Raw genomic sequence first — 576,716 nt, forward strand, 5'->3', positions numbered from 1 at the left:
AGTGTGCCTCTCTCTTCTCTACCTGGCAGGCTCCTATTCTTTCTTCGGAGGCAATCAGAAATGTTCTATTTTGTCTGCGTTTTTCCCACTCTTTATCTACTTCCAGCCTCCTAGCCCACCTCTCCGCAGAATCATTGCTCCTCCGAGTACTGTCTTCACTGTGTTACTGCATTCTCTACTAAACTGTGACTTCTTGCGGGCAGGGAACGGGTCTCCCTTACCACTATGTCCTTCTTTAGTATTTAACCCAAAGCCTGGCCCAAGAGAGGTAAGCAGGAGATTGTAGCCATTGAGATTCAGTTGCTAAGATACTTTTCAAGAGGACAAAAGTTGTTCTTTACTGAAGCTTGTATTGTTATCCCCAAAGGTGACCTCCTAGGGCGTTGTTGATAATCACCGGATGCCAAGGCAAAGACATAGATGTTTCAATTCTTTTTAGAAAGGAGGTCAGCTGAGAATAAGAGAAGAGCCTGCAACTTAAAAATATGCCTTAAAAAATCCCAAACACATAAAACGACTAAATTCCTGTCTAATGCAAAATAGCTTAACAGAGACCCAGTTTAAACAGGCCACTTAAATACATGCTCAGAGGACATATGCTTATCAGGGCTTTCACTTGGCTTCAGATCCTTCCCTCTCAAACAGCTACATTTTCTTTTCCCAGAACCCTGTCACATTTCCCAAACACCACTCCTTAAGCTTTCAGCCCTTGAAAAAAGCTGAAGCAATGCTTTTACCTTACCAAATTGACCATCAAGTCAAAGCAGTACTTTGGCAAGGTAGCAGGGAGGCCTCCACTTCTTTCAGTTTTAGATGTAGCAGAAAGGAAGTGCAGTCTGTCATTGACCTTCATGCTTTGGCCCACACAGGCCTAATCACCTCCCGTGTGTTGGGGCAGCCTTGCATCCTCCGGTGTTCCAGATCTCTGAGCAATCTGCCTATCTCCCTGCCGCCGGCTGCGGCCCACTAGTCAGCGCCGATAGGGGGCGCTAGAGAGCGACTCTGAGGCTGTGGGAGCCAGAAGGAACTCGCCCCTTTCTCCTCGCTTTCTGTTCCTCTCAGGCCCTGCTAGCCTTGCGTCTTCACCTCTGAAGCAGCAGATAAATACAGTTTTCAACATTTGCAGAAAACAGCTTATTGTACCCTCCAAGCCCATAGACTCAAGCACCATCCCCTCGAAAGGCTCTGAATTTAAATTCCACGGGAATCTGCCTCAACTTTTAAGATATTCCAGTCTCTTCACTTTGCTTCTCCAGCCCTAGAGGTGCTTGCCACTTTGAAGTTGCAACTCCTTGGAACCGTAGAACTGTCTTTTTTTCCCTTTCATTTAACTACGTAACGACTTTATACTTGGCTAATCATTCTTGATATTAAATTCTCTCTGTTTAAGTAACTGGTGTGATTTCTGTCTCCTGAGTGGACTTTGGCCCTGATGGGCTGGTATGTGGAAATACTTCAGCGGACCGTTCCTTCCCCTGCACCCACTGGGAGGCTTCCTATGGTGCTGATGTCCCTGTTAGGATATCCTGACTGACAGGGCTGGTGCACACCCCTTCCTGTGGTGGTTTCACACTGCCCGCCCGGCCACCTTTCCAGCCTCCCTTCCGATCATGGGGATCTCATGCTCAGGTCTCCAGCACCCACCCTTCTACTGTAGCTCACAGTCTGGCCTTCTGCCCTGGGCTCCCTCAAGGTTTTCCAAGCCCCCAGACTATGTGAAGTCACCTGATGGTTAACAATTGGCTCTATGGGGGGATGGGGAGGAGTCCTGTTTTGTGGCATTTGCCAACTTCTGTGATTTGTCAACGCTCCCACCATGGCCATTTTCACGGAACATGGAGTTGGGGAAAGATGCACAGTATTACTTCATTATATAGTAGTTCCACCATATGAGTAAAACAGACATAGATGATCTCAAAAGCATACATAATAGGAACATGTAGTAAAAGAATAAAAAAATGATGATGATGTATTTCCTTTATTTTTAACATACTTTATTTAATTGTAATTTCATTTGACTTTAATTATTAATGGCTCTGTTTAACAACTGGGTTGTAGAATTTCTGAAAATTAACAGTGAGCTCCCACCAGCCACTAAGAGCTAGCTCAAGTTCACCATGGGTCACGGCTGCATTTCCCAGGTGTCTCCACCACCCTGGACATCCATGGAATCCTGGGCTTAATGCAGAGCAAGCATAGCATGGTTCAATAAATCCAGGCTGCCATTCTATTTCTTCCCCATCACCCCAGCCATACACCTCAGATATAAATCGGTTATTTGGGGGAACAGCCTGCAAGGTGTACAAATAAAGACACCCCAGAACTCCAGGGATATCAGCCTCCTACCATTAGAAAGGGATCATGGGGGTTTCTCCACCTTTGCCCAGAACTGCTTTGAGGATTTTCCTTTTGTGAAAAGTCACCAGCTGATTTGAGAAAGAAAATGCGAGAAGAGGACAAATCAGAAAAAAGGCAGGGGCAGGGGACAGTTTGGAGCAGTGGGAATTTCTACTCTTCGCACTGGATCCTAGACCTCGGTCAACCTTGAGTAAGACCTACCAGTTCTCTTACGTCAGAGCCACAAATTCCACACAAACCTCTGAAGGTCAGCTAGTCTTTTCAACAAACTTGGTCTCTGAAAGCTCCCCAAGGTTTTTACCCTTTCAGATACTCAAACTCAGGAAGCAGAGTTCAGGTTCAAGTTCATTTCCCTCTCCAGGACCCACTAATATCTTTATTTCTCTCACTTCCCGTTCATTCCCCCACCTCCTCTACTTCTCAATAGCTCAAAAAATCTCCATTTTTTTTAAGGCTGGAAATTCTGGAAGTGAATCCAAACAAACTCTTCTCTTTGGCTTTCTGCCTGCCTCCCCTGAATCAGTGGACAGTGAAGACATAACTATTGAAAAGCGAAGGAAGGGAACACAAAGAAGAAAAACAGTTAATATTTCCCTGAGGGCTTCTGTGAATCTCGAAGATGATAAATATTAACTATTGAGATTGTAATGTGAAATCTTGTTTAAATTCTTGGTACTTCTGGAAGAAGTCCCTTGTGCTGGGTTTCCCCATTGTGTCAAATGTCTCTTGTGGACTGTTTATGTAAACTGGTTGTAACTGGGGGACCTCCTGATGCAAATGGTTGGCTTGATCAAAATCAAAATGGCAAAACTTTGACCAGAGTTAACACTTGAATAATAAGATATCAAGTTGTAACCTTGAATTAGTTGCTGATTTTGCTGCTGAATTAGTTGTAACCTTGAATTAGTTGCTGATTTTGCAAGGCAGTTCAGGTCTGTTAAGAGCTAATGTTTTTAAATGCTTCCACGTGCTAGGCACAGGACCAAGTGCAGCTAGCCAAGGACGTGGGCATTATTTTACACCCATTTTAGAGATGAGGATATGGCAGCAATAAATGTAACCACAGTAATGGCAGGGACAGGAATTGAACCCATGCAGTCTGTTGTAGGTACACTGGAATGATTATCATTTTTACCAAGGAGGAAACCGAGGCCCAGTAGAAGTAAAGCGCCCTGAAGATGTGTCCACCTGGCCACCCTCCAGCCCCACTTCCGATCATGGGGATCTCATGCTCACATCCCCAGCACCACCCCTCGACCACAGCTCCCCACCTGGGCTGAGCGGAGATTGGAACTCCGGCCCTGCCCATCCCTGACATGCTGCTTCTTAAAGGCACTGCTCTGCGTGGCGGCACAATGCTGGAGAGTCCCCAGGCACACATTAGTCGAATTACACTTAACTACTGCAGAGGCTTATTAAGCATTTTCATCTTCTTAGTGCTTTCTAATTAAAAAGGAGGGGAGTGGTGATCTTTTTGCTCTGTAACTTCGGTTTTCTCTGAGTGGAAAGCAGAGGGCCCCCAACGAGAGCCTTGGCATAATAGAGCTTATTGTATTGCAATCAGCTGTTTAAGTGTAGAGTTCTCCAAGGTCCCTTTTTACTGGAGAGAGTTAATTAACAACACAGCCACTAATCACTTACCCGTGCTTAGTCTTGATTGCAAAGAATATGTGAACATACTAAGTCACCTTAAAGTCTTAAAGTGTGCCCCTACTGTCGCAGGCTTTAATTAATGGTAATAATAGTAATAATAATGTTAATATGACTTGACATCAATTGAGTGCTTACTAAGGACCTGGTACTTTGCAAAGTGGTTTTTATTCAATCCTCACAAAGAAGATACATACTATTATTTTCGTCTCCACCTTGCTGAGGAAAAGCCAGAGGTGAAGGTCAGGTGAATGTGACACAGCTGACTTTTTTTTTTTTTAATTTTAAAAAATGTATTAGTAACTAATTCGAGTTAGTTAACGTGCAGTGTAGTCTTGGCTTCAGGAGTAGAACCCGGTAATTCATCTCTTACATACTACACCCAGTGCTCATCTCAACGAGTGCCCGCCTCAATGCCCACCACCCGTATAGGCCATCCGCCCACCTACCTCCCCTCCAGCAACCCTCAGTTTGTCCTCTGTATTTAAGACTCTCTTATGGTCTGCCTCCCTCTCTGTTTTTATCTTATTTTTCCTCCCCTTCCCTTATGTTCATCTGCTGTTTCTCAAATTCCACATATGGATGAAATCATATGACACCGTGACAGAGTTGACCCTTCAACTCAGGTGCACGCAACTCCCGGCCCAGACTCTGAACCTTGACAGCCTCCGTGTCTCAGGCAATGGGGATAATAAATCATTTCCTTTTCTATTGAACCAGGGAACCCTTTTACTCATCCAGCAGAGCTCAGAGTCAGGAAATCTAAGAAATTGAAAAAAAGACCCTCCCAGCAATAAACTGAAGTTACAGACCATTTGATTGTAACTAAGGAAACCTTTGCAAGACTCACTTGAGTTTGGGGAAATGGCAGCCAAACCCAAAGCCAGTAGCGATCCACCCTTCCAGCAGTGCTCCCATGACTGAGACTTCAACATGGCAGCATGTGGGTGGCCTCTGAGTGGCCAAGTACAAGCTCAGCTGAGTGGTACAAGTTACCAACTCTTGTAGCTAAGGCTGACTCTTCAGTGTCCAAGAAGAACCTGGTCCCACGCTCAGGTTGGGGGTGGGAGCTGGGCACGAAACAAAAGAATTAGGAGACTATAACCAGGCCCCCTTTCTACGGTTGTTACGTACGTAACATCACAAACTATCTCCTCTTCCTAGAATATTCATTCATGCCCATCAGATCCTCCTCCCCAACTCCGAAGACGCTTTTAGTCTCAGCTTTAATTTCCTTTTTTCATGGCAACCTCTCCTGACCCCCAGAAGAGGCCACACATCAGTCTCTCTGTGCCAGGGAAGCCTCTGGTGTGTGTAACAATGGGAGTATTTATCTGGGTAAGTGTTGATTAAATATCTCTTTTCAGTGCCTGATTGCAAATTCTACATCTTATTCTTTGTTCTACCTCCAGCCCAGTTCAGTGCCTGATCCTAAAGGACACTCACAAATACTGATTGTATTAGTGGCCTGGGGTTGCCCACTAAAGTACAGAAAACCCCAGGCAGCTTAAAACAATAGAAATTGTCTCCCAGCTCTGGGGGCCAGAATCTGAAGTTAAATTGTGGGCAGGGCCATGCTCATTCTGAAGGCTAGAGGGAAGAACCTCTCCCAGACTCTTCTGGCTTTTGTCGTTGGTAGCAATCCTTGTGTGTGTGTTCCCTGGGTTTCATAGATATGTCCCTCCAGTCACTCCTCCCTGGGTGGCTTCATGCTGACTTTCCTTTGCGCATGTCTGTCTCTGTGTTTAAGCTTCCTTCTTTTTTTTTTCAAACAAAAGATCTCACATATTTATTACTGAACCAACCTACTGGTGCAGAGGCAGAGTAACAGAGAAAAATCATTTCCCCGAGAAAGCGTGTCTATTGTTCAGACAGTAGTGGTGTTTGCAGAGTGACAGGATAGGAGCACGTGACCTTCATGCAGCATAAGTAGGTGTGCTGTCTCACGTGCAATCCCTTATAGACCCAGCCTGGTTCTTGTCCAGCGCCTCCTCTTGGAGTTGTACCTGAGTTTGTTACCGGTTTTCACTCAAAGCCACTGGAGAGGGGGCCGATTCTACCTTTGTTTCATGGCCAGGAATCGCTTGATCCTGAAAGTCTCGTGAGAAGATAAGGCAAGGAGCAGTCACTGGAATAAACCATGATGGAGGAGAAAAGGAGACTCTTTTTTGTTTTGTTTTTTTAATTTTTTACAGTTTATCTATTTATTTTGAGGGAGAGACAGCATGAGTGGGGGAGGGTCAGAGAGTGAGGGAGAGAGAAAATCCCAAGCAGGCTCCACACTGTCAGCACAGATCCTGATGCAGGGTTTGAACTCACGAAACCGAGAGATCATGACCTGAGCCAAAACCAAGAGTCAGACTCTTAACCGACTGAAACACCCATGTGCCCCAGAAGACACTTTTTATATAAGGGGGCCGCTCATATGGGATTAAGGCCTACCCTAATGACCTCATTTTCACTCAATTACCTTTGTAAAGAACCTATTTCTTTATAAGTTCACATGTGCAGGTCCTGGAGGTTGGGACTTCGACATATCCTTTTTAGGAGACACAGTGTGATCCATAACAGCGACTGAATGAATAAATAAATATTGGGTGCTATAACTTTCCTCATTTGCAACATGATAATAACACTTGTTTTGATTCCATATGCAATTTTGAGATGCAAGCAGTAAATGGAAATAGCGTATGGCATTCCTCTGCCTACCAGTAAATGTGATTGGACCGGCCAACATATCTGGGGGATGTTTTAAGTGTAATTAGACCAAAGTTTAGGTGCAGTCAGAATACAGTTCAAATATCGGATAGGATAGGGTAGGATAGGGGAACAGGAATTGCAAAATATGCAAAGGTGAGAATTTCTACGCCCCAAATCCGGGCCTGGGGTATGACATGTGCAGTGTGCTCATGAGGTGAGTGGCCTTTAGAGGCACAGAGGCAAATAGATGGGCTCTGGGGGAGACAGATTTGAGCTGGGACCTTGGCTCTGTGCCTCTCTTGAACTATGCATCTCTCTTGGTGTTAGTTTCCTAATCTATAAAATGGGCTAATAGCCCTTTCATAGCCCCACTGAGGTCGTAGGGGAGATTGAATGGAGTCATCTTACACACGTGTAGCGCAGCGACCGGTGTATAATAACCAGTCCCTAAATGGAAGATTTGTATGTAATATATGTTTGGGCTGTGCTAAAAGCCCGGGCCGTGCAACTGGCACAACTATGTGGCAACATGGACGAACTGCAGGGTGACTCTGGTGGCAGTGACCTGGAACTGGCATCTCTGGTCTCCGGCCGTCTCTCCGGCTTAGCTGGGAGAGAACCACGGAACACCGTCCTCTGTTCCTGTGTTTCTCCCCTCTCCCATCTACCAGCAGGCACCCAGGAAAGGATGCAGAACGGGTGCAAATACAAAACTGCCCCAGTGGTCCATGTCCTGAGTCTGTGGGGACAGATGTGAACGCAACACCACATAAGATGCATTAGGATTAGGGCCTCTTTCCAGGAGGTCAAGGAAAAGTTGGTGAGCAGCTGTGTTGATCGCAGGTGGCTCTCTGCCTCCAAGGAAAGTACACAAAAGGCGTTGTCTGAGATGCCAGGAATGCCGGGACATTCTTCAGGGACAAAAGGACTATGGACACAGAGCTCCAGCTGCCCCGTGAAGAGGGCTGCAGCCAGTGTGGCCGAGCGTGTTGTTGCCCAAAGTACTGGCAATCCTGGAAGGGCCATTCGTTGGCTCGTTGAAGTATCGGGCTTCCATGCTTTAAAGCTACGTCGGTGTGACATTTTGGGGTCCACCAGAACTTGATTCAGATCTTGGTGGAGCCACATCCTAGCCGGGTGATCAAGGAGAAATGACTTAATCTGAGTCTCGGTTATTTCAGCAGAGACACGAGGATGGTTCCTATTTCCTAAAGACGATTGAGAGGAGTTAATGAGACGGGTGTGCCAAAGGTCCAGCACGGGGCCTGGGACAGAGAGAACACCTGATAACAGGTAGCCAGCGCCCCTCCAGGTTACAGGTCAAATACCAGGACTCAAATCCCGGCTCAGCTAGTTAGTTACTCTCTATGAGATCTTGGGCCAGTTAACTTCTTCATATCTCTGTTTTTCCACCTATAAAACGAGAATCTTTATATATGTCCACAACCCGCTATCCACAATTTCCAGATCCAAATGCTTCAGGACACCAAAAAGATTTTCTCTAATTCCACTGGTGACAAAAGCTGACCTCCGCTGGCAGGAAGCTGTTTCCAATCTCCATCTATCCCACTCGGTATAAATATGCACATTGATTATGGAGATGTTGTCCCAGACCTGACTGGGGGTGTTACATAATATATGGTATATGAATTCCACCACCTTCTTAAAATTTGAAAACTCTGAATTCTAAAAGCCATCTGGCCTCAAGGCGTACTAGAGACCTGAATGTAGAACCCAGTTCGTGGGGCTGGAAGACTGTTGGGACCATCTATGGAGGACAGGACCCAGCACACGGAGGGCTTGGTGAGGGCACGCAGGTCCACGGGTCACAGACTCTGGACACCTAACCACAAAGGTCAAAATCCTGTTCCACGGCTTTTTCTGGGTGACCTTTGGTGAGCTCCTAACCTTTCTCGTTTTCCCCACTGTGAAATGATCATTGTGACAATAATTAACAAATAAACTAAAGCAATTAGTATATGTAAAGCACCTGGTAAATTGCCTAGTACATAATAAATACTACTAAGTGTTAGCTTTGATTATAATAATTATTACATTTTTATACGTAGGTGAAAATTCCTTCTTTTTAAAGGGCATGGCATTACAGCAAAACTCAGAAACCAAGGCACTTGAACTTGGATTGCTATTCCAAGAATTTTCCAGGGACTAGAAAGGTTACCCAGTGTATTAATCTAAACTGACCTTTTGTGCCTTCCCTAATCAGATCAAAGCACTTTTCATTAAAATAGTTTTATTTTCACATAATGTGCTTGATGAATTCTGCCCCCTCCCCCCCCCCCCCGCAGGGATCTGATATGACAAAAATAAGAACAAAATGGTCATTTCTGGCTCTTAGCAACACAAATATTCGGATGGACAGGTGAGGAGGGGGATGGTTGAAGAATCACCCAGGGAGGATGCTGTGCTAGGTGTTGTTGGACGTGGCACCTGTTTCTACTGCCTTCTGCCCCTCCCAGGGTGGCCGTGGACGGGTGCCATTCATATTTCCAAGAGAGCTTGTGGTGGGGCTGGGGGACAGCATCATACACGCCCCCCACCCCACCGTTTGCATCTACCCCATGTGTGCTGAGACCACATGTCCCCACGTGGCTGACAACTGGTGCCTAAGTACAGCAGGGGTCCTGGTGCCAGCCCATACCTGCCACCAGTTCGGGATTCCTTTAATGGGCACTGCTGGCCCGGTCAAGACTTTTTTAGAACTTCAGTGGGAGGCTTGTCCTCCTCAGGCCTTTCTTTCCCCTCTCCTCAGACAGACGCCTCGTTGGCGTTGGAGTCTGAAGGCTCTCCCTGCCTAGTAGCGCTTTATCACCTTTATTGTTCAGAGACAGTTACTCTAATAGGTATCTTGCACACCGAATCTTCTCTAATGCATCTTGGTGTTTGTTCCTTGATAGGCCCTCGCTGACACAGCCTGTGTTTATTTCGCAGACTCCCTTGCCTTGAGGGTTCAGGATGGTATTTGGGTTCTGTCTCTGAGATGTTCTTGCGGGGGACTTGGAAAGGAGAGGTGGGGGTAGCTGACAGTTGGGTTTTAGCAGATAGAGGTTTTGCAGCAGCCAGATTCTGCATGCCATACTCTGATCACCAGCTTCGTGGACTCAGGCTACTGTGACATTGGCAGTGGCAGCAGGGAGCCCCAGGTCACAGCTGCTGCGGCAGGATTTCAAAGCCAAGTAGCAGCCCCTTAGCTCCTGCTCTTACAGCAATTCCAATAATTTCAAAAACAATTATTTCCCCGAACTGGGCTTCTTTCCGCTTAAAACGCCCGAGGTGATTTCTGTGTCTTGCACCGAATACTGACTGATGCAGCAATGGCTTTGCAGGTTGCATTGTTGACTTTTCTATGCTCAGGGAAACAATTTAATAAAGCTGTTACCTTCTCTAGCTTGGAAGTGAGACTACAGGCCTACCAAGCCAGTAACTCAAGAAGAAGGGATTATAAAAAAAACTAAAGGATTAATTTGTGTTGGCTGCTCCTCACAAGGTGTTTCAAGAAAAATTGAGCTCCCTTAAGGATTAGCCAGTGCGCAAGCAGAGATGGAAGGGAACGGAGAGTTCGGGGATTAAGGTCGTCGCTCTGTTGGAAAGGCAACTGCTTCCATACCTGATTTTCTTGAGCCAGTCAGTTCTTGAGATAGTCCTTCTTTACCCAAAGGGGTCTTTCTTTGGACGATGAGTTAAATGGCCATCTTATTTATGCCCCAGATAGCTAGACAGAGGACAATTGTTCGAACCTTTTCCAAAGACCTCTTAAGTCCTTCTAGTCAAACGTCAGGTCAAGCAAAGGCATCCATCGCTGACCAAGGATGGAACTGGAGGTGTTAGCTTCCAGCCCAACCCCCTCGTCTTCACAATGTCTGCCTGTAGGATTTCCTCTGTTCTGGACTGCTTGACTCTCCCCAGGTTTCCTTTTCTATTTGAGGGTTTTTATTGCCGTTGCCCTGGTCCTGCTTGCTTATTGTATATTGAGGGGAGGAGATGCCGGTAAACTATCTTCTTGTTTACAGGTTACTGAACCATAAAGAGCCAAAGTCAGACCTGACATTCTTGACTTTGAGCTTAGTAATTCAGAAACCAGCTGGTATGTAGGGTTGTCTCCCTTGGGGAAAAGTGATTCTGTTCCATGTGTGGGAGGAAGGAGACACATGGATAATTGGAGGCCAGAGGGGTAGGCTGTGTTGGAGGCAGTTCATTATGCATAAAAATCCTTTCCCCAATTCTGCTCATGTGTTTCAGTCAGGGTCCAATCAGGAAAACACAGACGCCACCAGGCCTTTCCTCGAGAGGGAATTTAACATGGAATCGGTTTCACAGGGACAGATGAGATAACCCAGAAATTAGCAGTGTCCGAGACTGTTGTTACCTCGGGGATTAAAGGGACAAAGGCAGGAGGCAAAAACTAGAAGCACAATGGCCATCTCTTGGGAGAGCCAGGACTGTGGAGGGAGGAGCTGTCTGGCAAGAGGTGGAGTGACAGAGGAAACACAGCTAAGGCAGAGAGGGAGAAAACTGCCCAGCCTTCTCTCCTGCTCCCGCCATCCTCCACCAGGAGATAAGGTTGGTTCCCTGTGATATATATCGTGGGCCAGGGACTCTGGGCATCAGGCTGGATTGCATTTCCTAACCTCTCTTACAGTTAGCTCTGCCACGTGATTACGTTCTCTCCTTTGGGGTGTGAGCAGAAGTCATGTGCCAACTTTCAAAGCTTGGGGCTCACAGCAGTGGGCATGCTGCCTCCTTGTGACCTTCCTCCTACTCCCCAGCTGCCATGGGGGGATTTAGAATTCACTGAACAGACAGTGACATGTACTAGCAGAAGGGAGAGCGATGCTTGGAAGAAACCCAATGACATGGACAATTCACCTGGGAAAAGGTACAAAAGGGAGAGACAAACCATGTTCTTTAAGACACTGTAGTGTTGCGTCTCTTGGCTGCTACAGCTTAGGTCTTTATCCTAATAGAGATGTTTCTCTTCTTAATTTATCTGTTCGTTCATTTATGCAAACATCTGTCATCACCTGTGATGTAGGCATTCGGGTACAGGAGATAAAAGTATGAACAAGTTCTTACTTCTCAGGGAGGTCACTGCCTACTAGGGAAGACTGAACATAATACACAGAAATACAGCACAGGGTAATGAGTACATATAAATACAACAGATCGAGGATAGAGAACTAACATGGCTTAGGAACCGTTCTTAAAGGACAGCGTCGAGGGGCACCTGGGTGGCTCAGTGGGTTAAGCAGGCAACTCCTGATTTTGGCTCAGGTCACGATCTCACGGTTTGTGAGATCGTGTCCTGAGTTGGGCTCTGCACCAGGTGTGGAGGCTGCTTGGGATTCTCTCTCTCCCTCTCCTTCTACCCTTCCCCAGCTCTCGTGCTCTCTCTCTCTCTTTCTTAAAATAAATAAATGAACATTAAAAAAAAAAAACAAAGGAAAGAATTGACAGTCGGGGACTTGGAGGAGGAGTATTAGGCATCACTACTAGTGAATGAAAACCTGCTCTGTGGCAGGCCCTTTATCGGGTCCCTGGATTATATAATCACTAACGCTCACAATATGGAGACATGTGTTAACATTTCTGATTTTACAAGTAGAGACACAGAAATTCAGAGAGTTTAAATTATTTCTCTAGGGCCACACAATTAATTGTTAAGACTGAAGCCCAGGTTGACCTGACTTTAAAACCAATGTTCTTCACGCCGGTCAGAGTGGCCAAAATGAACAAATCGGGAGACTATAGATGCTGGAGAGGATGTGGAGAAACGGGAACCCTCTTGCACTGTTGGTGGGAACGTAAACTGGTGCAGCTGCTCTGGAAAACAGTGTGGATGTTCCTCAAAAAATTAAAAATAGACCTACCTTATGACCCAGCAATAGCACTGCTAGGAATTTACCCAAGGGATACAGGAGTACTGATGCATAGGGGCACTTGTACCCCAATGTTTATAGCAGCACTCTCAACAATAGCCAAATTGTGGAAAAAGCCTAAATGTCCATCAACTGATGAATGGATAAAGAAATTGTGGTTTATATACACAATGGAGTACTATGTGGCAATGAGAAAGAATGAAATCTGGCCCTTTGTAGCAACATGGATGGAACTGGAGAGTGTGATGCTAAGTGAAATAAGCCATACAGAGGAAGACAGGTACCATATGTTTTCACTCTTATGTGGATCCTGAGAAACTTAACAGAAACCCATGGGGGGGGGGGGGGAGGAAAAAAAAAAAAGAGGTTAGAGTGGGAGAGAGCCAAAGCATAGGAGACTGTTAAAAACTGAGAACAAACTGAGGGTTGATGGGGGGTGGGAGGGAGGAGAGGGTGGGTGATGGGTATTGAGGAGGGCACCTTTTGGGATGAGCACTGGGTGTTGTATGGAAACCAATTTGACAATAAATTTCATATATTGAAAAAATAAATAAATAAAACCAATGTTCTTTCTGCTGCAGTAAAGTCATCTCTCCATCCAATGAGCTTCTTCAGTTTTGTGATACACTTAACAGAGCACCTGCTGGACAGATGCCTGCTTGTCTGACCTGCCCTCAACGTTTATCTAATGCATCGCTCAGGCCTACGAGGAGACGATGGAAGAAATCGTGGCAAGAAGAAGCCACTGTCACTACATGATTTATTTGCTTTATTTCTGACCAGAATACGGTACTCACCACCAGCATGACTGCCCTCCTTATTTCATATCAGATTTGTTCTAAATGACTTCAGGCTGTTTCCCAAAAAGGCCAGACAAAGATTTACCACCATGAAGGATGTTCAAAAGAAATGCTTTAGGCTCTGGCCACATTTAATAGCTCTGTCTCTGAAAGTTCTGGGCAATTGACAGGACAAGAGAGCCACTTTCCACTGGGCCCGAAGTCCCCATTTTTTAGGTATCTGAAAAGGAGACATCGCAGCTTGCGTTAACTCTAGGAGACATCTTCTAATGACCAAGAATAGGTGACAAAGCCAACACTTACCTCCAAACACTAGATTAATAATTGAACAAGATTGTGACACTCTGTGCAGCACTGCTTCTAAAAAACTTAAATAAGACCGACTGATATCAACAGGGATTTTATCTGGGTATCTCCTTGACATGATAAGAGGGAATGAGAACCGTAATTGTCTATTGGAAATGAACAACATAAGGCTTTTCAGAGTCCCAAAGCCAATCTTTTCCCATTTCAAATGATGTGAAGTTGCCAGTCTCTGCCCTTTTTGCAAATGATAGTTAAAAAAAGAAGAAGAAAAGATATTTTGAAGGCAGCTGTTTTTAAAACAGGACAAGATAATATGGTCTCAGAGCGAAAGGGTCATAAGTTATGTCCTGTGATAGTCTAGCCACAGTGTACCTCTGAGTTCTTATGGAGAAGTCATTATTTAACAGTAAGTAATGCGTAGGTCATACAATGTTTTCTTTGAGGAAATTTGCAGTATTTGACTACTGATTCTTCATTCACAAAACATTCACAAAAAGAAGTATGTGAAAGGCACAGGGAGGTCGGTTTTGCAGGGACAGAGGCCAAGGCGTGAAGTGATTATGCCAAAGATGACAGAGAAAAAACACACTTTGGGGTACAGAATCTAAATCTCCTGAGTCAAGGGCCCACTAAACCCCAGTTTTTCCTATGCTTGCCTATTAGGCATTTTTGCTAACATTCGTTAATGATCAGAATGACATATCTAATCAAGATCTCACAGAAACATGATGGGATATTGAGCTTGCTGATATACACACCAAATAAATCAGCTCACAAAAAGACAAGAAATCAGATACCCCATTCTCTTCTGGGATGTCTATAAAAAACAAACCAAATCAAATCTCTTCACTGGGCTTGGATTACTAGTAGGTGCAGATACATCTTAATTTAGCTTCATTGATCCTTGAGATCCTACAAATAAACTGAAAACTAAGAAGATACTTTTGGTCCATGTGACATTATTTATCTTTTTCTGATGTCTTGAAAGAGGTTTCCAGCCTAGTTGAGAATTTGGGGAAAAGAGATAAATCTGCCTTTTTTTTTTTTTTTTTTTTAAGAATGAGAATACATTGAAGATACGAACTGTCAGAGGTCTGGAAGAATTTATCTTGTCACTGGCTCACTGACTTGCTTTTCAAGGCAATCCCAAGAACACCAAGCAACGTTTTTGCAATGTCTCACTGTTGGGATTGTCCTCGGTAGCATATCTGTTCCACATCCCCTCAATGCATGCGCTCCCAAGATGAGACGACAGGAAGAGACGTAACAAACAACGTGTTCTATTTCACTGTGCTGAGACGCTCAAAATTTTCTCATTTTCACTGTGTGTCCTTCATGTAGGTATCTCCAGTTCACACCCAGCCAGAGGAGGTAGAGGAGAGAAAGGACCCTCGGCAGCTGGGCTGCTCTCTGCTCCCAGCAGGGAGCCTTTTTACTGTCCATCCCTCGTTACTGTTGGCTTGTCCTCCTGACGCGCGGCCACCTGGGGAAGCGCTGTTCTACTTCATCACCACATCTCCATGCCTTCTTTTTTCTCCCTTTGTCCTCCTTCCTCTTCTGCTCCTCTCTTTCCCTTTCAGCCTCGTCAGTTCTTGCAACTCCCCAGATGTGGCCAACATGCTCTCCAACTCCCACTACCCACATGGTGGTCTGGTGAATGTCTCCCACCCCCTGGGTTGCCCTCCAGTTCCTCCCCGAGGTGGTTTTTGTTTATCCACACCAGTGGTCATCTTATCAACAATAGAAAAATTGAGCCGGGGCAACAAAAGGATTCTAGGGCCCTGAGCAAAGCTGTATCTGAGATGAAATGTCCTCAGTGTAACTTGTGGAGTCTTCCAGCCACCACTGGGGCTTGTATCCATGCCAGCCAGTGTGCTACTGAAAGCAGCTATTTGCCCCTCTCTGGAGGTAGAGGAAGTGAGCAGATGGGGACTTCTGCTTCCTTCCTCCAATCTTACTTTACTTCTTCAGCCTGTTTTCTGACCTTCAGGAAGTGGGAGAGGACAATCATGTGAGCTGATGAGGGAGAGAGCCTCACAGCTCCAAGATCTCCTGCCATTGTTAGTATGCGTGGCCTCTCCTTTCTTGACTCTACACCTCTACTCAAGAACTTCGCAAACTCTTACTTCTCCAAACCCCCTTATTCACTCAAAGAAGAAATGGAGCAATTTTGGTCAGACCAAGAGTAGGCAGCCAAGATTGCAGACTCCATATTAGACTTTGCACTGAGCCCGGTTTTATTAGTTTGCTGCGATTCCTAACATACTTGTATGCACTAACATGGTGGAAGTATGAGGTCCATCAGGGATGAGTATTAACACCTGCCTGTTTCAGCATCTTCCTAAAGGACTAGGAGACAATTAAGAGAGAAAGGTCCAAGATTTCCAAAGTCTGGGACTCTAAGGAGTCATCAGGGCTCTAAGGAACCAAATGAAAAGAGGTGGGTCACAGAAGGGTTTATGAATCTGCAAACCAGGAGTTTGTGGTGATTCTTAACAGGGCTAAGTGTGAAATAAATGTTTCAGGACAAGAATAATCCAAATTGGAAATAGAATGGTCAGAGCTATTGATGGAAATGAGGTTTACAAAGACAACCGAGTAGAGACCATTAAAGCTTATTCCTCACAGAAAGCAAAGTTGCTACTATTTCTTATTAATCCTAATAGGTTGCTTGTTTATTGTGTGGATTAAAGGTATACACTATCTACATATGTCATATCATCTGTAAACAATACTCACTTTATCTCCCCCTTTCCAATCCTATGCCATTTATTTTCCTTGCCTCATTGCACTAGATGATACCTTCAGCAAAATGTTGAGTGGAAATGGTAAAAGTAGAGGCCAATGTCTTACTCCTCATCTCAGAAGGAAAGTTTTCAGTATTTCATCATTAAATATGAGATTTGCTATAGGGTGTTTATAGATAACCCTTATATTAAGGAAGATTTCTATTTTGCTTAGAGTTTCTATCTTGAACAAATGTGAATCATGTTGCATATGTTATACACTTATTGGCTTAATCACATGGCTTGCCCTATATTACCACTTGGGGAATTGTGTCATTTGATTTTCCATGTTAAACTAACCTTGCATTTCTGAAATAATGCCAACTTAACTGTGACGTATTATCCTTTTTGCATGTCACTAGATTCTAGTTGTTAATATTTTATTTAGGACTTTTGCACCTAAGCTCATGAGACAGAAAATAGGTTTTTCTTCTGACGCCCTTGTTCAATTTTGTTATAAAAGCTATGTTAACCTCATAAAATATATTGGGAACAGGTCGGAAAGTGTACCTTATTTTTCTACTTTCTGCGCATGCTGAAAATTAGCTTATTTCTCTACAGTCCCATTTTCTCTGGATTTTTTGACTTTTCTGATCTTGACTCTCTTACCACCCCTAAATTCCAATTTCATTTTTTCCCCATCCATGGGTCTTTGATCTCTGTAGCACCATCGTCTTATGCTCTGAGAGCAAAAATGGTGGTAAACATAGAGTTCACATTAATCTGTTCTTCTCCTTTGAGTGTCTTGGCCCCTCAAAACCTGCCTCCCATGGTCACTCTATGATGCCTCAACAGCTTTTTAAAATCCAGATTTTACGGTTTGGGGGGCCATTTATCGTAACCAAAAGAGGAAATGCAATTCTCATCTTTAGGGTTGATGTCAGATTGAATCACCTCTCATTGTTCTTTCTTTGGATAACAGAATACTGGGGGATATCAGGTGATGTCAGGTGGAGGTATGAACGAGTGGTTACACGAAGAGCGTCAGCAGTCAGAACCAGGCTTGAGTTACAGCTCTGTGACTCTGCAGAACTTCTCCAAACCTCAGTATATCATTTTAATACGGGATAACAATAATGTATGTCTCATAGGTTTATTGCAAAGACTTAGTAAAAAAAATATATGGGAGGTGGTTTTCCGGTGCCTAAAGCATGGTAACACAAAGGGCTTGCTAACGTTGAATTAACATGACTATTTGCCCTGATTTCTGTGTCCTTTTTATTTCTCTTTCTTAATGACTTTTGAGTTACTATTTTACCCAAATGTAGAAAAGACTGACTTTTGCCTTTCTGTCCAGTCTGCATATAATAGGCGCTCAGTTACTCAGTTAATATTTGCTGAATGGATTAATCGAAAGCATTTGATGCAACATGTAGAATTCGATGTGGTTTATTTAATTCCATTGATTTCAAAATAATGATGATTTCCATCTGCAGTATTAAGTCATGACCTTATCAGTCATTTTTCCACGAAGCCAGGTGCAATCTCACTCAGTGAAATAATCTTGAGATGCCAACAACCGTTCCCACCTCTATCCCAAACAAGTGGAAAGGAACGTGGTGCTTCCAAGGTAAATAATGGAGTCCCACTACTGCAAAGGGCAGAATCATAACCTCATTAAAAAGAAATAAATTTCCCTTGTTGTGATTTTGTATTGTATAGTCTTTAAGAAAATATGAACGTTTGGGCTTGGATAAGTTTCATAGTCTGGCAAAGGGACCTATAGACCATAACTGAAAAGAACACTTGGATAGAAGGATCTAGTCTTACTCTTGCCCACACAACTGAGCCTATCCTCTTCCCCAGTGCCTATGAAGTACTATCACCCACCGGGCTGGAGCCCAAGGCATGTCTCAGAACCTGGAGACTGAGACCAGCGTAATCTATGAGAGTGGAAGATGAGATCTCTATTGTGGAAGGAATGGGCTTTCCCAAAGCAGGAGATGGTCTTGTTAGATGATGAGGGTGCCGAAGGGAAGATCAGGTCCGCCTTCAGGGGAGAGTCCTGGGCATGGAGAAGCTCAAGATTTTAGAGGGCTTGACACATACAATTTCAGAGTCATTGCTAGGAAAATAATGCATAAATGAAGACACAATAATCACATATTCAAAGGTGATCATTTATTTAGAACTTGGAGAGAAATTACTACAAATGACAAATTTTAAAATCATCACCACACACATGCAGTCAATACCATCGTATTTCGATTGACACCCCTCTTGAATAGTGTTTCCCGTAGTTTTTGGCTACATACCTGGGATGATTTTGAAATATTTCCTATAGAGAGAAGAGGAAAGGAAAGGAAAGGAAGCTAAAGGAAGCCTTTCTTTTAGCATGTTAGAGCAAAATTTATTTTTTACTATGAGAGTTTAGGAAACTTCTTTTAGCCTCAAAATTACTTTTGGTCATGTCATATGCTGATTTTGAAGTTGTTGTCAATTCCTGAAAACCAGGATCTACTCTATTTCCTTTTCCTATGAGGTATTAGGTTTGGAAGAATTTTCCAGACTAATATCTGACTTTGTGTTTCATTGTTTTATGTCTCTCTCCTCCTACCCACATTCTTGTGTTTCTGGGCCCCCTATGAGACCTTCTCATGATGTTGGGCCATGCTCCTTTGGGTGGCGATGCTGAATGAGTTAGTACATGGGGCACAGTGACTATTTCTAGAAGCCATTCCAATACAGAAGAGCTACTGGTAACTATACAGCAGTGTGTAGTGAGAGCAACAAGATAAATATTTTACATTGAGACAGAAACGTCTATGGGCACTCTAATGGCCGTGAATCTGAGGAAATGTGTGACAGAGCGTAACATGGAATGGCAAAAGCGGGTGGCTCTTAATTGCATGAATTAAAATATCTTACTTCTGCCATTTGCACAGAAATCTATGAGCACTTGAACACATAGCTAGGCCTCCTCCTAGGGCCTTACAGGGGCTCACACAGGTGAGGGGCCTAGAAACTAAAACTTCATTAGCTTCTTGCAAATACACCCCGGCCGGGACACCTATCTTTGACCACTTCTTTCCTTGTGTGAGACAAAGTTCTAAATTAGCTGGAACTTTATTTTGTTTCCCTTCTGAAAATGTCTTCTATTGTTCAGCAAAGAATTTTACATGGACTCATGTATGAGTCTTGTGGAGATAGAAGGGTAAAGCAGGAAAGGAATGGGGGATTTTTCTTCCCAAAGAGCTTTCAGCCCCCAGGGGTGAAGAAGCTTCAGCCCGTCAAGGTAACTACTCCACCAAATTGCCAGTAGGGGATGACTTCAGTGGATTCCTGCATCCAAAGAGGGTATAGGTGGGTCATACGTCTTTACAAAGCAGGATTCCCAGGATACGATGGATTTGAAAGGTAATGAGTATATCTTCTCCATAATACCCCCCACACACTTGCCCTGCACCTACCATTTGGCCCTCATGGGATAGTCAAACAAGGAACTCAGATCCTGAAGCCATTTGGCAAGGATTAAAAAAACAAGAGGAAGAAAACAGAGCTATGGCTACTGTCTGTAAAAATCCTATACTTTTTTTGTTTGGGTCGTTTTTATGGTTAAAACATAAATGGAAGACTATCCCCTCAAAATGGGTTCTGTTCCATGAAGCTTTGGCCACCTCAATCATGAGTACAATTCTTCTACTGTTAATCAGCATGGAGGGTTGAGGATATCCACTACTGACTGGACCCCAGTCTGCCCAGAAGATGGAGGTTGGTTGCTGTCCCTGTGACACCAATTGGGGTCAAGTGGACATGGGAACTGAGGAGTTAAGATAACCCAGACACAAGGGTCTAACAGAACAATGTGTCCCTGTTCTTCATCTTGGGCTGAGGAATTTACCAATGCTGCATTGGACGAACACCAGGTCCGTTCCCCGGTTACAAAGGCCCATTCTCACTAGGGAAAAAGGCAGCTTGCATGTGCCTTCCTGGAATTCTATAAAAGCAAATGCTATGCTTTTTTGCTTGTGTGTGTGTGTGTGTGTGTGTGTCTGTGTATGTGTGTGTGCGCGCCTGTGTGCGTGCACATGCGCATATATGGCAAACATTTGAAAAATGCTTTATGGCCTCATGTTGGGGTCACAATTACTTAGATGTGCTGCCTGATTCCAAAGTTCATAGTTATTCTACTCCACAGCTGGCTGTCTCATTAAAGAGATTCTCTAGACTGGCAAAAAATAATAGCTTTCTAGAACCACTGAGCTATGCAGACTATGTGATGAGTTGAAATAAAATATACCATCATAAGAATACTTAATAGTAATCGAATGCCTATTGGCACAAATGAATGATAGAATACTAGAGCTAGGAGAAACCTTACACTGAATCATGGATTTAACTAATATTCATTGAGTACCTACCTATTGTGTTTAGTGCATTATTCCATGCGCAAGAGATACAAAAATGAATGAGCTACACAGATTATTTGCCCTCATGGAGTTTACATTCTAGGAGAGGAAACAGACAATTAACAAGTAAGATAAATTATGATAATTGTTAAGTGTTATTATGGAAATAAACTAGGTGTATGACAGAGAATCGCTGTGCAGAGTGGGAGATCTTTAGGTAAGTGGTCAGGGAAAGCGTCCATGCTGAATATCCCACATGTGCCCATACAGATTCTACTGTCTACCCTTCTTCACAAGCTCTAAGACCCTGGAGGTTGATCTCTACTCAATTCTTATGATACAGCAAATTCAATTGATATCTGAAGTGTCTGGGGGCAGACAGGGATGCATTGGGAAGGCCCTGGGAAACCCCAACAGGAGAATCACCATGCACACCCATCGGATTTGGGAGTGAGGCCACACACATGGTACCATTTCTGTGGGGAACCAGCAAGTCAACTGGGAGCAGCATGTGAGATACTCATATCCCACATAAATGCCCCCAAGGGGTATCCATACTGGAGGAAGCTATCAACAATTAGATAGACAAGATTATCTGTCTTGTAAATGTCAGCCAGTCTCTTTTCCAGTCTATGCTAGTGTTTGCTTAGAAGGCCTGAACAGGGTGGCCCTGAGGGCAGAGATAGAGACAACATATGGGTCAATAGTATGGACTTCCCCTTGACTCAGCCTCATTCAGCTAGTGCACCTGCTGAGAGCCCAACGGCTCAATAGAAGAAGACAATATTGAAGCCTTGACATGGTGCCATTCTTTTGGGGCACCTGCCAGAAAAGGGCCTTTATATGGTGGAGAGAGTAACACTTTTTCCCCATAGTAGTACATATTCCAGATAAGGATTTGACTTCCTTTCTTGCAGCAATTCTGCCAGCACTGCCATTCAGGGATTTACAGAGTTTCTTTTCTCTCTTCTTGGTATCCCTCGTATTGCCTACGCCAGCAAAGGAAGTAAGGCAATGAGAACTTATAGTCAAGACACTGTGTTTGATCCTGTACATGGATCAGTTCACATCACTGTCCCATGATCTAGGCACTATTATTATCCACTGAAATGAAGACTTGGGGAGTTTAAGAAACTTGTTCCAACTGGTCAGCTAGCTTGTACTTTGGAGAAATACTGTACTTCTTTGGGGAAATAACTGATTCCAGAGTTGGGGAAAGGAAAATACAAGGTAAGCCAGATACATCTTAGTGTGTCAGAAAATAACGAAGTGCCCCTCCCCCAACAAAAAAAAATAGAAAGAAGAAAAAGAAAGTAAGGAGGGAAGGAGGGAAGGAGAGGGGGAGGGAGACAGGTAGACTTGTCAAAAAAATACTGGGCAACCTAAAAAGCTCTCAGCGGCCAAAGCCAGAACAATTTGAGCAACAAAATCGATATCATGTTGGGTCGTAACCCAAAGAGTATAACAAAAATCCATGAATCCATACTGATGTAGTTGACCAGCGTGGCTTGAATTCTGTGGGTCCACTTAAATGAAAAAATTTTTAAATAAACACAGTACAGTACTGTAAATGTATTTTCTCCTCCTTACTCTTAAAAATATGCTCTTTTCTCTAGCTTATCTTATTGTAAGAATACAGTATATAACACAATATACAAAGATATATACAAAATATATCTTAATTGGCTATTTATGTCATCGTTAAGGCTCCTGGTCAACAGTAGGCTATTAATTAAGTTTTGGGGGGAGTCAAAAGTTATACATGGATTTTCAACTGTGCAAAGAGTCAGCCCCCCAACCCCTGTGTTGTTCGAGGTTCAACTGTATAAATAATTGATTGAACAAATAACTATAAGGAGGAGAAGGAATAAATCTTTCTTACAGAATAATTACAAATAATGTATGTAGATTCTCCCTTTCCCAAGAGATAAGACTTAATCCCTCTCCCCTTGAATTCAGGCTGTACTTAAAAAGTAGCTTATAGAAAGAGGGACATACTGACCTGAGAGTGGAGAAACCAAGGGATCAAGGTTAACATCACATCACCAGTAATAAGTCACATTGGTGTCTTGTGTTGCCTGACACAGTGCAATAAGAAGAGCACCACACTGTCATGTTTTTCTGCAAAATTCTTAACCTATATAATCGTGAGAAAACACCAAACAAACCCAACCTGAAGGACATTCTGCAAAATATCTGACCGGCATTCTTCAAAACTGTCAAGTTCGTGGAGACATAAGGAAAAACGGAGAAACTATGGAGAAATATGGCTAAGTGCACTGCGATGTCCTGAATCGGAGATCAGAACAAAAATAGGGCACTAAGTGGGAAAATTGACAAACTAAAGTCTGGGGTTTAAAGTGTTATACCAATGTGAATTTCTTAGTTTTGACAGCTATAGCATGGTTATGCATGATACTAACATTAGGAAAAGCTGAGCAAAAAGTATGTGGGAAGTCTCTGTACCAACTCTGCAGCTTTCCTATAAGTCTAAAATTATTACAAAGTTAAAAGCTTTTGAAAACATTCAGAAAACACACACACACACACACACACACACACACACACACAACAGACCACTGTACTAGATCGCCTCTGAGTCATAGTATTTGACAGAAAGAATTTCCCTGGGTACTCTCCACTTGGGAACATTTAGTCACAGGCCAGAGAAAATTTGCCTCTCTATCCAGTGAATAGACAAAATAAAGGATAAAAAGAGAAACATAAAAAGTTGATTAACTCTCCAGTTTATAGAGACTCCTCTGACAGGCCTGCACTATTAAGAACTGTGAACAACTCAATAAATTTAATGCCACTACCATCAGCTACCAGTTCCGTTGAGTTTTTCTCTAAGTAGCCATGAAAACCACAGGTCTTACATCTTTTGCTAAAATCTCCAACTTGACTAGAAAAATATAGTGTACCACCCCTGATGAACAGTCACTGGAAGAAATCATTTGAGACAATCAGAAGCTCCATTATGCATTTGCCTGAAAACTTCGCCTCCTTGGTGAATATCTTTGATGCATTTCTCAAGTCTCACTCCACCGCAACTCGCTGTTCTGGTGAATCAGTAGAGACAGAAGATGGATACAGCAAACAAAGGAGGTGAAATGTAATTACTGAGAAGTACAATGGAGGGCGCCGGCTTCTCCAGAGCAGCGGGGCTTCCTTTGGTCACGAGTTGCTGTGGGACCCATGCCTCTTCAATGCAGTTGGCATTTAATAGCGCATATTTACCGAACACCTACCTCTGAAATTCTAAGAAATAACCGCCACCACATGCCAGCACCATAACGATCGTTCTTTTATGACCAACCCTGCATAATGGGCATTATGATCTCGATGGCTAGAAGTGAAGAGATTAAGACTCAGAGTCGTTAAGCCACATGGTTAACTGGGCACCAAATCTACATTTCCCTGGCTTCAGACCTCAAGCATTTCCCCAGACATAGTGCTGCTTATTCACAGGGAGTAGATCACCGCTAACGTGTGCAAAATAACACATACTCTACACCCTGCACAACAAATGAGAGCTCTGAAGTCACTATTTAAACAATTTAATTATTTTTAATGTTTATTTTTGAGGGAGAGAGAGAGAGAGAGGAAGCACTAGCAGGGGAGGGGCAGAGAGAGAGAGATTGACAGAGAATCCCAAGCAGGCTCCACGTTGTCAACACAGAGCATAACACAGGGGCTCGAACCCACAAACCGTAAGATCATACCTGAACCGAAGTCAAGAGTCAGGTGCTTAACCGACTGAGCCACCCAGGCACCCCCAAATAAATTATTTTCTAAAATGGGAGATCGGTTAAATAACATTCGGTTATTACTTGACTCCAATTTTCTCCATTTTTTTTTCTTGGAAAGGTAATGCTCTATGTTCCATGAAGCATTGGAAGGAAGTACGAGTTCTCAACGGCAGAGACACCCGTTCCAGATCGAATCCAGGGAACTATCTTTTTAACATTTCTCTCCACTGGAGTCACAAGAAACTGCTTTCTTCTTTTCAAAAGCAGCAATAACAAAAAGTACGTGTGTTATAGGAGAAAAGTCTTGAGTAGAAGCACCGACAGCAGTTTCGGTACAAACCCATAGCTGCTTCTCCCAAAAGAAACATTCAACACTAAAAAGGTGTAGAGAGAAACTTGGTAAACAGAAGTTCACACAGCAAAAACATCGGAGTCACAACCTTGGGAACACGCTCCAGAAATGAAAACAAGATTCAAACAGGCAGTGGGGGCACCGGCTGACCAAACTTCAGCTCTGTTTTTTTTATACAAATATTTTGGATTTGCAGTTGTTATACAATATAAAAAGGCATATAGTATAAAAAGACATCGAGGTATATGCTTTTTATATTTTGGATTTGTATATTTTTATCGAGGTACCTAAATATGTCATAATAGAGAGATATGAAATATAAAAGTATATTTATATATAATGTGTATAATAAATTCAAAGTATGAAATAAGGCACATTGTGTTAAATAATATTTTTTATTTTAAAATGAATTGAGGGGCACCTGGGTGGCTCTCACCCGTTGGCTAAGGGTCTGACTTCAACTCAGGTCATGATCTCACAGCTTGTGAGTTCAAGCCCTGTGTTGGGCTTCTGTGCTGACAGCTCAGAGCCTGGAGCTTGCTTCAGATTCTGTGTCTCCCTTTCTCTCTGCCCCTCGCCTGCTCGCACTCTGTCTCTCTCTCAAAAATAAATAAATATTTAAAAAATTAAAAATAAATAAATAAACATGAAAAAAAACTTCTAAAAAAATGAATTGATAGTCCCACTCTTCTTTTCTGACTCAGAAGTCAGGGGTAGTTGATTGGATGTGGAGGCATCCCCTGACTGGTTGAGGACACCACGGCAGAACAGTGGTGTATAATTGGGGGGAAGTTCTGAGTCCTTTAAGAATGTGATAGAAACTATGAAGTGTCTTCTGTGAAAATTAATACATACCCCTTCATGTTGGTTTTCTTTCTGAGACGTCCGTGGACACCTGGTGACCATCCTGGTGGAGAGCCCTGGAGCCTCCCAAACCTTCTTCCATATTTGTTTAATAGACTTAGAGAAAGAGATTGATAAGCCATCAGGATTTCTAAAACACAGTCTATGCATCTTTTGTGAAAGGAGCTATGAGTTTATCTACTTGCACATATGGGACTGATTTCTGTGCCTTCCGATTTCTAGGTAATGTTCCAAACACACATAATTGAAATCAGGAAGACAATGAAAGACCGGAGCAGGAGACTAAGCACTCTGAAGCTTTGGTGCATTAGCAAGAGGTCCCCGAAGCTTTGAATCTGATGAGTATCAGCCAGACCTTGAAGGCCAAAGAGTCTGGTTCACAGAAACATGGCTGGGGGAGCCAGAATGTTGTCCTGGCCCTCTCCAGTTCCTCTCCAGGGCAGAGAAACAGGTGGGATATGGTGTTGGAGCTGAGATAATGAAATCAATGTGCTGAGCACATGGGCTGACCCCAAATAATGGAATGGAGCTACATCATGTACGCATTTCACTTGCATTAATTCAACTGCACCCAACAAGGAAATTAGAAGGCAAAAGTCTACGTAAGGGCAACATAAAGAGTGAATGATTTAAATAATGCAGGCTATGAGGCCATTCCACTCAATGAATACAGGCCAAAAGGCAATGGATGCAAGGCTTTTGTCAATACCAAGAAGGGGAAGAACATGTCAAGCATTTTAAGGCTTTCTTGGCCACTGGCAAGGAAGCCAGGCCATTTTTCAGCCAGACAAAAGAGCGAGTGTTGACGAAAAGCAAAGAGAAATTAAGACCAAGGCCACAAAGGAATGTTAGCCAGTTTCAGAATGAGACAAGCCTGTGAAATCATCTGCAAAAGACAGAAAAACCTAAATATCTTTGGTAGTGGAGGAGGGTAGAGGATGAGTACTCTCTATCATAGAAATGGCCATACAATATTCATTGTTGGCAGAAAAAGAAAAAGGAAAACAAAAGTACATGTTAACAAAGAAATATGGCCAGAAGTCCCAAGTCACTAGCTGCTGTATTCTTGCATCAGTCCGGTATATCATTGGATTACACATTTGTTGGAGGCTCCTAGGTTTTCTCACTGAGAGATATTGAAAGCACTCCCTCAATAAAGTGGGGATTATGTCACACCTGACCTTGAGCAAAAGAAAACCAAATAAGGAAGTCACCATCATGTAAAATACTAGACTGAGCTCCACAAGTATCCACATGTGTGTGAGAAGCACTTGGTCCAGATTAAATCCTGTCCATCACCATCGCTGACTCAGCCCCAGTGATGAAAGACTGGGGTCACAGCCCGTGAGGGGAAAATGTAGGCCTGAGTCAACATTTCATCCTTAACTCTCCCCAGAAATTACTGACCAGAGTTCTCCAGGGTCTCTGCCCTTGTCATCAATAATTAAACCTCAAAGAAAGTCCAGCCCATGAGAGTCACAGTACATGAAGTGGCCATTTCATTGACTTCAAGGGCAAGTGGAAATTACTGTACCAAAGATCAAATGCAATTCAGGGGCAGAAAATGGTGACGAGGGATAAAGAATCCCTCCTTATCATTGTGACCTACCTTAGAGTTGGCAGAAATGAATCATATTTGCAAGTACATTTATCTGTAAAATTCTGTTATCACACCTGCAAAATTGCTACAAAAATTTATCACTCTAATTCCTATAGTACTTTGCAGTTTACGATGTGCCTTAATACATATTGTCTCATGCCATGGTTGGGGTTAGGAGCCTGAGGCTCAGGGTGTTTGGTGACTCATCGAGGTGCAGACCTGGAATGGGGTCGCCTGTTTGGTCACAATGGTGAGGAACCAAATTTAGTCACTAATAACATCCTGTACTGAGCTACAAAAGACAAGGAACAGTTTGGTTCTCCATTCTCTTGGGGCAGCAACTTGCAAGGTTCTAAAAAACCAATGAGGCTATTAGGGCATTGGTTCCTCCCATTCTATCACTAACCCAGGAGGAGTGGATGCCCAATTTTACAGGTGTCCCTGGAAATCATGCTGGCTTTCCCTTCTTTCCTACACACTCCCAATTCAGTGCTGTTGTTTGGTTACTTTGGATTCCCCTTCCCCATTTATTCATGATAAAGCCCTTCCAATTCTCAACACTCTAAACTATGTGTGAATGCAGATGCAGGAGGCATTTGCAATGTACAGAACGCTCTGCATGACTCCATCTACCTCTGGACGATGCGGCAAATGTATGTTGGTTTTCTGGCACCTTTGTAACAGGAATTTTCTCATAGAAAACTGAAAAGGGCAGACGATGGCTTATTTTGTATGTAATTTAGGCAGCCTTTTATTTATTCTTGTGTGGTTGTTATAATGTGTCTGGAACTCAATATTATGTTCAAACCTCCAGATCCCTCATACAGTTGAAAATAAAATGGAAGGGACAACTTCAATTTTAAAGAGGAAAACTCCAGGAAAGTCTCAAGAAGTCCCATGCACAAGTGCTTCTCAGAATGGGCCCTCCTTCCAAATAAAACCCAAATCCAGTCCATACTCTGATAGCCAGAGAGAGGACAAATTTCTACCTCTGGATCATGCTACCAGGGTAAAATTTTCAAAGTATTCATTTTTCACATGATGGGACAATAGACACACATTCAAATGAAGTTTTCAAACCATTTGTAATGCCATGGGAAGCAAATGAAGATATTAGACTATCTATGTTCTATAATCTCTTTGATATAAAAACCATATGATATACAATATATTTTAAGTGGCCAGAAAGAAGCACATGAAATGTTTATTACTAATGATCTCTGAGCTATACAGTGATGATTGACCCTTGTGCGTTTTCCTTCTCCTAAATTCCTACAGTGGTCATATATTGCTTTTCTCTTTTAAAAAAAAGTATTTTTTCTTTAAGAAGCCTTTCCCATTTGAGAGCAATAACGTGTCCGTTTGGACTCCAGAGATGAACTACTTCAGCTCCCCCTCCATTCGGGACTTAACTCTAAATGCTCTACCAGCCCTCTTCCTTTCCCGGTCTGAGTGCTCTTCCTAGGCAAGCTTGTCTACTCCCATTGCTTCTGTTATAATCTGTACACAGACCACTGCCAAATGTATATCCACATTCCAGAACTTTCTTCTGAACTCTAAATCTATGCATACAGGTGTTCATTTAGCATGTCTACCATGATCGGTCACTGGCAACTTGAAGTCAGCGTTTGCAAATCAGAACTCAGGGCCCCTGCTCTATGCCCAGCCCCCTTCCAGTTTCCCGTGTCAGTGAATGTCATCGCCACATCCACCATTACAGAAGCCAGGCACCTGGCTTGCCCTCTTCCTCTCTATCATACCGCATCCACCCAATATGTTAATCAGGCCTACGGCTTCTTCTTACAAAATGTCTCTCAAATACACCTGCTTTGCTTCATCTTTATGGCCACTCCACTGGGTGAAGCTGTCATCTTTCCATCGGAGCACTGCCACACGTTCCAGAGGTTCTTCTGCATCTACTCTTGCCTTCCTCCAGTCAAATTTATCATTTTGAAAACATAAATTTGGCCATGTATTACTCCAAACTTTAAATCCTTCAATCCTTCCCTCTTTCTTTTAAAATGAAATATAAAATGTTTGTCAAAATCTACAGGACTCCAAACAATATGGCCACCTCCTTTTTCATCTTCCTCTTCCAGTTCTATCCTTTCCCTGGATTTCTGCAGTCTGGTATCACGGAGGGGAAAAAACCCAGAGAATTTGAAAATGAGGCTTCCTTCACCTTTTATAAAAACTGCATTGCAGGAAGGAAGAAGGAGACATCTTACCTGCCAAGGGTCAGGGACATCCTCAGCCCAGTTTCTTAACACATAAAAGTGACAAGCTTTCTTTCTGTTCTGGACACAACAGAGAGTCCCTCTAAGACTTGCCCTATATTCAGTTAAGGAGAGGACCTTGTGATGCTCAGGTGAGGAAGAAGAAACATAGTAATGCTTACCAGGGAGGCAAAGGTGAACCCTGACATAAGCCATCAAGTAGCAAAAGGCTATTTGTATAGGGGGTCTGAGAACATATATTTAAAGAAAGTATTTGTCCAGTAAAGCCTTTAAGATCAATACGGGATTACAGTATTTGCCCAAGAGAGTAAGGCATTGAAGCTCTATACAGGACTCAAGATGTTTGCCCAAGGCAGTAAAACATTAAGGATCTCTTTGGCTGATATTTGTAGAGAATGAACCAAGAACATCTGTTCATCATAAGTGCCTCAAGGAAGAAAGAAAGTGTCTTCCTCCTCAGTTCTGTTTCACATGCTGTCTGTTCTATTTGAAACACTCTTCTTCTCCTTCCCTCTTCCCCTCTTACAGGATAATTCCTATTCTTCCTGGGGATCTCAGTGCAACATCTGTGACATCGTCCCTGCTTAACTGATCATCAGCTAATAACTGATTAACTACTTCCCTAATCAACTCTTCTAGAACTCCCGACATGTTGTCCAAAGAACTAATTGACTAATTCATGTTAGAGTCTAAGCTCCAGAATATGACTATCAGACTCACCATCACCACCCCTACTCTCAGCACAGGATCTTGCACATTTTAGAAATATTTGCTGAAAGAATAAATTAATTCTTTGTGTCATTTAATATTTGTTTATTTATCCTACCAAACAGTAACTCCCTTGACACAAGGATGTTGTCAGATTTCTCTTTGTATCTCCTCATATGTGATTTAATATAGCACTTGGCCCATGATAAATCTTCAATGTTTTTATACATATCTAAATAAATAAATAAAAAGGGAGACAAATATATAGTCATTTTTTTATCATGACCTTATGAGATATAACATAAATTTTTGGTTGCAGGATCCTTTCATTATTAAAACTTATTTAGGACCTCAAAAAGCTATCGTTCATCTGATATGCACACACACATATTCACATATATATTATATATATATATATATATATATATACACCCACACATACATACATACATACATATGTGTATTTATAAACTAAGGATTGAAGCTGAAAAACTTTTTAAAATGTCAACTTAATGATTTATTAAAATAACAAACTGAGGCACCTGGGTGGCTCAATTGGTTAAGCATCTGACTTCTACTCAGGTCATAATCTCGTGGTTTGTGAGTTTGAGCCCCCCGTGGGCTCTGTCCTGACAGCTCAGAGCCTGGACCCTGCTGCAGATTCTATGTCTCTCTCTCTCTCACTGCCCCTCCCCAACTTGCACTCTGTCTCTCTCAAAAATAAACATTAAAAAAGTTTTTTAATAAAATAACAAACTCATTACATGTTAATAAAAATACCACATTTTTATGAAAAATGTTATATTTCCAAAGCCCAAACAAGTATTTAGTTAGAAGAATGACATTATTTTGCAATTAAAAAAATCTCTTTAGGGGTGCCTGGGTGGCTCAGTCAGGTAATCATTCAACTGTTGATGTCAGTTCAGGTCGTGATCTCATGGTACTGAGATCAAGCCCTGCATAGCACTCTGCACTGAGCGTGGAACCTGCTTGGGATTCTCTTTCTCCCTCTTTCTCTGCCCCTCCCCCGCTTGTGCTTTCTCTCTCTCAAAATAAACTTAAAAAAATCTCTTTAAGGTCTAGCTTAAAGAGGACAATTAGCAGAATTCTGATACCTGCAACCTGCCACAATATGTTGGTTTGTTTGAAGTCTGTGAAGAAGATCTGGCACCACCCAGCTGTGTAGTTGGGAGAGATTTTAATAGCCTTTTCCAATGATTATGGCTATTCTTCTTTACTACTACACCAACACTCAACAAGTGGCAATCTCTTAAATATTAGCTGTCATGTAGAATCTGAAACATTACGGATTAACTTTTTTTCACATACTGTTACATTAAAATCTATCAGTTTATTTTGTCCTTTGTCCTTTGTCCTTTGTCCTTCAACTCATGCATGTCTTTGTAACATGGTGCCATGATCATTTGGAAAATATCAGTTCACTGAGTTATGCTGATCCTCTGTTCTAGTTCATTATACAACATGCAAAAATTATGTATATTAATATCACTGTCAATTTCATCAAAAAAGTCATTACCAGAAAGCTGTCAAGCTCACAATGGCAAATACAAAATCTGAAGGTCTAATTTTCACCAGAAACCTTGAATTTCATTATTGGTAAAATTCAGTTGTTCTATTTAATGTAATGGGTTCACTTCATATATTTTTAGAAAACCATTTTCCAAATACCCAAGTCTGAACAACCAGAGCTTATCTGTCATTGTTTCAAGTAAAATTGGTTATTCCAGCTTTTAACTTAGGTAATCATACAAGCGCTTTCCCTCTAGATAAAGCATCACGCTTCATATGCAGCAGAAGTGAATATCCCATCCTGGAGTTCACCCTTCAGCCCCTGTTGCTTCTGATGCAAAGTTATGCTTTCTAATACCTCTGTCTTCCAGACAAGGTCATCAAACTCTGCATATACAAATTATACCTCTAAACCTAGCTGGTAATGTTATTATCATTATCCCTCACTATAGGCATGCCTTGTTCACATGGCAGACTAGGCAAGAGAAGACAGATGCCAGTTAGAAAAGAACAAAATAAAACCAACTTAAATTTCAGGTTCTCTTGCTGTTGGGTGGGGTGACTCCTTAAATATTAATCAAGAGCACATGGAGGTAGGAAAAAGAAAGCTAAACAACCTTCGGGGTATGTCTGGGGATTGGAAAGGATGATGTTGGTACAGAAGAGGAAGTAATCAGAGAGCAAGAGACCAGAAAGGAGGCTTGAAGATGGCACTGAGACTGGGGATAATTTTCTTTCCCATTAAATAATCATAAGGGTTTCCAAAAACACTTACCTCATCGATGTAGTGATTTAGCCAAGAAGTGCAAAAACACTCTCATTAGGGAACAAATAAATGGTTCAGGAAATTAATAATAGAGCAACCACCAGGAGCCACAGAGCCCCCTCCCTCCCTGGAAAAGCATAGTTTCACCCCTCACTCCCCCTCGATTGGATGCCCTTTTCACTGTCCCCCTCGATTGGATGCCCTTTTCACTGTTTCAATGCTTGAAAACATTCTTAAGCATTTTGAGATTAGGATTTGGAGAGATTTTTAGCCTTGAAATGTATTTGGTGTTTGATGTGTATTTTCTCTGCTAAGTAAAGCTCTCTCAAGAGTATCTTTATATGGGATAAACCAAGAGAAGGGGGAATGTCTTAGTTTTAGAAACTTCATGAAAGATGCTCTTGAAATGAAGATTCTTCCAAGAACAGAATTTCTATGATTTTTTTTTTCTCAAGCAAAAGTCGAATTCCAATGAAGCTCTATCACCTTGAACAAGTTACTTGACCTCCCTAAGCCTCTGTTTCTTCCTTTTTAAAGCAAAGATAATAGTAGTCTTTATTTACAAAGAAAGCTGTGAGGGTTAAGTAAGAGACTGCACATGCAGTATTTAGCACTGTTTGGTGCATCCTAATACGTCATAAATAGTGGCAGGAGCGATGGTGCCAGCGGACATGGCAGAAATGGTGGTGGCGGCGATAGTGATTCCGGTGGTAACTGAGATCATAGTGGTAGCAGCAGGGGTGAGAGTGGTGGTGGAGGTGGTGGCAGCAGTGGCAGCAGTAGTGATGGCGATCATTGTGGTGATGATCGAGATGGTGATGGTGATGCTGGAGGCAGCGGTGGTGAGGGTGATGGGAGAGCTGATGGAGGGGTGATAGACGTGGTGGCGGAGGAGGTGGAGCTGATGGAAGCGGATGTGGAGGTGATGGTGGGGAAAGGTGGAGGTGACGGTGATGGTGGTGGAAGTGATGGTGGAGGTGGAGGTGATGGTGGTGGTGGAGGTGTGGTAAAGGTGATGGAGACGGTGGTGGGGAAAGATGGAGATGGGGTCGGAGTGAAGGTGATAGGGGTGTAGACGATGGTAGTGGAAGTGGGGTGATGGTGGAGGTAGAGGAGATGGAGGTGGTGGTAGTGGAGGTGGAGGGGGTGGTGGAGGCGATGGAAGTGATGGTGGAGAAAGATGGTTATGGCGCAGGTGGAGGTGATGGTGGAGGTGGTGGTGGAGGAAATGGAGATGATGGTAAATGTGATGGAGGAGGCAGTGGTGTGGCTGCATGTGTTTATTATTAAAGCAGGGGGGTTACCTCTGAGGGAGAACAACCCTAACTACCTTGGTCGTCAGAGTTGATCGGGTCTCCACAAAGGCATTCTCTTAACACGTGACAAGTGTGGAAGACCATCTTTCATGTCGGGCTTTACTAGTTTTCTGGCTCTGCAGCTGACATTATATGTCTTCCACTCATGATACTCCCTGTGGCTGCAAAAATGGGGAAGAGGAGCTAAAATAACAGAAAATGAACCCCGTTTATTGAATGAGCTTAACTTGATAGAGGGTGAAAAGGTCAATGTAAGTCTTTCTCCTTCTGCTCCTTCAAACCCAGCTTTTTCTTCCACTCGTTCCTGGATGAAATCTCAGTAAGATTTTTGGTTTTTAAATTTTTTTTTATAATAAACAAACAATCCCTTGGTTTCGGTATCAGAATGCGGGGTCCAATGGCCTCATTGCCTAATTTCGCTGGAGTAAAGTACAATACCGAAGACACTGTAAATTCCTTACCCAGCGCCATCTTGTTTCAGCCTGGACAGCCGCTCTCTGCCTTTCCAGGCAGGGCCAGAAGGGCGAGCAGTTTAGGGGAAGAGGGAAACGTCCTCCCCACTGACAAGTTGTCATGTGGGCTGGTCCTTCCGGATGGAAGGTGTAAGGCACACATTTGCTGGGCTTTGCCCTCGTAGGCACTGTTGCAGGGTCCTTGCAGATTCACCACACGTCACACATGTGCACACCACACACACACACCAACACATACACACCGCTCACACATACCATAAATACTACACATATACCACACACACACACACACCAACACATACACACCGCTCACACATACCATAAATACTACACATATACCACACACACACACACACACACACACACACACATGCACACACACACCATACCACTGAGAACAGCTTTCTCAGTTTCTCAGTACAGGCCAGACCTCTCTCCTCAAGCTCTGGACATCTGCTGGCTCACCCTTCCCATGGGATCACACTGTTCCCCCAGAATGTCTTCTTTGGTCCCTTCACCAAGTCCCCATCTGGTCCCTAGAGCACACTCACCGACTTTGCTCTTTATAATCAGACAAATCCAGCATCAGTCATGGCTACTCCTCTTTGGAATCTCTGGACGATGCTAACACAACTTTCTGTGGGCCCCAGATGCCAGGGGGCTCACGCTGGGCTCTCTGATGGCAGCGGGGGTGGGGGGGGTGGATCACAGCCTTCCCACTTGGCTAGGGTAACTAGAAGCCCTCTCTACCCCCCGCCCCCCTGCCCAGGGGACAGAGGGTGGAGCGCAGCACCCTGACAACTCTGTCAAAGGCACTCTCCTGCACCAGCCCCTCCCTCCGCCCTTGAGCCTGGAGGTGGGTGAAGGGCTGTGGCTTGCACAACTGGTTTTCCAACCTCTCAGCAAGCGCTGCTAAGAGGGTGGGGGTACTTGGTACCTACTGTGCTGCTCTAAGGCTTTGAGGCCCTGCTGAAAGCCTCAGACAGACTGAGTGGTGTTTTAACCTTCTCCCACAATAGGGCCGAAATGCTGGCGAATAAGAACCAAACAACAACAAAACTATGAACCTATCGGTCTAGGAAAACAAAGAGAAAACCATAATAATGAGAAAACACGCTGCATTTGCTGGGCAAAGCTTTTACAGGTATTGTCATATAATTTTCAAAGACTAAGTGATGGATATGGGGATCACAGTCATAACCTAACCTTGGATAACATAACATGGCAGAGTTTACAAACAGCTTTCTCACACATCTCATTCGGTTCTCTTAAGAAGCCTGCGAGGTTGGTGCTGTCTGTCACATTCGATAGAAGAGTCGGGGTCAGGAGTGGCAAAGGGAGCTCATCTCACGAGCTAACCCACGTTAAATGAGACCTGCCGCCTAGGGAGGTGCCTTCAAAGTTCAGTTTAAATGCAGAAGTAGAAAACAAGCATTCAGGTGCTCATATGGCAACTCAATGTTGCCACAGCATATCAGTGTGTGATCAGTGGACTTGTTTCCCTGAGCAGGAAGTGGGCGGGGGGGGGGGAGGGGTTGTTATCAAACCCACATGCTGAGTCTCATGCCCATGAGCTGGGTACCAGTCATGAGCGGTAGGACCGCATTCCAGTCTGCTATCTGTTGGGAATTAAAGAGAAAAATCTGGCTCTTTACAGCAGAGAATTTGAAATGCCGTGCCCCACGCAGAATAGTGTATTCATGATGAGGTTTTGGGGTGACGATGGGGTTCAGAGCTGACGGACAAGAAAGAATTCTTGAAGACATCTTTGGTGCAAAAAGGTGATTTCATTAAAGCACAGGGACAGGACCCATGGGCAGAAAGAGCTGCACTGGGGTTGTGAAGAATGGCTTGTTACATACTATGTTGCTGGGGAGGTAAAGGCAAAAGGGAAGTTTCCAAAGAGATTTTCATCTGCTAAAGAAGGCTCCCAGGGTACTGGAGGCCTAGGTATTGTCGAGCTAAGGTTGTTTTTCCCTCTAGCAAAGCATTGACGGAAAGACAATAGGGAGTTCCTAGAGAAATGTTATACTCTGCCAGCCTCAACTATTTGTCAAAGGGCTGCAGGTTATAAAGAAACTTAATTTTACCTGCCATTTTCTTCTTACTTTTGTTCCCCCACATCACTATGGAGGGGAAGATGATGCTGAGGATCCAGGAAACTAAGTCTATAGGTTTCTGGAGATTAAACTATTGATAAGATTGCCTTTTTCTCGTAATTTACTAATATATTTGTAAACTGATGGAGACTCCTGTCCTTTATGACTGTGGTCTCTATCGGTTAACCATTTGTTTTCTCTCCTTTCTTTTGTTTCTGGGCAGCAGGGAGTGCCTGAGGAATATCACACAGATCCCACCAGGGGTGGGGGTTGGGGGGGTGTATACTAGCTTGTACTTTGCCTTCAGACTGCCTTATGCTCCCTCATCTTTCAGAAGCATCCAAAGCCCAGGCAATAGTGCTGTGGTTGAGCAATGATGTCTACTGTTAGCATGCAGCATACCACACTATGCCCTCTCTGCTAGGTCTTGGGGTCCTGGAATAGTAGAACACCCTTAGATCTTGAAAAGAGACATATTTGTGAAAAAGGAAGCTAAGTGTGACACTGACAGACCTGATTACAGAAGCACCTTCTGCCTTCAAAATGTCAAAATTTCAAAGACATTTCACACATACTATCTCATTGGTACTCGGGATGATTCTGATAAGGCAAAGAAAAGAGTATTAATCCCTGTGTTGCAGAGAGGAAAACTATGAGCCTGAACTGTTAAGTTTCTGCCCATAATCAAGATCTGTATGGGGCGCCTGGGTGGCTCAGTTGGTTAAGCATCCAACTTTGGCTCAGGTCATGATCTCGCGGTTTGTGAGTTTGAGCCCCATGTCGGGCTTGGTGCTGACAGCTCAGAGCCTGAAGCCTGCTTCAGATTTTGTGTCTCCCCACTCTCTTTACCTCCCATGCTCATGCTGTGTCTCTGTCTGTCAATAATAAATAAACGTTAAGAAACATTTTTTTAAAAGAGCTGGAAAGTGGGGGTAGGGGAATGGGAGCCCAGGACCCCAATATGTCAGGCATCACCACCTCAGACAGCCACCCGCCCATGTTACATTGACATAAAGAGATGCACGGGAAAGCTCAGAGCAAAACGAAAATGTCATATGATAGCAGTTTTGCTACAGAAAAGTTGAGATAATTTCATGGATGACATTCCAAGATGGTTTTTAGATTGACATCACAGAAGACAGGCCACCCTGGTAATAAAAAGCAATTTCCACTTTCAAACAAATGTCCTGGCTAGAGAGGAACATGGGGCCAAGCTCAGGGTGGCAATTTCTCCCTTCATTTGATATCTTAGGCCTTGTTCTAGATATGGTCCCTTGTGCAGTATTATAAATAGGTTCTGTGTCCAACATACATCTGTGGATCACTTGCTGTGTGTCAAAGACACACAGACACTAGGGGCACAGACAAGAACAGAAACAAAAGATGCCTGGGCAAATATTTGCAATGATCTGTCTCACGTGTAATAATAATAACTATGTAGAGGTGTCTGGGTGGCTCAGTTGGTTAAGCATCCAACTTTGGCTCAGGTCATGATCTCATGTTTTGTGGGTTCAAGCCCTGTGTTGGGCTCTGTGATGACAACTCAGAGCCTGGAGCCTAATTCAGATTCTGTGTCTCCCTCTCTCTCTTCCCCTCCTTTGCACTCTCTCTCTCAAATAAATCAACATTTGAAAAATTTTTAAAAAGAAATAATAAATATGTAGGAGCTTCAGAACTGCTTCCAAAGAGTGAGTGATTAATTCCATGAGTGGAGGGGGTGAGGAACGCAGGAAGGAAAAGGATTCACAAAGGAAATGACCCCATTGGTGGCATATTTTGAAGGGTGAGTAGGCAGACAATGCAAGAAAGGGCATTCAGACAAAAGGAATAGCATAGCAAAGGCACAGAGGCTCCAAACCACATGATGGGTTTGAAGAAATGTTGATGATTTTATTCATCATGTGTGTTGATTGTGGTAAAATATATACAACACAAAACTTAATGTTTCAAGTGTACAATTCAGTGCCATTAAGTACATTCAAATCTAGAGTTGACCTTCACGATGTAGTTTTTAAGAGAAACTCATTTATTGTTTACATGAGGGGTAAACACTGCCTTACTGAAACTAGCCCAGCACTTGACCTTACAAAGACTTAGTTTCTTCTTTGAGTACATAAGGATGCTAACAGAACCTGTCTCACTGGGTTGTTGCAAAGGCTTGCCATGTAGAGTGATTAGAACAGCGTTAGCTCATGGTGAATGCTTACTGTTTCCTTGTTGTTGATGGTGATGACTGGTGGTGGTGGTGATCTCCACTTGACTTGGCCTTTCACCCCCCACCACCATACCCTGGCTTCTAGGACCAAATGTGGAACGAATGTGGAATCACTCAATTGTGATATCACAGTACAGAGCATTGCTGAGCCTACAGTGGTTTCACCAAGACTCTTCTGCTGGGTGTCTACAGGGTAGGGGTTGATGAACTGCTGGCCTAGCCAGAAAGTCAAGGACATATTGAGCTAAGTCTCTCTTCCCAGAAAACTTACAACCCAGCCACCCACTTCCTGTGAATACAGTTGGGTCCTCACTGTTCACAGATTCCATGTTTGTGAAATTACCTCCTTGCTAAAATTTATTTGTAACTCAAAAGTCAATACTCATGGCACTTCAGTGGTCATTTGTAGACCTGCACAGAGTGGTGAAAAATTTGAGTTGTGATGTATACGTTCCCAGCTGAGTTCAAATAAGGTGCCTCTGCCTTCTTGTTTCAGCTCTCATTCTGTAAACAAGTGCCCTTTTCACAGTCTACTTGGTGCACGTTTTTCACATTTCTGTGCTTTTTGTTGGTGATGTTGCTGTTCAAAACGGCCCGCAGGCATAGTGCTAAAGTGCTGTCTAGTGCTCCTCAGTACAAGGAGGCCACAACGTGCCTGATGGAGAAAGTAGGCACGTTGGCTAAGCTTTGTTGGGGCATGAGTTCTGGTGCTGTTGGCCATGAGCTCAATGTTAATGAATCAACAACATCTACTAAACAAGATGTCTTTACACAGAAACACATCTAAAACCAGCTTACATATGGGTGGGTTGATGAAAATGTGACCAGAGAATTGCAGGAAACTAACCCTGAACTTCTAGAAACAACAGTTCAGGATTTGCTATTTGTGTGTTTGTGGTGACTTTTTTGAACGTTAAGGACCTTGAATAACAGGAATCAGCCAAGCAAGGAAGAAAACGGCCCATGGAGGCCTACAGTGTGTAAACACATTTTCAGAGAGGAGGGTACAGGGGACAATGAAGGCTCCTCTCGGGCACCACATTCTGGTGGAGTGGGAAGGCCTTCTGCTCCTCTGTCTCCTGATTCAAGGAAGATAAGAAATATTCCCTTGGTTGTTTAGACACAAGAAATCTCCATAACTAGTAAAATAAAGGTTTCTGGGAAAGAGACTTTCGAGGTTAGGTTTGGGGTACATGAACTTTCCTTTCCAGAAAGCTGTCCATGTAGCCTCAAAATGGTTTAAATCCCAATTTTCCTTTCCCCTGAAAATGTGGGGTAGCTTCTGGGAAATGACTCAGCTCCTTTGCTGGCCAGACCACCCCATGTCTTTTCTTCTAAGCACTACTCAGAGAGATACTAAAATATCCCACAGATGACTGCTTTGTTATCTGTCTTGGCTGATGATGACATCCACCTCTGGGGCCATCACAAAGTGATGAGATCCTGCTTTTGCACAGTTAAAAAATGTGTTTCCCCTCTTGCCCCTGGGGGTCATGTCTAGAACTGAGTAGGAGATGTCTGGTCTTACGGTGACATTCTGAGAGGGGATACCGTGAGCTGAAATGCCTGGAGGAGGTGGTGCCTCATGGCTGAGGGGGCCTACGACAGACACCTCATTGCCAATCATGTATTTCAGGGCTTCCTCTGCAAAGCCACTGTGCAGAGCTGACCTGCGGGTGACAGGGCTACCTCGTGCATTGAAGGAGAGCCTTTGTACGTGCCCTGAGTGGCACTTCCCTAAGGGCTCCCCTGTTCTTCCTCTCGCCTTCCCTCTTTCCTTCCTCCTTCTGTCTCTGCTCCCTGCCTCCCTGTCATCTCTCCATCTGGATCAGCTCAAACACCCTTTAATACTAATCAATACCACACCCTTGCTAGTGGGTGAATGGAATTGAGAGACCAATGTCTTAGGTCTGAGCCCTTCTTTGTCACTCATTAATTGCATATGCTTGGTCATCAAATATCGTGCGTCTACTCGGTTCCAGGTACCATTCTGGGCCCTCCGGTTAGTTCAGGAAGTCAGCAGAATAGGTGGCCATCCTCATGAAGCTCAGATTCTAGCGGGCATAGAAAGATAACAAATAGTAAATGTAGTAATCATGTAAGTTAGGAAATAATAAATGTTAAGGGAGAAAAAACATGGAACAGGATTAAGAGGACGCACACAGCGGTAAAAGGGAAGACCACATGACTCTACGTGCACATGTGTAAATGTGGGTGATACTCCCTGGCTCTCCTTCCCAGGATGCAGCGAGACAATACAGGAGAAAGAGACATATAAATCATAAACTATTAGATGAATGTTTACTATTTGTGGAAGAATCTTCTCATCTGCACGAGCCAAAGTTATGCGATGGAAATTTGCATGTGTTCCTCAACACATCGTGTGCCATTTATTGTGTCTGCTCTCTCCTCCGGAGAACCTCCTCTTATCTCCAAGCTGAACATCATTATCTCAGTTTTGTGGCTAGAAAAACAAGGCTCAGAAGTGAAGTAACCCACCCAAGGTCAGGTCACAGAACTGGGGGAAACCCGGAACTGGGCTGAGGATCCACTTCCGTCTTCCTGAGCCTCTTTCCTCAGGGGATCCAACGCGTTAACCCGGCCAGGTGACCTCTAAAATTCCTCCAATTCCAAGAGTGCTCAGCGTCTCCGTGATTACTCTTCTGGGTGAGGATAATTGGATGACCCAGAGAAAAACACGTCTCTGAAGGAAATGTGTCCCTTAGTTTCTAACAGGAAGGTCATTTCTCAGCAATCCTGGCAGCATAGACCTTGGGGGAAACTGCCATCAGGGGGCTGGCAGGGGGGGAATGAATGGGGGGGCCGCGGAAGCATGACTCAAGGGGCTTCCTCCACCTTGTGGGGTCATGGAACCCAAGAAGCAAATAAAAGCATGAGGGATTCTGTTGGTACTTCCAAGGCTCCTAATAACAAAATAAGAAGAATGACCACAGCTGAAGAAGCAGCTTCTGACAGGTAATTATCAGAAGGGAGAAGCCTTCATTTTTTAAAGACAGAGAACTGCCTGTACAGTTCAATTCAAAGTACAAGGTAGTTTAGGAGGGGGGGGAAATATATATATATATTTTACAAAAATATATACATTTTATATAAATATATTAATATTTATATAAATATATATTAATATATAAATAATATATGTATATAATTTCAAGTTCCAAGCTTGTGCACAGAAAGAATTGACAAGCATGTTAAATATTGCTCACCAAAATGTTGACCAGGAAAAAATGTTTTTTTCATGCCATTTTTCCCAGCGTTTGAGGTTTTGAGATATTAAATCACTTAATATTATAGATAACGTAGTGTTTTTTGGCTGTTATCTCGTGTCTGATCCCTGCCAGGTTATGAATAAAGATAGTCTGATTTACATATTTATTAGCTACATTTCACAAGAAAATAGCAGCCCTGCATCTCCCATGGTCCATAATCTGCACTGACTGGCAAGGACATTTAAAATAAGCCCCTGTCACAAATTCTCATTTTATACTGGTCACAGTGAGAGCTGTGCATAAAATTATAATAAGGACACACTCCCAAGTCTGTGCTGAATATCAAGTTTAAGTGCTATGAGGTCATCTGGTGAGTCTGTGACCCTTCTAATTAGGTAAGGGAGTTACCGATACCCCTGAATCCCCACCTCGGGAACACTGTGGCCTGGATCGGCTCACAGAACAAAGGTTCAGATCACGACATGCTCTGTCTGGAGGCAGTGGCATTGGTGACCTTCGCAGAAAGGCCTCTCACTTAGAGGTGGCATTGAATGGAGCACCCTGTGTCTGGGCCCTAGCATCTATGATGGTTTGTCTAGAACCACTTGGACCCCACTTCCAGTCGTTGTCCTGGGAACACTGGTTCTTCCACCAGAAAGCTCTGACCACAATTAGTCTCCTAGACCAATTTCCTTTATCTTGTAGAAAAACATGTGTATATAAAATTTTAGCAAGGATTTCTCTTCACAGACAGAGGAGGACCTGTCACGTGGAAATGATTTGGTAAGGAAGTGAAGGTTAGAGTTGGTTCCTAGGACCTCTGGTATCTTCTCATTTCCTGCAGTGGAGATGCCCACCTGTGTTGAGGGAGGAGTATACCCTGAAGGTAGGCACAGGAGAATAAAATTGTGAATGTATCCACATTTTCGTTTTCTAACTACATCTTGGGTTTAAATAAAATTTCTAACTACTGGCATCATTGAGTGATGATCCAATATTATGTTAGGGGCACTGTCTGAATTGGACTCGGACCCACATTTACTATGAAAAAGGAAATCTCTCCAATACACTGCTGCTTAACTTAGTTAACTTGGTGAACTTAGAGGTTAGTCCAACCTCTTGCCGACCTCCTGGCCATGGGCAAGACTGTAAAACAACGTGGGCATCTGGCCCAGAGCGTCTTTAAAAGAGGCATTTATTGGGGCACCTGGGTGGCTCAGTCAGTTAAGCATCGGACTCTTGGTTTGGGCTTGGGTCATAATCTCGCAGGTTCACGGGTTTGAGACCCGCATCGGGCTCCCCACTGACAGTGTGGAGTCTGCTCTGGATTCTCTCTCTCCCTCTCTCTCTGCCCCTTCTCTCTTGCTCTCTCTCTTTCAAAATAAATAAATAAACATTAAAAAATATTTAAAGAAGCATTTATTGTTTCTTTTTTTTCAAGCACGTGGAAACACCTTTATACCTGTTTGAAAGGGAGGCATCTTATGAAAAGTCACACCAAGCATGATTTGCATCCTTATCAAAGTAGAGCATCACGAGGCTGCTTCAGAGATTTGCTGGCAACTCAGAGATCCTGTTTCTGGGCCATCAGTCTTCTCTTAACTGCTTTAGTCAGGATGTATTCATTTACTTGGAGATTCATTCATTTATCCAGAGATTATTCCCATAAACACAGAGATGAGACACATAATATGCATCTAAGGATCACTGGTTGACACTCCAGGGGGAAAATGCTGATAGGTAGGAAAGTGTCTTCCTTCAGACAAATATCCAGTTTTTCTTTGCTTCAATTATCTTGAAACTGGAATCTTCCAACTAAGCTTGACCATCTAAGGTCAGGGACTTCCCACAGACATGTGCTCTTGTGGAAAATGAGATCGATTGTTATCTAATCTTCCCCAGGACTTCTGTGAACTGGCACACTATTTGGATGGCCTGACTTTCTCCTTGAGTAGCTTAAGAACACTGGCAACTCCTCACGGTAAAAACAAGGCTTTCTCTCCAACGTTTAACCTCCCAACCAGAATCAAGACACTTTCAGGAGGGACATTATACACCACAGACTCATCAGAGATTTCCCTGAGATGTTCCATTGTAGCCTTAGAAGAACACAAGGGATGGAGACCAAGCGAGAGCCAATAGGATGCCGCAGGAGACAATGAGGTTGAATTGGGGTGGGAAAGTTGGCCCTGAGAACAAGAACTGCCTCCGACTCCCACCGTCCTCTCCTCCCCACCTACCAAAGAGATTCTCTCTCTGCCGGTCCTCTCAAAGTCGTCATTCGATAGGAAATTTGGAAACTGCCTATGAAATTTGGAAATTGTGCATGTGTGTGTGAGAGAGAGGGGGAGAGAAAGAATGAATAAAGAAATGAGGATCATAAGAAAGACAAAAGGTAACAAGAGTTGGCAAGGATGTGAAGAAAACACCCCGGTGCACTGTTGGTGGGAATGTAAATTGGTGCAGTCGCTGTGGAAAACAGCATGGAAATTCCTCAAAATATTAAAAGTAGAACGGCCATATGATCCTGAATTCTGCTTCTGGCTGTTTATCCAACATAAATGAAGAGATATCTGCATTCCCATGTTCGTTACTGCATTATTCACAATGGCTAAGATATGGAAACAAGCTAAATGTCCATCAGTGGATGAATGGGTAAAGAAAACTGGCATAAATATACGAACGAATGCCATTCAGTCTTAAAAATTAAAAAAAGAAGGAAATCCTGCCATGAGCACCAACATGGATGAGCCCGGAGGACATTATGCTAAGTGAAATAAGCCAGACACAGAAAGACAAATAGTGTATGGTCTCACTTACATGAGGAATCTATAATAGTCGAAGTGGTAGGAGCAGAGAGTAGAAAGGTGGTTGCCAGGAGCTGGGGGAAGGGGGATCTGGGAAGATGTTGGCCAAAGGGAACGAAGCTCCAGTTACACGAGATAAATAGTTCTGGAGATCTGATGTACAGCATGGTAACTATGGCTAACAATAGTGTATTGTATACTTGAAATTTACTAAGAGGGTGGATCTTTTTTTAAATTTTTTTTTTCAACGTTTATTTATTTTTGGGACAGAGAGAGACAGAGCATGAACGGGCGAGGGGCAGAGAGAGAGAGGGAGACACAGAATCGGAAACAGGCTCCAGGCTCTGAGCCATCAGCCCAGAACCCCACGCGGGGCTCGAACTCACGGACCGCGAGATCGTGACCTGGCTGAAGTCGGACGCTTAACCGACTGTGCCACCCAGGCGCCCCAGAGGGTGGATCTTAAGTGTTCCAGAAGAAGGAGGAGGAGGAGAAGAAGGAGGAGGAGGAGAAGAGAAGGAGAAGGAGGAGAAGGAGAAGAAGAGGAGGAGGAGGAGGAAGAAGAAGGTGACATATATGTTAATTAACCTGATTATAGTGATTATTTTACAATGTATACATATTTCAAAATATCACGTTGTATACCTTACATATGTACAATTTTTGTCAATTATACCTTAATAAAGCTGGGGGGAAAAATGAAGGTAACAAATTCGGGAGTACTTACTGAACTCCTGTACCAGGCTCCCTTGAACTTGACTTGCCCCTCTTTGATGATGAACAAGCACCACACTCAACGTGGGTAGGTAGCTTACCTCCAGCTAATAAAAGCCAGGTTCTTTAGGAATAAGGAAATTCCAGAACTATTGAAAATGTCTACACTGAAAACTCTGTGGATCACCCAAGTGGAAGAGAATGATTAATCTGTGCAACCTCTCCACACCCAAGTTTCCTCAGCTTAAAATAAAGATCCTAATAAAATCTCTCCCATGGGGTTGTCATAAAGATTGAATTCATTCATTCACAAAAAACTTTTAGAACATAAGTGGTCAATAAGTGGTAGCTCGCATTTATATTGCAGCAACACAATATAGTAAAGAGAAAAATAAGATCCTGTGGCCAGAAACTTGCCATCCAGGGGGAAGGCAGGCATTAAAATAAACAGAGGGTGGGGCACCTGGGTGGCTCAGTCGGTTCAGCATCTGACTTCGGCTCAGGTCACGATCTCACAGTTCTTGAGTTTGAGCCCCGCACCGAGCTCTGTGCTGACAGCTCAGAGCCTGGAGCCTGCTTTGGATTCTGCATCTCCCTCTCTCTCCATCCCTCCCCCACTCACACACACACTCTCTCTCTCTGTCTCAAAAATGAATAAACATTAAAAAAATAAAACAGATGGAACAAATAGGACAATTCCTACAGCGGAAGTGAGTGCTTTGGGGAAGCTTAGGGTTTCCCTACATTTTCTGGAGAATATAGAAAGACTCCCAGAAAGGGTGGCATTTGAGCTAAAATATCAAGGATAAATAGTGGGGGTGTTTTCCACACATTGTAGGAATTCTTCTTTTCTCCAAGGCAAGGACAGAGAATATGCAAAGGCACCCAGATGCAACGCAACCATGGTTGGCCAAAGTTCAAATACTTCAGACCCTGAACTCTAAGGTGGCTCATTATGAACCAAGTGTAAAATAAATCAGTGATACGATTTTTTTTGACGGCCAGAAATGTGAAAAGTTGGGCAAGCAGGAACCAATTCACACTTCTTAACTATAAGGAAGTTGATACTAACAGGCTTCTTGTTTAAAGGAAAGCATCAGATGTTTCTGCTCCTAGCTATTATTTAGTTCTAGAGCAATGGAATAACACTGTCTATATTCTCTGGAAATTATCCTAATTAAGTAAACAATACCCAAGATCTGAAACAGATCCCGAGGCAGTGTTACCCATGTGTAATTTAAGGTTGGAAGCATGTTTTTATTTGAAGTATCCTGTTTTCCAGGTACTAAAAAGCATCATGACCCTGACCCAGACAAGGTGTCATCTCCTATTGTTATTAGTCAAGTGCTCTCCCCGAGAGACAAAACCATAAGACACGTGTATCTGTATCTGTATCCTACTCATTTCCGTCTATCTTTCTATAAAGACATTTATTGTAAGGAATTAGTAAATTGGCTCACACAATTATGGAGGCTGGAGATTGGCAAGTCCCAAGATCTGCTGTCAGCAAGCGGGGGACCCAGGAGAGCCAGTGAGTTCATTGCAGTCTGAGTCAGAAGGCCCGACAAACAGGAGAGCAAATGATCTCGTTTTAGCTCAAAAGCCTACGGGGTAGAGAGAGACCCAGGAAGAACCAATGTTTCCATTCCAGTCCGAAGGTAGGAGAAAACCAATGTGCCAGCTTGAGGGCAATTCTCCCTCACTCTTGGGAGGGTTACCTTTTTTGTTCCATTCAGGACTTCACCTGATTGGACAAGGCCCACCCACAGCATGGAGACAATCCTTCTTACTCAGTCCACCACTTCAAATGTTGATCTCATCTGGAAACACCCTCACAAGACTTTCCCAGATTAATGTTTGACAAAATATCTGGGCACTGTGTGGTCCAGTCGAGTTGACACGTAAAATTAATCATAACTGGTTACGTAAGATTTAAAATCAAGAAAGGCTTCTTCAGAGTTAGAAGACCTGATTCACATTTCCTTACCCACCGAGATCTCTTACGACTCTGCAGCAAAGTATAAGGCAACAGAGCATTATCAGAAGGGATCCAAACATTTGTAATTTATAACGAAAAGCTCTGCGGACTCCCATAATGAGAGAGGGGGAAACACTCTGACATCAGAACACTTGACTCTGCTAAGTTTCCAAGGCAGTGCGTGGCTGTTCCTTATAAAATATGTATCATTAAAATCCTGCTCCTGGATACAGCAGACTTTACAGCTGCCCACACAGCACAAACAAAAACAATGTTCTGGCGATCACTTCTCAGACCTGATGGATATAAACAGGCAATCCTGTTAATTTGGAGCTGGGGTGATTTTTCTCTTGGCCTTCCTCACCGGTCTTTGCTGTGCACATCAATCACACTAATTGGTTAATCGCGAGCTTTGCACTGAGTGTCCTGCTGCTTGAAATCCCCAGGGAGTTTCATTTGAGGTAGAAAAATTTCTACCTCACCATCCCCACACAAAACCCTCTTCCCCAAATTGGAAAAGAGTCAAGACTTCATTAAGACTTTTCTCCCCTTGAAGTGTCCACTCAATCACTCCCTTTTGCACCTCACTTAGTAGCTCAGAGACAAGGTTTCATTCTGGCACCTCCTTGTACTCGAACTCACGAACCACGAGATCATGACCAACTTAGCCAACTGGCAAAGCCTTGAGTCTAGAAACTGTGTAGCCCCTGATTCACAAGCCCTGCTTACTGTCTCTATGGCATGTGCCTTCCAGGAAATCTATATATTTGGGCCTTCAGATGGCCGAATTATATTTCTCATGTGTATTTAGCCTTTGTCCACAGTTTTCTGGCTCGCAATTCCCAAAACCCTTGAAATTTCCTAAGTCAGAAAGATGTCTTTTGTTATGTTAATGACGGCAACTTTTGGACACTCCCTCTTCCGAGGTGAGGCTGGTTGCTGGCAGGATCAATCCTGTAGAACTTTCGGTCCTACTTCCTGACCTCCCAGGAGGGGAGAGGAGTGGGGCTGGAGGTTGTATCAGCCAATGACCAGTGACTTAGTCAATCAAGATTACTCCAAGAAGCCTCCATTAACCCCCACCCCCCACCCCACACCACCCAGGGACGCCTAGGTGGCTCAGTCAATTGACCGTCTAACTTCAACTCAGGTCGTGATCTCCAGGTGTGGTTCATGAGTTTGAGCCCCATATCAGGCTCCCTGCTATCAGCCTGTCAGCGCAGAGCCGGCTTCAGATCCTCTGTCCCCCTCTCTCTGCCCCTCCCCTGCTTGTGCTCTCCCAAAAAAGAAATTAAAAAATACTAAAAATAAAAAACAAAAACCCAAAAAAGCTGAGTTCAGAGAGTTTCTGGGCTGGTGAACACATGGGATGCAGGAAGAATGGCGTCATGCCTAGAGAGGGCATGGAAACTTCGTGCCCTTTCTCCGTATTTTGCCCTCTCTTATATCTGGCCGTTGATTCATATCCTTTAGAGTTACCTTTAATAAACTGGCAAACTAAGTATTTACTAAGCGTAAAATAAGTGAGCTCTGTGAGCTACACCAGCAACTCAGTCGAACCTGAGGACACCATTGGACCTCCTATACGTAGTCGGTGGGTCAGAAGCCCAGGTGTCACCTGAGGCTTGCACCTGCCATCTGAAGTGGGGGCAGGGGGCAGTCTTGTAGGACTCAACCCTTAACCTGTGGAATCTGATGCTCTCTCTGAGTAGAGTGTCAGAATTGAGTTGAGACACCCTGCTGGTGTCTAAGAATTATTTGGTATTGTATGTAGGGGAATCTCCCTCCCACCTTGTTGGCATTGGATCTTGAAACTTTAAAAAAAACCACAAATTGACCAAATTATGTATACAATTCTTTTTAGAAGAAGTGCCTGGGTGGCTCAGTTGGTTAAGCGTCCGACTTCACCTCAGGTCATGATCTCATGGCTCGTGAGTTTGAGCCCCGCGTCGGGCTCTGTGATGACAGCTCAGAACCTGCTTCAGATTCTGTCTGGCTCTCTCTCTGCCTCTCCCCTGCTCACTCTCTCTTTCTCTCCTTCAAAATAAATAAATAAACATTAAAAAAATTATTAACAGGAAAGAGTTTTACATTACAGTTGTGAGAATAGCCTTAAGTGTTTAGATTTTGGTTTTCAGTAACAGGGAAGACTAAGCCATCGATGGGATATTTCAGAACCTTAAGGATATCAGAATGAAGTATCAGTTGTCAGATTCTTTTAACAAAAATGTCTTCATAGTTTTTACTTCAACATGTAGAAAAGGGCTCATTTTCTTTTTTCAAATCAATGAAACATTCTGGGTGAAGCAATACACTCATTTACCTAGGACTATTTACAGAAGTTATCTTTTTCTTAAATACAAAGTTATTGTACCTATTTTTAATCGGATTTTGCATTGACTATATTTTACTGTATTAATAAATGGTGAACTCAGTTTCTGAAATTAAACTTTAAAAAATTTTTTTAAAAAATTTTTAATGTTTATTTTTGAGAAAGAGAGAGAGAGAGCACTAGCAAAGGAGGGACAGAGACAGAGGGAGACATGGAATCTGAAGTCAGACATTTAACCGACTGAGCCACCCAGGCACCCCTAAAATTTTCGTTAATGTTGATCTTATTTTTGAGAGAGAGAGAGAGAGAGAGAGAGAGAAAGCGTGAGTGGGGGAGGGACAGAGAGAGAGAGAGAGAGAAGGAGACACAGAATCCAAAGCAGTTTCCAGGCTCCGAGCTGTCAGCACAGAGCCGGACGCAGGGCTCGAACTCACCAACCTCGAGATTATGACCTCAGCGGAAGTTGGCACTTAACCTGCTGTGCCACCCCAAAATTAAACTTTTTATTTGCAATTACAAAAAAAAAGTAGGGACGGTTGCCCTCCTTCAAGCAGTCAGCTTCTAAACTGTATTGATCTATCCAAACCCAGCACCCCTGCCCGTGTGCAAAGGCTAATTGTTTATTTTCAGGCTGGTGGTTCCACCACCATCTTAGGGGTTTACGAGCGGCCCCTCCTCCAGGGCTGCCACGTGGAGGCAGTTAGTTCTGCTTCCATCTGTTCTACACCCAAGTCTGCCTAAGAAGACTGCTGAACAGAGGGTCCACGAGCACAAAAATTTGTAGGCAATTATTTAGGAAACTTACTCCCTTACTCCTTGCCACCTTTGTTGGAATTAACTACTTGATTTTATGTATTCATAAACTAGACTAGACTACAGTAACAAGTCAATCCCGACTGCTGGGGGCTTTCCACGACAATGACGTATTGCTTACACACACCAACTTATGCGACCAACACTGGTTGACAGAGAGTCTGCTCCAGGGGACCCTGAGGGACTCAGATTGGCCAATGCTCTAACATCTCCCTCCGAGCCCTGCATATCACCAGGGCGGGGCAAGAGAGAGATTGAAGGTCAGGCACTGGCCATTTGAAATCTACAACCTGAGGGGCGCCTGGGTGGCTCAGTCGCTTCAGTGTGGGACTTTAGCTCAGGTCGTGATCTTGTAGTTGGTGAGTTTGAGCCCCGTGTGGGACTCTGTGCTGGGAGCCTGGAGCCTGCTTCAGATTCTGTGTCTCCCTCTCTCTCTCTCTGTGTGCCCCTCCCCAAATCATGCTCTGTCTCTCTCTCTCTCTCTCAAAAATAAATAAACGTTAAAAAAAATTTTTTAACATAATCTACAACCTAAAAGGATAAATATCTCTTCTACTGTCACCATTGGCCAGAATGTTCACATGGCCCCATCCAAGTGAAAGGGGCTGGGAAGTACAGAATTCCCAGGGCCCAGGAATCAGAGAAGAATGGATTATCTGGTGACGTCCATCACAGCTTGTCTCTTTTTTCTGTCACTTCAGACTTCCGACTTTCAACTCCCTTCCACCCTTTTTCTGATTTTACGACATCTTTGGACCTTTTTTCTGGAAGTCTTGTCATCAGTATCTTTGTCCTTGCTCTCCCACAGTGAACCTCCATACAAGTCAGATACGCACACACACACACGCACACACACACAATGGGGAATGGGGTCTGACAATTGGTTGACCAGCCTATTGCTGACTCTGGTCCAGTCTCAGACATGCCCCTCTGTGTGTGTGTGTGTGTGTGTGTGTGTGTGTGTGTGTGGTGGGGGAAGGAGATTGGCAGGTACATCCCCATCCAAGTGCAAAAATAGCAAATTCAACTGAAATGATCTGACAGATTTTTTTTTTTTAATTATAACACTCATTGCTGGCAGAGACACAGAAAGGCAGACATGCTCATACATTACAGGTGAGAGTGAACTTTGGTACATTTCTGAAGGACAATTTGGCAAAACTTATCAAGAGATTTAAAATCATGTATATACTTTGCCCCAGCAATTCCATTTCTAAATTTGTTCATAGGGGTAAGCACAAAGATTTAGTTGTAAAGTGGTTCAGTATAACATTATTTATTATAGGCTTAAAACATTCTGGATGCCCAACGATAGGGAATGAAATAAATCATTTCACATTTTTGGGTGCTACCCAACAATTAAAATTACATTGTGGAAATATATTTACTGACGTGAAAAGCTGTTCATAAGTTTTTGTTCTTTGTTCCCATTTTGAAAACAACTACACACACACACTTACTGTCTTTCCATAAGGGTCAACTCCGATGACTTTTCATCTTCTCTTCATTACTGGAAATGGCTTTCTAGCAGAAAATTTGTGTAAAAATACTGTTTTGTTTTGTTTTGTTTTTGAGAGAGAAAGAGAGAGAGGGTGCAAGCAAGTGAGGGATAGAGAGAGAGAATCCCAGGAGGGGCAAAGGAAGAGAGAGAGAGAAGAGAGAGAAAGGCGGGGCTCACCTGAAGCAGGGCTCGTGTTTTTTTACCCAAAGTGGAGCTCACGTTCACCTGAAGCGGGGCTCAAGCTCATCTGATGTGGAACTCAAACTCACAAACCGTGAGGTCATATCCTGAGCCGAAGTCAGACGCTTGACGACTAAGCCACCCAGGCGCCCCTAAAAATACTGTTTTGAAAACATTTGAAATGTGGCATTTTGAAGGAGACCTGTTGGTATTGACCCATCCATGTGACATCCTGACTCACCCTGAACCCCCAGTGGACAGATCTCGTAACCACTTGGCTAAAGCTCTCAGTTCTTTTATATGGTATTCACCTAGCAAACACCTGACCCATGATAAGTCATGCCTGTGGCTTTGTGCTTTCGCTAACCTCATTCTCTAGTTATTTGGGAGGGAATACCTACAAGAGCCTCTTGCAAATCCTCCTCCCAGAACTTTGAATTTAGACCCCCCTTTTCTCTTGCATCTGATTCTAAACTAGCTCCATGGTTCCAAGCACCGTGAGCTATGCATAGGAAACTTTCCTTAACCTCCAACCTGCCCCGTCCTTCAGAAGCCTATCTCAATAAATGTTATTTATTATCACCAAACCCCAAGGGTCAATTCTCATCCCTTCGTATATTCCTATCATCCCAATCGTGGGAACAGGATCAGATACAAAAGCAAAATTGGTTATATTTGTATAACTTGTGTATAACTCATGAAAACCTGGGTCAGCCATGAAACTCGGGTTGACAGTTCGGTCCGGAAAGTTATAAAGACAGAAGAACACCATTAAACCAAATTCCTGGTAAGGGCTTGTTTATCCTAACAGCTGGAGTCTGACGATTTTAAAGGTTTTGAATTACCTTGTATGTTTTTCCAACATTTGTCACGGGTGTTTGACTAAGATGCAGCAAGGCAAAATTTTCTGCAAACAGGCTCTTCTGTTTCAATGTGGAAGTCCGTGACTGCCCTCACAAAAATTTCCTCTTGTTAAGGTTGGGCTAAGTATACCAATAAGTGTTATGTATGTAGCAGGTGCAAATGGAGAAAATAGAGGCTCTTCTATTGACTTGAAAATGAACGTCCACCTTTCCTTCAGATCAGCCTTTGTTTGTATGACTTGTGCTGTTCAGACTCGTGTTTCATTTGGTAACAGTATTGCACCTTTTGGGCCAATTTGTCCACCATCACGTCAGAATCAATGAGCATTCTTTATTGGTCTAAGAGTGCTAAGCTAAGTGCTAAGTGAGAGGCACTGCACTGGAAGAAAGAAAAACATGACTCTGCTAAGAATTTTTCAGCACTTTCCAAGGTACTTCTCCCTAACTCTACCCTCTGGTGGGGCTACAGTCCTAAGGAAGGCATTTGTGCAAACACACATGGAGCCCTCCAAGGCCAGGCGCACACCAGCTATTTGAGAACCGTGTGTGTGTGAGCGACAAATTCTCCTGCTGGGTATGTTATCGCACATCGTGGTGAAACTGAGGAACAAGCCATCTGGATCGACTTTATACTCTGAAATATAAGGTTTCAGAATTGGATGGAATGCACATTTATTTTTTGAGGTAGCTCGTTAGGAAGAAGGAATGGGCACGGTGGAGGTCAAACCCAAACAGACATTGAGATGCCCGATACCTAGGTAGATAAGGGGTGGTGACACAAGAGGATTTGTTTCATTAGCTGGGATCTGCGAGCTCCCCCTAGGAGAGTTCTTTATTTATAGATGCATATGCCCCACCCCCGTTCGACATATACAGTTCAGGTGGGAGCAAGAGGTTAAACCTATAAGGATAAGATTACCAAATGTAATGTGACTCGCACTGTAAACCCCGTAGCCTCTGGGCTGACCAAGGGCCCCTTTTAATATAATGTTACTAGTTGCTGTGTATCATCTTGGTAGAGGCATCACCAAATTTACTGTGGCTTTTTTCAACAAGATGGCTAATCACTGTTGAGATGAAAGCCCTCGACTAAATCAGCAATAAATCAAATTCACTTAAAGCTCTATACGCCACAGTTTGGTGAGAGAGCCAACACTTGAGAGAGTAACTTACCAGGTCAGCTGTTCGGCTGCTGACAGCAGTCACTGAGTTAAAGTCTCATCTTATTTCATCAACTAGGGGGACTGAAGAAGAGGAAGTGCATTTAGGAAGGGATGGACTGGGCTGGCGGTTATGGATGGCGATGTCCTCAACAGTGTACAGCCAGTGAAAAGGTCTTGCTACTCCTTCTGTGAGCCTAGGGCTCAATGGGGAAGGATCTAGATGCATTGGGGCAGGAATGATATCCATCAGCAGGAAGATGGTAACAGGAAGTAAAGAGGTAGGTTGATGTAGCAGAGAGGGAACTGGATTAGAACCGGAAAAGCTGGTTTCACTGTGGGGCTTTGACAAAGAACATGACCTTTCTTCCCCTGAGCCATAGTGGTCATTACATACAGAATGTGCATGTTTTCCAGGGCTACCATAAAAATCAGCATAGACCGGACAGCTGACATGCCAGAATTTTGTTTTCTCACAGTTCTGGAGACTAGAGTCCAAACTCAAGAGTTTGTTTCTTCTGAGGCCTCTCTCCTTGGCTTGCAGATGGCCACCTTATCATTTCAGATGTGTCTTCATATGGTCTTTCCTCTGTGTGCACCCAGGTGTCTCTCTGGGTATTCAGATTTCTTCTTATAAGGACGCCAGTCCTATGACCTCATTTTAACATAACCCTCTCTTTAAAGGCCCTATCTCCAAATAGAGTCATATTTAGAGATATGAAGGATTAGGGCTTTAACATATGCATTTAGGGGAGGAAAAATCGTGAGGTAAAATTGAAAAGGGTGGGTGGGGGGGGGAATGAGGAATAAGGCATATAGACCATATTTAAAAAATATTTTGGCCACTGGACATCCATTGTCCTTCATAATGGTACCTGGATTTCCTTTGGGAATTCACCTCCCCAGCCCCATACGCTAGGTGCTGTGAAAATGCCCTGCATTCCCACCACAGAAGCTGAGAGGTCCTTGCAAAGACTTTCTCCTAGAGGCTTCCTTATGCGAACTCTACGCATCCCAGGTGGAAAAACACACACATCAGTTGGCTGACTGGTTGAATTCTCCAAGAGCTGTTTCCTATTAAAATGATGTGATGGTGCATGTGGGTGGCTCAGTCAGTTAAGTGTCTGACTCTTTTTTTTTTTTTAATTTTTTTAACGTTTATTTATTTTTGAGACAGAGAGAGACAGAGCATGAACGGGGGAAGGTCAAAGAGAGAGGGAGACACAGAATCTGAAACAGGCTCCAGGCTCTGAGCGGTCAGCACAGAGCCCGACGCGGAGCTCGAACTCACGGACCGCAAGATCATGACCTGAGCCGAAGTCGGCCGCCTAACCAACTGAGCCACCCAGGCGCCCCAAGTGTCTGACTCTTGATTTCAGCTCAGGCATGACCTTAAGGGTTCATGGGATCAAGCCCCACCTGGGGCTCGGCACTGATAGCATGAACCTCCTTGGGATTCTCTCCCTCCCTCTTTCTCTGTCTCTGTCTCTGTCTCTCTCTCTCTCAAAATAAATAAGCTTAAAAAATGATGTGAGGACAGAGAAAATGTGCTGGCTTCCCTCATTTCATCTGAAAAACTCAGATAGTCCCATATCTCATGACATCCTGCTCCCAAGTCTGGTTTTCTGACCTTATTGCTGATCTTAATGGTTCCCAATATCCTTTCCCAGAAGTCCCTGTTGTTTAAAGTAGTGAGGGTTTGCATTCTGCTTGCAAAGAGTCATCAAGTAGAAGGGTGGACAGAAAGACATTTGCAAGAGAGGAGGAGGGATGGAAGAAAAGGAGGATGGAAAATTGAAAGGAAAGAGGTGAGAATTGATGGAACAAAGGGGCACATGGAAGGACAGAAAAGAAGCAGGGGTGAAAGAATCAAAAGGTCATGAAAGGTAACTACCCGCATCTTCCTTGAGTGACATCAGCTCCATGCCCAGAGAAGAGAATATGGTTTCCCTCTCATGTTTAACATACAGAGTTACCACTCAGAAGATCTTTCCGTTCACACAAACTAGTGCGGCCCTGGTCCTCTCAGGTCATTTCAACACCAAAAGGTTTCACCTCCGCAAGCAGTCTGTGGTTATGAAGCCTTACATGAGGCTGAAATTTGCTCCCAGTAATCTATACCCTCTGGAGAAATTCAAAACAGGTCTCCTGACAGACTTGCTAATATTTTACAACTGGTGGAAAGAGACAAGGTGAAGGTACCACAGAGAGAAGCTACCCTCATTGAGGTCACTATACCCCGGATGCTGGTCCACAGCTTTGTAGGTCCAGAAACCCAAGTTAGCCAAGGAACTCAGAAGGGACTGCTCAACTCAATCAAATTCACAATACGTTTGATGGGTAGAACAGGATCCCAATTTCTCAATACAAAAGTACTAGGTTAGAATCAGATCTGGATCACAAATTGGCCCCTGTATTTCTTAACTGTGTGATTTTATGTGCAACCTCATTAACTTCGTTGGGGCTGAGTAACACCCATAGTCGGTACAAGGGTTGCATTAGGTGTTACCTGTAAAGTGCCTAGAGCATTGTGGGGCTCAGCACATGTCACTTGTATTCTCTAGCCTTCTGTACCAGTCTCTTCTCCTGAACCTCTTCAGATGCTCCCAGCCTCACCTGTTCATGTTCCAGCTACTACAGCAGCAGCCAGCTCTGGATGGGCTCTGGCTAATTCCATGCAGGCACAACCTAGAAGTGCCTTCCTCTTGCCTGTGCCTGTCCCTGTCCATCATGGCCATCCCTGCTGGCTTGGACATGTGGGAGGCTGCAGACTGCTTCTTGGTGCCCATCTGTGTACAGCCTTGAAGGGTGGGGGAGTTACCATCATAGAGTGAGTCTTTGACCAAGGATATAAATCCTTGCCTGTTTCTCCCCTCCACTGTCCTGAGATCATTTATAAGGCTACTCAGAGGACCATCATTTCATCCCTAGAACTCTGAGTCCCTCAGAATTTGGTAACCAGTGGCACTTGGCCATGGTTAATTCAGTAAGTTATCTTTGTATTGGCTTTGCCTCTTTCTCTCCCTTATTCCCTCAGACCCTCATTCCCTGCCTGGTAATAACACAAAAGCCTTTTCCTCAAACCTAGGTTAAAAGGAACTCTGACCCCCTTTCCTTTTCTGGCCACCAGAATACCCCCATTGGTCTGTCCACTGTCTGGATCAGGCAACTTCTGTGATACCCAGGAGGTCAAATTCATAGTTAGCAGTTTGCTGCTATTGGTATATCCATGTAACGCAATATCATGCAGCCCCCCAAATGAAGGAAATGCTGGCATGTAGTACAGCATGGGTGACCCTTGAGGACATTATGCTAAGTAAATAAGCCAGTCACAGGATGACAAAAACTAGAATAGTAAAATTCATAGAAACGGAAAGTAGGATGGTGATTACCAGGGGCTCAGGGGAGAGATAAATGGGGAGTTTGTAATGGGTAAAGAGTTTCATTTTTACAAGTTGCACAGCAACATGACTGTACTTTATAAGACTTCATTGGGGCCATTCCTGCTATAATTTGTAAACCATACTTTAATAGAGCCAAAGATTATGCTCAACTTAGTCTGTATTAATTAAACTATAAGTATCACCTAAGCTATGGTTTAGATCTTGAAAGCCCCTATTACGGATTGGATTGTGTCTTTCACACCAAAGTCATATATTGCAAGCCCTAACCCCCAGTGCCTTAGAATACGACCTTATTTGGAAATATGGCCATTGAAGATATACTAGTTAAGATGTCATCGGGTGGGTCCTAATCCAATATGAACAGTGTCTTTATGAAAAGGAAAAATTTGGAGATATACACACACAAGGAAAACTCCACGTGAAGGTGAAGGCGGAGATTCTAGAAAGCAGGAAACACCAAAGATCACTGGCAAAACACCCAAATCTAGGAGAAAGACATGTAACAGGTTCTTCTTTATAGGGCTTCAGAAGGATCCAACACTACTGATGTCTGATTTCAGACTTCTGGCCTCCAGAACCCTGAGACAATAAATTTGTGTTGTCTAAGCCATCCACCCCGTACATGGCACTTTGTCACAGCTGCCCTAGCAAACTAATCCAAGCCCCTCCAAAGTCTTTTCGGCAAGTCAGGTCTCCCCTCGCCTGTACTGTGCAATTTTTCTTTCCTTTTCATACCCAGGAGCAAAACCTCATATATATTTTGTATAAGTTTGGTTCCGAAGGTATGCCGTCCATATCACTGTGACTCTTGCTTCTGTTATACTAGCTCGCATTTGCTTCCCTTCCAGGCTTATATGATCCGCAAACTGAACATTGAGTCCCTCGGGGGTAAGGACTGTGTCTTCCTTCTCGTGGGATTAAGAGTGTGACTCAATGGTGCTTAGAATGACTTCGGCCTCACAGGAAGATATGCATTCCGCCTGGCGGAAGGAATAATACTGGTTTTATTATTGATGTCACCGACATGTTTATGTGAATGGCAGATTTCCCATAGGCCAACCCAAGTCAGCAAGATGGAAAATCATATCTCTTTCCATTAAAATGTCTTGGTGGTAATATAACAAAAGAGGCACAATCTTATTATAATTTTGATTAAAAAAAAATAGAAGCATCTAAAACCCAACAACTTAGCCTGTGTCTCTACCTGCTCTCTTTCTTTCTCTTTGGTGGAGGTTTTGCCCCAACCCCCCCATATATATAATATATACTTATACATTATATATATATTAAAAATATATATTATATATTTAATAAAATATATATATTAATATATAATTATAGAGAGAGACAGAAAGAGAAATAGCACGAGATCTCTCTATCTATCGAGATATAGACATAGAGATATCATTATGTATCCTATATGCATATTCACGTAGAGAACGAATGGCCTGGCTGAATTCAATATAGAGGAAGGGCAGAGTATATCTTTTGTATGTTGAAATAACTTACCCCAAATTCTCTATTTGGCTCAGCACAGTTCTCGGTTTTCATTATGGGCAAATCACGTTTCACACTACGGCACATAAAGGAAGCAGCTCGGACTTCATTTTTCTCATTCCAGCCCATCACACCAGTAATCATAGCACCTGTTGACTTGGACCATCTTGCTCCTTAGTTACCATTAACTCTGAGCGATCTCAGATGTATCACTTCACCGTCCTGGGCATCTGGGAAATAAGAGCCTGGGGGCAGCTAAACTTTGAGGACCCCTTCAGCCATGATTCGGGGATGCTTTGGGGTGATGGGGGACAGGGAATGCCTCATCATCAAGATATGCTTTCAAAATGGCAATTCTCTTCTTAAGGAAGGCAATTCTTGCTAGCAGTTCATAGTTGACAGAGACAGAATTGGAACAGGTTTAGAAATCATAATTTAAATCTCTCTCAAGACCTTTTTTCTAATGTTTGTAAGTGAAATATGTCAAAAGCACTATATCTACCGGTGTGAATTCTTATTGAATATCAAGAGTAAATAATGTATGAATTGGAAAGAAGTTTCTATTAAATCTATTTGAGGCCTTATGTAGATAAAGCTATTCAATTTGTGCTTTGCTTCAATATAGATGCAGCATTAATATTTATCTACAAATAATCCATGGCTATTATTTTTACAGGTGCCTAAAACAATATATGCCTTTGAAAGACATGTGAGGAAGCAGGAGCTGTCCCAAACCTCCAGAGGACACCCTAGATAATAATTCTTCTGTTATCTGACCGCCTAGGCAATGCCAGGCATTGTTTTGTGATCATTAGAGGCAGCTGCAGCCCTGGGGGGACGAGAAGGCAAAGGATTTTAGGGAGATGTCAAATGGACAGGGATGAAGGAGCAGGGAGTTCCCATTAGTACAGAAGCATAATATTGGGTAAATGTAGAAAATAAATTAATTAAATTTTTGCTCTCTCCCTAAAACAGAGCCCCCACCAAAATATTCCCTGAGGAAACAAAGCTATGTTGGTGACCAACTCTGCATAGGAAATATTACAAATGCAATCTCATCAAAGCCCATGACAGCCCAGGGAAATACTCCTGTTGGCCTCCATTTATAGATCTGTTAGGCGTTGTTCAATGTGTAAGGTAGGGCAGGAAAAAACAGCGTTTATTCAATATTTATCACATTCCAAAAATTGTGATAGATTTGATCAACCCTCACAAGAATCCTTTAAAATATGAGTCCATTTCACAGATGAGTAAACTGAGACTAGCAGATGTTATGTATCTCAACGAAACAAAAAGTGCCAGAGTTGAACTTGGCACTGTAGACTCTTGAGTATTAACACTTTCCATTCTATTCTGCTGCATCATGGAGTATAGTTAGAATTTTATATAAAAAAATTAACAACCCTAAAAACACTAAGTTTCATTAAAATTACTATTAGAGCAATGGGACATTTTCCCCACAGTCCCAAGTTTAGACATATTTCAAAAGGGCAAACTTTTCTCCAACCTTTCTTCCTGAATCCTTCGACACAGCAAAACAGTTGTTAACTCAGGATCCACAGATTGGCTTCAGGGGTCAACGAACCTTCTGGAATTGTATGTAAAATTGTGTGTGTGTGTGTGTGTGTGTGTGTGTAGCTTTCAATTTTAGAAAAGTCTCAATTTCAAAGAAAGTTAGGAATTAATGGGATAGATTCAAGGAATTATTATTAGCCTCCTGGCCACTGGCGCTTTGATAGACCATTGAGACAATGGACAATATAAGCCACAGAGGAGGTGGTTGAAATGAAGTATCTCAGGAGAAATTCACTGACAAGCTGAAGAGAAGAGAGAGTGTAACCAATTCGTGGATCAAATCATATGCAAGTGCATCCCACTCAGTCTTGAGCGCCGTAGCTAGGAAGGACCTTGACTGAGAAGAGAGTAACCAGAGGGGAATGACTACAGTGAGTGTTGCATCTGGAGACCACATAATGCACAGAACAGTTGGAAGAACAAGGGGTAAAAGGAACTCCCAGACATTGAGAGTAGGTGTGTAAATTGTACATACGGCAATATGTAATAATCTAAAAACATGGCTATTCTACAACTCAGCAATTCTCCCACTTCATAGAGAAACTCTTACCCTGTGTACAAGGAGCCACGTAGAGAACTGCATTCGAGCATTGTGGATAACAGCAAAAAGAAAAAGAAAAGAACAAAAAAGAGAAAGAGGAGGAGGAGAAGGAAGGAGAGGAAGAAGAAAAAGAAGAGGGAGAGGGGGAGGGGGAGGGAAGAAGGCAACTACGTTTATATTTATCAACAGAAGAATAGGTTCCAAAAAAGTGTAAAATATTCACAGAATGGGAAGTAAACAGCAGCTGAAATGAATGAACAAGAAACACATATACCAATACCAGACAAATCTCAACACAAATTCCCAACACAAAAGTAAAAAGGGTTACACGGACTATGATAGTCCTCATATAAACTTTAAAATCATAAAAAATAAATAAACTTTAAAACTGTGCAAAACAAAACATTGTTTATGTACACATACATATGTGGTAAAAGTATAAACATGTACACGGAAATGATTCTACAAACATCAGAGTGGTGGTTATTCCAGGGGGTCGGGTAAGGAATGGCATTAGAGCACTTATGAAGGGAGTTTCGGCTTTCTTTGAAATGTTTTCTTTTTCATTTTTTTAACATTTATTTATTTTTGAGAGACAGAGAGAGACAGAGCATGAGCAGGAGAGGGGCAGAGAGAGAGAGAGGGAGACACAGAATCCAATGCAAGCTCCAGGCTCTGAGCTGTCAGCACAGAGCCCGACGCGAGGCTCAAACTCACAAACTGCGAGATCATGACCTGAGCCGAAGTCAGGCACTTACCCGACAGAGCCACCCAGGTGTCCCTGAAATGTTTTCTTTTTAAAACCCTGAAGCAAATATGGAAAAACAGTACAATTAAACAAAGGTGGTGGTGGGTACATTTTATTACTATTATTATTATTTATTCACGTGTCTGTGTTTGACATAGTTCATGATATTGAAGCACAAACAGACATGTGAGCTGCCTTCATTGGAAAGTTCGGTTTGAGACAGCATGTCTTTTGAGGCAAATCCTGTAACCGTCTAAGACTAAATTAAATGGTGGGTCTTTTCCAGGTAGAAGCCTGTCAGAGCCTAGTGCCCCCAACAGCATCTTTATGTGCCAATAAGAAGCCTGCATTGGGCTCCTGGGTGTCTCAGTCGGGTAAGCTTCCAACTTTTGCTCAGGTCATGATTTCACAGTTCATGAGTTCGAGCCCCACTCGGACTCTGTGCTAATAGCTCGGAGCCTGGACCCTGCTTCAGAGTCCATGTCTTCCTCTCTCTCTGTCCCTTCCCCACTCATGCTCTGTCTCTGTCTCTCAAAAATAAATAAACATTAAAAAATTAAAAAAAAAAGAAGCCTGCATTTGTTTCTTTAGCTGCTTTGTTTCCTGTACTATGACAGAATCACCACCAGAGCAGAATCCTAGGAAGAGCTGTGCTGAGCCTCTCCTGCCCCACCAGCAAGACTGAAGTCTGGCTTCCAGCCCTACAGTCTGCCTGTATTTCCTCTCCTGAGCAGGAGGGAGCAGACTGCACTTCCCTCCTGTGTTCTTTTATTTTTCTAGAAGGTTTTTAATTTTATTATTTTAAAAAAATTTTTTAAATAATTTATTGTCATGTTAGCTAACATCCAGTGGATACAGTGTAGTCTTAGCTTCAGGAGTAGACTTCGTGATTCATCGCTTAACAACACCCAGTGCTCATCCCAACAAGTGCCCTCCTCAATGCCCATCACCCATTTTCCCTGTCCCCCAACCCCCCACCCCCAGCAACCCTCAGTTTGTTCTCTAAGAGTCTCTTATAGTTTGCCTCCCTCTCTGTTTGTAAATTATTTTTCCTTCCCTTCCCTATGGTCTTCTGTTAAGTTTCTCAAATTCTAAGTAACCTATCTTTCTCTGACTGGCTTATTTCACTGAGCGTAATACCTTCCAGTTTCATCCATGTTGCTGCAAATGGCAGGATTTCATTCTTTCTCATTTCCAAGTAGTATTCCATTGTGTATATATACATACACACACACACACACACACACACACACACACATATATATATATATACACCACATTTTCTTTATCCATTCTTCTATTGATGGACATTTGGGCTCTTTCCACGCTTTGGCTATTGTTGATAGTGCTGCTATAAACATGGGGGTGCAAGTGCCCCTATGCATCAGCACTCCTGTATCCTTTGGATAAATTCCCGGTGGTGCTATTGCTGGGTCATAAGGTAGTTCTATTTTTAATTTTTTTGTGAAATCTCCACACTGTTTTCCAGAGGGGCTGCACCAGTTTGTATTCCCACCAACAGTGCAAGAGGGTTCCCATTTCTCCACATCCTCACCAGCGTCTGTTTCCTGAGTTGTTAATTTTAGCCACCCTGACCAGTGTGAGGTGGTACCTCAATGTGGTTTTGATTTGTATTTCCCTGATGGTGAATGATGTTGAGCATTTTTTCATGTGTCGGTTGGCCATCTGGATGTCTTCTTTGGAAAAGTGTCTATTCATGTCTTCTGCCCATTTCTTCACTGGATTGTTTTTTGGGTGTTGAGTTTGATAAGTTTTTTATAGATTTTGGATGCTAACCTTTTATCTGATGTGTCATTTGCAAATATCTTCTCCCGTTCCGTTGGTTGCCTTTTAGTTTTGTTGATTGTTTCCCTCGCTGTGCAGAAACTTTTTATGTTGATGAAGTCCCAATAGTTCATTTTCGTTTTTATTTCTCTCGCCTTTGGAGACATATCAAGTAAGAAGTTGCTGCAGCTGAGGTCAAAGAGGTTGCTGCCTGTTCCTTCCCGTGTTCTGCCCCTGGTCCCTGTGGTTCTGCTGAGCCATCAGCTGTAGCTCCACGTTTGCCAAGTTGTGATACACTCCAGAATAATTTCATGATCATACCAAACACCTCGAGCACAGCTCCAAGTAAGAAATTCAAGAAAACCAAAGCCTCTTTCTTCCTGTCTTTATCATGCAGCTTTGTTCTCTATTAAAACCTCTGGGGCTTTGAAAGTATTTGACGAGCAAATGTCAGGTAGCTTAGATTGTTGTGGCTTTGTCACTTCCTGCATAGCTGGCCCTGTTCTGCCCCATCTATTTGCTCCCCACCCACTGCTCTTTTCTGCTGTCAGCTCCCCAGCACCCAGGAGAGCCGTGGGCCAGGCTTTGTGCCCCTTGCTTTTGTGCAAGATATCTGCTGCGTCTATGATGCCTTCTTTTTTTTTTTTTTTTTTTGCCTGACTGTCCCTTCTTCCTCCTGGAGATCACAGCTCAGGTGCTGGTTCCAGGAAACTGGGCATTAATTCCTAAACCCCAGAATGGTCCCTGTGTGGCAGAGTATAGCACTACCATAACCCTTACGGTATTATATTGAAATGTCCTGTTTGCATGCTCCCCTCCACCATGGCGGCCTTCTCCAAGGCGGACCCAAAGCCATTGTTATTGGCTACAAGTTATTATACATTATCTCTTACCAACCACCGGAAAAGTCTAAGCATAATTTTTATCCCCACCTTGCAAGTAAGGAGAGCAAGGTTTGGAATGGTGAAGTCTCTTGCTCAAGGTCATTAGATTAGAAAGGAACGGAGGGAGGTTTCAAGTCCAGTGTGTCAGACCCAAAGTCCATGAACTTAACCATTCAGCTAGATAGTCTTGTTCACCTTGCAACCCAGCACCCCGCCTCAGCCCTCCATTCTCTACAGGGTGCCTCGCGTGGCGTTGGCTCTCAGTCAACAGCTGTCTAATACAACTGAATTGGATCCATTTTGGAGATAAGGAAATTACATTCATACTGCTTTCATCGGAGTCAGGAGGAATGCACCGGTCTTTTTATATGTATGGGTTTTAAATATATTTATCTCATTTTTTTTCCTAAGTGTCAGGATAATTAATCATCTTTCTCATCAATACATGCAAGCACAATGCAAACTGCAGATAAAAGGGCTGTATATTTGCAAATGCAATTCGTTGTTGACGTGTAACCATCTTGCACTTCTGTGCCTCTAGACTCACATCGACCAGGCTAACGTGTGTGAGTAAAAATTAGGGAGAAAGAGCTTTAACTACATTTGCAAACTGTTCAGTAATTTATAAGGTGGCTCTCAACTGTTGCTAAGTCAAGGCTGTGCACGTACCGTGTGTCACTGTCCCTTTAAATATGACTCTCTTGCTCTTTGGAGAAAGGGGAATGATGTATATTTCTAATTATAACAGACCAGGCTCTTCCACACTCTGTTTGGTTCCCCGCAGGTTACACTATTTGCCAATATCTATTTAACTGTAGCGGTAACGGGAAAAACTTCCAAGTCTAATCAACTAGAAATTCTTTGGCTCCCTTCCTCTTGAGTGGAATCATATTTTTGCACTTGAGGTCATCTTTATATATGAGAGGGGGGACAGGGCTGAGAGAAAATTGGTGTTAAAAATAGAGCAAAGTTCCAGACTCTCCCCAGAGCTCATGGAAGATTCTGGCCTTTTATTATTCATGCTTAATGCTGACACCATCCCCCCTGCCTGGAGAGCATGCCAGGATCTTCACAGCACCCTGCCTTCTTCTTACCAGCTGCTGGGGTTGGCATCTGTTAAAATGTTTCATTTTCCTCCCGCCCTCACATCCGGGCACTGCGGTGGTGGGCCGGGTCAAGACAGATGGGGTGTCCGTTCATCCCTAGGCTTGCTCCCCACTCTGAAACCCTGACCACTTCTCCCACTTGACCCACCTCATCCTCATGCCTAAGGCTCCCTCAGCCCTGAACATCACCCTCCCCAAAGTTCACCATTTAGGGATGAAGGATACCAGTCAGTTAGTTGAAATTAAACACTGAAAAATTAAAATTTAAACACTGAAAATATGCTCCCCATGAAGAATTCCTTTTAAGGCCGGAAGTTCACCTTTTACTGATAATGCCCCTGCTCTTGTAAATCTAATCCAAAAGTCACTGTAGTGGTAGCATTCTGGAACTGTCAAGAATATATTTTAAGGCAGCTGAAAGCTATTTAGAAAATCTAGGATTTGACTACATCATAACTGGTGCTGGGAGAAATAATTAGATGACAAGCAAGGGGGCAAGAACATTAGCTGAATACTGTTCATGCTGGGCACTGCATTAGATTCTGAACTCACAACATCTCATTTACCCGCTGGATAAATGTAAAAATCCACATTCTTGGGGCACCCAGGCGGTTCAGTTGGTTGAGCATCTGACTCTTGGTTTCAGCTCAGGTCATGATCCCAGGGTCATGGAATCGAGCACCACATTGAGCTCTGTGCTGAGCGTGGAACCTGCTTAAGATTCTCTCTCACTCCTTCTGCCTCTCTCTCTCTCTCTCTCTCTCTCTCCTGTAAGATAAAGTTTTAAAAATCCACATTCTTCTTAACTGAAACCCATGGGGGAGAGGAAGGAAAAAAAAAAAAGAGGTTAGAGTGGGAGAGAGCCAAAGCATAAGAGACTCTTAAAAACTGAGAACAAACTGAGGGTTGATGGGGGGTGGGAAGGAGGGGAGGGTGGGTGATGGGTATTGAGGAGGGCACCTTTTGGGATGAGCACTGGGTGTTGTATGGAAACCAATTCGATAATAAATTTCATATACTGAAAAATAAATAAATAAAAAATAAAAAAATAAAAATCCACATTCTTGCAGTTGAGAATGCTGAGGCTCAAGGAGGTCAAATAACTCTTCCAAGGTCACACACCTAGGTGCAAACTTGAACCCTGGTCAGGTGACCTCCAAAGTGTTTATTTTACCTCAACCCCATACTGGGAGACCAAGTATTGGCCCAGACCACGTGAAAGTGTAGAATCTGCATGTGGAATCAGAACAAGAGAAGGGTGCATGGCCCTATGGGCCAAATCCAATGCCTAGATTAGGAGCTGTGCCCAAGCAAGGTGTTAACAGAGAAGAGCGAAATGGCCAGTAGATACACCAGGTGCATTTGGCAAGGCACAAGGAAGCGGGAAAGAGGTTCCAGGGAGGTACAGAACAGGCCCAAGGAGAGCGATGCTCAGGGCCAGGGTGGACAGAGAATGGGCAGAGAATTGCATGCTCAGTCACTAGACCAGAACCTCAGGATTGGGGAGAGACTCAAGCCAAGCTTGGCCTGAGGCTGAGGTGCTAAGAGAATAGCCCGGGACCCCTGTGTGCCTGGATCAGGGATGCCGCTGAGCCCTCAGAAGCCTCTCTGTTATCTTAGGTCCCCAGGTTGAGAGATCTGCAAAGTTGTGCAGATGTGAGGCTCACTGACCCTGGGAAGGCCTCAGGCAGAGCCCAAACATGATCATGTTTCACAGAAGCCAACAGGATTACCAGCTGCCTCCACATTCGGTCAGTCAGCACATCACCCTCTCAGCTGCCAAATGCTCCACGGGCCCTTTGATTCTTGTATTCCTCTGAGAGTTGGTGTCACCTCACCACTGTGCAGGAGGCCACATTCTGCTCTAGGGATAAAGAGATAAAAGCCATGGGCGCCTGGGTGGCTCAGTCGGTTAAGCGTCCGACTCTTGATTTTGGCTCAGGTCACGATCTCATGGTTCCTGAGATCAAGCCCCCCGTGGGGCTCTGCCCTGACAGTATGGGGTCTGCTTGGGATTCTCTCTCTCCGTCTCTCTCTCTGCCACTCCCCACTCACGTTCTGTATGTGTGTGTGTGTGTGTGTGTGTCCCTCAAAAATAAATAAATAAAATTCTTAAAAAAGATTGCTGACAATCTTCTACCATGAAGCGTTCCAAGATCAGATCCCTCTGGCTTGACTTTCCCTTGAGCATACAGGACCACATGGCTAGAGTTCGTCAGCAGGCCCTTCTTTACCAAAGTACACCTCCTGAAAAGGGGGGCAGAAAGCCACGTTGTTCCCCCAGATCACATTTGAAATATGCATAAAGCAGCTTGCTATTATCCAGTAGGAAATCCTTATTAAACAAAATGATCATTTGGCATACAAACAATCCCACCCTACGTGTCTCATTTCTAAGTATGAATGCTGCCGAAGGCAAGTTTTCTTGCCTAGGTATCTGTGGGTTCCCTGGGTATGTATAATCACGGAAGCTTGACGTACCTTGAAATTGTCTTTCCCTTCGAATTGTATGAGAATCTTCAGATCAAAGAAGCCATTTTTTAAACTCAGTTTGTAAACTCATTTTTTAAACTCTTGCACAGTGACACTGTGCGAGGCTCGACTGCTGGCCTGCCTGGCTCCACGATGGTCTCAACCGGCTCAGGGACAACGTGCGGGGTGGACAGGTGGCTTAATCTGTGTGGTTGCTGTCCTCTGGTTGCACGTGAGGATGCTGCGTGGAAGCCGGCCCTTCTAGGGGGGCAACGTGGTTCAGGTTTTGTTCTTCAAGTCCTCTCTGATCTACCCATCTGAGGTACCAGGATCCCACAGGCCTAGGGAGTTACATCCTTAGGCTGAGCTTCTCTCTCCTCAAAAGGATGAAGCAACATAAAGTGATAGAAAGAGAAATGACCCTCACATCGGGCAGGCTGAGCTCAAACAGCATCGTTGGTAATTACTGTGTGGGCAAAGGCCTAAACGTAACCTCTTTGAAGACTGTTCATTTCTACGATGAGGTCAATAGTATCCACTTCAGAAACTTGTGGACAAGAAATGGGTCTGGATCCAAGAGGCCCTTAGTGAGTGACACACAGCTGCAGATAACATTCCTCCTTTGAATTTCAAAATTTTAATGAAAATGATTTTTAAGAAAAACCGAATCCAGGGGCACATGGGTGGCTCAGTCGATGAAGCGTCCGACTTCCACTCAGGTCATAATCTCGCGGTTCATGAATTTGAGCCCCACGTTGGGCTCTGTGCTGACAGCTTGGACGCTGGAGCCTGCTTTGGATTCTGTGTCTTCCTCTCTCTTTGCCCCTCCCCCACTTGCACTCTGTCTCTGTCTCTCTCTCTCTCTCAAAAATAAACATTAAGAAAAAAAAACTGAATCTATGCCCTTTTAAAAAAATGACTCCAAGTGCACCAAATTATATTTGGTTTGCTAAAAGGCTGACAAGTTAAAACATATCTCCATAAAATATGTTTATGCACATATACTTTATTATGTCTCCAGATACTATGCACCTGAGGGTGGGTCGGCAGGGACACACACACACACACACACACACACACATACACACACACGCACACACACCACACCCCAAATCAATTGCAAATGTGACAAGTATTTGGTTCCAGCATTGATTTCCAGTCCCTCCTCACTGAGGAATTATCATTGCTAAACTGAATTAATATCACGTCTTATTATTGTAAACACACTTACTGGCAAGGATTTCACCAGGGCTCCGTAGTTACTGGTCCCTAAACCTGGCGCTGGCTGGGTTGGACCAGCGGCCCCAAGTCACCTGGTTGCCATGGAGAGAAACAGAGCCCAGTCCTTTGACAGAGCTAATAGGCCCCTTTAGGATTTGCACCTGCCCTCAAAGAAGAGATGGGGTGCCACACCCAGCGTGGTGACTCCAGCGGGGGGTGGGAAACTTCTGCCACACCCCAGGGGTAACACCCACACCCCACTCTCCTGACGTATTTGGTTGTTAACTAGATCATATCACAAATTGAGTTTCGGTGTAATTATTCACGCAGCAATCTCTGTCCTGGGCAGGCCTACGAGTTTTTCGTGTGTACGTGGAGTATGGGGTATTCATTTGTGTGTCCCAGTGTCTAGTGTGCCTTATGTAGCTCCTGGCACCATACTTGATTAGTTGGATGGATGGATGGATAGATGGATGGATGAAGGATGGATGGATAGACGGGTGGGTGGGTGGCACCTTTGCTATTTTAGCTACCTGTATCAACCTTGATCTGGAGACACAGGAGAAGTTTTTAAAAATAATAATTTACCCTGTTTTTTAAAGATTGTCGATTATCATCTCCCCCATGACCAGAAGCTGAGTCTCTTGACGATCAGTGGCAGGTGGTTATGCTACCCTGTACCACATCCTTGTATATATCAGCTTCTATCTCAAGGCTGTGCCTCAAATGATCTTCTGGCCCCCTAACACCATTACCACCCACATCCAGTCTTTCCCTTTGAAGGGGATTAGACTACGCCACGCCTAAATATGTATGCCACGTTGACATAAGCTGACAATAACTGAGAAGTAGCAGATGCAGGAAAAGCACCCGCCCTCCCCCTATCTGCTTAGAAAGAGGTTCTCCATTTCCCTTTGTGAAGGTTTCCTCTCTCTCACACCAGGAAGTGAAGAACATCCTCTATCACCAAAACTGGAGACAGCACAGAGATGAGTCTGCACAAACAAAACCTCACGAAATAATCCTTATCTGCCATTCGTTTGCCCCAAATATTTACCTCCTCCAAATGTAACTACCGCGCATAGAAACCCAACCCCATTTTCTCTGTCTAGTCCTGTCTGCACTACATATCATCCTCTGTTAGAATGGCCCAGAAGCCCCAGGTCTAACTGCCATTGGGGCATTTCACTTTTTTTCCATGAAAACCTCCCTGGACATGTAAAAATCAATATCAAATAAAACGCATGTGCCTCTTCCCCCAGTCATCTGTTTAATTCACAGATCTCAGGAGCAGAATGGAAGAGGGTGGAGGAGAAGGTTTTTCTCTCTTATACCCTTCTGTACCTCTCTCCTGGCCTGATTTTGGACCATTGGGGCTCAGAATAAACTGCAACCCAGAAGGCACTGGAAGGCTTATAAACGAGCACTTTATCTAATCAATATGTAAATACCTGAGAGGTTTACCTGCTTGAAAACACTTCTCTGATACTAGGAGGCCGTACTTCACAGCTGCCAGTTCCCGGTCTTTGAGAAAAATGCTTCCCTCTCCCTCCTCCTTGACAGTGGTTCCAGCTCTGTTCCTTTCTTTCTCCTCTCTGCCCCCCCTCCTCCTCTCCCTCACTCCTGAAGGCCCTGTTAGAGACCTCCGATCAGTCTCTAGGATGTATGCTGGCTGGAAGATCCCCTGGCCCAGGTGGATTTCCTCCTCAAAAAGTCATTCACCCTGATTTAGCTTATTTCATGTCCCAAACCCTCTAAACCGACGTGACTGCTAAAAGTCCCAACCTTTGATTAGCCTTCTTAAAAACGCCTTCTTGTTTATATTGGTCATCAAAAAATTAGGTAAGGAAGCTCCAGCATCTGAAATCAATGCCCAGGGGTTGGCCCCTCACTGTTAGAGCATTAGCCACCTGCCAGACCTGGAAGGCTCTTCAGAGAATGTCTTCAGCTGTGTCTGCTGAAGAGCACTGGGCAGCACCTGTCACCTCCCACACGTTTGCAGCCACCGGCCCTGCCTGGGAAGATCCTCAGGGCTTGGGACAGAAGCTAGTACCCTCAGAGTATCCCTGTGTTCCTGGACCCCTCCCCTCTGCCTTGTCATTAGATGAGCCCTAACGCAGAAAATGAGTTGGTATTTTGGATTCTCGTTCTCCTCCATATTTCTGTTGATCTACAGCAAGAAGTGGGCGGGGGGGGGGGCAGTCTCTGGAGTGGGGAGGAAGGAGAATGTTGACTTGACTCTGTCATCCTCAAACCGGATGTCTTCCTGTGAGTATGGAAGTGACAACAGGAAGAGTTTCATCTTCACACCCATTTTCCAAAAGTTGAAGGAGGGGCTCTGTTTCCACGCTGTTGGTTTTTTTCGTCGTAATCTGTCCGACTGTCCTCAGCAAGTGCCAGAGTTCCCACTCACCTGCTGCCCTTGGTGCATTTCATTTTTTGTGGTCAAGGCCAGATGCTTGGGGTACCCCAAAAACCCAGGAGTGTCCAGAGGGGTGTCCAGCCAAGTGTGTGTGCAGGATCACTGGTAAGCTTCTCCCCGGGAGCCAGTTTTCTGTTTGGGTGGATTATACTGTACTGTCTAGAAGGAGAGAGCTTCCAGAATATTTTACGCCTTTGCTTCAAAAAGGAGCAGTGTCCACAGTGAGTCAGATTGCCTAAGTAGGAGGCCTGGGTCTGTCACTGCCACTAGGAGGTTTAGCATGGGTCACCAGCTTCTCTCAACATGAGTTGTCACAGAGAGCTGTGGGGAGCCAGACTAAGTTCACCCGGGTTAAGGCCTTCTGTGCAGCGTGAGCTCTCAGTGTCAGCAGCTAGGCCTCACGTGCACACCTGCCTCCTGCTGCTTCTCCCCAAGTTTTCGACAGAAGGCATTTTCCAGTGCCAAGGATGAATCTCCCAAATGGTGTTTCCCAACTCCCAGCACCTCGAGAACCCTTGGCCCCTCCGTGTCTGATGACTTTATCATTTGTCTCCTCCCTCCCTGGAAAGGGACAGCAGGGCAGAGGCAAAATCATGTCTGGGTGGGGCCATGTTCACTCTGCTTTTCCATGTGGTAAAGGATCCTTATTTTTGTAAGTCCTTGGTGACCCCATACAGGGACCTGAGAGGGGCTGGGAAGCTGCCACATCCCAGTCTTCCGGAGACAGAGCCGTAGGGATGGTTTTGGAGAGAGGTATCTCAAGGACATTTTATCCCGAGACCATCAGCAAAAAAGGGATATTAAGAATAGAATCCTGAAAATCCAAAAACATTTTTGATGAGTTATCAGACTGGAAGGAGTCTCTTAGACTCTAGAAAGACAGAGCAGGCTAGGGAAGGGCCTGGACAAGGAGTCAGAAGACTTGGGTTTGAAGACATACCCTGACCTTGAGAATTGTGCTCTTGGGAGCACTTGGGTGGCTCAGTCAGTTAAGCATCTGACTTTAGCTCAGGTCATGGTCTTGTGGTTTGTGAGTTTGAGCCCCACATCGGGCTCTGCACTGACAGCTCAGAGCCTGGAGCTTGCTTCAGATTCTGTGTCTCCCACTCTCTCTGTTCCTCCCCCGCTCATGGGCTCTCTCTCTCTCTCTCTCTCTCTCTCTCTCTCTCTCTCAAAAATAAATAAACATTAAAAAAAGAGAAGAATTGTGGCCTTGATCAAGACAGCTAATGTCTGGGACCATGACTTCCTCAACTCTCAATTAGGGGTATTAACTTCTTTTTCTCATGTTTGTGTAGAGGCTTCGTGGGGATTTGTGTGGAAGACATTTGAAAATGATGATGTGCCACACAGCACTATTATTAAAAATTATGAGTAATAATGATAGTAAGAAGGAGAATCTGAAGGTTAGAGTTCTTCAGTGCTTTTCAGAATTGTATAAGAAAAGAGGACTTTTTTTTGAAATGCTATTTAACATGACCCTCAAGAAGAAAAAACGTTTTCCATTGTGAGCCAGAATCCATATACATATGTCTGGGTGTACGCATATGTATTAGTCAGAGTTCTCCAGAGAAACTGAACCAATACGACACACATTTAGAGATGATTATAAGGTATTGGCTCATGTAATTTTGGAGGCTGAGAAGGCCCATAATCTGCCATTGGTAGACTGGAGACCCAAGAGAGTCAGTTGTATAGATGCCAGTTTTAAAAAGATTTTTTTTTTTAATGTTCATTTATTTTTGACAGAGAGAGAGAGAGAGAGAGACAAAGCATGAGTGGGGGAGGGGCAGAGAGAGAGGGAGACACAGAATCCAAAGCACGCTCCAGGCTCTGAGCTGTCAGCATAGAGCTCCACGTGGGGCTCGAACTCCCGAACTGAGAGATCATGACCTGAGCCGAAGTCAGAGGCTCAACCGACTGAGCCACCCAGGCGCCCCAAAAAAGATTTTTTTAATGTTTATTTATTTTTCATTGAGAGAGAAAGAAAAAGTGCAGGTGGGGGAGGGGCAGGAAGAGGGAGACAAAGGATCTGAAGCAGGCTCGGTACTGTGAGCTCAGAGTGATATCATGACCTGAGCAGAAATCAAGAGTCGGCCATTTTAACCAACTGAGCCACCCAGAGGCCCCTAGACTCCAGTTTAAGTCTGAAGAACCAGGCATACCAAGGACAGGAGAAGAGTGATGTCCCAGCTCAACAGTTGGGCAGAGAGCAAATCCAACCTTCTTCCACCTTTCTGTTCTAAGCAGGCCCTCAACCAACGGGATGCTGTTCCCCTCCACTGGAGGGAGGACAATCAGCTTTATTCAGTCCACCTATTTGAATGTTAATCTCTTTTTTTTTTTTTTGAATGTTAATCTCTTCAGGCAACACTTTCAAGACCCATCCACAGATATTGACCAAATATCTGGGCTTCCCTTGGCCCAGTGATGTGGACCCATTAAAAGAACGATCCTAACATATAAAAACAAAAGCTTCACAAAATAATATTTATCTGGAAGACAAAAATGGACTCTGATATTTTCCATTCTTTTTTATTCCACTTGAAATAAAATGCTGGTCATAATTCCTTAAATGAATTTAAAAACCACTCATAGGTCACAACTGCTGCTCGAAAAACTCCAGACTAACAGATCAGGAGTCATATAGCCCCCTAGAAAGGGCCTGATGGTAAATCTTTTAGGCTTTGCAGATCATGGAGTTTCTGTTGCAGGAGGCAGCCATGGGCATGCATGAATGAAGGGACATGGCTATGTTTCAATAAAACTTCATTCACAAAAACAGGTGGCCAGTCCACTGGCCACAGTTTGCTGACTCCAGGTCTAGATGAATTCGTGTCCTTTAGGTAGAAATGTACTCACCATGGTAAAAACCATCTGGGGCTCAGAATCCACTGTAGAGCTTGCTAACAACCTCAGTTTGGCCTCCTGTATCAATCCACCCTCACATGGAGAGAGAGTTCTTCCAACAGCACAAACAGCCAGTCCAGAGTCACATGACAAGTTCTCCCAGTGCAGATTAACAAACTGGCATCTGGTTGTGAGTTGAATTACTGTGAGTCATTGCCCAAGAGCCTGATCAGACCTGGTTGAAAAGAGAAGTCATGTTCCTGTGCCTACAGGTCTAAGGACCAGATTCCAAAATGTCACATCTCACAAAGTACTACATTCCCTGCCATACTCCTTCCCCTCTGCCACAGCCTAGAGAAGCAAGAATGGCAGAATATTAACTATGGAAACCAAAACAATCCTACACGGGAATGTGCAGTTGCGTTCTCATTAGGGGTTTTCATGTGACACTGCATGACTATGAGAGAGGAAACTGCAGAGATCACTCTGGTGAAGGGTACATTTTTATCTGAAGTTTTCTAATATGCAATTTAAATTATTTTAAAATTGAAATATCCCAGAAAATCATCTCGTTTCTGTTTCAAAATGAGCAAAGCCCATCCTAGGCAGCCCCTGACACAGACAGGCTGTGGTTTTTGCAACCTGTAATATGCAACCAATGACCTTGAATTATTTTCTTTTTCCCCTTGCTTAATGCCTGAAGGGCATTGGCTTCATTGTGAGCCCACACAGGGGTCAGCAAGCCCTTCCATATGGGACCAGATAATAGATAATTTAGGTTTTGCAGGGCCAAAGGCAAAATCAAAGACATCATGTAGGTATTTATAGAACTATTTATAATGTAATCATTTAAAAATGTAAAAATCATTCTTAGTTCAGAGGACTTACAAAAACAAAAGTAAGGCTACATTTAGCCCATAGGCCATAGTCTGTGAACCTCTGGCTTAGAGGGAGAGAGAGCAGGACAGGACCAAGGCAGCGTTATTTAACTAGGAAAAAAACATTACAGATTTGGCTTTTGGAATATATGCTTTCAATGTCACTGCCCCTTTTGAAGGGTAGTATTAACCAAAGGGAATGTTTTGTATTAAACTAGAGATATTTACTAGGTGAAAAATTACACCTGTAAGGTACATGTGGTTATAAGATTTTAAAGGTAAAATTACATGATTGAGTTTAGTTATAAATCTTCTTTATGATTTAGTGTAGATATATGGTATTTTAGTATTGTGGCTATAGGAAAACAAGTCTTTGACAGTAAGTTGAAGACGCTGGTATGGTGCTGTAGAGGAAGATTCGCTAAGAATTCCATATTCTTGAGACCCATACAATAAAGTGAGAAAGGGAAATGTTTAGAATCTGGCCAGTAGAGCAGAAGTCACCATGAGGATTGCACCTGTGTGTCCTGTTATGTGACCTTGAGCACATGCTAACGACATACAGAAAGCAAAACCATCTGAAAATAAGGGACAAAGAAAATCAGGGATGAGGAAGGATTATAGTAGAGTTGGGTAAAGAACAGAGCGAAATAGTGGAGACCCTGACTGGAAAATACAAGAAAGAAGCCTGAGTCCCTGTGAACGAGAGCATGTGAGACAATGAACATTTGTACCGAACTACGCATCTTCATAATTCCATGTTGTCCCATCTGTTCTGCTCATCGTTATTGCCGAATAACCTGAGGCAGTGTAACCAGAAAGAGAATTAATTGGGAATTTTAGTCAAGGAGGGAAGCATGGTCTTGGCCAGGGAAACAGACTCAAACATCAGGGCTTCGGGATGAAATGAGGCTCAAAGTGGGAGAATCAGTAAAAAGATCTGAAGCCATAAGGAACAGCAACGTGTAGCATTCAGGACCCACGGCAGGTAGGCACGCAGACATAGATGGCGAAGGACAGGGGTGAATACTGTACAAGAGAGCGACGAGCCTCCAAACTTAAACGGCACAAGGAATACTCGATCCAGATGGTTGATATAACAAAAACACAGCCAGAAAATATAAGACCATTTTTCCTATGGGATTATCTCAAGATAATATTGATTATCCATCACTGTTATGCTCATAAGTATACCTTTGTGTGTGTTATCTACACCACAAATGGCAGGCACTTAACAAATGTTCTGTCAATAAAAGATAGTCACTGATCATAGTTCCCTTTTCCCCTGAGCTCAGACGTAGTCTCAAAATTCTTCTCAGAAGAGCCCTTCAGTATTTCACTGATGGTTCATTGTGGTTGGTACATGAAAGGAAACATGTATGCCATCCTGATATGTGGATTGAGCGGTGAGCTTAAATTTTTAGCATAGCATCCACCAAACTTTTATTTTGATTACCACCTTGAAGGCTTGTTACATTCAGTTCAAGAATTTTACCTGAGTTCTTGCCACTAGGTTAGCATTTCAACAAATATCCACACTGGATTTGCCGTTGGTTGTCCCATTCACGTAAGTGACATAGACTCCAGAAATTGTCAATCATTATTAGTTTTATTTCCAATGGAAGGGATTGCCCCTCACCTCAAGTAATATAGGATTAACCTGCATTCATCTCTGAGATCTGGAAAGGTAATTGAATTAAGTTTAGTTTCAACTGATTAAAAATTCATTAGAATTTAGAATCTTGATGAAATTTTTTTGTTGACTACTTTTATGACATGAGCACATTCAAAGATGCTCTAGATTTTTCATTCTCCTCCCTGAAATACCTGTCACTGAGGTAACATCATCTAGTCGCTAGAACCCTCCTTTACTGAATAAAAGATAAGGGGCAAGATGTTATCCATTTCTGGTAGAGTAGCCTGTTGCAGACCAATTTTGCCAGTAAGAATAACTAGAAAATCTGATCACAATTCAAAAAAAGTGCCATTTGAAGGCACTGGAGAGCTATCAAAGCAGCAGAGAAGAGAAGCACATTACTGTGAGCCTGACATTCTAGATATTTTCCCTTTGAGGCATTTGCTAATTCTAAAGCAGCTTAGAGCCAAGAGACTAAAAAGTTAGAGTATAAAGCAGTATCTAACAGATTGAAAGGCTATGCAGAGATGTTGGTAACCTCATGGAGCTTGAAAGACAGATATTGAAGGTCAGAGCTCACCACCAAATAGAAGGATCCCTGGTAAACAGCCCAACTTCCCAGAAGCAGCCCAGAACCACAGGAGAAATAAACCCTGGGAGTAAAGGTAAGGTGGAAATTGACCATCCCCCCACAAAAACTGAAACCATTGTTCAAACCACTCAATCCCAAACTGGATTAAAGAGATCTGACCCAAGTTTAATTGACTGCCAAAAAGAAAAAATAAATCCTCTAGGGAGGAAGATGTCAGCCAGAGATTCCTATGATCTTGATAACATTCTACACAATATTTGACCCTCAATAAAGAAATGACTGGACATGCTAGTAATTAGAAAAGCTAATTAAAAATCAAAAGAGGAAGACAGAATAAAATGACAAGCTGGAAGATTTCATTAGAGTGTTTTTTTTTAAAGAGACTAATGAAACTCTCACACTGAAAATGTAAAAACCAGGGCCTTATTAGATGAGTTAAGCAGTAAATTAGACATAGCAGAAAAGAGGATTGGTGAACTGGCATATAGGTCAATAGAAAATATTCAGACTAAATAATAGGGACAAAAAACATCAAGGTACTAAAAGGTTTTATTAGACACACAGGTTACATTAATAAGATTTATATATTTGGTTAATTAGTGTAACAGCAAAAAAGGTAGAAAAGTCTGTGACAGAAGCAATATTTGAAGAGATGACAACTGAAAAAAACACCAGCAAACTGCAGAAAGACATCAAATCAAAGACTCAAAAGCTGTTTGACTCCTCAGCAGAGTTGAAAAAAAAAAACAACCCACCTTCCTACAAAGAAAATTCCAAGATAAAATGGCTTCCAGACCATATAGACTAGATTATCTTCAATGATAATTCTAGTCCTAAAATTCTGACTATAAACAATGGATGCATTTTTTTATGCATCATAGAATAGAGAAGAGTTATTTCTCCTGTGCCTTGCCTGAATTTTTGACCCACAAAATTATGGAGTTAATAAAATGATTGATTACACATACATACATACACACACACTTTCTTCTGAAGAAAGCCCCAAGACCAAATGTCTTCATTGACAAGTATTTCCAAGTAGTAAAGGAAAGATCACAATAATCTTCAACAAAATTTTTCAGAGAATAGTGAACACTTTCTAATGAATATTATGAGACCAGTATAACCGTGATTCCCAAAACTGATAAGACATTCTAAAAAATTAAAATTATAGATAAATTTCTCTCATGAACATAGATAAAAAAAATATTAAATAGCAAACTGAGACCAAGAATATATAAAAAAGATAATGCACTAGGACTAAAAAAGATAACGCACTTATTCTAGGAGTTCAAGGTTGGTTTTCAAACTCAGAAATCAATTCATTATTGATAATTCTTCCCACTAACAAAATAAAGGAGGAAACTAAAATAATTATCTCAATAGATGCAGAAGAAATGTTTGACAAAACTCTACCATGACTCATGATTAAAAAAAAAAAGCAAACCATCTATAAAAAGGAACCTCTTTAAACTTGTAAAGAATGCTACAAAACACCAATAGCAAACATCGTATTTAATGATCCGCTATTGCAATTTTTACCAGGGACTAGAAGTAAGACAATGACTGTACTCCCTCCATTCCTATTCAACTTTGGAGGCTGCGACAATTGCAATATATTATGAAATAAAAAGCATACAGACATGCATACATACTTAAAATAAGCGTGCATGAATTACAATTGAATAGAAATAAAGCTGCCATTTACAGACAACATGATTGTAGACATAGAAAAGTTTTAAGTCTACAAACTGTTAAAATTAGTAAATGACTTTAGCAAGGGTTTTGCCTATAAGATAAATATCAAAAATACATTTCATTCCCATGTGCCAGCAACAATTTAAGAAATGAATTAAACAAATAATACCATGTAGAAGAATATCCAAATAAAATTTCAAATATCTAAACCCAAACTGATGCACAAGCCATCTATTAGGTAGAAAGAACAATATTGAAATAATGTAAATAAAACCTAAATAAGTGGAAGGATATGTTATGTTTCATGGATAAGAAGAATCACTGGTGTAATGTGCAAATTTTTCCAAGTTGACCTAAATCCCAGCAGGCTTATTTGTGTGCGTGTATGTGTGGAAACAAACAATCTAAAATTTGAAATTTATATGGAAGTGCAGAGATCCAAAGGTAGCCAGGATAAACTTGAACTATTTCTACCATTGGACATCATAACTTATTATAAAGGCATTATAATTAAGATATTAATTAGTGTGAGCATAGATAAGTAAGAGTCTAGAGAAAGAGTCCAGAGGCAGACCCACACACAAAGGAGGACTTGATTTATGACAGAAGGAAAAGAGGGTCTGTTAACAAAAATGATGCTGCATCAGCTGAATATTTATATGAAATACAAAACGACAAAGGAAACTAAAACATGGGCTTTACCTTAACCCACATACAAAACTCAATTTTAAATGGATTATAGAAGATACAGGAGAATGCTTTCAGGGCTATTTAGTTTGGCAAAGATTTTTTTTTTTTTTTTTTAAGAGAGAGAGAAAGCACGAGCAGGGGAGAGGGGCAGAGGAGAGAGAGAGAGGGAGAGAATCTTAAGCAGGCTCCATGCTCAGTGCAGAGCCTGATGCAGGAGTCAGTCCTACGACCCTGGGATCATGAACGGAGCCGAAATAAGGGCTGGACACTCAACTGACTGAGCCACCCAGGTGTCCTGGCAAAAATTTCTTAAATAGGAAAATTTAAGCACTACTTGTAAAAGGGAAAATAAGTACTATTGGGAGAATGGAATCCCAAGTCACATAGTTGGAGAATATATTTTAATTCATATTGCCAGCAAAAGAATCATATCCAGAATACAGCCAGATTGTACAAATAAGGTAAAAGATCACGAGAAGTGAAAGAAAATAGAAAAAAAAAATCAATAGAAAATGAGCAAAGGATTTGAACAGGCAGTTTAAAAAAACATATAAAAGTCACTAGGACAATGCAGATGAAAGCCACAGTAAAATACCATTACACACTCAGAAGTGTGTAAAATACCATTACACACTCAGAAGAAGAGAATGAGTGAAAGTAAAAGGATTGGCCATACCAAATACGAGTCCGCTGTGGAGACACTGGAATCTTCATGCATCTCCAGTGGGAGCATAAATCAGTGCAAATACTTTGGAAAACTATTTGGCATTCCGCAAAAGGTGAGCACACTCATGTTCTGTGACCCAGTAGTTCCATTCTTAGGCATAGATGTACCCAGCAGAAATGCACACATTGGTTGACCAACAGACATGTTCAAAAATACTCACAGTGGCCTTATTCATAATAACCGAGCATCAGATACAGTGCAAATTGTCTATCAGTAGTAGAATGGATAAACAAATGGAATATCAGAGAGCAATGAGATGAACAACTTCCTTCTTCGTGCAAAATATGAGTAAAACTCGTGAAGATAATGGTTTCCTCTATAGGAAGTCCAAAAACAGACAAAGCTAATCTCTTGTGTCTATAAATCAGGCGAGGGGCACATTGGCAGAACAGCGTGGTGGTAAGTGGACATGCAGTGCCTGATCATCCTGAATTCCCTTGGACTGAGTAACCCGGACACAGGGTTTTCAGTGCTAAAACGGTTAATCCCAAGCAAACCGGGATGGTCGGTCAGCCTAACCGGCAGCGTCCCAAGAGGTGCCTCTGCTGGGCTGGTGAGGTTCTCTTTCTACGTCTGGGTGATGGTTACATGGCAGTCGCTTTGTGATTGATCACTTTGTGATCAATTTATGATTTGATAAATCATACACAATTTTTTTCATACACGATTCACTAATATATTTAAGCTGTTCAACCTATCTAGTGTCTATTGACAAATGTAGAATAATGTAAGGTTGTACAGAAAATGAATTGTCCCCAAGTTGTTTATTGATTCATATATGCTTTTCCTGCTGATTGGAAAGGCATCAAGCTAATACTGACTCTCTGTAGATATAGATGATAGATATAGATATAGATATAGATATAGATATAGATATAGATATATAGATGATATAGATACATATACACCCAGGGGTAGGCACCATTCCAGGAACTGGAAATACAAAAGCGAACAGTGCTTCTATTCTCAGGGGACTTCCATTCAGGTGGCAGGGACAGTCAAGAAATAAGTTCTAGATTGTATAACATACTATTAGGTAGATATGTGTAACAACAACAACAACAACAACAACAAAAAAAAAATTAAAAGGGCCAGTGTAAAGGGCAACCAGGGTTGAAATATGGGAAAGAGTGGTCAGAGAAGGTTGTTCAATATAAGTGGCATTCAGTGGAGACCTGAATGGAGTGAAGGGACACACTGACATCTTGGAGGAAGAGCGCAAAAGGGAGCAATGAGTGCAAAGTTCCTGAGATGGGAGCAGAAAATCCATCCCTTTCAAGCACTTATTGCAAATAAAACGATTTGGGGGTGTCAGGGTGGCTCAGTCACTTGGGTGTCCAACTCTTGATCTCAGCTCGGGTCTTGATCTCAGGGTCGTGAGTTCAAGCCCCGTGTTGGGCTCTGTGCCGGGCATGGAGCCTACTTTTAAAAAACGAGAGAGAGATAGGGTTGATGGGGGGTGGGAGGGAGGAGAGGGTGGGTGATGGGTATTGAGGAGGGCACCTTTTGGGATGAGCACTGGGTGTTGTATGGAAACCAATTTGTCAATAAATTTCATAAAAAAAAAAATAAAACGAGAGAGAGGAGGGAAACAAAGGCAAATAAAACTGTTTGTCTAAAGTCTTTCTTCCCCACCACCCGCTGGTGGCTCCATCGGGGCACCGACCCTACCTGACTTCCTCACCAATCTTTCCCACCATCATGCATGGCGCATACACTTCCCTGGTACGTATTTGCAGAATGAATAAATTACAGAACTGCATTTTTATATACCCTTCAGTGTGTTCCTGGGCTATCCCTTCTGTCCCAGGAATCTGTCTATTTGTGCCTCGGTCCCACACAGGGACTTTAGAGTTTGTCTCACCATTTGGTGATACAATTGCGGGAGGCATGATTCAAGCAGTGGGCTATGTCCTGGAGATACAACTGTGAGTAAAAATAGACAGACGGTGTCATTGTTCTCGTGAGGGTCAAATCCTAGTAGGATCTTGGAGGAAGAAGAGCTTAATTTCAAAGGAGAAACTGGCAGGATTTTCTAGGTCTGAGGAATAAATGCATAAAAGTGGGAAATGGGTAGAACATCTTATCAGGATGGATGAGCAGGTTTTCAGATCAGACATAGACAAACCTACAAAATGAGGCTCGGGTTTTTATTCGAGGTGAGCTTCTTGGGAGCCCTTTGTCGGTTCTAAAAAGGGCGTGCTATTTCCAGTCCTGAAACCAAGTGGTGAGTGTTAGTATCTGTGAAACAGAGCCCAGAATAAATTCCCGCTGAGATTGTATGACCAGTGTGGTGCATGGTGTGATCCGTTCATCTGATCCTCCCGAAGTCGCAGCAACACAAACAGCTCGGATTGTTCCCCTGTGCCCTCACTTTGAACCAGCGCAGGCCTGGGGCCCAAGGGTTAAGTGTGGATCTAAAAAATTAAACGGCTCTCTGAGAAAGTTCCAGACGATAACCCAGTTGTGCCCTGTGGCGGGTGCCCGCTTCTCCACTGCCCCGGTCGGAGATAGTATTTCGGGCTGTCCTAGATTTTGGAGGGTGAGATGGCAGAAGGTAAAAATGTCACTGTCCCTGGCCAGGTGAGGATGCCAAAGCAGATTTAGAAACCTCGTCAACTCCGTGCTCAGGATAGCAATTAGACATGTATTTTGGTCTTTGCACCTTGGTTGCAAATATTTCCAGTGTTTCACGTTTATGTTACGCTCTCTCATTGTGAGCTTCTGCCCCAGTAGGTGAGACTGGGCTCTCTCGTATTTTATATTTCATATTTGGGTGTAAAGTTTGGTTCTGACCAAATTTTCAGAAGCCCAAACCATGCCCTAGGTGCTCTTGAAAGACCATTTAAGTACATGAATGGAATTGTTTCACAATGCACATAATTGCCCAGTTTCGTAGGTTTGAGTTTCAAAAGCTTGAGCTTTGGTAAAGCAAGGTAGAACTGTAGTGACGCCTCACCTCCCTGGTTTCTGCTCTGAGAAGAGGTCTCCCATTCTTTCTGCCCTCCATTTACCTTTTTAAAAATTAAGAGTTTCTAATTTATATGGGTATACAGAGCACATTTTTTTTTTGTCTCCTTTCATTCTCGAGACCCTATTAAATTAGGAGAGAAGTATAAAAAAGCGTTAAACCACTAACAGTAAAGAAATAGAGTGGGGAGGAGAGGAATTAAGAGCAACACAATTATTGGCTAATGAGAAACTTCTAATACTTTCCAGAAGGCAAAAGCCAGTGAGAGCATCTGATAAAGAGAGTGATGTGGAGAAGCAGGAGTCCGAATTAAATCATACCAGTCATAGATTGCAGTTTTGGGTGGGAAGTTTTGGAAGGAATCGGGACGCTGCCCTCCCTAAGGAGCAGCTGTGAAGATCCCAGATCGTTCGTTATCTTGACTAACAGAGCCCTGGGCAAACTTGGTTTAGCTTTGATTTCCTATCAGGTCCTTTCCTTATTAATTTGTTTATCCAACACTTACTGAGTCCTGAGAAGTGTCAGGCAATGTTTCAGAAGCAGAGGATCCAAAGATGAATAATATACAGTATATATCTTTGGGGAATGGCAGGGTCTAATGGGAGAAAGAGACGTGTAAACATCATAATTAGGGTGCAGTATGAGAAGCTCTATAATGAAGTGCTTACAGAATCACAGAGCATGTAGAGGTTTCTGGGTGGCTCAGTTGGTCGAGTGTCTGACTTTAGCTCTGGTCATGCTCTTACCGTTCCCGAGTTTGAGCCCCACGTAGGGGCCTGGAGCCTGCCTTAGATTCTGTGTCTCCCTCTCTCTGCCCCTCCCATGCACATGCTCTGTCTCTCTCTCAAAAATAAATGAACATTTAAAAAACATTTTTTTTTAATTAAAAAAAAAAAAAGAATCACGGAGCATGGACACTCCTTTCTTCCAGGGGACGAAGTGAAATTAGAAAAGTTTTATAAAGGAGCTAATGTTTGAGGGGAGCCCTGAAGGAGGCTGGGATATCTCAGGCAGAGAATGGGAGAAGAACATAATAGTGTTAAGAAACAACAGGCCCCAAATGGAGTCACTTTCGATAAGTCTCACTGAAGCTTAAAACCTACGTGAACTTCAGTGTCAGCCTCTCCCAGGAGTGGAATTTTAAACCAAGCAGTCTAGAATTTCCTGATCAGCACTAAGTGAGGTAATCTGCAAGATAAGACCCCCTGCGTTCCCCCGAAGGGAAGGTGATCTTGCTGGAAACAATCTTTTCTCCGGCCCGCAAACCCGTTTCTGCCTATAAAATGTCTCCATTTTGTGCAGCTACTCAAAGCTCCCTTCTATTTGGTAGATGGGACACTGCCTGTGAATCGTTGAACAAAGCCGACTAGATCTTCAAGTTTATGCCATTGAATTTTGTTTTTTTAATGAATGAATAAACAATGTCATCAGCGTTTCTGGGCATTAAAAAAAAAAAAAAAAAATCAGGCTCCACCCATGTTACTAAGGACCAGTGCAGTCATACCTTTTATCAGAGTAGACTGGAAATACCCAAGAGCCCACAGCTCAACAGATACATCACTAGTATCATTCATCAAATGAAGATCTATGTGGGTCAAGAGCTCTTGTTGAGATTTAAAAACCCTCTTGGAGACGCAGGTGTATTAGTTACACGGTGGTGCCATTTGCTTTAATCGTATAATCAATACTAACTACTCAGACTGATAACCGAAATAAAATTTGTTCACGTGTGCATGGAGAGAGGTTATCTTAATAGAAGACTTACGCTTTTGTGAAGTAGGGCATTTGAGATCATCATATCACAGCTATCATATTTAAGTGCATACCTCTAAGCTAGGCAATCTCCTAAGTGTTTATCTCGTTTTCTACTTCCAAATCTCTATCAAAAAGAGTATTATTATCTAAGTTTTACATAGAAGGAAATTGAAGATAAGAGGAGTGAAGGACAGAGTCCAAGTTCAACTCAGCCGGCCAGTGATAGGATCAGAACTTAAACCAAATCTGCTGCTTTTCCCTACCATTGGGGTGGCAACAGTCTTCTAGAAAGGGCCAGATAGTAAATAATTTTAGGTTTTGCAGGCCATACAGTCGCTGCCCTGAGTTTTCAACCCTGTGGATGGAATGTGAAAACAGCCAGACGATAAGCAAGCCCATGAGCATGACTGTGTGCCAATAAAGCTTCATTTATGGACTCCAGAATAGGGTTTACATATCATTCTCATGAGTCAAAAATAGTCTCATTTTTTTCAACAATTAAAAAACATAAAAACCACTTTTTAAGGGTGCCTGGGTGGCTCAGTCGGTTAAGCGTCCCACTTGGGTTCAGGTCATGATCTCACTGTTCATGGGTTCGAGACCCACGTCGGGTGGGCTCTCTGTTGTCAGTGCAGAGCCTGCTTGAGATTCTCTGCCTGCCTGTCTCTCAATCCCTCCCTTATTCGCATGCGCGCTCTCTCTCTCTCAAAAATAAATAAACATTAAAAAAATTTAAAAACCAAAACATTTTTAGCTGCAAGCTCTACATAGTTATATTTACTCTTATGTTTATCTAAAAACAATACAAAAAATACATAAAATACCTATCCTATGACCTTCCTGTTGAACTACGCTTGTTCATTTGAGTCCTACTTTAGCCCAACTTCTCAATGCAGTTTTGTTCGCATGTGAATGCAAAATACTTCAGTTTTTATTTCAATTTAATATATTCTCATTTTTCATATGTTTTACTAACAGGGAAGTCATATATGATCATTACTTTTATCATAATTATTATTTGAGATTAGGTATTTCCACGTGGAGATAATTGGTTTCTTGCTTTTCTTTTATCTATCATTTATGTTAACAATTAGCCAAACTCTGATTCTTGATAAAATTTCATAAAGAATGATTGTTTTATCATTAAAATTTTTTTATAGTTTATTTATTTTGAGAGAGAGAGAGAGAGAGCGAGCAGGGGGGAGGGGCAGAGAGAGAGGAAGAGAGAGAATCCCAAGCAGGGTCCACACTGTCAGCGCAGAGCCCAACGTGGGCTTAAACGCACAAACCGTGTGATCATGACCTGAGTTGACATCAAAGCGTTGGACCCTTAACCGACTGAGCCACCCAGGTGTACTGTTTTATCATTAAAGAAAAAAGGAAAAACAGGCAATGGGCTGGATTTGGCTCTTGGGCCAACTGCTGACTCCCTACACTCTACTTCCCTCCACTTAGGCAATAGGAATGCTAAAGGTGCCTGCAAAGTGGACTTGAGAAAAGGCAGAGAAGATCTGGGGAAAAAAAATGTGTGTCCCTTGAAGTCTAGCCAAGGAATGAGGTGGCACTGATGTGCCAGGACTTCATCTTTCTGTTAAATCTGATGGTCCTTTAGCACCACAGGCTGGTGCAACACCAATTTAGATGCCAGGAATAGCCTATAAGTCTGCAAACTCCAGGAGTCTCTGGTTCAGTTGGTTCAGCCCTTTCTCGCCAGGCCAGTGCAAGGTTTCTCATCTTGTTTTCACTTCCTCATCCTTGGAGAAGGGAGGAAGCAAAAGAAGTGGGAATGTGACAATCACACATCTGAAAACAACATGGTCCAGACTCCTGCTCTCATTCATTCTCTCCTCTCCACCTGTATTATTTAATATTTACTATAGACAACTGAAAATACCAAACACAGGGATCTGAAAAACAAGAAAGAAGTGCATTTCCTTCTCACAGAAACTTAAACAGTCAGAGTGGATCTTTTCCCCTGACTGTCCGGCTGTCAACTGGCAGCTGTCAACGGGTGGTCCAAGATGCCTGCTCCCTTCTGGCCATCATGTCTGCATCCCCAAGAGAAAACTATAGAAGAGCAGGACTTCCTCTTTTTAGGGCACTCCCATTTCTGCTTACATCTTGATAGAACATGGTCCTAGGTGCACCTTGTCGCACCTAGCTGCAAAGGAATCTGAGAAATGTAGACTCCGATTCTTGGCATTCAAGTATGCAGCTAGTCTTTAGGGTAGCAAGAAGGGGAGAAGAGATGTTGGTGCATAATTGGCAGTTTCTGCCACACAGTTCATTGATGGAGAGGGACTTTCCCCACCTTTTGCTCTTGACTTTTACCTCTACCACACTGATATAAAGGATTCTAACCCCTACTTCTCTCTTGGACAAAGCCCAGGGTTGCTCATCCTGAATTTACACCTTCCCCATGTATCTGTCTCACCTGGCTACCACTATCAACATACAGCCTGTCTTCCTGTTTATCCTCTTTCTTTACCTTTCTTCATTAGTACCCTGGCTCCTTTCCATTGGATTCACGACATTGCATTTTGGCAACAGACTCTGGGACCACAGTAGGACCTTCCAGGTTGACCTGATTTCCAGGACCCCCAACCTGATCTCCTTGGGTGGCTCCTCCATCCATCTCACATTCAATGTGTCTCCCAGACTGAACCCATTACCTTTAAGCTAACATTGAATATCTGAAGCAGAGACATGAATCCATTTTGATCCCAACGATACATTAAAAAATGACAAAGGGAAAACCACAAATACAGAGAAAAATGCCTAATTAGCCATTGTTTCTCCAAGAAATCAAGTTTAAGTAAAATTTAAAGAGCTACAACATGGTCTCATTATTAGACATTATTAAATCGGTGGTAATAAATTTGATTTGCTGATATGCAAATCTTAAGTTTTGAAAAATATATATATTAGTTGAATGGCATTCAGTAGCCCAGCTACTGATAGGATAAGGTCATCAGTAGAATTCCTAATATAGGTTTGTTTTTTTTCAGTACTGAAGAGAGCAAAATGAGACATTGCCTTTTGTTCTTTTTTTTTTTTTCATATTTAGAAGTACAATTTGATGTCATCAGAAGAGATATTTTTAAAAATGTATTACAGAGTCATTTCTTTGTAAGAAGAGGGGACATTTCCATAGGATAAGCTTTTTTCATCAAGGCTATTCTCTCTCAAGCTGAAGTCCCCTGGTTATAAGGTTAAAATGACATAAACATGAAATGTGCTAGTTGGGTGTCCTGAATTATACAGGGTAGCAAATAGACTGTTCCAGAAATGCCAGTCCTGTGTAACATGCAGCCACCCAAGCACCCTCAGGCCAGCATCACTCCTTGAACTTGTCTCTCTCTTATTGGCCAGGTATCTTTGTTTACAGTCTATATATGCAGGTTTGAGTTTAAGAAATTGGAAACAAAAGCATGCCATAGGAGAAACTCATTTTACTAATGAGCAGAGTTTAGTGGATCGTCCTTTTGAGGTTTAAAAATATTGTGGTTCAAGTATTTTTTTTTTTATCTTTTTCCTCATCTTTACCTCCTCCAAAAAAACTTCTCCAAATGCTTACATTACTTTTCAAGGCTCTTTTGAGTCTGATTTATGTCTTTTGGATGTTATGCTGTGCAGAAATTGGCCTGGAGGCCGCCCAGGATGATTTTGTTTATATATATTTGATTTAGTTTTATACTTTCTACAGATATGGAAGAGTGTCCCCAAAATGGCCTCTGGCAATGTGTTCATCACTTAGTTTGAAGCATAGGACACAATCGCTCCTCTCGTGGCAAGCAGGCAGGGTCAGAAGAAGCCACATACATATGCATATGTTGGAAACTAAGTCGACCTAAAATTAGGACATTAGAGTATAAGAGTTTAAAAAACATTACCTCCATCCAGTCCCTTTAGCTTTTCTCAGTGCATCTTCCCCAAATGTCTTCAGACTAGGAACCAAGGTCTTTTTCTTGTTTATGAAAACCTATACACTATGGCCACCAATAGTGCTCTCAGTATGGCGGCCATGTACCTTTCCTGGGTTCACATTCCATATGCCAGGTGTTTTAGAGAACTCAAAGAAGGTGGTGGTTGAATTTTTTAAAAAGTTTTTTGACTGAAGTGCGGCTGACATATTTAATTTTTTAAGGTCAAATATTTGTTGAACTCTTACTCCCCTACCAGGTATACATGAAGAGGCAGCTGAGAAGTCAGTTGAGAATTTTCCCTCCTACAGTTTTTAGCCCAATGTTCGAACTGACAGTGACTTTGTCACTGCCACTGCTTTCTTTGTGTTTAATTGGGCTTTGAAGGACCATTAGGAGTCTTCCCCATGAAATAGTTCCTGAGAAAAGCAGAGAGTTGAGGAAATGTTTCCAGATTCGTAAAATTGGCAGTAGGTATAACATAAAAGACCTAATAAGCAATCCAGGGTTGCCAATGAATGAAAGGCAAGGGTAAGTGGGGAATGAGGCTGGAGAATTGTGAATCAAGAATATATAGCTCCTATAGGGGCGCCTGGGTGGCACAGTCGGTTAAGCATCCGACTTCAGCCAGGTCACGATCTCGCGGTCTGTGAGTTCGAGCCCCGCGTCGGGCTCTGGGCTGATGGCTCAGAGCCTGGAGCCTGTTTCTGATTCTGTGTCTCCCTCTCTCTCTGTCCTTCCCCCATTCATGCTCTGTCTCTCTCTGTCCCAAAAATAAATAAACGTTGAAAAAAAATTTTTTTTTAAAAAAAGAATATATAGCTCCTATAAATACTAAAAAAAGACAGGATATTAATTTCAGAGGTACCACGTTTATAGAATTTTTTTTGTCATTATTAAATAAAAGTCAAGGGCTGCGTGATGAGATCCACCAAAGCTTATACTGCTTGCTCTGTTTTGTTCTTATTATGGAAAGGAAATAACTTTAACAAGCAATGGAAAGACCACATCCCGGCAATTACTCTGGTTTTTGCTATTGGTATGAGCCTCATGTCGCTAAAAGCCTATTGGAAAGTAGCAATTATACTGGAAATGTAACGCTCTATTATCATCATCAGAATTACTTCCTCCACATGTTGCTAATTCAGAACAGACACAACATGGACTTCTTTATTGGCCAGAGGGGAATTGACATTATCTCAGGCCTTGTCCATATCAAGAGAGATTTCCGCTTCCTAACACATTTTCCATAAATTTACTACAGAGGTCTAAATTGAATATTGTGACTTCAAAGTCAAGGGCCTTTAGGAGATTAGATCATCAGAGTTGACTGAATCAAAAGGTTGGGCTGCTGTTGGATTGTCAGGATGCTCCTAGAGAGTAGTGGGTCAAATCTGAGGGGTCTCTGCTGCAGAGCCTATTGTTGTAACTAGGTTAAGACAAAGAGATCATCTTGGTCTCATCCCTTGTCCAAGGGAGACATGGCCTACGACAAAAGAAGCCAATATATTTCTGTGAGATTTGGGGTGGCTCATGGATTGGAAAAGATGTGGCTGTTGTCACCTGGAGACATTAAAAGACAGCAGGGGCAGGGGGCACCTGGGTGGCCCAGTCAGTTAAGCGTCCGACTTTGGCTCAGGTCATGATCTCACAGCATGTGAGTTCGAGCCCCGCGTCGGGCTCTGTGCTGACAGCTTGGAGCCTGGAGCCTGCTTCAATTCTGTGTTTCCCTCTCTCTCGGGCCCCACCCCACTCATGCTCTGTCTCTCTCTATTTTAAAAATAAATACACTTTTTTTTTTAAATGTAACAGACAACAGGTATTTTGAGACCATGGTTGGACTACACTTAGTGAAAAGGGCCCTAAGCTATAATCATCCTGAAATGTAACATTATCTTTGAAATTTGCATGTGGTTTATTGCTTGAAGTGCCATCACCCTAAGTCCCCAGTGCCTTGGTCAGCCCATTCAGTAGAGGCACTAAAGTAACCACAAACTTCTTAGTCTTTGTCCCTCTTCCAGTGAGCTGGCTCCTTTGCTAGCTTTCAGGCCTTCTGGGACCAGTCAATTATGAAATAAGATCATACATTTGTAGTGCTAAGGATACCCAAGGGCCCCGTGGGGGTGGGACAGAGGAGGGACAATGATGAAATAAATGTACCCTTGGATGAGTTCCCATTATAAATGAGTCCTGAAGTTTACTGGGTTATCGTGCCATAAAAGAATCTTTGATTGGCTACTGAATATCATGCTGTCTCCACACAGGTTTCTTCTGTCATCTCCCATCTTTCTCTCTTCCCCCATGCCCCACAGTCCTGCTACATGACTTTCCCAAATGCCTCCTCCTTCCCACCTCCCTTCTCATTCTCTGATCTGCCCATAATTAGCAGATATGAAAGAACTGAAACTCAGTAGTGAGACGGTGTTTCCTGTGCTTGGCAGTACTGAAGAAACTACAATCCACTGTCCTAGGGACTAGGATGGTCCAAATTAAGGCTGCAGCATCCAGGGTTTGGCTTCTGAGAAAGGGAGCCTCTCAAAGAACCCAAGAACAGAAAAAGACAGAAGATGTTCCTAAGTTAAAGCCTGGAGAGAAACACTGTGATGTAGAAAGAGCAAACTTGGGTGTCAGAAAGGCCTGGGTGTAAATTTCAACTCTGTCCTTCATAAATTATGTGGCCTTAAGAGTCGTTTCATATCTATGACCTCCAATTTTCTTGTCTGTAAACTGAGTATAATAAAAGGTTATTATAAGGATTGTAAGGCATATATATTGTATCTGGCACATGGTAGGTATGTGATGAATATGAATTATTATTCTAGCATCAGTATCATCATGAGGGCTGAGAACCATGCTGAAGATACCAAACTCAGTTGGTAAATCCAAAGGGGAGGTATAGACACCAAAAACAGTAGACAAAAATCAAGAATCTGAATGGGAGTGAAGTGAGTTCTGGGTAGTGTTCATGAAAGCTGAAATGCCTATAGCCTATCTATACTGGTCGCAAGTCACACAGTATGTGAATGGGTTAGGCTTGTTTAAATGTATAGGGTAGGTCAACACCCTCTACCAGTGGGTGAATTTGAGGCTCCTCTCCTGTCCCCAAACCCAGGATGCAGCTTATCTGATAGGAGCTTCTGGACATAGTCCATCCATGGAGATGCCAATCTTTTCTCTCCCCTCTGCTGGGGCCGGCCTTCTGTGAGTGTGAAAGTGAAGGAAGCAATGGAACACAGTCCTGTCTGTGACAGACCCAAATTCAGTTGTTTGGAAGAAATGTTCATATTACTTTCTTGGTTCAGGCATACCTATGAGAAAAGAGAGGATGTCAGGGGAAAATGAGGGAGGAAGCTCTGACAGGTAGAAAAAGGCACCCACGACTAAAAACCAAACAAACAAACAAAGAGGTTACTGCTCCTTACATTCAGTACTTATGAGTGAATTTCAGGCTTAGGAAGGTGATGTCCTCATTGCTAAAATGAAGAATGGGCTTTAGGTAACCACCAACATTAGGCAAGAAAGTAAGCCCTTCTATTTTTCCATTTCCTCATCTATAAAATGGGAAAGCATGAGTCTAGACTCTATTAAAAATCATATTGACTTTTTTTTGTCTTACACCCTGGTGTTACGTACTCATTAATAGCTGCAACTTGTTGTATAAGAAATAGAGATTAAGGGGTGCCTGGGTGGCATGATTAGTTAAATGTCTGACCCTTGAGTTCAGCTCAGATCATTATCTCAAGGTTTGTGAGTTTGGGCCCCGTGTTGGGCTCTGTGCTGATGGTGTGGAGCCTGCTTAGGATTCTGTCCCTCCTTCTCTCTGCCCTTCTCCCCTGCCTGTGCTCTCTCACTCTCCCTCTCTCAAAAATAAACTTTAAAAAATTTAAGAAAGAAAGAAAGAAAGAAAGAAAGAAAGAAAGAAAGAAAGAAAGATCAAGACATGTTTTACACCATTTCCCAGAGGTCCCAACCAAATGAATTCCAAATTAAGGAGATTTTGGATTGTATGTATTTATAAAATGGAAAGATAACATTTTTGCTTCTTCTGTTCACATTTCCCCCAGGACTAATTTAAATACAGAAGAAATAAAGAGGTTAGGAAGAACTTCCTTTTGCTGAGCTTGTTTTTCTAACATTGCATGTTATTTCATAGCATTGGTAACACAATATGATGACCAAAAACGTGCTAGGCTTCTTAGTTCAACTGAATTGGTTTCCAAGCAATGGTGGGAACAAAGCCCATAGGAAAATTTCACCTGCCAGACACATTGCTGATAGGGAGTCTGTGAGAATTAATGGCAACTCTCTTAATCTTTTTTCATGATTATTATCCAATTGATTCAAACTCATAAAAAAAAAATTCACCCATTTTTCCCAACCCAGCCCCAACTCTGGCAACCAACAATCTGTTCTCTGTATCTATGAGCTTGAGAGTATTTTTTGGTTTTGGTTTTGGTTTTTTAGATTCCACATATAATAGAAATCATACACTACTTTTCTTTCCCTATCTGACTTATTGCACTTAGTATAGTGCCCTTGAGGTCCATCCATGTTGTTGCAAGTGGCAAGATTGCATCCTTTTTTTGTGGCTGAATGATATTTTATTGTGTATATATACAAGTTTCTTTATCTCTTCATCTGTCAGCAGACACTTAGGTTGTTTCCATATCTTGGCTATTGTAAATAATGCTGCAATAAACATAGGGGTACATGTATCTTTTCAAATGAATATTTTAATTTTCTTTGGGTAAACATACCCAGAAGAGAGATTGCTGGATCATATGGGAGTTCTCCTTTTAATGTTTAGAGGAGTGGCTGAACAATTTGAATTCCCACCAACAGAGCACATGGGTTCCCTTTTCTCCACAACCTTCCCAACACGTGTTCTTTCTTATCGTTTTGATGGTGGCCATTCTAACAGGTGTGAAATGATATTTCATTGTGGTTTTGATTTGCATTTCCCTGATGATGAGTGATGAGCATCTTTTCATGTACCTGTTGGATACCTATATGCCCTCTTTGAAAAGATGCCTATTCAGATCCTCTGCCCATTTTTATATCAGATTGCTTGTTTTATTGTTATTGAGTTGTAAGAGTTCTATATATGGTTTTGATACTAGCCCCTTATCAGATACATGATTTGCAAATATTGCAAATATTTGCACTGCTATTCAGTGTGTTGCCTTTCATTTTGCTGATGGTTTCCTTTGCTGTGCAGAAGGTCCTTAGTTTGATATAGTCCCACTTGTTTATTTTTATCTTGCTGCTTTTGTTTTCGTCATCAGATCAAAATATCATCAACAAGACCTATGTCAAGGAGCTTACCACCTACATTTTCTTTTAGGAGTTTTATAGTTTTTGGTGTTACGTACAAGTCTTTAATAATAATTTGGAGTTAATTTTGTATATGGTGTAATCCAGTTTCATTCTTTTGCTTGTGGCTGTCTAATGTATTCTGACACCATTATTGAAGACACTGTCCTTTCCATAGGGTATATTTATATTCTTGGCTTTTTTGTTGGAAATTAGTTGGCTGCATATATGTGGGCTTATGTCTGAACTCTCTGTTCTGTTCTATTGATCTATGTGTCTGTTTTTATGCCAATACCATAACTGTTTCAATTATTACAGCTTTGTAATATAATTTGAAATCAGGGAATGTGAGGCCTCCAGCCTTGCTTATCTTTCTCAAGATTGCTTTGGCTGTTTGGGGTCTTCTGTGGTTCCATACAAGTATTAAGATTGTTTGCTCTATTTCTGTGAAAAATGCCACTGGAAATTCGGTAGGGATTGCATGGATTCTGTATATTACTTTAGGAAATACAGACATTTCAACAATGTTAATTATGTTAATTATTATATTTTCTGTCTCTCTGTTGAAGTTTTCCCTGTGTTTACCTATTCTTCTCCCCACTTCACTGAGCATCTGTATGGCCATGACTTGGAATTTTTTTGTTTTTATTAGATAAGTTACTAATCTCCATTTTATTAAGGTTTTTTTTCTGAGATTTCATCTTGTTCTTTCATTTGCAACATATTCCTGTTTCTTCATTTTGCTTCATTCACTGTTTGTTTCTTTTCTTTTTTTTAAGTGTATTTATTTATTTTTGAGAGAGAGAGAGAGCGAGCACGTGAGTTGGGGAGGGGCAGACAGAGAGGGTGACAGACAATCCCAAGCAGGCTCCATGCTGCCAGCAAAGAGCCTGACACAGGACTTGAACTCGCTAACCGTCAGAGCATGACCTGACCCGAAATCAAGAGTCGGACACTTAACCCACTGAGCCACCCAGATGCTCCTTTCTGTTTGTTTCTATACAACCATCTCTCCAAGTCTTATAGGAGTGGCTTCGTGTAGGGGGTGAAGCTTATTGTTCAATCCTGTCCTGGCTCTTAGTTGTCTCTCAAATTTTGGTGCTTGTCCAAGTAGCCTTTTATATTCTAATAGTTCCCATTAGTTAAGGATGTGCCAAGACCTGTCAGTGTCCCAAAGGAGAGAATCTCAGCACCTAGATTCAGGCTGACTGGAAGCCAGACCCTCAGGCATCAGCTTTCAAAAGTATACAAATATATACAGTTCCATGGAACCTCCATCATAAGCCCCACTAGCCGCCAGAGCCAGGTGATCTAGAGGTGTTCCCTAGGCAGCGACCATAAAAACTGGGGCGCCAGACATAAAAAGCAGGACACCAGGCATGGGTAAATCTTCCCTCTGGGAGATACTGGTTCTCTGGAATGTGGCAGAGGGTGGGCGCAAAGATAGCACCTGCCCTCCAGGTCTCTACAAAGGATTATAGTCAGCTCCTAAATACATGTTTAATTAGAAACCTGCCCCTTAGGCCACGGTCATGATGACTAGGTAATAGGCCTCCACTACAGAAATGTGAGCTCCTGGGTCTATAGCTTATTGCTGTGCCCTGGGGGTGGTAGCTGTTTAAGAATTCTTTCTCAATTGGTTACAGTCCTGGGGGACCTGCAATCATAAGCCCCAATGACCACAGGAGCAAAGTGATACAGAGGTGCCTTCTGGTGGGAGTTGCAAAAACTGGGGTGTGTGAACTCCTTTTTGGGCGACACAGATGATTACAGTCAGGAACACAAGCTCTCCTGGCCTTCAGCCTTCAGAGTGAGGAGATCAAGACCTATCTTCTGGGGCAGGGGGGTGGGGCAGCCACAAAATTCAATACTCCAAACAAAAAGTGAAGGAGGGGTTGCTTCTATTAGGACCTCGGCCCCAAGGGCAGGCATCTAATCTAACATGCATCTCTAGAAGCCTGCTGGGACACTCTCCAGGGACGGAGACTGGCAGATGCCATCTTTATGCTTTCCCTATATCATACTCCATAATGACTTTCACGGATAAGAAATCCAGTTGGTGTGTGTGTGTGTGTGTGTGTGTGTGTGTGTGTGTGTTTGAAGGGATAGGTGATGGTTGAAGATGAACACAAACATCCACGGCTTATTATCTGCTACATGCCAGGCCCCGTGTTCAGCATTTTTACAATAATTATTTTACTTAATCTTCATGACCATCTCATGAGGCTGGTATATATTATCAACTCCATTTGAAGAGGACAAACCTAAAGCTAGAAATGCCCAAGTTCACGCAGCTAGAAAATGGCAGTGGTATAGGACAAACCGTGGTGCCTTCACACATTGACTCAATAAATGTTGATTAAACACCTATGAAGTTCCAGACACTGTGCTCAGTACTTTGGTGCCGGGCTGATTAAACACAGATACGGACTTTAACTTCCATCTACCGAGAAAGAGGAATGGGCATGAACTGTTGAAACAACAACAGCAAAAGCAAACAAACAAACAAGAATCCCACGTGTTAGAAGAGCGACAAACACACGGACTGAAGAAAAGAGTTACGTGGCACTTGGAGAGCCACCATAATTGGGGGATTTGCCCTCATCAGGAAGGTTGGGAAGATCTCCCTGATGCGTCTGGAGCCAAGGTTTGAAGACCATTACGGACAGAGGGGAGAGCATAACCAGCATGTGCAAAAGTCCTATGGCGGGAAAGATGATGGGGACCGCAAGGGACTAAGAGAAAGGCGATGTGACTGACACGGAAAGACCAAAGGGAAGGGTGGTGCACTGTGTAGCCAGAGAGCAAGACAGGACCGGGCCACGTAGAGCCTTATGGGCCAAAGTGTAAAATTTTCTTCTAAGAGCAGTGGAACCACATTGCAATTTCTGAGCAGGGAAAACATGGAGCTACTACGTTAGATGCAAATTTTCCTCCTTATTTTGCCAGTGGAAATGAGGTCAAGTAAACACCCACCTTGTGGAAAGGGAAGGGAACAGAAGAAACAAGGGGACAGTGTTTTATGCTTTTTTTTCCTTGAGGGTATTGACCTAACCAGAGATCATTAGCAATAGAGTGATAGTCTACAGTGACAAACATGACACGAAAACCCACAAAGGGCCCAACGTGGCTTCTAAAATGCTTTGCCAATGGAAATCTTGCCCCAGTTCCCAGTTACTCTTAAAACACAGTTACATGAGAAACAGATGAGTTTTATTTGCTTTATCTACAAACCAATAGATTTAAGGTGCCTACTCTCCCAATGTGGTGGTTAGTAAGACTAAACATGCTTATAAATCAAACACACCAAGGAGTAACTACTGATGTCCTGCATTTTAAGTTATCTCTGGTGTTTTTGAGTGATGTATGGGCATTTTCTCTCTCTGTTCAAGGACCCCAGCCCTTTTAGATATACAGGGTTCTCCTAGAAGGAATAACCAAAGCAAGTCAAAATTGATTTCATTTCTTTTGTTCAAGTGAGCATATTTGTATCAGCTCTGAGAGAGAATTGTGGCATAAGAGAAAGGACTTGAGCATCAAAGATGCTCAACCATTTCTGGGAAAATCAGAAATTCTGTGCTTACTTCTGTATGTGTGAATATTAAGTTTTTGAACTTGAAGACGTTCCTTTATAGATTAAAAAGGGAAAGAATCTCAAGTTCAGTTCCCCGTACTTCAGAAAGTACAAGGCTGTATGAAAGATCTTGAAAGAAGCAGAAATGGAAGGGAAACCAAGAACATTCTAGAAAACTGGTCTTTCGTTTTGGGGGGACCATAGACAGGAGAGGGTACTCAAAGTAGCCCTTTCCATGATCTCAGTGTGTCCTGTTCACAGAGTTGATATTCACATATTAACTTCTGCAAAAGTAGCAGGACCATCCCTGCTGCCTCCAGCTGGGACTCTCTCACTCTTCAGCAAGCCCTGCATGATGCTTCTGAGTCTGGCCTCCACCGATGTCTCGACTCTGCTCTGACCTCTTTGTTGTACTTTATGTGGTGGTGTTATAACATGTCCATGGGGTGCCTGGGTGGCTCAGTCAGTTAAGTGTCCGACTTCGGCTCAGGTCACGATCTCACCATTAGTGAGAGCCCCACATCAGGCTCTCTGCTGTCAGCTCAGAGCCTGCTCTGAATCCTCTGTTTCCCTCTCTCTCTGCCTCTCCCCTACCTTCTTTCTCTCAAAAATAAATAAAAAATGAAAACCATATATGTCCACAAGTTCAAATTCCTCCTTCCAAAAGGTGGGGCTAATTATTTAGCTTCCTTTTGGGCTAGACTTCTTGACTCACTTCTAACAGATAGAAGATTGTAGAAGTGGTAGGATGTGGCACCTGAAAATAGGTCATAGAAGATATCACAGGTTTACCCTTACTTACTTTTTTTTATTTTAAATTTTTTTGTCTGTTTTACATTTATTTATTTTTGAGAGAGAGAGACACACACACACAGAGCACAAGCAGGGGAAGAGCAGAGAGAGAGGGGGGACACACAGAACCCGAAGCAGGCTCCGGGCTCCAAGGTGTCAAAGCAGAGCTGACCCGGGGCTGGAACTCACAAACTGTGAGATCAGGACCTGAGCTGAAGTCAGACGCCCAACCCGCTGAGCCACCCAGGCGCCCCCTTCCTTTCTTTCTTAGATTGCTCACTCTGTGGGAAGCCAGCTGTCTTGTTGTGCAGACACTCAGGCAGGAATGAAGGCTTCCCACCGATAGCCACACGAGTGCCCCATCTTGGAGGTGAATCCAACAGCCCCAGTCAAGCTTGCAGATGACTGCAGCTGCAGCCCATATCCTGAGTGGCCCTGAGCCAGAGCCCCTGTCTAAACTGCCCCTCAATTCCTGGCCCATAAAAACTAAAGGAAATAAAGGTCTGCTGTTTTACGCCTCTACGCTTTGGCGTAATTTGTTACATAGCAATAGAGGACGAATATATAATAATAGTAACCAAAAAAAATTCACTAACACTTTAGTAGAATATAATCTCCTTGAAAAAAAGTCTCGCCATTGGAACCTCAGCACGCCGGCCCCAAGTCAGTGCTCAGTACGTAGTCAGTCGTTGGTCAAATGACCAACGTTTAGTTACATTGACTGGTATTATGTTATTCCTTTTACATGTATTTTCTGACACAATTCTCCCAGCTATTCTACAGGTGTATTTTTGCCTTTGTTTTACAGGTAACCAATGTGAGATGCAGAAAGATTATGCTTGTACATTATGGGATCTCTGGGACCCCGGGACCGAAGGCTTACAGAGAAGTGTGTAGAAGCCCCGTGGACTTAGGGCTAGTCACGGGGCTTTTGATATCTGTTTTTGCACCTACTGTACCATCAGGTAGAAACGCGTTCTTCTCACACCTCGCCTCAGACAGAACTGACAACTGAGCCAAAACGTGCCAAAGCTCTCGTGGAGGTGCAACGGCCACAGGCTCCTGCAAGAAAGCACGAGAATAGAGAATAAGTCCAGTTGCTTAGGAAGGAAAGACCCGAGAGGAGGAAGGATGGGCAGGACCCACGCGGGGCAAATAGGAATAAGCCATTGACCCTCTCAGCAGGGCCCGCCTCCCCCCGTGGTTTTACACAAGCCACATCTCTAGCGTTGGCAGGGAGGCTTTAGGCTGGTTCAGAACCGTAGGAGCAAAGTGCCCAGATCTAGGCAAGATCCGTAAGAGTCTCCCCGGATTCTCCAAACACAGCACACGCCAGGGACTTTCTAAGGCTCCAAGTCTCTAAATTTCATTCCTGGCCCTTCTCTAAGCTTTGATGGAAAAATGTTGAGCTGTTGAAAACAAGGTTAAAAGAGATTACCCTACCAAATCCAACCAACGATTTACCTGTAGTGAACACTAACCAGGTATGTTCCTGTCTAAATACACAGTATCTTTGTGGTCACCTACTTTTTCCTTTTAAAACATAAAAATCTGGAATGCCAATGTTCTTTAGGAAGAGCTGGAGAGTTTCCCCTTGTGCTGTAGCACGCTGACTTTCTGCACATTTCATGAGATGCTGTGGTTCTGGGAGGAGATAGTTAAACTTGGAAATAATCTTACCCATCTTTGCCTTTAATATCTTTAGTCCTTCCTCTAGGATGGCTAATTTTTTGTGTGTGAAATTAATTTTTGAATAGAGTTCCAGAAGCTTTTATGGCCCACCAGAGAATCTTGAGATAATGCATTTCAATACTTTCCCAATATGCAGCTTATTTTTCTGGTGGGAAAAGAGGGAGATAGGGAACACATATTATTATTTTTTTTAATGTCAAAATAAGTTTTAGAAGAATACTTAGTAACATAGAAAGAAGCTCACTATTGCTACAAGTGAAAAAGAAACAGTATGTATATTATGATATACTCACATTAAGTATATAGAAAAATTTAAGTTTATATATATATACAAAAGACCAGGACAGACATGAAATATTAATAATAACCCTCCCTCTCTTCTTCCCTCTGTCCACCCATTCTTTCCTTCCGACGTCTCTTGTGTGTCTACTTAGTGTTGGGCACCATCCCAGGCTTCAGGTGTCCAGAGAGGAGATTCACTTCTGCCCTCAGGTGGCTCACAGTCAAGTGAGAAAGTCGCTGAAATAAACAGAAGAAATTAGATTTATAAAAGGCAGCGTGGCATAGTGGCTCTGAGAACGTAACCTGAAGATTAACACAGACCTGAGTACGAATCATGGTTTTGCCTTTAAAGATGTGAGCTTACGCAAATTTCCTCACTTCTCCAAGCTCCGATGTCCACAGGTACACGTGGGAATGAAACAACCCACCTCACATGATGGTCGTAAGGAACAAGTGAAAATCCCATGAATGTGAAGCAGTCAGCTCCATCTGGCCATAGTGATTTAACAGATGAGGAAGCCTAAGGCAAGCTGACAGGCCTCAAACATCTCTCCCCACCCCCGACCCCCAGGTGGGGTATGTGTGATACTCCTCAGGCACTTCTGGCTGCCCAAGAACAAAGGAAAGGGAAAACCAAATGGTTAACTGATAGAGATCATAGTCCTGCAGGACCTAAGTCTCCATCACCCCTCCATAGTCATGTGGGAAACTAAGGCAGAAGGAAATGGCAGATAGAACTAAATTTCCTTATAACCTGTAGCCCATTGGCAACTACTTGAGGCCGGCAGAGCAAAACATTTCTCCAGGAACTCCCTACTGTCTTAATGCTAATGCTTTGCTAGAGGGAAAAACAACCTTACCATGACAATAGCTAGGCCTCCGGGATCTTGTGGGTCTTCTTTAGCATATGAAAATCTCACTAGAAACTTCCCCTGGACTTTACCTCCAACTCCATAGTATATAACCAGTCTCTCCTGGAGATCCCCAGGCAGCTCTCCCTGCCCAAGAGTCCTGTCCACTGTGCTTTAATAAAATCACCTTTTTGCACCAAAGATCTCTTCAAGAATTCTTTCTTGGCGGTCAGCTCCAGACCCCACGAACCCCACTATCACCCCAAAACCTCATCACTAACCACTCAGTAAATGGTCACCATTGGCTGTTATCACAGAGGGCAGAAGAGGAGTTCAGAGGAAGCCAATAGGCTTCTGAAGATACAGACCCCTGAGTTCATAGTCATATGACTAACCCTGAACTGGTCATGACAAATCACTAACCTAGAGTTTGTGTTCTTTGCAAGTCCAATCATTGGTCAAAACCTGCCATTGGTGTCTTACAAAAGTGTCCACAACACCCAATACGATACCCAAATCCTGTCTAACAAGACCACTCTTTTTTTTTTTTTTTAAAGCTTTTAGCTTTCCCCATGTCTGTAGGCTCTTCTGAAGGAACACTCTGGGGTAGCCCCCTACCACATGGCAAATCCAAAACCCACTCAAAGACCTCCACCAGAGACCCTCAGAGTCCTGGCTTCCCGCATTTCTTCCCTTTTCATTTTTCCTTTTCCTCTTCCTCTTACAGGAAATGTTAGTTCCTATCATAACTAAAAGAATTCCTAAATTCGACTTTCTCATGGTGACAGAGTGAAGTCACAGCCGGTGGAGTCAGGCAGCCCTGAGTCTGAATCCTGTGGCTCAGGGCCCAGGAATGTTAAGCAGCTAACCTGAGCCAGCCCTGTCCTTCTGTGTTTGCCTGAGAGTGAAAATAGAGCTACTTCATGGGTCTGTCGCGGGGATGAAATGAAGGTCACTAGCCCAGTAACCAAAACTTGGCACATCCTCCATACATGTTGGTTTTCTTCCTTTTTCAATAAAAAATGATGGATTGACTGTATTTACACACAGGCTTTTATGATTCTGCCACTTAATGCCAACAGGCCCTCATTCTCTTTCCATATGCATTCAGAGATAAATAGGCCTTTCAGATGCTTTTAAAGTTGTAGCCCAGTTGAACTGATTATGTATGTTTTGAGGGGGGGTTCACACCTACTCATTTTTAGCGTCATCAGACAATAGTGACAAGAGAAGAAAGGAAAACAACCATTGGTCAGATTGACTGAGCTCCATTCATTACCAAGACCCAGTGGTCTGAATGAAAAAGGGTTGAATTGAAAGGTTGAATTGAAGGATTAAGATACTCCAAGGTCAAGCAAAGTGACCCAAATGTTTTATTCATCCGTTTATGCAGACTGTCACTCCTTGGGCAGCTATGAGATACACGCACAGCGCTATCCTAGAAAAAATGTAAGGCAATATCCTCTGTTTCTGCAAGAGAGAATTTGGTGGATAAAAATCAAACCTACATCTGTGATCTCTCTTTACGGGGCTCCATATTCTGTTGGCTGCAAATCCTGCGCACATAGGTGTCCTCTATTCCCTCGCCTCCTTCACATACCTCAGCTGTTTATTGGGTACCTGCTCTTCCATTTTCTCAAAGGATACCACTAACCTTGTAATTGCCAAGACAATGGGCTTTTTCCCCCACCCAGCTCTTTGGGTGTGCACCGAACAGGGAAGGGGCAGAGAGAGAGGGGGACAGAGGATCTGAACCAGGTTTTGTACTGACAGCAGAGATGCGGGGCTCGAACTCACGAACCCTGAGATCATGACCTGAGCTGAAGTCAGATGCTCAACCACCTGAGCCATCCAGGCGCCCCTCCCCCCCGCATCCAGCTCTTAGCCAACTCAGTTTCTCCCTGGTTTCTACACAGTTCACTGATCCTTTCTCGAATTTCTCTTGTATTGCTCCACTTTGATTCACCATCTTCATTTTTGGCCAAGTTATTCATTGAAAATCCTTTTCTGCCTTCTACTGTGTAGAATCATTTTGACATTTTTCTAGGGCCTATGAGATAAAGTACAATTTCCCTAATGCTACCTGAAAAGGCCATTTTGGACCTTGCCCTGGCCTATCCTGGCAGCCTTGTCTTCTTGTGGTCCCCTTAGAAAGCTTATGTCCAGTGATGTGAAACAACTTTTTTTTTTTTTTTTTCCAAATTGGCCATGCTCTTCCAACCCTCCCTTCCTCTGCTTCCATGGGCTTACTCAGATGGGATAGAAAATTCCTGGGCTTAACATCAACTTGACCCTTGAAACTGTTGTATGTTTATCTCCATCCCTAGCTTTGAGTTACTTTATAAGAAGGACATGCTTCCTCTTGATGCCCCAAGCTCTAGCAAAATGCCTGGCAAATCATGGGGAGGAAATCAAACTTTGTTGGATGAACAAGGTTCTGTTGGTTTACCTCTATAATTTCTCAACTGTCTTTATCCTCATTTGCATTCTCTCTGTAGTGTCTCAAACTAGAGGGTTAAGTCTCTTACTTAGACTGTCACAGAGGCTTTTAATTATTCTCCTTTGTGTTCTATGTCACTTCAGTAATATTCATCCAAAGCACAGAAGTCAGAGCAATGGTCCGAAAGTATTATTTGCACATCAGCAGTTGGTAAATATCCACTGATCCAGTCCCCCAGCGATGCCCTGCCAGCCTAGCCACCAACACGCTTCCTCCAAGACTTTGGGTTGGAGGAACCTGGCACATCAGGGGATTTCTAAGTCCTTGTCTCCAGAGGAAGACCAGAATTGATCCTACTTGATTGGTGTTTAGCCTATACCTCAGTATCTGCTTACAAACTGTCAATGGTTGGCATGACCTAACAAATAAAGTCAAAATTTTTTGTCATGGTCTCAGGGCCTTCATAATTAGATACCGTTTTCAGCCTTATTTACGAATAATAGGTGTGATATCCTATACCTAAACTTAATATGTTTAGGCATCATTCGGAGGACCTTGCTCCAAATGTAGATTCAGATTCGGTAGGGCGGGAATGAGGGTCCAGGACTGCATTTCTACTAAGGGCCAGGTGATGTCGATGCCTCTGCTCCACAGACCATAGCTTTGAGTAGTGAGGGACTCAAACCAAACCACCTCTGCCCCTTTTTCTTCTACTTGGAATGCTCTCTGGTCTCCATTAATTAACTGATTAATCCCCCAAAGCCAAGCTCAAATGCAACCTTCTCACTAAAATGTTTTCTTATCTCCTGAAGTAAATATGAACTCTTCCCTCTTGGAATTCTTGTATGTTTGACAAGGGAAATCAATCGCCCAAAAGGTGTAACTAGCAAAGTTTTCACATATATTTCCACTTTAAGAAAAGTTTAATTGTTTTCCTGTAAGGTGACCCAACCATACCCTACAATGACCTACACATTCATTACTAGTTCTGCATAGTAATTAAAGTACTATAGAAGGCTCCCATTCATTCATGACAAAATAATCAGAAGAATCTGAACAACCTAGATTGTGAAGAATTGCACGATAATAACTTATGTTCATGGTAATAACCCAGAAGCGCAAGGAGCTTAAAATAGCCTCTGAATCATCAAAGGAAGGTTACAATTACATTCAGCACATTTTAGTGCTAAATGAATTTGTGTTCTAAGTCTCTGAAAACTGACGTGTGGCATATGTGTGTGTGTGTGTGTGTGTGTGTGTGTGTGTGCATGTGTTCCAATTCCTTACAAACATATATAAAGACCATATAATTGTCTTTTATAGTTACATACAATATTCACCACTCTCGGCACCAATTCCGTGCCTGCGTTCCCCTAACACAGGCCACATGATTTCTCATGGAAAAAAAATAGAAATCTAGGATTCTACTGTACTTGCTGAATTCCCAAAATAAAGTCCTCAAAGCCCTCGGTGTTTTCCTAAAGTTGAAACCTTACAATTATCTGGACCGAGCCTGGGACTGGTTATTTTATGTACTCCCATAATTGATGCATATCCACTCTTCATTCCATAGAGATTTGCAATGGATTACAAAACACACACAATAAAATTTCAAAAACAAATTGACTTAAATACGTAGAAAGGAAAACAAGGGTTGAGTGTGAATGAAGCCGGGAAGAGTGGATGCCTGGACATGGGTTTTATAAGATGCTGCATAACTGGGGCACCCGAGTGGCGCTGTCCTTTGAGCATCCAACTTTGGATCAGGTCATGATCTCGAGGTTTGTGAGTTTGAGCCCTGCATCGGGCTTGCCGCTATCAGTGCAGAGCCAGCTCTGGATCCTCTGTCCCCCTCCACCTTTGCCCTTCCCCGGCTCGTGTTCTCTTTTCCTAAAAAAAAAAAAAAAAAAAAAGATGCTGCATAATTGTCAACCTGGAGCAAGGATGTCAGTACATGTAGGTCTCACTTCCTGCTTCCCCTTCCTCCTTCCTCTTCCGTTCCCCTAGCCCATCATGGCAGATGAACAGGTGTCTCCCTTCTTCCTCTTCTCTGGGGCTTGCTTGTACATGAGCCCTTCTCATCCAGAGGTAACATATGCCTCCCTGTCTTCTCTGGGATTATATCAGTATTCTTGCTTAATATATTAGGGAGAATAAATCACACAACTGTTTCACATTTAAAAAAAATTATATATAATACATTCTCCCCCTAATAAACTTTTATACCTTCCCCCCACATAAAGACATTTCCTTTTGTCCAGGAATCTAACTCCTTTCAAGAAAGAGGGAACTATATCTTGTCCTGCACTTGTATTTTCATTCATCTTCCAAGCCTCCTGAGTCAGGCCAGATGAGTCTTATTATTAGCTGAAAGTCTCACTTCCCATCAATGAAGATCTTTCTCATTTTGAAAAAACTTGACTTTCCTAACACTGGCTCTCTCTTCAATGGGATCTGGCCACACAATCAGGCAAAGCTTTCCTCTGCACGGACTAGCTCTCCAGCCGACATCACCTGCCTCATCCTGCCTGTTGCCTCCAAAGTGTGGTGCAAGAAACAGGTGCTGCCTGAGCATTGTTCCACTTCCTGGTTTCCCAGGAGCACTTGCGCTGCTCCTCCCCCAACCTCCGTCCAGTTAGCTTTAGGGAGAAGTCTTTCCCTAGACGTTTAATCCTTTGTATGTCATTGTTATCTGTACTTCACAGGGTGGATCTGTTAAAAATTAAGAGAGCCAGGGAGGCCTGGGCCAAAACCCCCAAGAGAGGATAGGCAGGTACAGATGCCAGACTGCAGGATTCTCAGCAGGAGGAGAGGGAGGGTCACGGACCTTTATCACTAAAGCCCCTTCATGGATTCTTAGTCTTTGAAAGAAGTCCTTTCCTAGAGAACACAAAGCCATCTCCATGACATAATCTTAGGTCAACAACAAAAGGCCTGGGACAAATTTGAACTGGCCATGTTATACAGAGGGAGACTGGAGGTCGTGGCCTGGCCAGAAGGGAGATTGAGAGGAAGCTGTCTGAGTGTGCAGAGCTGCTGAAGAGTGGGTCATCCATAGGATGAGGCCAATGCCAGCAGAAAGCCCGGGGTGTCTTAATCAGTAGAAAGAGTGTCCATATCTTAGTTGTCACAGCATGAGGAGAGGGACTTCTTCTGTAAGAGAAGAAGGAAACAGTGGAAGCAGGCCAGACCTGGTGGCTGCTGACCAGGTCACCCACTGCCACCATTGGTCTTCCATCCATTGGTAGAAGCATTCTGTGTCTAGAGGCTATACTGGGGTCCTCTCCTTGACTGGCCTATTGCCTACGGACAACACACTAGAAACTTGCAGGCACCTGAACAGAGTCTTGAACTTTGATGAGGGGAGGGGAAACTGGCGAGACTGGCAGAATGGACCAGAAGTTTCCCTGAGACAGGGCAGCCGTGGGGCATGCTGCCCCTGATAGACTGGCTCTCCCTTGTATTCTTCCTTGCTTTTCTCTCTGCCTTCAACTTTTAAGAATCCTTTGGTTCCTGGGGAACCTGGGTGGCTCAGTCAGTTGAGCATCTAACTCTTGATTTAGGCCCAGGTTATGATCTCACGCTTCGTGAGATCGAGCCCTATGTCGGGCTCCATGCGCTGACATCACGGAGCCTGCTTGGGATTCTCTCTCTCCCTCTCTCTGCCCCTCCCCTGCTCATTCTCTTTCTCTCTTTCTCTCTCTCTCTCCCCCCCGCCAAAAAAAAAAAACTTAAAAAAAAAAGAATCCTTTGGTTCCTGATTGGCCATAAATTGTCTTTGGCATGGCTCAAAGCTTCAGGGTTTATGTTGGCCTATTTTTTTATAAATCTACTTTACTTCTTAGACACAATTTGCCTTGATCTCAGTGATTTCTCTCTGCCTTGATTCAAAGCCTCAGACTCTCTCCTATCCATGACAAATACCTGACTCTTTCAATCACGTTTTATTTTCCTCAGGCTCCGTTTCCTACCCTTTATCATCAACGCACTGCCATTTACATCACTGCACAAAAATACCTGAAACAATCAAGAAAGGTACCATCTTTGTGTCGTAATGATGAAGAGAGAATCATATGAGGATTTCCTGGATGACCAAGTTCTCAGCACCATGACAATTGCCTATCTGATTACCTAGGAGAGGTTAGGTGGTAACGATAATGATGATGAATACCCACCCACTTCATTATTATTTTTATATTACAATTGAAGCACAATATATTAGAATTGGAAGGGACCTTGGAGATCACAAGATACACTACTGTTTTACAGAGACGTAAAAAGTGAACCAGAAAGTTTAAGGCCTTTGCCCAGAATCTTAGGGCTAATCAATAAAGGTGCTAAGGCCAAAACCGAAGTTTCCAGAATTCCAAGTGTAATATTCTTGCCACTGGACTAGAAGCTCATTTAACACACATATGTAAATAGTAAATAGAATTGGACTTCAGTGGTAAAGCTCGGAAGAATCTGCTTCACTCATTTATCCCATTCCTACTTATCGAGTGCCCACTATGTACCAGCACTCTACCAGGAAAAGGAGGTAAGGGTGTGAGCATAGACACCAACGCTATCTACGAGTCTTAGTTATTAAGCAAATATCCATGCAAATTGATTGTAGCGTATCTCATTTATTTTGAGATGCAACTATTTATTTAAATATCTCAGTGTATCCAATATCAAGACTCTTAATACCATTCTTACCATGGAGTTGGCCTGGGAGTCCAATTCTTCCAGAGAGCATTAGCATTTGTTTCTTTTACCTGGGGCTACTCCCAACTTGGACACATCCCCACCACCACAACTACCACTGTCTTTACACTACATTCTCTGCTCCAAGGTTTCCTGGACCACACTTGTAGTCAGACCTCACACCACAAACCTGTATGATGTTCGCCCTCTGGTTCAAATTGCCAGGAGAGATTTTTCTACCTGCTTCCACAAGGGGCTAAGGTTGAATTTTTTTTTTTAAATGTTCCCATACGTCCATACTAGAGTGGTGCATTTTACAATCAATGGCATCTTAAGTTCTAGCTATTACAGTGGCTACAAATTACAGTAAGAGTTGCAAAAGAATAACGCAGGGTGGCCCAAGGAGACATATAGGCTGACCTGATTTAAAATTTTTTTAATGTTTATTTATTTTTGAAGGAGACAGAGACAGAGCATGAGTGGGAGAGGGGCAGAGAGAGAGGGAGACACAGAATCTGAAGCAGGCCCTAGGCTCTGAGCTGTCAGCGCAAAGCCCAATGCGGAGCTCGAACTCAAGAGCGGTGAGATCATGACCTGAGCCAAAGTCGGATGCTTAATCGACTGAACCACCCAGGGGCCCCTAGGCTGACCTGATCTAGATGGAAGGCCTCTGTAAATAAGTGATCAGGAAACTGCATTCATTTGTGAGAGCTGCCATAACAAAAAATCAAAGACCGGGTGGATTAAACCACAGAAATTTATTCCCTCACACAGTTCTGATGGCTGGAAGTCCCAGATCAAGTGGTCAGCAAGGTTAGTTCCTCCTGAGCCCTCTCTCCTTGGGTGTAGATGGCCATCTTCTCTGTGTCTTCACATGCTGTCCCCTCTGTGTATCTGTGTCCTAATCTTCTCTTCTTAGGAGAAGTGCTATCAGATTAGGACCCACCCACATGACCTCATTTGACCTTAATTAGCTCTTTAAAGACCCTATCTCCAACTACAGCCCCTAACATAAACTGAGGCCTGGTGCTGGGACCAATGACCGAGGAGCTGAACATTCCATCCTGGAGGAACAGTCTGTGCAAAGCCCATTGAGAGAAAGAGGCCAGGGTTAATTTTAAATCCCTTTAGTGTGAAATCTCCAAAGGAAAAGGACGTCATTTCGGTGAATCAGTTTCTCTTGAAATCTTTAATAGAAATAAGATAGATTCCTACCTAGAAATTACTCTTAAAAATCAGACTTTTGAAAGTAAATAGGGTTACGCTCTTTGATTATAATGATCACCCACGATTTCTTCAATCTGAACTTGACTTTGTTCTTTGTTGCCGTGCTAAACGTGCCGTGCATTGACATGCAGATCTGTAACCACCATTACATACATACATGGGGAGGTATTAAAACCATTTCTTCTCACTGCTTTTTTAGAAGAGCCTCATTTCCAGGGGCCAAGTGTTCCGGACAGGGCAAATAGCTTGCGGCACTGGACAAAAAAGTGTGATTTGTAATAGGCTCATAGAAGGATGCACTCCATCTGGTGTATGCATGATGCCATTCCTCTTGGCCCATCCTCTCGAAATCAGTGTAGAAGCTCATGCCCATCCCAGCATCCCTTCAAAGGTGTTTCTTGGGACTTCAAAAAAGTGATAATGACTGTTGGCCATCTGTATGCTCAACGTTACTAGTCATAGGGGAAATGCAAATTAAAATCACTATGAGATATTGCTTTACACCTGTCAGAATGGCTAAAATCAAAAACACAAAAAATAAGTGTTGGTGAGGATGTGGGAAAAAAGGAACCCTCGCACACCGTTGACGGACATGCAAATTGGTGCCTCCCCTGTGAGAAACAGTATGGCAGTTCCTCAAAAAATTAAAAATAGAGTTACCATATAGTCCAGTAATTCCACCGCTAAGTATTTACCCAAAGAAAACAAAATCACTCATTTGAAAAGATATAATTACCCCTATGTTTACTGCAGCATTGTTTACAATAGCCAAGAAATGGAAGCAACCCAAATATTCACCTGTACGTGAATGGACAAAGTTGTGAGATACATCTATATCTATATCTATATCTATATCTATATCTATATCTATCTACCTATCTATATATAAAATGAAATATTAGCCACAAAAAAGGATGAGATTTTACCATTTGCAACAACATGCATGGATCTAGAGAGTATTATGCTAAGTCAGTCAGAGAAAGACAAATACCATATGATTTCACTCATATGTACAGTTTAAGAAACAAACAGGGGCACCTGGGTGGCTCAGTTGAGCATCTAACTTCGGCTCAGGTCACGATCTCATGGTTCATGAGTTTGAACACCAGATCGGGCTTACTGCTGTCAGCCTGTCAGTGCAGAGCCGGCTTCTGATCCTCTGTTCCCCTCTCTCTGCCCCTCCGCAGCTTGCATTCTCCCCCCAAAAGAGTACATATTTTTAAAAAAGAAACAAAGAAAAAAATGGGGTAAACAAAAAACCGAGTCTTAAATATAGAAAATAAAATGATTGTTGCCAGAGAGGAGGTGGGTGGGGGGATGGGTGAAATAGACAAAAAGGCTTAAGAGAAGGGGCGCCCAGGGGCGCCTGGGTGGCTCAGTCGGTTGAGCGTCCAACTTCGCTCAGGTCACGATCTCACAGTCCGTGAGTTCGAGCCCCGCATCAGGCTCTGTGCTGACAGCTCAGAGCCTGGAGCCTGCCTCAGATTCTGTGTCTCCCTCTCTCTCTGGCCCTCCCCCTGTTCATGCTCTGTCTCTCTCTGTCTCAAAAATAAATAAATGTTAAAAAAAAAAAAAGAGAGAAGGGGCGCCTGGGTGGCTCAGTCATTTAGGCATCAGACTTCAGCTCAGGTCGTGATCTCATAGTTCGTGAGTTCAAGCCCCGAGTCGGGCTCTGTGCTCACAGCTTGGAGCCTGTTTCGGATTCTGTGTCTCTCTCCCTCTCTCTCTGCCCCTCGAGCTCTGTCTCTCTCATCCTTACTTATCCAGTACTTATGCTGAGAAATATATAGACTTGTTGAATCGTTATATTGTACACCTAAAGCTAATTTAACACCATATATTAATTATATGGTAATTAAAAAGTGAAAGCGGGAAGGCACAATTCCTTCCCCACCCCCCTCCCCATATATGGCTCCATAGCAAACAGGACCCAAGAATTTTTCCGCTTTTCCTGGGCCATCTCAGAACTCAAAGATTTGAAATCCCAAGTTGTTACGAGATTAGACAATAAGGACATCCTTGTATTTTCAGAGTTCTGCTACAAGAGCTTCTTGACAGAAGCCAACGATGCCCTGCATTGTAGAAGTGTCCGGTTACACTACAGCCCATCCAGATGAAATGCTCGATCCTTTTTCAAGCAAGTGCTCTGATCCTGAGTGACCAAAACACACGTGTGAATTCCTAGGAGCGTGTTCAGCTTTTGCCCTGCTCTGTACTTGGGTGGTGCGGGAAGCAGACCTAAATGTCCCTTTGTGTGTCCTAGGCTAGAATGTGGGGCTCAGGAAGCTCCTTGGCAGGTCGTTCCTTCAGAGCAAGGGCACACTGCTCCAAGGGGTTGGAGAACGTGCTGCGGGCTGCTTCCTTGGTCGCTAGTGCTCTGCCACCCTTGAGTCGAAACAGCAGAGGTGGCCCCAGCAACGAGAGGTGGGACAGTTGCTCTTTCTGCAGTCTAACCTTAAATTGGGTGGAAGAGGTGGGAACTTCTCACCAGCCGGCTTCTAATTTTATTTCCTTCAAGACCCCACGTTGGTCATTATGAACATTCCAGAAAAAGAAATCTCCCTACCTTCTCCTCCCTGTTTTGTGCTACTGTGATTACTTCATACAGGGAAGACGCTTTGGCTGTGATGAAGAGCAGTGATGGCAGGTGAACTGATCATTCGTTCAAACAGTAATTAACAGGCACCCACTACGTGCTCCGTGCTGCTCTGCGCGTGAGACACACTTCTGTTCCCAGGTCTCTTCCACTGAGACTGTTGTGTAGCATATCTTCATTTTCTTCTTTTTTTTCCCTCTTACTTTAAGGCTTATATAATTGTTTGGTTAGATCAAATAATTGTATTTGGTTTGGAAAAAGAAAGAGAGAGAGAGAGAGAGAGAGAGAGAGAGAGAGAGAAAGAGGAAGCCTCAGAATGGGTAAGTCCCGACTTGAGTCGTTAATTTCAGGTCGTGTAGAACAAAGCTGCTGTACTTCTTCAAAGATAGAAATAAGGCAAATATTCAGCTATTGTAGATCTGAAGCACTTTCAGAGAAAAGAGTGAACTGACAGCAATAAAATTCCCAAAGAATTGATTAAACCAAAATTTCTTGCACCTGGGAAAAACTGGAGGCTTATGCGATGAAATACACCTTTTATTTCAAAGCTAAACTTTGAAGTTTGAAAATAAAAGCGAAAGACTTGTGGCCCGGGACACAAGGGCTGTTCCAACCTAATGTGTTAGTTGGAATTTCAAAGGGAAATGATTAGAGGTGAGCACTCCCTTGTGTGCACGAGCTCTGGGAATCCAGCACTGAGGACCAGGCAGGACCTGCCGCTAATATCACCACCAGATAATTGATTGGCTTCGATGGGGAAAAGTTTAAGGCACAGAACCCTTGAAGGGAAAATCATCAGATCCTGCCTGCTTGTGATCCTGAGTCAAAGGCCAGGAAAGGGACTATTTCCTCTCTCCTCTGCCCTCCCCTGGAAATGGCCAAATAGAGGCTGGGATTGGGGCTCACAATATGGATCTAGATTACAAGGTGGACCCAAGGGAGATGTAGAGCAGTGGAGCTTTTTTACCTGGGAGCTGTAAATTTTTTTAAGTTTGTTTATTTTTGAGAAAGAGAGCAGGGAAGGGGCAGAGAGAGAGGGAGAGACAGAGAGAATCCCAAACGGGCTCCATGCCACCAGGGCAGAGCCCCCTGTGGGGCTCGAGCCCACAACCAAACCACCAGATCATGACCTGAGCCAAAGTCGGATGCTTCACTGACTGAGCCACCCAGGGACCCCTACCTGGGAGCTTTTAAAACTTTTGATACTCAAACCATGCTGGAGAGGGGTCTGAGGATGACCCATTAAGTCAGGCTCTAGGGTAGGTGGTTGAGAACCAGGTATTAGCACGTTTTGACGCCCCCCTGTGTCTCCAATGCATAGCAAGGGAGAGACAATTGCTTGCCATTTGGGGCAGGACACCTGCTCTGCCATGACAGACCTTGCCTTCCTCCTCTCGCCGTAATACCATGACCCTGGGAAGAATTGTTTGCCCCGTATCTCCATCTGGACTGCCCAAATTCCTCCACCTCCTTGTAATGACGCTGCTGGACCAGGAAGGAAAGGACTCAGGTCCCCTCCTTAGTGTAGACGTATGTGCAAGCTTCTACCTTCTTTAAACCAACAAGCAAGCCAACTCACCTCCATAGACTTGGAGCTCACCCCTAGCAAAACCTCTCTCCTTTGCACCCAGATGGCTTCAGAAAAAGAACCCATTGTATGCACTTACTGTCCATACCCTCTTAATTTCCACCCTGTCAGTATTTAAAACATGCTGATATTTTGCTTATCATAGACCTTTTTTTTAAATTAACTTTGATATTTTAAAAACACTGCCTTAAAATATTATTAATCATGATTATTTTGTTTTTTGGCACCCCCTTAGATTTTGCTCCCAAGGTGAATGTTCACCTCACGTGTCTTACCAGAGTCCCGGCCCTGTTCTATATACTCTTCAACCTATTATGATCTGCTTCTGTTCCCCAAAATGCAATAGAAACTAACCTTGAAAGGTTCATAGAAAATCCTTGATGTGTTATTTTTTCAAAATACATTTTTTGGGGGGTACCTGGGGCTCAGTCTGTTGAGCATCTGACTTCAGCTCAGGTCATGATCTCGTGGTTCGTGAGTTTAAGCCCTACACCAGGCTTGCTGCTGTTAGCCTGTCAGTGGAGAGCCCACTTCAGATCCTCTGTCCCTCTTTCTCTGTCCCTCCATTGCTTGGGCTCTCCCAAAAATAAATAAATATTTTAAAAATAATAAAATACTTTTTTAGTTGACATTGTTTTGAGCCTTTCAAACACTTCACACAACAAATAAAATGTACACAAATATAATGATTACAAAAACACGGGGCGCCTGGGTGGCGCAGTCGGTTAAGCGTCCGACTTCAGCCAGGTCACGATCTCGCGGTCCGTGAGTTCGAGCCCCGCGTCGGGCTCTGGGCTGATGGCTCAGAGCCTGGAGCCTGTTTCTGATTCTGTGTCTCCCTCTCTCTCTGCCCCTCCCCCATTCATGCTCTGTCTCTCTCTGTCCCAAAAACAAATAAACGTTGAAAATGCAGTTGCCAATCTTGTAATCTGATTGGATTTAAAAAAAAAAAAAAACAAAAACAAAAACAAAAACACATTACTATACTTGTACCTAAACCTATACCTAAAATGTCAACCTCTTGTTTGCTTCCCAATTTCTTTATTATTTTAATGTCACTTCCATACTTCCTAAAATTACAGTGGTGCTTAATTACAAACCTACCCAAAGGAATAGTATTCTTACCAGATCAGAAAGAAAATGAGTATCAATTCAGATAGCCAAGGTTACAGGATCTGGTTGATCCATCGATTCCTGGTTATGGCACAAACCCAGGTTATTTCTCCCAATGCTTTTCAAACCCAAGCCAGGACAGCAGGCTGAAACTTTCTCTTTAAGATAATCTTTTCTTTCTATATCAATTAAGAAAAAATGTAGGTCCAAGCTTTTCCCATGGATTATTGTTTTTAGTAACCTGGAGTTTCCCTCATTAAATGTTGAAATCTTGGGGTGCCTGGGTGGCTCATTCAGTTGAGTGTCCAACTCTTGATTTTGGCTCAGGTCATGACCTCAGGGTCATGGGATCAAATGGTGTTGGACTCCATGCTGAGTGTGGAGCCTGCTTTGAGATTCTCTCTTCCCCTCTGCCCCTCTCCGTTGCTTGCACACATGCTCTCTCTCTGTCTGGAGAGGAAAGGAAAGGAAAGGAAAGGAAAGGAAAGGAAAGGAAAGGAAAGGAAAGGAAAGGAAAGGAAAGGAAAGGAAAGGAAAGGGAAAGAAAAGGAAAGGAAAGAAGGAAAGGAAAGGAAAGGAAAGGAAAGGAAAGGAAAGGAAAGGAAAGGAAAGGAAAGGAAAGGAAAGGAAAGGAAATGTTGAAGTCCTTCTTGACCAGCATGACATAACCCATTGTCCCATCATTGTGATTACTGGGTCATTGTGATAACTTGGTCTATTGGCATTATTTAAAATGTATGGATGCCAGACCAGTGTCTCATTATAAGTCATGGTTTCATCTCCCAGGAGCGGGAGAACAAGGTTATGCAGTGAGGGCTCCTTTATAAGGCATTTGGCCTATTCATCATCTTGGAACACAGTTTTGAGCCTCCTTTCTGTCGAGTTATTGTGTGTGAACATTGGTGTCATTAAGTCTCTACTCTTGGTTCTGTATATTTTCTGAGGGTGATTTGGCTTAGTTTCCTGTGTTTTCCTTCCTGTACTCACTCAGATAGACATCAGTTTCATGTCTCTGTTTTAAAATCAAACCATTAATAGAAGAAATAAAATACCAATTTGTGTTAACCTCCTCATTAAAATTAATAAAAAATTAAGCAAGTCCCTTTATAGCCAACTTCTCTGCTCATCCCAATTACCTTTAGTGTACTTTATATGAACTTTTACTCTTAATAACATTATGAAATTATGGCCTTTCACAAACTCAACACATTTCAATTAACCACGATTATTATACCCATTCTGATGCTCAAATTCCAATTTGGCTGGTGGGAAACTTCTTAAGCTACGTCTTTTGTTCTTCCAGCATTGTTCCTGGCATCTTTGAAAGCATCTCTGCTTTTTGGCAACCGTAGGGTATTCCAGGATGATTCTAGTCTGTGCATATCTGCTCAGGCGCGTGAACTTGGGCCCGTGCCAGACATGTTAGTTCCATACCGCGAAGAATCAGGGATCCAAATCTGGGTGATGAGGGCTTCATGTGAGAATAGGCAATGAAGAGAATGATGCTGCTGTTCACATACTTCTAGCGAGAAAACGATTGCTTTTTAACATCATGTGTTCACATTGATTTTTTTTTCGACTATTATTAACATAATTAAGTGTCCGTTCTTTACTCACCTTATAGCATGAGGTTTTATTGACCTCTAAGACTTTCTAATATATTATGCAATACATGACCTCAGCTTGAACCTTCCTTCTTTTATAGTTCTACCCATGATATTGGCTTTTGTGTTTGTCTTCACATCACACTGACGTTCAAGGACTCTGAGAAATTGGTCTTTGTTCCACCACCTCGTTGGAGCTATTGTGGTCACCGATTTTCAGTCTCATCCCCAGTGAATTCTCTCAGCCTCTGGACAATGTACCTAAGTGTTTCTTGCCCCTGAGGAGTAATTGTTACGGATGGCCGCATATTGATTTTCCTCAATTCTGAGAAAGGCTTGGCTTCACTGTATCTGAAGAGTCTTCTCTGGTTGGGATTCAGCCTTGGAAAACACCACTTTCCCCTTCGTCCATACGTCCTCTACCACCAGCTCTGTATCTGCCCCCATAGTCTTTAGTCATTGACTTCCAACATATTCGACCGTAGGAATCTGAAGGAAGAAAGATGTGATCTCTGTATCTGCCCCCATAGTCTTTAGTCATTGACTTCCAACATATTCGACCGTAGGAATCTGAAGGAAGAAAGATGTGATCTCTCGAGAGTCTCAGTGACAACATGAAAAGGAGAGCAGCGTCTTTGCCCTGTCTTAGCTCAGTTAATATATTTCCTTCTAGAAATCCTTGTTTTCTTACATTTTTAATGAGTGCCTTCCTTGACTGGTAACTAACTTACTGACCACTTTGTGTAAGGGATCTGGAATGCCACCAGGGTTCGCTCTGGCTGCTACGGGTTTAGCTTCCATTCACCAGTTGGGTGGGGGATGGGAGCCACCATTATCTTTGGAGTTGTGCCAAAGATACCCTGTTACCTTTACACTTAGGGAGAGGGCTCTGGATGAGGAAAAGGGACACAATTGCTTAAAGAGATAAGAGATGGAACGTAAGAGAAAACAAAGATACGCCTATACATCTGATCTCCTATTCAAAATAACCTTAGCAGGATGGAGTTTAAATCTGACAGCAGCCTGAGTTTCATTTTATGCCTTTGAGCTGGGGCAGGGCACTTGAGAAATGTTAGTTTGCTGGAGACTTCCCATTAAACAAGACAAACTGGGTCCAGAAATGATGGAGTAGGTATAATTTTTTTAAATTGTAATTCTAATGCATATATATATATATATATATATATATATATATATATAATGGTAACTTGGAAATGTACATGAACATCAAACCTGCTATGAGACAGCCAGGCTCTGTGCCAGGTGCTGGGCATTCCATACCTCTTCCAATACTCATAGCAACATGCTGGGACAGGTTCTAATTTTATTCCCATTTGAAAGATAGGTAAATTGACGTTTAGGAAGGTTAAGCAAATTATTCATGGTCGTAAACTAGTAGGTGGTAAATTCAAATTCAGGTGACTCAAATTCAGGTAGTCTGACTCTGACTCCAGGACCCATAGTCCTAAATATGCTGTGTATGTGTGTGTGTATGTGTATGTGTGTACAACAAAAATTGGACCACACTACACATCTCATCTGGAGTTCTCCTTGTTTTATTCACTTATTAGTTTATCAAGAGCATTTCTCCTTTCTTATAAATAGTTTTAAAAAAGGGTGACTACCGGTGGCTCAGTCGGTTAAGCATCCAAACGTTGGATTCGGCTCAGGTTGTGATCTCATGGTCCATGTGAGATCTAGCCCTGAGTCAGACTCTGAGCTGATGGTAGGAAGCCTGCTTGGGATTCTCTCTCTCCTGTCTCTCTCTGCTCCTCTCCCCCGCTCACCTGAGCATGGGCGCGCTCCCTCTCTCAAAAGAAATAAACAAACAAATAAACATTAAAAAAAATGAGTGATTACTTGGGGTGCCCGGCTGCTTCTGTGGATAAAACATGTGACTTTTGATCTCAGGGATGTGAGTTCAAGCCCCACATTGTGTGTGAAGACTACTTCAAAAAACAACAAACAAAAAAAAGGGTGAATACTGTCTTTCAGTGAAAACGTAATGTCATTTTGCCAGTCCCTTATTAATGAGCATATACATCCTTCCCAATTTTTCAGTATTATAAACAATTATTCAATACACATTAAGCAACAAACGATAAAGCATCGTACTTGAATTTTTGCTTGTGTCTCTGATGATTTTCTTCAGACAGATTCAGTAGAAGAGAATTATTGAGCCAATGGAAGTGAACAATTTGAGTGCCCTGATAGGCAGGACCAACCACTTTCCACAGAGTGGCATGAATTCACACCTCTGCCAGCACTTTGCTAGTGAGCCTTTCCATCAAACTCCCACCAGCACAATTTTTTCTTTTCTTTTCTTTTTTTTTAAATTTTTTCACATTTATTCATTTTTGAGAGACAGAGACAGAGCATGAGAGGGCGAGGCGCAGAGAGAGAAGGGAACACTGAATCCGAAGCAGCCTCCAGGCTCTGAGCGTCAGCACAGAGCCTGATGTGGGGCTCGAACTCATGAACCATGAGGTCATGACCTGAGCCAGTGGGAAGCTTAACCAACAGAGTTACCCAGGCACCCCGAAAATTTTCTTTAGAAAATGTTTTGCCACGTTGGAGGGTGAATAAAATGTATCTTGTATTTGTTTTCGTTAGCAGTTGTTTGATTAGGTGCGAGTGTGAATATTTTTGCATGGTCATTGAATTTTGTGTTTCTTTACGTTTTCTGTGTGGATCCTCTGACATTTCTTTTGGAGTAATAGAGTTTTACTTATCGATTTGTAAAGGCATTTTATGTTTGACATTACCCTCCTGCCCCATTGCTAAATCACCTTTCCCAGTTTGTGAGTTCATTGTTGCGAGTGATGTTTCTTGGCATAGGGTAGTCCTAATTGTGTAATAATAAAGTCTATCTGGCTTTTCCTTTGTAACTATTTCTGTTGCTCTTGTGTGTAGAATGTCTTTCCCTCTCCAGAGATCTAATAATTATTCACTTATATTTTTGTCTACGTGCTGTTCTTTCATCTATTTGTTTTTATTGTTGTTTTTGTGTTGGCCTGTTCCACGGCGAGGCTATAATTTGAGTCTATCAATTTTCTCAAACATTTGATGAACAACCCGTTCCTTTCACATTTTTGTTGTGCTTACTTTACTAAGCTGGGATACATACTAGACTCTATTTCAGGGATGATTGCTCAATTTTATCAATCTGTCTGCCAGTTCTTGAGTTTCTACCATACTGTTTTGTTGGATGTTGCTTGCAATATATTTTAATACCTCGTAGGACGTGCTTCCTTAATATAATTGCCTGATTTTCAATATTTACATCATTTTTAACTTGTTTTTAATCTGTATAAACTGTAGAATCACTACGTCATATAAGCAACATAATATTGGCTTATCTTTTGGTTTTCATCATATTGAAATATGTAACATGTCATTGCAAAATTATAATAGTATTTATTGTTCTTTGGTTGGGCTATCTTTCCAATTTTTTTTTAATGTTTATTTATTTTTGAGAGAGAGACAGAGTGCAAGTGGGTGAGAGGCAGAGAGAAAGGGAGAGACAGAATCTGAACAGGTTCCAGGCTCTGAGCTGTCAGCACAGAGCCTGATGCAGGGCTCAAACTCGGGAACGATGAGATCATAACCTGAATAGAAGTCAGATGCTTAACTGACTGAGCCACCAGGTGCCCCTATCTTTGTTAGTTTTATATCAGTGTAATGTTAACTTCACACAGTGAATCTTTATATTTTCAGCTGTTGTTTTTATATCTGGAAAAATCATATGACATGGAATTATCTGTCCTTGTGAAAGTCTGAAAGTTATCACTGGTGAAATTTTAAAGCAATGGGATATCTTTATAGGTAATCATTTTAGGATCAGGTCAAGTTTTCCATGAAAATATCTATTTACTTCAGTTTTCCAAGTTTACTAACACATTGTTTTTGAATAATACTTTTTGATTTGCTAAAAATTTCCTGTACTTATTTTTACATTTCTGTTTTATTTTAATTTTTTTTTCTCCCTCTACTCATATATTCTTGAGTTGCATTAAAAAAACAGTTCTTGGATTTGTGCATCAACTTTACTGTTTCTATTTTTAATAATTTGTTCATTTTTTTCTATGCTTATCTTTAGAAAATCTTTTATTCTGTTTCCCTTGTTTTAAATACATTTTAATTATATATAGTACAAATCCTTTGAAATGTATCTGTTTTGTCTACTTGTTTTTCCAAAGACCAGTCATTCTATAAAAGGCTTGCATAAAATAATTGTTTCTGTCCATTTCTTCTTGTACATCTTTGCTTCATGTAGTTGATGCATAAAATATATATCCCTTTTATATCTTGAAGGCTGCACATTTTTATGCATACTTTGACTCATTTAATATTTTTGGCCCTGTTTCTAGTCTTGTTTGAACTTGATATTAATATCTTCATTTTTTTCTTTATGTTTTTCTAGTAAGTCTTTATTCATTTTTTATTTTTAATCTATTTGTATCATTTTGTATTTTTGTTCTGGATACATTTCTCATGAGTAGGTCACAGTTGGATTTTCTTTCCCCAATCCTGATGTTTTAACATTTTAATGTAGGAGGATGAATCATTTACATTTATTGTTGTAACTGTCCCATTTTCTCGTCCTGGATGATTATTTGGGATATCTGGGGGTTTGCTCAGGCAGAGTTCAGGGGAACTAAGCCTGACCACTGACAGGAGAAACAGCTACAGGCATGAAAACAAGGGAAAGCTCAAACTTGGTCATAGCCAAGGCCATGTTGCAAAGAGAGGAACATTCTAAATCTCGAGTCTGTGGAATTGGTCAGAAATCTAGAACAGCATCCAAATCAAAGAGTTTTCAAAAAGCAAACACAGTTGAGGAGTAGGTTCAGAAAACAGAGCCAGGAGAGCTTCCTGGGGAAGCTTGGGGAGACCCAAGTATTTTCAATCTTTTTCTGTAAATGATAATGAAAAAAAAGTAATGATGGCCAAAACGATTTACAACAACTTGTTTATTGACATTATTAAAGAGATAAAGATTCTCTTTAATCCCCACAACTCCCCATGCTATTCTACTTTTACAGACAGGAAAACAGGCTCCGCATTTTCCAGACCAAAGTGAGTCAGTGCCAGAACCACTTTCTGAAAACAAATTTCCCTAACTCAAAAGCACATGATTTTGACCATTATATTATACTGTTTTCTTCCCAATATTATAATTGTTCTCATTTTTCATCTTCCTAATTTTTACAAGCATATATTATCTTGAATTATTTGAATTAGGTTTTTCAAAATCACACTTGAATGCATACCTTCTCTAATTATCAAATTCATGAGCATAATTCATAATTCATAACTTTTGATTCCTTCTCCTGTAAGACAAAGATTGGGGCACCCTTCTACTTCCCCACATACTCTTTTTCCCATCTTTGCCAATGTCATTTGGAATTATGGACCTATTTATTATTGGTCTTATTTTTAGTTATTCTATTTCAAGAAACAACAACAAAAACTTTCCATTTGTACTGCTATTTTATTTATAGCATTTTTTTTTTTACTTAATTCTGTATGTTTAGCTGGGACTGTCACAATGGTTTTGAAGCCACCTCTTTTATTCTTGAGTTTTTGTCTTTAATTAATATGTTTTTCCATTTGAACGTATCTTTAGGTAAATTTTTCAAGAAAAGCACAGGGGTGGTATCTTTTGTGAGCCCTTGATTAGAATATCTAAGAATGTCTTTTTTGTTTTCTTTGCAAATTAGCAGCATTTCAGCTTGAGTCAAGACCATTTTCTTTCAGTACCATTTAGACTTTGTTCCATTATCATCTGGCATCCAGTCTTGGGATGCACAGTTGATTTAGACTGTTTTCGTTTGATGATAAGTAACTTTAATGCTTTGTCTGGATGTTTGCAGAATTAAAAAAAAATCCTTTATAGTCAAACAAATTTGCTATATTATGTCTAACTGTGAATATCTCTTCATTAATTTTGCCTAGAGACGGTGTACTAGTTTAAATTGTACATTCCATTTTTTTTTTTCCAGCTTGAAAAGTTTTCTTCCATTCTTTGTCTCCAATGTTGTAGCAACATCGTTTGTTCTGGTTATATCTTTCTGTGGGGGAAGGGGGTCCTTCTTATCCATGTCGTAAGTCTTTATTTGTGATCTACCAAATCATCCATCTTTTCTCTCATCATTTTTATCTCTGTTTCTCTTCTCTATGTTGATAGGAAACTTTTTCGGCTTGTTTCCTACATCAGTTATTGGGTTTTCCGAAATTTTTATTGTGATCTTTACTGCCTCGAGATCAGATGTCAATGCCACAATTTTAATTTTAGCTTACCAGAGTCCTATTCTTATCTTCCAGTTTCCTCTTTGAATTCAGTTGGAATCCCAAGCATCATCTTTGTCATCTAATGCTTCATTATTTCAGAAAGTACATCCGGTTAGTATTTTTTAAGAACACAAAACAGCGGGATTAAATTTTTTCTTGTCTTATCTAGTCAACTTTTTTTTTTTTTTTTTTTTAATAAGCAGGCTTTTTCTTTGTCTTATTGGTCTGGGGAGTCTGTTTTATGTTACAGAATATTTTTCATAGATGCAATGTATCTTTATCCCACCTTCCAACACATGCACACTCATTGCTTCTTAAAAGAAGTGATACCTATAGAAGCTGGTTGTACTTTGGATCTGCTAGAATCTTCCTCTTAAAAATTAAATTGGAGAGCAAGTTATGGTGCATACTCTCTGCCCTAGTTTCCAGTGCCTAGCTAGCAATGTGAACTGTTAGATCATGGCAGAAATTTCTCCTGCTTCCCTGACTATTCCTTTGTAAATGGGAAATGAATTAATTATTAAATAACTTAAAACATTTCATAGTCTTTTTGTGGCCCATAACGGTGCATGAGGGGCTTTGATTCCAAGAAAGGCAATGCTTTCAATGTATGTGGCAGATTGTGTTTTCCAAGGATGGCCACAGCAATGTTTATCCCATCTCATAGGTTCTTCTCACAACGTAGCTCTGACCCACTTTCATTGAGAGATGACTTCTGTGATCTCTTCCCCTGAGTCTAGGTGGAGCTTTGTGGCTGCCTCCATCCACAGAATGTGGCGGAAATGATGCTGCATGACTGAAGGCTAGGTCATAAAAGTCCCATGGTCTGGCATCCCCAAGGCTGCCATTCTGGAGAGATCATGAAGAAAGAACACAAGCAGAGATGCCAGGAGCTGCAGGAAGGCACAGATGCTCCAGCCCCCAGCCGTGTGAACCTTTCTAGCCCAGGACACAGGCATGCGAATGAGTGAGGCCGCCAGTGATTCCAGCCCTCAGCCCCACAGCTGCCCCGGCTGATGACAGAGTCCAGTTCTCCCCACCGAGCCCTGCCCAGATTGCAGATTCCGGAGGAAAATGAATCCACGAACCTTGTTGCTTAAGCCATTAAGTTTTGGGGTGGCTTGTTACATGCCATTAGATAATCGAACATGTTTTTCCCGTCCCCACCTCCACCTGCATTACTATATTACCCACTCCCTATATTACTATACGCTTTATATCCCAGGACATACACTGCAACCACCCACCGTTTTCACTGAGGCCCATTGTGCTCTTCGGGGATTTACAACTGCATAGATTTAGCAAGATGAGAGAGCACTGAGCTGAGTGTCCTCGGGCAGCCAAAAGGTGACCATCAGGCTTTCCGACTAGGCAATCAGCCCAGGTCCCCGATGCAGAGCCCTCTTGTCCTTTCTCCGCGTGGAGGAAGGAGGCACTCTTCCTCGGTCATCCCATTCGAAACTGGACAATCCATATTTGGGATCCTGGGGTTTCAGCCAGATTAAGTCCCGGCAGCCCTTTTGGGTGTTCATGGGTATTTTAAGGGGAGCCGGGAAAGGGAAGTTCACGCGGCCTTCGGGACCCAGCTTGAGTTCTGAGATTCAGAGGTGTTGCCACAACAGAACCAGACACAAAATGGAACCACGAGAGGACCCCTCTCCCGATGCCCTGGCCTTGTCAGTCACCCATGCTCTGTGGGACTCCGTGGTGCGATGGTTCCAGGAGAAGGAAAATAGCCAGTGCCTGTTTTTCATCTTAGTCGGTCCTTCTAAAGCCCCCAGTACAAAGAAGCGGGGAACACACAGAAACGCTGACGTGCTGCCGGAAGTCGCCTAACTCCAAGCTACTTTTGACAGCAGCCTGGACCGGTTCTCTCCTTCCCAAATCATAACATGCATATCAATTGCTTGGGGATCTTGTTAAAATTTAAATCCTGGTTCCGAACACACGGGCTGAGGTCCGAGCGTCTGTGTTTCTAGCAAGCTCCCAGGTGACACCAGTGCTGCCGGTCCTCGGACAACACTTCGAGTGCGGAGGCTCTGGGCACTTCCTGTTGTTTTCACTTCCTGAAGGCAGCCCAGAAAGACTCTCACTTCCCGCCTCCCTAGGTGTGATTTTACAGCTATTGTCACTATTATGTCCCCTGTCTCTTTGTCTCCCAGTGCTTATGGGCTCCTCCTGCCATTTTGTTCTGTTCTGCAGCTGTTGGGCAGCTCAGGCGGGGAAGGGTCCCTTCTTGTGTCCTCGCTGATTTGTTCCCTGTTCAGTAGTACTGGCCCTTCTGGGCCCGCCTCATCCAGGGGCAGAAATATAGAGATGGAGACACTGATCGGAGGCTCGTCAGGGAGAAGGGCAGCGTGTGCCCTCCACAACGGGACAAACACTAAGGCAGAGGATGACATAGGTGGTAAGGGGATGTAGGTGTGGGGAGGCAGTGGGAAGCTGGGAGGACAAGAATGAGAGGGTATTCTTTAAAGGCTTCCTGGAGGAGGTGATCTTTTAGCTGACTCTTAAGGTACTGGTGGTTGCAAGCCAACCGAAGAAAGGGGAGGGAAGGGCATCCTGTGCAGAGGGAATAGCAGGTGGATATGTTTGGAGGAGGAGAAAGCACGGTGAGCTCAAGGGACTGCAATTACTTATGGCCAGAGCCTGGCGTGTACGTGAAGGGCTGGGGGAGGGGTAAGGTAGTGGAGTAGCTTGCTCTGGCTGCCCTAAAGACAGACCGGGTGGCTTAACCAGAGATTGTTTTTTTTCACAATTCTGGCTGCTGGAAGTCTGACCTCAAGGTGTCAGCAGGCTTGGTGTCTTCTGAGGCTTCTCCCCTTGACTTGCAGACCCTCTCTGCTCCCTGGGTCCTCACATGGTGGCCTTTCTTGAGCTTTCTGTGTCCTAATCCTCTTTCTAAAAGGATGCTGGTCTTGGATGAGGGCCCACCGTAAAGATCTCATTTTACCTCACTCACCTCTTTAAAGGCCCCTCCTCCAAATACCATCATATTTTGAGGTGCTGGGGATTAGGACTTCAACCTATGAATTTTGGGGTGATCTAAGCCCAGGACAAGCAGTCAGAGGTAGGATGACCTTCTTGGTCAGTCGTTTTGCACTCCTCAACCCTTTTTATTTGCTGTCTCATAGGGGAGGAGCCGGACAGGGTTTGGAGGAAGGAAGTTGGGTATGGGGGAGGACCCTAATCCGAGCTGGGTGTTCCTTTCTTTGATCTGCATACGCTTTCTCTATTACTAATACTCTTGTTTTAGGTTTTAGTGGCACCCTACACCCGTGGCTTTTCTTTCCTGGTCTTTTCATTTTATTTTTTTAATGTTTTATTTATTTTTGAGAGAGTGCAAGCTGGGGAGGGGCAGAGAGAAGGGGACGGAAGATCCGAAGTGGGTTCTGCGCTGACAGCTGTGAGCCCGATGTTGGGCTTGAACTCATGAGCTGTGAGATCATGACCTGAGCTGAAGTCGGACGCTCAACTGACTGAGCCAGCCAGGTGCCCCTCTTTCCTGGTCTTCTCATATGTCCTTTCTTCCATCAGCCAGAGGATTAATGGACTGCAGTGTGCCATGACCACCTGGGGTATCCAGGGCTGGAGCTGACCGCCCCTGAAGAGGGCAGACAGCTGTGGCCACTTTCTGCTGGGCTCGGGACCCACCAAACTCTTGTCATGCTAGTAACCTGGAAACCTCACAGCTCTTTGCCAGAGATGCTGGCTCATTTCATTTGTTCATTCCATTTGCTCACATTTACCATCAGTACCCATCCTTAAAACACAAGGGTTTGTGTGCATTTTTGAGACTGGGAGCAAAACTGGGACATTGCCCTTGAGAGAGAAAAGGCGTTGTGTCGGGAAAGGCACTCATGAGGACAAGTCTTGCTGCTCCAGGAATGCGGGAGCAGGTCCCTGGGGACAATACCTGGAAGGAAGCTGTCTATAAACCTTGACACCTTCTGGGTCATTTTCCTGTCTTTTTCATAAATATTAAGCTTCTTGGCAGGAGGCCTGTTAGACACTGCACAGGACAAAGGATCCTTTATTTTTAAAGTAAAACAGGGGCGCCTGGGTGGCTGAGTCGGTTGGGCGTCCGACTTCAGCTCAGGTTATAATCTCACGGTTCGTTGGTTTGAGCCCCGCATTGGGCTCTGTGCTGACAGCTCAGAGCCTGGAGCCTGCTTCGGATTCTGTCTCCCTTTCTCTCTGCCTTTCCCCCTGCTTGCTCTCTCTCTCTCTCTCTCTCTCTCTCAAAAATAAATAAACCTGAAAAAAATTCTTTAAAGTAAAACACTCTACTCTTAAGAAACTAACAGTCTATTTGGATAAACACATTCTATGTACCCACATATCAGTTGAAGGCAGCCAACGATGAACTCCCCAAATACACCAATATTGGTAAATGTTTATCATTTGTATTGTTTCTTTTGTCTCAAGGCTCCTCTTCCACAAATAAAAGACATTTCTAAATCCCGAGTTTCTCCTATCGGTTGTCCAATTTCCGTGGATGTTCTTTCTTTTGGTCTTTCTTCCATGTCTCCAGTTGGATTTGGGTTTCACATGTTTAAAATTGCATCTACACTGATGTTTGTCCTTTTCACTTCTTTGGTGATCTATTCAAATTAAGAGATATAATTGAAAATACTGAGCTCTGAATATAGTAAGTGGCAAACCCAGGCTATATGGGAGAAAGGCATATGGATAAGGCTAATTGGCAAGTGGGGGTGGGGAGAGAAAAACTCTGAGAAAGAGAAAATAGGCTTCAACTCAGCCCAAATATTAGTTTCAAGCCAAAGAAGTTGGCCTAGCCCCAACTCTATCCTTGGTTGGACACAATGCACGATTGCTGTATTTTCAGAAAAAGAAAAAAAAAATCCATCCATAGGGTGAGAATATAAGCATCTATTTTCCATCCCAGCGACAATCAGAAATCATTCTTTGCATTTATTTTTCCACTTTGTATTTGCCTGTGAACCAAATTGAAGCTGGCAAAGGATGGTTCATGTGAATTACTTGAACAACAGTTTCTCATTGTGTTGAATTACATTGAGGCTGCTTGCTGGGAAATCTTGCCACAGCCCAGTAACAGTGAAAGATATTGTCATTCCCCCCCACCCCATGGCCATGAAGTTAACCCACTTCTCTCCCACATAAATGAGTTGGTGGTGGGGGATGAAAGCTCTCCAAATCCTAATCCCAAGCATTTACGTACGGCCTATTAATATTTTTGGAATCAAAAGCCAGTCTGTCTTCCCAAGTCACCCGACTTTCATCATGCTTCCTTCCCTACGTCACAGATTACGTGGCTTGTCACTGTTTGGAATACCTCTGGCAGCCAACCAAGTAAGGAGTGTTGGAACCCCAGGCCTAGCTAGCACTATTTGCACCTAATTTAGGAAAGTCCAATTTAGAACCTAGGCAAGAAAAGTAGTAGAAAGGCCAAAATAATCACAAGGGTCCTTCAGGCATTTGTAATGCCTACTGTTCCTGAATTTACCATCCACCACTAGGGGGATACATGATGAAAAAGGGTCCAGGCTGGAAGCGGTGGCTATGGCATTTCTCCAAGGGAACAGTTAAGGCCGTCCAGTTGAGGAACTGGATGGGATTTAAGCTCTGTTTACCTTGCTTGCCACAGGATGGTCAACGATCCATTTCAGAGGCTGGTTGGAGGGGGATGCAACAGATCATGGGAGGGCTGAAGGCCCTCTGGATCTCCCCCCTCGTCCTGGCTGCTCCCACCAATTTGGGGTGGAAAATGCAGTTTTCAATTCCCGCCACTTGGGAGCTGTAAGCTCCTAAAAGCCACCTGCTGCTTTTAATCATGAGTGAAACGGGGCTTGTAAGACCAGCGCTCCCTGTTGGGAGGCTTGAATCAGCAGTCACGTGCCCGTGCCATGCAGATATGAAGATGGTCCTGCTCCTTTGCTGCTCCCTCTGCACACAAGAGAAACCAAGCACGAGAACGTGCTGCTCATAAACCCACCTCCTCAAGCCTGGAGCCCCGATCTACAGGTAAATAAAGGGCGACCGCCGAGGGAAGGAAATTGAACGTGTTCAATTCTTTCCGATGGTTGTTGAGGCTGACACATGATTTCCTTCCGGCTGCCTCTGACTACTCTTTAAGGCTTCAGCCACGACATTCTTCTCTGGCCGCTTACCATTAATTATATGAAGAAGCTACAATCCTAATCTGGAGTCCTCTCTTTGGCAGAAGTGTTTGATTTCTTTAAGGGCAGTTTTTATGTAAAATAAATGACCCCAAACTGAAAAAAGCCTGTGCCCCTCTGGGACTACACACAAGGAAGTGTGGTACAGAGCGAAGGCAGCTGGACTTGGATTCAAGTCCTGTCCCCTTTGAGCTGTGTAACACTGGGCTAGTCACTATATATCTCTGAGTCTCCACTTCGAATGGGGCCTGGCCAGAGCAAGCACGCAATAAACGTGAGCTCTTTGGGGGCGCCTGGGTGGCTCAGGGAGTTAAGCATCCGACCTTTGATTTTGGCTCAGGGCACAATTCCACGATTCACGAGTTTGAGCCCCGTTTTGGGTTCTGCACTGACAGCACAGAGCCCACTTGGGATTCTCTCTCCCTCTCTCTCTCTCTGCCCCTCTCCCGTTCTCTCAAAATAAATAAATAAACTGAAAAAAATTAGCTCTTGTTATTTCAAAGCACGTGAACAACACTTATGGACTATAATGCACTCTGCTGTTTCAACAGCAGTGGGACAAGTAAACATCTCAGTTTTGCAGCGCGAAGCCACAGAGGCAGCCAGGGAGCTAGCTCATCAAAGGTCTTCTCAGGAAAGTCAGGAGATGCTCCCTTGACGTCAGAGTGTCGGAGAGGCCCCAGCCCTTCAAAGGCAGGACTCAGTAGAAAAGTCTGCCGTGAGGCAGCGTGGGGGGCGGGGAGGGGGGCGGCGGGATTTGGAAAGGGGCTGCAGGAAGGTGACAGACTCTTGGGAATTGGTGCAGCCCCGGGTGACAGGAATTGGGGGGAAAATGGAAAAAGGCCTCTGCTGGGGGGAGCCAATTCAGATAGCAGACAGCGGAGACAAGGAGAGGGGAGCATCTGAAAGGGACAGCAGGTCTAGGTGAGATCATGTCTAGAACCAGAGGATGAGGCCGTTTTTATTTCAATGGCATGGCAAGACAGCACCCCCACCATGACACCATCCATTCCCATTCCCATTCTTCGGGAGGAAGTAAACATTTCGGATGTGTTCATTGCTCTTCAGTTTCAAATTGAAGCCTGCGTGTTTCAATTCAAAGCCTTCAGTTTCAATTGAAGCCATTCTCAGGAGCCTAGGAGAATGGCACATTTTCTTTGACCCGTTATTAAGTAAACGCTTCATAAACAATTGTTTGAACCACCCCTCCTCTCAGTGGCCCAGGCAGAAGTTGCTGAGGGCTTCCGGGTACTGATCCAGTCCTTTCCAGTTTCTCTGAGCTTCCAAAAGCCTGCGGACCACTAGTAGATCTTATTGGTGTTGCCTTGTGGCCCAAACTCCTGGTAATGATTATAAAGAGCGGCTGCCTCGGGGGCTCGGGCTTACAAGCCCAGACCAGGAAGGGCAGCCGGGGCCACAATACCAGGGGAGGCCTGGGCTAATCGCTTCCCGCTGTCTTCAGCCTCGGCGGCATCATTCCTGAGGATGGACTCCAGGCAGATGGAGGGCTGGACAAGGCCCTCTGCTGGGGTCGCTGCGACCTTGCAGCCACCTAGACACTGCGGCCCGGGGGCGACTGATAGTCTGTGCGGTTCTCGACGGATTAATCGAACTTCCCTCTAGAAGAGCTTTCCTTCCTTGAGGTCGGGAGCCCTTTAGGCACACCCAGCGGCACGGGGGAGCAGGAGCAGGGACCCGCGGGTTGCGGACGCCGCCAGCAGCTCTGACCTCTGGCACCTTCCCAAGCCCCGGGGCGCAACATCTGTCCCCAGAAATACCCGGGCAGAGGGGGAGCGAGCGCGTCCACCCCTCCCTGGGTAACTCGGTCTTCGCTCTCTTCCTAGAAACCGCCCCTCCTCTCCCGTCTAGCGCCGCGAAGCCGCAGCACTCGGTCCCCGTCCCGCGGGGGCGCCCGCGCACCCCACCTCGGCGCCCCCAGTTCCTCGCGCAGCACCGCCCAGCGCCCGCGGGGGCGCCCCGTGCCCCGCAGCGCCATCTAGGGGCGGGGCACCGCCTTCCTCCCTCCTGGGCACCCCCTCCCTCCCTGCGCGCGCGCCCCGAGCCGGTCCCCCTCGCGCCTCCCCGAGGGCGCGCTGGCGGCGAGGGGCGGCCCGGCCTCGGGGCAGACGCAGGGAGGCGAGGGCCGGCGCGGCCGGCTGGCGAAGGGAAGCGGGCGATGGCAGCGGCGGGCGTCTGCGGGCGGCGAAGCGGCGGCGGCGGCGGCGGCGGGCGGCGCGAGGAGCCCCTGTGATTGGCACAGCCCGAGCCGGAGGAGGAGGCGCGGGGAGGGCGGAGGAGGAGGAGGAGGAGGAGGTGGAGGAGGTGGAGGAGGAGGAGGAGGAGGAAAGGGGCGAGCGCGCGCGGCGGCGGCGGCGGCGGCGGCGGCGGCGGCGGCGGCGGCGGCGGCGAGGAGCTGTGCCTTCCACCTCTCCAGCCCCGGCAGGACGGGGGCGGCCGCCGCGGGCCCGGGGCGGGGACAGCACGCAGCCTCGCCGCGCACACCCCCGCCCGGCAGCGGGCCCGACACCCGGGGCGAGCGGGAAAGCGGCGGCGGCGGCGGCGGCGGGGGAAGGATGCAGGGGAAGAAGCCGGGCGGCTCGTCGGGCGGCGGCCGGAGCGGCGAGCTGCAGGGGGACGAGGCGCAGAGGAACAAGAAGAAGAAAAAGAAGGTGTCCTGCTTCTCCAACATCAAGATCTTCCTGGTGTCCGAGTGCGCCCTGATGCTGGCGCAGGGCACGGTGGGCGCCTACCTGGTGAGTCCCCGTGCCAACTCCGCCGCGGGGGCCCCCTCCCCGGCCCGGCGCTCGGGCGGCCGGCTGGCACGGGGAGGGGGCCGCCTGGGGCCCGGGGGCAGGCGGGCATGACCTCGGCCCGGCGCGGAGGTTGGCGAGTGGTGCAGCGGCGGCCGCCGGGGGAGCTGCCGGCCCGGGCTGCCGAGCGAGCCGGGAGCGGGCGGGACCGCGGATGCCGGCAGCTGCTCGCGCGGCCGGCGGGGGCCTGGGGTGCCCGGGGAGGAGAGGCGGCGGGCAGGTGGCCGGGAAACCGTTTGCTTCCCCGCCGGGAAGGCGCAGCCAGAGGGTGAGTTCAGGAGCCCCCTTGGAGAGGCAGGCATCGCGGGTTTCAGGTGACCTGCACATGGGAAGAAAAGCCAGTTGAGCATCCTGCGTCCTCCACTCTTTCCATTCCATCCGCCTCGAGAACAAATTCATTATGCATCATTTTCTCCGGGCGCTTTCCCCATGCGCCAATTACGGAGGGTGGGGGGTGGTATTTAACAGCTTAGAGTAAAATGCACCCGAGTGTGGCCCTGTTCGGAGCCTGGGCTGCAGGGGGAATATTCCCTCTCCGTATCCCAATAGCCATCTTTTGGCGTCTGGGATAAAGTTACAGTACCTGGAGAGCAGCTGCGAGTTTGTGTAGCTCCTGCTACCCGTGCTTAAGACCTCGATTCCCCACCGTGGTCTCTCGCCCGCAAGGGGGTCGCATCATTTTGCACTATGTGCGTCTATTTCATTTGCCTTCTGACAGGGGATATTAATGCTCAGACGGCCCAGGGGTGCCTGGCATATCAGAGGAAACAGCTTGTAATGACTCAGCACTGTCAAATACCTACTTTGTCGCCTTGTCCTGCCCCGCGCGGGTGGTCCCAACTTGAGTTCCAGAGAGCGCACTTCCAGACCCGAGTCCAGCCCTGCCTACACAGGAGAAGATTTTGTCAGCGTATAGTGTTAAGTCATTACTTTGGTGATTGACCTGAAACATGAAATGAAACGTCAGAGACTTTGAGTGTTCCTGAACAAGTTTGACGGAGATAGAATGGGACAGGATTTTGGCTGTTGGAATACCACATCCTCAGATAGAACCATGCTTTTCCTGATGTACCACTAATCCCTCCTTCTTGGCCTTGGGGTGCAGTTAATGAAGGCTGGACTGGTGGGTGCCCTGTACCATTCATAGTCTCCAAAGACTCCCGGGCTTACGGTCAGAGGGAAGTACAAGCAGGCTTGTAGCGTAGGGGAACGTCATCTTTGTGGTCAGCAGAGAGGATTGTTCAAACTCTGCTCCGTTCCTGGGGTGCCAAAGTTACAGGGCTCCTGAAAGTCAGCTGCATTTCCTTTGCTCCTTGTGAGATGAAAGTGTTTTAAGTCCCCGTCTCTGTGCATCCTTGACTTGTATGCTGCAGGTGAGCCCTGAAGCCCAAAGCACAGTTTTCTTCGGTGTTTAGATTTTTGTTGTACAAAATGCACTTTTCTCGGTGGTTCCAGCACAGACGGTCCCTGTGGGGGGGGTCCGTTCATCAGCACTTTCACGGAGGGAATTTTGACTGTTAACGATATTAAGATAGGTATGTGTATTACCAAGATGCAAATGCGTATTAACAAGATATTTGTGGGTCTGTGCTGGAGCGTATGCAAAGTATGTACTACCTAACCGGGGTCTGTGTTTGGGGAGGTGATTAGTGCATCAACAGCTGCCTTCGGGTTTACCATTTTGTTCGCCTGAAGCCAGTTTTGTTCAGTAGGGTGCGTTATTCATGCGTGGCAAACAGGAACGGAACTTTTCACACCATGAATGATAAAGGCCTGGTCTTAGTTTTTTAGCTTGCCACGATCTAAGGGTTTTAGAAAGGAACGAGGCTGAGCTTCAACTAGATGAGTAGCCTGGGCTCCTTTAGAAAGTTAAGGAGCAGAGGGCTGCTGGTGAAGCTGGATACCTAAAGGCAGGGCTGGCTGGCACCGGGAGATAGAAAGTTGACTGTAATCCCAGAGTAGGCCAGTGGCAGGAACTCAGCCCACCTGGTTGTTGGTGGTGATGGGGGGAGAGGGGGGCTGCTGGCATTTCCAGCCTGGGCTGATAGAAAGCCTGGTTCAGAGGGGTAGGGTAACAGGAGTCGACAGGTGACCAGCAGAAGGCGGATGGAGGCCCAGGAGAGGACAGGCCTGGGAAACTGAATTTATTTTGATTACTAGGAGCGGAGGGATAGGGTGCTCAGGGCTCTGCCCTGCCCGGCTGGACTCTCTGTGGCCATCTGAACGTCGTGAAAATAAATAGTTTGCTTGCCAGGGTTGACTGAATCAGGTTGCTGTGGGTTTTGTTTTTCTGGGCCACTTGGGAGTTTTCTGTTCATCTGTTAATTTGGAGGTGGAATAAAAAGTTATTCCTGCAGCTGTGTGTGACTTCTTCATGGATAATTTGAGAATGGAACGTTGTAGGATGTTTGCAGGAAAGGCAGACGTCTGCGTTTTAATTCATCACGGCTTTCTTAAGAAACCTCAGAGCCTGCTTTTCTAGGTGATCATACGCACTGTCAGGGTCCATGTGCCAGGGGTGTGTTATATATGATCTTGGCAATCAGCCTGCCTCTCCGAGGAAGCATTTCAGGTACCTGATGAAGGGCACACCGTGGGACACTGCCAACAGTGCTTGCTTTGATAGCGAGGGGGTTATCGAAAGTTCTATGCCAGCGACATTATTTTAATCTATTTGATCCCAGTAGTCCATGCAGCTCCCTTATTATTTTGTCTTCTCAGATGCCGTGTTTTATATTTGGAGGCTTCATTTCATTTCTCCCTTTACTTTCTGAAAAGGGCTTGCCTTGTGTCTTCAGTTGCACTGGTGTAAGCTCCCCAACTGCAGAACTGAAGCAGGAAGTTGCCTGTGATTTGAGAAGCAACTTTGTAAAGCAGGACTGTGTGTGTGTGTGTGTGTGTGTGTGTGTGTGTGTGTGTGCGCGCGCGCGCGCGCTTTCCCTCAAGAACCTGCCCAGGGAGGAAACTCAAGGGAGACTTGTATATGAGACAAACACCAATTGTTAGGCTGGGCAGGGGACCAGCAACTTTTTGCCTCCATGTGTGTGCGGGTGTGGGGGTGGGTCTCCCAGGGCAATGCTGAAGGTTATTGACCCTGACACCCAGATGCTGTGATAGTAGAGATAAGGTAATCGCGCAACCCCCCGGCCAGCTGTGGATTCTGAAATCTGCTACACTTGCAAGTGTTGTAACTGGAAATCATACCTCAGATAAGCCAATGTCACGGGGATGTTCTCTCCTAGTCCCTTAAACTGCCTGAGTGGCTATGCGATACTTTGTTGAGCATAAGAAGAGAGACCCATCCAGTTTGATCGGCAAGGTGTGCTGGGTGGAGAATGCGATTTTCCTTTACTTGGGGCTTTGCTTTGGGTGGCTCCAGTCTGAACTGACCTTGCAAGGATGTAATCTCTGCTTAAGTCTCGGCCCCTTTGGAGAAGGCTTAGGCCTATGGGAACTGCAGGGAGAGAAAGTTATTTTGTGTGTACTTCATGGTGATGTGTGGAGACCCACTGAGATGTCTCAAGCCATTCTTGGAGTCCAGCCCTGCCTGTAGAGCTTCGTGTGTGTTATCAAATTGCCGAGGACTGGAGTCGATAAGGCTGTGTACAGGAAATTAAAACCTTGACACCTCTGGGCAGTTAGGATCGAGGCTCACATACAAATGCATTTGAATTTCCTCAGGATGCAAACTTGACAAGGCCTGTTGAGTCTCCAGGGTGGGGTGCACAGATAGTGCCTAGGACCCGGGGTGGGCATTTCCCTATTTAGAGTTTTGCAAACCCTAAGTCGGAGGTTGTCGTGACGAAATAATTCGCCGGATGACTGAGTGCATGTAACAGAACTCCCATCTCACTGATTTCTAGTCACTTTAAAAAGTGTTAGGCCTGAGAGCATTCAGTGGCTTGCAATTACTTGTAAGGTGAAACTACTGGATTTGTTATTCTTCTTTTTTTTTTCTCTCTCCCTAAAGAAGCATCATTTTGAAGATGGGTTTTTACGGCTCTTACCCAGAAGCAGACAGCTGAGGGACATTTTTAAAGTCCTTGTCAAATTAGTATGATGACTAAGGCGACTGTATTTTACTTAATCAAATTATTTTACACACTTATGGTTACTCAAAGTGACAAATTCCCTGCCATTTGCATAATTACTATATAGCCCCAGGTAGTAAGAAATACAATTACCCTGATTTTTTTTTTTTCCTTGCTGTTTGGTTGCACATGTTTAGCTAATAATTATTTAGGGGAAAAATGATTTCTGCAAATTCCTTTCAATCAGCTTTGTGTACACAGCTTAGTTTCTGTAGGGGTTTTCTCTTGTGGGTTTCATGGTCAAAGAAATGGGATCAGTGGGCTGTAAAGCGGGCAAGATCCTTCCTGAATTTTGCAACTCTCCCCCTTTTCCTAATTTTAGATACCTTACAAAGCAGAGGACACAGAGGCCTCTCCGCAGGGGCACTGTCTTGCTAATCACATGCCCAGCATTTAAGCTCATCTTGCTTGCCTGCCGCCGGAATGGCATTGCTCTGTGTTAAGCTGGATAAGTTTCTACTTGGGCAGAGGCAGTTGGAGCAAGAGGGGTTCTGCATCTCTCTTGCTCATCTTGAAGCAAGCTTTCAAGTGCTGCTTGTTTATGGAGGGGCTCGCATAGCCATCACTGGGGATGAGAGTAAGTGTAACCTAGCAAAAAACAATGAGGAGGCAGCCACAGTTGAAGACGATGAAGGTCTGGAATAAAGACCCAACAAAATCCGTGAATGTTCCTGGTTAATTGCAGACAGGGGTGTTCCTTTCAGGGTCTAGGCCTCCTGCAGAGGGAGTGGCAAGGACTCCCGCTGAGCTGACTTTGTTCCTTGGATTGAGGGAGGGCTCCTTGAGGGGCCAGGCAAGGAGGGTGGGGCCTGCCAGGTGACTGAGCAGGCAGGTCTGCAGAAGTTGCCCCCCCTCTTGCTGGGATGGAGAATAAAACTCTACCAGCAGTATTTCTCCTTTCAACTTGGTGAACACATTTAACTTGCAGGGATTTAATTTTTTTTTTTTTTAAGTTTATTAATTTTTGACAGAGACAGAGTGTGGGCATGAGCTGGGGAGGGGCAGAGAGGGAGGGAGACACAGAATCCAAAGCAGGCTCCAGGCGCCGAGCTGTCAGCACAGAGCCCAACGCGGGGCTCGAATTCACAAGCCCCGAGATCATGACCTGGGCCGAAGTTGGATGCTTAACCTACTGAGCCACCCGGGCGCCCCAAACTTGCAGGGATTTAACTGCAGCACATCATTTAATAAATAACCACATTCCTCCAAAGGAGAATCACCATACTCAACACTTCTACTCATGTTTTGTACACCTACTCCTATTATGTATGTTAATATGTGCATCGTGTGCATTATACGTTTACATACGTACACGTTCTGGTGTAGGGTTGCATAGACCAAATATTGAATGCTGTCCCTTTTGGACGTTGTTAAGGGACAATTTGCTGGTAATTTTGATTGTGTGGCTTAAACATGGGTTTAGAACTCCCCTGAAGTCAAGTGACCTATATTCTGTCCCCTCTCAGAAATGTTTTTGGTAATCTGTAAACTGGAAAGATAGCATCCTTGTTCCTTTAACTTAGTTTTGCTTTCTGTTGCTATATCTGTATCTACAAAATAGGAAATAAGTAGGGGGGAAAGGGTGGAATCAGTGACTTTGGTTCACAGGATAAATAAAATTGGTATGGTTTGAGAAACTTGTATTTTATGTAACCCAAGTGTCTATGTGTTCATGTTAAAATGACTAAACGTGGTTAAAACCCCAAATGAAATGGTTAAAATTGCCAGGAAGGAGAATGATAAGCATCTGCGGCAACCGTGGCTCAATGGATGAGCTTCCGAAGACCTGGGATTCCCACCCACGTTCTCCCCTTCTTGGCTGTGTGTTCCTAAACTGATTACTTAACCTCTCTGTGCCTTGTTTTTTCATTTTAAAACGGGGGTCTAATAATACTCATAACGATTCTCTGAGGATTCACTGAATTGGTACATGGAAAGCACTTTGAATGCTAACTGGCACATGCTGTTTGATATATACGAGCTGTTAATAATGACATGGTTGTACACATTTTCCACAGGCATTCAGTTTGTAGCCCCAACAAATGAGCAATAAAATTATTTCAATCAAACTTTGATTTGGGTGTAGTGAACTGTACTCTCAGGTAGTTCCCTTGTTCTGCATGAACATTTTGTCCGGGAGGTAAAATGTTTTTAGAAGCAAGAAATAAGTACCAGTTGCTAATTCTGTTTATTCCCTTATTCTAAATGTAGCAATCCATTTTGTCTTAAAGACGCTGTAAGAATTACCAGTCACGTGGGAGAGGAGTTCGCTCTAGTAATGGTTCTGTCGAGTGTTTCTAGCCAGTGGGTACTTGGAGGTGGGTGGACAGGGGCGCTCGGGACGGCTGGGAGGGACAGGCGTCCTGATGCCTCGTTTTGGGGGGCCCTGTTTCCCGTCGCTCTGGTCTGTGGCTACAGGATAGGGAATCCTTGATGGTCCTCTATGTTGCAGGCAGCTGAGGAGCAGTGAAGAGTGTTGGCTATGGAGTCAGAAGACTTGGACTTGAACCCGGGCCTGCTACCTACCGGCTCCTGGTGACTTGACTTACCTGAGTCCCAATATTGTCATCTGAAAAATGGGACCGGCTGACAGATGGTTGAGATATTTGAATAAATGGACACATGATAGAGTGCTCTCCTAGGGTACAGGATTCAGTACTTGCTTTGCTACTAATGACACAACCCTAGTCGCTGACCTTGGCGTAACCAAAGTCCTTCCCCAGGGCCTGAGAATTTGGGGTATTGTGTGAGGCCTCGGTTCTGTTTCCCACATTGGAGATTGGGGCCCTCATAGCTCACTCTGCTTCTCTGGGTGAAGAGTGGCCACTTCAAAGCAGCCTGGAGTGTCAGCATTCGGGGATCAAGGGACATATGTCCTGGACATATGCTGTCCTCTGGTCAGCGACCTGGGAGCTTGGTCCTGGTTGCCGGGGGCGGGGCTCAGGTCTCCTGCCACACCCACTGCTTCATCTTAATCCTCCTGCAGTGCTCGACAGGGCTCAGCAGGCACAATTGGGGCATTTTCCTCATCTTGACCCTTTTTGGTTTCTCCAAAGCAGAGCAAGTAGGCTCTTTTTTAAAGTTAAAAAACTTTTTTTTAATGTTTACTTATTTTTGAGAGACAGAGCATGAGCGGGGGAGAGGCAGAGAGAGAGGGAGACAAGAATCTAAAGCAAGCTCCAGCATCTGAGACTGTCTGCACAGCATCTGTCCGCTGTGAGCATCTGCACAGCATCTGAGCTGTCTGCACAGAACCCGATGCGGGACTTGAACTCACAGATCTCGAGATCATGACCTGAGCCGAAGTCGGACGCTTAACCGACTGAGCCACCGAGGCACCCTGAGCAGGCTCTTGATAGATGCCGTGCTGTTTCTCATCCTCCGGCTCCATTCATCTCCACTTACGATGATTATTTAGGGGGTTACCTTTGCCCAGCGCCCCTCTGGTCACACTTGTCTTTGGGAAGGATAGGGAATGGACTGGGCTCTTCTCAGTGCATCCACCTGCAGCATCTGTTTTAGGCGAGTTCTTAGCTTCACATTCAAGGGCCACGGGCTTCACAAGAGAGCACACGCTCTCTGAACACCACTGCATCCCCAGACTCTGCTGGCTGGACGTCGACTTCCCCGAGGAAGAAACCCTATCAGCTTCCTAAGACCCTGGACCTTCTGTAGCCACAGTTGAGTGAACAAGCCTGGCTGGGGGTGGGGGTGGGAGGGGTGCCGTGTCGTGGGCGCTCCAGTGACAATATGCAGAGCGGAAACGCTCCACTGGGTGTAGCGGAATCTCTGCAGCTGGCTGTTCCCAGCTTCTTTATTTCTGTTCTTCTTTGTGGCTTCGAGACGAGCCTTTCTGAAAAGGGAACCCCTTCCTAACGGAGGGTTTGGTAGCTCAATTTAATAGAGATGATCGTAACCAGCCCAGCTGTTTCCTGAAACGAGTGGACATTCCTCTTGAAATAGGGAATGGTTATTTCCCTGAGACATAATAGTCGGTCATTAAAATTTTCTTGGACTTAATACAAATGTCTCATTTATGACTTCCAGTCAACACTTGCAAACAGTTTAAAAGCCAAAGATAACGTAGGTTGGCTCCAAGCCACAGGTTTTGAATGGGGCTGGGGAGGGGGTAGTGTGGAGCCCACTTACTCCCCTTTGCCTCCATGATTTCCTTCATAAATACCTTCATAAATCAAAGGTGCCTTCAACACCTCTTCAATACTCTGTTCTTCTGGGACATCACATCCCCAGTGGCATTTTAAGATGCCTGGTAACAGAATGGAAGAGCCTTGAGTGTAACAGCGATGTCTTCTTTCCTTAGCATTGGGTTTGGTTAAAATCTTTGCCACGAGCACAGAGGCAAGCTGTGGCCACAACCCATCCGAGTGGCCAGTGGCATGCTGGGTCCCTGGCAGGTCCCAGCAGGTCTGAGTTACTGTGGGATAGAGTGAGTCCGTTCAAAAGCCTAGGGAGTGCCTTTCTTCTGTCTGTGCGTCTGTCTGTCCACCCACCTACACTCCGTATGCGAGTTCTGTACTATGTGCTGGCAGATTCTGATTTGTCTGTCAAGTTGCCCTTTGGGACGGGTCTCTGGATAATTAACTTGGCTGTCCGGGTGGCCCTCGAAACCTTTCGTCGGTGGGTCTGAAGCCTGTTGTGGCTGTCTCTTCCTAGCTCCCCGAGTCCCCGATGATGCAGAGTTAGCAGAAATAGGAAGGAGCCAAGAGCAGGCTTTCAACACATAGTCCTGGGGAATATAATAGACTATTAGGCATCTTGCTCCCTAAGTCACTGCCTACACAACTACCAGAACTTCAGCAAGATAGAGACGATTCTTTTTAGCTCCATTTCTGCACTCGCAAGGTTGGTGCAGGGAGAACAGTGTCACAATGGCGCTTTCAATTAAAGACTATTGTCAGATGTTCTTGGGACTGGCTGTTGTCTTTCCCTCCTCCCCTCTTTGGGAGAAGGCTTATGTAAAATAGACACGCTCCGTTTCTAATTGTTGGATCTGCTCCCCCAGCCTGACACTGCCTCTTTCCCATCCTCGGCTGATTCGAATGAGAAATTACCACCTTGAATATAAGCAAGTGGAAATTGGAAAGCCGCCCTCCGACTGATTATGTAAGCTCTAAAATACTGTACCTGAAATCTTGTGTTTCCCTCGCTGAGAATTCTCTTAATGAAGGTACAAATTTCTAAGCGCGGACCTGTATGTTTTTATTATGTAAGCTTCCATTATCGTGACCCCAACCTGTGAAAAAGAATGGTGTTGATGAGTTAATCTCTCCGTTGGCTTTCAGGGTCAGAGAATCATTGGAAGTAGACTCACAGAGCCACCTAGAGCTCTCCCCCTGGAACTTGGCAGCCTGCTGCTTCAGCACCAGCACCTTCTCTCCTGGGGTGCATAGGCTCGTTCTGTGTCTGAGGTCACCCTGACTCTCCGGGTGGCAGAGGGCAGGTGTCCGTGAAGGCTTGAGAGATTGCTTGTGCGATTCAGTGGCGTGTTCGGGAATAAAACCACTGCCGATTGTGATGGGCATCCGTGCTTTGGACATTTCATTTCCCAAAGTCCCCCTACCATCGCCTTTGGCGTGTATTTTGCCTCGTGTTGCATAATTTGCCGGTCTTGTGTTGTGGCTCATTCCCACCATCCTCTTCTCAGGCTGCACGCTGCGTGGCCCATTTCACATTTACAGCCTCCTAAAGTGTAGACAAGGAGCTTATTTTGTGGCCAGAGTGGACACTGGGAGGAAATACTTAAAAGAAACTAGACGAGTTGAAAGAGATCCAGAAGAGCTTCAGAAAGGCCTCCCCTGTCTTCATGCGGAAAATTTAGGACAAGACTCACAACTGATTGTGTGATTTATCATGTGGCGGGTCGCGTTGTCCCCCCAGTGTGGTAAGGCTGGGAGGCTGAAATGCCAAGAGGAGTTTTTCAGCCAGCCGAAGGAAGGATGTCTTCTGGAAACAAAACCCACAAAGTAGCACCTTCGCTTTACCTTTGCCAAATCTGTGGAGATGCGTACGAATCGAAAAGGCCGTCAGCGTAGCTCTGCGGCTTGCAGGTGATGGGAGCAGGTGGGGAGGGCGTCCTTACCACACACGGGCTCAGAGGGGCGCGTGGAGCCAGCAGGACTTGGGCTAAAAGCGGATGCAGCCCCGTGAACCTTCTGAGATGCACAGGTGGAACCGACTGTCTACTCGGCATGTCGTCCCTGTGTCCCAAGGTTGGCCTTGGCCTGCGTTCTTAGGTCTCTTTAAAAATAACGGGCGCCTGGGTGGCTCAGTTGGTTAAGTGTCCGACTTCAGCTCAGGTGATGATCTCACGGTTTGTGGGTTCGAGCCCCAAATCAGGCTCTGTGCTGACAGCTCAGAGCGTGGAGCTGGCTTCCGATTCTGTGTCTCCCTCTCTCTCTGCCCCTCCCCCGTTCATGCTCTGTCTCTGTCTCAAAAATAAATAAATGTTAAAAAAAAATAAAAAAAAATATCTGCCCTTACTGCTTTTCATCTTAGGCAAAATCGGCACAGGATTAAGTAATTTACCCAGATATGCAGCCCCTACCCTCCAGAGCTAGCCCCCCACGTTAGCTCGCGGCGTGAGTAGGTGAACAGTCCAGAAGAGTTTCATTTTTGGAAATAATGATTGTAAACATACAAATAAAAGTAATGTTGGGGCGCCTGGGTGGCTCAGTCGGTTAAGCGTCCGACTTCAGCTCAGGTCACCATCTCTCAGTCCGTGAGTTCGAGCCCCGCGTCAGGCTCTGGGCTGATGGCTCAGAGCCTGGAGCCTGCTTCCGATTCTGTGTCTCCCTCTCTCTCTGCCCCTCCCCCGTTCATGCTCTGTCTCTCTCTGTCTCAAAAATAAATAAACGTTAAAAAAAAAAATTTTAAAAAAAAGTAATGTTTTGGTGAATGCAGGAAAAAAGTCCACTTTGTTTTCTCTTTTAAAATATTCCTTTATATATATATATATATGTATATATATATACACACACACATATATATACGTATATATGTATATATACACACACATGTATATACATATATGTATATATAGACCGTTTCCTAATAGGCATCATACCTATCCTTAATCTGGTGAGCAGGTAAAAATACATACACTTGTATTTATCCGTCTTCTGATACTTTAGAGTTCACTGGGGAACGCTTTGTCACTTAAAAGTAATAGGACCAAGGCAGCTATTAAAAATGCCTCTAGGGCTGCAGGCACCCAAGGCCGTCAGGGAGGCTGGGCAGTGTGACCAGGTTCACGTTTCCGAGCCCCCAAAAGGAAGCTGAGTGTTCCTGTGTTCAGGTCCGTCGCCTCCGTGACTGCTTTTCTCTTTGCACCGGGTGAGCTGAGCTCTGGTGGTCACGGTGGTCAGCTCAGCTCTGTCGCCTCCTGGTTGTTCATTAATTTTATTCTTGCCTCCCTGTGCTGGCCCCTGACGCCACAGGGCCACGCCTCGCCAGCCCTGGCAGGATGTCCCAGTCGGATCCATCAGACCTCTGTGAGAGCGTGCTCCCAGGAGTCAAACCCTGGTCACTCCTGAGTAGGACGCCTGTGCCAGGCTTATGCTACAGGCACTGTCAGTATCCTTCTTCAGGCTGTTTCCTTTGTTGGTTTCTCACCGTCCTCATTGGGTGGGTAATATAAGCTGAGCTCTCAGTCCTACGGGAGGTAAAGATCCAGTCCCACCTTTGACCACAGACTGTATGGTAATTCTTGCCTTCCCGGATGGACCCTATTGTATTTTATTTGGGGGGTGGGGGTGGGGGTGGGGAGTGTGGTCTTCATATTCTATTTAAACCTTCCCCTGTGGAGTTCAGAGGATAGTAGGGGCATTCCCAAACATTTTCTGTATCTCTGATGTTAGAGAAAAATTGGGTTATATATTCTCCCTTAGATATAGAAAGGTGTGACGTGTAGTACAGAGAAAGTGACTTTGACAGTTCATCCTTTGGTTGGAGGAAGACTTGGACCCAGGGGCGGGAAGGTGGATGACGATATGAATGAGTTTCTAGGGCATTTCTGAAGGAAGAAATGGGGTGTATTGGTCCCCTGGGGCTCTGCTGAAACAAACTAACCATACACGGGGTGGCTTCCAACAACAGATTTATTTTCTGGCAGTCCTAGAGGCCAGGAGCCTGAAATCAGGGTGTCGGCAGGTGCGTCCTTCTTCTGAGACTCCAGGTAGGATCGTTTCTTGCTTCTTTGTAGTTCCTGACAGTGGCCCTTGATCTTTGATGTTCCTTAGATAGGCTTTGTACCCCTCCCTTATGTGACTCTGAGGTCACATGGCATTTTTCTTCTGTGTTTCTCTCCTCCTCATAGAAGGACACCACTCCTATTGGATTAGGATCTACCCTAATGACCTCAACTTACCTTAACTACATTTGGTAAGACCTTGTTGCAAATAAGGTCACATTCCCAGATATCAGGAATTAGGGCTTCATCCTAGTCCTTTTTGGGGGACACGATTCAACTCACGATACCAGGAGCAAAATAGAGCAAAGGACCCTAAAATGGTCTGATGGTACAAAGAAGAAGAAAAAGACAGACTCTTTGCCCTCTTCAGGGTTTTGGGTTGGGTAGGAAACTTCTGGAATGTTGGTCAGCGTGTCATTCTTTGCAGATGTGCTATCCTGTGACAATCCTTGTTTCCTTTCTGAATAAGTAAGGGGATGACTATGTTTCTGTCTGTGGGGTGGTGGTTAGGCTGCGGGAGTGAGCCCAGTTGCGTTAATGAATAGCTTTGAACACACTCTTTCCCGATTCTGGGCATAGCTGAGTGCAGGGAGTGGCTGGGATGAGTACAGCATCTGATTAAGGGAAATGCATGTTAAAAAAAAAAAAAAAGCCTAGAAATACATGTGGGTGAACATTATGTGTGTATATATTTAGAGTGCGTGTAGTACAGCTCTCCTGTGCCTTACACCCGGGACTCCTTAACAGGAACCAGGCCCCGTGAAATGTCCAGCTGGCCCCGTCGCCTCCCTGAAGTCCTACCTGATGCAGGAGGACTGGAAGAGAATATTATGGCCATGCCGGCCAGTCCCAGATTTGGCCAGGTGTGTGTTACATTAGGACCAGACCCCTGCCTTCTAATCTCATTCATCTCCAGGGTTGGTTTTTTTTTTGTTTTGTTTTGTTTTTGCTGGGGGTGGGACTGTCTGATTCTCAGAGTTTCTCAGCATTGGCTCCTTTTAAAAGACTTCAGCTTGGTCTCTGCCAAACGTGGACAACTTCTTGAAGTAACTGTGAGCAACATTGACTTCAGTAAAGGCATCTTCTTGGGCCTCACAGAGTCTCTTTATCCTGGTGGCAGGGATGGCATGTTTATATTTTTTTCTACTAATGACTCCTTCATGAGACCGTTCCAGGCCCCTGGCCAGGCCACGGCCCTGTCCTCCTGGAGACCTGCAGCTGGTCTGGCTGTATCCGCGGTCCACGGGACGGCATGGTCTTTGCCATAGAAGCCAAGTGTTGGGTCAAAGTGGGAGGTGATGTTGGAGATGGCCCTGGGGAGAAGAGTAGCTGTCCAGTAATTTTCTCAGCCTTGGTCAGGGTGGATCCAAAGGGAAGGAGACGTCAGGCTGGTATTTCAAGAGTCTGGCTGGGGAAAGCCTTCGCAGGTGGGACGGGAGTGGGAAGCCATTTTGGAGGAGAAGGGGAAGGCTGGGAGCACAGGGCCACAGCCACATGCAGGAGCATGTCAGCGCCAGCCAGCATTGCGGGGGCCGTCGGCACCTCTCTTGGCAAGGCTTACCTCCCTCCCCCCAGCTTTGAAGTGGTGCCCTGAAATGCTGCTACAGGCATGTGGAAGGCAGCCGCATCATGGCGTCCTCAGACTTACCTAGAAGCAAGCATGGCCGCATCGCATGATGTAGGCAAGGGTCTGAAGGACACCGCTTGTCCCAGTGTGCTGTGCCCGCCTGGATGGGGGCAGTCGAGGAGGGGCGGGGGCTGGGGCGTCCATACACAATGGCACCTCTGTGGCCGACCTCTTTTTTGACTTCTCTTCCAATGAGATTTCTGCAAGATGAGCTAAAATGAGGAAAGGTCCTATCGTATTGGACTTCTTTTTTTCTTCAAACACTTTAGCTCGGCCTTGGATGTATCAGTTCTGGGTAACTTTAAAGCTGGTAACAGAACAAACTGTGTTCACACACAGGAAATGTCTCCAAACAAAAAGTGGGTGTGCAGTTTACAGTTTAAAAATTGGATGGAGGCCATTCGAACTTCCCCTCCCATTCTCCTTGAGAAGGACTTGGCAAGCTGCTGAGAGGGGGCATTCCTCCTTGGAATAATCGTGAGGGTCCAGAGGGAAGCTCTCTTCGGAGCAGAGCTCACCGGCAACTGGGCTGAGGCCCCGATGCTGTGGGGGCTAGGAGGCTGGTGGAGCGTTCACTGAGCTGGGTGCCCTTCAACTTCACATCCTGTGTAGAGGGGATGTGGAGTGTGGCCAGAATGCCTCTGGCCTGTTGGCCCACACCTGTTGCCCACAGATGGCCGATCTAAAAACACGGGCTGAGACAGCTCAGGAACCTTGTGTGGCCTCATCACTTGGCTCTACCATTAACTTGAACTTCAAGTTCATGCTTGTGGTATTTTTCTTAATATAGAGACCTACTGTTTTACCTATTGCACAAGGACCACGTGTGTTGAAGATTTGGAAAATATGGAGAAACATAGATTCAATAATTTAACACCACCACCACCACCACCAATAATAATAATAAAAAAACATTATCCATAATGTCAGGGCCTGGAGAGACACTGTCAACATTTTGGGACCCGTGCTTTTCAATCTCTGGGACTACCTGTGTTTCCTTATGACTGTGAGGACAGAGTACAGGTGGCCCTCCAACTATGTGGGGAGGTTAGGGGCATCAACACCCACCCACTTCCCCCACAGTCTGTGTGTAACATTTGACTCCCTTAAAACTTCACTACTAATAGCCTACAGTTGATTGTGAGCCTTACCAATAATACAGCCAATTGGCTAACACATATCATATATATGTATTATATACTCTATTCTTATAATCCAGTAAGCTAGAGAAAAGAAAAGGTTATTAAGAAAATCATAAGGAAGAGAAAATACATTTATAGTATTGTACTTTATGGGGAAATAAATCTGTGTATAAGTACATCTGTGTAGTTCACATCTGTGTTGTTTAAACGTCAATGATAATAGAAGATATTGGTTTTGTGAAGTCCATGCCTGCTGTGTGTTAATCTTGTGTGGCTTTGGGCAAATGACTTTACCTCTCCATTTTATGTCTAAGATTGGCATGGTATTTTTACCTACTTCCTACTAAATGAGATAATCCATTCACAGTGCTTACCCCGTGCCTGTGCAGAATGTTACTATTGTTACTATTATTATTTTATAATAAATCAGATCACACTGCACATTCTTACTCTTTCCCCTAAACCACCGTGACTACTTTCTAAGAATTTTTTGTAACGTTTTATTTTTTATTTTTGAAGGAGAGAGAGAGATGGAGAACATGAATGGGGGAGGGGCAGAGAGTGAGGAAGACACAGAATCCAAAGCAGGCTCCAGGCTCAGAGCTGTCAGCACAGAGCCCAATGCAGGGCTCGAACTCACAAACTGCCAGATCATGACCTGAGCTGAAATCGGATGCTTAACCAACTGAGCCACCCAGGTGCCCCTGTGACTACTTTTCTGTAACATCAGATGTTTTCCTCTGGTGTCACTGTTATGAAGAAAAATGACCTTATTGTTTTTGTAAAAACAATGCATATTCATTATGAAGAATTTTAAAATGAAGTAAAGTTCAGATAAAAAATATTTTAAGACATTCCAAATCCTACCAGCGTTCGGAAATAATTGGGACCGATCCTGGTGTTTGAGGGGTAATAGTTATCTTCTCTCCGTTTCCCCCTGCTCCCACCAATTAATAATCAATAGTGTAGCAGACATGATGGCCAACCACAGGGGTATAAGAATATCAGCTTGGAGTTTGTATGGAGACATTTGGAGTTCGGATTGCAAAAACTCAGTTTGTGGCCAGATCCAGGCTTCAGACTACTTTGCTCCTGGTCAGAATGATGGGCTGTCCGTCTCTGCAGGGGTGCACCTGCAAAGCTTACCTCCTGGAGGAGCAAAGAATGTGTGCATCCTGAGGTCTGTTCACAGGACAGGAAAAGGAAGAGGTCAGGGCAAGACTGTTAGACTTCCTTTCATGATTTTATAGACCAGATAAGTCTCCTGAGCCCCCTTTGGGGAGGATGCAGTGAGGAAGTCAGAACAGATAATTTTTCTTTGTTTCTTCCAGAAAGTAGAGGTTCCTCCTTTAGTATGGATCCGGGTATGGGTTCTGGGAAGAGGAAGGAGTAACTCCCACCCCCTTTATAATGATCATTAGCAGTATAGCATCTCAGAGTTCTTTCCGTTCCACGGAAAATCGGCTGGCTGGCTAGATATACTTTGTAAGATACATGTTCTTAAAATACAAAGTAGTAAATTTAACTTCACTCCGGTTTCACAGAAGACTTAATTAAAACTTGGAAGAAGTCACTGCCTTCTACCCTTGAGTGTTGCCATGGAAGAGTCCAAGGCCAACGCGCTTTGTCCTCCTTTATAGACTACGCGCTCGTAGATAAGAGGCTGGAGGAGCTCTTTCTTAGTATCGGACATGTCACTTAACGAGTATATCACTGCCGCATGAGATGTGTCATATTTTTGTGGCACTTGGTGTGTTCTTTCAGTCGACAGATTCAATTCTTTATTAATAGTCTCAGGAGAATTTTCTTATATTGTCTCTTTGATTTTTCTTGGTTCTGGGCAGTGAGTTCTCTGATGGAAGGACACCAGTTACTTGTATGTTGGATTGTCTTTGAACTCTATACTTGTTTGTTTTTCTTTGATTACTTGGATCCCTTGTTTTTATCGATCGTCACTTTTTTTTTCATTTTTTTTATTTTAGCTTTCCTGTAGTCAGTAAATTGATGAAGCCATCTTTCTTTAGTTTGCTGTAAATTTTACTCTATGTATTGCTTTTCTAATGTTTATTTGCTCCCCAATTTATTTCTTTAGGTCTACAATCTCATTCTCTTTCTTTCTTTCTTTCTTTCTTTCTTTCTTTCTTTCTTTCTTTCCTTTTTCTTTGGGCGGGGGGAGGGTTAATGTTGCCTTTGAATTCTCAATTTACTGCACTCTTATTCATATTAAGTTCTATGGCTCAGAGATCTTTCTGGGGGAATCCTCCTCTTCTTGCATTATGTTTTCTTGGAGGCTGAATTCTTTGTCTTTGATACAATGTTTCATTTGTCCTTTCCTCCAGGAGTCTGTGTTTGTAGAGACCAGACCTTTTTGTTTGCTTTTTATCACTCTGTTCTTGCCTGGGTGAGTCTTTGCAGATCTTTGTTGTTCTGGGTGTGGGTGATTTCTGGGTTCAAAGCCTCTCTTTTTTGCCCCTTTACCACCCAGTTGAAGTTTGATGGCTAGATTTTTGTTTCTGTCCATGCTTTCTGCACCCTGAGGGCCTGCAGAGCAGCCAGGACTGGCTGTGCCATGGCAGGTGGTATGCAGGGCGCTGACTAGTCATGGCTAGATGATGTTGGCTTGGTGGCTTTTGCTTCTGGGATGTTTTAAAGGTTCTTTTAAGTGGGCTCAGTCTTCCTGTGGAGGAACACCCACTGCATACCCTTGGGCAGTATTCTCTGGCTTTGGATCAGCCCCGGATTTCACCATGTATTCCTGGAACCTTCACTTCCTCCCAGCAGAGGTAATCAGCACCAGGGTTCATGGCCCCCTCTTCATCCTTTTCTCCCCTGAGGATGTTTTCACCATTCCCCACTCAGAAAAGAGGAATATATTGACACCTGCTCAGGTTACTTTTCTCCAGATTTGCTGATACGCATGAAAACTCTGCGGATTTTTTATTTAGTCCCTGGTTCATCTTCCTTCGCGTGGTAGATGCTGGGTTTTGAGCCTGGCCATGTCATCCTGTTCTCTTCTGTTCTACAGTCTTCCTTTACTTTCCCTGGTAGGCAGTGTTTGATTATTATGTACTCATTTTTTCTTGGTTGTTTTTTTTTTTTTTTTTTGACTGGTGAGTTTTTAAAAAATTTCTGCTTTAACATTTTTTTGGTTAAGTTTTGGAGGAGTGAGATTTTGTAAGAAGTTTGTACTGTTTAAGAAAATGTTTATTTTTGAGAGAGAGAGAGAGAGAGAGAGAGAGAGAGTGAGAGAGCTAGCAAGGGAGGGGCAGAGAGAGAGGGAGACAGAGAGACAGAGGAGCTGAAGTAGGCTCTGTGCTGATAGCAGCCAGCAGGATGTGGGGGCTTGAACTCCTCAGCTGTGAGATCACAACCTGAGCCGAAGTCAGATGTTTAGCCGGCTGAGCCACCCAAGTGCCCCAGGAGTTTCTATCATTTAATACCCAGTATCACTTTAGAAGTTTGTAGAGAATCCCATTGTATTTCATTCCCCTATATCTGTTGATCAGTCACGACGAAGGAGGGAGGACTGACATTTTCTAAGTGTCTTCTGTGTGCCAGGGAGCACGTAAATAGTCTGATTCGATTCTCGCCGCAGGTAAATGCCAGTATTTCTGTTTTACAGTTAAAGAGATGAGGGCTCAGAGAAATTGAGTATCTTGTCCAGGGGGACACAAGTCATGTGTGATCCCTGTCTCTCAGCTTTACGTTGCTCTATGTGCTCTTTCCTCAGACCACACCTCCTCCAGAAATCACAGCCCAAATGGAAGGCTTAAGGTGTTTGGTGTTTTGATATCATTTTAATACGTTACTACTTGTAAGAGAACACTGTTCTTGTTTTTCTTCTTTCTTTTTAACTGGTAGCGAACGTTGAACACGACTTCCCTGGGGCCGGGGACCTGTGTTCTCTGTCTCTCCCTTCGCCGTGAGTACGAAATGGCATTTGCAGGAGGTGTGAGCTCTGAAAATGAGCCTTCGAACGTTCCATGCCCTGTGTCGCAGGGCCCCGGTTCTGGGCATGTTGCTACCCGTGTGCTCAGCCCTCAACTAGGTTCTCGCTCTCAACAGCCAGCCACTCAAAAACAAGGGCCATTATGTAATAATCCGGCCCTAACAGCCCCCACAAAATTACACACCGTTCCATGCCAGTGTGAACAGACATGCTAATGAATGTTTACCTCTTCACCAAATGCCATTTTTCCAAACCTTAGTACAAAATCACATGCCCCGTATTCAAAAAGTATTCCACAGGACTTTCCGAGAATTAACATTTTGGTATTTACTGAAAGACTCCTCAGTGGGATGTCATTTATTTACTTTGGGGTCTCAGGTTTATTGTCAACGATGAAAAGGGGTACAATGCCCATCTTAGGTGTGTGGAATGTTTATGAGTTTCAAAGCATTGTTATGGGTTAATGTTGTTTAGCTATCTGGCAACCCACGGAGATAGGTGGGGTGTTTTTGACCCACTTGTACCTTTAACTTTATATTGTAAGTTTTCGGAGCAGAGAAATGGAAATTATAGTGCAGTGAATACTTAGGACTGAACAGCTGAACAACGTATTGAACTACACACACACACACACACACACACACACACACACATGCAAATATATACGTATACTTTTTTAAAACCACCTTAGAGGAAATTATAGAAAGGAGGACATTTCACATCTAAATACTTCACTATGCCTCCACATAAAGTATGATTCCTATCCTTATAAAACCACAACCCTATTACCACTCCTAATAGGAGTGGTTAACTATAGGAAAAGGTAACTGTTCCCTAATTTCAACTAATACCTGTGACATAGTCACATCTCTCCAGGTGTTCCCAAAATATCTCCGTTGACAATGCTGTTGACGTCCATAACTATGTCCCTAGTTCTGTCTCCAGAATGCTTATTTTTCAGACAGCCCCAAACCAAAGATCCTGCATTTCATTTGTTATGTGATTTTTAGTTTCCCTCTTTTTTATTTTTATTTTTTTATCCTTGGAAAATACACATAACATGAAATTTACCATCTTTAACATTAAAAAATTTTTAATGTGCACTTATTTTTGAGAGAGATAGGGAGACATAGTGCGAGCAGGGGAGAGGCAGAGAGAGAGGGAGACACAGAATCTGAAGCAGGCTCCAGGCCCTGAGCTGTCAGCACCGAGCTCAATGCGGGGCTCGAACCCGCGAATCGCCAGATCATGACCTGAATTGAAGTCGGACGCTTACTCGACTGAGCCGCCCAAGTGCCCCTCATCTTTAACATTTTTAAGTGTTCAGTTTGCTGACATTAGATACATTATATTGTAGTATTGTAGCCACCATCACCGCCAACCATTTCCAGAACTCTTTCCATCTGGAAAAACTGAAACTCTGTGTCCATTAAATAATGACTCCGTTCCCTTCTCCCCTCAAGCCCCTGGCAACCACCTTCTACTTTCTGACTCTCTGAATTTGACTCCTCTGGATGCCCCATGTAGGTGGAATCATACGGTATTTGTTCTCTTGCATCTGGCTTGTTTCACTGAGCATAGTGTCTTCAAGGTTCTATCCATGGTGTCGCCTGTGCCACAGTTATCTTCCTTCTTAAGGCTGAATCATATTCCGTCGTATGTGGGTACCACATTTTGCTTCTCCATTCATCCGTCTATGGGCGCTAGGTTGCGTCCACATTTTAGCTGTTGTCAAGTAACGTTGCTGTGAATGTGGCTCGACAGCTTTCCTCCTCCTTTAATCTAGACTCGTTCCTCCACTTTTTCCTGTGATGTCAACTTTTGAAGACATGAGTCCAGTTGTCATTTTATAGGGCATTCTACAGAACGTTCCTTGTTTTGACTCTATCTCATTATTCCCTGATGGCTTGACTCGAAGTTAGTTTGGTCTTGACTGGATTTGTTTTGTTTGATCAAATTGGAGAACTGCAAAGGTGTCCTTTTTTTTTTAAATTTTTTTTTAAACGTTTATTTATTTTTGAGACAGAGACAGACAGAGCATGGACGGGGGAGGGGCAGAGAGAGAGAGGGAGACACAGAATCGGAAGCAGGCTCCAGGCTCTGAGCCATCAGCCCAGAGCCCGACGCGGGGCTCGAACTCACGGACCGCGAGATCGTGACCTGAGCTGAAGTCGGATGCTTAACCGACTGAGCCACCCAGGTGCCCCCAAAGGCATCCTTTTAAGTTCTTCAGATTAAACGTCTGGCCCATCCCTGTTTGCGATGCTAAGGGGTTGATGTGGGTAGTGACTGCCAGACCTCTCCATGTGAAAGGGACATTTGTTTCCTTGAAGTGGGTGTGAATCTGTGCTGTCACCCTTTATTTATTTATTATTATTAAATTTTTTTTTTATTTTTAAGAGAGACAGAGACAGAGCACAAGCAGGGGAGGGCAGAGACAAAGGGAGACACAGATCTAAAGCAGGCTCCAGGTTGTGAGCTGTTCACACAGAGCCCAGTGCAGGATTCAAACTCCCCAACTGCAAGATCATGACCTGAGCTGAAGTCGGACGCTTAACCGACTGAGCCATCCAGGTGCCCCTCTGCTGTCACCTTTTAAAGTCTTTTTTGATGTTTATTTATTTTGAGAGAGAGAGAGAGAAGGAGAGAGGCAGAGAGAGAGAGAGAGAGAGAGAGAGAGAACGAATCTGAAGCAGGCTCCTCGCTGCCAGTGCGGAGCCCAATGCAGGGCTTGATCTCATGAATCATGAGAGCGTGACCTGAGCCAAAATCAAGAGTCGGATGCTTAACCAGTTAAGCCACCCAGGCACCCCTGTTGTTACCCTTTAAACAGATGAGGCTGTTGCCGAAATTCTGAACAGGCGCTAACTTGCTTACCGATCATAATCATCTCTTTTCATTGAGTGTTTGCTGTGTGCTGGGCACCGATGCAGAACTTGACTCGTGTTGTGTCATTTAGTCCTTCAGGACTGTCCCCATTTTGCAACTCAGTGTTGAGGACCCTGCTTGCCCTTCTGTTGTGAAGACACTTTGTGGACCCCTCCCCCTCCTGCTTTGCTTGTTTTCCTTGTCCTGTGTCCAGCCCGTGGGGGGTCATGGCCTTACCCCCTCCCCTGCAGGCTGCCTGGTTTGACATGGGCACTGTCTGTCCAGTTTACATATCTGTGGAGTGAGGGTTTGGCTTTGGAGCGAGGCTGCCTGCATTCCAACCCTGGATCTACCCCTGCTGTGGGACTCTGGGTTGGTTCTGCACCTTCTGGACTTGAGTGTCCTCATCTGTAACTTGGGGATGATTACTGCCCACCTCAGAAGGTTCTTGTGAGTGTGGGGTACCCTACATGGAAGCCTTAGTGTGGTGCCTGGTGCATAATAAATCTCAGCCTCCTTGAGGTCACCCCTTCCTTGGGTCCCCGGGGACGGTTCCTCAGGCTCTTGCCTTGAGGGTTTTGTTGTCATGCCCCGTGGAGAAACACTGCAGATGGCCGAAAATCTGGAGGAGACACAGAGTAGTGAGGATAGTTCCAGAACAGGGACCAGCCAACTATAGCCCAACAGGGACCAGCCAACTATAGCCCGTGGGCCAGATCCTCCTTGTAGGCTGTTTTTGTACATCAAGTTTTATTGGAACACGGCCATGCTGGTTCATTTACATATCATTGTTTCTGGCCACTTTGGCATTACAACAGCGGAGCTGAGTAGTTGTGACAAGACCGTATGGCCTGCGAAGCCGAAAATACTTCCTAGCTGGCCTCTTATGGAAAAGCTTGTAGACCCCTGCTCTGGAATCTTTTAAGAGTTCTTAGACTTGTGGTCTCTGATTGGGGAGGCGGGGGGAGGGGGGTGTCTTGGCTTCCCAGAGAAGATGTTGCTTCCTGGAGAGTTCCGGCCTCCAGCTTTCATTTCCGGGGTTACCAGTTGCCCATCTTTCTAGTCTTTTTACCCAGACCCTAAGGCTGACGCCTTCCTCCGGGCAGGCTCCTCCTAATGGTTTTAGGCTGACCGCCTCTGTGCTCACAGCCATTCTCTTGGCTGGGCAACATCTGGGGACTCCGAAGGCCCCACGTTGGAGGTTCCTGTACTTGGGATCTTTCCTCCTAGCCAATCAGTGGAGTAGGCCTGCTTGTGTTTTGCAGGGTACCTTCTAGACGACCCCCAGGGAGCTCCTGTGCACCCCCCCCCCACCTCGGCCGCCCCGTGTGGTTACAGTCTGTGGTGGGGGGGTGGGGGGTGCGGCCTTCCCTCGAGTCCTGCTCCTGGCCCTCCAACACAGTAACAGCGAATTGTAGATATTTCACTTCTGCCAATATGTTTGGGGTCCTGCTGCTTGACCCAAATGGAACTGATTCAGCTCCACTGAATGAGAAACCTCATTTCTGTAAGTTACCTCTGCATTTGGATGGCCACACGCCGCTTTCCTGACGTCATTTTCTCTTGCGTGCAGCTTATGTTACTTGATTTATTTCCTGGTCTTTCAGATCATTTTTATTGATCTGAGGCATTACACTTAATTCTGATGTGGAAGATTCTCTTCCCTCGGATTTTATGTCGTCTCCCAACCTCTTAAATCATTATTTACCATTTTTAATTAGTTTGGCATGGAGCCTCTGGAAATGATGATGGCAGTTCCCCTTGTAGATACGTGTTTAAATTTGTGACACCAAGCCCTGCTCTCTCCTCCCTCAACCTTCCCCTTAAGACACTTGAGATGTTGGTATTCTGGAACACCTCGCGAGTTAATCAAGTCCAGTTTATTGAGCCTCTGCGATTTGCCAGGCACTCTTCCAGGTTTGGGGGACAGAGCACTTAGCAGAACACACAGAAATCTCCGCTCGGAGGGTGCCGACGTGAGGGTGCTTTTCTCAGAACCTTTGCTAATGACGTCAGAGCAATGGCTGGGATTCTCGAAGGAGTGGGTGTGTGTGGCTGAAGGTGAAAAGTGCCTTCCCATCCTCCGTGCACCAGGTGGCAGGGCCACACACACACTGCCCTCCTGTGTCAGGGCATTGCTGAGACACAGAAAACCGCACTGAGGAAATGGGGCACAATCTAGCATCCCGGAAATGAAACCATCGTGTGGGAGATCTTAAGAAGGTGTGGATTTGGGCATTTTCGGTTGGCTGCAAGCCTCCTTAGTCCTTGGTAGGAGCCAGAGGGCATCAGAAGGAAGTAGCTCGGGGCGCTTGGGTGGCTCAGTCAGTTGAGTGTTGACTTGAGCTCAGGTGGTTCGTGAGTTCGAGCCCTGCTGTCAGCCCAGAGCCCACTTAGGACCCTCTGTCCCCTTCTCTCTCTGCCCCTCCCCACTCACGCTCCCTTAAAAAAATATTTAAAAAAAGAAGAAAGTAGCTCATTGGGTGTTTGCAGGACCTGATCATCTACATATTGGCTTCCACAGCACAGAGACAAAATGATGGAACTTCTTGAAGCTTCTGTTGAGTATGTTAAATGTGAAGCGTTCAGAGTGACATTTTGACAGGGACAGATCAAGCACTCTGTTATGTTTTAAAACCAGACTCTCGTCTTGTGTCAAAGCATCCAGAATTGTCACCTCCTCGCCGCCTTCTTCGCAGCCCAGAGCGTGGGCTTTTGCGTCCAGAAAGAACCTTCATTCACCAACGTCCAGACTAAGACATATGTACAGAGACTGAAAAAGTACCCACACTTCCTCAGCAGGACCTTAACACTTACGGAGAGAAATGTTGCCTTTCCTGGAGATTTTATTGTTTGTTTTCCTTACCTTTTGGGAGTAAGAATTGAGGCTCTTTTCCTCTCTCTCCCTGTTCATTCCATTTCTCTCATGAGTGGTTGTGTTCCTTCCTTTCTGGCATTCAGATAGTTCTGGAATCTATTCTCAGGCATAATTACAGCCTAACTGTAAAGCAGAATACGGGACTCTGTTTGCACGATCTGCCTCTGATCTGTACCTGTGCTTTAAACACACACTTTTACTCACATGCAGTGAATGGGGCAGCCATGTTTCCAAAGGCAATCATGGAATGCGACAAGTGCTATTATACAGAATAGCTGTTAGCATAAGGGCTCTACTAAAATATTTATTGCTTGTGCCCGAGCTGGCGCCCTGTAACGCAGGTACATTATGCATCACCACTTATACTATGATACGCTTGGTTTCTATCACGTATTTTGTCTGCTCTTTTTGTTTTTTTAAAGCCACCATATGCATTTTCCACTTTGAAGTCCATTAGTTCCTATGGAAACCGTGATGTCACTGGTGGGGGCGGGGGTTAGTAGCATCTGGGAGGACAGTATGAAATCATTTTATTTAATGGTTTGAAATTTGTACTACTCTTGGGGAAAAGTATGGGTATGTTGGAGACAATGGTGTGCTTCTACGATTATAGCTAGCATGATGCGTGTGCATGTAACAAAAGTCAGCATTTGAATTTTTTTTTTTTTAGGTTGCAGACAAAAACATACCTGGAAATTAGGAGAAATATACAAAGGAAAGAAAAGGGAAGGCCAGGGATTCATGTAATTGTTCTGGCTGCCCAGGGGTCACTATTACAGCAGGTGCATAGAGTTCCCTCTATAGGTGTGGTGTGTAGGATAGGTCTTGGGCTCTGTGAGTGACACTTGTGTTCCGGACAGTGGTCGAATTGATTCTGATGTGCAGCTAAACTCTCTCTTTTTAAAAAAAAAAAATTTTTTTTATTACTTTTCTTTATTTTTGAGAGGCAGAGAGAGAGATAGAGTGCGAGCAGGGGAGGGGTAGAGACAGGGAGACACAGAATCCGAGGCAGGCTCCAGGCTCTGAGCCGTCAGCACAGAGCCCGACATGGGGCCCGAACTCACGAGCTGTGAGATCATGACCTGAGCTGAAGTTGGATGCTCAACTGACTGAGCCACCCAGACACCCCAGTGCAGCTAAACTCTTAACAAGATCCCTAAAAAGGTGCTGGTGGTCCCAGAATCTTGTCTTGGGTGTGACAGGAGAGGAGGAGGCATCTTGAGTCCCAGGTAGGGCACCCGGATCTTTTTAATAGGTACTCGGGTGCTATGCAGAGTGTCTGAATGAAGCTGGCCTGTGTTCTTCAAAACTGCTCTCTCTTTTTCCCTTTAAACTTAATTTTGGGGTAATTGAACATTCACACACATATGTAAGAAATACTACAGAAGGACACCCAATCTCAGTGGTAGCATTTTGCATAACTGTAGTACATTGCTGCAGGCAGGAAGTTGGCGTGCATACAATTCACCAGCACACTCCCCCAGTTGTCTGTGCATTTGTTTGTGTGTGTGTGTGTGTTTAGTCTGTTTCATCTCCCGGGTAGATTCATGTGATCACCGCCACAGTCAAGGTACATAGCTGTCCACCCCCCTCCATTGGATTTCCTCCTGCTACCCTTGTGTGGCCACACCCTTCCCTACCCCCTGACCTCAGGCAGTCACTGATCTAGCCTCCAACTTGGAAACGCTGTCACGTTAAGAATGTTACGTGCATGGAATCATTTAGCATGTGATCTTTGAGATTGGCCTTTTTTTTCCCCCACTCAGCAGAGATCTCTGGAGATCTGTCTGAGTTGTTGCATGAACTAGTATTCCATCTATTTTCATTGCTGAGTAATATTCCATGGTATGGACGTACTACCTTTATGGAAACAATCACTCCTTCAAGGACATTAGGTTGTGCTTATTTTTTCAAAGAGAAGGACCTGGGAGAGTTTGATGGGGTCCCAACAGCACGGAATCAGGGAGCACTTTACAAGGATCCAGTCTCTGTCTCCTGTTCTCTTCTGGAATTTCCAACAGGGCTCCCTCCAGAAGCAGTAAGGTGCAATTTATTTAGAAAGAAGGCAGACAGGCTGTGGAAAGAGCCCACTGAATCCCAGGGGAGCTGACTAGCCAGCTGATATGTCTCCTTTCAAGGGTGGGCCTGAGTCTGAGATACATTTAGTTTATTTGCAGAGGGGAGTGGAGGCACTCTGTGCTCTGAGACCTGCATTTAAGCATCCGCATTTCTCTTCTAGGAGTTGATGGAAGAAGATACTTTTTGTTTTTGATAAAAGGAGCTGTAGGGGCACTTGGGTGGCGTAGTCGGTTGAGCGTCTGGCTCTTGGTTTCTGCTCAGGTTGTGATCTCACGGTTTGTGGGTTCGAGCCCTGCATCAGGCTCTGCGCGAACGTGCGGAGCCTGCTTGGGATTCTCTCTCTGTCTGTCTGCCCTTCCTCTGCTTGCTCCCTTGTTCTGGGACAGATCATGGGTCTTACGGGTTGATTTTCATGTTGAAAAATGTTGTGCTTGGCCTTTTCGGGAAATATGTCTGGGGATTGTTTAGCCAGTCACGTGACAGAATTTTAACACCTAAATCATTCTCAGAGTGCCAGCTGCTGGTTTGAGGTTCATCGGAAGTGGCCCAAGCTGACCGACCCCGTGACCTGACGTTGTGAGTCCCCACTGAAAGACTTCTCTTGACCTTGTGTCTGATGCAATCAGCAGACTGTCCCTTTGTCCTCTGCCATTCAAGTTACTGACCTAAAGAAAGGAAGGGATTTTAGCATTGGGACAAGAGGTGGCCCACGGGGGAGACAGAAACACGTGCCTCTGGCCCAGACTTCAGGAGGTGGTCTTCTTAGCGTAAACAGTGTGGTTTCTTTGCCTGGCGGTCTTCCCGTCATCTCCTAGCACTCACCTGGGATGTCCTGCTGCAGTCAGGTAACCCTGTACGTTCCCCATCCTCACCTCCCCTGCCTCTCCCTGGCCAGGTCCCTTGCCCTCCTCCTGCGGCCTCCTTTGCAGTTGACTCTCTTCTGACCCTAAACCTTAAGACCAGTGCCTTGAAGGATGGCTCAGCTTAGTTCTAAAGCAGCCTGGGACGCAGGCATTGTGTGTGGGTGGGATCTTCCCTGAGGACTTTCCTCAGTTGCCTGGAAGGTAGGCAGTACCTTCAGGGGCCATGCTGTATGAGAAGTGCTTAGCTGAAAATCAGGCTTAGCCTTGGTGAGGTACGTGTACAGGGAGAGGGGCACATGGGATGCACGCACAGCGAGAGGACAGGGAGTTCATGCCTCCTTTCTCAAGCACATGTTCAGGACATGCCTTTACCGAGTGGGATCGTGGATAAACCATTCATACTTGCAAAATAACGTATCATTGAAGGTGTGCGTTTGCTTGTCTCTGTGTTCATGTTCCCAGTTCAGGGTTGAGGCCATGATAGGTATTTGGTGAATGATCGCTGAATGAATGAATGAATGAATGAATGAGCGAACGATCAAGCAGGCAGACGTGAACTTGCATTCAGTACAGGAGGGATGGGGGGATTTGCAACCTCCTCTCCCACGGCCACCCGCATACGACTTTTCTTTCAGCCCTACTCTGATTTCACCAAATACATGCAAAAAGTAGAACTCCGTCAAAGCTAGTGAATCATGGCCTAGAAAGCAGTGGAGTTTCGTTGAGGTCAGGTGTCTCCTGGTATCCCAGGGTGCTGTGGTATCACCTGGTTCTTCAGGAACTTGGTTGGGCTGCAGTCGTGGTGCCTGGTGTGTAAGGGAACGTAGCAGGCGGCACCTTTATAAACAGGGGAGCCGCAAGGACCTGGGAGGGAGCCGTGTGCTCCAGCCGTTCGGATTCCGGGCCTGTCTGTCAGTGCATCTTAATCTTTGGGTCGCCAAGATGCTTTGAGGCTGGTTGGTAATAAAATGACTCCCTCCTCCTCCGCCCACCACACCCACCCCCGGGTTTTTTTGTTGTTGTTCTCGTTAGCAGCAGGGCAATGGTGGCCCGAGTCTCCCTTCTACCAGGTGCCGGGAAATGCTTGCTTTGTGAACCTTGAGGATGAAAAGAGAGGCGTCGTGCCGAGGTTCTAGCAACCCCTCTTTCCAGTTTGCCTTTTCACTCCCATCAGCGGAGGGACCAGAGGGAAGCTCAGAAACCCCAGGCTCCTCAGTAGGAGAAGCACCTGTTGGGGATCACAGCATCCATTCCCTGCCTCCCTCTTGCTGGGATGTTGGGGCTTGTGGATGATGGGCTGTCTCGCTCTGGCATGCTGGGGGCGGGGGTGGGGTTTAGACACCATTCTGCCCCCTTGCATTTCCTTCCATTTAGCAGTCATTTCCGTAGGGATTGCCCCTCTCAGTTATTTGTAATTATCTTCTTTTATGCCATTATATACCCTTACAAGTTGCTGTTGGTTATAAATGCCAAGTTGTGATTTAGATCTCTTAGTAATTACGAAGGTGATCTTTTTGCACATTATTCATACCTTCATGATGATTGCAGGTGTTCTCCCGGCTGGTATGTAGAAATGTTGGTTCCAACTCTTTTTTAAGCAGGGTCGTATCGGTAATATCTCTGGGAGCAGCGTCCTGAGGTACCACGTCTACGTACTCAGTTCTGCCTGCTGGGCCGGGGACGCTGTTACATGCAGTTCGTGCATCGTGCACTTAGCCCTGTCACTGATGAGCACACAGCAATGTTGGACGGAGCAGAAAGCTTTGCCACTGTAACGTCACATAAAGTTACATTAATGGTCAAATAGTCACGACGAATGATAAGAGTAGTGATACTGTCTATGACTGTCCTAAGGTTTTTACATCTGTTTAATCGTCTCAGAACCTTGGGTAATAAGTACGGCTTATTACCTTTACTTTATAGCTGGAGAGTGAGTTTCTGAGGGATCAGGAAATGTGTTGGTGTCACCCAGCTTGAGTGGCAGGGCTGGGCACCAAAACCAGGCCTTCTGACTCCAGAACCTTTTTTTTTTTTTTTTTTTAAATAATAAAAAAGTTGTTTTAAAACAAAGAAGCCACTATTAATCTCTTCAGCAGAGATGATGTGAATCACTAACATCAGAAATGATTATGAAACGTCTGTTTTCTGGTATTAAGTGGGGCTTAAGTGATTTCCACAATTTGCATCTTACTAGAAAGCTTCGATAGTTAGATTTGGGTTCTAATTTTGACGTTTCCTTTTTTAAATCACCACTGTGATTTGTTCAAATTAAGCGCTTTTTGGAAACCCACTTGGTGCCAGGCCCTGTACTACGCGTGTCCCACACATCGCCTCGTGTAACTCTCAAAATAGAATGATTCTTTGAGAGCTGAAGAAGCTGAGCTCCACAGAGGTGAACGCATCAGAACCTCTCCCGACTGCTTGGGCTCAGTGGCTGGAGCCCTCCCGGCGAGCTCCCCCCACCTGTGTTCCAGGAGCATGGCGTCTAAGGTCTTTTTCCAGTGCACCAGGAAAGCTTTCTGGGAGAAGGTGCGGTTCTGTGGGTTCTCTGGTTCTTGCTCATTTAGTAGGAAAAAGCCTACCCCTCCCATGGGGGGGCCCAAGAAGGAAGTGGCTGGTGAGGGGCAGGCATGGTGAGCCTGCCTTTCTGCTCTGGGGCAGCTAGTAGGTGCATCCTCACAGAGCAGAGGCCATCTCCTTTGTCCATTTGCATTGTCACTGGATAGCTCCAGACCTGACTCTGCCTTTTCTGTCATCGCCTCCTTCCCCGGGGCTCCCTTCCCAGAGCTTGCTCCTGAGGGCAGGAGGGCCATGCTGGCTTCTCCTTGAATGAGCTCAAAGGTCAAAAGCTTCTTAAGGGAAGACTCAGGACATCAGAGGCCGGAGTGCCCTTTTCAAAGCTGTCCTGGTACCTCTGTAGAAGCTGGGCAGACTCACTTTCTTTTCGCAGCCAAACACCAGAGTGTCTGAAATCATATACAAGAAAAGGGAACCCTTCTCCACTGGGTACCTGGGTCAGGAACGCCCAGGGTCTTCTAATAATGCTGAGAAGAGACCCTTGTTAGGTTTTTAGCTTTTGTAAGAAATCAACCCTGAGACTGCGAGGATGACCCTTGAACAGGTGCATCAGTCTCTGTCCTTGATTCCATTCACAGCAGGCAGTTTGGGGTAGATGTCCACTGTGAACAGCCATATGCTGCCTGAATTGATCCTCCCACCCCCCTTTTTATTTTGCTGCTAATGTATGGGATGCTAGAGAAGCCTCTCTGGGCAGATGACATTTGAGTAGATTTGAAGGAATCAAGTTACGTGGTTATTCAGAGCGTGTGTGTTTCAGGCAGAGGGAGTAGGAAGTGCAAATGGCCTGAGGTTGAAGCATGCTTGCTATGTATGATCAAAGACTAGAAAGGTGAGTGAGTCACTAGCTGGGGGAAAGTGGTAAGAGATGAGAGCAGAGGTAGCTAGAAGACCAGATCCTGCAGGGCCCTGTGAGCCGCCAGACGGCTGAATCGATCCTTTTTAAGTATTCTTTCAGGCAGGCAGGAGTGATCAGTTCATTTCTGCAGTGCCCCTCTCAGCCTCTGCGTGTTTGCTTTTCCTCCAGTGTGTCCTGTGTTTCCCCCTTGGTCTCTGTTAATTGAGCAAAGGGAACATTTTCCCTCCAGTAATAATAGCACAAAAACCCATATAGGAAAGCTTAGGAGGTTGTATCTTTTTCCGTGAGCTCTTATTAGCTGAAAAATGACATTACAGCTCATCTCCTATGCTTCTCTTTTAATTAAGATCCGCCTCCCCTCCCTTCCACCCCCTCCAAACACACAGTCCTGCCATTAGGGGAGATCTATCTCCTATGAGCCCCTGGGTCAGGGTGGCTTCCTCATTTGTCTTCCTGTGGGGCGAGTGTCTGAAACCCCTCCCCCCTCTCTGCGTGACTATGAACCTGGCCAAGAGCGATTTGCCTCTTTATGCTCTGCCCTTCCAAAGAGAGATGTGATATCCCACATCGGTGTTGTTTGTACAGTGCGACCCTGTTTATACGTTTACTGACTGCGGAGTCCCCACATGCAGGGAGTCAGTGTCCCTACCTTTGTGGCTTTGTTCTTAGGACCTCACACCGACTCCGTCGATCTGAACAGCCTGGCTTAACTGCAGCTGAGCACGGAGGGTGTGATGCGTTGGTGCTTTGTCGATTCTCTGCAAAAGTTGGGAAAATGAGGGATCGTGGGTATTTGACGAGCCCCGGAAGACGGCAGGTGTGGACGAGGGCCTTACCTCCTCCTTTTCTAATCCTGCAGTTTATATACTTTTATTTCACAACTTGAAGCTGGCAGGTGAAGGAATTTTGCTTCCAGCTGACGTTGCAGTTGACCTGGAGGGATGCCGGGAGTTATTTCCCTGTCCTTTCTGCATCCCGTGTCCTGGCCAAGACTCAACATTCCCAGTAGAATCCCTGCCAGCCTTTATGGCCCTTTGCGTGATGTGTCTGAACGCCCGGTGTCATTAGCACTGTCAGTGCGGGGTCACAGATGAGTTTAGAAATGCCTTCGAATTCGGAGTCAGTATGATGATAGTTTTGCTTTCTTCTTCACTACTTTTCTGTTCTCATTGAGAATACTGTCACCTTCTCTTCCCCTTCCCTTACCCTCTACCATTTCCCTCTTGAGTGCAGCCTTTTCTGGACTGTGTCTGGCTGTCCAAGCACCCGTGGCTACCTAACGCCCCCAAGAGCCACCCTGAAGATGTGTATTTTTTTCAGTTTTTTAAATTATTGTTTTTTAATGTTTATTTATTTATTTATTTATTTTTTACCGTTTATTTACTTTTGAGACAGAGAGAGACAGAAGATGAACGGGGGAGGGACAGAGAGAGAGGGGAGACACAGAATCTGAAACAGGCTCCAGGCTCTGAGCTGTCAGCACAGAGCCCGACACGGGGCTCGAACTCACGGACCGCGAGATCACGACCTGAGCCGAAGTCGGCCGCTTAACCGACTGAGCCACCCAGGCGCCCCAATGTTTCTTTATTTTTGAGAGAGAGAGAGAGAGCACGCAAGCAGGGGAGGGGCAGAGAGAAAGAGAGAGATGCAGAATCCGAAGCAGGCTCCAGGCTCCAAGGTGTCAGCACAGAGCCCTACGCGGGGTTGGAACCCATGCACCGTGAGATCGTGACCTGGGCGGAAGTCAGACACTTAGCGGACTGAGCCCCCCGGGCGCCCCCACCCTGAAGGCTGAGATAGTGCGGCAATAAAGCCGGTACCCCTCGCCCGCACCCCACCCTGTCGACTGCCCTGGTTCTGCCTGAGTGTGCGGGAGCCCCTCAGCAGCTGGAGCCAGCTCGCCCTCATCTTGACACCCCTGGATGGCCTGGCGGCTTTGGCCGTTTCGAGCCCAGCTGGAACCGGTGGAGGGGGGAGCGGGGTGGCTGGGCGGTCCCGCAGAAGTCAGTTGCCGCTTCGTCCCACTAAACAGATTTCAATCCTAGGACCTTCTGAAGACCCACTGCCCACGCCCGGTCTTCTGACGGACTTTGTGATGAAGGATGTTGGGGAGGTAGCCTCTAGGTTTAACGAATCCAGGCTGGATGCACCGCCGCGGTTTTAACATCTCCTTCTGCTGTGCTAGCTGTGTGCCCTGGACAAGTCGCTTAAGCTCTCTGAACCTCTCCTCCTGGATCTAAATTGAAGTCAGTGATACCTGTGCCACACAGTTTGCGCCAGGATTTCATGAGATCACGCCTGTGGAAGGCGCCGCGTCCGGGTCTTGGCACGCCGTCTGCGCTCGATGGATAATGAACTTCCCTCCTTTCCTTAGCCGGGATCCCAGGCGGGAGAAGAAAAGGCCCAATGAGCTGCAAGGCATGCTGTTTTGCTCTCCGCAGCGATCGGTGCTTGGCAGGTTTCAGATACTTAGGAACAGAAGTAAAAGAGCTTTGATTATGCCCTTGTTTGTGGTTTGCTTGGGTCGTGTTATTTTCCGAATGGAGAAGACGGCGGCTGTCTCGCTGCCGCTGGGTGAAGGGCTGGCCGGGAGTCAGGGTGGAGAGTCAGTACTTGGTCAGGGGACTCCCAGGTCCCTCGTGCCTCGGACGTGGGTTGGCGGCATCGTCTGAATGGGGTGTGGTCCCCGGGCCCGGGTTTGCTGAGCCCCTCCCTGTGTGCTGTTGCACCTCCAGGCACATCTTCAGGCGGTGTGTCTTTGCCCCTCATAGATGCACTGGCTTGTCTTTCATCCGCTTAAGTTAATGTTCTTCCAGACGTGCACGTGACCCGTGCTTGGCTGTGACCTGTCGGTGGGAGCCTTTAGCGGGCCTCTGGAGGCGCACTGCCTGGATTCCAGTTCACCTCTCAGTGGATGGCCTGGGGCATCAGGAACCTCAGTCTCTTTGTCTGCAAAATGGAGTAGTGATGGCCCTTACCTCATAGGATTGCATGAGGATTAGGAGGATTAATCCAGAAAAGTGGTTAGTGCGGAACCTACTCCATAATAAGTGCCCAGGAAAGACTGCTTGTGTTGATATTAATAACAGGTAGTACGTGGGCATTGATGATTACAGAAGAAATATATTGCACGTAAGTGGACATTGTTAGTTTTTCTGTACAGCAAGCCCTATTATTCCTTGACTGAGGTTTTAAGGTTGGAGGTACAAACTCCTTAGCTAAAAGTAAATTCTGTATTGTCACCAGGGAAGGACTGTGGGTGGCCACACTGAATCTGGGGTCTGTCCCTCCCTCCCTTCCTTCCTTCCTTCCTTCCTTCCTTCCTTCCTTCCTTCCTCCCTTTCTTTCTTTCTTTCTTTCTTTCTTTCTTTCTTTCTTTCTTTCTTTCTTCTCCTTCCTTCCTTCCTTCCTTCCTTCCTTCCTTCCTTCCTTCCTTCCTTTCGTCTATTTATTTATTTTGAGAGAGAGAGAGCACAAGTGGGACAGGGGCAGAGAGAGGGAGAGTTCGAGCTCGAACTCACGAACCATGAGATCATGACCCAAAGTCTGACATGCAACCAAGCCCACCCAGGCACCCCTGGTGTCTATTTGTAGTACTTTGTAGGCTTTGAAGTACGGTGTCCCTCTGATATCTTCCCTTAAACTCCACACGTTGCTCAGCCCTTATTCCGGCGCCTGAGTTTCCCTGGGTTTCTGGTCCGAAGCTCACATTGTTTCTCCTTACACTTGTGGGTGAGCATGGCCGTTGGTGCTGGGTAGCAGGGCTTGTGTTTTAGCTCAGGGCTCCATGCCCTGTTGTACACAATGCTGGCTTGTTCTATGAATTTACTAGCCCGGGAGCTCTGTAAGGTAGGCTCATTTCCAGTGCGATCGCTATCCACTTAGTGTCAAGTTCCACATAATTATTGACCCTTAGAATCTGCCCGTACTTACCTGTGTAGCGGCATGGTGAGCCTTGCTTTCTATGTGTTCATTTAGGCTGTTAGCCCAGGCAAGTCAATGTGGCAGTTAAGGCAAATGGAAGAGACTTGAATTGTTTTTCCTTCCTTTATAGGTTGAATGATTTCATTGGGCATCGTTCAGAATTGTTACTATTTTATGACATATAGTTCATAAATACCGTTTCCCCTGAGAAGTTGTCTTGTTATGTTAAAGAATAAGTGACTTTAAGGGGGAGATAGTATACAGTTTGCTGATTTTTGCAGTCGAGGAAACGCTGTGCCATTCATTTCCTACCAGAACAAAGTACAAGCCCAGACTGAGTGTCTTCCCTTTTGCTTACATGCCCAGTCCTCTGCTTATATTTGTGTTTGATTTATTTATGGCTATGTGCGTATATATGTGTGTGTATGTGTGTGTGTGTGCACCTGTATGTGTCTGCTCACACGTAAATATGTATACGTATGTACACACTTAACGTGCAGAATATAGGACTGAGATTATGTTTTGTTCCCTCAATACTATCAATCATTTCCCCCCAATATTTTATCATGAAAGATTTCAAACATGTAAATGAGTTGAATTGTCCAGTTAATACCCACTGTTACGATTCTGCAGATAACGTCTTGCTATATTTGCTTTATTGTATAATTATCTGTCTCTCCATTACTGCATTCATTTCCATCCTTTTGTTTTTGTGTTTCTAAGTAAGCTGCACGCTGCCCCTAATCATGGCCATGTGCTCTTTTTGCGGAAAGCATGTTTGACTTATTGGGTCTTACCTGAGCCTTCCCTGGACCTCCTTTTTGACACCTGCTTATGACTAGGCTAGAAGCCGTCCCAGCAGGCACAGAGCTCTCCCATCAGCCTCTCCCAGGGCTCTTGGTGTGGCCTTAAGAATTCTGATTCTTACTGTGCAATTTTTTTAATGTTTTTATTTATTTTTGAGACCGAGAGAGACAGAGCATGAGTGGGGGAGGGGCAGAGAGAGAGGGAGACACAGAATCAGAAGCAGGCTCCAGGCTCTGAGCTGTCAGCACAGAGCCCGATGTGGGGCTCGAACTCACAAACCATGAGATCATGACCTGAGCTGAAGTTGGTTGCTCAACTGACTGAGCCACCCAGGCGCCCCCTGTGCATTTAAAAAAAAAAATTTAATGTTTATTTTTGAGAGAGAGAGAGAGAGACAGAGTGCGAGTGGGGGGGGGGCATAGAGAGAGGGAGACACAGCGTCCAAAGCAGGCTCCAGGTTCTGAGCTGTCAGCACAGAGCCCGACGTGGGGCTTGAACTCATGAACTGTGAAATCATGACTGAGCCAGAGTCAGGCACTTAACCTACTGACCTCCCCCGCAAGCGCCCCTCTTACTGTATATTTTGAAACAAAGGTTTTCAAGATGCTGTCCATCCACCTTTCTACTTTTTCATGCTTAGAGCCTTAACTAGACTCCCCAGAAAATACTCTCTGCTCCCCATCCCTTAGCACCAGTCAGGTCAGGGCTCTGACAGACACCAACTCCGGATTCAGCTTCAGGTTTTCCCTTTGGCTAGTTTCCAGCATTCTCTGGTCTGGGCCGCCTCCCCTCCTCCTCCAGCTAGCCATCAGGCTGACCTTTGAGATGAAGCGGTTCACGGCTGTCCTGCCTCAGTGGTGCCCCTGTCCTGCCCGGGCTGGAATGTTCAGAAGGAATGTCGGAATGAAGGCCTTGCTGGGAGGAAACTTCCTATTCATTTAAAATAATGGCTTTCTCCATTATGTTTGTAATAATAATGCAATGATTTCCATTTAACATATGCATTCTGTCAAAAAATAACTTGGAAAAAGTGAAAAATGTGCCCTTCATACAATTACAGAGGGAACCCAAGTCAAATAGATTTTTTTAAATCATTAACGGGGGAACCGGTAGGTTGGTAAAGCTGGCTCGAAGAGCGTTTGAGGAGCTGGGTATTTATAGGCATTTTGAAGAAAAAAAGATAGAAGAGAATAATTAGGTAAGTGTGGGGGAAATGGTGAGGTACCATTCAGATGAGCCTTGAGGTGACCCAGCTTCTGGAAGTGCAGCCAACAGAAAGCTCTGTAGTGGAGGAAGAAATTTTCCTCCACCCTTCTCGGTTCTTTTGGCTAGTCTGTTAATTGACATAAGACAGATCCACAGGATGAGAGCAAATTTCATTTCATATGTACTGGAGCCCCAGAGAAATCTGAGAGGCTCAAAGACAGGCAATTGAGGCTCATATGCCATCCTGAGCTAAGGAGGATATGGGGGTTTAGGGCTTCAGTGAGAAAGGAGACAATTTGTAGGAAGATGGGACGAGCGGATGTTTGGGAAACAAATGTTCGTCGTGCCATGAAGAGACAGACCATGGGATGCGGACTGGAAATGAACACATATGCCCTTCGAGGCCCCTATCCCTTACCCCACCTAGCCCAGATGCTTTGTAGTTACCTCTGGCGATAACTCTCTTGTACTAGGACCTCCGTCTAAATTCTTAGAGGCAGTTAAAGGGGAGGTTAAAAGCTCTTCCTGAGTCTTTTGGACCTTGATTATTTTCAGCTTAAAATAATCTACATGCCATAGTGGTACATTTTGGGGAGTCAGGGGACTCGCTCTGAATCCTTTTAACCCTTGGCTGTCACCTCCCTTCAGGGATTGCCCTGGCTGAAGAGAGTCACCTGCCTGGAGACATGCTCCCTCTGGGGGCAGTCTGCGCCCAGTGTCTGATCCATGAGTGGGAAGAAAGCACGGACCTCTCACCCCCTTGCTTGATCTCTTGAGGGGCATCCTATAGTCAGAAAACTGCCCATATGGTCAGCCAAGGCCGGTCACAAATGCATCGTAGCTTACCTTCTTTCTTTACTGAGTCCTGCTTCCTTCTCTCCCTTCTTTGGGGCTTGACCCCTAGAACACTCCTTCACAAACGTGTGGCTCCATGGCAATCATTCCAGAGTCTGCCTCCTGCGAATCCCAGTCTGTCACAGTTAGATACAAAATCAGTGAGCGCCCTACAGCGCAGTGTGACTGTAACTTTTGGGGTTGTTTTTTCCATGGCATAGAAGGTCTACAACTTGATACGTAGCTTCACAGTGTCCAAGCCCTTAATATATTGGAAATAACCAAATCAAATCCAGGTATACTCCTCTAGATCCAGGTTTGGCTGACCTGTAAAGAACAGCCAGATAGTAAATATTTCAAGCTCTGCAGGCCAACACCTCTTTTGCTCCCACACAACCCCATAATCCTGCTGTTGGAACAGGAGAGTAGTCTTGATGGCATGGCCATGTTCACAAAACCGGTGGAGGGTGGGATTTGGCCCGAGGGCCGTAGTGTCTGACCCCTGCCCTAGATGGTTGAGTCATCTGCGGGCAAGTCTCTTAAACAGTATCCTGGTAGGACATGGAGAAGACAAGCTGCCTGCTATCTTTGCCCCTTTGATGCTCGGAGGATTTGATTTCTCAATCCCGCAGCAGCCCACAAGGTGCTCGTGTTTCGCATTTCATGAATGAGGTAACAGGATGAATGAGGGTTCTGCATCGTCTTTCTCTGTAAGTACATGATGGTCCCTGGAAGTGAGTGTGGTGGATCTAGCCCACAGGCTTGGCTGTTTCCTCCTCCATCAGTCTATGTCGCTGAATCATGGGAAACACGGAGATAAGGGTTTGAGTCACTTTTGGGAGAGAAGCACTCAAGAAACAGCTGGCTGCGGATTCATAGAGCCCAGAGGTATTTGAGGAGGTCCTGCCCAGCACCACACTCTCTCTGCCATGTGTCCTGGAATTGTCACACAATGGGTGGGTGCACCTGTGAGCAGGGCAGCGTAAATGCAGGTGGCTCTTATCCATTTAGGTTTTAGAGAAATTTTCCAGCCTGGACCTCGTGTCCTAGGCTGCATTCCTCTGACAGAAGTAGGAAGTCAGAATGGCTGAGCTCTTAGCTGGGCAGTGGCAGATGCTGGCTGGGCCACTGAGCAAGCCCCCTGGTCAACCCGAGGCACTTGTCACTGTTAAGAAATATGGAGGATATTTCCAGTCTTTTCCTGCTCTGCCTTTGTAAACAGCCTTTTTTTTTTTTAAGTTTTAGTTTTTATTTTTGAGGGAGACAGAGACAGAGTGCAAGTGGGTTAGGGGCAGAGAGAGAGGGAGACACAGAATCCGAAGCAGGCTCCAGGCTCCGAGCTGTCAGCACAGAGCCCGACGCGGGGCTCGAACTCATGAGCCGTGAGATCGTAACCTGAGCTGAAGTCGGATGCTCAACCGACTGAGCCACCCAGGCACCCCAAACAGCTATTTTTTTCATGTTTATTTATTTATCTTGAGAGAGCGAGAGAGAGAACATGAGCAGGGGAGGGGAAGAGAGAGAGGGGAGAGAGAATCCCAAGCAGCCTCCACACTGTCAGTGTGAAATTAAGAGTTGGATGCATAACCAACTGAGCCACTCAGGCGCCCCTATAAACAGCCATTTGACAGGCTCTGGGTTTGAATTCTGACTCCTCACTTCACCAGCTATGTGATCGTGGGCAGGTTTCTTAAATTTGTTTTGTCTCTGTTTCCTCATGTGTAAGATGAGGATAATAATAGTACCTTTAACGTGGCTAATATGAAACTGAAATTAACTTGTACATGTAAAGTTTATAGAGTAGTACCTGGTAATACATAGTAAGTATAATGAAAGTATTTTCTGCTATTGTTTTTGTTATTATTATTACAATTACCATTAGTTTTTAGCACTTAGTATGATGTCTGGCTAGTAACAGGTGCTCAGTAAGTGTACTTCAGTGCATAAATGGGTCACATAAGAAATTAGATTCAGATAAAGTTCTAGAACAGTGCCCTCCAATGAAACTCTCTGGGATGATGGAAATATGCTGTACCGGTGCTGTTCAGTAGGATAGTGTAGGGAGGAAAAAGAAACTTCCCTCCACCCTTCTAGGTTCTTGATGGAGACCTCCCCTATAATAAAAGAGAGGTTAACAGGGGGCCCTAAAGATATGAGACCCAAAGAAGTGACCAAAGCTGATGGCTTTTACACTTTTTTGACAAGGAAATGATAAAGTTGTAAAGAATTGACAGGACAAAGATGTCTGAGTTTGGGTAATAAATAAAAGGAAGCAACAATGTTTGTTTACATAGTCTTCTGGGCTCCAGAGTCCTTCTCTCTGGTGATAAGGATTTCTCCTTTCCTCCTGGTGCGGGGAAGGCACCTGTCACACGGGAGATTCATTTCCTGTTTTTAGGGAGACAAAGGACGATCAGAGTGTCTTTGTATCCGCTCTTTCTTATGTGACTTTAATTCAAAATAATCAAAATGCCAGAGTGGCACATTTTGAGATTACCTGCCCTGAACTCCCATCAGCTGTCAACTAGCCGCAGATGGCCAAGGAGCACTTGACGTGAGGCTAGTACAATCAGGGATTTTAAATTTTGTGCAGTCTTAATTTCCACTTACAGCCACCTGTGGCTAGTGGCTACCATGTTGGACAGAACAGGTCTCTGAACAAAAGCGTTCAGTGGTTGTGATTCTGTTGGTCTGGTTTTGGCATTTTTGCCAGCATCTGCATTAGCCTGCAGCCAGAATTGAGAACCATAGGACTGGAACTTTCAGGCCAGCACTTTTTCATCCACCCACACATCCATCCATCTATCCATCCATCCATCCATCCATCCATCCATCCAGTTACTCTTCTTGGCCCTAGCAGTCAGCAAAGAGATCTTGGCTCTCAAAGAGCTTGCCTGCCACTGAGGGAATAGATAATGTGGAGGCACAGGATATATGATGAGAACAAAAGAGGGCTTTGCGCTGGTGACTGGGTTGGAAGCGATGGCGGTGCTTGTTTTAGGAAAGCTGGGACCCTGTTTGGTGGGGAAACAGCCTGGTCCTGATCTGGGATAAGAGTGTTCCTGGCAGAGGGGGCAGCCAATGGTCTTAAGTTGGGACCCTGTTTGGCCTGTGTCTGAAGCAGGAAGAAGGGTGTGTGGCTGGCATGATGAGCCTGGAGAGGACATTGGCCAGAGATGACCCTTAGAGAGGAGGGCGCGGTGGGAATTTTCAGGACCTAGTGGGCCAGAGTCTGGAGCTCGGGATTTTTATTCTGAGCGCCATGGGGAGCTGTGGGAAAGTACTGAGCATGCCTCCTGTACTGCGTGCCATGTAGTGCGTGGCTGATATGGGGAGGGGATAGCGGTGGCTGGGTACAGATGGTACAGGGGAGACAGAAGAGTTTACAGATGGGGATCTATCAAGGTGGAACCGACAGAACTTCCTGACGGGTCCACTGAGTATGTGAAGGTCGCAGAGTGTTTCTATACCCTCCTTCCCAGATATACCTGGACAGTGAGACTGGGTATTTGGAGTACCCACTGACTGATGAATAAGCTTATCTTCCTTCCATCTTCAGGAGACTGCTTCAAGGCTTTGTGAGGCTGTGGAGTGTGGGTCAGGGGGGTCATAAAGCACGTAGCCTGGGGCAGTGTTTCCCTGACAGCAATGCGTGGATCACCTGGGGATATTGCTAAAATGCAGAATCTGACTCCTTAGGTCTGGGGTCTGAGATTTTGCTTTTCTAGAAGCCTCTTTGGGGATGTCAGTGCCACCTGTGTTTGAGCCCCACTTTACCCCCTAACGGCTGACTTGACTCCCTATTGTATGTTCCTGCTACACAGAGCACGCAGAGCACGCATGACCCTCCAGACCCCGTGGGTCTCGGGAGCAGGTTGTAGTGAGCCAGGAAGCACTCTCCCAAAGCCGAGTCTGTTCTTGCGGATCTACACGGGCATCTCAGATGGGTGGCTGTGAGCCCTCTCCAGACACTCAAGGAACTTGCTTTGTGGACAGGGAAGACCCCGTTCCTTTGTCCTTTGGGAACAAAGTTCCACAGCAATTATTTCACAGCCTGTGGCTCTGTACCCTCAGCTCCTCAGGTCCAATCTCTAGAACTACCTTTGAGGGGATGTATTTTACATGAGAAAGAAGGCTTTAAGACAAAATGACCCGTGGGCAAGAAGGCACTTGGCTCTCTGTATTTAAGCAACCCTGCGTTCTTTTTTTTTTTAATTTTTTTTTATTTTTTAACATTTATTTATTTTTGAGACAGAGAGAGACAGAGCATGAACGGGGAGGGTCAGAGAGAGGGAGACACAGAATCTGAAACAGGCTCCAGGCTCTGAGCTGTCAGCACAGAGCCCGACGTGGGGCTCGAACTCACGGACCGCAAGATCATGACCTGAGCCGAAGTCGGTCGCTTAACCGACTGAGCCACCCAGGCGCCCCCCTTTTTTTTAATTTTTATTTTTTAACATTTATTTATTTTTGAGACAGAGAGAGACAGAGCATGAACGGGGGAGGGTCAGAGAGAGGGGCAACCCTGCGTTCTTAACACAATGCATTCACTTGGTGTCCCGGTGGGAGAAATGAGACGTGCTTACATTACCGGAGATGTTAACAATGGGATGATGGGTTTCAGCAGTTTCAGCCGAGGGGGCATCCAAAGCGGTGCCTCTAGCTCTCATTCCTTAATGAAATGGGTAAGGAAGTGTCAAGAAGTTTCATATGATGCGTTTCCCTGCAGAGCATCACATTAAGTGAAAACAATTACCAGGCTGTAGGACTTGGGGTCGTTTCGAAAGGAGTGTGCTCCCGTGTACAAGGGGCTAGCTCAACCGTATTGATCATCCGAGGCCGGCACAGAATGCTTTATTGAGGCAGGATCCCATATGGAAGCTTTTTGTAAGTGAAGCGAACATTTGATTACTGGGAGAAAATGACCGTGACTTGTTATTTGGTTTCCTAGCCGATACCATTGATTCATGGTGTCTCTCGTAGTTCTTAATAATCTGCCCCATTTCATACTAGATGGGATACTGCAGTTGTTCTCTTGACCCCTAGCCCATACATGTAGGGCTGTTGTACCAAGCTGGTATGCCAGCTTCCTTCTGTCTAATCTTTGGAGTTCCCAAGTGCTGTGGCTTTTATCATTGCAGGTTATTAAATGATTATGTGGTAGTTTGCATTTTCATTATGTTCTTCCCTTATAATAAATGCAGATCTTGCCTTTAGAGCCCGCGCAGATTTAACGCAGGAGACTGGGGGGCATGGAACTGCCTTGACCCACCTCAGTCGTAATGAACCGTCCCTTCTCTTGTTTCTGAGTGGAAAGCCATTCAATAAAGCCACTCACTCTGTCTGTGATTCTACTCCTCCACGGAAGCCTGATCCCTCCAATTGCTGTTTCCCCCTTTGTTTCATTTCTCTTTATGGAATTACAGCTAACGCCAGGGATAGCTGCTGGAAAGGAAGAAACAGGCATGGTTTAAGAGAGCCCTTAATGAAATGGTCTTTAGTGCATAATACAGTCCTAGAATTAGGGCAGGGAGGGGGCTTCTCCCGTGTGGATGGAAAAGCTCCCCGCATAAGCCCGTGCACCTCTGTACCCTGTACTCTGTATACCGGCACATTATTTCCCGGATTCAGAGCGGTGGCTTCTATCGCAAAGCTGAAGAAACTTAATCTGCCAACCAAATAAAAGTCCCATGCGTGGTGTGGCCACAATTGCTTCTCAGAGGTGGGACTCCAGGCAGAGATGGCACGTGGACCAACTTTCCAATGTGAAGAAAGGTGAGCCTTACATAAGATGTTTATCATCAGGACGTGCCTTGTCTTGTAAGAGAATGGTAAGAGCTGCACTTAGAAAATGTCTCTGTGATGCCAGCTAAGATTCTGCCAAGACGTATCACGGGTTTAGGAGCCAGACAGTCCTGAGTTGAAATCTGCCTCTGCCACCTTCTAGCTGTGTGATCTTAGGAAAGACACATAGCTGTTCTGATCTCGAGTCTCCTCCAGAAAACACAATAATGCCTTCTTGGCAGCCAGAAGGCTGGGAGAATTAACAATAAAGTATGCTAAGTTCCTATCACACTGTTTGCCACTTTCTCTGCGGATTGTTGTCTTTAAAACAAAACAAAAATATTAGGTTGGGTGTTACAAGTAGGCTCTTATGTAAAGACTTGATGTTTTCACGTTCTTTGGCTCAGAATAAGCCCACAGCCGTCTCCTGATTTCTGACCGTCTCCTTCATCCTGGCTTCGTAGACTATCCCAGAACACACTGTGGCAGGTATCTCTGCTGATGCAAATGCTAGGAGTATCATCTTGATGAAGCTGTGTCCCGGGACGCTGGCGGCTGAGTGGATGGGTTTGCTCCCATGTGCCAAACTCCGTCCGTGTCACAGCCCAGGCTCTGGCAGGAGCGTGCCAAGGAACGGTGTGCCAGTATTGGAACTGGGTGTCCAAGGCCAGTAATTGCCAAGACCATCTCCTCTGTTTTCCGACCCGTCGAGGCAGCCTGCAGTGAGTAACCTGTCAACGTGAGCCCTAACTACCGGGGCAAAGCCAGGTGACGTTGAGCGAGAGCGGGAGTCTTTTGCTGTAGACACACAGCATTTTCTGAGTAGAGATTGAATGAGATGCAGAAAACACACGCTTGGGCTTTGTGTCTGGCGTTCTTCTTGGCTTACGTGCAGGTGTCTCTTTCAACACATCTTATTTTCTAAGCATGAAGTCAAAGGGAGATAATGTGACCCAGTTAATATGATAGGGCTGCGGCAATCCCGGGGGATGTATCCGTTTCCATCCGTCACGTGCGGGGCTGGCTCCCTGCTCAAGAACAGAGCCATGGTCCCCGTTACCAGGGCACACAGCAACACCTCTTGCGCTCAGCTTTCTGGTCCGGAGTTGGGCGGTAGCCACTTCTTACTGATGTGAAGAATCCAGTGCCCTGTAATATCCAACTGGAGAGGCAAATGCCTTTTTCATTCTACAATCTGTAGATTGCAGCCCTTCCGGAGAGTGCATTTTCTTTTACATTTGATATTTCTTTAAAAAAAATTTTTTTTAATGTTTATTTATTTTTGAGAGAGAGAGAGAGACGGAGACAGAGCACGAGCGGGGGAGGGACAGAAGGAGAGGGAGACACAGAATCTGAAGCAGGCTCCAGGCTCTGAGCTGCCAGCACAGAGCCCCACGTGGGGCTCGAACCCACAAGCAGCAAGATCATGACCTGAGCTGAAGTCAGACGCTTAACCAACTGAGCCCCCCAGATGGCCCGACATTTGATAATATTTCTAATACTGTCTTAGACCCACTTGTCTATGTAGTTTCCTCAAGCTGTGTCTCTCCTGGCTTGTAGCTTTTATTAGACATAAACCATGTCAGTTCCATAATAGTTGTCCTTGTTGAGCCTGGTTCTATTATTCCCTGGCCTCTAAGAGTCATTTGGGTCTTTTCTGGAGGGGCCCAGAGGGCTGTTCGCCCTTCTTCATCTCCAGTTGAACTGGAAAGATTCAGTTAAAGGAGTTTAACATTTTAGATACGCAAGAGACTAGCATTATACCCAGTGTGTTGGGGTTCCCCAACATGCCTTCTTGATGGAGGTGAAATCACCCCCCTAGTGGAGAGGAAATTGCTTCATGTGGGTGGGGAGGGGCACAAAAATGTACTGCTTTTTTATGTATAAAGTGTAGATTTACATACAGTGTATAAACATGTACAGTGTATCTGTGCTATGAAGATTTCATGGGGGCCAATTAGGAAGAAATGTCTCAAAGGGCTCTTTGAGGGTGATTGTGGGGAAAAAAAAGTTCGAAAAACCCTGCTATAGGATTTTACTATAGATGCTTCTTCCGATGCCCTGTTCACAAAAAATGATGTCCGAAAGGAAACCCTTTGCTCTCTATGTGGGGTGAAGATGTCACCAGGTATAGTTCTAGAAGAAAAACTGGTATGTTTCCAGCTGAAGAGCTGCTTGGAGCTCTCTGGGGGCAGGCCTTCCATGCGTTTTAAATAGCATCAGAGTCTCCCAGAGAGATTGCAAGAGGGCAACTCCTGGACCCCACCCCAAATGTACCCCAGAATCTTCTGGAACTCTGGACATCACTTGGGTGATTCCTAAATTGCCAGACTGACACCAAGTCCGTAACTACTGTTCTAGAACGTGGAGAGAAAGTGGTTTAGATTGGAAGCTGACCGAGGGCCAGAAAGGGAGGCCATCTTATGGATCTCACTCTCCCCACCCCTCCTGACCTCCCCCTGCCCCTTTGCTTCGGCAAACCGGATGGCGCACGGGTCACCAAACATGCCTCCGCCTTTCCAACCTCCATTCATTTGCTTCTTAGATTCTCTCCACTCGGATTCCCTTTCTTTCCTCTTAACCTGTCCACTTTCTGCTTGTTCTACAAGACCTCGCTTCCATGATTCCTCCTGTGGAAAGCCTTTTGCGAACCTCCCCCGTGTTGTTCCTTCACTCGCACATTCTGCCTGAACTTTTTGGCTATTTGTACCTATTGTCTTCTTGTCTCTCCCCATTTTCTTGAGGCATAACTTAATATACCATAAAATCCATCCATTCTAAGTATACAATTAAATGATTTTTTTAGTTAAGTTACAAAATCATGCAACAACACCATAGTCCAGTTTTAAAACATTTCCATCACTTCCAAAAGTTTGCTCATGCCTATTTGCAGTCAGGCCCCACCCCATCCTAGCCTGAGACAACCCTCTTTCTCCCTCCCTCTCTCTATTCCTTCTTTCCTTCCTTCCTTCCTTCCTTCCTTCCTTCCTTCCTTCCTTCCTTCCTTCCTTCCTTCCTTCCTTCCTCTTCCCTCCCTCCCTTTCTGTCTCCCTTCCTCCTTTCCTGGACATTTCGTGTACATGGAATAATACAACATACAGCCTTTTACCTCTAGCTTCTTTCAATTAGCGTGACCTTTTTGTGGTTAATCTATTGTTTTAAGTTTATTTTTGAGAGAAAAAGCACAAGTGGGGTGAGGGGCAGAGAGGGAGAGACAGAGACAGAGAGACAGAGAGAGACAGAGAATCCCAAGCAGGCTCCGTATTGTGCTATCAGTGCAGAACCTGATGTAGGGCTCGAACTCACGAACTGTGAGATCATGACCTGAACTGAAATCAAGAGTTGGATGCTTACCTGACTGAGCCCCCTAGGCGCCCCTGAGGTTAATCTAGGCTGTAGCATGTATTGGTACTTTGCTCCATTTCATCGCTAAAGACTATTCTTTAGTATTCGGATTTAGTAGATATTATATTAACTGGATTGGATTAGTGTTGGCTTTATGGCTATACCATGTTTTGTTTACCCATTGACCATTGATGGGAAATGTGGGTTGTTTCCAGTTTAGGGCTATTATGAACACTGCTGTCACAGTCTTTGTTTACATGTGTTTTCAGTCCTCTTGGGTTGATTGGAGGTGGAATTCTTGGGGCATCTAAATTCATATATAACTTTTTTTTTAATGTTTTTATTTATTTTTTGAGGGGGGGGAGGGGCAGAGAGAGAGGGAGACACAGAATCTGAAGCAGGCTCCAAGCTCCCAGCTGTCAGCACAGAGCCCAACACGGGGCTCCAACCCATGAACCATGAGATCTTGACCTGAGCCACTCAGGTGCCCCTCATAATGTAACTTTTTAAGAAAAGCCCAATTGTTTTCCAAAAGTGGCTGTGACCATTTTATCTTTTACATTCCTACCAGCAACACAGGAGGCTCCAGTCCCTCTACATGCATGTGAATGCTGGGTATTGTCTCTGTTTTGTTAATATACCCATTCTAGTGGGTGGGTAGTGGCACCTTTGAATTTCCCTAAAGAAGAATGATGCTGAGCATCTTTTGAAATGCTTATTAGACATTTACATGTCATCTTTGGTGAAATTGTCTTTTTAAATTACTTGCCTATTAAAATTGAGTCCTTTGCCATTTCATTGCTGAAATGATTGGAAGATCATTGGAAGGAAGTGGTGCTGAAACTATCTTTAACCTTACTGATTTTCTGACTAGTTGTTTTATCAGTTACTGAGAGGGATATTACTGTCTCCAGTTGTTATCACTGAATTGTTTATTTCTCCTTTCACTTTGTCAATTTTTGCTTCATGTGTTTTGGGGCTCTTAAGGTTGGTGTTGTTGGGTGTATATCTGCCATTTCATAATTTATTTTGTCTCATGTCTTTTTTATTACTCTGTTCCTTCTTTATTGCCTTATTCTGTGTTAAATAGATATTTTCTTGAGTTTCATTTTAATTCCTTTTCTCCCTATGTTTTGAATTATTTTCTTAGTGATTGCTTCTACAGTATGCATCTAAAGTCATCACAATCTGTTTCAGATCAGCACTAACTTAATTCCTGTAAAATATGAAACGTTTGCTCCAGTACAGATCTATTACTTTCCCTTGTTTGTGATATTATCAAGTATATAACATCTATATGTGTTATGAATCTTAACAATGCAGTGTTATTGTTTTATGCAATCTTCAGCCTTTTAAAGAAGTTAAGATGGGGACGCCTAGGTGGCTCAGTTGGTTAAGCATCCAGCTTCGGCTCAGGTCATGATCTTATGGTTTGTGAGTTTGAGCCCTGCCTTGGGCTCTGTGCTGACAGCGTGGAGCCTGGAGCCTGCTTCAGATTCTGTCTCCCTCCCCTGCTCATGCACGCACATGCGTGTGTGCGTGCTCTCTCTCTCAAAAATAAATAAAAATAAATTTTAAAAAATAAAGAAGTTAAGAGGAAAAATATATTTATGTAGCCTTTTGTACTTAACACCCATATTGAACTTTTCTAGTACTCTTTATTTCTTTGTGTATATTTGAATTACTGTATGGTATTGTTTTCTTTCCACTTGAAGGATTCCTTTAGTATTATAAGTAAGGAAGATCTGCTAGCAATGAATTCTCCCAGTCCTGGTTTATCTAGGAATATCTTTATTTTGCCTTCATTTTCAAATGATAGTTTTGCTGGATATGGAATTCTTATTTGAGAGTTTTTTATTTCAGTTCTCTAAATATACTATCCCATTGCTTTCTGACCTATGTTTTTTTCTGATGAAAAGTAAGCTGTTAATTTTATTGAGGATCTCTTGTGTTTTGTTTTTGTTTCTGTTTTTGCTGCGTTGAAGATTTTCGTTGGTCTCTACCTTTCAACATATACGTGAACAGACTATAGTGTTTCTGGGCTTGGAGCTCTTTCCTTTCGTCGTACTTGGGGTTTATTGAGATTCTTGAATCTATAAAGATTCTGTTTGTTTTTCTTCTTGGTTCTTCAGATTGACAATAGTTATTAATTTATCTTCAAGTTCACTGATCCTTTTATCTGACATCTCAAATCTGATACTGAGCCTCTCTAGTGAATTTTTCATTTCAATTACTATACTTTTCGACTCTAGGATTTCCATTTGGTGTGTGTGTGTGTGTGTGTGTGTGTGTGTGTGTGTGTGAGAAAGAGAGAGAGAGAGAGAGAGGTCTGTGTCTTTATTCAGATAATCTGTTAGATTATTAATATAATATTGCTATTTAATTATTCAAACTGGATTTCTTTAATGTTTTGAACATATTTAATAGTAGATGTGTTGAGGTTTTGTCAGCTATATCCAACATTGGGGGCCCATTTTCAGATGACTCACATTTACTTCTAATTTTTTTTTTTTCAATTTAAGTAACCTCTGTGTCCAGTGTGGGGTTTGAACTCATGACCCTGAGATCAAGAGTTGCACGCTCCTCTGACTGAGCCAGTCAGGTGCCCCCAGATGACTTTTATTGTCTTTTCTTTTCCTCCTGAGTAAGGGAGGGCTATGCTTTTCTGTTTGTTTTTGCATGACTGAATCTTTTGTTGAAAATTGGACATTTTAGATAATATACTGTAGCAACACTGGATTTGGTTTTCTGTCCCTCCCTCAATCCCACCCATTCTTACCCATGGTTTGATGTTACTCTGTTTAATTACCTGCCTGAACTAAGACTGTGATATCTACCTTTTCTGCGGTGTGTGGCCGTGGTATGTTTTGTTTTTAATTTTTGGTTCCTGTTTTTTCTTTGCATGTTGTAAATTCTTATTTCATTTCATTTCATTTCATTTCATTTCATTTCATTTCTTTGCATGTTGTAAGTTATTGTTTTTATTTTATTTTTATTATTATTTTTAATATAATTTATTGACAGATTGGTTTTCATACAACACCCAGTGCTCATCCCAACAGATGCCCTCCTCAGTGCCCATCACCCACTTTCCCCACTCCCCCACCCCCCATAACCCTCAGTTTGTTCTCAGTATCCAAGAGTCTCTTATGATGTGCCTCCCTCCCACTCTGTAACCCTTGTTTTTGTTTAAAAAATTTTTTTAATCTTTTCTTTATTTTTGAGAGAGAGAGCGTGTGAGCAGGGAAGGAGCAGAGTGAGAGAGACACAGAATGAGAAGCAGGCTCCAAGCTCCGAGCTGTCAGCACAGAGCCAGACGTGGGGCTCGAACTCACGAACCGTAAGATCATGACCTGGGACCCTCGACCACTGAGCCACCCAGGCGCCCCACTCTTATTTTTTTTTTAAAGTCTGGTTTCCTAGGGGTTGCCTCTGTGTCTGCATAGTCAGAGTGCATTTTCAAATGCCTCAAGCACTAAGATTGCATTCAGAGTTAGGGCAGTTTTTGAGTTTCCCCAGCTTTTACTTTCTTCTGGGTCCTTTTGCACCTCCTTTGTCTAGGCACACAGGCTCCCAGTCCGCCAGGAAGGAGTAGAGAGCGAGAACCGTCTCGTTTCTCCTCCGCTTCCGCGCGTCCTTTCAGTCAACCAGAGCTCTGTGGAGAGCTTATCAAAGACTCTCATGGCTGATCTTGCTGTTGAGTTTCTGTCTAGTCCGCCGGTCTGTTGCTTGCCCCAACCAGCATCGTGACCGCAGAGTAGCTGATGTTTGCCACTCATTTGCCACCGGGATTGCTATCTTGACTGACAACGCCCCTGAGTGGGGGTTTTCACGTTCCACTTCAGATCAAGTGGCCTCCTTCCAACCGCGAGGCTGCGGGTTTGCATGGCCAACCCACGTGGTAGAACTGCTGTGCCAAGCTAACATGGGAGGGGCACGGGAGGGAAAGAGCCCGGATTCCCCATCGTCACCAGAGGTTCAGAAGTTTTCATGAACAAATGTTCCTCAGTGCGTTGTATGTTCCTGTTGATTTCCAGAGTCTTGAAATAGTGTTCTTTGTTTTACAGTTTTGTCCAGGTTTATCATTGTTCTTTTTAAAATAAATTTAATGTTTATTTATTTTTGAGAGAGAGAGGGAGGGAGAGGGAGGGCAGAGAGAGAGGGAGACACAGAACCCGAGGCAGGCTCCGGGCTCTGAGCTGTCAGGGGCTTGAACTCCTGAACTGCGAGATCATGACGTGAGCCGATGTCAGATGCTTCACCAGCTGAGCCACCCAGGTGCCCCTTATTGTTCTTGAGAGACTTTGTCGCGTTTCTCACGCTGCCATTCCAGCTCCGTTGTCTTTTCCCGTCTTCTAGAGAGCAAACATCATGTGGCAGTTAAATAGGATGGACTCTGACACCAGACTGTCTGGGCTTGACTCCTGGCCCTGCCATTTACTTACCTGTGAGACCTTGGTCAAGTTACTTAACTTCTGGGCCTCTGTGACTGCATCTGTAAACTGGGGATAATAACAGTACCTACCTGGGGTGCCTGGCTGGCTCAATCAGGAGAGCACGTGACTTGTGCTCGCTTCGGCAGCACATATACTAAAATAGGAGAGCACGTGACTCTTGGTCTCAGGATTGTGAGTTTGAGCCCCATGTTGGGTGTAGAGATGACTTAAAAAAATCTTAAAAAAAATAGTACCTACCTAATGGGGTTGTCGTAAGAACAAAATGGATTTCACATACACAGAGTGATAGAGGCTGTGTTTGACACACTGTAGATGTTATAAAATGGTAGTTCTGATTATTAGTTTACTGAGGGAGGGACTCTATCTGATTTACTATCTTAGCTCCCATACTGTTTGGCCTGGTACTTTCCACACAGTCAGCTCATCTGACCTGCGGATCATCTTTACAATCTCTTCTTTTCTTTTTTTAATTTTTTTTTAAGCTTATTTATTCTGAGAGAGAGAAAGCATGCGTGTGTGTGTGCGTGACAAGCTGGAGAGGCACAGAGAGAGAGAGAGAGAGAGGGAGAGGGAGAATCCTAAGCAGTCTCTGCACTGTCAGGGTGGATCCTGGTGTGGAACTTGAACTCACAAACCGTGAGAGCGTGACCTGAGCCGAAACCAAGAGTCAAGATGCTTAACCGACTGAGCCACCCAGGCACCCCTCGTCTTTACCGATCTTTACTAATCTTATTTGCTGCCTGTCTTAGCCCCCACATCCATGGCCTGGTACTTTGCGCATAGTCTATTCATCTGACCCTCGGATCATCTTTACTGAGTGATGCTTGACGTTCAGAGGAAATGAGGGCAGCTCTCGGAGTAATTGTGGCGAGAGGACGAAAGACTGCAGGGGACCCAAGGAACAGATGGCTTTGTGTCTCGTTGAGGCCAAATGTTAGTCAGTCTTTGTCTTGGGCGCCTGTGTTTTTCCTCCCAGCCCCAGGAACTGCCTGAAATGCCTGGTGCCGCTCACACACCATATTGAGTTCGAGCCCGGGTCTGCCCACTTGTGTTTGTTTCCAAGAACTTAATTAGCACAATTGCCACCATTTCCAGAGTTCCCTTGCATCAGGCACCTCCAGGAATGGACAGAGCAGCTTGGCTGAGATGCTTATTCAGGTACTTGCGCAAAGCAAAGGGCCACCGGGGAGCTCTGGGAGGGCCGGGAACGTTCCATGTGTGCTCATCAGCCCAGGCTGCACTCACCCGAATGCAGCCATCGTGCCAACGGGAAATCAATGCTCCGTCCTCTGGTGCACACACCTGGGGGGACCCGAGTACCAGCTGGATTCAGTGCTCACTCACCTCCTCGGCGGGACGCCTTCGTGCAGGAAAGCACACGTCTCACACTGCTGTACGCGCTGCTCTGTGGGCTGCAGACGGAAGACGGTCCTTGTCCCCAGGGAACGTTCAGCCTTCCTGAGGGACGCCAGGTGTACCAGAGTGATGACTGCAGAGGAGTCTGAATCAAGTGTCGTGGTTGCAAGGGAGAAGGCGGAGGCAGGGGGGATTCGCGGAGGAGGTGGATTGGTGGCCGAGTAGGGATCTCTGAAGTGAGTGGCGTGAGCTGGGTGGTATTTTGGCCCCTGTGAAAATTGAAAGCTGGGCGCTGAGACCGATCCAGGCCAGCGTAGGAAGGTGCAGCTAGGGATTGCTGAGGTGGGGAGGCAGGGCGGCAGAATGCGGCCGGATGTTGGGGCCTGCTACCCCGAGGCAAGGAGCTCGGGCTTTTCTGGTTGGCAGTGGGCGTCAACCGGGGTTTTAAGTAGCGAATTGACTGGGGACAGGTGGGGTAGGGAGCCAGGGCTGACTGTCAGGTTTCTGGGGCCTGGGACCTAGCAGATGTCAGGGAAATCACTCATGTTCGTAGAGGGAGAGATCAGAAGAGCTGGGCTTGCTGAGCCCGGGGCAGGGGTGTTGGAAGGGGTGGAGAGCAGAATTCTGTGTTGGGACCCGTGGGGGCTGGGTGCTGCGGTTATCCTCCAGAGGGGTCTGGAGCATGGAGGTGCAGTATGGCTGCGGGGAGAGCTGGGGTGCCATCGGTATGCTGGAGACAGACTAGGGAATGTACGGATCCCCCCCGGCGGGGTTGTATAGTGACTCATAAACAGTTGGTGGTGACCTTGGAGAATTCTGGCCATAGAGAACAAGAGAAGAGGAGGAGGTGGGGGGCAGGTGGCGGGGGATGGGGAAAGTGGAGGACAGCAAGTTGTTCGTGTCCTGTGTCAGAAATCAGAGAAGCTCTGCGTGAGAAGGGTGGGGAAAATAGCAATCACATTAAGGAAATAGGAACTCAGTGGGGACCTTTATCAAGGGCATCGTCCCATGGCCATAGCACAGTAGGGAAGCCCGAACTCATGGGGTTGGCTTGAACATAGAAAACAGGGAAGTCTACCCTGCAAATGTGGACTTTCTTTATGCCTCTTTTTTTTTTTAATGTTTGTTTATTTTTGAGAGAGAGAGATACAGAATGCAAGTGGGGGAGGGGCAGAGAGAGAGAGAGAGGGAGAGAGAGGGAGACACAGAATCCGAAGCGGGCTCCAGGCTCTGAGCTATCAGCAGAGCCTGACGTGGGGCTCAAACCCACAAACCACGAGGTCATGACTTGAGCTGAAGTCAGACACTTTGCTGACCGAGCCACCCAGGCCCCCTCTTATGCCTCTTGATGGAAGGCGAGAAGAATGGCAGTGACAAGAATGTAAATTGATGTAGCCGCTGCGGAAAACAGGATGGAGGTTCCTGAACAAATTAAAAATAGAATTAGCAGATGATCCAGTAATACCACTACTGGGCATTTACCTCCCAAAAAGGAAAACACTAACTCGAAAAGGTCTATGCACGCCTGTGTTTATCACAGTGTTCTTTACAAAAGCTATGATATGGAAGCCACCTAAGCGTCCACTGATAGATGAATCGATAAAGGAAGGGGATCTTAAGTTGTTGCTTCCTGTGGATGAGAATTGGGCATATTTGTGGATAGGGTAGAGAAGGAGCAGCTGGAGAGGGTGGAAAGAGGGCAGAGAGGTGAAGAAAGGTATCCAGGAGACAAGAAGGGCGGGTGGGTAGGCAGAAGGACCCATGCTGAGTGGGAGGGAGGGAGGCTCCTTCCCTGGGTGGAGGTCAGCTGGGCATCTTATGGCTGCATTCCCTCCCTTATGCTTCCTCTGAGCAGGATCCCGCCTCTGGCTTTGGCAGGAAGAGGCAGTGTTGTCCCACCTGCCCCAGTGATAACCTCTCCACGACTTTGTTCAGTTACAGCTTTGGTACCTTTGGTACTTCGTTTGGTGTTTATTGGTACCGCATACTTAGCACCTTGGACAAGGTAACATGCATTCGACAAGTAGTAGACTGTTTTACTCATGGTAGAGTGAGACCCCAGTAGCGTTAGGTTTGCTTTTATTTTAATATGGGGGGGGGGCGGTGCTCAGAGCTGGGCTGGGCATCAGGAAACATCTCTGTGAGGTACAGGTGTACGATGCTGGGCGAGTCACTTCATTCCTCCGGGCTTCTGGTCCCTCCCAGTAAAGCGTGAGCAACGGGCTAGATCATCCTCAACATCCACTTTAGTAGGAGTGACGTCCATTGTTCTGTGACCAATCGCTGCATGTCTTAGGCAAAGCCGAGGGTGTTTCATGCCTCAGATGCACCAGAAGGATGGACGGCGAATCAGAGCAAGTTGCCGAGATTGCTGTGAGCGGGCTGAGGAAGATGAACTCTTACTGTGTGTGACTGTTCCCTTCAACGGCTCTGACACCAAAGTTGCGACTTTGTTATGCTGGAAGCTTTTTAGCGATGCACATGAAACAGGCGTTGTTTTGTTCTGATCTGTGTTTATCTCACACCTGGATGTGCAGGCTTTGGTGAACGTATTATTTTCTTATCAGCTTATTTGTGGGGCTCATTTCTTGGAGAGGCTATAATTAAGCGGAAGCAGATTATCTTGGTAATCAGGACGTAGGTATTAGAACTTAAATACCTGTCTGGTGGCTTGCTCTTGAGGAATTTATACGTAATGGTTTTGTACCCTGTTCTGGTAGAAACAATTTGTACATAGTATACTACGCTGTGTCTTTGGACTGTCTTCGAACTTGTTCATCCTTTGTGATCATTGTCTGTTTTCATAGCTTCCATCTCTGTGATTCTGACGGCTGGTTGAGGGCCTGGTGCGGGGCACAGGTATTCAGGGCTGGGTTTTTCACTCAGCTGACGGTAAGCCTGCACCCTCGGGCACGTAGAGAAGTTTAATTCAGTGAACACAGTTCTGCCTGAGGGGAGAGTGTTGGTATGCGTGAGTTGTTAGTGTGTTAGAAATTTCTTTCTTAAGGCACTGTGTCTGATCCTGGGGTGCCTGGGTGGCTCAGTGGGTTAAGTGTCCGACTTTGGCTCAGGTCATGATCTTGCATTTCGTGGGTTCGAGCCCTGTGTTGAGCTCTGTGCTGACAGCTTGGAGCCTGGAGCCTGATTAGGATTGTGTGTCTTCCTCTCTCTCTGCCCCTCTCCACTCTCTCTCTCTCACTCTCAAAAATAAGTACACATTAAAAAAAATACTGTGTCTGGTCCTCTAAACAATTTTGTTGAATGCTGAGGAAATCATTTACTCTTACTGTTCTTGAAGTTTCTCTCGCAGAGGAAACCTGGCATCACATCCATTGTGAATTGAAAGCATGACTGAAGTTATTTGTATAAAAGGTGCTAAACACAAATTATTAATAATAGCCCGATGCGAACATTTCTGGTAATGACTTTAAAGCTCAGTAACAGAGTGGAAGAACATTCTATTGCCCAGGGATGGAGAATCTTTGTTTTTTCCATGATGGACCACAGAGCCATAGAGAAGAATCGACGAGATTTAGAAGCAGGAAGCCATTAGATTTAGAGATGCTGTTTTAGGGGAATCATAAAATGTTATCCATTCACATAGAATTAATTGAACATAAGATTTTGCTAAATATAAGGAGCAATAAAAAGTGTGTTTTCATTGTACTTGAGGGCTATTTAGGGAAGAGAGTTAGCAGGAGAGAGAGAGAGGAGAGAAACTAATGGGATGTAGAAGGAAAAATAGTCTGGGAAAGATGCAGATCATGAATAGAGAAGGGTGCAGGGCATGGCAGAGACAGAGGCTTAGAGCAGAGACCAGTGAGGCCTAAGGAAAGCCAGGTGACGACCCTCACTTGGGGTGACCAGAGGAAACATCGTTGCTCTACATAAAGAGAGAGTCTCTGGGCTCTCAGGATGTTGCCCAGGAAGGGGAGAGCCATGTTGCATATTCGCAACACCAGGCACCTGACAAAACACTCCCCCACATTTGAACCTTGTGGCAAGCTGTGAGGGCAGGATTGCCTTCTCCACATCACAGACGGGGGGGGGGGGGGGGGGGGGGGGGGGGGGGGGGGGAAGAAGTTGCAGGTGTATTAAATTAAATGCTTTGCCTACGGCCATTTGGCTCCCTGAATCTGTTGTGTTTTCCTCCTGCCCCCTCACACATACGGATGGCTTTGGTGTCGACCGAAGGCCAGAGTTATGTCTAAATCAGAGATTCTCTGCATAATTCTTACTCTGCTTTTTGCGAAAAATGGTTGGAGGATGACAGCCATTTATTATGTGGTCATAATACGGGCTAAATCATCCACCAGAAAGTAAACAATATTGACTTAATGTCTCTCTTGCCTGGCTGACCTGTGGAGCAGGCGAGCAGCCTGTTTCCCGCCCCCTCCCCCCCTCCCTGCCCGGGTCAATTACCAGAGGCCTTGTCTTCTGTCCCCTGGTTCTGCAAACCTCCTATCCTGGAATTCACAAGTGAATGCCTGGCGTGTAGCATTTCCCTTGTGCCCTAAATTCCGTGCTCCAAGCAGCTGCTGTTCAGATGAAAAACAAAACCACCCAGGGTGCCTCATTCACCTGATGGGATTCCTGCTACGGCTTCAGCACAGGACAGTGTTGTCTGGGCCTTAGTGGTTAAGCCCCTTCCGCACCACCCCCTCCCTTACTTCAGGAAGGCGTGCCCTTGGCGCATCAGACAAGAAATTGAAGCTGCCTTGCAAATTACTTTCACGGAATTAAAAAGCTTGCATTAAAGACTTGCCTAGATTGACTTTTCTGTGCCAGCAGCAGGAATGCTTCACAAAGTTGTTATAAAGGGCCAGCGCTTTTACTGGCAGACGTAGGAATAACGTGATTTCCCAAGCTGGGTTGACAGAGAACGGTAGAACAAGGAGTTGGGGGAATCTGTGGCCTGTGGCCAAATCCAGCCCACTGCTTGTTTTTGTTAATAAAGTTTTATGGGAACACAGCCACGTCCATCGTTTCCATATTGCCTATGGCTGCTGCTTTTGTGCCAAGATGGCAGGGTGAGTTGTTGCCATGGGAACTGTGTAGCCCGGAAGCTTAAGATATTTACTGCGTGGCCCTTTGCAGAAAAAAGTGTGCTGGGCGCCTGGGTGGCTCAGTCGGTTAAGCATCCGACTTCGGCCCAGGTCATGATCTCATGGTTCATGAGTTTGAGCCCTGAATCCAGCTCTCTCTTCAGATTCTCCGTCTGCCTCCCGCCCCTCACACATAAACAAACATTAAAAAAAAAAAAAAAAAGTGCTGATCCCTGTTCAGGAATCCCTGCAAGGGGACCACATGTCCTTTAGGTGACTACAGTTCAGCGTGAGCTTGACATCTCCTGCATTGTTGTTGCACCTGGTCCCTGACCTGGACCCTGCTGCTGGGCACCAGAGTTCAAGGGCGAGGCTTCCTCCAAGTTCCTTGGGGCAGCCTGCTGCGCTCTCACATCCCATGCCCCTCCGACAGAAGTGCTTCGAGATGGGTCTTCTCCACATTCACGGGCTCCTTCCAGCCAGAGGAGGACCCCCCCTCCACCACCCCCCTGCGAGGTCCTTTTGCTGTACCTTCCTTTCTCCAGGCCTCCTCAGCTGCCCGCTCTGCCCTGTGTCCCTGCTCCTGCACCTCTCCCATGGGTGCCCTCTGACGTTCTGCCAGCACTACCCTGCTGAAGCCTCATTACCCACCTGTACTGCTGAGATCACTGCCAGGGCAATTTCTCCTCTTTCCATGCTATGCCTCACTGCCTGGATAATGTTGCTCCCGCTCAAGAACCTCCCTTGGCTCCCCATTGACCTCCAAATCAAGGGCAGACCCTCCGTCTGGCCTTCAAGGTTGTTTTCTTTCTGATTATTCCTCACAGTGCCCTGAGCCCAAAAGGTCTCCCCCACCGCGACTTACCCCAGGGTGATCTGGACTGTACCGCCCACGCCCCACTGATCTTTGCTCTTGGAATGTTGTGACCCCTCCCCTCACCACCCCCCGTTCATCCTTACTGCATCCCGGAATCCTAGATATATTTTCCTTCTTATGCCACCGAACACCTGCTCTCACTCTCTCGAACCTTCTGCCACTCTGTCCCCTGTATGGTGGGCTGTGGTGTTCTTTGGTGGCTGCTTTCTGCTCTCCCCAGATTATAAAATCCCACGGGGTAGGCACGGTCTCTCATAGCTCTGTTTCTTGCACCTTGCCACGGAGCGGGCACTCTGGAATGGGAGTCACAGAGCATGCACATGAGTGACGAGGGCAGCGTTTTTATATGCACCTACTGTGTGCTGGCAGCCCTGAGGCGTGGCCTCCTAATGCTCGCTCGGGCAAGCATCGTTATCCCCGCTGCCCTGATGTGCAGACAGGCTCGGCAGGATCTGCCAAGTGCCGTCCGAGGCAGACAGGACCTCCAGGCTTCCCTGCTCCCGTGCTGCCCCCAGAGGAGCGTGTTGCATGGTGTGAAGATCCGTGCAGGTGCAACGCCTCTGCCGTGTCCATACGGCGTGTCTGCGCACACACAGACCCCTGCCCGCCTGTGTCTTAGAATCACTGGGAGCTTTGAAAATACGCACGCCGGGGCCCATCTCCCTCAAATTACGGGAGAGTCCTGGGGGTGGGGGTGGGGCAGGCACTGGGTTTTCCAAAGCCCCCTCCAGGTGATTCTACTTCAGGCCACGCCCTAAGCCAGAATAAGAAAGCCGACAGACCTCTGGGAAGGTTCCTGGGGGCCGTCCTGACCCTTGGCTGCTGATCCCAAGAGCTTCTCATTCCCTGGGTTCCTGACACCCTCGGCACTTTTTGAAGGTGAGGGAGGGCTCATCTGTAGGTGGCCGTGGTCTCTGGGTACCTCCTGCCTGAGGGGACTTGCGACAGCTGCGGTTGGCCTGAGTGTGCCTTGGGTACCCTAAAGGGGTGAGCTCCCCCAAAATGCAACCCCAGTTTCCCACGTGAGTATGTCCCTATGAACTGAAAATGAGAGAGTGCTTGTGATTTGTATTTAATTTAACAAAAGAAACTCTTCAATCTTGATCAGGGTAGGTTTGTTGAGGATAGAGCAGTGGTTCTCAAAGCGTGGTCCCCGGAGCACCATCGACACCACCTGGGAGCTGCTGAGAGCTACAAATTCCCAGCCCCACCCCAGACCTGCTGCATCAGAAACTCAGAGGTTGGAATCAGGCAGTGAGTGATACCCTTCCGGGGGATTTTACTGCCTCTGAGGTTTGAGCAGCGCAGCTCGGGATTGATGGTGAGGACACCTGGAGTCTTGGTCGTTTCCTGCCCCAGCTGGGCATCTGAGACCCCCCCCCCCAGCCCGCCAAGTCTTAGAAAATCTCAAGCTCCTCTCTGGGTCTCCTCTCAGGGTTTGGGAAGTTGTATTTCGAACACGTGCTCCCAGAGATTCAAGACGCTTTCCATCAGTCCTGTTACCCATTAAGTAAAGACAGTTGTTCCCTTTAGCACGCATCTTTCTCCTTGCTGGGTTCGCTGCCACATAAAAGCCACAAGTGGGTTTTATGGCCTCATGCATACTTAATTAGGCCATCTTCTCAAAATTGTGTTTTAAGTGAGTGAAAACATTTGCCTCTGATCTAATCCGCAAAGCACCTTTTCAGAATGTTTGCATGGCCGAGGCTAGTGAGGGGCCACAGGTCAAGGAGGCAAAGACCTGTCACCCCCATGGGCTGCTCTGCAAAGAGCAGGTTCGAAGCAGGACAGGAGCTGCAGGCACAGACGTCCGCTCTTTGTAGAAGAGCTGATTATTTTTCGTTTGGCCCACAGCTGTCTCTATCCTCACCATCCTTGTCTGTCATCAGAAACGTCCGCACCTGTGTGATACTTTATGACGGGGTGCACCTGGCGGAACAGAGCCGTTGTCACGTTTGAGATCCGCCGCCTAATACGTATGTCATTAAGCCTCATGGCAGGAATGAAAAACGGCTTCCGCTCCAACCTTCCCACCTGTCCACCCTCCTGCTTCTGCTGTCCTCTCCGCCCGTGGTGGAGGTCACCAGGCTCCAGACCCCACCAGGCTGCTTGAGATGACTCCATTGTGCCCACACGTGTTCCTCCTCTATTTCTGGGCATCTCTCAAGACTCAGCACGAAGGCCTGGGTGAAGCTTCCCCCCCCCCCCCCAGGCAGGTAGGCTGTCGTGTTTTGCACTCCACGCGGCATTACCTATCATAAGCGTGGCTAGAGCGCGTACTCTCTCATGCGTGTTTGTGTTACAAAGCAAAGGAGTAAATAAATGAAGCCTTTGTTTTTCCTACCCAGAGCTTCCGGAAGGAACTTCTTTGGCAGTATTTGAAAGTCAGTTTAAAGGAGACCAGACTTGCTAATAAATTTCTTTTCTCGACAGTTGCAAACACTTGGTGTTGGGAAAATAATCTAGCCGCGTAGTTAGGGCTGTCGGAGTCGCGAGCTGGCTTTGACTTGCCTAGAAAGTGCGGTGGAAACGGGAATCCGAATTGCAATGTGGGCAACAGAGCGGGTACCCAGCTGGCCTGTCACAGTACCCGTGTTAGAACGTGGCTCTGCAGGGCTCGCCCCCAGGGCCAGTGCTGGAGGAAAGACCACAGTAGCGGGTGCCATTGCGTTAGTGCTGTGCACCCTGGACCAAAGCCATCTGGGGACTGTAACAAAATCCTGGGGCCCAGGCTGTCCCCGAGACCAGCTGAGTCAGAAACACGGGGAGGGACCAGGCATTTGAAATCCTTTCCTAAGTGCTTCCGGTCTAAAAGCGGCATTGAGAACCACTGGGTTAAAGGAGGCTGTTTCTTTCTTTTGTTTTTTTTTTAATATGAAATTTATTGTCAAATTGGTTTCCATGCAACACCCAGTGCTCATCCCAAAAGGTGCCCTCCTCAATACCCATCACCCACCCACCTTCAGCCTTCAGTTCTCAGTTTTTAAGAGTCTCTAAAGGAGGCTGTTTCAACGCGTGGGGTTGAAAAGGAGGGAAGGAGGAATCCATCACTTGGCTCTTGTGTTCTTTTTCATAAGGCAAATAAAGGCATGCTAATCCTTCTAGGTATAGCCGTGCATGTGCCTGGTCAGAGGCTGTGGATGCGTGGACAACGGTGCACATATTTATATGTTCGGAGGAAGGCTAAATCCACACGACTCTCCTTCCCATTTCTTAGCAACACACAGCCCAGCGTCTCCGAAGATGAGTTTCTCAAGTTCTGCCCATTTCTCTTGCCACTGTATGGACTCAGGCCTTTCCTTGTCTCTTTTCTCGTTACAAGTTTGCTGACATTCCTTTCTTTACTCTTCCACCATCCATTTGTCACACCGTGGCCACACCTGGCATCTTTTCCACTGTAGAAACCTTTGATGTTCTCCGATGTCCCTTGATAAATGACAGTGGTTTATAGATCGCCCTTCCCAGCATTTACACCTGTAGGGTGTTTATTTCTGGCATCAGCCCTAAGAGGTAGCACTCTTATCCCCATTTTATAGACAGGAAAGTGAAAGCATCTGGTGAACTGCCCAAGGTCACAGCTGGGTTGGACCCACGCATTCTGAACCCAGAGTCCTGGCTCTGCCTACGAGCTCCCACTACGTAGGGAAAGACGGCTCTGTGCTAACAGACCTTTCATTATTTCCGATCCTTGTGTGCATCCTGCTAGGTTGATGTTACTTTTTAGGTTTCACAGTAATCCAGTCTTGGACAGGTTAAGCACCTTGACCGAAATCCTAGAGCAAATTAAGGGTGTAAGAGCTGGGATTCAAATCAGGTGCTCCCCTCTCCATACTCTGCATTTTCCCCCACCACACTGCATGAGATTGTCTCATTTCTTTAGGGTGGCATCTGTGACTCTTTAGAATCCGGTGCCCATCCACCTTTCCAACCATTTTCCATTCTGTTATTAAATCATGCCACATGACTTTTGCTCACACTGTTCCTTTTGCCTGGAGCGTTGTTTCCTGCCCAGCTAGGGCTATGAGACCTCCCAGGACAGGGACCCTTGTTGATAATACCCCCTGTAGAGGCCATTTGCATTTTCTCTCCACCTCACAAGCCCTAAAATGATGCATCTGCCCTTGCCCTCCCCCCCCCCCCCCCCAGTCATGTGATGGTTGCAGCCTGAATGTAAGATCTAGTCACTTCGTGTTTTAGTTGCGCATGTTTGCTTTTCTGCTAGGTGGCATCTTGAGGCCAGGCATCCTTTCTTCCTCCTCTCCCTCTCTCTCTCTCTCTCTCTCTCTCTCTCTCTCTCTCTTCCCCTAGAACATTTCCAAGCCACCAGGAGAGGTTACTAAATATTTGTTAAACAAATGAAGGGCAGACAAGAATACAAGGGTGGGGAAAGCCTTAAAAATCTTCCATCCAAGAGGCCTGGGAGGGGCTGCAGTGAGTGCATAGAAAAGTCAGGGATGTGCTTACTTGGTGGCCTTTAGGGAAATGTATGTTGGAAATTTCCAGAAGGAAACCGAGCTAATGATTATCCCAATGAACTAATCCAGCATATCCATTTTGCCAGCTAGGTTTTTGGCTCATTTTATTTTCTTCCGGTGTGCTTTGCTAACCTAGTAAAAAGCCCATGGCCTCTGTGCCCTCCCAGCATGGACTTTCTAAATAGCGTATATTTGGGAGTGTGTAATGACGGACTTCAGGGCTTTTCCGGGACTCATGAGCCCTGCTACGTGGTGGTGGGGGTCGGGAAGGGGAAGTTGTGATTCCCAAATATAGGCAGAACCTTTGAGGAATGGAACAGGTGCCAAGAAAGACACCTTCCTTTGCCATTGGGGAAGCTGGGAAAGTTAATTCTTTTAGCCGTTGACTTGGGGCTATCATACTAAGTAAACATTTTTAGGACTCTTCGGGGTTAAGTCGCTTAAGTCACTTTTGCATCCTGCGGAAACCGCTCAGCGGCCAGGGCCGGCCCGGCAGGTGCACTCTGAGGCCGGAGGGGGCTTCCGCTTGGGTGGCGTCCGTCAGCATTGGCCTTGAGATTTCGTTTTGCACCCCGCAGGTGAGCGTCCTGACCACCCTGGAGCGGAGGTTCAACCTGCAGAGCGCCGACGTGGGCGTGATCGCCAGCAGCTTCGAGATCGGGAACCTGGCGCTCATCCTCTTCGTGAGCTACTTCGGGGCGCGTGGGCACCGGCCCCGCCTCATCGGCTGCGGCGGCATCGTCATGGCCCTGGGAGCATTGCTGTCGGCGCTGCCCGAGTTCCTGACCCACCAGTACAAGTACGAGGCGGGCGAGATCCGCTGGGGCGCCGAGGGCCGCGACGTCTGCGCCGCCAACGGCTCGGGCGGCGACCAGGGCCCCGACCCGGACCTCATCTGCCGCAGCCGGACCGCCACCAACATGATGTACTTGCTGCTCATTGGGGCCCAGGTGCTCCTGGGCATCGGTGCTACCCCCGTGCAGCCCCTGGGCGTCTCCTACATCGACGACCACGTGCGGAGGAAGGACTCCTCGCTCTACATAGGTAGGAGCTGTGGTGGTGCCGGGTTCGCTCCCCTGTGGTCCATGCTCTGTTAGTAGCAGGGGTGCCTTGACAGGAAGGCAAGGTGGGCCCCCCCGAGCTTCTTAACGGTTCTCCGACGTGACTGCACATCTGCAGGGGGTGGGGTTGAAAAATGGGGATGCCTGAGTTGCACCCCCAGGAAATCCGGTGTAGTTGGTCTGCCGTGCCACTGGGACTCCACAGGTGATTACCGTGTGCGGCAGATTTGGAGGTCCTGCTTTGCTCCGGCATGAAGAAGCTCGAAGTGGGAAGACGTGGTCAGGAAGGGTTAACACGTATTAATCTGCCATGGGTATGGGGACTTTGAGCCATCTGGCATTAGCCACCGAGGTCTGTTTGGGGTCTACACCTTGGAAGCCCCAGTGTTTAATAATCAAACTGATCTTCTGGTCATTGTCCTGTTGAAGTTCAAAGAGACAATTACAACCCCCCCTCCCCCCCCAGCATTTGGTATCCTTCAGAGTTGGTGACTTGTGGTAACTTTCTGCATGGGGGGTGTGCCAGGAACTGGAGATTTAGGGAAAAAAGAAGGTATGTGTACGTTTTAAATTTCACACCGTAATAGCCTCTGTTACTTTGTACTGGCTCATTGGAAGCCCCTCATAGGTTATGGCGTTAAGGAACCTCCACGTGTGAGCTGTTCTTGCAACAAATGGGGTCCTCGCTGCTCTTGGGCACCGTGGCAAGGTCATTTGTATTGTGAGGGCCTGGCGAGCATCTCTATCCCTTGTTTACTAAGTGTGGATTACTAAGACTTGTCCCCACTCCCTGAGCGCTCAGCTTTGGCAGAATTCCTTCTACCCGTGGAAACTTTTTTCCCTCCTGAAGCACTGTGCTTTGAAGTATTAAGTTAATGATCACACAAAGGTTTAGGTTAAGCTAGAACTGGAGCAGAATTTGATGGAAAGCTCTCTATCCGGGCAGCTTCCACTGTTGATGAGCTAGGAGGGTTTGGAGCAGTTACGCGGCTCGATGCCGGGTTTCCTCCGTGACTTTCTGTCCCAGCTGTGGAGTAAATGCTTTTGTTGAAAACCTGTGCTGCAGATGTTCACGGTTCTCTGTGAACGGGCTCAGGGTAAGAAAGGTGGATGGAAAGCGTGTGCCTCTCCATCTAGGGCTGGAGCCTGGTCATGACTTCTCTGTGGAACACGACGTGGGAGAGGGGACTTCCCAACCCACGATGGCCAGACCCTCTCCCCCTATGGTTAGGGTGGGTCCTGGGGATGTCATTTACGTTTTGTTGCTTCTGAAGCTTGAGCGACAGCGATCCCAAAGGAGTGTGTCACAGACTAGAACGTGGGTCTCGGCATGTAGCCAAATAGCCTCCTGAGGTCCAGCCAGACAATTGGTCTAGGACTTGACTGATGGCATCCTAAGACCCTGGGAGAGATGTTTTCTGGTAGCAGTTAACAGTAAGTAGATAAAGCTCAGAAGAGGAGATGGGGGAATGAAAAGCGGAGTTCTTGTCTCTGATGACAGAATCAAGCAGAAAAATTTCTCCGGAGTCCTTCCTCCTAGAGGCCTAGAACCCTCTTTTGTAAGTCTCCCTGCTGAGTTAGGTTGGGGTCTTTTCCTGCACTGGCTGGGGCCTGGTTTGGTGCACAGAGCAGTAGGATGAGGAAGCGCTTTGGTTTTGTGTGTGGGTGGTGGAGGCGGGCAGTGGGGCTGACCATTCGAGGCAAAGGGCCGTCTCCAGTTCTGAGGCCACGTCATGGGATTTGCCATGAGTCTTTGTTAGGAAGAATGTTTCGGGCAAATTTCTACTTGGGTACCATTTTCTTTCTGTGATAGCTAGAGTTGGAAGTGTCCATTGGGTGCATGGATATCTTGGTGGCACTGGTCCATCCGGAAAATTCCAAAACATGTGGCCATTGAGATGGGTTCTCTGACTGTCTCTGAACTGGTTTTATGGGTCTGTGTTTCCAGGGAGCAGGAAAGAGTCAGCCTTCTGCAGAGTTTGGCCTCAATGGATGGCTGCCTTATCCCATGCAAGCTTTGGATTGTTCCAGGAACAGTTTAGGAAGACCACAGTATATGTAGAGTATAAGTCGTTCATTCATGGGTTGTACAGGACATAAGAAAGTGTTTGTGACCGTGAGGATATTTTAGCATTTATCTCCTCTAATGGGGAGCTAGTTCCTGAAGCCACTTAAAGCTTGAGGAAGTATGTTGGGGAACCTACTGAAAGGGACCGATGAATTATGGCCTTACATACTGCCTGTAGAGAGGAGGGGAGTCTGAGGGCACTGGGAGCGTGCGTGTGGATGCACACCCATTGTTGAATAGCACGTGTGTCCCCTGGTTCCAGCTCCTGCAAAGCTGGTTAAGAGAAAGAGGCTCACAGCCCGCCATCTGGTCATATGCCTAATAATGTGAGTGTGGGCTGGAGATGGAAAGGATTATGAAGACTTCCATTTGTAAAATACAGACTTACTCATAGCTGATTCTTTCCTGTGGGTGTCAGCAGGGAAGGGGATGATGACCATGTAGTCTCAGCCACAGGCCATTGGTGGCCAGGCCTGCCTCTGGGTTGCACGTCACCAGTTGGTGCCATGAGTGTTATCTACGGCCACGCCCAGGACCTCTTCATGCAGGAGAGATGGGAGCATTCGTTCCATCTTGAGTCAAGCCGATACAGTCCCCTGGAATGATTATTTGCTCTGGACTCCTGTGGCTGAGCCACTGCCAAGCTTCTGGATTCCTCGAAGGGCCATTCACAAGGGGCTTCTCTGGCTGTCACCAGTCTGTGGCTGCCCCTTTCCAGCGTGGGGAAAGGGAGCCAACGGAGCTCATTACCAGGGGACAAAACCCGCTGAATGGGAACACGACTCCGCTGGCAGGCTTTTCACTAATGCACAGTGTGGAAGCCAAGCTCACGGCGCAGCTAGACAATGACCTGTGGGTGGCACATGGCACTCTTTCTTCCTAGATGGACGGAAGGGCCAGGGGGGCAGTGGAAACCATTCGATGTGGGGCCTGATGAGGGTCCAAGAATAGACCTTTCAGGAGTCTCCTCAGTGACCCTCCATTAGCCCAGTTTTCTTAGCTGTTCTGTTTTTTTTTTTCAAGTTCAAAGCCTGGCAAGACATACTGTAGGCAGGAATAAGTAGGATAATGTAATGGACTCACCATGTCCTTTCATTAGGTTGCTATGGCAATTGGTTGCAACCTTGTCCTCTTTGAGGAAGAAAAAGGTGACCTGAGTGGTAGAGATGTTTTAAATAACTTTATTCCTAGTTACAACGTATCACATGTTCACCGTTGACAACTTTGGAAGTATGGAGAAAGAATAAAGAATCCTTACTCTTGGGACGCCTGGGTGGCTCAGTTGGTTGAGTATCCGACTCTTGATCTCGGCTCAGGTCATGATCTCATGGTTTGTGGGTTCGAGCCCTGAGTCGGGCTCCGTGCTAACAGTGGGGAGCGTGCTTGGGATTCTCTCTCTCTGCCCCTCCCTCCCTTACTTGCACACACCCTCTCTTCCCCAAAATAAATAAATAAACTTAAAAAGGAATCACTACTCTTAGCCCTATGATTACAGAAGGTCTTTTCTGGATTGGTATGTTCTTCTACCAAAAATGTGTTTATAATAAACATCTTTCTCTTAATATTTGATGCACATTTCCCCGTGTTACTAAATATTCTTCTGTGATGTTATTACTGCATGCGTAACATTCTCTTGTGGATCGGTACTGTAATATTTAATGCCCTCTATTGTTGGACATAGGTTTTTTTTCTTTGTTGTTTGTTTGTTTGTTTGTTTTTAAGTGTTTGCTGTTGTCAAGAAGGCAGACAGGACCCTGTGATTCTGAGCAGTTAAATGACTTGTCTAAGATAACTTAGCTGGACTTGTGGTCTGAGGGTGGGGGTGTTTCCATGTACGTCTGCGATGTGTCACAAGGCTGGGGTTGGCAGGGGGAGAGGGCTGGTGGCTGGTTCAGGGGGTCAGGTACAAGTCCGGCCTGCCACAGGATAGCATGAGGTCTTCAGGGGGTAAAAATCTTGGGAAACAGCCAGGAGGGAAGAGAGCAACGTGCCTCAAAGCCGAAGGGAGAGTGGGTGCCCCGGCCCAAAGTGTGGGAATAGGCAGAGGGGAGGGTGGTTCTGGCTCACAGTCCAGGACAGGGTTGTGGAGCCGCCACTGCTTTGATTAGAGGTGGCTTCAGACTAGAGCTGGTGCTTCCCAGACAGGGGCGGCTGGGTATTCCGCCTTCTGCTTCCCTCTCTCCTGAGATGCACGGGCCCTCCCCTCACATCGCTGATGATTCCCTTTTTGAACCACGATAGCCATTAGGTGATTGTACTTCCATTGGGTTAGAAATCTGTCTCCTTACAGCTGCCCACAAGCTGCCACTGGCTGTGCCCCGGGGGCTCCCCCGGAAGACTTGTTGTCTCTCTTTGCGCGTGCAAGTGTGTGTGTGTGTGTGTGTGTGTGTGTGTGTGTGTGAATGTTTTATTCATTTTTGAGAGAGAGTGCGAGTGGGGGGGGGCACAGAGAGAGGGAGACAGAGGATCAGAAGGGGGCTCTGCACTGAGCCCCAAGCCCGATGTGGGGCTCGAACTCAGAAACTGTGAGATTATGACCTGGGCCAAAGTCGGATGCTCCACTGACTGAGCCCCCCAGGTGCCCCTCTCTTCCATGTGCTGATAATTCAGGTAGCTGAGCACCAGCCTCGCCGGGTAGGGAAGGAGTTAACCTGCTATTTAGCTCTTCTGTGCCGGGACCTTTGTTCCTTACTTGACTTGGTTTTCCTGCCACACTTGAGCCGCCGTTTCCCTGTTGAAGATGGATGCTGTGGGGGCTCATTCCCAGGGGATGAAACCAGATGAATGAGGCGTGCAGGATGTGGGTCCTGTGTTAGTTTGCTAAGGCTGTCCTAACCTAACACCACAGACTGGACGGCTTAAGCCACAGAAATTTATTTTCTCACCGTTCTGGAAGCGGGAAGTCCAAGATCAAGGTATCCTGAGAGCTGTTTTCCTCTGAGGCCTTTCTCTTGGCTTGCAGATGGCTCCTGTTCCTCCTTTTCCTCCCTTCACAGGGTCTTTCCTCTGTGTGCTCACACCCCTGGGGGCTCTTTGTGGCCTGATTTCCCCTTCTTGAAAGGACAGCAGTCAGGTGGGATTAGGGACCCCCTGTATGACTTCATTTAACCTTATTACCTCTTTAAGGCTCTATCTCCAAATGCAGTCATGTACTGCAGTACTGGAGGTTAGCGCCCCAACATGAATTTGTCCAGGGCGGGGAGGGGTGTGTGATTCATCCCATAACCGGTACTGAGGGGATCACTACCAAACTAAACCAAGACCCTTGGGTCTTTTGCCCAAACTTTTTTTACAAGGAACTGTATTGTTTTGTGTGTGTGTGTGTGTGTGTGTGTGTGTGTGTGTGTGTGTGTGTGTGTATGTTTGTGCTCAAGAAATTATTTGAAGATGTAGCTTAAAAACAAAAACAAAAACAAAACAACTTTTTATTTTGCGATCATTCTAGAATCACAAGTTGTTGCAAAGTACCGGGAAGTCCCCCATACTGTTCATCCAGTTTCCCCCAATGTAACACGGCGCATGACTGAAGTGCAATATCAAAACCAGGAAATTAACATGGTACCATCTGTGGAGCTGATTCAGATTTTGCTAGTTTTAACATTCATTTATTTTTGAGACAGAGACAGAGCATGAACGGGGGAGGGTCAGAGAGAGAGGAGACACAGAATCCGAAACAGGCTCCAGGCTCTGAGCTGTCAGCACAGAGCCCGACGCGGGGCTCGAACTCACGGACCGTGAGATCATGACCTGAGCCGAAGTCGGACGCTCAACCGACTGAGCCACCCAGGCACCCCAGATTTTGCCAGTTTTGATGTGTACTCGTTTGTGTGTGTATAGTTCTGGGCAGTTTTTTTTTTTAATTTATTAAAAAAAAATTTTTTTTTTTTTTTTACGTTTTATTTATTTTTGAGGCAGAGAGAGACAGAGCATGAATGGGGGAGGGTCAGAGAGAGAGGGAGACACAGAATCAGAAACAGGCTCCAGGCTCTGAGCCATCAGCCCAGAGCCTGATTCGGGGCTCGAACTCACAGACCGTAAGATCGTGACCTGAGCCGAAGTCGGACGCTCAACCGACTGAGCCACCCAGGCGCCCCTAGTTCTGGGCAGTTTTAATACAAGTGCATCGTGTTTTCAACAGAACGGGATCAAGGTGAAACCAGATCAGTTTGAGTTGTGGGAGTGTGTTTGGTAGGCAGGCACACATGCAACACTGATACACACATGCGTGTGCGTGGGGAGAACACCGAGATAGAGAGAAGTCTTTAGGTGGAATGGAGGCTGGCCAGAGGAGAGGGATTCTTCCAGAAGAACCCTGTGAGAGCCTTCTGAATTCCCTGGAAGAATGGAGCCCTTGCAGGCTGCCCGAATCCACAGAGCAATTGCTCTGAGTTGTGTGGCACATGTATTAGACACAAATGTGTCATGTTTTTTGATCGCTTGTATTGAGACCCAGTGGAGGCCACTGTGTTCCAGTTGATGCAGAGAGAATTATTCTCAGATTTCATCTGCCAAGTGTTTGTTCAGTACAAAGGTCACTATGATACCAGCCGGCAGCCAGAGAGAACCAAACTTCTCGTCGGAGCCCTGGGAGCCCAGAGTTATTTTGCTTCTGATGAGTTTTTATTTTAACTTGACATTGGGTAAAACGTGTTTCAACTCTCCAAAGAGTGTGGGTCGGGTATGGATCAAATACACTGTGACTGCAGTTCATCTGAAAAAAATAATTAAAAATCTTTCCCTCATGGGAGCAAGCATAACTCATTATATTCTTGCAACTTCATTGATATTGAAGTCTCCCTCATTAATTTCTTTTTCTAAAATAAATGGCACTGTAACACTGGTCAATTTGCTTTGGCTGTGTTCCACCCCCTCTCCCCAGCTGCTGGTCACATGCCATTTTCGATGTGTTTTAGCAACGCGCTAGGAAACATGCAAGGGGCTCTTATCTGGTGCTTCCATATTGCCTGGGCTGCTAGGTGCTTCTTGTTCATTTTCAGCTGCTCATAATTCATGCCCTGTGGCTCATGGAATCGCTTCTGTGCTCTCTGCCTGGGTGACCTTGGACGAGACTCTCAGCGTGGGCTCTGGAGTCTGACAGTTTTGAGATTCAAACCCCGGCTCCCCTTCAGACCTGCCACCAGGATTTTGGACACCTTTCTGGTTAACCTCAGCCTGTTTCCTTAGCAGTAAAAAGAGGTCGGGGTCTACTTTGCAGGGATCTGCCTTGCTATCCTTTGCATCAGGTACCCTGTCCGTGGTGGAGATCAATAAATGTTGTCCTGTTCTTTTTTTGTGGTCCTATCATCTCCATTTCCAGATGTGGAAAGTGAGGCGTGAGATAAGTGACTGACTTACTGAAACACACAGGCAGGTCTTTGACAAGAGCAGTTGGATCCTGATTTTCAGCTTGGGACATAATCCACCTAGTAGATCTAAGAATAGCAACCTCTTCAGTCCTGCATTAAATCAGCAGGGCTCTTCTTTGCCTGCAGACCCCTTCCTGTGGCTCATCTCAAAGTACCTAAAGTGCTAGCATGGCCCCAGGCAGCAGGCGATCTGGTTCATCCGAAGTCAGAGGCACCCTAGAGTATGCCCATTACCACAACATGATGTATTGGTTGGCTTTCTGGGTTTTGACACATTACTTCCTAATTTGCTTCTTGATATTGGCTCAGTTTTTCAAAAGAATGTATTCTCACTTTAGTAAAATTGAGAAAACCCCAAGTATAATAAGAAACTATAATATCTAATCTGGGTACCTATAGAAAGTTATTGTCGATATTTAGGTATATTTCCTTCCAGCCTTTTTCTTTTGTCTTTTAAGACCCTACTTACTATACATGTAAACCTACTTTCAATGGACCTGTTGTAAAGTTTGTAATATATCAATTATATGTGAAATTATTGTGTTAATTATCACAAAGATAACTATAGGGTATTTTGATAATCTAGAAATGCTGGAATGTGCTCGTTGGTCATTTGAACGATGAACATCTTTGTGGTTTGAGACACATCCGTCCACATTTGCCGAAGACTTAAAAGCTTGGGTTAGTGCCGTGATCCCATGTGAATTGGAAGGCAGCCCTTTGGCCTGGCTGTGACTTTTTCCAGAAGATAAGTAAGTGAGACACAAGTGTGCCATGAAAAGATGCTTTGGGCTGGCCAGGAGTGTGGGTGCCCTTGTTGTCAGCCCCAGGCCACATCTTCTGCCCAGGGTAGAAATCTTAAGTGCTACAAGGGCTCGGCCAGCAAATGAGAAAAGCACACCATAGATGGAGGCTGAGGAACTGAGGGTTCTTTCTTCATCCGAATACAGAGTCAGTCTTGCCAAATCTTCGGATTTTTAAGAGTGATCGGAAATCCATAGTTTGCAAGTGGACTGAATTGCCAACTCGTTGACATCCTCTCCAAATCCTCCCGCGGGTCACCAACACAGAAGCCAGCTCGAGTACGTTGGTGGCTTGCCATTTTGGACCCTTGGCTCTACATCATCCATCTCAAATTGCATTTGTCTTTTGGATAGCAAATAAAACAAGAAAGGAAGCTAGGTGGTAAGGGAAGAAGTTGCACATCATGGATGCCGCAGCCAGAATAAATAGTGTTATCTACTGTGATCGCAGGTGATCTGGGCGTTGGGTTGGGGATGGGGGCGGGGACTCTTGCACAAACACAGGACACAGTTTGGAAGAGAGGAAGGAGTCAGAGCTGTTGCTGAGCCTCTCAGGATGCTATTCCAGCTGAGGCTTTGCCTTTTGCCTCATGAGCATGGGAATCCTAGAATGGAAAAGAAATTCAACCAGTTTTCCAAGCGAAGAATGTCTGGATGAAGAAATCTGTTCCCCAAGAGTTTCCTGAAGGGAGTAGAAACCAATACCATTTGGGGCTAGTTGGGGCCTGTGGATGTTTCCTGTGTGTGCGGGAACATCTTTGCTGAGAGATTTTAGAGCATAGCATTCAAGTGTTTGATGACCCGATGTAAGACCAGAGAGGCCCAGACAGACCTAGAGAAGATTCGTGGGGGAAGGTGAAGGTGCAGGTGCATGGGGCAGGGTCGGGGCGGGGCGGGTTCCTTCCTTCAGAACCGCAAAGGCACATTGTTTCTATACCATCAACCTCTTACTGCACCTGCCTCGTGAAAGAAGATCGATTTTATTTTTCCTTTCAACTGTAACGCAGGCATTGTTTTTCAATATAAAAGGTTCTGAGCTATTTTCCTGAATAACCTGCATATTCCTTTTCTTTAGTTTATTTGCAGACTACTTCTTTCCGACAGAGAATAATCTCCGCTTTATCTCCTTTTTTTCCTTTCACCTGCAAGAGGCATTCAGTGAGAGCAGCTGTGGGAAGGGTTTGGTTTCTGTAGAGGGTTGTGATTTGCTGTTGTTAACACGGGCGTTAGAGGTTAATGGCCTTCCTCTTCAGGGCAAAGTGAGTTCTTCATTGCTAGGGGATTCTTGTGTTAGGCCTCATGGAAGAGTCTTTGTTGTGGACGTTGGCTTTTCGCCTGTCTAGCACCTCGTTTTCGTGACCGAGTGTTGCCTTTCCCCAACGAGGGCTGCAGACATGATAATGTGGTCCAGGCGTGGCTGGCCATGACATAGAGAAGGGCTCCCATGTACAAGGATTGGCCCAAGGATTGTGATAATCAAAGCCTACCATGAGGTTTGACAAATGGACTCAGAGTGAGAGAGAGAGCGCGAGAGACAGAGACAGAGGCCACTTTCTTTTCTAGGACTGCTAGCTGTAAAAACTTTATGTCCAGAGATTCCAATGTCTGTCATTGCTGCCACATGCAGGGAAGCTGACCTAGGAGTGAAGACCTCGCAAAGGAAGGTAGATCAGGGGGAGAGAAGGCAAGACGACTGCCTGGATCCAGCTCTGCCGGAAGTGAGCCTCTAGCCCTTGGAATCCCAGTTCCTTTAGCACAGAAACGATCCTGTACAATATTTGCAGTTCACGGGCTTGACTGCCCAGTCATGTCACGGCGAGAGTTGGACTGGATTGCTTTCCTCTCGAGGTTTGACCCCGCACCTTCTGATGGGGATAGCGTTTCTGTGCAAGGAAACCCACGTAGGACAGCTGTGCTCTGATCAGAGAGCTAGCTCTTTTACGATGCCCTAAAGACCTGAACAACACCTAACCCCATGCAGTCAATGAAAAGGGTTAGGTTGGAAGTTCTGCCTCAGGTTTTCATTTCATTATTTCCTAGCCTTTAAGTTGCAGGAAAGAGACCTAGAAACCAAAAGGAATGCCCCCCCCCCACTCCCTGCTTTCTCCCTGACCACTCCAAACAAACAAAGTGTTTAAAAATAACCTGTTGGCAGGCAGGCTTTGTTGGGGAGCAGTAAGTGTTTAATAGCAAATCGCTTACGGGGGTGGGAGAGTGTCCAGCATGTTGGGTTATTATTCGGTGCTGCTGCTTATCGAATGGAAGAAGGCTGACCAATCCTGGCTCCTTGACGCGAGTGTGATCGCTGGCCCTGCCTTCACTCCCAGCACTGGCTTCGTATCGTCAAGGGCCAGGAGGCTAAATGAGCGCGCGCCATTTGGGACTTGGCTTTGCTATTTCGTTCCTGCCAAGATGTGTGCGTGTGCATGTGCTTATTTTTGCCCTTGTGCAAACATCCGAACGCACCAACGCGTTAGGTGGCTGATGGGCGCTCATAAACAAGTTAGGTGTAGACATTAGAGCTGGGGCTCAGGAGTTTGCCTTACGAGTGTGAAGAGAAATTGGGGGCTACGTAATGGGGCTGCTTCAAACTGAAGTTTCTTGGATGTGCTTGAGGGGAGGGATCCAGGACCTTCTAAAATTATTTGGAGGTGCGTGCGTGCTCTTGCGGAGAAGCTTTCTCTGGCTTCTCGAAGAGGTTCAGGATCCAAAAATGGTTAGAATCCCATAAAGTCTTTACGACAGGCAGACCGTGAGGTTGGGCGACTTGGGGTAAGATAAACCAAGATAGTCGAGGTGATGGGCTGTGCGGAGTGACAGATGGAATGCTGTGGACTGCTCAGCTGTCAACTTGATCCGCTCCCTGGGGAGCCCCCGTACCTCCAACAGGAGGCATCTTCGCATCAGTCAGGCAACTGTGGGTGAAAAGTCAGAATGTGTTCCCAGCCACTCAGGAGACGCCCTCCAAGCCCTCCTCCTCCTGTGCCATTGCTTCCAGGGTCCAAAAAAAAAAATTCCTTTGGGGCTAAAATTTTCCATCCCTTCTTTCGGCCTAACTGTGGGTGTTTGGGGTAATATTCAGCAAATTTTCTGTGTTGGTTTTGCACGGATGCACAGATAGGAAAATCAGCTTTTTTTTTTTTTTTTTTTGCTTTGAAAGCAAAAACATTTTAAAAATGCACTGGTTCATAATGGAATCTGAACTCCCGAAGTCAAAACTTTCCATGCGTTCTTACTAAGAAAAATTCTCTCCCGGGCAATGACAAACAAACAAGTAAGCAGAAAGTTGTGAGGGACCCCAGAAAATCATCTGGGGACACAAATGAACTTGGCAAAATTAGCATGGGCAAAACTTTTTACCCCACACTTTTTGGGACGGTCGCTGCATTTAAGAAACCCCCTTTCTGTCTTTACCAATTCCCATTGCCACGTAGTTCGGGTATGGGGTTGCAGGGGGCAGGCAGGGTTTCGGGGTTGGGCACATCCTAAGCTCTCTCCAAGAAGAGATGTTTTTCTCCCTTTATCTCTAATGTTCTAACTAAGCATGTGGCACCAGTGGATGCGATTTCCCAGTGCCTCCTTTTATGCCCAAGGCATTATTACCGTAAGAACGTTCATATTTTCCCACCTGCCTCATGGGCTGTTAATGGAGTTTACAAAGGGAATTTGGATTCCCAGCAAGAGGCCTCATTAGCCCGGCAAGGATCTGATAGATTCTAAAATTGTGTATGGACACTTGGAACCTGTAGAAACCCAGTGGTGTCTATTATTAGATCTAAATTATTTCCCCTACCCCAGCCTCAGTCGGTACATTTGTATCACGGGAGAAAGAACCTTACCTTGATCCAGCCGGATCAGCTGGATTGGCTTATGCATGCATTAACGCCTGTGGTTCTGGGGCTGAAGACAAGACTCAGAAGCCATGGGGCAGCATAAAGAACAAAATGTCTCCTGCATGGGCGCTTTTTTATTTTTTAATATCCACCTTGTTACTGGTTGTGAGCAAGTGTTTAATTTTAGGAACGACTGTGGTCACAAAGAAAATTTAACACCTGTCTGCTTATTTGGACAAGTGCGTCAAGCACGTGGGGGTTTGAATAATGACTGTAGCAACACGGGATATACTAGCCGTCCTCTTTGGTGTCCCTGCTACACAACAGAGAATGGGGTGCTTTGCCTGTGGTCTCTCGCTCCCTCCTCCTAAAGCCCAGGGAGACCAGGGTTACCATTCTCATTGTGTGGATGAGGAAACTGAGGCAGAGGGAGTATGCTCGCACTCTTTCTCTCTCTCTCTCTCTGTCTCTTCCTCTTTCTCTTCCTCTCTCTCTCCCCTCTAATAAAATTATTCCTGATTTTAGCAGTAAAGTATGGAATGGTGAGGAGTGTCTCAGCCAGGAGACGTTGATGGCCATAGGGGACTCAGGGTCTGGCTTCTCTGTGGGAATTGTTAAAAACTCTCATCCGATAAAGCTTTGTTCCCACGAAAGAACCACGTGAGTTGTTTTCACAATCTCCCCGTAGTAAAGTGACAGACACTCACCAGACGGTTTTGTTTACATTTCAGGCCCCGCAGCCTTTAATTGGTATACAGTCACTGCTCTTACACAACTTGGACTTGGGTCTGTTTGTTTGTTTGTTTTTTTGTTTTCTCCCTCACTCCCAGGCTTGGCCAAGCTGGCTTGCTTTGCTCCGCAAGTCAGGAGTGATTGTACGTATACCTCACTCGGCCACAGCTGGGACCAAAATGGTAAGAAGGTAAAATAAAAAAGGCTTCGTGGATCATGGAGGAACAGGTGAGAAAGAAGTATGAAAGAACAGAGACCGTGAGCTGAAATATTGCAATTCCCGATAGATCGGAGAGGGGTAGAGGCCTCTTGCGCCTTCCTAAGGGCATGATGTCCAGGTAGCTGCATGCTCCTCCCAGAATATGTTCATCCTCACTGTCCTGCGGGCTTGTTGGAGGTCTGCAGACAAATGACCGTCTCTTATTGGCCTACCTGGCAGAGTGGAAGGTGGGTTCAGAGGTCAGAGACTGGGCGTGAGCCACCAAGTTCGTGCAGACGGGGAGTAGGGAGCGCCTCTGGCTCATGACTCCAGATTCATATTTCCACCTTTAAAAAAAAATGTTTATTTTTGAGTGGGGGGAGGGGCAGAGGCACACACACACACACACACACACACACACACACACACACACACACACAATCTGAAGCAGGCTCTCCAGGCTCTGAGCTGTCAGCACAGAGCCCTATGTGGGGCTCGAACTCACAAACTGAGAGATCATGACCTGAGCCAAAGTCGGACGCTTAACTGAACCGCCCAGGTGCCCCAAGCTTTTTTGTTGTTGTTGTTGTTAATTTTTGAATTGTAAAAAAAAAAAAAAAAAAACAAACAAACCACATAACCTGAAATTCACCATCTTACCTGTTTTTTAAACAATGTACAGTTAAGTAGTGTTGTTGGCACATTGTTGTGCAGTGCTTCTCCAGAACTTTCGTCTTGCAGAACTGACACTCTTCACCCAGGAAACAGCCCCAGTCACCACCATTCTGCTTTCTGTCCTTACGGGGTCTGACTGTTCTCATTACCTCTCCTAAGTGGAGTCCCTACAGTATTTGTTTTCTTGTTGCCGGCTTTTTCCATTTAGCAGAATGTTCTCAAGGTTCATCCACGCTGGAGCCTGTGTCTGAACTTCCTTCCTTTATAAAAGCTGAATAATATCCTCTGGTGTGCGTATACCACATTTTGTTTATCTGTTTATTCCTCATTGGGCATTTGGATTGCTTCCACCACTTGGCGATGGTGAATAGTGTTGCTATGAACATCTGTGTGCAATCTATTTCTGCCTTGTTAAAAGTCAGCTCTCAGGGCATCTGGGTGGCTCAGTGGATTAAGTGTTCAACTTCGGCTCAGGTTATGATCTCCCGGTTCGTGAGTTCAAGCCCCGCATCGGGCTCACTGCTGTCAGCACAGAGCCTGCTTTGGATCCTCAGTCTTTCTCTCTCCCCCTCCCCTGCTCTCTCTCCCTCTTTCTCTCTCTGTCAAAAAATAAACTTAAAAAAAAAAAGTCAGTTCTCTACTTGGGTGTCCTAAGTAGATCCCAGGAAGTGCAAAATTCATGTCCTTAAATTTTCTCCCCAATTTGCTTTGTCATTGTTTCACCCTACCCTTTTCCTCCCACCCCTTGCATTTAAAAGCCACCACCTCTTACTGATCCTGGCTTCTGAAGGTCTCTGGAGTCTGGCCCCTGCCCTTTCTTCATTTGCCTCAGTTGTTTCAGGCCAGGCCCTCAGCACCTCTCATCTGGATGAGTGTGTCCATCTTTCACGAGTCTCACTGATATTTAAGATACTAGTACTATATATTTTTGAGAGACTTAAAGTTATTTGACTCCTTTTTTAAAAAATATTTTTTTTAGTGTTTATTTTTGAGATAGAGCATGAGTCAGGGAGGGGCCGAGAGAGAGAGGGGGAGACACAGAATCCGAAGCAGGTCCCAGGCTCCGAACTGTCAGCACAGAGCCGGATGTGGGGCTCGAACTTACGGACCGCGAGATCATGACCTGAGCTGAAGTCAGACGCTTAACCGACTGAGCCACCCACGCCTGCCCCCACTTGACTCCTTTTTAACAAATAGAGACAGGTTAAATTTAATCGTCTCCATTTCACTCATGCATTGACTTAACAAGTATCGTGAGCTTACCTTATGTCAAGCCCAGTGCAGGGTGCTGGGGGGGTGGTACGTGGATGGATGAGACCTAGCATCAGACCATGAGAGTAATAATATTAGGCATCTATGAAGCACATTCTGTGGGCCAGAGACTGGGCAAAGTTCTTATGTATTTTATCCAGCGTGATTCTCGAAAAAATCCCTTAGGTTTTATTGTCTGCATTTTATGGAAGGAAATCTGGACATAGAGATTGATAATCTGTCCAGTAAGGGACAGCATGGGGACTGAGCCACTTCTTTCTCCAAGGGATGTGTTCCTGTGCTTCCCAGCAAAGTCTATCAGCAACTGCCATAAAAACCAAGAGCTTGAAACGCAGGGAGGGCAGGATGAAGCTCCAGGCTTATGGGAATCTACACATGCGTTTGTGTATGTACAGTTGGAAAATATTCACCAAATGTGCTCAGGAATATTTTACAAGTGTGAGTAGTGACTCAGTGCCTTGCAGAGACACGCCGTCTTCCAAACCATAGCTGCCGTTGGAGAAAAGAAACCACGTTGCACATGTTCTCAAAGCAAGAACTTGTGTAAACTTCATTTTTCACCCGTGTCAAATGCCGTTCCCTGATGTGATGCGTTATCTGGTCAAGGAAGTGACTTGACAAAGCCTCTCGCCCAGGCTCAGAAAGGAAGGCGATGTCCCTGATGTCTCCAGGCTGGATGTCTGGGGAAAGAAAGCATGTTTAAAACTGGTGAGCCTTTGCAGCTGGGAGACGGTGTTTTACTTCCTGTGAATCACATAGGGCCAGCCCGAAAGAGGCCACCTAGCCGTGTGTGTGTGTGTGTGTGTGTGTGTGTGTGTGTGTGTGTGTGTGTAGATGGTGGAAATTGCTATTCACCACACAGAACATGAGCATATTCTTTTAAGAATATCACTCCTGCTGGAGACGATTGAACGAGTAATCCACGAGCTCACTAGGCAGGTCTTTAATTTAAAGTTGGGGGCGGGGGAGATTCGGTTCTGTAGCTTGCTGCCTGCTGTGGTGTTGCCTTAGAAAGCTCTGGGTGGTGGAAAGCCCCCATTGGGAGAGTGCATACCCTGTGCCGGGCACTCGGAAATGAGTTTTCTCCTTCCCTCTGCATTATAGCCATTTCACAGAATAGAAGACTGAGGCTCAGCAGAATGAAGTTACTTGTCTCAAGTCTGTATCCCTTAGTAAGGAAGTGATCAGAGTTGAACATAATGTCTGTCCACTGATGGTGTCTGGCCCAAAGCTGAGATTTGGTAGAATAACTGATTTTTATTATGGGATATTTGAAACGCATACAGAAGTAGAAAGGCTAGTTGAGTGGACCTCAGCATGCTCATCGTGGCCTGCCTTGTTTCATCTGTCCCTACCCAGTCTCCCTTCTCCTTGGTTGTCAGATGTACGGTTTCAGAAATTTTAGATCAATCATTCTGTATGTAAATACTTAGTGTTTATTTCTGGAAGATGAGGACTCTATAGAAACAGAATTTACAATACTACTGTCATGCCTTAAGCTCTGATGATAATTTGTTAATGTTAACACCTATGTACTCAGTGTTTAAATTTCTCAATTGGCTCTTTAAAAAAAGAACACACACACTTTATTAGATCCAAAGAGCTCTATGATTTGCAATTAATTGCCTTGTTTCTTAGGTCCCCTTTAATCTATAGGTTCCCCCCCCCCCCCCGCCCGGTTAAATAAATTGAATCATCTGCCCTGTAGTTTTGTACAGGCTGGATGGTGCTTTTTTAGCATGCTCTTCTGTCCCCCACTTGTATTTTTTGTAAATTGGTTGTTAGCTCTAAAGGACTGATCCGATTCATGTTTGATTTTTTTTTCCTTTTCTTTTTTTTGTTGCAAGAAATACTTCATAGGTGATGATGTGTATTTCTATTAATGACACACATAAGGTCTGCCTTCTCTTTCTGTGTCATTGACAGCCATCGATGGTCAGGTCTCTACATAGTGGGGATGTTCAGATGCTCTCATTCCTTTTTCAAAAAATTCTATTAAGAGAAAGTTCCTTATTTCAACCCTTTTATTATATTTGGGTAGAATTTGATTAAGAAAAGCAGGAAAAGTGGCTATGTGATTACCAAAAATAATGTTATTTATTTATTTATTTATTTGTTTGTTTGTTTGTTTATTTGGAGTTTGTTTTGTCCTTAAGGTATATCCTTTTGGGGACATATGAATTACTATCTTTAAATATCATTGAAAAAATGGCTTTTCTCTGTGTGGTTTGGACTTGAATTCAGTGAACAATTACACATGTTCCATTTTGTTTTTGATTTTTATAGATTATTCTTAAGAGATAATTTTGTTTGATAATTACATAAACTATTTACATGGTGTCAAAGTCACAACTACAGAACAGGAATGTTCTGAGAATTCTGGCTTCCAAACCTATCATTGTTTTTCCCTCCCACACCTCAGACATAGCCATTTTTCTTTCAGTTTTTGGTTTTTCTCTGTTTGAAGAATGTAACCAAATATATTTATATACCAACTTCTCCTTTTTCTTTATAAAATGTAACTAATTATATGCATTTTTTTTTCCCACCTGACTTTTTCACTGAACAGTATATCCTATACAGGAAGATTGCATTATAAAGAGTTCGGATAATGGGCATTGTATAAAGATCTATGGAATCATTGAATTTTTAGAGCTGGTGGTAATGTAGCAAATATTCATGTGGCATTTACTGTGTTCTGTGCACTGTGCATAAATTCATTCAGTAATTCTCATAACAGTAATGCTCTGGGGTATGTATCATTATTGCCACCATGCTATAGGTGAGGAAACCAAGGCACGAGGTGGTTGGTTAGGTGACTTGCCCAGAGTCTCAGATCCAGTGAGTGGCTGATCTGGGATTTGGATTCAGGTGTATGCTCTCATATACCACATTATATTGCTTTAGAATTTCTGGAGTTTGATTTTCTGGTTTTTATGAGTTAAGGGAGTTCTGGCCCCTGGGCAGTTAACATTAAATATGTCACTACCGTGTGCCCTGTCGCAAGCTTTATTACTTTTTCATGTGATCCCCAGCTTGCTGTGCAGCTTCTTGTTGGGTCTGGAATTTGATCTTAACTTACCGTAAAGTTAACCACTTAGCCTGTTTGTTATTTCATGGATGCTCAGACAATGAGACTCATGGGTCAGTTTAGGGCCTTTATGACTCTTGACACCTTAAGAGTAGGTTGTGACTATTCCTTTTACCTTGAAGTACCACAGAGGTGATGCTGAAGATGCAGGTGGATGTCTGCGGTGCAGAAGTCCTGTTATAGGAGAAGGATACCGAACTTGGAGTATCCACTGCTTTTATAGCAAGCAGTAAGCAACCCTAGCCTTTGTCCCAGAGGGAAAAGTTCTCTCATCCCTTACGGTTGCTCATTGAGAAATGGTTGGGTTCTGAATCTAGCCCACCTCTGTTAGCTACCTAATGGGCACTGTTTACTTTCACTAGCCTGATGTTAGAAGCCCAATAAGTCTGCTAGATGGGGGGTAAGCCCTCAGCCTTTTCTCTTACCTTGTGTCTTGGCAAATGTAGCTGGATGAATGGGAACATGGACACTCTCAGAGAACTTCTCCTGACATTTCTTTGCACCTTTCTTGTTTGAGAATAAAGAGTCAGGTGGGTCCACATAGCCCTTCTTTGACAGATTACAAGTGTTTGAAAATATTTGCCAATATTCCCTGGCATGTTTATGGTAAGTTTTGTATCTCTGACTTTTTTTTTTTAATTTTTTTTAATGTTTATTTTTGACAGAGCATGAGCAGGGGAGGGGCAGAGAGAGAGGGAGACACAGAATCTGAAGCAGGTTCCATGCTCTGAGTTGTCAGCACAGAGCTTGACGCGGGGCTCGAACTCACAGACCGTGAGATCATGACCTGAGCCGAAGTCAGACGCTCAACCGACTGGGCCACCCAGGCGCCCCTGTATCTCTCAGACTTTAACCGTAGCAAAACCAAAATCCAAGTGAGATGTCTTTTGAAGGCTACCCTCAACACATCTTAAGCACTCATCATGTTGCAAACTTCTGGATTTTCTTTACAATGGGTAACATTTTGAAACCAGCTGGAGGGATGAGGTTGACAAGCATCGATTAGTCTCTTGACTACATAATGGCAGGTTTCATTTTGATTTCCTTTTATTTTCTTTTTCCTGGCTGAACTCCTTTCAGTGTCGAGTCCAGTTTTTCTTGCCAGTGATTTTTTTTTTTATAATACTGTAAATTACTGCCCTTCCTAAGACGCCGATTATAACTTTACCTTTTCATAGCAACACGTGAGGCTTTGAATGGGAACACTTTCTTGGAAGACAGCCCTCCCTGGCAGTTTGACATCCTCAGTGACTTTCTTGATCGGGTTTCCTGTGTTAAATAAGAACTGTTAAAGGTCCCGGCCATGTCTGTTTGAGGCAAGAAATGCTCCTTTAAGTTATGAGAGGAAAGGGCAACATAATAAGCTTCTGTAAACGTGGTCCAGGTGACCCATCGGGGAAAACTGGGAGCTGGGGTCAGAGGGATGGAAGGGAACAGAAACGGGTCCTAGGTTAGAGGAAAGTCAGGCTAATGAGGGCAAAGGTCATCCTTGCCCCCCAGTTCCCTGCACCTTAAAGTCTAGCCCATCCCTGTTGGCTACAGGATGGGCACTGTTTACTTCCGTTAGCCTGATATTAAAAGTCTAACGTGTCTGCTAGATGGGGGTAAGCCTCAGCCTTTTCTCTCATGAATTTTAACAAAAGGCTCTGGCAGCTTGGAGCCTCCAGAAGGGCATCTTTCTTTTTTATTTATTTGAGAAAGAGACAGAAGGAGTGAGCAGGGAAGGGGCAGAGAGAGAAGAAGAGCGAGACCCAAGCAGGCTGTGCACTGTTAGCACAGAGCCCGATGCGGGGCTCGAACTCACGAACCGTGAGATCCTGACCTGAGCCAAGACCAAGAGTCAGACACCTAACCTGCAGGGCCACCCAGGCGCCCCTCCCGGAGGGCATCTTTCGGGTGTTGCCTGTGTATGGAAGAGTGAGAGGGCTTGGCACTTCCTTCCTGACGAATTTGGAGGGAAGGCTCCACATGAGCGTGCACTGAGCAGCATACCCGTAGTCCCTCGTAGCACACCCTCGTAGTCCCTCTGACACTTCTCGTTGGACCTCCTATTGGAAGGACTTTATGTTTAAAATCAGCTCCCTGGGATCTTTTCAGGACCTTAAAAACGTTTCAGGGATGGTCCCACAGCCGTTAGCCAGGAGCACAAGAGGGAGCATAGCCCTCATTATTAAAGTGATCACAGGTCCAAATGGAGAGCATAAACCCATGTTACACCGACCGCTGAGCAAGGGATCCCAAGTGCAAGAGTGAGAGTACCCCCAGCTCTTGGACCAGCCCCTACTGCTTACTGAGCTCTGTGACTCCGTGTCCCCCTAGGTACAGTGGCAATAATGATAGCATTTCTCTTATCAGAGATGGTGTGATGATTATGGGAGGTGACATGAAAAGGGCCATTGCTAGCACGTAGCGAGCACTCAGCGTGTTACTAAGTAGAGGACAGCGTGTCGGCACAGGCTGGGTCTACTAACCGATGTGGTTCCTGGTTGTAAGTTTGTCTAAACGTGGCCTGGAGCCGTGCTGTCCAGTAGGGCACCTTGCTAGCCCACGTGCTGTTTAAGTGACTTCAAGCCAAACAGAATCAAGAACATCGTTGCTCCATCGCGCTGGCCAAATTTCAAGACTCAAGAGCCACGTGCGGCTCTTGGCTACCGTTTTGGAGCGTGTGGGTTGCAGAACATTGCTGTCACGCAGAAAGTTCTTTTGGACAGTTCTGTTCGGGAGAGTTTTGCCCCTGAGGGAGTCGAGGGCATTATAATGACGGAGTGTTTAACCTTGGTACCCCGGTACCCTCCCCTTTCCGCTTCCTTTCTGCAAATAGAGAAGGGCATATAGTGCAGACACGGCAGTGTGCGTGTTCCAGAGACTGCTGGAGTAACAAAGCCCTTGCAGACGAAGCTGAGGCTGCCTGCAAGGTGGCTGAGGCCCGCTCAGTGCCTTGCAGCCTCCCAGCACCCCCTGCACACCCTCTCGGTTACAAAGGCCACGCTTCCTCCTTTGCTGCTGTCCTGGGGACCATCTCGAGTTCTAATATTCCTTTCTGTTTTCCTCACAGGCACCATGTGTCCTAATTTATGTCCTGAAACTCTGGTCACCGTGATTCTGGGACACCCAAGGCCCTTCGTTGACTTGCTGAGTCGGGGTACTGTCCTAGCTGTGCTCCCAGAATCTGCAAAGAAGGTTAAGTCCATCCTCCAGGGGCCAGAGAGTCAGGGCACCTGCGCCTCCCTTTCCTTTGGGTTTTAGCTCCGTGAGAAGAGTGTGAGCTGTATTTTGTAGCTAAATCCCGTCTCCCCAGTGGGCGACGTAGAAAGGAAAGCAGCCACTTGCATTAAAATGTGTTTTGGCCGCGAGCTCTTGGGGGCTCATTAGAGATGGCGTGAATAAGAACTCCTGGGCTCAGCTGTCATCTTTGCACCTACCTGTGGAGCACGGAGCAGGAGGAAGGCACCTTGTGGGTGCCAGGCCCTGTGGGGAGCAAGGTCCAGGAGGTAAAGCTATGACTTCTCGCTGCCCATAGAGCGAGCAGCGTCTCTGGAGAGGCAGCCTGGCGGAAGGGGTTTCTGAACTGTGTTTCAAAGAGGTGGGGAGCGGGGGCGCCAGGGTGGCTCAGTCAGTTAAGCATCCAACTCTTGGTTTCCGCTCAGGTCATGATCTTAGGGTTTCGTGAGTTCGAGCCCCCCATATCAAGCTCCAAGCTGACAGTGCAGACGGAGCCTGCTTGGGGATTGTCTGTCTGTCTGTCTGTCTGTCTGTCTGTCTCTCTCTCTCTCTCTCTCTCTCTCTCTCTCTGCCTCTCCCCTACATACGCTGCCTCTGTCTCTCTCAAAATAAACGAAATGAAAAAAAAAAATTTGTAAAGAGGGGAAGAGTGGACCTGCTAAGTTAAGGGAGAAGGGGAGAAGTTCCAGGAAAGACAAATTCTACAAAGAAGTTTTCATTTGAAACCATGAACGGCTCGTGAGAAAATCACCACCACTTCTGAGCCTCGCACTCTTGGGTGGATCGCTTAAGCTCGGCTTTCGCATCTGTAAGATGGGAGGGGTCCCAGTAGCCACCTCACAGGGCTGATCTGAGGCCTGATGAGCCGGCACACGTAGGGCATTCAGAGTAAGTGCTCAAGGGACAGTCACTGTCATCATTGCGGTCCTCTTCCTCCTAGTATTTTTATTATTATTAAATGAGAAATAAGGTTTGGAATTGAGTTCGGATGCCAGCTTTGACACCGACGCTGTGCAAGCCCCTTCAGCTCTCCGAGCCTCAGTTTGTTCATCATTAAAATGGGGAGCATGCCATCCATCCGTGTTAACGGGGCTCCTCGTGAAGCTTACCGTGAGGTTTTTGTCCGTAAGTTCTGGAACGGGGCCGGGAACGTAGATTGTTTCTCCTTCTCCTGGTCTCCAGACAGCTTCCCCGGTAGTCCCTTGGAAACCCAGGTGGGGGAAGGGGGAGGGGGTGGAATGAAGTTTGAGGAAAGCGAGTCTGGTGGCTGTGGGGGGGGGGGGGACGGCTTACGTTCAGGTGCCGCAGTGCCACTGAAATGGAGACGTCACACGCTTTCTGGTTTCTAGAGGTTTGTGCCACAGTTACAAGACGGCCTCTTTTGTGGTTAGAGTAGCTCTTTCTGTGGGCCAGGCTGCTCTAAATGTTCTACCTGTATTTAACCCTCAAGAAAGCCATAGGTCGTGGGGCTACGGTTCCCATTCTACAGATAAAGAAGTTGAGGCACAAAATTAGGGACTTGCTCACGGTTACCCCAGCTAGTATGTGGTAGTGTCAGGATTTGAACCCAGGCCCGTGGGCCTCAGAATCTGTCTTCACCTCCTTGATTGACAGGGATTTGATAGGGGACTGCAGTATACATTTAGCACTTCTGTGTTACAGACGTGGTACGATTAAGACTCACAGAGGTGTAGACAGGAGGGTTAGTGGAGAAAGAAAGCACAGTCGGGTTGCATTAAACAACCAGTCGGTTTTTCGCCTCATCCAGAGAATTTGGGTGGGGGAGTGCAGGCCCCGAGGTTTTCTAAACTTAGCCCCCCCAGCGCACCCCTCCCCACCCTCGGGCTAGACCTTGGCCTGCAGCCTGCCCTCCTGCTGGAGGCTGCCTCGGGCACCGTGGAGGGAGAGTGTGGCTGTGCAGCGGGACCCCCGCAGTGCCCAGTTTTGCAGGGCCGGACAGTTTTTCCCACAGCTCTGCAGAAGGACAGACCTTCCCGTCCACCTGTCGCTCGTAGGCTCTGGTCGGGCCAGCAAGGGCGGCGGACATTGGCGGCAGCGGCCGGTTGTGGCGCCTCTTGACGCGGCCTTTTGTGGGGCCTGCGTGCCGGTGAGCAGGGGCAGCCAGAGTGGGGGCCGGGCCACCGCTCCTTCCTCAGCCTTCTGGCCCAGAGCGTGTCCTCTGTTACCCCCTTACCTCCATCCCGCTTCCCCGCCCTCCTCACCTCTGCCTACAACCTGTCTCCTGCTACAAAACCGTCAGCAGCCCCCACAACCCGCAGGGTGTTGCCTGGGGCCCGCCTGCTTCTGGGGGTTCGTGATTTCTGAGCCCTCCCCGTGGGCTGGCATCGTGTCGAGCTCCCCCAAGTCTAGGTTTTACACAAGAGGCCTGGGGAGGCTGGCTGAGTAGGGTTGGAGCCAGGCTTGAACCTGGGCTGATCCGCTCCAGGCCTGGTAGCCTCACATGTATACTGAAATAGAGCCATTGAAATAGTAAATTTCAAATTTTTAAAAAAAATTTTTATGTTTATTTTTGAGAGAGAGAGAGCACACACATGTGTAAACAGGGGAGAGACACAGAATCCAAAGCAGGCTCAGGGCTCTGAGCTGTCAGCACAGAGCCCAGTGTGGGGCTCGAACCCTCTAACCATGAGATCATGACCTCAGCTGAAGTCGGACGCTTAACCCACTGAGCCACCCAGGCGGCCCTCAGATTGGTATTTAAACAGGGCACTTTCCGCGGTCTGGGGAATTGTAGCAGAGTGATCTTGGAGCATCAGTCTGGGACTCTGTCCCCTCACAAAACAACCCCGACACACACACACTCCCTCCCTCCCTCCCTCCCTCCTGCGAATACGCCCTGGTGTTCATCAGTGTCCGTGCACCCGTGGATATTGATCACGGCTCAGGGGCTTCTTGGGAACCCGGTAGAGCCTCCTTTGCTCACAGCTCCAGCCACGTGCACCTGAGACAGTAGGTGTTCCCTGCTGAGTGCATCTCCTCTGGAGAGATCTGTGTGGCTACCTACATCCTGACCACTGCCTCCCCACTTTCTCCCTGCTTTTGCCACTTTGTGACAGCCCTGGGGCATTCCTGTGAGTCCTTAAAGACCATCCCTGGCAGGTGCTATTAAATGTTAATAAGGGATCTAGCCAGGGCTGGGCCCCTTTGACCTCTGGCTCTGGGCTTTGCCACTCTGCCATTTTAGGTGAGTGATTTATTGAAAGGGAGGCAGAGGTGGACAGTGGGAAGGAAATCGCCCTTTTAAATTTATGGCTGGTTTTGCCCATGTTAATGTGTAAGCCTCCAGCTATGCAATTAGAGGTCGTTAGGCAGCTACAATGCGAAATTAATTCTGCAGGGGGTGGGGGTGGGGGGTGCTGCTTGATTGTGGGTGAAACTGCTCCAGGGTAGGGAGAGAACAAGCTGGTTGCTTTGGCCTGGTGAGGAGAGGTGAGAACATTGTGCTGTTGGGAGAAGGGACTGAGAGCTTACTGGGGTGTGTGTGTGTGTGTGTGTGTGTGTGTGTGTGTGTGTGTGTGTGTGATTGAATAAGTGAATAGGTGACCAGCTAGGACTGAGCCCAAGGCCCTGAAAGTCCCTGGGATGCATCAGGCGGTGGCTGGATCACACTGTGAGCAGGACCTCTTCCTTCCGGCCTTGGGAAAGGCCAGATCTCAACTTTGATAGTTAAGGCTGGATGACCTTGGCCAAGTTACTTAGCTTCTCTGAGTCTCCCTTTCCTTCTCCATAGAAGGAAGGCATTGGAAATCAGAGAACCTGGAGGTGTGTTTAACCCTCTAAAGGATTTTTTTTTCTCTCCCTTCCTCCTGCAAGGTATGAAGCTTCTAATCTCTGATTGTATTGTTAACAAGCAAAATTCAGCTCAACTCAGTAAATTTCAAGATCAAATTAGTTTTATTCACTGATTCTTGAATTGGGCAGCGTCCCATCTAGCAAAAAGAAGTACGCTCCAAATAGCTTCGGAAAAGGGAAGGTTTTAAAGGCAGAGAGCGGCAGAAAAAGGAAGTTTATTAGCAAAGAGTGGATTTTTTCAGACTTAGGTTAATCTACCTGTGGGGGACAGAATGGGTCGTGGCGGGTTACCTCATTAGTGCTGACCAGGTAATTTCAGGTTGGCTGGTTAAAGGTTACATTCCTGGGAGAGGCTGAAACTACCATGAGATTGGGTAGAAGCGTTGGCTTGCTGACGTGGGGCTTAGCACAAGTGCCTCCATTTTGGGTCTGTTGTTTCATTCATTCATTCATTCATTTATTTATGTTTATTTCTTGAGAGAGAGAGCAAGCGGGTGAGGGGCAGAGAGAGAGGGAGACAGAATCCGAAGCAGGCTGCCTTTCTGTCCCTAGGCCAGTTCTTGCTGGGTTCCAGTGACCTCGATCCCTCCTCTTGCCTCTTTAGGCCGAAGGGTTGGTGATCGTCTGTCACTGTGACTCATTTTGGGTGCCTTAGTGTCCTTTGATAGGTCCCTCAGCCCTGCCCTTCCATCTGTAAATAGTTCTTCATTAGGTGGTCCCGAGTGGAAACTTTTGAGCGTACTATTTGCTACCCACACATCTTGACTGATACAACCACTTAGCACAACCTCACTGTACCTCAGTTTCCCTCATCTGTAAAATGCCTTCTTAGGGTTGTTGATATATGTTGATATTGTGTAAAGGGCTTAGGAACAGCCACTGGCACGTAGGAAGCCGATGTAAGTGTTTCCTCTTATTTTTATGATTTCCATATTCCTTGTGCAAGGCCCCTCTTAAGACTATACAGCTGGCTTCAGCCTCTGAGGCTCTGGCATTAGAGCGTGAGCCCCTCAGGGATTCAGCAGCTCCTCATTTCGGGGCCGAGAGGCAAGAAGGATGAGGCCAACAAGAGGAAACGGTATCATCAAGGATGCTTTAGATGTGCTGGGCAAGCTGACTCCTCCCCCGGTTTGTGCCGGCCCCTCCCCCAGTACCAGCGTAGCAAAGTGGCCAGCAGCTGCGAGGTCAAGTTCCGAGTGGTTTCGGCTTCTGTGCCTCACTTGGCCGATGATCTGTCACGGGTCCTGCCTGTTCCCCTTGGAGCCTGGTCGCTGTGCTTAGCTGTTGGCCAGCAGCCGGTAGAGATATGACACAGTGAATCCCGGAGGGTTTGGATCTCTGATCTGGAGGATTTGGTGATCGTCCCCTTTTACTCAGATGTGCCTTTCAGGAGGAAACCTGTCTTGAGATCTGAATGCCTGAGTTACTCGTGAAGGAATGTGGGAGTGGAGGATGCTGTCCTGCCAAGCAGAACTGATGATGGCCGTCCTGAGGAGGAGAGGGGGAACAAACACATGCACACTCGTGTGTGCATGCACACACACAAAGGCATACACTCACATGCACACACACGCACACACAGGCGTGCACTCCCATGCACACACAGGCATACATGCACCTGCACCATGCACACACAGGCATATACGCACATGCACACGCATGCACCCATGCACACCCATGCATGCACAGGTGCACACAGGCATACACATACCTACACGCACATGCATGCATGCATGCACAGGCACACACATGTACACACATGCACAGGCACACCCACACGCACACACAGAGGCATATGCACACATGCACACACATGTATGCCCAGGCACATGCAGGCATACATGCACATGCACACAGAGGCACACATACAAGCACATGCACGCACAGGCATACACACGTACACACACATGCATGCACAGACACATGCAGATACACACTCATGTTCATGCACACACGCACACATACAGTCTTCAGGTGCAGCAGAAGCATTACACTCCCCCAAAACTTCCTAGAGTGTGCACTAAGATCCCATTCTCACATCTAGATTTTTTTTTTAACGTTTATTTATTTTTGAGACAGACAGAGTATGAATGGGGGAGGGTCAGAGAGAGAGGGAGACACAGAATCTGAAACAGGCTCCAGGCTCTGAGCTGTCAGCACAGAGCCCGATGCGGGGCTCAAACTCACTGGCCGCGAGATCATGACCTGAGCTGAAGTCAGACGCTCAACCGACTGAGCCACTCAGATGCCCATAGATTTTAATCTTCCTCCAGTATTTCCTATTAAAGTGCGTAACTCAGGCCCTAATGGAATTATGTTTGGACAGTTTATATTCTGAGCTGTGGACACTGTGGACTGTGGGTTTAATTTATTCATTCAGCAGTATTTATTAAGTCTCTTCTTTGTGGCTGGCACCAGGCTGGGTCCTGGGAATTTGGTAATAGATAAGAGACCAGGGCCCTGCCTTATGCAGTTGACATTCTAGTAGAGAAGAGAGCCAAGAATGAATGCATGCATAAGAAGACAAACACCATAATTACATGATGTAGTGCATGCTGGGAAAGGAGCATTGCAGACACAGGGAGAAGCATGTGCAAAGGCCCTGAGGCAGAAGATAGTGACTGTATAGGAGGAATCACAATAAAAGCCATGGGGCAGAGTGAGCAGGAGGGAGATGGAGGGCTGGGGCTGAGAGTTGGCTTTGCTGGTCCTGCAGGGCCCTGCTGGTCACAGGAGGGCTTTGGTGTGTTTCTGTCCCCATGAGAGGAACCATTTTCGGGGTTTTAGGTAGGAGTTATTTGATGCTCCGATGCTTCTCTGCTGTGCGAATGGGTGAGTAGGCTGTTGCCACAGTTTGGGTGAAGGTGATAGAGGCCTCAACTGAGTGGGGGAAGCGACTGCTAGAAGCTGATAGGAGTTCCTGATGAGTTGGGGGGGAGGGAAGGGCTTAGAGGGAGAAAGGAAAAAATCCAGGGTAACTTCTAGAGTCTGGCTTTCTCAGATGCTGACTCTTTCCCCTCTTGGCTTGGTTAAGAGTGATCTAACATGTTCTCTAAACAGATGCGCATCACTTGGTGATAGCAAGGGAACAGCATAAAGCAGTGCTGGCGTGAGCACACGATCACGGATCCAGTGCGGAGCAAGGCCCCGGCTCACCTTGGGTCCTTGGGTCCGCGAGGGCGGTTTCTCATCATCTGAGGGCTGAGAAGATTTAAAGATCGTTAGTTCAGCTTCTCTGTGGAGTTGAGTAACTTGTCTGGTGTCCACACAGCCGGTCGGTGGGGGGAGCCAGGCTGCAGTTTGGCAGTGCCATAGGACCGTGGGCCATGCTCAAGGCCTCAGCGGACAGAAACGCCTTTTGGAATTCATGGCAGATGGGAGGAACTTGGGAGTCCTTGGTGCAGGGCGACTCACTCAAGCGTGTTCATCTCAACCAATGTCTGAGGGAAAGGAGGAGTCTTAAGATGTGTTTAGACATGGACACTTTGAGGCACGATTTGCCCTCCGTGGAGGCAAGAGTAAGGTCTGATCTCAGAGTCTACACTTTCCCCTCTGTTGTCTTCCTCTGGTGAGGAGGCTTCCCTTAAAAGCATAGAAAGAATCTCTTAGAAAATACAGTTAACTCTTGAATAACTTAGGGTTGGGGCACCGACCCCCCATGAAGTTGAAGATTCACTGTAATTTTTGACTCCTCCATAACTTAATAGCCTACTGTTGGTCAGAAGCCTTACCAATAATATTGACAGTCCATTAACACATATTTCGTATGTTACATGCATCATACACTGTATTCTCATAATCAAGTAAGCGTGAGAAAAGAAGATGTTATTAAGATCATAAGGACGAGGAAATACACTTGCATCACTAGACCATATTGGTTGAAAAAAAATCTGCACGTTAAGTGGACCCACATGGTTCTAACTGTGGTGTTCAAGGGGTCAGCTTCCCTGGGAAGTGTGTTAGAGAAAGAGAAATCCTATAAGGTCCTTTAAAATTTTTTTTTTCAACGTTTTTTTATTTATTTTTGGGACAGAGACAGAGCATGAATGGGGGAGGGGCAGAGAGAGAGGGAGACACAGAATCAGAAACAGGCTCCAGGCTCCGAGCCCTCAGCCCAGAGCCTGACGCAGGGCTCGAACTCACGGACCGCGAGATCGTGACCTGGCTGAAGTCGGACGCTTAACCGACTGCGCCACCCAGGCGCCCCCGCCTTTTTTTTTTTAAATTTTTTTTTTTTTCAACGTTTATTTATTTTTGGGACAGAGAGAGACAGAGCATGAACGGGGGAGGGGCAGAGAGAGAGGGAGACACAGAATCGAAAACAAGGCTCCAGGCTCTGAGCCATCAGCCCAGAGCCCGACGTGGGGCTCGAACTCACGGACCATGAGATCGTGACCTGAGCCGAAGTCGGGCGCTTAACCGACTGAGCCACCCAGGCGCCCCCGCCCCCGCCTTTTAAAAGAAAGGCTGGAAAGACAGAGAGTAGCCTGTATTTATGCAGACAGAGGAGGGTCACACGTGTTCGGGACCCCAAGTTCCTTTGCCCCAAGAGGACATTTCAGATGGTCCTGACATGAAAAAGCAAAGGTGTGAACTTAACATTCATACCAAGAACAGAGCAGACCTCCTGTAGGTCCAGTCAATTACGATATTTGAAAATGATGGGATGTTTTACAATTATTAAATGTAACAGGAGGTGCCTGGGTGGCTCAGTTGGTTAAGCATCCGACTCTTGGTTTTGGCTCAGGTCATGATCTTGGTCATGAGATCAAACTTCGGGCTCTGTATTCAATGTGGAGCCTGCTTGGGATTCTCCCTCTCCTCTCTCTCTGCCCCTCCCCTGCTGTGTGCATTCATCCTCTCTCCCTCCCCCTCCCCCCCTTCTCTCAAAACAAATAAATAAACATTAAAAAGATAACGGTTGGTGGAAAAATATTTTGTTACTTTGGCATGAGTAGGGTAGAGAACCGAGGGGAAAAAAACGGATTCTTCAACTGTAGTACGGTTTGGGTGTTCACTGCACTTAAGGACTTGAAAGAATTATTTCTTCCTCAAAATGTTTCTCCTCTGATTTTGTGATGTATTAAAAAGAATGCAACCAGAATGCATTTTCCCAGTTTAGTTGTAATGTTTCAAGGCCGAGGAGAGAGAGCAGATGACCTGAGTTAGCAAGATCCCCCCCGGAAGGAGGACACGGGCCACGGAGCCAGTGGAAAGTGGCAGTGAGGTGAGGACCACTGACCGGGGACTCGGAGCGCTCTTCGTATCCCCAGCGTGGCACCACGTAAAGCGACACAAAGCAAGCTTGCAGTTTGGGCCCTGAGTGACGGGGTGACCACAGGATGGGTGTGGCCGTGGGACTGTGTGCCTTGGCTCTATGGTCTTGTGCATTTCCTACTTGGACCTACTTGTCCCATGGAGGGCAGAGTGACACAGGAGGGCACAGGAAGCATGGTCTGAAATAACCCTGCTGCCCCCTTCCGGGACTCCCCGCTGGTGCACCTGTAAAGATAGGACCCCTCCTGGCCGAGCCTGGCCTTGGCCGAGTGCCCTGTGGCAAGTGGTCACGCTGCCTCACGAGGGAAGAGCATCTTGTCTCCACCCTGGAAATCCACTTTGGGCACAAGCCCTTCTGGGAAGCATTGAGAGTTCTTGGGCCTGGCCTTTCCTGAAAAGGTGCGCAGGCCCTCCGTCCGGGTGGCACTGGCAGATTTAGCCCGGGCTTCTCGCTCAGGGGGCGCCCTGTTGCCTGGACATCCGCCCTCTGCTTCCCTTTCTTCTCTGCTCCTGGGGTTTTTGTGGGAGCCCTTGTGGGCCCTCTCAAGCCCTCAGACAACAACACGTGGAGCCTGGTTATCGTGGGCAGGAAATGGGCTCCGTTAAGTGTCCCTTATCCTCTGCACCAGAGGCCAGCAGACCTCCAGCCTTTAGTAATTCTGGGGTCCATTTAACCCGCTTTGGTGTTGATCAGGAACGTGAGTTCGTTCAGCTCTGGATTCGGGTTTCCCTTGGAGCGATCGTGGCTGAACCACGGAGATGCTGCACAGGGGACCGGAGCCCCTTTCTCCATTTGCCTGGGTCCCACCCGACCTGCTTTCCTTGGGTGTGCCCCTTGCTGGCCGCGGTAGGCAGGTGACTTCGGAACCTGGGGTCCTGAGGGCTGCTCCCGTTGGCACCCGGGCGGGCACGTTTGGAACTTTCCAGTTCCGTGTGAGGGTGGTTTATCCTCCCTGCTAGATGTTCCAGTCGGGCCGTGGGAGCAGAGGCAGAATACAGATGGCAGATCTACTCCGAGGAGAGAGAGTTCTCCTACGTTCCATGCTCGGCTCTCCGTGCCCTGAGACCAGCTTGAGCCAGCAGGTGGGTGTGAGGCCAGGCCCGCCCGTGGTTTCTGTGCCGTCCTCTGGGAGGCTTGCTCTGCTCCTGCCTGTGCCGGTCCTCACCAGCTGTCTACCGTGGACCCAAACGTGACCCTGTGTCCTGTACCCAAGAGGTGTCGTTAGCATGCAGGATTTTGAGAGCACGAGCTTAGTCAAGTTTAGAGAAGAGGCCCAGTGTGTGATGTGAGCCGCACACCCTGTTTCTGCAAGTGCTGTCACGCGTGGCCTTACGGGGGTGGGGACAGCTGGAGTCACAGGTTATGAGTGTGCAGATTTCCCCGTGCAAACCTCCGCCTTCTCCCAAGGGAGTGCTCAGCAGAAGGGCGGACCAGGCTGCGTAGGGAACATGCACCCTTGTACTTTTGGGTAGCTGCCGATGAGACAGGGAGTTTGTCCCCAAGACTGAAAAGCCTTCCAGACAGTGTGGGGAATTGTGGCGGGTCTGTCCCCTGTGGGCCACACCGGTGTCCTGTGCTCACAGACCTGGGTTTTCCAAGAACAGGAGGATGGCACAGAGTAGGAGAGGCCTAGCGGAGGAAATGCACACTTAGCCCGGGCACGTCTGTAAGGTTGAAGGTCAGAGTCAGACTCCTGGGGGTTCTGTATCCCGACCAATGCCTCCGAAGATCTCCCGGGTTTCAGAGACCCAGGGGACCCCGCATCCTCCTTTCCCGTGATAACTTAGGAACCCATCATCTATAAAGGAATCAATACTGTAGAGAAGCCTTTTTTGGCCTCCTGCTTCCATCATCCTTTGTGGGGGTGACTCCCTCCCTTCACCCCTGGCGTCAGCTCCCCACTTGACATTCTGAACATCTTTACGCGGGTCTACGACACACTCCTCGACTGCTTACCCTCTGGCCGTGCGTGTCTGGGTGTGGACGGTTAGTGCCAGAGAAAGGGGTGTGAAAACTATCAATAAAAGGCTGGGCAGGGGTCGGGGGGGGACAGGTGCTTTTGTACACGGGTGACTCTGATACACAGATAAACTCAGGAGGAGGACGGGGCCGTGGGGGAGGATGCGGACACCAGGAGGCCCGGGTTCGCGCTCAGTTCTGCCTTTTCCTGCCTGTGGGACCTTGTGCCGCTCTCCTCCCCAGTAGGCAGGGGTAAGAGTGGTGCCCACCTCCACTGGTGGTGCCCATACCTCCGAGGGTGGTATGAGGAATGAGAGAGCAACTTGATGAGAAGTTAAGCGAGTCACGGCAGTGCCTGGTGGCTGCGAGGCCCCATCAGAGATGCTTGCTGCCGTTGTAGACGTCACAGCCACTGGAGTCTGTACCAGAGAGAGAGAGAGAGACCATGTCGTAGGAGTGGAGAGCAGGGAAAATCCACTCTGACTGGAGGGCTTTTAGGAGAACGGGAAATTGTAACAGGCACAGAGGTGGCAGCTGGCACGCCCTGCCTGCAGGTGCAGGGCCTGTGTGCTCAGGTAACACGGGGCCACTTCTGTGGCCAGAATCTAGGGTGTGTGTGTAGGGGCGGGGACGATGGGAGGCTGGGGAAACCGCAGCCTAAGGAGTGGGGGGGGGAGCCTGGCCCAGGTGGCAGAAGAGAGTCAGACGTGTTCCAGGGACAGTCCGTCCCTGGCACTGGCTCTTGGTCCTGAGCTTTGACCGAGCAGGCTCTCTGATCCCTGACTGTGGCATTGGGTGCAGGACAGGGCAGAGGAACCGCGGCAGGGGAACCTCGCGCGTTAGCTGACCGGATGCGCGCAGGTGCGTGTTCCCCTAGCGTTTGGCCGTGAGCTTCGTCATCTGGTCCGGTTCTTCTGAGCCCACGGAGGTTCCCAGCCCTTACCTTGTCTCTCGTGGATTTCCCATGTACCTCAGCTTCCCACCGTTTCTCCTTCCGGAACAAATTTAAATCTTGCCCACCTTCGTTTCTTTCCTGGATCTCATTGCTGGTACTCCTGCTTTCGGGGGTTAGGGCTGCTGACCGTGTGGTGCAGTGTCTTGGGCGATGCTGAATTTTATGGTATGTGGGATGCTGATTCTGCCTTTAGTAATCTGATGACAAAGATGTCTTGGGAAATACAGCCAGGGAGCCACCCTCTGTGACTCCACCAACAGGTAGCTGATATTCTGATATTTCTCTGGCTTTCACTCCGTTTGACAGGGGAGCTTAAGCTATTGTGCATATTTTCACGCTAAAGTTCCCCTGGGGGCCATGTGGCTTTGAGGGATTTGCTGAACCTCACTGCCTTTATTCACACCCTTAAATATACAGCATTTGATTGAGATTATAATTTACATACCATAAAATTCACCCTTTTAACATGTAGAATCCTGTGGGTTTTAGTGTATTCACAAGGCTATGCAACCTTCACCATGATCTCATTCCAGAATCATCCCCCAAAGAAATCCCCTTAGTAATCACCTTTCATCCTGGGCTCCTGGCAACCACTCATCGACTTTCTGTCTCTCTAGATTTAACTATTCTGGACATCTCCTATTAATGGAATCATATAATCTGTGGCCTTTTGTGTCTGGCTTCTTTCGCTTAGCGTGATGTTTTCACCGTTCATCCGCATTATAACATGCATGAGAACTTTGTTCCTTTTAGTAGCCCGATAATATTCCATGGTAGGGATATACCAGATTCGATACGTTCATTCATCAGTCAGAAGACATTTGGGTGGTTTTAGTCTCTGGCTTCGTGAATAACGCAGCTCTGAACATTCACGTGTAGTTTTCCACGCAGACTTATGTTTTGACCTCTCTTGGGTATATACCCAGGCAAGAAACTGCTGGGTCCTATGGTAACTTGTGTTTAACATTTTGGGCAACTGTCAAACTGCCTTCCAGAGTGACCGCTCCATTTACGTTTCCATCAGTCACATAGGAGGGTTCCGGTTTCTTACAACCCTGCCAACGCTCATTATTATCTGTCTCTTTCACTGGAGCCATGCTTGTGGATGTGAAGGGGTTTTGATGTGCGTTTCCCCGATGGCAGATGATGTCGAACATCATTTCATGTGCTTATTGGCCATTCGTACATATTCTTTGGAGAACTGTCTGTTCAAGTTGTTTGTGCCTGTTTTTAAATTGAGTTAAGAGTCTTTGAACTGTTGAGTCGTAAGGGCTCTTTATATTTTCTGGACACTAGACCCTTATCAGATGTGTAATTTGGAAGCGTTTTCTCCCGTTCTGCGGTTATCTTAAATTTACGTGTGATCAAGTGCGTTTCGCCAGGATGTTGAGCCCACTGGTAGCCACAGAGGCTGGTGCTCAGAGGCTTTACTAGGGGACAGTGACCTCTTGTATCACCAGCACCTACCAAGCACCAGTGATTTTGAGTAAACAAATGGTTTTCCTTTGTCACTTTCCAAGGGTAAAAAGGGGAGGATCTGGGTAAAGTAAGCGGAAGTGGATAATAAATCCCCGAGCGGAACCCCAGAGGCGAGCAGCACGGAAGTGCACACTGAGGCATCTTGGACCTGGATCCGCTTTCAAAATCAATGAAGGGAAAGAGAGCACAGAGCTGGGCTCGCACCTGTGCTTCAGACGCAGTGAATATACTTTTCCGGAATCAATAGGGCGGCTCAGCAGTGGCCTGTGAACGTGGTGTAATTATCGTGCCCCAAATCACAGTTGTCACCTATTGATTTCCCATCTCTCGGCAAGTACTGGCACATTTCCTCCTGCCCCCCACGCCACGCCACTCCGGCTCCAAAATCTAATTCTCATCGACCACCCCCTTCTCCCCAGCTGCCTGGCCCAGGAGGGGAAGAGGGGGTGAAATCCAGGGAGGGAGGTGCCAACCACATCGTTATCGTGTCCTTGGTCAGGGAAGAGGCAGCTGGGAGGGTCTCGGATTTAGGGACAGGGTGGACCAGTCCCACTCTGAGAAGTGGGATTGAAGAATCCTAAGAAATGAGTGGGCATCGGCCTCAGTGGAGGCTGCTGCCTTGGGAAATCATCTGGACGGAGGAGGATTTCTTGTTCTGCAGACACGACCAGGGACAGAGGCTTCTGCAGTCCTGGAAAGCGGTCCCGGGTCATTCCTGTAGACGAAGACGTCTATTTATAAAGTGGCTAATGTCAGAGAGTGTAAGTCACGGACTCCTTCACTCACTCCCGCCTTCTTTCGTCCGTGGAAGAAAGACATGGTGAGCTCGCGGTGAGCCCTAGGACGGGCCTGTGGGAGGGCCACAGAGCTGGAACGGGGCCTGGAGGCAGAGGTGTGTAGAGAGGAATGGGACAGGGTGCATGGGTGGGGGTCAGGCCTAGGAAGGCTCCCCCTCACGCCCCACTGGGAGGCGTGGAGCCCTTGGGGAGGAACAGGTGTTTATCAGGTAGACTGGGTAGGTCCCACCCCTGAAACCGCAGGGTGTGGATGGGAACTTCAGGGAGTCTGCTGTGACTGTCACCAGGAATAGGGAGGGGAGAGTGAGATTGGCGGTGTTCCGTTCTCCTTTGTGGGGGCTCAGGGGTGGGGAAGTGGCTAGAGATTTGCCCAGGAAGCCGCCTACGGGTCTGGTCTCAGGGTGGGGTGGCAGCCTCCCGCCCACACTGCGAGATGGGTCCTTCTGAGCGCTTGTCCTGCCCTTCGTCCCCGGAACACCCCACCCCATCTCTCTCTGTGCGTCTTTGCAACTAAGCTTCCTTGGTGGTGGGGGGTGGACTGGATGGAGTAGAACAGTGAGGGGTTCTCAGACTTTTTGTTCTCAGGACTCCTAACACCTCACAAATCACTGAGGAGCATCTCAGTGATCTCGTGTTTACAAGGCTTGTGTCTGTGGGTATTTAATTAGAAATTAAAACTGAGAACACACAGGTGCATGTTGAATTAGCCATTAGTGACAGCTAGAAACCCCCGCTGCACGCTTGTGGGCGAAACGAGAGTGAAAAAGGCAAAGAAGGTCTTCGTGCTATTTACGTGAACAGTTTTGACCTCATGGAGCCCCCGGAAGGGTGGATTCCTTTGGATCAGAAGCTTTATTTGCACATTCGGTGTAAACCATCGGCCGACCGGGTGGGCAGGTCTTGAGTGCTGTCTTGGGGCCAGACGCTGTGTTGGGGAGGGAGGGATACCACGCTGAGTGAGTAACTCCTGCCCTCCGCTGTTCCAGGGGGCCGAATTCATTCAAGAGTTATAGAAGCTAGTATTTATATTGTGACTGTGATAAGGCTAGGAAGGGGGGTTCTAGGGGCTGAGCCCAATCAGGGGCCCCCATGCTTCCTGGGAGAAGTGAATCTAAGCTTCCAGCTTACGAGGAAGTGGAAGGTGGCCAGATGAGGAGAGTGGCACTGTGTGGTTTTATCAGGACAGAGGCCCGTGTGGTGGGAGTGCAGTGCGTGGGGGGTACAGAGGCCACGGTGGCAGGGAGAGGGATCTGCCCGCAGAGCACCCTCTGCCCTGCCCTTCCCCACCCTTCCCTGCTTTATCCTTCCCCCTCCCCCCTCTTCCTCCCCGTCCCCCTCTTCCTCCCCGTCCCCCTCTTCCTCCCCGTCCCCCTCTTCCTCCCCGTCCCCCTCTTCCTCCCCGTCCCCCTCTTCCTCCCCGTCCCCCTCTTCCTCCCCCTCCCCCTCTTCCTCCCCCTCCCCCTCTTCCTCCCCCTCCCCCTCTTCCTCCCCCTCCCCCTCTTCCTCCCCCTCCCCCTCTTCCTCCCCCTCCCCCTCTTCCTCCCCCCTCCCCCTCTTCCTCCCCCCTCCCCCTCTTCCTCCCCCCTCCCCCTCCCCCTCCCCCTCCCCCTCCCCCTCCCCCCTTCCTCCTCCCCCCTTCCTCCTCCCCCCTTCCTCCTCCCCCCTTCCTCCTCCCCCCTTCCTCCTCCCCCCTTCCTCCTCCTCCTCCCCCCTTCCTCCTCCTCCTCCCCCTCTTCCTCCTCCTTTCCCCCTCCTCTCCTCCTCCTCCCCCTCCTTTTCCCCTCCTCCCCCCCTCCTCTTCCTCCCCCTCCTTTCCCCCTCCCCGCCCCTCCTCGCCCCTCCTCCCCCTCCCCGATCTTGGTAGAAGTCCACCCACAGCCTGGACACTACACTCTGAACCAGCCTTCATGGGGCCCTGCAGGTGTCCCTCACTGTCCACGGCCAGTGCAGGGCTGAGCATCGTCATGCCTCCCAGCTCCTGGCCAGCCCTTCCGTGTCTGTGTCTTGAGCTGCATTCTTCTATCTGCCTGTGCTCCCTGGTCAGGTCTTCCTTGTCTCCCCCCACCCCCCCCACCGCCGACCCCAGCCGTGCCTCAGTTGCCTACTCCACTTGTGGCCCCTACTGTATCTTTCATAAAAATCCCAGCTGCTCGAATTCTCCTCCTGGGAGCCGCTGCTCCAAGCGCTGTACAAACATGTCCCCGTTCAGTCTTCACCACAACCCTGTGGAACAGGTCTCCTCTCTCCATCTTTCAGATGAGGACACTGAGGCCCGGAGAGGTTAAGTCCGTTGCACAAGTCCACATAGCACCGGAGCAGTAGGACTTGGATTCGAACCCACGCAGTCTGGCTCCGGTCTGTACTGTTAACCAGTGCGCTGGCTGCTTTTCATTCTGTGTTTTCCTCCCAGCTCTGGAACCACGTGGTTGTATCTCAGGTCTGGCATATGAGAGGAGCTCATCAGAGGTTTGATGAATGAAGTTGCTCTCTGTATTCTGCTTGCCTGGGTGTCCAGCTCTGTGCCTCGGCCGCTGCTGACACGTGGACGGCTGGGTAGCGCGAAGAGCAGATGAGCGCCCCTGTGCCCCTGTTTGGAAGCTGTCGTTCTCAGGGCAGAGGCGCAAGTTCAAGATGGCTTGACAGATGGGTCCTAAGACCATCCCAGTCACTGGTGAATGCGCTCCCGAAATGACTTTGTGCGCTGTAAAGTCCCTTGCCAAAAGGAGGTATTGTTTTCGCTGTGACCAAAAGCAAAAGTCTCTTGGGGTGTGTGCTTTCCAAGTCCTGGGCCGGGGCTCTTGGTTCAAAGCAAGGTTGAGAGGAGGAGAAAATGAGTGATTCCAAGGCAGGGGGTGAGAAGGCCCATCCCAGGAGTGCACCTTGGGGTCAGGGACCAGCTTTTGGGGAATGAAAATGAGCTAGAGTCTGCCTATTGTCGTTCCTTATCTGTGACTTCCTGCTGGGGGCCTGCTGGTTTCTGAGCAGCACAGAAGTCTGGTGGCCTCTCTGCAGGGGGTCTGAGATCCAGAACCTACCCATAGGTCAGTGAGCAAAGGATTGGGAGGGGCGTGGTGCAGCAGGGGCCTGGGCGTTGGGGATGAAAATTGGCTGTTGGTTGCTATCCCTTTTCCCCACATCTGGGCAGCCCCAGTTGCCTTAGTTCTGTGGGTTTTTCCTTCCGGCTCTGCAGATCTGCTGGCGTATTTGTTTGCAAGTGGAGTAAGCGGAATTTTTCAAAAGAAAGCAGTTTGCAAAGATGAAAATAAAACAACTTGGGATAAATGGCTCATCTGGCAATGGGAAATCGCCCCTGGCATTGGGAGATCTTTAACCTTGTCTGAACATGCAGTTTGGCTCCTGCCTCATCGTAGAGAGACTTGCTGTCTCCCTGCTGAGGCTAGACCCTGGGGAGAAAGAGCCTAAGAGCCAACCCGGCACCATTTGGGAACCTGATAGGTTAGATGCGTATCTTTCCTGCCCAGTGTCTTCTGTGCCCCTCCTGTGCAAGACCTTCTGTCCCCTGGACCTATTGCTGTGGTTTTTCACCGGCCTGCTGTTTTCGGCCCCAGCACGCTTTTATTCTCTGCTGCAGAGTGCAGTCCTCAGTGCGGTCTCCCACAAACACACAGTGCTCATCTGCGACACCTGTGAGCAAGGCCTTGGGGGAAGTTTGCCTTACCGTGGGCCGTGTGGTTCCGTGTGATCAGGGCCTCTCTGCTTTTCTGACCTCATTTCCTGCTTTGTCTTCTCAGCAGCGGCCACACTGGCCTCTTGGCTCTTCCTTACACATATACCAAGCTCATGCCTACCCCAGGGCCTTTGCATTCGCTGTTTCCTCTACTGGGCTCACTCCACAAATCCTTGGGGCTCTCCCTCTTTGGATTCAGGGTTCTGCTCAGATACCATCCGAGAAGCCCTCCCTCTTGGCCTTCTTGAAAGAAGCGAGTGCCCCCGCTCTCTCTCTCACCCTTGGATCCCCTGGCACTTATTCTCAGCTTTATTTTTCTCCATAGAAATCGGTCCCACTGGCCACAGTACATAGTTATTGATGTATTTAGTTTCTGTCCTGCGACACCAAAATGTTAAGTTCCACAGAGACCAGGACTTTGTTTCATTCCCTCTTGTATTCCCAGTGTGGAGTAGGGCAATGTTGGCACAGAACAGGTGCTTACCAAGGTTTGTGGTGCCAATGGTAGTGACTGAGCCTCTCGTGAGTCCAGATCACTATGCTTATCCAGCTTTCTTTCTTTCTTTCTTTTTTTTTTAATGTTTATTTTAGAGAGAGGCAGACCATGAACGGGGGAGGGGCAGAGAGAGAGAAGCAGGCTCCAGGCTCCAAGCTGTCAGCACAGAGCCCAACGCGGGGCTCGAACTCACAAGCCGTGAGATCGTGACCTGAACCCAAGTCGGGTGCTTAACCGACTGAGCCACCCGGTGCCCTTGGAGATGCCTTTTTTGAGAGGTGTTCGCCCCTTGAGCCACATCCCATACCCCGCGGTAGCTCTTAAACGCATTCCTTTCAAATGATCATATTCTTAGCGATTTTATTCATTCCAGCAGCCATTCTTTTGTGATAGGACTGATTTCTCATTACTTGCTCACTTATTTACATGACCAGCTGGTTATCTGTTTGATTTTGCCACCCGTGTGACCCTTGGTGGCTCGTAGCAGTCATCTTGACGTCTCTCCGAGGCCGAGCTGTGCCCGGCCACACGGCTTCAGTACGGTCCATCCTCAGAACTCACTGCATGAGCCTCCTCCCTCCAGCGGCCCTTTGCTGCATGAAATTTGCCACTCTGCTTCAAGAACCCTTGACTTGACAAAGCAGACTTGTCTGAAAATGTGGTCTTTTGAGTTTTTTCGTTCATTTCCTTTCCAGTCAATTTCTTTATCTCCTAATTGCATTACCGGCGACCCCAGTAGAATTACAGAAAAGCACTTCCAGAAGATTCATTACGACTCGGCTGCCGGCGAGGGTGTGATAACAAAGGAGGGATGCAGACCGCTGTGGCAAGCGCCAGTGTTTAAACCTCTCAGTCTTGCTCTTCTTCCGGGAAGTCCTGGATTCTTCTCTGAAGGGCATCTCTGGCCGTGGTGGATTGATTCTCTCAAAGGGGGAGGATGGTGATGCAGGAGAGCGGCTCTCTAGGGGGAAATGAAGGCAGATGTCACCAGCTTGTGTCCAGCATGAAGGTTTGTTGAGACATTTCAGTCCAAAGTGTGGGATTCCAGAGACCAATCGTGTCTCGTGTTTTTAGAGCCCTTTGCTGTGCATTTTCCTGTACGTGATGCTATGCATCGGACCTCATGGCCTTTGCACCTGCTGTTCCTCGTTACTCCGGCCTCTCCTCATCTGTCACCACATCAGAAAGGCCGTCCTCAACACCCATCTCCCACTGACCCCCCCACCTTCACTCTTGGGCCCCTTACTTGACTTTCCTTTTCTTCCTAGTATTTACCTCCGCTTGGCCTGTTACATATTTGTTTATTTGTTGTTCCTTGTCAGAGCACAGGTCCCGTGAGAGCACATCATTCACTGTCAGATCTTCAAAGCTTAAAAGGGTTCTCAGAACACGGAAGGGATCCAGTAAATACATGTCAAACGAATGGATGTGTATAGTTTTATAAAAACTCTGGGGCGGGTGGCGCCTGGGTGGCTCCGTCGGTTGAGCACCCGACTCTTGATTTCGGCTCCGGTCATGATCTCACGGGGTTTGTGATTTTGAGCCCCACATTTGGGCTCTGCCCTCCCTGTGCAGAGCCTGCTTTGGATCCTCTGTCTCCCCTTTTCTGGCCCTCTCCTGCTTCATGCACGAGCTCTCTCTCAAAAATAAATGTTAAAAAATGAAGAAACAGAAAACAGAAACCTGGGGCAAAGGTGTTACTACTGCCATCATGTGGGGAAAGAAAGTCCTTCGTGCTTGAGGTGATCACTCCAGGTCCTAAGGTGGGATGTGGCTGGACCAGGAGTTGAGCTCAGGTCTTCTAGGTCCCCGTGGAGCCAGGTCCCAGGCTTACAGGGCCTGAGAATGTCCTCTGGAGGTCATTTAGAAATTCTCAGAAAATGTCACAGACTACAGCAGGAAGTGACAAGCGAGGTCCTTACTGGAGTGGAAAATTTTTTTTTTTAATATTTATTTAGTTTGGGGAGAGTGTGAGCGGGGGAGGGGTAGACCGAGGAGGACAGAGGATCCGAAGCAGGCTCTGAGCTGACAGCAGTGAGCCTGATGTGGGGCCCGATGTCACAAACTGCGAGATCATGACCTGACCGGAAGTCGGACGCTCAACCGACTGAGCCACCCAGGTGCCTCCAGAGTGGGAATTTTAAGAGGTATGGAGTAAGGATTTCCTGTGACCCCAGAGGGAAACCGGGAAATGACAGACACCTTGGAAAACAGCAATGGGAGGCTTGGGGCTGAGGGAAGGGCTGGGGGCTGGGGGCTGGGGGAGAAGGACACGCTGGATGCGGCTGTGGAAGATTGTAAACCCACTGGGGGGGGTGCCCAGCAGTGCCGCTTAGGGGCCCTGTGAGGCATGCAGTCCTTGCGTTCTCGGGCTGTCCAGTGGACCCCCCCCCCCACCCCTGTCCTGTACCCAGATGGTTCTCTCACGAGGGTCCGGCACTGGGAGGGGCAGGAGGGACATCAGCCCAGGAGAGCTGACTGTCGATTATTGCGCTGACAAGAAAGAGGCATGGGTGATGGAACGAACACCCCAAGTCACACTTGACCTGATGGTGGCACGCATCCGTGGTTTTATTGCAGTAGATGTTAATGGTTCGGATGGGGAGGCTACATGTTTTTCGATTTGTGGGAATAAGTTTGCAGGAAATGGCACCAGAAAACCCCCTCGTGATTATAAACTTGCCCGGGATGATCCATGAATCCGATGATGTCTGTGTGACAAATCAAGGGTCAGGTGTAAAAGAAGATTCAGTGGCCCTGTCATTTCTGATGGATTTTTGTTTGCTTGCTTGCTTGCTTTCTGTTTTTGCTCTTGTCAGATGAAATGTTAAAAAATTTTTTTAAATGTTTATTTATTTTTGAGACAGAGAGAGACAGAGCATGAACGGGGGAGGGTCAGAGAGAGGGAGACACAGAATCGGAAACAGGCTCCAGGCTCTGAGCTGTCAGCACAGAGCCCGACGCGGGGCTTGAACTCACGGACTGTGAAATCATGACCTGAGCCGAAGTCGGACGCTTAACCGACTGAGCCACCCAGGCGCCCCTCTACTTCCTATCTTTGTGAATTTGTCCATTCTAGATATTTTATTTTTTTAAAAAAAATTTTTTTTAAAACGTTTATTTATTTTTGAGACAGAGAGAGACAGAGCATGAATGGGGGAGGGTCAGAGAGAGAGAGGGAGACACAGAATCCGAAGCAGGCTCCAGGCTCTGAGCTGTCAGCACAGAGCCCGATGTGGGGCTTGAACTCACGGACCGCGAGATCATGACCTGAGCCGAAGTCGGACGCTTAACCGACTGAGCCACCTAGGCGCCCCTAGATGAAACATTTAATAGTGTCTCCTCCCCTGCACCCATTATTGGGTCTGGTGAATGTATTTGTTGAAACTGCTCTAACCCGCAAACCCCTACGTGTGTCGTTGCTTAAATCGATACGTATTTCTTGCTCGTGTGAAAAGCAGATGGGCTGCTCTTGGCCAAGCGGTGGCATTTTATACCTTGGCATTGCCGTTTTCAATGTCCTTTGCAAGGTTGCTGTGTTTGTCTGTGTCAAGAAGGAGGAGAGAATGTGGCAGAGGGGTGTGAGGAGTTGTGTGGGCCGGGCTGGGGGGCTGTACCTGTCGCTTCTGGCCGTTGGCCCGGGCTCAGGCCTGTGCTGTCCCTGGGAGGCTGGGAAACCGAGCTAAGCAGTGTGTCCGGGGAGGCGCAGAAGCAGGCGTAATCACTGGGAGCCCCTTGCTGCCTCAGGGACGCTGTATTTTTAAGTACAAGAATCCTTTTACATTCTGTAGCTCTCTGTGTACCTTAGGGCATGTTCTTCAGAATTATTTCCTTTTTATAAAAATATTTATTTTTGAGAGGGACACAGGGGAGGGGCAGAGAGAGAGGGAGACACGGAATCTGAAGCAGGCTCCAGGCTCTGAGCTGTCGGCACAGAGCCCGATGCAGGGCTCGAACTCACGAGCCGTGAGATCATGACCTGAGCGGAAGTCGGATGCTTAACTGACAGAGCCACCCGGGTGCCCGAGAATGATTTCCTTTGATTGCCGCAGGAAAGGTGGTATTATTCCCGTGTTACAGATGAGGAAACGGAGGCTCAGAAAGCTTACGTAACTTGGTGCTGGTCACAGAGGACCAGATGTTGGTGATGGTGCTGGAATCCAGATGCTCTAGGCCCCATCCATGTCTCATCCTGTACTTTCTTTTTGTGAGTCTTTGCATGTGGCCAGAGGCCCTCCCGTCAGGCTTCCGTTCGTGTGCCATGCAGCTCTTGGGACAGTCCCCATCATAACCCCCATCTGAGAGGCTCTGGGGGCCTTGTCTCCACACAGCAGCACAGAGACCAGGCGAGAGCGGGTCCATGGGGACACTCCGTGGTGCAGAGGGTTTACAAAAACTTTTAGGGAGTGGGGGGCCCGGGGGGCTCAGTCGGTTAAGCATCCGACTTCCGCTCAGGTCATGATCTCGCGGTCTGTGAGTTCGAGCCCCGCGTCGGGCTCTGTGCTGACAGCTCAGAGCCTGGAGCCTGTTTCAGATTCTGTGTCTCCCTCTCTCTGACCCTCCCCCATTCATGCTCTGTCTCTCTCTGTCTCAAAAAAAAATAAACGTTAAAAAAAAAAAATTTAAAATCTAGGGCCCCAGAGAGCAGGATAATCAGAGAAGAAGTCACACAATCAAAGGGAAGAGCAAATCAGGACCCACTGCCAATCTGTGCTTGGGAACCCCAGGGCCAAACTTGGTCCCTCACCGACCCCTGAAGGAGACCCCAGGCCCCCCTCAACGGCTGGCTGTCCCGTAACGAGTGAGAAGCCCGAGATCCTGCGCGTTCTCTGCGGTGCTGAAGAAGGGCTTTGACAACCAGACCCGACAGGTCAAAATAAACACCCTCCGTTGTGAGGAACCGTCTCATCTGGGCCTCCGAGGCTTTCTCTGCTTCAGGCTCTCTACACACATCCGCCACTGTCTGTTCCCTTCGCGACCCAGATGGCCGCTTCTCTCCAGCTTTCCTGCTTTGCTTGTGCCGTCTGGCCCCCTCCCTCCTCTGCTCGGGAGCCCGCCTGGCCTGGAGAGTGGCGTCGGTGGCCTCGCCTTCGGCTGGCACTCCTGGGGGTGCGGCCTGACGGAGCCCTGGCATCGTGGGCCGTTAGCGGATATGTGTGCACAGGTGAGTGTGTGAATGTGTGAGGGTGTGCCTGTGTGCGTGTGTGGGAGTGAACGTGTGTGTGGTGTATCTGTGTATGTGAGTGGGAGCGTGTAATGGGAGTCTGTGCTCATGGATGTGTGTGTACATGCTCTGTGTGTGTGTGTGTGTGTGTGTGTGTACACATTGAGGAAAGTGACTGGGCACATCTGCTCTAAGGTGCTTCTCAGCGTTTGCTCCTGGAGCCACGGTCCTATGAGCAGGTTCAACCCCAAGGACACGGATCCCAGCTCCCAGCCCCTGTTGAGGGAGAAGGGGAGCTCCCGTAGGAACCCGGAAGGGGGCTTGGTGAAGCCTGCTGCCTTCAGTGCCCCTTCCTGGACAATTCCTTTAATAATCCGTGTAGCTCAGCCTTGCCCGGCTCATTCAGTGAGTCACCCAGAAGGCATCAGAGCCTTGTCATTTTGGTAGCCGCAGGGCATGTGCTAACCGTGGGCAGCTCTGATCTGCACTAACAAGGTCGAGATAGGTTGAGAAACAACCCAGACAGAAAACAGGTGCTGCGCCCCTGGCTGGCGATGAGGTCAGGATGCTCCTGCTTTGTGACAGATTTGGGACGCAGAGAAGAGACAAGTTGAGGCTTTGTGCTGACTGAGGCCCCCGCTGACACCAGTGCAGATGGAGTGGTTCACAGTCAGGGTGTGTGGTGCTGGACAGCCCAGAGTTTAAGCTGAGGATGATTTTTTTTTTAAGTTTATTTATTTTTGAGAGAAAGAGAGAGCGTGGTGGGGGGGGGGGGCGGCGCAGAGAGAGAGGGAGACACAGAATCCAAAGCAGCTCCAGGCTCTGAGCTGTCAGCACAGAGTCCGATGCAGGGCTCGAACTTAAGAACCTGGAGATCATGACCTGAGCCAAAGTCAGATGCTCAACTGACCGACGGAGCCACCCAGGCGCCCCAAGCTGAGGATGATGCTGATGATCAATTCTCAAGTTTCTTCTGTTGTGTTGGGAGCATCAGCAGCTGTCAGTGAGATGTTCTTGCCACTGCGTACAATACAATATCACGTGTCCCCGTGGTGCACGGGGCAGAAAAATCCTCATTCAGTCCGGCACAAATTGTGGCTCTGAGCACTTCAGCCTAGGACCCCACCAAGGTATTGAGCCCGGAGCCTGAATGCTGTGGGGTCAGGTTTGCATGAAAGCACTAGGCAGAGATGTGCTTTTCAAATGCAAATTTTAGGAACATTTGTTTGAATGGGTCCCTTGGGAGCCACAACCATTTTCAGAACCCAATTAACCTGGGTGTGTTTGAACGCCTCAGCAGTGGAAGGGACTCATGCCTGGGCCGAAGTGACACTTCTCTAAGCCAGCAGCTGGCATGTGTCCTGCAAAGAGGTGGTTTCCACCGCAGGCTGACTGATAAGGTGGCAGCTTTGTAGAATGTAAGGAATTGGAAGCCTTGCTTCTGCAGAGAGCTTGGCCGCTGCACCACAGATCACACTCGTATGGCATCTTCCTTCCAAGAGGCAGCTTCAGTCATGGAGAAGACAAAAGCTCTGTACAATTTTTTTTTTTTTTTGAACCACAAGAGAGAGCAGGCATAATCTGTGTTTTTGAGCTCTGCTTTCAAATAACTTTATAAATGGCTTTAAAACTGTCTGAGTCCATTTGGGCTGCTATAACAAAAATACCACGGGCTCGGTGGCTTAAAGAACATTTATTTCTCTCGGTTCTGGAGGCCGGGAAGTCTAAGATCAGGGTGTCTGGTGAGACCTCGTTTCCTGGTTCACAGAGAGCCGTCTTCTCCCTGTGTCCTCACGTGGCGGAAGGGACACCAGAGCTCTCTAGGGTCTCTTTTCTAAGGACGCTAATCAGATTCTTGAGGTCTCCAGTCTCATGACCATATCTTCTCCCAAAGGCCCCACCTCCTTTTTTTTTTTTTAATTTTTTTTTTCAACGTTTTTTATTTTTATTTTTGGGACAGCGAGAGACCGAGCATGAACGGGGGAGGGGCAGAGAGAGAGGGAGACACAGAATCCGAAACAGGCTCCAGGCTCTGAGCCATCAGCCCAGAGCCCGACGCGGGGCTCGAACTCACGGACCGTGAGATCGTGACCTGGCTGAAGTCGGACGCTTAACCGACTGCACCACCCAGGCGCCCCGGAAGGCCCCACCTCCTAATATCATCACTTTAGGGGTTGGGATTTGAACGTGACTTTGGGTGGAATACCTACATTTAGTCTGTAACAAAAACTGTCTTTGTGAGTGATGAGGAAGAGTGGGACTCTGGAGAAGTTTAGGACTACCTTCATCTATTTCCTGTTGCTTGTGTTTTCCTTTTTTTTTTTTTTTTTTAATGCTTATTAATTTTTGAGAGAGAATGAGCGAGAAAGAGCGCAAGCAGGGGAGGGGCAGAGACAGAGGATCTGAAGCAGGCTTCACGCTGTCAGCTCAGCAGAGCCCGATGAGTGTGGGGCTCAAACTCACAAACCTCAAGATCATGACCTGAGCTGAAGTCAGACACCCAACCAGGCGCCCCGTGTTTTCCTTTTTAAACATGCCCGGAAGTGGTTAGATCATAGGAATCTCTGTCTACGTAAATACAATAGCTTTTGCATCTTTATTTTAAATAAGAATTCCAAGTGATAAAAGAGCTTTTTAATTATCAGAGCAGAAGGAGAGGTATCCTGAACTAATCTTCTAGTTTGATTGCTACACACAGAATGGACTGCGGGATACATTAATCCAGAAGACACAATAGCTGCCCACTTGAAGCTTTATATGGTACAATGTCATTAGGGTATCTCAGTTAGGCTTTTCTTTGATAGTAATATCCTTTGTCTCCTTCCCTCCCTCCCTAGTATACTGGAGCTGACCTGAGGACAAAATCCAGAGGATTGCCATGTGATAAGGACAGTTGTAGCACTTGATTTATAACAATAGTCTGCTCTCGGATGAGCCGCGTGGTTAGTATACGGATAATCCTAGATGAGATCAATTAAACATTTTACAGATGGACTAACCATTTGGTCCTGTGGACTTCCTGCTCCTGTTATCTATCCTATTTCCCTGGATCTTGTCTATCAAATATCAAATCTCTAGATCCTAGTATCTATCAACTATCAAAAGGACACTTTTGAGCTCTGTTCCTTTCAACCAGCTCACCATCTGGGGGCCACTGGGGCACAGTGGCAGGAATAAAGGTCAAGCTCATTTCTTCAGCATTCTCCCAGATCCCACTGGCATAAACTCTCTTCCTGTCTACTTTGTCTGCAAGACTTGTTGCCAAGAGTTCTCACGGGCAGATCTTCGGGCAGTTGAATCAAGAGGAAGGCTCCACTTCCTTCTCTTCTCTCTCTTCTTCCTGCAGAGACACAAGGTGGCTTTGAAACACTCCTATCTCCTTTTCCGTCTGATTGCCTTATTTGTTCAGATGCTTCCATCCTGAGCATTTTCTTGATTGCTCCCCCCGATCTCTTTGCAGAGTGTCTTGCACGTAGCTCATGGCCCATCCATCAAAGTGCCGTGCACATCCGCTTTCTCAGACAGAGGTAATACTCCTAAGGGCTGTGGAGGAGAGCAGTGGGCCCATTTTAGCGCAAGACCCAAGACTGAAAGAGGTGTGTGCCCATGGGTCCCTGACCCCTTTCGGTTCACCACCTTGGCAAAAAACAGCAGCAGGAGGAGGAGGAGGAGGAGGAGAGAAAGGGAGTTCAGTGCGCATCATTCAGGCGACGCTTTCAGCCTCCCGTGAGCTTTCTCTCAAGTAACCCTTCAGAGTTTTGCTGGGGTTATTAGGTGTGGCTGGCTCTCCACAGTTCTCTGCACTGTGTTTATTATGCGTCATGAAGGTGTTACCGCTAGATCAGTGCCTCTCACGTCTCCTGTCTGGTCACTAGGTCGGATGCAGCAGTCTCCACAGACCATCACCACGAGGCCAGCTGCACCGAATTCTGGTGCTAAGGGAAAGAAGTTCAGCCACACACCGTGAGCGAGGAGCTGGGGTGGAGATGAGTGACCCCCACTTGTGAAGTTTCTCCCACTCTGCGCACACACGCACAGCATTTGTGCACCTGCAGACACGCGTGGGGGCCACCGCACCACCAACGTGCCCCTCAGGCACCGCGTGACTTTTGGTCACCCCGAGGGTGGCCTTGCTTATGGGTGCCTTTATGCCTTTTTTTGGTGAATGCGATTATCTCATTTAATATCTATTTTTTGAAGTTGTTTTAATGGCAGCATAATTGACACGCAGTGTTATGTTAGTGACTCTGTAACTCCGTACGTTACGACGTTATGCTGCGGTCGCCACGAGTGTAGCTGCCCTTTATACCTTGCATGTGCTGGTTCCTCTGCATGGAATTCTTTGTTTCCTCAGTAGATCTGGCAAACCCCTGTTGCTTCATGTTGTGTCAGCTCTGGGGTCCCCTCCTCTGGGAAGCCTTCCCTGTCCACCACCTGCCGTGCACACACAGGGTCTCACTGCCAGTGCCATTTGCATGTGGCATTGCTGTCCTTCCTCATTGTCCTGCTCCTGTACCCATCTCCCCACTATAAACCAAGTCTTTTCGTTATATAAAGCAAACATGCATATAAATGTATCAGGCACATATAAGCAATTAGTAGATATTTGTTAGATGAATGAATGAATGAATGAATGAATGAATGAATGAATGATTTGGGAGGGGGAAGGGTTGTAGTTTGGAAAATACCTGACCACTCTATGGATACCAAGAGCTAATTGGTTTTGTGGATTAAATTTCTCATGTTTGTCTCTTGATATAATTAGCACTGTCTTCCTATCAAGACCGTTACCAAAATCTACTTTGACTTAGTGCCACTCGACCTATGTCATTTCCCTCCCGGTAGCACCTGTCAGCCTTACTCTTTGCTTCTCCCAAGAGAAATCTCCATTCTCCCAAGGAAGGGATTTCACCATGTCTGTGGGTCTCTTGGTGGTGGAGGCTGGGTATGGGGGATCTGGCTCAAGTGCTGGGGAGTTCGGCAGGGTTAGTCCTTTGGATTGCTACCCAGAAGAAAATTTGAGCCGGGAGCGATGGTCAGCGTGGCTGCTAGTTTCCCAGCTTCATGTGTCGAACTTCTCCAGCATTACGTCTGTCGTGGTGACCGAGGAAGTACAGCATTTTCCCCCCTTAGCTAAATGCTAAAAGGCAAAAAGACTTTACTTCCTCGCCCAGAAAAACAGTTAGCTCCAGTAGAAAAGAAAAAAAGTCTATAGCCATTAAAACAAAAAGGGATTGGCATTGAGTTCCAGCACGCTTTTCCCAAGCCGTTTAAAACACTTTTGTAAGCAAAGGTCCTCGTGCGGAGAGGAGAGAGGTAGAGTGTGTTCTGAGCTATATTTTAATGCGTTCTTCAAAATATGGCCACGGTGCAGTATATTTGCATGGCTGTCTTTGGGCTCTGTTTCTAAAACAATGAGAGTCGTGTTGAAATTTGCAGCTGGTGAGCTGGCCCCAAGCCTGGTCAGTTCGGCCTCCAGCGCACCCTGGAACAGCCAGCAAGGCTGCTGGGGTCACACATGTGAGGTGCCTGCAGGGTGGGGAGAGAGACCTGGGGTCCTCTCCTGTTCCTGCAGCTGGCCTTCAAATAGAATTGACATGGAATTTTGAGGTCTGTAGCCATTCGCTGAAACCCTCCTGGAGAGTAAAAGCAAGCATCATGGAGAAGGGCCGCGTCTGGCGTCCAGGGACCCAGAAAGAGCTCCAGTAAAGCAAGATGGTTGCTTTTTTCCCCCTTCTTCTTTTGAGTAAGTGGATCTTTTTCTCCCAGGAAGCCTTCAAACCTCCAGGTCTCTCCTGAGCTAACGCAGGCGATCAGTGTGGATCCCACCACCACGCGGTGTCTTGCCTTGGCCAGACATCGCTGACACCAAGAGGGTTTTCCTTTTGACACCGAGCAACCTCCCCAGGGAAGAAGAGCAGACAGGCTCTGTTTGCCTGACCTGTTTGCCTGACCCAGGAAGGGGGACTGAGGTGCGTGCTGGGGGTCCATGCACCAGCCTTACACCTGTACTGAGCTGCAGGTAGGCACAGACGGGGGTATGTGTGCAAATCTTTAGATGCATACAGGCGTATACAGTTGGTCCTCTTTTTTTTTTTTTTTTTTTTGGTGGATTCCATACTTGCCGATTTGCCTACTTGCTGAAATGTATCTGTAAGCTCAAAACCCGTATTCACAGCCCTTTTGTGGTCATGTGCAGACACATACAGAGTGGCGAAAAATTTGAGTTGCCCCACGTGAATGTTCCCAGCTGAGGTCAAATAAGGCCACTTTCTGCCTTCTTGTTTCAGCTCTCCTACCACAAACAATCGCCCTTTTTGTGGTCTGTTTAATGCCGCACTTTTGTGCTTTTTGTTGGTGATTTCGTTGTTTAAAATGGCTCTCGAGTGTAGCGCTAAAGTGCTGTTTTGTGTTCCTGAGTGCAGGAAGGCTGTGCTGTGCCTTTTGGAGGAAATATGCGAGTCAGATGAGCTGCTTTCAAGTTGTAGAGCTGTTGACTTGCAAGTTCAATGTTAATGAATCAACAGCATATATGAAGTCAGGTGTCTTTAAGCAGAAAACCCATACAGCAAGGTTATGTATTGATGTGTTGATGAGCCCGTTGTGTCTAGGGGCTCACAGGAACTTGACTCTGGGCTCTCCAGGGAACAGTCGGTCAGCATTCACTGATTCGGTGTTTGGCCCAACTTTATAGAACATAAGTACTGCAGTTAATGCAGATCGACTCTAAAGTGCTTTGAGAGTTTTGCATATGGCGTCACATTTGGCTGAAGTTGACCCAGATGGTGCCCTCACGCAGATGTCTGTGCTGGGGTGGGGGATGGGAACGAGAGGGGAGGGGCCGCTGGGAAGCAGGGCACCAGGAGAATGCAGCTGGCACATCATCTCGAGGTACATGACTCACTGAAGGGGAGGTAGTGCCCCAGGTCCTGTGTCCTCTGGGTGAGCAGAGACTTCCGGGGAACGCCCCGACGTGGCCTCCCGTTTGGTTCCTGGTGCTACACGGATCGAGTGAATCTCGCTGTGAGGTGAAACCGCACCTGCATCTATCGGACACCTAGGAAGGGACAGTGGGCGAGATGCTGGTGCAGGGAGCTGAGAGGGAAAGATGGAAGGGTGGGGGTTTCACTCTTTGTACCTTCTCACCCCCTAGAGGAGAAATGGCCGTGGGTATCCAGGCAATGAACGGATTCCCATGTGCCGACTGCTGCCAGGCATGGCACGTGTGGATCTCATTTGAACTTGATGGCAACCTTCAGAGCTCTCATCCTCTCCATTCTGTGATCAAGGGCAGGCACAGAGAGGTTGCCTGCATTGTCAGAAGACACACAGCGAGTCAGGGATAGAATTTAGATTCAAGCCTAGGTCAACTGAGATGCAACTCATGGGATTTGGTGGCTGATTGGAAAATCAGACGGAACAGCAGCAAAGATGGGGGACGAAGCTGGGCTTTTGTCTGGATGTCTAAAATAATGGTTGCTTTGAGGGAAGTGCAGAAGTTTGAGCGAGTGAGTGCAGGGAACAAGGGTAGAAGCTGAGGCCGTGGTGCTCAGCCTGGGACGGATTTGCCCCTTAGCGGACATTGGGCAACGTCTGGATTCCTTTTTGGTTGTTGGTTGTGTCAGTGGGGTTAACGGCATCTAACGGACAGAGGCCAGGGAGGCTGCTAAAACCTCTCACCGGGCAGAGAACCGCCCTCACAACAAAGAATTATCTGAGCCAAGATATCAGTAAGGCCAAGGCCGAGAACACCTGAATTAACGTGAAAGCAGGTCGTGGCAGGGTATCGTGGGTCAGGCCGAAGGCAGAACCCACCTTTGGGACAGCAGAGGATGAGGGGGTCTACTTTGGGTTTCCAGTTACATTTCCTCTGCTGAGAAATGACTGCAATCTAGAAACTTCAGTGGAAGTATTTCCTTCTGACCAGTTATCATTCCTGGCTCAGTTCACTCTTTGTTGTTGTTGTGGTACCTTCTCTGTGTTAAATAAGACATACACTGTCTGTGAGCCGGGTCCCCACATGGCAGCAGGCACAGATAGGTGACAAGGTCAGAGAGGAAGCATCCCTGGACCTGGGAGGCCAGGCTGGGGGCCCAGTGCCATCTGTAAAACGACTATAGGTGTGGGGCACCTCTTGGAGCTCAGGGACCGTGTGAGGCCTCTGCCGGGGGTCTGAGATAAGGGGGAAGGACAGGGACAGCACGTCCCAAAAAAACTCAGGCCCCTCCTGAGAGTTCAGGCTGACCTAAAGGGTCACTGTTGGTTTTTACTTCCCTGACTCTTCTTAGCATTTAGTTTGTCCTCAGGGACCTTGCAGTGTTTGCAGGGCAGACCCATGAATAAAACTGAGCTGTGCAAATTCCTGCAGGGGAGGTGTTTACCAAGTGTGGTGGGGGCACAGAGGAAGGGACAGATGTGTTCTCTTGCAGAAGCCGGAGGACGGCAAAAGTCGCTTTGGGGACCGGAAGGTAGAAGGAGTCCAGGCAGAGGGAAGAAAGTGCCGGAAAGCGGGGGCGCGCTGTGGGTGCTCAGCTTTGGTCAAGGGCGAGGGGAAGGCGGCAGGGAGGACACGAGGTGGCAGAAAATTGGGTGCTGCCCACAGAGTGATCTCTGAGGCCTCAAGGGAGGGTGTCCCCAAGAGGTGAAGCGTCCCCACTAGAAGGCAGAGCTGTTTCCAGTCCCCTGTGGCAGGGAAGCTATGGCCCCTCTCCCGGAGGTGGTGATAGGACTAGTGCCCATTCTGCATCCATTTGGAGAAGCTAATTCCTTCCTCAAAAAGCGAACCAAGCTGGGCACTAAACACCCTTTCCAGAGGGTGGGCGCTGGGGAGCCTGGGCTCCGTTCCCAGCATCTCTGCGTCCTCACCGTGCAGTTGGGGGAAATCCGCTTCATTTCTCTGGGCCACCGTTTCTGGTCTGTAACGTGAATAGAGGGGTGCCTGGCTGGCTCAGGACGTGATCTCGTGGTTCGTGAGTTTGAGCCCCGCGTCGGGCTCTGTGCTGACAGCTCGGAGCCTGGAGCCTGCTTCGGTTTCTGTGTGTGTCTCTCTCTCTCTTTCAAAAATAAATCTTCAAAATAGAATACCTGCACCTACACCGTTGGATTTTTCTGAGGTGAAATGATTTCAGGTGATTGGCTGGGGTGAGTCCCTCCTTCCCATCTGAGAGCAGCAGTGGAAGAAGGTCTGAGACAGTGACGAGTTTGAGGACTGAGCCTGAGCGCCGCCAGCCCCCGTATGCTCCAGTTGGCTGTCACCTGTGCATTTTTTTAAAAAAAAATTGAATTTGAATGTCCTTGCATGAGGCTGGCAGGGTCCATTCCACACCCAACCCCTTGTCCCAAGAGTGTCCTGCTTCATGCATTTAGTGTCCCCTGATCTAGGCAACCTAGACAAAAGGCCAGGGGACACCAGAAGTTGTGGTAAGTAGAAGACGGAGAGACCGTAGGCAGGATTAGCCACAAATGGAGCTAGTTGTGACGCCCACGTGCATGGGCGTGAGCCCTGTTCATAAAGCGGTTGGGGATTTTCAGTGCTGGATTCTGTCCAGGGGCTCATTGATTATGGTTTCCATGGCAGCAGGTTCTCAGGCCAGGAGGGTCCCCCACAAGCCTGTGACTCCAGCTGGTGGCTTCAGGCTTGTGTCCAGGTCCGGCCCCGCTCTTGACGTGGCTTCTGTTGGCATCCTCCTCCACCTTGCTCGCCTCTCCGTTCCCCTCTGGGCTGGCGCTCACACCCCACCAAGCGGCTGGGGCTCCCAGCAGGAGAGGCAGCCTGGAGCCCCTCCCGCCCCTGCCCTGCACATGTCAGCTTGAAGAGCAGAGCTAGTGGCCGAGCAAGGAGAGACCACTGGCCCGGAGGCAGAGCCCTAGGCTGAAGTGTGACCTTGGACACTTTGGACAAGTCACTGCCCCCCGCAGCCCTGTCCCTGCCTATGATAGCAGGGTACTGCTGTGGCTCACAGCACCTGACGTAATTGTTGGGATGCCAGGGAGAGGCAATATGCGTGGAGGGGACCTTCAAAAAAATTGGGTACTCTGCAAATAATCGGAGCTTAAAATATGAAATCAGTGCACTGTGTTATTCCTCAAAGTATGGCCACGCCGTCAGCAGCCTGGGCCAGCAAGCAGGAATCGGGGTGCTGATAGGGGTGAGGACCCTAGGGAGCACTGGGGGAGGGGGGGGGGCAGGTGGAAGGAGGGTGTTCTCCAGGCAGAGGGCCTTCTGCAAAATGGTGCTCATTTTGTGTTGTGGGTAGGGGTGAAGTTCCGTGCTGCTTTGGGGCTGCTGTCTTTAGGGGGATGTCGCAGTCAGGGTGCAGGTCTCTCTGGCTCACAGGGGCCCTGCTCTCCCGGGTCCACACAGGAGGGGAATTAGGGCTTTGCTGCTTCTGGTGTAAAGACACTCTCCTTAGGATCTTCTGCTGCCCCCCGCACCCCAAACCAGGTCCTTCCTTTATCCTGCTCTGTCTACACAGCTAGGAAGGGAGGCTCAGAGCCAAAAGCCCTGGTTTGAATCTCTTGTGATGGAGGGCAAGCTACTTTCCTGTAGGCTCTTTGTCATTTAAAATGGAAATACTGAAAGACGGTGCCCGCAGAGGGAGAGTGGGCACCGTCTGGAAGATGGAGGGTGCCGATCCGGGTGAGTATGTAGAACACCGGGTGCTCAGTGAATATTAGCTCTCATTGTTACAAATACTTGAATATCTGTTACCCTTACTATCTTTAGCCACTGCCCGGCTCTCATTGTGTCAAACAGTAGAAATATGATGCAGGCCACAAATGCACACCACACAATTGGAAACGTGCAACTACATTAAAAATAGAGTAGCCATGTTTTTTTATTTTTATTAAGAAATTTTTTAATGTTTATTTCTGAGACAGAGCATGAGCAGGGGAGAGGCAGAGAGGGAGGGTGACACAGAATCCGAAGCAGGCTCCAGGCTCTGAGCTGTTGGCACAGAGCCCGACGCGGGGCTCCGACTCGTGAACTGTGCGAGGTCCATGACCTGAGCCGAAGTCGGATGCCCAACCGACTGAGCCACCCAGGGGCCCCAGTAGCCATATTTTAAAAAGGAGAACAGGTAAAACGACACATTCCAAATATTTCTATTACAACAGCGTAATTTACAATATTAGTATATTTAGTCCACAGTATCTCAAGTCTCATTTCCATACATGATCAATACAAAAGGTATTAATGTTTTACCATCTTTTTTGGGGTACTAATCCGTGAAATGCAGTGTGTGTGTTACGGCATCCGTGTGGGCAGCTGCAGTCAAGGGCTCAGTAGTCGCACGTGGTTGACGTCCACCTTGGCTGGACATTAGAGCTGCAGCCAGAATGGACTGTCGTCCCTCAAGGCTTGTGCTGATCATTTTTTCCCTTCTGCTCGGAATGCAGGCTCAGCTCCAGCTTCGCTACTGGATAATTCCTGTTTATCCCCCCCACAGTGAGGTCTGACATCCATTTCTCCTAGAGTTTCCCAGCCCCTTAGTCTGGGAGAGGGCCTCTCTTTGCAGAGCTACTGACCCTTGGTTGCATGGACCCTGGGGCGCACTGTGGATTGTGGGAATAAGAGAGGGATTATGTGAAATGGATGGTTCCAGAGGACCTGTATGTTAGTACTGCTTCTTAGAACTTTGTCTTGTTAGCGTGGTCTTTAGATGATAAAGTTAAACGCCTGGGTGGCTCAGTCGGTCAAGCGTCTGACTTTGGCTCAGGTCATGATCTCGTGGTTCATGAGTTCGAGTCCCGCGTCGGATTCTGTGCCGACATCTCAGAGCCTGGAGCCTGCTTTGGATTCTGTCTGTCTGTCTGTCTGTCTGTCTCTCTCTCCTCCCCCTCCCCCACTCACACCCTTTTCCTCTCTCTTAAAAACGAGTAAACATTAAAAAATTAAAATTTTTTTTTTAAGTTTGAGGAGTTCTTTAAGCCTTCCCTCCCACTCTGGGCAGGCTCAGTGTGACTGTGGATAGCTACGAATGGCAATCCAAAGGAGCATTTGCGGAAAACGTCCGCAATCTTACTTTCTACTCCGATTCTGTAGGGTCACCTCTTTGTGCTTCGGCTGTCACTTGCAGGCAGCGGCGTTCCTCTCAATCCACAAGTTCACGGTTTGGGATCTAGGTGATTTTTAGGCACATAGTAGGTGCGTCTGATCCCAGAGTTTGGCAGAGGTTGGGCTTAAGAACCTTTAATGGAACAGATTCCACGTGAATTCGTTTTGCTCCTTTTCGTACAGCGGGCGAATGATAAGGTAATGAGACAAGGAAATACTGCTTTTTTACATTTCATAGTGGCAGACTTAGGAACGTACTTATTAGGATTGGCTCTTGTTATTTGCATGACAACTGACCTGGATTTGAGTCTCTGTTGCGTTGGCCATGGGCCTTGGCAGATTGCCCCGTATTTATGTGTGTCAGTGCCGCTACCTGCTGGCTGGGCGCAGTGACCATCTGATAGCGTAAGAGCAAATAGGTAAAAATAAGGCGACAGGTGTAGTAGTTACAACCCGTTGACTTCCCATTCGTAGCGTTCGCTGTCGCTTACTTTTTAGTTACTCAGTTACGATTTTGTTAAGTAAGGATTCTCTGTGTTCTAAAAACAAAAACTCTAGTGGGTCAAAGAAGTATCAAACCCACCCATGTGGCGATGACCTTCCCAGTTTCTCCTTGTTCCAGTTTTCAGTTGCAAAAATAAAACGCCCTTTCTTAATGCAGTATATCTTCTCTAAAAGGACCTCGTTTGCTCCTGTTAATTATTCTTTTTTCTTTTTTTTTTTTTAAAGTTGGGTTTACTGAGGTATTATTGCTTCAGGACAACGAAATGTGATCTTTCATGCATACAGTTTGATGCATGTTCCGACGAATGTGTATAGGTAGATAAGCACCCCCTTAAGATAGAGAAGTTCCGTCACTTTCGTTTATTTATTTATTTTTTAATGTTTATTTTTGAGACAATGCAAGAGACAGAGTGCAAGCAGTGGAGGGGCAGACAGAGGGAGACACAGAACCCGAAGCGGGCTCCAGGCTCTGAGCTGTCAGCCCAGAGCTGGACGCGGGGCTCGAACTCACGAACCGTGAGATTATGATCTGAGCCGAAGTCAGACGCTTAACCGACTGAACCACCCAGGCACCCCTGTTCCATCACTTTTAAAAGTTTTTTGTTTGTTTTTTGTACCTTTTCTCAGTCAGTCCCCTCTTTTTCCCCCCACGTCTCTGGCGGCCAGTGGTCTGATTTCTGTTCCTTCTACCTTTCTAGAATGTCATGTAAATGGAATCATACAGCAGGTGGCCTTTGGGTCTGATGACTTTGATTCAGCCTCATGCTTCTGAGGATGGGTCGTGTGGGCGCATTTAGCCAAACCTTGTTCCTTCTTACGGCAGGATAGTATTCCCTTGTGTGAACATACCACACTTTGTTTGCTCCTGTACCCTTGGGGACATTGGGTTGTTTCCAGTTTTTGGCTGTTATGAGTAACGTTGCTATGAACACTCGCCTACAGGTCTCTGTAGTTTCGTTTCCCTCGGGAAAGACCCAAGCGTGGGATTGCTGCATTGTAGAGTTCTAGGTAATGCTCTTTCACTGTGAACTTCACTTTTCCCTCTCTTTTAATATTGTTCTCCTTGGTTGCCTGATACTGCTCTGTCCGTTTTTTTTTTATTGTCACATCTCATAATTCTTAACGTTTTGTGTGCTTTGTCAATCAGCATATAATTGGGTTATGGCTTAATTAATTTTTAAATTCCTTCTGCACTTGTTGGAGTTTAGTAAAATTTCTAATTGTTCTGTCTTACTTTGTCCTTTCATATAGCATTTTATGTTTGTGTGTATTTGTTTTATCTTTCCCCTTATCAACCGTGCAGTGGTTAATAAAAAGATAGTTTGTGTTAAGCCCTAATAATGCCTTCCATCAGGTAGTAAGCTTGCATTTCTCTAATCATTAAACAAGAATAGAGAAAGGTAGGTGTGAGATCTTGACCCCCTTTGACAAAATAAGAAATTCGTTGCTCTTTTCTTCTTTTTTCAACCTGCCAGCTGCCAGTGTTTCTAATTGTTAGTATAATCTAAGGTTATAGAGTCTCTCTATAGACTAAGGTTATCATTGCAGTTATTTTTACCATAAAATACTTCTTCACAGCTAGGTTTTCGCGTTCTTATTCCATTTTGAAGCTATAATCTTAATGGCCATTTATACTCCTTTAAATTTAGGTGATGTCGCCGTTCCCTGCCCCTCTTTGTGTACTGGGACCTGCCTGTCCCTGAGTTCTTGATATCAGCTGCTTAGCTGGAACAGGTCTTGGGAAAGTTTTCCCAGTAAAGGCGTGTGAATAATAGATTATTTGAGTTCTTCAGTGTCTGAGAAGTTTTCCTGGTTTGTTTGTTTGTTTGTTTCTTTCTTTCTTTTCTTTCTTTTCTTTCTTTTCTTTCTTTTCTTTCTTTTCTTTCTTTTCTTTCTTTTCTTTCTTTTCTTTCTTTTCTTTCTTTTCTTTCTTTCTTCCCTCCATCTCTGTCATAATTTGTCCGGGTGGAAAACTTCCTTGTCCCCAGCCATTTTCTCCTGCAGTGGTACAACTCTTATCTTCCGGTAGAGCCAGGGAACTACCTGAGGTCGGCCTGGCCTCCTCTCCTTTGTATGCAGATAATGCACTGCTTTTGCTTCAAGCCCCCTCTGTCCTTGAGGTCCAGGGAGAGGCTGTCCAAGGACGCCATATTTTCATGCTGTCAGTGACGCACTTAGACGAGGTGTCTCCTGGAAGTTTCGGAGAAGACCAGTTAGCTCAGTGCCATTTTGGTTTGTTAGGGAGGAGGGACAAAGCTGTGGAAGAATGTACCCCAGGAAAGTGGAGTCCTAAGACACCTCAATAAAGCAGGGTCAGAGGCAGAGCTTATTAGATATCCTTTTAGGGGCCGAAGTTAAACATTTATTCTCTAAATGCTCTTTGCCAGGAGACTCTAAACTCTGAGGACAAGGACCTTGGTTGTCTTGTCCACGGTTTTCCCAAACCCGGTGTGGTGCCAGGCGTGCATGCGGTAAACATGGAGCATTGACCCGGATATTGAATATACGAATATTGATTATTGAATCAGTTATTGCACCAGATAATCTTCTAACCAAAAAAAAAAATGCCACCTTGTGTTTCCCATTGGTTTTTCTCCTGTCACCCACTTTTCAGGAGTTTTTCAAATTTCTGAGACTTGTCAGGACTAGGAAGCCTGTCTTCTGGAGGCCATTGGTCAACGACGAATCTATAAATCAATTACCTGAAGGGTTTTCCCACCAGTAAGGGAGAGCTTCACTTCTGCAGACCCCTGTACCCCTCTGCTGTTTATAAAGATGCATTATTTCTGATTTAGGTATTTCTGGTCTTTCAATTCTTTCTTTCCTCAGTGGACTAAACTCTTTCTTTCATCAGTAGAATGGCACTGCGCATGGGTTTCTGGCATCCAAGGAAGAAAGTTTCTGTGAATATGTGGCCTTTAGACTGAAAGCCCGTGATCTTCAGAATCCTTGATTACCCAGACCACGAACTCGCCTACGCCCTGCTCCACACGCCAAAGAGGAGTCAAGGACTCTGCTGTTGATTTGTCTTAGGATCTGTACTGCATTCAGGGCTCAGAGTGTGGGGATGTGCACTCCCCTTTTTCCCCACTCAGAGGGAAGCATTTTCCTTTCTGTTCCCACTATAAAAATTGTATGACGCCTTAGAATTTTCCCACTGGAGTCCATTTAATAATTACCCAAGGCTTTGCCTTTTGACAATTTATGCAAGAGATTCTGAGTTCATAGAACAAAATAAACTCTCAGAAGTCATGAATGGATTCATATTTGAAGGCTGTTCTTAGGAAGAGGAGTCTCCCCTGAGATTTTAAACTTTCCATGTATCACCATCAATATCCGGTTCAGGGCTTAGCCAACGAAAGCTCTCGGGCCAAATCCCATTTTTGTCAATAAAGCCTAAAATGTTGACTGTCTTGCCCTTCACAGGAAAACTTTGCTGACCTCTGGTCTAGTTCAACACTTAGACAAGCCACCCCCACCCCATCCTGCACCCCAGTCTCCACCCCATCTCAGTCATTGACTCCCAAGTCAGTTTGCCATTCTGACCACTGCCCCCTGGTGAGTGTCACGGGGCTCTGATGATCAGTACTGACTTCTGACCTGCTGTTTAACCTCCCTGAGGTACAGCTGCCTCACCTGCAAAAAAGCTGCCAGTGTTTGGCATTAAACGTTGCACCAAGAAAGCTTTTCTTCCTTCTTTCCAACTCTTCCCCAAAGAGTATGACCATTTATCTGGGGGCAAACCCCCCCCCCCAAAAAACAAAAACCAAATTAAATGGCACTGCAGCATAGTAGTAAATTTGCCATCAGAGAGCCCGGGTGTAAATCACTTCTCTGCCACTTAGTAGCTGTGTGACCTTGAGCAAGATGCTGAAGTTCATTAAGCCCACTGTAAAAACATTGATCAAAATATTATCCGTCTCCTAGTAGTATCATGAATGCTTGGTGAGTAGGGCACATCTGGTGTTTCGCGTAATGCCTCTCACCCAGTATCTACTCATTGAACGATATTGCCTGTTACCTTCATTATCCTGGTGGTTTTATTATTGAGGGTGCAAACTGTTGGTCAAGATCATGGCATTCATCCGCGCTGCCCACACTTGTCAGCCACGCCCCTGCCACTGAGCCCCACACTTGCAAGCAAAGAAGATGTGCGCTCCTGGAGAAAACAAACGCAGACTTTTCACCTTCCACGTGTGACTCCCTGAGATCATTCCTAAAGGCAAGGCCAGGGAGAGGCTGGATTTGCGCATTTGCACGTTTCTTGCCTGATTTCTTGGAGACCCCTCGCTGCATTCTCTACTGCCTTCACTGTACCTGTGGCTCTGGTTCCCCTTATGGTTCCCAGGGGCGGCCTGGGGTGGGACAGGATGCCCTACCCATGTGCAGCCCCCAGGGATGCTCATTCTTCCCATGTATGAATTCACTCCACATTTATTGTACCATTCTGCGCGCAGAGATAGGAAGGAAGATTGATGCTTGGTGCTGCCTTAAAGGGCCCATGATCTTGGGTCCCAGTTCTGAGGGTGTGTTGGAGAGGCAAGAATGCAGGGGCCAGGGAACCAGAGAGTTTAAAAGTAATCCCAGCAAAAGATGGTGAGTGGGTTAACAAGGCAGTGGGGAGGGGGGGATGCTAGGCTGGGTAAGGATGAAGCTTGAGTCGGCGTGGGATGTGCAAGCTCATTCCTGTTTGGAGTGGGTCCTTTCTAGACAGGACTCCTTGACGATAAATCCTTCTTACTCGGGGATCGTTCTGTAAGAGGTCTGAACCTGCCTCCCTTGGTGGTGTTCTCCCTTGCACCCAGCAGCGATTGTTGAACAGAGAGCAGGTTGGGTTCACTGGGACACGTGAAAGTTTCGCCCGGGGCCCCCACGATCCTCGGACACACGGCACCCCCAGAGCAACCGTGTTTCTGGTTCAGCATGTGCTGATTTTCCCCAGACTCAGGAAAAACAGTGCGGGGTGGCTCTAGGGAACGAGGTGCCCCCCTCGGTCCCTCAAGTCCAGGTGACCCTGACTGAGGCAGAACGCAGTTTCTGACGTGGCCCTTTATGGAACAGTGGGTCCCACTGGGTGGAAGAGCCTTGGCAGCTGTGCCTTTCTTGTCAAACCCTGGCCTGGGAGGACCAAAAATAGACGGTCCTGGGACCAGTGTGTGTCCAGGAGGTGCTGCGGACCGGGCTGCCTCCTGTTAGGGAGTGTGAACCAGCATTCCTGAGTAGCGGGCAGCCCTGGAGGGTAGAGGCCAGGGTGCCGGCTGGGCAGGGGTGGGATAGTTGGGATGCAAGGGTTCCTGTCCCACCGATCAGGCCCTCCTTCCTCTGCTAGGTCTGTCTGCCCTCCCTCCCCGCTGTCCCTTCTACTGCTCACCTAACCTCCCAACACACCGCTGCTCAGAAAGTTCCACAGGTACCATCGCCCATTCAAAGGATGAACTCAGACTGCAAAGCCCTTAGAATCCGTCTGGATCTTCTCTCCTCTCTCCTTTGACTCCTCATGCCCTCTGTGCTCCAGCCGATTGGGTCTCCTCGACGTTTTCCCGGCATGCCCCCCTTTCCTACCTTGTGGCTGTTTGCCCTGGCCCCTCCCGAACCCCCTTCTGTGGACCGCTTCCTACCTGCGGACATTCTGTGGGTCCTTCGGCATCAGCTCACACGCCCGGTCCTCTCTATGTAAGGCTGTGGTAGGATTTATCATCCACACCAGGATACTTCCTCTCGGAACAAAATGCACAAACCAGACCCGCCTGCTCGCCCTATCCAAAAAGCTTTTTGTGAAAAGGAGAGGGTCCCTCCCTTTCTAGCTCCCTCAATTCTTTGTTGGTAAAAATGGTACAACAGATTGAGCTGTGCCGCGGAGGGTGGACGTCAGTGTCAACACGGAGTTCCTGCCCCAGATTCTAAGCTCCCGAAGGACTACTGTCCCCTCCCTGGTACGCTGCACGGCCCCTGCCTAAGGATGGGGCTCACGTATTCTCTGAGCAGCTGCCTTTGAGCACGTTTTCATGTGCGTGCTGGGCACTGAGTTGTGCACGCCCTCCCCTTCCTCTGCACCCCCAGTGCCACTTATTCAAGTGCACGCACCTCAGCGCAAACGTGGGGCCATCCCAGCGCAGCAAAGCCTTGGCACGCCAGACGCTGATGCCGTCTCGGCCGGCAAACCCGGCCTTCCTGACTGCAGGCAGCTGCTGGAAGAGTTCCTGGCCGATTTGTGGCGGGAACAGTTAGTTGATGGTTGCAAGAGAAGGACCACTTACAGGTCATGCCAACAACATATTCGTTTGTTTGTTTGTTTTTGAAAGATGTTTGTTTATTTTTGAGAGAGAGAAAGAGTGTGGAGCGCACTGGAGCTGGGGAGGGGCGGAGAGAGAGGAGGGACAGAGGATCCAAAGCGGGCTCTGTGCCGACAGCAGAGAGCCCGATGCGGGACTCGGACTCATAAACCTCAAGATCATGACCTGAGCTGAAGCTGGACGCTTAACAGCCTGTGCCCCCACCACACGTTCCTTCAGGCAGGAGAGGTGGACAGTGGCCTGTTTGGTGTCATTAGATCTCCTAACAATCAGAGCAGCACCTGCACGTGTAAGGTAACTCGGCCCGCACAGGAGTGCTATTCAAGTAACTTCACATTCTGGCCTTGGCTTTGAGGAAGGCCCATCTGAGAAATAGTTGTAGATAAGACAATGCCACATTTTCTTGAAGAACCCCGCCCGCCGAGGTTTCCTCTAAGAATTCATGAGGTTAATCAAGCTAGGGAATCCTTTGTTCAAACAAAATCTTGGGCAGATGTCCAAAACAAAAACCAACAGAGTAGAGCCGTTCTTGGTGAGGGGGGTGGTTCTATGCACTTGCCACACGGTTCCCCCTATAGAGTGTCGGTGAAAGCAGCATTTGGGGATGAAGACCAGTGACCTGGACTCACTAATGGTTGGTGGTGTGCAAAGCACACGGTGAGGGTTGAAGGAGGACACGTGTCGTCCACCTGCCCCCTAGGAGGCCTGTGATGGATGCTGGTGTGTGGGGTGCTGCCTGGCTCGCCCAGATTGGCACAGCTAGGTCTTAAAAGCATACCTGTAGATCTCCCCAGCGCTCCGTACTACACCTGCCATGGAGAATAGGACTCCCTCCAGGGGTGGCTTACCTGTGTCAGCCCCATCCTGAGACTCGCAGGAGCTGGAGGGTTCTCTCCCTTCATAGATTGGCATTCACTGCTTGGGTTTATGGGAGCAGCAGCAAGAGACAGGCTTCATCCAAAGTGGGGTGTCCCCTCCATACATCCCCTGAGTTACCTCCACGAGGCTGGGGGTGGGCCATTTGGAAGCGGTCCCATTTTAACCAGGTGTGGTGTGTAAGAAGCACTTGACTTTTTGCCGAAGTGATCAATGACTGAGCGTGTGCCCTGGGCCAGCCAGGGTCCTGTGTGCTGGGCGGTCCGTTTCATTTTTACAACACTCCCATGTTTTAGAGGTTGTCTTGCTTAAGAGTTTTAATAACAAGGCCCAGCGCATTTCTCCCACAGTTTTCTTGAAGCCTGGCCCTGAGCGTCATGGGATGGGGGCTGTTTATTTCTAGAAACATCTTCCTTAGCTGCCTCTGGGAAGAGAGCTGGGTCTCTTCCCTTCACATTCTCATCCTTTGTCTGGCCTAATGGGAGAGCTGCCCCAGCTGAGCCAGCACAGAAAGTTTCTTTCCAATTGCAGCTTAATCTGTAATTGAGGGATGGAGAGTCGAAACTCATCAGAAGGAAGCGTGAGGTGGAATTTCCCCCGAGTGCTCAACACACTTTTAAAAGCAAATTACTTACTTCCTACTGGAGGCAGTAAAAGCACATTTGTTTGGTGGTGGCACGGGGAGACCGGGGGGACTGTGACTTTGTGAAAATCACGGTTTAATATGTGTGGCAAAGAGAGAATAGCGGTGATGGACAGGAGCGTGAGATCAACATGAAATTTACCGTGGTAGCCGGAGAGGGTGGAAGGAAGCTGGAGTTCGTGAACCCACGTACAAGTCTCTTTGATGCCATAAGTCCTGTTATAAGATCCTCGACCGGTGGTACGTTCCTGAATCTTCACATCGGTCTGATTCGGGTCTGGATGCCCTGTGTTGGACAGGGGCTCCGTCTGCGGTAACGAGGCTGATAAAATAAGGTGGAAAAGCCACTTGCTAAGACAGAAGGGAGACCTGGGCAGGGTGGGCGGGGCTCCTGGTCACAAGGTTTCCCAGGTCAGCTGCGACCCCTCTGACTCTCTCCCAAACACACAGCAGTTCTGTTTATCCAGACTGGGGGCCGAGGGGTCAGATCCACATTCGGTTATTCCTCTGAAAAGAGGGGTTTGCACCTTGATTTTTACTTGCATTTCAGGCTACTCCATGAGCTGCATGACTATGCAATTTGTTGACTTTTCTCAAGGGACAGTGGTGGGAACTCCGTGCTGGGGCATAAATCCTCTGTCCAGACTATTTCTGAAGCTTCAAAGGGAGATAAAGTTACTTTTGATGAGCTCCCTCTTCAGCTGTGTTTTCACATGTCAAGAAAAAAAAATGAAAAGTTTTCATTCTTAAATGAAATAAAGTAATAAAGAAAGTTACTTTAAAGAAAATAATTTTAAAAGTCCAGACTGTCCACGGAGTATAGATAGCTCTGTGCCTTTTCCCTGAGAGATGAGATGGTATATTTATATTCACACATCTAGATAAGAGTTTCCAAATGTGAGGGTTTGCCTAAAAAGTTTCCATAAGTACCGATAATACTTCACGTATGTATGTGTGTGTGTGTGTGTGTGTGTGTGTGTGTTTAAATTATATAGTTGTATCCCTTTTAATGTAGAATGTAAAGTACAGAACAAGCAAAAATGTACATGAAAAGAGATAAAGATAAACACAGGGCATCTGCGTGGCTCAGTTGGTTAAGCATCCCAACTTCAGCTCAGGTCATGGTCTCATGGTTCGTGAGTTCAAGCCCCTCATTGAGCTCTGTGCTGACAGCTCAGAGCCTGCTTCAGATCCTCTGTCTCCCTCTTCCAGCCCCTCCCCTGCCTGTACTGTCTCTCTCTCTCTCACTCAAAAATAAACATTTACAAAAATGAATAAATAAACAGTATTTAAAAATGTCTAGCTAAGCCTAATGGTTTCAAACCATTTCAAGGGGAAAAGGTACATAGAGTGATGTTTATTGTTAATGATTTTGAGTATAAATCTGTACTTTAAATTATTTTCTCCATTTCACAACTTTTTACTGAACATTTGCCACTGTTTTTAAGCTTGTAATATGGCTAATGAAAAGTTTTATGGGGGGAGGGAACAAGAGGCCTAGCCTAGCCCCCTACCCCTTTTTTTTGGTATTCACTTCGTTTACTTGTGTTTTGCATTATTGATGTTATTTTCAACCCATGCTTTCTTTACAGGAATATTTTTTTTTAAGATTTTTTTTAAAGTGATCTCTGCACCCAGCCTGGGGCTTGAACCCACAACCCCAAGATTGAGAGTTGCATGCTTCACTGATAGGGCCAGTGAGGTGCCCCGGAAATCAGGTTTTTTTTTAAGTGGCCTTTTTTTTTCATACATAGGGAAAAACACTCGTTATATGAATTTTCACAAAAGGGACACATCACCTGGATCAGGAAATGGAGCATTCTAGAAACTTCCATCATGGCTCCCCTAGTCCCTTCCGACTCACTTCTTTCCCAAAGTAACCATCTCCTGATGTCTGTTACTTCATGGAACTTTTACCTCTCTTTGAACTTTATATGAATGGACTGATACGCATGCACTGTGTCTCCACGTTCTGTTTGTTGGATTTACCAGTGTTGTGGGTGTGTGGTTGTGGCCCCCCGCTGTGCGACTGGACCTGCATTTCGTTACCACTCTGCTGCTTCAGTACATTTACGTGGTGTCCGGTGAGGGGGCGGGTGTTCACTCTATCGTGAACAGAGCCTCGGTGAGCATGGCAGTGCCTGAGTTTCGGCGAAGGCGTGTACGTGTTTACGTTGGATGTGTCCCTAGGAGCGGGATTTCTGGGTCCTAACGTGCCTTCGTGTTTAGTAGATGCTGCCCAAAGTTTTCCACACTGGTCGTACAGGTGCACATTTCCAAATGAGCAGGGGCTGAGGAGTGTCTCTGCATCCTCACGATTGGCTTCGTATTTTTGTATTTTTAGCTTCGGCTGTTCTGATGGGTGCTGTTAGCACAGTACTTTGGACAGACCAGGGGCCCTCCAGGCCCTGCGTGTTAGAGGGCTCTGCTCTGGTGCTCCTCGGGTCTGAGCGGTCCAGGGGCCCCAGGGCCACTTCTGGGGTCTGCCTGTCCTGCAGAGAGTGACTCTGAGGGGTGGCCGACCGGTGACTCTTGGCAGAGATGGGACAGAAGGAGCAGTGAGTGCATGAAGCTCGCACCTGTGTCCACGGAAGGGGCCTCTGAGGAGAAGGGCGGAGCCCAGGATGGGAGGAGGCGGGGCACTGCCATCAGGGCCAGCTCTTATAACTAGCTTCTAGTGCCACAGAGGCTGAGAATTCCAAATTTGGACCTGCTCTTCCAAGTTCAGGTTCCCCTAAGGAGTGTGGAAAACAAGGTCGGTGGAGGGTGGGTGTTGGAGCACCTGGGAGCAGGGTCTGCATGGCGTGTGTTTGTGGGGCGAGCTGGGAACCTGTCGGCCACCGTGTTCCATCTTCACCAGGAGTGGGGGCTGCGGGAAGCGGGGGGCGATGGTGGGCAAGCAGCTGAGCCTCGGCCAGGAGGCACAGTGCTCCTCCACGCCCCACGGTAAAGAGGACAGGAAAGCGGGTGTTGATCCTGTGGATTTCCAGAGCAATTGGAATAGGAGGCCGAGGAGCCGCCGTGGGCAGCTGGCAGCGGGGTCTGCGGGGTCCTTTTCCTTCCTCCTGCCTCCCCCAGAGCCTCTGCAGCTCATCGCCCTAGAGCAGACGGTCCCATCGAAATAGACAATGTGGGCGTCAGGTGTAAGTTTAATTTTCTAGTGGCCACATTAAATCCATTAAGAAGTGAGATTAACCATGTATCTTAACCCACTGTAGCCAAGATTACTGGCAAGATATATACATTCTCTTCCCATTTCCATTTCTTAAGTGTCAAAATCCAGCGTGTGTATGTGCAGGTAACATCTCTCGGGTCAGACCAACAGCCACACTGGCTAGCTACTCTGCTGGGACCGTGCAACCTCCTGGTGGGAAACGAGGTTGATTCTGGGTTTGTACTAACCGTGGTTATTTGATAGGAACTGTTGGCTTTAACATAGTTTTAATTTTGTTGTTATGAAGATGTATTTGTAAAATTAGGCTGGAACATACTTAACAGTTTTAGCTTGATTTTAAACATTTAACATTTAGGCTGATGCTAAGTGCATCTCCTTCTATATTCGTGCCCATAGACGCCTGGAGTGGTTAATGTAAAGACTGGTCAGCCGGGGCGATTAGACACCGTCTGTCTGTGTGTCCATGCCTGCACACAGGCAGGGACCATTTCTTACTCAGCTTTGGGACCTCGCAGCACCTGATTCTTTGCTTTTTGCACATGGGTGCTGTGTGAAGGGAAACGAGAGATCTGCCTTGTTCTTTTCACCTTTTCACGTTCCTGGAGCCTAGGGCATAGTAGGTGCTAACGTATTCATTTGTTCGTTCAACGCGTATTTATTTATTTATTGAGCACCCATTTAGTGTTGGGCACTGGGTGCCTTTCTGGGTTCTGGGGATACAGTAGTGAGAAAGACAAGGTTCCTGCTGTCTTGGAATTTGTGTCATTTGCTGTCAAAATAGCCTGCTTTGTTGTCAGTAATAATAAGAATGATAAATAATAATACCACTGCGGTCCGCATAGCTCCAAAGACAGTCTGACGTGTGACTTCTTCTCAAGCACTGAAAGAAAAAAAAAGATAGTAGCTGTCCTGAGTCTTAGAAGATATAATTAGTTGGCAGGCATAATAGATATTTAAAGCTCCTCTTGGAGGGATTCTGCCGGCTACATTTGGGGGATGTGGAATTAGGTGAGAAAGGATTAAGGGGATCCGTTCAAGACACTTGTTGCAAATTGAGTTTGACTCAAAAGTCCATCGCTGAGCTGCTGGTGACCTGACCAACAGTTGTTTCTTATGTACAGACTGGGTGTTTCCTGGGGGCTGATGGGAAGGAGATGTAAATCAAAAAGAAGACATGGATTGAAGTCTGACATCATCACTCAGCTAACGAGTGAAGAAAATAAATTAATATCCTTTAAAAATTTAGAATTGGGGCACCTGGGTGGCTCAGTCGGTTGAGCATCCAAGGTCAACTGTGCTGACAGCTCAGAGCCTGGAGCCTGCTTCAGATTCTGTCTCCCTCCCTCTCTGCCCTTCCCCTGTTCATGCTCTGTCTCTCAAAAAAATGAATAAACGTTAAAAAAAATAAAGTTAGGGGCGCCTGGGTGGCGCAGTCGGTTAAGCGTCCGACTTCAGCCAGGTCACGATCTCGTGGTCCGTGGGTTCGAGCCCCGCGTCAGGCTCTGGGCTGATGGCTCAGAGCCTAGAGCCTGTTTCCGATTCTGTGTCTCCCTCTCTCTCTGCCCCTCCCCCGTTCATGCTCTGTCTCTCTATGTCCCAAAAATAAATAAACATTGGAAAAAAAAATTAAAAAAAAATAAAGTTAGAATTTCAAAAATTGAACGTTAAGTAATCTACAGGAAAATTTTGTTATGCGGGATGGTCCGGTGTAAGGAGGCAGAAGACAAGGTAGAGATCAATTAGAGAGATAATCAGAGTTTTGTGTCTGTGTCAGTGACTTTCAAACTTGAGTGAAATCAGAATCATCTGGGGGTCTCATGAGGACACAGATTGTTGTCCCCACCCCCAGAGTTTGTAATTTTACAGGTCTGGGGTGGGACCTGGAAATTTGCATTTCTTTTTTTTTTTTTTTTAAGTTTATTTATTTATTTAGAGAGAGCACAAACAGCAGGGAGAGAGGGAGAATCCCAAGCAGGCTCCGTGCTGTCAGCACAGAGCCTGACATGGGGCTTAGTCTTAGGAACTGTGAGATCATGATCTGAGCTGAAATCAAGAGTCAGATGCTTAACCTACCCATCTACCCAGGTGCCCTGGGAGTTTGCATTTCTAGCAAGTTCCCAGGTGCTGCTGTTGCCAGACCAGGAGCCAGACTTTGAGAACCACTGGTCTGTTTCATTAGATTACCGTTGTTACAGACACACAAGTTTCATGCTTCAGTTTCACGTGGGTAATGTAAGGTTGGACCACAAGTCCTATAACGCAGGAAGAGCTAGGATGTTGTCTAATCCTATAGCAATGGTACAATGAGAGTTAGAGACAGAATACATTGGTTATGCATATGGTTTTCGTGGCTGCCTTGGGCTTACCTTGATGTCTTTGACCAGGTCACCCCGTCTCTTTGTGTTTTCCTATGGGGATATTAAAATTAGGGTCTCCGTAATCTGGCCCTTCCCTGTTGGCTCTTATCCTGACACTGCCCTTCTGCAGAAGGTGCCAGAACCAGCATTCACAGTTAACCAGACCCACCATGTTGCTGTTCATTCTGCTGTGCCCTTGGGTCAACTCCTCCCCTGCATTGACCCCCTGCAAGGTTTTATTCTTCCTCAAGATCCTCATTCAGCTACCACCTCCTGAATTGGCTCTTCTTGGCTTCTCTTTCCTAACATGGACTCCTGCTGCACTTTCCACATTATAATTTGTAATGCGTATAGTCCCCTTACCATTGTGTGGGCTGTTCCCAGGCATCAGACTCCGCTTCTGCGGCGCTGTGGCCCCCGTTCCCAGCCCTGCCCATGGCAGGTGCATGGTAAATATTTATGGACTGCATGATTGGATGATTTAGTGAAAGCATCCCAGATTTCTCTGTCTATAAAAATGAATAGAACAAAACCACAACCAATAAATGGAATGCAGACAGTTCAAATAACGGGTATTTGGAAAAGAGTTGCAGAGTCATGGTGCAAATAAAATGATAATGAGAAGTCCTGAGATTTCCATTATGTTGCTCTGTGTAACAAGTCTGAATCTAACTCTGCTTAGATTAATCGTTTCATGGAAGAAACAAAGTGTTATTTATCTACTCATGAAAAGCACTTTGCTGATACCGGCCCAGGGACAGGAGTGAATATTACCGATCAGTTATCCATAAGCATCTGTAATCTGCTTTATATTTCGGTCACAGTGTTAGGTTATCAGATGAGTCCGAGGCCCCATGTCTGAGCCCTCGGCTCTAACATAATCACTTGGGGAAATATTTGCCGAGAGGGTAACAAAGCTTATGAGAATGAAAATTTCTTCCATTTACCCAGGAACGAGCAGCCCCAGAATTGCAATCATGTCGAATATTTCAGAGGGTCTACGACCACAGTCCTCATGTGTCTTTTCCAGTGCGATGCTCATCATGTCTGTGCTGCACATACAGTAGGTGTAAAAAAATCCTGGAGTGGGGAAGCAGGGAGTCAGGAGGAAGGAAATGGGGAGTTTCTCCGGAGACAGACAGTGGGGAAGGGGGCGGGGCACCCTGTGGGCATGGGAAGGCAGAGTCTGTTTTGGAGAAATTAAGGCATGCTAGGATTTTGTGAAATAGCTTTGATAATTTTGTCCTTTTTTTTCTAATCTAACTTTGCCTGACATAAAGCAACAACTTACGAAAAGATCCGGGGAACGGGCCCATTGTGGCAGTCTGTCCAAGGATTTTATGCAGTTTAGTGGCCCCTGTTGGAGCCTCACCCCTCCAGGGTTGGTTTCCTCCCTCCTCCCTCCAGGTGCCCCGCTCTTGACTCTCTAAACCTGTCCTCAGACTCTTGAGCTGGTTACGTTTCTCTTTCTTCCTCTTGCCTCTGGGTGTCCCAAAGGCATTGTTCTTACTGCCAGCTCTTTCCTGTATATATTTAGTTATGTCTTTCCAAATGCCCCTGGGACATCTCAACTTAGATGTCCAGCCTCAAAAAAAAAAAAAAAAAAAAAAATCCCCAAGCTGAACACATTGATTTGGATGAAATGTACCTCTCTGTCCAGGTCTCTTATCTGCACATACACTGATCAGACCCTCCCCACTCCACTGCCTTTGCTCCTCCTGGAATCCTTCCCACCCTGAGTCTGGAGTCTGGGATAAGGCTCCCACACTCAAACACCTTCAGAAGCCAGGAAAGCAATTTAAGTATATGAAGCTGTCCAGGAGTGGGGTGACAAAATGGCAGCTGACCTTTGTCTCAGTGCTGGGCAGCAGGAGGGCCTGGTGGGGACAGTGGAGAGTTGGGGGGGGGGGGCGTAGGGGCAGGTGCTCTGTCCAAATGGGACAGCTTCTGCTTAGCTCCGGCCATCCTTGCCATGTAGGAATGTGGGCCCAGAGTTAGCAGTTATTTTTGACTTTTAAAGAGAATTTGGAATCCATGTGTTTAGTTGCCTGATTTTATAAATGTTAGCTGTTATTTGCAATGAAAATCACCCCTTGACCTCACATTGTAGCACTCATGCAGACTGTCTGTTAGTCCTGTGTAGACCTCAGCTGCCAGTTTGCTACTTCTAACTTAAAGTGTCTAGCCTAGCATCATCTGTTAGACATGTGAGCTGTGTATGGGGTCAAAAATTTCCTTGTTGCCACCTTTTAAAAAGTAAAAAGAGGGGCTCCTGGGTGGCTCAGTCGGTTAAGTGTCCAGCCATGTTCATGGGTTCGAGCTCTGCATTGGGCTCTGTGCTGACAGCTCAGAGCCTAGAGCCTGCTTTGGACTCTGTGTCCATCTCTCTGCCCTTCCCTGTTCGTGCTGTGTCTCTCTCTGTCTCTCTCTCTCTCTTTCTCTCAAATATAAAACATTAACAAATTTTTTTAAAGTAAAAAGAAGCAGGTAAGATTATTTTAATACTCTTGACCCAATACTTCACAAATATTTCAACATGTAATCCATAGAAAAAAAATTACTAATGCGATTACTTTACGTTGTTTTTATGCACTTAGTGCTTGACACGTTTACACTGGTGGCACATCTCAATTTGGACCAGCCCCACGTGGCTAGTGGCTGCTGTACTGGACCTCACAGCTTTGAATGGTGAAGAATAAGATTAATTATATGCATATATAATAAGATGAGGTTTTGTTTACTTAGCTGTGTAGAGCTAAATAATTTGAATTTAGGACACACCAAGGTAGAAGACAACTCTGAGAATCGTGAGTCCAACAGTGACACGTTAGGAAGAATATTTGGGGTGGCCCTGGAGTGGGGCATTATAGACTTTCCTAAGCCCCTCATGCATGGGTGACCGGAGTTTTTTTTAAAGGACTTTTCTATTAGGAGCTCTCTCTGCCCATCACACAGGAGTGAAGTTTAATTCACACTTTGAGGTGGGGTTCTCCTTTGGGTTGTACTATGCCCTTGCCCTTCTCAAGGTCAAGGTGAGTATTTGTCTTTAAGCATTTAAAACCCAAACGAGTGTTGAAGCAGCCAGTATAAAATGGAGAAGAATGTTCTGAATTCAGTGGTGATTTTGCCATTTGGTCAAGACTTTGTAAATATCCTCACTGCTTAAAGATGAACGTTTCCCTTTCAGTATTTACCTGCTTTCACTGTATATTCTTCCTGTGGAGCAGGGCCCTGGAGCTGTTGTCCGCTTTGGCCTAATAAAGATTATGACCACCGGTGACTCCTTTCTCACCCCTAGCACCATGGTTCTTATGTTTCCTATGACTCCACCCTGGGTACCTTCAGGAATCTGTTAAGGATGGATACGCAAAACTAATGATCATGGAAACCATGCTTACATCTTCCAAGAGTAAGATCCCAACCACATGGCATGGAGTGAGGCTTACTCTGGATCTCCTGTGCTCTCACTTGGGCCTCTGTACTCCTGGTGGAGGCCAAGGTGTGATCATTTATGCTCCTGGAGGGAAACCAGGGAAAGTCTGACAGCTTCTCAGGACCGCCAGCTGTACCTGCTTGACCCCAGTGCCGTGACCTTGGAGACCACTTCTTTTGTGCATTGGGGAAGGGGCTCACTGTCTGTTCTTCCCAGGAGCCAGCTATTGTCCTTGTGTTGAGTTTGGGCAGTGCAGCTGAGAATATCATCCTGGGCTGAACTTCCAACACCACCAGAGACGCCATCCCAGTAGGTGCCTTTGCTGTGACATGTCCCCGTGTCTATGGTTCCTGACACGGATCTGATGTGAGAAGGCTTCCTGGAGGCAGCAGTCTGAGAGACCTTGAAGGGAATCCCGGACCCTCAGGGAGGTGGTTGCTGCCCCAGTCATTAGGTGCCCTCTCTCCCTAGCCTGCCGCTGGGGTCACTGGCTTCAGTGAGCAGCGTCTTCTGGATTTCACTCAGGCTTATCTCCTGAGTATAGCTTTGGTGGGGGGAGGAGGAAGCAGATAGTCTGCGTTTGTGCAAGGAGGAGGCTCCCCACAATCGTCTTGGGGCACATAGTCACTGCATGAGTGCGTTCCTGCAGACGTTTTAACCAATGCAGAAAATTTCGTTCTGCTTTTGAGTCTTCTGAATGCAGAGGAAGTATTTCACTCTGAGATAGTTGGCTGAAGGAGAAACCTACATAGCACTCTTGGTTTGAGATTGCCATCCAGAACACTTTTATAGGAAGATGAAATTTGAGAACTGATTTAGAGGGATGATTTTAAAGTCAAAATTGAGAGCAAATCGTTCTTTCTTTAGAAATGGCTCAGAAGGTAGGTGGTAAACTGACAAAGAGCTGCCATGGAACTTGGCTGGGATGACAGGGGCATTTCCTCTTTTCATCCATACATCCGTTTTTCTGATAAATGTGTAGTGATGATGTCACTTTGCGCCAGGCACCTGGAACGCAGTTGAGATCTGATTCCTTTCTTCATTTAGTGGACCTGGTCCTGTGGTAGCCCACCTGCGGAGTTCGCCTCCAGGAATCCTTGCCTCTTGGCATGCGTGCCCTTGACCAGTCCCTTCCCGCAGTCAATAGGGCTGGCCTGTGTAACTGATACAATAGTGCAGAAATGGTGATGCATGGCTTCCAAGGCTATTTGTAAGGGGCATGTTGCTCCCCCCGTGCTATCTTAGATCACTTGCTGTGGGAGAAGCTGGTTGCATGTGGTGAGGACACCCCCACATGGAGAGCTGAGGCTCCCCTCACCCCCTCTAGCCAGCACCTACTTGGCAGCCATGTGAATAAGCCATCTTGGAAGCTCCAGTCAAGCCTTCCATTGCGTGCGGCTTTGTGATGTCTTGATTGCAGTCTCGGGAGAGATCACAGGCCAGAACCACTCGAATTACTGCCTTAAACTTGTGTGAGATGATAAATGTTTATTGTCGTTTTAAGCCTTTAGGTTCTGAGATAATTTGTTACCCAGCAATAGATAACTAATACATATCCCTTAAACGTGTCAGGCATTGTGTTAAGACCTTTGCAGATATCCATCCATCAATCATCATAACGTCCCTTTTAAGGTAGGTACTGTGTTGTTGCCATTTTAGAACGTGGAAACGGAGGCCCAGAGCTGTGTAAAGGACTTTCCCGAAGTCACAGAATTTGTAAGAGCTGAACTGGGGGGTTTGAACTGAGCAGTCTGGGCACAGAGGAGCGTGTTTGGGAAATCAGTTGTAAAATCGGGTGAGTGAAGAGGTGCAGGGTTGAGATCTAGGAGAGTAGTGAACTGGGTTCTGAGTTCAGCTCCGTCACCATCTGGGATTTGGAGGGGTCTTGACTAAATCGCTTCTCGGAGGCTCCAAGCCACTCATCTGCAAAGCCTGGGAAACGCCAACTCCCATTCTGGGATGTTTAGAGGATTACGTGAGGTAGGTCGTGAAAGCCCCGTAGCAGGAAGGGGGTAGCGTCAGCACACCCGAGTTCTTTCTCTTGCGAGGCACCTTGTATCTAGCACCACCAAAGGGGAGCTCTGTCTTCTGGAAGGTACCCAGGTGCCCAGGGTTCTGCAGTCCTGGGCCATGCCTGGATGCTGCCTGTTTCTGAGCCTCAGGGGATGCCTGGCGTCCCAGCCCATGTGATCGCTGCTCTGTGCAGGGGACTCAGTGCTGAGTCCCCACATGGGAAAAATCCCCCGACCTTCATTGCTGGGTTGTAGACTAACAACAATGGACCATTTCCTGTGCTTAATTATATTATTCACAGTACGCCACAGAGTGGGCGGTTTGGAACCCCAACCACTAATTTACAAAGTAACTGGAAAGACAAAAATAAAACAGAAAAAGGAGAGTAGCCCTGCTGGCTCCCTGAGGTCGGTATTGTGCAGCCAGAGGTAATTATGTTGGGTGCACCTGCAGGTTTAGGGGGCGGCACTGTCCGTAGTGGGAAGCACAAAGCAATCCTAATTGCGTCACTTTCTCGGGTGAGACTTGGAACAAATTATTTAACTTCTCCAAGACTTGATTTTGAGCAGAAAATAGGGATAATGATGCCGACCTTATTCACTCCTTGAGAGGATCCCTTGGGGTAACGTGGGTACCTACCATGGTTCAGTATCCCTTCCCTTTCTCTTCATAATGATTGTATGGGGAGCTGGTGTCCCAGGCAGCCAATGGCTAGGAGGTCAAGCTCATGACTTTTTTTCCCCCCCAAAGGAAATTTAGGGACAATTTCAGATCAAAACAGTGTTGAGGCATTCCAACAGGCAACCACAGAGGAATTGCAGACCTCTGTTGTCTTTGGAGGTGACTAGTGGGGAGGTAGACCCCCCAACCTTGGACACTTAGACCAGACTAGCTGGGAGACTGCAGATTTAGTCTTTTCAAGTCTGTGTTTGTAACCTGGGAGAAGAACAGTAATTTTGTGCCCTGAAAGCTTTTCTTTAAAAATCTTATATATCTCAATGCACATAACATGGGTGTCTGGGGGGGGGGGGAGGGAAGCTTTCTACAAAAGTGTAATATGTATTCGTGATTAAAAAAAAAACAAAGCAGAGACTCTTGGCAACTTACAAATAGAGGGAAACTTCCTTATTCTGAAAATGTCTGCAGAAACAACTGTGATGAACATGGTACTTAATTTTGAAACTTCAGGAATTTAAGGATGCTGTCTTTTACTTTTCACATTCAGTATCACATTGGATGTTCTGGTTGTTTATTTAATAAGACAAGGAAGAAAGGGGGCATGAAATTGGAAAAGAACCAACAAAATTTTCCATATTTAAGGATGATATTATCATTGTAGAAAAAAATCTATAAAGTGGTAGTAATAATTTGTTACATGAGACGTGTACAAAAATCAATTAGCATTCCTATAGAGAAATATCAAGCAGGAAAGGTTTTTTAAAAATGAACATTTATACTAACAAAAACTATGACTCACTTAAGGAGAAACATGTTGCAACAATAGGCAAGCCCTTTTTAAAAAAATTTTTTTTTTAACATTTATTCACTTTTTGAGAGACAGAGACAGAGTGTGAGCAGGGGAGGGGGCAGAGAGAGAGGGAGGCACAGAATCCAGATCAGGATCCAGGCCCTGAGCTGTCAGCACAGAGCCTGACGTGGAGCTCGAACCCACAAATCATGGGATGATGACCTGAGCCAAAGTTGGATGCCCAACCGACTGAGCCACCCATGTGTTCCAAAAAATTAGGCACGACCTTTATGGAGAATGTTAGAAAACTCTATTGAAAAGCATAAAAGAAGACTTTTCAATAAAATGCGAAACCTACAGTGTTCATGGATTAAATGACTCAGTATCATAAAGATGTTCTTTCTCCCCAAATTTAGTCTGTACCTTCAATGCTTTTGCAATAAAAAGGAAGCAGGGACTGTGTGCATATGTACATGTACGTGTGTGCATGTGTGTGTAACCATATAAAATAGTCCTAAAGCTCATGAGGAAACTTACTCGATCAAGAATAATTGGGGCGCCTGGGTGGCTCAGTTGGTTGAGCGTCTGACTCTTGATTTCGGCTCAGGTCATGATACCAGGGTTGTGGGATTGAGCCCTACATTGGGCTCTGCACTGAGCCTGGAGCCTGCTTGAGTTTCTCTCTCTCCCGCCACTCCCCCTACTTTTTCTAGCTCTCTCACTCTCTAAAATAAAAAATAAATGAATTAAAAAAATAATAACATAGGTTTGTGTATGTGGATTATATAAGGAGGGAAATTGCCCTGATAATTATCTGGGTTATAAATTATAGTAATTTAAGTATTGGCACAAGGATATAAAAACATATTATTTAAACAGACTGGTGTGCCTAGAAGCCAATCTGTACATGTGTGGGCACATAAATGAGAACACGGGTATTCTAGTAAGGGACGAAAATGCTTTACACTGTGAGCAAACCGGAAAGGAATAAAAAGAAAGATCCTTACTTCACACTGTACTAAGAAATTGATTACATTTTAGCCAATTAAAAAGGATGATTATGGGGCGCTTGGGTGGCTCAGTCGGTTAAGCGGCCGACTTCGGCTCAGGTCACGATCTCACAGTCCGTGAGTTCGAGCCCCGCGTCGGGCTCTGTGCTGACTGCTCAGAGCCTGGAGCCTGTTTCAGATTCTGTGTCTCCATCTCTCTCTGACCCTCCCCCGTTCATGCTCTGTCTCTCTCTGTCTCAAAAATAAATAAATGTTAAAAAAAATTAAAAAAAAAATAAAAAGGATGATTAAAGTCCTAAATGTGAAAAGCTAAAATTGTAGAACTTTTAGTAAGAAAAGAAAAACCCTAAAAATGATAGTTTGATTACATTAAAAAATTTTTTAATGTTTGTTTTTGAGAGAGAGTGTAAGTGGGAGAGGGGCAGAGAGAGAGAGACAGAGAGAGAGAGAGAGACAGACAGAGAGACAGACAGAGAGAGAGAGAGACAGAATCGGAAGCAGGCTCCAGGCTCTGAGCTGTCAGCACAGAGCCCGACGCGGGGCTCGAACTCACGAGATGTGAGGTCATGACCTGAGCTGAAGTCAGATGCTTAACTGACTGAGCCACCCAGGTGCCCCTGATTACATTAAAATTAAAACCTTCTTATTAAGAACCACCATAAGCTAAGTTAAAAGCCATATAAATCAAGACAAAATCTATACATAACCAGTCAGGGATTGATATCCAGAATATTTAAAGAATTCCTACGAATCACTATTTAAAGAGACAATGCCATAGGAAGATGGGTACCAGACAGGAACAGGGAGAAATCAGAGGCAAGGAAAGGGGATGGGCAGTAAGCATGAAAGATTTTAAAATTCATTAGTAGACAGGGCATGCAAATTAAAAATAATACAGGGGCACCTGGGTGGCTCAGTCCGTTAAGCATCTGACTCTTGGCTTCAGTTCAGGTCATGATCTCATGGTTCCTGGGTTCGAGCCCCACGTTGGGCTCTGTGTTGACATGTGGAGCCTGTTTGGGATTCTCTCTCCTCCTTTCTCTGTGCTCCTCCCCTGCTCACCCAGGCATGCTTGCTCCCTCTCCCTCTCCCTCTCAAAATAAATAAACTTAAAAAAATATATAACACAGTGGGGTAGCATCCCACACTTCTCAGATTGGCAATAATTAAAAACCTGACAACACTAAGGGTTGGCAAAAATGTGGGGGTTTTCCTCCAACGCTTCTGGGAATGAACGTTGATGAAATCAGTATGGAGAAGTGACCGTTCTACTCCAAGTTAGCTCCACAGATAGACCTCAGGTTAAATCCAGCATATGTTAGCACAAGGAAACGCATTTATGCAGGAATGTTCACCTTGGAGTTGTTTGTAAGAGTTAAAAACTGAGGTCAATCAGATGTCCTTCCTTTAGGGAATGGATAAATTATTTTATTTAATATATATAAATATTATATATATATTATTTAAATGTTTATGTTATATATATTAAATGATATATATTAAATAATACATATTTTATTTGTATATACTTATATATATACACACATTTATATGTACATATTTATTTTATATATATGTGTGTGTATGTATACACACACACACACACACACAAAATAGAATCCTGTATAGCAATTATTGAATGAATGGATTTGATACATCTGGACAACCTAATGTTGAGTCAGTAAAGAAGTTGCAGTGAAATAGTATTCTTGTTATGTAACTTAAAGCACAGTGTAGCACTTGACATTGTTCGTAGCAACATATAAGTACCAAAATTACAAAACCGTGCATGGGAAAGCCTTGTGGGAGTTCAGAGGAGCTGTGTTCTCTGGGAAGGAAAGGAGGGGAAGTTGGATTGGACTTCAGTAAAAAGGCGGTTGGACTCTGTAATGTTGGCTGGAAACAAAATAGAAACAAAATGAAACAGACTGGAAGTCAGTACTACAGTAGGTTCACACTGGTTAAATTTAAGCTTGGTTTTGGTAATTAAGTTATTTTCTGTATTGGTGTGTTTAAAATCCTTGTTTGAAGCAACAGCCATCAGCACCTTTCAGATTCACCCAAAGGAGCTGTGTGGAAATGCCTCCCTTCTTAGCAGGGAATATTCTCTTCAGGCGTGTCCCTGTGCACAGGCGGGGGGCAGGGGTTGTGTGTGGGCTCAGTGCCCATGCCCATGTGCGCGGACACTTGGATTCGTCTCGTGCTCAGCTGGTGTTTCCTTGACAGCTTGGGAGGCCCTGTGGCCTGCTGAATCTGGGGCAGGTGAATGGCTTTGCCCGTTGGCCGGTCCTTTGCCTTTGGGGAATATAAGCAGGAGCCAGGCTGATCTGTCTGTCTGTCTTCTAAATATGCACTTTACCTTGTCGTATCCTCTTAGCTCTTCGCCTAGCTCTTCTGTTTCATTTTCAGCCAGTCCTAACCTGTAACTATGAATGCCTAATCCAAGATGAGCCAAATGCACCATCTGAAGCCATGCTCTCTAAGTAAGAGGTTAATAGGCTTTAAGGACCGTGGGGGAAAAGGTACGTATTTGCCCACCTCTGGGAGTGCAGGATGGCCAGAATCCTCACCAGCACGCATCTCGGACGCTGCTTAGTTAATGCTGTGGAATAAATGCCTGCCTTCTGGTCACTGTGGTCCGTAAGAATCTTCTGACTTGAATTGCCCCTAGTCTGGCTGGGATTTCAGTGGGTTTCAGTGGGAAGAAGGCCAGTGGCGTGTGTGTGCCACTTGGAGTGACTGAGCCCCGTACTTGGGGCTGAAGGAAGAAACTGACGTGCCAGAGGTACCTGAATGCTGCTTAGGCTCTTGCTCTCAGATACACCCATAGGGAGATTTCTTACTGGGCTGAAGGCTATATGAAAGGACCCAAAATTACCATGTGTTTTTTTTAAAGTGTATTTTTTTAAGTTTATTTATCTGTTTTTGAGAGAAAGAGAGAGAACACGGGACAGAGAGAGAGAATCCCAAGCAGGCTCTGCGCTGTCAGAGCAGAGCCCGATGCAGGGCTCAAACTCACAAACTGTGAGATGATGACGTGAGCTGAAATCAAGAGTCGGACGCTTAACCAACCACCCAGGCGCCCCACCATTTGTACACTTTATCAACACAGAAGGATTTAAACTCTTAGAACGTTGAAGCTCGTCACATGAAGGATTGTTGGTCCAGCCCAAACAGTCAGCCAGCCAGCCAATATTTGTCAAGTTCTTTCTCTTTGGTCTTCGTGTTCTAAAATGCAGTGTCCTGGAAGGTTGCTTGATGACTTGTAGCTAAGTGGGTACCTCTCCCTAGGTCGGTCCCTTCATTCTGCTTATGAGGGTCATTAGAACTCCCTCTTTTTCCTGCCATGCTTTTGGGACCATTGCAGTGGGCTCTTGGGTAAAGACTTGATGAGAGTCACTGTTGATCCCTTAGCTGCTGGGATTCAGGATTTTAGTCCAGCAGGGACATGAAGATTCTTAACCCATGGTGTAGACACATGGCTTTCTCATCCATCTTACTGGATGTACATTCACAGGGAAAGAAGACTCTTCCCTGCCACAGGGGTTGATTGTCCCTGATAATAGGTTGGGACCCAGTCCCTGGGCAGGTGATACCCGTCATTAACCCTTCCACAAGAGGGAGAAACCATCCAGCGGATTTCACTCTGAAGAGGCCCTGGAACAAAGTACTTGCTCAGGACTTGTCTGGACAAAGAGATGGGTTTTTATAGGTCTGGCAACAGTTCTTGTAATTCGATAAAGCCCAGGTGCTGAGCACAGCATATTGTGAGCATATTTAGTGCTTCTTTATTAAGGGGAAAAAAAAAAAACCATTATTAACATGGAATGTGGGTCAATTGGTTCCTACCTGTCATTCTGAGAATTTTTCTTCTTAGTGATTTCAGTGTTTCCAAACAATTAATTTTATTTTTTTGGCACACGTGGCATATTAGGAGTTTCACCATAAGACTATACCCAGAAATTGGTAATAGCAGCTACCTCTCTAGAAGGGCATGGCCTGGTCAGGAGACTCCGCTTTTATTGCACATCCTTGTAGTGTTTGAAGTACATTTCCTAAATGTGTACCTTTTTTAAATTATAAGAACTTAGTTAGGGGCGCCTGGGTGGCGCAGTCGGTTAAGCGTCCGACTTCAGCCAGGTCACGATCTCGTGGTCCGTGAGTTCGAGCCCCGCGTCGGGCTCTGGGCTGATGGCTCAGAGCCTGGAGCCTGTTTCCGATTCTGTGTCTCCCTCTCTCTCTGACCCTCCCCCGTTCATGCTCTGTCTCTCTCTGTCCCAAAAATAAATAAACGTTGAAAAAAAAATTAAAAAAAAAAAAAGAACTTAGTTAATTAAACAAAAAATCTTGTTGTCACACGCAAGGGTTGCTTACGCTAATATTGCATGTAGTAAGTGTTAACATCACCCAGTCATCTGAATTACCACATCCGGGTCTTACATTTACCAGCTATGTGACACAACCACTTACTTCCATGCCCGGAGCCTCCGTTCTCAAATCTGTAAAATGGGCGTGAGGACACTGCTTCTCTTGCAGAATGTCTTGAAGAAAGATGGCACCAGGGAAGTATATCCCTCTTCCTGCCTTCACTTATATTGCCCAACTCCTCCTCCCCTCCGCGGTAGGAAACGCGTTTTACATTCCTTTGGATTCCCCAATCCCTGGCGGCCTGTTCTGTGACATCCTGACCGAAAGGGGCGCTCTGTCCCACGGTTTACTGCAGTATCTTCCGTGCCTGGAACAGCACCTGGAACAGTGCCTGTCTGTCGCAGCGTCGGCACGTTGTAATGTTTGTTCAGTGAATGAATGCAGGCATGCGTGATAGGAGTTCAGTTAATGTTGCTTGATCCCTGAAAACTGCTTTGCTGAAATAATTGAGCCATGTCCCGTCTCGTCTCCAGTGGTTCGTATTACTAGATGCCCTTGGCTCTGGAAAGTACCTGCCGTGAAGCGTGCACCCCTTTTGCTCAGCAGCACTTTGCTGTTATTTTTCATCGGCTGGCCTGTCATGCATCGGCCTCGGGGTCTACCCACAGACCTCGCCATTGTGCCTCCTGGCACGAACCACCCCCGCTCAGCAGTGGCCATCGCGTTATTCCTCCAGCAGATGCTGTTACTTCTCTGATGTTTGACGGGGGAATCCCAGACCTCATGGGAAAGGCCGGGGGGTGGCAAGCCCAGGTCCAGCAGGGACATGCAGTGGTCTTCCTGTAAGGGGCAGGAGCTTTCCCACCTGATCTCACTTGTGCCCCAAGCAGCAACAGTGAGCAGGTCAGGTACTCACGATGGCCAGTTTGTCTCGGAATCCATGGATACAGGGCCTGGGATACACTCCCCCCCCACCCCCCAGCCAGCCAGAGGATGACACCTGGTGGGTGCCCGTGGCTTGAGTGGGTGGCTCTGGATGCCACCCGGCAGCACCCTTCCCTTGGGGGTCGTGCCCTGACCCGCGCAGCAGTCACAGCTCTCAGCCTCTCTGTCCTGTTCCTGCTGACTGTCCGGATCACCTGAAATGTGCCACCCGGGCAGGGGCATCATGGGATGCGGCACGTGGGCCATCTCAGGCACTTGTTATAGCTACAGACTCCCGGGTCCTATAGAGACCTTTGGGAGAGGCTCTCGGGGTGTGCGGCTTGGGAAGCGCCAGCTCTCATGGTCTCCAGTTGACCCCAGTTCACGGGACAGATTTGAGAGCCACGCTGGAGTAGACAGGAGTCTGGCTTTGAGAGGCTGTGCCACCTGCCAGCTCTGTGGCTCATGGTCTGCAACCTCACTGGGCCTCTGTGTCCTCCTCTTGGGGATAGCAGTATAGATGGCCGTGTCGGTAGGTGATACAGCGCTGATGTGACAATGGCCCTGGGGTGGGGGGGGGGGGGAGAGTTTCAGTAATTCCGTCCCCGACAGGGCTTGACTAGATGCTTGAGGAGTGTGTGACACAAGGACGGATTATTGGCCGTTTTTTGATCAATTAAACACTAAGAACCAGAGATGTTACCTCCCTGGACTAGCTGTCACCGTCCTCCATGCATCAGCAAACTCAATAAGTGAGTTTCCGGGGGAGTCTTGTAACTGAGTTGAGTAGGGGATGAGCACCAGTGAGTGAAAGCTGATCTCGCTCGCAGAAGCAATGACTGGAGATTCCCTGCTGTTGTCCCGAAAGGCATGAGTCTTGACTGAACTGTGACAATTTTTCTCATATTAAAAACCTTTTCCTTTTATTTTTCATCCGGGGAAACCCAGATTCGTACCTACCAGAAGCAGTGATGTCCGACAGTAAGCAAAATAACATACAGAGTGTGGCATGTGGCTCTAAAGGCTCGTAAGCCCTGAAACCCTGGTTATTTCTTTATGAGAAGAGTGAGAAACAACAAACACTACTCAAGTCCCTGAAACTTTTCTCTTGGACACTAATCAACATCGGTGCCTTGATGTGCTACAGTTTACTTAAAGAGCAGAGCATTGGTTCCTTGAAAAGTTCACGATGTTTGCATTATATTTATTTTGAAAACAGTCTAGTGAAATAAATAGCCCCAATCTCCCCCTAGCTATTTTTAGAGGGTAGTGTGTGGGGGAAGTGAGGCGCGTGCAGAAATGTGATTGGGCTTTGAAAAATAGAAGGGGGGAGAAAAGAGAAAGAGAAAACCACCAAGGCAGCCCTGCAGACCCTGTGTTTGCATGAGGAAGCCACGTGCAGCTTAGTGTTCCTGGGGCGGAATAGCCCCCAGCCCAGCATTCAGAGCCTGCACAGAGGTGTAAGTGATGGCCACGTGTGGTTACTTCAAGAACATCTAGAGTCGATGGCCCCCCATCCCTTCCACGAGCAGGCATGTGGGCCCCGCCATCGTGACCTACTTTGCGGCTCAGTATTGTGGGTCTCCGGTGTAGGTGAGAGACGCCTTTTGTTGCCCTGTTGGACCCTTGAAAAGGCAAGCATGACAGTGACCTGGACAGAGGAGTACACATGTCAGGCTCAAGCACCTGTCTCAGCCTTGATGCTGCCTGTTGAAGGGGGTGCTCAGAAATGCGGCTGCTCTACATCTAGAAAGCTGGGGGGCTCCCAGTCCTGTGACCAGTCGGGTTGGGGTATAGCCGTGCCTACTGGGGAGTGGGGAGCGCATTCCAGTAGCTGATTTCCAGGCCGAGGGAGTTCCCAGACTCATTCGCTGGATAATCCTCTTGTGTCCTAGTCACCGTTGCCTCTGTCAGGGTGGCTCAGGGTGGCCCGTCCATGTGGCGGAAGGAACCCAGAGTCAGTTTGACGTGATTTCTGTCCTCCCAAATCTGCTGCAGACTGATCACACAGGGAGTGCTTGGAGTGTTGTAGTTAGCTGCTCAGTGCCTCTGTTGTGTCCTGCTTGGGCATGCGATGGGGTCATTTGCTGATCTGTTGAATGTAAAGCCTATAAAGCAATAATCAGAAAATAGTCAATTCGAGGTTAATTAGGTCTCGCATATTCCTACTTGTGCTGGAGTTAGTTGCCTAAGAATTCTGCCAGTCATTTTTCCTTCCACACTTGGGGAAAAGGCCTGGGTTGTTTATCATCTGAGGTTTAAGAGTAGATGATCTCGCCTTACTGAGATCTGCACGGAGGTGACATTAGCTAAAAATCTGTGACGTGAGCTAAAACTTGCATGGGAACCAGATAACACAATTCCTTCGTTGGATGTAAATGAGTTGTCCTGGACTCATAGTACAGGTACTGAGTTAGTTCAAGAGGAAAGATGCTTTTTGATCACAGAGCAGGGAAAAAAAAAAAAAAAAAAGATTCTGGGATCCATGGTGGTGACTGTCGTCTGCTTAGCTTAGACATACTTCTGTCAGATACTGTCTTCCTGCCTTTTCCTTTTCCCAGCACAACTTTGTTAAGTGCTTTAAAAATCCAGTTTAAAAATCCAGTAGGAAAGAAAAAGAAATTTCCAATTTATTTCCATAGTTATTTGTTTTTAGGTTTAATATATTTATTTGGAGAGAAACAGAGACAGTACAAACGGGGGAGGGCAGAGAGAGGGGAGAGAGAGAGAATTCCAGGCAGCCTCCGCGTTGTCACCGCAGAGCCCGATGCGGGGCTCGTGAGATCATGACCTGAGCCCAAATCAAGACTCAGACACTTAAGCCACTGAGCCACCCAGGCACCCCAAGAATCAGCTCTTTAAAAAAACGAGATTGCCAGTGCCCCCAAAGACAAAACCCTGGAAAATTACTCAACAGGATACATGTATTCCGTGCAGTCATGTCATTGCTGACTAAATGTGCTTCATGCAGCTACCACATCCAGAAATGGAGATCCCCCATCTAGGAAAGCGCGAGTTACGACGCCTTTTTAAACCCCACATCTTCCTAGCAATATCTCTGTCTATTGGATCTCTGTTTTAGAGGGCTGGAGTCCTTGACCCAGAGGAAGCAATTGCTAAAGGAAGTAGCAGAAGGCCCATTAACAGATCGTCTGGGAATCGTGTGACATCAAGTTACATAACTTTTCCACGTCAAAGCATGCACACCATGAAGCGCTGGTGTCCATTGTACAAGAGTTTATATACCAAAAAAAAAAAAAAAAAAAAAGCAACATTCCAGGCAGCACCCAAGAGGACTGGAGTATTTCTATGGTGAACATTCAGGACAACATAACAGCTCGTGTATTTTTCTCTAGGTAAAGGCCCAATTCGTGTCCAATGCTGCTAAGCATAAGAGAGGCACTGTTCGTTCTCCTAAAAAACCTGTCTCGCTAACGTTAAGGTGGGTTATGTGACACGTAAACACCAATTATGTAGGCATTGTTCTGTAGTGAAAAGACAACGCTGTTCAGTCACTGTGGACTCCAGGCTTGAGTTGACATGCACGTTGGATGGGTACTTGGCTGGAATATGAGGCCAGGAGACCTGTCCTACGTTGAATCAATGAAGATCCCCCTCCCCCACCAAGGAAGAAATGAGATAAGAGAGGGTGTCAGATGTAGTTTAAGGCTAAAAGGAAGGAAGGGAGTATCTTTTTCAATAGAGAGAATGTGAAGGGGGATCCGTGCACACAGAATGGCCTCGGGTAATCAGGGAGGCACCTCGGCAGTGCATTGTTTTAATTGGTGATGAGAACCTCTCAGGTTTTTAGAGGCCGTAGGAAGAGCCAGCTTTTCTGAAAACCAGAACTGTATGGGGGGTGGCGGAGGGAGAGTGCTATATTTATTTTTCCTACAGAGCCTGAAACAAGGGTGTCCTGAGGTTAATAGGAGCATTTTACCCTAGAGACAGAGATCCACACTCTCCTGGTTTGTAGAGCTACGGCTCTAAAAATGTGCAAGTTTGTTTATTTTCTATATCTCTGAGAGAATCTCTTAAAAAAGTAAGGCGGTACCTTTAGAAGGATACAGATTGGCATCCCTGTTGGGGGGAGGGTGTCTTGCCATTCTTGCTCCCTTGGGCCGTATGTCCAGTCTCTTGTGGGGCCAGAGGTCGCCTCTGGTGGAGAAGTCAGCTCAGCAAGCTGGACAACCTCATTGGCACATCATTTCTTGAATGAACTGGGCAACCCCATTCTTGGTCCCCAAATGGCCAACTAGCAAAACCAAAAATAACCACTCCCCCCCCCCCCCCCCCCCCCGCCGACCCCGCCACTTGTAAATATACACACACAATTTGGAGCCTTGGAATTCCTTCCACTTGGGCTGAAGTGGGTCCAACTAAAACGGAGACCCAGCCCTTGAGAACAACCCGCCCCCTTCCCCCCAGTAGTCTAGATTCATTTTCACAGGGTTTGGAGAGTCAACATTGACACTGAAACAATGAGAGGTTTAAATTTTGTGTTCACATGGGTAGAACTTAAGGGTTACACACACACACACACACACACACACACACACACACACACACACCCCACGTAGATAGCTTGTTTTCTCAGTGATATTTTCCAGTGTTACTGGCAACTGTGGTTCCTATGCACAGAAAATAATTAGGACTGTGAACATTTTTGTGGTATATGTGAACGTAAAACCGAAACTAAAAGCCCATCTTTTCGTAAATCAAATCTGCTTTGAATAGCATCAGTTGTGGTCAGGCAAGGCAGATAAGCCCCCTGCCTCTCTAGAAGAGCAGCACTTCAACTATAGAGACTCTATTTGACGAGATGTTATGGGTTTCTGATGTGTAAAATGAGTTTGTACCGTCTCGTAAGACAGAGTCATTTGTAGGGGGAATGAAAAAATGTATGACTTCTGACATCTTTTTTTTTCTGAAGTGACGTTTGTATAGATTTCTCTGCTCTGACTTGCTTTCCTTGTCAGTGACCCCAGCCATCACCCGTGTCCAGGTCTAGGAATGCACGCTGCCTCAAATTTTGTGCTCTGCTGAGCCATCCACTGAGTTGCAGTTGGGAAGGTTGTGAACCTTTTACTCCTCGCCATCGGAATGTTTTCCAGAGGAACGACTCTGGAATTGAAATAAGCAAGAGCCGGTTCTGCTGGGGGCCATAGACCAGGGCGAGTAGCTCAGCCGTGGCGGCACAAACACAGAGTGCCCGGGGCGTTGCTGCATCTCCCATGTTTCTCTCACCTAGGGGATTGGTTAGGCGGCTGAGGCTCCGAGCAGTGCCCCGGCTCCAATTCTTCCAGCCTACTCAATCTCAGGGGTGTGCTTGCCAATTGGATAAGGTCTCCGGCAGGGCCTGCTGCTTGTTGGACAGTTGTGCAATAAATAGACCAGGCGCTGGTGTATCGGGAAGAGGGCAGGCTTGGACACCAGCCCAGCCTTTGGGTTTGGCTGGCCCCCTGTGATCTGTGTGCTCTGGGACAGGTCACCACGTGTCTACAGATCCCACTCCCCTCCCGTTTGAGCGATGCCCACCTTCTTCAAAGGGGTGTTCTGAGGTCTCCAGGAATGGTGCACGGAGAGGCTTCCAAAAGGCTTCTCAGAGCTTCCTGAGGGTAGAGCTATAATGAGGGCCAGAGGGAGAAGAGTGAAAGGGGCAACACCGCGGGTCCAGTCAGTGTTGCTTTTCTCCATTGCCTTCTGATTGGTTCAGGTGGGCAAGCGATGTGAAAAAAAAAAGTGTGCTTTAAGAAGATGTGCACTGGGGCGCCTGGGTGGCGCAGTCGGTTAAGCGTCCGACTTCAGCCAGGTCACGATCTCGCGGTCCGTGAGTTCGAGCCCCGCGTCAGGCTCTGGGCTGATGGCTCAGAGCCTGGAGCCTGTTTCTGATTCTGTGTCTCCCTCTCTCTCTGCCCCTCCCCCATTCATGCTCTGTCTCTCTCTGTCCCAAAAATAAATAAACGTTGAAAAAAAAAAACATTAAAAAAAAAAAAAGATGTGCACTCCATGGGGACCTTTTCCAAAGCCCTCTGCTCATGGAGAGGGACAGTGGGGCCAGGAAGTCTATGCTGGACTCCTCCCAGGCTTCCCGGCTTTGCTGTGACCTTGCAGCCTTAAACCCTACTCCTGACCGCCTAGGAGGCTGGCAGGTGGCGGATGGGGGAGCAGGTGCTCCTGATTCTGCAAACCACTACGTAATTTTTTGATGTTCTTACTTTCCTTTGTACCCCCAGCACTCAGAACAGGACCCTAGAAGGTGATTTTGAATTAGGGGATACTCGTACACAGTGTGGAGGCTTAAGGGATCTCATCTACCTCTTCAGTGATTCCCCAAAATGTTTCAAATAATATTACTCTAGGAAGGGGCTCCGCCAAAACAACAAACGGCAACAATAAAATACATGAGCTGGATAAAGTTCTCTTTTGGAGGATGGTGATGCTCATTAACATAAGGCCCTGAGAAGTCCTGTACAAAGAACTGCTTTGACTTCATTCAAGCCAGTGTTTCCCAGCTTCATTTGGCCTGGGAAGGGCTTTTTTTTTTTTTTTTTTTTCCACTTCTTTCCAGGACACACATATTGGCAAGCACTAATCAATGGCATATTGGTTGGTATTAGTCTCTTTAATCCTAAATCCTTGTGCATTTCCATGTAATTTCAGACTTTCATGGAGGCATTGTGCTGTTAGTGTCCTTGCTCGGCTGGAAAACCAACTACATGTAACTTTTTCTCCTGCAGCTCTGTCGTTGATGTCCCTGGGGATCGAGTGTTCATCAGGACTTCTTTTTCACTTCAGAAGCCCTGTTGATCTCTTTGCATGATGACACCTTAGCTTCCTTGAGCCTCAAGTCAGTTGTAAATGATGGCATGGGACCCACCAGGCAGTCTCAGGGAGACCCTGGTTATTTTATCTGATATCCCTGTTAGTCCGGTCAACTTCGCTGTGGGTAGGGTTGTTCCCATTTCTCGCCCCCTCTGTCGCCGGTTACTCTGATCCAGCGACCATTCTGTCTCGCTGGGACATCACAGTAGCTGCCTAACCAGACTGTTCCCAGCACAGCGGCCAGGGGGATCCAGCTAAAACACAAGTCAGATCAAGTCAGTCCTCCCATGTCTGGGAAAATGCCAAAGTCCTGACAGTGACCTTCAGGGCTCTTTGCAACCAGGGTCCCTGCCACTTTGCCCTCCCCACCCTGCTGCAGTCACCCTAGACTCCTTATTCTCCCTTATTCTCAGCATCCTGCCTGATTTGGGGAAAAGAAAAAAAGCTTGCATTTCCTCTCCCTTCTGCCCAGGACATTCTTCCTCGTGGCTTCCAAGTGGCATGTTTCCTTCCAGTATCTGTCAAATGCCATTTTTCCAGAGAAGCTTGCCTCGTTGTCCTGTACAAATAGCATCCCTCCATGACTCCACCCCCTTGCCCAGTAGTTGTTCTGTATCCCCTTCTCTGTTTCCCTCTCCCCTCCCCTCCCCCCCAACACCCATCAATGCCTGACATGTGATATATTTACTCGCTTATTTGTTTATTGTCTCCTCTGCCCACGGGGCTGTCAGCTGACCTAGTGCAGGGACTTGACGTTGCTCTTGGCAGGCTGTATCCCCAGCTCCTAGCACACAGTGCACATCGTGCAGGCAGACCTCAGTACCCGGCTGTTGAACGAATGAGGAACAGTGACCGCCATCCTGTTAGCGATGTGACCGGGGTGGGTCGTATGTAAGAGGTGGTTGAACGTTGGGAACCTTTCAGTTTACTGTGTTATTTCGAACAGCTCGGGCTGGAAGCTTGTCCCGGGTTCAGAGACTGCTGCATCTGAGTAGAACCATCACAGCTAAAGGTGAGAGCCAGAGGCTCATCAGGACACGAGGAGAGACGGTGCAGACAGGCCAGAGAAGGCTGAGGACAGAGCCCTGCAGAACTGCGGGATAATGCCCACAGGCTGCCATCACCGTCGTTTCCTGTAATAATAACGGTCATTTGCTGCCTGAGTACTTTTTGTTTTTGTTTTTGTTTTGCTGGGGTCTATCCTTGTTGCCTCCTCGTACAGATGTCATTGTATTTTAAGCTCCGTTTCAAGCCTTGGAGAGTGCTCAAGTTGCACTTGAGCAGACAGCTCGCCATTCATTAGAGGTCAGTTTGGATGACAGAGCAGAAAAGGGCCCAGTCTTCCCAGGCCTCAGTTTCCTTACAGTGAAACAAGCAAATCGGAAGTGAAGGTCTTAAAGGCCCCTTCCTATCACGGATGGTCCGCTGTTCTAGGAACGAAGTCACCCCGAACCCATGAGACTACGCGTGGCATTTATTTCATGACTCTGTGTAGCAAAGCACTGAAGAAATTAAAGATGTGCCCAAGGGTGGTGGTGGTGGTGGCCTTGAGTGGGTTCTTCCTGCTGTTGACGAGGAGGCTGTAGAAATGGCGTGGCTCAGGGATGGTGGGCTGCAGTGAGGAACCTCATTCGGGTGGAAGGGGTCCCCCCTGTGATGACCAAAGGTCAGGCGAATGGGAGAGGCTGTACTCAGAGTCCTGCTCAATTGAGGTAGAAGGATCTTCAGAGGATCCCCAGGGGCCTGGAGAAAGTTCAGATGAATCACACACGCCTATAAGGCTGAACAACTTCAGAGAAGGACTTGACGAAAAGGAAATGTCGTTTGTTGAGTAAGAGTGTGATTCAGGTAGCAGCTCCTGGACCAAAGCCGTCGGGACTGCAGCTGGAAGATTCCGTGTCGCCTGATCTGTCCGTTCTGACAACGCAGCTCCTTGAGAAAGACGGGCCGATGCCCGCCGTGCTGGAGCCGTGTGCAGGTGGCCGGGTTTGGGCCCAGTAGACCCTGGAGAGGGTACCTCTGCCAGACTCCCCAGGGCGGCAAGAAGGGGCTCTTCTCAGTCCAAAGGGAGTATGAATTCTAAACTCTGATTCCATGAACTCCTCACGAATTTCCTACAGTGGGTTTGGTATCTTATTCCCATTTCACAGATGGGAACACGGAAGCTCACACAGGCCGAGGCTTGCCCTGTGTCATATTGCCTGCTGCTGAGAAGAGAGCACGTTCCCTTCCTGTGGTCTGTCTGTGATACGGGCCTGTCCTTTGGACCAGGTGCTAGGTTGGCTGCTCCGTGATAGGGAGAGTGAGACCGGATCCCGGTCCTGTGGGCCTTCTGGGACAGGGACCCCGCTTCGCGAAAGGCCAGATGCTGTGAGTTCTGCTCCTGTGGGCTCGTGGGCTCTGGTAACACGGCGTGGGGAGCTCTTACTTGGTGAGACATGCCCAGGCCATCACCTGACTTATACTTGTCAGCCGAGGACATAAACTGTTAAAAATATGCCATAGGGGGTGGCGCCTGGGTGGCTCAGTCAGTTGAGCGTCCAACTTCAGCTCAGGTCATGATCTTGTAGTTCACGAGTTCGAGCCCAGCATCGGGCTCTGTGCTGACAGCTCGGAGCCTGCAGCCTGCTTCGTATTCTGTGTCTCCTTCTCTCTCTGCCCCCACCCCCCACTGCTCATATTCTGTCTCAAAAATAAATAAAACACTTTTAATTTTTTAAAAAATATGCAAAAGGAGGGCACCTGGGTGGCTCAGTTGGTTAAGCATCTGTCTCTTGATTTTGGCCCAGGTCACAGTCTCACAGTTTGTGAGTTCTAGCCCCGCATCGGAATCCACGCTGACAGTATGGAGCCTGCTTGGGATTTGCTCGCTCGCTCTCCCTCAAAATAAACCTTTGAGGGACACCTGGGTGGCTCGGTTAGTTGAGTGTCCAACTTCGGCTCGGGTCATGATTTCACGGTTCAGGAGTTTGAGCCCTGCATTGGGCTAGTTGCTGTCAGCACAGAGCCTGCTTTGGATCCTCTGTTCCCCACCGCTCCCCTGCCACCCGCCCCTTCCTTGCTTGCACACTCTCTAAAAAGATAAATAAAACATTAAGAAAAATCTTCAAACTAAACGTTAAAAAAATAAACTTTAAAAACATGCAGGAGATCATATCCAGGGATATGGAGATTGTCACTTATAATCAAGCTGTATTACTTGGTTTTTCAATCCGGCCGAGACATAGACTCATCATAACATTGTGGAGTCCAGAGGACCTTCAGAGATCCTGCCGTCTGGAGCATGTTGGGGGAAGGCCTTGGGCTTGACGTCTAACACCATGGGTTTAGTTCCTGGACTTGCACAGCTCTGTGACTTCCGGGCAAGACTCTGGACCTCTCCGAGCTTCAGTTTCTCCCCTTGCCAAATGGTGTAAGACTAGCGTTCACCTCGTGGGTAACAGAAGGCTGGCAGGTATGGAGTTGGGCAGTGTGTAAGAGGGTAGGCACACAGGGGAAACCGTGACGACAGAGCCCCCAGCAAGCCAGGCCGAGGCTTCCAGAACATCTCCCCTAATCTAGGCTGAGGCCTCCGCATAAGCGCATTTCCTTTTGTCTGGACGTTGGCAGGGGGGACACACGTGGGCACAAGTCCGTGCCTTTCTCACTGCCTGAGAAGAGAAGGGAAAGTAAGGAACCTGTTGGGCAGCGTCCCTTGGACCCCCACCGCTCAGCGGGCTGTGTGGGCATCTGGCCACCTGCTGCCTCTTTTAGACGCCACTCTGCTTTGAGCCGAATACCTGGGCACGGATGTGAAGCGTGGGTGCAAAGAGGCAGAGAGAGAGCTGGAAAGAAACCTGGCTGTCTTTGGAAGGCTGTAGGGGTGAAAATGCCCTAGATCAGGGTTTCCTTCCAGGCCTGCAGTTTAAATTACAGTCATAATTTATTGCTATTATGGGCGCTGAACTGTACTGGCCCCGGGCTCTGCGAACACAGGAAGTCAGCCAGGCCTCTTCGAAGTGGTGTTCAAACAGCACTAGGAGAAAGAGGCTCCGTGGTTAGAAAGCAACGGGAGGAAGCCCACCTGCCTTTCCCTCCATCCTGGTCGCCGAAAAGCCCACCCCCTCCCACTCCATCTGCCCACTCAGACACTTCCCTTCAAAAGGCAAATTAATACAACTTCCTGAGTGCCTGGCTCTCTACTGGAGGAGGTGGAGGAAATGGAACCTTTCGGGATGTCCTCCTTCTCTGGAGAGGGAGAAGGTGGCGATTTTTTTTTTCCAGGCTCAAGGTATTCCTGGGAATTCAGCAATGTGGCCAGTGGTGAGGAAGAGGAGGAGGGCGGGATGGAGAGGGAGAGGAGGAGGTGGAGGAGGAGGGAGTGAGAGCCCTTACCAGCGAGGTAAGGCTGGGAGTTAGCAAGGCAGGTTCTGTAATGGTGCAGGTGTGTTGGCGGTGACCAGGAAAGGCTCTGAAGGCCAAAGGAAGAAGCTGGTCCTGACCCTGAAGGATTTAGGCAGTGGAGATCTCCAGGGCCTGTGAACTTTGACACGGCGGTAGAGACAAGGAAACGGGGTGCAGAGAGAACAACACAAAGCACTCTGGCGTGGCTTAAAGAATGAGTTCAGATGAATCAGGCTGATGGCTCTGGAAACGAGGGAGAAGGAATGGATGCCAGAGATCCGTCAACGCAAGAGGGGACGCAACCGAGGAAAAAGACCCTGAAGGCTGAGTGTGTGAATGACAGGTGGTCACGGCCACAAAAGGAGGGGGAGGAGAAGATGGGAAAAGCTGGCGGATGTGCTTTGAGTGGGCGGATTGAAGTGGTGACGGGCATCTGAATGTGTGTGTCTCCAGATGAGTTAGGTGAGGATAAGATACGGGACAGGTCAGGGCTGTGTCGTATACTTGAAAATCTCCTCTGAGGAGCAGATCTCACTAGAAGTATAGCGGGGCCCACTTCAGTCGAGAAGAGTGTAGGGAAGGACGGCAGGTGTTCAGCCACTCCCCACCCACGTGTGATTGGAGAGGAAGGAGTAGTTAAAGGAAGAGCCCCAAGTTAGGAAGAAGCTATAGAAAGCACTCAGTTGCCACTTGCAGAGGAGAGAGAGGGAGTGTGTGTATGTGTCCAAAGAAGAAAAACACATGTGGACGGTTGCAGTTGATGCCAGGAGATTAGAGAAAATGAAGGTTAAGATCTGGTTGTTGGAACTGATCCCTCAAAGGGATCTAGAGGGATCAAAGGTCTAGAGAAATTTCAAGAAGGTGCCTCCATAGAGCTGGAGGCGCTGGGATTAAGGGGGTAGGGAAAGCGTGGGTGGTGGTAAAAAAGTCAAAGCAGAGGGGTCAACCGTCTTCCAAAGCTGTGAGTCCAGATCATGCTCCCCGACGGGGAAAGAGCTGACTCAGCACGTGCCGGAGAGAAAGGAAGGTACTGCGTGGAGCCTGCTCTGGAGAGGGTGGGAGAGAGCTGCCCACGAGCAGGGGGGTTATCCTCACAATGGCAAAGCCGTTATCCCCACGCTCAAATACAGGCGCAGCGGAGCAAAATGGGGGGTGAGGCGAATATTGGAGGGTGTGGTGGACAGACAACGGGTGCTTGCAGCAAATAGCCACTGTCTTCTTGGGCACCAAGAGAAGGTGCCGGCGGTGGGGTTCGGAGAGGGGGAGAGAAGGCACAGGTGGACATTTAGGGAGGAGAGATTCCGAAGCGACTGTTGTATGGGAGCATTGGCTCCGGAGTCCGTGAGAAGGCAGGGAGGGCGAGGCGAGCCCCCATGATGGCCGGGGAATGTGCACGGGGACCCCGTGTTGGGGTTTGCTCCAGTAGACGGGGCTGGAGGGCTGGAGGCTTCAAACCGAGGTTTGGAGAAGTTAAAAGGGAGCTTCTTAAAAGAAGGGAGATGAGCAGGTGGCAGGTGGAGAGGGCTGGGGGCAACGTGCAGGGATGGGGGCTGCAAACTGAGACCGCAGGGATGGAGTAGAGAGGGTGGTGACGTGGGTCAGGGCTGGGCCGTGGCTGCTGCAGAGCCAGCTGTGGGGGGTCAAGGTCTCTGAGGAGCTGAGAAAGACAGGCTGGAGGTGATAGGCGCAAGGTGGGGCCCGGGGAGGAAGAGGTGCGTCGGGAGGGCACAGGATGGGAGTCAGCTGTTTGGGACTTAGAAACCCTGCCGCTAAGTGGCCGTGTGGCCGTGGGCAAATCACTCGGGTTTCCCGGATGAGGGGGCCGATGTCCGCACCATCCCTCTGTTATTACGTAAGGTGGCCCATGGGACACCGGGGACCCTGAGGGCGATGCAGAGTCGCGACCTTGTGTGCACCAGCTTCCGGTCTTCGTAGCCGGCGCAGGCAACTCCTTCCAGCCCGTCCTACATCCGCGCCCCACAAGCCTCACTCGTGGCGTCAGCAGCAGCAGGCCGCCATCACCTTGTGACCCTGCCGCTCTCCTTCTGCAAGAAATGGAATCTCTGAATTCCACAGCCGCGTTTAAATCCGTGCCCTCTCCAGCCTCCTGGCAGAGATAAGCCAGAGCTGCTGCGGCGAGCGAGGAGAAGTGACTGGAGAGACACCCACCTGAAGGGTTGCACCTGTGGGCTGCACCTGACTGGCGACACAGAGCGGAGCCTGATGAAGGCATCGCGTGCAGGAATGCCCCCCACCTCAGCTTCGTCCCCATGCCCACCGGCCGGCGTGCAAACCTCAGCGCCCAGCCACTGTGGCTGCTGGTTGTGACCTGGGTGTTTCTCAGTCACAGTAACGTGACTGCAGCATCTGAGGCCACTGCTGGCACCCGCCTTGTGCCCGGTGCCTGGCCTGGGACAAGGCTCTGCGTGGGGACTTTTTTTTTTTTTTTCTCTCCCCTGGAGGCTATTTTTACAGGGCTCCAGCTGAACTGCCGCTGTGAACATATATCTGCACTAGGGGCGTATGCGACACTCGCGAGGTGTGCAGGTGCATGCGTCCTGGAAAGAGCTGACGCTGCTCCCCGTGGGGGCTCCCCAGGCTGGCGGGCCGCCGCTTTCAGTTCCGCTAGGTGGCTTTCCTGCCATGTCACCTGTGCAGGTGGAGGTTGCGTCTGTGAGTCAAGTCAGTCTGCAGTTTTTCCCCTGGGACCCTCCTTTCCTCCACACCTGGGGGAGGTGCTGGGGCTGTGTCCTGAGGAGCCGTGCAGGGCCGGCCCCGAGTCTTTGGCCCTCTCAGCGTCCTGATTTCTGGAGCCTCTCTTTGGCTTGCTGCTCAGAGCGAGTGTGGACGTGCACACTTCTGGTTCCCTGGAGCCAGACTGCCTGCCTTGGGTTCTGGCCCCTGCTGCTCATCAGCTCTGTGGCCTTGAACGAACCACTTTCTTAACTTCAGTCTTGAAGCCTCAGCTTACTCGTCTGTGACGTGGGATAACAAGAATACTGATTTCACGAAGTTCGTGGGGGAGGCAGAACAGTTAAAGCCTGGAGCTCTTTGTTGTTCAGTGTCCAATAAATACTAGCTCTGCCCATTCCCTTTTTTTCCCCCTCAGAGACGACTTTTCTCTTACGAACTTTGTTAGTCACTCTTCTGGCCAAGCCCTGCCCGAGGCCCAGGTGAGCTGGTGGAGTTTGAAGTGCTCATGGTGACAGCAGGGAGACTCTGGGGTGAGCCTAGAAGGGTGACCGAGAGTTTGCTGGCAGAGGTGTGGGAGTCGGGGTGGGGGTGATTCTCCTATGATAACACCCTCCTCTTGAGGCGTGCCTGATGATCTCTAGATTTTACCTGGTGAAGATTCAGAGGCAGGCAGGAAAGGGAGGCCCCTTGTCTCTTCCTGAGGATAACCTCCAACCACCGACTGGGCCAGCTCTGCACAGAGCCTGTCAGCGGCCCCTGGAGAGCACGCCCATGTCCTGTGGGAAGGACCCAGTCGAACCCAGCTGCCCGTGGCTGTACTCTGCCTGGATGCGTCTGTAAGGTGTCCTCGGGGGCAGACCTAAGGTTTTAGTGGCGCCTAAGGGTGGAAGAAGAGAAGGGGGTCATAGTGGTCTTCATGTCAGGGCAGTGAAGACCATGCGCCCAAAGCACAGGTCACACAGGGCCACGTGGGGGAAGACACACGCAGGGCCTCTGAGAGAGCATGCTTCCAGAGAGCCGGCACCCTTTTCCCATTGTCCTGACCGGCGCGTGTCCCAGCTTCAAGGCAAGGACAGGTTTTCCCAGCTGTCTTGTGTCCAGGACCCACGCCCCTCTCGGAGTCAAGTTTTTTGCCAGCCAGGTAGACCTATAAATTCTGACAGTACTCTTTTTCCCCGGAGCACACACCTTTGTCATGTCCTGAAGCTTCTGGTTTGAAGCAATGTTGAGATCTGTCAGCTCAATGAACACACAGGACAATCTCAGCAGATTTATTTGGCAGAAACACCAGATTCCCGAAAGCACGTGGGCTGGCCCGCATGACCCCCGCCCTGGCAAAGCGAGAACGTACGTCACAGGTTTTGGGGTTAACTCGCACTGAAAAGCACTCAGATTCTGTTTCCATTTTCTTACACGGTAACCGTGACCGCCATTGGCACGCGCGTTGGATTCTGTGTGGGTGTTATTGATGAAAGAAGGGAGCCAGATAGACAGGGAGGAGGGCGGGCGGGCCCAGCACTCTCCTACAGGGAGAGAGCTGGCCCTCGTAGGCAGGCTGGTGACAGGAGCCCGGCTGCCTTCTCTTTGACATCGGTGCTCAGAAGACGCCTGTGTCCGCATCTTCTCGCTGTGGATCAGCAGTAGAGCATTTGGCAAACCCAGCCCACAACGTAGCGCGTCCCAAAGATACGTATTCTCTCAAGCCACCTTAGAAATCCGTTCGATCATTTTGTTTCTGTGGTGCGTAAGATGCGATTTTAATGGCAGTTCAAAAACAAAAACAAAAAATCAATCCTGGCTTCGTTGTTGTGTGACCTCATGTAAATGGCATATTCTCTCCCAATCAGAGAATTTTAGTGAGGATAAGATGAGTTAGCGTGTGGGGGTCCCCAGACGGTAGCCAGTTCTCAGGGAGTGATAGCCCCAAGCCCTTAGGTGTTGACATGATTGTGGTGTCTGTTGCATTGTCACTGTAGCATGTTTTTGGGTGGCCCAAGAGTAACGGGCCTGCCTTAACGCTGTGGTATGCACTCACTCACTCACTCATTCATCTGAGATTTATTGGGCTCCTATTATGTGCCTTTAAAGGTGTGGCCGGCCGGCCTGCCTTATTATTCACTCATTCATTCATCTGAGATTTATTAAGCTCCTCTTATATGCTGTTAAAGATGTGGCCTTCCTTCCTCCCACCCACCTTCCTTCCTTCCTTCCTTCCTTCCTTCCTTCCTTCCCTCCCTCCCTCCCCCCTCCCTCCCTCATTGATCTGAGATTTATTGAGCTGCTTAATGTGCCGTTAAAGGTGTGGCCAGCCTTCCTTCATTTATTCATTCACTCATTCATTCATCTGAGATTTATTGGGCTCCTATATATGCTGTTAAAGGTGTGGTTGGCCGGTCTTCCGGCCTTCCCTCCCTCCTTCATCTGAAATTCATTGGGCTCCTATTATGGGCTGAGCATTAAGGCCACAAAAATGAATGAGGCACAGCCCTGCCTTGAAGCAGCTCCCACCCTGGAGAGCTTGTTACCATAAGCAGTCATGTTATTTTCTGTCTAATGATGACACTCTACGGGGAGCAGGTGTCAAGGGCGTCGATAACCCAGGCAGAGGCGGCTGGTGGGAAGGAGCCAGAGTGTCTTACCATTCCATGCCATTTATGACAGTGATGCCCCAGGTTTTAGGAGACAAAAGCCGCAACTGATCCGTAGTGAGAGCCTCCCCCCTTCTGGGAGTGGCAGGAAGACAAGAGTCAACGATGCATTTTGTTGCTTTGGGAGTAGATTCCATCCGAAGGTGCAGAGATGGGGCAGGAAATCCTGTCTGAATCCAAAGCTCCCGTCCGTTGGCCTAAAATCCTGAGGAGCCCCTGGAGGGAGGGAAGAAAAAGTCTATAGTATTCGAGCGATACTGAGAAATTCCTGACTTTAAAAAGGACAGATTTTTAGCAAAGGAAGTTGGATATTTAGAGGTGCTTTTTTCTCCCCCAGAATTATTTTTAGCTTCCAGCTATATAATTTTTCTCGCCGACTTAGGTGCAGTCTGTGGATTGGACTGGTTGTGTTTGGGAACGAAAAACAAGCCACGTCCTCTGGTTGGAGGGGCAGGAAGCGTGCAGTGTTGTCCCGCCTACAAGGACACTGGAACACAGCCTGTAGAGAGTCAGATTCCTGCAAACAGCCGGATGTGTGGCATTACTGAAGGGGGTGGTTATCCCAGCAAACCAGAACCCATTTCACAGGAGAGGAAACCCCGAGAAATCGAGTGGCTTGCTCAAGGTCACGTGACTGCAGGGAAGGGTCTGAACCAGAACTCAGAGGGTCCCATTGAGTTTCCTGCTTCTATAAGTGTGACATGAGGGTTTGGGTGGTAAGTGTCCTAAAGCCTCTCAAGGGTTTCTTGATGCTTTTCCTTCTAAGGATAAGGCTCCACTTAAGGGAATCTCCCCTTCTTTATAGAACATTCGGACTCTCGTAGCTGCTTACATCCTCAACGGCCACATTGGTGCCAAACAGCTAGCTAGCCTGGTCATGTTTTTAAAACTAGGGAACTGAAATTCCTTGTCCTTTAAAAAATTAATTTTCTTTTTCGTCTTTCGGTAACCCGTAGGAGCGGAAAAGTGGAACTTTCAGAAAACAGGTCCGTAAAAGAGAGATTGACTTCCAATAAACACCTTTGAAAATTGGGACTGATCTTAACCCTCCTCCTTCCGGAAATCCTTCTGGAGAGCTCAGTCCTTATCCCACTGGTTCTTATCCTGCATGGTTTTTGAGCCCTGTCTTCTGAGGCTGAGATCCTTGTTTTTCCTTTTGGCATTCATGATGGTGGCAAGAAGGATGTGTTTTCTGTAGAGCCAAATGCAGTGTCAGAATCAGCTAGTGACTTGGTTGGGCGATCTGATACCTGCTTCCTCTGTCTTTGGGGCTCCCAGGGAATCCTCTGTACCTGGTTTCGTATGTGGTGCTTTAAATGGTCTCTTCCCTACTGTGGGAAGAGTACCCCACCAGGCTGCAGGACACCAGGCATAGCACAGGTCTGTCCCCTGATGAGTGAAAAAACGAATGAAAAAACAAACTGATGCGACCCTCCTACTTTCCATATCACGGGCAGAGTCAATCTCAGTGATTTCTTTACCAGGTCTCTCTTTTCTTTTTGTTTCTAGGCTATAGTCTTATAAATAGAAGTGATTGGCTAAGAGGTGACAAGTGACAGGGCTCCCGCTGCCCTCCCAACTAGTCCTCAAAGTTACCTGAGCCTCAGGTCCTTTGGCTATTTGTGAAAATATTACGCTGTCCAATTTACTGTTATAATGAGCTTAGACTTTTTTTTTTTTTTTTTGGAATCCACAGTAATCTGTATTTAAGTTGAATTCTTCCTACCGTATGATATATGTTTGAGTGAAGTGATGTATGTGTGTGTGTATTCCTTGACCCACCCATGTTTTGATCTAAAAGATGTTGGTCGAGTTCCTACTATGTGTGAGGCACTTCTCTGAATCCTGGGGATGCAGCCATGGAAATACAAGGTCCCAGTGTTCACGGGGCTCACACCCTGGTCTAAGGGAAACCAAAGAAAAAACAAAAGGAACAAATAAAATAATAGTAGTCACAGGGCACCTGGGTGGCTCAGCCCGTTGAGCGTCTGACTTCGGCTCAGGTCATGATCTCGCGGTTCCGTGAGTTCAAGCCCCACGTCAGGCTCGCTGCAGTCAGTGCAGAGCCCGCTTGGGATCCTCTGTCCCCCCCTCTGCCCCTCCCCTGCTTGTGCTCTCTCAAAAGTAAATATTTAAAGGAAAAAGTAACAGTAGTAACAACTGCTCTAGTGAAAGCAGAGCAGGACGAGAGGCTCGACGGTGAGTCAGGCGTATCCTTCCCGAAGTCTGAGGCTCTCACTTTAAGGCTGTGGGTGACGCTTCACGGGGTTCTGGTGAAGAATACTGGGGGACTCTGGGCACTCATGAGTGCTGATTTCAAACAACAGCACTCCTGTGCTAGCAAGCATGTGCGTTTTGGGGTGGTGCTAGGCACGGAGCCAGGCTCTGGATGTTCTTGAGGTCTAATTTTGGCCATAATTCTGCAAGGCGGGTATGCCCCGTTCCATGTGGGAAGGGGATGAGGCTTCGTTTCAGGCCACTGTCGATTCTCTTCCTTCCCTGACCTACCCCGTAGCGGTCTCCTGTGACAGTTCACTGTTAAACCGGGGTCACTCGAGATTATCAGTTGGCAGAACAGACACAGTTTTCTAAGTTCTCCTCCCCGTGAGTGGCTGCTATCTACCTTGCCAGTGTTGTGTGATTCATCACAGAGTAGGAGCTAATATTTCCCCAGGGCCCTTTAGCAGCGGAAAACGCTAAAGAAGTGGTGAAGACGTTTCTAAGTTACTTAGCAGATTTTATGAACTGCTAATTGCCTCATAAAGGCATTTTATTGGCCAAGGGTGATCTGTTATTGGCTCTGTTTACATATCTCAGTCCCTTTGCCTGTTTCTTCTGTCCTGGAAAACTGTGCCCTCTGTCCAGCAGAGGAAGTTTGGGATGTACAAGCCAGTGCCCACCATGGTCCCCACATGTGGGGACTCTGCTGGTGCTATATCTGGTGACGCTTGGAGCAGGATATGACCTCTTGATGTGATTGGTTTAATAGATTAGCAGCAGACAGGAGCCTTGGTTTTCTTCTCTGCAAAGTGGGGGAAAGAAGGATCTGAAGGCAGGTTTGTGTTCATTTGCGTTTATTTGCTTTCTGAATGGGCTCTTTGACTTCTGAGTCTTTGAGAAGTTTCTCACTTAGGGGACAGAAGTGACAGAGCAGGTGTTGAGTTTAACAGATGACAGTGAGAACGGGGAACTAGCCAGCTCCTGCTTCATTTGCATTTTTCTCGCTGGTTAGAATGCCTTAAAATGGAACGGGTGGGGCACACAGGTTCACAGAGCAGCTGGAGTCCAGAGTAATTAAACAGTGTGGAGGTTCCTCAAAAAATTAAAAATAGAACCACCCTATGACCCAGCAGCAGCACTGCTAGGAATCTACCCAAAGGATACAGGAGGGCTGATGCACGGGGGCACATGTACCCCAATGGTTAGGGCAGCACTTTCAACAATAGCCAAACTATGGAAAGAGCCTAGATGGCCATCAACTGATGAATGGATAAAGAAGATGTGGTTTATACGTACAAGGGAATACTACTTGGCAATGAGAAAGAATGAAATCTGGCCATTTGCAGCAACGTGGATGGAACTGGAGGGTATTACGCTGAGTGAAATAAGCCAGGCAGAGAAAGACAGATACCGTATGTTTTCACTCGTCTGTGGATCTTGAGAAACGTAACAGGAGACTGTGGGGGAAGGGAAGGGGGAAAGAACAAGTTACAGAGAGGGAGGGAGGCAAAGTATAAGAGACTCTTAAGGACTGAGAACAAACTAAGGGTAGATGAGGGGTGGGGGAGAGGGGAAAGGGGGTGATAGGCAGGGAGGAGGGCACTTGTTGGAATGAGCACTGGTTGTTGTATGGAAACCAGTTTGACAATAAATTATATTAAGAAAATTGCATGGGGCCCTGGGGCTCTCTGAGTTCTGTTTAGTATTTTCTTAAGAGAGTTTGGAGAAATCAGCTCATAGATCCACTACCTGGTTCTTTCAAGAAAGAAAGAAAGAGAGAGAGGGAGGGAGGGAGGGAGAAAGAGAGAGGAAGAAAGAAAGAAAATAAAAAAAATAAGAAAATAAATCTAGGGAATGAGGAAAAGGAGACGACAAGATGACAAGACAGAGTCGTCATGGTTTGTATGAGGCAGGAAATGATGGCTTCTGGAAATAATCGGCAGTACGCGGGAGGGAGTGACAGCATTCTCCACCAAATGTCCAGAGTGGATTAGTTAACAGATGGGCAGCTTTGGTTGAAGATGACTGGGGATTGTTGTGAGCTCTCTAAAAACAATCAGGGCCGAGTCAATGCATTGCATTCCTGATAGAGTCGCTATTATATCAAATTGATGCCCAAGATACGATTTCCTGGATCTGTGTTAACGAATTTTCTCGTGATGTCCTTGGGAACTTGTTGGATAACACGTTGCTTCTATTTATTGAGAGAGAGAAGTCATGTGTTAGACGCAGGCTAAGGCTTTTATACGTGTTGTCCCGTAGAATCCTCAGACCAACCACATGAAAAAGGTACTCTTGATTTTTCCTATATTGTGGATGAGCAAATTGAGGCTCAGAGAGATTAAGCAGCTTGCCCAAGGTTGCACAGTCAGCAGGAGCAGAATAGGAGTCTCGCCCCGGTTTCTTTGCCTCTCTTACACATGCTTTTAAACGCAATGCTACACTGCCCCTAAAGGATTCATATTAGATTGGCATCGGTCTGCAAATACCTCTGGTGTGGACCGCCACTGGTGTCCTCCCTTTGCTTTGTGCCATTCAACATTTGTATCCGTGACCTGAATGAAAACATAAAGGCACACTTTTCCACAGAAGCTAAGCAGTTGGCACAGGCTGGAGGAACAGATCATGCACGGTACGGCATGAAATAATGTGTCCAACGAGGGGCAGGAGCCACGAGGGCGGCTGCAGAGTGTACATTTCTGCATCTTGGTTTTTAGTTTATTTTTCAGGTAAGCCACACGTGTGCAAGAGGGACACTTCCTTGCAGAGCGCATGGAGAGGACGTGCGTCGTCTAGAGCGCGCTTTGCCTCTCTTCACCAGTATCCTCCTCGATATGCATAAACCACCTGTTTGAGAATCTTCCCTAGAATCTGCACCAAGGATTAGCAGTGAGCAGAAGACCAGTCCCTTCTGCGGACTTGCTGCTGATTACACTGGGTGCTGCAAGACATGACTGAGGAAGGAAGACCCAGGGGGCCAGTGGAGGGGGAGACTCATCAGAGCCAGAATCCAAGCCTCTGGACCCTATTAGTACCAAAGGGAAAAACCACCAGCTCTGAAATCTGCCCCTCCAACCTGGCCTTGACCTGCTGGCCCCCAGAAGAGACATGCACCTGTTCCTTTCCCCTGCCACACTCCGTTCATCAATAAATATTTATTGACAGCCTGCAGCACCAGAGAATGTTCTAGGTCTAGATATGCTTTTACTAAAACAAGAACAAAAAGAGAAAAAGGAAAGAAAAAGACACATACTGACCGTCAAATCGGAAAATGTTCTAACCTAGAAAGAAGACCGCTGGGATATTGGATTTTATGCAATATTTAAACAGCTCAAATATACAATACATTTTTTAGGCTAGAATGGCCAGGACTCCCCCCCCCCCCACCCCAAGTGGATTTTATTCCGCAATGAAATCACTGCTTCTAATTTCCATGGAGAACAGGCTGCAACTAGGGCTTTTTCCATGGCTTCCAAGGCCAAGTGCAGAATGCCAGGAGTTGGTGTTCCCAAGAATTTTTGTAGGACCTGAAATGCGAGCCTGTTGCTTTTTGCTGGCATATCTCTTAAGAGCTCTTGACTTCTTGCTTCAGAAAGAGGGGTGTGTGTGTGTGAGCCCGTGAGCCCATGTGTGTGTTTAAACGTCAGAGAAAGTCTGACCCACGGCCAGACAACCACCCCCACCCCCCCAACTGCCAGTTGCTTAGAAGAATATCCTGTTTCCTTCAGGCCCCAGAGGGCGTACGTTCAAGTAAATGCTTTAATTCAATTACATCCTGTTGCCGAGTAATTTCTTAAAGAAGAGGAAGTAAATGGAATCTCTTCTGGGAAAGTTGTGCTCTCATCATGGCTTTCTTCGGGAGGAACATGTTTATTTGAAAACTCTCCACAGCCCGTTGTATTTACAAGCCAGATCTCTGACCAGGGGGAAGAAAGGAAACTTGTTCACTTTCAGAGGATGACGGATTTAGGATTTGTCCCTGGTGGTGTGGGAACAGCTGTCAGATCTTTTGGCCCGCCCGGCCAGGCCCTTATACTGTGGGGAGCATGAGAGACAGGGTTGCTCTGTTCTGGGGATTAAAGATCCTTGCAGTGGGGCCAAAGCAGGGATCGTACCTGGGCTTGGTTAAGTGTCCATATCCAAGCTTTCCATTCTGCATCTTTTACCTACTTAGCTGTAGTCACTGCCTGGGCAAAGACCCATGTGAACATTTGCTTTTGAAAAATGTTTGTTTTCTCCTAAGGGAATACATCCTCCCCGTAGAAAATTTGGAAACATAATAGAGGCTAACAAGGAAAACAAGATTCATCTATTTTCCCACATTGCAGGAATAAAGTACAGTTTTGTCTGTTTTTTTCCCCCCAGTATTTTTTTTTCCTGATCACATATATGTAGTCAAGCCAACACTGTATGAGCGAATGATTTTGTAAGATTCTGTGAATGACATCTGCCCTAAGGAGCTGAGTTCCCATCTAGCTGAAGCCTGTACTCTTGCCTTCATTTACATTTTTAAAAAATGTTTATTTTTGAGACGGGGGGGAGAGAGAGCACAAATGGGGGAGGGGCAGAGAGAGAGGGAGACACAGAATCGGAAGCAGGCTCCAGGCTCTGAGCTGTCAACATAGAACCCGACGTGGGGCTCGAACTCACAAACCGTGAGCTCATCACCTGAGCCTGAAGTTGGACGCTTAACAGACTGAGCCACCCGGGTGCCCCCATATACATTTTAATGGAACTCTTCCGTCTAGTATTACGAAGGGTAAAAGATCTGTGATTCAATCAGGCGCCTTCTGGGCTCAGTGATGAGTCTGTGAGCCCAAAGGCCACAGGTCAGTTACCTAGGAATGATTCAGAATTGCGGCTGCCTGCCCAGTTATGTTTCTTAAGATGCATTATTGCTCTAATAAAATGTTGTGGGCTGTAATTTTGTAACAATTGGTACTAGGAGTCCCAAAGGAGTTGTGCATTTATCTTGAACATGGGCTCTACCCAGGCCCCCACCAGCACAGCAAAGTTTGCTTTAATGATGTTCCTTTGAATAATTTAAATGCCACCCTCCTGTTGATTCTTTCTGTGTATTTTATTCTGCAAAATGCCCCAAAGGGTTAGTTGGTTTTCAAAAGCTGCATGTTAGACACAGTTGGATACTTTTTTTTTTCCTTCAGCGGCTTTGAGATTTATGCACTGATGCTTTTCTCAGACAAACACCAAGGGAAACGACCTTTGCAAAATACAAAATTTCATCCTGGGAATCCACAGTGGACATTTCTCGCCTTCTGCAGAGCCTCTGGCAGAAGCCAAGTGGTGGGGGAGGTGGGGGGAGAGGACGGTGGCATCCTGCCAGAGCCACAGTAAATAGCACGGGCACTACCGCTCCCTAAAATGATTTAAAAACCTGCTCTCATTACTGCTGATTGAACCGTGGAAACCCAATGGCGAACTTTGAAGAACTCTGCCCCAAGGGCTAAAAGATTTGGAACATTTTAGGTCTAACGGGGTCTGTCTGAGCAGTCATTGTTCCCCAGAGCTTGGATTTACAGAGGGGGAGACTGAGGTCTGCCAGAGTTAAGCAGGATGTCCTAAGTCACACCCACCTCTGCGGAGGGGGATTGGAACCCACAGCTCCCGAAGCCCAGCCCTGCTTCTCCAGTGCCCTGCGGGACCTCTCCAGCACCTCTCGTGTTCTGAGGACACCAGAGAAGTGTGAAACCTGTCCCATGGAAACGGGAAGCACTCTTTGCTCAGCGGTCTGATGGCTTGAAAAGCAAATGCCAACCTGTGGAGCTCCCAGTGCGTGCATCCCGAAATGAACGCGTTTTGTGAGTTGCCTAAAGGAACCACTGGCTGCAGTGTGGCATCTTGCCTGAGCTCCGTCACGCCCTGTGAGGGAGGGACATGAAGAGGACATTTCATGAGTGCTCTGAATGCTAGCCTTTTAAAGACATGTTCTGCACAGAGGATCTCCAGTGTCTGTCTGGGCTTCATTTACTTGTGCCGGGGCCCCATGTGAAAGGTTAGGGCAAGGAAGAGAGAAGACAAAGGAAATCTATGAAGGCTTTAAGGGAGCTAAACACAAGGGTGTTTCCACCCCCCCCCCCCGCCCCCCACAAAAGGATGAGTCAGTGGAGAAATAATAGCAGTATAAAAAGAATTTGAAAAGCACGAGGAAAAAGAAAATGTTAATCGTGTTAACCTTTTAGAACTTAGGCAGGGCACAGCAGGAACATGAGCCTATTTTGTTTCCTTGAAATCAGCCATCTGATGACAAGCCTTTCTAGAATCCCAAATCAGGGGGCTGCTTTTGGGCTCAGTTGTTCTGCTAATAAGCCCTCCTGTTCCTTGAGGCCTCAAAGGTTTTCCTGGATCCCTAGCTTTGACCCTCTTTGGAATTGCACTGTACAAAATGTGGAAGTGTGGTATGTCTGAGGTGAGTCCCTGAGGGGGCCTTAAGTCACCGTCCGTCCTGGAGGGGCCGGGGGTTGTGGGAAGAGCCCAGTCCTTGGGGCAAGACTGAGATGGTTTATCCTGGGCTCTGCCCCTTACTGACAGCTGTGCTGCCAGCCGGGTGGCTGAGACTTTTCGGTGCCTCAGGAGGTCGGTAAAAGGGACATCAACCGTGCCCTCTCAGGTGGCACTGCTACAGGACTCCATGGCAATTTAGCCAGTTGATGGCCATGGTGGTTGGTGGTGGTGATGTTCCGCCCGCCCTTACCCGTGGGCCTTTGCCCGTAGGGTACCCTTTTTGTGTTGAGTCTCTGCAGTACCGATCTTTGGTCAAGACGGGGGCCAGAATACACAGTCCCCTGAGAGGGGCTAGCGTTAAACTTTGTCCAGAATCGTCTCAAACTCAGAGGGCCACACCGTGTGTATGCACGCATGTGATGAGGGCAAGTGAGGCACGGTGGGGGCCAGGTGTGGGAGAGAGAATGGAATTCTCCCTGGGAGCATCTGGGAATGCTCCCTTGAAGATGTGGAATCCCAGAATCTTAAAGGGAGGGGAGGGCTTTGGCGTGGTGGTGTTGGCGGTGGGAACAGCTGCGGGAAGGGCGGGGAGGTGGAGTGTCCGGTGACCTTGACGGTCTCAGGGCTGTGGGCTGTGCTTTCAACCTTTGAGTAGGTGGAGGTGTGGTGAGGGTGTAAATGGAGATGAAGTTGGAAGGGAAGCATTTTGGATAAGGCGGTGGGTTTTCAGATTTTACTATGTATGCCGTGGGCAAGCCCATCGGAAGCTTTTGAATAGCGGAGATGCCCTGGGTTTTTGGCAGAAAGTTCTGGCTGCCGTGCCTGGGTGGGTTGAAGGAGGAAGCAGCTGCAGGTGGCGGGCCCCTCGGAAGGCGTTGTGATGCTTCTGGCAAGCTGTCAGGAGGACGAGGACCAAGTCAGAGATGCAGCCAGGAGACAGCTTTGAGGAGCATCACAGAAACGGTGCTAAAAAGATCGGAGTCTGGTTGGACTGGGCTGATACGGATCGGGAAGAGGTGATGATTACCCTGCAGCCGGCGGCGGGTGACTGGAAGCTAGAACGGGGAAAGGGAGGGAAAGGAGGGAAAACATGTCACGCCTGAGCATTTTTGACTTTGAGGTGTCAGGGGAAGTCTGTGTCACCGTATCGGGTGGGTGGCGCAGGGCTCGGGGTTTGGAGCGTGGAAGACGGATCACAGAAAGAAGTCTAGAGAAAGTTTCACGATGTTGGATTTGTGTAGCATTTTAGAATTTACAGAAGAAGCTCGTATGTCAAAAGACCCCAGGGGATGAGGTATCATCATCGTCTCTGTGGTGCGGAGGGGGATCCCGAGGCCGTGCCTGCATAGCGGGGTGGATGGTCCAATAGGGAGTGAGGTTGGAGGCACTTTCAGAGCGCGTTGTCCACACGCCTGAAGACACTGGAATTCACGCTGTCCTCCCAGTATTTCGCTCTTTGAAGGAAGATGGTCCTCTTCTTGCCACCCCCAGAGCGGCAGTGTGATCCCTCCCGCCGTGTGCCAGCTTGGGCAGCTGGGGGGACACGTGGGGTGAGAGACTGACAGACATAAATGCCCACATGGGGATGAAGAGATGGTGAGGGAAGATCAGAGGGACAGGGAGGCTGGCCTGGCTGGGGCCCAGCGAGGGAAGGGGTGAGGCAGAGAGTCAGTGGGGTCTTGCTGACTGTTGGCATGATCTTGGCCTTATGCAGCAGGATGGCGGCAGGGGGCGGGGAGGGCACGGCAGGGTGCTGAGCAGAGGAGGGACAGAATCTGAGGGCCCCCCTATGCTCCGTTGACATTGGGCTGAGGAGGGCAGGTAGGAGGCAGGACTGTATGCAGGGACCTAGAGGGATCCATGGGAGCAGGGAGCAGGGAGTAGCATGCACATACCTTAAAGGGAAGACTGACACATACTCGGATGGGTTCTTTGTGGAGAGTGGTTGATTTGAGGAGTCAAGGAGGGTCTCCGTAACTGGATGGGTGGGGCTGCTGTAAGGATGGAGAGGTCTATAGAGAGAGGAAACTTGGGTGGGTGAGGGTTGACCAGGGGCCTGCGTTTGGAGCCGCTAAGCGTCAGATGCCTCCAGGGTATCCAGATGCCGACAGTGAGTGGGGACTTGGGTACCGGGCCGCAGAGGTCGGGAGAAGTGTCAGTTTGGGAGTCATCCGTGTGAGATGGTACCTAAACCAGCAAGGCTGGACGAGATGGCCCAGGGCGTGCGTGCAGACAGGAAAGGGACCCTAGAGCACTCCCTTGCCGAGGGGGCAGAGCGGGAGGACCTGGGCCAGAGAGAACAGCTGGGAGGCTGTAGCAGGTGCAGTCTGGGCAGCCAAGGGAAGAAAGTATTTCCTCCGGGAAGAGGAGGGATCACCTGGGTCTAGGGTGGCGGGTAGATCGGGTAGAATGACAGTGGCCATTGGATTCATCCAACTTTCACGTCTGAGGTGGCCTTGCTTCTCAGTCTCCTCTATCAGGTGACATGTAGCTGTCGTGCAAGAAAAGGGCCAGTGAGAATATCCCCTTCACTGCTCAGTTGTGTCCTGGCACAATCAACTAGCAATTATTGATGGCCTGTTATAGTGTCACATGATCTGCATTTACTCTCATTTTATCCTCACACAGGACGAGACGGTCACCACGTTTCACAGCGGTGGGAAGTAAGGTTCAGAAGGGTTTGATGGCTTGTTCAAGGTCAGAGTTAAAGGGGCAGAGCAGGATGGGGAATGCAGAACGGTGGACTTTCAGGCATGTGGTTTTTCAGGCTGGGGACAGTTAGTCCAATGGGTACAGGGAGACCCAGGGGGAGCTGTGGTCTAGGCTTTGATACTTGAGCTGGCCGCACAGGGGCCTTCTGGGTTTCTTCCAGTGGCCTCATGCGTCCCCCGGAGGCCCTTAGATGAATTTGTATAAAGAAATAAAACCAGGCTGGTAACAACTCCAATAAAACTCACTCTGTGCTGTATGTGTTATGAGGATAGTGGTGCAAAGGTAAACTTTGCCAGAGGGAAATGTCACGCTTTTTCTTTGCTCTTTCCTTTGTTAGAGCTCTGTTAGGTAAAAAGCCATGTTGTGTGGCCCAAAGGGATGTAGAAACCCGGATGTGTTTAAATATAAAATGCACAACCTCGAGTAAGTACACATATAGAACGATGAATTCCAACAAGACTCTCAGGCAGGCAGAGTGATCTAAGAGGGGACGATGAACCAGACTGCAGACCGGTTTTAGTTTCTGGCACCAGCTTGCAGAGGGCAGAGGGCTGGACTCTGCTGGCTCCAGGCAGCTCAGACAGGGAGCACAGAGCTCACTCACAACTGGGAGTGAGTTCTAACACCTGCACGGCCCCAGACCCCATGATGCCCCCGAGAGCAGAGGCTTTTTCATGAGGGGTCTGTAAGAGTGTGAGTACCTGCCCTCATCCAGTGCCCCTGCCTGACCCAGAAGAGACCCCAGCCTGCTTCCTCCTTGCCCTGGGGCCAGTGCTTTTGGCCAGAGCTTGTGGGGTGTGGGGCCGATGATGGGGACAGGGTGGGAGTTTTGGATAGCACCACAGTTTGGGGACCCTGGAGACTGGTCCCCATCCTGAACTTGTCAGCAGGGCAGGGCGGAGCGGGACACTCACACAGTGTGTTGTGTAGGCTGCAGGCATTCCCTGTGGTGTCACTGGGGCTTGGCCACTGCCCCAGGCTGGGACCAGCACCTTCCGGCCCCCGCTGTAACTGCAGAACTTCTCTGGGCCAGGTTGCAGGTAGAGAAAGGCACCCCATCTGTTCTCTGGATTTCTCCTGTGTGTCCGATGGTCCTCCTAGCCAGCTGGGTTTCGTGAAGCCTAAAATGGGTCTTGCCTGGAGCACATTCTCCTCTAATGTCTAAAAGTAGTGAGAGAGGTTTTTTGTTTTGTTGTGTTTTGTTTTTCCCTGGGAAATCTAATCTGTGCTGTTCCTTCACCAGCCTATTGTTGAAGGGCTGTTTAGTATCTGTGGCTTCTGGTACTTTTTAATGATCTTGTTCAAGTTTTTCTTCTCCTCTTACTGGAAATTCCACGTTGCCAGGAATTAAGGGGCTTCAGGTTTAGAAACTGACATGACCCCATGCTCCCCACCTGGGCAGAAGCATCAATTAATTCAACCTTTTCAGGCATCTTGGTAGGGAACCATATGCCTCCTTCAAAGCCAAAGTCTTTTTTTTTTTTTTTTTTATTAAAAAAAATTTTACCATTGCTTCAGTTACCACTTCCTGGTTCTAAGTTCTAGAAATTTCCTCCCTAAGCCTCTACTTCATCCTCTCTCCTAAAGGTGGGGAGGTCAGGTGGCTTCTAAGATGTCTGCTAGCCCAGAAGTCTTGTGACTCTGGATTCACAACGGCCCACGTTAATGCTGTACTCGGAAGGGCCCAGAGTTCACTGAGAAATGACAGTTTTTACTCAACGGATGGTTAGAACTTGACCTCTAAGAAGAGGGGAACAGGGAAGGCGGGCCTCAGGGCTGGTTTGGTTAACTTTGATTTGGAAGTCCTGGTTCTAGGTTCTCCTGTTCCCTGGTGACCAGCTCAGGAGGTCATTCCTTCCACAAATAGTGACTGAGTGCATTTGAGAGGCCGTATACTGCTCTGAGTGCTGAAGTCAGAGCAGCAAATACAGGGCTTATATACCGTAGCAACATGCTGTGGGCTGCTGCTTGTGTTCCATGGGTCTTAGAGCCTTGACCCTCTGTGATCTATCTGTTGCTTGCAGCCCGGTCTTTAAGATTGCAGTGTTTTTCACCTGTGTAATGTTTTGGTCATAATGTCTATGCCAGACGCTGTGTTTCAGTGCCAAACCAGATTGTCCTTTCTGGCCTGACTTGAGGGAAGTTCATACCTTATGGATTAGAACCTCCAGGCACCTCAGTTGTGGGTAGGTAGCCATCCGAAGCTCGGAGGCTGGTGCCTGGTGACATTCTTAAGGAATGGTCGTGCTAACCCAGATTTCTACTCTGAGTCCAGGCTTCTTTCATCCCAAATCTCAACAATAATGATGCGCGTCCACGTGTGGGGAGTCAGTCTAGGACGCTAGACCTAGAACTTGTTTCACGGCTCCCATGGACCAGCCTCGACCCTCCATACCCAGCGTAAATCAGATTCCTCACGCGCTTCTAAGGCTGTCTGTACATTGCTGAAATTCTGACCTTGAGACGCTGAAAAGCATGTGTCACTTCATTCCCTTGCATTACTTTTGGTGTGACACTGACCTTGGGGTCCCATGGAAGATTCAGCCTGAGACCCGACATCCTCGCTCTCGCTGCCTGCTCCAGAGGATTTGGTGTTGGAGCTCTAGCAGGCTTCCCTGACACACACCAGGCTTCCTTCCTCTTAGCTTCTGTTTTTCCTCGTTTTCCCCAACCTACAGGTATAGCGACCTACCAGTGAGCATTCCAGCAGGGTCTGGACTTCGGCACCAGCATTTGGGTCCATGTATATTAATCGGATGGTCCGTCCTTAACCATGGCCGCTGGACCACTCGTGTCCTGTGTCATGGGAAGAGCGGTTGGCCTTCCACGCGCAGTCATGAATCTGAAGGGACCTCCTTTGCTCATGGCAAAAATTATTTGGAGATGAGTGAGAGCCTCTCGTGAGTGTCAGATGTGGTCAGAGCTGGAAGGCCTGTGTGCAGGTGCTCTGTCTATGGGGACAGGTAGAGCTGGGTGGACGGACGTGCCACCCTATCTCTGCTCCTGTGTCATTGCTAAAATGGAGATCATGATTCCCGTCTGAGCAGCCTCCCTGGCTGGCCAGGAGAACATATTTGAGATAATGTGAGTAAAAGTATTTGGAAGATGATAAAGTTCTATATAAATGTGAGAGATTATTATTCATCTTCTATAAACAAAAAAAAAAGTATGTGGAAGAGGAAAATGCACAGAGATGTAGAAGATGCTGGCCATTTTATTTATTTATCTTAAAAATTAAAAAAAATTTTAGTGTTTTTATTCATTTTTGAGTCTGAGAGAGACAGAGCATGAGCAGGGGAGGGGCAGAGAGAGAGGGAGACACAGAGTCTGAAGCAGGCTCCAGGCTCTGAGCTGTCAGCATAGAGCCTGATGTGGGGCTCGAACTCACAAAGACTGTGAGATCATGACCTGAGCTGAAGTCGGATGCTTAACTGACTGAGCTACCCAGACGCCCCTTAAAAAAATTTTTTTTAACGTTTATTTGTTTTTGAAAGAGAGTGTGAGCAGGGGAGGGATAGAAAGAGAGGGAGACACGGAATCCGAAGCAGTCTCCGGATCTAAGCTATCAGCACAGAGCCCAGTGTGGAGCTCAAACTCACGAACCGTAAGATCATGACCTGAGCCGAAGTTAGATGTTTAACTGACTGAGCTACCCAGGCGCCCCTCGAAGACACTGGCCATTGGAAAGGATGTGTGCAATTTTGACACTCAGCTTTGCTAATGTCTTAATATTTTCAAAAATAATAGCTATTACAGCTTCGAGAGAAGATGTTTTCTCACGAAAGGAAGCAGGTCGGTTCTTTGAACAGTTCAGGTTTTGTCCAGTGTGGGTGGTCATGCCAGGCCAGGGAAATGGGGAGATCCCGTTGTGTGATGGGCATTTGAATCTGCAGCACTAGGACATAATGCAGGGTGAGAAGAGAGCGGGCATGTATCTTTCTTCTGTTCCAGGCCCGGGAAATGGGTAGTGGCTAAAGGAGCCATCCAGAAGGAGGTCCCCCAACCTCCATGTAGAGCCTGGCTTCTCACAGGGTACAACAATGAGCTGCAAGCCCATCTGTGTTCTAGGGGCGATGTCCCACAGTGACGCTGGCAGCAACCTCTCCCATGGCCCCGCCTGGTGCTCTGCCCGTGCGGTGAAGTCCAAAAGGAAGTAGTAACGTCTGGACAGTGCTGCCGGCCTCCGCCATCGCCCGTGGCTACGCTAGGCATCCCGGAGAGTGGGGTGATTACTGCTGCTATTGGCATGTGGGCGACTCCTAAGGAGAGCGGACCCGGCATCAGCCCTTTAATTGCTGCCCTTTGGCTGTAGGTCTTGAGCATCAGTGAGCATCAGAAGCATCTGGGGAGCTGTGTAAGATGTCCATTTCCCAGGTGGGGAATCTTTTACAAATCCAGACTGACTTGGTTGTGGCCTGGGAATATGCGTTTTTGGCAGGCACCGGGACTGACTCAGGTGTCCGTGGTTTGAGCAATCCTAGACCTCTAGGTGCACGTCCTGATTTGTCCCCAAGTGCTGAGGGGCCTGGGCTGGGCTGGCCTCAGACCTTCTGCATCCCCCTTGATGATGCCCATCTCACGTGGCCGCTCTGAGCATTAAATTGAAGGTGATGCTTTGTAGAGAAAGTATCCAACCTGCAGAGGGTTAGGGTTAGGGTCAGCATGGGTGCTTGCCCTTCCTTTATAGCAACCCTGGACAAAAAAAATAGAACCGAATTTCAGATTTCCTAAAATGCATGACCCTTCTGGGTCCCCATGAACCCTTTCTCGTGCATGTAGAGTTGACGGATATGTTTCCATCACTCGGCAAGGGTTTGTCCAGGGCCTTCATCTTACCAAGCAAGCATTTCAGGTTTCAGGGACAGGGAGGGAGACACAGATGATATATCAGAAATAGTTGCCAGCACTGGGACCAGAAGCCCTGTTTCTGGAGTTGAGACTTCAGTGCACGAATCCAATAATGTTTGCTAAATAAACAGAACTCTTAAGAAATCAGCTAACAGACCAAAGATGAAATTGTACAGTCTTTTGTACGCTCAGACTTTAGAGGAAGGTAAAAGAGTAGTAGGCAATGTCCACTCTTGCTTCTAGAACGAATTGTATGGTCTTCTTGACACGTATATTTTATTTATTTGTTTGTTCAAGATAAGCTCTGTGCGCGTCATGGGGTTTGAACTCATGACCCTGAAAGAGTCACATGCTCTACCAACTGAGCCAACCAGGCACCCCAACACATACATTTTGAATCCAGATGGAGACTGGCAGATTTCACTGAATATATATGTACATGTGTGTGATTAGAGTCATAGAGTTACAGAATCTGAAGGGATCTCACACTTACCCAGAGACACCACCATCTCCCATCCTTCCCACATATGCCCGGTGTCAGAAATCAGAACCACGAAGGCCCAAGGAGCTGTCTAAAGTACAGAAAGCGATTCCAAATCTGAAGCATATAAACACAGAAGGTAAGTGAAATGACATTTCAATATTTAATTTAAAATTTTTAGGAGATCTGTGTGCTGTAGACTCCTAGCTAAGTGATGCGGAACACATTCGAATCTACTCGTTGGAGGGTTGGAGTTGGGAGGTTTATTTAACTTAGTAGCCATGAGGCTCAGCTTCAAACTTCACAGTGAGCAGGATGCATCTTGTCAAGAGAGGGAGGAGAAGTGGCGAGAGATCTTGGCTCTCAGGTGAGCCCCGGGAGGCTTGGAGGGTCGTCAGTGGCTGTCCCGGAACCTGGCACTGTCCTTTCTCAGCCAGGCGGTTGTGGTAGTACGTGCTTATTCCCATCCCCACGGAGCTCTTGGCGTCTGTCCTGAAGCAAACACTCTGACTCTTCTCTTTACTGTTACCATCTGATATTCACATAGTGTCAAAAATGTGCCAGGCACAGGCTGTGCAAAAACCTAGTTCGATCATTTTGCCTAGCGAACCTAAAATTAATGTTAAAAGTGAAAAGGTGTTGACTGTTGGCGACAGCTCCCGGTGGTGACTGAAGGGGTTGGCTGTGACCGCTTTGTTGTGGCACTAGAAATGATATCTGGAGCACCCAGACTGTCGGCCCGTTGTTGCGGGGATGAGGCTTCGCGGTGGCCTTAGCTCGTTCACGCACCTCTGAACGCTGTGAGCTTTGTGGCAAGTTCCAGACGATTCAGGGGGCACTTCCCGCTTCCGACTCGCTCACGGAGGAACCCGACATTGCCTGTGGTCATCAAGCACAGGGTGGGCCATGAAATGTCTTCTGGGGGCATGGAGGTGGGGGTCAGAGAGGGCATCACACAGAAGCCTGAACCTCTAAGGGTGAATCGGAGTCTACCAGTTAGACCAGAGAGGAGGGCAGATGTTCCATGCAGGGGGTGGGGATAGCGTATGCAAAGGTATAGGTGTCCTCCAGAGCAATGCATTGAAAACCAACGAGCATAGGGGCCAGTCCAGGAGAATCAGAGTTGATTTTAATTATGGGGAAACATATCCCCCCACCTCGAGGGACTTAGGTGATCTTTTAGGCCATGGCAACTCATCTGCAGCTTTTCAGATGTGTATTTTAGGAGCATGACTCAGGTGGCCACAGAGCGAAGGGAAGACAAGGGAGAGATTCTAGAAACAAGTTGACTAGGATGAGCTCTTCTGTCCTGGGTTAATGAATGAGATGATTTCTTGTGACCCACCTTTGTGCCATTGACGTGGCCATGGCCGCCTGCTCAGCTGGGGGTCGTTTGGCCCAGTTGCTGGGGGCTGTGGTGTTAGTCACTGTCCAAAGCATGCATTTGCTTTCCATAGATGCCAGTTGACTTGACTTTGTTTCTTGGCCAAGGTCAGCCTCCTAGACCTGGCAAGGCCTTAACCCCAAGGGCAAGCGGTGGAAAGAAGTGTTTGGATTGGTTTCAGCTTCAAAACCAAGAGTGTGGACAGGAGGAGGCATCACCCATGGGATTCTAGATACTCTGTCTCTCCAGTGCAGGCCAGAAAAACAAACCATGGCAAAGAGCTGCCTCCTGAAGAAGACTCAGTATCCTTCCTGCATTCATCATATGTCAGCATTATTTGGATGTGAATCTGATCTCAGGAGCAGGCTTTTGATGAGTTTGGTTGTGGTAAGAAGCCAATTTCCTGAAGGTCAAAAAGACCCTCCCCCACCCCCACTTCAGACCACATCACACAGCCTCGTTTGCTGTCACTCTGCTGTGTGACCAGAAGGAGCAGATTCCAAGTGTCCGAACTCCTGGCCCCTCACTGACCCAGGCAGGCTGATGGAGGTCAAGTGCACTAAGACTGTCCTTGGGCCACCCCGTCCAACCCCAAACGGAGAACTCGGTGTTGCACAAACATAACCTTTGACACCTTTATGTTCAACGGTGCCCAGATTTGGATGCCACTTGGTATGTGGGCTCCATGCACAGAACTTAGTTTTGATTTGTGTTCTCTTCCTAGGTGAGCATCTCACCCAGTTTCCTGGTTCAATTTTCCCATCCACCGCCTCTCAGCCATTTTCAAAAATTATTACCACATAATGACAGTCCCTTCCATATAGTATGTGTCTATACTGTGTCAGGCATTTTACACGTGGTAACCCCTTTAGTCCTAACTCAGAACTCAGAGAGGTTGAAATTGTAACTCTGGCTGTGGAGATCATCTCAGGGAAGCTCGGAGAAGTTTTAGCAGCACATTGGGTCTCTTTCTCCACAGTGGTTTTTGCTGGACTTCTCTGAGAGCCTTCTTCCTCTGTGCCTTCAAACATGTCTACCTCCCCTGTCTGAAAAGGAACTTTTGGGGTGCCTGGTGTTCCCCGACCCAAACCCCCTCTCTGCTAGCTTTCTGTCCTTCCATCTCCAGCCCCCTACCAGGGCTTTGGCTTCAAACCTGCTTCCTCTTACTTCTGACATTTATAAATACGATGTATGGTCTCGTAGAATAATACATGCTTGTTGGAAAATGTGTTTTAAAGGACAGAGAAGTAGGGGCGCCTGAGTGGCTCAGTCGGTTAAGCGTCTGACTTCAGCTCAGGTCATGATCTTGCGGTCCGTGGGTTTGAGCCCCACATTGGGCTCTGTGCTGACAGCTCAGAGCATAGAGTCTGCCTCAGATTCTGCATCTCTCTCTCTCTCTCTCTCTCTCTCTCTCTCTCTCTCTCTCTTTCTCTCTCTCTCTCTCTCTCTCTCTCTTTCTCTCTCTCTCTCTTTCCCTCTCCCTCTCCCTCCCCCTCCCCCCTCCCCCTTCCCCCTCTCATGCTCTGTCTCTATATCTCAAAAATGAATAAATGTTAAAAAAATTTTTTTAAGTACAGAGTATACTGAAGAAATTAAAAAAATATAATTCCACCACTCAGAAATTACTACTATAATTTGTATTTATCAAAGATTAATATATATATATATATAGAGAGAGAGAGAGTATATATTAGTTTTATATAATTGGTATTGTGCCATTTATACATTTGATCATACTTTATTCTGTCATGGCTGTGAGAACTTTCCCATTTCGCTAATTTTATCTTTAAACAGCATTTTATTTTTTATTTTTTATTTTTTTTAATTTTTTTTTCAATGTTTTTTATTTATTTTTGGGACAGAGAGAGACAGAGCATGAACGGGGGAGGGGCAGAGAGAGAGGGAGACACGGAATCAGAAACAGGCTCCAGGCTCCGAGCCATCAGCCCAGAGCCTGACGCGGGGCTCGAACTCACGGACTGCGAGATCGTGACCTGGCTGAAGTCCGACGCTTAACTGACTGCGCCACCCAGGCGCCCCTAAACAGCATTTTAAAAAGCTGTGTGGAAACCCATTCTATGGATGTGCAATTGATACATTTAGCTCATCTCCCACTGTAGGTCATTTTGTGGCTTCTAGCATTTCATCTGGAGTAACAGATGTCCTTGTTCCTTAACTCTAGCCGTTTGTTTTCTCTGACATATGGTTTAGCGTTGTTTTTTGTTTTGTTTTTTTTTTTTAATTTTTTTAATGTTTATTTTTTTGAGGGAGAGTGCGAGTGAGCACGCGAGCAGGGGAAGGGCAGAGAGAGAGGGAGACACAGAATCGGAAGCAGGCTCCAGGCTCTGGCCTGTCAGCACAGAACTCGATGCGGGGCTCAAACCCATGAACCACAAGATCATGTCCTGAGCTGAAGTCGGACACTTCACCGACTGAGCCACCCAGCGGCCCCAGCATTTTTTTTAAATAATGCAGAGACAAATCGCGTTTATTCAGCTGCTGCTGTGTGCTTTAGTGCTTTCCATTCTCACGTAAGCCTCCGAGCCACCTTGCAAAGAAGAGATTAACGGTATGTCAAGCGACTTAAGCCATCCAGTTAATAGGTTATAAGGTCCAGAGGTGGGCCCAGCCCTTGATCCCACATCCAGCCCCCATTGCCCTGCCGTCTCTGATGGCATTAAGGATGCACAGTGGCTCGTACCTGTGGGCAAACTCTACGACTTAATGAAGGGAGCCTCTGTATTTGACCAGCCCCTCCCAGCTGGGTTAGAAGATCCTCTTAGCTGTGAGATGCTCACCTCTAGGCTTAATCTTAGACCTAATTAGAGCTGGAAGGAACTTTCTCGTTTTATAAATGAAGAAGCTGAGAGGCTTAACAGGGATCTGCAGTGTCACGGTGTAAGCTGTATTGAATAGCCTGTGGCCGATAGCGCATCCAGTCCCCTCACACCCACATTTCGCTCTTGCCTGGAGCTTCTGCGCCCATCCCTGGTCCATCAGGCCCGGGGGCCAGGACCGGCAGCCAGTGCTGGTGGAGTTGAGTTTGCCTTCACTCCATTTGACTCTGAAAGAAGGCTGCCACCTCCGTGGTTCTCCCAGGGAAAACCCGGAAGGCCCCTAGTGTTGGTACCTGCTGGCTGTTTTCCTTTCCTCTGCCCGTCCTTGTGCACAGTCCCAGGTACTCATGGCCAAAGCCACTCTGGAAACAGTCCCATCTTCTTCTGTCACTCCAAGATCTAAAGCCACCTTTCATTTCCCCAGTGATGTTGGCTTCTCTGTGGCCACAGATGTGCGTGTCTCCTCTCCCTCTGCCCAGCATGATGATCGTGAGACCCTTTGTGTAAAGCTAGATCATCTGATGGGTCTTTGGGAGAACAGCCCCAGGCACAGCCGAATGAAGGGGAGAAAAGCAGGGTGGCCATCATCCTCCCCTGTGCTTCCCCTCCTTCTTTTCCAGCCATGGATGTGAACAGGTAAATGTGAAGCCCTCCCTGCTTGGCTTTTGTCATCAGGTCCCTAGAGCGTTCTCCCAGAGGAAGGAGAGAGTCCTTTCTGCAGAACACAAGGCATTTTCATTACTCCCCCGGAAAGGAGGCTTGAGGTGCCGGAGAGGTGGTAGGACGGGGGCAGGAGGCTAGAGGAGGTGTGGAGGAGACAGGGGGCTTTCAAAGGGGCCACTTTAAAAGTGCTGTTGCTGATGTGAAATGTGGCCCCGTTGTCTGTGGGGGAGGAATTCCTGACGTAGTTGACAACAGAGATCCAGACTTTATAGCACAACTTGTCGACCTCAGCACTATTGATGGTTGGGCTGGATAATCTTTGCTGTGTGTATGGCGGGGGGTTGGGGGGGGGTTGGGGGGGGGTCTGCCCTGTTTACTGTAGGAAGCTTAGCCGTACCACTGGCCTCTGCCCACTAGATGCCAGTCACCTCCAGCAGATGTGACAACCTAAAATGTCTTCAGACATTGTCCTGTGTCTTTGGGCAGGAGGTGGGGGGGTTAGCTTCTCTTTCCATCTGCATTGAGAACCATTCAGCAGATATTAGCTTTCACCTACATCAACTCACTTAATCCCCACAATAGCCGCATGAAGTGAGTGGCATTAGCCCCGTTTTATAGATGAGGAAGCTGAGGCCTAGAGAGGTCACATGTGAGTGGAGAGCAGTGAGTGCTAGAACCAAGATTTAGGTCCAGGTTGAGTCTGACATCAAAGCCCATCACCTTAGAGAGAGATATGATTGCAAGGGAAAGAAAGAAGTGCCACTGGCGGGGTTTATTTTAAGGATACAGTGGGATATTTTACAGGCAGCTCACGACAGGAAAGGAGGTATGACTGGGTCTCACAGAAATAGAGTCGGAAAGTTGGGAGCCAAGTTTACGTGCCCGTCTCTCGGCGCTCCGTGGCTGTGTTTTATGCCCGCGTCTTTGCACACGGTGGCTGGAAAGACGCTCCTAGTCTCTGCTTCTCTCGTATCTTCCATGCCAACCCTGTTCCCAGCCTTGTGTAAGTGCCTCCGGCTCTGTGGTCAGAAATCCAGGCCCTCAGGCGAAACAGTGTGATTGGCTCAGCCAGGGTGAGCGGCTTGCTTCTCCCTGGACCAATCATCTGTGTGTGTTGGGGCCTGGGAGGTGACAGGAGGAAGTGGGTGGCCTCCCCGATACCCTGAGCCCTTGCTACTGCCCCCTGGCTGCCCTTGCTGGCCCATCGCCATGATGGCAGAGGCCATCTGCCCGACACGTGGAAGCCAGGGGTTCTACTGACCAGTGCCTGGGCCACAGTGTCCTGCAGAGTGATGCCATGGGAGGTGTAAGCAGACACATCTGTGTCTTCCGTTTAGCAAACAAGTGGAGCCAAGTCAGCCCCCCAGAAATTGATCTTTACCAATACTTAATGAAGAGTTAGCTAGTTAATAGCCCATGACAAATCCAGAGGCCGTTAGGGGTCTGACAACCCGGACATTAGCAGCAGCAGTGGCCAATTTCCAAGAGATTACTGACATTTGGGGCCATTCAGGAAGACATCCGGGAGGAGATATTCACAGAGTTGTTTCGGGCACAGCAAGGGAGGGAGGAAGGGGAAGAATAAGTGTCAGCCTCGTAATACACACTGACATTGGCATCTCTGAGCAAGAGCACAAGTTGTTCGAGGAGCCTTTCCATCATAGAAGAGTTAGGAGCAGAAGGAATGGCGAACTTCAGCAGAATTTCCTCGAGTTCACAATGAATCCAGCAGGCCCCCAGAGGCCCAGAGCCCTTTGGTGTCGTCTACAGTTAGTCTGTCCCTTGCCCCGTGACTGGGTGACTATCACTGTGACTGATCTCTAGCCGACACACTTAGGTGACTGTCACATGCAAATGAGTGCGGCCTCTTGCTTTGCTGTTGTATTAAGTCGTCAGCCTCTGGGAGGCATTCGGCACGTGTGACAGGGAGCCTACTGGGCCGGGCACTCGGCCCGGCCCCTGCCTTTGGGGGTCCTGGGCTCAGAGGAACGACTGGCTGGATGGCAAAGAGGACATTGCAGTGTGCTGTGAGTCCCAACAGAATGGAGGTAGCAGATGTGGGGAGCACTTTCTGCGGGCCCGGAGCATGGCACACAGTGTAGACATTCTTAAAAGGGACACCTGCGCTCCAAGAGCTCTTCCTGGGTGTGCTGGGGAAGTGGCCGGAGCCTTTGCCTTCACTCCCGCCTCTCTGTGATGAAGCGTTCTCAGCTCTGTGTGTGGTGTCTTCTCTCCATCTCCTGTCCTCCGGCCCCTGTGCCAGTCCTTGTCACCCTCACCACCACCAGCATCTCCTGTGTCCCCTCTGTCACGTGTTCCTCATGCAGCGACCAGAATCGCCTTGTACGTCCCTGCTCACGATGTTCCGTGGGCTTCCTATTCCATGTAGGGTAAACCTGTATACTGCTTATCGCGAACCGTGAGAGAGAACCCACCTTCCTCCTGGACCTGTGCCCTTTGGCTCCAGCTGCTGTCCATGGTGGCGCAGCCTCCCGGCCCGCCTGCTGTCCCTTAGACCCTTCAGGTTCACTCCCAACGAAGGCGTTCACGCTTGCTCTTCCTCCGTGTGGAGCTCCTGGCCCCCAGAACCCCCTGCCTTCTCCTCTGTCAGTCCCTCTCTCCCTCACCACAGACCTCTCCGGCCACCCTTCCACATTTGCCTCTCACTGCGTGCCCACTGTCACATTTTCCTGTTGTGTTTTCTTTGCAGTTTCTAGAAGTATCTTGTCCGTTTATTTGGCTGTGGTAGAGGTACAAATAGGTAAGAAATGGTTCGTGCTTAGGGAGCTCGGTGAGGTGAAGACTTAGGTGACATTTGAGTTGGAACCTGAAGAAGTGCGACTTTCCAGGTTGCGACGTGGATGGAAGGGATTTTAGGAGAGGGAACAACGTGGGCACAGAGGCCAATGAGTGTGCCACCTTTCAGCCAGCACGCCTATAGCCCTGACTCCACGAAGGCAGAGTGGGAGCTGGTTGGGGCTGAGACCCCACGCCAGAGCACCTGGACTTCATCCTATGGGCAGTGGGGAGGAGTCAGGAGTGCACAGTGGTAATGTGCTAGACCTGCTGAATTTGCTCACGGGAACCAAAAACAGGGTTTGAAAGTGAAGTCGTGTTTTTAAAAATAGGCAGGAATAACTGGGGGCCAAGTCTGGTGAGGAAGGGAGGGTGTTTGAGACCGGGAGCATCAGCTTGGAGTGAGAAGCAAGGAGATGCTTTGGAGTAAGGAGGCCTTGTTTGCTCAACCCATCTTGAACCCAACAGCCACATGGTGTGGCACTCCTGTGTGTGACGGGTTTGGGCTTATCTTTGGGCGATCTGCAGTGGCCAGGGAAAGAGCCACGGAACCAGCAGGTCGTTCCCAAGAAGACACGTGCATTTTCCACTGACGGTTTTCTCCCTCCCCAGCTAGTTCCAGCCACACACAAACAAAAGCGCTGCATGATGAGGGTCAGATGCTCTTTGTAATTCCACAGCGATGAGTCTTTTTTGTAACATCCAGATGTCAGTGCTATTTTGGGCAGATGTTCTGGGAGCAGTTGGTGATGACCTCACGAGGGTGTGACTTGGAAGACCAAATGACACAGCCGCTGTGAGTAAAGCCAGGCTCTGCTCTCCTGGTCTGTGTTGCCGGGGTCCCCACGTCAAGGTGCCCCCACGTTGTTCCTGCCAAGAGCCACCAGCATGCCTTCAACTCCTCCTCGCCCCAGGCTGCTGAGTGAGCTCAGAACCTGTGTGAGTGGTCTGGGGCCTTTGGGAGAATTTTCTATGGATGGGGTACCTACCCTCTGCTACAGGCCTGTTCTTGGCCCTCCACCTTGGGGCAGCCCTTGGTGACCGGTCAGCTTCTGTCTGAGCCTGTATTTCTTCATCTGTAAATAAGTAGATGGATAATCATTTTTTATAAAAAAAGAAATTAAAAACGTAAAACCTGCCTGGCAGACCCGGAAGAGAATCAGGGCATCAGGTGAGGTCGTGTGCACGGCGGCATTTCACAGTGCCAAAGGCGTCATACAGATGTTAATTATCATGGCAGCAGGCTTCTAATGCATCAGGCCTGGACTCTGAGGTGTGTAAGAATTGGATGGCACCTCAGGGGTTCATCTAGTCTGAACTTCAAGCCAAGGAAAGAGTCCTTTCTCAGGGGTCTCCAGCAGGGAATCACCAGCCTCTGCTTGGATTCCTCCTGTCTGAGGGAGCCTTGCTCTTTTCCAAGGTTCCCTAGTCCAGCCACAGGCAGGGTTCGGAGGGAAAGGCATTCCGTTCCGTGGAGCCCGGTCCCCGGTGATTTCCGGGTTCTGGTTTTCAAGTGACCTAAAGCCGTGCCTTCCAGGGTGGTAGCCCCTCCCCATATGGTTACTGAACACTGGAAATGTGATGAGTCTGAACTGAGATGTGCTGTCCGCGCAAAATACACTCTGGATTGCAAAAGACTTACTATGAAAAAGAATACAAAATCTCATTAATGTATGCACGTGTTACGTGTGTCTTAGGCGTATGTTCATTCATTTTATGTTTGTTTTCATCTTTGCCATGTTGAAATGATAATCTGGACACACTGAATCCTAGAAAATACGTTATGAAGTCAGTTTCACCTGTTCACTTTTATAACGTGGCTCTTAGAAAAAATCGAATTACCTATGTGGCTCACGTGCTACTTTATTCTTGTTGGACAGCGCTGCTCTAGAATTACAGAGAAAAAAAAAAACAAAACCAAACACCTGGATTCAGCCTTTTCACCCAGCACTCCTTCAGATACATTAAGATAAGTATATCGTGCCCCCAAGTCTTCTCGTCTATCCCCAGGTAGCCATTAAGCCCCTGCTGTGTGCCAGGCACTGTGTCAGGTGCTGAGGTGGGTGATGGTGGCCAAAGCAGGCTCAGTCCTTGTATTCCTGGAGCTACACTTTGATGGGAGAGGCAGACATCAATCCAGTCTCACGAACAGGACTGTGGTTCTGTACGTGGCTTCTCAGCTCCCCATTTTCCTCCTTTTTAATGCACTTGTTATTTTACAGTGAAGTTACATTTACAGCAAAGCTTGCAAGACAGCAAAGAGAGCTCCCAGACGCTCGTACCCATTTTCTCCTATTAGTAATGTCTTGTCTTAGTAAATTATACTTGTCACAACTAATGAACCGGTAATGATGCGTTCTCATTAACTGAAGTCCACACCTTGTTCAGAAGCCGTTAGTTTTTAGCTAATGACCTTTTCCTGCCCCAGAATCCCATTCAGGATACGATGTCATTCAGATGCCGTGTCTCTTTAGGCTCTTCCTGGCTCTGACTGTTTCGGAGACTTTCCCTGTATTTGATCATCTCGGCAATTTGAAGATTGCTGGTCAGATATTTTGTAGGTCTGTCAGGTCTGATAGGTCTGCCGTGTTTTCTCGTGATAGACTGGGCGACATGGCCTTTGAGGAGGAGGGGCGCAGAGGCAAAGGACCATTTTCACCCCGTCCTGTCCAGGGCTCGTACTGTCAATGTGACTTATCACCACTGATGCTGACCTCGATCGCCTGGCTGAGGGAGTGTTTGTTAGGTATGTCCACTGCAGAGTTACTCATCTTCCTCTTTTTCCTACTGTCCTCCTAAGAAAGCACGTTAAGGAGAGAGGCATTATACATCTCCTTCTTGAGGGCGGAGCATCTCTGCGTATATTATTTGGAATTCTTTCGCATTTATCCATTCTCCCCCATTTGTCTATTTATTCCGTTCCTGATGTATGTCAGTACGGCCTCATGAATAATTTATTTTGTACTTTGGGCTATGATACAATACTGCTTTATATAGTTGTTTCAGTTCAAACTTTGGTTATCGGATGCTTTTGTAAGTGGGTCCTGTGTCTTTTTGACATAGCCCCATCAATGTAGGTTTTTTCTTTTAGTGTTGTTGTTGTTTTTGTTTAAACACTTCCTTACTTTCTGACACTACCAGCTATAAGATGTTCCAGACTCATCTGGTATTAAAATAGGGATACTTTGTGCACCTATCTTGTGGCGTTGTTCTGAAAATTGAGTTACTATAAGCAATGCTTTTTCCCGGTACACTTTTCTTCCTTGAGATGCAACTGACATATCTTATTAATTTCTGATGGGATATCTGTGTGTATTGCAAAATGATCCTCACGTTAAGTATAGTTAACATCTCTCACCACACAGTGTTATAATTTTTTTTCCTTGGGATGAGAACTTTTAAGATCTACTCTCTGTGCAGTCTGCAAATATACAGTACAGAATGATTGATGAACCGTCTCACTATGCTGTGCGTTACGTCCCCAGGACTTATTTATTTTATAACTGGAAGTCTGTACCTTTTGAACCCTCTCACCCATTTCACCCGCCCCCAATACTTCTTTAATAAAAATTGCTTAACAGCTGTATCACCGCATTGAAGTTTTAGTCAAGCAGAAATCTGATTGATGTTTTTCACTGAAACTCCTCATAAGTCAGAACTCCTTGTTCCATACTTGTGTGATTTTTTTCTAATATGTAATACTTTCTTACCCTGTTGATTCCCATATTGGGTGTTCCCACCTCATCATTTGCTGCCTGTCACAGTCTCCTGCAGCTTGGATTCCTGTGTTTCATTTCACAGCCTCCCCCCATCTGACAAACAAGGCTCACCATGGTGGACAAGGCCACACGTAGCTCTTCCACCCTGCTGTACCCTCAGCCAATAGAGTTTGCATGTGGCCGTCCCTTGACCATCGTTCCGCCATCTTGAATTAGGGCTATTAGGGAAGACATTGTCAGATACGATTCACTGTAGGCTGTTCCCTACTGTATTCAAGTTAGTGACCTTATGAAAATGGGAGAGGAGGTTGGGTTGGGCTCAATTTGTTTTCAGGAAAACCATCTTCACTTGACATTTATTGACATTTTTCTTCCTTAAGAGTCTATAAACCATTGGTTAAATTCACTCTGTAACTTTACTGATGTGATTTCCAGAATCTGCCTGTTGGTCTCTATAAACTGGATACTTGCCTAGTACCAGTTTTGTGGTATTTTCTTTGTTTTGACACATTTTTCCTGTGCAGTCTCTGTGCTTCTGAAATTTGGTCTACATCCAGGACCTTGGGCGAGCAAGGGGCCTTGAAGTCATTGGAAAACATGTTTAGAAGTCCTTTTTTTTTTTCTTTATTTCTGTGTTCTGTTTCCCTTAGAACCACTTTTGTTCATTCTTTTGAGGTTGAAGAACATTTTCCTTGGTAGAAAAAAAAACATACAAAGTTGTTCAGTGAGTTTGATTTCTTGCTGAACCATCTGCTGTAAGTTGGAGACCCATCTTTTGCTGCTGCTACATCCTGCTCCAAAAATGCCTTTCTGAGGTTTTTCCACTTTCCAGAACCTCAGCCCCTTCTGGGCTGTAACAGTGCCAGGACTTTGTTTAGAAGTTCCGGCCGCTTCCATCATTTGTCATTAGCAATTCTCAGTTGATCTGAGCTCCCATTTAAACTACAGACTCGCCTTACTTTTTGTGTCCCGCGTGGTGGTGGGGAGACCATGTATTTCTGAGGGGCTCCTTCCAGAGTCTTACTCCCTCCAAGTTCCCTTTCACACTGTTTGCAGTCACTGTCCTAATACCCAGAGTGGGTCTGCGGTCCTGCGGGGTGGGTCCATCCAGACCTCCTGCACTTCGTGCCCCATGCAGAGAAGGTGCCCCTCCTGTTCTCTGACAGCAGCTACATGACTGGGTCTCTAGGGGCACCTGAACTTGACTGTCCCCAGGGTCACCTCCTGCACCCAGAGTTATTGGGGAGAGAACAACCTCAGCTCCCCGCCCCCCCATTTTTGTGTCTTGAGTGCGTGGTTTTCAGTTTCCTTCATTGTCGCCCAGTGGGTTCTTTCATTGTGGATGGACAAACGTCAGGCCACTTCTTCCCTCCAGCCAGAAAATAAGTTCTCAGATGTCTGACGATCTCTGGGTCTGTCCTCTTCCAGTAGGGCAGCACTGACCAGGAACTTGCCCTTCTGATCAGTCAGAGTGGCCAGCCGGCTGCTACTCTAAGCCTGCCCCTGCCTGGGGGGAAGCCTGACGGACCCAGGAGTCCGTGCCTGGTTCCCTGTCCTCAGCTGGAGCTGAGGCAGGGCTGCAGAAGGTGGGGGTGGATCCCACACCCCCTTCTGCACCGTCACCTGGGCAGTGCGTCATCGCACTGAACAAAGGGACCCCAGGAAGAGCCAGCTCTGGGAGAGAGGTTATTGGAGTTGTTTTCTTTCTAGCTTTGAGCTGCTTATTTTTTCCTGAAAATAATGTTTAGAGCTAAGAATGCTGGCAGGCATCAGACATCACATGCAGTGCCTGGAGAAGAAAAAGTGCAATGAATTTTCAATCAGAACATTGAGGTGGGCCTTGGGGACTCACGTGCCTGGAGGTAAAACACTCCTACATATGTACCCATAAGACCAGTCAACCCCTGAGGACCCCGAGTCCCAGAAACATGGGCTCCGCCTCAGGCATGGAGAGCCCAGTCTAGATGCCACTCATCACTTGTGTCTTGAGTTTTCAAAGAGCAGTGAAGAAGGCAGGTGTCACAGACATTGACAAGAACGTTTTGCTTCTGGGTGCAGGTCTCCTGTAGGACCTCCTGGGCCATCTCAGGAAGGACTAATAGTCAGAGGCTGCTTGGATCCCCAAAGTCATCCCTTCTCATCCCTCAGTGGACAAATGAGGACACTGGATTCCCCAAGGGAGAGGGAGAGGTCCCTTCTTCTAGGTGACAGCAAGAGAGAATAACAACTCTATTTCGAGCCCAACTCCAATAATGATCAGTGGCCATGTCTAACATTAAATGAAGGTCTACTCTGTGCTGGGAAGTGTTCAAGGCTCATGGCATTTGTAAAAATCCCATATTTAGTATAAATCTGGAAGATGCATAGTATTATCCCCAGATTTGTAGATGGGGAGACTAAGACCCAGAGAAGGGATGAGACTCGACCATGGGCACATAGCTGGTCACGGGCCAGGCTGTACTTGGACTTGAACTTCATCACCACCATTGTGTCTTTGAGGGTTGGTCGTGTGGGATTCTTGTCTGAGCAGGTCCACACATGCACACGTATCCTTAGCAGGTAGGGAGTCTGGCTCTACAGATTGGGAGACAGAGACTAAGTCTTGAGGGTCTAAGTTCAGTGTCCTTTCTACTGTGCAGAGTTAAGAGCTCTGTCTAATGTGTCCGTGGAGTTAAAGAATGTGTGGGGTTCATTTCCTGAGTTTTTACCCCTTCTACTCTGTGAGTTAAAGTCAACCAGGGGCACCTGGGTGGCTCAGTCGGTTAAGCATCCGACTTTGGCTCAGGTCATGATCTCACAGTTTGTGGGTTTGAGCCCCATGTAGGGCCCTATGCTGACAGCTCAGAGCCTGGAACCTGCTTTGGATTTTTTGTGTCTGTCTCTCTCTGTCCCTCCCCCGCTCACGCTCTATCTCTCTCTCTCTCCCAAAAGTGAATAAATGTTTTAAAAAAAATCAACCAGCAGGTTGAGATCCTTGCTTCAACCTCGTGCCCTGAGTCTGCCTTCAGATAGCTTGAAGGCAGGATGCTGATGCCTTTTGGAGTGTGGTTGCACCCCCCCCGGGTGGCCTCATCTGACAGCTGGGGCAGAGGAGAGCAAGCGAATGTGGTTTGTCATTCCATCCACTTAAGGACACCTGCTCTCTGGGAGCCCTCATCACCATGCTCCCCACTAGAGACACTTGCCTGCTGAAGTCTTAAGTTGTATTCATTCCTTGGGGCTGTTCCAACAACGTACCACAAATTTGGTGGCTTCAAATAACAGAAATTTATTCTCTCACAGCTCTGGAGACTAGAAGTCTGAGATCAAGGTGTCGTTACGGTCAATTCCTTCCAGAGGCTCCGCGGGAGAATCTAGTCCATGCCCCTCTTCTCGCTTCTCGTGGTGGTTGGTAGTCCTTGGTGTTAAGTGGTTTGTGGATGTATCACTCCATTTTCTGCCTCTGTCTTCACGTGGCTCTCCCTTCTGGGGCTGGTTTCCCTCTCTTTTCTCTTATAACAGACGTCGGTCATTGGATTTGGGGTCCACCCAGCTAATCTGGGATCATCTCATCCTGAGATCCTTAATTCCATCTGTAATGTAATTTCTCAATAAGGTTGCGTTAGCCTCCCTAGCACTGGGGTTAGGATTTGAACAGATCTATTTGAGGGATGCTATTCATCCCACTCTGTCAGTGTTCCCTCGTGGTTTACGAACAGTTCAGGAAGGAGTAAAGGGTCTTGGAGTAAGTGAGAAGGGGGGTGAGCCCTTCCTGCCCCAGCCTCCCTACCAAATAAACCAAATCCCTTTTTTAGGGGAAAAGTCCCATCAGAAAAGAGAGGCTGAAACCAAGGCCCTGGAACAGGTTTCTAAAAAGGGCTGCATTGTCTGTCTGTTCCCAGGAAGCAGATGTGTGCCCTGCAGCTGGACTGGTTTAGCCATCCCTGTGCCCTGAGGCAGGGGCCTGGATTCACTGACTTCCCACAGCCCTACCCTCACCTTGACACACGTCCTCTTCTCTGGCAGCACATGCACTTCCTTGGAGATGTCCCACTACCTTGTCTGTGTCCAACACCTCGCTCCAGGTCTTGGCAGGACCCATGCCTGGCCTGCGGGGAAGCTTGTCACTTGCCTCATTGTCCAGCCTGTGAGCAGTGGCTGGCGACGTGCCCGCCATGGGTTCTGTGCCCCTGACCAGATGGCACGTGAGGAGCCCAGTGTTCTTTGTTCCGCAGGAAGCCTAGTGGGGGCTTCCCTGGATCTAGAAAACAAAACCATGATGGGTTGGAGGGGAGGGGGCAGGTACAGAGGCCTTCGTGGTTAGCACGGCAGAACCTGTGAATGGCATCAGCCCAGCGTTGAATGCCGTGCAGCTCTAACAGCACAGACAGGCCTCCAGTAAAAGCTTATCAGTGCGTCGGATCTAAGTTTCTGCAGCACCGCTCTCTACGTTCTGGTATCCTCTGTACCTAAGGATGCACCTTACACATGTTAATTGCAGTTATTGTTTGTGAATTAATAGACATTTTCCTTTTCGCTCTCTTTGCACTGGGTCTGGTATGTGGTAGGTGCCCCGTAGGTGAGTCTTGTTTGGGGCGCTCTCCTCCTTCCTCTGCCCTGGGAGTGTTTGGAGGCTGGCTGGCTCACGCCCACTGCTCAGCCCCAGCAGAATGGCAGGGTCGCACCTACCAGGCTGAGAGCTGGCAGAAATGAACCGGGACCTGGGTGAGACGGGGAGCTGGGCTGAGCGCCCCCCCCCCCAGGGATCACAGAGGGAGCCCCCCTGCCCTCCACTCACATATGAATCAGACGCCTGGGTCCTGTAAGAGCCGCCCCTCTGAGAGTCCCAGAAAACTGAAAATTCCCCGGGATTTGTTCCTTCAGTCGATCCCGAGGTATTTTCCTACAGTGAGTAGCCCTGAAATCTCTAAAACCCCAAAGGGCCGGTAGAGTTTCTCTGGGAGGACCTTGAGGGGGCAAAGAGGAGGAGGGTGTGCCCCTACCTTCCTGCCGATGGTGATGGTGGCCGTGGAGCCGTGGGAGTTTCCAGAGCTGTGGAATGAGAGAAGGGGCAGGAAAATGCTGGGCTTTTTGGGGCATGCTCCCAGACACCCTCATCGCCCCTTCAGACGCCCCACAGGCTTGTTCCTGCATGAACGTGTGCACCCCTACACCAAGGGGCCCTCCTTCGGGGCCGCAAGGTTTGGCTACATGCGCAGGGCAGGGGCCCCACTTGGGAAAGCCTGTGGCAGCCACCTTCCTGAGGCCATTCCAGAGAGGCACGGGCAGAATACTCCCCCAGCACACACCCCTGCCCCCCCCTCCAGGGTCCCCACTCCATCCAGGCCATTCCTGGAGGCCCCGTTGAAATACAACCAAGAGCGAACCCTGGACACTGAGGAACTTCAACCAGGAGGCAGACAGAGCCATAATCCAACCCCAAGCCTTTCAAACACCTGTACAGAGAAGGCGAACACACACAATTTACTTCTTATTCTGTTCCTGAAGGTTTTAAAGTATCAAACAACCCTTGCGGGAAAGAGTTTGGGTGAACCCGTAGTCCCTCAACACCAGGCCTTAGAAGGAGCAAGAATCTCCGTGTGTGAGTGAGGGGTCCTGTCAGGGGCGCTCCTCGGAAGTCATCCTGCTCTGAACTGGAATCCGAGCCCCTTGAAAGGAAAAGTTTCCTTTGGGGACCCTGGAGACACCTGTTGGCGTCTTAGGTGAAAAAGTCACTGTGGAAGATAACAGAAGTAGAATTTCAGGCTAAAACTGAAGAGAGACCTTTATCACTTCTCATTATCACAGCGATCTCAGGTTTTCTCCAGAATTCCGAGGGCAGCAGAGGGTTTTACATACTTTGAATAATCGAATTCGTCTTTTGCACCTGCACAAGGGAAGAGGGAGAGGTGTTTCCGTTTTGGAAAGCTGTTTAGTAAAGCTGTTTGGGAAGACAGCGGGGAGGTGGCTCCCTTAGGACCAGAATCCAGGTTCTCCACCTCCACCTGTGGCCCCAGCTAAGCCGTGGCACCCGGGAACGTGGGCAGCGTGGCCACCTGTGCTCCCGGAGTGGCCGCCCTTGGCTGGGAGGAGAGGTTAGTGTCCCGAGCTGGGTGGTGTAGGTGTGACCAGAGCTCCTTCCCCCTCCTGTGAGAGGGGAGGGCAAGATCAGGAGTCCCCCAGCACCGCCGCTCTGCCCGGGAGCACCGGGGCGCTCGGCTTCCCCTGGTATCTCTGAGGAGCACAGCCCGTGTTTTAGCTCAAGTCTCCCCAGAGCCCAGTCTGGCAGGACCTGTCACAAGGCCCCTTGCGGCCAAGAGAAGCTTCTGCCTGATGATGAAGACGTTCACTCCCGCACTCCTGTCTCTTAAAAGCCTTCTTGGGGGTGGGGTGGGGGGTGGGGGATCCTCCTCTCCTCACTCTTGGTGGAGTGGTTCAGGGTTTTTCATTTGCTTTCTGCAGCGGACTGCAGGGAAGGGATCCCTGTCTGCATGACCTTTTTCTGTGATTTGCTCACATCAGGCAGCAAGCTTGCCTTTTCTGGCCTTGCTCGTCCGGGAGCAGGGTGGCCCTCCTGCCTCTAAAATGAGCGAAGGAGGGGAAAGAGCAGAGAAAACCCCAGGGTTGCTGTAAGCCAAGAGGCCCGAGTTGGTGGTGCCTCCTAGTGCCATCCGGGCTCTAGACGAACATTTACTCAGAAGGGAGGATCAGGTGACAGTTTATTCAGGGGACCCCTGGGCTATCAATGCCTTGGGAATTCTGGGAATTCCGGTTAAGAGGTACTAAGCATACCCTTTGATAATCTCCCCAAATAATGCCTCCAGTGGGTTCACCAGCATGGACTCCTCCGATCCCTCATTCGTAAATATTCCCTAAGCACTTACCAGGATGCAGGTCCTGCGCTGACGACGAAGGATGTGTAAAGCCCGGTCCCTTGCTTCTTGCTGTGGCAGAGCCGTTACACGAGCTGCTTTCGGAACCTGCCTTTCTGGGTTCAAATCCGTCTCTGCCACGAGTTCCTCCGTGAGCCCAAGTAAGTGGTTTACCGTCTCTGATATTCAGCTTTTTCGCCTGTAAATGTGGGTGAAGAGAGCCCATCTTCCAGTGCCCTTTTGCTTATTATCTTAAAATCGAAGCACTTAGCACGGAGTAAGCACTTGGTGAAAGTTGGCTCTTGAAAGATAATTTGGAGGGGTCTGGTGAGTGTGCCTCCTCCTGATGTCTCTGTCAGCTGGCCTCTTTAGCCGCTGCTGCGGTCTGCGTGTGGCCCAGGAGCCCACATGTGCTGTGTGCCTGGGTGTGGCCGCCATCTTGCACACAGGAAAGAGGAGAGGACACTGGCTTGCATCAACCCGTGGCCTTGTTCAGCCCCATGCCTAGAAACCAGAGGACTCCAAAGTCAGCCCTCTCCCTTTCTGCATGGGGATACTTTCATTTTTTTAATTATTTATTTTTTTAAATGTTTATTTATTTTGGAGAGGGAGGGGCAGAAAGGGAGAGAGAGAATCCCAAGCAGGCTCCACGCTGTCACTGCAGAGCCCGATGTGGGACTCCATCCCGCGACCCTGAGATCGTGACTTGGGACAAAGTCGAGAGTCGGATGCTTAACCGACTAAGCCACCCTGGCACCCCTACGTTTATTTTTTTGATAGAAGATTATCCTGAATGTTACCTGTGTCAGCCCCAGGGCTGAGGTTGGATTTCTGTAACATCCAGTCCTCTCGGGCTAGGGACAGGAGCTCGGTCCTCCATCATATGGCGCCACCTGGCATGGGACCCAGTGGTGATCAGCCGCACAGGCCTTCATGTCATGTGGTCGGACTTACAGTATGGTGGCTGGACAGAGATCTTGGAGAGTCTCACATTTGTTCTCCATCTGTAGGTGACACCTAAGGACACTTGTAGTGGACGGTTAGAGTGAGTTTGAAACCCTTCCCTCCTAATGGACCAGTGCAGACTGTTCTGGAAGGATTGGTTTCCATTCCAGTCTCTTCCATCATACTGTGAGCTCCTTGATTCTGGTTTCAACAGAAGCCGGACAGCAAGACCCAGATATCGGCTCACGATTGTTGTCCTTTACATTATGAAAAACAAGATAAGGAAACACACACTCAGCTGGGGGAGGTTGGGGATGTGGAAGAAGAGACCACGGGCCGCCAGGTGTCTGCCCCAGGACTCTCCTCCGTGAGCCCAGGCAGGGAGGCAAGGTGTCCCCAGAGTTCTATCCGCACCCTTCTCCCTTCTCGCTGCGTAGGCCCCTGGGCCTCCCTCCGCCTTCGGATCCCACAGTGAGGGAAGCACCAGCAAGCACATTGGCCCAGAAGTGCTAGTGACTTAAAGAATACTTCCTTTCCAGATGAATTTGCATATTTTAATTGAAGGCAGATGCCTTAAGTTAATTCAGCGCAGCAAACTTGCTGTGAGCATTTATTATGCTCAAAGGAATAAGATTCTGAGAGCTCAGTGGGGCAGGGAGGGGCAGCTCTGTGGGAAGGTGACGTTGGAGTTCCATATGGGTTTCACGGGGACACCTCCAGAGCAGCCAGACCCTGTCCAGGTTGGATCCGTCTCTGAGTGGTGCACAGGGACCTGGAGTGTGGTACGTCAGGAGGAGGACCCCGGGAGGGGCCAGAGGGCCTCCTGTACCGTGCTGGAAGGTGTGTCTGAATTTTGAGGAGGGGCTGGTATGCTCAAACCTCTGTCTTGGAGCAGACAAATCTGGTGGCTGTGCCGTAGAAAACTTGGAAAGGGTAGGGCTTGGCGAGTGGGAGACTAGTTGGCTCAAGGAGTGAATTTCTAACTGGACTCTTAGGTCCTGGTGCACCATTGCGGAACGCACTCGGGGACGGTGAGACCCAGAGGCGTAGCCCAGAGACACTCTCTGACATCCAGGCCACTCTCTTGGGCTCCTGCTCGCACGGCCTGCTCAAGGGCTCAGAGTGAGGCCACTGAAATCATCATTTTGGTCCTTCTGCCGGATGCTCATTAAGGCTTTCCCTGGAAATCAGTGTGCCTGGAAGGCCTGGCTCCCTCCAACCTCTCTCCCACCGCAGGGCAGTCCCGGGAGGGTGCCTGGATCAGGGCCTGCTTGCCTCCTTCAGATCCCTTTCGACTCGTCGGGAGGTACACAGCCCTGTAACTGGGCCAGTCCTTTGGCGTCTCAGAGTTTCTCAAGGTAGGAGTTGGTGAGAAGGAAACACCAGGACAGAAAACATCCGCACAGCCTGTGCTGTCACATCTCCCAAAAAGGACAACGAAAGTGGGTAGCTAAAAATAGCCCCTCAGGGCTCGTTCAGGTCTGCTTGGAAGTACTGAGCTCCGAGCTAGAGGGAAGGAAGTTTAACCATTTGGGAACCTGGTTTCACGCAGGCGCCTTTTGAGGATGTGGCCATGTCAACTGAGTGTGGATCTCAGCAAAGATGGGTGTGTCGTTAATATGACAGATGCTTATCATGGCCCCTCTGCTGTATAGACAACCAGTTAAATCCGTTTCAGTCAAAACCCCGGAAATGTGGGTGGGGTCCTTGGAACACCACAGTGGAGTGACAGCTATTTCAAAGTCAAGCAGGCCTGGGTTCAAATCGGCTCTGCTCTCTCTGTTGGCTACTTCTAAATTAGACTCCTGGGCCGGTGTCTTAACTTCTGGGAGCCTCTGTTTCCCTGTCTATAAAGTGGGAATGGTAAACCCATTGCAAAGGATCATCAAAAAGATTGAATGAAATCCTATAAACTCACTGCCACCTTGACATAGTGTAAGAAACCTTTTTTTAAAAAAGTCATCGAGCAAGACGTTGTTCTGAGTTTTGGCTTTTTCCTTGGATTGTCCTGTTTAACCCTTAGGGTTTAACCTTTTGTTATGATGTAGGTACTAAAGGTGTCCTCATTTTATAGAGGAGCTGAATGAGATTTGGGGTGGGGGGGATGTTTAACTTTGGGCTTCATAGCCATTGAGGACAAGTTCACCTGTCCATCAGGCTGACCTTGCAGGGGTTCAAGCCTTGGGCCCCACATTAGAAAGACTCCTACCAGGGTCCTGCTGGGATTTCAATAAATGACCCCTCCCCCCCCCACCATGGGTGAGCCCCCTGCTGGAGCTTGTGCTGAACTTTGCTTCAGGGTCTCTAGAATCTTCCCCTCCTCCCCTACCTGCAGAAATTACCCTAGAATTTAAGAATCAGTTAGCTGAATTGGAGACTCAATCCCCCCCTTTTTTTTGCAAGGAGAAAAGGAGAACGCACTAGATCAGTTAGCTGAGTTGCCATAAATTTGTGGCCAGTTTTTCCTGTGTGGCCCCTGCTTCCTGCAGTAATTAAACAGGAGCCATGTGCTCAAACTCCTTTATAGCTCTTTTTAAAACCTTCTTATTTCTTTCCTCCCTTTGTGTTGAAGCCATGTGATTGAGGTATAATTTATAGACCATGAACTTCACCCGTTTTACATGCACAGTTTACAGAGTTGTACAGCCATCACTATAATCTAATACTAAAATATTCACGGCTCCTCTGCTATTTCTATTTAAAAGTGCGTAAAAAGTTACATGCTGGTCCTATTGAGCTCGTGACTGGAGAGTGGAAAATAAGAAAGTTCTGCATTCAGAGGTTCGAAGTTTCTCCAGCCTTGGAAGGGGCGTAAGGAAGGAGCTCGGGATCCAGGATGCAGTTTATGGGTGGCGGTCACAGAGGTGAAACAGAGGAAGAGTGGGGTCCGGTCATGTCCAGTCTGCCTGCGGGAGGCCCCAGGGTTGGTCCCATGCTCATGTCCCTGGTGGGACCATGTCTTCATCAGGGGGCGGAATTTCTGGGAGGTATAAACAGCCTCTAGAGGGTTGACTTCCTGAATCCCTCTCCAAAGAAGTGGGAAGGAAAAGCCTGGCCCCAGTGCAAATTCCAGAGAGAAGTGGGTATGCTTGTGATGTGCTCCAGTGGGAAGAACCGGTAAAGGCAGGTTTCAGTCCTGGCTTCACCAGTGACCCACCGTAAGCCTAGTACCCTCATCTCGACGTTGGAGAAAACAGTTGTTCCTGGTTTTGGCACTTCTGTGAAACAAAATGATAGTGTGCATACAAGGGGGGGGTGTCTAGGATGTAATAAGGGCTCAGTAAATAGCAATGATTGCTGCTGTTGGTAAAGATAAAGCATCGTCCGAGAGAGGCAAACCTTGAACACACCATAGAGATGTATCTCGTTTGTTTAGGGAAACAGAAATGCATTTGCTGGTGAGTTCCAATTCACTTTCTTCTGTTTACTGCATTCGTGTGGCTCTAGACAAGTTGCTTGACTTTCCCAAGCCTCAGTTTCCCTCATCTGGAACGTGGGTCTCAGGATGGCACCTGGCTTGTAGAGATGGGGCGGGATCAAATGAGACCGTGCACATAGAGCTTAGCTCGGGTCTGGCACCTGCCAGGGCCCCATCAAGGATGGCTGTTCTCTGTGGATATGAAGTTCTCTGTGCCTCAGTTAACATCAAAGTCCACATCTGCATGAATGCGTGAACCCTTGAAAGTACAGGCCTAATGAGGGGCCTCAGGAGAATTTGGATGCGGTTGTGCTGTGTCTCTGGGAGTCCCTGTTGGCTGGTTTCACACCTTGTATGTAAGTGTAGGGAGAGACTGAGCTGGGCTGAAACTGGTCCCTGAGGACCAGTCCTGCTGACATCACGCAGGGCATGTGGGTCTGCCTGCTTTAGAGCCCACTGGTGTGTGGTGGCCCATGGTGGCCAGACCGCCGTGATCACACGCCCTTCCATAGACCGGGGGGGGGGAGGGGCCCCAGAGCCCTCTGCGTCGTGCCAGCCTGCCAGGCTGCCTGCTCTAGCTTCACATTAGGAAGGGCCATGGAGTCCTAGCAAGGACCCATAAGCTGAATCTCAGGGCCACCCTTGCTTTTTGTAACATAGAGAAGTTGGACTAGATAAGAAAGAGCCTTGATTTTGAAATTTCTGTGGAGCCCAAGGGTTCACCAAGGTGCCTCTGAAGCCCTGGAAGAGGGAGAGGGGGATGGGGGGGGGGAAGGGGTCAAGCAGTCTCCTCTCCCTTCAATCAGAATATCTTTCTGTTCACCTGTTTTAGATTGGTCTTTTATGTGAAATTTCTTTGAAGAAAGACTTCTACAAGAAGAGAAAGACAGTTCTGGCCTCTGCTGGGCGAGAGTATGTCCAAGCGCATGAAGCATTGGGGTTCTCAGACACCCCTCTCCAGGGAAGAGCCTCCTCATCCTTGAGCAGGGGTTCCAAGGGTGGCAGGAGGTGATCCCCCAACCCCCGAGAGGCTAGGCAGGGCTGGGGGTGGGCAGAGCCCCCTGGCTGGTCACTGCAGGAGAGGGGAGCCTTGTCCATTCATCTTGGAGGTCATGCACACGTTCTTGCCTCTGTGCTTGGCGTTGGTAAGGGCTGGAGGTGCTGTTTTTGGGAAACACCTGGAGGGGCTCTGTGTCCAGAAATCAGAGCTTCCCCTCCACACCAAGACTCACCATACACTCCTCGCCGTAGGAGGGCAGAGCAAAACTAAGCCCCCAGGAAGGGGAGATGGTCCCTTCCAGCATCTCGGTGGCCCACATCCCACAGTGTGGCTTTTTCCTCTAGTGTTTAAAAGTCAGGTGTAGGCCCCCTAGTCATCAAGTTCTTATCAGCTTCTGACTTCAGCTTCTTTTCAGTGTCCACTGTGGACTTCTAGAGGATTCCACCTATTTGCTGCCTTTTCAGTCATTGCTCACTGAGGGTCTCTGAGGCTACCAGAGAGCAGGCTCTGCCCGAGCCTTTGTCCATAGGAGACTGTGTGCTCTAAGGGCTTCAGGCCCTGCCCAAGTCTCCGCCTCTGCCACCAGGAACTTAATCAGCAGCCTGAGAACATGGTTTTCTTTGCAAGGAGACTCACCCAAAACAGTAGAAAGGGCTGAGAGTGGTGAGAAGCACATGCCCGGTTGAATCAGTGCCGCATACCTTGCTGGGAGAGCTTCATATGTTGTAGGCGGCTTGCTAGGGACTGGGAGATAGGGGTGGTTGAAAGGAACCTCCTCTTGGGGCTTTTGCCACTAGTAGGGTCCACTGCACCTGCCTGACCGTTGCAGAAAGTGCCATGTGTTCATCTTAGTCCTGCTCTTTTGTATTTCTCCCTACACGCACGCGGGGAGCTGCCGGGGTCACCTTCCTAGGGCATGGTTCTTCTACCCAGAAACCTTTCCACCTGCCCACAGCTGGTTTGTGGGCCTGAGTCTGAGCTCAGCAATCTGGGTCCCCTGAGATCTGGCCCAGCCCGGTTTACGGCCCACCGCTCTGGGCCACGTCTGGTCGCTACGTCCCTGCCCTTCCCATATGGTGTCCTCAGCCCTGCGTCCCTTCCCCTCACCTCAGCCTGCCAGCGCCCTCCACCTGGGTCCCAGGCCACATGCCCTCTGTTCCTGAGGGAGAAGTGAGGAAGCTCACTGCCCAGCAAGCCAGCTGAGGGGATCGTGCTGCAATACTGCCCTGCGTCCGCTTCTCTTGGGTTTTTCTTCTCGTAACACAAATACGAGGGACTTCTCACACATGGGCTGCGGGGAGACTGACAAACATGGTGTGGTTAATACATTAACCTGCTGTTGGGTACCCGGGTGGCTCAGTTGTTAAGCGTCTGACTTCAGCTCAGGTCATGATCCCACAGTTCGTGAGTTCAAGCCCCACATCAGGTGAGCGTGAGCCCTGCTTCTCTCTCTCTCTCTCTCTCTCTCTCTGTCTCTCTCTGCCCCTCCTGGAATTCTCTCAAAAAACAAAAAACCCAAAAAACAAAAACAAACAAACAAAAAACAACCCACTAACCTGGTCAAGTAGTGTCACCAACCGGGTCATCAAAATGCATTAAGTATCGTCTAACTGCAAACTGACCATGCTGCACCTTTTGGGACTGTCTTTCCAGAACCAGGATCATCGAGGCAGACGACTATGCTTTGTGGCCTCTTGACCACTTGGAAGCAATGTCACCTGGCCCAGACACTGCTGGGTGACATCACGTGTTACGGGCATGCTTGAGCTCCAGGGTAGAGACTCAGGAAAACTATTTGCGTTCTTCATAATTGGCATGCTTTCAAAGGAACACTTTAGCAGTAGGGCTGCTGTGATAGAGTCTGAGATTAGGCTCTCCTGCCCAGCGAATTGTGTTCTAGATGACTGACCACGTGAGTCCGCCCCCCACCTCCACCTCGCTTCCACTTTCAAGTATGAATCAGATGGTTTACTCTGTGCTGCTTTCCTCTTCAGACAGGAAAACGGGCTCCCAACCTAATTAAGACAGCACTTTGAGTCTGTAACCAAATTCATTCGCAGCCCGACTGTGCTGGGGTGCCAAGCTTCCCCTGGCTGCCGCATGCTGCAACCCTGATTCAAATCCTTATCATTTATGCAGGCTGAAGCTCCTAGAGACATTTTTAAAAGTTAACCCTACTCTTCTCCTGCTTGGTGGGGCCACACGGCTCCTGTCACTTTGATCTCGGTCGGTAAGGAGCCTCCACGCTGAAGGAAGCCTCGAAACACGCTCGTTAATTAACAGCTGCAGGCACTCGGAATGTTCTGTCCCGATGGCGCTAATGGCCTCGCGCCTTTGGCGGCCAGAGCTGGAAAGTGGAAGAGTCCCAGACAGAGCTCCTCTTTTGAGCTACCTGCTAGCTCTCACCCCTTACGCGGGCTTGGAAGCCACACAGCCGTGGCGTTAGTTCCCAGCCCTGCCACCACTAGCCATGTGACCCAGGAGGTCTGGAACCTCTCTGGACCTCACCTGCCTCATCTGTAACACGCTAGGCCACACCGCTGTTTCATGGGGCGATTGCTAGAGTCCCACAAGCATTTGGGATTCCCATGCTGTGCCAGGCACCGTGCTAGGCCTATAAGGAGGCAAAGTGGAATAATACGAGGGATGTCCTTGCTCTCAGTAAGTACGTGCTCTTGATCAGTCGTTCCAAATCAGGGGCACTGGGCCATAACTAGAGCCATTTTTGGTTGTCAAGACTAGGGGTATCTAATAGGCCGATGCCAGCCGTGCTGCTAAATAATCATACCAAGCACAGGACAGCCCTCCACAAGCAAGAAGGATTTGCCTGGTCTTGTCACTTGCAGTGTGGTTGAGAAACTCTGACCCAAGTAGACCAGCCCAGATGTCTAAGCAGATGATTTCAGGGCAGTGTGATAGGAGTTAAGAGCATGAAATAAAGTGCTTGTGTTCCGGCGGCCTGGATTTGGTGGTGCTCGGCGACAGGTCACCTGCTGTCCCCCATGCAGTGCTACCCCTTCCTGAGGACTCACGTGGGGAGCAGGCATCCAGAGAAAGAAAGCAGACTTTGCATCAGCTGCACAAAAGAGGTGTCACTCCAATTGATGTGAGTCTGGCTCGTGTGATCCGATGCTCCCCTGTCAGTTCCAACCTTGTCAAAGCCCAGAGACAGAGGGGACCCAGAATAAGGCCAGGCCTGCTGCAGCCGGGGCGGGGGAGGGGGGCGGTCTTCAGCAGTGAGCATTTCTTTGCACTTGTCTTTCTCATCTGAAGGCTCGCGGCCCCGCACAGAGCTCTGCAACGCAGAATTCTAAATGAGTCACTGCGTGACTCACTGGGGAAAGCCCTCCTCCCCAAGAGCGGTGGCTGAGAACCCACCCAGGTGACATAAATCCACTTCCTCTGTTCCCTTCTTGCCTCTCCCCACAAAGGACTAAAAATAAAATGTAAAACAGCTGGATGACTTACTGCGAAGACTTTCATACTTCCGCAATAAGACAATAAATGGAAATTTTTTTTAAAGAAGTCGAACTGAGAGGCTAACCCAAATTAGAATGCAGGAAGGTCACAGCGTGATGGGGAGTTTCTTCTGCTGCGTGGGCATCAGGCTCATTCAGAAGTGGTGTTTCTCCAAACAAGTCATTGTCCCAAAGAGGCAAAGGGGGAGTGGAAAGAAATGAGCCTAATTCAGGAACTCTCAGTCCCAACATCAGTGTTCTCAGGAAATCACTCAGCCTCTGAGCGTTGGTTCCTTGGTCTGCGGGGGGGGGGGGGGGGGGTCTTGATGGCACCCCACCGTCATTTGGAGGATAAAGAAGTTTAGGCAAGTGAAGGGGCTTTGAAGGTTAAATAAGCTTCCACAGTTATTGTTAAATGTTGGGGTTATGATAATAGCATTGTGGTTTTGTGTTTATCTTTATTTTTTTAAATGTGCATTGATTTATTTTAAGGGAGAGAGAACAGGGGAAGAGCAGGGAGAGAGAGAATCCCAAGCAGGCTCTGCACTGTCAGCGTAGAGCCTGGCCTGACTCGGGGCTCAGTCTCACATACTGTGAGATCGTGACCGGAGCTGAAACCAAGAGTTGGATGCTTACCCGACTGAGCCACACAGACACCCCTCATGTTTATCTTTTGAAGAGAGATCCTAACATACTTATGGACAAAACGATGTCTGGAATTTGCTTTGAAATTGAACAGCGACAGGAGAAGTAGCTGGGGTATGCACAGCAAACCGTGACTTTACAACAGTCGGGGCTAGTGATGTATATGTGGGCCTTCATTCTTCTAGTCTGTTCTCTCCACTTTTATATGTGAAGTTTTCCATCCTTTGCAAATATCTACCTTTTAGAAAAGAGTTCTGCAGATTGGGTAAGAGCTGGGTGCCCAGCTGAGTGACTTCGACTCAGCTAAAGTAGGAGCTGAAACCGTTCCCCTCCAGCCTTTTGAGAAATCCATGGCAGAGACAGAGCCATTTGAAGCTAAGTGTCACCTATTTTGGAATAATGTTCCTCCGGCGTTAGGGATTACAAAATGATTGGTGGTTCCAGGCGCTCTTCCTGCCGGCCGATGCTAGCTGGCCGGTGTGCGGGGAGCTGAGACAGAGCAGCGGGTCTGTGGGCGGGCTGTGGCCTCTCTTCTGGCCCTAATTCTTCAGTTGTGACACCCGGGGACACATCACTTCATCTTGCAGGCTCTTTGTGTCCCCACCTGTGAAGTAAGGAGCTGAACCATCTCTCAAGAAGCTGATTGACCGGTCGCTCTGTGACTGAGCCTAATGACGACAGGCCCTTTGTAGGGTCAGTCCCGGCAGGCACGTCATACAGGATATGTCTTTGCGGTGATTTGGGCGCCTGGCGGTGACGAGCTCCTGTTGCTTCCACTGAGTTACTTGCACCAGCGCCGAGGGAGGTCTCTGAGCCCAGGGACTGTCCTTCCTCGCTGTCCCCAATGGCACAGTTAATGGACTGATCAGCCCTTCCCTTAGCGAGATGCCTGGAGAGCAAGGGCGGCGTGAGGCTTTTTTCTCGTTTCTTCGTGGATTCCGGTAGCTTTCTGGTTAGTTCCTAGATGCCGAAGGATTTTGGAGGGGCAAAATCGAGGCTTTTTGAAAGAAATTTGGAATTCAACATCCCATAGGCTCAGACACCCTTTTTGTTTGTTGTTTTTTTGTTGCTGTTTTTTTGTTTTCTCTCTCTCCCATCAGCGGGTCTTGAATCATATATTCGGAAGGAGATTTGGCCCAGCCCAACCTCTGAGCATTGTTCACTGACCTTCCTCCAGTTGTGTTCTGAGTCCCTGCTCTGGGTGAATAGAAGGCCTGGGGAGATGGCCCAGGAGGGGCAGTGGTTTTCAAACTTTTGGCCATGGGACTGTTTAAAGAAAACTGTATTAGGGGCACCTGGGTGGCTCTGTCAGTTCAGTGTCTGACCCTTGACTTCAGCACAGGTCATGATCTCCCAGTTCGTGAGTTCAAGCCCCACATCGGGCTCTGTATTAACCATGCAGAGCCTACTTGGGATTCTCTCTCTCTTTCTCTGTCTCACTCTGCCCCTCCCCTGCTTGCATACTCTCTCTCACATTCTCTCTCTCTCAAAATAAATAAATAAAACCTTAAAAAAAAGAAAACTGTGTTAGTTCCCCAGGGCTTCCACACAATTACCACAGACTCAGTGGCTTAAAACAATGGGAATTTATTTGCTGATGATTCTGGAAGCCATAAATCCAAACTCAAGGTGTTAGCAGCTCTAGGGGAGAATCCTTGCTTCCTCCAGCTTCTGGTGGCTCCAGGCAGTCCTTGGCCCATGACTGCCCATCTCTGTCTTCCCCTGGCCTTCCCTTCTCTATGTGTATATCTTAAGGACACTTGGATTTATGGGCCCTATGGGGTAATCTAGGATGATCATGTCTGAGATCCTTAACTTACTTACATCTGCAGAGACCCTTTTTCCAAATAAGGTTATGTTTGCAAGTCCCCGGACGTGGACATGTCTTTTTGGGGCCGTCCTTCAGCCCGCTACAAAAACCTTACCCAGAAGTGCACACGGCAGAGTGGAGGAGGAGGTGGCCTCTGGTTACAGCCCAAGGTGACAAGACCTCACCTCCACACACTCAGCTCCCTCCCTTCCCCACTGGCCAGCAGCCCCCGGCACCAGGGAGCCCTACTTGGAACCAGAGCTTTCGTGGAAGGAGCTCAGGAGACCTTGGAGTCAAAGCTTAGGCTTGGAAATGGACCAGGGAATGGGCAAGACAGCTGGACCTCTCGGTATCATCTGTGAAGAGTGAGATTTGCAGGTCTACACTGCAGTCTCAATGGGGCCAACCGTCCTTGGGTCCGTTAGTTTCCTCTCACCCCATGACACCCCACCACATGGAAACAGGTGACCGGCAGTTATGGGGACACATCTCACTTCACATCAGGGGTGGTCAGGAATCAGTGGACAAGAAGGTTTGTCCTGGCTTTCAAAGACCGTCAAGAGCTTCTAGCATTGGAGGGAGCAGGTGGGTTTTTTTCTTCTCTGACAGAAACGAAGGCGCTCCCCACGCTTACTCGGTTCTTACTTGGTAGATGACCATCCATGTTAAATAGGTCCTGGTGAGGGGTGTCTGGGTGGCTCAGTAGGTTGAGCGTACAACTTCGGCTCAGGTCATGATCTCGCGGTTTGTGAGTTCGAGCCCTGCCTTGGGCTCCCTGCTTCAGATCCTCTGTATACCCACCCCCCCCCCCTCAAAAATAAATAAACATTTAAAAAAATAGGCCTGGTCATCTCCCTGCACCCTACACCCACCCTGCTTGCTTTTACTCTAAGTTGAATGTGGCCTGAGCGAGGGTCTGAGACCCACTGTAGCCTGACAACTTTAGAGCAGGCTTCCCAAGCTCAGCATGAGTGGCCTCTTAGGCTGGATCTGTCTTTGTTGTGGGGCTGCCCTGTGCATCGTAGGCTGTTCAGCATTCCTGGCCTCTACCCACTAGATGCCAGGAGGGCCCCCACCTCATTGTGACAACCAAAAATGCCTGAAGACCTGGCCAAAATTGCCCCTGGTTAAGAACCTCTGCTTTAAAGAAATCATCCTCTCCTGACCTAGCCTGTCAGGTGTCAGAACTGAGACAGCTTGTACACCTTACAACTCCTTGTAAAAGATTAAAAAAAGAGTTAATATTTATTTATTTATATTTGAGACAAACAGCACAAGCAGGGGAGGGGGAGAGAGAGAGGGAAACACAGAATCTGAAGCAGGCTCTAGGCTCTGAGCTGTCAGCACAGCGCCCCATGTGGGGCTCGAACTCATGAGCTGTGAGATCATGACCTGAGCTGAAGTCAGACACTTAATCGACTGAGCCACCCAGATGCCCCCCCCCAATTTTTTTTTTTAAAGTTAGGGGACTGGGTACAAGTTGCTGTGCCCAGAGCTCCTGATGGGAGGACTTTAACCCTGACTTGAGTAATACAGATAGAAGCAGACTTTTCTCTCTTTGCACAATTATTTCCTTATTCCCTCTCATCTCCAACCAGAACCACAAGCAACTTTCCAGGAAAAGGAGGCTCAGTGTTGGTCGAGATTATTGGGATAGTTTCTCTAGTCCTGTCCTCAGGTGGACCTTGGGGACCGCACCCAGGTGGGTGTGGTGTTGTCCCAAGACTGGCTCTCTGCTGTCCTATTGCCTTTTTAAAAGCAGACATCCCTCAGCACCTGCTTTCCTCCTTTCTCCCGTCTGTGGCTTTGCACCCCACCTCTCCGATTTCTCTAGAAAAATTCACCCACGTAGATAATTTTCCAGAAAGACCATCTTCTGGGGACTTGAGAGGCAGGGAAATCAAGCAGCTGGTGTTGATTCAGCCTTCGGATCCTGAGAGAGCAGACAGCAGAGCAGTGGGGGATGGCTGAGGGTGACATGACCGAGGGTGGACACCTCCCACGTCTGCTCTGTATGTTGAGTTTACTCCTGCCCCTTTGGGAAAGGACTTCACACCTGTGCTCACAGAGCAGTTGGTAAGAAGGACCTTCAATCCTCTATGTGCCTGGGGTGGCAGAGAGACTTGAGAAATTTCTGGAAGATTGCCCAGATGAAAGTCCTAGAATCTTGGGACTGGGGATTCTCTTGCCTGCCTTCCTCCCACCCAGCAGGAGAGTCCTCCCCTTCAACGCTGACATCTGGCCACTCGGCCTCCACTCGCACCCCACCACTGCCTCTGGCAGCAAGGAGCTCACTACCTCCTAAGACAGCCAGTCTACCTGTCCCCAGTGCTCCTGGTCACCGGCTTTGTTACAACCACATCCTGACCTTGGTTCTGGCTTCTGGAAAGACACACGGCGTTTGAGCTTGTATTCCCCGTGACAGTGTTTCAGACATACCACCTGCTCATGCTTCTTTTTGAGTCTCTTAGTCCTTTCATGGCACGGCTTCTAGATCCCTCTCTCTCCCAAGTTCCCTTCCAAGAGATGTTCCAGGATGGCATGGTCCTCTCTAAATGTCGTATTCCAGGCTCATCCTGTGCACATATGGGGTCTGCTTACTTGTGTCCCAGATTCTGTCGATGCCACTGAGGTGGCCTGGGTTTCTACTACTGTTTTAACTAACAGGGATGCGTCCAGAGACTTCCCCAGCCTCCCCTACCATTTCCTATATGCAAATACTAGCTGTATTTCATCCTGATCCTTTGGGTCTATCGATTCAGCCGGCTTTATTCATCTTGAGTCTTTAATCTGCCTCCAGCATATTGACCTTCCTTCCTTCTCCCATGAGCATAACGTGCCAGCCACCATCCCACGCGCGGGGACCGGGATGGGAGCCCTCACCTGCTCCGTCTGCTGGAGGGGGTTCAGGCGGCTGTGGCTCAGCTCCGGTGCTGATTCCCTCTCTCGCGTGGTGAGCGAGCGCTCTTGTCCAGCCGGTGCGTGCCTCAGGTTGCAATGTGTTTGCGACTTTCCCCCGGTCGAATGAGCCCCCTGACCCTATCAGAAAACCACGGAAGGGTTGAGGTCGATCTGGAACACTTGTTCCGAGTGAACTCTGTGGACTTGTGACCGTGACGGCCCCATGCTTGCAGGGCACATAAACCCAGGGCTTAGTGATACATCCTCAACTTTTGTCAGGCGTCAGAGCCACCAAGCTGCTGTTTCAGCTAGCAGCCACATCCCCCGTGGGGAGAAATCAGGGTGGAGTTTGCATTTCATTCACACCTTGAAGGTTTTCAAAATCCTGGTGTCAGGGCCTTGCCGAGGGGAGGTTGGGAAGGGGAGAAAGTAGCTGTCGGGTCCCACTGGCTGCCACCACTAGAGTCTGCTTGTCTTGTCCCGGGTGGGGCCTCAAAATACCCTGCCTCTAAGTGGGAGGAGTTTTGGCAGCTGTAGCCCGTGTTCCAGGGCTTCATTATGGTCAGTTCTCCTGGATGAGGGCAGTTTTGAGAATGAGATTTTTCTGCTCATTTGCTCATGTGAAGGGCTTCTGGTTCGGGAGCCTGGGCCTGACTCCACTGGTAGGCCGATGGACAATGTCCAGAGACCCCCTACTGACCCTCTGTCCCTGCCCCAGTGTCTGGTTATGATGCTTTGCTCGCACTAGGTCAGTTCTCCCCGCCCCCCATTGACCACCATGCAGCTCAGAGCTGGGCCAGCCCCTGCCCTTGCCTGTGCCCTCGGTGGGAGTCCCTGGGGGCGGAGGGATCCTGCCCATCCTGCTGTGCCCAGCCGGCTCTCAGAGGCCACTTCATCCACCACCGTGTGTGGCTGTGCATGCAGCCTGGCATCGGGGCCCCCGTCCTCACCCATGACCGTGCCAAACCAGAGTTTGGACTCTGTCTTATAAAGTAGGGAGCCCCTGGGGGTGCCAAGCAGGGGAAGAACATGATTTCCACGAGTTTTAAGAAGGTTCACCTAATCAGGTACAGACTGTATGGGTTGGGGAGGTCGAGGCACCATGGTTGGGGTCCCCTGTGCAGGCATTTGGGAAAGTTGTGTTTTTGACAGACACAGGGTGGGGACTCTCACTAGTGCCCACGGATCGGGCTGGTCACTTGCCTCTGTGCCCTCACAGGCGGGAAAGCCATCTTCAGGAGCCGGTGTGTGACCATCATATCTTGAACTGCGTTACTTCCTGTCACCATCACGAAGCACCAGTCCCCGGCATGACCAGGTGTCTGGCTCCCTCTGGTGACAAGAGGAAGCACTGAAGCGTTGTCCTCTCCTCTCCACTGATGCTGGAAGCCACACCTGTTGAGTTGAGGAAGGGCGAGCTAAGGCCCAGAGCCCCCCCCCCCCCCCAGTGCCGAGTGAGGGGTACAGCTCCCCTGTGTTTGTGCTTGAGTCCTGCTGTCTCCTTCAGGCCCCTCGGTGTCCCAGTGACAGGCAGGCTAAGGCTGAGAGTGGGGCCGTCAGCACCCTGCAGACGCCAGTTCCTATAGAATTTACTAGAAGGATTCCCACGGCCCACAGCCCTTCTGCTGCTGTTTTTCGTGCCACCAAATGGTAGGTGGGAGGCACCGCAGGCTTGGGGGGCCCACAGAACCTGGGCTCCTAGCCAGTTGTGTGGCCGTGGGCTGGTAACCTGACCGTGCCTCAGTTTCTTCGTCTGTAAGCTGGAGGTGAAAAGACTCCTATGTGAGGGTTGTTGTGAGGATTAAGTTGGAGACCATGTCGGAGGTACCTGGCCTGGCGCCCGAGGTGCTTCGAGGTAGAGAGTGATTTTGTCGTTACCCGTGGCGTCAGTGTGGCTGGATGGAGTTCCTGAGCATCAGTGGAGACAAAGTGAGGTCACTGCGGGTGAACACCCGGGGACTCTGGTGAACAAGAAATACCAAGAGTTAGGAATTGACCTGTGGGGGCTCCACCTGCTGGGCCCGACCTCTGCCTCCCCCAGGCTTGGGCCCATCACTGGGTTCTCAGAGCTTCAGTGACCTCCACAGCAGCACTCTTTCTGGGGTCTCCCTGAGGCCATGGAGAAAATTCATGATGGCTCTAAAGGCCTTTGAAGATGCAGGTGTGCTGGAGAGGTAAGGAGGCAGACAGGACCGCTTCCACGAGGAACTTCTCTTTGTGAATCAGCTAGGGGAGGGCAGGGAAGCGGGTACGCGGAGGCCCTGTAGGCGTGCCAAGGCCGTGGCCAGTGACCCATTTCAGCGTGGCGCCCCCTAGGGGACGAAGGGGGACATGCGTCTCCATGCTATGAGCCAGTCCGAAGGCTGCGGGGACATCAGGGAAGTGTATGCACATCCCTCCTGCACAGCCGCCCATGAGCCCCTACTGGCCTCCCTGTCACCTGTTCTTTTACCCTTCATTGCCCCTATGTCCTGCCTCCAGGGTTGTCTTCCTGAAACCCAGCTTCAGCGGGGCACCCCTCATCTGCTGGGGTTCCCCATGGCCGCAGCCACACCTTGACCCTGGAGCGCCTCCCAGGCCAGCACCCCAGCCCCCCCCCCCCCACTTGTTTGATCGGGCCTCCTCCTGCTGCCGGCCTCATGTCCTGGGTGCCACTCCTGCCCTTTCTCTTCCCTCCTCGCCTCCCTTAAGTCCTCTGTCTTTATTCTAATTTCCACTTCCCGCTTGTGGTACGTGTGTCCCTGGGCAAGTGACTTAATCTGTCCGTGCCTCAGTTTCCTGATGTGTAAAGTGGGAGCGGAGCTGCAGGTAGGGTCGTAGAGAGGATGAAATGAGATAGAGCGTGGAACAGGCTGGTACCCAGGCCTCCGCTGGCTCCATGGCAGCGCCACCCCGTGGTCGGCACTAGTAATGTTCCTGCTTCAAACCCCGCTCCCGCCCTTGGCCGTGAGTGGGGTATTTCCCTCCTCTGATGTTCTTCGGCTTTTCTCCCGCACTGACGCGCCCCCCCCCCCCATCTGGTGTGCGACATTCAGCGCGTGTATTTTGCAACCTGCCTCCTGCAGGGCACAGTGAAGCGTCAGAGGTAATAAACAAGACCAGGGTCCTGTGCAGACAGAATTCTCTGCTAGTTTTACATCCTGCCAGTCCTAACCAGGGAGCAACACGCATGCGGGCGCCGTGTGCTGACTTCATCCTGACAACGGGGGGGTCCTGGGACAGCTGCGTTAACGCCAGTGGTTCTCCCCGTGCGTCTAATGCCCTAGGCCATTTGGGCAGCACGCTACAGTTTGCAAATACTGTTCCATGCCTTGTCACAGGTGATCCTCACACCCCTCTTGGCAGTGCATGGGGTGCTAGGGCGTCGTGACAAAGAACCACGGACCCGCTGGCTGAAGCAACAGATGCTTATTTCTCGCAGCTCTGGGCTCTGGGAGTTCAAGATCAACCTGTCAGCCAGGTTGGTTTCTCCTGAGCCCCTTTCCTTGGCTTGCAGATGCCCCGCCCTTCTCCTGGTGCCCGCATTTTCTCTGTGAGTGCACTTCCTCCTCTTTTTATAAGGACAACAGTACTTTGGGACGAGGGCATACCCTAATGGCCTCATTTTAACTTAGTCACCCCTTTAAAGGCCCTGTCTTCAAGGCCCTAGAAGCCCTTTAAAGGCCCTGTCTTCAAATACGGGCACGTTGTGAAGTCCTGGGGTTAGGGCTTCCACAGGTCGATTTGGGGGGACATATTTACAGCTGGAGCCGAGAAGGCTAAGAGAGCTTGAGTGCCTTGAGCGTGGCCAGGGGTCTGCTGTGCACAAGCTGAGACTAGGAGCCCAGGCCCCGGGCCCCATCACCCCTGCCCCGGCCAATCTCTCCACTGTCCCCTGCTGGTCACTGGGGGGTGGGGATAACAGGAAGCCCTGGATTTCTCCACCCTGTGATCTGAGAGCTTCTGGGAAGACCCTCCTTGGCTGGCAGGCAGGCAGGATGTGGGCCCCTCAGGAAGGGGCAGCCTGTTGTTTATTTGGGTGGGCTTCCTGCCGGCATGCTCGTAGCTTCCCAGCCCTCCCCCCGCCAGCTGCATTTGTCATCAGCTAGTGCAGTCTCAGGGACCGTGGGTTTTCGGGGAGCTAGAACAGAGGATGGGGGGGGGAGGGCAGGCATGCTCTCACTTGCTTTGAAGACTCAGCCAGCTCCAGCCCTGCTCCTTGGTACCTGCTGCATACAAAGAAGCTGCCGGAGAGCTTGATGGTGGTCCCTGCCCTGACATGTCAGGCCCCAGGGCTACCAGCCAGGGAGCCACACCCTGGCCCCTGCTGACAGGGGGTTTCTTCCTGGGCTGGGTGGGGTGGGGTTATCATATTCGGATGGCCACTGGCCGGCCAGCCGGATGGACGCATGCCCTCACCCTGGCAAGGCTCTGCTGGGCAGGAGGGGAAGAAGAGAAGCTGGAAGAAGTCTGGCCTTGTAGCATGACCTTCGTTAGAGGCACGGTTTGCATAATGCTGGGACTTCCCACCTCTCCCAGGCCTGGATGGTAATCAGTTCATAGTTCACCAAACACTGGGTTCTTCCTCCTGGCAAAGGGCTGCATCACCCTGTGGAGAACCAGATTGTGTTGTTGTTGTTGTTGTCATTTTTAAATAAGACTTCCGTCTTCCCTGAGCCTGCAATACTTATGGCATGCCTGGTACATGGAATTTGATTTTTGCACCCAGGCAGACTGTAAGCAGAACTGCAGAAAAAGTCTCAGGGGCTGTGGCAGAGGAAGGAGGGGGAAGGAAGAAGAGAGGAAATCTAGAAAGGCCCCTTAGAGGAGGTGGTATGGAAGGCAGGCTTTGAATGGAGAGTGGAACTTTGGTACACTGTTCAGGGCCTGGAGGAGAGGGGGAATCTGGGTGGAGGACCAGTAAAAGTAAGGACTGGAAACCGGCACTAACTAGTGGCCACCCCAGGTATGCCAGGCAGTGTTCTGTGGTCAAGTTCACAGTTCTGGTGGCATACAGGGCTGCTTTGGCTGCACAAGAGAGAGTCAGGTTCTGCCACCAGCTCAGTGACCTGAGCCTGGCCACGCCCAGCGTCCGGCTGCCCCTCCGACTTGCAGGCTGATGTCAAATGGCGTTCACGTCCTTCCCTCTTTCTGTGTGCCCAGATGTATTTTGTACCCACCGGTTCCTTGGTCAAGGTCAGCCAAATCAGAACCCAGAGGTTCTCAAGCTGGGTGCACAGAAAATCATGCTAGAGCACTTAAAAAAAAAAAAAATCCCAGTGCCTGGGCTGTGCCCCAGATCACCTACATCAGATCTTGGGGGGTGGGACCTATGCATTAGTATTTCCTTTTTTAAGCATCCCACATGATTCCAGTGCACTCCAACTTTGAGAGCCAGGGAAATGGCTGACCTGAGAGGCACCGGGGAGCATGCTAGGGGAAAGGGACGTAAACTCTAGCTCTGGGACGCAGCAGGGCAGCATTACAACATTAGCATTTTGTTTATAAACCTTGCAAGGAGGATAATTCGATTACACAAATTGGCGTCCAGCGTCTGGCACGTCTGTGTTCGGCGAACACTCACCTCGTCATCATCTCTTTCCTTGCCTCCCCCCTCACAGATAAGCAAGGTCAGTTATGTAATTCTGCCAGGCTACTGGCAGTGGGCACCAGATAAATATGTATTGCATGTTTTGCAGGCCTCCTACTGTGGATGGATCATGTTTTATTCATGCACGTATGATGCACAATGTTCCTTCCTCGGGGAGAAATTTCAGCCTGCAGATTTCAACACGGAAGAATACATTTGTATAAATTGAGGGCATGGAAGGCTAGTGGGAGAGGAGAAGAGCAGTGCTCTGAGGGCTTCATTGGCAGTTAGGAAGTGGAGGCCAGGGAAGTTCAAGGCAGGACTCTCTCTTTTCTGGGCCGGCGCTGCCCTCTAGTGGGAAAAAGCCCTGACTGCTTGAGGGGACCGTCAAGTGTTAAAATTCCTGAGTCCAGCCCAAGAAATAAGGATGCAGGTCTAGGGGAGACCAGCCATGCAGGCCTCCTCCCTTCTTGGACTCATTATCCCTGAGATGCAAAGAAAATTCTAGAAGGCTTCACATGCATTGCATCTAATTCTCACTATTCTGCAAGGTAGCTATTCTTATTCCCAGACTCACAGTTGGGAACTGAGTCATCTAGAAATTGAGACGCATAACCCGGATCCCACGCTAGGTCTGGGGGATTCCAAAGACTTCACGGCTGTGCCATTATGTCCTGACTGTTATTTCCCTAAGAACTTAGGTGATCCTCAAGGCCTCAGTTCAAATTTACCTCCACCACATAAAAGCTGTGTAGCCTTGGGGCCATTGACTAACCTCTCCGAGCTTCTGTTTTCTCCTGTACAAAAAGACTAGCATAATACGCACCTTATCGAGTGGTCATGAGAAGTTATGTTTGACCTCAAGCATGTGAGAGGAGATAAAGACTTGAAAGCAGTTGCCTTAGGATATTAAGATAATAGTAAATTTAAATTGTCCGCCTTTCTGAATGCATTATTTTTACACTCAGGCAAAACCAAAGGACTGGTTAGACTGCTTTCCTTCCAAAGGAGGCCAGAGCACTCACCCGGAGGTACCAGCGCAGGGAGATACTGCTGGAGAGGATGTTCCCTTGTTTTCTCAAAGTTCTGTCAAGTGAGACTCAGGAACCCTCTAGAGAAAACCACAGACTTCCCCTGAAGTGATCTCTCATTTTGTCAAGCCCCAGACCCTCAGCCCTGCCCTTCCCCTGCCCTGCTCAGCGCTCTCAGTCGCTGCTTAGAAGTCAGTGCTGTCACACGAGATCACCGTGTCCTTGGGTGCCCTCCCTCCTCACGGCCAGGGAGGGACCTTGAGCCCGGCCTTGGGTGCTGGGCAGTGTGGTTCCAGCATGTATTAGTTTTGTCCTTCCCCATCGTCTTGAGGGCAGCAGAGAAATACCTGGACCTTGTAATCTTCCTTTCCATCAGCTCCTTAAATTCTACTTCAGTAGATAATTCTGTTCTTTAAAAATACACTCTTTAGAAAATCTTCCGTTTTTTTTTTCCAGGCCATCTCTTAGGAGACTTGTGTATTTCTTTTAATTATTGTTTTTATTTATTTAGTTATATTTTTATTTAAATTCAAGTTAGTTAGCATACCATGTAGTATTGGCTTCAGGAGTAGATTGCAGTGATTCACCCCCTATTTATAACACCCCACGCTCATCCAAACAAATGTCTTCCTTAATGCCCCCTTCCCCATTTAGCCCATCCCCCCACCTACCTCCCCTCCAGCAACCCTCAGTTTGTTCTCTGTATTTAAGAGTCTCTTATGGTTTGCCTCCCTCTGTTTTTATCTTATTTTTTTCCTTTCCTTCCCCTATGTCTGTCTTTCGTGTCTCTTAAACTCCACATATAAGTGACATCATATTTATCTTTCTCTGACTTATTTCACTTAGCATAATACCCTCCAGTTCCACCCACGTTGTTGCAAATGGCAAGATTTCACTCTTTTTCATCACCGAGTAGTATACACAGAATCTGAAGCAGGCTCCAGGCTGCGAGCTGTCAGCACGGAGCCTGACGCGGGGCCCGAACTCACGGACCGTGAGATCGTGACCTGAGCCGAAGTCGGATGCTCAACCGACTGAGCCACCCAGGCGCCCCATGTATCCATATACCACATCTTCTTTATCCATTCACCAGTCAATGGACATTTGGGCTCTTTCCATAATCTGGCTCTTGCTCACAGTGCTGCTCAATTAACCTTCCATATAGGGACAGACTGGAAGGGATTATCTAAATGAGTATCAGTGTTTCCGTGTGGGCGGTGACAGATGATGATTTGTGCCGTCATCCTCGTACTAGTAGTGGCTAAAATGTATTAAGCACTTACTGTCTGCCGGGTGCCATGGAAAGCCCTGGCCATGCACTGACCCCTTAAACTTTGAAACCACCTTGGAGGGGAAGTGCCATTATTATCCCCGCCCTCGCGTGAGCGAGCATGGAGCCCCCCACAGCAGATGAATCCCCTTCCCAAGCTCACACAGCTGGCGAGTGCAAGCTCTGGCCAGCCCCAGGGTCTCTGCTGTTGGCCACGTTCGGGGGGCTTCTCTATCCTTTCCTTATACTCAGATCATTCTTCAGCATGTGTTTCCTTTAAAATGAGGAACAAAGGTTTGAATTTATTCTTTTTTTAAAGTTTTTATTTATTTTGAGAGAAAGAATGTGAGCAGAGAGGGGCAGAATGTGTGAGAGGGGCAGGGAGAGAGAGACAGAGAGAGAGACAGAGAGAGAGAAATCCCAAGCAGGTGCCACGCTGTCAGTGCAGAGCCCAACACAGGGAACAGTGACATCATGACCTGAGCCGAAATCAAGAGTCAGACGCTTAACCAACTGAGCCACCCAGGCACCCTGAAGAGGTTTTATTTTTAAATCAACCTATCTGGTCTCACCAATGCAGAAATAACATAGGAAGAAATACACTACAAATACAAGACTGCCCAAAATGAAATAAGAGAATGATGGTATTTTTGTTAGATGATTCAGTATTTTCCAGTCAGTAAGCATCTCCCACCCTAAGTAACCAAAAAAGTAAAACTCAGCAGAAAAGAAACTCCTGCTATTAGAAGTACCAGTGAGAATAACTGATAGCTGTTACTATTTTGTTTTTATTTTTTTGTTTTGTTTTGTTTTGTTTGAGAACATTCCAGAAGTTCCAGGAACTTCTCTGAAGCACTTGTTATGCACTCACACATTTGACCCTCAACCCCCCCCCCCCCCCGTAGGAGATGTGTGAGCCCATTTTACAGAGGTGGAAACTGAGGTGCAGGGAGCATTTATACTGTGCTCTCAGACACACAGCGGTGGAGGCCATTTCCATGCAGGGTCCTGGAGTATTTCTGAGAGCACTGAGCAGGGCAGGGGAAGGGCAGAGCTAAGGGTTCTGGACTTGACAAAATGAACGATCACCTCAAGGGAAGCCTATGGTTTTCTCTGGAGAGTTTCTGAGATTGGCTGGGTACAGCTTCGAGAAAATGAGTAGCTGTTTGTATATAAGTACTTATGTTGTAGATGCATGTGATATGTGACAAATGTAACAGCCATATTTTTGTGCAGAAAACATACTACAGTTTAACAAATTGTTGTGAAACAAACATGCATGTAGCCTGTAACCAGACCAGACACAAAACCAGCACCCCAGAACCACCCCCACCACACCCACCTCCCACCCCCTGCCTCCTTGAAGATCACAGTTCTCTTCTTCCCTCCGTCCCTGGCAAGCAGCAACCACAGTCCTGACTTCTATTCATTTCCCTGTTTTTTCATAATGTGCTGACTACCTAGTTATATATCACTAAATGGTTTGATTTTGTTGCTTGGAATTCTGTATAAGTAGAATCAGACGAGCGTTCAGTCTTGCCTGTGTTCTTCTGCTCGGCATTGTGTCTTTGAAGCCTCATCCGTGTTGCCGATCGATGGTTTTTCTTCGCTGTAGAGTAATTCTAGAGGATGGAGATGTCCCCGTGTGTTTCTCTGTCCTACTATTATTGATGGGTACTGGGTTGTCTCCAGTTCCATACGAGCATTCTTGGATATGTCTCCCAGTACATGTCAGACTTTCTGTAGGGTATTTACCTTAGAGTTGGAATGGTGGGTCGTGGTGTAAGTTTATCTTCAGTTTTTCAGATACTGTCAAAGTTTTTCCAAAGGGGCTGTCCAGTTTACACGCCTACCAGCAGTGTGCAAGCGTCCCACGTTCCCCACATCTTTGCCAACATTCAGTATTGTCAAAGCTCTTTAACTAGCTGATGTGGTTAAGGACGTTTCACTGGGGTGTAATTCACATGTCCCTGAATTCTAATGAGCTTGAACATCTTTGTCCTAGTCCGTTGTTCATTTGAATTCCCTCTTTTCTGAGGTACCTGCTAAGGTTTCTGTCCCCTTTCCAACTGGTTTGTCTTTTTTTTCTACGAGTTTATAGTAATCTTTATAAAGTCTAGACATGAGCCCTCTGATTCTTGTGTGTGTTTCTTTTTTTTAATTTTTTTTTCAACGTTTTTTTTTTTTTAATTTATTTTTGGGACAGAGAGAGACAGAGCATGAACGGGGGAGGGGCAGAGAGAGAGGGAGACACAGAATCGGAAACAGGCTCCAGGCTCTGAGCCATCAGCCCAGAGCCCGACGCGGGGCTCGAACCCACGGACCGCGAGATCGTGACCTGGCTGAAGTCGGACGCCCAACCGACTGCGCCACCCAGGCGCCCCTCTTGTGTGTGTTTCTTAAGGATGTACGTTGCACATATATTTTCCCACATTTTCACTTTCTCAGTGGGCTTTCTTGGTGAATCTGATGAATGACCTTCTTAATTTTAATGTAGACCAGTTTATCAAGCTTTACTTATACGGCTAGTGCTTTCTTTGTTTGGTTTAAGAAATCTTTCCCTACCCCTACATCATGATACTACTTTTGTCTGTTATGTTTCACAAGTTTTATTATTTTGCTTTTCACACACAGGTCTCTGATCTCCCTGGAAATGATTTTTGCATGTGTTGTGAGACTGGCTTCCCCGTGCCGCGCCCCCCCCCCCCGCCCCCCGCCACTCTAAGTTGAAGTTGCCCCAGCACCATTTATGGAAAAGATCATCCTTTTCCTTGCTGCTTTGTATGTACACTTTACCATAAATCAGGTGTCCACCTAAGCGTGACTCTGTTTTCTGGGCTTTCTCCACTACTTCATGGGTATATTTGTTCCCTAAGCCAGAAACACACTGTCTTAATCATGATAGCTTTATTATGTTTAAATATTTTTTAATGTTTATTTATTTTTGAGACAGAGACAGACAGAGCATGATCAGGGGAGGGTCAGAGAGAGAGGGAGACACAGAATCCGAAGCAGTCTCCAGGCTCTGAGCTGTCAGCACAGAGCCCGATGCGGGGCTCGAACTCACGAACTGTGAGATCGTGACCTGAGCCGAAGTCAGAGGCTCAACCCACTGAGCCACCCAGTCGCCCCTATCATGATAGCTTTGAAAAGAAGTCCTGAAAAGTGAAATGAAGTAAAATAAAAATAAAGTAAGTCCTAATATTCAGTAGGGCAAGTCTGGACAATTCTTATTAAAAGGTGTCTAGGCTGCTCTTGCCCCTCAAGATTTCTATAAAATTAGAATCAGTATGCCACATTATACAAACAAAAAATGTTTTAGTATTTTCATTAATGATCGTATATCAGTAGTATAATAAAGTTGACTAATTCTTCCAGGGCCAGTGAATTCTAAATCGATGTCTCCATTTGGATTTTTTTTAACGCTTATTTATTTTTGAGAGAGAGAGAGAGAGAGAGAGAGAGAGAGAGAGAGAGAATCCGAAGCAGGTTCCAGGCTCTGAGCTGTCAGCACAGAGCCAGACACGGGGCTTGAACCCACAAACTGTGAGATCATGACCTGAGCCGGAGCTGGATGCTTAACCGACTGAGCCATCCAGGCGCCTCTCCATTTGGATTTTCCAAATTCTTCTGGTTCTATGTGTCTGTCCTGGCCCTCTCTGTCACACAGGTCCCCTTGGTGCATTGCATCTAGAAGGAGGCACTTTGATGGGAGCGTCCCCAGTGCTGTGAGACTCGTGCAGTGAACATCGTCCAGGGATATAGTAGGATGGGGGCTGGGCTTGGGCACAGCCACAGCCAAGGAGAGTTGCTCACTCCCTCTTTTTATGGCATTGCTGTAACTAGCATTCTTTTCCATGCACCCTTTCAATAGTGAACTAACTTTTCATCACACTGGGCCAAACCAAGAATAGAAAAAAGAATAAAACCCATCTCTGTCTCCTAGGGCTTGGAGTCTCCTCCAGCTTCTCTATGACTGTGCCCCAGTCAACACCAGCTCTGAAAAATGCCCCACAAAAAATGTTCCACAGTCAAGTAATTAACAAACAACTTCGTGCAATATCCTGTTCTTGGAGAGTCACGTGGATATTTATAGTTGTAAGGTCTGAGAATTTACTCAAATTTGCTTAATGGGTTGCATTAGTTTCCTATTACGGCTGTAATGAGTTACCACAGACTTAGTGGCTTAAAATAACACAAATTTATGATCTTCCCATTCTAGAGGTCAGAAGCCCACAAGGTATTTTCTCTGAGCTAAAATCAAGGTGGGCGGGGGATGGGGGAGGCTGTCGTCTTCTAGAGAATTCTCTCTGGAAGGGAGAATCCATTGTCTTGCCTTTTCCAGCTTCTAGAGGCGGCCCTGTTCCTGGGCTCATGACCCCATCCTCCAGAATCTTCTTTCTCCTTTTGCATCGAAAGGACCCCTCATGATTGAGCCCTCGGGGGTAGTCCGACTTTATCAGACTTTATCTGGAAGTCAACTGATGAGCCACCTTCCTTCCATCTGTAGCCTTAATTCTCTTTGGTCATTGAAGGTAGCAGTTACAGGTCCTAGAGATTAGGACGTGGCCGTCTTTAGGGGCCAATAGCCGGCTTCCCACACGGTGTGGCGGCACATCAGTCGGAGTGCTAATGTGACGTCCAAGACTTGGTTGCATGTGAGGTCTTTCAGGGGCTCTGCTCCTTCGTGCAACGGCTTTCCTCTTTGGCACCACCCCTGACCTTGCATGGTGGGGTGGTCTGTTGGTGGCCCTTCTTACACAGCACAGACTCCACGGGAAAGCGGGGATTTTGTCCGTTTTGTTCACGAATGTGTCCCAGCTGCTTGCACCGTGCCTGGCACCTAGTAGGTGCCATTAATGTATCTAGAATGACCAACAATGCAGGGTTGAAGTTCTCTCTAGGAAGGCAGCAAGCTTCTGGGGGGCAAAATCCGTGGCCCACTCATCCGGTCTGCCCCAGCATCCAAAGAGGGCCAGTGTAGGGGCGCCTGGGTGGCACAGTCGGTTAAGCGTCCGACTTCAGCCAGGTCACGATCTCGCGGTCCGGGAGTTCGAGCCCCGCGTCGGGCTCTGGGCTGGTGGCTCGGAGCCTGGAGCCTGCTTCTGATTCTGTGTCTCCCTCTCTCTCTGCCCCTCCCCCGTTCGTGCTCTGTCTCTCTCTGTCCCAAAAATAAATAAACGTTGAAAAAAAAAATTAAAAAAAACAAAAACAAAAACAAAGAGGGCCAGTGCTAACTTGGAAATGGGGTGGCTACACCAGAGGTCGCCAGACTTTCTTAGTTCAATCTGCCCTTTGTATCCTAATTACATTGTTTACAGAGCCCTGAGTCTGAAAGACATATCTAGCTGTTTTGTTTATCAGCCAAGTTAGGTTCCAACTACTTGATAAATGTCGGAAAAACTAATACACATCTGTCAAAAGAAAAAATATTTTTATTTTATTTGTAAATAAATCTAGCCACGTAATAATGGGATGTGGGTCGCTGCAAGGGGACTGCACAGTTTTGCACAGCTTGGAATTCGATTGGACTCCCCTACGCTTGTTTCCTGCTGCACATTGATTTCCACACAATGTTTGCTGTTTGTCCCAGCAACTACAGAAGACCCAGTTCACAAAGAGGAGTTAGTTGAAAAGAACGTATGTAGCTCGATCCAGCGTTGAAACCCACCGGGTACCTCGAGTGAGTAGTTTCATGCATGGCGCCTAACACATGTCAACTATTGTTGGGGTTTCCCTCAAAAACTTAAAATATCTGGGGCGCCTGGGTGGCTCAGTCAGCGAAGTATCCGACTCGTGGTTTCGGCTCGGATTATGATCTCGCGGTTCGTGAGATCGAGCCGCACGTCGGGCTTTGCGCTGACCGTGCAGAGCCTGCTTGGGATTGTCTCTCTCCCTCTCTCTCTCAAAATAAATAAACTTCAGGAAAAAAAAAATATCTTCGGGGCGCCTGGGTGGCTCAGTCGGTTGAGCGTCAGACTTCGGCTCAGGTCACGATCTCATGGTCTGTGAGTTTGAGCCCCGTGTCGGGCTCTGTGTTGACAGCTGGGAGCCTGGAGCCTCCTTCGGATCCTGTGTCTCCCTCTCTCTCTGCCCCTCTCCCACTCATGCTCTATCTCTCTCTGTCTCAAAAATAAACATTTAAAAAATTAAAAAAACAAAAAACCTTAAAATGTCTTGCGGCACCCCCGTGAGTTCATTGTGGTACTACCCCCCCTCCCCAGGTGCCTCTGTACACAGTTTGGAAACTGCAGAGTTACACTAATCTGATTCACAGAGGGGACCTGTGTTTAGACCAGGATGCCAGAGGTACACAGAAGTCATCCCATTCCCCCTGGACCTTTGTTCGGTCTCCACGTGCCTAGGAAGCCAGGTCACCGCCAGGACGTGCTGGCGAACAGGCAGGCGGAGCAGAGGAGTGGACTCTGGATGGCCAGTCTGTCTGGGCCCTGGTGTAGCTGAGGGTGATAGCTGCTTCCCAGTAGGAGCCCTCCCTGGGGCCTGGTGTGCTCCCGGCTCCAGCCCCTCTCCCCTGATGGTGGCTTTAGGAAACAGGCATGGCGGGTGGTGGTACTTTGGAAAGAGGAGGGCTGAGAACCCGCATGTAATTCATTGTAACAGAAGAGACGCAGACGTCTCTTGTTTAACAGACGCTTCCATGGCTCTTTCTGTGTGTCTGACACTGTTCTAAGAACTTTACAAATAACTGGGTCATTAAATCCTTGGCACAGTCCCGTGAAGTGGGTGTAATATTCCCATTTTACAGAAGAAAAAGTGAGGCACAAAGAGGTTCGATATACCTTGCCCAAGGTCCGTGGAGCTAGGATGTAAATGCAGGGGGCCCGTGGCTCTCTCCTGAGCCGCCTCTAATGTGGTTTTCCCCGTAGCGGGTGGGAGAAACCTGACTTGAGATCCTGGCTATGCTGTCTGTCTAGCTTTGTGTTGGGAGTGAGGTGTGAAACCTCTCTGAGATTGTTTCTTCTTCTGTGAAATGGGCACAGCAGATCTCCCCGAGTCATTGAAAAGATGACAGGAGGTTACAGGTGTAAACGGCAGGGCCCGGGGTAGCAGGGCGGAATGGACCCTTCACCTTTAGTGGCTTTTCCGTGACTCAATTTCTGCTCTCCCTCATCGTCCCTCCCCTTCTAGTGTCGGTGAATCTGGCCGGCAGCAGGGGGCAGCACTGAGCCACGAAGCACATCCTCTCCTGTCCTGAAGGCAGTTACTGCACAGGGATGGTGAATTTTAGCACTGGACGGTCTTTTTCCCGTCCGTTTGGGCAGAACATTTGAAGTGGTTTCGTTAAACAAGAAAAAAATCGCAGCCTAGGAGGATGAATCGAAAGGAAGGCAAGGAAGCGCGTTCAGAAGTACCCATCTGTAAGATTGTAGCCCACCTCATACCCTCTCTGGGGGATAGCGTTCCCCTAAAGACCCAGGGTTGTGCTCTGTGATGCTGCTTTTATTTGACTTGTTATCCTAAGATATTAACTGAAGTGGAAAAAGGGTGTTTCCTGATGCGTGAAGACCCCCGCCCACGTCACTACTGGACTGTTCCTTGGAAAATATTTTGAGAATTTGTATTGAAGGTTTCCTTGACATCTCTCTGAGGAAGAGCTGCTTAGAAGATGCCCCTAGAGGTTTCAGCTGACGGGGGAAACACCCTTCATACAAAAACTACAATGTGTTCAGGGCGCCTGGGTGGCTCAGTCGGTTAAGCTTCACACTCTTGATCTCTGCTCAGGTCATGATCTCGCGGTTCGTGAGTTCAAGCCCCGCGTCAGGCTCTGAGCTGATGGTGCAAAGCCTGCTTGGGTTTTTTTTTTTTTCTCTCTCCCTCTGCCCCTCTCTCGCTCTTTCTCTCTCTCTCTCTCTCAAAATAAATAAACATTTAAAAAAAATTTTTAAATACACGTGTTCTGTATCTTATGTTGGTTTTTGGAATTGGGTCCTATCAGGTTTCTCTGGCATTGCAGGAGGACTCCATCCTGTGAAAATGGAAAGCCACAACCCCAACACCTTGGAAACCCTTGTCCTCTCCTAGAGGGACTGGAGTTCTTGGCTGATGGAGAGGACGCCTCGGTGCGTGGTGTCTCCATGGGAGGTCTGTGCCCACCCGAGCTTCCAGAATGGCTGGCTGGCCTCTGTGTGGGGTTTCCGTGGGGCTCCCGTGGGCAGCCGAGATTGAGGGATGCCCCTTCTTCTGTGTTACAACTTGCCATGAGGACAGGAGTCCCGGGGCCTGGGGTCCCCAGCTGTTCCATGAAGGACTGACCTATCCAGACTCTCCACTGTCCCCAAGTGGGGTCAAAATTACCGAATAGTCTCCACAACCTCTTCAGCACATCAGTTGTTTCTTCCAACGATACTCAAAGCTTAGACCTTTGACCTGTTAAGGATTAGCTGTAACTTGCATTGCTCAATCTCTAGGGGATGCATCGGTGGTTATTACATTGATTGGGTGTTTTATTTAATGGGTATGAGAGAAAGCGTGACATCCCAAGGGGTGGGGGGTGTCTGGGGGGCTCAGAGTGACTGCTGGGATATCAGCAGTGAGTCACAGGGTAGTTGCAGGGCCCTTGGCAGGAGAATTGTGGTCCTGTCTCCCGTGCCCCTTCCTTTTGGAACTACCTGAGCAGATGGTTTGCTCGTAGCCATCTTTTAGGGTACCATGACTGACCAGTGGCTCACCTCCGCCCATAGCCTGGATGGCAGGACATGGCTGGCCTCACAGTTTTGCCCTGAAGCAGAAATCCCTTCAGGCTACGTTGGGTGCTGCTCTTGCCTTGGAAACCTCCCTGTCCACGCCCCCACCCCTGCCCCCTGGGTCTTGGTCTTTCTCTGCATCTCTTCAGGGAATAGGGCCAAGAGTAGCTCTGGTCCCTAACTCTACCCGGCTAAGGAGAGCCCCCCCTAATTCTTGCCCATATCTGAAAGATGCCTATATTCTAGACTTTTCCAATAATACCCCCAAACTTTCTCAACTTCCTCCACTTAGTTGTCTTAATCTAAGTTGTGACAAACCAGAGCCAGTGTACTAATGAGGTGCATATTCATCCTGTCAAGATTCTTATAAACAGGAATAACTGTGAAATTGGGGGGTCTCTGGCTATGGGAGCAGGTGTTTTGAGACTCTAGAACTTCTGTGTGAGACTCTAGAACTTCGATGTGAGACTCTAGAACTTCTAGATTGCTCCAAATCACAGAGTAGGATTTCACCAAGAGTGGATTTAGCTCCATTTCCGTGATCGAAACCATTCTCTTTTCAGTCCTTCCTTTATCAAACAATACCCCCTTCTAAGCTATCTTCAAATGATTGCTTTGGGGTCTGGGTTTCTGTCTATAAATGGGGAAGACATGGCTTCCTTTGCCAAGTATGTATAAACCAGATGAGCTCCTGCCTATAGTTTATGTTTTCTCTCCACCTCTAAGACAATGAGCTCTCTGGAAGGTTAAGATTCTTAACTTTTGGTCCAATACTAAATCTCCATCCCTCCGACTGCTGCTTGACACATAGAAGGAGCTTGATAAATATTGAGTGCATGAATGAATATTTGAGTGGTTCCATGTTGACATCACCGAGAGAAATCAGGATGAATTCGTCTACTCCTGTGAGCAGACCACAAGTACTCTCCACTGAGCTCGGGTTCCCTTTGATTGAATTCATCTCCAACTTTGTTCTTCCTGTGTGCACGTGGACTGTTAACACCCATCTTTTGGGTTATCTGCTTGGGTCGGATCAAGCCACGTATTGTCTGTCTCCACAGCCAACCAGCTTCTTGAGGGAAAGGCCACTTTTTCACTGCTATTTTTATTCCCAGGGCCTTGGTAACTGTCATTGCTCATGGCATGTTCTACGGAACTGAAATTTAGTTGAACGGATACAGCCTGTGGGTTTTAGTCTGGGCTCAGTACCTTTTCCAGAATGAATAAAAAGGTTTGTGCAAAATCTCAGGTTCTGTCTCCATCAGATACTTAAGTACATGTCTAGTACTGTCTTCTCAAGTCCTATGGAAAAGCTTGAATCCTAACCACTATTACAGTAATAGATAGTAACTCCAAAATATGGAGGGGGAAACTGCAAAATTAAAATGAATAAAACATCTAATTAAATGTTCTCAAAGCATACCATTATGTCAGCTCTGGTTTTTTGAGAAATTAATGCCCATAAACATTTTATTACATTTGAAAATAATTTGTGGTTTTGACTTTTCTCACTTCACAACAATTCCTGAATTCATACAGCGAGTGTTGAGAAATCTTAGCCAACCATAAATTAAATGAATTACATAAAGCCAAATAAATGTGAAAGCAAAATTATAAAAATCCTTTCAAAAATGTTTATGACAGAAACAATTTAATGACAGACGTGGGTGTATTTTAATTTGGTTGATACGGTGTGGGAGGGAGTCCTCTAAAAGTAAGCGCTCTCAGGGCCCACGAATATTCAGTGCAACCTACCAAAAAACCAGAGAAGTCTTGCATAACAGTGCTTCAGTACTGGGACTTTTTTTGACTAATTCCTAATGGCATTTATATAATCAGATTTCTTATCTGGTCAATGTGAAATAATATCCTTGACCTTGGATTCTTTTGGTCATCAGCTGCCTTTTTTTTTTTTTTTTTTTTTTTTTAAATCTAATCTCTGTTTCATCTTCTTTCAGGAATCCTGTTCACGATGCTGGTATTTGGACCAGCCTGTGGATTTATCCTGGGCTCTTTCTGTACCAAAATCTATGTGGATGCAGTCTTCATCGACACAAGTAAGGAGTGTATCTCAACTTTTTATCGCCATCCGTAAGCATGCCCTCCGTCGTAAGGGAGCCTTCAGCCTTTGGGTTCTAAAACCTTGCTAGTAGGGGCAGGCTCCATGCATGGAGCTGTAGCTGCTGGCTCAGCAGAGGTCGAGGGAAGGAGCGTGAGTGTTGGCTCCCATGGCCTGGGATCCAGTGTGTACTCCACCAGCGTCTACCCGGGGGCCGAATAATCCCTGGAGTTGATTTTACTCCTCGAATCTGGATCGTCCTCATCTGTCAATGAAGGGTAACAATAATTGTATCTGCCTCGCAAGGCTCTTGTAAGCATTAAACGAGAGGATAGACGTGGCAACGCCTGGCATTTTCTCACCGAATGTCGGTCCATTTACGTATCTGAGAACCCTGCTTTCTGAACATGCTCTGGAAATACGAGTGGACCCAGGGGGTCAATGAGACAGAAGATTTGAAACTTCTTTCTGTAAGGTAGTGTTGTGGTGGCCTTTATGAGGAAACAGACCATACCTCAAAACCATTTCGAGCAACTCTTCTTGTGATCCTAGCAGGAGGAGCAAGGGTAATTTTCAGATTACTCTGCAAATGCCCACCCGCCCCTGCCCAACCCTCGGCACACTTTGAGCTGACGGTGGGTTAGTTAGATAGGCTAGGTTATGCAGTGGTAACACACAGTTCCCAAATGTTAAGTATTTAATTTAATTAATTTATTTTTAAAATATTTTTGAGAGAGAGCACAAGTGGGGGAGGGGTAGAGACAGTGGGAGACACAGAATCAAAAGCAGGTCCCAGTCCCTACACTGTCAGCACAAAGCCTGACACGGGGCTCAAACTCCCAAACCGTGAGATAATGACTTGGGCCAAAGGCGGACGCTTTACTGATCGAGCCCCCACCCCCCGCCCCTTAACTGATTTTATACAACCGAAGTTGATTTCTCGGGCATGCTACATACCCAGTGCAGGCTGGCAGTGCTGGGGAGGATGAGACACAGCTCATCAGGGACACTCCAGGACCTGGCCCACGGAAGTTTCATCTGACCCCAGCCTGCCCAGTTGCCCAGTTCCTGCACAGGAAACCAGGCTGTGGCGAGGTGCGTGCTGGCTCTTGAAGCTTCTCCTCACGTTTTAGTGGCCAAAGCAAAAGTCATGTGACATCTTAGTCTCCTACTGCTGTGTGACAGATTACCCCAAACTTAGTGACTTAAAACAACAGACAGCTATCCCATTATAGTTTATTTCTGTGGGTCCGGAATCCAGGAGCATCTTGGTTGGGTGGTTCTGATTTGGCGTCTCCCATGAGGCTGCAGTCAGGATGTCGACATGGCCTCCAGTCATCTCAGAGCTCAGCCCGGGGAGCTTCCGCTCGTAAGTTCACTTCCAAGGCTGTTGGCAGGCCTTGGAGGATCCACGTTCAGGCTCGCATCCATGGGTCTCTCTACAGGGCTCCCTCACCAGGGTTCCCCCAGAGCAAACAACCCAAAAGAAGGTGAGAGAGAGCAGCTGAGACCAGAGCCATGGTCTGTTTGTAACCTCGTCTCAGAAGTGGCAAGTCATTGCTTCTGCCTTCTGGAGGGTTCACACTGGAGGGTTCTGGTTTACACTCCGGAGAAAGGACGTGAATACCAGGGGTAGGATCGTTGGTGGCCATCTTGGACACTACCTACCGCGTGTGGTCACGACTCCGACTATGAGCCCAGAACAGCACACGCTATTTCTGTGCAGTTCAGTGGGCAGAGAAGCCATGATTCCTGTCTCTCGGAGAACCGAGCGCAGGAAGCCATCCCAGCCTCTCCTTCTCGTACCGATCTATTCTCAAGATCAATAAGAGCTCCATTCCTGGTTTCTCAATCCATCATCTCTGGGCAGTGCTAAATTTACCAGTTCACCCCAAAGAAATAGTGTGGTTTTCAATCTAATCAGGTTGCTTTGTGATTCACTCCATTAATCCCACTGATATATTTACTTGTAGCTAATGATGTGACGAATATCCAAGTGGGGAGGGAAAAAAGGAAGCAAATGCAGCTTTATTTACTTATTCTTTTCAAGTGCTGGGTTTGTTCAGGAGGTGGTTGGATGCTGCTGTGTTGTAGCAGTGGGTTGACCTTTGAACCCCCGCTCCTAGTGAGCCCGAGGACGAGCAGAAGCCTGGTCAGAGAACCAACACGTGGTGGGAGTTGGCCGCCATTTTGATTGCATGAACAAAAAAGCTTCCACCACTGTGCCAAAGGCAGTACAAGATAAGAATCACAAAAGAGGGTGAGGGGAGGGGGTTGCATGCTCCGTGCAATGGGGAAGCCTGCCTGGAAGAAGAGGGCAAGTGGCCAAGAAGCATATTCTGCCCTCAGCGTGTAGGCAGTGGTCCCCGTAGGTTAAGGCCCGTGGGTTAGTTACCAGAATCTCTGAGCCAGAAAGGACCTCACATCATTCTTTTCCAGCCCTTTCATTGTACAAATGAGGAAACTGAGGCCTGGGGTGGGGGGAACAGGGATGTACCCAGTCCAAGGGGTGTATCTGTATAAAACCCATGTCTTCTGAGCAATGGAAGCTCTCTCCTGGGAATGAAATAGCATCTTTTCTCTGTGCCTGGAATGACCAAGGGGTGGACCTTTGGTTCATTCATGGTTCCCCTCGGTGTGCCGTTCATTCCTTTGCTCAGGCTGTTCCCTCAGCCTAGAGTCCTGCTCGCAGTCCCGGGCAACATCTGTCCTCACCCTCTGGGCCAGTGCGAAGGGCTATCATCCATGGTTCTGGGTTCACTGGAAGTTTGAAGCCTCCCCGGATATAAGACAGAGGGGCACGTTTCTAGTCCACCTGGGCATCTTGCTGATGGTAGCCTGCCCCTCCTCCCGCCACGAGTTAATAGCAGAAGTCCCATCCAGCATGTCTCTAGGAAAGAGAAGGGAGCAACGTGAGTCACCACCATCTTGTGTTTGCATCCTTGCTGAGGGCTCTGGGAGCGCTGATGCTGCTCTTTACCAGTAGAGGGCAGAAGAACATAACTTATTCTATTCTATTGGAGAGTAAGATCCAATTTTACAGTTTCCAGCAATTTTGATGATTTTCTAATCTTGTGACTAAAACTCGTTGTTCTCTGTGGAGCAGATTTGGGCCGTATTTTGAGAATGGAGTTCTTAATTCTTTAGGGATGACCCTGCTCTATTTTTTCTTCACCGGTGAAGACAGAGCCCCTCTTTAGGGCTGTCCAAAGTGAAGCCTGAATGTAAAGGGCCAGACTCACAGCCACGTGTTTCTGAAACCCCAGCTGAGAGCCGGGAAGGGGACTGGGGAAAACCGTGGTCTGGAACTTGTGGGGAGGCGAGCAAGGCAGAGCCCTTGTCACGGGGCAGTTGGAGGAGAGAGTGTGCTCTCCATGTAGGCTGGCTGCAGCTCAGGGCACAGGGTTGAAAGGGAGAGAGCAGCGAGGGAGGCTGGTTGCAGTCTGTGTGGAGGGGAGGTGGTTGGTTGTAGGAACAGGCCACCTGTGGGGTGGAGAGACCCCATGGGCAGCTTCCCAGTAGGGCTCTGCTGGCCATGTTTAGACACCAGGCTCCCTCTGCCCCTCTTCTTAAGGGTAGATGCCTCTTCTGACACCCCACGGAAGGAAGGATGCTGCCTCCAGAATTGCTTTCATAGAATATCTTTTAAAAGTGAAACCAGTTGAGAACCGAACCCAGAAAAGAGAAAGACTTGGTAACAGCGTGTGCCCCAAAGCACTGAACTGAGCAACGTTAACAGTGGGTTTAGCAAAAGCAGATTGGTAACGGCAGCCATGACCTGACCCCTTATGAAGGCTGTATATAGGTGGCCTCTTCTGAACCACAGAACATTCCCATTGGAAGGTGGGTCCTGCTGTTATTCCACTTAACAGATGAGGTGTTCTCATGCAGCGATTTTGAGTTCTGAGCTCCGGTGCTGGAATCAGACCTCCATTTAAATCTCAGCTATGCCCCTTCCAAGCTGTGTGATCCCGAGGGCATTTCTCCTCATGGGTCTGGGCCTGGATGACAAGAGTTAATCGTGCAAAGCATGTAGCACCGTGCCTGGTATATAGGAAGCACACAGTCAGCGAGAGGTTAACTCATTTCCTCAGCTAGCGGGATTCAAACCCCAGGCCTCCCGCATCCCTGGAACTTCTCCAGGACTTTCCAAAGGCTGCCCCCTTCTGTGGACAAAGGCCTTGCTGAGATGACCTAACCTCATCACATCTGTACAGACCCCTCCTGAGGCATGCACCAGCCGGTCCCCTACCACTGCATGGTGTTTGCAGCTGGAATAAGATATATCTGTATGTTTCCTTCATGAAAAAGGTCAACCAGCCGAGAGCCTCCCACCCTGCCACTCTAGGGCTGGCTGCTGGATTCGCCCGATTCCTTCATGTTAGACTAATTAGCTCAACAGCCAGGATCCTGAACATTCCACGCTGCCCTCTCCTCTACCCTCAACCCCTCCCTGTCTCCAGTTTCTAATTTGGTCTGTAACTTAATGATACTCTTGGAATGCTTGAGTCCCATAGCAAAAGCTTCACAAAATAGGTTAGACAAATAGGTAAATGGACTGAAAAAATGAAAAACAAACAAAAAAAACAACTGCCCAGAGAGCCATGGTATCACTTACCCATCAGCGTGGCCTGAGAGTAAGAAGTCAATGTCCCAAATTTGCTTTGACCTGCTCTTCTCACAGTCTCGGGTGTCCTCATGGGCTGGTTTGGTTGTTTGCTTCGTCTTAAACTGGTTTGCCTCTGTTCCCAGTGACTGTTCTTTCGTACCTACAATGGTAGCAGTCCTCAGAAGTGGGAGACAACCTCAGCCCCATCTGTTTACATGACCTTCGACAGAGGAAGCTAAACACTGCCAAAAGCGTGCTCAGCCTACCCGACGAAACCACAAAGACACTCCAGGTGTTGGATTCTAAGACGCGGCAGGGTTAGAAACAGATGGCTGTTGTAAAGCAGAAACCCTTCGTGCCTACAGGCAGCGAGGCAAAGGCAGGCCTGGACTGTGCCGATCTCCTGGCAGACAGACCTCTCCATCACAGCGATGCTTTGCTTCACTTGTCCACGCCTGGAATGGCCAAGGGTCTGATGAGTGCCTGGGTAGAGCTTAGCTAGTCTGCTCAGAGTCCCCTGAGGATGCCGTGTCTTTGCTCGGGCTGTTCCCCCAGCCTGGGATACTGTCTCCACCCCATTCTTTCCAGTGTCTTTTTTTTCTTCACGGTTGCAGTTTCATTGGCAATGAGCTATATCAAGTAAACGAGACAGATGGGTGCTTCTTGGTTTTGTTCTGGACATCTTACTGACCACAGTCTTCCAGAAAAAGCTGACCCTGCTGTATTTGTTTTAAGATCAAGACACTACAGGGGCGCCTGGGTGGTTCAGTCGGTCAGGTGTCCACCTCTTTGTTTCAGCTCAGGTCATGATCTCACCGTTAGTGAGATCGAGCCCTGCATCAGGATCTGTACTGACAGCGTGCAGCCTGCTTGGGATTCTCTCTCTCTCAAAATAAATAAACTTAAAAAAAGAAGAAGAAGAAGAAGAAAATAAGATCCAGATACTCCCCGGGGGCCAAATTGCAAGAAAAGCAAAGAGGTTTTCACCCCATTGCCCACCTGCACCTGAAATGGTACTTCACTATTTCAAGCCTTCCCAGGATCACTGTTCCTAAAGAGCATGACTTTTTATTTCCCAATAAGCCTTTTGTACTAGTCAGGGTAGGCTTGGTTCTGCTGTGGTAACAAACACCTCCAAGATCGTAGTTGCTTAGTAACACTAAAGGTTTGTTTCTCGTTCGTGCTGTATATACCGTGCGTCTACTCTTCGTTACCTCGGGTACCGTCCCCGGAGGATCTCATGTGCTTCTACCATCAGGCAGGGCAAAAGAGCATGACAAGTCAGGTGCCGGCTCACCTGTGGTTCTCCACGGAAGTGACACGTGTCCCCGTGCTCACATTTCAATGACAGAGTTCTGTGGTGCCTGGCTACGCCCAAGGGAGATGTAATCCTCGTGTTCTCAGACGAGGAGATCCGAACGAAGACCTCGGTAACATCTACCACCGCATTCCCTGCCAGCTGACATAGACAAGTCGCCGTCAGCTTTGGTAATGCTGGCCTCTGCTGACCGGTGACTGGCAGGCAGGTGGGGAGGGATTTCCCCCGTCCCCTCTCAGGAGGTGCCTCAGCAAGGACTTGTCTCAGGCTGGGTTCCAGCATCGTCTTCCTGTGAACCACGAAAAAATCGGGACTAAAACTCCACCCCCAACCTGGACCTGAGGGCAGCATGCTCCAAAGCTGAGTGGTTTCTTCTCAGAAGGTTCTTTCTCTCTCTGCCACAGTGCTCGGGATAGTTGAGATGGAGAGGGGAGGAAAAAAAAAAATCAGTACTTCCGAAAATGGTCAACTGTGATTTTCCTAGATCTACAAAACCCTGCCGCCCTACCACGCCTTCCTACATCCCTCCCCACCTCCCACCCCGGCGCGTGTAACAGGCAGGCCTTGGTCTGACACACGTCACATACTCTTCCCTGTCTTACAAATTATGAGCAAACGCTGGCTTTCCATGCACGTGCGCATACCTCCAGGGAGCGAGTTGACACATGCACATAAACATCCGCCTCCCTACCATAGCCCCTCTCCCTGGGATATTTCCTCACACATAGAAGAGACTCCCTAACTTCCTAACTAAAATATGACTCTCTACGTGCTACTAATTTTGTTCCCCCTAAACAACTGCCAGGATTTCTCTCTCTCTCTCTCTCTCTGCTGGCTCACATCTGCCAGCTTTCAACTCCCCGTTTATGGAGCCCATTGACAATGGAGGGAGATACCAGGGCTCCCTTTTTACGTCTTTTGTTTTCATTCATTGCTTGGCAGCTGGTGAAGAAACACTGTAAGTGACTGGTGGAAACAATCCTTCCTGCTCAGCTACCGGAGGCAGTCTGACTTCTTCTCTCTTCTCGCGTTTGCATAAGGATGCTTTGAAGATCACCTTGGGTTTCCTCGTGCCTTTTGAAAGCTTTCCCATACTTAAAAAAATAAATAAATAGATAGATAGATAGATAGATAGATAGATAAATAAATAATGTGTTTCAGGGGCACCTGGGTGGCTCAGTCGGTTGAGTGTCCGACTTCAGCTCAGGCCATGATCTCACGGTTCGTGAGTTCGAGCCCTGTGTTGGGCTCTGGGCTGACAGCTCAGAGCCTGGACCCTGCTTTGGATTGTGTGTGTGTGTGTGTGTGTGTGTGTGTGTGTGTGTGTGTGTGTGTGTCTGTCTGTCTGTCTCTCTCTCTCTCTCTGCCCCTCCACCACTCATTCATTCTCTTTCTCTCTCTCAAATATTTTAAAAAAACCTGTTTCTTGAAATTCCCGTTCCTGTAAATATACACTTATAAGTAGAAATAATAGGATCTGCCATATACTAAGAGCCTACTATGTTTCAAGTGATTCTTGCTCATTACCTTTATTCCTTGCAAGCCATCTGGGTGGATGTCAGCTTTATTTTGCAAATGATCAAACTAAGACTCAGAGAGGGTAAGTAGCTTGCCCAGCATCCCATGCTAGTGAGCAGCAAGGCCGTGATTCACCCCTAAGCCTGCCAAAGCTTATACCCTTCTCTTCTCTGACATGCAGCTATGCAAAAGCATCTGGTCCTTTGTACTGCCCTAGATGCAGCTGCTGGGTTGATGTCAAAGCCTCCAGAAGAGAGACCACCAATGCTGTAAAGGCCAACTCACCACCTGCCGACAAAGTTGGTGGTCTTCGGCCCATTGCACAAAGCGCAGGAATTAATCATCCGCTCAGGGAGCCCAAAACAAAGTCTTAGGCAGTCCAGAGGGGCCGTGTAGCAAAGTGATAAGGAGCATGGCCCTTGGCATCTGGATGCCTGTGGCCCAGTCTTCAGCTCTGTGAACTTGGGCAGAGTACCTAAACTTTCTAAGCCTCGATGTTCCTATCTATGTAAAATTGGGATCATAGAAGACTCTACCTTGTAGGGTTGTGGGAGGGTTGGTCAGAACAGGTAAGAATACACCCTGCATAGAGAGCCTGGGTGGCTCAGTTGGTTAAGCATCCAACTCTTGATTCCGACTCAGGTCCTGATCTCAACCATTTGTGAGTTCGAGCCGCACGTTGGGTTCTGAGCTGGATAGCACAGAGCCTGCTTGGGATTCTTTCTCCCTCTCTCTGCCCCTACTCCGTGTGTTCTCTCTCTCTCTCTCTCTCTCTCTCTCTCTCTCTCTCTCTCTCAAAGTAAATAAACATTTAAAAAAAATACACTCTGCGTGCTGCCTGGTGCAGAGCAAGCCCTCAGTAAATGATGGCTGGGATTTTCATTAGCAGGAACTGACGAGTCTTCAGGGAGAGTTTTGCCAATGGTGAAGTGCTCACCCGGTGTCTGTGGTCATTCCTCTTCCCAAGCCTGTCCACCCATCTGGTCCAGGCCTGCAGCCCTGTTAGCTCTTAGCTCATATGCCATGCTCCTGTCTCCAAGAATTTCCTTCTGGGCTCCAGAAGCATGCGATTATCACCAAAGAGACATTTCTGAGCAGCTCATCTGGGAGTGCTCTATGAAAAGCAGTTGTAGAGAAAGACCCCCCCCCCAAAAAGGAAATCTACCGAGGGGTAAGCTATAGTTTATGTCTTCATGACTTCAGCTGGGGAATCACAGAAGGAATCACAGAAGTAATAGCACAAGACAGCCGTACTACGTGCACACTGCCTTTAAGCCCTGCAGAGCTCTCTAATAAAGGACTGTCCAAGCCACAGGCCACCATCAGGATTTGAATGAACCTGTCCACTGGCAGTTCGGTAACAGGACCCCGGCTGTAAATATTGGGCTAACGCCATTGAAACGCCCAAGCACGTGCCAAGGACTCTGCTGAGCACTTTATATCTGGTGTGGCTCATTTGATCTTCCCCACAGACTCCATAAGGTACTGTCCTCCTCCTCATCATCCCGCAGGTCAGTCAGCGAGGTACAGAGGGTTCAAATCACCAGCCTGGGGTCCTGCGGTGAGAAGCGAGCAGCAGGGTTTCACTCCAGGTCTCCCTGGCTCTGGATTTCATTCCGTGCCCCCGCCCCCGCCACTTTGTGATCTGGGAACCCGATTTAAGATGGGGCGTGGGGTGTGGGATGGCCTGTCAGATGAGCTGCTGCTTGAGGGGTGCCGGTGAGCGTCCGGAGTGAAAATAGACCCTTGACCGTGAATGCTTGTGTGCCTTCGTGCATTCGTCCGTGCACCTCAGCAGCTCTGCCTAGCCAGTCGGTTCCAGCCTTAATTCAGAGGGTGTCTGGCTTCTCACTGTTTTTGTTTGGACTGATAGAAACACAGAGGAGACAAGAAAATTAAGGAGGGAAAGCCATCAGCCTTCAGCTTTGGGAGAAACAGAAGCACTGACGTGGAACAAAAGGCAGCTTTGTGTGGCGTCCAGTCCCCGCTACCCCCCTTCCACGCGCCCCCCCGCCCCCAACCCCAGGCCGTTTCCAGAGCCCTCTCCTGTCTGTGCAGCCGACGCGAAAGCTCAGCCAGGTCCCGGCCCTGCCGCGGCCCCTCCTCCTCACTGCTCTTTCTCGTTGCAGGTAACCTGGACATCACCCCGGATGACCCCCGCTGGATCGGAGCCTGGTGGGGCGGCTTTCTGCTCTGTGGTGCCTTACTCTTCTTCTCTTCCCTCTTGATGTTCGGGTTTCCACAGTCTCTGCCCCCGCACTCAGACCCTGCCATGGAGAGCGAGCAGGCCATGCTCCCCGAAAGAGAGTACGAGAGACCCAAGCCCAGCAACGGGGTCCTGAGGCACCCCCTGGAGCCGGACAGCAGCGCCTCCTGCTTTCAGCAGCTGAAAGGTAGCAGCGCCTTGGACGTGGCGGGAGGCGGGGGGCAGAGTGATGGCGGGGCTAGGCCGCCGGGGGCAAGGTTCGCCGTCAGGACTGGGTGCCGGGGAGCTTGAGGTAGCACCACGCTCGTTCCCGTGGTTTGCTTTCTCTGGTCCTCTGCTTCCCTTTAGCCCTGAGAAACCAACCTGATGTTTCATCAACAACCTGATGTTTCAAAACAAAACAAAAGGCAGAGTAACTACCACTTAGCAGAGGGGCAGCAGACCAGTCTCCCCAGCAGAGACCCTCACTGGTCATCATAGCACCTGCTGCATCCTAAACAGAAATGTCCGTTGGAAGAAGGTTCTAGACCTCTCATGGAACCCTCAGAGTCTTTGAGGCCACCGCGTACAAGCGCGTTGGAGCAGGAAAGGACCTTGGAAGTAGGGCTTCCTTGGCCTGAAAGAGGCATTCTTCAAAAGCCACATCCAAAGTGCATTCCCTTCGAGTCGCTCCATCCCCTTCGTGAGAGATGTGTTCCTCCCGAAAGAAGTATTAACTCAGTCTTAATAACAGCGTCACACTTGAGAACGCGGCAAAGCTCTCCCAGTTGTTTATAGAAGGCAAAGAATACACATCTCTTCTGACAGAATGGCGAGACACACACAGTGATGTGGAGTGAGAATGAGAAGCAGCCCTCCCCACCCCGTCCCACCCCCGGGTTGTTGCCCCATTTGGTAGGGTCTCTTCAAGGCAAACGGGGACGAGCTGCTTGGTGTCCGTCACGGCCCCCCTCCCCACTGCGAGGTCTGTGCAGGGCGCCTTGAGTCACAGGAGCCCTTCGAGGGGATCCCTAGAGAACCTGCTGGGTTTTCGAAGCGGGCAAATGCAAGGCTGGGGCATTCCTTCTCGTTGAGGCTATGCCAGGAGGAAGATGGATGGTCGCTTCTTTGCAGGGTCCGGGAACACCTGTCAGCAGCGACAGTCTTTCAGTGGTCACTTTAGAAACTGGGTGACAGGGCACCTGGGTGGCTCAGTTGGTTAAGTGTCCAACTTGGGCTCAGGTCATGATGTCACGGTTTGTGGCTTCAAGCCCCATGTCCTGGCTCGCTGCTGTCAGCTCAGAGCCTAGAGCCTGCTTCTTATTCTGTGTTTCCCTCTGTCTCTCTGCCCTTCCCCCAACTTTGCACATTCTCTCTCTCAATAATAACGTTAAAACAAAATTTAAAAAAAAAAAGGAAACTAGGTGACAGTCTCTTTACCGAGCTTTTGTATAATGAAGTGCACCTTCTCTGGAGATGCTTGAGAGCCATGGGGAGGAGCTGAGGCCACCCTGTGCCCAGGTCCCCACTCGGCTGTTCACTAGAGCTGGGATCATTAACTTCTCCACGCTTCGTTTCCGCAAGTACACAGTTGTAGCCGCGTTCCTAAGTGACAGTGTGGCCGGGAGAATTAAAGCGCTGCCTGCAGAAGACTGACTGTTCATAGTGCCTCTTCATTAGGGATCGGAAGAATTTGTGTTAATCCTCAGATGAGACTAATTAATAACCTAATGTTATGTCTGAATCCATATTCTGTAATCGTTTCTACCAAAGTAGAAATTTGGAATTGCCCAAAGAAGGTCTTAAAAGCCAACTCTCTGAGTTCCAGAATGCATAGGTAGATGAGAAGGCCACCCACCTTGTGTCCTCAGAGGGCACCTTGACTTGGGCCCTCAGAAATCTTAATAGAAGAGCTCCCCCCTCCCCCCGCAAACAGCTGGTTAGAGGGAGATGCCTACTGTTGCCCTAATGGTGCAGGCAGCCACACAGAATATCCCAGTAACCAGATCTGCAGGAATAAATAGGGCTGACGTGAGTGGCCTTGCAGAGGACATCCTCGACCAGAGCAGCGGCAGCCTTTATGGGTCTTTCCTTGTCCCAGGGTGATTGATTGCAAGGGCTCTGATTGCAAGAGCTACAGCAGTAATCTCTTAACTTTCATCTCTGGGGGTGCATAGATGAAAAGACACAATCATGCCATCCGAGTAGTCACCATCCAGCATAGGGACAGACCAGCAAGCCCGCAAAGGCAGCCTAACATGCAAAGGACTGTAGTAGTGAGCAACTGAAGGGGCGACAGAAATACAGCAGACCGGCAGGGGAGAGCCCACCTCCTGCGTCAGAGGCGGAGGGATGTCACGTCTTCAGAATTCTTGGGTTATGATCTAGTTGCTCATCGACTCCATTTGTTCAATTTCGTCAGCATGTGCTGAGACCCTATTAGGCTCCAGGGACACGGTGCTAGTAACCTAGGAAGCTTCTATTCTAGAGCTTGCGTCGTAGCAGGGGGAGGCGTGCAAAAGACCGAGTTAAAGCAACGGCCAAGTGAGCGTTAGACACGCCATGGCTGAACTGACCAGTATGTAGTTGGGTGGACAGGTCTGAGACTCACTATAGGTCATAGTGATCACAGGTTGCGATCTGTGCATGCACGGGCTCCACTTCTGATAATTCATGATTTTTAATTTAGAATTACAGTTCCCAGAGGCAGTAGGTCTGTTAATGGACCTAAAGAATGTCAGGAAAGGAAAGCAGCGTGTCTAGAAGAATCCCCAGGAGCCAGGATACAGTGATGGGAGCTATTATGCTAATAAACAAGTTTTACATGTGCCAGCACGTGGACGGGGGGGGCCATGGTGGTTTACATCCTTTCTTTTTCCACGCGAGACGATGTTTTAGCCACATGGACGTTTCCTCCAAAAGCACCACGTGGTGTCCCTGGTGCTCCCAAACTCTTGATCCCATTTGCAACCTTGGAAGCCCCCGGGGTCTCCTGGAAGTGTGCTGCACATTTATGAGTACAGATGAACTGAGCGGCATTGTACGTGGAGGAATGAACGTTGCTCCAAAAATATATGTGTTGCAACTCCTCCTCTGTTTCATTTGAGCTTGCCTATGGGTTTCTTCTCCAGCCATCGGTCCGTGTCCCCGGCCATGCCTTGCAGATAGGGAAGGCCTCTGGGAAGAGCTGGCACTGTGCCAGGAGCACCTGGCCCATCCTCCTCCCTCCTGGGCCTGGGACAGTCCCCCCACTCCTGGGAGAGCAGTGGGGCTGCTCATCTGGGTTCACACCCAGCTCAGCCACTTCCTAGTCAGACAACCTTGGCCGTGTTGCTTTAACTCCGTTTGGCTTTCACATACGGTGTCTGGTTGATACTTCACTTATTCCTGTTTATAGATGAGGAATCCAAGCTCCGGGGAGGTAGGAGTTCAGGCTTGTGGTTCATTGTTCAGGGTGCTCTCCCCCAAAAAGTGGGCTTCGAGGGTCTCTTTGTAACAAAGTTGGCCATTATTGGGTTTGCAACCCTGATAAGAAGAGGAGAGACAGAAAGCCCAGAGTGGTGGTCTTTAACTGTGTAGAGAAGCTGTTACTTCTTGTACAGCCCAGAAGTCCCCGTCTTATAGTGACTGTCACATCACTGTTTAACAAAGCAGGCAGCAGGCAGCCAAATGCTTGGGTTTGTGAGGCTCCAGTGTCTTCCTGGGTGGGAGTCTGCAAACCCAAGACACGTTTCTGCATCTCAGTTGTGCCACCAAGTAGCTTTTTCTTTGTGCCCTGGCTCTAAAGCCTCCCTTGCCCAACCTTGTTCTTAAGAGCGTTTTGCTGATTCGTCTTTCTTCACCCCCTCACGACCTTCTCTGTGTCCGCAGCTGTGTCCACTCCTCCTCTCTATGCCAGAGCTGGGGGACAGGGCGGAGTGGGGGGGGGGGGTGGGCAGGACAATGTGGCCTCCTGGATCTAGATGCTCAGGGTTTGTGGAACGATTTGGGAAAGTCAAGACCCAGAGGGAGGAAGGAATTCAGGGGGCTGTTATAGACAGATGTACAGTGTTATCACCAGCCAGTGTGTTAAATCTCACATCTGTAGTTTGTGTTTTATTTGGAAATTGTCTCAGGTGTCAGTTGCCCTAGAGGGGCTTTGATGGTTCGGATCCCGGCTCCTTCAGTAGCCTTATGCTCTACGCCTTCCCCATCACGTTCTGTCTGGTTGCTTGAAGACAACAGACATTCTCCTCTTTTTTTTTAATTTTTTTTTTTAGTGTTTATTTATTTTGGAGACAGAGCATGAGCGGGGGAGGGGCAGAGAGAGAGGGGGACACAGAATCTGAAGCAGGCTCCAGGCTCTGAGCTGTCAGCACAGAGCCCGACGCGGGACGCGAACTCATGAACCGCAAGATCGTGACCTGAGCGAAGCCGGACGCTTAACCGCCCGAGCCACCCAGGCGCCCCCTCTTTTTTTTTTTTTTTTTAACGTTTGTTTAGTTTTGAGAGAAAGAGAGACAGAGCGCAAGCAGGGGAGGGGCAGAGAGAGAAGGACACACAGATTGGAAGCAGGCTCCAGACTCTGAGCTGTCAGCAAAGCTTCACTGACTGAGCCACCCAGGTGCCCCTCCGGTGCGTGTCTTATGCTACGTCTTGGGGCAATAAATGGACTCTCTCTTTAAGGAAAAGCGGCATCAGCAGGTGCTAGCTGACTTTTCAACAGAGCGTACTTGAACTCCAGCCCTGCTTGCAACAGCACCGGTGTACCCTAAAACAGTGGGTCTTCTAGACAAGGCTAGAGGCTAAAAGGGAGGGGAGGAACCCACTCCCTGTAAGCATTGGCGCATCCTAGCCCTCTGATGGGCTTTCTAGCTGGGATGAGTGTAACTGTTCCAGAGGTTTAAAATCCGAGCAGAGAGCCCTGCCTTTGATCACTGAAAGAGAGGAGCAGTTAAAAGCTGCACGCTCTTGTCTCTGTGCACTTCATGCTGACTGCCAAGTGGCCTCTTCCTGTCCCAGAAAAATAGATGAACCGGGTGATGGCAGGGAACAGCTGAGCTGGCAGGGCTCGGGCGGGGCTTCAGGCTCAGAGTCTTAAAAACCACCCCCAAAACGCGGAGGATGGTGTATGAGTTCCCGAGCACTTGCAGGGAGTTCCCACTGGGTCCCGACAGTCCGGCTGATGAATGCCACTAATCTCCATTCCAGCCATCAAATCACAGAGCTTGGGGTTAAACTAGGTTCCCAGGTTGCCAGTGTTGGGGATGATGCAGCCAGGAATGGGGCCAGGTGCCCGGACTTCAGATCCTGAGCTCTTTCCGCTGTATTTCCTCAAGGATTCGCTGGACTGTTAATGCCCTGAGAAGAAGACGGGAGTCAGCCTGGGGCTGATTGAACAGAGACCCTTCCTGCGTCAGAGAAATGTCCCCTCTCTCTGTTCCACTTGCTCCTCTTCCAAAGGAGCCTTACTCAGCTCCAAGGGGCCTTGCTTCTTCCACTTGCTCAGCCCCAAGGGACCTTGACTTTCAGGGGAGATGAAATCTGCCCCCGTTGTTACCTTCTCCACCCTCCTGCCCTCCTAATGCCATCCATCCCTGGGCTCTGCTGACTTTACTGCCTGAATCCGTCTCCGGCCTGCTCTGCTGTCTCCTGCATTCCAGTTGGCCCTGCCCCGCTGGTCTGTGTGCACAATACAGGGGTTGCAGAATGCATCTGATCCTATGACCACCTGCTGCTTAAAGGGACAGAGGTGGAGCCCTTCGTGGGGCTTCGCAGCCTCTTCTCACACCACTGCCGCCCTGTCCTTCCACGCCAGCCTCCCTTCACCGGCTTCCATCCCCAGGCTCCCTTGCTCCCCAGACTTCGCATTTGCCGTTCCCTCGGCTGGAATTCTGGTCCCGTCATCAGGCCTCAGCTCCCAGTCACATCCCCAAGGACATTTCCCTGCCCTCCCGGGCATGTTGCTCTCTGTGTCATGGTCCTAACGTTACCGTTGCCTGAGTGATGATTCCCTTACTCTGCCCTGCCTCTATTTTGCCCCTGCTCCTGGACATCGGTGCTTGGTGCACCGTTGATAAACGGGGGGATACGGGGATCACTGGACGTGCGCTGCCACGCCCAGCAGTCTGCTGCTTTCCTTCAAGCTGTCCTCACCCCCAGCCCCCTCCCAGGGTCTTGGCCTGTGTTTGATCCACCTACGGTTGCAGGCTCAGTGGGAGCTCTCCCTGTGCTGAGTGCCACAGCCAACCCACAGGTGACCTGCCCACGTGGGGGAGGGGCTGCTGGCCCAGTGGCTCGGGCGGACCTGCGCCGGTGACTTTGGGCTGTGCGACTCCTCTGGCAGGTGTTTGGGTCTGGGGCTGGGTGCTTAGCCCTCCGTACCCACTGCTCTCCCGGTGTTCCGCAGGAGCCCCACGTGTACCAGCCTGGCGGAGGGATGCGGCTCACGCCTCCGGCTTCTAGAACTGTGCCGGGCCTCCTCTATCCTCTTCCAGCTAGCAGCCAGCTTCTGCCACGTTCTCCTTAATGAGGGGCCTGTGCCTTTGAGCATCACGTGATTGTGAGGAGCCGGCGTTCCGAGAGCCCTTGTTCTGCAGGCGAAATGGCTGAGTGTCTTTGATCATGCCATTTGTCTCCAGAAATGTGCTCTCCCCTCGTGTGGATTTCCCATTAAAATCTTCCTCCTTGATCCTGTGGCCAAGGACACCATCCGCACCCTCCCAAATGCTCGGAACCCCGTGCCAGGCTGTGTGGTTCACATGCTGCCGTGCCCAGGAGTCGTGCCTGCAGGTCCCCAGGACCAGTCTGGCCAGTGGCTTCCTCCTGTTTTGACCAGCATTGGTGGAGGATGTGCTGGGGCGTTATGTCTGTGAACAGGATGCAAGTTGTTCCAGAAAGCACCTGAGATAACACGTGACAGTACCCAGCGTGGTGCCTGGCACCCCATGGCAACCCCACGAGTGGTTTCTTAAGGAAAGAAGGAAGGAAACACCAGAGGACAGCATTTCCCAACGGAGGTTCCTTGGAACACGAGTCCTCAGAGATGCTCAGGGAAAAACAAATCCATGGGGGGAGCGAGGAAGGTTACGTAGCCAAATAAGCCTGAGGAAATGTCTGTGTACTATGCGACCCTCTTGGAGACTCAGATGGTTATATTCGAGTATTAAAGGCCCTTGGGAAACCAGCTCTAAGGAAAGCTGGCTGGTGTTGTTTTATGCCACGGGACCCCAGGACTCTCCTGTTCAGGTAAACTCTTCAGGCCTTTAGGAAATGTTACCAGAATAAGGATATAAGGTGGTGGGGATCGCAGGAGGTTTGGAGGGATGTACTGAGTCCACAGGGAGGACCTGAAGACAGGTGCAGAAAGCATGTAGCATTTCAGCCTGATGTGCAAGGGTGAGCAGGATCCCTGTGAGTGGAGGGAGGAGAAAGGCTTCTAGGCCCGGGGGCAGGTGCAAACAGAGGCAGGGGGCAGAAATGCCCAAGGGGCGCCTGGGTGGCTGAGCCAGGAAAGCATCCAACTCTTGATTTCGGCTCGGGTCATGACCTCATGGTTCATGAGTTCGAGCCCTGCATCAGGCTCTGCACTGACAGCATAGAGCCTGCTTGGGATTCATATTCTCTCTCTCTCTCTCTCTCTCTCTCTCTCTCTCTCTCTCTCTGCCCCTCCCCTGCTCATGCCCACACTCTCTCTCTCAAACAAACTTTAAAAAATGTCGAAGATGGGGGTGGGAGAGAGACATCTGGTTTTGGGGACTAGGACTTAGAAGAGGTCGTGGTAGAATACAGTCCAGTGTCCATTCCTGCACCTAGCAGAGTTCCCGGTATCTGAGGCCACTCAGTAAGTCTTCGGTAAAATTATAAATGGATGATGGAGGGCGTTTGCATTGCTCTTCTGAAGTGTCTGGACTTTATGAGCCATTGTCTCCCAGCTAGGGGTTTGACTCAGCATCACCTGTGGGTTTCTTGAAACACGCCCACAGTCCGGCTACACCCCCAGAGACTGATTCCATGAGTCCGTTAGGGAAGACGGAGGTGGTCCAGGCACCTGGATGTCTTTAAAGCTCTCCGGCGATTCTAAGTGAAACCCCAACTGAAACAAATACAAGAGGTGGTGAGGGTCCTTTGGGGGGACTTTCCATCAGAGTTGTTTCTGCAACAGTTGCAAATAAGAAGAAATGTGGGGAGGAGACCCTCGCATGAAATAAGCTTGGGACAGTGTGTGACATGACCCATTTGGGAGGTCCACAGTGACATTAGCACATTGAAGGCTCTGAGAAGGTCTGTGGTAAATGCAGCACTTCAGGAGGTAGCGTTAGGGAGCCTGGGCTTAGAGACGGGCACTTGTATCAACTTGGGTGTCGAAATCCACCATTTCTCTTGTGAGCGCTGCTCTTTCTTTTTCCAGCCGTGCGTTCCCCTACAGGCAGAGTTTTCGTGAATGCTAAATGCCACCGCTAATATGGCGCACCATGCTCCCGGAGAGGTTCTTAGGGGCTGGCCTGAAGTTACAAAAGTGGCGTTTTGCTTACGACAGGCTCTCTATTTCTTTAGTCTTTCTCTGCTTGCTCCCTCTGACAACAGAAAGACGCAACAGTTGCATCTGAGACAGCTTCCAGAGTCCCAGGCGCCTTTCTCTGTCTCACCATGCTGTTTTTCCGACTTCAGCCTCCGGGGGTCACCAATTTGAAGCTGCGGGAGATAGCTGTGCCTCTGGGGGTGCTTGGGCTTAAGCCAGCTAATGCACCCCCACCACTAATCTTTTTCTCTCGGGCCTTCTTGGCGGTGTTATGAGGAACTGGGGATTTAAAAAAGAATAGAACTGATTGATAGGGGCGCCTGGGTGGCTCAGTCAGTTAAGTGTCCGACTTCGGCTCAGGTCATGATCTCGTGGTTTGTGAGTTTGAGCCCCGCGTCGGGCTCTGTGCTGACAGCCTGGAGCCTGCTGCAGAGTCTGTGTCTCCCTCCCTCTCTGCCCCTCCCCCGCTCATGCTCTGTGTCTCTTTTCCTTAAAAATAAATAAACGTTAAAAAAAATTAAAAATGAAAAATAGGACTGATTGGCTCTGGGTTTCCCTGGCCAGTCCACACCCATCGGATGCTTGGGTTTTAGTCTAAATCCTCGTTTCCTGCGCCGATGGCGTCTTGTTTGTTTGCTCAAACCATGACCACCTCCATCCACGGGACATGGTACCTTCGGCCTGTTACCAAAGACGGGTAAATGGAAGCCGGATAGCTGCTTGTCTCACAGTTGGCAACAAGAGGGTTCCAGGAAGCTCCCCTGGGTCCCTCAACAGCCCAGAACAGAGCCTGGGGGACAGTCTCATCTGCAGCGATGAGGTCACAATGAGCCCAAGTCAGCCAGTCTTGGGCCTGTACATAGTAGGCACTCGCTTCCAGAAGGCTGTCTGACACCAGGCTTCCCCTCCCACCTGGACTTCTCCCCACCCCACCCAAGGGAATGATGTAGGTACTTCTAGAATCAGCAGTGGAAATGGCCGTATTAGCTACTTATTCCCACTTCCGTCATGGCCCGTGAGCCTGTGGAATGTGACCCATGGTCTCTGTTTCCACAGTGAATGTTTCCTAAGAGATTGGGACAGTTACCTTTTGAGACTGCAGTGTGTTTGTTTATTGGATTCTTTCAACCATCTTGCGTTTATTAAGCATCTGCTCTCACCGGGCACGGTGCCCACATCTAGGATTGGAGCTGCCCCATCTCTGTGTGCAGGTGGCTCCTCTCATGGGAGAGACCGGAGGACCCAGGCAGGGGTGTCCCGGGGACACTAGTGCACGGATGACAGCCTGCACGGGGTACAAGGGACCCATCTTGGTGACCTCCAAACATTTGTGCCATGCCAGGAAACTTTCTAGGACGTACCCTACCATGACTTCAATGTCATGTCTCCACTTTGGTGTTTATTCACGTCTTCTTCATTACTTCTTCCGTCCCCTTTCGTTTGGATTTGGTCGTGACCTGGAGACTGTTATGTATCTTAGGCCCACCCTGCTCCTTCCGCCGCCCTGTTCTCTTCTGCTCCTGGGACCTACGCTCTGGGAAGTGCTTCGTGACGACTTCTCTTTCAGAAGACCGCTTTTCCGTTGACTCACGTCCCCATGCAGAGACCTGAAGATTTAGAAGCGGGTTCTGGAGAGGAGGCAGACCTGAGTTTTGCATTCCAGGAGAGTGGTTTTGGCAGCCGCTCAGGCAAGCCTTGCTTTCCTTGTGTCCGCAAATGAGATGGTGAGACCACCCTGCCGGAAGAGCCCTCGGAGTGAAATGAAGGACCCTTAGCATGTTGGCCCTCTGACACTGCTGGCCCGGCAAGCATTGGCCGTCACTGTCGTAATTACCAAACGGCTGCACACACTGGCTCTGTCTCCCCTTCTTGGGAGCATTAACCGTGATGTATTGACAGCAATGTTACGAAAGAAAAAGAAGGCCAAGGCCAATTTCAGTAGCGAGCCTAAGGGCTGAAATATCTGAGTCAAGGGCAGCACCACTGAGGCCCACAGCAAGCGCGTCCCCCGGCATCATCAGGTCCCGGGAAGGGCGGTGGACAAGGACGCGTGCCCCCGACCCCCTGACCCATCCAGCCTGCTGCAGAAGGGCATCTCCTTGGGAAGCCAGTGGCTCCAGTGGCAGCTCCCAGGAGCCCCGCTTTCCCCCCCAGTCACTTCCCAGCTCTGCTTACGTGTCGCGTCTGCTCACACACAGGCCTCCTTACAGCAGGCCTGGTGTCCTCCAGCTTGAGGGCTCTCGCCCTAACGTAGCCAAGGAGCACTTCCGTGCCATTAACTATCGTCATGCTCATCGAGGGCTTACCTGTGTGCCAAGAGCGCTGAGTCACATGCTTGCACGCACGGGTCTGATTTAATCCCCGCAGCCATCCGTGGGACAGGGTGGCATGCTCTGGGCACAGACCTTCTCAGTCTTAGAGATGGAATTCAGATCCCGGCACCCTGGCTCCTTACGGGACTCTGCAAGCCTTTCTTTCTCTCATTTCTTTCCCTCCCTTCCTGTCCTCCTCCTCCGAAAAAAAAAAAAAAAAAAAAAAAAAAAAAACCCTCATAGACTAAGCCCCTGAGTCGTTTTCCCCAGCTCCCATAGGAGTTGTTGTATTATTATTTCTAAGCGTTAAGCTGCACCGTCGATCACCGGGGGCGGGGTCTGCATGCGCAGTCCTCCAGCCAAGAGCAGCGCTTCTGCAAACCGGAACTGGAATAGCACCCTGTTAAGAGCACGTTCTGTGGCAGCCGGTGCCAGGGTTGGAGTTCCTGCCGTGCTTCCCTAACCCTGGGAACCACTCCCTGCCTCGGTTTCCTTATCTGTAAGTGGGGGCTGTACCTTGCCCCAGGATCACAGGCGTGCTGTGAGGATTATGTGATTTGATGTGGGAGTGGTTAGAACGGTGCTTGGCGCCCTCGCGATGTTCTGTGCGCGTCCGTCCGCACAACTTCTCCAAACCTGCCTTTTTCCCTCCTGGAGGGACCTGCAAGCTTTCAAGAAATCTCAATCCTACAGGAGTGTCTTCAGAAAACAGCAGTGGAAAACCCATCTTCCCTGGAGAACTCCCCCCTGGTGCTGTTTTCAACTCCATCCCAGCCTGCTGGTGATGGTATCTGGCTCCCGAGGAGAGGTGAGGTCTATCCCAGCTGGTGAGGCTGCCTCCCACCCCAGCTCCCAGCTTCGGAGGCTAAAATCAGCGGGTGAGAAGTAATGAGCTAAGGGGCACCAGGGGTGTTCAGTGGCCTGGTGTGGCCTTGGTTCATTAGTTTCTATTTGTCTGGGCCACCTCATTAGCTACGGCCTCCTTGGAAGGTTAGAATTTTATGGGTTTAGCAACCCATTTGAATGAAGAAGGCTTGAAATACTGGGATGGCCCTAGGATCAAGCTAATTAATACTCTTTTTCAAATTGGGGCTTTGGAGGGTAGGCTGAACCTTTGAAAAGGAATCTTTTGAGAGAGTTGCAAGTCATTGCAATAAAACCTAGGATGGAGGGAAGAACCTGGGAGCAAAATAGCTGAACACAAGGAATGTGTCATTTCGGGCAGTGAATCGGCTTGGTAGAGGAAAAAAAAAAGAAGAAGAAGAATGTTCTTCACGCAAATAAGATCCACTGAGTTTTCCCTGGGCCTTCTGTCAGATGATCCTCAAACTTAATAATTTTCACATCTAATTCAATGCGAAATTAGTCATTAGGTATTAAGACAAAAGCAGGCAGGCTCTCCTATCTCAACAAAGAATCTTCCACTGAAGTGGAATTATCTCTGGAATAATTAAAATGGTTGCTGAAGTATGAAAACATTCCATTAACCAGAGTTTCTTTTGTCGAGAGGTACCCTCCCCTTTCCCCAAATAAATCGTGATGGCCATGATCAAGGACAAGGAGATACCAAGACCCAAATAATGTGATCAAAACGAAATCCTCCTTGGTGTCCTTTCTGAGCCAGAGAACAGAGTTCCTAGTTCGAGGATGCTGGTGATTTCAGCTCAGCAGCGGATGGTCTGCGCCCTAACAAAGGAGATGAAGCCTGCAGTGAAAGGGATGATTGTTTTCCTGGAATGTCCCCAACCTGCCTATTGATTGTTGGCAGTGCTTCCAGAGTTTAGACATCTTAATTACAAAAGAACGCAATGATCGCGAGACGGTGTTTCTATCTGTCAAACATAACCAGCTGGGGGCTTTCGTATTCACTCATTACAGGGAGGTACTGTGGTGGCTAGATGGGATCCATACCTGTCTCTCTACAGTGTGAAGGTTGGTGTTCCGTGCCACACAGCCAACCAGTCCCTCATCACGGACACATTACCCCATCACAATGTGCCACACACAATAGCAAATCAGCCTTCACTCATTAGCAGTAATTTATGATGATGGAGTCTTAACATCCAACGGGCTTTTGAACATGAAGACAGATACCTCATTGCCCTCTGTTTACGCCCAATGTATTCATCTTCCATATTTGTTTAGCAGTCCACATTTTTAAATCTTGCACAGTAAACATCCCTGTAAATATTTGTATGATTCTTAAATAATGTGTATTTAACCAAGGAAAATTTCTCAATGTTTAAACACAGATTTAGACACTAGACACTTTTAGCATCACTTATTTGAAATGATGTTCCTAAAAAAGTCAGATTATCTTAAATGCTTGAAACCCTGCAAAAACAAACAAAACACATGTAAAGGTCAGTGTGTTTGCAAAAAAAAAAGTATAAATGAATATTATAGATTTAAAGTTTCTGAGTGTGTGGGGTGTGTGTGTGTGTGTGCATGTGCGCGTTCTTGTACATGGTTGCATCATCCAACAGTTGCCTTCCTAAGGTTTTAGTAAATTTTGTGAGAAACTACTACAGGAAAGAAGAGGCCACCAGCTCCGGTCATTTTTTTAGTTGGGATGTAGGACAGAGCTTCTCAGCCCACAGTGATTCTGAGCATCTAGTTGTCTGACTCCATTCCCATAAGAGTGTTCTTCTCATTATGTCAAAGGATCTTTAAATCCTTCTCTTGGGGGTTTCATTTTTGAAGCTTGGTCTCTTCCATGGAAATGATAAATTTTCAGCCGCGCGTATCTGCCATTTCCTGACCCATTGTTCTGTCATTTTGATGTATTGAGCTTGTCTGTTAACATTATTAAAAACTTATGTATCCCCTATTATTATTTTATTCTAATTAGTTGGGCCATTTAGAGGTTTCATCTCCTAGGAGATGAGATTGAGTCTGTGTAATTAGCTCTCTTCTTTAGGACAGCTGGCTAATTCATCACCTTGGAATGCAGTTGTAGACTCCCGGATCACCTGTTTATTTTGTGTGACCATGAACGCTGGTGGGTTCTTCCGAGACTTAGGATAATACTTGCTTCATCTGGGACTCAATTTTATCTTTTCTGTTTACACAGGTGGAACTACATGCCAAATATTCTATATTATTATCACAACAGAACAGAGTTTCCCTAACTCCACTGGCATACCGCTTTTATAATTTTTTTCGCTGTATCTGCTGACCACCCGTACCATTATTTACCTAAGGCTTATCTTTAAATAACTTTAAATCTCCTTGTTTTAACCTGGCATCGTTTTAAGCTATGAGAGCCATGAAAGCACACATTGGATATAACAGTTGCATTTCAGTTGACTCTTTTGTAAGGACACATTAAAATAACAGCATAAGTATTGAAGCGACGGGTTGTCCCCTAATACCCGCACCTGCAGGGACCCCTAGCGCACCGCCAGGAAATGTCATCGTACCATAGTTGAGGGGACCTGGTGGAACACCAAACATCAAGGATTCTACTTTCTGGCAGTGATCCAAATAATGTGGTTGCATTCAAAGAATTAAAAACACAACAAGAACAACAACAAATCGCACATTTTTTTAAAGCACCAATATACGTGCGGAATCTTAAGTGGTTTATGAAACCACCTGCTTTGAGAAATATAGAGTATAATAAAATAAGATTGAAATGCATAACCTCAATAAGACCTGCCTTCTGACTCTGGTGGTGTTTAATATGGTGCATAAGTCACCAAGTGCTTTTGCCTGCCGTCGGTTCTCACCTGAGCCCCGGGCACCAGGCTGGGCAGGCAGCTTCTTCTGGGTGGGACTGGATGATGAGAAAAGACCACCTGAGGGTGAAGGAACAAATGTAGCAAAGATCTGGGGCAGAGCATCTCCGGAGAGGGAGGAGCCCCTAGTGCACAGCCTTAGGTGGGGAGGGCCTGCTTGGGATAGGAAAGAGTGGGAGCAGGCAGGCTGGACTGGAGAGAGAAAGGGGTGTGGTAGGAAGTGTCATCCGATTGCTAAGGGGAAGTTTTGATCAGGATGGTAATTTGAGTTGATCCCACGGGCTACAGTTTAGGGAATGATTATTTCAGATCAAAAGTCAAGACTCAACTGGTCTTGACCCTACCCTAGTTGGGTTGCTCTGGGACTCCCCGATGTGAGAACTCATGGAAACTTTTTCCAAGGAGTTGGCCATAGACGTGTTGAGAAGAGGTGGGGTTTGACTCAGCATATATATGTATGTATGTATATATGTGTGTGTGTGTGTGTGTGTGTGTGTGTATATATATATGCATAGTGTATATATATAGTATATATATATATATGCATAGTGTATATATATATATATAGTATATATATATAAGCACGTGTATGTATGTATGTATTATTTTTTTTTTGAGAGAGAGAGTGAGCAGGGGAGAGAGAGAGAGAGAGAGAGCGTGCATCCTAAGCAGGCTCCATGCTCAGCACAGAGCCTGATGCAGGGATTGATCTCATGACTGTGAGATCATGACCTGAGCTAAAATCAAGTGTCGGACACTCAACCAACTGAGCCACCCAGGCGCCCCAAGATTGAACATATTTTCTTAACATACATATATAGTCACAAATATTTATCCTAGGTCTATTGATAAATATGCTTATATATACTGATGTAATTATAACACTTATAATTTATAATTTATTTTTTTAACAGCAATTTATTTATTTATTTATTTATTTATTTATTTATTTGAGTTGAATATTATTTTTATTAGAATAAATTTTCAGGTGGAATGTCAATTTATTTTTGAATCTGCAATCTTGCCAAATCTAAATCTCTCATATATAGTACTTTTTTTTTCTTTTTTTTTATATGTATAATTTATAATTTATAATTAAGTTCTATTTTTTCCTTTGAGAAACAAACCCCAAACTCTTTTTTTGGCAGGGCGGGGAAATGGAAGTAATTTGTCATTGCTTATATAATATCTTACCGTTTCCAGTAAACCAAGAAAAGGTGTGATATCATTTCCCTCGTTGCATTCATTCTCAGTTTAAATGGCTAAATATCAGCCTGTATTTTGAAGCCAGACTCTTCACAGTTGTGGGTGACTTCCCATCGCTAGGTTTCAGCCTGAGCTACTGGGTGATACCCCGGGCTGTTTACTGAGATACACAAAAGCGTGTCAAGAAGGGACCCAGGGGGGCAGAAGACCTGGGAGTGCAGTGTGTGACCGTGGCTCTCTACTTGTCTCTCCCTGCAGTGATCCCGAAGGTCACCAAGCACCTGCTGTCCAACCCCGTGTTCACCTGCATCATCCTGGCCGCCTGCATGGAGATTGCAGTGGTGGCTGGCTTTGCCGCCTTCTTGGGGAAGTACCTAGAGCAGCAGTTTAACCTTACCACCTCTTCTGCCAACCAGCTGCTCGGTGAGTCCGCCTCTCCGTCCCCCGGGGAGGGCAGAGGGCTGCTGTCCTGCGTGTAACACTCTCAGGGTCTACCGAGGCGCCCCAGAGAAAGAGCCCAGGCTCTGCTGTTCCTTTAGCAGCAGTATTCATGGACTCTGTGTGCAGAAGGCATTTCAAAGTATGTTCTTGGGGTCAGATTTGCCAAAAGGATATGATAAAGACCTAGAATATAAATTGTATGTAAGAAGCCTTGTGACAGGCCAGGAGATCAGTAGATGGGTGTGAACTGCAGAATTGAGGAGACGAGGGAATGAAGGGAGAGGGGAATAAAGATGTATCCTGAAAGACTAGCAGGCTTCGGTCAGGTACGTAAAAAAAGTAAGAATATTTCTGGCAGCATGAAACCCGCAGTCAGCAAATACAGAGGTTGGAGGCCATGCACTCCTTTCCTGACCCCTGCCCGTGGCAGACATAATTCATGGATCATGGTACTCCTTCTCCCCAAGAGCCAGCATGGCCTTCCCATCCTTCTCAGTAGTAGTCTACAGGCATCCGTTCCACTGTTTGGAGTTGGCATGGTAAGGAAAACCAATTTGCCCTCAGGGGAAGAGCATTACTAAGGGGGAGTTAGGAAAGTGGCCTCCTCGCAACTGACCAGGGAGACGGGAGAGTTAAGGACTCCAGGGGTCTGGCTCGGACAGCTGGTGGTACCATTTGTGAAACCTGGAAACCTCAAAGAATCAGATCTGTGGGGAAGATAATGAGATTGCTTTTGAAGTTCCCGAGCACGAGATGCCCGTGGTGTATCCACGTGGCCTCCTGGACTTGGCGGGGGATCCGGAAGGAGACCCGGGTGAGGCAGAGAGGTTTGGGAGCATCGGTGTACGGATGGAGGACACGGGAGTGAACGTTACGTGATGAGAAGGTGGAGAATTAGAGAAAAAGGGTGAGAGACCAACCGTGAGGAAACAGTGGCGTCTGTGGGGGAGTTCGAGAGAAACCCACAGGGCATGAGAGTCCAGGAAGACATGATTCCAAGAAGGGAGCCATTAGCTTCCTCCCATTAGTTGCAACAACCAGGACGCCCTTCCACCTGTGTCAGAGCTGTGTCCGAGAAGTGGCGAAGCGGGGAGCCCGTGCTCTGTGTGGAGAGTAGCCCACACAGAGGGACGGCGTAATCTGCAACTGCAGGACACTTTCCCGAAGCTCAGGTGTAGAGCAGAGGAGAGTGGCCCCAGCAGGCGGGCCATGTGTGTCGGGGTCCAGGGGATCGGTGGAGATGCTGCATTGCTGGAAAGGTTGGAAAGGTGAGCAGGTTGCTAAGCGTAGGGGAAAGAGCCAGCACAAGGGGATTTGCGGGAAAGAGTGGGGTGTGGACGGACAGCCCTCGACAGAAAGGCTCATCCGTCCTACAAGTGCAGAGGAGAGAAGCATGAGTGTGGCCACTGAGAATCCGGCTAGGACAGCCCTGCATCTGAGAGAGATCTGCGGCCACACGAATGACCTTCTCTGGTAAGTAGGGGCGTCAGATCATCTGCTGAGGGGAATGGTCTTCTTCAGCGCTTCCTGTGTCTTTGCATAATGGCCCATAAACAAATGCAAAGCCGCTAACCCGTCATGAGTCATCAGGAAAACACATAACCGCACTGCGATACCACGGACTGATAGCACCGAGTGTTGATGAGGATGTGGAGCAACTGGAACTCTCGCGTGCAGCTGTTAGCAGTGCCCAAAGGTGGGAGCGCTTGGGACAGCTCCTGGGAAGTGCCTGGGAAAGCCAGTGTTTACGCTGGGATCCATCCATTCTACTTCTGGGCATGTTCCCACCAGAAATGAATGTTGAAATCTGTTCGTTTAGATATGCATATGTGACAGCGTTCAGAGCCTCCTTGTGCATAATAGCCCCAACTGGATTCAGCCCAGATGTCTGTCGACAGGAGAATGGGTAAATAAATTATGGAATGCTCGTGCAGTCTTCACACAGCATGAAAAAGCAAGCCTTTTCATACCTGTCTCCGTGTGGGTGAATCTGACAGAGTTGAAAGACGTCAGGCACAAAAGAGTACATGTGTATGTGAGTTCAAAAGAGGAGAAGTTAATTAAAATGATGGAGGCCTTGATGATGGGTACTATCTTTCCAGGAGGAGGGGGAGGGCAGCCACCAGGGAACCTTCCTGGGCTGCTGGAAATGTTCTAAGCTTGATTGGAGCCGTGGTTATAGGGGTGTATACAGTTGCAGGAATTGATTGGCTGTTCCCGTAAGCTTTGTGTACTTCCCAGCACGTGATGTATCTCAATTAAAAAAAAAAATTAAAAACATACTATGATAATGCAGCTGGGTCATAGCACGTCTCCTTGGGAGCTGCTAGGGTTGCACAAGCCTTCTTTCTTTTTTTCTTTTTTCTTTTCTTTCTTTTTTATTTTTTTACTAATAACGCTTTACCATCCACTTCTGTGTTAAGTGTCACTTCCAAGAAGTATTAGCAAAATGCAGGCAGCCCTTTAGTTCCTGTCTGACAGAGATAGGTAAAGCGGGTTTCTTTTATAATTAAAGTCATAACTTTTTCGTTATAACCTGGGGTGTCTCTGGTTTCGCCCTCCGGCAGCCAGTTTCTCCATTTCTTCCTCATTCCTGTGCTGCTGTTCTTAGGTGCTGATTGCATTTGCTTGGTTGCTTCAGCGCGGGGACTGTGTTTTATTTCAGAATAGACTCCTAAGGTTTCTATTGACAAACAAATCAATAGTCTTCAGGGCAGAAGGTCAAAACAACAATCTCGCCTTCTTGCACCTGTTTCTTTCCCAGTAACTCTGTCTGTCAGAGGGCCTGGCAGGGGAGGACCTCGCGGAGAGGCCACCTGCTGGCCCATCTGTCAGTCCGTCTGTCCAACAGTCCACGCAGCATGTGTGCCCTCTCCCTGTGTCCTGCTCGGGGCCTCACTTTAATCAGCATGGACCCTGGAGGGCGGGCGGTGGGGACAGAGTGAAATACTGGGAGCACCAGGCAAGGCTCTCATCAGAAAGTGCTTGGTTCCTACAGACCCAGGGGATAGGGCCCAAGCAGTCATCCCTGGGCCTTCGTGCGTGGCTCTGTGCCAGCTTTGAAGCCATCAACAAATGGGACAGAGTCCCAAAAAGAGCTACATAGATGATTAAGGCGCTGATGGCATGGATTTATGCGTGAAGATAAAAAGGACTCAATCTGCATAGGTTAACGTAATGAGGATAGTTTCGGGGAAGTTCTGATAACTGAATGCTAAGGCGGCACACACATCAGGGAGGAAGAGAGAAGGCTGATGATGGCTGGGAGAAAAGGCGTCGAAAGCCTGTTATTGCCATAGTTACCATCATCACCAGGTGATGCTCCCTGCGGTCTCTGCTAGGAAATGAAACAAAGCACATGCCTGCTCTCTGGGCGTGGGCATGTCCTCCCAGTGTTCATTCACACAGATCCGACCTGCTCACCTTTCCATGCATCCTGAAAATGAGCCTCAGCGCCCGCTCTGTGCTAGGCACACAGAACCGTCTGGACTGAGCGGGATGGAGAAGGTTCTTGGGCTCAGGGAAGCTTCGTCTGGGGAGGGGGAGAGTGAACAAGAAACAAGAGAACTAAAAAGGGATGAGGCAGCTTCAGACAGTGGGGAGAGCCATGAAGACAATAAAATGGGGTGAGGAATGATAGGGAGGCCCCTGGGTGGAGTGTAGGACCACTCTAGATGGTGTGAGCTGGGAAGGCATCTCTGAAAGGAGTACGGGGCCAGCCAAGTGGAGACATAGTGCAAGAATGTTCCAGGAGAGGGATCAGCAAGTGTAAAGCCTGGGGGGACCTGAATGGGCTTGGTCCGTCCCGGGGAGGGAAAGGAGGAACAGTGTGCATGGGGTGAGCGGAGAGAGGCACTTGGGGGCTAGGTCGTGAAGGTCGTTTCTACGCCAAGAACACGGGAAAACCAAGTAGATATTCCAAGAGCATCAGGTAACACAGAGATCTTTGTTTCATTTAAATGTGACTTGAGCTGTTTTCTTGCAGAGCTCAGCCTTCCTGATTATGTTTTTCTTACCCTAATATTAAAATTAATTTGCATTCTTTTAGCACATACCAGCTGGTTGGTGTAGTCGATTGACCTAGAGGTCTGTTGATTGGCAAGAAGGAGGCAGCCTGCCCCGGGAAATTGGCCATGTGCTATCTACATGGTGAATAAATGACACACGGCTAATTTAAAGCTATGTTTTAGATGAAGCAAATCAGAACAAAGCAAAGACCAAACAGGAGATTGGAACTCTAGGACCCTTCGGCCCTTCTAAAATTCCATGAGTCTCTGAGAATCAGAAATAACAGGTTTATGGTCCTGTTGCCTTGCAGATAGCTCTGTTTATAAGGGGGGGGGGGGGAATTTTATGCCAATTACTCACCAAGAATTAACAAAACGATTTGATTGATGCTACTTCCGGAGAGGTCTAGGAGCTGGTTAAATGGCCACCTGCATGGGCCGGTGAGTCCTAGGACCTTTGTTTACACACCGCCAGGCCTTTCCATGAAGCCCTCCTTGACTAATGAGAAAAAGAGAGAAAACCCCCAAATGATCTTGAGTCCCCTTTTCCCACGTCATCTCAAAATGCACAGAGAGCACATTAGTGCTCCGTGATCTTTACGTCCCTAAAACACGTGTTCCAGGTCTGTCTGTCTTTGTCTCTTGGCTGTTCCCATGCCAGCCGTGTCTTTCCCATGAGGGTACCTCGCTTAGCATGATAGGTGTAGGTATTTGGACCCCTAATAACGGAGTGTGTGCATGTGTGTCTCCCCCAGTTTTCTGTGAGCTCCCTGAGGCCAGAAATAAGGCCCTTTGTGGAGACCTGGGGGTGGAGGGCAGCATGGAGAAAGGGGTGCAGTCGTGGTATCCCTGGGAATTCAGGTTGGACAGGGTTTAGCCCCCAGCCTGGCACTCATCTGGTGTATTGACTGGTCCCGGTTTCCCTGCTAACAGTTTCTGCTCCTCTCTTTTTCTCCCAGGGATGACTGCAATCCCATGTGCCTGTCTGGGGATCTTCTTGGGTGGTCTCCTGGTAAAGAAGCTCAGTCTTTCCGCCCTCGGGGCCATTCGGATGGCCATGCTCGTCAACCTGGTGTCCACAGCTTGCTATGTTTCCTTCCTCTTCCTGGGCTGTGACACGGGCCCTGTGGCTGGGGTTACTGTTCCCTATGGAAACACGTAAGTCCCACAAATGTCTCTTCCCGCCCCTGCCTGCCCAGGGGATGCCATGGTAGGGTAACCAGCTTTGTCTCTGGTGACCATGAATGGAGGGTTCGATGATGCCTCTGTATCTTCCTCCCAGTGCTGGAGAAAAAACGTGGATGTCATGGGTAGAGGGTGCAAGGCCATTCCACTCAACAGCTGTCTCCCGGGACGGCCGGGAACACACGGGGGGAGATCGTCCTACATTCACTCCCCACAGTACTCCTATTACCATTTTTATCATTTGACCTTAGGAATAATTAAAGATAACACAGAGAAATTTTATTTGAAAATTCATCTTAGGGGCTCCTGGGTGGCTCAGTCAGTTAAGCATCCAAGTCTTCATTTCGGCTCACGTCATGATCTCGCTGTTCGTGGGTTCGAGTACCTTGTCAGGCTCTGTGTTATCAGCACAGGGCCTGCTTGAGATTTCTCTCTCTCCCTCTTTCTCTACCCCTTCCCCATTTGCTCTCTAGATAGATAGATAGATAGATAGATAGATAGATAGATAGATAGATAGATAAGTAAGTAAATAAATAAGTAAATAAATAAATAAAAACTTTAAAAATTTCAGCCTAAAAGGAAAGACAGAACAGATTACAACCATTCCTGAAATTATCAGGAGCTATCATTAGGCTCCCATAGTAATTATAGGGTCTCATCCACAGTAGGTATTGATAAGTATGGGAGGGCAAAGGAGGTGGGGAATAAAAGAGGGAGAAGTGAAGGAAGTTAGTTCTTATGGGACACTTTTTATTCTAGTTATTATCCCAAGGCTCTGACCTAGAGTCCAACCAGAATTGCCCCAGAGGGAATTAGGAAGAGTCCAGTATCCACAGCTGTCCCCCTTTCTGTGTGAGACTTGGAAGCTGCTTGGGGATCAGCCTGGAGCATCAAGGGTGCAGCAGAGTTGGCCTGCAGGATACCAGTTCCTCCTCCTACCAGTCTCCTCCTCCTCCAAGCAGGCCATCAGGCTTTCTCCTATAGTCCTGTATCTAGAAGGTATAGGCACCCGCAGGGTCAAGCAGGCTGAATGTGGGAACACAGGTGAAGGCAGCTGTCTGTATATTCATGCATAGTCCACTCATTTGTGTGCCCCTCTGTCCCCTTTACCACCACCGTGGCCACTTCTGCCCCCACCCCAGCCCCGGTTCCTCCCCCTCCCAAATGTGGCACCTTCTGGTTTGTGCATACCATGAATAACAGCTTTTGGAGAGAAAGACTGCCAGCCTTAAACTGTGCCAGCTCTCAAGTAGTAAACTTGTCGCGGTTCAAAGCATAGGGTCTTACGATAATGAAGTTCTTCTTCATTAAAAAAAGGAAAAAAAAAAAAAAAAAGCTCAGGGACTACAGTCCAACTGCTAACTCTCCCCAGATTGGTAGAGCTCCAGACCCCCCTCCCCCTTTCCCATGTACAAGGTGGGTATGTTTGGGCAGGCGACTCAGCCTGGCTCTGCCTCAGTTTCTCTCTTATCAACCCCATGGGGTTACACAGAGAATAAGTGAAATATCCGTGCGGTACCGTGAATAGTGCCTGCCACATAGATTGTCAGATATCACCGTCATCATCATTACTATGAAGCGTTCTTGAACCCTGGGAGGCTCAGCTGAAAATAACGGGGCTGGAAGGAGAGCCTGCGTCTCTTTCGGAGCTCACAACGCCCACTCCGCCCTTTTCCTCTTTGCAGTTTTCAGGCTCTGGGTAATTGTGCCTTTAATGGTACAAAAGGAAATTTAAAATAACTCGTGTTCTTTTTCTCAGGAAGTTGAATCACACAGACGATAGTTACGGAAGCCAGTCTAGTTGAGGTGTTGTTAAGCATCGTGAGGCGTACTGCCTGCTGGGGAGGGACAAAACAGAGACCAGGACTGCCCCGAGGAAGGGAGAAGTCTGTGTTCAGCTCTGCCAGGAGGAGTTGCTGGGTCAGGGAAGGAGGAACGGGCTGAGCTGCAGCAATCATGAGCAGCATCCTGGAGGAGGTGGCCCGGAGCTGAGCGCAGAGGGCACGTTGGTGCAAAGGATAAGAAGAGGCTTCTTCCGCCTCCGGGCAGAGGAAGCGCGCAGCCTGGCACCATTGCTTCTGCGCGTGCGCGGCGTCTCTCAGCAGAGGCGCCAGGCCGGTCCTTGTGGGACAGGGAGGGGGGAGAGCCGAGGAGGAGAAGGCAGGGGTGCCAGGTGACTCATCACAGCAGAGGGCGGAGCGATCCAATCGAAGTTGACCTTCCTTTGATGGATTCCATGTTTCGGTTCTTTTCCAGCTCAGCGCCTGGCGTGGCCCTGGACCCCTACTCACCCTGCAATAAAAATTGTGAATGCCAAACCGATTCCTTCACTCCCGTGTGTGGGGCAGATGGCATCACCTACCTGTCTGCCTGCTTCGCTGGCTGCAACAGCACGGTATTGGTGATTTTCTGACCGGAGGGGATGGGGCAGGGGACGCGGGCAGCCAGAGTAGTTTAAAACCCACGGTCAAGGGCAGCAGTGGGCCACCACATGTGTTCTATGCTTTGTGTTCCTGCCCTGTGACTGTTTCCCAGACTCTACCGCAGTCCAGTGGAGGATCCTCAGCAGAGTGGGTAGAATGCCGGGTCTTTCAGGCCTTCCTGCTAAATCAAGTAGGTTTCCAGAAAGTGTCATGGAGCAACCAAAAGTTAAAAAAAAATTGCAAAGGAAGCTGTACATATGGAGCCAGAGAAAAAGATTATGGTTCAAGACACTCACAAAGGGTGTCAGTGGAATAGCCTGACTCTACCGGTAATGAGCTCCCCATCAACAGAAGTATGTAAAGGAAGGCTAGAATACCATTTATCAGAGAAGTCTTCTTCTAAACCTGAGACTATCTGACAGTAATTCAACCTCTTCCTTTTCCGTTTCCTTTGCCTTATTATTCTCAATTAGATACCTCCCACTTTTACCCATACCCCCCCCCAAACTGTTTTTTGTTTTCCCCCCTTGTCAGTATGAATTTTCCAATTGGCTATCAGCCTGCCGTTTTCCATGTTCTCTGCTTGAAAACCTGATGCTAAGGGACTGACTGGTCACCAAGTCATGCTTATACACCTGCCTGTCTTCTGCATCCACATCACCACTGCCCTGGTGCCAGCCCTCCTGGTCTCTCCCTTGGACCAGTGTGGCAGTTGCCCAACTGTCCCCACAGCTCAGGGTGGCCCCCTTCTGGCCCATCTTCTACACTGCAGCCGAAATGATGTCTGCAACACTGCAGAGGACCCTGTCTAATGCTACCCTGTCACCTATGAGGTAAGATCTAGGCACTGAACTGGCTTTGTATGTGCCTTCAGCGCAAGTCTGTTCTCAGCCATTCTCTCTAGCTCTATTTCCTTTTAGTTTGTGGTATTCAGCTTCCCCCACACAACGTGTATGCCTTTTCACACTTCTCTCCCCATTTGGACAACTCCTATTCAACTGTCGGTACCCTACTCGAATTCCCCCTTCTCTGTGAAAACATCCCTTCTCTTCTTTAGCTTTGATGTTCTTGCCTCTGTGGTTCTCTGATCTGTCTCTCCTGAAGGCTTCTTTCTCATTTCACTGCAGTGATCTGCTAAACGTATTTGTCGTCTGCTTTGATCTGTGAGTTTCCCGAGTGAGGGCTGTCATCCAGGAGTGCTCTGTAAATGTTCAGGAATGCATAGGTGAAGAGAAAGATAAGAAAAAGGCTAGGTGGATGCTTTAGAGGAATTCAGAGTTGGAATTATTTGTTTCTTGTCCTGCTCACATTCTGTATCTTTTAGAGGCAGCAATTTCTCTGAAGGAAGAGAAATCGATCACTTATTTTCATCTCCAAAGATTTCATTTTTCTTTGCTTTTAACATTTAGATTCCTGGCCAGTTATTAACATTTTTCTATTGAGAAAATAAATCCCGATGGTGGGGGGATGGTGGTGGTGGTGGTGGGGAGAAACTGATTTTTTTTTAATTAGATGATAAAGCAATTTCTTTATGTGACTGGAAACGAATTTTAGAATGGGATGGGGCCTTGTGAATGGTTAAAATAAAAGTACAAGCTATTCTTTTTCGTGACAACAATTTTATTAACATCTTAATAGCTAAAAAGTTATATAAATCAGTTTTGGTTCTTGTCCTGCTTTAGGAATTAAATTGACTCAGTATAGGCTGGTATCCTGAGACCAAACAGGTCTCTCTATTCCAGAGCATTCTCTGACAGCCAAAAAAAAAAAAATTGTCTTAAAAATTGCATATCCCTTGATCTTGCATGTACGAGTCTTACTGAATAAGAGCCTCGCTGGCCAGTGAGTCTTTGCAGCTGCTGAAACAGGAATGTGTGGAATGCAGTTATTGGATAGTGAGCTTCTCTGATTCCTTCTGGATATACTGTTCCTTCTCCAGACACCTGCCTTTTCCTCACATTGCTGGAGGCCTCCTAAGGCCTCCTATCATCTGCTGGGGTGCAGGCAAATCAGAGAGGTTCTCCTCCCGCGATTACAAGTCAGAGACTGAGGTAGCCCCGGGCCCCAGGACCGGGTGGGAGTCACATTTCTCCTCCATGGAGGCAGATCTCAGGATGTCCTGGCTGTCAACAGGTCAATGAGGCCACGCCTATCCTGGAAAGGGGTCCTTGTGACAACCTAGCCTTGAAAACAACCCTAACTGTAGAGGCCGCAACAGCAGCAAACTTTTTCAAGAGCCTGCGTGGGCCAGGCAACAGGCCTTCCACATGTCACTCGTGGTCCGTGATGGCTTGGCCTGGAGCCAAAGAAATCTCAGGCCACCATCCAAAAATGAGCAGAAAGCAATTTCAATCTTCTAAATCTCTGCTGCAGTATTTTGGGGAAATGCCAAATGGTGGATTATATTCCTGGTACATTCGCTCCCTCCTTCGTTCCCAATTCTTGCCTCCAAGCTCTCAAAAAAGCTCTTCCACAAGCTGAAGCCTTCCTCATCCATCTTCCCAATTTCCCTTTTTCCTTATTATTCCTTCACCGTCTGCTGGAGTCCTCTAGCTTTCCAGGTGTGAGCGCAGCCATTCTTACCCCTGCACCCCCGGCCCTGTGTGCGTTTTCCTGTCGATCCTCCCGGCAACCTGGGGAGGGAGGTGTTATTTTCACTCCTGATGACAAACTAGTCACTTGCCCCGGCTCACGCAGAGCATGGTGGTGGTGGCATTGGAATGTGGATTGGTCTGACCCCAAACCCGGTGTCTTCCTCTGACTCTGCGACTGACCTCTTGAGGATGCTTACCTTCTTCTTCCTTGAAAGGACTTCATTCATGCGCTCCATAGTCAGGACATTGCCCTCACAGGCTGGCCCTGCTGCCTCTGCAGCCTCAACCTCCCCACTTCTCCGACCTGTTGAAGAACGACTTACTATGTTGAACTTCATGGGGTTCCTCTGACATACCCAGCTCTCCCTTACCTCCAGGTCTTGTCATGAGCTGCTCCTTTTATACCTCCAGGCCTTTGCACATGCTGCTCCTTTTATACCTCCGGGCCTTTGCACACGCTGCTCCTTTTATACCTCTGGGCCTTTGCACATGCTGCTCCTTTTCTCAAGGAGAGTCTTCCCTTAAGCCCTTCAGATGCACAGTAGTTCTTTTTCTGCAGCTGAGAAGCCTCCTCCCCACTTATTACTTCTTCCAGGGCTGCATTAGAACCTCATCCTGCACAGTCCTCCAGCACCTGCTCTGTCCTGCAAGGTCAGACCCTCCCTCCCCAGTCCCCAAGAACAACTTGTTGACTCCGCATCTCCTTCACTGGGCTCCAGTGTCCAGCAATGGGGTTGGGGTTTTCTTGTGGACCCTTGCATTTCCAGTGCCAGCCATGGCTCTGGATAAAGGCCCCAGGCTTCCTGAACACCTGGCTGGAGGCCCCGTGCTGTCCCCAGGAAGCTGTGGGTGAGAATACTACTTCCTTGAATAGCATTTGGCAGGCCAGTAGGTTGGCCAATGCAGATTTTAACACTAAAGCTCCAGTCCTTGTTCATGTCTCACCCACTTATAACTTCCATCAGAACCTGTGAAAATTTCCCATAACTCTATTAAATGTGAATACGTCACCAGTCACATAATTCTGATTATAGGGAAATCTGGTTGGCATTAGTGGTTTGCTGATGTTAGACCTTCCTTGCCGCCCTGGCTTGGGTTTTGTATTTTATTTTCTTATTGCCTATCTCCTTGAGTGACAGCAATGAAAGTTCCCAGGATCGCATTGAATGCACAATTTCTAATTCATCTCCTTGCATACGACTGGGAGGGATGACAAAAAAGATTGCGAGTTAATTTTGTAAGCTTCCTTTGGCATGGATATATTGCCCAGATTGTTCCTGTACCTTTCACTCTCAGAAGTAATTATTCCAACAGAAAGTGTGTTGGTATGCTGCTGACTGACTGCTGGAAGTTGTATCCTTTTGATGTACTGAATAATCGACTAAAACAAACAAACAAAAAGGCTTGTCTCAGCCACCAATAGAACGTTGGAAGTCAGTACAGGTCCAGCACAGCAGTTTGTAGGCGACTAATGAGAGACGACTAATCTATGCCCCCCCATTCAGACAACCCCCCCCATTCAGGCAATGGATATGTGTCAAGCGCCTATTTGAGAAGAGCCTGGAGCCAGTTCTGTGGAGGGGTGGAGGGGAGGGGAAGGGCGGGGGACCCATTATGGACGCACGCAGGCAGTTTGTTGTTGACCGTCATGGATCTCATCCCTGCCTCCCTATTAGGATTACTTGAGAGCTTTTAAAATATGAGGCCTGAGCCTCATCCTTAGAAAGTCTGATTTCCTTACTGTGGGATAGGACCCAGGTATCTGTATCTTTTGAAAGCACCCTCCCCCCACCCCACACCAAATGTTTCTGGAATGTAACAGAGGTTGAGAACCACTGTGCCCCCTACAGAGCATCTCCAGCTTGGCATTGCTGACATTTGGGGCTGTATCTGTCTTCAGCAGCATCTCTGAGCTCTACCCACCAGATGCCACTGGCAGTGCCCGCCCATTTGTGAAACCGCCAATGCCTCCAGATACTTCTACAGGTTGTGGTTGGGGGCAGGATCCCCCACAGTTGAGAACCACTACTCCAGGAGAAGGGATGGGTTCCTAAGTTTTTATCTTTTGAGAAACAGTGTCCGAGCTGACGCTGAACATCCAGCCTTCGACGTCCTTTCCCTTCTCACCTTTGTGTGGTCAAGCACTCAGGAAACTGAACTGGAGACTGGAGGTGCTGTGTCTGCGAAGTACAGAAGAAACGAACCGATTGCTTATACACCCTCTCTGCCCTACGGATGTGCTTACTGTGTCCTGAAGCAAGGTTCAAATGGCCTGCGCATTTCCTACACAGATCTGGGTTCCTGGCCTCTCTGTAGAAGTTGGTTGAGAGCTGACTCGGCCCTGGCACCCTCGCAGGGGGGCGACGGGCTGGAGCTGAGAAATGGTCAAACCCACAAACAAGGCATTTGACCTCCTCTTAGCCGTAGTCCCCACCACTGGCTACCCCCCTACACCTGTGCCAGTTTTCTTACCTGTTTCCTGTCTTGCCCTCAAAGGTGTGGAGTTTGCAAGCCCTCTCACAGAGCCTGGCCCCGTTTGTCAGAACTGATTTAAAAGTGTGTACTCGTTCAGGCGATGGCTTGTCAGAAGATGTGACTTCTGCTAGGGCATTGCCACCTGAACCCCTACTATATCTCAGGGCCTGGACGAGGCACTAGAAATAGAGAACTGGGGGGGCGCCTGGCAGGCTCAGTGGAAAGGCATGTAACGTTTGATCTCGGGGTTGGGAGTTCGAGCCCCCACGTTGGGTATAGAAACTACTTAAATAGATAGGGGCACCTGGGTGGCTCAGTCGGTTAAGCATCCAACTTTGGCTCAGGTCATGATCTGTGGTTCATGGGTTCAAGTTCTACGTCAGCCTCTGTGCTGACAGAGTCTGGAACCTGCTTTGGATTCTGTGTCTCCCTCTCTCTCTGCCCCACCCCTGTTCATCCTCTCCCTCCCTCCCTCCCTCTCCATGTCTGTCTGTCTCTCTCCCTCTCTCAAAAATATTTTAAAAAATTTTAGGGGCACTTGGGTGGCTCAGTTGGTTAAGCATCCGACTCAGCTCAGGTCATGATCTCATGGTTCGTGGGTTCAAGTCCCACGTCGGGTTCTGTGCTGACAGCTCGGAGCCTGGAGCCCACTTCGGATTCTGTGTCTCCCTCTCTGCCCCTCCCCCTGCTCACACTCTGTCTCTCTAATATAATTAAACATTAAAAAAATAAATTGTAAATAAACTAAAAAAAAAGAAAAGAAATATAGAGCTAGAAAGGTAGGAGCTCATGTTTACTGTGAGATGAGATACAACGTACAGATAGAATTATGTACAAAGGAACACCCACGAGCAACAGCTAACCTATTAAGCGAAACGAGCATATTATAAAACAATATACCAGATTATGATCCCTTTTAGTAAAGAAAAGGAAAAAAATCTAAACACTTGTATATCTTTACGTGGAAAGATCTATACAGAAGATGTACACCCAGCTGCTCACAGCACATTACCTCTGGCTAGAGACTGAAGCATTAATTTTCATGTTTCCTTCACATTTTCTGCAAACTACTAAATGATCCAAAATGAGCACGTATCCTTTTTTCAATAAGGAAACAAAACGTTTTTTTTTTTTTTTATGAAAAGATAATAACCTGACAGTAAAGGACAGGTGGTTACGTGCCCATAAGAGGAAGACACAGACACATGGAGAGATCAGGAAACCCAGAGTGTAAACCCGCTCACGCAGGGATTGGTTCAGGGCGTGTGGAGCTGCGAGGGAGGGGTGCAGATGTTTTCCCCCCAGAGGAGGAATAGTGGCAGGGGAGGCTTCTCGTGTAGGAGGAGTGGGTATCAGGCAGTGGAGAGGCCCAGAAGGATATTCCAGCATGGACTGTGTGTGAGTGCGGGGCTGGTGGGAAGGCCTAGGCTCTGCGATACGGGGACAGATCCCGTGTGCAGGAGAGAGAGCAAGAGGGAGAGACACAGGGACGTGATGCTCACTCCTAGCAGCAGCCACATCCTTCCCCTTCTGTGTCCTGCCCACACTTCCTTCCCGAGGTGGCTGGAGCAAAGCGTGGGCCTTGCTGCTCCCCGGAGACCCGCCCTTTCCTCCCCTTTCTGCAGGAGATAATTAAGGCTCTGCCCGGATGTGCTCTGGCTCCTACGTTACCAGTGATGGGAGCGAAAGGTGGACGGAGGTCTTGCTTTCATCTGAGAATTTTTCTCCCTGGCCATTATCCTTCAGCCAGTGACCCTGAAAGGGAACAAGAGACTCTATTTCTTCTTGCAGTTTTTCAATATCCCCTTTGCCTCTAGGCACGTGGGCTGTCCTGCGCTTTGTGATGAGCGTTGAGGTCGTTACCTAAAAATGCCAGCTTGGGTTGGGCCAATGAGGTGAAGAGAGTCCAAGCTAGCAAAGGACAGTAATAAACGACAGGAGGGTGTCTGAGGAACTCCGTCGAATCACGAAAGGAACTGTTAAGTGTCTAGGACGCACAGGAGTGCGTTGTCACTGGAAGGAAAAGGTCCCAGTGTTTCGTGGTGGTATGGCAGCCCTCTGCCGTCCCCTTATCAGGATGTGATGACAAGGGATCAGAGGTCTCACAGACAGAAGCGGGACAGAGCACTGTGCGTCCTAGCATTCTCTGTAACAAACTCTCCTTTAAAGCACAGGACTGGAGCCCGAGTTTTAATAGAAATGGCCATTTCTGTGCCTCGTAACTGAGTACATTACAGAAAGAAAACCGGAAAGAATATTCCAGAATTTGGGGGAATAAATAAATACTCTCTACCTTTCCACGTTTCGCAGCAGGCTCTCAGTACAAATCACTTCATCACCCCGATACCTGTCCCCTCGCAAAAGTCATCTTTCAACCTAGAAATCAGTTTTATTTGTGCAATTAATTGATCCAAGGAGCAAACACAAACAACTTCATTTGCTGGTATTTTCGAAACGTTGCAGATAAGTCTTTTTTTTTTTTTCCTTATAATAGGAGCCATCAAAAATAGCATGCTTCTGATATCCTTCATCAATAGAAAATTAATCCGAGATTCTAAAGAGTAATTTTTCTATTTTCATGGTCTCCAGCTTTATTGCAATTATTTATCCCCATCATTATATGTGAATGGAAACATTTCTCAGTCTAAATTAATGACTGAATGCGGAATAGGAGTACGATTTTCAGTGACTACTCTTCATTGATTTCTTCTTTATTTTCTAATGCTCTGGAGTTCATTTTTTTTGATAGATGATGTATTTGTATTGTTCAGAAGTCAAAAAATATAAAAAAGAGGGAGTGGTATCTCTCCTTTGCACTCTGTCTCCTGTTCACCTATTTTCCAACCCACTGCTCTGCCAAGTAGGTAATAACTATGATTAGTTCCTTGTGTCTCCTTCTGGATTTTAACGCATATCCAAGGTCTTTCTTATTCCATACCTCGTTGTTTGTGGGTTTTTTATGGTTAATAATTTATATTGGTGTTCTTTCCATATCCATACGGGAAGAACACTCTTGTATCTTTTTTTTTTTTTTTTTTTTCTTACGGCTACGTGGTCTTTCCTTGCCTGGATCCGTAGGAACCTGTTTAACCAGCCCCTGTGATGGGTGTTGAGATCTTGCAATAACTTTGGGTCTTGCAAACAGTGTTGTGGCTCACATTGTGCTTACGTCATGTTGTGCGCGGGCCCATCTGTCTGTAGGATAAGTTCTTACAGAATTTACAAGTGAGTCCCCTTCTGTCCTCTGGGTCACCGCTGGTTCCAAAGCTTTGCCTGGCCTCCTGTGCGAGCACAGCACAGTGGTCGTCTGGTTATCAACATGCTATGTCAGGATGCACTTATTTCCAAGAAAGCCAGGTCCTGCTCCCACCTCCCACCCCAATATGTGGCGCCAGACAGAGAATGTAACTCCTTCCCCTAGGTTGGTGAGCCGGGAAGATGTTCCTTTGAAACAGAAGTGGAAAATTGGACGTTTTCCAGGTCAGGAATGATGCACCAATCTCCCAGAGCCTACTGCACTTTGTCAACAGTGAAATATATTGGGGACTGCCAGGGACAGCACTTGATTCAGGCCATGACTGTCTACAGGTGGCTTCTGAGATCCATCTGCTTTTTGGACTGGCCAGATGGAACTGTTCTATACAGACAGGGTGAGAATTAGGATCCTAGTCTCTGTCATCTCCTTAGTAAAATGAATCGTGCTGTCACATCCAGGTTATCTCTGTATTTTCAAGCTTCCTGCTCCTCAGAACTTTTGCAGGTTTAGGGGTTCCCGCGTGGATGCCCGGTTAATAATCAGCGGAAGAAGGGCTGTTCCCCCGCTTCCTTTCTATTTGGGATGGCAGTCTGAAAGCCCCCAGGAGGAAAGTCGTCTCTTACAGTTACGCACCCCGGGGAAGGTGAAACCTTGTGTCCTCATCTGTGGTTCCTCCCACGACACGTGGACATCTGGGTGGACGTTTCTTCTCACATAGCTGCCTCTGTGGCCAGAGTCCCCCCAGCCCCTTTAGCACGACACGCAGGTCCATCTCTTGTGTCACCTAAGCCCAAATGAAGGATGTTACACTCTCTCTTGCCGTGTGACCACAGGCCCAGCATGTTCCCTTAGATTTCCCTCTTGGAAGGGTCGCAGGAATGTCCCAGGTGCCTGTCCCCCTCCCCCCAAACCGTGGGACCACCCAGCATTTCCAGATGCTGTCATTGTGTTGGACTGAGTCCTCTGCCCAGAAAGGAGTCCCATCCATGTCCCTGCTCCAACCCTCTGGCTTATCTCCTCCCCAGCCTCTTCCACGGCTCTTCTCAACTAAGTTAAGTCTGAATAAATAAATACAGATTTGCCTACAGCCTCTGGGAGGGACCCAGCCGTCTCCAGCTTCTCTTCTGGCCACTTGCCAGACGACATCTGCCCTGGTTGCATTTCTTACTTCTGCTCTTGTGGTGTTAATGACCCTACAAATGCTTCATTTCTGTCCAGTCGGACTGCAGCTGCTCTTGGCCTGTTCTCGTCCCATCCCTTCCCCTGGCTTTGTGTGCCATCACCTCTGTCCCTTGTCTTGGCTCAACTCTGCTGCCCACTCACTCCATTCCCAGGACATTGGCTTTAGGGGACACACGCATCCCCTCCCCGGACCAGACAGAGCTGTGCAATCCCTGTGTCAGATAGTCTGAAATAAAGATGTCTCATTTTTATCCCCTTCCATTAGAGCAGGAACACAGACCTAATCCAGAGTGGCTCCATTTCAGAAGGGATTTTCTCAGAGCAGAGAGGAGCCAGGCAGTTTTCCTATCATGGTAAATATGATGCAGCTGGGCCCTAATCTAGGTATTGGGCAAAAATCTAAGACTGAGTCTTAGATTAGACCTACTGTAATAGGTCCCAATTACAGATTATTTCTTAAACAAAGCTCTCCAGTCACAGGGTTTATTCACCAGGTTCTGGCCCTGATTACTCGGCTGCAGGACTCACGTCATAGTCCTAAGAGGCTTTGTGAGTCAGAGCTCAGTTCCTAGGGTGGTTGACTAAGCAACACCACAGCCATCCTGGAGGCGCCTGTTCCTCATTTATACGTGTGCATTCTTTGGGTATATGTGGTTCTTAGCCCCCTACACCTGAATCTGTCTTTTCTCTCAGGCTATGACAGGGATCAGAGACAGAAGGATTTGAGGGTCTGAGAAGGACTTAGGATACGGTGAAATGAATAGGCCTTGAGATCTATCCATTTATTCGATAAACAGCTGATGAATCCCTGTCATGAGCCAAGCCCTGTTCTCTAGAGCTGAGGATAAATTAGGGAGCAAAACTACAATGGTGTCTGGCCTCTTTAGCCTCATAGTCGTGAGGAAGCTGCATCAGACGTGGCAATAAGGAGCAGGGTCCAGAATTCCCACCTGCTGTCCGGAGACACCGTTTCTCGGGCAAGAGATGTAGAGGGAATGGAGGTTGGGGCGGGGGGATGTACACCTGTCTGGGTTTGGTCCGGAAAGCAGCACCCACAGGTATTTTGGAAATAAAAGAATTGAGTGTAGGAAATAGAGCTTACGTGAACGTGGGGGAGTTGAGGAATTAAAGTCTCGAAGAATCACTAGACCGATCTTTGCCACCCCCAGAAGCACCAGCTGATGTGGCTAAGAGGGGGGGCTTGTGGGAAAATCCCAAGAAGCTGTGTTCATAGGACTGTCTGTGAGACGAAAGGGGTGCTGACCATGTCAGCAGGTGGACAGCCGAATCGGGAGAGGTGGGCATAGACCTGTGCTGTCAGCAGGGCAGATAGAAAAGAGGGCGGGTGCAAATACGGATGCTAGGGCCAGCTGGCACCTTCTGGGCACCTCTGCGGGTATCATCCTTGTGTCTGACCTTCAGAGCGTAGTGGCCTCTGCTTCACTTCTGCCTTCTAAATCTCACCCGTGTTCCCCTCCCGACCAGCTGTCACCCCTGCAGGGAGGGGGATTCCAGAGAAGTAGTTCCCAGATGTAGATGGGGAGGAGTGCCACGCTGACAGTGCAGAATCCAGCTTGGGGCATTTGTTCCTGGATTTAGTGTGGAAATGGCGACATGCTTGGAGCCTTGGGACAGGACATAAAACGTGGGTCTGGGACAGGTCATGGGCTATGGAAGCCAGGGAGGGGAGTGGTTCACGGGCACATGCTCTTGGGGGCCCCCGTAAGAGAAAAGTGGACGGTGGGGTCGGGTTATGGAGGCCCCCGGAGATCTTAGCACGATCCGGTTCCCGCGTGTGGGGACAGAAGCCCCCTGGAGTGAGGGGGAGCTTGGGGAATGAGATGTAGGTGGTGGGTGTAAACAGCGAGGGAAGTTTGGCTGTGCAGTTGGGGTCTGGGCAGAGGGGGGTATAGTTTCCTCTCCTGGGCAGGAAGAAAGGTGACATTTAGGTTGTCGTTGGGGAGCAGCCCTGCCTCCTGATAAATGCAGATGAGGATTCATTCGCCTAGGCGTTCTAAAACCACCTGCTAAGAGTTACCTGCTCTGTCTCAGCACCGTGAAACACTCGGGACAATGTGCAAAGACATGGTCTTCCTTTATCCCGGGAGCCACGAGGCCTCCTCCAGGAGTGTGGGAAGGTCCCTCAGTGGTGCATAGAGTGTGCCCTCATACAGGGGCTCCTCGGGGCCCATGAAAAACCCTGGCTCAGGGCTGGCTCAGCCAGTGGGGGGCCTCCCAGGAGGTGGAGGTTTTACAGAAGAGCTAGCAAGACCCCTTGGGCAGAGGTGTGTGGGAAGGGCCAGGGGGCCAAGATCTCAGCATCTCCCATGGGAATTACAGTAAACACCGTGGGGTGCTGTAACCTGGCCACTTATACAGAGGCACCTGCTCTTGGCACGATGCTTAGGAAGAAGCATCCAGCCCCACACCACGTCTGCCCACATGGGTAAGCGCCCCTGGGCAGGATGCAGCCAGGTGGCTCTGATGGGGCGGGGAGCGTGGCACAGAAGGGCTTTTGGACATCCCTGAAAACATCCCATGTGACTTGATGGGATAAGAAAAGCCCCTATCTGTGCTCTGCTCTGTGAGAAAAGAAAAGGGGCGAGAGGGAGAATGGAGAGAGGAGAGGAGAGGAAGGAGGACAAGGACGAGCAATGTGAAAGCCAAAGGGGGTTTGTTTGACCCTCAGGAGGATTTTTCTTGGCGTGTGCTCTGAAAGCCGAGCAGTCCTGAGAAGAAAAGCAATGAATCATTTATGATTGTTTTCATTTTGTATTCATTAAAGGCCTCTGCACTATTATTATCGAACCTTAATTGGCTCGGCGCTCGCGTGGCACTGCCTCTCCCAGCCCCTGCCCCTCCCCTTGGCCATCAGAAGTTCCTCTGATGATGAAGCTGGGGCCGGACCTCGCTGGGGAGCAGGGGCAGCTGGGCAAGAATCTACCCGCAAGATCAAATGGAATGCGGCCGCCTTTTTTTTCCCCCCTCCTTGGATCGTGTATTAATAAATGTGTCTGGTTTGGGCTTTCGTCCGCTGCCCGCGATCTGCTCCAAGCTCCTGGCATCTCTTAGCCCTCTTTGCTTCCCCTGGCACGTGAGAACTTTCCCATTAACCTGCCCCCCCTCCCGCCTCACCACGGGAGCAGCAACCTCGTGGCTGACAATGCACATCCTTTGTTCCAAGTGCCACACTGGGCACTGAACCAGCAACAATATGCAGGTTACCTGATTTACTTCTTTTAATACACTTCATTGTACTTATAACTGCATAAAAGAGGACAAATTGGCAAGTAATTATAACGTTAATTTGGCAATGTTTTATCCTATTGTGGAGGCACAGTTTCCTCCACAGTACTTGGGGCGGGGGGGGGCATGTTTGTCTAGGGTACAGCCTATCGAGGGATTCTTGAGCATGGAGATGAAATACACAGGAGATGGGGAATTGCTCTTCTCCCCGCAAATATTCCTTTATTTGCATGTGTTTCGCAGCCTCCTTAAAAAGCTAACTCGTTTATTCAGGCCTAATTAATGGAATGCCACAGAATGCATAATTAGGCTGTGACAGCTCCATCTGATGGATGGCTTTGGATTTGGAAACTGGAGATACCCCCAGTTAAGAGGGCTGAATACTTCCGTTTCAGAATCTCACCGGCTGTGCGTGCCTCACGACCGTCCCGGCCGAGAACACAACTGTGGTTCCCGGAAAATGCCCCAGTCCCGGGTGCCAAGAGGCCTTCCTCACCTTCCTGTGTGTGATGTGTGTCTGCAGTATGATCGGGGCAATGGCGCAGACACCCTCAGTCATCATCCTTATCAGGTAAGCTTAGACCCAGGGACTAGAGAGCCAGGCTCACCTTTCGCCCTCCCTGTCCCCATCTGGTGCTTGTCTGCAGTTCTCTGGGAGGTCCGAACTTGGGGTGTGGCATGAGTCTTACAAGCCAGCTTCCCCAGGTTGATAGGAATCAGTTACATTTGATAGAGACCGGAAAGCATGGCCTCAAGGGAGATGATACTTTCATATCCTCCCAAGAATAGATCCTGCAGGCGATTTTGAATGTGGTCCTACATTGATTTTTAGAGAGAGCAGCAGTGTTGGAGTAAAAGGAAAATGGCCTTGGACTAGCCAAGCCCCCAAGTTCAACCCCTGTTCATCCACTGATTAGCCACGTGACCTTGGGCACATTTTCGCTCAGACTCGTTTCTGAGTTCGGGCCCGGGAGCAATGTCATTGATCCTGCCAGCCTCCTAGAAGTGATGTGGGTCCCACCAAGGCCATGCATGTGCCACCAGTGACTGCGCTTGTCCAGAACCACCCATAATCTGGTCTCTCAGGACCTGTCCTGGCGGTGAGTGAGGTGCCTCAAAGGTGAACTGTGGAGTCATATTCTGAGTAACTTCTACGTTTCCAAAGTTACCTAGATTTGGGTGAGGAACCTAGAAATGGGATGCTCCGGCCCCCAGTGTCTGTCTCGAACTGGAGGAAGTGACCCCAAACAGACAGACCCACCTTACTGGGATGCAGCTATCTACACAGACCAGGGTACTCCCAGGGGCTAGAAGCAAGCAAGAATGAACTGCTTGAACTTGACCTGTACAAATGCACATTCCCAGCTTCTGTATCCAGCTTTGCTCCCCTTCTCCCCATGCCTACCATGTTTCCTGATCTCTGTTCTGAATTCCTGAGGAAGAGCATTTCTCCAAAGCCCTTATGTCATCTAGAAGGTCATTAGCAAAGCCTTGTTAATGTGCAGAAGCATTAAGGTAACAATAGCAAATTGCCATTTTATACTTTCTAAACTTGAAAAACCAATTTTCAACATTCACACCCAGCGCTTGCGAGGCTGTGGCAAAACTGGGCTGGGTAAAATCACCTATGGCTGGTGGCATTGAAAAGCCTGTCACTCCTTTCAAAGAAGCAATATAGCATTGTGAATCAGGAGTCATAAAAATGTTCAGATTTTTTTATGAGGTAACCCTACCCTTCAACACTTAGGAAAATACTTCCCTCCCAGAAAAACAGCTCAGGGCAGGCAGATTTTTATTACAATGTTAGCTATAATAGCAGCAAAACCTGAATTGGGATAATGAATTAAATTACAGTACTGTACCATAGCTCAATGGAATAATGAAAAATTCTTAAGAATGTGAAAAGTCCTTAAGAAGTGAACTGTTGCATTTAAATTCTATACAGAGGTTGACTGTGTCAAGCATGGATATGGACAAAACCCGTCAGGTCCTAGGTATGGCTGTGTTATGGGTGACTTTTCATTTAGAGATCCCTGTGAAGTTGTATTGTGTTGGTCACCCACAAAAGGTGCCAAGATTCAGGAACAATGACCTTCACGGCCATGAGCAGTGACTAGTCCCTTTGTTTCCTCTCCCCATGACTTCTGTGCAAAAACCACCTCACTGTTTGTGACTGGCACACCAAACACAGAAAGTTGAAATCTTAATCACTTCGAAATCTCAGCTTGAGAAACAGCTCTTGGGGATTTTCGGGAAACATTTGATTCCTTTAAATAGATCAGCAACAGATGGCCTACGTGACCTAGGCTGGGCCTCGGCCATCACATAACCCTGTGCTCTGCCGGGGCCTGCTGGAGGCCCAGGCTCGCACGTTGTCCCCGTCGAGATGGCCAGGGTAGCACCTTATTCTGTCACTATCCCAGTCCATTTGGCCATCACAGGTATCCCAGGCAGGCACAAGGGCACAGTCTAGGCCACCTTCCAGGTATATGCCAGCCCTTGCCCCATTCCAGAGTGACGGCCCCACTGTAGCCCACGTAAAGCAGCTCTCAGAACATCCACAGGTGAGGATACAAGCTAACACCCGCTGCACCCCCTTCAGAGCCAGCACTGAGCTCCTGTTTTAATTACGTTTACATCCTTATTGCCATTCCCCTTTTATAGAGGAGGAGGCCCGGGGAGTGGTTAAGCAAGCAGTATTCTCGAGGTCGTCAGCTAGTAAGTGGTAGACCTCAGATCCCATCCCTGGCCTTGCCCGGAACTTTCCATAACATTCAGACCTGAACACTCCATTTCTTCCTACGTAGATCTGAGAAGGAAGATTCCCCCATGGGAACAAGTTCCTCAACAGGATATGAACAGAGATCTTAGCACCTTGCTCATTTTATTCCTAGTGACATGATAGCTAAAAGGAAATCAGATTTCAAGTGATAAATATTCTAGCTCATTACGCCAGCACGTTTTCTTGAAAAGGAGAATTTGCTTTTATTTATGTGTCTTTCAACTTAATACCTTCAAGTGGGAATGCAAAAACCAGAACCGTGGAGCCCCTAATAGCTCCGAAGAACTTGGATTTTGTAACATGCACATTCTAAAGAGAGCTGGCTGTGTTTCTGTCCAGAAACATCGATCTCATCATTGGCATTGGACATGTATCTGGCTGAATCAGCCAGAGAGTGGTTTCCCCATCACTCCTTGAAAGTCTTAACCTACTTGCCTGTATCCCACTCTTTACAATTGAGAAGAAAGGGGTGTTTCCCCAAGAATAACACGTTTATAGTTTTCACTGAAAATCTTAGAAATATGGCCAAGATTGTAAAACCTACATCTCTGTTCGTTTTGGTTTGACAGTGTCTTTTGGTCCACTCTACCAACAAGCCAAAGACATGCCCACTGAGGCTCAAACCAGGTCATTGGATGGATGGCATTGGATGTTTGGATGAATGATTCCTGGGGTCATTTAGCTAGAATCTAATTCTAGCTAAAATAGATTAATAGATAAATGATCTCTCAATCTATCAGTCAATCTATCTATCTACTAATCCTGGGTACTAGATATCCTAGTGGACTTAAACATTTATTTCCTACAGAATTGATTGCCTAGGTCCTCCCTGTATCTTAGTGGACTTAGATATCCTATTGCAATGTAACTTTGTTTCTAACATTTATTTCCTACAGAATTGATTGCCTAGGTCCTCCCTGTATTGCATGAGCCTTCCTGGTCTTTCAGCCATATTGAAGTGCTCCTGGTATTTACAAAGTCTCAGCCACACTGGACTGGCTCTAGGCCTAACCAGGTCCTTTCAGGAGACATAGTACTGCGCTTACCTCCCCATTTCCCCTAGGGACTCCCAATGGGAATGGGATAAGAGGAAGTTTCTCTGCCTGTGGTATCCAAGATTACCTGAAGGATACGTGTATGTAGTCCGTCAAATACCTCTCTCTTCATGTTCCCTCGCCACCCCACCAGAGATAGGGCCGGTCTGGGTCATGAGTGGGAGGCATGTGCTCACCCCACCGATCTACCCACATATATGTTACTCAGTACATCATCACTGCACTCACAATGGACAAGATACAAAGAGTCCCTGGGCCCAGAGAGGACAAGCATTGAATTAATACTCGTTTCAAGAGTAAGAGGCATTACGAAAGAGGTGTTATTAGCCATGAGGGCCCCTCTGTCTAGAATTGGTCATCATTTCTAAACCCCGTCTACTGTCACGCTCATCCCAGAAAACGTTACACTCTGAGAGTGTGCTAGAAAATGTGCGAGAGGGTCATTCTAAGGGACTATTCTGGATAAACCAAAGCCAGGGTGATTGGGTCCATTCAGAACAAAGAACCATGACCAGGGGGTATTGAAACTGGATATAGTCAAATGGATTATTCTGCAAGTGGCCCATCTGGGGTGTCAAGCCACGATCATCTGGTTGATAACACAAAATGACCTGAGAAGGACAAGGGTGTTCACAGCACTGGCTGTTTGAGAAATGTTCAGAGAAATGGTCTTCCCAGTTGATACTTCCCCAATATGTGTATTCTATCAACTTAAGATATTTGCCCGTCCTGGCAAAAGTAAAATGCCTTTAAATGAAGACTTTAAGGACCACATTTGCGTGTCTTCCTCCCAATGACAAGATTAGCCTTATTATTTAAAAAAAAAAAACAAACCCACTGTTAATTTCCTAAACTTATCTTGTTAGTGCAGTTATTTATCAGACTTTAGACAGAGAAAGCAAAAAAAAAAAAAAAAACCCAAAAAACAAAAAAACCCATTTCTAGAGAATGGCTCTGATGGACAGCAATGGATGACTCTGGGGTCTGTTAATTGAAGAGGAGTGATAAGGATCTTTTTTTTCCTCTTCATCTCTTTGCATGTAGGACAGTCAGCCCTGAACTCAAGTCTTACGCCCTGGGAGTCCTGTTCCTCCTCCTCCGTTTGTTGGGTATGTATGCTCTTTATTCCCTCAATAATGAATTGGATGCTTATGACCAGGTGAGTAAATATGCGTGAATTTGTCCCACTTCTTGAGCTTGTCTTTTTCTTTCTTCTATGAAGTATAATTATTAATAAACAAGAGAAACCTTAAGTCTGTAAATTTTGCTCTGCGTTTAGACCTATGCAGTCTCTGGATACCACAGAGTTTTCATTTACATAATCCCTGTCTTGGTGCCACTCTGGATTCTCACCAGCATGAGGAGGGAAAGTGATGGCACCAAAGAGAAAACCATTTGATGGTGTAATGTGGCTCCCTTGTTGAGCAACCCCCCGAGCAGCTTGTGAAATGCTTCGATTATGGGCTGCCAGCTAGGACAGAGAAGTCTTCTGACAATGTCTCACAAATGGAAACTTTGATCTCTTTAAATTTTTCCAAACTGCTTGAGTTTATTTACCTTGGGTTTCCAGGATGGGAAACAGAAGCTTCATGCTACAGAAGCTGTATTCCAAGGTTTGGTATGGATAAAAAGAATTCAGTCTAACCCTAACATTTTTAAGTTGAGAAAACATAGGATGGGGATATTCCATGGTTCTCCCTGGGTCCTGGGACAGGCTGGGGCAAAGCAGAAAAGGCTGGCCAGGTAACCCAGCTGCCAGGCTTGCCTGACCCTTCTCCCTTTAGACTTCTGTTGCTTTATGAACATCCCTGTGTCAAAGCCAAGATCAAGACAGGGTAACATTTTTTTTCCTTGAATAATAGTGGTCTTCTTTAATGGGCATTAAATGGTAAATAAATATGCAAAGGGAGATAACCATGGCCTGTATTTTCAGTGTAAAAATTAAACTACTCATTCTAAGTATATAACTGTGGATAAGCACAAAGACTTAGCTATAGAAAATGTTTATGAAAATGTTTGTAAAAAATGAAAAATTGGCCATAACTCAAATGTCCAGCAGCCTGGAATTATTTACATCCATTATGATCTGGAACCCCACTAAGATTTATGTTCCCCTTTAACATTCTGAAAAGTATTTATAGACTTGGAAAGGGCACATGACATGTGGAGGGGGGACAAGGTCTATAATATACTAAAGTGTTTTTAAAGTATAAGCATGGAAAAATATTGGAAAGCTAAACACAAACATGGTATATTATTGTCTTTGAATAATATTATGTTATAAATAATATTTTCTAGAGGTTTTAAAATTTTGAATGAATATATATATGTGCCTGTGACTTAAAAAAATTTTTCTTAATGTTTATTTTTGAGAGAGAGGGAGACAGAGTGCAAGTGGTGGGGGAGGGGGGTGGGCAGAGACAGAGAGGGAGACACAGAATCCGAAGCCGGCTCCAGACTCTGAGCTGTCAGCACAGAGCCTGATGCGGGGCTTGAACTCATGAGCTGTGAGATCATGATCTGAGCTGAAGTCAGACGCTTAACCGACTGAGCCACCCAGGTGCCCCATATGTACCTATTACTTTTATAATGAGGTGAATTCCTATATAATATATGGAAGAATATGAAGGATCCACTCACAAGGTCCTTCCTGGAGAATGGTAAGTACAGGGTGTGTGCACCTCCTCACTTCCCTTCTCCACCTGTAGCCAGATATTTCTAGTCAATCACTGTGATCCATCCTGCTGTGCCCAGGACAAGGTCTCAGAGTCCTCCCGATGATTATCAATCCATGTAGGTGGGTAACTAGGGAGACCTAAATGGCATTTTTATCTTAGGTCGATTTTGTGGAAAACAGAAATGCTCTAGGTATGAAGATACCCAGTTAAGACAAGTTTAGTAGGAATTCAAACTAAAACATTTGGGCCTTCCGGGAACTCATAGTGCCCTGTAGAACTCCATAATCATGGGGTAATCGTTAGGTTGATTCTTTTCTTCTTCTCGGGAGGGTGAAGTCTGCATGCATCATCCCGCCTTACCCCTGTTGCCCTAACTTGGATGGATAAATAGATACATGAATGTGTAATGTCAGGTAGCAAGTTGGGGACCCTTATTTCTGTAAATAGTGAAACCACTTCGCATATACATTCATTCAACGCACTAACATTTATCGAGCACACCCAGTGGGTTCAGATCTCCGTTGACCATACCCAGGTAAGTGGGTATGACTTCCTAGTAGTCATTTTGCGAGCTCACCAGGGAAAGTGGGAATCCCCCATCTGTGGGGTTGTTGTAGGAGAATCTCCACCTCTAAACAGACGCTTAAAGACTCAATATAGCAGGTAAAAAAAAAAAAGTTACCCTTCAGAATAATTTGATGGCATAAAAGGAAAAAAAAAAGGCTTGTAAAATATTTCTGAAATGTTAATGAAAATTAGAGGGTACTTGAAGACAGAATGGAAAATTATAGAGCTCGTATAATGTGACACTGTTAGGATCATTGTATGTTGCCCTCATGCAATTCCATTATTTATATGTCTGCCCCAGGAATAATCAACCAGGCATTATCTATAGTGGTATTTTTCAACTTCTGTGACTGATCCCCAGCCAGAGAGAAGTTTTACATTATGGGCCAGTGTGCACATACATATGCATTAATACAGCTGGAACAAAAATCTCACACAAAAAATACCCTTAATATATGTGTGTATTCTTTTCTGTTTCATGCTTTTTAAAAAGTTGGTCATGACGCAGTCCATTGATTTTGTTGCCCATTTATGGGTCACAAATCAGTCTGGAGAACTCTGCTCTAGCAAGATAGGACAGCTTCATCTTTTACTTAAAAGCAGCTTATCAAAGAAGTCTTTGCTGTTGGCCTGATTCCATTTCCTGCAGCAGCACCCGATGTGATTAACCACCAGTTAATGTTAACGAGGGGTCAACCAAGAAATCGGCTTCCATGACATTGTCGACCTTTGTGCTTGGCCCTGTATGGGTAATGGGAATTCAGTAGAGCATCACAGCTTGGTGATGGTGTCTACACAGGTGCAGTTGGGGACATGTGGAGGAGCCACCTCACCTCGCCGTGGGATGGGGCAGGGGTGTGGGTCTGAAACAGTGTGATGTCTACCTTAGACATGAAGACTGAGCAAGAGTTATGTAGATGAGCGAGGAGAGAGGGCTATAATGGAGGGACTTACGGAAGTCCAAGCCTGGGAGGAAGCACCATGTTTGGGGCCACAGGAAGTCGAGTGTGGCTAGAGTGTGCAGGACAAGCAGGCACGGGCCAAAGATGGGACAGGATGGGTGGCCGTCAGAACATGACCTGGAAGGGTTGCTGCCCTGTCAATAGCTTTGACCTTTATCTCTCAGGTAAACGTAGTCATTGATGGTCTTTAACCAGATTGTTGTGTTTTGGAGGAACGCCCATGGTCCACTGTATGGACAATGAGAATGTACGGATTGAACTGTAAGCCGCTGGTCTAACAGAGTAGCTGATGGCCTGGGCTGGGGAGGGGCGGGTGGAAGAAGAACCTTCGAGGCCTGGTCTCTGAGTAAAAGTGTACCTGCTGCAATATGTAAGAGGGAAGAAACCACAATGACAGCTCCTTACAAAGGCTTGGATCACATGATGAATGGGGACATTACCTACTAAAACAGGAAGACTAGGAGGGAGGGCACTTTGGGAGTGGCATAGGCCAGCACTGTCCAGTAGAACTTTCTGAAATAATGGAAATGCCCTATATTTGCATCACATGTGGCTATTGAGTACTTGGCTTCTATAAATTTTAATTACTGATTTTTATTTAAGTAGCCACTTGTGGCCAGTCTCTGATGCACCACCCTTAGGAGAGCGTGAGGAAGTGGGGCAGCATGGGGAGATCACTCTTTCCAGATACAGTGAAACCTTGGTTTGTGAGCATAATTCATTCCAGAAACATGCTTGTAATCCAAAGCACTTGCATATATATCAAAGCGAACTTCCCCATAAGAAATAATGGAAACTCAGGTGATTCATTCCACAACCCAAAGATATTCATATGAAAATGATTACAATACTGTGATATAATACAAAATAATTGAGAAAGTAGAAAATACAAAGAAAAATAAACAAATGAACCTGCACTTACCTTTGAAAACCTTCGTGGCTGGTGCGAGGGCAACAAGAGAGAGAAGGGTTATTGAGTAGGACGGCTTTCATTATCACTAACAGATGTTGACTACAGTACAGTATTGATAAATTCTTGTCATATACAGTATTTAATGTAACTGGCAATAAGGCAGCAGAGGAAAGGGTCTCTATCTGCAGGCAGCCTGACCTAGCATGAAGCAGACCATTCCTAAGCTTACTCTTTGATGGAGAAGCAAAGGACTGTCCCGAGGTGCTTTGAAGTGACAAAAAATACACTAGAGCCAGCTGTGGGCACCTTCCAATGTTCTGAAAAATCACTGATTTCTGCCAAACATCATGGCCTGAGACCGAGCATCTGAGCATGGGAGATGATCACCCACCATCCCACAGAGAGAACGGGGGGAGGGGTAGGAGAGAGAGAGAACCATTGGCTCAGTTGTGATCATGTGATGTGCAGCATCACGTACTACTCCTATTGGAAGACATTGCTCATTTATCAAGTTAAAGATTAAAAATGTTTTGATGTCTCGTGCAGAAGAAATTACTCCCAATCCAAGGTTTTACTGTAATTAGCTATGAAGAGTATAAGGAGAGAGGGTAGGACCCAGAAGTGAATGGGAGATTATTTTTTTCCTGTTGCTTTAAATGCCAGTGGAAAGGAGTTGATAGAGCAGGGACTGTAGTGTCAGGGGTCAGTGTGGCTCCGTGAGCTTCCCCAGCAGCTTTGGAGTAGAAGTGGGAACACGTGGTTGGTTGTATCAATGGCAGGTGTGGTAGAAGGAGTGTGGGGCCAAGAAATTAAGGAAGACCAAAGTGGGGTTAAATGGACTATGGTACCTCAGCTGGATAAGGGAAACATGACAAAGCCCAGGGTGTAGAACCGCATTGGTGTCTGTGGAGAAGCCCAAGGCTTCTGGTAGAAATCGAGTGGGGGAGAAGGGCACTGAGCTACGTCAGTAAATTCAGAGTAAAGTGAATGGTCTCCTCCGAGCAGAATTCCTGATGCAGTCAGATCCGTCCCTCTTCATCCTTTTGCAAATGCCTGCTCGCTGCTTTTCTCTCTGGGTGTTGGCAAGCCATCTGCTTGAAGACCTGATCCAGAATCTTGCCCCTGGGGTCCACTGCGTGCCTGGGATGTTAGGCTAAGTTACATTAATGGAAACAAATAGTCGCTGAGATCCTGCTGCACCCAAGACACTGTTCAAGATGCTGCAAAGAATGTAAAAATACTCAGGAGCCAGCATCCTGCCCTCAGGGAGCTCCAGTGGGAGAATGAAGCAGGTATGAGGAATATATAGGGCTAAAAGGGTCCGGACCTTGAATCTCAAGGGAAAAAGAGATTTTACTTGGCTAAGTAGTTGCCAGTGTGGAGTGAATGACAGATTTAGAGAAGACTGGATATACATTGAGAGTTCTGATTTAGGGAGATCAGCCTGGCAGCAGGGTGCACGGAGGTTCTGTGAGGTGTGGCACAACTAATCAACGCATCGAAGGGAGAAGCGGCTAACCACAGCAGGGCAGTGGGCTTAAGAGGCAAGGACAAATGGAGGCCTACAGTGGAGGTAACATCTACTGAAACCCCCTCACCCCGCATCTAACTATATGAAAGTAAAAGAGAACCAACAGAAGCACAAGGTGCAGCAGAGAATTTCAGCCTCAGTGACGCGGCACATGGAGAAGCCTTTCATAGGTCAGGAGATGCAGTCTGTCAGGTGTCTGAAAGGTATTGTTGGGGCTGGGCTGGCCGCCACAGACTCTCCTCCCACGAACGCCTGCTCTTAGTTTTCAGAGCACCTGCTGAGCAGAAAGCATTGAGAATCTCAAGGTGCCCGTCTGGACCCAGGTGTCATTCCCAAGCAGACTGTCCCCAGATCTTGGGCGATTCATGAAGGTACTGCAGGAACAGCACATCTGGGAAGCTCCTGATACGGTGCATCAAATATTTGCCGAGCTCCTACCATGAAGTCGTGAATATAGAGAAGTTCTACAGGCAAGTGGGAGACATGAACCCATTAAATGAGCGCTTTGCAAGAAGTAAGCACAGTGTGCCAGAGGCCCCACATGAGAAGCCATGCACCCAGCCGTGGGAGGATCGGGATGGGGTACAATGGGTGGAATGCATGGAACACCCCTCCCACCCGTCTGTGCGTCTATTTGCTTGTTCATCAAACATTAAGCAACGATGGGTCTGACATCCTCAAGTGCCGCCATCACCCAGGATCTGCTTCCCTACCTGCACTCAGGTGTCATCACATACTCACCGTGGACCGGTGCAGTCAGGCACAGCAGGATTTGAGTCCGGCCCTGCCACTACTGGCCGGATGGGTGTGGGGAGGCTCTTTGAGCCTTAGTGACTTGAACATGGAACCCAGGGATAAAATGAGAGCAGAGCAGCATCACCCAACCTCTCCGATTCAAGAAAAGTCAATGTCAAGTGCCCACGGGCAAAATGCTGGCCAGTGCCAAAAGTCCAGTCTCTTTCTTGGCATTGCTGAAGCAGAGAGAATCTATTTTTCGCCCACCCCCTCAGCGGCTTGTGCTGGTCAGGACAGTAATTCTAATCAGGCTGAAGAGGGATTGCATGGTGACTTCAAGCCTTGGCAGGTAATCTGGAGAGGAAAGGATACGTTTTGAAATGTAAATGCCAGAGTAATTTTCAGCTTCCATTTTGTCCCAAAAAGGTAGGTGAATTTCTTTTCCTTACAAAAGCCTTTAAATTCATCTTTAAAGTTTACACCAAAGAGTATAAATAGGCCCAGTTTTTTCAACCCGGGGGGGGGGGGGGGAGGGGGGCGGCGGGGAATGAATTAAATAGCCAAAATACAAAACCATGGGGTTTAATCTCCGTTAATAGATTTCAGGAAAACAGAGACCCTTTCCTTAAATAGTACTGCAATTTTTGCATTGAAATATATAAACATACATGGCTGCAGCTGGGACCAGAGCGTAATAGGAAGAAAGATTTAATCCTTTTAATATTCTCTGTAATAGCACATAACAGCACGGAGCCTCCGGGTACCCTTCCCAACCTACTGTGGGTTTCCGGTGTCTCCGTGATGGGGCACTAGTTCATCCCTACTTCATCCGTGAGTGTCTCCCCAGGAGACATAGGGAGAAGGGAAGGCAAAGGGACGGGATGCTACCGTAGCCTCCAGGGAGGAAACACACAGTTTCTAGAATACCATACCATCATCACCCTCCCTCCTCGTTCCTTAGGTAACTGAGGGCATAACAGAATGAAGAAGCTCAGAGCAGGAATAGGTCCTGTCTATACCTTATCCACTTGGCACCCCTTCTGGAAGCAGCTGATTAACCTCCAAAACAGACTTATTCTTAGGACATGAAGGAGTCTTGCCAGTTAGGGTTATTCTCTGAGTCTTGGTTTGAAGAGTATTTTGCAACTCTTTTCGCTGGAGATGGTGATTTAAAAGAGGGCACATCTCCAGGTATCCAAAGAACAGGAACGGAACTGGATTTGTTGAGCCCACTACACGAGGGGCTTTCACAAATGCCGTCTCATTCGATCTGTATAAAAATTTAGTACAGGGAGGCATCTTGTGCCCATTTTAATAAGCAATGCGACCGAGATTGAGTGGAGTGACTTCCCAGGGTGGCAGGTTCCCAAGTGGCGGAGTTGGAAGCCAGAGTACGTGATCTCGGGTCCCAAAGCTGTCATTGTCTCCCCACCACCGAGCAACCTTCAGATGTGAGCTCGCTCTCTCTGAAGAAGGGCAGTTGTCAGCTCTTTCTTCTGACAAGTATCTGCCTGAGTTGTTCTGCAAAATACTGAGTTTGCTTACAAAACAGTCTCCCAGCCTTCTCGATGCGTTAATAACCCTGGAGAAGGGAGCACTCTGGAAAGATCAGAACCTCCTTGTGTGTGGGTTTCCCCCTCCACACTTTGCAAAGATCAGAACTTCCCCTGTTTCACCTCTGAAAGCTTCAAAACCAGCCTTCTGCAAGCCAGTTATTCCCAGGAGCTTAGCAGCAGGGTAAATAAGATGTTTTCTGTAGCCCTGGAAATCCCTGATAAGAGCCCTAAAATCTTCGCTTCAAATGAACAAACTTTGAATTAGTAAGAAGGAGATTATTGGGTTTGGGGTTTTGAAATGTCAAGCCTGAGACAAATAATTAATCTCTCTCAGCTTCAGTTTCTCTGTCCATAAGATAGGGAGTGTTATAGGGTTATGGACGGGGGCTCCTAATACATTCAGAGTGCCCCCCAACAGTGCTGGGGAGAGGGGGTAGTTAATAGACAGTAGTTACTGTGTTAACCTTAAAAATTAAAGTTACTTACCAGCAAAAATGGGTTTATTCAGGAATAACAAAGAATTGAAGTTTGGGACATGCAAGTCACTGCAGCACCACAGGCAGGACCCGTTGTAAACAAAGGAGAGGAACGTTATTTTAGAGAGAAAGAGGAGGAAGTTGGGAGGTGATGCTTCCTCAGTGGCTGAGATAGTCAGTTTCTTGTAGGAGATGCAATGCACTTCATTCCCTCCTGGGACCTGTAATTGAGGATTCTTCTGTTGGGGTCTATAATGAACAGCTCTTCCTGTAATTGACATTGAGTAGGATGGTTCCTCATTTTATTCCCACTCCATTTCAGTGAGGTGTCCCTTTATTAATTTTCACATTTCCCCCTTTTGATCAAGATCCTTCTCCAAATGCATCACGGAGCAAGAGTCTGTTTTTCACAATTCAATGGCCTTTTTTGGTCCCTCAGCGCCAGGAAGGATCTTTCCTGGGTGTCACATCACTCGTCCGTGGAAAATTGTATAGATGGGAAACTACTGGGATCCGTTCGAGTCGCAAGGACCACTTCCATCTGTAGTCCATACTTATCAAGACTGTAGGTGCTAGAGAGCATGTCCTTATCGGTCACGGCATTTTTACAAAGGTTTGACAGGCACCGAGTACAGAATCAAAAGTAACATGACCGTTCCAAATTATGTGATGGTTTTAAAACAAGATCCTAGATCTGAAAGTAGCCAATGAGAAATATTTGTGGGCACTTACTCCCACGTAGGGAAGGAAAAGTCCCTCGTATGGGGACAAACCCCAGAGTCACGTGTACCTCCTGGGAGTCCCCACTGAAAGCACTCATGGGAACAGAATAGGGGATACTGCAGGAACCTCCTGGGAGAATTAACCGGGTGCATTTGGGAAGATACAGTGCAGGTATAAACACGAAGTTTTGCAAAATAGCAAAACTTCAAAGATGTTGAAAAGCAGCATTGTTATCTCAGAACTGCTGGAACTTAGGCGTATTACTAATAATACAGTAAAGTCGAAAATTCAGAAACCATGAATTTCGGCTAAGACTCCAGAGGAGTCCATTAATGTCCAAATGAAAGAAACTCCTGTGAACCCCGAACCTTCTAACAGGCCTGATCCAGAGATCTCATCAGATGTCGTCTGCTCCGGGGCCGGGAAATCTGGATTTTCAGGTCATCGGATGGCGTGCAGGTCCAGTCAGGCTGTGGTGCTCTCTTTAGAGGGGTCTCGTGGATCCAGGAGTCTGTTCTCTGGTGTTTGTCAGCACAGGATTGGTCAACAGTGCCTTGCTGGTAAGGTTGAACAGAATCTTGTCTATTGGAAAAGACACCTCCAGAAAAAAAGTCCAGGTTGCAACGTGTGATGCTCAAGGTCTTTGTCTTCCGGTAATACACGGTGAGAAGACTGAAGCGTGGCTGTTTTTAAGGAAGCAATTAGGCCTCTCCAGTGTTGAAGCATGCCTTTTATCAATGGTGGGTTAAAGTGCTACCAAACCCAAGTGGGGCTTCCTGTCCCTGAAGATGCCAGCACTCAAAGAGATGAGCTTTTGATTGAAAAGGAATATAAGCTTTATTCAAAAGGCTGGCCACCTGGGGAGAAGGCAGGCTCTTGTCCAAAAGCCAACTCCGAAGTTTCTACCTGGCCCAGGGGGGTTTATAGAGGGTTTAGGGTAATCAGCAAAGGGAGTGCAGTGGCCTGCAACATTCCCTCATCGTGTGCAGACTGGATGATGCCAGCTACAAACGTTATCTCAGCCCTCGGGGCTCCGGTTCATGTTTGTGATGTGCAAGCATACTGCGTTCTACCAGAGCAAGGTCTACAGACACACAGAGGGAGGTCGATAAAATCATTTGTGTGACCTAAAAAAAAAAAAAAAAAAAGACATTTTGCTTAAAAAATTGCTAGGCTAATCAGAAAGCCGAGGCGGCTTCAAACAGACTTGCTGGCTTCTGTGGCCTGGCAGAGTTTTCGTGCTTCTGTGCTCCAGGCTAGCGGTCTGCAAAGCTCAGAGTACATTAATTCTGCTACAGATCAAGGGCCTCAGGTCAGCAAGAATGGGTTAACCTGAAGCAAGTTAACCCTTAAGACCAGCTGGAGTGCAGCACATTGGACATCCTGTGACCATCCCAACAGGGCTGGATCGGAGACTTGGAAGGACCAAGGGCAGTGCTCTCAGCCAAGCCAATGGGAGGGTCTCTACCCGTTCTGCCAGTTGAGTGCCCATTAGCACCATTACCTGAGGGTTGTGGGTGGGATGCACAATGGAAGTGTTGTAAAACTGGCCAAAAGACACAGACTTGTCAAAGCACCTGACCGGTAAAACCGGTTCCCTGATCACTGTGAAGTTCATCCCCCCAGGTAGGGATATTTTCTTCCAACAGAATTTTAGCCACAGAAGAAACAATGGTCTATCTGCAAGGGAAAGCTTCAGTCCAGAGAGAAAACCTACAAACCATGACTATAAAACTATCCAGGAGATGGGGGAAGCTGTATGAATTCACCTGCCAAGACTCGAATGGCCCATTGGGTAATTTAGAGCATTGCAAACAGGTTTCCCTGCATTTTGTGGTAGGGAGGTGGGCACATTTGTGGTCTTAATATTTCCTCAGGGCGCCTGGGTGGCTCAGTCAGTTAAACTTCTGACTCTTGATTTCGGCTCAGGTCATGATCTCTTGGTTCATGAGATCGAGCCCCATGTTGGGCTCTGTGCTGACAGTGTGGAGCCTGCTTGGAATTCTCTCTCTCTGCCCCTGCCCCGCATGTGCACACATGCTCTCTCTCAAACTTGGAAAAAAAATATATTTTCTCATCAGTATTGGTTCATAGCTGCTGTCATGTTGTTAATAGACCAATGGTTTAATACGTGTGCAATCGTAAGTGAGAGGAAATTTAGAATTTCTGGTAGGGCCGGATTGTTAGTTGGTCCAAACCAGAGTTCTCTTTTTTTATTGAACCAACAATTATTAGATTGCTAGTCCTATTTTTCATTTTTGGGAGCCAATTGTTGGGCATCTCTGGTCAGTTTTTCCAAATGATTGTTTAGGAGAACATCCCTTTGGACCATGACAGGGGTTTGGCTACTGGTTTCCCTAAGAGCAGCATTTTTGGTGGACATATTAGCAAGGTGGTTTCTTTTGGCCTCTAGGGAGTCGGTTCTGGAATGCCCAGAATATAATAATATACCAAATATTGTTATATAATATACCAAAGTCACAAAGTATTCCAAAGGCTAACTAGATCATCAGTTTCATTATTCGCGGTTTTACCCTCGGCTGAAGTAAAAACATTTAACTCAGCCTGATGGGCCAAAGGTAGGGGGACCGCCAAAGTGACTTCAAAAGGAGCTGCAGTGGTATACCATCATAGTTACCATTTTCATCCTTTAAGCACCTTCAGTAAACCATGAAAAATCTGCATTGGTTAGAGGAGTTTCCTATACGTGGTCACAGGGAGTCCAGTGGTGATCCGTCAGCATTAAGTGACTGCAAGAGGTCTGGTCCAGGAAGGAGGCTCAGAGAACAGCGGGTGAAGGTCATTGCAGCGAGAAAGTTGTAGGAGGAGTAGCTGTTAGGAGGATGTCCTCAGAGGTGAGGTGAAGAGAATTTAGGATTCAGGCTTCTAAATGATGTTTAGAGGGGGGTCCCATGGCGTCAAGTAAAAGGACAATGGCAGGAATGGCTCTGACGAGAGGGGGGTATCCCTGTGCTACAGGGACGTGTTGCTGCTGATGGTCCCATGTTTTGATGGGGACTCCAAGGCATTCCCTTTCCTCTCACATATAAACAGGGAAAGGGGAAGGTGATAATTAGGGTATCTGAGAACAGGGGGCCTTTATTACTCTTTGCTTTAAAGTCTCATTAGCTGTGTCATCTTGATCTTTCCAAATAACAGGGTCAGGTCTGTCTGGGTTTGTTTGTTTGTTTGTTTTGGTAAGGCATATAGAGGTTCAGCCATAAGAGAGAAGTCTGGAATCTAATTTCAACAGTAGCCAGCCAGTCCCAAAGAAACCTCGTTAATTGGCAGTTTTAGGTTTGGGGAGGTTCTGGATGTCATGAAAATTACCCGGATCCACATGTGGTCCTTATTTCAAAACTGCAATTTCTATTTGGAGACTTTTTTAAAGAAAATTCCTTTTCTAATGTCTATTTTTGAGAGAGAGAGAGAGAGAGAGCAAGTAGGGGAGGAGCAGAGAGAGAGGGAGACACAGAACCTGAAGCAGGCTCCAGTCTCCGAGCTGTCAGCGCAGAGCCCCATGTGGGGCTCAAACTCAGACTGCGAGATCATGACCTGAGCCGAAGTTGGACGCTTAACAGACGGAGCCACCCGGGTGCCCTTCTGTTTGGAGGCTTTGTGTCCCTTTAAGGCCAAAAGCTTTAAGCAGGTAGGTGCTGTTTTCTATAAAGAAGTTTGAGAAAGGGAGCAGAGATGGAAATCATCTCTGTAGTGTGCCAAACATCCAGATCAACTTTAAGGTGTGTGAAAAGTGAGAAGGGCTCTCTGTGTAACCCTGGGGTATTACTGTCCAGGTAGAACCACAAAGATCCTTCTCAACTAGAACACTGAAAAATTCACTGCAGTTATCAACTACAGTGAGGATTTGCTTTTAGTCAGAATGGATGTCAGTAGCATATGGAGCTTGGGAATAACAGTATTGAGGGATAATATTTATTGCCTAGAGGTCATGGACAAACTGCCATCTTCAGCCATTGGGTTTTCTCACAAGTAAAACCGGGATGTTACAGGGACTAGTGCAGGGGCTAAGAAGGCCTTGATCCCTGTAATCATCTATTTTATGGCCTTGATGCCTTGAAGGACTACTTTATTTATAGAGTATTGATTATTTCTGGGGCAGGGGGAGGTTTTGAGGGATCTATTTGAATCGATGGGAGGTATACTATGGATTCTGCCAATATCAGTTGAAGAGCGTGCCCATAAAATGAATGGTGGCCAATGCCTCAGGGACAAAGGATTGATAACCCCAGACGCAGCTCTAGTGGTGTCAGAGTGGGAGCAAATAATAGGTGCCAAAGGGTCACTTAATTCACCAGGTTGGCTATTTTGATGACCACTGGCAGATTGTTAAGGAGAAAGAAATTCTGGCATGATATTTTTCTAAGAAATCTCAGCCCAATAAATAAATAAGGAGAAAAGGGTGAGTAGCTCTCAGTGGACCTAAACAAAAGGGAGTAGGTTCCAGAGACTGGAAACTGCTGAGGTTTATTAGAGACCCCACCCCCACCCCCACACACTATTTGAACTGGTTTTGTACTCCGAGACAGCAGCTGCTGTGTAGCAGGGGCTTGAGCAACAAGAGTGCAGTTTCTGAGAATGAAACTCTTTGTCCCTATTGACAGGAGAGTGCTTTCTCTGAGCCGATAGATAGAGAGGCTTGGGAAGAGCCCTGTAGTTCCTCGGGACCCTGACACTGGGTACAAAGGCTGCAGGGGACTGTGGCACTTCAGCCTGTCACAGTTTTTTTCCACGGTCCTGGCCCTTTGCAATAATAGCAGATATTAGGGGAGGGTTGGTTGTCGTTAGGGGCATTCATTTGCCAGCATTGAAAACGGAGAATTGTAGCAGTCTTTTCTTTTAGATGACTCATCTAGAGCATAAGTGAGCTGGCTTGCCCAGTTAAATCTGGGGTGTGCAGTTTCCCATTCCATCCTGGTCCTTTTAACAACAACAAAAAAGAAATATCCATGTTCAGCCCATTAATAAATCGAGTTTAAGGGTGCCTGGGTGGCTTCAGGTCAGGATCTGACAGTTTGTGGGTTCAAGCCCCGCCTTGGGCTTTGTGCTGCCAGCTCAGAGCCTGGAGCCTACTTCGAATCTGTGTCCCCCCCCCCTCTCAAAAATAAACATAAAAAATAAATAAATAAATTGAGTTTAATGCTACCTGGGGGCATTCCACATCTAAAGAAAGACCAGAATTTTCTTTAAAGACAATTTGGAGTTGATTGTAATAGTCATGAACAGGTTCACCAGGCTTTTGTGTGCAAGCCTGAATTTTGTTCCAATCAACAGGCTTAAGTAAAAGCTACCATCATTGGTGGGTACAGCATTCTAATATCCTGCCAAAAATTAGGGGTCTGTTTCCCTAAATCCCCTCTCAGGGTGGTCCCAATGGGCTAGTTTCATCCAGTGTTTGGCCTGGCCCTCCCCAACAAGCACGTGGACTACTATAAATCTGAGAAACCAGGTTGGTCAGTTGGAATAACTGTGAAATTCTTCAGCAAACCTTACGGGAGTCCTCGGCCACTTTAGAAATCTCTTTATGGCTCACAATTTGGCTTTGTTCCAGGGAACAAAGGCAATGTGGGGTTCATTTGGATCCTCAGAGAGACACATATTAATAGGTCCAGGAGAGGAGGGGAAGGTTCCTTCAGAGGAAAAGGCAAGTTCAGTGAAAGGATTAGCCTGAGGGAACATACGGAAGTAAGGAGGCAGTGCAGGGGATAAAGGAAAATGGCGCCAAAGGTGGGAACCAAGCCCAGAGGCTGTGAGACGAAGGGGACAGAGAAGGGGAAAAGTGGCCTCAGCAGCCCTTTTTTTTGTTTGTTTGCCTCAGCTAGTATACATTCCAGATTCCTGATGATGTTTGGAAGCTTCACAATACCAGTCAATACAGGTGCCCCGTTCTGTTGACAGTTTTAGAACCAGGCCTGTCCAATTCAGTTTTGAGAAGAGTCAATTTAGGAAGACGGAAAGTTCCCCACTGAAGATGCACATTACTTTTTGTTAAGTTGTCCCGCTTAGTTAGAAATGCACATGAAGAGGGACCATGGGATTTGAAACATAAAACCAGCTGGGCTCGCAGAAGAGGGGAGGGCACCCTCTAAAGCAGTTTGACAGCTGGGGCCCCCTTTCTTAGAGGTTTATTCTGTAGAGGAAAAATTTTCAACAGGAGCAACCTGGTTCCAGAAGGAATCAGGATACTTTACCAAAGGCTAAACGAGTACTCTCAGAAAGAACAAAGCCTTAAAACAGATCTCAAAGTCTGGGGAGCTCAAAACACAGAGCGGAGCTTGAAATCCAAGAGACAAACTGACCTTCGAAACTCCAAGGTCAACAGGAAGGCAGCTCACTGAACTCCGTGGGCACCTGCCCTGGTTGCTCACCAGCTCCCAAGCTGCTGCAGGTCTTCTCTGGATCCCACCTCTCATCACCAAATAATGGTAACCTTAAAAATAAAAGTCCATTGAGGCACCTAGATCGCCCAGTCGGTTGAGCATCTGACTTGATTTTGGCTCAAGCCATGATCCCAGGATGGTGGGATCAAGCTCCATGTCAGGCTCTGCACTGAGCATGGAACCTACTTGAGATTCTCTCTTTCCCTCTGCCCTTCTCCCCTGCTCTCTAAAACCTAAAAGCCCATTATTTTACCAGCAAAACATGGGTTTATTTGGAAGCAGAATTGCAACTCAGGGCACGCAGGGTATAGCAAAACCATAGACAAGTCCTATCGTAAAGGAGAGGAAGGTTACTTTATGGAGGAGGAAGTTGAGAGGGGTTGTTCTGAATGAAAATCCATTGGAGAAAAGCAAGAGTTCAGCGTGATGACAGCTTCTTACTGGCTGAGTTGCTGGGGTAGTTGATTTCCTGTAGGAGATGCAACCTACATCTTTCCCTGTTAGGGTCTGTAATTGACACTTGTTCTTGCTCTATGGCTCCCCCGTCTGTTCTCTCTAGTCTGTGTTAGAGCGGTTTCCCATCATTAATTTCCACCATTATTACAGCACTCTTGTGGGAGTCTCCATTGGTGACTGGGGAGGCAGTATCTTGCAGGGACAGCCTGAGATTTTATTTGGCCCACCAGAGTGATAAACAGGATGATGAATGGGTGGCTGCATGGGAGCATTAGCCGTCAGGTGAGTTCTAGAATGACCTTTAAAAAAAGAGATCCAGTCAGTTCTTCTCTGGTATTCTTTGCACACCTGATAGCCAGAGCTCCCCTTTGGGGAACAATTTTAAGCCAATATAAAGATGAATCTGGTGGGAAAGCCAGTTTGTTTTTTTATAAATATAAAGGGAAACTTATAAAGGTTATGCTTAAAGTATTAAACCCAGAGTTTATTCTAAATTAGTCCCCCAACCCCCTGTATACCATGAATAAGTTAACAAAACCTGTGGGCCCTATGGAAGGACCAGACTTGTGCATAACACCTCATTTATAACAGGGCTCATCTTGATCCTGGCCAGGTGGGCAGTATTAGCTCCATTTTAAAGATCAAGAAACTGAGGCACCAAGAGATCAAGCGACTTGCCCCAATCCTAAGGCTTTCGACACAAGTTCAAGGTTCTTTTCTTCTCCAGCACAAAGGCTCTCCAAAATATGAAAAGCTTTTCTAGGCACTTAGCTTTCTAATTTCTGTTTGAAGGCTTTTTCTGACTCCTTCCAGGCTGTGTCATCTGGTAATGGAGCCTGACAGTAGGCAGGATAAAACCGACACCGTTAGCACAAAGAAGTATGCCCTACTTTAAAGATAACACAGTATTTTAGAAACCCTCACACAGATACAGATTCATGAAGGAGTTACATCTTGGCATTTTAGAGGGATATTTTGGTCCAAAGCAAGTATTAAGGAATGGCTCCTTTATATTGTAAATTTCCTCTGATGGGCTTAAAATATGACCACATGTGCCCAATGTGGATTTGTCTGCAACTCTTCCAGTCCCTCTGCACTGGGAGCAAAGAGCCCGTGTGCTGTCAGTCCCTTCCCACGGCAGAGCTGTTGACAGTGTCCTCACAGGCCACTCCCCACTGTGCTGTAACAGGTGAGCTAGGACAAAGTGACCTCAAGAAAGGCAGAAGGAAGAAGAGGGAGGAACATTTGGAGGCTATCGCAACCTCATAAAACCCAGAGAAATAGGTGAATGGAGGCAAGTGATCCCATGAGACCATAGAAACAGCCAGATTTGTCCCATTTTCCCCGAGTCTATCAATTTAAAGTGGCTCCCAATCTCCATTTCTTTACCTAAATAATGTGGAGGGTGACTTAGTTTCTCTTACGTGGTTGGCTCCATTGGGTTAGTCCAGTGAGCTCGTTTTCTGTTACATGAACCAGGGCATTTGTTGCAGGGTGGGGGGTGGGGGCGGGGAGAGCACTCACTGGTTGGGGAGGAAGGCCTCAGACTCATGGACAGACTTTAGGGCAGACAATGCTGGGATTCTAGGAGTTTCCATTCGGCGAGACCAAGCAGACCTGGAAGCTGCAAAGAGGGAGCAGGTTGTTGATTTACAAAGTCAAGCTGCTTGGGAAGTTTAATGAGGTTTCAACTAAAATTCCTACTCTGGAATTTCTTTCTGGGCTAACACGGGACTGAGCTGGGAAGTGCTAAGGCACCTGGGCCCAACCTTGTTAGCACTGATGGGACAGTGCAGCACCCCTCCCCCTCCCGCACGCCCATCCCAGGCCTGACATTAAAACGAAGGAAGCATGGTCTCCCTCAGTGAGCCTTTTCCCTCCCAGGCTGCCTTCAGGGGGCCCCTCCGAAAAGAGGGTTTGCGGCATGTTTGACACACGTGTTTTAATTCTGGGGATCGTGAATGGACATCAGGGGTTCATGAACCACCTGAAATATGGGTGTGATTCTTGTGGGTAGATGTAATTTTCTGGACTAAGGATCTAACTCTCATCGAATTCTCAGAGGGACCTTCCTTAATAAAAAGTGAAACTGACGCTCCAGGTCTGGCCCTGGAAGGAACACTCCAGATAGCAGGATACCCCAGAAATGGGATCTCAGAACTGTTGCCACTTGCTTCCGGTGATCACTCTCTGCTTCTAAGGTCTCTCCCTGGATATGATTGGCCCCACATTCTGGCCTTAAGGGTACCTTTTTGTTCTGAGGCAATTAATCTGTATTAATGAGCCATTCACTGATTTCCCATTGCACAGATGAAACAGTTTCCTCCCCTGCCCCCCCCCCCCAACAGGCCAGAATCCCCAGGGGATGACTTCACAATGCTGATGAGCGGGCCACACACCAGACATTCTAACCTAGTTGTTCTAGGAGGGAACACCTTGGATGATTTTAATGTGCAGCCAGGACTGATAACTTTTGAGCTTGGACAAGGGACAGAAACACAGAACTGAACTGAGGAGAGTTTTCATCTCCACCATTTTTGATCGCTGGTTGAAAGTGCCTGAAATACTCTAGGGTGAGGGTTTGAAAACTGGTTCCCGGCTCAGAAGGAAAAGGATTCAATCCAGTGGTAATATCCAGGGGAAGGGACGTTGTCAGCATGTATGCAAATGGTTTCCATCTTAAACGATACACACATACACATGCATGTGAGTGTGTTATACATGCTTGTGTACGTAACACGTGCACACGTATGAGGCTGCATGTATGCGTGTGTGTGTACAGACACACACACAAAGGTTAAATGCGCTCGTTTCAACTTCTGTTCCCTTCTGTTCCCAACTCCCTTCACTCGAACACAGCCTTAGAAGCCCCGTACAGAGAGCACGATACCTCCTTGCATTTCCTCTGTGTGGTTGTACTTCTCTGAGACGCAGAACGGTCCCTTCAGGGAAGCTTCTCTGTCTCTTCTCAGACTCTCAGCGGATGACAGTAGTAGCAGACGTCATTTATTTTGTGTTTACTGTGTGCCGGGCACCATCCTAAATGCTTTTCCTGGGTCCATTTAGTCCGTCTTCACAGCAGTCTGAGCAGAAGTGATATTATCCCCATTTTGCAGATGAGGAAACTAAGGCACAGGGGGCTTAGAGACCTCGTGCAGGTTTGGGCGGAGCTGGGGTTCGGACTCCAGGCTGTCCGGGCCCGTGCCGTGGAGCCACCCAGTGGGACACGCCAGCCCCGTGGTCCTGTGGGGGGAGAGCGGTGCACGCGTGTGGGCTGGAGAGGCCAGCCTGCAGAGCCCGAGGGTAAGCGTGCCGTGTTCTTTCCCCCTCTCGCAGGCTTCATCCCCCCTCCCCTCATCTTTGGGGCCGGCATCGACTCCACCTGCCTGTTCTGGAGCACGTTCTGCGGGGAGCAAGGCGCCTGCGTCCTGTACGACAACGTGGCCTACAGATACCTGTACGTCAGCATCGCCATCGTGCTGAAGTCCTCTGCCTTCGTCCTCTACACAACCACGTGGCAGTGCCTGAGGAAAAACTATAAACGCTACATCAAAAACCACGAGGGCGGGCTGAGCACCAGTGAGTTCTTTGCCTCTACTCTGACCCTAGACAATCTGGGGAGGGACCCTGTGCCCGCCAGCCAGACCCATAGGACAAAATTTATCTATAACCTTGAAGACCATGAGTGGTGTGAAAACATGGAATCTGTTTTATAGTGACTAAGGAGGCTGAACTCTGTATTAGTAATCAAAGGGTCATTTTTTTCCTAAAAAAAAAAAAAAATTTTCAAAAAAAAGCCCACAAAACTCAGTACAGAGACACACACACCACACGTACACACACCACCACCTTTGTCCTTTTTCTCAAAATCAGAGCCAGACAGGATTCAGAATAAGGAGAGCACGGGATCGTGTGTCTGACGTACGACCTGCTGGGGCCCAGAGTCTTCTCTTTGAAGGTTCTTCGGGATGCCGATCGCCGCAAGCAACAGGCACGGCCAAGTTCAGGGAACAGTGGTGGCCCAGCTTGGAGGATGGACATTTCTGGATATACATACACACACAAACCATTTTTTTAAAAGTCTACTAAAAAGCCCAAGTTGACAACATTGCCAGGATAAACACTAGTGACATACCCCGTGCCACCCGCCCCCTCCATGCAAGGGTGGGGGGGTGTGCAAGTCGGAGCGGGAGCCCCCCCCTCCTCTAACTTTTGCAATATGGGTCACTGTGTAGACGACTCACCCAGTCTGCATGTGGTTCAAGGCCCCAGAGTTCTCTCAGCGATGCTAATGGGTGATCCGTGCTGGAGTCTGTAATTGGCACCTCTCACCAGCTCCATGTTCAAGACTGAGGGCCCAAGGGGGAGCCGGGCGTGGGGGGGCCAGCACCCCACCTCCCCCCACAGCACCCCCCAGCCCCACAGAGTGACCTCAGGAAGCAGCGGGCCTCACCTGGCTATGACTGACTTTGCTCAGAGCCGGTGAAACCCAGCACAGTCCAAGTCATTTGCTTACATTTGCCAAACGTTTTGCCATTTAAAAAAAAAAAATGCAATGCATATGAATTTCAAACTGTTGTATGTATAATCCTCTAATACTATTTTTAACCACTTCTAAAATCTGTGTTAACTCTTCAAGTCACTGACACAGTTCTCTAGGCTGAGTTTATTATGCTGGTTGCTTTTACTTTTCTCCTTTTTTTAATGCACCAAAAATATAATGTGATTCAAGGGATGCAATTAATCTATTGTAATTTTTGTTTTATCATTTGGTCCTCATTCGGATATTCTGCAAAAACAAGGATATACAGTGTGTTAGAAGAAGAAGAAGAAGAAGAAATGCTTGGAGAAAGAGTGTATAGGCAGCTTGCCTTTAAAAGAATCACATTTGAGACAACAGGGGATAATGTGATGAATTGCAAATTCGCCTTCTGGCTTTATTCCCCATGATTCAGTGATCGCTGTCATGGGAAGCCCTTTTATATTCATGCTTCACATTTCGAGAGGCCTTCTTTTCAACCCGTGGAGGAGACACACTTAGATGTTGGTTGTGTGCAGGGGTGCGGTGCTTCTGGGGCTAGGCAAGAGGAAAAGCAGTTCCCTGGCCCCAGCTGTGGGGCGGTCTGTGACGGCGAACAGACCCGCAAGGTCGCGGAAGCTACCGCTTGTCCGATGCATTAACATGTCTCTGTTTTCAGGGTCAGTCTTGAACAAAGAGGCCTTTGTTTCGAAAGTGGCCAAACCTCAAACAGCTAGCAAGCAAACCTCATTGTTTGGGATGAGAATCTTGGGAAAACCTCTCACAGTCAAGCAGCCTCAGCCTCATAAGGCCACGTCCATAAGGGGACAGAGCTTATGCGAGAGCGTGTGCACACGCGCACACACACACACACACACACGGCCCGTTTAACGTACCTTTCGTGTTTCTTCAGTGACCTTTGTCCGGGCCACTTGTGGCCCTGGGGAAGCTCTCAGGGGTGGTTTGGTTGGCTGTTTGCCTTTTCACCTCAGACACATATTTGCAGTTCACCCAGAGGATAACAAAAGAATCAGGAAAGAAAAGAGTGGAGGCTCTGAAGAGAGGGCTGTTGTGCCACATTTCTAACATACACCGTTAATGGGGCAGTTTGAGTGACAGCCCGAAAGCAGAGAAAGCACCACCCAGCAAGGAGGACCCAGAGAGAAGCTGGTGTCCCGGTGCGGGGCCACCATGATCAGCTGCCTGGGACAGGATGCTTCCAAAACACTCCCACGCGTTTACTTTTAGTCTGTCCTTGTCGGTGAGCACGGGGACAGTCATCAATGTGTTAACTAGTAAAAGGAGGGATTGTTCTCCAAGCGATTCATAAAATATGTATGCTCTGTCACTCCAAAGGTTTTGAAACCTTCCTGTACAGGTTTGGGGGTAGTGTTGCTCTGAAATGTATTGCTAACAGGGCACTGCCGTCTGCATAGCTCTCCAAAACTCAGTACGCACACAGCGAGGCCCGATGACCTGTTTTCACAGGGCCATTTGCTTAAAAAAAGCTTTTTGAAAACGCTTTGCATTTTTGGATTTTTTTTTTTCCCCCTAAGATTTTAGGATGAATGAGATGTTAGGATGAAAAAGGAAAACACTGCCAGGGCTCAATTTTGTCAACAAGTAGGTATGAACCGAAAGCCGTCTATTGCGAGATGGCTCTAAAGTGCGTTGTGTTACCTTTTAGGGTTTTAATTTCTCTCCTACTACAGAACAGAAAACGTAGTCTGGTTTTAGTGTTTCCTTTTGTGCTGCAAAGAATCATTGTACATACAGTGTTAGATCGAGCTCCTCGGTTATTTGTTTGGTTTTGAGTGAATGAAAAGATTCCCTGCTAAGAGCCCCGCTGGACTAACAGAAAACAAAAACTTAAGGGAAAGAATAAACCTAGAAGGTTAATGCTAAGCTTCTCTCTCTCCTGCTACAAACTCCTCCGCCATCTTGGTCGAACGTGCCCAGAGATGGATGAAAAAGCCTCTCTTTGCTGCGACTTTTGACAGACTTGTGTAACTCCTACGTATATAGGCTAAGTTTTTTGACCAATATCATGCCTGCGTGTGAAGCGAACACCCTTTGTAAGAGTGGGTTTCCCTCTGGGGGATGGGGTTTCGGTGTGTGCTGACAGGAAGACCAGCGGCCTGGCCCCCTCCACGCCTCCGCCGAGGAAGGCTGTGAAGCGCCAAGGCACCCTGGGGATGCTGCCACTCCAGAAGGCCACAGCATGTGGGCTTTCCTCACAGCTAATGAAGGAGCAAGAGAGGCTTCCACTCACGGTCCCCCCTAAGGAGTTTGCTAGTAGCGCTTAGCAGGCAGATTAATAAGGGGAAGCCAAGAGCTTCTAAGGAATCCTTTGACAGACTTGTTAATGTCTTCCAAGTAGGAAGGAGTGTGCTGCTCCATAAAAGTCACTCTTTTCTCACCACTTTACAGTAGAATAGCTTCCTCTAGTGATGAGTTTTAAAGTTAGGCCTGTACATTGTAAAGTGGTGTCTATCCATTTAAATCCCTGATTCCACTTCCCTGTCTCCAGTCGTGACCTAGAACTTCCCCTCAGGCATGGCAAGATTTTCCCATCCCTTCCCCTTGGAAAGCTGCCACTCCAGAAGGCCACAGCCCGCAGGCTGTCCCCACAGCTAATGAAGGAGCCCGAGAGGCCCTCTGAGGTGACCCGCAGAAACGTTGCATACGGGGGCAACCAGCCAGTCCCCAGGATGATCCCTAGTCCACTCCCGAGGAACCTTCTCAGTAAGAGGATTCAGCCATGGTTGCTAACCATCATCACCCCCACCACAACCACCACCACCATGACCAGCCTTCTGGAGCAGGCCATTCATTGGGGAGCATATAAAATGGGGGGAGAAGTAAAATACACACGCACACTCACTGAGAAACCCTCTGAGGAAAAGTCATTGTTGGCTTCGATGAACCTGCAAGCTGGTCTCCTCGCTGTATGCTGTTCAGGTCCTTCTAAGTGTGATGTCTTCTCCACCCAGTCAGGCCTACCGGACCTGAACCATAAGCACTCCTCAGCAGCGTTCAGCAATACAGGTCAATGTGTAGAAATCAGCAGGCTGATCAGAGGGAGAAGGACAGGATAAACTTGTACCATTTGGTGACATTCCGCTCGAGTGTTGTTTGTGTATTCGGTTGGGTTTGTTTTGAATGAAGGGAGAAAGCCACACAAGCTGTTTTTCAGACCAGCAGAGAATATGTGCTGTCTTGTGGTGTTCTTATCTGACCATTGTGATCGCTCAGAAAATTCCAGACATGCAGTAGGGGCTTGATTGCTGAGCCCTCTCCTCAGCCTGCTCTCAACCATGATGTGTTGTTTCCCTGTAGGTTAGAATCCAGGGCGAATACTTAAGAGGTGCCACGTTGTCCAAGAGAAGGTGCTGGTGAAATGAAGTCCAGCCTGGAAAGTTAGTTTGGAACATAAACATAGTCCTTACCCTCCGAGCTTTCTCTTGTTCGTTGTCCCATCACTGCTCAGTCCAAGTTCTTGAGTTCTGAAGGTACAAGGACCTAACCTCTTTGAACAGCTGTCCCTGATGATAGCCTTCAGACCCAGCCCCCATGGGGGATTATGGTTGCTCATGAATAATTCGGCAAGACAGAAGGATCTCTAACTGGTAGAATGTGCAACAAGATATTCTTGTTCAGATGTGTCTCGGGGGCCTGTTGCCCCGGGTTACACGTGGAATCTACACTATCTGCACACACAGCCACCCACCCACACCTCCCGTTTCTCACGTTTGTAGGTGACCTCAGAGTGCTTGGTCATCGTGGCAGGAAGGGGTTACAAAGACTAAAATGGCAAATTCAGAAAAGCAAAGATTGTCCTGTACCTCAGCCAGCCGCGACTGCTCTGGAGACAGACAGAACTACCTCTCAGAGACCATCCACATGGTAGCTCAGTTTTCCTTTGCACAGTTGTCGCCATTAGGGGATGTATTGCATGAACTTGATATCTTCTAAAGATGTATTCCTTCATTCCTTTATTAAGATTTTGACAATATGCCAGGCCATGGGCCAGATATGAAGACGAAAAGACATGGTTCCATCCTCCAAGAGCTCACAGTTCAGTGAGCCAGACAGACCTGAACATAAAAGCAATAGAATGATTATGTGAAGAGCCCAGCTCTGACTGGGCCCAAGGAGGGCTGAGAAATGGTGGTGGTAAGTTTGGCTTCCTGGCATCGAGAATCAGGAAGGTTTGAGAGATAGAGGCATGGTCCAGAACCAAGAACTAAAGAGCAGTGGGTGGCTGCCAGAGAGCTGGGGGAGAAGGTCGCCTCTACAGAGAGGGCCACCAGAACAAGTTGACAAACTTTCTGTAAAGGGCCAGGTGACAAGCATTTTAGGTTTTGAGGGCATATGGTTCAGACCACTGAACTCTGTTACAGCATGAAAGCCGCTCAAGTGTAAACAACTGTGTAGGCTGTGTTCCAATAAAGCTTTATTTACAAAGACAGGCAGTGGCCAAGGGCAGTCATATGCAGAGGTCTGAAGTCACACAGCAGGGTTGGGGGGTAGGGGACTCTAACAGCCAAGGCTGCCGTGGCATATGCCAAGTTATGTGTTGGAAGGGTCCTGTAGCCAGGTGCCCATCAGCCCTGATGTTACCACAGGAATTCATGCAGGTAGCCCATTTTCCAGGAATGAGGTGAGTACCCCATCACTGTCAGGATTTGCAAATGAAGGCAACATCATCTTGCTCTCTGTGGACTGGAATTGGAACTACAGGATCTGATCTACATAGTTCGACCACAATAATTGTCCTTTTTTTCTTAAGCGATAAAATAGGGATGGGAGGAAGAAATGTAGGAATGGGTGAAAAAAGTAAATCCAAATAGTATTTCGAATCCCTGTCCACCAACACAAAACACTGGCACCATGGAGCTAATAGATACACCAGGTGGAATAATTGGTAAGCACTAATAATAACTAATAATAGCTAACATTTACCAAGCACTTACCGTGAACCAGCTTATTACACGTAATAGCTCACTTAATCTCAGCAAGAACCCTGTGAGGCAGGAACTGTTTCTAACATCAGTTTACAGGAGCAGGAAACGAGGTAGGGAAGGCTTCCAGGATTGGCTCAAGGCCACAAAGCAGAGCTAAGATTCGAACCCAGGTCTGTGAATCCAAAGCCCGTGATCTTTGGCTTTACGGGCATCCCCTGCATATACTGGGCAAGATGTGAGCCCACACCCCACACCCCGCTCCCGTAGGGACTGCCTCAGCAGGAAGACTCTGGCTTAGGAAGACTGTGGGTTCTACACACTCTCACGTGCCCCCTCATGTAACAACCAGCATACCATGACAGGTGTCTTCCAAGGACTTCCGTCCTTCCTGTGTTCCTGGTCTTGACCACAGAGCCCAGTGATCAATTTCTATGGGGTGGTATACGAGAAGCAGGTAAGAGGAAACAGGAGATTCCTTTGCTCTGATGCATTCTGAGATGCCAGGGAGGCATTCCTCAGTGCTGGTCATCGGCTGCAATGGGGAGACTCCAGACACCCCTCCGCCATGGTGCGTAACATCTACCTCGGGAGTTTGGCTCTGCCCCAGGGCCCTCAGACACACCAACACTGGTCACTGGTTGAATAGGTCTTGCTCTGTTATCAGATATTAAGCTTTTAGGAAGAGAGTTTCTAGACATTTCTATTTTTGCATTAATGACTCAGGCCAGCAATCAGTGGTTGGTGATTAGCATAAATTCTGAATATTTTTCCATAAGGCAAAGAGATTGTCTCCTTCTGCTACGAGCAAATGGAATAGTAAATTTTCTGGAGGTTTAACATTCCTGTAGGTTGAGATCTTGCCATCCCATTAAGTCCCCCAAAATAATGTTTTTTTCTTAAATTCATGCTAACTTAATAGAAGAGAGCTCTCGTGGTGATATGTTTGTGAGACTTTGGCTTTATAATCTAAGGCCATAAGATGAATCAGAAATGTGCAATGTAGGAAGTTGCACTACAAAAGGAACCCAGCTAACATATAGATTGGCCCAGCACCTTAAAGGAAGAAGGGGCTGGAGAGCTCACATTTAAGAGCCTGCTACCCACATGCCACATGCCAGAAGGCATGGTCCCAGGTAATGCACCCAGCAGCTTTACACCCGGTAAAGGTAAGTATCATTTTTTCCACTTTTACAGGTCAGGAAACTAAGGTTCCGTAAACCCAAGCCTCTTAAAGTCACACAGGGAGTTAGAAAAGCCACCAGGAGCCAGCGCCAGGTCTGACTCCAGAACCTGTGCTCTTTCCACTATACCACCATGTAGCCACCAAAGTGAATATACAGACCTGCTTCTTAGAAAGCTTCAACAAGGCCAGCAGGACATCTCTGGGGTAGGAAATCCCACAGAAATCTAGACTTCATAGAGAAAATGAGCCAAGAGCTGGAGGTGAGAACCTCTGCAAAATTTTGCCGATGGGCACGGGGATCTAAAATGAAAAGGAAAAAAAAAAACCTATTTTGCTTTAGTAATTAAACATTAGAGATCTTTAAACACACCCCTCCTTCCTTCTTCTACCTTAGCCACATCGGGGGAAGTGTCCCTGCCACTCACCATCCTCTACCTTATTTGTTCTGGGCACAAGAACCCAGCTCTCTCACTTTTATACCACCCTCCCCAGCTTCCTGGCCCCCAGGCTTCCAGCAAAACCCCAAGGCCACTTGACCCTCTCAAACACTGAGGAATCATGCTCCCAACCGCCCCCGAACACATGAGCTGCCTTCCATAAGCCAGCTCTCAGCTGCAAAACCCTGAGGACAAGAGTGACATTTCCACGCTGTCACCTTTTTGTAACACCGGGTCGGAGTCTTAAAGAGGACAAGTAAATGAGCAGGGATTTGTATGGTCCCACTGTGCTTATCATTGAACAGCAAAGGTGTGTGCTCTGCTCAATGGGACCTGCCCAGCTTATAAATCATCGCAGGGACTAGCTGGGTCTTTAATGCCTTTTAAGTGAAGCCACAGCATCTATTTTGGAAGTGTGGCATAGGCTTAAAAACTCTGCTCCAGTGAGGAGACTGTGTGACTCAGCGTGCGGTGAATCCTGTGGCTGAAAAGAAAACAGAACGTCCGGGATGCTGGAGGACAAAGCATGACATTATGACGCTAGAGGTATTCTCTGGCGCTCAGCCACATCTTCAGCAGAAGATTGCGGCGACATTTGGAGTCCCAGAACACAAGGCTTGTCACTGGTGATTTATAGGAGATGAGGACAAGTTAATGACTGGGATACATCTTATTCGTTCCCATAGAAGAAACAGCCAGTTGAGTGTTGGGATAGATAATAGATAAATACGCCTCTTAGAAAGATTTGGCCTTCACAAAGGCCTCTGGGCTTGGAATCCGGCTGCTTGGGTTACATGGAGTAAAACCCAGTATTTCATTGCATGACTTCTCTTGTCCATTCCACTGGAAAGCCCTGATACTATTATATAAGCCTTTAAAATATATATATATATATATAGGAAAACCAGAAAAGACCGATCTCTTTTTCCTCTTGGCTCTTCTTCCCTCCTCCCCTTTTAGGCACAGAGTACCAAGACATTGAGACTGAGAAAACCTGCCCTGAGTCACATTCACCTTCAGAAGACTCCTTTGTGAGAAGCTGAGGGCCTGGCCCTCCTCCTCCTCCTCCTCCAGAGAACAGCCCGCCATTATCCACAGACCTCGCAGGCCTGACTTAGCGTGCTCTGCCCTGCCCGAGAACCCAAGGGTCCCTGTGTGGATTATCTGGCCAGAATGTGGTCCTTTAAGGCCCCAAGCATAGGCCTGTGATGAGGACTAAGGAGGTGGCTGTGGTCAGGAGTCCTCTAAACCCTTGGGGTAGGGCATTTTTCCCAGGTCGCCAAAGAGTAATGTTGACTAAGTGTGCAAATTCCCTTTGGCCCATCCCTCCCTTGGCTCCTGTGGGGACATCCTGCTGACACGCTTTAGAACCCCCTCCCCCCCTTCTTCAGGCTGCTTCTCTGACGGAGGGCTCCAGCAGCTCTTCCGAAAAACCAGCCAAGGCTGGATTGCAATGAGGGGGTGGCAAAAATGACCCTGTTTCACAGAAGGGAGGGGAAAAAAAGCACATACTCAATAGATTTTGAGTGTGGTATTCTGTATTTTTGCAGCTTATATTTTCCAGATGAGCAGTTTAGAATACGTGATGTAAAGTACACACTGTACATTTGCTGAAAATTATATTAAAAGCACTATTTTAATTCTTTCTCTGTCTCATGCTGTAATCTCTAGTCTCTTTTTTTTCTCTTGTGTTTTTGGGGTAGAATGATCTTGCAGCGGTTCTTTTGGAGAGTGTTTCTGGCTGTGTATGTTCTATATTTGTGGGCTTTGAGTTCAAAAGAGCATGAGCTTTGGAGCCAAAACAGTCCTGGCTTTGAATCCTTACCCCAGCACTTGGTACTGGCGTGGCGTTGACCAAGTGAGCTGACTCCTCTGAGCCTGTCTTATCACTTTTCCATTGGAATGTTGATATCTGCTTTATACGGTTGAGAGAAGATTTAAATGAGGTCACGTGCGAAGGCACAAAGCTCTAGCACAGAATGGTCACTTGATAAATGGTCATTATTCATGGCCACCCCAACCTCTGTTTGGAACAAGATGCTTCATGGCACTGATATAGCTCCTACTCCTACGTTTTATGGGCCTGTGCTGTGGCTGTCTGGCTTTCCTTTCTGATTCTCCTACTGGGACAACTGGGAGGGAATGGCTTCCTCTCAGGATAAACCCACTGGTATTTGGTGGAGGCTCAATGTACGAGCGAGAGAATGAACAGCCTCAGACGCGTCAGCCTGTGAGGCTTTGACTTCAGTCCCTCTCCTCAGAGACAACAGCAGTATTTGCCTTCCCTCCTCCAGGGCCACACACCCTCCTATCAGCCTCACCCCGTGGATGGGGCCCCAGTTGTCTTCCCAGTCCTTTCCAGGACTCTTTGTAATTGGCTACTTTCTCCTCCACATCCTTAGTCCACTGGCTGGACTCCTGCCACATGTGGACAGGTTGGTCAGGTGATGCCAGCCACTGATGTGCCTTTTACATTCGTTACATTGCCAGCCAGACTGGAGCTCCAGAAGCTGGTGCTTGCATTTTGTCTTCTGGGTGAAAGATGTAGGCTGGCCCCATTCCTATTGGGCCAGCCCTGGTAACTTTTTTCATATCCCCTTCCAGCCTGGATCTTGCCCGTGACAGCCTCATTCTTTGAAGTTGAGCTCACTTGAAATCAAAGCTTGTCAAGCTAATGTTACTGGAAGATTGCACTCACCTCAGCCCTATGCTGTCTTTTCACTCAGGAGTCAGTGGCATCACAAGAGAGTATGCTTGAGCGAGTTACCTTATCTAAGGCCTGATTACCCAGCACACTGGTACCTTGAGGACTCTTTTTTAGCCTAGCCCTGCTATTTATGTGATTGTTTATGGTTTGCAAAGCAACATGATTTATTCTCTCCAGCATAAAGATCCCAAGAAAATGCAATTTTAACCTTCTCCTTCCTGACGAGGAAAGATGCTGAAGCAGCTCAAAAATGCGTCAGTGGTTCCCCCCGGGAACGGGGCTTCATTTACACTGGAAATTCAGCAGGAGGCAGAAGGAAGAAAGGAAGGTCTATTGCTTATGGTATTCCTGCTCTCAGTCCAAAATTTCACATTTGTGTTTCATCTATGCCCCAATTTCTTTTCTCTTGATGCCTTTCTTCCCATAAATGTGGTCAATTTATGGAAAGCTTACTCTCCATCCATTTTATCTTAACTTCGCAAAGATCCGTTATTTCTGATTTGGAGTCAAGAGACTCATCCCTCAATACTTGAACAGGTCCATAAGACATCTGGTCACACAGGTTGCTCAGCCAACTCAGGGAGAATGGGCAGCTTCAACTCACATCCAGCTGTCAGCAATGTCCTCTCAGCCACCATGGCCAAAAGGGGCTTTGAACCACATATACCTGTCATCCATCTTGATCCACATTTGAAAATCCAACTTTACCCTTTTCTCAGTCTTTGTGAAAGGGCTGGTTAGGCATCCAAGCATTTGGCTCAATCAAAATAAAAACAAGATGTTTCTATGCCCTCAAATATGGATTCAAAACTACTAGTACATCCACTTTGCAAAGAACCTGTCATCTTTTTTTCTTTGTTTTCTTTTTAGGCTTTCCTACTTCAGGAACTACTGCTATAGAACTATTTCCATAACTCTGCAGAGAAATGTCTATAGTTAACACATAGGGCAGAAACTAACTTTTGCTTTCGAGAACATACTTTTAAAAGTATAAGCTTGGAGCCCCGCATCAGGCTCTGCACTGACACCATGGAGCCTGCTTGGGATTCTCTCTCTCCCTCTCTCTCTGCCCCAACCCCTGCTCGCTTGCACTCTCTCAAAATAAACTTTATTAAAAAATAAAAACAATTTTTTAAAAAAAGTCTAAGTTTCCTGAGTTTCAGTGTTCCCAGGAATGAAATGCATAAACTTGCATTTATTGGATCCCCAAAGGAAGGCTTTTCAGATCTTCAAGAGTGTTTCAATGGGCAATCCTACCTCTCTGTTCCTCATAAGGGTATTAAGCTGGGGGGGTGGGGAGGTGGATAAAGAAAGAGCACAAAGGCAGAGTGACAAATGCATGAGTTGTTTCACCTGCAAAATAGGAAACAGCCCATGGGACTCAAACTTGCCATGACAGAAGTCAGTGGCCTCCTTTGCAAAGGAGACATTTGTCTATGATGTTCCTCTCCATCACCTGTCACTGAGAACTTTGCCACAACCCACAGGGGCATTTGAAATGTCTTCCCAATGCAATGAAAGTGGAAAGCCTCTGTCCTCAGGCTTTATGCCCAATGTAGCAATGGGATCCTTTCTTTCTCCAGATTCTCAACTCACCCCCAGGCCTAGCCTTGCATTTCTTCAAGGAATTATATATTGAGCCAACTATATTTTCATGGTAAAATTAGTGCTTAATATAAAGTTAGAAAAAAAAAAGGCGCCCAAATAAAATGGCCATTACTTCAGTTGTTGCTAAAATAATCATGGTCTATATCTTTAAGTTTTTGCAAATGAGTAGACATTACAATGCCATGTGAGTAAAGGAGACATATCTATCTTAAACAGGACATTGGAGATAAGACTTTATTTAAATGTCAACTCTCCCTGTGAATGTGACACTTGAAGAAGCACAGTATTGTCAACCATTTCTTCAGGTGGTATCAGCAGATCAATCCCCCCAAATATCAGAGGCAGCTACTGAGGAGCTGAGCTACAGGACTCAGACCCATGGTGGGGTGACAACAGGAGTAACAAATACTTGGTGGTCCTCACTCTGACTAGGTCCCACCCTCTACTTTATGGCATCCTATGCTCCCTGGGAACCTGAGCACTGGGGAAGATGGTGAGTGGTGCCTCCATGCTTTCTATATTTCAAACTGAAATAGTAGGCTCCCCATAGCTGGGAGCAGTAGGGGGACAGGATGGCTTTATGTAAGAGCAGCTAGCAAGTTTGCATGTCAGGTCCACTGTTCACTAGCCTTGCCAGGCTCCAAGTCATGTCGCCACTCTGACCCTGTCTTTACGTAGCTCGAAGATGGGAAGGCTTCAGCCTGCTTGGCAGAATCATCAGAATTCCGTGTATGTACAGCCTAGAATCAGTCCCCATGGGATTCAATCAGTATTGAGTTTCATTGAGAGGCCTCATCCTTGGCCACATAAATACAAACCAGCTTCTATTTACCAATATTTTCTACTACTTTGTTTTTTGGAAACCCTCCTCTCCACTGGGTAGCTGGTCCCTCAATGACCTCTCAGTCAATTCCTTAATTTTTGAGTCATTTTTAGTTATTAAAACAGCAACACTTCTAGATCTGTCTCCTCAGGCAAGGGAAACAATAGAAAAATAAACTATTGGGTCTACACCCAAATAAAAAGCTTCTGCATAGCAAAGGAAACCATCAACAAAATGAAAAGGCAACTGAACGGGAGAAGATATTTGCAAAGGATGTATCCAATGAAAGGTTAACATCCAAAATTATAAAAATCTCATAAAATTTCACACCAAAATAATAATAAATAATAATAATCCAATTAAAAAAGGGCAGAGGACTTGAATACATACATACATACTGGAATAGGACATACAGATGGCCAGCAGACACATGAAAAAAAATGCTCAACATCAATCATCAAGGAAATGCAAATCAAAACCACAATGTGATATCACCTCACACCTGTCATAATGGTTAGTATTAAAAAGATAAGAAATAGCAAGTATTGGCATCAAGTGAGGACGTGGAGAAAAAGGAACACCCACACACTATTTTGGGGAATGTAAATTGTTACAACCACTGTGAAAAACAGTATGGGGCTTCCTCAAAAAATTGAAAATAGAAATACCGTACTATCCAGTAATTCCACTGACTACTGGGTACTTACTCCCCCCCACAAAACCCCAAAAACACAAATTTGAAAAGATATATGTACCCCTGTGTGTATTGCAGCAATCATGATAGCCAAAACATGAAAGTAATCTAAGTGTCCATTGATAGAAGAATAGATATAGATATGGTGCGTGTGTGTGTGTGTGTGTGTGTGTGTGTGTGCGTGCGTGTGTGTGGTGGAATATTACTTGACCATAAAAAGAATGAGATCTTGTCATTTGCAACAACATGGATGAAACTAGAAGGTATTATTCTAAGTGAAATAAGTCAGAGAAAGACAAATACCATACAATTTCACTTATATGCAGAATCTAAAAAAATAAAACAAATAGACCAAAACAAAGCAGAAACAGACCCATAAATACAGACAACTGGAGGTTGCCAGAGGGGATGGGCAAAAAAGATGAAGTGGGAAGGCCAAGCTTCCAGTTATGGAAAGAATAGGTCACCGAGATGAGAGTTACAAGGTACGGAGTATAGTCAATGATACTGTAATAGTGTTCTATGGTGACAGAGGGTAGCTACACTTGTGGTGAGCACAGCATAAGACATCTTTATGGAATCACTATGTTGTACACCTGAAACTAATGTAACATTGGGTGTGAACTGTACTTCAGGTTTTTGTTTTGTTTTGTTTTTAAAGCAGCTTTGCTATACTTGAGAACTCCAGGCACACATGCTGTTCAAGCCTTCCCCAATAAGAACAGGCCTAGGGACCTGTAGCTCTGGGGGCATGGAGGGAAGGGAGTTTGGTGTGATGTCTCTTCCACCTTCCTCTTCCCTGCCCAAACCCACCTCCAGACCAAGGTGTGGAAGTAAAGAGAGAAGCCCAGTTTGCTTCCTGGACTATGGACTCCAGCCCATGGCTAACCTTGCTGACTGAGCCCCTTCTATGAAGTGCTGGTGTAGAAGCAGCATGCCCCAGAGTAAGCCAAGCTAAAGAAGGATTGCTTCCAAGAAGCTCCCCTGGGCTCTGGAGCTCCATTTGGAGAAGCAGCTCTAATTTCAGGCAGACTTTCAGTTGCCACCCATGGGCTTCGTTCCCTTGCAGAAAGCACCTGTTTGCCCTACACTGGGTTAGTCCCTGGGAAACCTGCTATGCCTCCAGCCTCACCTTTCCTCCTAGCCTGGGTTCTGGGTGTTAGGTAGGAGCCAAGCCATTATCTCCATCTCCCCAGCTGTCTCTGATAGTGCACCCAGTGTACAAGATGTTAGCCTCCCCCGCTTAATACAATCCTGGACTTTGGTGATCCCATTCCCTCAATTTTGAGGCAGAAAACCAGTCAATGCCTTTCTTCATAAACATCACTTGTCCCCCTAAAAGGTGTCCCCTCACCCCCTGTTCAGGCCTGTGTGTGTGATGGCAGGGGCACAGACAAGATATGGGGAAGGAGAGGAGATAGCAGGGACAGCTTTTCTTAAGAGGGAAAACCCCCCCAACGTTTCCCCTGACCTGCCCCCCACCACCACCTTATGCTACCATTATCAAAAGAGGAAGGCCAGCTACCAGGTGGCCCTGATGATAGATGACACTCCCTCCAGAGAGGCCTCCAATTTTTCATAATGAACATCCATCTTTCCCTAAGCGCTCAGCACTTTCTAGCCTTCAGGTAGTTAATTATTTGTAGATTTCACACTTAATGAAAGAGTATTGATCCAGGGCTTGGTGTGGAGCCCTGTGCCCTAGGAGGCCCTGTGGCGAGGTCCAAGGAAGCACGGTACTCAATAAATTCGCAATTTAGATGGAGGAAAAACAAGCCTCCGTATAGTAGGAGGACCTTTATGACACAAGTATACATCAAGGCACTGTTGTTGAGAAAGAGACGCCATGATGGGAATTCAGAGAGGACAGAATCCCTAAGGATCAGAGCAGCCGGATGAAGCATTCTCAAGGAGGTGGGGTGTGCAAAGGCCTCAAAGGAAAATGTTCTCACTTAGGCTTCAGGTGTGATGCTTTACTCTGTCCATTAGAATGGGTTTCTGGAAAGAGGCAGGAAGTAGTTGCAGAGGTAAAATCTCTACGAACAGACACGAGGATAACCATAACAACACACCAAGCACTAGGCTAAATTCTTTACAAATGCCGCCTCCTTATCTCAGCCTTGTAAACGCTCTGTGAAATAAACCTTTCATTTCTGTCCTGTTGATCTCAGTTTGAATCTTGGTTTCTCTACTTGCCATCTATGCAGCTACGGTTTTCTTGTTAATAAGGTGAAGGTAATCATGTCCACTTTGTAGGAATACCATGAGAATTCTGTGGAATAATGAATATAAGGCACTTAGTACTATGCCTAGTACCCAGAAAATGTCTAAGAAAATTAAGGGTTCTTCCTCCATTTTTAGTACATAGGAAATCTGTTCCCTTGTATTGCCAGGTATCCAACCGAGGTTGAAATTTCTAACAGGACTAACTTGCATGGGTAAATAATTATAACAGCAATTATCTCCCTGAGGACCATTATTTGCCATCACCATTTGTACCCACTGAAATTACACGCATTAGAAGCAGAGCCTCCCATTGGCAGATAAACGTAATTAAATTGGAAGAATGACATCAATGCCTGATTGGATTAATAAAAGAAATTTATTCCCCAGAGGTATTTCAGAAATGCTTCTCCAGGCTGGATCATATTTTTTTTTTAAAGCTTGTACTCTGAATTCAAATTATGTATTAATTTCTTTCCCAAATCAGCATACATTCAACCCTTATAAACACCAGGTACCTCTGAGAAGCTAGGACTCTGATGGTTTTATAAACCACACACACTGATACCAATCGTCCCGATCTTTCTGTAAAATAGATCTATGAATGACAGCATTTTGTGATAAAGTCAATTCAGCAGAAATTTCAACTGGATGACGTGTTTCTTGGGTTGAGAATTTTAAATAATGGGTAGGTGCTCCTGGGTGGCTCAGTCAGTTGAGCATCCGACTCCTGATTTTGGCCCAGGTCATGATCCCAGGGTCGTGGGATTGAGCCCCGCATCAGGCTCTGCACTGAGTATGGAACCTCATTAAGATTCTCTCTCTCTGCCCCTCTCCTCTGCTCATGCTCTCTCAAAAAAAAAAAAAAGTGCAAAGGATAGAATATAATGTGGTCACTTCACAAATTTAAATGATTTTTTTGTCCTTAACTCTCCAAGTATCTAATGGCCGTATGCAGATCTGGATCAAAATAACTTTAAAAATTGAGTTTACAAGTGATTTCATTCTTATGAATTCCACTAGTAATGATAGTTGGGCCCAAATTCATGGACCATGACAAAGGAATTTTCCTTTTCCTTGTGTACATGTCCAATACTTGGATTGTTCCTATAGTTATGAACACAGGTGTACTTTCATTTCTAAATCTTTGCCTAATGTTTATCACTCCAAAAGTCTCAATTGGTATCTGTTAAATGAATTTATATACAGCTCATCATTTATGAATTTGGGTGGCAATCTACATTGGTGTTCCTCTTAGGTACTTGAAATATGTCTGTAAAGTAGAGATAAGAAAGGCATAAAACTTGATTTTACCACTGGAAAAAATCCGGAAGAGGAAAAGTGTCTTTCCCAGTAATCACAGAGGAAAATAAAACCATCTGGTTATTGAGTTATGAGATGGTTGTCAGAGAAGGTCACAAGGTTTTACTGGTCTGGAAGAGCAATTCAATCGCTTTTACATTTCCACACACGAAAAAGAAATTTTCATACAAAACTATTGCCGAAGTAAAAATGGGCACATCTAATATCTTACTGCATACCTGAAAACGTCCTGAGTCTACACTATAGTTAACTTTGAGAAGTGAAATGTACCATCAGACAAAACCATCAGACCAATGTACCACTGAATGTACCATCAGACCAAACCAAATTCATTATCTAACCTGATAAGACTAAAGGTGAGGTGCAACCACATTGATACTATCCTCAACTCTTTTGAAAACCATGTAATGAATTTCTAAATATTTACCAGAAACTGAAGCTTTTGGAATTATAAAGATTCTTGTATTGCCATTTTTATTTCTCTTTTTTTTTTTCCCAACATAAGGTCATCTTTTCTAGAGACTAATGCGAATGGATGGCTCATCTTGATGATTAAATCATCAGTAGTTACATGTTGTATAAGTTAGTAATGGAGGGTGTTGATATCACCACTTCTCTACCTGTGTAGGCTCAGATTTATGGTCATCCTTTATTGATAAAAATCTGCACATTCTATCTGGCGTATAGTGGGTATAGAGACATAGTTCTGTTCCTTGAGTGCTGATGCATACCTCTTAGCTTTCAAATTTCTAAGAGAGAAAAATGCAAAATGATAGCTAAAGAAAAGGCTTTCCTCAACCCAGTTCATTTACAGAGGTTTCATTACTTCATACTTAATAATAACCACAATAATTATACTGACTTCTTTATGAGATCAGCATTAATAACCTACAAAAATGCTTAACAGAAAGGTGCACTATCATAAAAAAAAGAACCTGTGAAACCATTTTCAAAGACAAAAGTAGTAACTCAAAAAATAAAAAGCATTGCCATATGCCAAGACTGGATGGATCAATACTTGGAAAATGTAACTTCTCCCTAAATAATTTCAATGCAATCCCCAAGAAAATATGAACAGGAGTTTCTATGGAAATTGTCAAATTGATTGCAAAATTCAAATGGAAGTGCTCAAGAACAGCCATCACAATTCTGAAAATAAAAAGAACAATACATGAACAGTAGCCTTCTCAAAAACCAACATGTTAAAAAAAAGCTCTAGTATTTAAAAAGGTGTGGCATTTGCACAGACCAGATAAATAGATCAAAGGCTCAGGATAGCATTCATAAACAGACACTTATATGAGAGAGATGTAGAATATATTAAAAGAAAGCATTTCAAGTTATTGGGAAAACATGGGACTATTCAAATGATGATTTGGGGAGAGAATTTGGAAACAAATTTAACTCATTGCCTCTCACCAATGAAAAATAAAATCCAACATAGCTTACAGAGCTAAAAATCTTTCAAAACTGTAAAGGATTTAGGGGAAACAGGATAACACATTTATGGTTTGGGGATTTTCTAAAAAGATCCAAAACTTAAAAATCAATAAAAGGATAGATCTATTTCAGAATTAAAATATCTTGGAAGAATCAATATTGTTAATATGTCCATACTATCCAAAGTAATTTACAGATTCAATGTAATCCTTATCAAAATACCAATAGCATTTTTTTACAGAGCTACAACAAATAACTCTAAAATTTGTATAGAACCACAAAAAACCCAAATAACAAAGCAATCTTGTGGAAGAACAAAGCTGGAGGTTTCACAATCCCAGATTTCAAGATCTACTACAAAGCTGTAGTAATCAAAACAGTATGGCCCTGGCATAAAAATAGACATATAGATCAATAGAATAGAAACCCAGAAATAAACCCATATTTATATGTTCAATTAATCTATGACAAAGAAAGAAAGAAAGAAAGAAAGAAAGAAAGAAAGAAAGAAAGAAAAAGAAAGAAAGAAAGAATATACAATGGGGAAAAATAGTCTCTTCAATACACGATGCTGGGAAACTGGACAGCTCCATGCAAAAGAATGGACTGGATCACTTTCTTACACCACACACAAAAATAAACTCAAAATGGGTTTAAGACCTAGGATAAAAATCCTAGAAGAGAACATAGGCAGTAATCTCTTTGACATTGGCCTTGGCAACATTTTTGTAGATCTGTTTCCTCAGGCAAGGGAAACAAAAGCAAAAATAAACTATTGGGACCACACCAAAATAAAAGAGTTTTGCACAGTGAAGGAAACCATCAACAAACAAAAAGGCAACCTACTGAACGGGAGAAGATATTTGCAAATGATATATCTAATAAGGAGTTAATATCATATCTGAAATATGTAAAGAACTTATACAACTCAACACCAAAAAAGTATGATCCAGAAGTTACATTTCTCTACACCTACCCTAAATAAAGGGGTGGAGTCAGAGGAAGGAGATACCATGGCATGGTAGGATGTGGGTCTTCAGGATCCTGGGTGATTAGTAATGGAGTTCTTAGCCACCCCCTAATCCTTCTCCATCATGACATGAATGTAGAGCATGGTTGGGTGTACAGCTTCATTCCCTTTTCCTGACATCCCCATTAAAATCCCACTGCCTCCATTGGTTTAAATTCTACCCATCCTTCAACATCAAGCACAAAATATTGTATAGAGCCAGAGTACTCTCTAGGTTTAGCTCATTAAACTTGGCTTTTTGCCAAATACTCAATACCTTTTTCACATAATAATTCCCATGTGATGTCTTACCCATCCCAGATATTCCCAGAATGATCGTGGTAAAGCATCCTTCAAACTCAGGCTTGCCCCTCTACTGGAGTCTCACAGGCAGGAGCTGGGCTAGAGGAATCTTAATGTACCAACAAGCTCAATGGTGAGTCAGTGGAGATGTCACTGATCCATATCCCCCCCTGCTACTCTTTCACCAAAGATGATAGTTTCCCACTAGATCCCACAATCTTTTGCTTTCCCAGCACTTACACTCACTGTATTAATCATGTTTAGTTCATGTTATGTTTCTTGTATTGAGATATATTCTGTACAGGCAATATCTGTGTCTTGTTTAGCTCTAACAGTGCTTAAGATAACACCTATACATACAAAAGTGCATTAAGTATTTTTTAAAGATTTTTTTAAATGTTTGTTTGCTTTTGAGAAAGAGAGAGAGAGAGAGAGAGAGAGAGAGAGAGAGAGAGAATCCAAAGCAGGTTCCAGGCTCTTAATTGTCAGCACAGAGCCCGACCCAGGGCTTGAAACCATGAACTGCAAAATCATGACCTCAGCCAAAGTCAGACGCTTAACCAACTGAGCTACTCAGGCATGCTAAATATTTTTAATGCACTCAGTGTATTTCCTGTCCAGTAGCCTAAAAAGGTAGAAAGCATTGCCAGGGGGAAGGTCTGATGCCCAGAGCCATTCTAACCACATACATCTTCCATGAGTGACCAAATGTCTCTTAAGATTACATGAAGAAAATCAGAACTGAAAATATCTGGTCATTTCCCATCTCCCTTTAGCCTAAATTCAATCAATCACTCTGGACTGATAATTCTTTGTGTCTGGACAGGACTTTAGAGTTCCCACAGGTTTTCTATAGTCAATGTGATCTTTCTTGATTCTCCAACAACACAAAGAAATAACTGGAACTTCAGGGGTTAAGTGGTTTACCCAAGGCTACCTGGCTAGTAAGTGACAGAGCTGGAATTAAGAGCCTAATATCCCTTCCTCCAGGACTTGAGTGTTTTTCCTTCCACCATACTACTTCTGTCTTTGCAGGGAAATTGAGAGTCTATTCCTGATCTGAGGTACAAGTGAATATGGGACAGGATCAGTACCCAACCACAGCCTGGGGATACCAAGATTTCATCTTCAGGTAGGTTGGATTACATGGATCCAGGGAGTCATATGCAATTTCATAGACCTTGTAGTAATGGTTGACAGTGTATCATTTCTCAGTCCATCCTTCTAAGAGACAACTGATTTGTCCATTCGGCTAGAGTGGAGCACTTATGTCAGGGGGCAGGCAGGATCTGGGATATGTTTGAGGTTATCAGTCTTCTCTGAGTTCTAGAATGCAAGCCCTTTTCCCAATGTCTACATTCTTCCAAGACACTGAGTATAGCCTGGATTATTTATGAGTTCCCTCTGAATCTATCTAGTGCAAACTCTGCAGAATGGGCCACTCTTCTAGAAGAGTGAAATCAGCAGTCTTTTCTCCCTTTTCTCTCTACTAAGGCCCATTTAAGGAAATGAGGTCAACTCACCTTGAGCACTTAGAGCCTGAGAAACTACCCCCGTCTCCTCCAGAAGTCCCACTGGATGTTGGCCAGCATGTAAGTGCTGAGGTCATGTCACCTTAGGTTAGGCAGACTGGGGATACTATACCCTAAGCCCAATGAATGTTCAACTCTCATGGGAAAAAGTTTGGGATTACTTCTCCAAAAGACCCTCAAGGCAGACCCCAGGGATTTCTTCTGAATGCACTCGCTCCAGGCATGTGAAACCACAGCCTCACTTGAGATATCCCAGCAACCACCAGGGTAACCCAGGTGCAGCCTGAGATATGAGGCAGTTTTCACAAATTAAGCAGGACATTTCTCATTATACCAGATGGCAAGATCAAATGACCTGCAGTGCAGGAAGCCACTGCTGTTTTTCCTCCTTACTGTTCTACCCTAAAAATGCAGATTATCCCAGAGAGCAGCTGAGAAATAAAAATAGCAGCTATTATTTATTGAGGCCCAATTATGTGGCAGCCACTGCCCTAAGGTGTTTTAAATTTATCCACACAATCAATTTTATAAGGTAGGTACAATTATCTCATTTTTCACAAAAGGTAAGAGATCCTCAAAGTTCCTGTTAAGAATAGGGGGAGCTGGAATCCAAGTCCCAACCTCAGTGACTTCTGTCTCCACTAGAGGGCGCTGGCCTCTGTTTTTCTAGTCTTGGAAGAATGCCATCAGTTGATGGTTTTGATGGGAATGGTGGATTCTGGGGATCAAGAAACTCTTTAGGCTCTGAGTGGAAAGCCTTCTATCCCAATTTGGGACAACCAGCCCTTGGGAGGGTTCAGTAACAATATCCACACAAGCCACCATGTTGCACTCTCTGTGGGCTCTGTTAGGCATAGATGCCTTGTTAGTCTTGAGATGTCCACGTAATAAAGTGATTCAGATTTCACAGAGATTATGACATCGGAGACAGCTTCAGGAAGAGCAAGCAAACCCCTTGGTTGACTGCCCACTCTGAGGCTTCATGACACTGGCTTTCTCAGGCTGAGTCGCAAAGTGTCAGAAATGGTGATAGTGGTAAAACACCCTGGGCAGTAGGAAGTATTAGCAAACAAACAAACAAACACAAAAACCCACCACTGATTGAACATGGCCACATCCAGGGAAATACCAGCTCAGAGATAAGTGACAGAATTCTCTGGACTCTGTCTGCATATGTGTGTATATGTCTGTCTGTCAGGGGGGTGGGAAGGAGGAAGTAGTCAGTGGTAATTGGCTTAGCAGGAATAGTGGCAACATCCATAGCTCTGATCAATAGAGCTTCCAGCTATGATGGAAATGCTCTATATTGCACTGTTCAGTATGGGAGCCACTAGCCACACATGGCTTTTGAGTATTCAAAATATGGCTAGTGCAACTGAGGAGGTGACTTTTGATTTAATGTGATTTTAATTAACTTAAATAATTACTTGCAACTACCGCTACTATATTGGGGACTAGAACTGCAGGCCCAGAACATCACACTATACCCCCACTTAAAAATGAAGAGGCTAGGAGGCATGGCCTTCTCTTTCTGCAGAGTTTACAAGTCAAAGGTCTAGAAAGTGTCCATTGGCAACCATTACTGATTGCTCAAGAAACCACAGCCACCACCCTTCTTCTTCTTCTACAACAACAACAACAACAACAACAACAACAACTCTTATGCGAGGTACAGAGGTTACAGTAACGTCATTGTTACATCCCCCTTGTCCTCATCACTGAGCTCTCCAGAGCTGGCTCTAATCTCAACCACTTCCACACTATTCTTCTGAGGAATTCCAGCTGCTCTCTACCATTACTAGAGGCCCTAAGGAACTTGCCAGACTGTTTCAGGGTATTTATGCCTAAAGAAAAGCCAAGTGGCCATATCTAATCTATTCCTCCCCATGCCTTTCTGGTCTCAAGGGGATTCTGCAAGGCTTGCCAACTCCCCTTCACTCTATCAGTAAGTGAGTGAAGATAGCCTTCACTCTATCAGTAAGACAACTACTCTTGAAGCATCCTCTGACCTCCCTGGGGGTTCCATCATTAAGTGACCCCACCCTGGAATGATTGGCAGGAACTCAAGTTACCTCCTTTGAACACACACCAGGACTTACTTCTGTGTCTCACCCATCCCCTGATTCTCTCTTCTCCCACCTGAGAAGATTTTTATTTAGTGGGGTAATAAAGGGGAGAAATTACTTCTGACCAATCACCATCCTTCAAGGCCTTGGAGTTTGATATTCAAAGGTCCAAGCTTTTAAACTGTTCTCTCTGCTTTTCTCATCTACCAAAACTACATTGAGGCAGCAGATACTTTGCAAGGAAAGGACTAAAAGGTTTAAAAAGTGGAGTGTATGTGGGTAACTAGAAACGTATTGTTAATCCTGCAAAAATATTCAGGCACAGAGATTGAGCCTCAAAGCTTATAGGGAATCTGCAGCAAGATTTAAAGATTATTTATCTCCCATCTCAACCTCCATATAGCCCATATCTGAAAATATGGGTTTTCAACTTTTCTTGAAAGAAAAAGTACATTAGAATTGAGAGCTCCTTTCGTTATCTTTCCATGTCAAGAGTCTGGCCTCGCATTTGATTTGATTTGCAGGCTGGAGCCTAACCATGTTATTTTCCTCAGGACCCATCCGGGATCACAGTCAGCTCATGCTCTCCCAAGCCAATGTGAATATTGATGTGGTGAAGTTCATTGCCAACCACTGATCTCCAACTCCTCCTGTACAGTTCTGCTCCTCACTTCCATTTCTCCAAGATCATAAGGAGCCATGCTGAATGTCTGTGCTTCTGGGAATGAGACAAACTTAAATCACCCCCACTTCCCTCCCATGCCCCTACTGGTTTCCAAGGACCATTTCTGTTTCTAAAGATAGCCATGTCCTATGGAAGTTGAAAGGCATCGCTGTGATCTAAGATGCTACGTGAAACCTGAATGGAGTATCATGTTCTAATCTCTCCATGAGAGAAGGAACAATTAGCATTCCTTGGATAGAAGGCCATTTAGACTAGAACCAGTAGAAATGATAGATCCAGAAGAGGCCAGAAGCCAAGAGTGAAGTGCTACAACATTGAGGAAATGCACATTTTCCATTTCTTTCTTGAGTGGGTAGCTTCTTATAGAGGGAAAACCATAATTAACCCAGAGAATCAAGAAAATAGTTCAGCAGCCATTTTTTGACCACCAAGAAGTTCTGTGCTAGGCTTGTCCTCAGGGATATGCATCTAGCAGGGAGCCAGAGGTCAAAAACAGTTAACTAGAGCACAAAGCAAAACAATGGAAAGCTCTTTAAACTGAGCATATAGAAGAGTATAATCATCAGTATACCTTTCACCCAGAAAATTCAGTGGGAGCTAAAACAACTTAAATATGTCTAACTCCTCCTTGGGGTTGTCCTTTATCCCTTAACTTCTTTAGCTAAAATTTACTGTGCACAAAATCTATAAACTCTTTGTAAAGTTGGGTGCTTATTTCTCGACTTCTACATGGAAACGTACAAGGAATGACCATTCTGATCCCAGAGAGTGCCACATTCTCAAGAGGAAGGAAGGGGAAGGAGACAGGGCAGTCAATACCCAGCAGAACCATGCATGACTCCATGCAACACGAACCAGTGGCAATTGTGATTCCTTCAGCCAGAGAAGAAAAAGAAGGATAACCCATGTCATGGAGTGCCTTCTGTATGTCACACTCTGCCTGAAGCTATTCCCATAACTTCTAATTTATTTCTCCCAACGTCCTGGGAAGTATTACTATATCTATGTGGTAGAATAATGCATTTGAAATATTGATGAGCTCTTCCTTTTTGTGTTTGCTTTTCTCTCTTGGCCCTTGCCTCCTTTCGGTGAGGTAGGCCATTTTGTGTTCATTGCTTTAAGGGAGGAATGTGGTAACAGGTAGCAGAGAACAGAGCCATTTTAAAAGCCAAGGCCCTTTGGAAGTAGGGATCACTCAAGCCTGATAGTTGGGCTGAGTAATAGAAGCCACTACCTCCAACTCAAAACCATCCCACCAACTAGAAAAATGTTCCCTAGGTTGGGAAAAGGAGTCAGAAAAGAAGTAAAAAGAGGCAGCACAGGTGTTGGGGGACCCTGTGAAAGTGGCCTTATGTCCTTATCCCTGCAATGACTCACAGTAGATGTAAAAAGCCCCAAATTCATTTCTGGGATGGGAGAGTAAGATGACTTCTGTCTGATTTGCTGGATATTGTGTCAGGGAGGCCATTCAGATCCAGAATGGGTTACAAGATGTGTCATGCAGTGGTGTGTTGGAACCAGCTAGCAAGAGCTGGTTGATAAATTATCAGGACTTTTGTGAGCTGATGGCTAAATCATTAGTAGCTACAAATCAGCATGATGGGAGGAGTATTTATACCCCAGAAGTTGTCAAACGCCACAGATCAGGAGTTGCTTCTTTCCATCCCCCATCCCTCAGAGCTAGTTGCTAAATATTTACCAGCACACAGCTCGAGGTAGAAACCAACTTAGGGTCAGAGAATGGCTACCTGTCCTGTCCTCCCAAAAACTGCTAAGGAGGAGAGGAGAGAGTTCCAGATGGAGTCTCCAGGTAGGAAACTGTCTCTGGCAGCTGCTTGGATAAACCACAGAGACTTGCACAGTGGGAAGACAGTTCAGTAGATGCCCAAAAGACATCAAGAAACAGTTGAGACTTGGAGTGATAGTGTTTTCAAATAAGTCACCCACAACATATATACAAACCTAGGGGGAAAAATCCACAAGAAATCCCAAATGATTTGACAGTACATGTCTTACATTATGTAGAATAGGAATTCAAAGTATAAATGAAACTTACAGAAAAATAAAATTACATAAATCACACACCTGAGTTTGTGAAATTGGTATCTGCTACATCTATTTGACAGATAAGAAATGTGAAGGTTGGAGAGGTTGTCTCACCCCAGAATTTCAGTGTCTATCTAGCTCCCTGATCTCTGCTGTTGTTACTACATTGGGGGAACTAAAGGTAGGGCCAGCAGAACTGGGGGTGAGGGAAATACCACCCAGAGCTGATTTGGGGAGCAAAGCCTAAAATTGGCACAAGCCACAAAAAAATTAAAATCCTTCCTAAGTCCCAACCAAAATCAAGAATAAGCTCCCACACTTCTTGTCTAGTAGAAGAATAAAAACACATTAAACAGGGAGATGAAAAGGCTCCCTTTGAGCTAGTCAGGTTTTGCTAACTAATTTAGGAGCCAGGTTTAAGGGAGGGGTGGGAGGGGAGATTATTAATATAGCTGATGACAAAGGGAATGAAAAGGCAGGAGGTCACAGAGACCAAGGAGGGGGAATGTAGCCATGGCCCCATGGGGGAGGAAGAGGTACATTCAGTGGGAACCAAGCAGTGGGCTACAGAGTCCTGTGTGTGGGGCTGAGCATAACTGGGGTCAGCTTTCAATAAGCCTTTGAAGACAATGGATGAATGAGGTTACTAAGAAAGGGCAACCATACCCCTACTTGATGGCCCAGAGGAAGAATGCACTGATAGAGCCTGAAACAGTGTGTCATCTTTCAGGGCAAGGTGTGCACTCACTCATCCACCCTGCCCTGCCTGCTTCAAAACACATGCCCTCCACTGAAATGAGCATAGTGGCTCTGACCAACATCAGGACAAGGGAGTCAAGCAGAGTTCAGGGACCAGGCCCTGGAATCTTCTAAAACTAAGTAAATGGAAGAGCCTTTCCAGGGAAGCTTCTTTTTAGCAACTGCATCCTTCCACACATGGGGCAGCACCCTGGGCCTCAGCTCACCTAGGGAGAGGACCATAACCTGGCCTTTTACCTCCTGATGCCAGGGTCTGGCTAAGTCTCCCCTGAAAGCCTTGCCTCCGTGCTCTTTGGAGGGACACTTCAGCATACAGTTCCTCTAACTAAATAAAGTGCCCCAGTTATGCTGGTCATTAAGGTTATTTTTATTTATTTTTTTTCAGTTTCCTGGCTTTTATTTATTTTTAAATATAATTTATTGTCAAGTTAGCTAACATACAGTGTATATAGTGTGATCTTGACTTTGGGAGTAGATTCCCATGATTCATCGCTTACATACAACACCCAGTGCTCATCCCAACAAGTGCCTTCCTCAATGTCCATCACCCATTTCCCTCCTCTCCCCTGTCCCCCATCAACCCTCAGTTTGTTCTTTGCATTTAAGAATCTCTTATGGTTTGCCTCCCTCTCTGTTTGAAACTATTTTTTCCCCTTCCTTTCCCCCACGGTTTTCTATTAAGTTTCTCAAATTCCACATTTGAGTGAAAACGTATGATATCTGTCTTTCTCTGACTGACTTATTTCACTTAGCATAATACCCTCCAGTTCCATCTACATTGTTGCAAATGGCAAGATTTCACTCTCTCTCATTGCTAAGTAATATTCCATTGTATATATAAACCACATCTTCTTTATCCATTCATGAGTTGATGGACATTTGGGTTCTTTCCATAATTTGAGTATTATTGATAGCATTGCTATAAATATTGGGGTACATGTGCCCCTATGAATCAGCACTCACAAGTGTATGGCCAACTAACCTTTGACAAAGCAGGAAAGAGTATCCAATGGAAAAAAAAAGACAGTCTTTTTGGCAAATGATGCTGGGACAAATGGCCAGCAACGTGCAGAAGAATGAAACTGAACCACTCTCTTACACCATACAAAAAATAAACTAAAATAGATGAAAGACCTAAATATGAGGCAGGAAACCATCAAAACCCTAGAGGAGAAAATAAGCAACAATTTCTTTGACCTCAGCCGCAGCAACTTCTTCCTCCACATGTCTCTGAAGGCATGAGGGTTATTTTAAAAATTTTTTTAATGTTTATTTATTTTTGAGACAGAGAGAGACAGAGCATGAATGGGGGAGGGTCAGAGAGAGAGGGAGACACAGAATCTGAAACAGGCTCCAGGCTCTGAGCTGTCAGCACAGAGCCCGATGCGGGGCTCAAACTCACGGACCGTGAGATCGTGACCTGAGCCGAAGTCGGACGCCCAACCAACTGAGCCACCCAGGCGCCCCATGAGGGTTATTTTTAGAAGGCAAAACAGTAACTCTCTCCTCATCTCCTGGATGCCAAGCTGGTATCCAGGTAAGGCTAGGAGGAGGAGTGGCGTGGGGTCTTGGCTCTGCCTTCACGGGAGCATAAAATCCATTCCAGATTGGGGCAACCAAACAATGACCCAGGTCCCTGACCCTCATCCCTTGGACCCCAGCCAGAGACTGAAGTGTTTTTGGCACCTCAGACTGCCTCTGAGCTACAGGAGGGAAAGGCAGAGGACATTTCCACTCCCATTTTCCCTTCTGCATTATAATCATTAGGTGTTCTTTCTTCACCTAGATTGTAAGTACATTGAAGGGAGGGGCTCTGCCTTCTACTCTCTAGAATCCCAATAAGTGCCCTATTAATATGTATATAGTTTGATCCCCATGTCTAGTAAGAAGTGTCAATATTCTAATTGTTCTCACTACCTTAGTACTACAGAGGAGCATGAAAATTGAAGGCAGGCAGAATGCAACAGACAGCTTCCCCAAAAGTAAGACATAGTTCACTAACGGCACATGAGATGTGATGTGGCATAGCATTGCCCAGATAGGAGGAGGAAATAAAATTGGCTATTTACCCTGGTTATTGGTTAATCACATTTGTTACTGAACATGTGGTACACAGACATGTCATTAAAGAACATTAAATCAGGGGTTCCTGGGTGGCTCAGTCAGTTAAGCACCCGACTCTTGATATCAGCTCAGGTCGTGATCTTGTGGTTCTGAGATCAAGCCCCTCAATAGGCTCCTCACTGAGCATGAAGTCTAATTGGGATTCTCTACCCCTCTGCCCCTCCCCCACTCAGTCCTACGCTCCTTCTCTCAAAATAAATATTAAAAAAAAAAAGAATGCGAAATCATACATTGGGAAATCAAATCCTCTTTCAAATTTCTTTCAATTCATCTGCTTAGGTTAAAGACAAAGTCTTTATTCGGTTCTGGTGTGTCTACAACACTTTCAAACACCTGCCAATCTCTCATCTAAAGCAGCTGTCTTAGAATCAGTGCTTTTTCAGGCAACAGTGTCTAGATAAAATTAACACTGTTTGTCATACATTTATTTTTATAGCAACCTTAGAACTTTTGCAAGAGATACAGGTTTCCTATTTCTAATGATGATAAGGTTTCACTTAAAAAAAAAAACTTATAAAATGGAGTCGTTTAAAGAAAACTAGTAAGAAATACCACAGATGGATTGCAAAAAAAAAAAAAAAGAATATTGCAAAAAATATTGCAAAAAAAAATGTGAAGGTGTTGAGTGATAGCAGTTTGAGGATGTGACACAAATCATACTAGAAAGATAGAATTTGGATTCAGAAATGCCCTCGTCCTCTGCTGGTTACTGCAAGAGCCGGGGAGCCCAGTTTTCTGCCTCATCCAGGCAGGCGCTGTGTGCAGTGGGTTTGTCCTGATGGGATAAAGTGTCGTGGGCATCACAGTTAAAGCCTAAACTTCCATGAACACAGTTGTGATCTAGAGGAGAGAACCAGTTGGCTTGTGCCATTCCCCTGATGATGGATTTTGACCCAAGAGTGGGCATGTGTGACCTAATTTAGCCCAATCATGTGAAAACGAAAGACTGCTATGTCAAAAACAAAGCTAGCGGCCATTTTATTTCTCTCTCTCCCAGGAATAAGAACACACATGGCCCAAATCCTCCTGGCTGCCACCTTACAATCGTGAAAGAGTTTTAGGGGGAAGGCAAAACGGAGGACACCAGCACGGAAAGATGAAGAGCCCAGGGCCTTGATAGCGTCAATGAGCATTTCATCATTCCATGCCTGGATCCTGACCCAGTTCTCCACAACTTGTTACGGGAGATGATGCCTTTCCTTGCTGATCAAGCCAGCTGGAGCTGGGGTTTCTCTTGCCTGCAGATCAAAGTCCCTACTGATTCCAAACACTCCGAGGAGTCCCAGAGGAGCTGGATACCCTACATGATGCCAGTTAATGATCCAGAGGTGGGAGAAAAAGAGCAGATGGCGATCTGTGACTTTCTTCACACCATTCTGCAGCAATTTCTGCCATTCTGCTTCCAAATCTTAACTCTCCTTTTGGAAGAACACTGCCAAAGAGGTTGGGGCATTCAAGTAACCCAAAGGGATGGGGACAGACCTGCCTGGGAAAATAGGTCCTAATCCACCAGTACCTCCACAGACTTTCATGGAACTTCTTCATTTACAAGGCTCACATTTGCCTTTAAATTCTGCCTGGACCTCACAGAGTTCTCTTCCTCCACCATCTTGCAGCAGTGAGTAGCTTCCCCTTCTCTTCCCAGTCAATCTTTGTTGTCTAAAGCATCTAAAAGTGCCATCAATCTGCCCCTCATCCTCCTCTCCCTCAGACTAAATCCTCTCTGTCTTTTCTCTTAAATATTGTTTTCTAACTTTTTAACCATTATTTGATTCCAGTCCAGATCCTCAAGCAGTCCTCTGCAGTTAAAACACTTTCCATTGAACGTGGTGACAGAGAGTCCTGAAAGAGCCTGGATATTTGAAATCCCCTGATAAACAAACACTGAGGGCCCACAGGACACTGTTACCCAACAGAGAAGGAGCTCAGTGAAGCTCACCATTTTCTGTCACGTTGGCTGTTCTTGTAAGGCTGGGTCCAGCCTATAGTCAGGAAACCTCTGCTCTCAATTCAGCTCTTGCACCAGCTAGCTAGCCATGAGTGATCTTGAGCAAGTAATGTTCCCTACACAGGTCTTAGTTTCCTCCTAAACTTTGTGATTTCGTGGCAAAAGTGGAAAGTGATCATCAGGTCCTAGACTGAATCAGGGATCATTCTGGGGATACAGACCAAGGGGAGGCAAGCAGGGAATTCCAAGAGTAGGATTTCATTTGAAGTTTATTCCTTCCTGCATCCCAGTGACCTCACCTTCAGGCTGTTCCCTCAGACTCCAGCCAGGTTTATCCTCCTCCTTTTCCAGAGAAGGAACTGTGGGGACCATGCAAGAGATTTTCCCTTTGCTATCTCAGTGGGATGTACTTGCACATGCAATAGACCTTAGGACTCCCTTTAGATGCATAATAAAATAGGCTTCTAGGAGGGGGACTCACTCAGCTGCGGGGAGCAGTCCTACATTGAAAGGAATGAGGAGCAGTGACTTTTGGCTGACAGTTGTGCTTGCTACAGGTCACAAACTACCACATATTTCCAAACAAGATCCCCTGGATTCTCTGTGTGCCTGGCCTCACTTAACCCTCACAGCAGATCTACCAGGGAGATGTCAGCTTACATGCCCACACCTGTGGCACCAGCAGCTGTAAAATATTGAAATACTTCTACGACAGTTGTAGTAAAGAGCCTCTCCCTTTGGCCCCCTGAGCACTTTGCCCCCAGCTTCCTGGGTCCCAGAAAATAAAAACTGTAACTTGCCATTAATCAGAGATTCCAGATTCCAGAGCTTAAAATATGTGTTGTTGTTAGTATCTGGCTGTTGGTGAATATTTTGAATATTGTCTTTGATGCATAGTGCATGTAATGCATAGATTAATAGATCAGGGGTCTACCACAAAATTTGGGTGCTACCCCCTAAGAGCAATGATAAATAGATAAATAAAATATGGTATATATCCATCCTACTCAGTCAAAAAAAGGAATGAAGTGCTGTTACATGCTACAACACAGATGAACCTTGAGAACATTATGCCAAGTGAAAAAAGCTAGACACAAAAGGTACATTAGAATTCCATTTACATGAAATATCAAGAATAGTAAAATCTATAGAGACAAAAAAGTAGGAGGCTGCTAGGGGCTGGGAGGAATGGGGTTTCTTTTTGGGGTAATGAAAATGTTCAAAAGTTGATTTTGGTAATCAATGTAAAACTCTGAATATACTAAAAGTCACTGAATTGTGTATTCTAAGTGGATGAATTGTAGGATATGTGAATTAAAACAGTTTTAAAAGCTATAGGATACAACCTCCATAAATCTTTACTAAATTTAAAATATACATACATGCACACATATACACCATTGCATTATTATGTATGCTACAACACAAATACAGAAACTAGACTTTTATAGGCTGAGATGAAAAATAGAAATTTCGTATATATATATATCCTTTTTTTTATCCATTTATAGATGGCCATGTGGCCTGCTTTCATAATTTGGCCATTGTAAATAATGCTGCTATAAACAGGGGTGCATGTATCCTTTTGAATTAGTGTTTTTATATGTGTGCAATTTAAGAAACAAAACAGATAAGCAAAGGAAACAGAGAGAGAGAGAGAGAGAAGCCAAGAAACAGACTCAACTGTAGAGAACAAACTGCTGGTTACCAGAGAGGAGGGGGGTGGGCAGATGGGAGAAATAGGGGATGGGGATTAAGGAGGGCACTTGTCGTGATGAGCCCTGGGTGGTGTATGAAACTGCTGAATCGCCTTATTGTGTACCTGAAGCTAATGAAACACTACACCAACTATACTGGAATAAAAATAAATATAAATTTTAATATTTTTTATCTGTGACCCAGTATATGGCTTTTGGAAACCCCTGCTCTAGAAGAAAAAGCTGAGGCTCCCCAAGTTTGCAGGGTCTTTCTTCTTCCTAGCACAGCAGGCAGATTCCCGGGTTTCCCAGAGGCTGAGGAAGATTAGGAGCAGCTATTGTTTTTTGTTTGGTTTGGTTTTTGTTTTTTGGGTTTTTTTTTTTTTGGTTTCTTTTTGGGTTTTTTTTTTTTTTTGAGGCTCACAATGCATTCAAAAACAAAGAAATGTCAAAACGATGTTAAAATACCAAGAAATATTTTAATTGTTTACACTTGAAAAATAAAGCCTTTCTGACATGAAAAAAAAAAAAAACAGAATGTAATACAACCGTGCTATTCACAAGATAATTAGATCTTTTTAGAAAAAATTAATTCTGAGCACACAGAGGCAGTGGAACAATACTGGAGAACTGGAGGTTGTGCGTTCATGTCTCCGTTCATCTCAGTCTCTGGGCGAGTGTGTGCACAACCTCACTTGGCAATGGTGACCGAGGCTCTCATGTGTATGTGAACCACACTAAATGGACCCTGGGCTCCTGCAGTGATGGCTTGTGCTTTGGGGCTGACAAGAGAACCAGAAAGTGGGGAGGGAAGTGGCCTGTGGAACCTCCTTTGTGCCTACAAGCCGTCATTCTGCAGGACTATGTATCCTTTGCCAACAACAGTAATTAGGAAGTAAAGGGAAGTGGAGGAACCGCTGTAGGAGGGGCCACCAGTTCAACTGGGAGAGGGATTATCAAATCTCCTGGAGGCAAGGCAACTCATTAATACACAGCTGGCAGGAGGTTTCCTGTCGAAGGGTGATACTTAAAAAAAAAAAAAAAAAAAAGGATACATTTTCTTTTACCAATAGTACAAGAACAATGAGGAAAGGAAAGTGTAATAGCCCCTCCTTTATGTCTCCCTTTGCCCCCAACATTTCCAAAGCCACAGAGCTCTAGAAAAAGGCTGGGTCAAAGACTCCCTCCGGTCTCAGTCCTTGGAAATTGAGTCCCTTCTTTATTTGGAGCCGCCCACTGGTTGCCATGGTAACACAACATCTGCTACCCAACTCTGCTCCAGCGGTCACTGGGTTTGGCATCCTCCAAGCTGTTGCCAGTTCTGTGTTTTGCCTGATTTGCTACTCTGCTCCCCAAGGATTGCATCACACTTTTTCAGCAAAGGAACACTTATTCAAAAGGCAGGGTTAGGGAGAGAAGGGAGGTTAAATCTGTGCAAACTGCAATTCTGAGAAAGCAAGCACTCTTGTGTGTGGGGCCATTAACTCTGCCAATCTTTGGATTAATGTGCTGCACCTGCTGCTGATCTCAAATCCTACTGCAAGCCATCCTCCTAGATTTATTTTATTAGCATTTGTTTCTAAGAAGCATACATTATTTATTAAAACTTCCATAAGACATTTAAAAATATATAAATTCCATGCTCATCTCCCTTGTTTTCTCATTTTAATATATTTCAAGTTTAATTGCTTGTCTGCCAGTCTTTCTATACAAATTGTTCTTGAAAATGAGCAATATAAAATATAAATATAGGTTTCCTTGCCTACCACTTTCTCCTGTTCCTCCAGGTAGCATTTTTATTCCCACTTCCCCCCAAAGAAACACAATTTGTCTTGCTTGTTTTAATAGTGACAACTCTCCGGCAGTCTCTTAAGAAACTGAGAGGTGGTGTGGTATGGCCGAGAGAATGTACACTCTGGAATTAATCACAGGAGTTTAGGACTGGCCTCCCAGAAAGTTTGATCAACTCATCTGATTTTACTTGGGACTTCCCCAGTTTTAGTACTGAAAGTCCCACATCTGGGGAAACTCTACAGTCTTGGGAAAATGGGGATGATTGGTCCCCCTCTTCCCAGACTCCTTACCCTTTCACTGTGTGTTCTCAGGAAATTTCCTTCATCTTTCTGACACAGTTTTTCTCATTTGTAAAGTGAAAATGGAAAGAAGCTCCTCCTCAAAAGGTTGTGGTGAAGATGATATAAATTAGCTCATACAATGCCTAAGCCTAAAGCAGAAGCGCATGCCCAGTAGCTCTTATTATCAATCTTGGAATTAAAACTCTAGAGATAATCTTGAATCATTTATCCAATTTACAGCTAAGAAACTAGTTTGTTTGGATCATCTAGCTTTATTTTATTTTATTTTAATTAATTAATTTATTTATTTATGTATTTACTTTTAAGGCTGGGAACAGGGCCAGGTCTAGGATAGTATAGGTGAGGTGCCTAGGGCTCAATATTTAAGGAGGAACTGACTCTCAGGGTGATGCAAGTGAAAACTTTCCTGTGAGTACAAGCAAGGTGCCAACCTGCTCACCTGGTTGGGGCCATTTAGGTAGCCCAGCCAGGCTAGAAGAGATAGTCATATGACTTAGTTAAGGATGTCACAGTCTCTACTAGATAGATTCTCCATAGTATCTTTCGTGACATTTAGTTTCTAATAGCAACAGTGTTCCTAAGCCATCCAGAGCTGTGACTGCTGCAAGATACTTGTATTCTAAGCATCATTAAAACAAGGCAAAAAGAAAAAAAAAACTTGATTCTCAAGAGAGCTTGAGAAGCGAATCATTATAGCCAGCCATTTCCCAAACAGCATTAAATTTCCTTTTATTGTCAACAATATTTTATGGAAATCTTTCTCAAAGATATCACATATTTCCTTGCCTTTTTCTTTCTTCTAAATTGTACTCTTTATTTTTAAATAATTTGAGGTTTGTATGCAGTTGTAAGAAATAATGCAGAGATACTATGCAAAACTTTAGTACAATATCACAATCAGGATATTGACAATGATATGGTCAAGATACAGAACATTTCCATCACCACAATGACCTCTTATGTCGACCTTTGGTAAACACATCCACTTCCCTCTAACTCTCATCCACTCATTAATCCCTGGAAATCATTAATCTGTTATTAATTTCTATAACTGTATCATTTCAAGAAGGTTATATAAATGGAATCATATACTACATAATATTTTCAGATTGTCATTCCCCAGCACAGTTCTCTGGAGATTCATTTGGGTTGTTGAGTATGTCAATAGTTTATTCCTTTTTATTTCTGAATAATATTTCATGGTGTGGATGTACTACAGTTTGTTCAACCATTAACTTTTTGAAGAATGTCTGTGTGATTTCCAGTTTTTTAATATTATGAATAAAAATACTGTAACAGCTCATGTACATTTATGAAAGAAACTTACATCAACAAATGGAAGATATCCTGTGTTCATGAATTGCAAGACTTAATGTTAAGATATCAATACTATCCAATGTGACCTTCAGATTCAGTGCAATTCCTGTCAAAACCCCAAAAGTTCTTTGAAAAAAGAAAAAAATTTATCCTAAAATTTATATAAAATCTCAAGGGACTATGAATAGCCAAACAGTCTTGAAAAAGAACAAGCTTAAATGTGTCCTACTTCCCGACTTCAATAGCTGTGACAAAGCTATAGTAATCAAAACCAGCATAAAAACAAACGCAGAGACCAAAAACACCAAAGAACAAAAGAACAGAGTAGAAAACAGAAATAAATCTTTGCATATATGGTCAAATGCTTCTGGACAACAGCACCAAGACAATTTAACGGGAAGAGGACAATCTTCAAAAATGAATGTTGGGAAAACTGAATATCCATATGCATGAAAATGAAGTTGGACTTTTATCTTACTCCATAAGAAAATATAACTCAAAATGGATCAAAGACCTAAATATTAGAGCTATAATGATGAAATTCTCAAATGAAGACAGGAAACAACTTCTTAACATTGGACTTTGCAATGACTAGGACACCAAAAGCACAGGAAACAAAAGAAAATACAGACAAGTTGGACTATATTGAAATTTAAAACTATATGCATCAAAGGACATAATCAACAAAGTGAAGAGGTAACCTATGGAATGGAAGAAAATACTTGCAAATCATATATCTTAAAAGATGATTAATACGCAGAATATAAAAGGAACACCTACAATTCAACAACAGGAAAATAAGCAACCAATTAAAAAATGGGCAGGGGACTTGAAAAGACATTTCTCCAAACAGAGGTATACAAATGGCTAATAAGCACATAAAAAAGAACTCAAAATTACTAATCATTAGGGAAATGCAAATTAAAAACCACAAGATACAACTTCACACCCATTAAGATGGTAATTATTAAAAAAAGAAAAGAAAAATAACAAGTGTTGACAATGAGGTAGAAAAACTGGAACCTTTGTGCACTGCTAGTGGAAATGTGAAATAGGCAACTGCTATGAGAAACAGCTTGATGGATCCTCAAAAAATTAAAAAATAGAATTCCCATACAGCCTGCAATTTCACTTTGGGTAAATACTCAAAAGAATTGGCAGCAGGACTCAAACTGATATTTGTTCATAGCAGCATTATTCACAATAGTCAAAAGGTGGAAGTAACCCAAATGTCCACTGATGGATGAATTGATTAAACAATATGGTAGGAGGGACATCACCAAAATGACACCATAGGTCATTCCTGACTTAGATCCCTTTTACAAGAAAAACAGCTAACCAATATTCATGCACAGTTCTTGCACAAGACGCCACTGAGAAAATCCTAGAATATGATGTGCTGAAGCACCCCTCTGCACCACAAAGACCAAGACAGACCACATTAGAGGGGTAACAGGATCAGTTACATGCTGACTAAAATGCTCTTCTCCCAGGCCAGTGCAGCATCACAATGAGAGGTTTCCTCTAAGACTATAGTTCCTCCAGTAGGAAAAGAAAGCCGGGGGTGCACATCTAGCTCCCCCAGAGTGTGGACCACTTCCTGGGAGCCCCAACTCCAATTTCACTTCATGGGAACTATAGGACAATCTGTGGCGCTTGACTACTGGAAATCTGATTGTAGTGGAGAAGGGAAGAAGAGCTTCCAACAACCAGCACTCAGATCTTGGCAGACTGAGTTCCTACTAGCAGCAACCGAATAGTAGTCTAAGTCATTGGTTTTGCTAACCTGCAGAATCAAGTCAGTGGTGCAACCTAAGGAACTCCTATCTCCTTGATTTTAGTCCTCAGATGAAGAGCTTTTTGTGGTCTCTAGAGTCTGGTCTGCCCATGCCCAGGCAGAGGAGCTAATTCATACCAACTGCTGAGTAGCTGCCAGCCCCATCTGACCAGAAAGACTGGCTGGACCACTGAAAAGCTGCATTGCCCACTAATGCTCAAGCAGAATACAGCAGGAAGAGCTAAGTGTCCACAGAACAAAACCAGTAACCCCATTCAGCCAGGGAACTTGGAGTGTGGGTTACCTGGGGTGAAGACCACAAACAGAAAATCTTGCTAACCTTAAAACTAGTTCTCCCACTCTCCCTGGGCAAGAACACTAATTTGCAGCCCTGACCATACCTAAATACAGCTGTCAACCTGTCTGATCAGGGAACCTAACCAGAACACTCAGGAAGCTATGAAGCTCATCCAACGACCCTGCTTACAGTGGCACTTAAACAAAGTGTACAGCGTATACCTATCTCCCTCTGCAGAGCAAAATCCGTGGCCTTGTCCAGCAAAAGAATTTACTGGATAATTTTGTCTGATTCTGGTCCCCAAATAATGAGCCATGCAGGTGCTGGGGACTGTCCCAGGGTATGAAAGATAATTCATAACCCCAGCTGAGTATAGTACCCAATACCAACTGCTTAGGAAGCCTGACTAGAGAACCCAAGTAACCATGGAGCCTATTCTACAGCCCTTCATCTATGCAGGGAACCAAGCAGAAGCCCTATCCAACTCTTTTCAGTCAGAAGCACCAACCCCTAACCTCAGTGCTTTGGCAGTGGCCTCACCCAAAAATGATAGCAAGCTCCCCCTCCTCCAAGAATATTACCAGCAGACACATTAAAAAAAAAGTCCAAATTGAGCTGGTGAAGAATGGTCTCTGCTAAAGTGAGCCAATAAAATCTGGAAGAAGAGATTGCATTCCAATGCTCAGATACCAAGATAAGGAATAAAAAAGTCAGGTAAACATGACAACACCAAAGGAAACTAATAAAGCTCCAATAAGTGACCCTAAAAAAATGGAGATCTATGAACTGTCTGGCAAAGAATTCAGAATAATCCTCTTAAAGAAGTTAAGTGAACTATAAGAACACACTGACAAGAAAATTCTAAAAACCTGAACAAAATGAGAAGTTTAACAAAGAAAGAGAAACTATCAAAAAAAAAAAAAAGAGAGAGAGAGAGACAGAGAGATATCATAGAGCTAAAAAATAAAACTTAGCTGAAGAATTCAATAGAGAGCTTCAAAAGCAGACTTGACCAGGCAGAAGAAACAGTGACCTAGAATACATAACATTTGAAATTATCAAGTTAGAGTAGCAAAAATAAAAACAAAAAAATGACAAAGAGTGAAGAAAGTCTACAGGGACTTATGAGACATAATCAAAAGAAACAATATCTTCATTATGGAAATTCCAGGAGAAGACAAAGAGAAAAGGACAAAAGGAATATTTAAAGCAACAATGGCTATAACCATTAGAAATTTATAAAAGGAAAAAACTCACAGGTAAAAGTGAATGTATAATAAAGATAGCAGATTAATCACTTACATAGCCAGTTTGGAGATTAAAACACAAAAGTAGTGGGGCGCCTGGGTGGCTCAGTTGGGTAAGCGGCTGACCTCGGCTCAGGTCATGATCTCACAGTTCGTGGGTTTGAGCCCCACGTCAGGCTCTGTGCTGACCAGCTTGGAGCCTGGAGCTGCTTCGGATTCTGTGTCTCCTTCTCTCTCTGCCCCTCCCCCACTTGTGCTCTGTCTCTCTGTGTCTCTCAAAAAGTAAATAAATTTTAAAAACCCACAAAAGTAGTGAAATCAATTTTATCTATAAAAGTCAGTCAGGAGATACACAAAATAAAAATATATAAATTATAACGTCATATACATAAAACATAGAAATAAAAAGTTAGTGCTTTTAGAATGTATTCAAAATTAAGCAACCATCAACTTAATATAGACTGGTGTACACACAAGATGTTACATATAAATCTAATGGTAACTAAGAATCAAAAACCCATAACAAATACACACACACACACACACACACACAACTAAAGAGAAAAGAATCCAAGCACAATGCTAGACAAGCTATAAAACCATGAGAAAAGAGAACAAAAGAAGAAACAAAGAACTACAAAAACAAGAAAACAATTACAATGGCAGTAAGTACACACCTAAATAATTAAATATAAATGCACTAAATGCTCCAAACAAAAGACATAGGGTGAGTGAATGAAAAAAAAAACAAAAAACAAAAAACAAGACCCTTCTATAGACTGCCTACAAGAGACCCTCTTCAGACTTAAAGAGAAGTATAAACTGAAAGTAAGGGACTAGAAAAAATACATACCACTCAAATGGAAGTTAAAAAGAAAAAGAAAAAAAAAAGAACTGGTATAGCGATACATATATCAAACAAAACAGACTTTAAAACAAAAACTATAGTAAGAGACCAAGAAGGGCATTACATAATGATAAAGGGAACAATCCAAGAAGAGAATATAACAACTCTAAACATCTATGCACGCAACTGAGGAGCACCTAAATACATAAAGCAATCATTAACATAAAGGGAGAAAGTGACAGTAATACAACAATAGCAGATGACTTTAACAACTCATTTCATCAATGGATAGACCGTCCAGAGAGAAAAATCAAGGAAACAGTGACTTTGAATGACACATTAGGCCACAAGGAACTAATAGATACATACAGAAAAACCCACCTCTACACAGAAACATATTCTTTTCAAGTACACATGGAATATTCTCCAAGATTAATCAATCACATGTTAAGCCACAAAATACGTCTTAATAAATTTAAGATTGAAATCTTCTCAGGCATCTTTTCCAATCATGATGGTATGAAACTAGAAATCAGTTAAACAACATTCTACTAAACAATGAATGAGTCAACCAAGGTATCAAAGAGGAAATAAAAACATACATAGAAATGAAAAGGAAAGCACAAAAGTCCAAAATCTATGGAACACAGAAAGAACAGCTCTAAGAGGAAAGTTTTTGGTAATACAGTCCTACTACAAGAAACAAACAAAAAATTTCACATAAATAATCTAACATTACAGCTAAAAAAAGCTAGAAAAGAAAAAGTCTAAAACTATCAGAAGGAAGGAAATAATGAAGATTAGAACAGAAATAAATGAAACAGAGGCTAAAAAATCAATAATTATGAGATGGTTCTTTGAAAGGAGGAAAAAATGATAAACCTTTAATAAGACTCATCAAAAGAAAGAGAGTCAGGACTCAAATTAATACAGAAGTGAAGGAGGAATGACAGCTAACATCAGAAAAAGGCAAAGGATTATAAAAGACTACTAAGGAAAATTGTATGCCAATAAATTGGACAACCTGGAAGAAGTGGATAAATTCCTAGAAAGATATAATCTAAACTGAATCAAGGAGATATAGAAAATTTGAACAGATTGATTACTAGTAATGCAGTTAAATCAGTAATCAAAAAACTTCAACAAACAAAAGTACAGGACTAGATGGCTTCACAGCTGAATTATACCAACACTTAATATCTATATTTCTCAAACTATTCTGAACAATAAAGGAGAAAGGAAAACATCCAAATTTATTCTATGAGGCCAGCATCACCTTGATACCAAAACCACACAAAGAGAGAAGGACAGAAAGACAGAGAGAAAGAAAGAAAAGAAAGACACCATGCCAATATCTCTAAAGAACATAGAGAAATCCTCAACAAAATATTAGCAAACTGAATTTAATACATTTATTTTTTAAAGTTTATTTATTTTTGAGAGAGAAAGACAGCATGAGTGGGGTAGAGGCAGAGAGAGGAGACAGAGAATCCCAAGCAAGCTCCAGTCTGACAGCACAGAGCCCCATGCAGGACTTGAACTCACAAACTGTGAGAATATGACCTGAGCCCAAATCAAGAGTCCATTGCTTAACTGATTAAGCCACCTAGGCACCCCAGTGAATTTAATACATATAAAAAATCGTCCACTGGGGCACCTGAGTGGCTCAGTCAGTTAAGGATCGGACTCTTCACCTTGGCTTGGGTCATGATCTCAGAGTCATGAGAACGAGCCCCATGTTGGGCTCTGCACTGAGTGTGGAGCCTGCTTAAGAGTCTCTTTCTCCCTCTGCCCCTCCCTGACTCAGATGTGCCTCCTCACTCTCTCTCTCTTAAATAAATAAACTTTAAAAAGAAATTACCCACCAAGATAAGGTAAGATTTATGCCTTAGATGTAAGGGTGGTTCAATATTTGTGAATTAATGTGCTACAACACATTAACAAGAGAAAGGATAAATACCATACAATCATCTTAATAGATGCAGAAAAAGTATTTGACAATATACAACATCCACTCATGATAAAAACTTTCAACGAAGTGGGTTTAAAGGGAACACACCTCAACAAAATAAAGGCCATCTATGAAAAACCTGCAGTTAACCTACAAAATAGGGGAAAATGAAGAGCTATCCCCACTAAGGTCAGGAACAAGACAAAGATGTCCATTTTCACCACTTTTAGACAACATAGTTCTGGAAGTCCTAGCCATAGCAATTAGACAACAACAACAGCAACAACAAAAATAAAGGCATCCAAATTGGTAAGAAAGAAGTAAAACTTTAAATTTTTGCAGATGACATGAAACTACATATAGAAAACTCTAAAGACTCCACCAAAAAGCTACTGATAAATAAGCTGATAAATTAATTCCATAATGTTGCAGGATACAAAATCAATGTACAGAAATCTGTTGCATTTCTATACACTAATAATAAACAGAAGAAAGAGAAATTAAGACAACAATCCCTTTTACAGTTGCACCAAAAAATAGTAACATACATAGACATAAATTTAACCAAAGAGATGAAAGTGCTTTACTCTAAAAACCATAAAATACTGATGAAAGAAATTTAAGACAACAAAAAGAATGTCCATCCTCAAGAACTGGAAGAAAATTTATTGTTAACATGTCTTTATTACCCAAAGCAATCTACCAATTCAATGCAATCCCTGTAAAATACTGACAGCATTTTCACAGAACAAGAACAAATAATGCTAAAATTTGTGTGGAACCACAAAAGACCTTGAATACCAAATTAATCTTGAAAAACAGCAGAGCTGGAGGCATCCCATTCCCAGATTTCAAGATATACTACAAAGCTGTAGTAATCAAAACAGTATGGTACTGGCACAAAAATAGACACAGATGAATGGAACAGAATAGAGAATGCAGAAATAAACCAAGACTTACCTGGTCAGTTAATTTATGACAAAGTAGGCAAGAATATACAATCAGGAAAAGACAGTCTCTTAAATAAGTGATGCTGGCAAAACTAGACAGCTTCATGCAAAAGAATGAAACTGAACTGCTTTCTTACACCATACACCAAAATAAATTCAAAATGAATTAAAGAACTAAATGTGAGACTTGAAACCATAAACATTCTAGAAGAGAGCATAGGCATATGTATTTCTATATTTCTCTGACATAGGACTTAGAAACATTTTTCTAGATAGTTCTCCTGAGGCAAGGGAAATAAAAGCAAAAATAAACTATTGGGACCATATGTAAATATAAAGCTTCTGCACAGCAAAGGAAATAGCCAACAAAACTGAAAGGTAACCTGCAGAATGGGAGAAGATATTTGCAAATGACATATCTGATGAAGTGTTAGTATCGAAAATCTATTGAATAACTTATACAACTCAACACCCCCAAAACTAATAATCCAATTTAAAAATGGGCAGAAGAACAGACATTTCCCCAAAGAAGACATACAGATGGCCAACATACACATGAAAAGATACTCAACATCATTCATCATCAGGGAAATGCAAATAAAAACTACGAGATATCACCTCACACCTGTCAGCATGGTTAAAATCAGAACATAAGAAACAACAAATATTGGCAAAGATGTAGAGGAAAAGAAACCCTCATGCACTGTTGGTGGGAATGAAATATTAAGCAGCCACTGTGGAAAACAGTATGAAGTTTCCTCAAGCCATTAAAAATAGAATTACTCTAATATCCTATAATCATGTTACTGGGTATTTACCCAAAAAATATGAAAACACTAATTCAAAGGAATACATGCACATATGGATGATTCTAGAGAGTATAATGCTAATTTAAATCAGTCAGAGAAAGACAAATACCATGATTTCACTCATATGTGGAATTTAAGGAACAACAACAACAACAACAACAACACAAATGAAAAAAGAGAAACCAAGACAGACTCTTAACTATAGACAACAAACTGATAGTTACCAGAGGGGAGGTAAGTAAGAGGATGCGTAAGAGGCAATCCACCTGTGATGAGCACCGTGTGATGTGTAGAATTATTAGTCACTATTTGTACATCTGAAACCAATATAACACTATGGTAAGTATACTAGAATTCAAAATAAAATTTAAAACAAAACAAAAAGAAACATAAGTAGATTTGAACAACCCTATAGACCAAATGGGACTGACATTTATAGACATTTCATCCAACAACTAGAGTACACATTCTCCTCAGGCACACGTGGAAAATTTCCTAGGATAGACTATATGTTAGGTCACAAAACAAGTCTTAGCCAGTTTAAGAAAATTGAAACAACAAGTATTTCCATTAACCACAATGGTATGAAACTAGAAATTAATAACAGGAAGAAAACTGGAAATTTCATGAATATAAGGAAATTAAACACTTTTTTTTTACTTTTAAAAACTTTATTTTTGAGAGAGACAGAGAGACACAAAGTTCGAGCAGGGGAGGGGCAGAAAGAGAGGGAGACACAGAGTCCAAAGAAGGCTTCAGGCTCTGAGCTATCAGCACAGAGCCCCACGCGGGTCTTGAACCCATGACCATGAGATCATGACCTGAGTCAAAGTCCAAAGCTCAACTGACTGAGCCACTTAGGCATCCCTAAACAACACTTCTGAACAACTAATACAGCCAAGAAGAAATTATAGGGGAAATAAAACATCTTAGGAATGGATGTTCCTAAGGAAAGGAAAATGAAACTACAATATACTAAAATTCAAGGAATGGAGCAAAAGCAATTCTAAGAGAGAAGTTCACAGTAATAAATACCTACTTTAAGAACAAGATAGATCTTGGGGTGCCTGGGTGGCTCAGTCGGTTGAGCGTCCGACTTCAGCTCAGGTCATGATCTCACACTCCGTGGGTTTGAGCCCCGAGTTGGGCTCCATGCTGACAGCTCGGAGCCTAGAGCCTGCTTCAGATTCTGTGTCTCCCCCTCTCTCTGCCCCTCCCCTGCTCATGCTCTGTCTCTCTCTGTCTCAAAAGTAAATAAAAACATTTAAAATTTTTTTTTAAAAAAAGAACGAGATAGATCTCAATCTCACCATCTACCTCAAGGAACTCGTCAAAGAAGAACAAAGAAGAACAAAGTTAGAAGGAGAAAGGAATTAATTAAAGAATTAATTAATTAGGGGCATGTGGCTCAGTTGGTGAAGCTTCCAACCTCCGCTCAGGTCATGATCTCTCCGATCGTGAGTTCCAGGCCCACATCGGATTCTGTGCTGATACCTCAGATCCTGGAGCTTGCTTCAGATTCTGTGTATACCTCTCTCTGCCCCTCCCCCACTTGCGCACTCACTCGCTTGCTCTCTCTCTCTCAAAAATAAACATTAGGGGCGTCTGGGTGGCGCAGTCGGTTAAGCGTCCGACTTCAGCCAGGTCATGATCTCGCGGTCCGTGAGTTCGAGCCCCGCGTCGGGCTCTGGGCTGATGGCTCGGAGCCTGGAGCCTGTTTCCGATTCTGTGTCTCCCTCTCTCTCTGCCCCTCCCCTGTTCATGCTCTGTCTCTCTCTGTCTCAAAAATAAATAAACGTTGAAAAATAAATAAATAAACATTTAAAAAATAATATAAAAGGAATTAATTAATTGGTGGCCACCAAAGGGAGGAAGTCATGGGCATGCAGAAGGGTTAGGAAAAGATTATCACACTGGGGAGACCACATGGGGAAAATGAATCCCCATGGCATTTGGCTTTGAAAATCAGATGGGCCAAATTTTGTGACTTCTGACAACCAGTGAGACTTAAAGCCTGGAGCTTAAAAATTAGTGGGCTCATCTCCAGGAGAGCCTGGAGGGGCAATAAGAAACTGAGTTCCTGCCCTTAAAGAGCCAACACAACAAATAGCCTCATAGAGATACAGCATAGAAGCAGTAGTTTGAAAAACACCTGGGGCATACCAGAGGGGTAGTTACTTACTAAACTCAGAGTTTGCTGAGGGACCTTTCCAGGAAAGGTCAAAGGAGATAGCAGACACCATTTCCCTCCTCCACACCCCAGCATAAACACACAGTAACCTGAAGGAACCAGCACAGCACTGGTATTCACTACTTAACTTGCTCACCCCAAACTCCAATGCCTCCAGTGGGGGCTGCCTTAGTCTTTGTGAGAGTTCTGCACAAACCTTGCCAACACTGCATCTCCCAACTATGCTCTTGGATGGCCCTTGGTCCTGGTGTCAGCAGCTTGTCACCTCCTACAGAGGGGACACATGCCTTGTTAAAAGTGCACACCCTCCCCTAGTCTGTTCACACTTTGTGGAGCAGTCCCAGCTGGCTCTGGTCTCAGCAGCAGGTGTGCATGCCCTGTGGAAGAGGACCACAATGTACAACTTGTGGTCATGGCACACCTGTGTGCATGTTGTGGCACACCCTGCCTGGTATCCACAGCTTCACATCTTTTGTGGAAAAAGACCAGTACCACCTTGTTAAAAGTGCGTGCCCCACCCACTACTTTCAAGAGCAAGAGACTTAACTGACTTTCCTAACACAGACAAATAGAAAGTTAGACAAGATGAGGAGACAGAGGAATATATCCCAAATGAAAGAACAAAACAAAATCACAGCAAGGGACCTAAATGAAAGGAAGATAAGTAATGTACTTGCTAGAGAATTTAATGTATTGAATATAAAGATACTCACTGGACTTGAGAAAAGAATGGAAAATATCAGTAAGACCGACCCTTAACAAAGAGATAAAAAAGAACCAGTCACAGATGAAGAACACAATAATTGAAATTTAAAATGCACTAGATGGAATAAATAGAAGGCTAGATGAAGTAGAAGAATAAATCAATGATCTGGAGGACACAGTAATGGAAAATACTTGAGCTGAACAGGTAAGAGAAAAAAAATTATGCAAAATGAGAATAGACAGAGAAATCAACCACTTCAAATTTAATGATGTTCACATTATAGAGACCCAAGAAGAAGAGAGAAAAAAAGGAATAGAAAATTTATTTGAAGAAATAATAGTAAAAATAACTGAATTTGGGGAAGGTAACAGAAATTCAAATCCAGGAGGCTCAGAGATTCCACAACAAAATGAACCAAAGGACGTCCACATCAAAACACATAGTAATTAAAATGGCAAAAAGCAAAGATAAAGATTTTTAAAAGCAGTAAGGGAAAAGAATACAGTTACATACAAGGGAAACCCCCTCCCATAAGGCTATCAGCAGATTTTTCAGTAGAAACTTGGCAAGTCAGGAGAGGCATGATATATTCAAAGTGCTGAAAGGAAAAAATCCGTAGGCAAAATCTTGCTCTACCCAGCAAGGCTATCATTCAGAATAGAAGGAGAGATAGAGTTTCCCAGATAAAAGCTAAAAGAAGTTCATGACTACTATACCAGCCCTGCAAAAAGTGTTAAATGGGACTTTTTGAGGAAAGACCATAAGTAAAAGTAACAAAAGTAGGGAGCACAAAAAAGGCAAAAAATAAGAGTATCTGTAAAAATCAGTCAAGGGACTCACAAAGTAAAAGGAAGTAAAGAATGACACCATATACCTAAAACATGAGGAGGAGAGGAGTAAAGAATGGGTTCAAACTCAACCGACCAACAACTAAAGATAGGCTGCTATATGCAAATGTTATATATGAATTTAACGGTAACCACAGATCAAAAACCAGTAATAGATATGCAAAAAAATAAAGAGAATGAATCCAAATATATCACTAAAGTAAGCCAACTTATGATAAGAGAAGAGAGTAAGGGAAGCAAGGATCAGAGAAGATCCACAAAAATAACCACAAAACAAATAATACAATGGCAATACATATATGCCTCTCAATAATTACTCTGATTGTAAATGGACTAAATACTCCAATCAAAAGACAGTAACACAATGGATTAAAAAAAAAACAAGACCCATCTATATGCTGCCTACAAGAGACTCACTTCTGACCTAAAGACACATGCAGATTGAATGTGAGAGGATGGAGAAACATTTATCATGCAAATGGACATGAAAAGAAAAACAGGGTAGCAATATTTATATCAGACAAAAGAGACATTAAACCAAAGACTGTACTAAGAGACAAAGAAGGACACTATAAAATCATTAACAGGACAAGCCAACAAGAATACATAACAATTGTACATATTATTCACCCAATATGAGAGCACCCAAGTGCGTAAAACAGTTAATAAAAAAGTTAAAGGAACTGATTGATAGTAATATAAGACTAGTAGGGGACTTCAGCACCCCACCTACATCAATGAACAGATCATGCAAACAGAGAATCAATAAGGAAACAGTGGCTTTGAATGACACACTGGACCAGAGAGATTTAATGAGTATTTTCAGAACATTCCATCATAAAAGAGCAGATTACAAATCAAGTGCACATGGAACCTTGTCCAGAATAGATCACATATTAGGTTACAAAACAAGTCTCAACAATTTCAAAAAGATCAAAGTTATACCCTGCATCTTTTCTGATCACAATGCTATAAAATTAGAAATCAACCACAAGAAAAAATCTGGGAAGAGCACAAATACATGGAGGTTAAATAACATGCTACTAAACAGTGCATGGGTCAAACAAGAAATCAAAGAGGAAATCAAAAAGTACATGGATACAAATGAAAATAAAAACAACAATCCAAAATCTTTAGCATGCAAAAAAATTCTAAGAGGGAAGGCAATACAAGCCTACCTTAAGAAGAAAAATATCAAACAATCTAACCTTAAAGGATGTAAAAAAGGAAAAACAGACAAAACCCAAATCCAGCACAAGGAAGGAAATAATAAAGATTGGAGCATAAATAAATGATATAGAAACTAAAAAAACAATAGAATCAATCAATGAAACCAGGAGCTGGTCTTGAAAAAGATCAACAAAATTGATAAACCTCTAGCCAGACAGACAGACAAAAAGAAAGAAATACAAAGAGGACTCAAACAAAACCAGAAATGAAAGAGGAGAAATAACAAATAATAGCACATAAATACAAACAAAGGATTATAAAATAATATTATGAAAAGTTTTATGCGACCAAACTGGACAACCTAGAATAAATGGATAAATTCCTAGAAACATAACCTACCCAACATAAAACAGGAAGAAATAGAAAATTTGAACAAATTACCAGGTATGAAATTGAATCAGTAATCAAAAAACCCTTAACAAACAAAAGCCCAGGACAAGATGGGTTCATAGGCGAATTCTAACAAATGATTTAAAGAACAGTTAATGCTTAGTCTTCTTAAATTTTTACAAAAAGTAGAAGAGCAAGAAAAACTTCCAAATTCATTCTATGAGGCCACCATTACCCTCATTCCAAAACCAGATAAAAGTACCACAAAAACAGAAAACTATAAGTGAATATCTTTGATAAACATAGATGAAAATCCTCAACAAAATATTAGCAATTCACATCTAGCAATACATTAAAAAAAATCATTTACCATGATAAAATGGGATGTATTCCCAGGATGCAAATATGGTTCAATATTTGGAAATCAAACATAATACATCAATAAGACAAATGATAAACACGATATGATCATTTCAATAGATGCAGAAAAAGCATTTGAAAAGTACAACATCCATTTATGATTAAAAACCTTCAACAAAGTAGGGTTAGAGGGAACATACTTCAACATAATAAAGACCTTATATGAAAAACCCACAGCTAACATCATACTCAATGGTGAACAACTAAGAGATTTTCCCCTACCATCAGGAATGAGAAAAGGATGTACACACTCACCACTTTTATTCAAAATAGTACCGCAAGTCCTAGTCACAGCAATCAGACAACAAAAAGAAATAAGACATCCAAATTGGTAAGGAAAAAAATAAAATTTTAACTCTTTGCAGATGAAGTGATATTATGTATAGAAAAATCTTAAAGACTCCACTAATAAACTACTACAACTGATAAAAGAATTCAGTAAGATGGCAGGATACAAAATCACTTAACAGAAATCTGTTGTATTTGTATACATGAATGAATGAAGCAGCAGAGAGAAATTAAGAAAATATTCCTGTTTACAATTGCACCAAAAATAATAAAATACCTAAGGATAATTTTTAAAAATTTTTTAATGTTATTTATTTTTGAGAGAGAGAGAGAGAGAGAGACAGAGTGCAAATGGGGGAGGGACAGAGAAAGGGAGACAGAATCCAAAGTAGGCTTCAGGCTCTGAGCTGTACCCCTGACATGGGGCTCGAACCCACAAACCACGAGATCATGACTTGAGCTGCAGCCAGACACTCAACCAACTGAGCCACCCAGGCATCCCAGGATAAATTTAACCAAAGAAGTAAAAGGCCTGTACTCTGAAAACTATAAAGCACTGATGAAAGAAATTGAAGATAACAGAAAAAATGGAAAGACATCCCCTGCTCAGGGATTGGAAGAACACATATTTTTAAAATGTCCATACTACCCAACCAACCTACAGATTCAGTGTAATCCCTATCAAAATACCGACAGCATTTTTCACAGAACAAGAACAGATAATGCTAAAATTTGTGTGGAACCACAAAAGATCCCAAATAGCCAAAGCAATCTTGAAAAACTGGAGGCATCACAATTCCAGATTTCAAGTTACATTACAAAGCAGTAGTAATCAAAACAGTATGGTACTGGCAGAAAAATATACACATAGATCAATTGAACAAAATAGAAAACCCAGAAATAAACCCACGATTATATAGTCAATTCAACTTTGACAAAGGAGGCAAGAGCATGTAATGGGAAAATGACAGTCACTTCAACAAGTGGTGTTGGGAAAACTGGACAGCTATATCAAAAGAAATAAACTGGACCACTTTACTACACCATACAAATAAATAAATCCAAAATGGATTAAGGACTTAAACGTGAGACCCAAAACCATAAAACTGCTAGAGGAGAGCATAGGCAGTAATTTCTCTGACATTGGCCATAATCACATCTTTCTAGATAAGTCTCCTAATGCAAGGGAAGCAAAAGCAAAAATAAGCTATTGGGACTAGAACAAAACAAAAATGTCCTCACAGCAAAGGAACCAACAAAACTAAAAGGTAACCTGCAGAACGGGAGAAGATATTATTTGCAAATGACATATCTGATAAAGAGTTAGTATGCAAAATCTATATAGAACTTATACAACCCCATGCAAATAAAAACACCAAATAATCCAATTAAAAAATGGGCAGAAGACACGAATAGGCATTTCTCCAAAGAAGACATAGATTGCCTAGAGACACATCAATATATATCAACATCACTCATCAGAGAAATGCAAAGCAAAACTACAACGAGGTATCACCTCACACATGTCAGAATGGCTAAAATCAACAATACAAGAAACACCAAGTGTTGGTGAGGATGTGAAGAAATAGGAACCCTCATACACTGTTGGTGGGAATGCATGTTGCAGAAGCCACTGTGAAAAACAGTATGGAGGTTCCTCAAAACATTAAAAATAGAGCTACCTATGATCCTGTAATCACACTACTGGGTATTCACCCTAAAAATATGAAAACACTAATTCAAAGTGATACATGCACCCCTATGATTATTGCAGTATTATTTTTAAAAGCCAAATTATGGAAGCAACCTAAGTGTCCATCGATAGATGAATGGATGAAGAAGATATGGCATATATATACAATGGAACCTTATTCATCCATAAACAAGGATGAAAGCTTGCCACTTGCAACAACGTGGACGGATCTAGAGAGTATAATGCTAAGTGATATAAGCCAGTCCAAGAAAGAAAAATACCATATGACTTCACTCATGTGGAATTTAAGAAACAAATGAAAAAAGAAAAAGAGACAAATCAAAAAACCAACTGTAGAGAACAGATGGTTCCCAGAGGGGAGGTCGATGGAAGGATGGGTGAAATAGGTGGAGGGGTTAAGAGTTCACTTACCACAATAAACACTAAGTACAGAGTTGTTGAATCATTATATTGTACACCTGAAACTAATATAACACTGTAAGTTAATTATACTTGGGTGGTTTTTTTTTGAAAGGTTAAATAAAAAGACAAATAATGTATGACTCCATTTGTATGAGGTGCCTAGGATAGTCAAACCCATAGAAACAGAAAGAAGGTGCTGCCAGAGGCTGGGGGCAGAGAGAAATGGGGAATTATTGTTTAATGGGAAAGAAGTTTCAGTTTGAGAATATGAAAAAAGTTCTGGAAAGGGACAGTGGTGATAACTGTACAACAATGAGAATGTGCTTACTACTACTGAGGTGCACATTTAAAAATGTTTAAGATGGTAAATTTTATGTTACGTATATTTTACTACAATAAAAATATAATGTACAGGTTTTTATGATAATGAGTTTTTACTTCCCTCTGATAAATGCCCTGGAGTGCAATTTCCAATTCATATGGGAGTGGCACTTTTAGGGTTTGAAAAACTGACAGTTTTTTTCCCCCCAGACTGGCTATACTATTTTCTGCACCAGAAATATTTAAGTGATCTACTTTTCCTGCATTTTTTCACCAGATTTGATGTTTTCATTTTTTATTGGAACCATTTTAAGATGTATAGAGCGATATCCAATTGTGGTTTTGATTTGCATTTCCCTAAAGGCAAATGGCTAATGATATCAAATAACTTTTCATGTGTTTGCCATCTGTATATCATCTTTGATGAAATGTCCATTCGTGTTTTCTCTCATTTTCTTTTTTTTTTTTTTAACGTTCTTATTTATTTTTGAGAGACAGAGACAAAGCATGAACAGGGGAGGGGCAGAGAGAGAGGGAGACATAGAACCCAAAGCAGGCTCCTGGCTCTGAGCTGTCAGCACAAAGCCCAAGGCAGGGCTCAAACCCACAAACCATGAGATTATGACCTGAGCCAAAGTCAGATGCTTAACCAACTGAGCCACCCAGGAGCCCCTCTCTCATTTTCTAATCAGATTTTTCTTTTTACTGTTGCCTTTTAAGGATTCTTTGATATATTCTAGATACCAGTCCTTTGTAAAAAATATGATTTGTAATTATTTTCTCCCTGACTTTTTATTCTCTTAATAGGGTCTTTTATGGAGCAAAGTTTTTTAATTTTGATGAAGTCTAATTTGTCAACTTCTGTTTTATGGCTCATGTTTTTGGTGTCAAATCTAAGAACTATTAGCCTAACTCTAAATCCCAAAGAATTATTTATTTTTTTCCTGGAAGTTTTAGACTTTTACATTTTATAGCTAATTCCATGGTTTATTTTTAGTTAATTTTTGTATAAGTTGTGAAACTTAGAAAGTGGTTTAATTTTTAATTTTCTTTGGATACAGAGTTTCAGTTGTTCTGTGCTCCTTGTTGAAAAGTCTGTCCTTTTTTCACTGAATTGCTTTGAAATTTTATCAAAACTCATTCTGGTCTCCGTATGGGTCCATTATTGTGTTCTTTATTTTCTTCTATTGATCTATGTTGTCTATCCATTTGTGAATGTCACAGTTTTGATTATTGTGGCTATATAGTAAGTCTTGAAATTAGGTAGACTGATTCTTCCCATGTTTTTCAAAAATATATTTTGGCTAATGCGTTCCTTTTCCATATAAATGTTGGATTAAAATAGTCTACATTGACAAGAATCTTTCTGATACTTGATAGGAATGGTGTTAAACTTGTATATCAATTTGGAGAGAATTGCAACCTTACTATACTATGTCATGTAGCAACAGTATATTCACCATTTATTCAGATCTTTTATTTCTTTCACCAGAGTACTATAGCTTTTAGCATGCAAGTCCTGCACATATTTTGTTAGATTTATACTTAAGTATTTCATCTTTTGAGTGATTATTAATTGTCATATATTTTAAATTTTGGTATTCATGTATTCATCACTAGGATGTAGAAATACAATTGATTTTTGTGTGTTTATCCAATATTTTATATCTTACAAACTTCCTGATATGATTTTTAGTTCTGCAAGGTTTTTTATTATTTTTTAAGTTTAATATTTATTTTGAAAGAAAGAGCAAGCAAGGGAGGGGCAGGGAGAGAGAGGGAGAGAGAGAGAGTACTAAGCAGGCTCTGGGCTGACGGAACCTGGGCTGAGATCAAGAGTTAGACACTTAACCAACTGAGCCACCCAGGCACCTCTAGAAGGTTTTTAAAAAATAGATTTCCTGTGGGGTGCCTGGGTGGCTCAGTTGGTTAAGCATTCAACTTTGGCTCAGGTCATGATCTCATGGTTCCTGGGTTTGAGCCCTGCACTGGGCTCTGTGGTGACAGCTCAGAGCCTAGAGCCTGCTTTGGATTCTGTGTCTCCCTCTTCTCCTCTCCCACTGGTGCTCTCTCAAAAAATAAACGTTAAAAACTTTTTAAAAAATAGATTTCTTGTTACTTTCTATGTAGATAATCATGTTTTCTGCAATTAGAGTAAATTTTTTTTTCATTTTTGAAATACTTTATTTTTATTTATTTATTTATTTTTTACTTTATTGCATGGGTAGAACTTCCATAACTATTTTGAATAGAGTGGTGAGACAGGAACAAAGGAAGACCTCCTTGCCTGACTTAGAGACTTGATTGAGTTTTTCCACCGTTGAGAATAATGTTAGCTGTACGGTTTTTTTATAGATGTGTTTCATCAAGGTGAAGAAGTTACATCTCTGTTCCTAGCTTTGTTTTTTCAAGGTGAAAAAGTTACACCTCTGTTCCTAGCTTTGTTTTTATCAAGATTAATGTTATGATAGGCTTCTCTTCTTTAGCCTATTAATATGGCAGGTTTTATTGGTTGTAGAAGAGATATTGTGTAATTGGTGCTCATTCTTTAAATATTTTATATAATTATCCAGTGAAAGCAACTGGGCATGAAGATTTCTTTTTTTGTGAGGATTTAAATTATAAATTAAATTTCTTTGATAGTTATACAACAATTTAATTTAGTTCATATTGGGAAATTTTAATTTTTTTAATCTAAACTGTTGAATTTATGTGTGTAGAGTTGTTTGTGGCATTCCATTACAATCCTTTTGATGTTTGTAGGGTCTTCAGTAACATTCCTATTTCATCCCCGATAGAGGTAATTCATTTCTTCTCTTTTTGTTGTCAATCTTGATAGTAGATTGTCAAATTTATTGCTGTTTTCAAAGAAACAGCTCTTTATTTCATTGATTTTCTTTATTATTTTCCTATGTTCATTTTCATGGATTTCTCCTTTTACTTTCATTATTTCCTTACTTTTGCTTGCTTTTGATTTACTTTGGTCTTTTCTAGGTACTCAAGTTAGGAGCATAGATTATTGATTTGAGACTTTTTCTTGTCACTAATGTATGTATTTATTGCTATAAATAACACTTCCAGCATGGCTTTACTGGGTCGTACAAATTTTGATATGTTGTATTTTCATTTTCTTTCAATTTTTTAAATTTTCCTGGAGATTTCCTTTTTGACCTATGGATTATGTAAAAGTGTGATGTTTAGTTTCCAAATGTTTAGGATAATTCTTTTTTTTTGCAATTAATTTCTAGTTTGATTCTATTGTGGTCAAAGAACATTCTCTGTGTGATTTTGTTTTAAAAATTGTTGAAATTTGCTTTACAACCAGGATATGTTCTATTTTGGTATATGGTCATCTCCTTGATGGTTTCCTTCACTATAAAAAGCATTTTATTTTGATGTAGTCCTAGTTATTTTGCTTGTTTCCATTGCCTGAGGAGACAGATCCATAAAAATATTGCTAAGGATGATGTTCAAGAGATTACTGCATATGGTTTCTTTTTGGACTTATGTAGTTTCAAGTCTCAAATTTAAGAGTTTAATCCATTTTGAGTTTATTTTTGTCTATGGTATAAGGAAGGTGTCCAGTTTCATTCTTTTTAATGTAGCTGTCCATTTTTCCCAGCACCATTTATTGAAGAAACTATCTTTTCCCCATTGTATATTCTTGATTTCTTTGTTGTAGATTAATTGGCCATATATATGTGGATTTATTTCTTGGTATTTAATTCTCTTCCATTGATCTTTGTGTCTTTTTTTTGTCATTACCATCTTGATTATTATAGCTTTGTAGTATACTTTGAAATCTGGAATTGTGATACCTCTGACTTTGTTGTTCTTTCTCAAGATTGCTTTGGCTATTCAGGATCTTTTGTGGTTCCATACATATTTTGGATTTTTAAAAAATTTTTTTAATTAGTTTTCTTTATTTTTGAGAGGCAGAGAGAGACAGAGCACGTGTGGGGGAGGGACAGAGAGAGAGAGGGAGACAAAGAATCTGAAGCAGACTCCAGGCTCTGAGCTGTCAGCACAGAGCCTGATGCGGGGCCTGAACTCAAGAACCGTGAGATCATGACCTGAGCCAAAGTCGGACGCTCAACCGACTGAGCCACCCAGGCCACCCATTTAAGAATTTTTTGTTCTAGTTCTGTGAAAACACTATCAGTATTTCCATAAGAGTTGCATAGAATCTATAGATTGCTTTCTGTAGTATGGTCATTTTAACAATATTATTCCAATTCCTGAGCATTGTGTGTATTTCTATTATTTACGTCACCTTTTATTTCTTTTATCAGTGTCTTATTTGCACAGTACAGGTCTTTCACTTTAGTTAAATTAATTTCTAGGTATTTTTTTTCTCTTTGAATTGTAAATGGAATTTTTCTTTTCCTTTCTAGTGTTTTGTTACTAGTGTATGGAAATGCAAAAGATTTCTATATATTGATTTTGTCTCCTGCAACCTTACTAAATTTGTTTATTAGTTCTAACAGTTTTTTTTTTGTCAAGTCTTTAGAGCTTTCTATACATAGTATCATGTCATCTGAAAGTACCAACAGTTTATTCCGTTCCTTTTTCTTGTCGGATAGCTGTGGCTAGGATTTCCAGTACTATGTTGAACAAAAGTGCTAAACATTCCAGTACTAAACATTCCAGTACTATGTGGAAACCCATTTCATTTATTGCTTTCTGTATCTTCTTTTGTTTCTGTTTCTTAATCCTGTATTCTTGTGGGTTACTTGAATATTTTCTAGAATTCTACTTTATCTCTAGTGTTTTTGTACATATCTCTTTTTAAATGTTTTATTCTGTTCTAGGGATTACATTATATACACATAAGTGATCAGTTTGCTAGTAACATCATTCTATAATACCAATGAAGTACAAAAAAAATCTCACTTCCCTTTACATCTCTTTACTCTCCTACATTTATAATTAACTATTTTCTCTACATTTAGAACACATCTGCCAGTGTTATAATTTTTGCTTCAACATCAATATAATTTAGAAAACTTGAAAGGAGAAATAAAGACTATTGTAACTATCCTTAATTTTGCTGACCATATTCTTTCTTACATTCTGACGTTCCCAGTTCTTTCTTATTATTTTTAAGAAATTTACCTATTTTTTTTAGGGTAGGTGTGCTGGTGACAAATTCTTAGTTTATCTTTATCTGATAATGTCTTGATTTCCCTTTCATTCTTCATTATTTTTTAATGTTTATTTATATTTGAGACACACACACACACACACACACACACACACACACACACAGTGCATGAGTGGGGGGTGGGCAGAGAGAGACAGAATCTGAAGCAGTCTCCAGACTCTGAGCTGTTTAGCACAGAACCTGATGTGGGGCTCCAACTCATAAGCCGTGAGATCATGACCTGAGCCAAAGTCAGACACTTAACTGACTGAGCCACCCAGGCACCCCTGATTTCCCCTTCATTCTTAAAGGGTATTTGCACTATATATAAAATTCTGGATTGACAGTCTTTTTTTCTCTCAGTATTTGAAAAGTTTTATGCCACTTCCTTTTAGTTTCCATGCTTTCTGATGAGAAATGTGTTGTCATAATTGTTTGTAAGGTGTTTTTCTTTCAAGCTGATTTCAAGACTGTCTTTAGGTTTCAGAAGAGTGACTATGATGTGCTTGTTGGGTTTTTCTTTAAGCTTTTCCTGTTTGGGGTTCTCTCAGCTTCTTAGATATGTAGGTTTATGTCTTTTATCAAATTTGGTAAATTTTCAGCCATATTCCCTTGACTACTTTTTAAGACACACCTTCTCTTCTTCAAAGATTCTGATTATGGAATATTAGATCTTTTGCTATAGTCCCACAAGTCCCTGAAACTGTTCGTTTTATTCAGCTGTTTTCTCTGTGTTGTTCAGATTGGGTAAATTTTATTGTTCTCTCAGTTCATGGATTGCTTTTCCGTTCCCTCCATTATGCTGTTAAGTTGATCCACTGGGCTTTTTATTTTGGTTATTGTATTTTTCAGTTCTAAAATTTTTTTTTCCTTTATGTCTTCTATTTCTTTGTGGAAACTTTTGTTGTTGCTGTTTCATGTGTCTTTAATTGTTTGAAGCATTTTTATAATGGCCACTTAAAATTTTTATTCAATAATTCTAATATTGCTGTTATCTTGATGTTGACATCTATTGATAGACTGTTTAAACTCGGCTTGAGATCTTCCTAGTTCTTGACACAAAAAGTGATTTTCAATTTAAACTGGTGCTTTTTGTGTGTTACCTTATGAGCCACTGAATCTTGTTTAAATATTCAATTTTAGCTGAATTCATCTGACGTCAATCTCACAGGGAAAAGGAGGAGAAGGAAGAGGCAGAGGTACAAGTCCAGGTCCCATAGTTGGTTTCCATTGACACCAATGGTGAGGTCCTCATTATTTTTGAGTGTATGTGGGAATTTTATTTCCTCACTAGGCCTCCATTCCTTGCTGGAAGGGATAGGAGTATCTCATCATTGGTCCCTACATGGCCTCCACTATCCCCATGCCTGTTTGGGTGGCCTCATTATCACTGGATGGTAGTGAAAGTTCTTACTCTCTACTAGGCCTTCTCTGATAGTATCTCAACAGAAAGATTCAGGGGCACTTCATTACGGCCAGATGGGTGTGGATATTGGCTCCACTGACACAATGTGGGGGAGCCATCTTAGCACTGACAGGGATAAAAACCCTGACTCCCTGCTTGGCTTCCTCTGATACCATTCAGATGTGGTGCTGCCTCATTACAGCCTGGTGAGGGTAGAGGTCTAGGCTCCCCATTCAGTGCTGGCTGGCAGAGATGGGAGTAGAACTGTGGTGTTTGGCTGTACTAAAGTTGTTAATGTTCAAATATTTTTCTTTGGTCTTTGGACTAGAGACCCCAGGATTTTATTTGGGCTTTAGTGTTTTCTTTACTGGTTAGCCTTTCTAGGTTGCTGGCTTCTTCCATGCCAAGTCTGAAATATATCATGCAAAATGAAAATCGATGATACTTATTGCCCTTTTGTTCTTTGAGTCCCGAAGTTCCTCATGGGCCTATTTCTCCCCACTTTACAGTTTTATTAGGTTTGTTTAGTATATAATGTCCAGAGTTCTTGTTTGTGGTTAGAGGAAGGAATAGAGAAAAGTCTATTTACTTTCTGAAAGCACAAGTCCCTGCCTTCTTAAACAGAGATGGTCTCCACATATATTGGAAGACTATTGTTCGTTATGGGAACTATCCATTATTAGGTCTGTTTTACTACCCACAGGATATAATGAACAATTTAACAGGCTTGTTTACCCCAACATGAAGGATCCAAGATGACTATGCCATGGGGATTCCTTTTTCTACCTTTCACAAGCATTTATGTTTATTCTTTAGAAGTCAGGTGAACAAACAGAGGGTTACTGGAGGGGGTGTGGGAGGGGGGATGGGCTAAATGGGTAAGGGGCACTAAGGAATCTATGCCTGAAATCATTGTCACACTATATGCTAACTAATTTGGATGTACATTTACAAAAATTAAATTAAAATTTAAAAAAAGAAGTCAGGTCTAAATGGATTTAAAACCTTATTCAGCCACTCACTACTGTGTTATTTGGAGCAAGTTACTTTTCTTAAACCCCCGTTTTCTTATCTCTCAGACTGTTGTACGCTACTTTTCTACTACGTTTCAATGCCTATTCTACTTCTGATTATCTGTGTCTTAATCACCATGAACAGAGAAAAACTTCAGATTAACTAAGAAAAACCATTCCAGGACACACTCTTCAGTGAGTAATGGGCATGAGGTTAGCTTAAGGCTATTCCTGGTGCTCCTCTTTGTTCCTAGCTAATATAAATTGCACTTTGTCTATCACCAGGATGGTGTCTTTTGAAACCACTTATAATTCTTTTTTTTTTTTTACTCTTATTTATGTACATGGCTTAGGCATCTTTTTTAAGTTCAGCATATTATTTCTGGGATTTCTGTGTCACTTAGTATGTGTGTGTGTATATACATATGTATATATATACGTATAAATATGCGTATAAATATATATGTATAAATATACGTATAAATGCATACATACTTATAAAAATTTATATATGTATAAATATAAGCATAAAAATTTACACACACGCACACACACACACATTATATATATATATGTATATATATATATATATATATATATATATATATATATATATAGTTATGTTTGAGAGAGAGAGAGAGAGCGAGCACACAAGCAGGGGAGGAGCAGAGAGAGAGAGAGGGAGAGAAAAATCCAAGCAGGCCCCACTCTATTGGCATGAAGCCTGATAGGGCGCTCGAACTTATGAACCATGAGTTCATGACCTGCGCAGAAATCAAGAATCAGATGCTGAACCAACTGAGCCCCCCAGGCACCCCTTGTTTGTTTAATATCCCAATCAGGGAGAGGAGTCAGATACAAAATTGGAACTGGTTTAAAAGTTTCTGTGTGAGTTGAATTCTGTGACTTCTGAAATTTCCTGCTTTCAACCACCTTATTATTCAACACACAACTGCATTAGTTAGGGTATGGTAAATCATTGCAAAAACGGACACTATAAACACAATGAAGTCTATTTTTCATGCACATAGAAGTCCAAGGCAAATATTTCTAGTTAGCAGTGGTCTCCTTGTGATGTTTCAGGGATTCAAGCACCTTTCACATGTAGCTTTACCCCAGCTAGGACCTCATAAATATTGGCATACACCTATTAAAAGCAGAGAAGAAAAATGGAGGGAGCTCAACTACTTCTTAAAGGCAATTACACTGGGAAGAACTTGTGGGAAAATGTATTCTAGTCATGTGCCCACCTACAATTCTCTTAGGAAGGAGAAAACATACTAGTGGACACAAATATAATTTTTTTCCCCTGGAAATGTTATGCTGTAAATAATCATTGCTTTTTTTTCATGGCTTACTTGAAATTATAAGCCAGGGGAAAAAAGGCCTCCACAGAAATCAACCTTGATAGCACAATGGTCTCGGACTTCTAGCCTCCAGAACTATGAGAAAATAAAGGTCTATTGTATAAGCCATCCAGTCTGTGGTATTTTGTTATGGCAGTTGTAGCAGAGTGATACATGGGTAATTCCATCAGGAAGAGTTAACAACTCTAAATGTGTATGTACCTAACAATGAAGCTTCAAGATTTATAAAGCAAAAATTGATAGAAATGAAAGGAGAAATTTTTAAAATCCACAAGTATACCTGAAAACTTCAACGGCAACTCAGTAATCAATTGAACAAGTAGATAGAAAATTAACAATGATATAGAAGACATAAACAACACTATAAAATATCTTGACCTGACAGATATGGATAGAACAACCCAGCCAACTACAGTAATATACATATGTTTTATGTGCACGTGGAACTTTTATTAAGATCGACCATATCCTTAAAACATTTCAAGGAACTGAAATCATACAGAGCATATTCTCTGATCAAAACAAAATTAAGTTAGAATTTGATAGCAGAAATATATATGGAAAATTTATAAATACTTAGAGATAATACATGTTTCTAACTAGTCCATGGATAAAAGAGGGAGTCTCAAAAAATTATAAAATATTTTGGGCTTAAGGAAAATGAAAAGTACAACATCAAAATTTGTAGAATGCAGCTAAATCAATGCTTACAAAAATTATAGTAAAATATCTGTTTTTTTTAAAATTAATTTATTTAAATTCAAGTTAGTTAACATACAATGTAGTATTGGCTTCAGGAGAAGAACCCAGTGACTCGTGACTTATATAACACCCAGTGCTCATACCAACAAGTGCCCTCCTCCTTAATGGCCATCACCCATTTAGCCCATCAGTTCACCTACCTTCCCTCCAGCAACTTTCAGATTGTTCTATGTATTTAAGAGTCTTTTATGGTTTGCCTCCCTTTTTAAATTTTTTGATGTTTATATATTTTTGAGGGAGAGAGAGAGAAGGTGAAGAAGGAGAGAGAGAGAGGGAGACAGAATCCAAAGCAGGCTCCAGGCTCTGAGCTATCAGCACAGAGTATGACACAGAGCTTGAACCCATGAACCGCAAGGTCAGGATCATGACCTGAGCCAAGGTAGGACACTTAGCCAACTGAGCCACCCAGGTGTCCCTCCCTCTCTGCTTCTGCTTTGTTGAAGGTTAGTTGGCCATACATTTGTGAGTCCATTTCTGGGTTCCCTACTCTGTTCCATTGATCTATGTATCTGTTTTTGTGCCAGTACCATACTGCCTTGCTGATTACAGCTTTGTAATACAGCTTGAATTCCAGAATTGTGATGCCTCCGGTTTTGGTTTTTCTTTTTCAACATTACTTTGGCTATTTGGGGACTTTTCTGGTTCTACACAAATTTTAGAATGGTTTGTTCTAACTCTGAAGAAAGCTAGTGTTTTTTTTGATAGGGATTTCTTTGAATGTGTAGATTGCTTTGGGTAGTATTGACATTTTAACAATATTTGTTCTTCCAATCCATGAGTATGGAATGTTTTTCCATTTTTGGTGTCTTCTTCAATTTCTTTCATATGCTTTCTAAACTTTTTATTTGTTTAGTGTTTATTTATATTTGAGAGAGAAACACAGAGAGAGAGAGTATGAGTGGGAGAGAGGCAGGGAAAGAGGGAGGCAGAATCTGAAGCAGGCTCCAGGCTCTGAGCTGTCAGCACAGAACCCAATGTGGGGCTTGAACTCACAAGCTGTGAGATCATGATCTGAGCTAAAATTGATGCTTAACCAACTGAGCCATCCGGACACCCCATCTTTCATAAGCTTTCTATAGTTTTCAGTGTGTGATCTTTTACCTCTCTGGTAAGGTTTATTCCTAGGTATCTTATAGTTTTTGGTGTAATTGTAAATGGAATCGATTCCTTAATTTCTCTTTCTGCTGTTTCTTTATTGGTATATAGAAATAGAAATACTCCACCAGAAAATGATTAGAACTGTTACATGAATTCAGCAAAGTTGCAGGATATAAAATCAACATACAGGGGCACCTGGGTGGCTCAGTTGGTTGGGCGACCGACTTCAGCTCAGGTCATGATCTCGCGGTCCGTGAGTTGGAGCCCCGCATCAGGCTCTGTGCTGACAGCTCAGAGCCTGGAGCCTGTTTCAGATTCTGTGTCTCCCTCTCTCTCTGACCTTCCCCCATTCATGCTCTGTCTCTCTCTGTCTCTAAAATGAATAAACATTAAAAAAATTAAAAAATAAATAAAATAAAATAAAATCAACATACAGAAATGGATTGCATTTCTATATACCAATAAAAATGGTTATGTTATATAAAGGTCTACAATAAAGACCATAAATCAATAAAATTGTTAATAGAAAATATATAAAATAAATACAACAAAAGGTGATTAGTTGATCAATAAAATCAACCTCTAACTGCACTGAACAAGAAAGAAAAAACAAGTTTCCAATATCAGGAATGAGAGAGAGGACATTACTACAGATGTTAAAGAGATAATAAAGGAATACTGTGAACAACCCTACACTCATCAGTATGAAATTTAGATGAAAATGACCAATCTATTTAAAGACATAAACTACCAAAACATTCCAGAAGAAATAAAAGTACTATACCTACTATAAACAATAAATTTTTAATTAAAATTTTTCCAATAAAGTACACTCAGGCTGAGATTATTTTACTATTTTTATCAAACACTTAAGGAAAAAACATCAATACTACATAGTCTCAACAGAAAACAGAAAATTAGAGACTACTTCTCAATGTGTTTTATGAAAGAAACATTACCCCAATATGAAAATAGATTGAGAAAGTGCAAGGAAAAAAACAACATCATATCATTATCTCTCAAGAACATAAGCACAAGAATCCTCAATGAAATATTAGTAAATCAAATCCAGCAATATATAAAAAGGATAATATTTGGTGGTCAAGTGTAGCTTATTTTGGGAATGAGATTGATTCAACATTTTAAAATCAATCAATACACACCATAATATTAATAGGTTAAGGAAGAAACCATATGATCATAAAAATAGATGAAGTAAACAAATTAGACAAAATTCAAAACCTATTCTTTTTAAAAAATTTTTTTAAGGTTTATTCATTTTTCAGAGATAGAGAGACAGCGTGAGCAGGGGAGGGGCAGAGAGAGAGGGAGACACAGAATCGAAAACAGGCTCTAGGCTCTGAGCTGTCAGCACAGAGCCGGAGGCGGGGCCTGAACTGAGGGACTTCGAGATCATGACCTGAGCTGAAGTCGGACGCCCAACCGACTGAGCCACCCAGGAGCCCCCAAACCTATTCTTGATTACAAAAGAAAAAACTTGAGAGAAACTGGGGAGATGGTATTATACAAGGACCCTAAGCTCACCTCATCCCACAGATACAACTAGATAACACTCACATCAGTGTAAATAACCCAGAAAATGACCCAAAGACTGGCAGAACAAACTTTGCAATTAATCGTAGAGAAGCAACCACATCAAAGAGGTAGGAAGGGCAGAGATGTGGTGGGGAGCAAAAAACTGACTGGGGCAATCCATGGGGCAGAGGGAGCCCTGGGCATGGAGAGGGGAGAGAAAGACTATCACACCGAGGAGCCTACACAAGGGAGACAAATCCCCATAACATTTGGCTTTGAAAGAGATAGGGACTACATTTCATGTGTTTTACAACCAGCAGGACTTAAAGCCTGGAACTTTAAAAATCCAAGGGTTCACCTCCAGAAGAGCCTGGAGGGCAACAGGAAACTGAGCCCCTAACCTTACAGAGACAACAAACAGCCCCAAGGAGATAAAGCATAGAAACAGCAGTTTGACAAATGCCTGGGGCATACAGGAGGGGAGTTATTTACTACTCTCAGAGTGTGGAGAAGGGCTTTTCCAGGAACAAATGAGCTGGCAGTTACCATTTCCCTCCCCCATTTGCCAGGATAAACACACAGCAACCTGTAAGAACCAGCAAAACACTGGCACTCACTATCTAACTTGCTTACACAGACCCCCACCCCCAACTCTTTGGTGGATCTGACCTTTCCAATTACACTTGCCTCAGTCCCAAGGCTAAGTAAAGGTCACTCCCTCAGAAGATCAGGCACAAAACTTACCAGCAGTGTGTCTCTGAACCTGTGCACTTTGCAGGGCCCCTGTCTGGCACTGGTGGTGCCAGCAACAGTGGCAGCAGCAGCATTGGGTCCCACAGGAAACTGATGCACATTTTGTTAAAATTGCATGCCCCACCCATGTACAATTTGCAGATCCACCCCAGTCTCGTCCAAGTGGCAGGGGCAGGCCTCATTTCCCAAGAACACCAGTGCCCACCTTGTTAAAAGTGCATGCCCCACAAGGCTGGGGATCAAATACGGTCCACAACAGTCAAAGCGAGATGACTGCAGACAACTTGACTGAAGGAAAATATGGTCAGGACACACCAGCAGGGCACATGCAACATATATAGGAGACATCTCTGAAATGCCAGGTTTTGGTGAACAGGGGACACTGTATTGCAGTACAGGACCTCCTCTTCTTCTTCTTCGTCTTCTTTTTAAAGATTTTATTTTTTTAAAGAGTTTCTTTTGAGAGAGAGAGAGGGGTGCTCTTGTGGGGGTTAAAGCACGGATCCTGAGGCTGGGCTGGATCTCATGACCATGAGATCAAGAGTAGGAAGCTTAACTGAGTGAACTACCCAGGCACCTCAAAGATTTTATTAAGTAATCTCTACACCCAACGTGGGGCTCAAACTCACAACCCTAAGATCAAGAGTTGCATGCTGTACTGACTGAGCCAGTCAGGCAACCCAGGATCTCTTCTTATTAAGGCCATTACTTTCAAGGCAGGAAGTGCTGATATTTCAGACACGCAGAAACAGACACAGTTATACAAAATGAGGAGACAGAGCAATATATCCCAAATGAAGCAACACGGTAAAACTACAGCAAGAGACCTAAGTGAAATTGATAGAAGTAATATGCCTGATAGAGAATTTAAAATAATGATCATAAAGATACTTACTGGACTTGAGAAAAAGAGCAGAGGACATCAGTGAGACTCTTAACAAAAGGATAAAAAAAAGAACCAATCAGGGATGAAGCACACAGTAAATGCAATTAAAAGTGCACTAGATGGAATTAATAGCATACCACATGAAGCAGAAAAATGAATTAGTGACCTGGAGGTCTAATGTAAAGTAATCAACAAGCACATGAGAGGAAAACAAAAATTTGCAAAATAAGAATAGACTTAGAGAACTTAGTGACTCCATCAAGTGTAAGAACATTTGCGTTATAGGGATCCCAGAAGAGAAGAGAGAGGAAAGGGGCAAAAGATTTATTTGAAGAAATAATAGCTAAAAAATTCCTAATCTGGGTAAGAAACAGATATGGAGATCTAGGAGGCACAGAAATCCCTCAACAAAATTAACCCAAGGAAGTCCACACCGAGACACATAGTAATTAAGATGGCAAAAAGCCATGATAAAGAATTTTAAAAGCAGCAAGAGAAAAGAAGACAGTTACATGTAAGGGAAACTGCATACATAAGGCTATGAATGGATTTGTTAGCAGAAACTTTGCAGGCTAAAAGAGAGTGGCATGATATATTCAAAATGCCGATAAAAAAAAATAGGCAGCCAAGAACACTCTTTTCACCAAGGTTATCATTCAGAATAGAAGGAGAAATAAAGCATTTTGTAGACAGAAACAATTCAAAGGAGTTCATGACAGCCCTATAAGAAATGTTAAAGGGGACTCTGAGTGGAAATAAAGGACCATAGGTAAGAATAACAAAAGTAGGAAGCACAAAAGCAGTAAAAATAAGTATATCTGTAAAAATCAGTCAAGGTACTCACAAAATAAAAGGATGTAAAATATGACACCACATACCTAAAAAGGGGAATGTAGAGGAGTAAAGAATTGGTTCAAACTTAAGTGACCATCAACTTAAGATAAACTACTTTATGCAAAATATGTTATCTACAAATGTAATGGTAACCACAAATCAAAAACCATTCATCAATTGCAAAAAAATAAGAATGAAGTTCAAATATATAACTAAAGAAAGCCAGCAAACCATGATAGAAGAGAGCAAGAGAAGAAAGGAACAGAGAAAAAAAACAACCATAAAGTAACAAAATTGCAGTAAGTACATACCTATCAATAATTATGTACAATGTAAATGGACTAAAAGCTCCAATCTAAAGACACAGGGTGGCATAACGGATTAAAAAAAAATTAGACCCATCTATATGCTGCCGACCCGGCACTCATTTCAGATCTAAAGACACCTGTAGATTGAAAGTGAGGGGATGGAGAAATATTTATCATGCAAATTTATGTCCAAAGAAAGTCAGGATAGCAATTTTTTTTATTTTTTTAATGTTTATTCATTTTTGAGAGACAGAGAGAGACTGAGTATGAGTGGGGCAAGCGCAGAGAGAGTGGGAGACACAGCATCTAAAGCAGGCTCCAGGCTCTGAGCTGTCAGCACAGAACCCGATTCAGGGCTCGACCTCACGACTCAAGATCATGACCTGAGCTGAAGTCAGACGCCCAACCAACTGAGCCACCTAGGCGCCCTGCAGGGTAGCAATTCTAAAGTTGGACAAAAAAGACTTTAAAACAAAGATTCTAACAAGAGACAAAGAAGGACACTATATAATAATAAAGGGGAAATCCAACAAGAAAATATAACAACTATAAATATTTTTGCACCCAACATGAAAGCACTCAGATACGTAAAGCAGTAACAAACATAAAGGAACTAATCAATAATAATACAGTAGTAGTAGGGTACTTTAACACCCCACTTACATCAATGGACAGATCATCCAAACAGAAAATAAACAAGGAAACATGGCTTTGACAGACCAGATGGATTTAACAGATATATTCAGGACATTCCATCCCAAAACAGAAGAAAGCACATACTTTTCAAGTGCACAGGGAACATTCTCCAGAATAGATCACATATGAGGCCAAAAAGCAAGCCTCAACAAATTAAAGAAGATGGAAGCTATACTATGCATATTTTCTGGCCATAATGCTATGACACTAAAAATCAAACAAGAAAAAATCTGGAAAGAGCACAAATACATGGAGGTTAAATAACATGCTACTACACAATGAATGGGTCACCCAAGAAACCAAAGAAGAAATAAACATTTACTTAGAGAGACAGATGAAAATGAAAATGCAATGGTCCAAAATTTTTGGGATGCAGCACAGCTTTTGTAAGAAGGAAGTTTCTAGCAATACAAGTGTACCTCAAGAAGCAAGAAAAATATGAAATAAACAACCTAACTTTACACCTAAAGGAGCTAGAAAAGAAATGAATAAAACCAAAATCCAACAGAAGGAAGGAAATACTAAAGATTAGAGCAGAAATAAGTGATATAGAAATTAAAAAAAAAAAATAGAACAGATCAATGATACCAGGAGCTGGTTTTTGAAAAGATCAACAAAATTGACAAACCTCTAGTCAGATTCATCAAGAAACAAAAAGAAGACTCAAAATCACAAATGAAAGAGAGCTAAACAAACAGCACAGAAATAAAAAGGATTGTAAGAGAATATTATGAAAAATTATGTGACAACAAATTGGACAACTGAGAAGTAACAGATAAATTTCTAGAAACATATAACCTCCCAAAACTTGAAGCAGGAAGAAATAGAAAGTTTGAACAGGTTGATTACCAGCAATGAAATGCAATCAGTAATCAAACTTCCAACAAAAAATAGTCCAGGATCAGATGGCTTCACAGGTGAATTCCCCCCAATTTTTTTAAAAAAAGAGTTAATACCAATTCTTAACTTTTCCATAAATAAATAAATAAATAAGTAAGTAAGTAAATAAATAAATATCTTCCAAATTCATTCTATGAGATCAGCATTATCCTGATACCAACACCAGATAAAGTCACCACAAAAGTAAAGAACTATAAGCGAATATCTCTGATGAAAATAGATGGAAAAATTCAACAAAATATTAGCAATCTGAGTCTTTTTTAACTTTTTAACCTTTTTTAACAGCACATTAAAAAAATCATTTAGCACAATCAAGTGGGATTTAATATTCCCATCCCAGGATGCCATGCGGTTCAATATTTGCAAATCAATATGACATATCATATCAATAAGAGAAAAGATAAATGCCATATGATCATTTCAATAGATGCAGAAAAGGTATTGACAAAGTACAACATCTGTTCATGATAAAATCTCCCAACAATGTAGGTTTAGAGGAAATATACATCAACATAATACAAGTTTTATAAGGAAAACTCACAGTTAACATCATACTCAATGGTGAACAATAGAGATTTTCCCCTGAGGTCAGGAACAAGATAAGGATGTCTACTTTCACCACTTTTATTCAACATAATACTGGAAGTCCTAGCCACAGTAATTAGACAAGAGAAAGAAATAAAAGGCATCCAAATTGGTAAGGAAGAAGTAAAACTTTACATGTTTGCAGATGATATATTATATATAGAAAACCCTAAAGACACCCCCCCAAAACTACTAGAACTATTAAATGAATTCAGTAAGATCACAGGATACAAAATCAATGTACCAAAATCCATTGTATTTCTATACAATAATAAAGCAGTAGGAAAAGAAATTTTAAAAAGGAAAGGAATTGAAGATGACACAAAGAAATGGAAAGATGCCCCCTAATCCTGCTCATGGATTAGAAGAATATACATTCTTCTAATGTCCATACTACCCAAAGCAATGCTCAGATTTAATGCAATCCCTCTCAAAATACCAACAGCATTTTTCACAGAACTAGAACAAACAATCCTAAAATTTGTGTGGAACCATACAAGACCACAAATAGCCAAAGAAAGCTTGAAAAAGAAAAACAAAACTGAAGATGTCACAATTCTAGACTTCAATTTATATTATGAAACTATACTAATAAAAACAGTATGATACTGGCACAAAAACAGACACATAGATCAATACAACAGAATAGAAAACCCAGAAATAAACCCACACTGATATGGTCAATTAATCTTTGACAAAAGAGGCAAAAATATTCAAAGGCAAAATGTCTCTTCAACAAATCGTGTTGAGAAAACTAGACAGCTACATGAAAAATGTATTTCTTACATAATATACAAAGATAAACTCAAAATGGATTAAGGAGCTAAATGTAAGACCTCAAACCCTAAGAACTGTAGAAGAGAGAACAGGCAATATTTTCTCTGACATACACTATAGCAACAACTTTCTAGATACGTCTCCTAAGGCAAGAGAAACAAAAGCAAAAACTATTGGGACTACATCAAAATAAAAGTCTTCTTCATAGTAAAAGAAACAACCAACAAAACTAAAAGAGAGCCTGCTGAATGGGAGAAGATATTTGCAAATGACATATCCAATAAAGGGTTAGTATCTAAAATATATAAAGAAGTTACATAACTTAACACTAGAAAAGACAATAATCCCATTAAATATGGGCAGAAGACAAATAGACATTTCTCCAAATAAGACATACAGATGGCCACCAGACACATAAAAGAATGTGTATCACTCATCATCAGGGAAATGCAAACAAAACTACAATGAGATCACCTCACACTTGTCAGGATAGCTAAAATAAAAAAAATAAAAAAAAAAAACAGAAGAAACAACAAATGTTGGCAAGGATGTAGAGAACAAGGAAACATTCTGCACTGTTGGGGGAAATGCAAATTGGTACAGCCACTGTAGAAAACAGCATGGACTTTCCTCATAAAGTTAAAAATAGCACTACCTTACAATCCAGTAATGACATGACTATTTATTCAATGAATACTAAAACACTAATTGGAAGTAATATATGCCCCCTTATGTTTACTGCAGCAATTATTTACAATGGAAGCAGCCCAAGTACCATTGATAAGTGAATGGAAAAGAAGATGTGGTATATACACACAATGGAATATTATTTAGCCATAAAAAATAATGAAATTTGCAACAACATGGATGGATCTAGAGAGTATAATGATAAGCAAAATAAGCCACTCAGAGAAAGACAAATATTATACAATCTCATTCATATGTGGAATTTAATGAACAAATGAACAGAAGGGGAAAGAGACAAACCAAACCAAATCAAACAAAACAAAACCTCTGAACCTCTGAACTATAGAGAACAGATGGTTACCAGAGGGGAGATGGGTGGAGGGATGGGTGAAATAGGTGAAAGGGGTTAAGAGTACACTTATCTTAATGAGCATTAGAGTAATATGTGGAACTGCTGAATCATTGTATTATATACCTGAAACTAATATAACACTGTATGTTAATTATACTGGAATTAAAAATTTAAAACCTCACTGGAAACTGGGAATAGAAGGGAAATTATTTTGTAAGTAAAAGATTTATTTTTAACGAACAAAGAGACTGAATTTTAAAGAAAATTTAGAGTAACTAATACTGTAGAAAGCTATGCAATTCTTTTAATACATCTTGGTGTTCTATGGGATGCCCAGGTGGCTCAGTTGGTTGAGCTTCTGGCTCTTGATTTTGTCTAAGGTCATGGTCTCATGGTTTGTGGGATAGAGCCCCGCATCAGGCTCTGCACTCAGAGCACAGAGCCTGCTTGGAATTCTCTTTATCCCTCTCCCTCTGCCCCTCCCCAGCTCTCTCTCAAAATAAGTGAATAAACTAAAAAAAAAAAAAATACATCTTTTTGTTCTATATGTGAAGTCCATCTAGATACATAGAAGCTTTGAACTGATTGAAGTACTAGTTTTATTATCTTTTATGATTGTCAAATTGGTTTGTCCATACAACACCCAGTGCTCATCCCAACAGGTGCCCTCCTCAATGCCCGTTACCCACTTTCCCCTCTCTCCCCACCCCCCATCAACCCTCAGTTTGTTCTCAGTATTTAAGAGTCTCTTATGGTTTGCCTTTTTCCCTCTCTGTAACATTTTTACCCCATTCCCCTCCCCCATGGTCTTCTGTTAAGTTTCTCAGGATCCACACAAGTGAAAACATATGGCATCTGTCTTTCTTTGCCTGATTTATTTCACTTAGCATAACACTCTTCAGTTCCATCTACATTGCTACAAATGGATCAACTGATGAATGGACAAAGAAGATGTGGTTTATATATACAATGGAATATACTACTTGACATTGAGTTTTATTATCTTTTAAAGGTGACATCTTTGTTGTGTAGACATGAAAATGCAATTTATTCTTGAGGTACCAAAAATAAGGAATTTCTTTTACAATTTATGTTTCATTTCAAACCTTCATGCATAAAAATTTAATGATCTTGTATAGAAATTCTTGTTAACTTTTCAATAGTTATTCAAGAGGAGTCTGTCTTTTCATAGTGACACAAAGGTGTCATCTCCAGTTATACTGATTTGAAATCATAGTGCTGGGCAAGATTTCCTAACAATATGGTCACAGAAGGAATTTCTTTAGCTGGATAAAATATACTTACTATGGGATGATTAATGTGTTCCCCTTAAGATCTGGAACAAAGAATTCGTTTCACTCTTAGCATTCCTATGAAACATACTGAAGTTTACTGTCAGTGTAATAAAGCAAGAAAAAGAAATTGAAGGTATATTGGAAAGGAAGAAATAAAACTTTCTATTCACAGATAACACAGAAAATTTTAAAGACTCTAGAAACAAACATAGAACTAACAAGTTTAGCAGGGTCTCAGAATACAAAATCAACAAACAGAAATCAATCCTATTTCTAAACATTAGCAACGAACAACAGGAAATTTTAAAATATACTACTTACAGGGGCACCTGGGTGGCTCAGTCATTTAAGAATCAAACTCTTGGTTTTGTCTCAGGTCATGATCTCATCATTTGTGGGTTTGAGCCCCACATTGTGCTCTGTGCTGACAGCATGAAGCCGGGTTGGGATTCTCTCTCTCTCTCTCCCTCTCTCTCTGCCCCTCCCTTGCTGTCTGTCTCTCTGTCTCTCTCTCTCAAAATAAATTTTAAAAAACTTTTTTAAAAAGTACCCCTTTCAAAATCCAAGAATAATTTCTTTTTTATACATTTCCAAATAAGGATATTACTTATATGAAAAGCAAAAGAACTAGAATAGTCAAAATAATTTTGAAAATGAAAAACAAAGAATGCTCATGTCCCCTAGTTTTAAGTCTACTTTAAAGCTACAACAATCAAGACAGTGTAGTACCAGTTAAAAGGTAGATGCATAGATCAAAACAAAAACAAAAGCACCCAGAATTTTAAAATCCAGACATAAACCCACACAAAAATGGTCAATTGATTTTTGACAAACACATAGCAGATCAATGGAGAAAGGATAATGTTTTTCAATGTTTCTGGAACAAGTGTACGTCCATATGTGGGGAGAAAAACTATTTCAAACTATGTTTCACAACATATAAAAATTGGACTCAAAATGGATTAGAGACTTAAATATACAACTAAAAACCTTTTGGACAAATGAGATGTTATATCAAAGAGTTCTTATATTTCATTAAAAATACAATAAGTAACATTACTCCAACACTAAAAACCTCTGCTCTGCAAAACATACTGTTTTGAGAGAATGAAAACACAAGCGACAAACTGGGAGAAAAATATTTGCATGTCATATATTAAAGAAGGAATTTTATCTAGAATAAGTATCAAACTCTCAAAACCTAATAACAAGCAACCAACCAACCTAATAAAAAATATTCAGAATACTTAGTCATTAGGAAAATGCAAATTAAAACAAGATACCACTATACATCTTTTAGATTATCTAAAATAATTTTTAAAAATTTTTTTAAGATTTTACTTTTTTAAGTAGTCTTTATACCCAACATGGGGCTTGAACTTACAACCCTGAGATCCAGAGACTCATGCTCCACCAACTAAGCATGCCAGGCACCCCTAGAATATCTAAAATATTTTTTTAACTAAAAAATATAAATGTGGTGGTGAAAAAGTGTAAGACATTTGGAGCTCTCATACATTGCTGTTGGAAATGCAAAATGGTACAGACACACTGAAAAAACAAAAATTATGAAAAAAGTGGAAAAGAGAAAATATATCGTCAGTCACTTCATAAAAAGTGAAATGCAAATGGCACATAAACAAGTGAGGAAATTTTCAGTTCCAGTAGTAAGAAATGAGAAGTAAAATATCAGGAAGATCCTAGTATTCATGATTCACCACTGACACAGATTTTTAAAATAACAGTACTCAATATTTGTGAGGATTCACTAAGACATATATTCTCATAAACTACTGGTGGCAATGTAATTTGTTAAAGCTCTCCAGAACATGATTTGTAAATATCTGTCATAAGCTATAAAAAATTTCATCCTCTTTGAATCAGTAATTTTACCTCTATGAATGGATCCTAAGGAAGTAATCAAAAGTGAAGACAAAGATTTATATATAAAGAAATTCAGCATGGCAGTATCTTCAATACAGAAACACTAGAAACAACTTTAATACACAAAAGGCTTATATTCAATTATGGTACAACTATAAAACAGAATATTTTTCAGTATTAAAAATATTTATGAAGTGTTTTTGATGACATGGGAGAATACTTTTGATGAAGTGAAAAAATCAGGATAGAAAATTTTATGTATATATATATACACACACACTACTATAATACTATATATATATATATATATATATATATATACATATATATATATATACACACACACATACTGGTAATATATACATAAGCATGTATATATGTATGATTTTAAAAGTTTTAGGATTATTTATATATCAATGGATATATATGTATGTGTGTGTATATATATATATATATACACACACACACACACACATACTTAAACAACCATTAAGACTACCAGACTAGACTCTGTCATTTCATTTTTAAAATATTAAACTGTTTCTTAAATCTTCTAGCTTTTTCACATTTGAAAAATAATTATACTACTTTTATAATCAGAAAAAATTACATTGTTTTGCCATGATGAGCATCAGGTGCTATATGTAAGTGTTTAATCACTGAATTGTACGTTTGAAACTAGTATTACTCTGTAAGTTAACTGGAATTTATATATAAACTTTATAAAATTACATCATTTTAAAATGTTTTCCTTTATAGTGAATTATAAGATCTGTTTTTCATGTCTAATTCAGCTGCAGACCCACACCGTTTCAGACATAACTGTCTAAAGGGGAAACGTCAAGGATGTAGTTTTCCTCAGGATTTAGGATACAAGAATCTTCACTCCCTAGGTAGCCATGATCTCTTAGTGACAAAGATAATTTCTGTTGTAGAATCTTAGATTTTTATTGATCACATAATGGCCATCAACATCACAAAAAAAAATGTGTTCCATCCAAACCAGACTCAGAAAATTTCACAAATTATTACATAACATGATATTAAAATATCTTATCTGAAATCTTCTTCTAAATATCTCTATCACCATATAACTCACACTCCAAAATGAACAGAATGGGCAGAAAGGGTATCATCTCATTTTATTGCCAAAATGAGGTAATTAAGTCAAAGTTTTCAATCATTCTAGACTCCTTGGTGCCTCAGATACTAAGCTTTTATACATGTCAAGTTACCTAAATTTGGGGCACCTGGGTGGCTCAGTCAGTTAAGTCTCTGACTTTGGCTCAGGTCATGGTCTCATGGTTCATGGGTTTGAGCCCCATGTCGAGCTCTGTGCTGACAGCTGAGAGCCTGGAGCCTGCTTCAGATTCTCTGTCTCTCTGTCTCTCTCTCTGCCCCTTTCCTGCTTACTCACTCTCTCTCTCAAAATAAATAAACATTTAAAAAAAAGTTACCTAATTTTACCAATCATACTGTTATATAGGAATGCCATAAAATATAGATTAGGAAAATGGGAGATTTAGGACCTTTTTTTAAAGCAATTAACTGGGGAAAAAAAGAAGAATAAAAAATTAACTGGACAGGAAAAATACAAGCTAAAAATAGTGTTACATTGGATACATTTTAAGTAAATTCACCTTAAAGAAATAATGACAGATAAGTGATTCAACTATTTACACAGGATCAAGCAAGATAGATTTTAAATAAGTCTATTGATAAAATCAAGGATAGATTTTAAATACTTTTGACCTTAACTGAAATAATTTTGACCTTAACTGAAAATATTGTGTCTGTATGTAATTAATAATATGAGGCAGGGTATAACATTAAAGGTTTAATTCATGAAGTGACTCTTCAGGGTCTTACTGAGGAGAAGGTCTGTAGTTCTGTTGATTTAAATTGAGTGGGAAAAACTACTGGTTTCCTCTTAGAATGTAGAAAAATGGAGAGAGAACATCATTTTAACCCTCAAAACAAGAACAACAAAATGCAAGATGACAGCCAAATTTACAATTCAACCTGAACCCATCAAAAGCTGAAGTTTCAGGGCAACAAAATCTAAGAAATAAGTATCTTCAAAAGGATATGTGGCATGAGAACATTCTAACTGGGATAGACCTTGCCAGATGCCAGTAAGAAGAATTCAGAGGATATATTTTTTAAGTCAATTACTAAAGACCAAATGTGGGTAAAGACAAAACCCCATGGAGCATGGACATAAAGGAAATTTGCACCCACTAGCAGCCTATTACCACATACCTCACTTGGCACTCACAAAAAAAGATGGGAGGCAGGGAAAGAATTTTAATAAAGCATCCCTTATGGGAACAGTATTTACTGAGGAAAAGAATATGAAACTTCCATTTGGATCCTCCTCTTCTATTTTCCTTGTCAAACAAAAGGCTTAAACCACTGGAGAAGAACAACAAACTCCGTTGTTCTTAGGGCACTGGTTTTTACACTGCAGTAAAGAAACATAACAAAACCTCCACCAGTGGGAAAGGTGGGAATATGTACTGGAGACAGACCTGCAGGTGGGGTCTGGTTAGTTTAGTTCCTGATTTGATTGGCTCAGTGCAGAACTAAATGCCCAGTAGAAACAAAGGTGTGCTCCAGGCATAAGAACTGTTTACCTCAGTCTCTACTTTCCTATACAAGATATCTGATTTTCAACAAAAAATTACATGGCATTTAAAAAGAAAAACACATTATCAGAAGACAAGTCAATCAACAGCAGACTCAGATATTACACAACTTCTGGAAATATTAAGCAGAGAACTTAATGTTTTTAAAAAATGTTTTAATGTTTATTTTTCAAAGAGAGAGAGAGAGAGTGAGCAGGGAAGGGGCAGAGAGAGAGAGGGAGACACAGAATCTGAAGCAGGCTCCAGGCTCTGAGCTGTCAGCACAGAGTCTGACATGGGGCTTAAACCAACAAATTGTGAGATCATGACCTGAACCATAGTTGGATGCTTAACTGACTGAGCCACCCAGGCACCCCATAATTAATACTTTAATAGCCAAGTGGAAAAGATAGACAACATGCATGATCAGATGGTTAATTTGGACAGGACAGGGATAAAATGATTCCTAGAAGCTCTTAGATGCTAGAAGATGTCCTGTATTGGCTTGGTAGGGCAACCTACACCCTATAAACAAAATCCTCACTGTGCATGTGCTTCCAGCAAGTCTTTTCCCCCTGTTCTTTCAGTCCCAACAAAGGCAGTACCAGAACTTCAAGAATCCCATCACCTAAATAGTAGAAAATAGCCTTGTCCCCAATATCCAAGCAGATCTCCCTCTTTTTTCCCTTTCTTCAGCAAGGCCTCCAGGTGCAATTAGTAGCATTGGTATGGATACTCCATAGCTAAGTTCCAGGCTCCTAATGGTAAACCCCTTTATTATATAGAAAACTGGATCTCCCTTACCTCTTTCAGCCAAGTCAATAAATAAGGCAATGCAGAAATGCAGGCAAACTTTCTCTACTGTGTACTCTGCTTCTTCCATATATTTACAAATTTGTTCACAAAAAATACTATCACTGTTTACACCACAAATGCATTATGCTGTGGGTCACTGTGTGTCCTAATATTTGGCATCCACTGTGGATCCCTGACAGTGCCAGTTGACCTGGTAGTGTGTGTGTGTGTGTGTGTGTGTGTGTGTGTGTGTGTGTGTGTTTTAACTAAGAAAAAGTGTTACATATAAAGTGGGAGGATAGACAGCCCCCACTGGAGCAGTGTCAAGGTCACTTGGCTGAGGTTGGATGGTTGGTGACTGGATGTTTTCCAAGGGTTGTGGCAAAGGATGGAAGTGTTTTGAGAGGGCTATGAAGGGAGGTACTGTGGTTCATAAATTGATGTCTTGCCTCCTCTGCACTTGGAGGTATTTTTGAGCCCTCAAGTAAAGAAAAACAGGAAGGGCCTGCCACTGCATCCAGGAAAGCTACTGGAACTAGTTAGTCACCCTAGAGAGGTCATGAGCACAAATCCCATCCACCACCTCCAGCGTTTCCAACAGGAGACTCACTTAGCTACTTCAGAAACAGGAAGAGTTACTAAGGGAAAATAGAATGGCTGTTATTGTAGCCATGGAGGCAGTTAGAAACTAATTATCATATACCACATTACTATACTACTTCAGGAGACTGAAGGAGGCACCAAATTAATATGAGAGCTAGCTCCCTCCAGGAGTGCTATCATCAGCATGAAGACGGGACCTTAAAGGCTTAGGATGTCCATTTGCATGAAGAATGGATTACTACATTAGTTTTATTTCATGAAGCTGCATGGTAAGCCACAGGAAAAATAACATATGACCCTGGATACAGAATTGTTTGGGTTTATCGATAATGCTAAGGAAGGCTACTGCTGTCCAATTCTTAATCAAGAATTTGTTGGATTTGGGAATACATAACCCCATTGGGAGATATTCCTGATATTATAAATATAAAATGGATTATCTCACTGAGGTAGTTGCCATTTTAAAATTGTTGTGTTAACATAGTTATATGAGAAGTGGGGCATCAAGTGAGAATTCTTCACAATATATCCTTGATACAGAAAATGTAAGATGATTTAATATGAGCATGTCCTTTTCAAATGGACAATGTCCTTGCATTTGCTCTTTTCACTGGCAGAAACTTATATTACTCTACCTTAAGAAATAATGAAGCAATAAGGAGAAAGTAATGAAAAGGGCCCCAGAATGTGTCTTGGGTTTCTACCCAGGATGGAAAAAATGGGAGAAACAAGAAATAAAAGAGAAGACATTTCCCAGTTACAGGCTGTAACAAATGACTACTAAACTTAACTGTTTTAAAAACAAGGAAAACAAGGGAGAGGGTCCAAGATGGTGATGTAGGAAGACCCTGAACTGTCTTCCATGGACACACCAACTTTACACCTATTTATAAAGCAGTTCCTCCTGAAGAAGAACTATGGGATGGCTGAACACCTTCTGCATAAAAATAGACCACATAGAGAATGGTAAGAGAAATATTAGAACCACATAGAGAAATGGTAAAAAAGGGAACCCCTACACCCAACACCGTGAACTGAAGTAGGAAGCAATAGTACTGAGGGACCATGAGCAGATTTGCCTGCCCTGGGACATGGGGACTGACGGGGAAGCCATGGTTTAAAAAAGCAACTAGAATTGAAAGGATCCCATTCTAGAACTCTGACAAATGGCGGAGGAGCTGCTTGAACTCTCTCTTGGTTGGAGGGGGTGGTGATTACCACAGTTTACATTACCTCCTCACCTTGATAGTACAGATAGGAGCAGATCCTGGGTATCACAGTCAACCTGCCTCCTCAGTGATCCCTGGGTCCCTATACCCAAGGTAGCCCTGGATGCCCAGGAGCACAGAAAAAAAAGCCACAGTTTAAAAGAACAACTAGATCTAGCCCCTAGAACTCAATCAAATGGCAGGACGGTGGAACTCTTAGTAAGTGGGGCTGGCAAGCACCACCATTTGCATTCTCTCCTTGATAGCATAGACTGAAGCAGACTTCATGTGTCCTCATTAGCCTACTATCTCAGTGAGCCCCAGGCCCTAACCACTCCAGCTCAAGCCATCCCACCAAGGTGGCCCCAGCATTGCACACTGGAGGACACCTCCTGTCAACAGCACTCACTATAGCTCCAGACACTTTGCCAAAATGAGATGGGTATGAAGCAGCCCAGAAACCTTTAGTCCCACACCACTTTGGCTCTAGTTTACTTGCCAGGCAGCCCCTTCATGGAGCACCCCAGGACCCCCCAGCTTGGACCCACTTCAGCTTCAGCTGTGCTGCCAGGGAGCCCCCTGTGTGGAAAGCCCTGGGATCACTGTGGCCCATGCCCATTTCAGTTCCAACCATCCCAGGAGGGCAGACCCACTACAGAGTGTCCCAGGACCTCCAGTCCGTGCCAGTCACAGCTACAGCCAAAGTCACCAGACTCACATAGTCTACACATGGGATAACCATACACACCACTCCTTCCAGTTTAGGAGAAATAGCTCTACCTCCTGATTCATAGAAACAAACACAGAAAGTCAAACAAAGTGAGACATAGGAATATGCTCCAAATGAAAGAACAAGGTAAGACCTCAGAAAAAGAATAAAATTAAAGGGAGATAGGCAATCTACCTGACAAAGAGTTCAAAGTAATGATCACAAAGTTAGTCACTAAACTGGAGAGAAGAATGAATAAACTCAATGAGAACTTCCAACAAAGAGGTAGAAAATATAACAAAGAACTAAACAGAGTTGAAGATTATAATAACTGAAAAACTAGAAGTTATCAGATTAGAAAATGTAGAATAGACCAGTGATCCAGAAGACAGGGTAATAGCACACAAACTGAAGAGTAAAAAGAAAAAAGAATTTACAAAATGAGACTAGGTTTTGGGATCTCTTGGACAATATCGTGTAAAACATTCATATTATAGGAGTCTCATAAGGAGAAAAGAGAGTAAAAAAAGGGGGCATAAAAGTTATTTGAAGAAATAATAGCCGAAACCTTCCTTAACCTAGAAAAATCAAACAGACTTCTAGGTTCAGAAAGCACAGAGTTCCAAACAAGACGAACCCAAGGAAGTTCACACCACAACACACAATAGTTACAATGTCAAAGATTAAAGAGAGAATCTTAAAAACAGCAGCAAAGAAGCAAGTAGTTATATACAAAGGAAACCCTATAAGGCTATTAGGTGATTTTTTTTTTCAGTAGAAACTTTGCAGGCAAGAAGGGAGTAGCATGACATATTCAAAATTCTGAAAGGAAACAATCTATAACCAAGTATACTCTATCTGGAAAGATCATTCAGAATTGAAGAAAAGATAAAGAGTTTCCCAAACAAAGTTGAGAGTTCATCATAATTAAACTAGTCTCACAATAAATGTTAAAGAGGTTTAAGTGGAAAAGTCCATAACTAGAAGAAAATTATGAAAGGAAAAATGTCATTGTAAGAATAATATGTAGTAAAAAAATGTAATACAGCAATCACTTATAAAGTAAATATGAAGATTAAAAGACAAAAGTAGTAAAATCAATTATATATAAAAAAAGTTAAGGGAAGTCACAAAATAAAAGTAAAATATGACAACATATGTAAAACATGAAGGGGAGAGTAAAAATAAATGTGTACAAACTTAAGTTACCATCAACTTAACACAAAATGCTATATACTTAGAATAGTATATATGAACCTCATGGTATCTACAAACCAAAAACATATAATACAGAAAAAAAAATTTAAAAAGCCAAGCATAACACTAAAGAATGTCATCAATCACAAGGAAGGAAAACAAGAGAAGATAGGAACAGGAAACTACAAAAACAACCAGAAAACAATTAACAAAATGTCAGTAAGTATATATCTATCAATGATTAATATCAATCAACTAAATGCTCCAATTAGAAAACACAACAGGAATGAATGGCAAAACAAAGCAAAACAAACTCTAGGCCCATGCATATGACTCATTTCAGACCTAAAGACTCACACAGATTGAAAGTGAAAAAATGTAAAAAGATATCCCATGCAAGTGGAAGTGGGGGGAAGAAAAGATGGGCCAGCAATACTTAAGACACAGAAATAGACTTTAAAACAGAGACTGCAACAACAGACAAAGAGCCTTACATAATGATAAAGGGATCAACCCAACAAGGAGGATATAACCATTGTAAATATCTATACACTCAACAAGGGAACACCTAAATACCTAAGGAAAATATTAACAGACATAAAGGGGAAAATTGATAGTAATACAATAATAGTAGGGGACTCTAACACCCCACTGACATCAATGGATAGATCATATAGGCAGAAAATCAGCAAGAAAATAGTGTTTTTGAAGGACACATTAGACCAAATGGACCTTACAGGTATATACAAAGCATCCCATCTAAAAACAATAGAATATGCATTTTTTTCAAATACATATGTAATGTTCTTCAGTATAGATCACATGTATGCCACAACACGTGTCAAGTTTAATAATATTTAAATAATAACAAGAATCTTTTGTGACCACAGTGATATGAAACAAGAAATCAATTATAAGAGAAAAAAAAACTGGGAAAAACACAAACAACCTAAAAGCTAAACAACATTCTACTAAATAACCAATGAGTCAATGAGGCAATCAAAGATGTAATAAAAAATTCATGGAGACAAAAATGAAAACGTAATGGTTTAAAATCTTTGGGATGCAGCAAAAGCAGTTATCAGAGGAAAATTTATACTGATACAGGTCTACCACTAGAAACAAGAAAAATCTTAAACAATCTAACCTCAAAGTCAGAGTAAGAAAATAATAAAGATCAGAGTAGAAATAAATAAAATAGATACTAAAAAAAAAAAGAGAACAGAAAAGAGCTGGTTCTTTGAAAAGATAAGCAAAAATGATAAACCTTTGGCCAGACTCATCAAGCAAAAAAGAGAGATGATCCCAAAAGTACATCAGAAATGAAAGAGAAGTAACCATTGACACCACAAAAACACAAGGATTATAAAAGGCTACTATGAAAAATAATAAACAAATAAATAAATTCCTAGAAACATACCATCTTCTAAACTGAATCAAGAAGAAATAGAAGGGGCACCTGAGTGGCTCAGTCAGGTAAGCTTCTGACTTCAGCACAGGTCATGATCTCATGGTTCGTGAGCTGTGCTGACAGCTCAGAGCCTGGAGCCTGCTTTGGATTCTGGGTTTTCCTCTATCTCTGTCCCTCTCCCACTCATGTTCCATCTCTCAAAAAGAAATAAATGTTAAGGGGCGCTTGGGTGGCTCAGTCGGTTAAGTGTCCGACTTTGGCTCAGGTCATGATCTCACAGTATATGAATGAGTTCAAGCCCCACATCAGGCTCTGTGCTGACAGCTCAGAGCCTGGAGCCTGCTTCAGATTCTGTGTATCCTTCTCTCTCTGCCCCTCCCCTGCTCGTGCTCTGTCTCTCTGTCTCTCTCTCTCTCTCTCTCTCTCTCAAAAATTAACAAACATTTTAAAAAATTAAAATAACAAGTGTTTAAAAAAAGCTAAAAAAATATAAAGTCTGAACAGATTGATTACTAGTAATAAGACTGAATCAGTAATCAAAAAACTTACAACAAAAGTCCAGAACCAGATGAATTCATAGGTGAATGCTACCCAATATTTAAGTAAGGGTTAAAACCTATCCTCAGACTATTCCAAAACATAGTCTCCAAACACATCTTATTAGGCCAGCATTACCCCAGTACCCAAACCAGACAAAGACTCACAAAAAAAGAAAGCTACTTTCCAATATCCTTGATGAACATAGATGCAAAATCCTCAACAAAGTATCAGCAAACCACATCCAACAATACATTTTAAAAAATTCACCATAAAAAATAAATAAATAAATAAATAAATAAATAAATAAATAAATAAATAAATAAATTCACCATGATCAAGTGAGATTTATTTGGGGGATATAAAGGGAGTTCAATATTTCCAAATCAACCCATGTGATATGTCACATTAACAGAATAAATGAGAAAAATGATATCACCACTAGATGCAGAAAAAGCAGTTGAATAAATTCAACATTGGTTCATGAAAAAAACTCTCAACAAAGTGGGTTTAGAGAGAACGTACCTTAACATTATAAAAGTCATATGAGGAACCCACAGCTATCATACTCAATATTGAAAATCAAAGAACTTTTCTTCTAAGATCAGGAAGAAGACAAGGATGTTCACTCATACTCCCTGTATCTGGAAGTCCTAGCCATAGTAATCAGACAAGAAATAAAAGGCATCCAAATTGGTAAGGAAGAAGTAAAACTCTCACTACATGCAGATGATAGGATACTATAGACAGAAAACCCTAAAGACGCCACCAAAAAAAAAAAAACAAAACCAAAAACAAAAACCTATTAGAAATAATAAATGAATTCAGTAAAGTTACAGGATATAAGTTTAATATAAATTAATCTGTTGCATTTCTATATGCTAAAAAAGTAGCAGTAAGAGAAATTAAGAAAACAATTCTATTTACAATTGCACCAAAAAATAATAAAATACCTAGCTATAACGTTAACCAAGGAGGTGAAGACCTATACTCTGAAAACTAGAAAACATTGATGAAAGAAACTAAAGATGACCAAACAAATGGAAAGACATACCATGCTCATGGATTAGGAGAATTAATAGCATGAAAATGTCCATACTACCCAAAGCAATCTACAGATTCAGTGCAATCACTATGAAAGTCCCAATAGCATTTTTCATAGAACTAGAATAATTCTAAAATTTTTATGGAAAAACAAAAGACAAATAGCCAAAGCAATCTTGAGAAAAAGGACAAAGCTGGAGATATCACGCCCCCTAATTTCACACTATGCCACAAAGCTATAGTAAAATCAAAACATACAGTGTTTGCACAAAAAATAGACACATACATCAATAGAATAGACAGCACAGAAACACACCCATGCTTATATGGTCAATTAACCTACAACAAAAAAATATGGAACGGGGAAAAATACAGTCTCTTCAATAAGTGGTACTGGGAAAACTAGACCTCTCCATGCAAAATGATGAAACTTAGACAACTTTCTTACATTATACACAGATAAACTCAAAATGGATTAAAGACCTAAATGTGAGACCTAAAACCATAAAACCAGTAGAAAATATAAGCAGGAATCTCTTTGACATCAGCCCTAACAACATTTTTTTTTTCTAGATATGTCTCTCCAGGGAAGGGAAACAAAAGGAAAACAAAACAAAACAAAAATCCTACCAAAACTACACCAAAACAACAAAGCATATGCACAGCAAGCAAAGCCATAAACAATATGAAAACATGAGCTACTGAATAATAGGTTTGTAAATGATATATCCAATAAAGAGTTAATATCCAAAATCTATAAGAAACAGGTAGAACACCAAAACAAAACAAAACAAAAACAAAAAACAAAAAACCCCACACATCCAAACAAACCCACAAATAATCAATTTAAAAATGGGCAGGAAACCTGAATAGACATTTTTCCAAAGAGATTCAGATGGTTAACAGACACATGAAAAGATGCTCAACATCACTAATCATCAGGGAAATGCAAATCAAAACCACAATAAGATATCATCTTACACATACAAGAATGGCTAGAATCAAAAAGACAAGAAATAGCAAGTGTTCATGAGGACATGGAGGAAAGCCCTCAATTCACTGTTGGTGGGAATGTAAATTGGTACAACTACTGTAGAAAACAGTATGGAAGTTCCTCAAAAAAGTCAAAAATAGAAACACCTTATGATCCAGTAATTCCACTACTGGATATTTATTTAAAGAAAACAAACAAACAAAACCTAATTCAATAAGATATATGTACCCCTATGTCTACTGCAGCATTATTTACAATAGCCAAAATATGGAAGCAACCTAAGTGTTTGTCAGTAGATGAATGGATAAAGAAAATGTAATACACACACACACACACATACATACATACAATTGAATATTACTCAGCCTGCGATCTTGCCATTTGTGACAATATGGATGGACCTAGAGAGTATTATGCTAAGTGACATAAGTCAGAGAAGACAAATACCATATGATTTCACTTATGTGTAGAATTTAAAAACCAATACAGGGGCGCCCGGGTAGCTCATTCGGTTGAGCCTCCAACTTTGGCTCAGGTCATGATCTCAGTTTGTGAGTTTGAGTCCAGCATCGGGCTCTGTGCTGACAGCTCAGAGCTGAGTCTGCTTCAGATTCTATGTCTCTCTCTGCCCCTCCCCCAATCACTTGCGCTCTCTCGCGCTCTCTCTCACTCTCTCTCTCTCTCTCTCTCTCTCTCAAAAATAAACACTAAAAAATTAAAAAAATAAAAACCAATACAAAGAAGAAAAAACAGAAACAGACCCATAAAACACAGAGAACAAACTGGTGGTTGCCAGAGTGTGGGTGTGTGTGGGAGATGGGCAAAATGGGTGAAGAGGTATGAGAGGGTTCAGGCTTCTAGTTACGAAGTAAGTCAGTCATGGGGATGAAAGGTACCACAAAGGAAATATAGTCAATGGTATTGTGATAACATTGTATGGTGACAGGTTATGTACACATGTGGTGAGCACAGCACAATGCATAGAGTTGTTGAATCACTACGTTGTACACCTGAAACCAATGTAACGTTAGTTAATTATACTCCAGTACAGAAAATAAGGACAAGATATATTTTGTTCATAAATCTATTTGAGCAGGGTTTGCTGGGGATAGTTCAGTCTTCTGCAGCTGGCATGAACTGGAAGAGCTAAAGGCTAGATCTGGAACCTTCTGAAAGCTCCCTCACTCATATGTTGGGAAGATGTTGTTCAAAACTCAGCTAGGGCTATTAGATTGAAAACCCATATGTGGTTTTTCTATGTGGTCTGGGCTTCCTCACAATATGGTGACTGGATTTCAAGGGCTCCAAGGGCAACAGTATAGACTGAGAGCCAGATGGGAACTCTCATCTTTTCTAACCTAGCTTTCTAAGTCATATAACATCATTTCCCCTGCATTTTATTAATTAAAAGAAAGAACCTAAAGCTAATTTATATTCAAAGGGTTGGGAATTAGACTCCACTTTTTGTAAGAGTCAATTTATGGATGTTTTAAAACCACTACCATCTGTCCACTGGCACAAATTATTTACATTATTCCCACATACAAAATACACTCAGACCCACCCAAGATCCCCCACAACTTTAATTTATTATAGAACCAGGCTCAGCATTATCATTTGTTCTAATTGGCTCTAGGTGTGGGTGAAATACTTCAGGTATGGCTCCTTGAGAATAGCTGGTCAAATGAAACTTGTCTTGAGTTGAACACTTATGAATTAAAGAGATCAGTTTTTTTACCTCAATTGACCCAATATTTGATGGTAGTAGAGGTATAGGATAGCTATTTTTCTACCAACGGGGTAAAATTGGAGGTGCACAGGAACCACTGTTCTATAGCAATTCTAAAATCTAGCCAAGCACATATTTACAGCTCCTCAATTAGGTTTCAGTCCTGCCACCTCAGAGTGATTCATTTTGGCTCTTTGACCTTCCCTCAATGCTCTTGTTAACTGTTGTATAATAATTCCAAAACTTAGTGGCTTAAAACAATAATTACTATTATTTCTCATTTTTTAGGAGGTCAGGAATTCAGGGGCAGATGGATGACCCAGGTTCAAGACCTCTTGTAGGCTTGCTGTCAGATATTGGCCAGTGATGTAGTCATCTGAAGGCTTTAACTAGGCTGGAGAATGCTCTTCCCAGGTAGCTTACTCATATGGCTAGCAAGTTGGTATTGGGTAATGTTTAGAATCCCCAGTCCTTCTTTTTGGGAACTTCTCCACAGGAATTCTTTAACGTTCTGGCTTCCCCCAGAGCAAGCAATCTAATAAATAATAAGGTGGAGGCCACAATGACTTTATAACCTAGCCCCGAATTACATACTATCACTTCTACTGTATTTTTGTTGTTGTTGTTGTTAAAGAAGCAAAGACTCCATGTAGGAGGGGACTACACAAGGGTGTATATATCAAAAGGTATTCAAGGCCATACACAAAGATATACGATGATGGATCATGAAAAGAGACTTAAGAAAACACAAATTGAACAAGTTCCCACCTGCAAATAATGGAAGATATGTAAGGAGACTGGCAGAAAGTCAAAAAGGTATACAGAGGCAGAAAGGGAAAAGACAAATGGTATACTGCCTATAAAGACAGAGATCCCTGAATAGTCTTATATTTACTGTAAAAAGTAGTTCATAGTGAAAACTTACTATGGTGCTGAATTTGTCATTCTCACTCTGAGTTCTGGTGACTTTATTGGCATCTTGTGCACAGAAAATGCTGAGGAAATCACTAATGGCTGGCAGATTCAAGTCCCTGTTTGCTCTGCCCTCTTTGGTGTTCTTCCAGTTAGCCATGCTCATAAAGTTCAACAATCTTCATCTTTCAGTGTGCAGTGATGCTCTCATCCCACCAACTCACTGCTCAGCAGTCTTGGAAACTATCCCTAAGGGACCTGGTGCTGTGGTTCTCCACCCCAGCACCACAACCAGGCCTAATCCACCCCATAACTATTCCCTAAAAGCAAAGAAGTCATTTCCCCCCCGCCATGGACAACTGCCATTTTCAAGTGGTTACAGAATGTTACCTTGAATCTGTAGGTGGTTCCCTTGGTGTGCTCCATCTTAGGACATCTTTTTTCTATGTAGATATCCAGCTGTCTTCTACTTTCCTCTAGATTTAGTAACTCTCTCACTCCAGAAATAACTTTATGTTCTTCACAGTGACTTAGAACTCTCCAGAATACCTGTCATTATCGTCTTTGGGACCAGCATTGGGGCATCCCCTCCTGGCATCTAGGAATATTTTTTACCATTTTAGGTTAAGTCTTCCAGACTTGGATTAGCAATTCTAAGACCAAGACATAATCTACAACCTACCATGTACTCTCAAGCATCTTTCCCAGAGCAATTAGAATATCAATCCTGAACAGGCATCTTTGGATCCCTTTCCCAGATCATGTAAGTTAACCAGATAACCCTAATAGAAGTATAAGTGGTAGAAAACCTGTGACCCTCAAACTCAGGCTCAGTGAGTAATCCAAGCACTATTTCAGGATCAGACTGTGTAGCTGGATATTTCTCAGTCTGTACCTTCGGGTTTTCTCCCTCTTGGCTTAGCCTGGGTTGGCCTAGAAGAGCTCTTCAGATACCTTTGATGTGCTTCATAGAATGTTTTGAGACCTCTCTCATCATACAGTAACTCTGCTAATGTTGTCAGTAAGCTTTAAAGTCTCCATTTAAGGTCTTATTATTTTCCTGAAGGAGAAGGGTGTAGTTAATGAGTACCAAGGTCAGAAGACAGACTGAAGAAAGACAAACTTTTGGTCTCCAATGGCCATGGGATGGGATAGCCCCTTCCAGTGGGTAGGGAGTTGCATGGTTCCAATGGTTGAATTGGTTCATCTGGTCTCAATCAGACCGTGAAAGGACAACAAGTTCTATTAGCAACCTTAGTATTCAAACTCCCTCACTGAGCATCTAATCAATAAGGCAGCTATGGGGGCCAGGAATACATTTACTTTCATAGAAAACTAAATATTCCCTACTCTATTTCAATCTAGCCTGTAGATACGTAAAGTGGTGGCAGGGAGGAATTTCTTCAGTTGGAGTGCATATGCAGTTCTTCTGCCTCAGCACATCTTCCTAAAGAGTAATATTGGCACTGAGGGCATACTGTGTGCCCTGTACCATCCTGCTTTTAAGTTCTTATCAATAAAGCTTTTCATTATGTACACCTTGGGTCACTGGTGTATGGGTTAACATGTAACTTGACAACAGTTTAGTGTCAGGTAAGCCCTCTCCCAAGCAATACTCCAGGACTTCATGAGCTCTGAGGGTCCTCTGGGGTTCTAACAGAGTGGGAGACAGGTGCAAGGACTAACTTGGAAATGGAATGGGGCCTGCTGGTACAACCTGAATATGGATAGAGAGGAATGGATGTCCCTGTTCCATGGAGGAGTCTGTAATTTAACTTGCAGATGCTATTATGTCCTGGCAGAATGTGCAAGTTGAAGTAACCTAGATAGGAACTAACACAGAATACTGTCATCACATCATATTGATATTACCTGTTTGCTCCAGCCTGGGAGGGATCTTTCCTACTGTATTCATTTAGCAATAACTGTAAGATATAATCCAGCTCACTTCAAAAGACATGTGATTTCAAACAGACGTTCCCTTATGTTGGATTCCTCCAAGGATTCTACTTAAACTGAACAAAGAGGAAAGATATAATCGTTTGGATTTTAAATTTCAGAGGGAGGACTAAGATTATTTTTACAGGAATGAAAAAGAAATAGTCACTCCTAGGAGCCTTCCCTTAGGGTTGCAGGTACTTTTGGTCATTCACCTAACCATGCACACGGTCACTTTATCTAATGTTTCTCTCTCTTCCTATGCAATCAGACCCCAGCAGGGCCAGGAATGGACATTAAGAGGGTTTACTGCAGGGTGCCTTTAAAAAAAATTTTTTAGACATGATTCAGAGCTGTGAAAGATTTTCTCCTAAAAAAATCATTTTAAGCTAATGACTGTTCCAGCTTTTGTGCATCAAATGTCATTTACAGGGTCAGTGAGTGGAATAAAAAGGAAAATGACAGGCTTTGAGGAGACACATGGCTGGCATTTAACTACCCAAAAGCACAGAAATGGAGGCATTTTTTAAGAGGCCCAGACTGTGAGGAGAGAGAAGGGAGAGAAAATGTGTCATGATATAGGAGAAAAAGATGAGGGGGTTGGGAGAGGTGTGGTGGCATGGAAAAAAAGAAGAAACAGAAAGAGAAAAGAGGATGTTTTCACCGCTTTGGTAGACTTTGGGTTTCAAAATGGAGATTTGACTCACATATATATCTCCCCTCCTTCCTAGAAACTCATTAGAATGACCAAAAAGAAAAAAATCATAAAACATCTATAGCAGCATGGAAAAAGAAGGGAAAACAGAGGGCACAAAATCTTGAGGGACTTCTGAATGATATGAAGCTTGTAGCAGGGTTCTACAGAGAAACAAAACCAATGGGATATACATAGCACTCTTGATAGATAGATTTATTATAAGGAATTGACTGGATTATGGAGACTGACAAGGTCCAGAACAGTATGGTAAGTCAGCAAGCTGGAGATTCAGGGGAGCCAATGGTATAGTTCCAGTGTGGGGTCTGGCAGGTTGAGACTCAGGAAGAGCCAAAGTCACAGCTTGAGTCTTAAGGCAGAAAAATGATAATGTTCAAGTCTGAAGGCATCAAAAAGGAGAGATTCTCTCTTACTCTGGGGAGGGTCAGCCTTTTTGTGCTATTCAACAGATTGAATAATGCCCACCCATGTTAACAAGAGCAATCCCCTTTACTCAGTCTACCAATTTATATTAACCTCATCCAGAACACCCTCCCAGAAACATCCAGAATATTTGAGCAAATATCTGGGCACACTATGGCAAGTCAAGTTGCCACTTAAATTTATCCAGAGACAAAACAAATGAGATTTTAGGAAAAGAAAGGCAGATTATAGTGTTCATACCATGATTCCACAACCAAACTCAGTTGGGAGGGGTTGCCTCTGCCTTCAAAGAAGTGTTTCCACCAGAGCTCCTGGAGGAAAAAAAGAAAAAAATATCTATAGCTTTAGCGCTGGAGGCAATAGCAGGCCAGGCTATGGGCAGTTGGGAGAATTCACAAAGGATTTCATGTGGCTCTGGCCACAGCATCTGCACTCAAGATTTGTTTGACATAGACAGTTAAAGAAAATAGGGGCGCACCAACTAAGTGAACATTCTCCTATCATTTCCATTACTTATCTTCCTACTAAAGTTCTGGCCAGATGTGGATATGCCTAAATCTTATCAGCAAAGCCTGGATGATTGGGGCAAACTGGGATATCTTGGAAGAACTGAGAACTTGAACATAAAGCAGACACTTGCCTTAGTTCCCACTCTCTCCACCTCACTCCCTCTGCTCAGGGATCAGTGTAAGGGAGGGCTGACAATGGACAGACAGAAATGCAACTTGGTGCTCAAGCCAACTTGATGGGGGTAGTATGGGCATCTTGGTCCCCATTATACCTTTTTCCTTCCCTTCAAATTCTTATTTGGAAAGACCTCAGCATAATAATGTATCTAAAAATATGAGTGGGTGAATGAGAATTAACCGAAGAAATCCCGCTGTCTCATTGACTCTCTACTACAAAATTTTGAAAGACCTGAGACTCTCCCCAGAAGATTTTGAGAGTCCACATGTCCTACCAGGAAAGGGCCAAAATAAACACAAAGAGGAGATAGCCATGTCCCTTAGGTTTAATGGGCGTTTCTTCAGGATTCCTTCATAACTCCCTTTGAAAGTACAGCTCTGGCCAGATGTAGCCACCTCTCCATTCCCAAGGCTGCAAAGGAGAGGGAGGTATAGGGATCAGACATCAAGAGTTAAACTCAACCTTATAAAGAACTTATGAGCCTTCTAGGGTCTAACATCCACTAAGACACAAGATTATGGGGGGAGGGGATGTTCTCAGCAATGCTATAAACATACCTTGTCATTTCATCCTTCCCCTCTAAAACCTCTGATATACTAAAAACAAAACAAACAAAGAAACAGAAGAAATTGAAGGTTTGCCCGTTTTTCTTTTCCAGAGACTAAGAAATTTGAACAGGAGTCCTTAAAATCTGAGGAAAATCCATCATAAATTTTAACATTAAAAAGACCTACATTTTAAAGAATGAGCAAAGAAAAAAAATCAAAAGATCCCAATAGACCCAGTATTTCAGAAGGATTTCCTGAGGAATTAGATAAACATTACACTATGAAAAGTTTCCTCTAGGAAACATATAAAAAATTATAAAAATATCTATACAATTCTTTCAAAATAGTTCAAGAGAACATTACATCTCTGGAAAGAGAGAAATTTGAAATCAAGACACAAGGTTGAACTGTATAAAATTGCTTATACTAGGTCACTTTTGAACAACAAAACTGGCAGTTTTATAGGGTTATACCTAATAGATTGCTTTCCAATGAAAAACTGAAGAATCAAGTGCCTTGGGGTATGAATGGAAATAGATTAATGGATATAGTAAGAAATAAGAATTAAATACAGGGCACCTGGGTGGCTCAGTTGATCAAACCTCTGACTCTTGGTTTTGGCTCAGGTCATGATCTCAGAATGTGAGTTTGAGCCCCCACATCAGGTTCTGTGCTGATAGGATGGAGCCTGCTTGGGATTCCCTGTCTTCCTTTCTCTCTTCCCCTCCCCTACTCTCTCTCTCAAAATAAGTATTTTTGTTAAAAGAATAGATATTACAAAAAAGTCAAGTGATATTGGTCAGTTGAGAATTTATAACAAGATTTAGAGGTAAAGGATTGAGAAATTAAGATGAGTAGTAAACAGATAAAAGACTATGATTCAAAATAAAAAATACTCTCTAGCTCCTTCCATGTCACTGGCAATGGCAAGATTTTATTCTTCTTATGACTAATATTCCATTGTTTATATATACCACATCTTTTAGAGCAAAGAGAGAAATTATAATAAGAGATTTAATTTTAAAAATTCCCAGGGGTGACATCACAATGGCAACATATATCCACCCAATTTCAGCCCCCACACACAAGAAAGCCTAACAACAGCTATCCATAGACAGGGCGCCATCATGAAAATCTCAGAACCTAGATAAGAACCTAGGTAAGGTTGAAGCACTCCTCTGGACAAAAGAGACTGAGAAGGACTTCATTAGAAGGATAAAGGGGGCAATGTAATTTTGACCACATTGCCACTGCCCCAAGCAAGCATAGTGTTGTGCATAAAGAGCTTCCCTGGGCCTAAAGTTTATCAAGTGTGAAAAAAACAACCCAAGGTGACATCCAGCTTCCCTGGAATTAGGGAGTGCTTCCTGGGAGGCTCACTCAGGTCCCATCTCACAGAGCTTACTAGGGAAAACTGTGGAGCTCAGCCACTAGAAATCAGACATAAAAGGGGAGTCGGGCTTATAGCAGCCAGTGCTCAGATGTCGGAAGGCCACAATCTTGCTAGTGGTGCTACCTAAGAAGAAATCCCAGGTGGCAGCTCTGGCCATTTGTAGAACCAGACTGGTGGCCAGGTTGAGCTCAACTGGAAGTTCTGCCTGATTTAGATTGCCAGCCAATGAAATGTACTAACTAGAGAGTCCATTTTATTCGCTGTCACACCAAACTTCAGTAGCCTCCAGTACCATCACCAGGAATCATGGCCATAGATGCATGGCAGCCACAGATGTACAGTGGCCATGGAGCACATCCTATGGCCAGCTCAGACATAGAGCAAAACCAGCATCCCTGCTAAATAATATTGAGCATAGCCAAATAACCAGGGAACCTGACCAGTGGCCCTGAGCCTCTCAGAGCAAAGCCTATGGTACTGCCCAGCCACAGAGCACAGTATACACATCCTTGCTTAATTACTGAACATAGTCATGGCCTTGCCTACTCAGAGAGCCCAGCCAGTGACCTCATACAACTTTAAAGTATAGCCTGAGGCCCCACCTGATCAGAGAGCCTAGACAGCTACTCCATATGACCATTGAGCAGACTCCCCAGTCCCACTCAAGTATGGTTACCAGCTACATGAGAAAGCCCAACCAGCAACCTCATCCAAAAGTAGAGCACAGTCAATGGCCTACCTGATTACAAAGCAGAATGGCACCATCTAGTTAGGAAGCATAGCCTGAAGGCCCACTCAATGAGTAGTCATCTGCAGCCCTGCCAAACCGTGGGATGCAATCAGTAAGCATTACCTTGCCATAGAACACACCCTGAGACCAAAACTGATCAGAGGGTATTGCAGAGCCCAGTTAGTGACCTCACCCAACCACAGAACACATCCATCAGTACTGCCAAACGAAGAAGCCCCCCTCTAGCAGTTCCCCTTGAACATGGAGCCAGTGAGCAGTACTACCCAATCATGGAACCCAGCCAGCAGCACCCTGACCTCAGAGTATGAGCGGTTAATTTGCCCAAAAAGGACCCCAATATCAAGCTCTCCTTTCCCATGGATGCTACCAGCTGACCTATCTGGTATCCCAAGCTGAGCTGACTAATGTAATTCTTTCTGTGCTGAAATAAACCTATAAATATGCCAGAGAAAACTGCTTGCTCAAATGTGCAGATACCAATGCAAAGCATTGCAAAGGATCATGAAGAACCAGGAAGACATAATACCCCAAAGAAAACTAATGAAGCTATAATAACCAACTCTTTTTAAAAAATGGAGATCTACAAGCTAACAAAGAATTCAGAATAATCCTCTTAAAGTTCAGTGAACTACAAGAGCATGCAGAAATCTAAATGAAATTAGTAAAACAAGGCATGAACAAAATGAGAAGTTCAACAAATAGAAACTGTCAAACAGAAATCCTAGCACTGAAGAACAAAATGACTGACGAATTCAGCAGAAAGCCTCACTGAAGACTGGACCAAGCAGAATAAAGATTTAGAGAACTTGACGACAGGTCATTTAAAATTATCCAGTCAGACAAGCATAAAGAAAAAAGAATTTAAAAGAGTGAATAAAGCCTAAGGGACTTCTAGAACAGCATCGAGATAACAATATAGGCATAATGGAAATCTAGAAGGAGAAAAATGGACAGAAAGACTACTTAAAAACCATAATAAATAAAAACTTCCCTAACTTGAGAGAAATGAACATCAAGATTCATAAAGTTCAAATGAACCCAAATAGATTCAACCTAAAAACGGCTACTCAGAGACTCATTACAATTACATTTTCAAAACTCATAGACAAAAAATTTTGAAAGCAGCAAAAGAAAAGCCACTCATCACATATAAGGGAGTCCCCATAAGACTATTAGTAGCTTCTCAATAGAAACTTTGTAGGTCAGGAGGAGGATATATTTAAACATTTGGAAAGAAATCCTGTCAACCAAGAATACTCTACCCAGCAAAACTGTCCTTCAGAAATAAAGGAGAAATAAAAGACTTCCTGAAACAAAAACAGAGGGAGTTCATCACCATTAGACTTGCCTTACAAGAAATGCTACAGGGCATTCCATATGCTGAAATGAAAAAAATGTTAATTAACACATATGAATGTGTGAATCTCACCAATAAAGGTAAAGATCTAGTGAAAATCAAATTTTCTAATTTTGTGATGATGGCATACAAATCCCTTACAGTTCTAGTTTTTTAAAAAGAGGTTTAGTAAAGGGATTTAATGGCACAAGTAATCTTCCTAAGACACGGATAAACTAAGAATTTCTATTTTCCCTGATTAGATCTCTAATGAATCAACAGGTATCATTTAGTTAATGGTGATTTCATGCAAGTCATATAGAATACATTTGTGCTGTCTTAAATTTCTTACACACTGATAAAAATTAACAAGCAAACATAAAAACCCACACAAAAAGCTTATAGACTAATGCTAATTTGGTGACCTTAATAATTTTACATTGTTTCCTTTAAATTCACATTGGGTTTTATTTGATGGGCCAGTTCTTCTGAAATCAAATTTTGTTATAACTTCTCTCCAAGTAAACTTATTTTCTCAATTTTTTGATTCTGAGTCTTCCTTTCGTATACTTGAAAGTTTTCATACATGCACAAGTTTACAATTTGCTTTTCCTTTTCTTTTACATTGTCATATGCAATTCAAGAAATGAAACACAGAACCAGAAATGACAAATACTATTTGGGGTAAAAGGCTGTTGCTGAGTTAGTCCATGGATGGTATACAAGATTCTAAGATCGACTCCATGATCCCCACCCTGAGAGTCCTATGTGTAATTCCCTGTTCCTAGCACCTTACCTAAATTGCTAGAAGAACCTCTGACCCAATTCCAGCACACAGAATATAGCAAAAGTGAAGAAAATTTTTAGATGTAGTATGAAACCCTCAGTAGTTGACTTTTCAAGTTTTTATTTACATTCTCGTTTACATACAGAGTAATATTAGTTTCAGGTGTACAATATAATAACACAACTGTAGTTTTAAAGCTAGAAAACATAAAAATAACTATAGCTGTATTAATTTATTACTTGATACACAATATTTAAAAATATGTAAATTGTAATGTCAATGACCAAAGGGCAAGGGGCAGAGAAGTATAAAGTTCCTGTATGATATCAAAGTTAATAGAAGTTTCAAATAGGATGTTATAACTAAGATATTTTAGGTAAGCCACATGCTAACCACAAAGCAAAAACCTGCAGTAGGTACAGAATAAGATTATGATAAAAGAGTCAAGCATACTGCCATGGGAAGTCATCAAATCACAAAGACAGCAAGAAAGGAAGCAAGGAACAAAGGATCTACAAAACAGTCAGAAATAGTTAACAAAATGTCAATAGTAAGCCCTGGCCTATCAATAATTACTTTATTATTGTTTTTTAAATAATTACTTTAAATGCAAATGGAGTGGTGCCTTGTTGGCTCAGTAGGTTTAGCGTCTGACTTTTGTCTTTGGCTCAGGTCATGATCCCAGCTGGGGTCGTGGGATTAAGCCCTGCATCCAGCTCTGTGCTGAGGGTGGAGTCTGCTTCAGATTCTCTCTCTCTCCCCACCTCTATGGTTCTTCCCTCCTCTCATGTGAAGAGAGAAGGAAAGAAAAGGAAGAAAAAGAAGAAAGACAGAAAGAAAGACAGAAAGACAGAAAGACAGAAAAAGAGGAAGGAAGGAAGGAAGGAAAAGTGAAAGCAAGCAAGCAAATGGATTAAATTCTTCAATGAAAAGACAGAATGTCTGAACGGATTTTTAAAAAACCCAATATCCAATGATATGCTGCCTACCAGAGACTCACTGTAGCTTTAAGGAAACATACATAGGCTGAGAGTAAAAAGATGGAAAAAGATATCTAAGCAAATGGTAAACAAAAGCAATCAGGGGTAGCTATATTTATATCAAGCAAAAGTTTTATGTTTAAGCTAAAAATGGTTATAAGACACAAAGAAGATTATAAAAGAAGATTATAAAAGAAGATTATCAAGATGATATAACCATGGTAAATATTTATGCACTCAACATTGGATAACCTAAATACATAAAACAAATACTAAATTAAAAAGAAATAAACAACGCAATAGTGGTTGGATTCTTTAATACCCGCTCCATCCAGAAGAGAATCAGCTTTTAAAAAAATTTTAAAAAAATTTTTTTTAAAAAGGTGGATTTTGAACAAAGAACCAAATGAAACTAACAAACAACAAACACATACAGAACATTTCTTCCAATGGCAGAATACATATTCTTCTCAAGTGCACAAGGAACATTTTCTAGGACAGATTATATGTTAGGCCACAGAACAAGCCTCCACAAAATAAAACAAAAAATACCTAATATCAAATATCTTTCCAACCACCTAGAAATAGTAACTAGAAATCAGAAATCTGGAAACTAGAAATCAGTAACAGGAGAAAAGCTGGAAAATTTACTAATGGATGAAAATTGAACAACATCATGGATCAAAGAAAAAGGAAATAAAAACATATCTTAAGACAAAAGAAAATGAAAACACAAAATACCAAAACTTATGGGATGCAGCAAAAGCAGTTCTATGAGGAAAGTTTTTATCTGTAAATACATGTATTAAGAAAAAAAATCTCAAATTATGATTCTGCACTCAATTCTTATGTGTGGGTTTTTCCCCCACACTAAGCAATCCTCTAACACCAACTGGGTGTTCTACAATTTAATTCAATTCTGAAATTATTTACGTATAGATAGCATCGATCTCACAAGTTAAGGGCTCAATCCAATAAGACAGTCCCCTTCTACTTCAGATACCAGTTGCAAGTTCAGACCAGCTACAGATCAAAGGTTCCAATGATCTGCCCCTTGGGTTTCAATTAATTTTCTAGAGCAGCTCACAGAATTCAGAGAAACATTTTACTTATTAGAATACAAGTTAATTATAAAAGGATATAATTTAGGAACAGCCAGATGGAAGAAATGCATATGGCAATGTATGTAGTAAGGGACACAGAGATTCCATGTTCTCGGATTGTGCCACTCTCCTCAAATGTCTACATGTTCATCAACCCAGAAGACATCTGAACCCCACCTTTTTGGGGTTTTATGGAGGTTTCATTACATGGGCATGATTAATTAAATTATTGGCAATTGAATTCAATCTCCACTCTGCCTTACCCAGATTTTGGAGGATAGGACTGAAAATTCCAAACCATTAGTCACATGGTTAGCTCCACTTACAACCAGCCCCCATTCTTAGGTGCTTTCCAAAAGTCAGTTCATTAACATAGCAAAAGACCTCTGTCTTTCTCATCACAGGGAATACTGAAAGTTTTAGGAGTTTTGTGCCAGAAATGGAAATAAAGACCAAATATGTATTTATTATAAAATCATAGTATTACACAAACCACCTAACATTACACACCAAGGAACTAGAAAAAGAACAAATGAAGCCCAAAGTTTGAAGAAAAAAATGAAATAACAAAATTAGAATATAAATAAATGAAATAGAGAATAGGGAAATAACAGAAAAGATTCACATAATTAAGAGTTGGTTCTTCAAAAAAATGAACCAAATTGATGAACCTTAACTAGACTAACCAAGGAAATAAGAGAAAACTAAAAATGAAAGTAGATATTACAACTGATATCACAGAAATACAAAGGATTATAAGAGACAACTACAAGCATTTATATACTAATAAATTAGACAATCTAGAAGAAATTCACAAATTCTTAAAACATACCATTTACAAAGACTGAATCATGAAGAAATAGAAATCTGAAAAGACCAGCAAGGAGATTGAGTAACATAAACTTCCTAACAAAGAAAGTCCCAAGACCAGATGTTTTCACTGGTAAAATCTACCAAACATTTAAAGAAGAATGAATAACATTCCTTCTCAAACTATCCCAAAAAAGATAGAAGAGGAGGGAATAGTGTCAAACTAATTTTACCAGGCCAGCATTATCCTGAGACCAAAGTCAGATAAGGACACTACGAGAAAACTATAGGCCAATATCCCTGATGAAATAGATGCAAAAATTCTGAATAAACTGAATTCAATAGCACAGTAAAAAGATCATACTCCATGGTCAAGTGGGATTCATCCTTAGTATACAAGGGTGGTTAAACATATACAAATCAATAAATGTGATACACCACATGAATGGAATAAAAGATAAAAATCACATGATCATCTCAGCACAGAAAAAAATTGACAAAATTCAACATCTTTTAATGATAAAAACTCTCAACAAATTGGGCATAGAAGAAATGTACTTCAACATAATAAAGGCCATATATGACAAGCCCACACCTAACACCATACTCCATGGTAAGAGTTTGAAAGCTTTTCCTCTAAGATCAGGAACATGACAAGGATGCCCACTTTTACCACTTTTATTCAACATAATACTGGAAGTTATAGCCAGAGCAATCAGGCAAGAAAAAGAAAAGGCATTCAGATCAGAGGGAAAGAATTAAAACTGTCCCTGTTTGCAGATTACATGATTTTCTATAGAGAAAACCCTAAAGGCTCCACCATTAGAATTAAGAATCAAATTCAGTAAGGTTGCGGGATATAAAATCAACACACAAAAGTCACTCTCATTTGTATGAATAATGAAATATTTGAAAAAGAAATAAACAGGAGCATCTGGGTGGCTCAGTTCAGTGTCTGACTTTGGCTCAGGTCATGATCTTATAGCTCCTGAGTTTGAGCCCTGAATGGGCCTCTGCGCTGATAGCATGGAGCCTGCTTGAATCCTCCCTCTCTCTCTCTCTCTCTTCCTCTAATTAAAGATGTAAATAAATGGAAAGATAGCTCATGTTCATGGATTGCAATAGTTAATATTGTTAAAATGCCATACCACCCAACGCCATCTTTAGATTCAATGCAATCCCTATCACGATTCTAATGACAATTTTACAAATATAGAAACAAAATTCCTAAAATTTGTATGGAACCACATAAGACCCCAAATAGCCAAAGCAATCTTCAGAAAGAAAAACAAAGTTGGAGGCATCATGTTTCCTGATTTGAAAACTACCCTATAAATCTGAGGCAATCAAAACAGTATGCTACTGGCATAAACATAGACATAAAAACCAGTCAAGAGCCCAGAAATAAACTGACACATAGATGGTCAAGTAATACTGAACAAGGGAGCCAAGACTACTCAATGGGGAAAGACAGTGTCTTCAATAAATGGTGATGGCAAATCTGGATATCCACATACAAAAAGAATGAAACTCTATCTAACACTACTCACAAAAATTAACTCAAAATGGATTAAAGACTTAAATGAGAGACATGAACCATAAAAATCCAGATCAAAACGTGGTTGAAAAATCTCCATTAGTCTTGGCACTGATTTTCTGGATGTTGTACCAAAAGCACAAGCAACAAAGCAAAAACAAACAAGTAGAATTACATTTAAGTAAAAAGCTTCAGCACACCAAAGGAAACAATCAACAAATTTAAAAGGCAACCTATAGAATGGGAGAAAATATTTGTGAATCATGTATTTGATAAAAAAATTAGTCTCTAAAATATATAAGAAATTCATACAACTCAATAGGGAAAAAATAATCCAATTAAAAAAAACGAGCCAAAGATAGGAATAGATATTTTTCCAAAGAACATGTACAAATGACCAACATGCACATGAAAAAGTGCTCAACATCACTCATCATCAGGGAAATGCAAATCAAAACCCCAATGAGATATCTCACACCTGTTAGAATGAATGTTATTAAAAAGACCAGATGGTCTTTTGGTGAAGACGTGTAGAAAATGGAACCCGCATGCACTGTTGGTGGGAATGTAAATTGGCACAGCCACTATAGAAAACATTACGGAGTGTCCTCAAAAAATTAGAAAGAACTACCTTATGAGCCAGTAATCCTACTTCTGAGTGTATATATCCGAAGGAAATGAAAAGAGGATATTGAAGTGATATCTACACTTCCATGCCTATTGTAGCATTACTTACAATAGCCAAGACATGGAAATAATGATATAGATATACCCACATATCACAGTTATTTACACACACACACACACACACACACACTAGAATATTATTCATCCATAAAAAGAAGGAAATCCTGCCATTTGCACAAACATGGATGGACCTTGAGGGTATTCTTTCAAGTAAAATCAAAGATAAATACCGTATGATCTTACTTATCTGTGAGATATAAGAAGTCCAAACTTTTAAAACTGGAAGGTACAATGGTGGTTTCCAGGGGGTGGAGGAAATGGTCAAAGAGCACAAACTTCCAGTCATAAGATTAATAGTTCTAGGAATCTAATGTACAGAATGATGACTATAGTTAACAATACTGTATTGTATACACGATGCTGAGAAAGTAGATCTTAAAAGTTCCCACCACACCCAAACAGTAACTGTGAAGTGAGGAAAGTGTTAACTAACCTTATTGTGGTTATCATTTCACAACATATATCAAATCATCATGTTGTACACCTTAAATTTACACAATGTTATATTTCAATTATATCTCAATAAAGCCAGAAAAAAAATCTTAAAAAAAAATCCCTTGCCTCTTTATTCCCACTTTGAAGGCCAAAATAACAAAAGAAACAGTTGATGAAGATAACAGGTTATGAAGATATCAGGAAATGAGCCCACATAGACTACTGATTTGAATGTAAAATGGTGTAGCCAGTTTGGAAAACTGATAGTGCCTTAAATGTTTAAGTAAACACAGAGTTATGACAGAGTTCTATTCCTCAGACTCATTCCTATATATCCAAGAAGTGAAAACAGGTTTATATAAAAACTTGTACACGAATTATTACAGCAAATGTTATTTATAATAGCCAAAAAGTGAAAAAAATCCAATGCCCATCAACTGATTAATGAATAAACCAAAGCTGGTATATTTATGCAGTGGAATATTTGGCTGTAAAAAGAAAGTGTTGATACATGCTATAACATGGATGGACCATTATGCTAAGCAAAAAAAAAAAAAAAAAGCCAGTAACAAAAGACCACATATTGTAGGATTCCATTTATATGAAATATTGAGAATAGACAAATCTAGAGTGAGAAAGTACATTAGTGGTTGTCTAGGGCTGGAGTGGGGAAGACGGGAAATGAAGGGTGACTGCCAATTGCATTGGGGTTTTACAGAGAGGAGATGCAATTATTTTAAAATGGATTGTGAAGATGGTTGCACTACTCAGAAAATATACTATAAAAAATTGAATGAAGCATTTTAATAAGTCAATTATATGGAATGTGGTTTATATCTCCTCAAAACTATTATCTAAAAAAATTATATGTCCAAATAACATCTTAACCTTTAAGGTATGATCAAGTTTCCCAAAATATTAATGAAAAACAGGTAAACATGCTCTGGTGAATTATAATATTTTATTTCAAGCACAAAGTAAATAAATGTCTTACAAATCCAGGTAGAAAAATCTAGATTACTTAAAAGGGAAAAGAATGATATTGGCATCAGATTTCTCTTAGTTCTAAACACAAGAAAATGACATAAAAGCCTTGTTTCTAGGTTTGGGGGTTGATGTGCGCACACAGGAAGAGTAGAAAATGACTCCTACAGAAGCAGAGACCTAACACATTTATACACACACTCGTGCTGAAAGCAGTTACCTGATAAATTCTTCTACCTACCAAAGAATTGACCTTAAAATTAATATCCTAAAGCACAGGGAGATATCACATATAAGAACAGGCATAGGGCCACCTAGGTGGCTCAGTTGGTTGAGCATCCAACTCTTGACTTCAGCTCAGGTCATGATCCCAGGGTTGTGGGACTGAGCCCCATGTTAGGCTCCACGTTGAGCATGGAACCTGCCTAAGATTCTCAGTCTCTCTCTCTCCCCCTCTGCCCCTCTGCCCTGCTCCCTCTCTCTCACTCAGAACAAACAAAAAACAATAGGCATAAAGCTTTATGGATTGGATGTGAACCAGACATGACCAGGCTACAGGAAGCCAAGTAGTGGTCCAAAAAGATGTTAATGACAGTGCGTTGTTTATACCCCACCAAATTTACATTTCATGGCACCTTCCCATTGAGCATTGTGTTCCAGGTATTAAATTGTTTTTCATGATCTCTTAATTATTTCAACAACACTATAAAGGGAATAGTGTTGTTTCCCTATTGCTGAGGAAGAAGCTAAAGCTTAGAGCAGTCTGAAACTCAGCACTATTGACATGTGAGGCTAGATAATTCTTTTTTAGGAGGACTGTTCTATGCATTGTAGGAGATTTAGCTGCATCCAGAGCACTAGATGCTGGTAGGGTCTTCAGACATTGCCAAATGTCCCCTGGGGAGGAAAACTGACCCCAGTTTGAACCTTTGGCTTCGAGTGATAAAGCAATTTACCTAGTTCAAAGCCGGACCTGTGTGACTCCAAATACTTCTGTGGAGTAAAGAACTGGTAGCAAATTTATGGAAAGAAGCATTCTAGAATTCTGGAGTCCTGGTCTTCACTTTGTACCATCACTAACAGCTTTTTAACCTTGGCTAACAGTGCCACATCCTGCCTCTGAGGCCTTTTCGAGCAGTGAGTTATGTGGGCAGTTGGATTTAGGGAACAGGAAGCTATTTAGGTTGATGCTCTGGGCGGTCTACAGCTAAACCACGCTGAGGAGAACAAAGCTGCTTTGAACTCACCCTACTTCAGCTACATCAAACAGGGATCCTCTGAACTCTTGAAGGGCTCTTAATATGATTTCACTTTCTCATAAGGACCAAGTCTTCTTTCCTTAATTAGGCAGACTGGCCAGCTAAAATGATAGATTTTCCTGTGAGTAATGCTGTGACTTGGCATTACCCTTCATATTTACACAGACCCCATGAACAATGAAAAATAGGACTGGCACAATTACCAGTGAAGAGGTTATATGGGCCCCTTGTCCAGGTCACCTAGGACACTCCAAGAAGGTAAAATAATTTTAATATTTAGCATAAGCCCAAGAAAATTCAGGATGATAAATATGGGCCTCTAAAAATCTTATCATGCTTTCTAAGACTAAAGAAGGCCTTAGGAATTCATAGTAACTATAAAGAAGTTTCCTCCGAATTATCGACCATGTTTCAAGAAATGTAGCTTTATGCTTCCTGAGTTTAATAACTTCTTTTTTTATTATTTTTTTAACGTTTATTTATTTTTGAGACAGAGAGAGACAGAGCATGAACAGGGGAGGGGCAGAGAGAGAGGGAGACACAGAATCCGAAACAGGCTCCAGGCTCTGAGCTGTCAGCACAGAGCCCGACGCGGGGCTCGAACTCACGGACCGTGAGATCATGACCTGAGCCGAAGTCGGACGCTTAACCGACTGAGCCACCCAGGTGCCCCTGAGTTTAATAACTTCTACCAACAACTACAAAGGGGTTCACAGGGGATATTCAATGAGAGCAGTTCTAATAAACATGGAAGGTTTTCTGAAATAGCATATTTAAATTTTTCATAGCCACTGAAGTTTTAGACTCTAGTTGGATGATCAGAAATTCTAAATTGTGAATGACAGACTTCATGGGTTTTTATTTGAAAATCTTCCCTTATACTATAAACTGGTTATATTGTAGAGAGCCCCTCCCTTTATTAATGCAGGCAACTGGAAGTTAAATGTACACATTTCTAAACAAAATGGTGAATATATTCATTAGACTCTGGTCTATCTTCTGGTTCTTATTCTTCTTTGGCCATGAACCTCCCACTTATGATAAAATGATTTATTTCTCCACTGGAAATGTAGAAGTACGATTAAGGCATGTTATGCCCAATTTAACCTTTCATACACCAACATGACACAGAGGAATGAAAAACTAAGGCTAAAATTAAGGCCTCTAATAAAATTAGTATTCAACCATATCTTTCTAAGAGGCTAAAGACACGGGGTAAAATCAGGCACATTCGGGTCTTGTTAGAAGGCACAGAACACCCAAATTTCATAGTTTGGGGATCTCTTCCGCAGGGGAAAGAAAATATGATTCAGTCATTAAAACACCTAATCAGTACTATGAAACCATTCATTCCTCCATTCAATAAGTATTTTTTGAATCATCTTTACTTTATGCCAGACACAGGGCTTAGCTCTCAAGCAAGGGGTGTCCAGCTGCTCCACTGCCTTTCTGTCATATTAGGTTTTATAAATTCCACATGGCCCTGCTTCTATCCTTTCAGTGGTTGGAGCTGTTTCTTTTCCCTTTATCTTCTTCAGGAGACATGCCTAAAACTTAAATATTAAATGGTTCTAGGGGAAAATTCTATAATACTTCCCTTATTAACAAGAGGTCCTACAGGGTGTGATGCCTCTACAGTCCACAGGGGGATGCCCCACATTCATTGTTCTTATCCTTGGTGCAGACATACCCTCTGATCTCAGAGGGTAACAGAAAAAAACCCACTTTCCACCAACCCCTTAATCCTGAGCAAAAACCATGTTCTATGATAGCATAATTTGTCATAATGGATAGAAAAAATGACATTGCTTCTATGAGATGCTCCAGAAGAAATCTCAATGGTTTAATATCATTAATAAAGTTATAATATACATATATTACATATACATTCAGATCAAGAGACTAGCTCACACATCTGGTTCAGGTCAAGGACTCCCAGACAGCCTTCAGCAATTTCCACTGATGTCAAAATCTACTTGATTAACCCCTGATAATACATTTTATCTTTTGATCGCCTTACAAAAAACAAAAACAAAAACAAAACTCCACTTCAAAGTTTTTTGTTTTTGTTTTTAACAACTTCATGTGTAAACTATGCAATCTGAAGCTTAAAGCAGTCAATTCTGATGGGTCATTTCACTGTCCCCTTGATTCCTTTTATTTTTCTGCCATACCTCCCCCTTACATTCCCCTCAGCTGCCACTCCTGGACCGGTAACTGGTAATCACTGAAGTCATTAAGACAAAGATCCCATTACTCCCAATTGATTTATTTGTTCAATCAAGATGAATTAAGTGCTTTGATATGCTATCACTGTGCTAGTTGTATGAAATGCAAAGATCACTGAAACAATTTTACTCCATGGACCTACCATCTATTTGGGGAGAGAGACAAGTAAAAGATATGCAAAATACAATATGCCAAATGCATGAATGGGGGTATGGAAAAGATGCCATTTGAACACAGAAATGGAACACTTAACCCACCAGCAAATGGTTACAGAAGACTTCTGACAAAGCCGAGACAATCTGAAAGAGAAGTAGGAAGTCAACGGGCAAAGGGGCTTGGGGAAAGTAAGGAGGAAATTGGGCCAAATCCTAGAATTTTGGCAGGGGAAGGTGTTTGAGTCCATGGATCCACAAAGTACGAGCTGGGGAATGGCAAGAGGTAAAACAGAAGAGGCCGATCATGTAGGGCCTTGTACAGAAATAAAAGGGAATAATAGAAGGATATTGTTTGGATGATTGATATGACTAATTTGCATTTTAGTTAGGGTGGCAAAGACTGACACATGTAGCAAGGATGGCTGTTGCCTCCCCAGTCTCCATTTTCCTCTTCTCTCATAACATAATCTTTATAGGTAAAAGCAATATTTCTACTTAAAAATGACATATCCTGGCCTTTGCAAATAGGGGTGCTCCATGAGCTATAAATAAAAGTTAGGGTTTCTGGAAAAGCTCTTTAAAAGGAGACTGATTAGATGACAAATTGTTTTGCCCTTGCTATCTTCCTTCTTGCTTCTACCTGCACTGTGGATGCAATGGGTGTCGCACCAGCATTCATCTAGCTATCACGAGGCCGTCCTGAGGATGGAAGCCACATGCTGAGAATCTCAAAACAGAAACTGAATCTGTCCTGTTGTTCATGGAGCTGCCATACCAGCCCTAAAAGTCTGCTTAACTCCAGATCTCTTTTATTTGAGGGAAAAAAAAATCACAGATTTATTTTAAGTTGTTGTGATATGCATTTTCTATTAGAGGCAGCGGAAAGTAATCATAAGTGGTAAGAGAGGGAAAACAAAGCTAGAACAGATGCACTGGCAGTTTTCTGCATGAAACTAGGTAGTGGTCTCCATGCAGTAGTAAAAGGGATGAACTCTGGAGTGGATGGATTAGGGTAATATGAGGTATGATGAATAATACTGGTGATTTGTGGCAGGTGGTGAGGGGGAATGGCACCCCAAGTTTCTGGCTTTAGAAAATGCAATCATAAGAGACTCTTAAAAACTGAGAATAAACTGAGAGTTGATGGGAGGTGGGAGGGAGGGGAAAGTGGGTGATGGGCATTGAGGAGGGCACCTGTCGGGGTGAGCACTGGGTGTTGTATGGAAACCAATTTGAGAATAAATTTCATAAAAAAAAAAAGAAAATGAGATTGCTCAACCATTACCTGTTTATAACAAACTTCCAAAGTGTTTGATGCTGACACTTAGCCAACTTGAAAAACTCAAAAACCTAGATGTATGTTCAACTTTCAACCATGCCCTCTCCCAACAAAACTTGTAATAAACTCCATAAGGTTCTAAGCAAACTTTTGAATCAATCTTATCAAATTATATGTCCTTTTCTCTCTCTCCCTCTTTCTGCCCCTTCTCTGCATGTGTGTGTGCCCACTTTCTCTGTCTCAAACATTTTTTTTTTAAAAATCACATTCCCAGACTCTGAGACTTAAAAGTCTTTAACTTCAAGGAAAAGTTATTTTAGATTTTTTCCTCAAAAGTTAAATGTGCTATGAAAATTCTATGGTGGAATTTCTTTCCATAGTTCTCTATCCCTTTAAAAAAAATTTTTTTTTAAGTAAGTTCTGTGCCCAATGTGGGGCTTGAACTCATGGCCCCAAGATCAAGAGTCACATGCTCTACTGAGCCAGCCAGGCACCCCTTCCTTGTCCCCTTTAAAGTAAAAGGTAAATTAGTTGAGCAAAAGATAAAAATGGAGGCTTTAGTAGTTTAATACAGACCATATTCTTCAAAGGAAGCTATCTATCCTTCAACAGCTAAGACATTTTCATGGACGTAAATCTATACATTCTCATAGCATTTACAGTCCTTTGGGGATGCACATAAACTCAGGGAAATGACAAAGAATTGGTATGGGTTTAGACGTTTCCTCTATTCCTGAAACATTCCCCAACCTGACATGGCCTAATCTTGCACGTATTTTGAGACCCAACTTGAAGATTATGTTTTATGAAGCCCATTTTTATCACTAAAGCTGGAAGCAGCTCTAACTTCTCCAAACTTATATACTTTTAAGACTTTATTGGATATCTTTACCCAGTAGTCGATTTATCTGGGCCAATTAAATCAACTAGGAATACTGTACATATGCATAAAACCAATTAACTCACTCCGTGAAGAACTTTCTCTGATCTAGGCTTTTTTCTTTTCTCTCAGTTTTGAAAAACAGAATTTGTGTTGGACATTAGAGCCAACTCTTCATTTTTTGTATTATCTAAAGAGGCACCCAAGACATTGAAATTTATGAAAAACTTTGGTTTCTATATAGTTTTGGAGCTATCACCCATTGTCATCTTTTTTTTTTTTTTTTGCAGTCTTATAGGAAATTGAAAGATGACATTAAAGAACAAAGGCACTTCGTTATTTCATTTAACTGGAAGGATAATGGAAGGACAGGACATATGGTGAGGCAATTTTGAGGCAATTTTACTTGAGTAGCCACTTTGAAAAAATCTGAAAAGTGGGAGGAATTTCTGACTATTCTTTTTTTTTTTTATGAAATTTATTGACAAATTGGTTTCCATACAACACCCAGCGCTCATCCCAAAAGGTGCCCTCCTCAATACCCATCACCCACCCTCTCCTCCCTCCCACCCCCCATCAACCCTCAGTTTATTCTCAGTTTTTAAGAGTCTCTTATGCTTTGGCTCTCTCCCACTCTAACCTGTTTTTTTTTCCTTCCCCTCCCCCATGGGTTCCTGTTAGGTTTCTCAGGGTCCACATAAGAGTGAAACCATATGGTATCTGTCTTTCTCTGTATGGCTTATTTCACTTAGCATCACACTCTCCAGTTCCATCCACGTTGCTACAAAAGGCCCTATTTCATTTTTTCTCATTGCCACGTAATATTCCATTGTGTATATAAACCACAATTTCTTTATCCATTCATCAGTTGATGGACATTTAGGCTCTTTCCATAATTTGGCTATTGTTGAGAGTGCTGCTATGAACATTGGGGTACAAGTGGCCCTATGCATCAGTACTCCTGTATCCCTTGGATAAATTCCTAGCAGTGCTATTGCTGGGTCATAGGGTAGGTCTATTTTTAATTTTCTGAGGAACCTCCACACTGCTTTCCAGAGCGGCTGCACCAATTTGCATTCCCACCAACAGTGCAAAAGGGTTCCCGTTTCTCCACATCCTCTCCAGCATCTATAGTCTCCTGATTTGTTCATTTTGGCCACTCTGACTGGCGTGAGGTGATACCTGAGTGTGGTTTTGATTTGTATTTCCCTGATAAGGTTGCTGACTATTCTTAATACTGCACAAGGTATGAAAAATCATTTTGTACTTTAATTCAAGTATTTATTGAACATCCTCTCTGTTACTTGTCATGTGAGGAGCTGTGGCAGTGGTAAGCTGGATCCAGCCCTGTCAGCTGGCAAGAGAGGATACTTAAAATTTCAGAAAATTTTTGATCCGGTTGTTAGGCCATTGATAACTGGGAACTGGCCAAAGTTGGGGTATTTACAGTGCAGAAATTGGCAAACACTACAAAAGAGGGTTTTTTAGTTTCAGGAAGCCAGTGTACTAGCATGCCACTAGAAGTGTAATCATGAGTAAGATGCATTCTGAGTCCCCAGGAGCTGCCTTCCTAGTTGGGGGATAAGACAGGTACAACAATGGTCAGAACACAAGACACCACGTAAGGGCTAGAAGCTATATGTAATGATACACAAGTCTCCACCTAGAGCTGCACTGCATTAAAAGAAATAGACTCACAAAAGAATCCCTATCGTCTGCCCTACAAGAACATTATACACATCCAAGGATGTAGCATAAAACAACTCAGACTCTTAGAATACTATTATCTCTAACACTGACAGACTAGAGATTCTGAAATTCTGATTGCAAATTAGGTAATAGTTCTACATCACACACACACACACACACACACACACACACACACACACACACACACACACTTTTATGTGAATGGACAATACATTAAGAAAAAGAAATCCCTTGAGATAGTCAGAGGCTAAGGAGAGAAGCGAGTCACAATCATTGCCACAGAGGCCTCTATGAATAACTACCTTACTAAGTCTAGGTTCTCAGTTTATGCTTAAAAATAAAATAATGGGTGGGGGGTGCTTGGGTGGCTTAGTAGGTTGAACATACAACTCTTGATTTCAGCTCAGGTAGTCTCATAGTTCATGAGTTTGAGCTCCAGGTTGGGCTCTGTATTGACAATGCAGAGCCTGCTTGGGGTTCTCTCTCCCTCCCCTGCTCTATGCACTCCCTCTCGAGCTCGTGCTTGTGTGCTCTCTCTTTCTCTCTCAAAATAAATAAACTTAAAAAAAAAATAAAAAGGGACGCCTGGGTGGCTCAGTCGGTAAGCATCCAACTTCGGCTCAGGTTGTGATCTCACCGCTTGTGAGTTCAAGCCCCGCGTTGGGCTCTGGTCTGACAGTTCAGAGCCTGGAGCCTGCTTCCGAGTCTGTATCTCCCTCTCTCTCTGCCCCTCCCCCACTCACGTTCTGTCCCTCTCTCTCAAAAATGAATAAACATTAAAAAATGTTTAAAAAATAAATAAAAATAAAGTAATGGGTTTAAAAAATAGTCTCTTCTGATCTTCTACAGTCATAAACTAGCCCACACACAGAAGTCATACAACACACACTCGTGGCCCAAAACGTCTCAAGGAGAAATCTACTTAACAGGGACCTGCGTCTTACTGACCCCAGGTCTCTGGTGGAAACAAACAAATCCTCTCTAGAGAAATGAGACCTAGGAGAGAAAGTGTAGGAAGTGATCTGAGAAGTAGAAGATCCCAAACAAACATATCACAAACCATAAAAAAAAAAAAAAGCCATCATAAGTAAGAGGAAGTGCAAAGAAAAAGCCACAACCACAGGCTGTATATATAAAGACTACACATCAGAATTATCAGATATAAGTTGGTATGTTAAATGTGTTGAAGGATTAAAAGAGAATCAAGAAATTGTCTTCATTTTTGGTAGCATTTTAACTCCATTCAGTGTTTAAATATCCACATGTTAACTATTTTCTTTTGTCTCCATTTATTCTCCCATCTTCTTTAAGATAAGTATTCTGTACAAAAGAATTCTAGCCAACAAGCTCTTTTTTTAATCTAAAAAACGTTCTTATTTTAGCCTTATTCTTTTTATTTCTAACTTTTTATTATTAAAATGTTTGGGGTGCCTAGCTGGCTCAGTCAGTAAAGCATGTGACTCAGTCTTGGGGGTGTGAGTTCAAGTCCCATGCTGGGTATAGAGATTACTAAAAATAAAATCTTTGGGGTGCCAGGGTGGCTCAGTCAGTTAAGCACACACCTCTTGATTTTGGCTCAGGTCATGATCTCCCAGCTCATAAGTTTGAGCCCCACATCAGGCTCCACACTGTTAGAGCTGAGAATCCCACCCCTCTCTCTGCCCCTCCCCAACATGTGCTCGCTTGCACACTCTCTCACAACTAAACTTAAAAGAAATAAAATTAAAAATAAAAAGATGTTTAAAATATGACAGTGAAAAGAATAAAAATAAAATATATAGATTTTTTTTTTGAGAGAGAGAGAGAGAGAGAGAGAGAGAGAGAGTGAGTTGAAGGTAGGGGCAGAGAGGGAGGGAGAGAATCTCAAGCAGGATCCACACCCAGCACGGAGCTTGACCCAGAGCTCAGTCTCACAACTGTGAGATCATGACTTGCGCCAAGATCAAGAGTTGGATGCTTAACTGACTGAGCCACCCAGGTGCCCCTAGACTTTTTTATATTAAAGAATAACACAAACTAAAAAAATGTATGTATAGATGTAAATTTATACACATATTTTAAAATGGTATGTGTATATGTAAATTTATACACATATATTACTCCTGAACCATCTGATAGTAAACTGCAAATATGAAATTTCACCCTTAAACATGTCAGCACTTAGATTAAGTGTTGGAAAATAGATTACAGGGCCTGAAATACAGAAAAATCCAACAAACATCTAGCTAGAATTCAAAGTAAAGAATGAAGAAAAGGCAATATTTGAAGGTATAATGGTTTAGATTTTCCAAAGTTTAAAAAAAAAAAGAAATTTTCCATTTTCTGGAGAAGTTTTAAAGCATTTTTTTTTAAATGTTTTTTGAGAGGAGAGTGAGTGTGCAAATGGGGGAGGGGCAGAGAGCAAGCAAGTGAGCCAGAATCCCAAGTAGGCCCCACACTATCAGTGCAGAGCCCTACGTGGGGCTCAATCTCACAAACTGTGAGATCGTGACCTGAGCCAAAATCAAAAGTTGGACAGTTAACCAATCCAGGTGCCCCATTGAGAAGTTTGGTATTACTATTTTCTAAATGTTCAATAGAAATTATTACTAAATCCTTATGGACTCAGTGACTTATTTGTGAGAAGATTCTAAATATAAATTCAACATCTTTAATAAATTTAAGAGACGTCATGTTATTTGTTTCTTCTTGAATTTGATTAGCTACATCTTTCAGGATTTTGTTAAGAACTGATTCTCTGTCTACTAGTTCCATTAAACTATTGAAAGAAGAGTACTTAAATTTCCATTTAAAATTACACATTTAATTTTTTTTGTTTTTATTATTTTTTAGTTTAGAGAGAGAGCATGCATTCAAGCTGGGGAAATGGCAGAGGGAGAGTGAGAATCTTAAGCAGACTCCATGCTCAACTCAGAGCCTGACTCAGGGCTCGATCCCATTACACTGAGATCATGACCAGAGCCAAAATCAAGAGTCAGATGTTAACTAACTGAACCACCCAGGTGCCCCTACAATTATGCATTTCTATTTCTCCTTTCAGTTCTTCAGTGTTTGCTTTATGCAATTTGAATCTGATATTAGATACATACACATTTAGGATTGTTATGTTGTCTTCATGAATTTATCTCTTTATCATTATGAAGTGATCCCTGATAATATTTCTTGCTTTGAAATCTACTTTGATATTAATATAGCCTCTATAGATTTCTTTGGATTAATGTTAGCATAGTATTTATTTCCTGATGCTTTGCTTTAACATCTCCTATTTTTTTTAATATGAAATTTATTGTCAAATTGGTTTCCATACAACACCCAGTGCTCATCCCAACAGGTGCCCTCCTCAATGCCTATCACCCACCCTTCCCTCCCTCCCACCCCCCATCAACCCTCAGTTTATTCTCAGTTTTCAAGAGTCTCTTATGGTTTGGCTCTCTCCCTTTCTAACTTTTTTTTTTTCCTTCCCCTCCCCCATTGTCCTCTGTTAAGTTTCTCAGGATCCACATAAGAGTGAAAACATATGGTATCTGTCTTTCTATGTATGACTTATTTCACTTAGCATAACACTCTCCAGTTCCATCCACGTTGCTACAAAAGGCCAGATTTCATTCTTTCTCATTGCCATGTAGTATTCCATTGTGTATATAAACCACAATTTCTTTATCCATTCATCAGTGGATGTACATTTAGGCTCTTTCCATAATTTGGCTATTGTTAAAAGTGCTGCTATAAACATTGGGGTACAAGTGGCCCTATGCATCAGTACTCCTGTATCCCTTGGGTAAATTCCTAGCAGTGCTATTGCTGGGTCATAGGGTAGATTTTTAATTTTCCTGTCTAACTAAATAGGTGTGTTGCAAATAGTACACAGTTGTGTTTTTACATTCAATTAGACATTCTCTACCTTTAATTTGGGTGTTTAGATCATTTATATTTAATAAGATTATCAGTATTGTTTGGTTTAAATCCACCATCTTCATAGTTGTTTTTTATTTGCCCCATATGTTCTTTCTTCTTCTCTCCTTTTAAGTGAGCATTTTATATTACTTTTTATTTCCATAATCAACTCATTAGTTACAATTTTAGTGGTTATATAGAGCTTATAATATACATTCTTTAATTTATGAGTTATCTTACAAATATTATATCCCTTCATGTGTAGTATGAAACATTATAAAAATATTCTTCCACTTTCCCTCTTGGTCTTTGTGCTATTACTGTCATACATTTTAATTTTATAAATGTTTTGGACCCTGTAATATATATATTTTTACATATAATTATATTCATATATGTGAATATAATTCTTGCTTTAAAGAGTCATTTTTTTAAATTTTAAAAAATTGGGAAAAAAGTTTATTTTTCTACATATTTACCATCTCTAGTTTTCTTCATCTGAATAAACTCAAATATCCATATGGTATCATTTTCCTAAGCCTGGAGGGTTTCATCTGACTTTTTTTTGTAGCTCCAGTCTATTGGTAATGAATTCTTGTAGTGTAGCTTTTTAGGTCTGAAAAGGTCTTTACTTTTCCTTCATTTTGAATGACTTTTTCAAGCTACAGAATTCTAGGTTGAGTTTTTCTTTCAATATTTTAAAATGTCACTCCTCGTATTCTAGCTTTCATTGTTTCCAATGATAAGTTTGTCCTTATTCTTATTTGTGGTCATCTATGTGTAATATGTCTTTCTTCCTTGACTGCTTTTAATATTTTTACTTTACAACAGTCATTTGATTATGATGTTCTATGGTGTTTTCTTCATATTTACTCTGGATGGTCTTTTTTTCTAGTTTCTTTGGTCTGTTTTTAGTTTTCACCAATTTTAGGGGAAAAATCTGACATTGTTTCAAGTACTTTTCTTACTCATTTTTATGACATTCAAATTATACACATTTAGGTCATTTGATATTGTCCCACAGCTCACTAATGCTTCATTATTCTTTTGTCTTTTATCTCTTTCATTTTGGGTGGTTTCTATTGCTAGGTTTTTAAGTTCACTAATATTTTGTTGTCCATTATCTAAGGTGCTGTTAATCCCATCCAGGAATTTTTTTATTTCAGTTATTGCATTTCTTAATATTTAGAAATTCAATTTGGGTCTTTTTTATATCTCTTGTTAATATGTGGATTCTTTCCACTTTTTTTTCTTTTAATTTGTATTTAAGTTAGTTAGCATACAGGGTAGTCATGGCTTCAGGAGTAGAACCCAATGATTCATCTCTTACATATGACACCCAGTACTCATCCTTAACAGTGCCCTTCTCAATCCCCATCACCCACTTAACCCACTCCCCCTTCACCACCACCCCAGTTTGTTCACTGTATTGTAGAATCTCTTATGGTTTGTCTCAGTTTTTATCTTATTTTTCCTTTCCTTACCCTATGTTCATCTGTTGAGTTTCTCAAACTCCACATATGAGTGTAATCATGTTATCTTTCTCTGACTTATTTTGCTTAGCATAATATCCTCCAGTTCCAACCATGTTGTTGCAAATGGCAAGATTTCCTTCTTTTCGATGGCCAAGTAGTATTCCATTGTATATATGTACCACATCTTCTTTATCCATTCATCAGTCAATGGACATTTGGGCTCTTTACATAATTTGGCTATTGTCGATAGTACTTATATAAACATTGGGGTGCATGTGCCCCTTCAAATCAAAATTTTTGTCTCCTTTGAATAAATACCTAGTAGTACAATTGCTGGGTCATATGGTTGTTCCATTTGTAATTTGAGGAATCACCATACTGTTTTCCAGAGTGACTGCACCAGTTTGCATTCTCACCAACAGTGCAAAAGGGTTCCCCTTTCTCCACATCCTTGCCAACATCTGTGGTTTCCTGAGTTAATTATAGCCATTCTGACAGGTGGGAGGTGGTATCTCATTGTAGTTTTGATTTGTATTTCCCTGATGATGAGTGATGTTGAGCATCTTTTCGTGTGTCTGTTAGCCATCTGGAGGCCTTCTTCAGAAAAGTGTCTATTTATGTATTTTGCCCATTTTTTCACTGGATTATTTGTTCTTTAGGTGTTGAGTTTGATAAATTCTTTATAGACTTTGGATACTAACCTTTTGTCTGATAGGTCATTTGCAAATATCTTCTCCCATTCCTTCAGTTTTATTTTACTTTTGTTTGTTGTTTCCTTTGCTTTGCAGGAGATTTTTATCTTGAGGTCCCAATAGTTCATTTTTGCTTTTATTTCCCTTGTCTCCAGAGACATGTCAAGAACTTGCTGCAGCAGAAGTCAAAGAGGTTGCTGCCTGTTTTCTCCTGTAGGATTTTGATGGTTTTCTGTCTCACAAAAGGCCTTTCATCTGTTTTGAATTTATTTTTGTGTATGATATTAACAAAGTGGTCCAGTTTCATTTTTCTGCATGTTGCTGTCTAGTACTCCCAGCACCATTTGCTGAAGAGACTGTATTTTTTCCATTGGCTATTCTTTCCTGCTTGTTGAAGATTAGTTGGCCATATATTTTTGGGTCCATTTCTGGGTTCTCTACTCCATTGATCTTGTGTCTGTTTTTGTGCCAATACCATACTACCTTGATGATTATAGCTTTGTAATATAGGTTAAAGTCTAGGATTGTGATGCCTCCAGCTTTGGTTTTCTCTTTCAACATTACTTTGGCTATTTGGGGTCTTTTCTGGGTCCATACAAATTTTAGGATTGTTTTTCTAGCTCTGTGAAGAATGCTGGTGTTATTCTGATAGGAATTGCATTTGTATGTAGATTTCTTTGGGTAGTATCAACATTTTAACAATATTTGTTCTTCCAATCCATGACCATGCAATGTTTTCCCAATTCTTTGTGTCTTCAATTTCTTTCATAAGCTTTCTATAGTTTTTAGCATACAGATCTTTTACCTGTTTGGTTAGGTTTATTCCTAGGTATATTAGGTTTTTTGCTGCTAAATATTGTTGGGCTTTATTTGGGATGCAGTAAAGTTATTTGTAATTAATGTTATCTATTTTGGTTTTTAAGCTTTGTTATAGAAGATCCAGAACAGCCTTTAGTCTAGAGCTAATTTGACTTCACTACTGAGGCACTATCCTTTGTATGACGCTAGTATTTGCCATGTCTGTTAAGAAGTCTTTACAATTTAGCTGATAGAAATGAAAACTATTTTTGGTCCTGTGTAAACTATGGAAATTGACCTTCCTATTCCTTTTAGTGGTTATTTCCCCAGCCTCAGTAGTTTGTGTGGATTTGCAGATCCATATTTAGGAAATGGCTTAAGAGGACCTATCAGAAGAGCTTTAGGACTCTCTTTTCAGTTGCCTGCTCTCCAGGATTTTGCTCCATAAATTCTAGCTTCCTTGACTTTTCTAAACTAGGAACTTAGCCAAAATGCTAGACTCCATTTGTCTTTCCCCTCCTTGCACTGTCATCTGAAAACTTTAGGCAGTCAAATATGGCACTTAAAGGGTTCGCCTTGTCTTTTTTCCCCCCTTGCTCTCAGGGATCACTGTAACATGTTCTCTTCTGTCCACTATCTGAAAACCATCATTACATTTTTAGTATGATACATTTTCTAGTATTAGGTAGGAGAATAAGTCTAGTCCTCTTTCTTCCATCATTCTTCTCACACACAAAATTTTAAATGAATATGGAAAAGAAAAAGACCAGGAGTAACAAGAATACTCTTGAAGAATCATCAAATAGGTAAGACTTTCCTACTATATGTCAGGGCTTGTCATAAGTAAAAGTGATTAAGACAGTCTAGTTGTGATAAATGGGAAAATAAATTTTAAAAAAACTATGAAATGGACCAAATGTATATAAAATTTGACATATCTGGGGAATGGATGAATTATTTAATAAATAGCGCTAGGATTTACTACCAATTTGGAAAAAAGAAATTCAACTTACTTCACATCATATACCAAAATCAAATTCAGGCATTGTAAGGAAACTTACGCTTATGCTCAGATAGATATGTGCAAGAATATTAGGAGGCATATTGTTCATGGTAAAAAGGTAGAAACAATCCAAGTAGCCATCAATAAAATAGGCAATTAAGTGTGGTATAATCAGTTACAGAAAAGAAATCCATGCAGAGATACAAATAAATGAATTATAACTATACTCGTGAGCACGGATGAATCTTTGAAATAAAATTTAAGTGAAAAATCAAGGAATACAAACAGTATCACAATTTTATACAAAGTAAAAAACAAGGAAAAATGAAATAAAGATACTTTTAAACATGTATGCATATGTGAAACAACTATAATGAAAGCAATGGAATGATAAAGATTTCAGAAGAGTGGTTACTCCTCTTAGTGGGGCAGATGGGGAGATGGGACTGGAGAAGAACATTAGACGGTTTGAATGGTTTTTGTAATGCTTGCTATCTTAATTTGGGAAGTGAACTTGAGTATTTCATGCTTATGCTTCAAAGTTTTAAATATATTACAGTTTAAATTTTGCATGATGAACTTCATAAAAATGAAAAAAAAAAAACACCTATTGTTACTTATCTTTGCCCTGCAACTTCTAGGAGCCTCTCACACAGCTGGTGTGAAGGAGTCCTCTCACTTCAGATAAAGCCCATCTTTCCATGATGCTCCAGATTGCTTCCACTGCCTTCTTTTTCTTGCATAAACTCTCAACACTCACCCAGTTCCCCCACTCCACTACTGCCACTGCAGAAAGTAGACCCTCTTCAGTTTGCCTGCCTTCCTTTTACAAATTTGCCCCTGGCATCCTCAGAGTGGATCAAATGGTTCTCTGGCAGCTTTCCACCAGCACAGACTGAATGCTGTGTTGGAAGACCCCTGTAAGCATATGTGTTAGCAATCACGAAACAAACAGGGTCCACCAGGGGAAACAAATAAGGGGAATGGGAATCTGGCTAGAGGTTAAGGTAAGGCTTTGAGCAAAAGGCAGCAATAGAACAGGACTTCAAAAAGTGAGTAGAATTTTGATGGATAAGACAATGAACATTCCCTGCAGAAGGAAATAGCATCATGAGAGAACACTAGATGGCTTCTGGAACATTGAGTCTTTGGGGTTGACTCATTCACAGAAGAAAAAAGGCAGGTGAGAAAAATTGGATTGAGAGACTAGCATGAGGTTAGGATGGCATGTGAAAGAATTCTCTTTATTCTTTAGAATATGAGACACCACTGAGGGTTGATGAGTAAAGATTGACATGACCAGAGCTCTCTATGAAGATTTAAATAATTACTCTTGAGCATTTACTATGAAAAAGGCACTGCATGTGCATCTATGAGGTGGGGGTGCAAAAAACCAAAAAGACTGAAGATATGATCTTGCCCTAGTGACTCATAATCCAGTTGGAGTCAAAGAACATAATCAAGGAAAAAGGCTAAAGCAACAGGACACTTTTCCAGCCTCCCTGAAACAGGTCTCTAGAGTGTGGTTTCCTTATTTGGTTAGAATCAGTGTGAATAACCAGCCAAGTGCCCAAAGTACAAAGTCAGATCATAAATTTATGCCTTGCTCAGCATACTAGAAGTTGAATTGATAATTGGGTGGTATAATGCTAGGAGAGAGGTCATTACCAGCCATGGGGAAATACACATTCCCTTTTACTGGAATAACCACTGGAGCTGTGGCCACAAGTCTGAAGGACCCTGTTTTCAAAGTACAGACTACAGAAATTTACACAGCCATGTGGTGTGTAACTCAAGAGTGTGATGTCCAGTAGAGGATGGATTTGCCTTTGCTGAGCAATGAGCTCCAAAGAAGGAATGTACCAGATTTTCTACCAGAAAAGCAGCAGGTTATTGATGCTGAGAATGCCAGACAGAATCCTCTTATGCATCTCTTCAGCTTGATCTTGAAATTGCTCATATTGTGAAACCCCTCATGTATCAGTCTGGATAAATGCACCAACCTACCTCAGGGGTGGCAAGGTGATCTATTTATGTTTATCACTGAATATTGACTGAGATCCTGATGGCATGGAGCAAGCTGGGTCTTTCTTCCTTCCCACTTATCCATCATCTCCCAAGCACCAACACACCCTATTGAAAAGAGGTTGCCAAGACATATGCTAAAATTATATTGTATTTCATCTTACTTTGGAAGTAATGAGATCGTTTAACATGAAATGTAATTTAAAAGTGCAATGGGGCTTTTTTTTTTCTTTTCTCCTCGGTTGGTAATAGCTTCAGACTCCGCATGCAGCTGACTGACACATCAGTAACAGGTACAAAATGAGACCTATTCCTTTCAGAAAATGAGTGTCCGCTGAGAGAGTTGGACAGAAAGCAGGAATGGCGTGAGTCTTTGAAGACAGTGCCTATGCCTTGAGCTCATCTCCCAAAAGATTCAGGATACATTACTCTGGGCTCCACACAAAACCAGGTTCACAATAAAAGAGGAGTTTTAAAATACATGCATATTAAGATAACTCCAAAATGAGACACTAAGAGGCAGCTCAAACCACATTCCTTTCCCTTTTCCTCCCCTCACCCACTTTAGAAAATAGTATGTCTTTCTTCCAGGACTCTAAAACAGAGCAGCTGATTCTGATCCAAAGATGCCAGGTACATGAACAGTGTTTGTTACCCCTTGAGGGATAGAACAGCAGGAATTGGCAGCACTGGGCAAGGCTGGAAATGTCATCTTCTGGAAATTTTCACAGTCAAGATAAGTTATACTTTGTAGGACAGCTAATAGTTTTAAATTCACATATTTGAGAAGAAAGTGGTAATTGTGTGGTAAAATATTAACAAAGCTCAAAAGATAGAGCTAGATCATCTCAGTCTCTGGTACAAACAATACATGACATGTGTGATTTGTTATAAACCTATCTGTAAACATTGATGACCTCCTGTACTGCTATAATTTAAATATATGGTCAATGTGAAGATTAATACAGTCAAATAATCATCTAGAGATACGAATACTATGTTAACAGAATAGAAGATAATGGCCCCAGAAGATTGGATGTTGGCGTGCTTCATTATCTTGAATGTGTTTTAGATTTATTCAACAGTCAAAACCATATAGTAAAAGACAAAGAGATTCATGTCTGTTTTCCTGGCTTTTGCAGGAATAAGTTGTGCAACCTCAAGTAAGTTGTTTACCTCTCTTGGCCTCATTTTTTCTCATCTGTAAAAGGGAGTTGTTAGTGCATAACCTATAAGATACTTAGGTAAATCAACTGGTGTCTTGTTAAAGCTCACATTTTTAATAAGTATTTTGAAATGCCCAATGGATCCTTGTCATTCAAGGTGTGGTCCATAAACCAGCAGCATCTACAATCACCAAAAGCTCATTAGAAATGTACTCTCAGACCTCACTCCAAACCTAATCGGATTCTGCATTTTAACCAGACTCAGGTAATTTGAATCAGTCTTAAAATGCAGATTATGATTCAGGTCTGGATGTGGACTGAGGTTCTGCATTCCTAACAAGCTCCCCAGCTCTTCATCCAGGGACCACATGCTGGGTAGCAAGATTGAAAGAATGGCTGGCACACTGGAGGTGCTTAATAGCCTACAGCGTTGGTTTTCAAACTTGGTGCATCAAGATCACCTGGAGGGCTTGTTCAACCATGGATGGATCAGCCTCACCCCCAGAGCTTCTGATTCAGTAGGTCTGGTAAGTCCCATACTTTGCATTTCTAACAAGTTCCCAGATGATACTGATGCTGCTGGTCCAGGGATTACATTTTGAGCATCAATGGTCTACAGACTTGTGTGGAAAACAAAGGATTAACTATGACAGAATAAGGAAAAACAAGACAAACACTATATGATTTTTAGTTATAATCTAGGGGTTACAAAATCTAGAAGGAAATACACAGTAGACATTCTTTTATGGAGTTTGGAGTATTTTCTGTTTGCCAAGTGTAACTGACAGTGAAAGATTGTCTCTTATCAAACCACTTCTTCCTTCCTAGGTTGCAGAGTCCCAGAAGCAGCAGCTCCTTAGAGCTCCTGACCTTTCCCATTTACACAAGAGGCTACTGGCCTTTAGAGATAGACAGGTTGATTTGGAGTGAAAAAGAGAGGAGACTAATAAGAACAGGGGAGGCAGTGATTAAAACAGTAAGCATAAATGAGTAAATGGGTGAGCATGCTGAAGTTTGGGTGTCCTCACAGATTTAGCAAGGTGGTTGTGGCCATAATACTCACCATTTGTTTTGTTATGTCCCACCTTTGTTCCTAAAAGGTTTTAAAAAATATTTTGAAAATGCATCTCAGCTTCATCAACCTCAAGGTAGCAAATTTTGGAATAGTAAGTTTTCGTGGTGCTGGAAACAATACCAAGATTCACCATCATTGCCCTTCATTGGCAGGGGAGCTGTGAGCTAGGTGCTAGACTTTGCAGAGAGGCAGCTGTCTCCTTTGAGCACAGATTGCACAGGGTCTGGCATGTCCAGCCCCAAGGCCCCTAGCACTTCAATGCAAACTTCCCTGCAGGTATAAGAAAGCCCTAACACCCCTTTGATTCAAGCAAGACAGTGGATGTTCAATAAAGGTTTTTATACTTCAAAGGGAAGCTACCCCATCTCCTAAAAAGTGAGCTGATGTCTCCGAATTGGGGGATCGAGTAAGTGCAAATCATCATTTTAAAATCTTATAGAATCCATTCTGAGAAAATAAGGGCGATGCACATAGTTATAAATGCTCAGCATTTAGCCAATAGAATACTATACAGCCACTAATAATTAGGTCCATGAAACCAAATTATAATTATGGTATTATGGCAAAATTTTTAAATTAAATACTACATTGTATCTAGGGCTTAACTATAGATATATATATTTTAAAATTCTGTGCCCAAGAAGCACCTGAAAGAAAACACTGCAAAACGTAGGCATTGGCTGTATTTACAGTATAGCACACTTCAAAATTTGTTGTTTCATAAGTATGCACAAAATTCATAATGAAAAATGAGCCTTTTAAAAATTAAAATTAACAATTTAAAAGGCATAATGTTGGCAAGAGTAAAAAAAAGAAAAGATATTTTACTCTAATTACAGTCATGCTAAAACACCTACGTGTTAAAAAAAAAATAAAGAATTCAGTGCATTAATAGTGATTGCTTTTATTGAGACTTAGGGCAGTTGAGAAGGGGGGTGGTGTTTATCTGGTTGTCGAATTTTTTCAGTGTGATTTAGAATGAAACAAGTGTAAAATGTAATGGGGACGTAAATGTTCCTGGGAGTAGATTTGCAGTTTATTTAAAATAAAATGTCAACAACAGCTTGCTCCTTGGCATCTCTCACTGAAGAGCTTGGAGACCACATCCTGGCCTCTCTCGGTCACCCCCATGCCTGAGCCTATGCTCCCACATGGGGTCAGCACGAACAGGAAGCTCATTGTTCTTCGCACTTGGATGGAAGCCCAGTGGAGGAGCATGCCTTACTTTTAAGAGCTTCAGGAGTGGTCACAAGCCTGTCAGCCAGAATCCTGTCACCTGACTCAGAGGCCAGCCTAGGTCCCTAGCAGCCCCACTCCCATGGCCATTAGCCAACATGGCTTTGTGCCCATCAGCTATGCAACATACCAACTTCATGTGATAAGTGACTACATATCTGGGGCTCAGGAAAAGTGCAGAAAATAGAAAAGATTGCTTTTATTTACTTATTTTAAATTTTTTAATGTTTGAGACACAGAGAGAAAGACAGAGCATAAGAAGGGCAGGGGCCGAGAGAGGAGACACAGAATCTGAAACAGGCTCCAGTCTCTAAGCTGTCAGCACAGAGCCCGACACAGGGCTCGAACCCACAAGCCATGAGATCATGACCTGAGCCGAAGTCAGATGCTTAACTGACTGAACCACACAGGTGCCCCCAAAAAGACTACTTTTAATCAACCATGCCAAAGTAGGCCCTCCTGTATTTAGCAGTCAAGACCCCATCTGATGACTCTTTGTAGGGCTTTTCTCAAATACAAAAGGTTCTTTCACCATAAGTCCTAAAGGTCTAGGAATTTTGCCAGTAATCTTGGGAAAATTGAATTCTTTCTCATGTTATGAGCTCCACAGAGATGTTAAGGTGTCTTCTGGCCAGTCTTTAGATAACTTTCTCTAATGGCTCACAATGCCACATGGCAAATAATTTATTGAAAGTATGCATGAGGACAAGGAATTCATTAATTCTTTCTTTCATGCTCTCAAATTCTCCTTAAGTGACTTCTGTGTGCAAATAGCATGCGAGATGCTGTAGATAAAGTGCTGTATAAGACACAGTAGCCATCCTCAAAGAGGCCAAAGTCTAGATTAGAGACAACAGGAAAGAGGGAGGTTCGACAGGTGACAAAGACCTCTATGAGGTCAACATAAGGAATAAGAACAGAGGGCTGGGGGACAGAAGGATTCCTGGAGGAAATGATGTCTAAGCTGAGAAGGGAAGCATGGGTAGCAGTTAACCTGGCAAAGGGAGGGCAAGTTGGGGAGTGGTAGGGGGAAGAACTTTCTAGAAAGAACAGCAGGGTCAAAGGCCTAGAAGGACAAGAATGTGATCTGTTCATGAGACTTTTAAGTAGAACAGCATGACAGCAAAGCCGAGTTCAAGAGCAAAGTGATAAAAGACAGCTCAGGAAGTAAACAGAGGGGGGCAGGGGTCATAAAAGCTTTCTAAGCCATGTTGTCATGGTAGCATGTTTCAAAGCTGCTTGCCTCCTCCACCTGCTACTCCTACGAGTGGGGGAGGAAGGGAGAGGATGTTGGTCAAATCCCAGGACACATCTGGGTCAATATAACTGGTGTGGAGCCTTGTTTGTAAATACAAGGAGCTTGAAATGGTCCAGCCTGTTGGCTCGTTGTCTTGGGCTTGACTGCTTGCCATTCTGCCCCTTGGAATCTTTTTTGGAATCTTCCCTTTTCTCTTGGGTTCCTTTTTTCTTAGAGCAACTGGTATCTAAGGGGTGCCTGGAACTGTCTCCTATTCTAGAAGGTCTGTGCCCTGCAGAGACCAAGTGTGAAGTAGGGTGGAACCCAAGGGAAAGGAGGCAACCCCCAGACCCTTATACCTGCCTACTATCTGGTCAGGGAGCTTTGGCTGGTTGCCTGCCCTCACATGAGAGCTACAAATGTTCACTCACCAGGTAACACAAAAACTGGATGCGTAGAAGGCAGCTAAGAGAGTTAGCGTAGCAACTGTGTGTAATTTGAATATGCCCAAGTGGAAGGATTGCTTAGTCCTTTCTTGGAGAGGGATTGTGACAATGAGATAATACTAGACTCTGCCTCAGATTAGATGCTTAGTAAATGCATTCTTCTTCTCAACCCCCTTCACCACTGAGCTAAAATTCACAAAAATATGGCCAATTAATGTCTGCTTTGGAAATTAGCTCCAATCCACAAGAGGAGCCCTAAAGAGAATAACAGATGTGAATATTTTAGGGGGGAAACAGATAATTGTACCTTAACAATTAAGACGCATTTTTTTGTTAGGCCTTGTGCAAAGGCTTGCAAACCATGCAAATACTTTTCCTTTGGGAAGCTGTCAGTCCGATGGTGAGAGAAATCCACACAAATGACATGACTGGTGACTTGAAATACATGTACATAAAGAGCCAAGAAATGTAACAACTTGAAGATCCCCCCTCCCTCCCAGGTGGGAAAGTTATAGAAGGCTTCATGGAGGAAGGGGCTTTTGAGGGAGGGATAGGGTTTGGATTTCAGGGTAAAGGGAACAGAGTGAGCCAATATAGGGAGGAAGGAAATGGAAAAGAAAGCAGTTGTGTTGGATTGCTCAAGAGATACATCAAATGTTAGAACCAAAGAAGGTCAGTTGGAAAGGTCCATTGGGATCAAGTGACGGCAGGACTACAGGGCCAGCCTTTCATGCCTCTCCATCCTGCTCCAGTGGGGGCATCTGAGGACACTGTAGCAGGACTGGATGTGGTGGGTGAGTGTGGTCTCAAATAAATACTTATGGCCATTGTATAAATTTGCATTTTTGGTGTCCTGTGATGGAGTGCCAGGCCAGACCTCCCACCAAGTACATTCAAAGAGCAATTGTCCTATTTCCATCCTTGGTTGCTACACACCTGGCCCCCTCTCTCCTCATTGCATTCCAGAAAACTGCTGCCACACTCCCCAGGCATGAGGACCCATGCCATTGACCCATCCCAGGCAATGTGGCCAAAGACACAATTAAGATCCAGGACTCAGAACTGCAGCACACCTGCAACAGAGCAGGCCTGGGGATGACTAATTACAAAAGGCAGCCGCACTCCTAGCCTCTGCTTGGCAGAATCAGGGTAACAGCTGTGGAAAAGCAGCACCTGCTTCTTTTCTGCATCTTCTGCATGCTCTCCATACCCCCTGCTGCTGAGAAGGGAGCAAAGTACCCCATGCATGCCTCCATGAACAAGTCCTGTTCCAAATATTGTTTTTCTCAAAGAACTTTTCATTCCACCATGTTTACATGTCTCCGTGTTCACTGCTTTTGCATCTTAACTAGCCTGTGGCCAATAGCAGTCATATTCACACATTTAAGTAACATTCGAGTATCTCCCCCTCCCACAGACCCAAACAGTCTTGACTGTCATATCTTCCCCCGTCATTCCTTTTCATGCCTGTATTCCATATGGTAAAAGGAAGGCCCTCCACCAGGAGTGGTGATTGACAATTAAAATTATGAGATAGATTTCCAACTGAATGCCTTGTTAAACACATGTGATCAACACCATATAAAATGACACACTGCTGCTAAGGAACCATTGGCCCCACAGGGATGATTCCAGGGAGAAACTCTGTGACCAAATCTCCAACATAAGCAATAAGGAGGCACCCACTTTTAAAAATCAGCCGATGAAACCTAACAAGAAGTAGGATGCTGAAGAAAATCAATATTGGTAGATTTAAGCTGTGCTCACAAACGACTCAGATGTTTTTCTTAAGCCCTGATTTCTGAAGAGGTGTTAACTTGAAAGTGAATTATATAAAAAAGAATACTTCCTTTTGATAGAAACAATGATAGTTAAGGTCTCAGGTGAGTCAATAAAGTGTTATACATAGGTAATTAAACTGAAGAACACTACTACCAAACCATAGCACTCTCTGTTCTACAACACGGTTCTCTTCCCTACTTCTGTTTTCTGGATGCCCTCCACATGTGTCTACCTATCAAATCCTACTTCATTATCGAGACTCAGAACAGGTACCTCCTTCCTCCATGAAGCCTTCCTTACAACCTCAGACAAAAGAAAACGCTCTCCTCTTATGCTCCTGGAACTTTTTTGAGATATGGTTTCAGGAGTACAAAATAATGATGCAATACTTGTATGTATTACAAAATGATCATAGTAAGTCTAGTTAGCATCTGTCATCAGTCACAATTTTTCTTGTGATAGGAACTTTTAAGATCTACTCTTAGCAACTTTCAAACTTATAATACAATATTAATTCTAGTTCCCATGCTGTACATTGTTTTCCAAAGAGAAGTCCTTTCATTAAAGTGTTTTAATTGAAAAGCAAATGACTGATGTTAAACCAAACAAAATAAATAATAAATGGAACTTTGAGAAAGTGATTGAGTACCTGACCCATAATTGGGTGCAGGAAGGGGCTAATGGAATTTAAACCTGAAAAAACAAAAAATAAGATATTTTTCTTTTCTATAGTATTCCATTGTATGGCTAGGCCATACTTTAATCAGGCTCTAATTACTGAATGCTTTCTAGCATTTTTTTTAATGTTTATTTTTGAGGAACAGAGAGACGGAGTGAGAGCAGGAGAGGAACAGAGAGAGGAGATGACACAGAATCTGAAGCAGGCTCCTGGCTCTGAGCTGACAGCACAGAGCCCGACACAGGGCTTGAACTCACAGACCACAAGATTATGACATAAGCTGAAGTCAGACGCTTAACCCACTCAGCCAGCCAAGCACCCCTGCCTTCCTGCACTTTTTAATTGAGAATATAAATGTACTATCAATTTTATGGAATTATTACTTTAGAATAAACTATTGAAGACAACTTGACCCACAAATGGGCATATGTGTTTTTAAGCATTTAAACAAATTGATACTTCCATGTGAGAATTCTAATGTTTCTCAAAATAGAAAACAAAAGCAAAAATTCTACCTATTAGCTATATGCAACTCAAGTGAGTACGCTCAAGTTTCTATTTACAGTTAGTTTTGTTATTGAAAGTTTGATTGGTTTCATCCAATTCATTTTCTGCCTGCAGGCTCAGCCTCTCCTCCCCTGGACCCTTGAATCCTCTCTTCACCTTTTCCAGCCTGCTCAGTGTGGAAGGGGTCTCCCTTGCCCTCTGGCTATTGGTTGGGTTCAGCCAATGAGAGAGACCTTTAGAAAACCCCAAGAGGTGCTGGTAGAGGGAGAAGGAAGCAGCTCAGCACATATACTCCCCTGGCATCCTCCCTAGTACCTTGTCAGTAGCTGCATTTGTCTACCAAAGACCCTCACCCTTCAGACTTTGAGGGGCAAGGAATATGCAAATAGCAGCTCTCCATTCTTGCAAGTTCCTGGGGGGGGGGGGGGGTTGCTGTGCCTTGTTGGAATCCCTTAACCCAACCCACACCTCTGTGGAGTTCCAACCTCAAACACCTCTTCTCACCCTTCTGAGTGTTCCACCTGTTGCTTGATAGGCTTGGACTGACATGGTAATTGGTACCAGGGTCTGGGTGGCAACACTTAACCATCAGAGACATTGTGGACACAATTTCTAAAATTAGCAGAGATGTCTTTTATGAAAATGGAAGTATTTTGACCCATGAAACCTGTGACATTAACTGATTTGATTATGGGGCCCCTAGAAATAAAATAGATGGGCTGAGCTCAGGTGTACTTGATATTCTGGCTTTCGTTGGAAAAATCCTAATGTAAGTCACTATCATGACTTTCTATGGCCTTTTGTCCATTTGTAAGTCATAAGCTGGTTCACAGACACAGTAGGCTGCATGCTTTGAGGAAGGACTCCGCAATGCAGCCACAGGTATATACTGCAAATATACCTCCAGACCTTCCCTAGAGGGGCCTACATGTATTTAGAGGATAGATGTACCTTAGGGAAATAATATTCAGGTATTTCAAAAATCATAAAATTCTACCTCTGGATATCAAGCCCTGGAGAGTGAATTGCCACCATGCTCTACAGTTTGAGTGGTAACTTATGGGAGATACAGGGATTTGGGGATTGATTCACCTCTCAGTCTAGAGGAACCCATCATGATTTACTTGTCCAGTTTCAGCATGTAGAAGGCCACCATCAAAGACTTATGACACGGGGGTGGTAGTTCTTACTACAGCCCTATGTAACTAGGCTGTACAGAACCCAAATAGATGTGAATAGTTGTTGTACCTTATCACAAACTTAAAAATGATCACATTGGGGTGCCTCGGTAGCTCAGTCAGTTAAGTGTCTGACTTCAGCTAAGGTCATGATCTCACTGGGTTCAAGCCCCACATCAAGCTCTGAGCCTGAGGCTCCTTCAGATTCTCTGTCTCCTGCTCTCTCCCCACTCTCCCCTGCTCATGTTCTCTCTCTCAAAAATAAACATTTTAAAAAATGATCACAAACTGGGGCACCTTAGTGTCTCAGTTCATTAAGGATCCAACTTCGGATCAGGTCATAATCTCATGGTTCATGGGTTTGAGCCCCACATTGGGCTCTGTGCTAACAGCTCAAAGCCTGGAGCGTGCTTCAGATTCTGTGTCTCCCTCTCTCTCTGCCCCTCCCCACTCATACTCAGTCTCCCTCTCAAAAATAAACATTAAAAAAATGTTTTAAAAACTGATCACAAACAAATTTTACCTTTGGTTCCAAATGTGGTAAATTACTGAGAAATACCACAGTCTCTGGCCATGGGTTTGCAGCAGCCTGGGAAATGCCATTTCTCCAATTTCCATTGATAATTAGAATGGTTTGCCTTCACATGTCTTAGCTCAAGATCATGTTAATTCTTTATGTAATACTCTAATCTTCAGGGACCTTCAGGACTTTGATATTCTACATAACATCATGGTAGGCCATTGCCTTGGTGATCGCATAGTAATTGTACACAAGGAAACCTGCCCATCGTGAACTGGATGGTGCATGATTCACCAAATGATAGAGTTAGACACAGCATCCATTATTAAATGTAAATGATCTAATATGAGCCTGGGCTCAAGTAGGTACAGAAGGCCCAAGAAAATGTCATGAGTATGTAGCTCACTAGTCGCAAGGCACCTCTTCCTAATACTTCCCTTTTTCTTTTATCCATGCTGATTGCCTTATTGGGAATTCCTGATCACTAATTAGCAGAAGAGAAAAGATAGGAGCAAAGCTTAAGGATAGGTCTGCAGGATATACAGCTCAACTGGGGGGTGGCTTTGAAAGAGTCATGAAGGACAGACTTTGGATAGTATATATGACTGCCTAATTTGTGTAGAAAAGACAAAAGTGAGGCTCCAGATGAAGTCCTTAGTGGTAGTTAAACCTGGGTGGCTCACTGGGAACATGGGAATATCAAGATTGGAAAACTGGTGATAAGGAACTGTAGACTAGAGATGTGTGGACAGATTTCTCAGAATGGGCACAGAGAAGATACAATCTCTTACAAAAATGCCCGCCAGAAGGCACCCAGTACAGAGCAGGCTCTTAATAATCACTTAAAGTATGGATATCAGTCATCCTCTTTCCCCAGCAACCCCAGTGCTTGCTCAATGGGCTCATGTTCAAAGTAGCCATGGAGGCAGGGTTGGAGGATGGACTCAAAATCAAGGACTTCCCTTCATGAGACTCATTTAGTTCCTGCTACTATTGAGTGCCCTACCTGCCACTAGCAAGCTGTGCTCAATATGGCCCTAAGCCCTGGGTATAACAGAGAGCCACCTGGGATGAGTTGATTACATTGGTCCTTACATTATGAAAAGGGAAGCAATTTGACCTCACCAGGATAAAGGTTCTGTACATTCTATCAATGGATTTGCTTTCTCGTCTGTAGTACTTTGGCTAGGACCATGATTGATACCTTATCAACTACCACAGTATCCCAAATAACCTCTCCAAAAAAGCAATTATTTTATGGTAAAAGAATACATCGATGGGTTCAAACCCAGGAAATTACAAATGTGTCCCATTACCCAGAGGCAGCAAGCTTGATAAAATGGTAAAGGCTTTAGTTGCAGAGCCAGTGGGGAAACCACATTCAGCAATGTTGGGAGCTGCCTTATAAGATGTGTAGTATATTCCTTAAATCAGCAGTCAATATGTGGGGCCACTCTAATTGCCAGAATGCATGGGTCTGGGAAGTAAAATGTGAAAGTGAACTTGTTGCTCTCCCTGTTTTATCTAACGGTTCAATGAAGAAACTGCTTTCCTCTGCTAGGACCTTGGGTTTGAGTGAATTGGCATTGCTAGTGCCCCAAATAAAAAAGCTTCCACCAGGGATCACCAACCTATTTCAATGAAATAACACCTGACACTAAACTAACTCTGGCCATTTTTAATTCCTCATACCACCAAACTAATAAGTAGAGAAGGAGTCATTCTACTGACTGGAGTGATTGATCAAATTACCCAGGGGAAATTGGGTTGCTTCTATGCAATAGGAGTGAGTGGGACTATCTCTGGGAGGCAGGGATTCACTGTATTGGTGTGAAGTTGCAGCAATACACAAAGAACTTGATCTTGTGAAAATGACAGTGGGCATAATTTCGATACAATGAAATCCCACCCACCCTAGCGAGAGGTAAGGGGAACATGGAAGGGGTGGTGAAAAAGAAAGTTATGGTTATTAACTTAGGACTCTTGGCCAGTTACAGAAGCAGGAGCTGGAATAGCTGCTATATATTATGTACAGTCCTTGGTCCCCCATGTTTCACCCCTTGTAATCTCAATTCAGAACACCTGAGGTTTCATGTAGTAATACAATCCCAGTCTATTCAGTTGAGATCATTTCTTTTAATGCCTATTAATCTTCTTTAGTTTCTTCTCCTAATACTTCTGTTCTACAGATATTGATTCCCTGGCTCTATTCTTGAGGTTTCTTCCTATTTTCACTTTTAATTCCCACCTCTGACTTTTGGTTTTGTGTTCTGTGAGGATGATGTTTGTTGGCCTGATTTATAATATGGTTTTCTTAAGTATCCATTGTGATGTTTATTCTATTTTGTCTTGCAGAAATTATGATTTCCAAGATCTCTTTCATTTTTAGGATTATCCCTTCCCATAGCAGTCCTCTTAGGTGATATCCTCTCCAATCTCATGGCAAATACAAATTTAATGCTTTTGCATTCTTTCTCATTTTCTGGCCACTCAAGCTTGATTCACTCTTCAAACTGCTGGTTTTTGTTTGTTCACTTTACAAAGAAAATTGAGATAGGTGGTTTGGGTTCATATTAGAATCACTTGAGGAGAAGGGGCCAAGATGGTGGAGCAGCGTGGAAATTCTCTGCTTCTCTCATCGCTAGAAAATTGATCCGAGGATTAACACAATAATCTGCGTAACTTGAGCCACACAACTCAGCATGTATGCAGCATGAAGAGATGAACTGGGGGGGGAGAGAAGCCGTGAAGGGTAGGGAGCAGTATTTGCTGAGAGGACAGAGAAAGGAGGGAGAGTACAGGAAAAGCACTCGCCACCCCCAACAAAGTAGCTTGAAAGAAAGAATGGAAACACCCACAAGTGACTGAATGAAGAAGGGAGAAAGGAGAGAGGTTTTCAGTACTATTAGGACTCTATAAACAGGTCAGAGCAGCATCGGAAATTCCACAGCCCAATACTTGGTAGCGCTCTGGTGGGATGAGCAAATCCTCAGGAGCTTGCAGCGAGGTCCAAGGGGATCATGGGCCAAACAGGGAGAAACAGTTCCCCTGCTACTTCACTAGGAGGTCATCTGGTAGAGGCCTTATGGCCTCCCCATAGGCAAAGTTCCCAGCAGACCCCAGAGAACACAATTGCTTTTATCAGAACAAAAACACCACAGTGTCATGAAACCTGGCACTGGTTGGGTGCTGTGATTTACCATAATCCCTGAACTGCTGCTGCTACAGGATCACAGGAACTTATTCTGAGGAAAGCCAGCACCCAGACACAACCTCTGAGCCTCTGCAGCAGTGCTGTCACAGGAACATTCCAGGGGGCAAGCCAGCACCCAGCCATTGCTCAGTGAGACCCTCCTCCAGAGGGTCAGAGCAGGTCCAAGCCGCAGGGCCCTCAGAAGTGGAGGGTTTGAAAACACAGCCCCATCTGAGATAAAATTTGCGAAGAAGATACCACCTGGCAGGCTGATGGCTTGAATGCAGACAGTGTAGAAGCCGGGAGTGGAGGGAAGACAGAGACAAAGGAGGGGTGCTTGATTGCCAGTAGGGTAGAGCACAGAGTTCCAGAGCCAGAGACTGGGAAACTGGGTAAGGTCATTTTCACCTCTCACCCACAAGCACATGCTCCACCTAGTAGAGAATAGAGCTGTTACACCAGCACCATCCAACTGTGCCATCCAAGCCCCAGAGGACCCCACCAGTCTCTCCACTTAGTGTACAGACTATAAAGTGCTTTATAGTTTGACTTCTGGAGGAAATTGGATGTAATTTCATTCAGATTTCATTCTGTTCACTGGTCAATTTTTTTTTTTATTTTTCTTATATATAAATGAGAAAAAAAATTCTGTTTGTATAATTTATTTTACTCTTATTTTTATTTTTTCTAAATTGACTATTTTACCTTCAATTAATTTTGTTCTATTTTATTGTATACAATTTTGAATTTTTAAGCATTTTCTTTTTTCTTTTATCTTTCTATTTTTTTCTCTATTCAATCAAGCTTCTTTCAACAACCAGACTAACCAATACCTCAGATCTAGCTTCCTTTGATTTTTGTGTTGTTTTTAATCATTTTAATTTTAATTTTTTGCTTTATTGTTTTTCTTCCTCCAAAATAACAAAATGAAGGAATTCACCCCAAAAGAACAGGAAGAAATGACAGCCAGGGACTTAACACACATATAATGAATATGTCTGAACTAGAATTTAGAATCAGGATAATAAGAATACTAGCTGGGGTCAAAAAAAAGCATAGAATCCCTCTCTACGGAGATGAAAGTAGTAAAATCTAGTCAGGATGAAATTAAGAACGCTACAACTGAGATGCAATCTCAAATCAATGCCACAGTGGCAAGGATGGATGAAACACAGCAGTGAATTGGAGATACAGAAGACAAAATTGTGTAGAATAATGAAGCAGAAAAAGAGGGAAACTAAGGCAAAAGAGCACAATATAAGAATTAGAAAACTCAGTGACTCAAAAAAAAGGAACAATATCTGAACCATAGGAGTCCCATAAGAAAGGTTTATGCGAGAAAATCATAGAGTAAAACTTTCCTAATCTGGGAAACACACAGACATCAAGATCTAAAAAGCACAGAGAACTCCCATTAGATTCAATGAAAGCCAACCATCAACAAGGCATATAATAGTCAAATTCACAAAATACACAAAGAATTTTGAAAACAGCAAGGGAAAAAAGTCTTTAACCTATATGGAAAGACAGATCTGGTTAACAGCAAACCTATCCACAGAAACTTGGCAGGCCAGAAAGGAGTAGCAGGATATATTCAACATGCTCAATCAGAAAAACATGTAGTCAAGATTTCTTTATCCAGCAAGGCTGTCATTAAAAATAGACTATAAAGAGTTTCCCCAAACAAAAATTAAAGGAGTTTGTGACCACTAAACCAGCCCTGCAAGAAATTTTCAGAGGGACTTTCTGAGAGGAGAAAAGATGAAACAAGAGAGACCAAAAGCAACAAAGACTAGAAAGGACCAGAGAACACCACCAGAAACTCCAACTCTACAAGCATCATAATGGAAATAAATCCATATATTTCACTCTAAACGTCAATGGACTAAATGCTCCAATCACGGGGCGCCTGGGTGGCTCAGTCGGTTAAGCAGCCGACTTCGGCTCAGGTCATGATCTTGCGGTCCGTGGGTTCGGGCCCCGTGTCAGGCTCTGTGCTGACAGCTCAGAGCCTGGAGCCTGTTTCGGATTCTGTGTCTCCCTCTCTCTGACCCTCCCCCATTCATGCTTTGTCTCTCTCTGTCTCAAAAATAAACAAACATTAAAAAAAAGACATAGGGTAACAGAATGGATAAGAAAACAAGATCCATCTATATGCTATTTACCAGAGACCCACTTTAGACCTAAAGACACCTTCAGCTTGAAAGTAAGGGGATGGAGAACCATCTATCATGCTAACGGTCATCAAAAGAAAGCCAGAGTAGCCATACTTCTATCAGAAAATCTAGACTTTAAATACTGTAACAATAGATGAAGAAGGGCATTATATCATAATTAAGGGATCTATCCACAAAGAAGATCCAACAATTGTAAACATTTATGCTCCCAACATGAGGCAACCCAAATCTATAAATCAAACATAAAGAAACTCATTGATAATAATGCAATAGTAGGGGACTTAAGCACCCACTTACAGCTGTGGACAAATCATCTAAACAGAAAAGTCAACAAAAAAGCAATGGCTTTGAATGACACACTGGACTGGGTGGACTTAACATATATTTAGACTATTTCATCCTAAAACAGAATACATTATTCTTCTCGAGTGCACAGAGAACATTCTCCAGAATAGATCACATACTTGGGACACAAATCAACCCTCAACAAGTTCAAGAAGATCGAGATCATACTGTACATATTTTCAGACTACAGTGCTATGAAACTAGATCACAAGAAAAAAATTGGAACGACAACAAATACTTGGGGATTAAAGAACATCCTACTAAAGAATGAACGAGTTAACCAAGAAATTAAAGAGGAAATTAAGTACATGGAAGCCAATGAAAATAACACCACAGTCCAAAACCTCTGGGATGCAACAAAAGCAGTCATAAGAAGGAAGTATATAGCAATCCAGGCCTTTCTAAAGAAGAAAGGGGGCACCTGGGTGGCTCAGTCGGTTGAGCGTCTGACTTCAGCTCAAGTAATGATCTCTCTGTCCCTGAGTTCAAGCCCCGCGATGGGCTCTGTGCTGACAGCTCAGAGCCTGGGGCCTGTTTCGGATTCTGTGTCTCCCTCTCTCTCTGCCCCTCCACCACTCATGCTCTGTCTGTCAAAAATAAATCAACATTTAAAAAAAAAAAAAAAGGAAGAAAGGTCTCAGATACACAACCTAACTTTACAGTTTAAAAGCTGGACAAGAACAGTAAATAAAGCCTAAGAACAGCAGAAAATGGGAAATAATAAAGATTAGAGCAGAAATCAATGCTATCAAAATAAAAAAAAAGCAAGGAAAAGAAAGAAGAAAAAGAAATGGTAGAACAGATCAATGAAAGCAGGAGCTGGTTCTTTGAAAGAATTAGCAAAATTGATAAACCCCTAGCCAGTTTGATCAAAAAGAAAAAGGACCCAAATAAATAAAATCAAGAATGGAAGAGGAGAGATCACAACCAAGACTGCAGAAAAACAATAAGAGAATATTATGAGCAATTATATACCAATAAATTGGGCAACCTGGAAGAAATCAACAGATTCCTAGAAACGTATAAACTCCCAAAACAAACAGGACTAAATGGAAAATTTGAACAGACCTATAACCAATAAAGAAATTGATTTACTTATGAAAAACCTCCCAAAAAACAAGAGTCCAGCACCGGATGGCTTTCCAGGGGAATTATGCCAAACATTTAAAGAATTAACTCCTTTTCTTTTGAAGCTGTTCCAAAAAATAGGAATGGAAGGAAAACTTCCAAACTCTATGAAGCCAGCATTACCTTGATTCCAAAACCAAAGACGCCACCGAAAAGGAAAGCTATAGACCAATTTCCTTGATGAATGTGAATGTTTAATATCACTAATCATAATGATCAAGGAAATGCAAATCAAAACCACAGTAAGACATCACCTGACACCTGTCAAAATGGCTCATGTCAAAAAGACAATAACTAAAATAAGAAAAACAGAGAGGGAGGCAAATGATAAAAGACTTTTAAATACAGGGAAGAACTGAAGGGTGCTGGAGGTCAGGTAGGTGGGGTGATGGGTTAAATGGTGATGAACATTAAGGAGGGCACTTGTTGGATGAGCAATGGGTGTCATATGTAAGATGAATCACTGAGTTCTACTCCTGAAGCCAAGACTAAACTGTATGTTAACTAATTTGAAGTTAAAAAGAAAAGAAAAAAACAACAAGTGTTGGTGAGGATATGGAGAAAAGGGAACCCTCAGGCTCTGTGAGAATGTAAGTTTGTGCAGCCAATATGGAAAACAGTATGGAGGTCTCCCAAAACATTAAGGATATAACTACCATGTAGTCCAGAAATTCCACTTCTGGGTATTTATCTGAACAAAAATAGTAATCTGAAAAGACATATGTACACCTATGTTCATTGCAGCATTATTTACAACAGTCAAGATATGGAGCAACCCAAATGTCTATCAATAGATAAATGGTTAAGGAATATATGGTACACACATATACACAGTGGAGTATTAGTCAGACATAAAATAATGAGATCTTGCCATTTGTGACAACATGGATGGACCCAGAGAATATTATGCTAATTAAGTCAGAGAAAGGTAAATACCATATAATTTTACTTATATGTGGAATCTAAAAAACAAAAAAACAAACCAGAAATGGACTCCAATACAGAAAGTAAACTGGCCATTGTTGGGGCAAGGGAGGTTGGGTTGAGCAAAATAGGTGAAGGGAATTACGTGGTACAAACTTCTACTTACATAATAACTAAGTCACAGGGATGGAAAATATAGCATAGGAAATATAGTCAATATTGTGGTAACTAGGATGACAGACATAACTAGACTTATTGTGATCATTTCATAACATACGTAAGTGTCCAATCATTATGTTGTATACCTGAAACTAATAAAATAATGTATGCTAACTCTACTTCAAGTTTTAGAAATATGGTGGGGCGTAATCAGTCTTGGATTCCTACATGACTATTAATCCACATGAGTCAAACTGTGTGTTATGACACCAAGAATTTGAAATCGTTTTTGAATACATTAGTCTGATTATTTTGTATCCTGGTTTATCCCCTGCATAATATACCATTATTTCTCCATACCTTTAAATATTATCCAAAAACAAGTTTAATGGCTCCATATTTTATTACAAATTTATGTACCATGTATTTACTGAACTAATCCCCTATTGAAGCTTTTTTGGAAACTATAAATATTGTTATGAGCTTCTCTGTGTTTGGCATTAGTTCTTTATCAAATTCCACTAGTGCTACTTCTGTGATTAAATAGGGTTCAATACAATGTTGCTTTCTGTTACTTGCAGCAATAACAGAAGTCTAAAAAATTTAAAGTTTTTATATGGAGATGACATTATTTGCATAGAAAAGTCCTTTAAAAATCTATAAACAACTAGAACAAGCGAGTTTACCAAGTCCGGATCATATAAAGTAGGCAAAAATAAAATTTTATACACTAATGTGCAAACAATTGAATAGAATAAAAACAATTTATAATAGCATCAGAAGACAAAACCCTTAATATTTAGTTTATAAATAAAAGACATACAAGACCTCTATATTGAAAATTATGAAACATTGATGAGAATTTTAAGAATGAAGAAATATACAATTTTTAACTAATGGGACTGGAAGAATATCCATATGGAAAACAATGAATCTTGGCCTCTTACCTCATATCATACACAAACACTAATTCAAGATGAATTATAATCCTAATTGCAAAATTATAAAACTTCCTGGAAAAAAAACCCCACATACCATCTTTGCAACCTATGGGTAGGCAAAAGTTTTAAGACAGAAGTGATCACAAATGAGAAAAATTTCATAAATAAAAAAACTTTTGATTATAAGACATCATTAATTATGGACAAATTATAGATAGGGAAACGGTATTTGCAAAATGACTATCTCATGAATGCAACTCAATAAAAACTCAAAAACCAAAATGCTAAGTAAATAAGTGGAGAAAAGGTATAAACAGATAGTTTACAAAGGAAGATACATGTATAGCCAAAAGGCACTTAAAAAGATCAACATTATTAGTTATGAGGGAAATGCAAATTAGAGCCACAACGAAATACCACTATACACAACCTGGTGTGGCTACATTTAAAAAATAAGTAAATATAAAGTCAAACAGCAGCACCAATGGATAAAGATGTGGAGCAACTGGAACCTGCATACGTTTTTGGTACAAATGTAAAATAGTGCCACCTGTCTGGAAAATATCTCCCAGAATATACTTATTCTATGACCCAGCAATTCCATACAGGAAAATACATGCCTATAAATTGTATAAGAATCACGTTTTTGTTTATAATAAGTAAAAAATGCAGATACACGAGGTGTCCAACAGGAGAATAATCTTCAGTATATTCATGTGATAGAATATTGCTTGCCAATAAAAGGAATTAACTGTTGAAAAATCAACAGCATGGCTAAGTGCAAAAACACTTTTCGGCCTGAAAAATAACCGTACACAAAAGGGCATATACACATGATTTCATTTATCTGAAGTTTTAGAATAGGGAAAATATACGATCAAAACCAAAGTAGTTGCCTCTGTGGAAGGAAGTGTAGGCAAGGGTTTATTGGGAATGGGCATGAAGAAGATTTCTGGGGTAATGATATTGTCCAATATGGCTTTTTGTTCTCTCAAAAAAGTGGGTATAGAAGAAATGTAACTCAACATTATAAAGGACTTATATAACAAGCCCATAGCTAACATCATACTCGGTGAAGAGCGGAAATCTTTTCCTCTAAGATCAGGAATAGGACAAGGTTGTGCACATTCGTTACTTTTATTCAACATG

At 45.2% G+C, this 576,716-nt stretch overlaps 1 protein-coding gene and 4 long non-coding RNA genes across 12 annotated transcripts; 1 reads left to right on the forward strand and 4 right to left on the reverse strand.

The window, feature by feature from the left end:
• The first annotated feature begins 132,310 nt into the window (after nt 1–132,310).
• On the forward strand, nt 132,311–445,170 carry SLCO3A1 (solute carrier organic anion transporter family member 3A1). Of its 5 annotated transcripts, XR_006598871.1 has the most exons (12): nt 132,314–132,674; nt 196,562–197,027; nt 365,290–365,388; nt 374,965–375,228; nt 391,037–391,201; nt 396,186–396,384; nt 398,668–398,806; nt 411,983–412,158; nt 416,469–416,533; nt 435,756–435,998; nt 436,293–444,223; nt 444,486–445,170. XR_006598871.1 is itself a non-coding variant. In XM_023254948.2 (11 exons), the coding sequence occupies exons 1-11, from the start codon at nt 132,495–132,497 to the stop codon at nt 427,326–427,328; spliced, it is 1,905 nt and encodes a 634-aa protein (XP_023110716.2). In that variant the 5' UTR covers nt 132,312–132,494; the 3' UTR covers nt 427,329–427,396. The 5 variants fall into 5 exon arrangements, 2 of the variants coding, with proteins under 2 accessions (XP_023110716.2, XP_023110715.2); XM_023254948.2 differs by lacking the exons at nt 435,756–435,998; nt 436,293–444,223; nt 444,486–445,170 and adding exons at nt 425,821–425,822; nt 427,179–427,396 and having other exon boundaries at nt 132,312–132,674; XR_006598870.1 differs by having other exon boundaries at nt 435,756–444,223.
• On the reverse strand, nt 145,941–146,914 carry LOC123385817. The gene is made up of 2 exons (XR_006598877.1): nt 146,680–146,914; nt 145,941–146,344 (listed from the first exon to the last, which is right to left on the reverse strand). It is a non-coding gene; the product is annotated as an uncharacterized LOC123385817 (long non-coding RNA).
• On the reverse strand, nt 208,065–210,971 carry LOC123385816. The gene is made up of 3 exons (XR_006598876.1): nt 210,706–210,971; nt 210,279–210,392; nt 208,065–208,196 (listed from the first exon to the last, which is right to left on the reverse strand). It is a non-coding gene; the product is annotated as an uncharacterized LOC123385816 (long non-coding RNA).
• Nucleotides 366,613–370,866, reverse strand: LOC109500516. Of its 2 annotated transcripts, none has more exons than XR_002158089.2 (2): nt 370,009–370,866; nt 366,613–369,391 (listed from the first exon to the last, which is right to left on the reverse strand). It is a non-coding gene; the product is annotated as an uncharacterized LOC109500516 (long non-coding RNA). The 2 variants fall into 2 exon arrangements; XR_002158090.2 differs by having other exon boundaries at nt 366,613–369,434.
• On the reverse strand, nt 422,187–435,761 carry LOC109500514. Of its 3 annotated transcripts, none has more exons than XR_006598873.1 (5): nt 435,310–435,761; nt 433,944–434,043; nt 431,883–432,013; nt 424,853–426,692; nt 422,187–423,164 (listed from the first exon to the last, which is right to left on the reverse strand). It is a non-coding gene; the product is annotated as an uncharacterized LOC109500514 (long non-coding RNA). The 3 variants fall into 3 exon arrangements; XR_006598874.1 differs by having other exon boundaries at nt 431,883–433,255; XR_006598875.1 differs by lacking the exon at nt 435,310–435,761 and adding an exon at nt 434,668–434,762.
• Nucleotides 445,171–576,716: the final 131,546 nt, after the last annotated feature.

This window comes from Felis catus, chromosome B3 (genome assembly GCF_018350175.1).
Source record: "Felis catus isolate Fca126 chromosome B3, F.catus_Fca126_mat1.0, whole genome shotgun sequence".
NCBI lineage: Eukaryota > Metazoa > Chordata > Mammalia > Carnivora > Felidae > Felis > Felis catus.

Coding starts and splice junctions, on each gene's coding strand:
- SLCO3A1 (XM_023254947.2), top strand. CDS start 132,495: ATGCAGGGGAAGAAGCCGGGCGGCTCGTCGGGCGGCGGCCGGAGCGGC. Junction 375,229..391,036: donor CTGCTTTCAGCAGCTGAAAG/GTAGCAGCGCCT, acceptor CTCTCCCTGCAG/TGATCCCGAAGGTCACCAAG. Junction 398,807..411,982: donor TCGCTGGCTGCAACAGCACG/GTATTGGTGATT, acceptor CTTCCGTTTCAG/AATCTCACCGGCTGTGCGTG.